Source organism: Athalia rosae, chromosome 6 (genome assembly GCF_917208135.1).
Source record: "Athalia rosae chromosome 6, iyAthRosa1.1, whole genome shotgun sequence".
Lineage (NCBI taxonomy): Eukaryota > Metazoa > Arthropoda > Insecta > Hymenoptera > Athaliidae > Athalia > Athalia rosae.
This window is the reverse complement of record NC_064031.1, coordinates 5,803,957-6,379,343: the sequence shown is the minus strand read 5'-3', so window position 1 is coordinate 6,379,343 and position 575,387 is coordinate 5,803,957. Positions and strand designations below refer to the sequence as shown.

The 575,387-nt window shown below is 39.5% G+C and overlaps 42 protein-coding genes, 7 long non-coding RNA genes and 1 other non-coding gene across 97 annotated transcripts; 24 read left to right on the top strand and 26 right to left on the bottom strand.

Moving 5' to 3' along the window:
• Window positions 1-31,165: 31,165 nt before the first annotated feature.
• Window positions 31,166-33,172, bottom strand: LOC125501502. The gene is made up of 5 exons (XM_048657702.1): window positions 32,810-33,172; window positions 32,295-32,575; window positions 31,923-32,181; window positions 31,726-31,788; window positions 31,166-31,518 (listed from the first exon to the last, which is right to left on the bottom strand). The coding sequence occupies exons 1-3, from the start codon at window positions 32,855-32,857 to the stop codon at window positions 31,965-31,967; spliced, it is 546 nt and encodes a 181-aa protein (XP_048513659.1). The 5' UTR covers window positions 32,858-33,172; the 3' UTR covers window positions 31,166-31,518; window positions 31,726-31,788; window positions 31,923-31,964.
• Window positions 33,173-38,730: 5,558 nt separating this feature from the next.
• Window positions 38,731-43,644, bottom strand: LOC125501482. The gene is made up of 2 exons (XM_048657615.1): window positions 41,898-43,644; window positions 38,731-41,490 (listed from the first exon to the last, which is right to left on the bottom strand). The coding sequence occupies exon 2, from the start codon at window positions 41,478-41,480 to the stop codon at window positions 39,162-39,164; it is 2,319 nt and encodes a 772-aa protein (XP_048513572.1). The 5' UTR covers window positions 41,481-41,490; window positions 41,898-43,644; the 3' UTR covers window positions 38,731-39,161.
• A 52,227-nt stretch (window positions 43,645-95,871) lies between these two features.
• On the bottom strand, window positions 95,872-97,264 carry LOC125501322. Its single transcript, XM_048656628.1, has 4 exons — window positions 96,980-97,264; window positions 96,608-96,866; window positions 96,411-96,473; window positions 95,872-96,203 (listed from the first exon to the last, which is right to left on the bottom strand). The coding sequence occupies exons 1-4, from the start codon at window positions 97,258-97,260 to the stop codon at window positions 95,961-95,963; spliced, it is 846 nt and encodes a 281-aa protein (XP_048512585.1). The 5' UTR covers window positions 97,261-97,264; the 3' UTR covers window positions 95,872-95,960.
• A 49,341-nt stretch (window positions 97,265-146,605) lies between these two features.
• On the top strand, window positions 146,606-149,349 carry LOC110117412. Of its 3 annotated transcripts, none has more exons than XR_007278956.1 (3): window positions 146,606-148,165; window positions 148,384-148,957; window positions 149,061-149,349. XR_007278956.1 is itself a non-coding variant. In XM_048657070.1 (2 exons), the coding sequence occupies exons 1-2, from the start codon at window positions 148,163-148,165 to the stop codon at window positions 148,801-148,803; spliced, it is 423 nt and encodes a 140-aa protein (XP_048513027.1). In that variant the 5' UTR covers window positions 146,610-148,162; the 3' UTR covers window positions 148,804-149,349. The 3 variants fall into 3 exon arrangements, 1 of the variants encoding a protein (XP_048513027.1); XR_007278955.1 differs by having other exon boundaries at window positions 146,607-148,165; window positions 148,384-148,965; XM_048657070.1 differs by having other exon boundaries at window positions 146,610-148,165; window positions 148,384-149,349.
• Window positions 149,350-149,411: 62 nt separating this feature from the next.
• Window positions 149,412-151,279, bottom strand: LOC105692688 (52 kDa repressor of the inhibitor of the protein kinase-like). 2 transcript variants are annotated; one of them, XM_048657068.1, is made up of 5 exons: window positions 151,028-151,279; window positions 150,792-150,950; window positions 150,498-150,692; window positions 150,288-150,407; window positions 149,412-150,110 (listed from the first exon to the last, which is right to left on the bottom strand). In XM_048657068.1, exons 2-5 carry the CDS (start codon window positions 150,890-150,892, stop codon window positions 149,987-149,989), a joined length of 540 nt encoding a protein of 179 aa, XP_048513025.1. In that variant the 5' UTR covers window positions 150,893-150,950; window positions 151,028-151,279; the 3' UTR covers window positions 149,412-149,986. The 2 variants fall into 2 exon arrangements, with proteins under 2 accessions (XP_048513025.1, XP_048513026.1); XM_048657069.1 differs by having other exon boundaries at window positions 151,095-151,279.
• A 2,755-nt stretch (window positions 151,280-154,034) lies between these two features.
• Window positions 154,035-156,484, top strand: LOC105693047 (glutathione S-transferase-like). The gene is made up of 4 exons (XM_012412701.3): window positions 154,035-154,195; window positions 155,085-155,226; window positions 155,418-155,585; window positions 155,676-156,484. Exons 2-4 carry the CDS (start codon window positions 155,094-155,096, stop codon window positions 155,984-155,986), a joined length of 612 nt encoding a protein of 203 aa, XP_012268124.1. The 5' UTR covers window positions 154,035-154,195; window positions 155,085-155,093; the 3' UTR covers window positions 155,987-156,484.
• Window positions 156,485-157,204: 720 nt separating this feature from the next.
• Window positions 157,205-164,371, top strand: LOC105693033 (WW domain-binding protein 2). 2 transcript variants are annotated; one of them, XM_012412681.3, is made up of 6 exons: window positions 157,231-157,473; window positions 158,201-158,535; window positions 158,912-159,064; window positions 159,363-159,575; window positions 162,807-162,892; window positions 163,149-164,371. In XM_012412681.3, the coding sequence occupies exons 1-6, from the start codon at window positions 157,418-157,420 to the stop codon at window positions 163,194-163,196; spliced, it is 891 nt and encodes a 296-aa protein (XP_012268104.1). In that variant the 5' UTR covers window positions 157,231-157,417; the 3' UTR covers window positions 163,197-164,371. The 2 variants fall into 2 exon arrangements, with proteins under 2 accessions (XP_012268103.2, XP_012268104.1); XM_012412680.3 differs by lacking the exons at window positions 162,807-162,892; window positions 163,149-164,371 and having other exon boundaries at window positions 157,205-157,473; window positions 159,363-160,923.
• LOC105693032 lies at window positions 163,942-168,708 on the bottom strand. Its single transcript, XM_012412677.3, has 2 exons — window positions 166,836-168,708; window positions 163,942-165,777 (listed from the first exon to the last, which is right to left on the bottom strand). The coding sequence occupies exons 1-2, from the start codon at window positions 167,655-167,657 to the stop codon at window positions 165,562-165,564; spliced, it is 1,038 nt and encodes a 345-aa protein (XP_012268100.2). The 5' UTR covers window positions 167,658-168,708; the 3' UTR covers window positions 163,942-165,561.
• A 482-nt stretch (window positions 168,709-169,190) lies between these two features.
• On the bottom strand, window positions 169,191-173,610 carry LOC105693057 (ubiquitin domain-containing protein UBFD1-like). Of its 2 annotated transcripts, XR_007278954.1 has the most exons (5): window positions 173,291-173,610; window positions 171,825-172,366; window positions 171,495-171,683; window positions 171,181-171,384; window positions 169,191-170,710 (listed from the first exon to the last, which is right to left on the bottom strand). XR_007278954.1 is itself a non-coding variant. In XM_012412721.4 (4 exons), the coding sequence occupies exons 1-4, from the start codon at window positions 173,442-173,444 to the stop codon at window positions 171,274-171,276; spliced, it is 996 nt and encodes a 331-aa protein (XP_012268144.1). In that variant the 5' UTR covers window positions 173,445-173,610; the 3' UTR covers window positions 169,191-171,273. The 2 variants fall into 2 exon arrangements, 1 of the variants encoding a protein (XP_012268144.1); XM_012412721.4 differs by having other exon boundaries at window positions 169,191-171,384.
• A 114-nt stretch (window positions 173,611-173,724) lies between these two features.
• Window positions 173,725-180,250, top strand: LOC105693051 (polycomb protein suz12-B). 3 transcript variants are annotated; one of them, XM_012412709.4, is made up of 11 exons: window positions 173,725-173,932; window positions 175,578-175,624; window positions 176,049-176,232; window positions 176,408-176,499; window positions 176,753-176,945; window positions 177,097-177,314; window positions 177,401-177,548; window positions 177,664-177,944; window positions 178,046-178,299; window positions 178,874-179,115; window positions 179,191-180,250. In XM_012412709.4, the coding sequence occupies exons 1-11, from the start codon at window positions 173,833-173,835 to the stop codon at window positions 179,520-179,522; spliced, it is 2,091 nt and encodes a 696-aa protein (XP_012268132.1). In that variant the 5' UTR covers window positions 173,725-173,832; the 3' UTR covers window positions 179,523-180,250. The 3 variants fall into 3 exon arrangements, with proteins under 3 accessions (XP_012268132.1, XP_012268131.1, XP_048513021.1); XM_012412708.3 differs by having other exon boundaries at window positions 178,874-180,250; XM_048657064.1 differs by lacking the exons at window positions 173,725-173,932; window positions 175,578-175,624 and having other exon boundaries at window positions 176,089-176,231; window positions 176,406-176,499; window positions 178,874-180,250.
• Window positions 180,251-181,946: 1,696 nt separating this feature from the next.
• Window positions 181,947-186,558, bottom strand: LOC105693063 (methyltransferase-like protein 22). 7 transcript variants are annotated; one of them, XM_012412734.3, is made up of 6 exons: window positions 184,540-186,558; window positions 184,384-184,466; window positions 184,108-184,233; window positions 183,771-183,956; window positions 183,348-183,515; window positions 181,947-182,440 (listed from the first exon to the last, which is right to left on the bottom strand). In XM_012412734.3, the coding sequence occupies exons 2-6, from the start codon at window positions 184,457-184,459 to the stop codon at window positions 182,145-182,147; spliced, it is 852 nt and encodes a 283-aa protein (XP_012268157.2). In that variant the 5' UTR covers window positions 184,460-184,466; window positions 184,540-186,558; the 3' UTR covers window positions 181,947-182,144. The 7 variants fall into 7 exon arrangements, with proteins under 7 accessions (XP_012268157.2, XP_048513022.1, XP_012268154.2 ...); XM_048657065.1 differs by having other exon boundaries at window positions 184,384-184,699; window positions 185,711-186,558; XM_012412731.3 differs by having other exon boundaries at window positions 185,711-186,558.
• Window positions 186,559-186,661: 103 nt separating this feature from the next.
• LOC105693030 (protein disulfide-isomerase) lies at window positions 186,662-192,276 on the top strand. The gene is made up of 8 exons (XM_012412675.3): window positions 186,662-186,966; window positions 188,844-189,175; window positions 189,692-189,829; window positions 189,913-190,143; window positions 190,259-190,630; window positions 190,805-190,933; window positions 191,079-191,165; window positions 191,246-192,276. Exons 1-8 carry the CDS (start codon window positions 186,810-186,812, stop codon window positions 191,294-191,296), a joined length of 1,497 nt encoding a protein of 498 aa, XP_012268098.1. The 5' UTR covers window positions 186,662-186,809; the 3' UTR covers window positions 191,297-192,276.
• A 269-nt stretch (window positions 192,277-192,545) lies between these two features.
• On the bottom strand, window positions 192,546-194,560 carry LOC105693031 (phosphotriesterase-related protein). The gene is made up of 7 exons (XM_020856404.2): window positions 194,417-194,560; window positions 194,172-194,331; window positions 193,839-194,029; window positions 193,438-193,596; window positions 193,161-193,325; window positions 192,871-193,088; window positions 192,546-192,757 (listed from the first exon to the last, which is right to left on the bottom strand). The coding sequence occupies exons 1-7, from the start codon at window positions 194,427-194,429 to the stop codon at window positions 192,626-192,628; spliced, it is 1,038 nt and encodes a 345-aa protein (XP_020712063.2). The 5' UTR covers window positions 194,430-194,560; the 3' UTR covers window positions 192,546-192,625.
• Window positions 193,885-197,686, bottom strand: LOC105693029 (lariat debranching enzyme). 3 transcript variants are annotated; one of them, XR_007278952.1, is made up of 7 exons: window positions 197,097-197,685; window positions 196,666-196,957; window positions 196,499-196,599; window positions 195,500-196,347; window positions 194,417-194,582; window positions 194,172-194,331; window positions 193,885-194,029 (listed from the first exon to the last, which is right to left on the bottom strand). XR_007278952.1 is itself a non-coding variant. In XM_012412674.3 (5 exons), exons 1-5 carry the CDS (start codon window positions 197,291-197,293, stop codon window positions 195,165-195,167), a joined length of 1,521 nt encoding a protein of 506 aa, XP_012268097.2. In that variant the 5' UTR covers window positions 197,294-197,685; the 3' UTR covers window positions 195,120-195,164. The 3 variants fall into 3 exon arrangements, 1 of the variants encoding a protein (XP_012268097.2); XR_007278953.1 differs by lacking the exon at window positions 193,885-194,029 and adding an exon at window positions 194,837-194,909 and having other exon boundaries at window positions 194,282-194,331; window positions 197,097-197,686; XM_012412674.3 differs by lacking the exons at window positions 193,885-194,029; window positions 194,172-194,331; window positions 194,417-194,582 and adding an exon at window positions 195,120-195,247.
• Window positions 197,687-201,244: 3,558 nt separating this feature from the next.
• On the bottom strand, window positions 201,245-207,148 carry LOC125501394. Its single transcript, XR_007278957.1, has 2 exons — window positions 207,013-207,148; window positions 201,245-202,714 (listed from the first exon to the last, which is right to left on the bottom strand). It is a non-coding gene; the product is annotated as an uncharacterized LOC125501394 (long non-coding RNA).
• On the top strand, window positions 202,999-205,191 carry LOC125499687. 2 transcript variants are annotated; one of them, XM_048657072.1, is made up of 4 exons: window positions 202,999-203,584; window positions 203,672-203,846; window positions 203,936-204,533; window positions 205,165-205,191. In XM_048657072.1, the coding sequence occupies exons 1-3, from the start codon at window positions 203,481-203,483 to the stop codon at window positions 204,035-204,037; spliced, it is 381 nt and encodes a 126-aa protein (XP_048513029.1). In that variant the 5' UTR covers window positions 202,999-203,480; the 3' UTR covers window positions 204,038-204,533; window positions 205,165-205,191. The 2 variants fall into 2 exon arrangements, with proteins under 2 accessions (XP_048513029.1, XP_048513030.1); XM_048657073.1 differs by lacking the exon at window positions 205,165-205,191 and having other exon boundaries at window positions 203,032-203,584; window positions 203,936-204,092; window positions 204,197-204,335.
• LOC125501395 lies at window positions 207,045-208,767 on the top strand. The gene is made up of 2 exons (XR_007278958.1): window positions 207,045-207,186; window positions 207,367-208,767. It is a non-coding gene; the product is annotated as an uncharacterized LOC125501395 (long non-coding RNA).
• On the bottom strand, window positions 208,288-210,212 carry LOC105692529. The gene is made up of 2 exons (XM_048657074.1): window positions 210,088-210,212; window positions 208,288-208,983 (listed from the first exon to the last, which is right to left on the bottom strand). The coding sequence occupies exons 1-2, from the start codon at window positions 210,097-210,099 to the stop codon at window positions 208,687-208,689; spliced, it is 309 nt and encodes a 102-aa protein (XP_048513031.1). The 5' UTR covers window positions 210,100-210,212; the 3' UTR covers window positions 208,288-208,686.
• Window positions 210,213-211,222: 1,010 nt separating this feature from the next.
• On the bottom strand, window positions 211,223-223,341 carry LOC105693005 (tudor and KH domain-containing protein homolog). Of its 3 annotated transcripts, none has more exons than XM_048656775.1 (9): window positions 223,203-223,341; window positions 222,832-222,938; window positions 222,091-222,496; window positions 221,721-221,939; window positions 221,353-221,510; window positions 221,055-221,275; window positions 213,400-213,580; window positions 213,119-213,325; window positions 211,223-212,985 (listed from the first exon to the last, which is right to left on the bottom strand). In XM_048656775.1, the coding sequence occupies exons 2-9, from the start codon at window positions 222,925-222,927 to the stop codon at window positions 212,770-212,772; spliced, it is 1,704 nt and encodes a 567-aa protein (XP_048512732.1). In that variant the 5' UTR covers window positions 222,928-222,938; window positions 223,203-223,341; the 3' UTR covers window positions 211,223-212,769. The 3 variants fall into 3 exon arrangements, with proteins under 3 accessions (XP_048512732.1, XP_048512733.1, XP_020711885.2); XM_048656776.1 differs by lacking the exon at window positions 222,832-222,938 and having other exon boundaries at window positions 222,091-222,199; window positions 222,295-222,496; window positions 223,203-223,340; XM_020856226.3 differs by lacking the exon at window positions 222,832-222,938 and having other exon boundaries at window positions 223,203-223,340.
• LOC105693006 lies at window positions 214,803-220,628 on the top strand. Of its 2 annotated transcripts, none has more exons than XM_012412627.3 (4): window positions 214,803-214,989; window positions 217,642-217,853; window positions 219,406-219,704; window positions 219,803-220,628. In XM_012412627.3, the coding sequence occupies exons 2-4, from the start codon at window positions 217,676-217,678 to the stop codon at window positions 220,103-220,105; spliced, it is 780 nt and encodes a 259-aa protein (XP_012268050.2). In that variant the 5' UTR covers window positions 214,803-214,989; window positions 217,642-217,675; the 3' UTR covers window positions 220,106-220,628. The 2 variants fall into 2 exon arrangements, with proteins under 2 accessions (XP_012268050.2, XP_012268051.2); XM_012412628.3 differs by having other exon boundaries at window positions 214,803-215,030.
• A 347-nt stretch (window positions 223,342-223,688) lies between the features above and the next one.
• LOC105693008 (waprin-Phi1-like) lies at window positions 223,689-226,736 on the bottom strand. 4 transcript variants are annotated; one of them, XM_012412632.3, is made up of 3 exons: window positions 226,599-226,736; window positions 224,997-225,330; window positions 223,689-224,881 (listed from the first exon to the last, which is right to left on the bottom strand). In XM_012412632.3, the coding sequence occupies exons 2-3, from the start codon at window positions 225,268-225,270 to the stop codon at window positions 224,655-224,657; spliced, it is 501 nt and encodes a 166-aa protein (XP_012268055.2). In that variant the 5' UTR covers window positions 225,271-225,330; window positions 226,599-226,736; the 3' UTR covers window positions 223,689-224,654. The 4 variants fall into 4 exon arrangements, with proteins under 4 accessions (XP_012268055.2, XP_048512746.1, XP_048512745.1 ...); XM_048656789.1 differs by having other exon boundaries at window positions 226,594-226,730; XM_048656788.1 differs by having other exon boundaries at window positions 226,576-226,718.
• A 36-nt stretch (window positions 226,737-226,772) lies between these two features.
• Window positions 226,773-227,291, top strand: LOC125501348. The gene is made up of 2 exons (XR_007278904.1): window positions 226,773-226,907; window positions 226,982-227,291. It is a non-coding gene; the product is annotated as an uncharacterized LOC125501348 (long non-coding RNA).
• On the bottom strand, window positions 226,928-274,457 carry LOC105692523 (phosphoinositide 3-kinase adapter protein 1). Of its 4 annotated transcripts, none has more exons than XM_048656771.1 (15): window positions 273,578-274,457; window positions 258,037-258,084; window positions 255,375-256,307; window positions 235,546-235,705; window positions 233,810-234,197; window positions 233,388-233,684; window positions 233,164-233,299; window positions 232,734-232,924; window positions 232,421-232,493; window positions 232,024-232,302; window positions 231,499-231,924; window positions 231,298-231,414; window positions 231,104-231,198; window positions 230,846-231,026; window positions 226,928-230,767 (listed from the first exon to the last, which is right to left on the bottom strand). In XM_048656771.1, the coding sequence occupies exons 2-15, from the start codon at window positions 258,053-258,055 to the stop codon at window positions 230,301-230,303; spliced, it is 3,762 nt and encodes a 1,253-aa protein (XP_048512728.1). In that variant the 5' UTR covers window positions 258,056-258,084; window positions 273,578-274,457; the 3' UTR covers window positions 226,928-230,300. The 4 variants fall into 4 exon arrangements, with proteins under 4 accessions (XP_048512728.1, XP_048512727.1, XP_048512730.1 ...); XM_048656770.1 differs by lacking the exon at window positions 273,578-274,457 and adding an exon at window positions 263,697-263,827; XM_048656773.1 differs by lacking the exons at window positions 255,375-256,307; window positions 258,037-258,084; window positions 273,578-274,457 and adding an exon at window positions 241,995-242,604.
• On the top strand, window positions 260,014-262,987 carry LOC105692517 (SOSS complex subunit B homolog). Its single transcript, XM_048656787.1, has one exon. It carries the CDS (start codon window positions 261,990-261,992, stop codon window positions 262,641-262,643), a length of 654 nt encoding a protein of 217 aa, XP_048512744.1. The 5' UTR covers window positions 260,014-261,989; the 3' UTR covers window positions 262,644-262,987.
• LOC105693062 (J domain-containing protein) lies at window positions 267,167-272,991 on the top strand. Its single transcript, XM_012412730.3, has 4 exons — window positions 267,167-267,542; window positions 269,210-269,311; window positions 269,564-269,680; window positions 270,561-272,991. Exons 1-4 carry the CDS (start codon window positions 267,456-267,458, stop codon window positions 270,771-270,773), a joined length of 519 nt encoding a protein of 172 aa, XP_012268153.1. The 5' UTR covers window positions 267,167-267,455; the 3' UTR covers window positions 270,774-272,991.
• Window positions 274,458-275,473: 1,016 nt separating the features above from the next.
• LOC125501349 lies at window positions 275,474-278,276 on the top strand. Its single transcript, XR_007278905.1, has 3 exons — window positions 275,474-277,242; window positions 277,304-277,552; window positions 277,860-278,276. It is a non-coding gene; the product is annotated as an uncharacterized LOC125501349 (long non-coding RNA).
• Window positions 278,115-365,320, bottom strand: LOC105693012 (prolyl 4-hydroxylase subunit alpha-1). Of its 5 annotated transcripts, none has more exons than XM_012412639.3 (10): window positions 365,193-365,320; window positions 303,414-303,624; window positions 285,247-285,569; window positions 284,939-285,106; window positions 283,995-284,167; window positions 283,586-283,852; window positions 283,266-283,490; window positions 283,048-283,113; window positions 282,626-282,791; window positions 278,115-282,378 (listed from the first exon to the last, which is right to left on the bottom strand). In XM_012412639.3, the coding sequence occupies exons 2-10, from the start codon at window positions 303,593-303,595 to the stop codon at window positions 282,284-282,286; spliced, it is 1,665 nt and encodes a 554-aa protein (XP_012268062.1). In that variant the 5' UTR covers window positions 303,596-303,624; window positions 365,193-365,320; the 3' UTR covers window positions 278,115-282,283. The 5 variants fall into 5 exon arrangements, with proteins under 5 accessions (XP_012268062.1, XP_048512736.1, XP_012268063.1 ...); XM_048656779.1 differs by lacking the exon at window positions 365,193-365,320 and adding an exon at window positions 356,760-356,877; XM_012412640.3 differs by lacking the exon at window positions 365,193-365,320 and adding an exon at window positions 342,406-342,913.
• Window positions 295,930-296,570, top strand: LOC125501351. Its single transcript, XR_007278908.1, has 3 exons — window positions 295,930-296,169; window positions 296,271-296,320; window positions 296,446-296,570. It is a non-coding gene; the product is annotated as an uncharacterized LOC125501351 (long non-coding RNA).
• LOC105693011 (probable helicase with zinc finger domain) lies at window positions 297,144-302,377 on the top strand. Its single transcript, XM_012412638.3, has 4 exons — window positions 297,144-298,211; window positions 298,756-299,433; window positions 299,662-300,174; window positions 300,258-302,377. Exons 1-4 carry the CDS (start codon window positions 297,303-297,305, stop codon window positions 300,930-300,932), a joined length of 2,775 nt encoding a protein of 924 aa, XP_012268061.2. The 5' UTR covers window positions 297,144-297,302; the 3' UTR covers window positions 300,933-302,377.
• LOC105692709 (translation machinery-associated protein 16 homolog) lies at window positions 365,262-389,969 on the bottom strand. The gene is made up of 6 exons (XM_012412093.3): window positions 389,817-389,969; window positions 389,645-389,736; window positions 389,398-389,538; window positions 389,179-389,327; window positions 387,970-389,109; window positions 365,262-365,320 (listed from the first exon to the last, which is right to left on the bottom strand). The coding sequence occupies exons 1-5, from the start codon at window positions 389,817-389,819 to the stop codon at window positions 388,835-388,837; spliced, it is 660 nt and encodes a 219-aa protein (XP_012267516.2). The 5' UTR covers window positions 389,820-389,969; the 3' UTR covers window positions 365,262-365,320; window positions 387,970-388,834.
• Window positions 368,576-374,919, top strand: LOC125501350. 2 transcript variants are annotated; one of them, XR_007278906.1, is made up of 3 exons: window positions 368,576-371,014; window positions 373,283-373,418; window positions 373,948-374,919. It is a non-coding gene; the product is annotated as an uncharacterized LOC125501350 (long non-coding RNA). The 2 variants fall into 2 exon arrangements; XR_007278907.1 differs by lacking the exon at window positions 368,576-371,014 and adding an exon at window positions 372,687-373,181.
• On the bottom strand, window positions 387,055-387,156 carry Trnay-gua. The gene is made up of 2 exons: window positions 387,120-387,156; window positions 387,055-387,090 (listed from the first exon to the last, which is right to left on the bottom strand). It is a non-coding gene; the product is annotated as a tRNA-Tyr (tRNA).
• Window positions 389,970-390,158: 189 nt separating the features above from the next.
• Window positions 390,159-391,790, top strand: LOC125501347. The gene is made up of 2 exons (XM_048656790.1): window positions 390,159-391,368; window positions 391,614-391,790. Exons 1-2 carry the CDS (start codon window positions 390,860-390,862, stop codon window positions 391,777-391,779), a joined length of 675 nt encoding a protein of 224 aa, XP_048512747.1. The 5' UTR covers window positions 390,159-390,859; the 3' UTR covers window positions 391,780-391,790.
• A 959-nt stretch (window positions 391,791-392,749) lies between these two features.
• On the bottom strand, window positions 392,750-406,433 carry LOC125501346. Its single transcript, XM_048656774.1, has 10 exons — window positions 406,292-406,433; window positions 406,004-406,188; window positions 400,023-400,219; window positions 396,695-396,879; window positions 396,201-396,596; window positions 395,451-395,618; window positions 394,478-394,707; window positions 394,168-394,370; window positions 393,813-394,078; window positions 392,750-393,664 (listed from the first exon to the last, which is right to left on the bottom strand). Exons 2-10 carry the CDS (start codon window positions 406,173-406,175, stop codon window positions 392,968-392,970), a joined length of 2,514 nt encoding a protein of 837 aa, XP_048512731.1. The 5' UTR covers window positions 406,176-406,188; window positions 406,292-406,433; the 3' UTR covers window positions 392,750-392,967.
• Window positions 404,076-414,010, top strand: LOC105692488 (acyl-CoA Delta-9 desaturase-like). 3 transcript variants are annotated; one of them, XM_048656781.1, is made up of 6 exons: window positions 404,076-404,094; window positions 409,401-409,708; window positions 410,043-410,173; window positions 410,281-410,486; window positions 411,868-412,053; window positions 412,182-414,010. In XM_048656781.1, the coding sequence occupies exons 2-6, from the start codon at window positions 409,411-409,413 to the stop codon at window positions 412,492-412,494; spliced, it is 1,134 nt and encodes a 377-aa protein (XP_048512738.1). In that variant the 5' UTR covers window positions 404,076-404,094; window positions 409,401-409,410; the 3' UTR covers window positions 412,495-414,010. The 3 variants fall into 3 exon arrangements, with proteins under 3 accessions (XP_048512738.1, XP_048512737.1, XP_012267140.2); XM_048656780.1 differs by lacking the exon at window positions 404,076-404,094 and adding an exon at window positions 406,296-406,480; XM_012411717.2 differs by lacking the exon at window positions 404,076-404,094 and adding an exon at window positions 406,297-406,476.
• Window positions 414,011-420,124: 6,114 nt separating this feature from the next.
• Window positions 420,125-447,381, top strand: LOC105693009 (acyl-CoA Delta-9 desaturase). Of its 5 annotated transcripts, XR_007278903.1 has the most exons (7): window positions 432,530-432,680; window positions 434,364-434,602; window positions 437,805-437,935; window positions 441,435-441,640; window positions 442,781-442,966; window positions 443,424-444,400; window positions 444,475-447,381. XR_007278903.1 is itself a non-coding variant. In XM_012412634.3 (6 exons), the coding sequence occupies exons 2-6, from the start codon at window positions 434,377-434,379 to the stop codon at window positions 443,740-443,742; spliced, it is 1,068 nt and encodes a 355-aa protein (XP_012268057.1). In that variant the 5' UTR covers window positions 420,125-420,313; window positions 434,364-434,376; the 3' UTR covers window positions 443,743-447,381. The 5 variants fall into 5 exon arrangements, 4 of the variants coding, with proteins under 4 accessions (XP_012268057.1, XP_012268056.1, XP_048512739.1 ...); XM_012412634.3 differs by lacking the exon at window positions 432,530-432,680 and adding an exon at window positions 420,125-420,313 and having other exon boundaries at window positions 443,424-447,381; XM_012412633.3 differs by lacking the exon at window positions 432,530-432,680 and adding an exon at window positions 422,281-422,848 and having other exon boundaries at window positions 443,424-447,381.
• On the bottom strand, window positions 446,758-450,322 carry LOC105693010. Of its 3 annotated transcripts, none has more exons than XM_048656785.1 (5): window positions 450,004-450,319; window positions 449,239-449,863; window positions 448,405-448,607; window positions 448,102-448,268; window positions 446,758-447,962 (listed from the first exon to the last, which is right to left on the bottom strand). In XM_048656785.1, exons 2-5 carry the CDS (start codon window positions 449,465-449,467, stop codon window positions 447,761-447,763), a joined length of 801 nt encoding a protein of 266 aa, XP_048512742.1. In that variant the 5' UTR covers window positions 449,468-449,863; window positions 450,004-450,319; the 3' UTR covers window positions 446,758-447,760. The 3 variants fall into 3 exon arrangements, with proteins under 3 accessions (XP_048512742.1, XP_048512741.1, XP_048512743.1); XM_048656784.1 differs by having other exon boundaries at window positions 449,239-449,490; window positions 450,004-450,318; XM_048656786.1 differs by having other exon boundaries at window positions 447,790-448,033; window positions 449,239-450,322.
• A 1,660-nt stretch (window positions 450,323-451,982) lies between these two features.
• LOC105692626 (THAP domain-containing protein 1-like) lies at window positions 451,983-454,260 on the bottom strand. 3 transcript variants are annotated; one of them, XM_048657726.1, is made up of 5 exons: window positions 453,793-454,260; window positions 453,480-453,702; window positions 453,279-453,395; window positions 452,683-453,199; window positions 451,983-452,575 (listed from the first exon to the last, which is right to left on the bottom strand). In XM_048657726.1, exons 1-4 carry the CDS (start codon window positions 453,930-453,932, stop codon window positions 452,726-452,728), a joined length of 954 nt encoding a protein of 317 aa, XP_048513683.1. In that variant the 5' UTR covers window positions 453,933-454,260; the 3' UTR covers window positions 451,983-452,575; window positions 452,683-452,725. The 3 variants fall into 3 exon arrangements, with proteins under 3 accessions (XP_048513683.1, XP_012267372.2, XP_012267380.2); XM_012411949.3 differs by having other exon boundaries at window positions 451,983-453,199; window positions 453,793-454,259; XM_012411957.3 differs by having other exon boundaries at window positions 451,983-453,199; window positions 453,279-453,380; window positions 453,793-454,255.
• Window positions 454,261-454,717: 457 nt separating this feature from the next.
• LOC105693044 lies at window positions 454,718-458,833 on the top strand. Of its 2 annotated transcripts, none has more exons than XM_048657725.1 (12): window positions 454,718-454,777; window positions 455,480-455,540; window positions 455,622-455,754; window positions 455,993-456,233; window positions 456,454-456,618; window positions 456,698-456,838; window positions 457,088-457,280; window positions 457,393-457,472; window positions 457,557-457,795; window positions 458,106-458,336; window positions 458,474-458,586; window positions 458,718-458,833. In XM_048657725.1, exons 1-12 carry the CDS (start codon window positions 454,730-454,732, stop codon window positions 458,786-458,788), a joined length of 1,716 nt encoding a protein of 571 aa, XP_048513682.1. In that variant the 5' UTR covers window positions 454,718-454,729; the 3' UTR covers window positions 458,789-458,833. The 2 variants fall into 2 exon arrangements, with proteins under 2 accessions (XP_048513682.1, XP_048513681.1); XM_048657724.1 differs by lacking the exon at window positions 454,718-454,777 and adding an exon at window positions 454,791-455,014.
• Window positions 458,820-465,373, bottom strand: LOC105693043 (centaurin-gamma-1A). 3 transcript variants are annotated; one of them, XM_012412696.3, is made up of 13 exons: window positions 464,554-465,358; window positions 464,039-464,271; window positions 463,169-463,310; window positions 462,845-462,976; window positions 462,578-462,759; window positions 461,997-462,145; window positions 461,706-461,904; window positions 461,518-461,620; window positions 461,217-461,441; window positions 460,950-461,067; window positions 460,405-460,617; window positions 460,163-460,307; window positions 458,820-460,088 (listed from the first exon to the last, which is right to left on the bottom strand). In XM_012412696.3, the coding sequence occupies exons 1-13, from the start codon at window positions 464,717-464,719 to the stop codon at window positions 459,912-459,914; spliced, it is 2,184 nt and encodes a 727-aa protein (XP_012268119.2). In that variant the 5' UTR covers window positions 464,720-465,358; the 3' UTR covers window positions 458,820-459,911. The 3 variants fall into 3 exon arrangements, with proteins under 3 accessions (XP_012268119.2, XP_012268118.2, XP_048513680.1); XM_012412695.3 differs by having other exon boundaries at window positions 461,217-461,444; window positions 464,554-465,354; XM_048657723.1 differs by lacking the exon at window positions 458,820-460,088 and having other exon boundaries at window positions 460,195-460,331; window positions 461,217-461,444; window positions 464,554-465,373.
• A 9,047-nt stretch (window positions 465,374-474,420) lies between these two features.
• Window positions 474,421-484,593, top strand: LOC105692605 (organic cation transporter protein-like). The gene is made up of 8 exons (XM_012411916.3): window positions 474,421-475,388; window positions 480,628-480,838; window positions 481,558-481,816; window positions 482,708-483,006; window positions 483,108-483,220; window positions 483,379-483,593; window positions 483,681-484,029; window positions 484,106-484,593. The coding sequence occupies exons 1-8, from the start codon at window positions 475,015-475,017 to the stop codon at window positions 484,353-484,355; spliced, it is 2,070 nt and encodes a 689-aa protein (XP_012267339.2). The 5' UTR covers window positions 474,421-475,014; the 3' UTR covers window positions 484,356-484,593.
• Window positions 484,594-488,273: 3,680 nt separating this feature from the next.
• On the top strand, window positions 488,274-496,537 carry LOC105692642 (carcinine transporter-like). The gene is made up of 10 exons (XM_012411969.3): window positions 488,274-488,453; window positions 492,504-492,775; window positions 492,871-493,066; window positions 493,143-493,401; window positions 494,475-494,667; window positions 494,865-494,970; window positions 495,070-495,173; window positions 495,247-495,464; window positions 495,769-495,944; window positions 496,174-496,537. Exons 1-10 carry the CDS (start codon window positions 488,448-488,450, stop codon window positions 496,378-496,380), a joined length of 1,737 nt encoding a protein of 578 aa, XP_012267392.2. The 5' UTR covers window positions 488,274-488,447; the 3' UTR covers window positions 496,381-496,537.
• Window positions 494,713-497,019, bottom strand: LOC125501398. Of its 2 annotated transcripts, none has more exons than XR_007278960.1 (3): window positions 496,889-497,019; window positions 495,749-495,970; window positions 494,713-495,381 (listed from the first exon to the last, which is right to left on the bottom strand). It is a non-coding gene; the product is annotated as an uncharacterized LOC125501398 (long non-coding RNA). The 2 variants fall into 2 exon arrangements; XR_007278959.1 differs by having other exon boundaries at window positions 496,756-497,006.
• Window positions 497,020-497,190: 171 nt separating this feature from the next.
• LOC105693026 (carcinine transporter-like) lies at window positions 497,191-504,801 on the top strand. Of its 3 annotated transcripts, none has more exons than XM_020856094.2 (10): window positions 497,191-497,339; window positions 501,430-502,046; window positions 502,124-502,283; window positions 502,558-502,816; window positions 503,010-503,202; window positions 503,301-503,406; window positions 503,489-503,592; window positions 503,701-503,915; window positions 504,011-504,186; window positions 504,327-504,801. In XM_020856094.2, the coding sequence occupies exons 2-10, from the start codon at window positions 501,769-501,771 to the stop codon at window positions 504,516-504,518; spliced, it is 1,683 nt and encodes a 560-aa protein (XP_020711753.2). In that variant the 5' UTR covers window positions 497,191-497,339; window positions 501,430-501,768; the 3' UTR covers window positions 504,519-504,801. The 3 variants fall into 3 exon arrangements, with proteins under 3 accessions (XP_020711753.2, XP_012268092.2, XP_012268093.2); XM_012412669.3 differs by lacking the exon at window positions 497,191-497,339 and adding an exon at window positions 499,144-499,419; XM_012412670.3 differs by lacking the exon at window positions 497,191-497,339 and adding an exon at window positions 500,615-500,893.
• A 1,699-nt stretch (window positions 504,802-506,500) lies between these two features.
• LOC105693025 (carcinine transporter-like) lies at window positions 506,501-510,301 on the bottom strand. The gene is made up of 9 exons (XM_012412668.3): window positions 509,720-510,301; window positions 509,293-509,497; window positions 508,956-509,214; window positions 508,702-508,894; window positions 508,409-508,627; window positions 508,079-508,293; window positions 507,746-507,921; window positions 507,420-507,592; window positions 506,501-507,072 (listed from the first exon to the last, which is right to left on the bottom strand). Exons 1-9 carry the CDS (start codon window positions 509,956-509,958, stop codon window positions 507,021-507,023), a joined length of 1,731 nt encoding a protein of 576 aa, XP_012268091.2. The 5' UTR covers window positions 509,959-510,301; the 3' UTR covers window positions 506,501-507,020.
• A 3,753-nt stretch (window positions 510,302-514,054) lies between these two features.
• Window positions 514,055-515,433, top strand: LOC125501396. Its single transcript, XM_048657091.1, has 5 exons — window positions 514,055-514,262; window positions 514,334-514,618; window positions 514,724-514,786; window positions 515,147-515,236; window positions 515,311-515,433. The coding sequence occupies exons 1-5, from the start codon at window positions 514,137-514,139 to the stop codon at window positions 515,365-515,367; spliced, it is 621 nt and encodes a 206-aa protein (XP_048513048.1). The 5' UTR covers window positions 514,055-514,136; the 3' UTR covers window positions 515,368-515,433.
• A 27-nt stretch (window positions 515,434-515,460) lies between these two features.
• On the bottom strand, window positions 515,461-518,882 carry LOC105693046 (carcinine transporter-like). Its single transcript, XM_012412700.3, has 9 exons — window positions 518,239-518,882; window positions 517,884-518,094; window positions 517,550-517,808; window positions 517,263-517,455; window positions 516,965-517,180; window positions 516,486-516,700; window positions 516,198-516,373; window positions 515,792-515,964; window positions 515,461-515,649 (listed from the first exon to the last, which is right to left on the bottom strand). Exons 1-9 carry the CDS (start codon window positions 518,481-518,483, stop codon window positions 515,595-515,597), a joined length of 1,743 nt encoding a protein of 580 aa, XP_012268123.2. The 5' UTR covers window positions 518,484-518,882; the 3' UTR covers window positions 515,461-515,594.
• A 1,827-nt stretch (window positions 518,883-520,709) lies between these two features.
• On the bottom strand, window positions 520,710-525,971 carry LOC105693045 (carcinine transporter-like). The gene is made up of 9 exons (XM_012412699.3): window positions 525,204-525,971; window positions 524,824-525,034; window positions 524,483-524,741; window positions 523,490-523,682; window positions 523,162-523,380; window positions 522,759-522,973; window positions 522,513-522,688; window positions 522,160-522,332; window positions 520,710-522,051 (listed from the first exon to the last, which is right to left on the bottom strand). The coding sequence occupies exons 1-9, from the start codon at window positions 525,455-525,457 to the stop codon at window positions 521,976-521,978; spliced, it is 1,776 nt and encodes a 591-aa protein (XP_012268122.2). The 5' UTR covers window positions 525,458-525,971; the 3' UTR covers window positions 520,710-521,975.
• A 2,447-nt stretch (window positions 525,972-528,418) lies between these two features.
• Window positions 528,419-549,562, bottom strand: LOC105693059 (carcinine transporter-like). Of its 2 annotated transcripts, none has more exons than XM_012412725.3 (10): window positions 549,433-549,562; window positions 533,924-534,180; window positions 531,735-531,945; window positions 531,279-531,537; window positions 530,973-531,165; window positions 530,436-530,651; window positions 529,821-530,035; window positions 529,501-529,676; window positions 529,188-529,360; window positions 528,419-529,062 (listed from the first exon to the last, which is right to left on the bottom strand). In XM_012412725.3, exons 1-10 carry the CDS (start codon window positions 549,520-549,522, stop codon window positions 528,963-528,965), a joined length of 1,890 nt encoding a protein of 629 aa, XP_012268148.3. In that variant the 5' UTR covers window positions 549,523-549,562; the 3' UTR covers window positions 528,419-528,962. The 2 variants fall into 2 exon arrangements, with proteins under 2 accessions (XP_012268148.3, XP_012268147.2); XM_012412724.3 differs by lacking the exon at window positions 549,433-549,562 and adding an exon at window positions 535,622-536,032.
• Window positions 549,563-556,184: 6,622 nt separating this feature from the next.
• LOC105693058 (glutathione S-transferase-like) lies at window positions 556,185-574,691 on the top strand. The gene is made up of 5 exons (XM_012412722.3): window positions 556,185-556,397; window positions 570,235-570,396; window positions 570,814-570,981; window positions 571,491-571,633; window positions 571,756-574,691. The coding sequence occupies exons 2-5, from the start codon at window positions 570,249-570,251 to the stop codon at window positions 571,921-571,923; spliced, it is 627 nt and encodes a 208-aa protein (XP_012268145.1). The 5' UTR covers window positions 556,185-556,397; window positions 570,235-570,248; the 3' UTR covers window positions 571,924-574,691.
• Window positions 574,692-575,387: the final 696 nt, after the last annotated feature.

Sequence of the window (575,387 nt, the reverse complement as noted above, 5' to 3'; positions counted from 1 at the left end):
AACCATCAAGGGGGGAGGTGTCACGTCCTACGGTCGCCCCCACCCAGAATGTCAACTTTTTCCACAGATTCGATACAATTGCTTCACTTTGATCGTCGTCATCATTCTCCGTCGAAACCATAATTTTAATTCTTCATTGAGAGTGACGGAACAGGGATTATACCGATGCTTAACTGACTTATCGTTAAATAATAATTCTCGCTGTTTTGGTATGGTCTCGCCTCACCTACACATTTGAATCCTTTACAGACACACGTATCAGATATTTTATCATATCAATGCGATTTAGCTTCAGTATCATACTTACACAAATAAGTCTTAATTGAGAAGCACATATGCATTCGTCACACCGATAACACCCAACTTCGGTATACCAGTGTCAATGAGTGCTTATGCACGTACTTATGAATACCGTAGGCTAATAAGATCCTGCGAACTCTGAAGGACCGCCTTAGGATAAAAGCGCAAGTGACTAAAAATGTGTATATTATACTGCCACCTTGGCCAGAAAGGGGACAGCGATAGAAATTAGATAAGGAAAAGTAGGGAAACTAAGGGTCTCTCTCCGTGGTCCGCACTACCATTATAGAAAAACCAATGCACAGCAGCATTCCTCGCTTCCGAGTCAACCTGCGTTACCTGCGTTGAACATCTAAACCATACGCATTTGCAGAAGTAGCAACTCCTCGACTCTGAACTCAATCAGTCCCAAGCTGTGGACTTTGAATATTTTTTCGGAACGGGAATCGAGCCAAAGGCTGAAAATAAAAGCTAACTCGTGTTAATCGAAGAAGTGCAACCAGAAGAGAATCCCTTCAGCCGTAAATTTAATTTGATTATCGTTTTGTTAACATTTATTTTGTGGAAATCATAATTAGAAGTCGCTTGTATAAACTTAGTTTTAATTCGCTGCTTGAATATATCAGTTTTAGTGACTTTAATTTTGGTGTGTGTATACTTAATTTCTGCAACCCAACAACCACTTCCCAGCTCACCCGAGCGCGCTTGTCACGCCAGCGATCGGATCACCCAGCTCGTATCGAACACATCGGAAATCAGGGTAAGTCACTTCATACTTATTTCCCGTAATATCTCTACTCGTAGCTTGATTTCCTTCTGGCCTCCTGTACCCTGGTCGGAGGCATAGCCGCCGCCATCATTGCGTCGGAGAAGGACGTGCATTTTCCGCGATAACGTTCAAATATTATCAAAATAATTCGCAACCGACCCCGTATGATGCGACCATTGTACCAATGACGTATCGATTTGATTACTTTCGAAACTTGTGTGGTAAGACGTTTCGGGATGTTTCGTACTATATAATCATACATATTGTAACGTATACGATTTTCCGGCTGTAAATTAATGGAAGGGATGAACCGCCTCGTTGTTGCCCTATGGCGCGTCCCTCTTCTTATTATCTGACAAAATAAACTCCACAATAACTGATTTGCTCGTTTGGGCGCCAGACGCTGGTGCGTCACGTAAAAGTCGACAAGACGAAATCGAGATCAAGATCCGATTTTTAAAGAGATCTGTGACGGGCGGCAACTCAACTAGCTCAGGTAAGAGATGGGGAGGTAGAGGGACTGGGTTTGCCGTAAATTACGAAACAGTAATTTCCTTCACTGGGCTTTGGCCCGTATATTCAATTAACGAGATGGGTCGTGCGATATTACGTGAAATTTCAATCAATCAGACGGTTACAAACGAGAACTTTATGCCAAAATCGGTGCAATGGTAAATCCTACGGAACGTTACCGCTTCGCGCCGGACATCATACAATATTTTCAATTAGCGCTCTCTCGGAGCGGTCTTGAGTGTCAGCAATCAGCTGTCGGGAATCGCGTCACTTGGACAGGCGAAAATGTGTCACGATGGACAGGCGAACTTATTGCGTCAAGCGGAAATTAATTGTCCCAGCAGACCACAAGATAAGACCATAATTACGCTGCGTAAGGCAACGGGCGTAAGGGTTCGTTAAGCGGATTAACGTGGGGTTTTCTAGCACCAACCGAAAATAAAGAGATCTTTGAATTACGTGGGCTATTCCCACGGCTACAACTACAGCGAAAGTCTTCAAGGACGGTGACAAGAGGGTAAAACGGTAATAAGGGGAGCAAAATTGCAGGTAACCAAATAAAACCGAGATAATGCAATAGAGCGTAAGCGGGCGATGGCGATGGCGAGAACGGTAACGGTTTGATAATCATCCCCGAGATTATCTCCAATTATCAAAGAATCGGCCCTCGGATAATTCGGATCGGCGCGATACGATACGGAATCCGGAGAGAGATGCCTTGATCCAAGACTCCGGGCGATAAACCAAATAAATTTGCCTCACTGTGAGCTATCGTTGGCTTCACAGGAAATATTGAGTTCCTCACCTTGCTGGACGATAACCGGAGCGTCGCTCACTCACACACGATAAAAGAAAAGAAAAAGAAAAGAGAACTAATGAACTAAAATGAGCCAAATAAATGAACAAGTGGAGAAGCAAATTAACGAAAGGCAGAACTGAAGAAACTGTCAATTGATCATACTGAGGAACTTCAACTGGCGAATGAAAGCGTCAGGTCGCCAGGACTGTCGGCGTAGCAAAAGATCGAGATCCTCGCTGGTTCCGGGGATCAGACGATGATTTCGGTGTTCGATGATGGGGCTCGACCTCGTGATCCATAATTTCGGCAATTATTGGTTATCGGTTTCCCACCCTCGGTAGATCTTTTTTGGCGTGCGCGGAACGCGTGCCGCGGTACCGGATGACTGGTGGGAGCAATTAGCGATGCGTGGTGTCACCTGGGGTTCACCGTTGGCGATACGACGTGTGATGGGGATCAGCATTTGCCCGGCGTGTCGCTGGCTTCGGTACTCCTGGTCCTGTTGCCATCTCGGAAGACTTCTCCGGGTCCCTCCGCGGGCAAACCGGAGAAGCGGGATCGTGGTGCGCCACACCGGGACTTGCATCCACGTCCTTCCTCGCAGTCCTCCTGGATGGATCACCGGGAGCTTTCTCGGCCAACCACGGTGATCCTTCAACGGCCGAGACAATAGGTTTCCGAGGGATTAGTCCAGCTCCTGGCTGGGGAGTCTGGGCAACGGGAGGCTTGGTCGTGCGTTTTTTGGAGGACGCACAGCCCTGTACGCCGTTGCAGAGGCATCCAACTGCATCGCATTGTTTTGGTTCAGCTCCAGGCTGATAAGTCGTTCGATAACGGGAGATCTCGGCAGATCGGCGTTGACCCTGTACGCCGTTCGCGTGGTATCCAGACACAGTTTCCAAACTTCCTTCTCATCAAAGCGTCAGGTACGGTATTATGGTGGTACTCCGTCAGGTGACGGGTCATAAAGGTCCAGATGTTCTCGATGTTCACGATGATTCCGATGGTCTCGGTGAGTACAGGCGAAAGGGGTTACAGAATAATAACGGGAAAAGAGCGATAAATTTGAATTATAAATAATTGCTAAACATAGACCGTTCCTTGAAGATCGCGATAAGGCGGAATTTATATCCGGACAATACGGGATTCAAACGGTATTTTCACGACAAAAGTGACGGCGGCAAAAATGCAACGTCACAACCTATAAATATCTCTTATAACCATGCCATGCTCGACTGGTGATCATTTATTTGATGCGATAAATTTGTATAAACTGGCTCTCCGATATTATTTGTGTCCAATCTTTACGTTGAGTTAGTTTAATTGTAAGTTAGGTTGGGTGAGACAGGGTGAATCATGAGGCTCGGTAGAAGGCTGCAGTCCCATGGACACCGTATTCGATGTGGAGTTATTCTGGTCGACCGGTCCGGGATCTAGGGTTTTTCCACCGGCCATTCGAAAAATGAATACAAAATTTATAAAACTGTGGACGATGTCGTCATCTTTACCGAAAAAATCTGAAGGAACATTACGTTGGAAATTTAATTTCCTACAAAGAAGGTCCCTGAGACCAAAATGTTTCGAATAATACTTCTTAAGATATCAAGCTTTAACTTGTGATACCAAGATTTTACGCCTGCATTGCATTTTCGTGTCTCTGATAAAATTGAAAAAAAAAGAAAACTCAATTTACATGTATTTTAAATGGAAAATCTTTGCACCCTCTGTGAAAATTTCAGGGAATTTCTTGTTGGACATATTGAACGAAATTTGAGTGAGGGCAGTGAAAAAAATAGCGAAAAAAAATCATCTTACCGAACATACCTTATGTATTCCTAATATTCATGTCGTGCACAGTATACATTATACGAGAGGACAAGGTGAACTTGCGCAGCTGATTTGTGTGCGCAAGCGCGAATCAAAACGACAGTCGAATTTATCAGCTGCTAGCGTGTTGTACCAACTGCCCCAGATTTCAGATTTCAACTTATAGGCTAGGAGCTACGCACTTCGTAATAAATGATTATATTACTTACGCAAAGAATGATATATTTTGATTGGGGGACCAAACCACTTTGTACGATTTTATGCAACAGTTCTTAACCATGTTTACAAAGTGTAATTCACACTATACAAGAGAACTAACCACAACATCACCTCACGCATTTCACCTGCCCAGGTTATGCGTTTTGTTTACGAGGACATGCGTTTGGTTGGGACTGTAAAGAAAAGGACAAAGATCCTCTGTTGAGCTATCTCTCTCTTCGAGCGAATATGCTACCCCACACCACGAGAAAAAGCGTTCCAGCATATCTCTATTTCAGTGGTCCACAGTCGAACACACTTGGCGTACATCTCTACGAATAAGAAACTATTTCACTTGAATGTGATACATAAGGGAATCCGCCAAGTAGTAACTGTCGCAGCTGAGAAAGGTTCTACTTTCTGTCGTCTGGCAGGTGGTGTCAGCGCACTGAGTTTGCAATCACACAGCGGATGCTATTCGTTAACCCCCAGAAAGACAGCGTTTTGATTAGATACCGATCACTGCGCTGGCTGCGTGATATACAGAACTAACGGAAGTGAGATGTCGTCCGTCGTCTGTTGGCAAGGCTATCTTGGCGGCCGCAACGTGACAGTGATAGATTTGCGATCGCTGGAACGTATAACAATAGATATATTCAACTAGATCGGAGAAGATGCTGGCAAATTGTAGTGTCGCGACCTGAATGTAGTCGGCGCGCTCGGCGAAAAATTTTTTTTGAGGATTTCGCTTCAGGACGCTGGTTTTACTCACAGAATTACCTAAAACCCCATGATTTGCTTAACAGGTCGATATGATAATTTTATGAAACTGTTCGACTTGACCGACAGATATGTGACCAAGCGACATTAGCCATGTTATACACGGTATCCATAAATTTTTAACGTGATATATTAGATACAGTTATACATGGCTGTTTTACCCGTGATAAATTATTGCAGTAATGTCTCAACAAGCAGAACACAAAATCCAAAAATGCACGAATGCACGGCATAGTGGATTGTATCCTCCATATATACAGGATATATTTTTCAAAGTGTTACAAGGTGTTTTCTCAAAAACTGAGGATTATTTTGGAAAATTTTTGAAACAAAAATTGCAGAATCATAGAAGGAAAATTCAATAATACCATGGATATTGAAATTTAGCTGGATTGTATGGGGGTTTTGAGGGTCACTTGGTTTTCCGAGCGGAAATCCATATTTTGTATTGCAGATTCGTAATCTACAAGAAAAGCTAAGCAGCATTCGTACAAAACATTTTTTTCATAATCATCATTTTGCAATTATAATATACAAAATTGATTTTACACGCAAAAACTAAAACTTCTGAAGAAAAATCGCAGAAGACAAAGAGAAGATATTAGAAAGTTTAGAATTCTATAAATTTCTGAACGAGAAATTTTGGCACTTGAATGACCGAGAGGGTCATTTTAAAGGCCATGGAAAGTCAAAATTAATTTTTTCAAAAAGTACGGGAAATTTGGTAAAAAAAAAGGTGTATCGAGATTTTTTTTCATTGTTCCGAAATATGACATCCTTGGCTATCATTGAACTGCTGAAATTAGAATCAATGATTGTCAAAAATCTGAAATTTTTACACAAATCTCAGATGAATATTCTCACAAGGTTCAGAGAAATTTTTTTTTGCCACATACGTACCCATATGTATTCTGTATTGCCTATGTATACAGCTTACGATGCATTATACACTAAGGGTGATTGTAAGATCTAATATCTGATAGTGTATCAATCTTAGAACACTGAAACAAAAATGTGCGTGAAGTTAGCACCGCCATTTTGAGAATTCAAAAATTCGACAATCGTGCCGATTGTGCTCAGCTCGTGCTAAAGTGTGCCATAAACCAAAAAAATATATGTCGAACTGGTTCTTCAAAATCGCCCAAAAACGTTTTTTTCGGTAGCACCGCCATTTTGGAAAAAACGAAAAACACCGATTGTGCTGAACTCTTGACGAGTTACAGGTCGCTGTGCCGCCAGAAATAATTTTTTTACTGTGATAGGTACCGAGATATCTTCGGTCAAAAAAAAAATATAGCACCGCCATTTTGGAATCTCAGAATCTTCTTTAGCGCAAAATGACGCGCGTGAAGTGTGCTGCGTTGTGCCGTAAATAAAAAAATTCCATGATTGACAGTTTGTTCTCAAAATCCAGAGAAATTCCGGACCGAATTCGAGAAAAAAAAACATTTTTGCAGTTAGGACATGTGCTGCGTTGTGCTACAAGAGCACAATCTTTTACTCCCATGACTTTTTTCTCTCTGATCGACCCTTGACTCTCAACGAGCCGGTATTTGATTTTGGAAAAAAAACAACTTCTCGAAAAAATTAATTTTCGAAATTTGCGAGTTGTGCTGAGTTGTGCTGCGAGAGCACAATCTTTTACTCCGATGACTTTGTTCAGCGTGAACTGGCAGAATTTGCGGGTAGTGCTACGCGAGCGCTGGTCAGGCCTTCAGCGCATTCAGTAGCGATCACGGTAGAGCGAATCACGTGGGGCTCTAGTTCGCGCTGGAGGGGATAAGTGGCAGCGGTGAAGGTTCGGTGCGCTCATACCTCATTCTGGTGCTGACTCTCGAGCGTTAGACTTCGTGCGCTTCGTTGTTAACTCTGCGTTTGATTATCGAATGTTTTTTCCCCAGAATTGAATAACGCTGAATTTTGTATTTACGAATACCGAGATATTGAAATATATATCTATAGAGGAAAGATAAGTTGTGGCGTATATATATATATATTCATATATCTTATTCTTCACTGACGCTTTACTCTTGCCTTACTATACGTTTTACCGACACTGAAGATTCTTTGAGTCATATTTAATTAAAATCCAAACTACGTCGGCGGTATGTTTCCCCGGCCAGATATTGCCCAATTGAGGCAATTATTGCGCCTGCCGCATTTCAAGGTTTTAAATGACTACGGGACAGTCCTTCCACCGAAATCAGATGTGTTTCGAAATGTATCGGATGCGATGGACTCTGATCATCGCCTCAGTCCGAAATACATTTATACTATCGTGAAATAAAACAGGTATGACATTCACACGAAACTCTTGCAGTTTTTCAACATTGATTCTTCACAAAATGTATCTATCGGTAACAGTACCGCTGATACTGTTGACGGTGAAAATCGCAAAGAGTTTTCCCCAAATATCGATGATATATGGGACGAAATGAAACCAGAGGAAGTCGACTATATATTTAAATCGCGTGGCAAGCGTAGACTTTGTACGCTCAAACGACGTACGTGGACCAATGTGTTGTACGGAAAAATATTCAGCCAAACTAAGCTACCCTGCGCGCTTAGTTTCAGAAACATAAAATCATCTGAAACCGGGTATTACATGAGCGTTACAGCAAAATGTCCGGAATGTTTATGCTTTTTTTCAGGTCGTGTTACTCACGCGCCAAAAGAAGGTAGTCCAATTATTATGGAATGCGTTATTGAAGACTTTGATGCAACTATTAAGCATACAAAAAAGAGGCAGCTGAAAGGTTCAAATAGAACGAAAGTTGCTAAACAGATGGTCGATGGTAATGTATTACCTTGTATATGGAGAAGGAACAAAGCAGATGAATTGATGGATTTTGGGGATGATGAACCAGCTCACCTATTCAAAGGTTCAGTTCTGCGAAAAGCCAAGGAGGAGAGGCAAAATCAGTTGCTTGGTATTAAGACCTCGAATGTATACGAGAGTTTACAGTCATTCAAGTATAGTTCGATGTATGAAGGTGCAATCCGGGCGATTGGTGTTGACCCGTTCTTTATACATTATTGGACGCAGGCGCAAATGGCAATTTTTGAGAAATTTTCAAATACGCTGTACATTGATGCAACTGGCTCCCTTGTGAAAAAATTAAGATTGCCAAATGGAGATTTGAGTCCACATCTCTACCTATATCAAGCTGTGGCACAAGTTGAGTCGCGAACAGTGCCAATATTCCGAATGATTTCGGCGGCACAGAATACGAATGCCATTGCGTATTGGCTCTTCGAATTTTTAAGAGCAGGAACGATCGAAAAATCGTCATTCCCCATTCCAAAGGAAGTTGTGACTGACTTTGATAGGGCTTTATTAGGAGCAGTTGCGAGAGCATTCGCTCAGCAACCTAGCCTCAAGCACTATTTGTGCGTATGTTTTGAAGCGATAAGGCTACCACCAACCCGACTACCATCCTGTATGTTGAGGCTAGACGTGTGTCATTTCGCGAACATGATCTCTACGTGGAAATGCTTCGGTGGGAAACCACCCCGCGTGCGTCAATTGTATCTTAGATCGATAGCAATTCTAAGAAAACAGGAAACTTTGAGAAACGTAGAGGAGATCGCCAAGGCCATACTTCTGCTCACATTGAGCCCGAATTTGAGCAAGAACTCTCTGGCAGACCGTGCACGGTCAGTGCTGACGATGCACGTGAGGGGTGATACTCGGGTTGATGTTGATGAGGATTACCTCGGTGACTCTGGTGAACACGACCCCGACAACATCGATCAACAGGACATGGCCGATACGGACCTATGGCAGTGGGCTGGTCAGATGTATGAAGATTGCGTTGAATTAGTCAGCAAGGAGTCGGAATCCGATGACGTTAATGGATTTTATTGCCCCGAAGTGGCCAAGAAGTTGAGAGTCCTACTTCCCTATTTTCCACTATACACCGAAGTAATGCGACCGATATTTGGCTACGGGACCGTGAATGCTACCTCGGCGGCTGTCGAGTCGGAATTCAACGATTTAAAACATCGGGTGGCGAAAAATCAAGTGCTGCCCCTCCGTGTGGATAAATTCGTAAGTCGGCATATATTATCTTTCTCTGGCCGAATTAAGCTTGCGATGGTAGGGCAAGATGAGAGTGAAGAACCGTTGCCCATCAAGTCTGATCAGCCAAACCTCATCCGAACTGATTTGCCGGAGGAAGATTCAAAATTGAATATTTCGACAGAGCGGGTGGCTACTGCTACAGACGACGCTGCGGAATCCGACGATCACGATCTGCCGGCTCTTTCGGAACTTATTGCCGAACAAAATTGACGTAATAAAAATGATAAGAGGAAAAAAAGATTTGGATATGCTGACCCCTTCCCGCAATATCAATCAGAATGCTATAATTATACAGAGCTGCCAGTCATACCAAATGGAAATCACTGTCCAAGCGTCCGTGATCGCAAAGGTCTGGTGCTCCTTCCTTATAACACATGCGGTTTCGATAGCATCTGTCAAACCTTGGCGATGCAAATGTCGAACAATGAAGTCTACAATTCGACAGTGATTAATACATCGTCCCGCATTTTCTCCGTCGCGGTCGACTTGATCACTAAGGGTCTCTGCGCAAAGTTCTATAAGAACCGTGCTTTTCTTCTGCGAGATATCGAGCAATTACCCCAGGAACCGTTCCGGAATAATATTATAAAAATTAACGCAGCATCGAATATTGCTAACTTGGCCACATATCTCCTGAAAGACGATCCGAGTTTCAGAGAGACGTGGAGCTGTGAAAAATGTGGCAACTCCGGTTCTCGACAAAATGTTCTGCTCGGTGTCAATTATGACATATTGTCGCGTGAAGGAGTGAAACATTTGAACGAGGCAATTGCCCAGGGCCATCATCCTCCGAAGGAATGCTGTGGGGAAATTCCTCGTCTGCGAAGGACCTACGGATCGCAGGTTGTGATCGAAAGTGACTGTGGAAATGTGCCGTGTCCGCTGCAGGACTTTCCTGAAATTCTGACGATTGTCGAAGGACAGCATTACCGTATCGCCGGAGTCATAGACTACCAAGGTGGCCAGAGTTTCAGGTCTGTCGGACACTATACGACGTATATACGATTAGCGAACCGTTGGATACATTATGACGATGATCATAAAAAACCAAAGTCCCGTATAGTCGATGATAGCACGGAAGTACAAGCACACTTGTGCATATACGTTATATTCTGATGGGAACCGGAGGAAGCAGACTATCCAAAACACGGAGGATGAGTTAAGAAAAGCGTCAGGGAGGCGTCAAGACATTGATGTTGCTATGAACGAGGATATTGAGCGACTACATACGTGCTTTGTGTTCTCGTGCACCTTGTTTTAAGAAATACATGATATATTGTATGTGGTTTCGATAGACAATTATCGAGAGCACCAGGTTTTTTAATTTTTGATTTTTAATTACAGGTGATTTGAGTGAACCATGATATTGATATTACAAATTATTAATCCAGAAACTGACAAAAAGCAATTATGCAGAAAAAAAAAGTATGGTGTCATGGAAATTGATCATACGCGACGACTTGAGCGGAAACGGAGCGATTGCGCGTAAAAAACACATCCGGAGCAGAAAAAAAGAAAATTAGAAAGGAGCAATCGTATAAAATAATATTTTTCATTCTTGTTAATGTGTTGTGCGATAAAAAAAAACCCGAACGCCGCATTCGCGTCCCATTCGAAGTTAGTTCATTCATTTTCTTTATTTTTTTCTATTAGTAATTATTTCTTTTTCGAAATTCGTTTTTTTTCAAAATCGAATACCGGCTCGTTGAGAGTCAAGGGTCGATCGGAGAGAAGAAAGTCATGGGATTAACATTGTGCTCTCGCAGCACAACTCAGCACAACTCGCAAATTTCGAAAATTAATTTTTTTGAAAAGTTGTTTTTTTTTCAAAATCGAATACCGGCTCGTTGAGAGTCAAGGGTCGATCGGAGAGAAAAAAGTCATGGGAGTAACAGATTGTGCTCTCGCAGCACAACTCGCAAATTTCGAAAATTAATTTTTTTGAAAAGTTGTTTTTTTTTCAAAATCGAATACCGGCTCGTTGAGAGTCAAGGGTCGATCGGAGAGAAAAAGGTCATGGGAGTAAAAGATTGTGCTCTTGTAGCACAACGCAGCACATGTCCTCACTGCAAAAATGTTTTTTTTTTCTCGAATTCGGTCCGGAATTTCTCTGGATTTTGAAACCAAACTGTCAATCATGGCATTTTTTTATTTACGGCACAACGCAGCACACTTCACGCGCGTCATTTTGCGCTAAAGAAGATTTTGAGATTCCAAAATGGCGGTGCTATATTTTTTTTTTGACCGATGATATCTCGGTACCTATCACAGTAAAAAAATTATTTCTGGCGGCACAGCGACCTGTAACTCGTCAAGAGTTCAGCACAATCGGTGTTTTTCGTTTTTTCCAAAATGGCGGTGCTACCGAAAAAAACGTTTTTGGGCGATTTTGAAGAACCGGTTCGACATATATTTTTTTGGTTTATGGCACACTTTAGCACAAGCCGAGCACAATCCGGCACAATTGTCGAATTTTTGAATTCTCAAAATGGCGGTGCTAACTTCACGCACATGAAACAAAACCTGTGATCTGGCAATGTTGCACCGAGTATATCTTAACATATATAAATCTCGTGTCACAATGTTTGTCCTCAATGGACTCCTAAACCACTTAACCGATTATAATAAAATTCGCACAACATGTGCAGTTCGATCCAACTTGAGAGATAGGATAGTTTAAATCTCAAAATAAAGTCGCAATTTTAATTTATTGCTAATTATTTATCTGTTATTATTAGACAGACACAATTATCTGTTAACTCCAAATGATTCTAACAGATGTCGATACTCTCCGACTGGGTTGAGTAAGTATTCAATAGATGGCGCTGCTATGGTAAACCTACGAACGTGTCATATAAGCTACATTTTAAAAGCATAATCACCACGTGTTGTTGACGCTATAAAATTAATTAAATTTATTTTGTAGTGAACGAAATACCGTACAATTCAATTATTTCCAATTTTTTAAATTTTGGTGTTAGCATAGCCGGCCACGTGTTACTTAGACTGAAGTGTAAATTGAATTCATATTATAATGAAGATAATACAGTGAAATTAATCCTGTTTTTTACTTATTTGTGCTTCATTGATCAAAACTTTATAATTTAATTTGAATATATGTATGTAAGTATTATCACATGATTATGAAATTTGATTAAAATGTCAATGCAAAAATGATACACAATTTCCTACACTTTTTCAATAGTTGTACAAATATTTTTATATATTATTTTTATTTAACCTCCATTGAAAATTATTTTGCACTTATCATTTCAATGTGCTATGATAACATGTTTTTCAGTTCATCTTTCTAATATTTAAACGATTAAATTATTATTTTCAGTCAAATGCCACCGAAAAAATCTAACCTCAACAACGTGAGCAGCAAAGGGTCACGACGCAAACGTGTTGAAAGAGCTCAGCAATTACCAGAACAAATCGAAACAAGAAATGCAGCTCAAAGAATCAATCTGATGAATTTTTATTTTGTACCTATTGATTTCTGCTTAATATCAAGTGTAAGAACATTTTAATTAATTGTGTTCAACGTACTTCCCCTTCAAATCTCGATCCAGTGAATTTGTATACCAACATCAACATTTTCGTCTTTGTTCGTAAATAATTTCATTGTACTAAAGGGTTATAGTAGTAGAAAGTCAAATGAGGAGATCACCATATTTTTTTACAAATACCATCTGTGTGATTAAGCATAGTGGACTCCGTGACTGATGTTCTCTTATTGTTCCTCTTAGATTGTTTACTATAATCATAGATATATCGAACTAGATCGGACAAGTTGCTGGCAAATTGTAGTGTCGCGACCTGAATGTAGTCGGCGCGCTCGGCGAAAATATCTTTTTTGAGGATTTCGCTTCAGGACGCTGTTTTACTCACAGAATTACCTAAAACCCCCTGATTTGCTCAACAGGTCGATATGATAATTTTATGAAACTGTTCGACTTGACCGACAGATATGTGACCAAGGTATCAAGTTTCAAATTCCTTCCACTTCTTGAAGCTATGGAGAAAAATTAGAAATATAAAAAAAGGAGTGACTTTTTTTTTTAAGAAAACATTTTCTTGTTTGAATCATAATTTCAATTGTTATTTGACATTCTGAAGAAAAAAAATTTCTCAATTATTTTCGAATTGTTTTTCGCATAAACAATTTGTTATAAACAAATGAATTTTCGAGCAAGATTTTTTTATATTACTGAATGTGATACAATAACAACTGTGTGTGGGTTTTTGAACAAAAAAAATTCTAGTTTTTTTTTAATTCCAAAAATTTATGGATCTTGAATTTTTTCGTTCTCTTCGAGTCCTTACCTTTGTTACCAAAATTACTACTATCGTATTATTACTTGCCGTATCAACAGTTAATGAGTAATTCTGGTTCTAATTTTTTTCCAACTGATTATTGTTTATTAGAGTGTCCAGCAAGTACCTAAATTTTTTTATCCCTCAATATTCACATATAAACTGTTGAATAAATTTTTTTTTGGCTCATGTCTCGCAAACGAGCATCGCGCGTGGGAGCCGAATCAGGCGTCATCGGTCATTTTTTCATACCTCAATTAAAATCATAAATATTCGTGGTGCAGTTTAGGGAGGTTGGACTTTTTTGTAGTGTGTTTTCTGCTCTTTTTGAATCTTTTTCAGATCAAATTTCAGATAGCCGCAATAGTTTTCGAGATATCCGCAAAAAACCGAACCCTACTTTTTTTCCATTAAATTGTTTATTACTCTTGTAATTTTTTCAACCGGGTTGTCATGCGATTTCTGAAGTTTCTCGAGCTCATTCTGGATCCAAAAATCACCTTAACATTGAATTTGGCGAAGGCTAACTCAAATATGACCAAAAGGCCCTTGTTGACTAGACTATAGGACTAGAAGGACGAAAAAAGAGCGAGGTGCAAAAGTGATAATTTTCTGGGAAGCGAGTGTCGTCGCTTTGATGCGCGGCGAGCTAAAGCCTGGTTGCTGGTGCGAGTGAGGTTAGTTTGGACAGAAATCGTTTAGACTCCCACTGGTGCTTTGCTCACACAAAATTACAATAAGTGGAAAGATACTTATTTCTGAAAAGGAATCTTTAAATAAGCTAATTATTCATGGAAGAATTGGTAAATTTTTCGTTCCAACTAAAGATCGAGTTTTTGTAAATTAGTTGATTCTTATAGCTCTTGAAAAACTTTTTACCTAGAATTGAATTCAATGAGTTCTAAAAAATTTTGATTCAGGAAGAACAAAAAAAGAGCGAAAATGAAACGAAGAAAATGACAACACGTTAATGATAGAATTAAGTTCCAGTGAAAATTAATTGAACAATCTAATTTCTTTGAAAAACTTGTTACAAATTTTCTTCTCACTTAGAAATCATTATTTCCCAATTGATTTTCAATTAATTCTTCTTTCCTCTGCATCTTTGGATTTTGATTTTGGTTTTTTTTTTCTAAATTTTTTCTGTACTCGAAAATCTTTTCATCGTGACATGTTAAAGTTCACAAAAAGCTAAACAACGAACAAACTCCTACTCGCAAGCCCCAACAAGAATAACAGTTATATTCAGTTTTTTTTTTTTTTTTTTGACCGATAGTTTGTGTTAGCGAACATGAAATACTCCTTTTTTCCAAAGCCGTAACATTGCGAACTATACTGAAATTTTTTTCAACCGAACAAGAATAATCTTCCTTAAAGAAAATATTGTATTCCAGATTTTTGTATTCAAATGTGAACAAATTATCATAATATCCATTTGCACTGAAATCATCCTAGTGATGGGAGAAGCTCATCTGCTGCACCGTAATACCGATAGTCCGGACGAGCGTGTCATATTTGTCGCGCGTCACCGTCTATAAGGATGAATTTGAAGATTGGATCTACAGATCGTTCGTGGGGTTGACCGATAATCTCTCAGAGGTCGATGAAGGGTCTGTTTTACCATGAAACGCAGAGGGCGCTCTGGGCTGGCACTCTTATTTTGGGACTTAATACCCTATGACTCTCACTTTTCGCAACTTGTCCGATCTAGTTCGATATGGGCCATTCTACGTGAACCGGATCAGTCACCTCTCAGATATTTTTTTAATTTGGCATATCGATTGTCCATGGAGGGTTAGATTTTTGTGCCAAAGGATTTTTGAATTAGTGCAAATTTCGATTTATTATGAACAATCGAAAAATTGAGAGGAGTTTTCTTCGAAAAATCATAACTTCGTCAAAAATGATGTTGGATTCAATTTTTTTTTCAGAATTTATGCGGATAAGGCCATAGATTTGGAAAAAAAATTAATGGTGCCAGAAAAAATTATTTATCATTTGTTTATTTGACAATGAATTTTTAAATGATTTTTGAAACACTGACGGATAGCACCGAAAAATTTGAAAAAAATACTGACATATACTTTGAACTATACTACAGCCTGTGAATTAATTTCAGAGATGCGTTTGGCTTCGTTCTCGAGTAAAAAATCATCGAAGTTGGCGGCGCGCGGAAGAAGAATCATACAAAACCCAGGTATTGTGTCCCTGTCTTTTCGTAGCCTATCCCTCATATCGTTGAAGGTTTGTTAGCTTAAGGTATCACCAAGGTAGAATCCCAATATTCCTGCCAAATTCGTTATACGACATCTCCGTCCCGATGGAAAATAGGAAAAGAGACCGCAACAACAGCAGTAAGGAGGACTCAATCAACAATCCTAATAAAATTGCTAAGGAGCGCTCTCTCCAACAGGCCAAGCAAGCTCCCGAGGACTCTAGTAATTCTATCTCACAAAACAACTCCACGCCTAGGTCAGCAAACCTTTCAACCAATTCGGGATTTAATAAAGTGTCTTATTTTAATCAATTAAACAACAGATATAATGCAGAACATGTAGGCCCATTTTTGGTGTTCGTGATAGATATCAGACCTGACTATAATATAGGCAACCTACATCCAATTTCTTTTGGGAGAATCCTAAAAAACAAAGGAGTTCAGGCTTGTAGTATTTCTCGATCAGGTATTGAAAAAATAGCGGTTACGTTTCATACTTTCATAGAGGCAAACCAGTTTGTGGAAACCCTAATACCTGAGATTGACTCCTCCTGGGTAGGGATCATCCCCGACCAGTCCATCTTTAAAGTAGGTATAATTACGGATTTTCCCAAGGACTTTAATAATCAGGACGTCCTAGAAGGACTTGACTCGCAACCGGCTAAAATAATACTCAAAGCGGAAGTTCTTAAAAAGAAAACGATCTCCTCAGAGGGTGGCGTAACATGGGAAAGCACAGGAGCTTCTAAAATCTACTGCAGTACGGATCTTCCCAAATCTGTCCACCTTCACTTCAACCTCAGGGAGGTTAAAGAGTTCATTCCTAATTGTAAGGTTGAGAGATGCTTCAAGTGCCAACGTTTCGGACACATATACCAGACCTGTCGGCACACGATCCGATGCGGGAACTGCGGACAATCGCACACACATGAGGACTGTGATAACTCTCCTAAATGCGCAAATTGTGGCGATCTACATCAAGCCAGCGATAAAGTTTGTATATTCCACGCATTCAACCTGAAGCTGATCAACATCAAAACCCAACTTGGAATTGACTTCAAGGAGGCCAAGAACCTTGTCAAGGAGAATTTCTTAGTGAAATACAACATCCTCGTCGAGGAGTCAAATTTATTAGCTTCTTCATCTGATCTTACGAATTACTATAACTCTCTCCTTCCTACTTCTAAGAAAATAATATAAGGGCCTCTACTCCTGAACAAGAGGTTAATTTGGAATCGGATTCCCCCAACCAGTTCATTGAACTATCGTTCCAAGAGGAAATAAGAAAGTCGGGTTTCGACTATATTCAAAAATTCTCAACGCGTATGCTGGACCAGCTTTCGGATAAATTGGGACCCCAACACAAGTTAATCTCCACCTATAAATCTATTGAAGCTCTAACAATTCATTGCACGTTAAATTCTTCGGAGGATCCGTTCGAGCTGCAGAGTCTCTTCAATACGGAGTCCACCGAGCCTAATTCTTCTACAGGTGGCAACCCTCAGCCAGTTTCGGAACTATAAAAGATACAGACATAATTAACAATACGATTAGGTTACTTATTAATTTTAGTTCCGTACGAGCCCTCCAACTTATACTTCCACGCTTTAGCTCGTAACCCAGGCCCACCAGAATTAGGTCTGCTAGTAGCCAGCTAGACTACCAGAGTCTGGGCAAGGAGGGGGAAAAAGGGGGCCCTTCGAGGCGATATTGCCTAGATATCGGCCACCGAGAGACGCTTGCCCCAATATCTTTACAACAACAGTATACACACTTAAATTTTTATACAGACAAATCCACGCTTCACCTCAATTATGCTGAACATTATTAATTGGAATTGCAGGGGCTTCCACTCCAAAAGAATTCAAATTCCGCAGTTACTGAACCTCTGTGATATTCTGTCTATCTCTGAAACATTCCTCACGGCCGACTACAATCTTTGGGTCGGAATGAAGGGTTTCAACTACGTCAGAAAAGACCGGGAAGCTGGTCGAGGGGGCGGTCTAGTGATATAGTGTATATCAAAAATAACTTAAGATAGAACACATTCACAATTGAAAGCACTCCCGACAGAGTCGAAACCATCAACCTATCGATTAGACTCAACAATCAAAACCCTAATATAATTAGCTTGTACTTTCCTCCTAATGTGACTATTGATAGGAGAAGTCTTGCAAAATTCATAGACGACATAAGTCTGCTAGAGAACGTCATCATAACGGGAGATTTCAACACCCACCATCTTAACTGGAGTAGTGATCTCATCAACCACAGGGGCATACTCCTGGCGGACATAATCACCCACTCGAGCCTCATAATAGCTAACTCTGGCGAGAGCACAAGAATTCATATCGAGCACAATAGAAAAAGTGTTCCAGACATCTCGTTAACATCCTCATCTTTAGCTCCCCGTGTAGCATGGTCCACGTTGAAGGATTCTCGCCTCAGTGATCATCTTCCCATCTTCATTTCTATTTCTGAATGCAGTCCACAAGCTATAATAACCAAAAAAAACAATAGGCCTTCGTTACATTAACTGGGATCTCTTCAGGGAGAATATGGAGCAACGAGCTTACCAGGACAATCTCAATCTCCGGAATATCAACGACTCCTACAACTTCTTCATAGATTCCATCATCTCTGCTGCAAAACATGCGGGCACTATCATTCCCGATGACAGATCTCACAAGCCCCGGAGAACTAACCACTGCAACACTGTCTGGTGGGACAAAGATTGCAAAAATATTCTATCTCTTCGTAGAGAGGCCATGAAGAAATACCTAGCTGACAGCAATGATGAAAATCTAAATGAGTACTATGCCATCGCTAAAAAGGCGTCTCAGACCCTCAAGTCTAAGAGAACTAAGAATTACATCGATTTTTGCAATAAAATGAACCCTCACCAGAAATTAGGGGACATATGGAACGGGCTGAAGTGTTTTAAAAACAAAAACCTCAATGGTTTTCAACCATCTACCCCTAATAACCTACACAATAACAATGAAGAAGCCTTACGTACCTTAAGAAACATTTGCCTGCCTCAATTCAGAAAAACGGATTTCAATATCCAATACAATAGGGACTCTTCTCCAGTTCGAAACGATCCCATATCTATTATCGAAGTCCGTCAGGCTATAGACCTGGCCAAATCGGGTTCCTCTTCTGGTAGAGATCTAAACAGCTACGATCTATTAAAGGAGTTACCGCCCAGAATATAGGTTTGTTAACCAAGTATTTTAACTTGACCCTGGCGTACGGAATCATTCCCACAAAATGGCAAGAACTTAATATTGTTCTCATCCAAAAACCCCACTCTACAAGCTTCAGACCTATAGCTATGTCATCCTGCTTACAAAAGATCCTTGAGAGAATCATCAATGATAGGCTTGTTTGGTGGCTAGAGAATAAGGGAATCCTCCCCTCCAACTTCGATGGATTTAGGAGGGGGAAATCGTGCCATGATTCAATCATAAATCTCCATTCGGAAACCCTAATTGCGAAACATCAAGGCTTGACTTCCGGGGTGCTATTTGTCGATATCCAGAGCGCTTACGATAATGTCAACTCGGATTTACTAATTCAACATCTGGTAGACCTCAAGATCCCACAGCACTTAGTTCAATACGTCTTCAATTGTTCTAAAAATAGAAAAATACATAGATACATTCACAACGAGGAGATTTTCCAGGGCACCTCTAATAAGGGTCTGGCGCAGGGTTCATGTCTCAGTCCCACGCTTTTCAATATATTGTTACTTTTTTCGAAGTGTGAGTGTCTCGAAAGTTAAGTAAGTGTGAGTCGTTTACTCAAATGATTTTATTTTGAGCTCTCTAGGAGTGTTGAGGCTAATTGTTAGGGTGCAGTTGCTATTCGAATTATTGTTACGGACTCGAGACAAGTTTTTACGCTGCCAGAGCCGTCTCCTGAGTTTAAAGTGAGGGATGCCTATGCTCCAGACGTGGGTTTCACTTGCCGCTCTGTCCTTGGACTCGGGTAGATATTTCACTATCAGAGCCATCCACTAGAGGGGTTTGTTCCGCCGAAGCTGTCTCTATCCTACTTAGTCATATGAAGGAGAGAGATAGTGAAAAATATTTAACAGATTCTAATGTAACAATGGTATGTAATTCAAAATAATACTTTTGGGTTCAAATGACAATATTGCTGACAAGGATAACGTAAAATTAAATACAAACTGAATATAAACTAAATTTGAGCTGACTTAATAGCAGAGATTCTCTATTATATTTTATATTTCACTTTTAGGCGTATTCTATTTGAAATTGACCCTAAGTTTACTGGTCTACCCAAGACGGATAGCCAATGTTAATAATAAGCGGTATTGGCGCTTGTCTAAGCTACCTTGATTGCTTGATTTATATGATTTTGTGGTTAGTAGGCCGCTATGGCACAACTACCTAGTTTTTGAATATATGCTTCTAAATTCACTGAACTGCCCAAGACGGACAGCCAGCGTGCAATGAGTCAGTAGGCGCTCTGCCAAGTACTGCTGTCCAGTCGATCGTGTGCCGGTCTTATATATCGTATGTGACGTCATGATTTATCGCGCAGTCGCGTTGGCGTTACTGCTCGCGCATCTTTTGGCAGCCTGGTGTCGAGTTGGCTGGATACGTCACATTGCTCCCTTCTTCCGGCAGCCTTTCAGTTTTGGTGGATGTTTTTACCAAAAACTGGATGTCTGTTGGGAGACCACTGGCTCTTCCTAATTCTTCTTTTGGTTCTTAAGTCTGGTGTTCCCTCAGGGCTTGCCCAGTCCGAGCGGGTTGGTGGGATCAAACCGGGTGATGTGTGCCGGTGGTGTCGACGGATCTGGGATCGGTGTAATCAGATCCGGTAAGGGTGGTCCCAGCATTTGTTCTAGCTCATCTGACCCGAACAAAATGAATCTTTGCAGCCTTCGCTGGTGGTCCGCGTATTCTTTCGTTGTCCGTATTGGTAGGTGGTGTCGTTTCAATTCCCATGGAATTTTCGGGTTGACGTACACTGTACCGGGTGGCTTTTCTTTATCGGTGATGGTCACTTGTTCGGCTCCTTCTTGGCATTTCTTTGTCTGGCATGCTCTCCCCGCCTGGTACCTTCCAACTCCTGGCTTGAATCCTCCGGTGGATTTGAGGATTCGTTCGGTGTTGCCGTTCACATCTCTCCCGATGGCTGTCTTTTCCGGCGTAGTTTGAGTTTCCTTATCTTGGACACTCGTGTAGTTATACTTGATGTGAGACTGAGGTCCTGAACAAGCGGTATGTCCCTTTCATTGGTTTGTCTCATGTTGATCGTGGATAGTATGTTAATCCTTCACTGGTCCTTAATCTTTTGATATCGTTCGTCTCTAGCTAATCTGATTCACGACCTCACGAAGGGTTTTGGTTATTTGGAACCTTTGTTCACCTAAGCTCTTGTTATGTATAGTTTGAACATATTCACGTGGAATCTTCCCCGTTCCTGTCCGGTCACTGGGTTTTCTAATATGAATGTGGCCTCGCCTATTTGTCTCTTGACCCTGTATGGTCCTTCGTACAAGTCGAAAAACTTTGCCATTTTCTTATTTTTTTTATCTGAGACGTTCAATGCCTTGACCAGTACTAAGTCGTTTACTTTGAATTTCGCCATCTTGTGGGTTGTGTTGAATCGGTCTACTCTTCTTTTCCCTTTCTTTCTGATTCTCTCCTTAGCTAACTTAATCTTAATTTCTGGTGGAAGGTGTCCTTGACTTTGTCCTAACCATGGTTCCCAAAATCTTTTGGGTTTCTCTGGTCCTCGGTGATATAAGATCTCGTTTCTAACGGTGTATCGTGGATTATTCACTACTTTGTTTGATTCGAACAGCTCCCTAATGTAATTCATTGGTTTTTCCCAGTGCTTTCCTGAATACGTAGGTAATTTGTTCTGTTTAGCGATTAGCCTTTCTGTATGATTATCGCTCCCTTGTCCTACCGGTCTATCTCTAAGTCGCCTAACCTCTGCTTCTATTCCTATTTTGAAACTACTTTGCATATGTTCAACTCGGCTGATTTTGTCATGTGTGACTTTATCATTTTCGTGGATCTTACTTCTTAAGGCTTCATACATATTTGCCTGTTCCTGTCTCAGAGTACTCTCACTTGTTAAAAGGCTATCCTGACAATGCGTAATGTCTTCACCTAATTTCTCTACGGCGTTCTGGGTCTGAGCCCCTAAATGATCTATCTCTTGCCGGTTGCTGATGGCCAAGTCATGGATTTTCTGAGTAACCCTTTTTTCTAGCTTAGTTCTTTCCTCAATGTTATGGACTCGAAATTGACTGGTTGTATTTTCCATAGTGGCAACCCTGCTGTCAAGTTTCCGCTCAAGGCGGTCTAAGGATGCCAGTATTCGCGATATTCGATCATCTACTTTGCCCTGAGGACTATCAATTGTTCCTAGGAGGCTAGTTTCTAGTGTCTGTGAGATGGTTCTGTCGTCAAACCCGGTGTCCTGCTCTATGGTACACTCTTGCGGGTTGAATGATACGTTCTTATTTCTACCTATCTCCTTGTCGGCCATTTTGTCAACCAAAGGGATTTTACTATTTTTATTTATCTAAATCTCCTTTTTTTTTCTTTTGACTGTATAGAAAATAGAGGCAGCTGCAAGGGTTCTTGCCCTGACTTTGCGGCTGTTTATACCAAATGAACAAGTGATTTTAATTTGATTCTATAAAGTGACTGTTACCTATAACTAAGGTCGATTTTAAATTTTACTATTATCTCTTTCTAGAGAGTCCCACGTTGGGCGCCAAATGTTACCCCCCATTGCAACCCTCGGAGTGCTGCCACGGCCTAACAACGACAGGTACTCCCGCAAGCTTACTTTGGAGACCACACCGTGCCTGATACGGGCATTACAGACAGTTGTCCCGGACAAGTGGAAACCTCTATATTAAGCGCGTTGTGTTTCCCCGAGACGTGCTAGAAACCAGACTAACTTAGTATTGCAGCCTGAGATGTTCCCCGGCTGGCCGGGACCTCAACTCCGCATAAAGCAAAAAACGAGGATGCGATATGCATGGAGAGGAGGCTGGGGTGATCCGAAGACCCCCCGCTTAAGGGTACATGCACCACAGAGTTTCAAAAACGAGATCCCATCCCGCAAGACCCACTACTGCCCGTGAGAGTCCAACACCAGACGAGAAGGGTACCGATAGCCACCGGTAGGGCTCCCCTCTCCCCTCACTCCTCGTGTTAGGCTTCTGTCAACGTTTAACGAGTAAACGCCGCCACGATCAGCATCATCGGCTGCCGAGGCTACCACGTTCAATGACCGAAGTCGACGACCGGTGAACATCTGTTACTCGGATAGCCGAGATTGGGCAGTCACCGGCCGAAAAAAAAGAAGGAAGGAGACACGTGGTACATCCCAACCCCCCTCCGAAACGTACGAAGTACGAGTCAGAGTTCCATTGTTGTCCTTTAAATGGTAACGGTTGAGTACCACCGAAGTGTGAACTCTCGCAGTAAGGCAAACATCCGGAAGACAGCACACCAGTGAAACTGGGCCGAAAACCAGTGGATGAGAGCCCCAGTGTACCCACCCTGTACACAGGCACTGCTGCACCAACTCAGCAAAGCGGGGACGTCACTCCCCGGCGGGCTCAGGGGTTACCACTTCCCGTTTACCCGCGCTTACCCCAGTTTGGTAGCTGGTCCTTGATAGGAAAACAAATACCCGAAATCTTTCAAAATGGAAAACGCTAATGCAAAAGTGTATTCTGCTGAAGAGATTAAGAAGATAGCCCCTGGCTATCGGGGAAAACCCGAGAACTTCGCTCCCGACAAGGTCGGAAAAGGGAAGAGCTCAAAGGCTCCCAGAAAATCGCAACAAGCGAACAACAAACAAACGCGATCAATGGATTTACCACCACCCAGTCACAAATCGGAGGCATCGACGGCTCACAGAAATGATTCTATCATTTCCGAGGCGATCTTTGGTATCGACGTGACGGTGACGGAAATCGCACCGAGACAAGCATACTCGACCAACTTTAGGAGATCTGTGGATATTGCTGTCGAAACGTATGACGGATTCAGAACTGACGAAAAACAACTTGAAAGAGTTCTCGCCAGAGAAGAATTTGTGTATTACGCGACTGCATTACTGCACCTTAAGTTAATAGAGGTCAAAAGTAAGCAAGGTCTAGAGGCGTTGACCAGCGTAGAAAAAGACGTTAGAAAATCTGTCGTGGATCATGAATTTAATGTTCCACAACCGTTAAGCGCATATCTTTCCGAGATCGGAACCTACAAAGATAAGATGGGCAAGGAGACGCTTTTAGCAACTCCAGCTCTACCTGTCACCGTGGTTCAAGGTTTTGGCGGATACCACGCACCGGCGATAGACTCTGACAGTCACAATCTATTCGAAGAAGTTCCAAGCTTAGGCATAGCAGGAGACATGGTGATGGCTCTAGCATCAAGAGACATAGAACCTACTCCGAACTTCAGAATAGGAAAACCAGCGCACAGCGACTTCACAACTTCGCTCGTTGGAAAACTATACCCGATCGGGCCCAGACGGCCGGAGATTGGGCAAAGGCTAGCAGGTTACGGAATAACAGCTACGACCTTTACAGAATTAGGTTTCGCTAGATAGTAGATAGGGACAGTGGGAATCTCGTTAATCCATTCATGCGCGTCACTAATTAGATGACGAGGCATTTGGCTAAAACCTGAGTCTTGACACCCCGGAGGGTGGACTTATTTTCTGGCGTAAATGTGGTGCGCCAGTACACCTAACAACAAGGATCAAAGATCCTGAACGGGATGCTCCCGAATTATGCTCTGTTCGAGTCGAGAGAGCTTCTATATGAATATATGGGATCAGGAAAATGCCGTGTCAAGGGTTAAAAGGATTTTAAAGGATGAACGGAACAGCTTTCAAAATAGGAGGCTGCCGTCAGGGATGTAGGAAGGATTGCGTTATAAAGTATAACAGTATCTAGCCATTGGCTATGGTCAGGAATAATAAATAAATAAATAAATAAATTATCGAATAAATAATTCAGAGTTTGTTTGAGAGACATAATCAAGTCTCAAGTCTATTGTCCACTGCCAAGGTGGCCTGTCGGAACGAGGAAAAATTAGTTCCACAGAGTTCCCTCATAAATTATTCGGGGAAAGCAGGCTTCAGCCATTACCTCGAAAGTAATGTTTCCAGGGAAACCACTTGGAGGCGCCCGCCCCAGTCAGTAATAACGTGACCGTCTCTGCCGCCGCGACGTGGGTCATGCGACTCGCATCGACAGAAACCACATAACAAGAGCCGTGTCCGATGTTGATGACGGGATTCACTTCCGCTACTCCCACGTAGCACAAGCATAAGCTTGACCCACGAACTCTAAGTGATTTCTGAACGAGCTAGGAGGACTGCCTGAAAGTTCGATACAGGCCTGACAGTCCTCAAGGTATCGCACCGAAGACGTATCTGTTGTAGCACTGGCAAATAGCGAGCTATTCACCGCTACCAGTTCGAAAGATACGGAAACAAGAGGCCAAGAGACAAGAGACGGACACACCATTAGGTCAATCGTTCCAAGCAGGATTGTCATCCATGAACTCATTCACCATTTCAATCGAGCTCCTAAGAGCTATCATGGAGATGGTTAGCAGGTCTTTATTGCCGAAACCAAGATCTCTGAGTGCGACCCTAGTAAACTTCGGGATGCCTCCTCTCGAGCCGACCACTGTGGGTACAACGCGAGCGACGTTCGAATTGAGATCTCTTTTGAGCTTATCGAGATTCTTTGTATATTTGTCCACTTTCTCGATGTGGCCGTGTCTGAGGTAGTCTCCATTCTTATACCGGACTGTGACGTCGAGTACAACAATCCCTCTCTCATTCATGTCAATGACGAGGTCAGGTCGAAACTTCTCGAGACTAACCACTATCTCCGGCTCGTCTAGCACAGGATGTTGTTTGGCTAGACGGTCGCGGAGAAGCTCTTTAATTTCATTGTGGCGCTTAATTCGCTTATCCTTGGTATAGGTGCACATTCCAAGAATATGACCAAGGGTTTCGCTACTGCGACCACATTTTCGGCAAGCCGAGTCCACGCGATGATCGACAATCTTTGCCACCGCACAAGTAGGATAGGTGTTCGTCCTTAACAGAATGGCATCTGTTACTCGTGATGGTTTGAGAAGATCGCCCCGAACGAGCCACTTGTTGCAAATTGGGTCATCGAAATCCCAAACTCCCTTGCCCTGCCAGCCCTGACGAGACCAAGCTATGCGATGTCGAGACCTCACAGTCGCTTTGAACTTGTCTAACTGGTCAACAGTTAAAGGCCAAGGGAGCCGTAATGCTTTAGCGTACGACGAGTAGGTCGTCTCCGCTCTGTTCGAATTTGCAACTGCCCTATGAACGTGGTCAGAAGAATCTTGTGCTTTAAGACCGTTCCGAAGAGCGGCTATCAGCACCATCTCCTCAAACTCGAGTAAACCTGATCCCCCTGAGCGTCTAGGTGTGTAAAGGAAACTATTGCTCACTGAATTGGGCAGATGTAGGATACTGCGAGTCTTTGTTCGAATGACCACGTCAATCTTTCTCAGCATCGCAACGGATGGAGGCTGCGTGATTAAACCATATGTGTACCTTGGGAAGATATACTTCCCAAGTAGGTCAATCTTTTGCATGGGCTTAAGTGGCAACGCTCTAACGCGCTTGATAATCAGCCTAAGCTGTGTCAATTCGAAGCCATTGAGCAGACCCTGCCAGGGAGAGAACTTAGCGCCAAGGTATGTAAACACCTCATCGGGACTTGTGTACGGTACGGCTTCGCCGTTCACCTTTATTCCCGGATTCCCGGGTTACAGAAATCTGTAAAGAGGACAGAACACCCATTGCAGCTTCCACATCTGCATTACTCCAAGGACGATAACTAACACAACGAGGCTCACGGCTGCCAACACAGTACTTGATACAAGCATAAACCAAATCATGTCCGGATAAAAAAGGCTGTGCAGACTGCCCCCACGCACTCAGGCAACACAGGTCACTAACTGCACAAACATCAAGCCAGGTGTGGGACGTTGCTGTATGATGCGTCGGCTGCAACGGAACAATGCTCAGACCCTGCGCAGCAAAGAAGCTCCTCAAGTGAGTCGAATCATGAGTAGAAGCCGTGAGATCCGCGTTAAAGTCCCCCAGTACACAAACAAACCTGTAACAGGGTATGAGAGCCGCAATCGCGTTCTCAAAAATGTCCAGATGTCCAGCCTTAGGCGGCTTATAAACTACCGCTACCAGGAACTTCGGCCGAGAAACGCCCCAAACTTCAGCCATCAAATACTTTGGTACACCATCCCTGCCAAGAGACGAAGATGAGTCCACGACCCTAACGCAGAGCTCCTGCGACACATACAGAGCAACGCCACCACCATGACGCCCTCTTCGATCAAGACGATGCAGCGAGTGGGATGGAAGAGCAACCTGCTGATCCAAGATGCGGTCATTGAGCCACGTCTCAGTCACAGCGATAACATCATACGAGTTCAGTCTAAAAAACTCTTTAAACTCATCATAGTGGGCTGGCAACGACTGTGCATTGAGGCTGCAGACATTAAGATGCGATGCAGTACACGCGGGAGGCAACACCGGGGTACCTGACGCCAAACGCGGTCAGAAACCAAACTGCGAGAGATCAGTTGACGACAGCACCTTGACGGGCCTCGAACTCGCACTGCCCCTAACGAAAACAGCAGCATCGGCAATCCAGACTTGCTTAGGGTGCAACGACGGAAACTGCCTGAGCACGCGACTCCGAAGCTGGTGCAACTGCACGGGAACTCTACGATTCACATACACTTTCGCACCCGGCAGAGACACATCAATGTCAGACGCTAGCAATTCTGGCTTGCGCTTCTTAGCAGCCAACACCTGATCGACCTTCGCACTAGATGACAGTACCAATAGTATTGCACGACTGCCCACAGCACCACCAGAACCCTGACGTCTACCAGTTTGCCTCGCTGCTCCTATTCTCTCAAACTTCACTACATCACTACACGGGATATCAACACCCAGGGCGCCCATCAACTTCGGCAAAAAGAGTCGCAGGTCATCGGCTACAGCAAGCCCCTCTGGCACACCCGACACAATCAGATGATCCGACACCTCCTGACACGCCGCACGTAACAGCACCGCTTCATCCGCCGAGGACAAATGCTGCACCAAGGAACTCGCAGCCAATCTGTCTTCCACCTTCTTTAGTCGATCCTTGTGCTCTGCCACTTCTCCCACAACAGCGTCAGTGTCCTTTTTGACCTCAGCTACAGAGGATTTGAGTTCTGCCAAATCCGCCCTAAATACTGTATTTTCCGCAGCCATCGAATCCAACTTGGTATGTAGACTTTCTACATCAGCCACAGGGGAGTCAACCTTTGCAGCTGACACCTCCAAAACACCCAACCTGGCATTAATAGTCTTCAGCAGCTCAAGCTGCTGTCCACTCACAACCACACCAACCATCTTTTGCGGACACGCAGGGCAGAAATCATGCACACGCGACGGGACCTCTCTTGAGGAAGCCAAACAAAGCCTCAGCTTCACACACTGCACATGCAAAGCATGGCCGCAGCCTGCGCCCGCCATAAGACCTTTACTAGTCTTTTCCACACTCGCGAAACATAACGCACACACAGGCAGAGGCATGTCAACACCGAAACTAGTACAGCTGACAGGACAGGTATTTAAACTGGCAACGGAAAGGTCAGTGCCAAACAAAAACAACGTCTCGAAGCGCTAGCGAAAAGCAAAACACAGACACGGATAGACACACTCAGGCAACCAGCTGACTCGAACAAAGCAGCTAGGCACCAAGAAATCGTTACCAAAGAATGTTTGGATGCAGAAAAGTCACTCTCCTGCAGTCCAATAGAACACCACTTGCACTCAAATTACCGATCACTAGCCAAAGCACAGCAATAACTAAGGCGGAAATTGAATCACCACCAATACTGCAAGTCCTCGGTCAAAAACACAGAGCAATTCAAACACGCGTCAACTTAGAGATCTGGAGGGAGGAAGAGAGCACTCAGACGGAGAACACTTAAGATATATAACTAAATCATCCGCATAAAAAAGATGCAAACAATTCTGCAAGCAGCGCGGGAGATCATTAACAAATAACGAGAAAAAAAGGGGACCCAGAACACTACCTTGAGGCACACCAGCCCGCAAAGGAAGCCACTGAGACAACTCGCCACTGACATCCCGAACCGCCTGAACTCGACCACTAAGATAAGAATGAAACCACCTTATAACATTCCGCGAAAACCCAAACACCTGCAGCTTACGCACAAGCCTCAAATGGTCTACAGTATCAAAGGCCTTCGTAAAATCAAAGAAAACAGCCAACGTAACCAAACGATCATCAACACCCTGCCTGATATCATCCGTGAACCTCAAAATAGCAGTCTGAGTACCCACTCCCTCTCGAAAACCAGTCTGGCGCCGGTCAAGCAAATTACGCGCCCGCAAATATACCATAACCTGCTCATAAACAAGACGCTCAAGAACCTTCGAAAGCGCGCAAAGTAACGAAATTGGCCTGAAATCAGACGGCGAAAACGGCGCACGCACCTTCGGCAACGGCTTAACATATGAGGCCTTCCAAAGGAAAGGAAAAACACAATCACAGAGCGAAGAATTAAAAAGCACAAGAATGTACGGCAACAACAGCCCGCGAAGAGCCTTGAAAGCCTGAATCGGCAAATGATTCGGCCCTTGCGCCCTCGTTGAAAGCCTCGCAATCGCGGCACATATCGCTGCCTCATCAACATTCGAAAACATAAACTCAACATTCAATGCACCTAAGTAACTTGAGCTACTTAAACTATCCACGAAGCACCGAGAGAAAACCGGCAGCGGAGCACCTGTCCCAACAGACACAAAATGTTCATTCAACACACGCAATGGGAGCGAAAGAGGTAGGGCCCGCCTCGCAGCACGCGTAATCCCCAGACGATCGATCTCACACCAGAAACGTCTCGAGCTTCCAATGTCATCAAACCGAGACTGCAGAAAAGCAGACTTCGCAGCGCACAGCTCATTCTTAAACTCCCTACGAAGACGAACATATTTCTCAAAAAAAACACAGCCTTCTCCAGCTTATCAAGCTTACTGCCAAACGACGCAACCATGGCAAACGATTCCTCAAATCTCCCCAAACGGGAATTAATCGCATCCAAAACTGCAGCATGACGGTCGGCCGGAGAACACACCGGGCAAGTCGCGCCCACCGCACGAGCAGCATCCTCATCAGAGTCAAGAACAAGCTTCACCGCCACACAGGAAACATGAAACGCATGCCTGCATTGCGCCGTCGATGCAACACCATCTGCAACTCTATCAATACGAGCAAAACACAAAGCACACAGCGGCCTAGGCATGTCGACAGCAAGCAACCAAAAACAAACAAAACAAGCCAAACAGCTGACCAAACTGCCACACCACTGACCCAGGTCATTAATAACAACAACAACAAAGTAGCCGATAGCAAGCCCACGAACCGTCAAGAGACCGAAACACGGAGATAAAAGTCAAACACTCAAATGGCCACGTATAGAACCTCACACTTTACACTCTCACCGAAGCAATACTGCTTACCGCGAGTAAAGTCAAAATGCAGCAGTGACCAAACCACACTAAAAAGCTGCAGTCCAGCCTACCCAACAGGCTGCACCTCAACACAGGCAACCACTGATCATCAATAAGATCCGCACGTCCCATACGTGCCAACACACATTTAAATAAAATTCACCGTCTTGTCAAGCCAACTGCCACACATCCAATAAACCGTCAAAAACCGTACCGAACTCAACAACACGCAGCACTGCAGAAGTCGAAAAAGAAAATACGAAGTCACACAACTGAAGACACCAACTAAAATAAAAAAGGAACTGCAATAACCACGAGAATAGAATTAAAACTCAGGAGCAGTTATACACAACCAACGATCGGTTCGCGGTCCCGAGAGAGAGAGCTCTGTCGAGCGCAGAGATGTCCGAGCTCTAAGCCGTCGGCTGTCTCGTTAGCCCGAAAATATATGAGTACTTGCTCACTACGTTCCAGCTGCAGCGTTGTGTCGAGCAGAGTCTCGTGACAACGCGCACATTCAGTACGCTGGATACACCGCTTAGCAATTTAGCCAGCGAAGTACTCAATGGCACAAATCTCGAGAGTAAGATAATATACCTATAAGAAGGTATTCCAATCGTGCAATGCATGATGGGAAATGTGTCAAGCGGTCGCGCCGCCACGAGTGTGTCAGGAGTACTAGCACTTAGTCAAAGTACTTTTATGCTAACTCTTATAATAATAATAACAATAATAATGAATAAATAAATAAAAATACATAACCCGCTTTTGAAACCATTATTTTTATTTTTTAATATTATTAATTAATTGTAATTAATAGTTTATAAACCCTGTCTGCGTCAATTTCTTTTGTAAATTTTTTCAGAAGTTAAACCTGATTTTTCCAAATAAAACCAGCACCCATGTAGGCTGACCGCGGGAAACACTTCGCGCAGAGCGCTCATAGCCGCGCGTTCATAATCGCCCATGGCGAAACGTAGACTTTGTTCGATTTCGGGTGCAAGTTCCAATATTTTTCGAAAAACAGCTGTACATAGTGCCCTTGTCTTCGCACTACACAATATGAATACAGCCGCTAGTCCCTGTAAAATGAATTGTATGATCTATAACGTGTTGAACCTTAGACCGGAAGCTTGGATGATTTTTCATTGTCACGTTTGATCGTAAGATCATGATAGAAAATTAACATTTACATAAATTTTCGTATACATACGTATATTGTATGCGTTTGTTAATTCATTATTCAATATTAGAGAATACGTTTCATTGCGAATGAAAGAAATACATACAGTATCCATCACGCGCATATGGATCGTGTACAGTTGGGCGATTGGCGGGCTATTGGGGACAACCTGTAAAATTTATGACGATTAAATTTTATTTGCGATGACGATTCTTCCCAAACCGTGTGACTTATATCATTGCGGTAAATCCTAGAGTTTAGGGAAATTTCGAACGAGGTTTCATAATCTCCGAACGAGTTTACCTTGAACGTTCTGTCCACATAAATTTCCGGTGAATTCCCCAATCATCGCAGCATCTTCTCGCTCGCGAACATCACCGCCACGGATCCATCGGTTGCTTCGATGACTCCTCGATACGATTGTTCAGTTGGCGCGTAATCGATCAATACCGCGCCAAGGTCTCGTAAGGTCGCACGTGTAGCCGGCCTCAATTTTGTGCGAACGCGTTGTATTGCACTTTCTATTACCGCAAACGAAAAATTTATCGCCACTGCAGGATTTCTGTAATCAACGAATTTTTTAGGGTACTTCACAGAGAACTATTGTAATAATTGAATAGTCTTCAATGTCAACTTGAGCAGCTTAATTGGTAGAAAATCAAGTAATGGACAAACCTTCGACACACGTCGTCAAAAATCTCCTTCGGAGGAGCCAAGTCTAACATCTCCTGGCGCATGCGGGCTTCTTCCAAAATATTGCGATTGGGCTGGTGCCCCTCGTGCGGCCGGTAGACCGTTACCACCCCCGCAGCATCTACTCGCGCGGTACCCCGACAACCCGTAGTTTTACGAGTGGCACATCGATATATGTAAGGGGACGTGGTATCAATGTGATAATCGTACCCCTCATGTATGTACCTGACGATGTTTTGGCGAGTTCCAGCTATTTCCTGCATCTGATAACAAACACAGAAAAATTAGATGAAGAACCTTAAGTAAATCATTACGCGATTAGATGGAGAGGGGGGGGGGGGGGGGGGGGGGGTCAAAAGCCGGTCCACTTTGCGTGAAATACCCTATGTTACGGACCAGCTTGCGCTAACCTTAACAATTCTTTTTCTCTTATTTCATATCAATTATTTTCTTATTTCAAATTAATTATTTCATATCATTTCATATGCGGGTCTTACCTCATACCAACTTAGAATCAACACCGTCGCACCTAATGGCCTGGGCATAAACAAATCGGAAAAATACCCAATGTGGTCATAAAGTATTTAGAATATAACAGGCGAGGGATGTTTAGGTTTGGGAGTAGCGGAGGAATCGTATCGATGTGGTCAAGTATATGTGTTGGGTGCTAGGGTAATCTGAGGCCCCACTTCCGATATCAAGTATTGTTGACGATAAAGTCACGTATAGCGATGGTTCCCGGAAAGCAAGAACTTTGCTGAGTAGGAGATCATCAAAAAGAACAGACTAGGTTCGACTTAAGGGTGTCCCAGCGCCGAGCCCGAACTCCGAAATGAGTTTAGAAACGATCGCAGCACACCTGGTGTTCACCACGCCAACCACGTTGATTTCAGAGCAGTCGGTATGCCCAATATTCGGTGGGTAATCGTATCACTGGCGCTCATTCCACTCATATACCTAATATTTTTCGTCATGATTCAAAACTGTATGAAAATACGGAATATCACTTTGTTGAATTTTTGATTTTTAAACTAGTAAAAAATTGTAATGCTACTAATCAATGAATTGTTTGCATTCGACAAATGTTGAGGGTGGTATAATCCAAATTTCTGTATAGCCCATTCTGCCAGCGGGGCAGAATGGGGTAACCGAAACATTTTGAAAAAATTGTTTTTGAAATGATCGAAAAGGCCGTCAAACATCATTCTGGATTCGAAATTTTTTTTTTTCTCACGGTTTCCTCGAGTACCCCATTTTGCCCCGCCTTTCCCTAATTCTCATATTTTCCTCCGATAACACACCTAAATTATGCACCCAACTGAAACTTTCTACTACCATCGGTCGTGTAGGCCCACGTTTTCTATTTCTCTAATTACAATTCGATACCAAAGTCGGCATTCACAGAATATCCTCTCTTCTCATGTTAAAACCCTACATGAACTACATGCTGACGTATCTGCACTAAAAAATTCGAACATTTCAATCACTACGAGCGGCTATGCGTTTAAAAAGTCAGGGTTCTGATACGAAGCAATGATAATTTTATTCGTGGGGAAAAATCGAAGAACACGGTCTTATCAGAACGAGAATTTTTAACTCTGGGAATTTTCTGAGAAATGTCACATGAAATCGCCTAGGATGACAACCTATATGATCGCGAAAAAAATTTCACATCCAGATGAGAGGTATACAGAGATTGAAATAACTCGCACTCTTTTCGTAAGGATGTAATTTGTGTGTGATATTTGTCAGCTTGTGATGAGGTGTTGCGAAAATTGCGTATCAAAGAGCAATTTCATTCTAACAAGTTATGAAAATAGCTCACGCCATGCTGTCACCCGCTTAGCGAGTAATTTCGGGAGTCACAGACATTTAGTGTTCAGTAAGAGGGATTTCCGCTCTTGGTCGATACCATTTGTACGTACATAAAAAATTGTGCTACATTACTGCCCAACTACATTCAAAATGCAACTGCAACGAAAATATAGCTTTCGACTCGTGTTCGAATCAACATGCACAAACCAAAGGAAGAATAAAGCAGGTCAAGTTTCGTCAATGAAGCAAGTAAGGATTTCGACGACATTGATAAGTGAAAAGATAAGTTGAGAAACTCTAAATCAGAGAATTTTGGCAAATAACATTGAATGAACTAATTTATTATGTGCAAATGATAATGTTCAATGGAAACCACGAGAAGGTGGCGGGGTGTGTTCCATCAGGGAGGGGTATAGGGGTATAATAATTTCAAAGATTTGAAAGCTAGCCATAGCAACAGTAGTTAGTGTGTGCGTCACTCTATTGAAATCGTGTAACTACAGAGGCTATTGTTCAAAGCAGTGATAGCCGCTGACGATCTCAATGCTTCCCTATGCGACCTGGACTGCACTCAAGCGATTTAGAATGCAATAGAGCTTGGCGCGGTCAGGCGATTTATATAAACATGAACTTCACATTACACTTTCAACACCTGCACTTTCAGGGCGCGATTTTCAACGCCCGCGTGCAGGTAACGTGAAAAGGAAACATGATGCATGTGATTTATATTACACTTTCAGGGCGCGATTTTCAACGTCCGCGTGCAGGTAGCGTGAAAGGTGACATCATACTCAAATTTAGTGAGAATCAATATCAAAAGACTCTGACTGTCGATTTTTCGCAATCACTTTCGCAACTTTGACTCGCTTTTGCTGAGCCGCAAGCTCCTGCGCCTTGAGTATGTGTTCGGGTTCCCTGATTTCCATTATCCTAAGATAGCAGCTATCGACTATTTCAGGTAACAAACAGGTTTCGTAAAACAGGACCAGGTGAGGTTTCATTTTTTCATCAAAAAATTTATCATCTCTGATGACCTTCACAATTTTGGAGCCTTTGGGCGTCCACAGCATAAACAGACAATAATTTCGTCGAGTTATGTGTACTTGTCCCTGCACCTGATGATAGTATTCGTGTTTTTCGTTTATCTCGGAACACTCGGCTGATTTAAATACCCGACACACGGCACTGATCTTTGCAGCGATCGCTTCGTCTGGAGTAAGATCACGGGCCGAGTACGGACATTTTATCTCGACTATTCCGTCGTCGCCGATAAGGCCGTCAGGTGAAGCACCTAGACCGAGTATTTCCGGGTCCACGAATGAACCACATTTTACCACCTGAACATTTGCTCTGTTTTCCAGTTCGAGGCGTGCGGTTTCTTCGTGATTGCGTCCATATTCCAAAGCGGGAATATTTTGCGAATTATTCGCAAACAATATCGACTGAACAAGCGATCAACAGGATGTTGTCTTTCGCATCAGACATACTTTGCCGAATTTGGACGCAGTGAGCAGCTGTTTTCTCGTGGACAGCCACAGCAGGCTATCTGACTGGTCGACGGTGTTTCTTTCTAAATTCTCCAAATCTCTCTGAAACTCCTTCAACCTCGTCAAATGCCGGTCGAGTTCGGCAGCGTAATCTTCCGGACTCAAACCTGGTTGCTGAGCGCGAGGACCATAGTCTTTGTCGACCGTTTGGCGTCTCGGTGTCCACTGTCGGGGAACGTTGTTCTCTTTGGACTGATCCAATCGAATTTTTCGCAACTTTCCCTTTTTTTCGCTCTTGTTCTCGACTTCAGTTGCTACTTCAGACGCTATCTTATCATTCATGTCTCTGTAGACTGTCAAGACCTTCTTACTATTATATTGCACGGCCGCACCGAGGGCGCGAGCATTGTAAGAGTTTCTTTTACCGTAGTGGATGCGTTTTGCACCAATGAATTTAGCCACTACGCCGTTGAACGATTCCACAGTATTGTTATTCACATTGCGGATCAAGCTCTTGGCGTTGCGGCCAAGGCGAGCCACCGAATCTTCGATTTCTCTCATAAGCCCCAGATTCCTCAGTTGCGGTACAAAGTTCTGCTCATTCGGTTTCGGTCTTCCATCGCAAAAATACGCAATAGACGCGCATCTCGCGTGCTCTCCGAAAACGTGGCTTGGAATATTTGCGATATCCATTCGGAGAAGCCTGATTTTTTCAGAATCCGATACGTCTTGATTTTTTCGGTGCCGTATCGCTGTTCGGATTCCGGCGTTGAACCTCGGTACGCTATTCTTTATAAGGTTGCGTATTGTTCCCGGAACTCCTCTTTTTCTCTCCAAGTCTTTCAGTTTGGTTCCCACGTTTCTTATGAGATGGTTAGCGCATTCAATCTTTTTTACATGCACGCCGTGTGCTCGATACGGCTCATAGTCCGTAATCTTTTTGTAGACGCTACTATCCCCGTCCGCTATTGAAGTGGAGTAGATCAGCCCATGCTGTCCGATGCTGCTTTTGAATCCTTCTAGGATCGCATCGGATTCCATACCAGTTGAACTGTCGTTTCTACCCCAATTTTTATAGCACGTGTGTTCTCTAGGAGCTACGCCCTTCTGAAATGCCGGATCGCAAATCGCGCACGACTTATTACGGGTTCAGACATACAGTACCTTCTGCGTGTGAAGTCCGACGATCGCTTCCAAGCCAGAGGATGAATCGTATTTTCCTAATTTATACGATCTCTTCATCCAACTGTCATCGGTCACCACAGCGATGTGGGGAATGCCGTTGATCACATCGCCCCTTTCGATGGCCAGTCTCCGTTCTTCCTCGCCAGCTTGTTTCATTTCCGACTCCGCGGCTTTGATCAGACCGGCGTGAACGGAATCACGATGCCGTTGAAATGTCGTTTCGGCCATACATTTCAAGTCCATCGCACCTAGCATCTGCTGTAGCTGAGCGTATCCTATTCCAGAACATATACTGCCTAATACAGCCGATTCGTTGATGTCTAAGATGCGGTCACTTTCCGGCTCGCTCGATATTACCTTTTCAAAATGACACATTGAACAGCGGAAGTGCAGCACCGTTTTGAGGCCAGATGATTTACATTCGATGAAACGAAGATTTCGGAACGAACATTCGACTTCCCTGCAATGTTCATCGAACGCATCATGCAGTTCCGTCCACACATGCTCGAAAGAATAAATTCCTCTAGCCGTTGGGACACCATCCTGCAATTCCTCGTCTGACTCACGGTGATTCTCCACCAGGTCGTGTTCTTCGACGAGTCGTTCTTCCTCGACTATGTCGGCAATTTCGTCGTCGAACTCGCCTCCGTCGAGTGGTTGTTCCTTGCTGTGCTGTTCCCTGAGATGGATGTCCGGAAGCACGCAGGTCGACGATTCGGCCGGGTCGAGTTCAACATCGAGTTTCTCGGTCGTGTCTCTGGAAGGCTGTTCGTCCTCGCACCGGCGGACCACTTCGATTGCGGTCAAATCGTACTGATTGCCGTAAGGATCGTCCAGTCTACCAGGTGGGATGTTCTTCATGAGCAGGTCGCAAAGCGATTCCGCATCCGGAAAGTTTGTCAAGCACGCCCTACCATCAGGTGCGACATGTCTTGTCGACCTTCCACTATGGGAATCGAACATCCACACACCATTTTCCGTTCTGAATACGGCCACGGATATCAGATTACTGGTGAGGATTCCCGATTTCCCTTTGGACAAAAACTGCACCAATCGGGTTCTCAAATCCGGAAAGCCATCTTCGGAAAAGTCCTGATGCAAATGTCCACAGAGCCAAAACTCGGAAACCTGTATGAGGCGATCTTCCCCACTTACTTCAATCTCCGTACACAGCTCCGTAGCTGTCAAGAAGTCTGTGTTCCTTTCTTCTGGATTCACATCGTTTCGGGCCTTTGTGCTTTTAGCGTAAAGATCATCTCCGATCGTGAGAACCGCATCCACATCCGCGGAATCCCACAAACGTGAATCTTTTATATTGCACATAGCTAGTGCGGCTGCTGCATTCGCAGTGCATTGTTTCCCCCGAGTGCCTTGCGAAAATCTGAGATCTCCTTGATGAAACGTACCTCTGACGATCTCTCTCTCTTTTCATTCCCGCAGTATCCTCTCTGCGGACGTCCGTTCTTGCTTCTTGACTACTGTCGTCACAGAGCGGCTTGATGGCAACTGCTCCATTGTCCATCTCCAGACCCTGTTGGACCTCACTATGTACCAACTTCGTGGCCTGCCCGTCGACCTCTGTAATTCTTTGCCGTCTGCGGATATTACCCCGATAAGCAAGTTGTCAATTATTTGAGACTCCCCAGTATGAGAAAAACATGGAAAAACTAAGAATATCGTGAACCCCCTTGCCCCAAATGATGAACGTAAGAATTTTTCCAAACTTTCCTCAAGTATTAAAATTGGAATAGAATAAATCAATTAAGTTTTGGATTCAAGTATTAGGGTTTTGGTTCAAACAGAAAATAAAGAATCATTTATGGTCCACGGACTTCGTATTCAAGTCTCCATCATTCATATTTATACAGGGTGTCCAGTTATCTGTTCGAATGGAATTCCATGATAATTCCAGGTTTTCCAGGCAAGTTTTATGATTTTTCCAGGTCGATTATGGTGGACAATGAAGGAAAATACAACAGAAATATCAACAAGAATATAGTTTATTTTTGACTAGAGTACAGCTCAGTATACGTTTAGAATTTTACATTACTTAAATGCAAATAGGAACTTAAAAAAACATTTGTTACTGGAACTTTTGATTTACGATTTCAAACTAAATACTTAAAATTACGATGAAAAGTTTATAGCAATCTTTTGAAAATTATAGCATCGTTAATCTAGTTACATCAATCCAAATCATAGCGTTGATACATAAGTTTAAATTCAAAGCAGAGCTCAGTACTTTACGAATATTACATTTCGTAAAATGATAATGGGAACTCCATAAACATTTGTCATTTGTACTCTAGGTTTAGGTATCTAAAGTTTTACAGTACGATTAAAACAAGGGGAGGCATATTATTTAACGACGCTGCAATTGTGCCATTTCATCTTTTATTTGAGCAGCTTCTTTGCAAGCATTGTCAAATATTTTTCGTTTTTTTGATTCGAGTTCTTTCAATGCTGCTGCAGTTCGTTTTTTTTCATTGTGCAGCTTATTTGCCTCTTCTCGTTCTTTTTTTTCCTTTGAAACTGCCTCTGAATACCAAGCATGTGCATTACGCGCTGCGTGAATCATACTTTTGGTAACAGTCAAATTTTCCAAATCATTACCTTGGGCAACTATGGCATCGTGAATTACTCTTTGCCCAATTAAAGATTTCTCTTTCTGATTTTCTAACAAACATTCACGATTGATGGAAAACCCTCTTTCAAGAGCAGCATTACCGTGCGAAAGAATCATCACTTTTTTGGTGAAATCTCGCAAGTTAGTGTAGCTTTCCGTGCCATGCAGCTCTATCAACCGCATCCAGAAATGATCCAGACGTTCTGTTCGCTTGAACTGTTTGAACTTTTCTTGGACTGTTGGTAAACTAATAATTCGTTTGTACTCTCGATCGATTTTGTTCGCTTGTATGCCTGAAATCCAATTACTTTCCACGAAGATCTCCAAAGCTGTGGATAATCGCTTGCAAGATAAATCATTTTTAATAGCTATAGCTGGGTTAAAACAAGAGATTGCCTTCACTATTGGAAACTTCAGTGGTGATTTTTGCAAAATTTTGGTGACAAATATTCGAAGGCATTTGCGACATTCCTCTCGAAATCGCGAAATATCAACAGGCTTGACAAGTTTCGTATGGCGGAAGGCATCATTCGTCGTATATCCAAGATTTATGTCTTTTGCAAACAGGAGGTTATCAGCTTTTTCTAGATCAATTTTCGTTAGACTGTATGCTTTTAAAACTTCTGGCTTTACAAATCTGGACATAGTTGTCATTAATACAGACGCAACAGCATTGTACAAAAACGGAGCAAGCGGATCATTGGATTGAAACTCTCTCAAAAAAGGTTCGATCTCACTGGCAAAAGATTGAAAGAAGGCCAATTTTACATCTAATAATTTGTCCCCCAATGAATCTGTAACGATTTGATAACTATTGCACTTCGGAACTTTTTTATCTTTATTACACTTTTCGATATACTTTCGTACATGCGGTAAAATAGCACGAGCTCGTTCAACGACAGGAATATTCTCCAACCATCTGATGGCACAGAACTTTTTTGGAAATAATGTAGAACCTGATGCACTGATATAATCAGCTCTACGCGCCGGCACATTTTTGAACAGATTATACAGTGCTCGTAAGAATGGAATGAGGTTCCATTGGGTACTGGTGATACCTGTTTTAAACGCACCATGCAATGTATGCAGTCCACAAGTACCCAAGTCAAGTAACTTTTTATTTCCAGAAATCTCCTTCAATTCGATTTGAAGGTCTTTGACAAATTTTAGATTTACGTTTGGACCATCCATGGAGACTTGTAGTATCTTTTTCAGTAAATCTTTGGGTAAATTATTAGTGAACGCATCCATTAAATCTTGAGCAGTTGTGTGACCCAAAAATAAGGAAGTCAGGTACCGGGTAGAGACTTCATTCTTTTCGACATCCCAAAATCGGATTGCAATATCCATTTGCTCTTTTTCACTAATCTTATTTAAACTCTCATCAAATCCTACAACTAAAATATCACATTTTTTAACAAGACTTTCCAACTGATCTTGAAAATACCGACCTAATCCATACACAATCAGGTACGATGCTTTGGATTTACTGAGTTTTACTTTTTTCACAATTTCGCTATCTGGAAAGATAACTTTAGCCATCGATAAGCCACTTTCTATATCACGCAAAGAACTGTGGCGCATTACCGAGTGTAAGCACCACAGAATTTCTGCTTTCGTTGCAGAATCGTTTACAAGGTAGGTATTCAAATTTAACTTATTGCTAAATCTATTGATGCTGTTGTGAGAACTGGCAGGAGTTATACAATCTGGTGAACGCAGCGCTGAGAATGCCAAAATTGGTGTAGGAGGATCATTTTCGTCGGACTGCTTTGAAGTTGTAGCTTCTGTACTTGAAGTGGTTGATCCATTGTTAGAGATTTTCAGAGCAGTATAAATGGGAAGGGTCGTCTTTTGGTTAATTGCCATCGCTTTATGCTTCTTTCCATCTTTATGGCTAGTTAAAGCACTCTCCCCCATATTGCTGAGGAAGATTGGTACCTTGCACAAAGTGCAAAATGCAGAATACGGATCAGTTGACACTGGTCTCACCCATGACAGAGCATCGTCAAGTATCCAAAGTTTGTTGAAGGAGCACTTATTTACTTTCGGCATTTTCGAAAATCTGTAAAATGAATTAAAACTGAAATTATATTATTATTATTGGTTGATGATAGTAAGCTTAGGGTGGACCAAAAAAAAAAAAACTAATTTTTTTTCCTTAGTTACCATGAAAGTATTTAATTATTTAGGATGACGAAAAAAAAATTCTCTCCAAATTTGAGCTCTTAATATTAATATTATTTTTTTTTTTCGGCCCACCCTATAGTAAGCTCAATATTTCACAGTGCTCTTTTACAATATTTCTATCGATACGTAATATTACACTCGGAATATAATACGCAAATACTTAGTAGCGAAGGTTCTAGGTTATGTCTTCTAGGTTATGTCAACGAATCACTTAAAATAATAATACTTCAGTGCGCACTTGATTCATCAATTATTACTAAATATATTAGCGTAGATACTTACCGGAAATGATGACACTCTTTTTTGATCGAATTTAGGTGAGACCTCACACTTATTGTAGAGTTCACATCGCGAAATTGCTCACAGACACACAGTTGATGCCGCAATATTTATCACGTAGCAAAACAAAGTGAAGTCAGTCACGAGCTGGATACAGGCGCGATAGCCGAAGGCTTCCGAGTATTTCCGAACAATTCCGAGTTACGCCAAGTTCTAAACTCACGCACTAACGCTGACATCTCGAAGAAAAATTCGCGAGAGATTTAAGATTATTTGAAAAATTCCAGAACCGGTATGAAATTCCATGATATTTCCAGGTTTTTTCAAGAGTATGTCAAATTCCATGATATTTCCATGATTCCAGAAATTCCATGATAACTGGACACCCTGTTATAGCTAATCCTATTATTTCGAAAACGTTTTCATTATTTCATAATTTTTTGAATTTTTTTTTGATAGGATTTAAAACATCTCCCGCGTTTTCATTCTCAGCAAAATTAGTAAAATCTTGAACCCATGCCCCCTAATTCAACGGCCTCCCGGTCCATTTTGGTTTCAACCCATCTTCGTTTCTCACTATGGCCGATCCCAAGAGAGCTGACAAAAAATGTTCAGAGTCTTCTGAACACCCGGGTTGTACCGCAGATTCTTGTAAAAAGCCACTCTATTGCATGCAAAATTTGATACTACGTTTATTTGTACACCGTAAACCCATGCATGGATTATGTACTGTATTGCTGATGCACTTTTTACTCTATTTTTCCATTGTTGTGAAGATGTTCATCATAATTCAAATCACGAAATCCAATTTTTGCGAGGTATGTCATTGTCAAAAAAAAAAAATTCTGGCACAATTTTCTCGCCGAGACAAAATTCTGGATACTTTCTAGATCATGAGCCGAAGTTGACACGATTGTTGACAGAATTTGTGTTTCCTTTTATTTATTTCCTCTAACCGTGACTCGGCCTGAATTTGGAAGTTACAAGTTCTGAGGGGGCCATGTCATAGGTATCGGACTATGATGTCACGTAAAATTGCTTGTCTTCAGTTCGACTTTTCAACACAAATTGTACCGATTTCATTTCTCAAAGAAATTCTTTTGGAGCACCCAATTGTTTGAAATCATCTTTCCCGAAATCTCGACACGACACTAAGTACACCATTTTTTCCAATTCTAGAGAAAGTCTCGAGAAATCTTTTCTCCGAGACGTATTTTGGGGGTCGCTTATACCTATGATAGGTGGGATTTTTGCAGATTTTTCGCAGATTTTCTGATATTCACTACATGTGAACATCAATTTTCCGCGATGGTCGCTATTTTTCAAATTGTCGATAAAATTATACAAATATGTTATCACCAATATGGACACTTTAGAGACTCTTTGAATTATGGATCGAATTCGGGTTCTCGAGAGATGTTCCGATTTTCGAATGTTATCGGAAACGCAAATTCCGTCTACGAATGGCAAAAATTTCACACATGATCGGTGAGATCTCAGAATATTCGTATCAGCAACAACACGTTGAAAAATTTACTCATAATTTTCGCAAATGGCGAACCTTGCGGAAAATGGATTTTTTTTATCTGAAATTTCGAACAAGAACTCCAGAAAAACCGGTAAAACCCAGTCAGATTCGCACTACAAAAGTCAGGTTCACGACAAACAAATTGACTCAGTTTCAGAGTGAGATGAGTGAGTGAGTAACATCAGCTATAGATCTTGATATGACCCCCTGAAAACATAACCCAAATCGTTGGTAGAAAAATTTGATACAAATCTCGCAACTCTGCAAAAATCGTAGAAAATTCCACCCATGATTCAAATGGTCTGAAAAATTCTGAATTCGCATAACGATTTCTCGGGAATTTTTCCGAAATTTTCAAAATGGTATACGATGCCGAAATCGAATTGATTTTTTATGTGTAACAAATAACTCTGAAAACTCCGCAAAATCCGATACTCTTGGGTGGGGGGTCCAACTTCACGCAGGCAGCCCCCCCCCCCTCAAATTTCAATGCGCGATAACTTTGAATAAAACGAGGCAAACAGAAAAAAAGATAGGGCAATCATGGGCAATCCGTGTGATTTATTCAAAAAAATTTCTGACGTTTGGGGGGGCTAACTTCACATGGGTCAAGTTGTTCCGTCAGAGGGATCACGGTAAAGTTAACTCGAAGAAAATGCCAAGGGAGCAAAATGTTGCACGAGTTTACACTACAAGGGTTCAAATTTTTTCAGAATTTTCGTGAACAAAAAAAAAATTTATTACCTCTCGAGTCGGAACTATGATGAGCACGAGTGACGTATTTTTCTCAATTCGAAGCAATTGTTATTTCGAAATACCGGAATGGTGTAAGTACGAAAGATTTTCAAGAGCATAAATGTCATCAGAAAAGCATTCTTCGGAATAAAATTTTGTATGAATTGAAAACAAATATGAGCCAAATTCCGCCCATGTTTCTGTGAGTGGGAGGGTGTCTATATTCTCCACAGACTATTTGTGATTTTTTGCTGAATTTCAAATAAGCACCTTTTGTTCGAAAACATTCATAGCTCCGGAGGTGATGATTTGAAAACTCAGCACAAAAAATTCGGAGCTTTCCAGAGGTAGGATGGTAACATATAAAATTAAAAACGAAATCTGAGATATGAGGTCTGGAGCCGTGTCAAGTTGACGTGCATAGCCCCATGTATAATAGTTATGTGCCGATAAAGATGGGATTCGGTTCTTAGAGCACGCTTGACGAGCGAGAAATCTTATTTGAGCACCCCTGCTGTTGAGCTCGACTGTGTAGCGCTGATGTCGCTCAAAACGTTGCGGCAAAGTCGTGAACTGTTCCTACGCGACTTTCAGTGACGCGGGCTAGAAAAACATGGCCGCGCTCACGATTTGTGTTTCGGCTCCCATATTCGGTTTTAAGTCGCCAAATGGCAATAATCTGCGTTGTAATTTTTCCAAACGGTCGACAGGATTAGCATGCAGGGGGCTCTGGTCCGTTATTCGGTGCCTTTTCCGTAAATTGTGCGTTTTTCGTGTAATTGTGGTTCGCGTCCGTGTGCTTCAAATTGGTATAAGTGACAGCTGATCCGCAGCCTCGCAAAAATAAATCAATTACTAATTCAAACTAATTTTGTTCGTTTGTACCTGACCAGAGCCCCCTTCACCACACTTCAATGAGTTGTCCCAAGCAGTTTCAGAGTGATCTGTTGTTTTATCGAGGAGTGATGTTACGTCTTCGATGATAGGTCGATAGATAGTTATCGTATCAATTTAACAACTCTAACTAAAGGTAGATGTGGGTTTGTCAGCCACTACTAAGCGTAGTTGAAATAATTATTTAGGTACAAATTCAAGTAAATTTTAGTTTATTGCAAAGGTCAAATCTTGATCTTTGGTTATTTTTTACTATTGTAGCTGGGCAACAGATTTGATTTTATTTACAGGATTTAACTTTATGTTGTTTAATACAGTGATCTTGATTTTACACTCGCACTCTTTGAATTTCTTTGATTGAATTCTCAACGGTTTTAAGACTGAATGTATGATCCTGAGATAACTGTTTTTTATTCTGGAGAGATGTTCTATTCTTGGAGGTTCTGGATAGAAGAGATGGAATAGGATCTTAACTCAAAAAGGAAGGTTCGTATATTGGAAAAGAAGGGATAGTTTAGTTTGGCGGGATGCTGGAGAGGGTGGTTTCATTGGCTGATAGTTCTTGGGTTTTTTGGGATTTGTTTAGAGTTTTCATGGTGCGAGTCGATTGGGTAAGTGGTCCAAGCGACGAGCGATGAGGGGAGGTTCTAGGTTCTCAGGGGAAATAGCTGTCCTTATTCTCAATATAACGAGACTTTTCGTTTCAAGAAATTCTCCGAGTTTAAGTTTACATAAATGATATTGGTATTTATATTAATCAAGACTATGAGTTTAATAAAAGAATTGGAAAAAATTATGTCTACCATAGATGGTTTTTTCTAATTACATATTTCATATGATTGAAGGAGATGGATTGACTGTAGGTAAAGTGGATTTTTCTAAGATAATGAAAAACAGAAGATATGAATCTAAACTAGTAGTAACCGTGTGTCGGTAAGTAAAGGTTTCTAGGGGTTGCTGGTGAGGATGTAACACCTCCCCCCTTAGAATTCGAGCGTCCTCGCTTGAAGTAAAGCGGGAGCTGTCGTACCGACATGAATATTCTAGAACTATCGTATGGATACTTGGGCTTAAAATATAACTTATGATTAACGAGAATAATATGGATGTTGAGTTTCAATTACATGATTATAGACTAATGGATAATGTTCTAATTTGATTACATAATTAGGTTAATGTATAGTATTCTAGGCTTGGTTACATGATTCAGTATAGTGTGGTATAATAGTTTTGATACGGATGTAATTTTGAAGAGTAGTTAACGATTACATTTTTGAGGTAAGTGTATATATGTATGAATTCATAATAATTACTTAATTAATTATGGTAAGTATTAACTAATTGTAAAATTATTGTGGTGTAAAATTTATTATTTAAACACATTATGAAATGTAAGTGTCTTGGTTATTAGCTATTGTTAGTATATAAATGTAAATCAAAATTGAATATTTTTCTTCATGATCTTTATAGTTCTGTCCGTGGTTAGCAATTCGAGTTTTGCATATGTAAGATTTTTTCTTACTTTTTTGAATAAGTTTATTCTTGAATTTCGTGTTGGAGTTATACTGAGCATTCGTGGGCGTAGATTTAGTCTATAAGGTGGGTACAAGGTTCAAGGAAAAGGGGTAGTTCTTATGGGTATTTGGTTAGTCAGGTGTGGTTATTGTGAGATTGGTCAGTTTGTCTTGATGGGAGTGGTTTCTTATTTTTTTTTTAAAAATTCGGCGTGGTCAGAGTATATAAAAGCACGGGTTAAGGCGCGATATCGGCTAATACGATCATCTCTTTGTACCGCTGATGTGAGGGAATGTTCGTATTAGTGAAAGGATTAGTAAGCTATTTTAGCTCGATCGCAATGTATTATTTTTCTTTTGTTTTTATTTAATTCGATTTCTATGTCGTTTTTGTCTAGAAAAATTTCTGTAATTTTATATGGACCTTTGTAATTATCGTCCAATTTTCCGGTCCTTTGATTTTTGACTAAATATATTTCTTGTCCAATTTTGAAATTCACGGGGTTAATTTTCTTGTCATAATACTGTTTGGATTTTAATTTTGCTTTTTCTAAATTTTCGCGAGCTGTGTTTCTGGATTCGATTAGTTCAAGTGTGAGATTTTTAACATGATCGTCATAGGTAAGCACTTCGTCTATGTATGGAAATTCTGAAGGTAAACGTGCATCACGTCCGTAGACTAATTGATATGGGCTATATTTTGTACCTTCGTGTATGCTTGTATTATATGCGAATGTAGCGTGTGGGAGCCATTCATCCCAGTTCTTTTTATTTGTATAATGCTTTAGATAATCAGATAGAACTTGGTGACTTCTCTCTAAGGAGCCGTTCGATTGCGGATGAAATGCTGTCGTTTTTATTTGATTGATTTTGAAGGCTTTAGCTAATCTTTTCATTACTTGACCGATAAATGCTGCTCCTTGATCTGTTAGAATTAATTTTGGGCATCCGTAATTGCATATAAAATTTACTACTAAGGCTTCTGCTATATTGTCTGCTGTTGCGTTGACTAATGGTATTGCTAAACAAAATTTTGAGAGGTCGTCTTGCATCGTAAGGATATACTTATAACCCTTATCGGAAGGTGTATTAATAGGTCCTACGATATCGAGTGCTAATTTATCAAAAACGTTTGCAGAAGTGTCTGTAATGACCATTGGTTGTTTTGTTTTAATTCGTACTAATTTCTGTTTCTGACAGCTTACACATTTTCTGACAAAATCTTCCACCTGTTTTTTAATATTGTCCCAAAAATATTTCTGTCTAATTCTATTGTAAGTTTTAGTAACGCCTTTGTGGCCTGCGATTGGTGATTCATGGTTTTCCTGAATTATTTTTTGTTGTTACGTCCCACGGGACTCCTAAATTCAAAATTTTTAATATCCCCTAGGTTTTAAATAAACAAAGGTCCCAGAGATGACCATTTGAACCTGAGATCTTGCAGATGTGGAATCTGGAGAGTCGGTCGTAAAACCCTAGAATAGTCTAAACAAATCCCTGGTCCGCGCGCACATTTTCAAGCCAAGACCCTTTTCTTCATATTGTAAACCACTCCGAGTTCGAAATATTCCATTAGCTTCATATATTGCTTCAATTATTAAGAACCAATTTTTAACATTTACTAATGAACAATTTTAAACCGTCTCCGCGTTAATAAAACATTATCACACACTCGTTACATTTGTTAAATTGAAGAATTCAGTCAAATTTCAATCTTATAATATAAAATCCGTAAAAAACATGATAGAACCTTCGTTCAAAAACAGAAATCAATGATTCAAATACACTAAGAATCTTCCATTCCGGAGTTGGTAAAAATCCAGTTTGTTCATTAAATAATAGTAAACTTTCAAAAACCGAACAATTTCCCGAGGATAGTAATAAAACTCAAGTGTTTGTACCCCAGAAAACTACCCCAGCATAACCAGGCCCAAGTGGGAGAAAAACTCAACCAATGGGATATTTTACACATTTTGAACAAAATAGATAAACACACACGATTGGAAGAACCCCCAAAAGAAAATTCCAACCAATTGTAGAAATTTACAAAACACCGCCCTCAAAATCTTGGTATAAAAACTGGAACTCAACTAAAAAATCTCAGTTCATAGTTCACAGTTCAGTTACACAGTTCAGTTCAGTTACATAGTTCAGTTATAGTCACACAGTTCCAGTCTCAGTACCAGTCTCAGTTCCAGTCTCAGTAATACAGTTGCAGTCACAGACTAAAAAGTATCAGACAAAACTCACTCACTTAACTCATCCACCAAAAACTTAACTTCAGTCCAGTTTTCTAAAAGTTGAATCGGAAGTCCACCAGTGCAGTTCGCACCATCTTCTCCAATTCCAAATCAATTCGAGCAAGGTGTTATTCTCATACATTCTCCACTCTTTCCAAAATTCTTACTTCCCCAATTCATTCCACTCCCGATTCTAACTTGAGTTTTTTTTTTATCAACTGTTAGTTAGTATTTTTATGTTATAAATTTTGTATTTTATATTTTATTCGGGAAATATAACCACGTATTCATTCAAAATTCACCCTTGTTTCCAATAATAATTCTTCAATTTTACCAATTTCAAATTTATTCAAAAGGAAAAGTCTGTGTCAAAACGAACTCGCTTTAACCGGCTGATGTTCGTTTTCCTCTAGATTTTCCTTATGAATCAGGCGGCTATTGAGAAACTCGCTTAACCCGGCTGTAGTTATCTCAAGAACCAAGTGATTCTTACGAGTAAATTCGATTTTTATATAAAATTCCAGTAGAGTTTAAACCTAATTTTCCCGATTATAAGCAAATCAATAAATCAGATCCGAGGAGACAAGCATATAAAACCAAATCCCTCTTCGAGTAAAACATCATCCTCAAATTTCCCGTGTTATTATTAACCACCGCTATTTCCAAGTTTGCACTGGTCTCGAGTCCCAGGTGAAAAGTGGACCTGGACCCAAAAAATCGAGACACACACTCTCCTGTTCACGTAAGATCCATCCCAAACAAAACTAAACCGATCGGACGTAACATTGTCTTTGCTCTACCGGGGGTATGATTATTTCGTCCTTACAGATTGTTATTTGAATATGGGTTTTTTCGAACGTTTCGCGGATTATATTTTTAATTCGTATCCAGGCTGTATCGTTTAGGTTGCTTCTGCCTCGTGATATTCTTGCGCTTTTTATTTTCATGTTTTCCATCGTTGATTTTAGATTATTGAATGCTTTATAGAAGTTTATTTCTTTCGGGGAATCTTGATCATTTTCCTGCGTTACAAGAGCGAATACCGTTTTTTTTGAAGTACCTGTTGTAATTACTTGACCTATTTTATATTCATTTAACGGAGTAATTTTATTCAGGAGTCCCATTTCTAATAAACGTTTTCCTATTTCGCTTGATACTGTACCATCTGCAGAAATAAAGCAAATGTAGTTATCTTTTTTCATCTCTAGGTTATCCCGTGTTTCTATCAAGTTACTGAAGTTTTCCGTTATACCGGGTATTGAAGGTCTTATACTAGTGTTTGGAGTATTACGCAATGGTGTATTTGTTATGTTGGCATTTATTAATTGGTCTAAATTTTCGGATTGATTCTTCGAAATATCAGTTTGAATTAAATTATTTTGATCTATATTGTCCTTATCCTCGCTCATGTCGTCTTGTAGTTCTTCATTTTCTAAATTATTCTGATCTGTGTTATCTTTATTTTTACTATTATCTTCTTGTAGTTCTTCAATTTCTTCAAGAATCGCCGATATTTCAGGGATTTGAATATTTTGTCTTTGATCGGAAGTTTTACTTTGTTGACCTTGTTTATTACTTATAGCAGTCTTTTTAGGTTCTTTCGATTCTTCTTTACGCTCTGTGTGGTTATTTCCACTGCAACATGCACATTTAGTCGGCTTACGTTGTCTTGTAGAGCGTCGAATTACGAAGGGGCGGTTGGTCATATATTCAGGCATCTGCTTTTTGTAAACTTCCTTTTTGACAACATCCGAGTCGCTATTGTCCGTAGGAATTTCTTCTATTTCCATAGCTTCTTGTTCTAAATGCTCGTCCATGGTTATTTCGTTTGTGATATTGAATTGGTTTTCGTAAGAATGAGTTGGTTCTTCAACTGCATGAACTTGTGCTGTAACTTCCATAGTTTGCGGACCGTTTCTTCCTTCTTCAGAAGAAGATATTGCGTTACTCTGAACAACGTTATGATTCGGTGGTTCATAATTTAAATTAATCGGTTGAATCAAACTTCTGTCAATTTTTGGTTTGGTTCTCGATTTTGGAGACGGAGTGAATTCGGCTGATTTATATGAACGTTTGTTGAATAATTGTCTTGCTAATATTCGTTGAAAGTTGTTTTTTGTACCTGAAGATTTATTAGTTTGAATATTCGAAGGACTTTGGGTGGTATCGGTTGCTTGGGATGTAGGGGGTATGTTAGTCTGTGTCGTAGAGGGTTTATAGGGTTGGGGGCTGGAGTCATGGGAGGGGCTAGGAGGTTGAGCACTTAGGACTCGAGGGGGTGTGAAGGGGTCTTGGTTTGGGGTAAGGGAGGGAATAAGGGAGTGGTTAGGGTCTGAAGTATTAGTTGGAGAATCTTTTTTCTTTATGCTTAAGTTCATAAGATTTTCTGAAATATCATGAGTTATACTATTATCAGATTCTTGATTATCAGAATGTGAAGATTGAACATCGGAATAGTCTGGGAGAAACGAGGATTCATTTTGTTTAACTTCTTCACTCAGACTTTCGTTAGATGAAGATTGAGAATCGATATATTCAAAGATGATCGAAGATTCATTTTGAATGGATCTATGATTTCGAGAATGATCTGGACTACTAAAATTTTCAAATAATCTAATGTTTTGAACTAGGTTTGGATTTTCATCTTGAGTTTGGATTTCTCGCTTACTAGGAGAATTTTCATTGAGGTTGGTTTTAGTAGTAGATAGTTCAATATGCTTTCTAGGATTTAGAGTTTCTTCTTCCGAAGATGATTCCTTGATTTTGAATGGAGTAAAGCGTCTTGTGTCAGATTTTCGCTTCATGGCTGCTTTACTTTTTTTTCTACGAGAGTATTCTGGAGTGTTTGAGTCCGCATGGGACCTCTTGAGTGCAGGCTGACCGTCTGTAAATTCCATGGGAGTGTTTACAGCAGGAGCCTGGTTTATGTTAGTTTCAACGACCAAGTCTAAACGCGGTCCTCCAGGGTTTTCCTCATTTATAGACTTGGTTGTTTCACCAATTTTACGACTTCCACGTGCAGAGCCAGGGAAATCCTCGATGTTTGAATCTGAAGTGCTCATAAGAGGCATATCTTTATGACTTTCACGTGCAGGGCTTGGAAAAGTTTCTTTGTTTGATTCTGCCTTCGTACTGGAATATTTATTTTTCAGTTTTTTCTTCTCTTCATCCGAAGAATTTGTTTTACTCGTACAACCCTTGTGTTTTTTCAAAATAGTCCATATATCGGAATCAGACGATGATCTTAATCTGGCAACGCCTGGGTTGGGTTGATGGTTAAAGTCTTGGGGTTTTCGCCATTTGAATTTTATAGGATATATTTCTCTATATTCGGCATTAACGGGATTCCGCGATAAAGCATCAGCATTCGTATTTATTTTACCGGCTTTATATTGAATTTTATAGTCGAATTCTTTTAGACGTTCTCTCCATCTCATTACACGCGACGTTGGATCATTCATTGAATTTACCCATACTAGCGGTCTGTGATCGGTGATTAACGTAAATTGTCTACCATAGAGATACGGTCTAAAAGTTTTTAATGCAAAAACCGTTGCTGCCATTTCCTTTTCGGTGGTTGAGTAGTTTCTTTCATGTTTGTCCAAAACGCGTGAAGCATAAGAAATAGGTAGGTCTTCGCCAATCTTACCTTGCGATAAAATAGCTCCGACTGCATATCCCGATGCGTCTGTTGTAACAACGAAAGGTTTTGAAAAATCTGGGTATTGCAATATTGGTGGATTGCATAATTTATTACGTAAAGTTTCGAAGGCTAATTGAGTTTCCGAATTCCATTCAAATTTTTTATTTTTGCTTGTTAAATCCGATAACGGCTTGGCAATTTTTGCAAAATCTTTAATAAATCTGCGGTAATAACCTGCGAGTCCTAGAAATTGTTTGACGTTTTTCGGAGTTTTGGGTGTAAGAAATTTTTGTACGGCTTCTAATTTTTTTGTGTCTGGTTTAACACCATCTGATGAAATTATATGACCAAGGTATTTTACTTCAGTTCTCAGAAATTCGCATTTATCCGGTTGCAAAGTTAAATTAGCTTTACGTAATCGATCAGCAAGTTTTCTAAATTTAATCGAATGTTCTTCAAGTGATCGCGCATAGATCACGATATCGTCTAAGTACACGAATAAATCGTTTCCTTGTAAACCTAATAAAACCAAATCCATAAGTCTTTGAAACGTAGCTGGAGCGTTTTTCAAACCAAAAGGCATTCTATTAAATTCATAGTGGCCATGAGGGGTAGTAAAGGCTGTTTTGTGTTTGTGTTCTGGATCCATTTTGATTTGATGGAATCCCGAGGCTAGGTCAAATATTAAGAAATATTTGGCTCCGCCTAGTTGGTCGAGAATATCTGAGATTAAGGGCAATGGATACGCGTCTCCTATGGTCTTTTCATTTAATTTTCTGTAATCTATAACTAATCGCCATCTTTTATTGCCTTTTGAGTCTTCTTTTTTGGGAACTATCCATAACGGAGAGTTATATGGTGACTTAGATGGTTCTATGATATTCATTTTCAATAGATCCGAAATTTGTTTTTCTAATTCTGGTTTTTGAAAAGGTGGATGTCTATATTGTCTAGTATTTATGGGAATATTATCTGTAGTATTAATCTGATGCATGCAAGTATCTGTAGCACGAAGTGATTCTCCTGGAATATGGAAAAGGTCAGAGTAATCTTCAATTAAGTCGATAACCGATTTACGCTCTTCCGAGTTTAAGTGATTGATTCGCAACAAGTTAATAATCTCATTAGCACGGTTTCCTCGCGTCCGAGTAATTTTGCGCTCTGCGATTTTATTTGTTACTGAATTTTCATCCTCGTCTACGCTTATATCAAAAGGATATAATGGAATTACGGGGATGTCCACTTCAACGTCGTGTTCCAGGGTATTTATCGCGTATAAATAAGCTATACCATTGTTATTTGTTACAATGGCATCACCAGCAAAAATACCTTTGTGAAGATCTAATTGAGGTACATAACCATTTTCAACATTTGGGATTCCTACTCGAACGAACATGATAGTCTTCCGTCTAGCCGGGAGCAGAATACTTTCTTTATCCGAGAAAGGAATTTCAACATCATCGATGGTAATGGTATTCGATTTATAATCTATTTTTCCGTTGTGATTTTGCATAAATTCGGATCCAATGATTCCAGTATAATCTAGTGGGAAGTTTTGCGGTACAACATTAAATTCTCCGAGAACATTATTTATTTCAATTAGAATTTTTCCTAGAGTCATTGGTTTATCAAATTCAGATATTCCATTTAATTCGTATACGGTTGAGGGATCGATTAATCCCGGATTTTTTAATTTGTTGATTTTTATTAAATTCAATTGGGATCCTGTGTCTATTAAAAATTTGTTATTTAACGAGTTCAAATCTATTGATTTTATTATTATGGAGGGTGATCTATGATTAGGCGATATTGAACCGAGTTTACATTCTGCGGTTTGAATGTTATATTCTTTTGTTTTATTTTTTATTGCGCTGAGGTTGATGGTGTTGCTTGACGCTGGGGTTGGGCGTTCCCCGTCGCTGCGTCGGACCGAAGGGGGGTTTGTTCGTTTCCCGCCTGGTCGGCAGGGTTATTACCTGTCTGCGTTTGGCTTGTTTCGCGTTTGGCGTTATTGTATGCTCTTTTTCTACAGTCTCGGATTATGTGACCCTTTTTTTTGCAGTAATTGCATTCGAGATTCGCGTGTGGATTTTCCGTTCGAGTTTGGATAGGATTAGAGTTGGCATTTCGATTAGAGTCTTTATTACGGTAACGGCAATCATTTATAACGTGATTAGTCCGTTTGCAATAATTACAAAATTTGCTGTTATTTTGGGTTCGAGAGTTGGAATTTGAATTATTTGGATTGTTATAGTTATTAGAGTTATTGGGTTGATTATTTTGATTGTTATTACGCGGTTCAAATTTTTTTGATTAGTTTCAATCGGAAGACATTCTTTTTCGGCAAGTTCTTGAAATGTGAATAATTTCGCTATATTCTTCATTTCCTGGTGATGCTTTTCAATTCTCATTGCTTCTGCGACCACATCAGGGAGTGATTTATACGGGCCTTCGCGTAAAAATAATGCATATCTTGGAAAAATTCCCGATACAAAGGATTGGATAGCAGCTTCTGTGGCTGCTATTTTTCTAGCTTCTACATTTTGACCACCTGCAAGCTCGATTTCTAAGACTGTTAATTGTAAATGTTTCCCGATTCTGTAATTAAAATCAATAATTCTTTCTGCTGGTCTTTGCTCAAAGTCATTGAATTCCCTAAGCCATACAGAAATTTGTTTCGTCTGTCTGAAGTGAAGATTGAGGAAACTAACGAGATCGTCAATAGTTTGTAAGTGTCCGTCGCTAACGCGTTTTAATGGTTCTCCTTTGCATTTCGAACATAGCATTCTAACTATAAATCTTTCTCCACAATTAGGTATGAATTCTTTGGCATCTTCGCAATCTTTAATAAAAGCTTGAATTGAGTAACTTTCGGAAGTACCGTCAAAATCTGGTATCGTTTTGAAAAAATCTTTGTAATCAAATCTCTTATTATTAATGTTAGTATCGTTAAGACCTAATGATGTGTTTGATGATTGTGATTGTCCAGGATTAGATTGAGACTGAGTCTGATTGACTCCGGAAATTTCCATGCTGATTACGTCGTCGTTAGGCATTATTGTCGTAATTTGTTTGACTTACTTTACGCAGACTGGTATGACGATTGCAGATGTGTTGAAAGAGCTTGTTTATCTGTGTGCGTTGTGGTAGGCAGAAGTGTTGAGCTGGGCTTAACACTGTCTCTTGAGCGATGCGATGTCCGTTGAGCGGCGATGGATCAGGTTCAGGATCGATGAAATCAAGTAGTTTTTCCTGTCGATGATCTTGTTGAACGTCTTCTTCTTCTTTGACGTGGAATATGGGGATGATCAGTCACAAAGATTCAGTATTTCTTTTAGTTATCAGTGTTAATAATTTTCAGTGCAGAAATTTTTGTTCTTCGAAGAGTTAATTTCGTCAATCCTGGTATCTTGATGTTTCTCAATTAATTATTTCCGGCTGACGATTCCAAATCCGCTGCCACCAAATTTATTATAGATAGAGCTGTTACGTCTTCGATGATAGGTCGATAGATAGTTATCGTATCAATTTAACAACTCTAACTAAAGGTAGATGTGGGTTTGTCAGCCACTACTAAGCGTAGTTGAAATAATTATTTAGGTACAAATTCAAGTAAATTTTAGTTTATTGCAAAGGTCAAATCTTGATCTTTGGTTATTTTTTACTATTGTAGCTGGACAACAGATTTGATTTTATTTACAGGATTTAACTTTATGTTGTTTAATACAGTGATCTTGATTTTACACTCGCACTCTTTGAATTTCTTTGATTGAATTCTTAACGGTTTTAAGACTGAATGTATGATCCTGGGATAACTGTTTTTTATTCTGGAGAGATGTTCTATTCTTGGAGGTTCTGGATAGAAGAGATGGAATAGGATCTTAACTCAAAAAGGAAGGTTCGTATATTGGAAAAGAAGGGATAGTTTAGTTTGGCGGGATGCTGGAGAGGGTGGTTTCATTGGCTGATAGTTCTTGGATTTTTTGGGATTTGTTTAGAGTTTTCATGGTGCGAGTCGATTGGGTAAGTGGTCCAAGCGACGAGCGATGAGGGGAGGTTCTAGGTTCTCAGGGGAAATAGCTGTCCTTATTCTCAATATAACGAGACTTTTCGTTTCAAGAAATTCTCCGAGTTTAAGTTTACATAAATGATATTGGTATTTATATTAATCAAGACTATGAGTTTAATAAAAGAATTGGAAAAAATTATGTCTACCATAGATGGTTTTTTCTAATTACATATTTCATATGATTGAAGGAGATGGATTGACTGTAGGTAAAGTGGATTTTTCTAAGATAATGAAAAACAGAAGATATTAATCTAAACTAGTAGTAACCGTGTGTCGGTAAGTAAAGGTTTCTAGGGGTTGCTGGTGAGGATGTAACAGTGATTTGAAATATGCGATTGCGTTCACACGGACGCCACACAACTATGGAAAAATAAGCGGTGGTGGGAGTCGCTGGGACAGCCTTAACCTAACCTACCCTAACCTAACAAATTTTTCCATCTTTATCGATATGCTTGGAAGAGAGAGAATGGTGTTAGGCATTACGGATTCGTACAGGTAGGTATAGGTGATAGGTTTGGCAACGTAGAATGTAGGAAGGTGATACGTTATGGAAATTACGAAATAAATGTCGAGGTTGTTTTGTTTTGTTTTTTTTTTTATTTTTCGTTTTGTTTGCTGTCCCACCCCCCGCGGCCGGCGCCACGACCCCTTCTCTGTTTGTGGCCTCTGCCACCCTTGTAGGGATGGCTCAGTTTGACGTAGTTGAGAATCATTCGGGTGGCCAGGGCCTCCCGTTTTCGGGACTGCGACCACTGGCCGCCCCGCGTACCCCTCGAAGTCACCTTTTCCACTACAAAATATTTGAACAAATTAGCTCTACATATATGTTCGTTAATTAAACGAATCGGATAACGCATATGATGGAGTAACACACCTGCTGCTCCCGCGGCAGGGGCTACGTTATCGCTGCTGTTTGGTTCAGCCGCCTCCTCTTTGGTGAGGGCCGCTGGCCTACTTACGAGCTGTCACCTCGTAACCTTACAAGTAGTCGACCTTCTGACGAGTGAACTTCCGACGTTTCAAGTATGGATAAGGTGGATAAACGAGCTGCGCTTATTTAGGTTCATTTGCGAAACCGAAAGGTCTGTCACGGGGCCATGTGCCGTACAACCATACGTCCTACGTTCGAGCGATCACGAATCTATCACTGTCACGTTACGGCCGCCATGATAGCCTTTCCAACAGACGACGGACATTTCACTTCCGCTAGTTCTCTATATCCCTCACGCAGCCAGCGCGGTGATCGGTATCCAATCAAAACGCTGCCTTTCTGGGGGTTAACGAATAGGATTCGTTGTGTGGTTGCAAACTCGGTGCGCTGACACCACCTGCCAGACGGCAGAAAGTAGAACCTTTCTCACTCGCGACAGTTACTACTTTCGGGTTTCCCTTATGTATCACATTTATGTGAAAAGGTTTCTTATTCGCAAAAATATAAGCGGATGTACGATGATGACGACGATGGTGAATCTGATGAAATGAGTCTGCCGGTGATGAAAGATTATCAGATCTCAACTCTCCGACCACTGATTCCGTTGAATCCAGGCTCAAATGAAAGTTTCACTTCACATTATATCGCCAAAGTGTATTCAAATTTACCAGAAAGCTAATGATTTAGGAAGATACTTAATGAAACAGTCGGCGCTACAGCGCTTTTCCTATCCCCTACCGGTATAGATACTCGGTAGTCCGCGCGTCCTTTTTCTTTTGAATGTACTTGGCGCGAGATTTTACCGAGTCTCTTGATAATAGAAGATAAACTAGACAGAACTAACGTAATGTACCTCATTAATTCTGTTGTTTTTAATAAAGAATAAGAGGTGATTAGGTGTTAATTAATAGTTTATTAATCAGTAGTATATACCAAGAGTTCCATACGAAAGTGGCCACTCCATACGCCTGACTAGCGACAACTCGACTTGCGTTTACCAACACACGAATTTTTCACGTGCGTGAACCTGCGTCGGTATCAGCAGTTAGGAGCGTGCGAAAAATCTGAAAATTGGGATCTTGCCAGGGCCCCTGAAGCAGCTGCTGGCGCCTCGCGGAGCATTTGCTCTCGCTTTTGAATCCAGCAAACAAATAGTCCAAGCGTCGCAAAGGTTGCATTCACATTCGCAGGAAAGATTGAGTCCAAATTATTAACAACATTTCCGAGCCACTGGAATTATTCGGATGCGGAAATTTATGCGAATGTGAATGCAACCTTTGCGACGCTTGGACTATTTGTTTGCTGGATTCAAAAGCGAGAGCAAATGCTCCGCGAGGCGCCAGCAGCTGCTTCAGGGGCCCTGGCAAGATCCCAATTTTCAGATTTTTCGCAAGCTCCTAACTGCTGATACCGACGCAGGTTCACGCACGTGAAAAATTCGTGTGTTGGTAAACGAAAGATGAGTTGTCGCTAGTCAGGCGTATCGAGTGGCCACTTTCGTATGGAACTCTTGGTATATACAGTTGAACACGCTAGTAGTAGATATAAGATACACTGTAGATTGCACGGGTCCATCCGTGCCGAAGTCCCGATGGAGAAGAAGGGGCCCTCGTAGTGGTGTGCGCGCGCACGCTATTCCCCCGCCAGGATGTTATGTGTCTGTCTGTATGTGTACGCGCTGTGTGTGAGGTTACGCTGAACTTGTATATTTACATCAAATTCATTTGAAACACTCAATATGATATTCAAAGGGAAGCGAAACAAAACTTTGTAACGTGTCTATATCAGTCAGAGAGTAGAGGGGAATAAGTATTGAAAGGGGGGGTAACAATGAGACAAGTAACGAGAGTGGTATGACTCTCCTTCTTGGGCCACCGCGGTGGCCGACGTTCATACACGCAGAAAAAGGATTTGTTGAGTCAAGTCAAAATTATTTTATTCAACAAAATATGGCGATCGCGGGCCGCGAAATGACATTTTGCTTGGGACGACAAAATGATTTAGTTGATTGAACTATTTGGAGGAAACAAATATTTTGTTGAATCAAATTATAGTCTGGTAATTTTAAGTTACCCATTCTTCCAAATTGATGAGTTAATATTCTTGCACAAATCAAATATTACCTAGTTTTAAGAATTAACGGAATCCACTCGAGAAAGATATTCGATTAGATTAAGAGCACATGATTTTCTAATCGACTAATCGAAATGCTGCATTAAGTCATGTTTACTATCAAATCAAATGCGAAAACAGTCCATATTATTTTGCAATTGAATTAAAGTGATAAAATATTTGGTTGGATCAACCATCATCATCGTCCAATGAACTCAGTTATCGGTATGTTGTGATCAATCTCATGCTTTCAATAAATGACGTTCAAGCATTGATGGAAACCAATATTCAATCTAGTCAAATCATATTGATATAGTCCTGGAATACCTACTTATTTCATTTGATTAATTAATGTTGTTGGATTAAGGGAATCTTAGTTTTTCATGCAATAAATAACGACATTCACTCCAAACAGATACTTAGTCTAGTCAAATCCTCGCAACGAAATTCCGGAATAACTAATTATTCTACTCAACTCGTTGATCTTCATGTACAAAACGAAAAATTCGTTGAAATGAATGGCAGTATTATTCTTAGTTTTCGATTTGATTATCCCAAAAAAACATTCATTTCAATGAACAGCCAGTGCTATTCATAACAAACACCTTCGTAGTTTTTGTGAAAACGAAATCTGAGATTGGATCAAAGTACAATTACAGTCATGTCAAAGATGAGGTCAAATTGTCTGGGGTTTCAATTATTTGAGCTATACGGGAGAGGAAGAAGTAATACGTACCACCAGATTGAAGACCAAAAGTGTATTAAACTTCAAATATTTATTGATATATATGTAGACCAATTTATATGGTATCTTAATATTCCTTATATGGACAACGGTAAGTATAAAGGTTAGACTGGGCCAAAAAAAACGACTATTTTTTTTTTTTCAACGATACTGTGAAAATATCATTCATGATGATGAAAGAAAATTATCGTGAAAGTTTGAGCCCTTAATAATAATATTAAGGGGTGCATCGTTACGACTATTGGTTTTTTAACAGTAATCGCCTTTTTTTACTCAAAACTTGTCAATTATCAATCTGAAAAATTTTAGGGATGCGTATTCTCAAAGGAAATTGAATTTCCTACAAAAAAGCTTTGTTCTTGAATAAACGTAAGACAAGCCGTTTCCTTGTAATCGTGCCTTAAACATTGATTTATTTTTTCGATTTTGCATTTCGATTTTGGATTTTTGTAAGTACCCGAAATATCAATATTCAAATAAATGAAATACATATTCTTGAAGGAAATTCTATGCGCTACAAGAAAGGTCGATTAACATTTTTCATTAAATCCACTCCTTCAAAAGTTATTTGGTGTTGAAGTTTTTACTATTGGAGTAAGCAACATCGAATAACTTTACCTATGAGTAACCTATGGTAATAGATTGAAATGGGACACCCTATATAGCACTTGAAATCAATTGTATAATACATACGTATTTTCATCATTCAGTGCTTCCGTAGTGATCAGATCAACCAAAATATTACGAGACTTTCGTGATAACATTTTTTCTTGTTTGTTCGGTTGTAGTATATGCTTTCCAGATGTACTTTTGTTTAGTACGTCTTTTATGTTCAAACGTGGTTTTGTTAGCTCCGCAATTTCTTCATCCCCGGTAAAACAGTTTTGTCGTACTGACGCGAACTGATCTAATTGAATATCAGAAGTTTCGCTATCTGTACCGGTATCATCGCCTTGAGACTGAAATACCAAATATTTAGTCATACATAAAGTTTAATCAATCAAATTCCGAAAGTTGGGTACGATTTTGTCTCTAATAGTTTTTTTTTTTAATCCGATCTGTCTTCGATTGAATGAAAAACTACACTGATAATTTCAAAAACATTACAATCTACGAAAAGTGATTAAACTTTTGAAAAAAAAATTCCACGTCTCATGTTGGAAGTGTGAAATATTGTTTTGCATGAATCAATTTTATTTTCGCGAATTTTTATCATTTCTGATGTCGGTTTTAACTCAAAAATGCCGAACTATTTATGATTTCCAATAAGTTTTCAGACAATGATTTTCAAAAACTTGAAACTCTCAAAATGAAATTTTTTATTTTCGAAGATCACTTTAAGAGGAACGAAAATTTATTATTATTAACTAATTTGTACCCGATTTCTAGATATCAGGATTTAAAGAAAATTGGAGTTGTTAAAATCATGAAAAATTATAGGGAGTGTGAGGGATCTATAGATAAGTAGTTATAACACATATTTTATCATAGCATTATACGCCAGGGGAATAGAGCATATTCGAAGATTGTATTTTGATGTCGATAGCCCGTACTATTTTATTCCATTTTATTAATCTTCGTCTTATATACACATATTTATTATTCTATATTTATACATTGATTGGTATTCATGTATTGACCATTTGCCTGCCTCGTCGTTTCTTCTGTTTCCATATATACATATACAATCATTTTGTGGTTGAATTGCGTTATATTTTATACATCTACCATTGCACCCAGATATTTTATATATACACCAATTAATTTATTTTAATTGCTGTCAAATTTTTCATGTTTATTATTGTGTATGTATTGACCGTGTGATTCAGTGGCCTATCACTATTTATTTATATACAAAAATTATGTACATCAAGAGGACCGAAGCAATAATGAAATTTCATGCTAGTGAGCATTCAAATAATTGATTCTTCATTAGCCTGTAAAAATATAGATTTACCGAAACTAAATTGCCCAATCATATGAATACAATAAAACAAAAAAAAAACGTTACAACTTGATAGCAACAAAGAAAAAATATAAAAAGAGTAAAATCGAGTTGATATGTTAGAAAAATCAATTTTTATCATTGTGGTTTGACTCTACCTAATTTACAAGCACATAGTTGTGACTTCATTTCAATTATTTTGAACACAAATTGTAACCTTATCCAACGAACCTAAATTCAAGCAACAAAGAGAAAGAAATCAAAGTCAGATAATGAACATCCAGAACTAGAGAAGACAAATTTGCTCAAACCCAACACAAATTGTTTCCAACAATACTTTAATTTGAAATAAATCATTGTTTTCGTAAGTTGATCATAAGAATCAAATATCATACGACAAAGAATGACGATACCGATCATAGTTATTTTTACTATCGTCAATTTCGACAAGGGCGCTAGTAAGGTGCGATTGCGGGAATCCCAATCTCAACGTATCAATCCTATCCCTCGACGACGCAGAAGAATAGGAAATTCCTGAACTTCACATCGAGACGCCACCACCTCACATCCGATCATCGCTCACCAAGTACGACTCAAAACATGGCTACTCGCAATTAGTTGGTGCAACGCTATCATCAACGGAAACATGTTTATCGCGGAATGCAATGCCACGTATCAGCCCTGCACAATAATAGCATGGGTCAATACGTAACCGACAACGGCAGGAAGTTATCTCCATGTGCAAAAACAATTTGGCGAAATGACGAACATCGCGTTGGCGGAAGATACTTCACCTGGTGAAAAATGCAAAGGGACTCAATATGCTGACCCCTGCAGAAGCTGGGATGACGTCATGCAACGAGAAAAAACAAAAGTTCTCTATCGATCAAAAACAGTCGATTCCACTGTTAATCAATCTACGGCAAGGCCGACTTGAACCAATTCAAGAGCACTGGCTACAAGATAAATTTACACACCGAAACATCTGGTAGAACTGCAAAGAACGTATGATGTTTCCAGTCGAGAAGCCAACAGTCCTCGAATGAATGGATGGGTCACCTACTGACCGACAAGGATTCTCAGTCGAAAACCTATGAGATCAAGACAACCCTCATTATGTTATCCAAGATACCTGGAATCCAACATGTTCATCCTTATATGTCTTTCGAATCAACCATTCGTGGGCATCCATTTCATCGTAATTACGATGAAACAATGACCGCCATCCTGATACACGGGCGTACTCTTCATACCATTTACGGCTGGTCGTCACACTTTTGCCGCTTCGTGGAACCCAGTCGCAGCAGCAACGCGGACCTACCCTCGAAGCCCCGCCAGCGGCAGATTTCCCTGAAACCGAAGAAATCCCAATACTCGTAACCCAAACGCCAACCCTTGGTCCGAATTGAAAATTTATGAAACGCCTCGAGTTTCGTCAAACCATCAAGGGGGGAGGTGTCACGTCCTACGGTCGCCCCCACCCAGAATGTCAACTTTTTCCACAGATTCGATACAATTGCTTCACTTTGATCGTCGTCATCATTCTCCGTCGAAACCATAATTTTAATTCTTCATTGAGAGTGACGGAACAGGGATTATACCGATGCTTAACTGACTTATCGTTAAATAATAATTCTCGCTGTTTTGGTATGGTCTCGCCTCACCTACACATTTGAATCCTTTACAGACACACGTATCAGATATTTTATCATATCAATGCGATTTAGCTTCAGTATCATACTTACACAAATAAGTCTTAATTGAGAAGCACATATGCATTCGTCACACCGATAACACCCAACTTCGGTATACCAGTGTCAATGAGTGCTTATGCACGTACTTATGAATACCGTAGGCTAATAAGATCCTGCGAACTCTGAAGGACCGCCTTAGGATAAAAGCGCAAGTGACTAAAAATGTGTATATTATACTGCCACCTTGGCCAGAAAGGGGACAGCGATAGAAATTAGATAAGGAAAAGTAGGGAAACTAAGGGTCTCTCTCCGTGGTCCGCACTACCATTATAGAAAAACCAATGCACAGCAGCATTCCTCGCTTCCGAGTCAACCTGCGTTACCTGCGTTGAACATCTAAACCATACGCATTTGCAGAAGTAGCAACTCCTCGACTCTGAACTCAATCAGTCCCAAGCTGTGGACTTTGAATATTTTTTCGGAACGGGAATCGAGCCAAAGGCTGAAAATAAAAGCTAACTCGTGTTAATCGAAGAAGTGCAACCAGAAGAGAATCCCTTCAGCCGTAAATTTAATTTGATTATCGTTTTGTTAACATTTATTTTGTGGAAATCATAATTAGAAGTCGCTTGTATAAACTTAGTTTTAATTCGCTGCTTGAATATATCAGTTTTAGTGACTTTAATTTTGGTGTGTGTATACTTAATTTCTGCAACCCAACAACCACTTCCCAGCTCACCCGAGCGCGCTTGTCACGCCAGCGATCGGATCACCCAGCTCGTATCGAACACATCGGAAATCAGGGTAAGTCACTTCATACTTATTTCCCGTAATATCTCTACTCGTAGCTTGATTTCCTTCTGGCCTCCTGTACCCTGGTCGGAGGCATAGCCGCCGCCATCATTGCGTCGGAGAAGGACGTGCATTTTCCGCGATAACGTTCAAATATTATCAAAATAATTCGCAACCGACCCCGTATGATGCGACCATTGTACCAATGACGTATCGATTTGATTACTTTCGAAACTTGTGTGGTAAGACGTTTCGGGATGTTTCGTACTATATAATCATACATATTGTAACGTATACGATTTTCCGGCTGTAAATTAATGGAAGGGATGAACCGCCTCGTTGTTGCCCTATGGCGCGTCCCTCTTCTTATTATCTGACAAAATAAACTCCACAATAACTGATTTGCTCGTTTGGGCGCCAGACGCTGGTGCGTCACGTAAAAGTCGACAAGACGAAATCGAGATCAAGATCCGATTTTTAAAGAGATCTGTGACGGGCGGCAACTCAACTAGCTCAGGTAAGAGATGGGGAGGTAGAGGGACTGGGTTTGCCGTAAATTACGAAACAGTAATTTCCTTCACTGGGCTTTGGCCCGTATATTCAATTAACGAGATGGGTCGTGCGATATTACGTGAAATTTCAATCAATCAGACGGTTACAAACGAGAACTTTATGCCAAAATCGGTGCAATGGTAAATCCTACGGAACGTTACCGCTTCGCGCCGGACATCATACAATATTTTCAATTAGCGCTCTCTCGGAGCGGTCTTGAGTGTCAGCAATCAGCTGTCGGGAATCGCGTCACTTGGACAGGCGAAAATGTGTCACGATGGACAGGCGAACTTATTGCGTCAAGCGGAAATTAATTGTCCCAGCAGACCACAAGATAAGACCATAATTACGCTGCGTAAGGCAACGGGCGTAAGGGTTCGTTAAGCGGATTAACGTGGGGTTTTCTAGCACCAACCGAAAATAAAGAGATCTTTGAATTACGTGGGCTATTCCCACGGCTACAACTACAGCGAAAGTCTTCAAGGACGGTGACAAGAGGGTAAAACGGTAATAAGGGGAGCAAAATTGCAGGTAACCAAATAAAACCGAGATAATGCAATAGAGCGTAAGCGGGCGATGGCGATGGCGAGAACGGTAACGGTTTGATAATCATCCCCGAGATTATCTCCAATTATCAAAGAATCGGCCCTCGGATAATTCGGATCGGCGCGATACGATACGGAATCCGGAGAGAGATGCCTTGATCCAAGACTCCGGGCGATAAACCAAATAAATTTGCCTCACTGTGAGCTATCGTTGGCTTCACAGGAAATATTGAGTTCCTCACCTTGCTGGACGATAACCGGAGCGTCGCTCACTCACACACGATAAAAGAAAAGAAAAAGAAAAGAGAACTAATGAACTAAAATGAGCCAAATAAATGAACAAGTGGAGAAGCAAATTAACGAAAGGCAGAACTGAAGAAACTGTCAATTGATCATACTGAGGAACTTCAACTGGCGAATGAAAGCGTCAGGTCGCCAGGACTGTCGGCGTAGCAAAAGATCGAGATCCTCGCTGGTTCCGGGGATCAGACGATGATTTCGGTGTTCGATGATGGGGCTCGACCTCGTGATCCATAATTTCGGCAATTATTGGTTATCGGTTTCCCACCCTCGGTAGATCTTTTTTGGCGTGCGCGGAACGCGTGCCGCGGTACCGGATGACTGGTGGGAGCAATTAGCGATGCGTGGTGTCACCTGGGGTTCACCGTTGGCGATACGACGTGTGATGGGGATCAGCATTTGCCCGGCGTGTCGCTGGCTTCGGTACTCCTGGTCCTGTTGCCATCTCGGAAGACTTCTCCGGGTCCCTCCGCGGGCAAACCGGAGAAGCGGGATCGTGGTGCGCCACACCGGGACTTGCATCCACGTCCTTCCTCGCAGTCCTCCTGGATGGATCACCGGGAGCTTTCTCGGCCAACCACGGTGATCCTTCAACGGCCGAGACAATAGGTTTCCGAGGGATTAGTCCAGCTCCTGGCTGGGGAGTCTGGGCAACGGGAGGCTTGGTCGTGCGTTTTTTGGAGGACGCACAGCCCTGTACGCCGTTGCAGAGGCATCCAACTGCATCGCATTGTTTTGGTTCAGCTCCAGGCTGATAAGTCGTTCGATAACGGGAGATCTCGGCAGATCGGCGTTGACCCTGTACGCCGTTCGCGTGGTATCCAGACACAGTTTCCAAACTTCCTTCTCATCAAAGCGTCAGGTACGGTATTATGGTGGTACTCCGTCAGGTGACGGGTCATAAAGGTCCAGATGTTCTCGATGTTCACGATGATTCCGATGGTCTCGGTGAGTACAGGCGAAAGGGGTTACAGAATAATAACGGGAAAAGAGCGATAAATTTGAATTATAAATAATTGCTAAACATAGACCGTTCCTTGAAGATCGCGATAAGGCGGAATTTATATCCGGACAATACGGGATTCAAACGGTATTTTCACGACAAAAGTGACGGCGGCAAAAATGCAACGTCACAACCTATAAATATCTCTTATAACCATGCCATGCTCGACTGGTGATCATTTATTTGATGCGATAAATTTGTATAAACTGGCTCTCCGATATTATTTGTGTCCAATCTTTACGTTGAGTTAGTTTAATTGTAAGTTAGGTTGGGTGAGACAGGGTGAATCATGAGGCTCGGTAGAAGGCTGCAGTCCCATGGACACCGTATTCGATGTGGAGTTATTCTGGTCGACCGGTCCGGGATCTAGGGTTTTTCCACCGGCCATTCGAAAAATGAATACAAAATTTATAAAACTGTGGACGATGTCGTCATCTTTACCGAAAAAATCTGAAGGAACATTACGTTGGAAATTTAATTTCCTACAAAGAAGGTCCCTGAGACCAAAATGTTTCGAATAATACTTCTTAAGATATCAAGCTTTAACTTGTGATACCAAGATTTTACGCCTGCATTGCATTTTCGTGTCTCTGATAAAATTGAAAAAAAAAGAAAACTCAATTTACATGTATTTTAAATGGAAAATCCCTGCACCCTCTGTGAAAATTTCAGGGAATTTCTTGTTGGACATATTGAACGAAATTTGAGTGGAGGCAGTGAAAATAATAGCGAAAAAAAAATCATCCTACCGAACATACCTTATGTATTCCTAATATTCATGTCGTGCACAGTATACATTATACGAGAGGACAAGGTGAACTTGCGCAGCTGATTTGTGTGCGCAAGCGCGAATCAAAACGACAGTCGAATTTATCAGCTGCTAGCGTGTTGTACCAACTGCCCCAGATTTCAGATTTCAACTTATAGGCTAGGAGCTACGCACTTCGTAATAAATGATTATATTACTTACGCAAAGAATGATATATTTTGATTGGGGGACCAAACCACTTTGTACGATTTTATGCAACAGTTCTTAACCATGTTTACAAAGTGTAATTCACACTATACAAGAGAACTAACCACAACATCACCTCACGCATTTCACCTGCCCAGGTTATGCGTTTTGTTTACGAGGACATGCGTTTGGTTGGGACTGTAAAGAAAAGGACAAAGATCCTCTGTTGAGCTATCTCTCTCTTCGAGCGAATATGCTACCCCACACCACGAGAAAAAGCGTTCCAGCATATCTCTATTTCAGTGGTCCACAGTCGAACACACTTGGCGTACATCTCTACGAATAAGAAACTATTTCACTTGAATGTGATACATAAGGGAATCCGCCAAGTAGTAACTGTCGCAGCTGAGAAAGGTTCTACTTTCTGTCGTCTGGCAGGTGGTGTCAGCGCACTGAGTTTGCAATCACACAGCGGATGCTATTCGTTAACCCCCAGAAAGACAGCGTTTTGATTAGATACCGATCACTGCGCTGGCTGCGTGATATACAGAACTAACGGAAGTGAGATGTCGTCCGTCGTCTGTTGGCAAGGCTATCTTGGCGGCCGCAACGTGACAGTGATAGATTTGCGATCGCTGGAACGTATAACAATAGATATATTCAACTAGATCGGAGAAGATGCTGGCAAATTGTAGTGTCGCGACCTGAATGTAGTCGGCGCGCTCGGCGAAAAATTTTTTTTGAGGATTTCGCTTCAGGACGCTGGTTTTACTCACAGAATTACCTAAAACCCCATGATTTGCTTAACAGGTCGATATGATAATTTTATGAAACTGTTCGACTTGACCGACAGATATGTGACCAAGCGACATTAGCCATGTTATACACGGTATCCATAAATTTTTAACGTGATATATTAGATACAGTTATACATGGCTGTTTTACCCGTGATAAATTATTGCAGTAATGTCTCAACAAGCAGAACACAAAATCCAAAAATGCACGAATGCACGGCATAGTGGATTGTATCCTCCATATATACAGGATATATTTTTCAAAGTGTTACAAGGTGTTTTCTCAAAAACTGAGGATTATTTTGGAAAATTTTTGAAACAAAAATTGCAGAATCATAGAAGGAAAATTCAATAATACCATGGATATTGAAATTTAGCTGGATTGTATGGGGGTTTTGAGGGTCACTTGGTTTTCCGAGCGGAAATCCATATTTTGTATTGCAGATTCGTAATCTACAAGAAAAGCTAAGCAGCATTCGTACAAAACATTTTTTTCATAATCATCATTTTGCAATTATAATATACAAAATTGATTTTACACGCAAAAACTAAAACTTCTGAAGAAAAATCGCAGAAGACAAAGAGAAGATATTAGAAAGTTTAGAATTCTATAAATTTCTGAACGAGGAATTTTGGCACTTGAAATGACCGAGAGGGTCATTTTAAAAGCCATGGAAAGTCAAAATTAATTTTTTCAAAAAGTACGGGAAATTTGGTAAAAAAAAAGGTGTATCGAGATTTTTTTTCATTGTTCCGAAATATGACATCCTTGGCTATCTTTGAACTGCTGAAATTAGAATCAATAATTGTCAAAAATCTGAAATTTTTACACAAATCCCAGATGAATATTCTCACAAGGTTCAGAGAAATTTTTTTTTGCCACATACGTACCCATATGTATTCTGTATTGCCTATGTATACAGCTTACGATGCATTAAACACTAAGGATGATTGTAAGATCTAATATCTGATAGTGTATCAATCTTAGAACACTGAAACAAAAATGTGCGTGAAGTTAGCACCGCCATTTTGAGAATTCAAAAATTCGACAATTGTGCCGGATTGTGCTCGGCTTGTGCTAAAGTGTGCCATAAACCAAAAAAATATATGTCGAACTGGTTCTTCAAAATCGCCCAAAAACGTTTTTTTCGGTAGCACCGCCATTTTGGAAAAAACGAAAAACACCGATTGTGCTGAACTCTTGACGAGTTACAGGTCGCTGTGCCGCCAGAAATAATTTTTTTACTGTGATAGGTACCGAGATATCTTCGGTCAAAAAAAAAATATAGCACCGCCATTTTGGAATCTCAGAATCTTCTTTAGCGCAAAATGACGCGCGTGAAGTGTGCTGCGTTGTGCCGTAAATAAAAAAATTCCATGATTGACAGTTTGTTCTCAAAATCCAGAGAAATTCCGGACCGAATTCGAGAAAAAAAAACATTTTTGCAGTTAGGACATGTGCTGCGTTGTGCTACAAGAGCACAATCTTTTACTCCCATGACTTTTTTCTCTCTGATCGACCCTTGACTCTCAACGAGCCGGTATTTGATTTTGGAAAAAAAACAACTTCTCGAAAAAATTAATTTTCGAAATTTGCGAGTTGTGCTGAGTTGTGCTGCGAGAGCACAATCTTTTACTCCGATGACTTTGTTCAGCGTGAACTGGCAGAATTTGCGGGTAGTGCTACGCGAGCGCTGGTCAGGCCTTCAGCGCATTCAGTAGCGATCACGGTAGAGCGAATCACGTGGGGCTCTAGTTCGCGCTGGAGGGGATAAGTGGCAGCGGTGAAGGTTCGGTGCGCTCATACCTCATTCTGGTGCTGACTCTCGAGCGTTAGACTTCGTGCGCTTCGTTGTTAACTCTGCGTTTGATTATCGAATGTTTTTTCCCCAGAATTGAATAACGCTGAATTTTGTATTTACGAATACCGAGATATTGAAATATATATCTATAGAGGAAAGATAAGTTGTGGCGTATATATATATATATTCATATATCTTATTCTTCACTGACGCTTTACTCTTGCCTTACTATACGTTTTACCGACACTGAAGATTCTTTGAGTCATATTTAATTAAAATCCAAACTACGTCGGCGGTATGTTTCCCCGGCCAGATATTGCCCAATTGAGGCAATTATTGCGCCTGCCGCATTTCAAGGTTTTAAATGACTACGGGACAGTCCTTCCACCGAAATCAGATGTGTTTCGAAATGTATCGGATGCGATGGACTCTGATCATCGCCTCAGTCCGAAATACATTTATACTATCGTAAAATAAAACAGGTATGACATTCACACGGAACTCTTGCAGTTTTTCAACATTGATTCTTCACAAAATGTATCTATCGGTAACAGTACCGCTGATACTGTTGACGGTGAAAATCGCAAAGAGTTTTCCCCAAATATCGATGATATATGGGACGAAATGAAACCAGAGGAAGTCGACTATATATTTAAATCGCGTGGCAAGCGTAGACTTTGTACGCTCAAACGACGTACGTGGACCAATGTGTTGTACGGAAAAATATTCAGCCAAACTAAGCTACCCTGCGCGCTTAGTTTCAGAAACATAAAATCATCTGAAACCGGGTATTACATGAGCGTTACAGCAAAATGTCCGGAATGTTTATGCTTTTTTTCAGGTCGTGTTACTCACGCGCCAAAAGAAGGTAGTCCAATTATTATGGAATGCGTTATTGAAGACTTTGATGCAACTATTAAGCATACAAAAAAGAGGCAGCTGAAAGGTTCAAATAGAACGAAAGTTGCTAAACAGATGGTCGATGGTAATGTATTACCTTGTATATGGAGAAGGAACAAAGCAGATGAATTGATGGATTTTGGGGATGATGAACCAGCTCACCTATTCAAAGGTTCAGTTCTGCGAAAAGCCAAGGAGGAGAGGCAAAATCAGTTGCTTGGTATTAAGACCTCGAATGTATACGAGAGTTTACAGTCATTCAAGTATAGTTCGATGTATGAAGGTGCAATCCGGGCGATTGGTGTTGACCCGTTCTTTATACATTATTGGACGCAGGCGCAAATGGCAATTTTTGAGAAATTTTCAAATACGCTGTACATTGATGCAACTGGCTCCCTTGTGAAAAAATTAAGATTGCCAAATGGAGATTTGAGTCCACATCTCTACCTATATCAAGCTGTGGCACAAGTTGAGTCGCGAACAGTGCCAATATTCCAAATGATTTCGGCGGCACAGAATACGAATGCCATTGCGTATTGGCTCTTCGAATTTTTAAGAGCAGGAACGATCGAAAAATCGTCATTCCCCATTCCAAAGGAAGTTGTGACTGACTTTGATAGGGCTTTATTAGGAGCAGTTGCGAGAGCATTCGCTCAGCAACCTAGCCTCAAGCACTATTTGTGCGTATGTTTTGAAGCGATAAGGCTACCACCAACCCGACTACCATCCTGTATGTTGAGGCTAGACGTGTGTCATTTCGCGAACATGATCTCTAGGTGGAAATGCTTTGGTGGGAAACCACCCCGCGTGCGTCAATTGTATCTTAGATCGATAGCAATTCTAAGAAAACAGGAAACTTTGAGAAACATAGAGGAGATCGCCAAGGCCATACTTCTTCTCACATTGAGCCCGAATTTGAGCAAGAACTCTCTGGCAGACCGTGCACGGTCAGTGCTGACGATGCACGTGAGGGGTGATACTCGGGTTGATGTTGATGAGGATTACCTCGGTGACTCTGGTGAACACGACCCCGACAACATCGATCAACAGGACATGGCCGATACGGACCTATGGCAGTGGGCTGGTCAGATGTATGAAGATTGCGTTGAATTAGTCAGCAAGGAGTCGGAATCCGATGACGTTAATGGATTTTATTGCCCCGAAGTAGCCAAGAAGTTGAGAGTCCTACTTCCCTATTTCCACTATACACCGAAGTAATGCGACCGATATTTGGCTACGGGACCGTGAATGCTACCTCGGCGGCTGTCGAGTCGGAATTCAACGATTTAAAACATCGGGTGGCGAAAAATCAAGTGCTGCCCCTCCGTGTGGATAAATTCGTGAGTCGGCATATATTATCTTTCTCTGGCCGAATTAAGCTTGCGATGGTAGGGCAAGATGAGAGTGAAGAACAACCGTTGCCCATCAAGTCTGATCAGCCAAACCTCATCCGAACTGATTTGCCGGAGGAAGATTCAAAATTGAATATTTCGACAGAGCGGGTGGCTACTGCTACAGACGACGCTGCGGAATCCGACGATCACGATCTGCCGGCTCTTTCGGAACTTATTGCCGAACAAAATTGGAATAATAAAAATGATAAGAGGAAAAAAAGATTTGGATATGCTGACCCCTTCCCGCAATATCAATCAGAATGCTATAATTATACAGAGCTGCCAGTCATACCAAATGGAAATCACTGTCCAAGCGTCCGTGATCGCAAAGGTCTGGTGCTCCTTCCTTATAACACATGCGGTTTCGATAGGTCTGTCAAACCTTGGCGATGCAAATGTCGAACAATGAAGTCTACAATTCGACAGTGATTAATACATCGTCCCGCATTTTCTCCGTCGCGGTCGACTTGATCACTAAGGGCCTCTGCGCAAAGTTCTATAAGAACCGTGCTTTTCTTCTGCGAGATATCGAGCAATTACCCCAGGAACCGTTCCGGGATAATATTATAAAAATTAACGCAGCATCGAATATTGCTAACTTGGCCACATATCTCCTGAAAGACGATCCGAGTTTCAGAGAGACGTGGAGCTGTGAAAAAGGTGGCAACTCCGGTTCTCGACAAAATGTTCTGCTCGGTGTCAATTATGACATATTGTCGCGTGAAGGAGTGAAACATTTGAACGAGGCAATTGCCCAGGGCCATCATCCTCCGAAGGAATGCTGTGGGGAAATTCCTCGTCTGCGAAGGACCTACGGATCGCAGGTTGTGATCGAAAGTGACTGTGGAAATGTGCCGTGTCCGCTGCAGGACTTTCCTGAAATTCTGACGATTGTCGAAGGACAGCATTACCGTATCGCCGGAGTCATAGACTACCAAGGTGGCCAGAGTTTCAGGTCTGTCGGACACTATACGACGTATATACGATTAGCGAACCGTTGGATACATTATGACGATGATCATAAAAAACCAAAGTCCCGTATAGTCGATGATAGCACGGAAGTACAAGCACACTTGTGCATATACGTTATATTCTGATGGGAACCGGAGGAAGCAGACTATCCAAAACACGGAGGATGAGTTAAGAAAAGCGTCAGGGAGGCGTCAAGACATTGATGTTGCTATGAACGAGGATATTGAGCGACTACATACGTGCTTTGTGTTCTCGTGCACCTTGTTTTAAGAAATACATGATATATTGTATGTGGTTTCGATAGACAATTATCGAGAGCACCAGGTTTTTTAATTTTTGATTTTTAATTACAGGTGATTTGAGTGAACCATGATATTGATATTACAAATTATTAATCCAGAAACTGACAAAAAGCAATTATGCAGAAAAAAAAAGTATGGTGTCATGGAAATTGATCATACGCGACGACTTGAGCGGAAACGGAGCGATTGCGCGTAAAAAACACATCCGGAGCAGAAAAAAAGAAAATTAGAAAGGAGCAATCGTATAAAATAATATTTTTCATTCTTGTTAATGTGTTGTGCGATAAAAAAAAACCCGAACGCCGCATTCGCGTCCCATTCGAAGTTAGTTCATTCATTTTCTTTATTTTTTTCTATTAGTAATTATTTCTTTTTCGAAATTCGTTTTTTTTCAAAATCGAATACCGGCTCGTTGAGAGTCAAGGGTCGATCGGAGAGAAAAAAGTCATGGGAGTAACAGATTGTGCTCTCGCAGCACAACTCGCAAATTTCGAAAATTAATTTTTTTGAAAAGTTGTTTTTTTTTCAAAATCGAATACCGGCTCGTTGAGAGTCAAGGGTCGATCAGAGAGAAAAAAGTCATAGGAGTAAAAGATTGTGCTCTTGTAGCACAACGCAGCACATGTCCTAACTGCAAAAATTTTTTTTTTTTTTCGAATTCGGTCCGGAATTTCTCTGGATTTTGAGACCAAACTGTCAATCATGGAATTTTTTTATTTACGGCACAACGCAGCACACTTCACGCGCGTCATTTCGCGCTAAAGAAAATTCTGAGATTCCAAAATGGCGGTGCTATATTTTTTTTTTGACCGACGATATCTCGGTACCTATCACAGTAAAAAAATTATTTCTGGCGGCACAGCGACCTGTAACTCGTCAAGAGTTCAGCACAATCGGTGTTTTTCGTTTTTTCCAAAATGGCGGTGCTACCGAAAAAAACGTTTTTGGGCGATTTTGAAGAACCGGTTCGACATATATATTTTTGGTTTATGGCACACTTTAGCACAAGCCGAGCACAATCCGGCACAATTGTCGAATTTTTGAATTCTCAAAATGGCGGTGCCAACTTCACGCACATGGAACAAAACCTGTGATCTGGCAATGTTGCACCGAGTATATCGAATCTCGTGTCACAATGTTTGTCCTCAATGGACTCCTAAACCACTTAACCGATTATAATAAAATTCGCACAACATGTGCAGTTCGATCCAAAGTGACAGATAGGATAGTTTAAATCTCAAAATAAAGTCGCAATTTTAATTTATTGCTAATTATTTGTCTGTTATTATTAGACAGACACAATTATCTGTTAACTCCAAATGATTCTAACAGATGTCGATACCTTTCGACTGGGTTGAGTAAGTAATCAATAGATGGCGCTGCTATGGTAAACCTACGAACGTGTCGTATAAGCTACATTTCAAAAGCATAATCACCACGTGTTGTTGACGCTATAAAATTAATTAAATTTATTTTGTAGTGAACGAAATACCGTATAATTCAATTATTTCCAATTTTTTAAATTTTGGTGTTAGCATAGCCGGCCACGTGTTACTTAGACTGAAGTGTAAATTGAATTCATATTATAATGAAGATAATACAGTGAAATTAATCCTGTTTTTTACTTATTTGTGCTTCATTGATCAAAACTTTATAATTTAATTTGAATATATGTATGTAAGTATTATCACATGATTATGAAATTTGATTAAAATGTCAATGCAAAAATGATACACAATTTCCTACACTTTTTCAATAGTTGTACAAATATTTTTATATATTATTTTTATTTAACCTCCATTGAAAATTATTTTGCACTTATCATTTCAATGTGCTATGATAACATGTTTTTCAGTTCATCTTTCTAATATTTAAACGATTAAATTATTATTTTCAGTCAAATGCCACCGAAAAAATCTAACCTCAACAACGTGAGCAGCAAAGGGTCACGACGCAAACGTGTTGAAAGAGCTCAGCAATTACCAGAACAAATCGAAACAAGAAATGCAGCTCAAAGAATCAATCTGATAAATTTTTATTTTGTACCTATTGATTTCTGCTTAATATCAAGTGTAAGAACATTTTAATTAATTGTGTTCAACGTACTTCCCCTTCAAATCTCAATCCAGTGAATTTGTATACCAACATCAACATTTTCGTCTTTAATCGTAAATAATTTCATTGTACTAAAGGGTTATAGTAGTAGAAAGTCAAATAAGGAGATCACCATATTTTTTTACAAATACCATCTGTGTGAAAAAGCATAGTGGACTCCGTGACTGATGTTCTCTTATTGTTCCTCTTAGATTGTTTACTATAATGTAATATAATAGAAACTTCAGCCACAGCAACGCGTGGCCGGGACAGCTAGTATAATATATATTTATACATATATATAATTCCTACTCTTCATTCTACAATATACTCGAGATAACTTTATGCGCAGCGTTGCCGGATCACCATTGACCACGAAAATAACATGTTGGAATTAAAAAGAGAATGATATTTCAAATTATCGTATCGCATCCACAAAAACGGTGAAGTGCTTTTTTTTTTCTTTAAATTTGTTCAAAGAACTTTTTTTTTTACTCTCATAAATTTGTTCAAAAAATAATCTCAGAAAAATTATTTTTACATTTCACATCAGATTCTACCTGGTAAGAAATAATTTCATTCTGTATAGAGCTTTTGTGGAATCTATTTCGTTTCAATTGGTGATACGACTCTGTAACGAAGCGTTCCTCTTTATCACGTTTTTATTAACCCGCTTTCTTGTCTATCTGTTTGTCTGTTCAGTAAAAATTTTGCAATCGATTTTAAACCAACTTTCCAATGAGCTAGATATTTAAAACTTCAAACACACCTCATATCTGGATGACAATACAATATGAACTTCTTTTCGTAAAAAAAGAAATGAAAAAAAAACGGATCGATAATCAATGAGATTTATAATAATGAAATTTAACAAAATATAGTTATTGACACGATTAAAAGCAAATAGCTTGTTCTTCGAATAAATTTTGTTCCAATATACCACGTTTGGTTTTTTGCGGATATCTCGAAAACTATTGCAGATATCCCAAATTTGAAAGAAGGTTCATGAAGAGCAGAAAACATACTAAAAAAAAGTCCAACCTTCCTGAACTGTCCCGCGAATATTCATAACTTTAATTGAGCTATGAAAAAATGACCGATGACGCCTGATTCGGCTCCCGGCTCCCGATGATTGTTTCAGAGGCATATGCGAAAAAAATGTATCCAACAGTTTATATATGAATATTAAGGAATGAAAAAATTCGAGTACGTACTGGACACTCTAGTAAACAATAATCGGTTGGAAAAAAAATTTAATCATCATTTTTCAATGTACTATGCTTTTGTAAATTTAAAACTCTTTCTCAATAGGCAAATAACAAAAAAACTCGGATAATTAACAAACCGAAAGTTTCAAATTCCTTCCACTTCTTGAAGCTATGGAGAAAAATTGGAAATATAAAAAAAGGAGTGACATTTTTTTTTTTTAAGAAAACATTTTCTTGTTTAAATCATAATTTCAATTGTTATTTGACATTCTAAAGGAAAAAAATTTCTCAATTATTTTCAAATTGTTTTTCGCATGAACAATTTGTTATAAACAAATGAAATTTCGAGCGAGATTTTTTTTAATACTGAATATGATACAATAACAACTGTGTGTGGGTTTTTGAACAAAAAAAATTCTAGTTTTTTTTTAATTTCAAAAATTTATGGATCTTGAATTTTTTCGTTCTCTTCGAGTTTCTTACCTTTGTTACCAAAATTACTACTATCGTATTATTACTTGCCGTATCAACAGTTAATGAGTAATTCTGGTTCTAATTGTTTTCCAACTGATTATTGTTTATTAAAGTGTCCAGCAAGTACCTAAATTTTTTTATCCCTCAATGTTCACATATAAACTGTTGAATAAATTTTTTTTTGGCTTATGTCTCCCAAACGAGCATCGCGCGTGGGAGCCGAATCAGGCGTCATCGGTCATTTTTTCATAGCTCAATTAAAATCATAAATATTCGTGGTGCAGTTCAGGGAGGTTGGACTTTTTTTTAGTGTGTTTTCTGCTCTTTTTTAATCTTTTTCAGATCAAATTTCAGATAGCCGCAATAGTTTTCGAGATATCCGCGAAAAACCGAACCCTACTTTTTTTCCATTAAATTGTTTATTACTTTTGTAATTTTTTCAACCGGGTTGTCATGCGATTTCTGAAGTTTCTCGAGCTCATTCTGGATCCAAAAATCACCTTAACATTGAATTCGGCGAAGGCTAACTCAAATATGACGAAAAGGCACTTGTTGACTAGACTATAGGACTAGAAGGACGAAAAAAGAGCGAGGTGCAAAAGTGATAATTTGCTGGGAAGCGAGTGTCGTCGCTTTGATGCGCGGCGAGCCAAAGCCTGGTTGCTGGTGCGAGTGAGGTTAGTTTGGACAGAAATCGTTTAGACAGAATCCGTTTCTACGGAGAAAATTTGCCCAGGGTTCGTTTGGACATAAGAAATTTCGACTTAGGTTCGTTTGGATACAAATGCAAACGACCCTAAGTCGGTCGGTAGAAAATAAACTAACCTAACCTAATTCGGTTCGTTTGGACAGAATTCGTTTTCGCTGCATTTGTACAGAAGAATCATATTCTGTCCAAACGATCCCGCCGGCTCTAGTTCTGTCCAACCGTACCTAACAATAAGTCGAAATTTCTTCTGTCCAAGCGAACCCTGGGCAAATTTTCTCTGTAGAAACGAATTCTGTCCAAACGATTTCTGTCTAAACGAACCACTCCCACTGGTGCTTTGCTCACACAAAATTACAATAAGTGGAAAGATACTTATTTCTGAAAAGGAATCTTTAAATAAGCTAATTATTCATGGAAGAATTGGTAAATTTTTCGTTCCAACTAAAGATCGAGTTTTTGTAAATTAGTTGATTCTTATAGCTCTTGAAAAACTTTTTACCTAGAATTGAATTCAATGAGTTCTAAAAAATTTTGATTCAGGAAGAACAAAAAAAGAGCGAAAATGAAACGAAGAAAATGACAACACGTTAATGATAGAATTAAGTTCCAGTGAAAATTAATTGAACAATCTAATTTCTTTGAAAAACTTGTTACAAATTTTCTTCTCACTTAGAAATCATTATTTCCCAATTGATTTTCAATTAATTCTTCTTTCCTCTGCATCTTTGGATTTTGATTTTGGTTTTTTTTTTCTAAATTTTTTCTGTACTCGAAAATCTTTCCATCGTGACATGTTAAAGTTCACAAAAAGCTAAACAACGAACAAACTCCTACTCGCAAGCCCCAACAAGAATAACAGTTATATTCAGTTTTTTTTTTGACCGATAGTTTGTGTTAGCGAACATGAAATACTCCTTTTTTCCAAAGCCGTAACATTGCGAACTATACTGAAATTTTTTTCAACCGAACAAGAATAATCTTCCTTAAAGAAAATATTGTATTCCAGATTTTTGTATTCAAATGTGAACAAATTATCATAATATCCATTTGCACTGAAATCATCCTAGTGATGGGAGAAGCTCATCTGCTGCACCGTAATACCGATAGTCCGGACGAGCGTGTCATATTTGTCGCGCGTCACCGTCTATAAGGATGAATTTGAAGATTGGATCTACAGATCGTTCGTGGGGTTGACCGATAATCTCTCAGAGGTCGATGAAGGGTCTGTTTTACCATGAAACGCAGAGGGCGCTCTGGGCTGGCACTCTTATTTTGGGACTTAATACCCTATGACTCTCACTTTTCGCAACTTGTCCGATCTAGTTCGATATGGGCCATTCTACGTGAACCGGATCAGTCACCTCTCAGATATTTTTTTAATTTGGCATATCGATTGTCCATGGAGGGTTAGATTTTTGTGCCAAAGGATTTTTGAATTAGTGCAAATTTCGATTTATTATGAACAATCGAAAAATTGAGAGGAGTTTTCTTCGAAAAATCATAACTTCGTCAAAAATGATGTTGGATTCAATTTTTTTTTCAGAATTTATGCGGATAAGGCCATAGATTTGGAAAAAAAATTAATGGTGCCAGAAAAAATTATTTATCATTTGTTTATTTGACAATGAATTTTTAAATGATTTTTGAAACACTGACGGATAGCACCGAAAAATTTGAAAAAAATACTGACATATACTTTGAACTATACTACAGCCTGTGAATTAATTTCAGAGATGCGTTTGGCTTCGTTCTCGAGTAAAAAATCATCGAAGTTGGCGGCGCGCGGAAGAAGAATCATACAAAACCCAGGTATTGTGTCCCTGTCTTTTCGTAGCCTATCCCTCATATCGTTGAAGGTTTGTTAGCTTAAGGTATCACCAAGGTAGAATCCCAATATTCCTGCCAAATTCGTTATACGACATCTCCGTCCCGATGGAAAATAGAAAAAGAGACCGCAACAACAGCAGTAAGGAGGACTCAATCAACAATCCTAATAAAATTGCTAAGGAGCGCTCTCTCCAACAGGCCAAGCAAGCTCCCGAGGACTCTAGTAATTCTATCCCACAAAACAACTCCACGCCTAGGTCAGCAAACCTTTCAACCAATTCGGGATTTAATAAAGTGTCTTATTTTAATCAATTAAACAACAGATATAATGCAGAACATGTAGGCCCATTTTTGGTGTTCGTGATAGATATCAGACCTGACTATAATATAGGCAACCTACATCCAATTTCTTTTGGGAGAATCCTAAAAAACAAAGGAGTTCAGGCTTGTAGTATTTCTCGATCAGGTATTGAAAAAATAGCGGTTACGTTTCATACTTTCATAGAGGCAAACCAGTTTGTGGAAACCCTAATACCTGAGATTGACTCCTCCTGGGTAGGGATCATCCCCGACCAGTCCATCTTTAAAGTAGGTATAATTACGGATTTTCCCAAGGACTTTAATAATCAGGACGTCCTAGAAGGACTTGACTCGCAACCGGCTAAAATAATACTCAAAGCGGAAGTTCTTAAAAAGAAAACGATCTCCTCAGAGGGTGGCGTAACATGGGAAAGCACAGGAGCTTCTAAAATCTACTGCAGTACGGATCTTCCCAAATCTGTCCACCTTTACTTCAACCTCAGGGAGGTTAAAGAGTTCATTCCTAAGGTTGAGAGATGCTTCGAGTGCCAACGTTTCGGACACATATACCAGACCTGTCGGCACACGATCCGATGCGGGAACTGCGGACAATCGCACACACATGAGGACTGTGATAACTCTTCTAAATGCGCAAATTGTGGCGATCTACATCAAGCCAGCGATAAAGTTTGTATATTCCACGCATTCAACCTGAAGCTGATCAACATCAAAACCCAACTTGGAATTGACTTCGAGGAGGCCAAGAACCTTGTCGAAGAGAATTCCTTAGTGAAATACAACATCCTCGTCGAGGAGTCAAATTTATTAGCTTCTTCATCTGATCTTACGAATTACTATAACTCTCTCCTTCCTACTTCTAAGAAAATTAATATAAGGGCCTCTACTCCTGAACAAGAGGTTAATTTGGAATCGGATTCCCCCAACCAGTTCATTGAACTATCGTTCCAAGAGGAAATAAGAAAGTCGGGTTTCGACTATATTCAAAAATTCTCAACGCGTATGCTGGACCAGCTTTCGGATAAATTGGGACCCCAACACGAGTTAATCTCCACCTATAAATCTATTGAAGCTCTAACAATTCATTGCACGTTAAATTCTTCGGAGGATCCGTTCCAGCTGCAGAGTCTCTTCAATACGGAGTCCACCGAGCCTAATTCTTCTACAGGTGGCAACCCTCAGCCAGTTTCGGAACTATAAAAGATACAGACATAATTAACAATACGATTAGGTTACTTATTAATTTTAGTTCCGTACGAGCCCTCCAACTTATACTTCCACGCTTTAGCTCGTAACCCAGGCCCACCAGGATTAGGTCTGCTAGTAGCCAGCTAGACTACCAGAGTCTGGGCAAGGAGGGGGGAAAAGGGGGCCCTTCGAGGCGATATTGCCTAGATATCGGCCACCGAGAGACGCTTGCCCCAATATCTTTACAACAACAGTATCCACACTTAAATTTTTATACAGACAAATCCACGCTTCACCTCAATTATGCTGAACATTATTAATTGGAATTGCAGGGGCTTCCACTCCAAAAGAATTGAAATTCCGCAGTTACTGAACCTCTGTGATATTCTGTCTATCTCTGAAACATTCCTCACGGCCGACTACAATCTTTGGGTCGGAATGAAGGGTTTCAACTACGTCAGAAAAGACCGGGAAGCTGGTCGAGGGGGCGGTCTAGTGATATAGTGTATATCAAAAATAACTTAAGATACAACACATTCACAATTGAAAGCACTCCCGACAGAGTCGAAACCATCAACCTATCGATTAGACTCAACAATCAAAACCCTAATATAATTAGCTTGTACTTTCCTCCTAATGTGACTATTGATAGGAGAAGTCTTGCAAAATTCATAGACGACATTAGTCTGCTAGAGAACGTCATCATAACGGGAGATTTCAACGCCCACCATCTTAACTGGGGTAGTGATCTCATCAACCACAGGGGCATACTCCTGGCGGACATAATCACCCACTCGAGCCTCATAATAGCTAACTCTGGCGAAAGCACAAGAATTCATATCGAGCACAATAGAAAAAGCGTTCCAGACATCTCGTTAACATCCTCATCTTTAGCTCCCCGTGTAGCATGGTCCACGTTGAAGGATTCTCGCCTCAGTGATCATCTTCCCATCTTCATTTCTATTTCTGAATGCAGTCCACAAGCTATAACCAAAAAAAACAATAGGCCTTCGTTACATTAACTGGGATCTCTTCAGGGAGAATATGGAACAACGAGCTTACCAGGACAATCTCAATCTCCGGAATATCAACGACTCCTACAACTTCTTCATAGATTCCATCATCTCTGCTGCAAAACATGCGGGCGCTATCATTCCCGATGACAGATCTCACAAGCCCCGGAGAACTAACCACTGCAACACTCTCTGGTGGGACAAAGATTGCAAGAATATTCTATCTTTTCGTAGAGAGGCCATGAAGAAATACCTAGCTGACAGCAATGATGAAAATCTAAATGAGTACTATGCCATCGCTAAAAAGGCGTCTCAGACCCTCAAGTCTAAGAGAACTAAGAATTACATCGATTTTTGCAATAAAATGAACCCTCACCAAAAATTAGGGGACATATGGAACGGGCTGAAGTGTTTTAAAAACAAAAACCTCAATGGTTTCCAACCATCTACCCCTAATAACCTACACAATCACAATAAAGAAGCCTTACGTACCTTAAGAAACATTTGCCTGCCTCAATTCAGAAAAACGGATTTCAATATCCAATACAATAGGGACTCTTCTCCAGTTCGAAACGATCCCATATCTATTATCGAAGTCCGTCAGGCTATAGACCTGGCCAAATCGGGTTCCTCTTCTGGTAGAGATCTAAACAGCTACGATCTATTAAAGGAGTTATCGCCCAGAATATAAGTTTGTTAACTAAGTATTTTAACTTGACCCTGGCGTACGGAAGACCTATAGCTATGTCATCTTGCTTACAAAAGATCCTTGAGAGAATCATCAATGATAGGCTTGTTTGGTGGCTAGAGAATAAGGGAATCCTCCCCTCCAACTTCGATGGATTTAGGAGGGGGAAATCGTGCCATGATTCAATCATAAATCTTCACTTGGAAACCCTAATTGCGAAAAATCAAGGCTTGACTTCCGGGGTGCTATTTGTCGATATCCAGAGCGCTTACGATAATGTCAACTCGGATTTACTAATTCAACATCTGGTAGACCTCAAGATCCCACAGCACTTAGTTCAATACGTCTTCAATTGTTCTAAAAATAGAAAAATACATAGATACATTCACAACGAGGAGATTTTCCAGGGCACCTCTAATAAGGGTCTGGCGCAGGGTTCATGTCTCAGTCCCACGCTTTTCAATATATTGTTACTTTTTTCGAAGTGTGAGTGTCTCGAAAGTTAAGTAAGTGTGAGTTGTTTACTCAAATGATTTTATTTTGAGCTCTCTAGGAGTTTTGAGGCTAATTGTTAGGGTGCAGTTGCTATTCGAATTATTGTTACGGACTCGGGACAAGTTTTTACGCTGCCAGAGCCGTCTCCTGAGTTTAAAGTGAGGGATGCCTATGCTCCAGACGTGGGTTTCACTTGCCGCTCTGTCCTTGGACTCGGGTAGATATTTCACTATCAGAGCCATCCACTAGAGGGGTTTGTTCCGCCGAAGCTGTCTCTATCCTACTTAGTCATATGAAGGAGAGAGATAGTGAAAAATATTTAACAGATTCTAATGTAACAATGGTATGTAATTCAAAATAATACTTTTGGGTTCAAATGACAATATTGCTGACAAGGATAACGTAAAATTAAATACAAACTAAATATAAACTAAATTTGAGCTGACTTAATAGCAGAGATTCTCTATCATATTTTATATTTCACTTTTAGGCGTATTCTATTTGAAATTGACCCTAAGTTCACTGGTCTACCCAAGACGGATAGCCAATGTTGATAATAAGCGGTATTGGCGCTTGTCTAAGCTACCTTGATTGCTTGATTTATATGATTTTGTGGTTAGTAGGCCGCTATGGCACAATTACCTAGTTTTTGAATATATGCTTCTAAATTCACTGAACTACCCAAGACGGACAGCCAGCGTGCAATGAGTCAGTAGGCGCTCTGCCAAGTACTGCTGTCCAGTCGATCGTGTGCCGGTCTTATATATCGTATGTGACGTTATGATTTATCGCGCAGTCGCGTTGGCGTTACTGCTCGCGCATCTTTTGGCAGCCTGGTGTCGAGTTGGCTGGATACGTCACATTGCTCCCTTCTTCCGGCAGCCTTTCAGTTTTGGTGGATGTTTTTACCAAAAACTGGATGTCTGTTGGGAGACCACTGGCTCTTCCTAATTCTTCTTTTGGTTCTTAAGTCTGGTGTTCCCTCAGGGCTTGCCCAGTCTGAGCGGGTTGGTGGGATCGAACCGGGTGATGTGTGCCGGTGGTGTCGACGGATCTGGGATCGGTGTAATCAGATCCGGTAAGGGTGGTCCCAGCATTTGTTCTAGCTCATCTGACCCGAACAAAATGAATCTTTGCAGCCTTCGCTGGTGGTCCGCGTATTCTTTCGTTGTCCGTATTGGTAGGTGGTGTCGTTTCAATTCCCATGGAATTTTCGGGTTGACGTACACTGTACCGGGTGGCTTTTCTTTATCGGTGATGGTCACTTGTTCGGCTCCTTCTTGGCATTTCTTTGTCTGGCATGCTCTCCCCGCCTGGTACCTTCCAACTCCTGGCTTGAATCCTCCGGTGGATTTGAGGATTCGTTCGGTGTTGCCGTTCACATCTCTCCCGATGGCTGTCTTTTCCGGCGTAGTTCGGGTTTCCTTATCTTGGACACTCGTGTAGTTATACTTGATGTGAGACTGAGGTCCTGAACAAGCGGTATGTCCCTTTCATTGGTTTGTCTCATGTTGATCGTGGATAGTATGTTAATCCTTCACTGGTCCTTAATCTTTTGATATCGTTCGTCTCTAGCTAATCTGATTCACGACCTCACGAAGGGTTTTGGTTATTTGGAACCTTTGTTCACCTAAGCTCTTGTTATGTATAGTTTGAACATATTCACGTGGAATCTTCCCCGTTCCTGTCCGGTCACTGGGTTTTCTAATATGAATGTGGCCTCGCCTATTTGTCTCTTGACCCTGTATGGTCCTTCGTACAAGTCGAAAAACTTTGCCATTTTCTTATTTTTTTTATCTGAGACGTTCAATGCCTTGACCAGTACTAAGTCGTTTACTTTGAATTTCGCCATCTTGTGGGTTGTGTTGAATCGGTCTACTCTTCTTTTCCCTTTCTTTCTGATTCTCTCCTTAGCTAACTTAATCTTAATTTCTGGTGGAAGGTGTCCTTGACTTTGTCCTAACCATGGTTCCCAAAATCTTTTGGGTTTCTCTGGTCCTCGGTGATATAAGATCTCGTTTCTAACGGTGTATCGTGGATTATTCACTACTTTGTTTGATTCGAACAGCTCCCTAATGTAATTCATTGGTTTTTCCCAGTGCTTTCCTGAATACGTAGGTAATTTGTTCTGTTTAGCGATTAGCCTTTCTGTATGATTATCGCTCCCTTGTCCTACCGGTCTATCTCTAAGTCGCCTAACCTCTGCTTCTATTCCTATTTTGAAACTACTTTGCATATGTTCAACTCGGCTGATTTTGTCATGTGTGACTTTATCATTTTCGTGGATCTTACTTCTTAAGGCTTCATACATATTTGCCTGTTCCTGTCTCAGAGTACTCTCACTTGTTAAAAGGCTATCCTGACAATGCGTAATGTCTTCACCTAATTTCTCTACGGCGTTCTGGGTCTGAGCCCCTAAATGATCTATCTCTTGCCGGTTGCTGATGGCCAAGTCATGGATTTTCTGAGTAACCCTTTTTTCTAGCTTAGTTCTTTCCTCAATGTTATGGACTTGAAATTGACTGGTTGTATTTTCCATAGTGGCAACCCTGCTGTCAAGTTTCCGCTCAAGGCGGTCTAAGGATGCCAGTATTCGCGATATTCGATCATCTACTTTGCCCTGAGGACTATCAATTGTTCCTAGGAGGCTAGTTTCTAGTGTCTGTGAGATGGTTCTGTCGTCAAACCCGGTGTCCTGCTCTATGGTACACTCTTGCGGGTTGAATGATACGTTCTTATTTCTACCTATCTCCTTGTCGGCCATTTTGTCAACCAAAGGGATTTTACTATTTTTATTTATCTAAATCTCCTTTTTTTTTCTTTTGACTGTATAGAAAATAGAGGCAGCTGCAAGGGTTCTTGCCCTGACTTTGCGGCTGTTTATACCAAATGAACAAGTGATTTTAATTTGATTCTATAAAGTGACTGTTACCTATAACTAAATTCGATTTTAAATTTTACTATTATCTCTTCCTAGAGAGTCCCACGTTGGGCGCCAAATGTTACCCCCCATTGCAACCCTCGGAGTGCTGCCACGGCCTAACAACGACAGGTACTCCCGCAAGCTTACTTTGGAGACCACACCGTGCCTGATACGGGCATTACAGACAGTTGTCCCGGACAAGTGAAAACCTCTATATTAAGCGCGTTGTGTTTCCCCGAGACGTGCTAGAAACCAGACTAACTTAGTATTGCAGCCTGAGATGTTCCCCGGCTGGCCGGGACCTCAACTCCGCATAAAGCAAAAAACGAGGATGCGATATGCATGGAGAGGAGGCTGGGGTGATCCGAAGACCCCCCGCTTAAGGGTACATGCAACACAGAGTTTCAAAAACGAGACCCCATCCCGCAAGACCCACTACTGCCCGTGAGAGTCCAACACCAGACGAGAAGGGTACCGATAGCCACCGGTAGGGCTCCCCTCTCCCCTCACTCCTCGTGTTAGGCTTCTGTCAACGTTTAACGAGTAAACGCCGCCACGATCAGCATCATCGGCTGCCGAGGCTACCACTTTCAATGACCGAAGTCGACGACCGGTGAACATCTGTTACTCGGATAGCCGAGATTGGGCAGTCACCGGCCGAAAAAAGAGAAGGAAGGAGACACGTGGTACATCCCAACCCCCCTCCGAAACGTACGAAGTACGAGTCAGAGTTCCATTGTTGTCCTTTAAATGGTAACGGTTGAGTACCACCGAAGTGTGAACTCTCGCAGTAAGGCAAACATCCGGAAGACAGCACACCAGTGAAACTGGGCCGAAAACCAGTGGATGAGAGCCCCAGTGTACCCACCCTGTACACAGGCACTGCTGCACCAACTCAGCAAAGCGGGGACGTCACTCCCCGGCGGGCTCAGGGGTTACCACTTCCCGTTTACCCGCGCTTACCCCAGTTTGGTAGCTGGTCCTTGATAGGAAAACAAATACCCGAAATCTTTCAAAATGGAAAACGCTAATGCAAAAGTGTATTCTGCTGAAGAGATTAAGAAGATAGCCCCTGGCTATCGGGGAAAACCCGAGAACTTCGCTCCCGACAATGTCGGAAAAGGGAAGAGCTCAAAGGCTCCCAGAAAATCGCAACAAGCGAACAACAAACAAACGCGATCAATGGATTTACCACCACCCAGTCACAAATCGGAGGCATCGACGGCTCAAAGAAATGATTCTATCATTTCCGAGGCGATCTTTGGTATCGACGTGACGGTGACGGAAATCGCACCGAGACAAGCATACTCGACCAACTTTAGGAGATCTGTGGATATTGCTGTCGAAACGTATGACGGATTCAGAACTGACGAAAAACAACTTGAAAGAGTTCTCGCCAGAGAAGAATTTGTGTATTACGCGACTGCATTACTGCACCTTAAGTTAATAGAGGTCAAAAGTAAGCAAGGTCTAGAGGCGTTGACCAGCGTAGAAAAAGACGTTAGAAAATCTGTCGTGGATCATGAATTTAATGTTCCACAACCGTTAAGCGCATATCTTTCCGAGATCGGAACCTACAAAGATAAGATGGGCAAGGAGACGCTTTTAGCAACTCCAGCTCTACCTGTCACCGTGGTTCAAGGTTTTGGCGGATACCACGCACCGGCGATAGACTCTGACAGTCACAATCTATTCGAAGAAGTTCCAAGCTTAGGCATAGCAGGAGACATGGTGATGGCTCTAGCATCAAGAGACATAGAACCTACTCCGAACTTCAGAATAGGAAAACCAGCGCACAGCGACTTCACAACTTCGCTCGTTGGAAAACTATACCCGATCGGGCCCAGACGGCCGGAGATTGGGCAAAGGCTAGCAGGTTACGGAATAACAGCTACGACCTTTACAGACTTAGGTTTCGCTAGATAGTAGATAGGGACAGTGGGAATCTCGTTAATCCATTCATGCGCGTCACTAATTAGATGACGAGGCATTTGGCTAAAACCTGAGTCTTGACACCCCGGAGGGTGGACTTATTTTCTGGCGTAAATGTGGTGCGCCAGTACACCTAACAACAAGGATCAAAGATCCTGAACGGGATGCTCCCGAATTATGCTCTGTTCGAGTCGAGAGAGCTTCTGTATGAATATATGGGATCAGGAAAATGCCGTGTCAAGGGTTAAAAGGATTTTAAAGCAATGAACGGAACAGCTTTCAAAATAGGAGGCTGCCGTCAGGGATGTAGGAAGGATTGCGTTATAAAGTATAACAGTATCTAGCCATTGGCTATGGTCAGGAATAATAAATAAATAAATAAATAAATTATCGAATAAATAATTCAGAGTTTGTTTGAGAGACATAATCAAGTCTCAAGTCTATTGTCCACTGCCAAGGTGGCCTGTCGGAACGAGGAAAAATTAGTTCCACAGAGTTCCCTCATAAATTATTCGGGAAAAGCAGGCTTCAGCCATTACCTCGAAAGTAATGTTTCCAGGGAAACCACTTGGAGGCGCCCGCCCCAGTCAGTAATAACGTGACCGTCTCTGCCGCCGCGACGTGGGTCATGCGACTCGCATCGACAGAAACCACATAACAAGAGCCGTGTCCGATGTTGATGACGGGATTCACTTCCGCTACTCCCACGTAGCACAAGCATAAGCTTGACCCACGAACTCTAAGTGATTTCTGAACGAGCTAGGAGGACTGCCTGAAAGTTCGATACAGGCCTGACAGTCCTCAAGGTATCGCACCGAAGACGTATCTGTTGTAGCACTGGCAAATAGCGAGCTATTCACCGCTACCAGTTCGAAAGATACGGAAACAAGAGGCCAAGAGACAAGAGACGGACACACCATTAGGTCAATCGTTCCAAGCAGGATTGTCATCCATGAACTCATTCACCATTTCAATCGAGCTCCTAAGAGCTATCATGGAGATGGTTAGCAGGTCTTTATTGCCGAAACCAAGATCTCTGAGTGCGACCCTAGTAAACTTCGGGATGCCTCCTCTCGAGCCGACCACTGTGGGTACAACGCGAGCGACGTTCGAATTGAGATCTCTTTTGAGCTTATCGAGAATCTTTGTATATTTGTCCACTTTCTCGATGTGGCCGTGTCTGAGGTAGTCTCCATTCTTATACCGGACTGTGACGTCGAGTACAACAATCCCTCTCTCATTCATGTCAATGACGAGGTCGGGTCGAAACTTCTCGAGACTAACCACTATCTCCGGCTCGTCTAGCACAGGATGTTGTTTGGCTAGACGGTCGCGGAGAAGCTCTTTAATTTCATTGTGGCGCTTAATTCGCTCATCTTTGGTATAGGTGCACATTCCAAGAATATGACCAAGGGTTTCGCTACTGCGACCACATTTTCGGCAAGCCGAGTCCACGCGATGATCGACAATCTTTGCCACCGCACGAGTAGGATAGGTGTTCGTCCTTAACAGAATGGCATCTGTTACTCGTGATGGTTTAAGAAGATCGCCCCGAACGAGCCACTTGTTGCAAATTGGGTCATCGAAATCCCAAACTCCCTTGCCCTGCCAGCCCTGACGAGACCAAGCTATGCGATGTCGAGACCTCACAGTCGCTTTGAACTTGTCTAACTGGTCAACAGTTAAAGGCCAAGGGAGCCGTAATGCTTTAGCGTACGACGAGTAGGTCGTCTCCGCTCTGTTCGAATTTGCAACTGCCCTATGAACGTGGTCAGAAGAATCTTGTGCTTTAAGACCGTTCCGAAGAGCGGCTATCAGCACCATCTCCTCAAACTCGAGTAAACCTGATCCCCCTGAGCGTCTAGGTGTGTAAAGGAAACTATTGCTCACTGAATTGGGCAGATGTAGGATACTGCGAGTCTTTGTTCGAATGACCACGTCAATCTTTCTCAGCATCGCAACGGATGGAGGCTGCGTGATTAAACCATATGTGTACCTTGGGAAGATATACTTCCCAAGTAGGTCAATCTTTTGCATGGGCTTAAGTGGCAACGCTCTAACGCGCTTGATAATCAGCCTAAGCTGTGTCAATTCGAAGCCATTGAGCAGACCCTGCCAGGGAGAGAACTTAGCGCCAAGGTATGTAAACACCTCATCGGGACTTGTGTACGGTACGGCTTCGCCGTTCACCTTTATTCCCGGATTCCCGGGTTACAGAAATCTGTAAAGAGGACAGAACACCCACTGCAGCTTCCACATCTGCATTACTCCAAGGACGATAACTAACACAACGAGGCTCACGGCTGCGCACACAGTACTTGATATAAGCATAAACCAAATCATGTCCGAATAAAAAAGGCTGTGCAGACTGCCCCCACGCACTCAGGCAACACAGGTCACTAACTGCACAAACATCAAGCCAGGTGTGGGACGTTGCTGTATGATGCGTCGGCTGCAACGGAACAATGCTCAGACCCTGCGCAGCAAAGAAGCTCCTCAAGTGAGTCGAATCATGAGTAGAAGCCGTGAGATCCGCGTTAAAGTCCCCCAGTACACAAACAAACCTGTAACAGGGTATGAGAGCCGCAATCGCGTTCTCAAAAATGTCCAGATGTCCAGCCTCAGGCGGCTTATAAACTACCGCTACCAGGAACTTCGGCCGAGAAACGCCCCAAACTTCAGCAATCAAATACTCCGGTACACCATCCCTGCCAAGAGACGAAGATGAGTCCACGACCCTAACGCAGAGCTCCTGCGACACATACAGAGCAACGCCACCACCATGACGCCCTCTTCGATCAAGACGATGCAGCGAGTGGGATGGAAGAGCAACCTGCTGATCCAAGATGCGGTCATTGAGCCACGTCTCAGTCACAGCGATAACATCATACGGGTTCAGTCTAAAAAACTCTTTAAACTCATCATAGTGGGCTGGCAACGACTGTGCATTGAGGCTGCAGACATTAAGATGCGATGCAGTACACGCGGGAGGCAACACCGGGGTACCTGACGCCAAACGCGGTCAGAAACCAAGCTGCGAGAGATCAGTTGACGGCAGCACCTTGACGGGCCTCGAACTCGCACTGCCCCTAACGAAAACAGCAGCATCGGCAATCCAGACTTGCTTAGGGTGCAACGACGGAAACTGCCTGAGCACGCGACTCCGAAGCTGGTGCAACTGCACGGGAACTCTACGATTCACATACACTTTCGCACCCGGCAGAGACACATCAATGTCAGACGCTAGCAATTCTGGCTTGCGCTTCTTAGCAGCCTACACCTGATCGACCTTCGCACTAGATGACAGTACCAATAGTATTGCACGACTGCTTACAGCACCACCAGAACCCTGACGTCTACCAGTTTGCCTCGCTGCTCCTATTCTCTCAAACTTCACTACATCACTACACGGGATATCAACACCCAGGGCGCCCATCAACTTCGGCAAAAAGAGTCGCAGGTCATCGGCTACAGCAAGCCCCTCTGGCACACCCGACACAATCAGATGATCCGACACCTCCTGACACGCCGCACGTAACAGCACCGCTTCATCCGCCGAGGACAAATGCTGCACCAAGGAACTCGCAGCCAATCTGTCTTCCACCTTCTTTAGTCGATCCTTGTGCTCTGCCACTTCTCCCACAACAGCGTCAGTGTCCTTTTTGACCTCAGCTACAGAGGATTTGAGTTCTGCCAAATCTGCCCTAAATACTGTATTTTCCGCAGCCATCGAATCCAACTTGGTATGTAGACTTTCTACATCAGCCACAGGGGAGTCAACCTTTGCAGCTGACGCCTCCAAAACACCCAACCTGGCATTAATAGACTTCAGCAGCTCAAGCTGCTGTCCACTCACAACCACACCAACCATCTTTTGCGGACACGCAGGGCAGAAATCATGCACACGCGACGGGACCTCTCTTGAGGAAGCCAAACAAAGCCTCAGCTTCACACACTGCACATGCAAAGCATGGCCGCAGCCTGCGCCCGCCATAAGACCTTTACTAGTCTTTTCCACACTCGCGAAACATAACGCACACACAGGCAGAGGCATGTCAACACCGAAACTAGTACAGCTGACAGGACAGGTATTTAAACTGGCAACGGAAAGGTCAGTGCCAAACAAAAACAACGTCTCGAAGCGCTAGCGAAAAGCAAAACACAGACACGGATAGACACACTCAGGCAACCAGCTGACTCGAACAAAGCAGCTAGGCACCAAGAAATCGTTACCAAAGAATGTTTGGATGCAGAAAAGTCACTCTCCTGCAGTCCAATAGAACACCACTTGCACTCAAATTACCGATCACTAGCCAAAGCACAGCAATAACTAAGGCGGAAATTGAATCACCACCAATACTGCAAGTCCTCGGTCAAAAACACAGAGCAATTCAAACACGCGTCAACTTAGAGATCTGGAGAGAGGAAGAGAGCACTCAGACGGAGAACACTTAAGATATATAACTAAATCATCCGCATAAAAAAGATGCAAACAATTCTGCAAGCAGCGCGGGAGATCATTAACAAATAACGAGAAAAGAAGGGGACCCAGAACACTACCTTGAGGCACACCAGCCCGCAAAGGAAGCCACTGAGACAACTCGCCACTGACATCCCGAACCGCCTGAACTCGACCACTAAGATAAGAATGAAACCACCTTATAACATTCCGCGAAAACCCAAACACCTGCAGCTCACGCACAAGCCTCAAATGGTCTACAGTATCAAAGGCCTTCGTAAAATCAAAGAAAACAGCCAACGTAACCAAACGATCATCAACACCCTGCCTGATATCATCCGTGAACCTCAAAATAGCAGTCTGAGTACCCACTCCCTCTCGAAAACCAGTCTGGCGCCGGTCAAGCAAATTACGCGCCCGCAAATATACCATAACCTGCTCATAAACAAGACGCTCAAGAACCTTCGAAAGCGCGCAAAGTAACGAAATTGGCCTGAAATCAGACGGCGAAAACGGCGCACGCACCTCCGGCAACGGCTTAACATATGAAAACTTCCAAAGGGAAGGAAAAACACAATCACAGAGCGAAGAATTAAAAAGCACAAGAATGTACGGCAACAACAGCCCTCGAAAAGCCTTGAAAGCCTGAATCGGCAAATGATCCGGCCCTTGCGCCCTCGTTGAAAGCCTCGCAATCGCGGCACATATCGCTGCCTCATCAACATTCGAAAACATAAACTCATCATTCAATGCACCTAGGCAACTTGAGCTACTTAAACTATCCACGAAGCACTGAGAGAAAACCGGCAGCGGAGCACCTGTCCCAACAGACACAAAATGTTCATTCAACACACGCAATGGGAGCGAAAGAGGTAGGGCCCGCCTCGCAGCACGCGTAATCCCCAGACGATCGATCTCACACCAGAAACGTCTCGAGCTTCCAATGTCATCAAACCGAGACTGCAGAAAAGCAGACTTCGCAGCGCACAGCTTATTCTTAAACTCCCTACGAAGACGAACATATTTCTCAAAAAAAAAACAGCCTTCTCCAGCTTATCAAGCTTACTGCCAAACGACGCAACCATGGCAAACGATTCCTCAAATCTCCCCAAACGGGAATTAATCGCATCCAAAACTGCAGCATGACGGTCGGCCGGAGAACACACCGGGCAAGTCGCGCCCACCGCACGAGCAGCATCCTCATCAGAGTCAAGAACAAGCTTCACCGCCACACAGGAAACATGAAACGCATGCCTGCATTGCGCCGTCGATGCAACACCATCTGCAACTCTATCAATACGAGCAAAACACAAAGCACACAGCGGCCTAGGCATGTCGACAGCAAGCAACCAAAAACAAACAAAACAAGCCAAACAGCTGACCAAACTGCCACACCACTGACCCAGGTCAGTAATAACAACAACAACAAAGTAGCCAATAGCAAGCCCACGAACCGTCAAGAGACCGAAACACGGAGATAAAAGTCAAACACTCAAATGGCCACGTATAGAACCTCACACTTTACACTCTCACCGAAGCAATACTGCTTACAGCGAGTAAAGTCAAAATACAGCAGTGACCAAACCACACTAAAAAACTGCAGTCCAGCCTACCCAACAGGCTGCACCTCAACACAGGCAACCACTGATCATCAATAAGATCCGCACGCCCCATATGTGCCAACACACATTTAAACAAACTTCACCGTCTTGTCAAGCCAACTGCCACACATCCAATAAACCGTAAAAAACCGTACCGAACTCAACAACACGCAGCACTGCAGAAGTCGAAAAAGAAAATACGAAGTCACACAACTGAAGACACCAACTAAAATAAAAAAGGAACTGCAATAACCACGAGAATAGAATTAAAACTCAGGAGCAGTTATACACAACCAACGATCGGTTCGCGGTCCCGAGAGAGAGAGCTCTGTCGAGCGCAAAGATATCCGAGCTCTAAGCCGTCGGCTGTCTCGTAAGCCCGAAAATATATGAGTACTTGCTCACTACGTTCCAGCTGCAGCGTTGTGTCGAGCAGAGTCTCGTGACAACGCGCACATTCAGTACGCTGGATACACCGCCTAGCAATTCAGCCAGCGAAGTACTTAATGGCACAAATCTCGAGAGTAAGATAATATATAAGAAGGTATTCCAATCGTGCAATGCATGATGGGAAATGTGTCAAGCGGTCGCGCCGCCACGAGTGTGTCAGGAGTACTAGCACTTAGTCAAAGTACTTTTATGCTGACTCTTATAATAATAATAACAATAATAATGAATAAATAAATAAAAATACATAACCCGCTTTTGAAACCATTATTTTTATTTTTTAATATTATTAATTAATTGTAATTAATAGTTTATAAACCCTGTCTGCGTCAATTTCTTTTGTAAATTTTTTCAGAAGTTAAACCTGATTTTTCCAAATAAAACCAGCACCCATGTAGGCTGACCGCGGGAAACACTTCGCGCAGAGCGCTCATAGCCGCGCGTTCATAATCGCCCATGGCGAAACGTAGACTTTGTTCGATTTCGGGTGCAAGTTCCAATATTTTTCGAAAAACAGCTGTACATAGTGCCCTTGTCTTCGCACTACACAATATGAATACAGCCGCTAGTCCCTGTAAAATGAATTGTATGATCTATAACGTGTTGAACCTTAGACCGGAAGCTTGGATGATTTTTCATTGTCACGTTTGATCGTAAGATCATGATAGAAAATTAACATTTACATAAATTTTCGTATACATACGTATATTGTATGCGTTTGTTAATTCATTATTCAATATTAGAGAATACGTTTCATTGCGAATGAAAGAAATACATACAGTATCCATCACGCGCATATGGATCGTGTACAGTTGGGCGATTGGCGGGCTATTGGGGACAACCTGTAAAATTTATGACGATTAAATTTTATTTGCGATAACGATTCTTCCCAAACCGTGTGACTTATATCATTGCGGTAAATCCTAGAGTTTAGGGAAATTTCGAACGAGGTTTCATAATCTCCGAACGAGTTTACCTTGAACGTTCCGTCCACATAAATTTCCGGTGAATTCCCCAATCGTCGCAGCATCTTCTCGCTCGCGAACATCACCGCCACGGATCCATCGGTTGCTTCGATGACTCCTCGATACGATTGTTCAGTTGGCGCGTAATCGATCAATACCGCGCCAAGGTCTCGTAAGGTCGCACGTGTAGCCGGCCTCAATTTTGTGCGAACGCGTTGTATTGCACTTTCTATTACCGCAAACGAAAAATTTATCGCCACTGCAGGATTTCTGTAATCAACGAATTTTTTAGGGTACTTCTCAGAGAGCTATTGTAATAATTGAATAGTCTTCAATGTCAACTTGAGCAGCTTAATTGGTAGAAAATCAAGTAATGGACAAACCTTCGACACACGTCGTCAAAAATCTCCTTCGGAGGAGCCAAGTCTAACATCTCCTGGCGCATGCGGGCTTCTTCCAAAATATTGCGATTGGGCTGGTGCCCCTCGTGCGGCCGGTAGACCGTTACCACCCCCGCAGCATCTACTCGCGCGGTACCCCGACAACCCGTAGTTTTACGAGTGGCACATCGATATATGTAAGGGGACGTGGTATCAATGTGATAATCGTACCCCTCATGTATGTACCTGACGATGTTTTGGCGAGTTCCAGCTATTTCCTGCATCTGATAACAAACACAGAAAAATTAGATGAAGAACCTTAAGTAAATCATAATTAATAATTAATCATATTTTTATTGCTAATTGTTTAAATGATATACTTACTGTGTTTTGGTGTTCATTTGACTGGAGTTCCGTTGAATATAAATGTATTCTATTTTATTATGTAAAAAGTTAAAATTCTTTTTGTGCATATTATTCAAAATTGTTTCCGTTATATACTACACAGTTCAAAAGACTTTTCGTCAAGATTCTACTTATTTTTTTTTAATTTTAATTCCAAATTTCTTGTTTTCATTTTATACCATTCCATTAATCTATTTGAAAAATAACTTTTTTTCGGTCAAAGCATATAAGATTGTTTATAATAATGAATTAGGGTGCTTGATTAATAACATTTATTCGATTACATTTATTTTCTTTATTTTTATCCTTTACAATATTGCAAATTGTTTTTACGGGTTTTATTTTATATTTGACGTTTTCTTTTTTTTTTTTTTGAGAGGAGCAATTTGCGAAGTACTTGGCTCATGAGTGTTATAAGTGGGAGAGACTTCCACCGATTCTTCGACTGCATGATCTTCCATTTGATATTCTTTTTCTCCTTCCTCTTCTGAATCAGTATCCTCTAATCCAAAGATTGATCGTTTGAAACTTTCATAAGCTAATCGTTTCGTATTTCGCTTTTCAAACTCTATTTCCGAAATATTATCAAAACTCTCAACTTCATCGACTTCTTCATCTTCATCGGCGTTTTCATTAAGTCGAACCAGGTCAGTAGCATTTGAACAGCTCTCCCCTTCACATTCCTTACATGCTCTGGTACACTTCATCCCAGCTTTTTTGCAACTACAATTTTTGCTCCAATTTGAACTTGAGCAACTGCAGTGTACTAGTTTCAATAAATCTATTGGTGCCAAAGGTTCCGTGGTTCTAATCGGTAAAAAGAGCGTTTCCGTTTTCTGCCATCCCCAGTCTTCAGGATTTTTAGAATTACCAAGCCATGTCTGCACTTGATAATAAGCTATTAAAGAATGTTGATGTGTAGCAGAAGCTGTTGGTGGTAAAGTTGCCAAATTTACTGCGGTAGAGTTCGTGACAAGCGTTGGATTCTACACTGATTAATCGTATCTTCTCTAGCTGCAAATAATTTCAGCATAACTCGCTCTCCAGCTTCTTTTATCTCGCTGACTGACGATTGAGGGTTATAAAACTTTTCTACTTTCAGTTTCAAAATTGGATCTTTCTGGATGCATTCCAGTAAGCTGTGTTTACCTTTTCTAAAGATGGAACTTACTACTGGGTAACACACCCAGTGAAAGCATGGTTAAATAATAACAAATTCTTGAATTTAGCGTTTTTGTCAGCTTCGTAAATTACTTCCGGTGTTTTTTAAATTTTTGGCTTCCACATAGCTATATATTTGTCACTAGGTGTTAAATCGATAATCATTGCAGCCAAATCCACATCTGTGCCTACAACAATAAATTTTTTATCGAACTTCTGTGTTAGTTCTATTGCTTGTAACGATATTTATGTAGAAAGAGAAAGAGAGAGAGAGAGAGAGAGGAGAAAGAGAGAGAGAGAGAGAAGAGGAAAAGAAAAGGAATAGAAGTAAGAAAGGATTAGCTCTGCTAATCTGTGACAGTAAAACTGAACGTCACAGTGCGATACCACTACAACGAAATGTTGACACCTTCATAATTCGGACACGAACTCATCAGCAATAAAAGTAAATATAGCGGTCTCTCACCTTGCGTACCGACTGTCTCTTTTCATATGCGTCGGAAGATCGACACCATAGATATATTGAACTAGATCGGACAAGTTGCGAAAAGTGAGAGTCATAGGGTATTAAGTCGCAAAATAAGAGTGCCAGCCCAGAGCGCCCTCTGCGTTTCATGGTAAAACAGACCCTTCATCGACCTCTGAGAGATTATCGGTCAACCGCACGAACGATCTGTAGATCCAATCTTCAAATTCATCCTTATAGACGGTGACGCGCGACAAATATAACACGCTCGTCCGGACTATCGGTATTACGGTGCAGCAGATGAGCTTCTCTCATCACTAGGATGATTTCAGTGCAAATGGATATTATGATAATTTGTTCACATTTGAATACAAAAATCTGAAATACAATATTTTCTGTAAGGAGAATTATTCTTGTTCGGTTGAAAAAAATTTTAGTATAGTTCGCAATATTACGACTTTGGAAAAAAAAAGTATTTCATGTTCGCTAACACAAACTATCGGTCGAAAAAAAAAAAAAAAAACTGAATTTAACTGTTATTTTTGTTGGGGCTTGCGAGTAGGAGTTTGTTCGTTGTTTAGCTTTTTGTGAACTTGTTAATATGTCACGATGGAAAGATTTTCGAGTACAGAAAAAATTTAGAAAAAAAAAAGCAAAATCAAAATCCAAAGATGCCGAGGAAAGAAGAATTAATTGAAAATCAATTGGGGAATAATGATTTCTAAGTGAGAAGAAAACTTGTAACAAGTTTTTCAAAGAAATTAGATTGTTCAATTAATTTTCACTGGAACTTAATTCTATCATTAACGTGTTGTCATTTTCTTCGTTTCATTTTCTTTAGTTAGTTTATTTTCTACCGACCGACTTAGGGTCGTTTGCATTTGTATCCAAACGAACCTAAGTCGAAATTTCTTATGTCCAAACGAACCCTGGGCAAATTTTCTCCGTAGAAACGGATTCTGTCTAAACGATTTCTGTCCAAACTAACCTCACTCACACCAGCAACCAGGCTTTAGCTCGCCGCGCATCAAAGCGATGACACTCGCTTCCCAGCAAATTATCACTTTTGCACCTCGCTCTTTTTTCGTTCTTCTAGTCCTATAGTCTAGTCAACAAGTGCCTTTTGGTCAAATTTGAGTTAGCCTTCGCCGAATTCAATGTAAAGGTGATTTTTGGATCCAGAATGAGCTCGAGAAACTTCAGAAATCGCATGACAACGCGGTTGAAAAAATTACAAAAGTAATAAACAATTTAATGGAAAAAAAAGTAGGGTTCGGTTTTTTGCGGATATCTCGAAAACTATTGCGGCTATCTGAAATTTGATCTGAAAAAGATTCAAAAAGAGCAGAAAACACACTAAAAAAAAGTCCAACCTCCCTGAACTGCACCACGAATATTTATGATTTTAATTGAGCTATGAAAAAATGACCGATGACGCCTGATTCAGCTCCCACGCGCGATGCTCGTTTGGGAGACATGAGCAAAAAAAAAATTTATTCAACAGTTTATATATGAATATTGAGGGTTAAAAAAATTTAGGTACTTGCTGGACACTTTAATAAACAATAATCAGTTGGAAAAAAATTAGAACCAGAATTACTCATTAACTGTTGATACGGCAAGTAATAATACGATAGTAGTAATTTTCGTAACAAAGGTAAGAAACTCGAAGAGAACGAAAAAATTCAAGATCCATAAATTTTTTAAATTAAAAAAAAACTGGAATTTTTTTCGTTTAGAAACCCACACACAGTTATTATTGTATCATATTTAGTGATAAAAAAAATTTCGCTCGAAAATTCATTTGTTTATAACAAATTGTTTATGCGAAAAACATTTTGAAAATAATTGAGAAATTTTTTTCCTTCAGAATGCCAAATAACAATTGAAATTATGATTTAAACAAGAAAATGTTTTCTTAAAAAAAAAATGTCACTCCTTTTTTTATATTTTTAATTTTTCTCCATAGCTTCAAGAAGTGGAAGGAATTTGAAACTTTCGGTTTGTTAATTATCCGAGTTTTTCTGTTATTTGCCTATTGAGAAAGAGTTTTCAATTTAAAAAAGCATAGTACATTGAAAAATGATGAATAAATTTTTTTTCCAACTGATTATTGTTTACTAGAGTGTCCAGTACGTACTCGAATTTTTTCATTCCTTAATATTCATATATAAACTGTTGGATACATTTTTTTCGCATATGCCTCTGAAACAATCATCGCGCGCGGGAGCCGAATCAGGCGTCATCGGTCATTTTCTCATAGCTCAATTAAAGTTATGAATATTCGCGGTACAGTTCAGGAAGGTTGGACTTTTTTTTAGTATGTTTTCTGCTCTTCATGAACCTTCTTTCAAATTCGGGATATCTGCAATAGTTTCCGAGATATCCGCAAAAAACCAAACGTGGTATATTGGAACAAAATTTATTCGAAGAACAAGCTATTTGCTTTTAATCGTGTCAATAACTATATTTTGTTAAATTTCATTATTATAAATCTCATTGATTATCGATCCGTTTTTTTTTATTTCTTTCTTTACGAAAAGAAGTTCATATTGTATTGTCATCCAGTTATGAGGAGTGTTTGAAGTTTCAAATATCTAGTTCATTGGGAAGTTGGTTTAAAATCGATTGCAAAATTTTTACTGAACAGACAAACAGATAGACAAGAAAGCGGGTTAATAAAAACTTGATAAAGAGGAACGCTTCGTTACAGAGTCGTATCACCAATTGAAACAAAATAGATTCCACAAAAGCTCTATACAGAATGAAATTATTTCTTACCAGGTAGAATCTGATGTGAAATGTAAAAATAATTTTTCTGAGATAATTTTTTGAACAAATTTATGAGAGTAAAAAAAAAAGTTCTTTAAACAAATTCAAAGAAAAAAAAAAGCACTTCACCGTTTTTGTGGATGCGATACGATAATTTGAAATATCATTCTCTTTTTAATTCCAACACGTTATTTTCGTGGTCAATGGTGATCCGGCAACGCTGCGCATAAAGTTATCTCGAGTATATTGTAGAATCAAAAGTAGGAATTATATATATATATAAATATATATTATATTTACTCGGTGCAACATTGCCAGATCACAGGTTTTGTTTCAGTGTTCTAAGATTGATACACTATGATCAGATATTAGTTCTTACAATCATCCTCGGTGTACAATGCATCGTAAGCTGTATACATAGGCAATACAGAATACATATGGGTACGTATGTGGCAAAAAAAAATTTCTCTGAACCTTGTGAGAATATTCATCTGAGATTTGTGTAAAAATTTTAGATTTTTAAAAATTATTGATTCTAATTTCAGCAGTTCAAAGATAGGCAAGGATGTCATATTTCGGAACAATGAAAAAAAATCTCGATACACCTTTTTTTTTTACCAAATTTTCCATACTTTTTGAAAAAATTGATTTTGATTTTCCATGGCCTTTAAAATGACCCTCTCGGTCATTTCAAGTGCCAAAATTCCTCGTTCAGAAATTTATAGAATTCTAAACTTTCTAATATCTTCTCTTTGTCTTCTGCGATTTTTCTTCAGAAGTTTTAGTTTTTGCGTGTAAAATTAATTTTGTATATTATAATTGCAAAATGATGATTATGAAAAAAATGTTTTGTACGAATGCTGCTTAGCTTTTCTTGTAGATTACGAATCTGCAATACAAAATATGGATTTCCGCTCGGAAAACCAAGTGACCCTCAAAACCCCCATACAATCCAGCTAAATTTCAATATCCATGGTATTATTGAATTTTCCTTCTATGATTCTGCAATTTTTGTTTCAAAAATTTTCCAAAATAATCCTCAGTTTTTGAGAAAACACCTTGTAACACTTCGAAAAATATATCCTGTTTATATGGAGGGTACAATCCACTATGCCGTGCATTCGTGCATTTTTGGATTTTGTGTTCTGCTTGTTGAGACATTACTGCAATAATTTATCACGGGTAAAACAGCCATGTATAACTATATCTAATATATCACGTTAAAAATTTATGGATACCGTGTATAACATGGCTCATGTCGCTTGGTCACATATCTGTCGGTCAAGTCGAACAGTTTCATAAAATTATCATATCGACCTGTTAAGCAAATCATGGGGTTTTAGCTAATTCTGTGAGTAAAACAGCGTCCTGAAGCGAAATCCTCAAAAAAGATATTTTCGCCGAGCGCGCCGACTACATTCATGTCGCGACACTACAATTTGCCAGCAACTTGTCCGATCTAGTTCAATATATCTATGTCGACACCAAAATCCGGCGGTACGCATGCGTGAAAAATTACGAACATGATCGAGGGATCGAGGAGACAGTAAGAATTCAGGGACGAGTCGAAAAGGACCGAAAGGATTTATAGTGACCCTGAAGAAGATATACTTCCGTTGCCCTACCGTCGGCGAACGATCTGAATAAGGAGGACGAGTGAATTAGAATCTAAGGAAGCACGATTGCCGTTCTTTTTCCGTCTAATCTTCACGCACCCGGTGGCTTGTCCGGAGGGTGATGTGAAGGATTAGAGAGGAGAAGCTGAAATCCTCGTCACCGTCATCATCGCCGTCAACGTCATCGTCTTCGTCTTCGTCTTCGTCTTCGTCTCCGTCTTACCGCATTGCACACGTTCTGCTGCACGTCAACGTCTTGTAAAATCGGTCTTTGGACCCGATTCCTCCCGACGATAGTGGAATAACGTAAGTGTCCGTGTTGTGTCCGAGAATTGTTCCAACGTTTCAGAACCCGTCACATTTTTGTATTAAATTCTCCAAAACTTTGTATTACGTCCATTCTCATCACCGATAACGTCGCTTAAAATAAAGTATTCGCTTATAGTTTCTATCGTGGAAAGACGGCTAATTTGTTAATTTCTTTTCCAATACCTGGCCCAGGTACGTCGCATGTCTGACCTGATCATTTCACGTAGAACTCAGCACTCAGGATTGTGAGGGTCCAGTACCCAGCAAGGACCAACTCCCTGTGCGTTTTTTTAGTTTCACCTCTCGTATTCTCGTCGCACTACTGGCTAGTCGGATAGCAGACTAAGAGCTGCATATCATTTTCTCTTAGTGGCGCCCATTTTCAGGGGCTAGGTTTCGACACGAGCTGCCGTAATCAGCCTCAATAAGTTATACAGTTTTTGAAGATCGGGAGTCATTGTGAGCGAGGTCGCGGATAGTTCCTCCGAGGTGACCCTCACCAAAAGTCTCTCGGAACGAGCGGTTCGGGGCAGTCGACTTTTACAAATCCTAGATTCGAAAAGCGAAATCGCCCTCTTCTCTGTGGGACATCGTGGGAGTTGGACGTACCAGAATAAGGACATATATCTGAAAATTGGGATTGATAACACAAATTGACATATGGAGCCTCCCAAACGAAAATCTAATCAAAAAGTAACGGATCATTAGCAACTTCAGCATAAGAAATCATCCAAGAACAGCACCCACAGAGAAGTAGCCAGCATTTTTACATCGCAACAAAGGATAAGTCGCGCAACTACAACCCTCTCTCTCTCATTTTATCATACAACTGACGTCTTTTTAATATACTCCCGATCTTTTTATCTATTTAGATATATTATCTGTAATCGTCGTGTTTAATTTATTCTAAATGTCCATGTGTCGTTAATCACCGATTTTATTTATACAATTTTACCTACAGGGTGAATCCTTCAACTCTGTCAACCCGTCAGGGGTATGTTGGGGCTGCTCAGACAAGCATTTTGAGGTAACACACTTATGGTCGGAAACTCCTCCTAACGGCTGTGGAGGGCTTTGGAGTTTTGTTTTTTAAATTTTTAAAAAAATTTTTTTTTGTTTTTAATTTTTTCTCTATGGTACCCAGTTTCCCTCGCGTGACGATTAACTGCAGAGAAAACTTGCCTGTGGGGAAAAAGTCGGTTTGGGAACCGTTCACGATACCAGCGTTGCGCAGCGAGTGAATTCGAATCATTGGCGCGGTACGCATAATGCACATCTGTTAGCTCGACCCAAGTAAGGCGGTTCATAATTACTCGACTTGTCATTGTACCGATGAGACACTAAGAAGTACGTTTTTTAGCGCAGAACAAACCATTACGTTCGAATCCGAGCGAAAGTAGGAGCAACCCCTGGGTACCAGAAAAAAAAAATAAATGAATAAATAAATTTAAAAAAAATCTTCAAAGCCCTCCACAGCCGTTAGGAGGAGTTTCCGACCATAAGTGTGTTACCTCAAAATGCTTGTCTGAGCAGCCCCAACATACCCCTGACGGGTTGACAGAGTTGAAGGATTCACCCTGTATATACATTATTTATTTATTATATGTCCGAAACGTTTTTGATTTCTTTTTAATTTTTGACTTAGACTAATTTTACTTATCTATATACATATATTTTATCATTGACTCCAACGAAGGCATATATATATTTCTAATGCAAATAACGAAATAACGGCCCCTTTTTAAATTTCATGGACATTCAAGACGGTTAATCGATTTTATTTGACGTGTGTGAATGTTAGTGTGTGTTATGTGACGTTATTAGCTAGGAATCAAGTATTAAATTTATTTATTTTACAAATCGAAAACTTCATAACTAGTTATATATTTTGTATGGAAAAGATTATATAAAAAAAAAGAAGCATCAATAATAATGGTAAATGATTTAAAATAAAAATGTACATTAAAATTTCTTATATTTGGCGCCCAACGTGATGGACACGAGTGAGTCTTATATTTAAAGTAGAAAAAGAATAGTAAACGTTTGTGTGTATTTTAAATTTAGTTTATGGCGAAAGTTAACCATAGCCCTATTGCTACTAGGTCCAGAACTGTTAAAAAAGGAAATTCAGCCTTAAAAGTCACGCCATTGTCCACCACCGAAATTAGGAGACAGAGCAGGGAATTTTCTACAACTATGGAGGAACAACTGAGGCAGTTGCGATTGGAGCAGGAAAAATTTGAACGGGAACGAAGTGAGTTTCGGAGGCAAAAAGAAGACATGATGTCTCAACAAGAATTGCAAAGACAACTGCGGTTGATTCAGAGGGAAAAAGAGGAACAGGAGCGAGAGTTAAATGCGTTACGTCAAGCTTCACCTCCAGTACAACAGGTAGATACTAATCACTTGGTGGGTGGATAGATAAATCATTTTCAGTTCATGCAATTAGATACTAAAGTACCCAAATTTGGTGACGATGAGGATCAAAACCCCTTGGAATTTTTATCAAAACTTAACGATTATTTTAGAATGAGTAATATAAATGGATCACAGCGTATATGGACTATTAGTAATATTTTAACAGGTAGAGCTAAAATATGGCTCGATATAAATAAAGATAGATGTGAGACATATGAAGATTTTGAAAGGTTATTTAAACAAGAATTTTACTCAGTGCAATATCAGGTTAAAATAAATAACCGTTGGTCTGTACGCCGATACAAATCACAAGAGGGAAGCTTACATGGTTATTTTGGGAAACAACACAGGGAGGCGAAATTTTTTGAACCTAAATTATCAGAATATGAAACAAATTATGCGATAGTTCAGCAACTCCCACATCGAATCAAAGATATTTTAGCCTCTATAGATTTCGCTAATACACAATTGATTTTACAAACACTTGCCAATTTAGATACTTCTTATTCCGAAAAAGAAAATATAAACAGAAAGCAAACATTTAATGCTTCATCAAATCGTAATAACTCTCAAGTTCGAGGGGTATATACTAAAAACAAACAGCAAACGGTAACGGATCGACCAGTGAGACATTTAAATCAAGTTTTTCATCATCAACAACAGCCATGTTGTTTTCACGGTCAAACTGGTAGTTATCATCCTAATCCAAGCAGGATTAATCAGCAAAACTTTGTCACGCCGAATACTAGATTTCCACCACCAGTAATAAACAGCCCCAATACTTACGCGATGCAAAATACAAACACTAATAGTTCGTTATATAATCAACATTTAAACTAGTTACGGGTGCGATGAGTCAAGGTCCGGCGTCGTGCCAGAGTTATTATAATTTGGTAAAGGATCTAACAGGAGATATAGGGGAACCATCGAATATGAATAATAAAGATAATTGTCTGGCGTGTCCACATCTGTATGTAACTATCGGAGGAATTGTTGTAAAAGCTTTAATAGATTCAGGGAGTCAACTAACTTGTATATCAGAAACACTATATAAACAATTAGCTAATAAATGTACAATTACTGAATTGCCGGTGTCAAACGTAAAAGTTTTTCCCGCATTCGGTAAATCTGCTGTTAACGTAAAAAAACAAATCTTGATTGACATACACATAGATCATCAGAGAATGACTTATGCTTTTTTAGTTATACCCAAGTTAGCTTCTTCTATCATATTGAGGGATGACTGGTTGTCAGTAAATCGGGTTAAGCTTGATTATAATCAAGGGACGATTATAATTAACGGTTTTCTTGTCGGTTCTGATTACGTATCGTACAGTCGTGAATCTTCAGAAAAGCTCAAATCCTCATGCAATGAAAATATCCAATATGTGCAAAGTACGAATTACCACAGAAATTACCCTATACTAAACAATTTTAATAGCTATCGTCAAATAATGAACCTTAATCGAGACCATTTGTCTAAAAGACAAAGTTATCTATCGAATAAAATACAATACAATAAACCATACTTTCCCCAAAATTTTACAAGTAATGAAATTAGAATAGTTAATGATCATTCAAACAGTAATGATGGTAGATATAATAATACAAATTTCGCTTTAGAAAATAACCATTACACTTATAAAGGACATGCCTATAATAGAGGATGTTGCTCACAATAAAAGTACAGTTGAAGAAAACATGCCTAGTATAGAGGATGTTATCCAACCTAAAATAATCAACAATAATAATGTACCTATAGAAAATAATCTTTGTGAAACTGCTAATAATTTTGAATTACCTTTAAACGTTGAAAATTTAGCTTGCACTCTTGAGCAAAATGATCAAAATCAAATAAGAACGACAGAGTCTGCTGATAAAATAGTTTCGCTTGTTAACACTGATGATGATGTCTATTGTGTCAGTAAATTAGGGGAGTTATCAAGGATATGTGTTTCAAATTGCGAGAATATTAATGAAAACTCTGACTTCTCTAAAAATGCTGAGGATCATAATTTTTTTGAGGATTTACGAGTGATCGCGTCACAACTTACGGTAGGGGATCATGAACAAAAAGAAGCTATTATAAATTTAATCATACAACATCAATCCTTATTTTCTGAAAAGCCAGGATGCACCAATATATATGAACATAAGCTAAGACTAACAGGCAATAGGCCATTCATACGAAGATCATATCCAATACCAATAGCACTCAAAGATGCGGTAAATATAGAAATAGGAGAAATGTTAAAAGCCGGAATTATCGAACGTTCAATAAGCCCGTTTTGTAATCCATTACGAATTGTAAAGAAAAAGGATGGAAGGGTGCGTATATGCTTAGATGCTCGATATTGGAATGAGATAATAGAATCTGACAACGAATCACCACCATTAATAAATGAAATATTACAGACCTATAATGGAATAAAATATTTCTCTAGCGTAGATCTAACTCATGGTTATTGGCAGATCCCATTAGAGAAAACATCAAGACCTTACACAGCCTTTCTGCACGGCACCACTCTTTACCAATTCTGTAGAATACCCTTTGGATTAAAAACTGCAGGGAGCGGGTTTATCCGTGCACTGAACTTAGCATTCAAAAACGATTCTTCACATTTCCTAACATCATATATAGATGATTTATTAGTATCTTACACAAGTTTTGAACAACACCTTGAACATCTTCATTTAATCTTTCAACGTCTTGAACAACACAATTTTACGTTAAGGCTCGGCAAGTCATTATTTTTTAAACAATCCATACCATTTCTAGGATTTATCTTATCAACAGAAGGGATAAGTCCTAATCCAGACAAACTTAAACTAATTAGGGAATTTACGGCACCAAAAAATAAAAAGCAATTACAACAATTTCTTGGGATGTGTAACTGTTATCGTCAATTTGCCTTAAAATACGCAACATTTATTGAACCTTTTAGGAATTTATTGAAAGATAATTTATCTTGGAGCTGGACAGCCAAACATGATGATGCATTTAAATCACTAAAAAATAATTTCATTAAAACCATTACACTTAATCATGTTCTTCCGAATCAAATTTTTAAATTACAAACAGATGCCAGTGACAGAGTTATTTCTGGTATTTTGTATCAAACAAATGAACAAGGGGAGCATTATCTCATTGGTTTAGTCAGTCGATGCTTATCTGCGTGCGAAGTCAATTACAGCACCACAGAAAAAGAATTATTAGCAATTATATATTCCATAACTAAATTTCGCTTCTACCTAATAGAACAAGAATTTCAGATAATAACCGACCATAAAGCTTTAATATTTTTGAAAAATACAACTTTCTATAATTCACGACTTATTCGGTGGAGTTTGCTGTTACAGCAGTATCGCTTTGAGATCATTCATTGTAGGGGAAAAGACAATATTGTCGCTGATTTTTTTTAGTCGTAATCCGGACAGTAAATTTCATGACGAACCATCAAATTCTATGATAATCTCCAGTATAACCTCGCAAATATTACCTCGGGGAATTGATAATACAAACTCTTTATTTACTATAGTCATAGATTCCGGACTACCTAATTATTTTAAGGACATGGCTAAATTACAAAGATCAGATCCCCTTTTAAAACTGAAATTCAATATAGAAAATTTAGGCAATGCGAAATGCAACTATATCATTCATAATGACGTATTGTTTATTCGCAATACGAAAGAAATTAATTGGAAAATTGCAATCCCAGCCGAAATAACCACCCAGCTAATTAATTGCATACACAACAAGCTTGGTCATATTGGTACCTATAAAACATTACAGTATTCAAAACAATATTATGATTGGAAACACATGGCAAAAGATGTCAAAAAATTTGTAACCACTTGTGACCTGTGTCAGCGTACAAAACATCTAAATTACAATATGGAGGGAGAATATCAAATGGTCAAAGCAGACAAGCCTGGTGATCTAGTTACAGTAGATTTTTATGGTCCGCTACCGCGCTCAATTCGGGGAGTGCAGTATATTTTCGTGGTAATTGATGCCTTTTCAAAATATGTCACATTATATACAATGAAAAAAGCAACGGCCCAAGTTAGTGTTAAAAAAATTCTTGATCATTATATACCAACTCTTGGAAAACCAGCGCGGATATTGTCTGATAACGGAACCCAATTCACGTCTAACAAATGGAAAATGAGTTTACAGCAGGCCGATATTAAAATTTGTTACTCTTCTATAAGGCATCCACAGTCTAATCCAACTGGAAGAGTGATGAGAGAATTGGGTAAATTCTTTAGAGTTTTTTGTTCTGAACAGCACACAAAATGGACGAAATTTATACCGCATATTCAACAAATTCTTAATGTAACAATCCACCAAAGCACAAGTTTCACTCCACACCAACTCCAATTTAATGAAGATCATTTAGATAAGGTACAACAGATCATTCAATTCCCATAATCGCCCATTATAGATAAAAACTGGCGTATCGAAATTGCTGAAGAAAAACTTATTCAAAATTTTCAGAAACGACGCAGCTATCAGAAAAAAATATCTACAGTCGAATTAAAGATAAATGATTTAGTCCTCATTAAAGTCCCAATGCAGTCTAGTGTTCTTAATAAAGTCACGCAAAAGTTCTTCCATCTATTCAAAGGTCCATATAAAATAACAAACATTATCGGAAATAACGCATATGTATTAGTTGATCCAAAGAATGAAACAGATATAAAAGGTACCTATAATCGTGCAAATCTACGGAAGTATTATCAATCCACCCATTAAGTGAAAGTTAGCGGAATCACATGATTCAGTACGTCAATTCCATCATCAATCGCAACTGGATCAGCTCTTCTTCATCGTTATACCATAGATATATTGAACTAGATCGGACAAGTTGCGGAAAGTGAGAGTCATAGGGTATTAAGTCGCAAAATAAGAGTGCCAGCCAGAGCGCCCTCTGCGTTTCATGGTAAAACAGACCCTTCATCGACCTCTGAGAGATTATCGGTCAACCCCACGAACGATCTGTAGATCCAATCTTCAAATTCATCCTTATAGACGGTGACGCGCGACAAATATAACACGCTCGTCCGGACTATCGGTATTACGGTGCAGCAGATGAGCTTCTCTCATCACTAGGATGATTTCAGTGCAAATGGATATTATGATAATTTGTTCACATTTGAATACAAAAATCTGAAATACAATATTTTCTGTAAGGAGAATTATTCTTGTTCGGTTGAAAAAAATTTCAGTATAGTTCGCAATGTTACGGCTTTGGAAAAAAGTAGTATTTCATGTTCGCTAACACAAACTACCGGTCAAAAAAAAAAGAAAAAACTGAATATAACTGTTATTCTTGTTGGGGCTTGCGAGTAGGAGTTTGTTCGTTGTTCAGCTTTTTGTGAACTTGTTAATATGTCACGTAGGAAAGATTTTCGAGTACAGAAAAAATTTAGAAAAAAAAAACCAAAATCAAAATCCAAAGATGCCGAGGAAAGAAGAATTAATTGAAAGTCAATTGGGAAATAATGATTTCTAAGTGAGAAGAAAATTTGTAACAAGTTTTTCAAAGAAAATAATATTGTTTAATTAATTTTCACTGGAACTTAATTCTATCATTAACATGTTGTCATTTTCTTCGTTTCATTTTCTCTCTTTTTTTTGTTCTTCCTGAATCAAAATTTTTTAGAACTCATTGAATTCAATTCTAGGAAAAAAGTTTTTCAAGAACTATAAGAATCAACTAATTTACAAAAACTCGATCTTTAGTTGGAACGAAAAATTTACCAATTCTTCCATGAATAATTAGCTTATTTAAAGATTCCTCTTCAGAAATAAGTATCTTTTCACTTATTGTAATTTTGTGTGAACAAAGCACCAGCGGGAGTGGTTCGTTTGGACAGAAATCGTTTGGACAGAATTCGTTTCTACAGAGAAAATTTGCCCAGGGTTCGCTTGGACAGAGGAAATTTCGACTTATTGTTAGGTACGGTTGGACAGAACAAGAGCCGGCGGGATCGTTTGGACAGAATATGATTCTTCTGTACAAATGCAGCGAAAACGAATTCTGTCCAAACGAACCGAATTAGGTTAGGTTAGTTTATTTTCTACCGACCGACTTAGGGTCGTTTGCATTTGTATCCAAACGAACCTAAGTCGAAATTTCTTATGTCCAAACGAACCCTGGGCAAATTTTCTCCGTAGAAACGGATTCTGTCTAAACGATTTCTGTCCAAACTAACCTCACTCGCACCAGCAACCAGGCTTTAGCTCGCCGCGCATCAAAGCGACGACACTCGCTTCTCAGCAAATTATCACTTTTGCACCTCGCATCTCTTTTTTCGTCCTTCTAGTCCTATAGTCTAGTCAACAAGTGCCTTTTGGTCATATTTGAGTTAGCCTTCGCCGAATTCAATGTTAAGGTGATTTTTGGATCCAGAATGAGCTCGAGAAACTTCAGAAATCGCATGACAACCCGGTTGAAAAAATTACAAAAGTAATAAACAATTTAATGGAAAAAAAAGTAGGGTTCGGTTTTTTGCGGATATCTCGAAAACTATTGCGGCTATCTGAAATTTGATCTGAAAAAGATTAAAAAAGAGCAGAAAACACACTAAAAAAAAGTCCAACCTCCCTGAACTGCACCACGAATATTTATGATTTTAATTGAGCTATGAAAAAATGACCGATGACGCCTGATTCGGCTCCCACGCGCGATGCTCGTTTGGGAGACATGAGCCAAAAAAAAATTTATTCAACAGTTTATATGTGAACATTGAGGGATAAAAAAATTTAGGTACTTGCTGGACACTTTAATAAACAATAATCAGTTGGAAAACAATTAGAACCAGAATTACTCATTAACTGTTGATACGGCAAGTAATAATACGATAGTAGTAATTTTGGTAACAAAGGTAAGAAACTCGAAGAGAACGAAAAAATTCAAGATCCATAAATTTTTGAAATTAAAAAAAAACCAGAGTTTTTTTTGTTCCAAAACCCACACACAGTTGTTATTGTATCATATTCAGTAATAAAAAAAAAACTCGCTCGAAAATTCATTTGTTTATAACAAATTGTTTATGCGAAAAACAATTTGAAAATAATTGAGAAATTTTTTTCCTTCAGAATGTCAAATAACAATTGAAATTATGATTTAAACAAGAAAATGTTTTCTTAAAAAAAAAATGTCACTCCTTTTTTTATATTTTTAATTTTTCTCCATAGCTTCAAGAAGTGGAAGGAATTTGAAATTTTCGGTTTGTTAATTATCCGAGTTTTTTGTTATTTGCCTATTGAGAAAGAGTTTTCAATTTACAAAAGCATAGTAAATTGAAAAATGATGATTAAATTTTTTTTCCAACCGATTATTGTTTACTAGAGTGTCCAGTAAGTACTTAAATTCTTTCATTCCTTAATATTCATATATAAACTGTTGGATACATTTTTTTCGCATATGCCTCTGAAACACTCATCGCGCGCGGGAGCCGAATCAGGCGTCATCGGTCATTTTTTCATAGCTCAATTAAAGTTATGAACATTCGCGGTACAGTTCAGGAAGGTTGGACTTTTTTCTAGTATGTTTTCTGCTCTTCATGAACCTTCTTTCAAATTTGGGATATCTGCAATAGTTTTCGAGATATCCGCAAAAAACCAAACGTGGTATATTGGAACAAAATTTATTCGAAGAACAAGCTATTTGCTTTTAATCGTGTCAATAACTATATTTTGTTGAATTTCATTATTATAAATCTCATTAATTATCGATCCGTTTTTTTTTTTTATTTCTTCTTTTACGAAAAGAAGTTCATATTGTATTGTCATCCAGATATGAGGTGTGTTTGAAGTTTCAAATATCCAGCTCATTGGGAAGTTGGTTTAAAATCGATTGCAAAATTTTCACTGAACAGACAAACAGATAGACAAGAAAGCGGGTTCATAAAAACGTGATAAAGAGGAACGCTTCGTTACAGAGTCGTATCACCAATTGAAACAAAATAGATTCCATAAAAGCTCTATACAGAATGAAATTATTTCTTACCAGGTAGAATCTGATGTGAAATGTAAAAATAATTTTTCTGAGATTATTTTTTGAACAAATTTATGAGAGTAAAAAAAAAAGTTCTTTAAATAAATTTAAAGAAAAAAAAAAAAAGCACTTCACCGTTTTTGTGGATGCGATACGATAATTTGAAATATCATTCTCTTTTTAATTCCAACACGTTATTTTCGTGGTCAATGGTGATCCGGCAACGCTGCGCATAAAGTTATCTCGAGTATACTGTAGAATGAAGAGTAGGAATTATATATATATATATATAAATATATATTATATATACTCGGTGCAACATTGCCAGATCACAGGTTTTGTTTCAGTGTTCTAAGATTGATACACTATCAGATATTAGATCTTACAATCATCCTTGGTGTATAATGCATCGTAAGCTGTATACATAGGCAATACAGAATACATATGGGTACGTATGTGGCAAAAAAAAATTTCTCTGAACCTTGTGAGAATATTCATCTGAGATTTGTGTAAAAATTTCAGATTTTTGACAATTATTGATTCTAATTTCAGCAGTTCAAAGATAGCCAAGGATGTCATATTTCGGAACAATGAAAAAAAATCTCGATACACCTTTTTTTTTACCAAATTTCCCGTACTTTTTGAAAAAATTAATTTTGACTTTCCATGGCCTTTAAAATGACCCTCTCGGTCATTTCAAGTGCCAAAATTCCTCGTTCAGAAATTTATAGAATTCTAAACTTTCTAATATCTTCTCTTTGTCTTCTGCGATTTTTCTTCAGAAGTTTTAGTTTTTGCGTGTAAAATTAATTTTGTATATTATAATTGCAAAATGATGATTATGAAAAAAATGTTTTGTACGAATGCTGCTTAGCTTTTCTTGTAAATTACGAATCTGCAATACAAAATATGGATTTCCGCTCGGAAAACCAAGTGACCCTCAAAACCCCCATACAATCCAGCTAAATTTCAATATCTATGGTATTATTGAATTTTCCTTCTATGATTCTGCAATTATTGTTTCAAAAATTTTCCAAAATAATCCTCAGTTTTTGAGAAAACACCTTGTAACACTTTGAAAAATATATCCTGTATACAGAGCGGACAACGTGCAATTGCGCACCCAGATTTTGTGCGCAAGCGTGAATCAAAACGACCGTCGAATTTATCATCTAAATAATAAAATTTATATAAGGTAAAGTGGGCACAACTTCGGAATGAAAAGGTTAAATAGAGTATTAATTGAAGTTTTTTTTAAGACAAAAAAATTTAGAATCGAAGGTTTCGGACCTTGAAAAAATTACGGTTTTATTGAAAAAACTGAAATATTTTATATACCGTGACTTCCGAGAAAGTTTTTGTATTTTTTTCTGAAAACTAAAATTAAGAACAAAATTTAAAAAAAAAAAAAAGTGCCAAAAGGTCCATTTGTGTCAAAGTTACAGCAATTTAAAAAAAAAGAGCGTTTTTTTTTCAAAAATTCGTAACTTTTTTTGGGTTGGGTGTTACGTCCGGACCATGGTCCAAACGTCTCGCCCAACCATTCTTACCAATTCCCAATCCATACCAATTATTACCACCAATTCTACCGGATGCAACCCGATATCCTTTTTTCTGCCTGACTATTTCAATTGCCATCGGTCATCGCTCGAGCTTGCATCAGCATGATATGCAAGTGCAATGACTTCCCGATTTGCACCCTGTCAGCTACACGTGCACTCCCACTCCACCTAGCCCCTCTTTCAATAAACCGAACTTACCTTATTCCTAATCTTCATATCAAAATCACTTCTGAACTTAGAACCAAACAGTACGGTTTTCCAGGACATAGTTCCTTAGTCACACACCGAAATCCTGGATCGGTCACTCTACAAATATTCATCGAACACACCTGTAAGCCTCCCCGAGCCTGGGTAATAATAATCATTACTCTTCGAGACTTAAACACGTCTGATTACGCCTGTAAGCCTCCCCGAGCTTGGCAAATAAATATACTTCGCATCATAACCATCTACAAACTGTCTCACCTTCATCACTGCGAATCCTTTCCTGCAGTTGCATTTAGTTGCATAAAACGAGAACGAACCTAAATAATAACGCCGGTGAACCTTTTACCCAAGTAACTAATTGGTGGCAGCGGTGGCATTCGAACCCACGCCTCCGAAGTGACTGGTGGCAGCGGTGTACTTCTCGTTTCTGTGGGGAAAATCGAACCTAATTAATCAAATTAACGAACATTTTTTTTTAAACACACCAATTTACTAACAAATTGGTGACAGCGGTGTACTTCTCGTTTCTGTGGGAATCATCGAACCTAATTGTTTGAACACACCAATTTCGTAACAGTTGGTGGTAATCGTGAGTTGCAATTGTAATCTGTGAAAATTGACTCTGCACAAGCTTTTTACCGGTGGCAATACCTGCCAGCCGTCATAGATAGCACCTCGTACATACGAACAGCTAGTTTCGTGATAACGGAAACCCCGTTAGTGAAAGTATCGTGTAAGTTAAGGTGAGCAACAATTGTGACATAAATCACTAATCAAAACCGCGAGAAAGCGACGAGAATTTCTTCAATCCGCCAAAGAGCGACGTATCAAATCATATCCGCGAAAAACGCGACGAAAATTACTTCAATCCGCCATAGAGCGACGTATAAAAGCAATCCGCGACAAAGCGACGGAAAATCTCAAAATCAACAACAACGGACAATCATTACCAGTAGCAGAGAGAACCTACAATTCCGTCAGCACCCGGACACCGGAGAAAACGCTGACAACACATCATAGAGCCCAGCTGATCCGACGACTGGGACGAGGTCATCGCAACACTACGCAGCACATCTACACATCTCAGAAAATGCAAATCTCTCGCATCTTTATCATTGTAGCTGCACTCCTGTAAGTCGTTCGAATCATCCATCTAACAAAAAGTGTTCTATAGCTATAAAGTAGATCTAAAGTTAGCAAATCAAAATGAACCAGCAAGAAGATAATAGTTTCTCTTTCATGTCGATCCAACACGCATCGGCCGTACTTCCGACATTCAACGGAAAAAATATGTCGTACCGGGAATTCGTGACCCGAGTAAATAAAATTCAAAATTTAATAAACCCGCGAGATCACTCTCAATTCGCGTTCTTAGTGCAGCTCAAATTAGAGGGCGAAGCAGCTAGGCGCATAAAGCCAGAGTCGGTAACCCTCGCCGATACACTTACAATTAGAGACCTTAAGCGCGCATATAGATCCAAAAGAACCTTGGGTGAAATTCAGACGGACATTGACTTATGCGCGATGGATCGAAACGAAACAGTCATTGGGTATTGTGATAGGGTAACTGAATTAGTCAGGGAAGCTGAGGAGGTAGCTGAAGCTACTATCCCAAACGAAGCTGTTAGGTATGTATTAGACCAGGTTAGACTTTCGGCTACGCGTTCTTTTATCAAAGGATTGCCAGACGCTATAGAAAGAAGAGTCGCCGCGGAAAAACCAACTACACCAGCGGAAGCAATGGATAAAGCCATGGCAATACAAAGAGTGGTAGGCAACAGAACCAAATTCCACACCCTCAGAACATCCACAGAGAACAGCCGGAGAGACATTAGTAATAGACGCGAAAACACAGTCCGGTGCGCATACTGCGGACACCCGGGTCACATAGTCAGGGAATGCAGGACGAAGCAACGAGACGCAGAAAGAAATAGACAAGAAAATTACACGCGTACGGGTCAAACTTACGGTAATAATCAAGCGAGACCGCGAGAAACAATGATCACCTGCACGTATTGCAAACGCGAAGGACACGCATTCCAGGAATGCCGAACGCGGACGCGCGAAAACCATCGGTACCACCAAAATCCGCGAGATCATTGTCAAGGACGCGGAAATAATAACTCCAGGGTACCCGAACCACCAGGTCACGCAAGAGCAACACGCGATTATCAAGGAGCGAACAATCGGTACACCGACAGACAATTCAATTATCAAGAAGCAAATAATCGGTACAACGACAGACAGTTCAATTATCAAAGAGAAAACAATCAAAGCAGAAATGTACCAGGCGAACAAAACCGTCTACATGCCCAGCACCGCGTTAATTACACACAAAGAGATCCTTACGAACGCGATGATCCTAGCGACGATTACAATGAACACCGCGAAACAAACTTTAGCAACGACTCGAGAAGCAGTCATTTAAACGAGAACCGGGACGATCGAGTGGACGCGTCGATATCCCAAGATCAAGACCAGCGTCCTACGCCAGTAGCAGCAACGTATTACAAGCGAAAGAATCGCCAGAATTGACAGCTCCTCACATAATAATACAATCACCGCAAACACATTTAGAAACAATGGGCAGCATTGACCTCGAATTCGCTAACACGCGACATGTATTTCATCTAGTGCATGATTCATTTCCAATCAAGGGAGTCGGGATCCTTAGTGCAGATTTTTTCCAAACAGAAAATGCAACGATTTGTTTCAAAAATAATATCTTGCGTACTCGTAATACCGGCATCATACCGCTTCATTTAAATCACACACACACGCGCGACCTCACACAAGTTTTCACGAATCAGCAGAATCACGCTCCTACAGCACATATACGCGCCCCGGACTTCGTCAATCCTGAGACACCGCTCTTGGTAGACACAGGTGCTGACGTAAACATTATCAAACTCCGCGCACTTAGCTTGGACGCGCTATCCGCAGCTAAAGACATAACTACGCTAACGGGCATAACACAGGGACGAATGCAAACCATCGGATCGCTAAAAGTTCAAATCGGTAACAAGCTCCACAAATTCCACATAGTCGAGAACTCATTTCCAATAAGAGAAGAAGGAATCATTGGCATTGATTTTTTGAAACAACAGAATGCGACAATATCTTCTGAAAACGATTGCATAATTATGGACGACTGCGAACCTCTGAAAATAATGAACAACAAAACAATAACCATACCACCGCGTACCGCGCAGATCATTCGCTTAAAGGTAGCCAATCCATCGGTAAAATCAGGGGGTCATCGACGAAATCAAGTCAGGGAAAAAAATCTATTTAGGAAAAGCATTAGTCAGCAATAATAGAGGCTTTACATATGCATGCGCAATAAATTCGAACGAAACACCGGCGGAAGTAAAACAGCCAACGGTAACTCTAGAAGAAGTTGACACCATCACACACAGACCTGAAGCTGATATGACACTACGACCACCACCCAACAACTCACACGGAACTCTCGCAACAATAAGGCAAAAACCCAGGGGACAACGCGAACTTAACATACACCCAAATCATGATTCAAATCGTTTAAAAGTTTTAACGGAAAATTTGAGGTTGGACCACCTTAATGACGAGGAAAAACAATCAATTACAGACCTCGCAATCGAATACAATCACTTATTTTTCTTACCTGGTGATCAATTAGGCCACACCCATCTGGTCAGTCACACAATTCCCACCACAACGGACGAAATTCCCATACACACCAAACAATACAGACATCCGAACTCACAAAAGGATGAAATAAATAAACAAGTTACAAAATTGCTAGAACAAGACGTCATCAGAGACTCAACGTCTCCGTTCAATTCTCCTGTGTGGATTGTTCCTAAAAAGGCAGACGCTAGTGGAAATAAAAAGTGGCGTATGGTAATAGATTTCAGAAAGCTTAATGACAAAACAGTAGGCGACGCATACCCCTTGCCGAATATTACTGATATCTTAGACCAGCTAGGCTCAGCAAAATATGTACTTTTCGACGTTCGATCTAGCCTCCGGATTTCATCAAATCCCAATGCATGCGGACCACGCCGCAAAAACAGCTTTTTCAACTCCCCACGGTCACTATGAATATAAAAGAATGCCATTCGGTCTTAAAAATGCACCGTCAACATTCCAACGTCTAATGGACCAAGTACTATCGGGTCTACAGGGTAACGAGGTTTTCGTATATTTAGATGATATAGTAATTTACGCAAGGTCACTGGAAGAACACGCGATAAAATTCAAAAAACTCATGACCACATTAGCTGACGCAGGTTTAACGTTGCAACCGGACAAATGCGAATTCTTACGAACAGAAGTAGCATACTTGGGACACATTATCACACGCGACGGAGTAAAACCGAATCCGGATAAAACAGCAGCCGTAAAAGAATATCCACCACCTAGAAATCCAAAGGAGATCAAACAATCCCTAGGACTGATCGGATATTACCGCAGATTCATCCCTAATTTCGCCAAAATCGCTAAACCGATAAATAATTTATTGAAGAAAAATACCGCATTCCTTTGGACATCCGAGCATCAGGCAGCATTCGAACTATTACGCGACACCATCTGTGCCGAACCGATCTTACAGTATCCGAATTTTGAAAAGCCTTTCGTCATAACAACGGACGCGTCAAATTACGCGATAGGCGCGGTACTGACAATGAGTCAGGGAAAATTAGGTGAAGATCTTCCTATAGCATATGCATCACGAACACTCCAGAAAGCCGAAACAAATTATTCCACAACGGACAAAGAACTATTAGCAATCATTTTCGCGGTAAAACATTTCAGACCATATGTATACGGACGAAAATTCACCTTGGTAACAGATCACAAACCACTAATTTGGATTAATAGCGTGAAAGATCCGACCTCGAGAATACTACGATGGAGACTAACGCTGGACGAATATTGATATGATATCGTGTATAAAAAAGGCAGAGCCAATTCTAACGCCGACGCCCTCTCAAGAAACCCACCGCCTAATCCGATTCAAATTCTTCCCGTTAACGCCAAGAGACCGAAACCAGAAACGGAAACATCGGTATCAGAATCCCCGAAACGTGCCAAAGAAACGCATCAGTTCCCTACTAGACCACGCGAATCCTCCGACGAATCGACAAATTCTGCACCCCGTAAGCAGCTGATAAAAGAATCACACCTGACAGATCATATTCCTTCCACAATCAGTGAACTCTCCTCGGACGACGATACAGACATCTCCATAATACCGAGGGTGTTACGCGCAGACGTGGATCTCTAGCTACGTCTGCGGGACTGTCTTCTTTACTGGGCCCCCTCCGAGCGGTAAGAGGAAACCAGCACTGGGGATTCGTTGCTTGAATAAAATGCTAATGCATACCAGTGATTACAACCGTGGATAGGAACCCGCGTATTAGGGATGACTATTTATTAATACGGGGAAAACCCCAAACTAAAATAATTTACACGAATTCTATACAAAATTGCTATGTTTATACGTAAGACTAATACCAGATATAATTGAGAGAGATTAACTATCAGGAATTCAAAATAACGTGGGGAAAAGGTAAGAACGGAAGGAAAATAGAAAACTGATTAATTATGAGCCAGGGGACTATGACCGTAGGAAGAAGGACCGTGACTTCAAGAGCCTACCCCCAGGAGTTGCCAAGCTGCGAAGAGTCCGCCGTTGCCCCGTTCCGTTTCGGGAGATGGTGCCCGGTTTGCCACAAAAAACCAGGCTAGGTCAGTTTAAACCGTTGATTGTGCCTGGTGTGGTTCCTTTCCTTCTCCTCCAGCCCGTTGGGGTGTCGGTGCAGACGTCGTCAGTAGGATCTCTTCCTGGGTAGTAAGGCGCACTGCCGTCGTTCCCTCCTCGGTGTGTAGCCGCGATGGTGCACTTGTCCCCTTGAAGATTTTGACTGCCTACCGAGGGTTCCGTTGTTCTTAACGAAACCTCGGTTTGCTGTTGATGTGGGGGGTCGGTTGCCCAATTTTGGTGGATTTTTGCAACCCGCTGATGTTGTATTTTCCGCCTGGCTCGCGGTGGCCGCGCAAGGAATGCGCTGACTCTGACTTTGCCCTCATTGGGACCGCCGACTGCGGGCGTCAGCGGTCCACGGAAGGTCCGATCGTAACACCCTCCCCCAGGACGCTGGTCCGGGGTACCGGTCCATGCGTCTGATTCTGCGGACGGGCCTCGTCAGTGGGGCGCGTTTCCTCGTGCGGTCACTCTCCTATTATCTTACCGTGGGGTTAACCTATGCTTAGGCTAGCTTCTAGATCTACCTTATTCTCTACGCGTTGTTCCGGGGTTGTTTTCGTTAGGTAACCGTAAAGTCCGCTGCTAGGTTGTTGACGTACCCTTCGGGTGCTGGCAGGATGGCACGGATCGCCGGCACGGGAACCTGGTTCATCCGGATGACGGATGTCGGTGGTCTGGGTGGTGGTTGTGTCGGTCTGTTTGCTCTGTCCCCCCGTAGGTCAACAGGAGCTCCAGTTGGCATGTACTGGGTCGGTTATCAGGGCGGTCTCGCACGTGGGTCTCTTCCCGGTGTCATGCATGGGCAGAGTCTGTGGGCAGAGGAGCTCCCCGTGGTGCGTTCGGCAGTGGTCCAGGTAGTTCTTCGTGGGTGTCATGTACCACTGTCCATCGGTTGACATGGCGAGGTAGTGATTGAATTGCGCGGTAGCACAAATGTGGCGATCGTTCTATTCGGGGTCACCAGCTGATTCAATGGACATGGGTGTAGCTCGTATAAGTTGTACGCTCGCTTGTCCAGCAGTGGGATCTCTATCTGCAGGATCAGGTTTCCCTTAGTGTAACCCTTATTTCACTCACCGCGTTCAGCGTTTCGGAATGCAGCTCCTGCTGCGTCAGCGGAAACTCATACGGTGTTTGTCGCCTTATCTCCTCTGCTGCAGTCAGCAGTTGCTGAGGCGAGAGGATTGCGGGGTGGAGAGTGCCTTGTTTGGCAAAGATTACTGCTGTAGCCACGATGGTTATACTCATGCGGTATTCCTCGACGTGTCTCTCCATTTCTGACCGCCAGCGATCTATTGCCATCTCGATCTGTTGTTTCCCGGCGTAGTGGACTGCTGCATTGAGATCCGCGGTGATCGCTACCAGTCGTTGGTTTAGCTGCTGGGTGTCGTTGTTGACCTTTATCAAATTCTGATGGATGCCGCTGAATTCCGAACGCAGGATGTGCGTCTGATTTTCCAGGATCTGCGCCATGTGACGCCGGTCTGCGTGCAGCTTGTCGATTTCCTCGTTGTAATATGCGGCGTCGTCGTCACTCAGGGTACCAAACAGGCTCTTGCTGATGCTGCCGATGAAGCCAAAAGGTGCACCACGGCGTCGCCGCTGCGGTGGCCCATCTTGTTCCCGAGGTGTATTGCGCAGCATCTCCTCGTACTTCACGGTGTCGTTGAGTTTCCCCATTAGTGACGTTTCGATGTCGTCTGCCGGGCATAAGCGCTCGTGTGCGCTCATGCATAGCTCCCGCAGGTTCATGATCTGCCCAGTCACCTCCGGTCTCTGGTCCAGGAAATCATGGATCCCCAGGTGGGTTACCAGTTTCCAGGTTGCGTGGTACCCTCGCAGGGTGCGAGTCCTCTCGAAGTAGATCCCCGGGTTCTTTTGCAGCTCGGTAATCTCGTAGTCTTCGTTGTTGGGTTCGTCGTACTGACTGTTGACGATGCTGCCGAGGGTTGCGAGCAGCCCTGCGAGGTGGATGAGGCTGCTGGTTCTCATGTTACCTGGAATGTCATTATTCGTTAGTATTTGCGCCGCGTGATGCGGTCGTAGGGTGATCTTGGTGGAGGATCGGCTCTGGGTGGGATCTGGCGTTAGCCCTTGGGGCCTGCATCCTTCCGTTTGAGTTTGTCCAGGTGCTTCAACTTCCTCTTCCCATTGCGGTCCGCTATGATGGCCGTGTTGAGGCCCAGAAGTTCCACAACCTCGTATGGTCCGTCGTAGTAGGGGTCCAGTTTGGTTCTGACCTCACGTTTTGCGTAGACTTGGTCTCCGACGTTGAACGTCACGGGGTTGATTTTCCGATCGTATCTTTCTTTTGAGCGACGTTTGGCGGTGTTAAGGTTGTTCCCGCCCTCCTTTGCCAGTTCGTACAGCCGGGTGACCAGTTTTTCCATATACTTCACCGTGGTAGGGAGGTGCTTCGCCAGTGGTAGCGATCCCGGGGTCCGTTTTGGTTTCCCGAATGCCATCTCGTGAGGGTTGAATTTCGTTCCCTCGTGTACTGCGGCGTTGTAGCAACGCATGGCATCGGGCAGCAACGTGTCCCATTCTGCTCGGTCGTTGGTGAAGTGCCTCAGGTATTCGACTAGACCAATGTGGCTCCTTTCCAGCGATCCGTTGGTCTGAGGGTGGTAACCGGAGGTCATAACGTGGTTTACCCCGTTGATCCGCAGGAACTCCTTCATGTTTTCGTTGTCGAAACTCCTTCCTTGGTCGCTGAGTATGATCAGCGGCACGCTGTAGGGTTTGAAATAGTTCTGATCAAGAACGCGGATGACCGTCAGTGATTTCTGGTCCGGAAGGGCCCAGGCATGTCCTAGTTTGGTCAGCAGGTCCAGTACCGTCAAGATGTACTTGTTCCCGCTGCTAGTGGTTGGTAGTGGCCCCACAATGTCGATTCCAATTTTCTCCCACGCCTCCACCGGCGTATCGGTGATCATCATGGGCTCCCGGGTTTTTATGCGGGTTACCTTTTGCTTCTGGCAGCTTTCACAGCATCTGATGCAATCCTGGACCTCGATCCTCATTCCCGGCCAGTGGTATCTGCGTCTGAGGCGGTGGTACGTCCTTGCTACCCCCTTGTGTCCTCCGGTGTGGTCCTCGTGCCACTGTTTGATTATTGCTGGCCGCTTGTCCGGGGGCGGCGTTTCCGTTTCCCCGGTGCAGAGATGAATCTTGTAGGATGTTCCCTGGAAGATTTCCCTGGCCATTGATTCTAACACCGAGACTGGGAGGTGATCAATTCCATCTCCCTTTGCTGCGATGCGTGCTTCGTTCATTCCGCCTATTTCCATCGCTGCTTTCAGCGTCTCTAGTCCTTCAGCGAGGCTCTCGGGTGTCATTCGGTGGTAATATCGGTCCATGCAGGCGATGGAGAAGGTAACCCTCCCCTCCTATAAGGTGTGATAATCGCGTGGCCTCGGCCCTGGATTACCTCGAGAAGGTTTTCTGGCCGTACCAGGCCCATTTCTCGTAACTGCCTCCCCACCGGTGTCGTCAGTGCGCAGTCAGCAGATATGAAATGCGCGTAGTTTCCCTTCTGCAGCGTCAGCGTGTCAGTGGTGACGTGCACCAACCTGTATGACAAGACTTTGCCCTGGCACAGTATATATTTAACGAGCAGAAGTCTTCTTGGCCCGTCACTTTGTAGATTTTCGGGATCCAACTCTCGACTAGTTAAACCACTCGGACCAAAACGTCAGCGCGCCTCGCGACTTGAGAAACGATTGATGATCGTTATGGTTTTTGGGCCCCGATGTTGGGGTTGAGAAAAGGGGAGAACAAAAGAGAGTGAAAATGTGCAAGCAGTGCATCGTCCGTACACTGACCGCAGTCTTCCCGTCACCCCGGTAGCCGCTGTCCATCCTATACCTTGTCGCGCGTCTACGTGATCCACTATTGCTACAATACTATATATTATAACAATAGTAGATCACGTGTTACAACACTGTATAGGATCTCAGCCATCGATTCCTTCCGTCGCTCTTTATTTCTATGCGGAAGTTGACGATTCCAAGGCGGGCTTTGACGTCGGCGAAACTGCAGACTTGCAGTCATCAAAATTTAGACAATAGATGAAAGTGCAATGACCGAAAAGGTGTACTGACCGAAGTTAGGTTTCGAAATAAAAAGGAAGGAACAAAAAAAAAAAAAAATTCCGTACGTCGGGATGTTACGTCCCAACAGTAGAGACGTCGAAAAGGTTTCTCCCGTTCGCGGTGCTTGTGGCACTTGAAGAGTGTGGTGAATGTTAGGAAAAATGAAATGGATGATTTTTAACGACTTCAAGTAATTTTATTGGATAATAGAATGAGCTTGAATGGGTTCGGAAAAGAACGATTGAATTGACCTCCGCTCTTGCAAGTCTGGCAGAGGAGTCGAGAGTCCCCGCATCAGGGTGAGACTCCTAGAGGATGGACGTCCCGGGGTAGGGGCAAGTGCACCTTACGCTGCAGTTTTACGTGGGAACAAAGTAGTAATAGGAGTCGGAGGGACTAGCGGTCAGGTTGCGAGGGAGATAGGAAAGCGTTGTAGAGTACAGGGTCTGGACGTAACAGGGACGTAACATCCCTCCCCCCTTAGAATCATCATCGTCCCCGATGATAACCTAGTGATATACTTGACATGTTAGTAGGTATAACAATATAAATGGTTGGAACTAAATAGGAGTTAGAACGCATTATGTTAACTACAACTACGGGTATAATAATATGGAACATTATTTAATTTGTTGTCGCAGTTTGCGACGGTAGCTCGCCCTGCGTATTGATGGTGTTCGGTTTGGATATAGGCCCCTCGTTTGGCCCTTTCCTAACTATCGGCTTTGGCGTCAAGTCGCTCTTGCGTCGGTTTCCGGGAGTCATCGCGGGTAGAGTCTCCATCTCCATCCTTATTTGGCGTTGGTCGTCCATCTTATACCTGTTCTTGGAGGCTTCCTTGGTTTTACGGTAGCTCAGTATCCTCGCTATCTTTTCCCTGTACCGAATTCCGATCCCTATCAGAACAATCAGGGCCATTGCTTGTGCCAGATAGGACCCATACTCTGTCCTAGTCTGTATGGCACGTTGCTGCTGGGTCTCTCCGAGTTGTCCCAGCTGTTCCTCTATTTCATAGAGGGATCTTTCTTCCTCGTGCCCTGGTTGTCTGACTGTTGGAACGTCTCGCAGATATTGTATAACTGAGGCTTTCCCCAGTGTCGGTGAAATTGCGGTGACGTTGAGAGCTAATTGAGGCTGGTACAAGTATTGCTCATGACCGTAGTAGACTTCTACTCCCACAAGAGTGACGCCTGCGGTTTTTGCCATGCATCCTGGTTTTAATTGCATTATGCCTGTGCCAGATATTATGACCAGGGAGTCTCGCTGTCTTTTGCGGATGACCTGGACATTTTCTGACTTATCCACTGAATATAACCACCCTCCCAAGGAAGTCAATTTCGTCCAATAGGGGTCATGTTTCGACTTCAGCATGATGTTGCAGTTTCGCAATGCCTTTTCGTCTGGGCTCAAAAGGAGTTGGATATCGCATCGCATAAGTGGCAATACCATGTTTTGGTGCATGAGTCCACGTAATGGTATCCGGCGAGGAAGTAGCTATTATGATCGTCACTCAATCCCAAGAACTCGGATCGAGTTATCACTCGTGCGGATATTGTTTGGTTGGAGTTGTCATCAATCCGTTGCGGCATCGGCCAGGAGTGTATTTTGTACAGGTGGTATCCTATTCTCTCCGCTAGTGGTAAATTCAGCGTTATCAGAATCCTTCCCCCATGGTATATTGGTATCCCATGCTTATATCCGAGATTCTCGCTATTTCTTCGATTCGATGATGGGACCGGGGTACCGGCAACTCGTATACTCCCACGTTCCTCTCGATATCCGTGATGATCTGGGTCAACTGGTTACCTTGAAGGAGGGACGGGTGGATTCTCCCCTCGCGCGCGTCTACAACGGCCTCGATGAATTTCCCAGCCATCTCCATGTAATGGTCTAGGGCATTTTCCACCCGATGGGCGTACTCTAATCCCGCCAGCGTGTAGTTTTCCACAGTCTGGAATTGGAGTACCCCGTTTACCCTTTCCACCACCTCGTTTATTTTCTCTTTGTTCCGGGCTATGGCCGTTTGGTGTTCTTCTGCCGTCTGATCCTACGAATCCAAATGGCACGTTTCGTTTCCTAATCGTTCGCGGTCGATGTCCGGCAGCGATATTTCTCCAACCATCTCCTTCAGTTCCTCCCTTAGCTCTGCAGCTTTCTTCAGTTTGGGTAATATATAGCTCGTCTGAAATGTTCTGTCGCAGTCCCCCGACATCACTGGGTGCTTCAGGCACTCGTTGTAGGCCACCATGACGTTGGTGCCTCAGGGAATTGTTGTATCAGTTCTTCGGCGTCTACGAATAAGGTGACCCTCCACTCGGCACGTTTGAACCGTATATTATGTAGTTTTTCATAGTATAGTCCAGGGCTAGATTCGACAGGTGTTACTTCGTAGTTTACGTCACTGGCACTCCCAGCTATTCCCGTTGTTACCAGAAGGATAACAGTCCATGTGTAGGCTATGATGTTAATAGGCTAGCTCTACCTTATCGGCGTGTTTAGCGAATCGCCTACCTTCCTCGTCTTGTAATATAATGCTATTGTTCGCCAGCACCTTTACAATCTTGTAAGGTCCCTGATATAGCTTACCGAACTTCCCTCTTCTTAGTTCTATCAAGACCCGGGCCATATCCCCACCCAACCTTCCCTTGGAACGGCCTAGCTTTCGGATCGTAATACAGTTTTGACTTTTGCTTGGCCTGTGTCAGGTTATTCCTAGCCAGGGCCAGCATTTCTTCGGATCGCGTGATTACATTTTCGAGGTAGCCACCATACTCGCGGAGATTGGGCGCTCGGTCGAAAGAGTTGGGATATCGCGCGGGTTCGCCGTAAACTAGCTCGAAGGGGGTGAAATTCGTTGCCTCATGGACTGCTGTATTGTATGAGAACATTGCGTACGGGATAATTTTATCCCAGTCATCGAATTCCCCTATGTAATGCTTGATGTACTCCGTTAAAACGATATGGCTTCGCTCCAGAGCCCCGTTTGATTGCGGCCTGTAGCTCGATGTTGTGATATGATTGATTTTGTATAATCGTGCCAACTCGTGGAAAAGTCGATTTACAAAGCTGGTCCCGCGGTCAGTTGGTATGATTTGCGGAGCGCCCCGCTCTAGTATCAAGTGCGTCATTACGGCGTGTGCTACGGTCTCGGCTCTTATATCAGGGAGTGGGACGGCGATGCAGTATTTGGTCAGATTACACTGCATTGTTAGTATGTGTCTGTTACCGTGCGGCGTCGCGGGAAGAGGACCTACCGTATCTAACGCTACCTTTTCGAACGGCCTCGTGGCTGTGTCTGTAATCAGCATTGGTTCTCGAGTTTTGACGCGGACTAATTTTTGTTCCTGACAGCTGTTGCATTTCCGAATCACTTCCTGAATGTCCTCTCGCATCCTCGGCCAGTAGTATCGCTCCCTTATCCGGCGGTATGTTTTAGTTACACCTTTATGACCCCCTATCAAGCCGCCGTGTAATTCTGTAATAAGACCGTGTCGGGTTTCGGGCGGCGGCACGTGTACCGTCCCTGCACATAGTGTGATGATGACATCATCATCTCCGAACGTTTGTTCTAATAACGCGGGCCATTCGAGTGATGATAGGTCATCCGTGAATTCTCTCGTTTTCGAAATTCGGAACGATTTAACCCCGGCTTTGGTAATGACGCTGCGTAGGTTTTCTAACCCTCTCCTGAGGTCTTCTAACACTATCTCGTCGTAATATTTATCTTTAATGACTACGCTATAGACATTATGTTTTCCCCTTGGCGTGATGACGACTTGACCAACCCTTGGGTTTGCTAGGAGTTGATCTTCGGGATCTATCGCCCCTGTGTCGACCAATAATCGACTCACGGCTGTAGCGGGTTCCGCGTCCCTGGATACGAAATGTACGTAGTTATCTCGCAGATACGTTAGGTTTTCCCGCGTAGTTTTAGCGCGGTTTACTTCTATCGGGGAATCGGGTGTAATGTCCGGGTGCTCTAGTTCCTCTATTTGAATGAATGACGCTTCCGTCGTGGAAGTGGATGGTGCCACTGGGGGTGGCCTAGCTAGCCCAGGGAACACGCTGCTACAACGGCGGTAGGCAGGTACGTCGGACGGATCATCCTCCGCGGAATCAGATTCCCGCGCGATGTCCTCTCCTATCGCCGGGAGCACGGGCGTCCCTATTTGCTGGTTCCCCCTTACTCTGGCCCTAGTTCTAGATGATATGGCACTAAGATCCACCTGCGATAAGGTTTGAGCTCTATCCCGGACCTTCGGCCTGCCTCGTCCTCGTTTTTCCGTCGGGGTCGGAATCTGGGCCCCTCGTCTTAACGGAAATAGTCGCACTGGGTCGGGTACCGGCTGAATTCTGCCCGGTAACGCATCATCTTGCGATTCCTGATGGTAGCGCAAATTCGTAATACCCGTCCCTTTAAAAATATAGCGCAGCATTGTGCGAATCCTGTGCCACGTTGACCCGTCCAAGCCGCAGCTTATTCGCGGCAAGGTAACCGTTTTTATTCTATCTCGTTCTAAGGCCCTTCTGAAGTTAATTAGACTTTTGTACAGATCTTCGTAGGTGGGTTCATCCCAGTGGTTGTTCTTGGTCATAATAGAGTAGATGTTCCTATCCGCAAGCTCCAATTTCGCCACGGAGTGTAGCCTAGCCTGTTTCCGCAGTTCCTCTACCCCTCCGTAACGGTTCTTGAACTCTACGGCTATTCCTTTTCCCATTTCTAAATCCGTGGACACCGTGTGCGCATAGTTGTCGTCCCTATTAAAAAGGTCGTCGTGTATTTCCACGACGTCGGGATTCTCTATGTCTACTGTTTTGGTCCCGTTTTCGTATTCCACGTACGGCGGGAACGAGTCGGTGGTATTCGTTAAATCCAGTTCCTCCTCTGAAGAGGAGTAAGATGTCTCTTCGGTAATCGGGTTCCTAGAAAGCGCGTCGGCATTAACGTTAAGGCGTCCGGCCTTATGCTCGAACTCATGCTCATAATCTCTCAGTCGTAATCGCCAACGAATCAACCGCTGTCCTGGGTCTTTTATCAAATCGATCCACCTCAGTGGCTCATGATCGCTAACTAATTTGAATTTCCTACCGTATAAATAAGGTCGAAAATGCAACACAGCGTATAGGACGGCCAGACATTCCTTCTCCGTAGTGTAGTAATTTTGCTCGGGTTTCGTTAGCGCTCTGGACAGATAGGCTATCGGCATGTCGGATCCACCTACCTCCTGACTCAGGACGGCTCCGATGACGTACTCCGATGCATCGGTCGTTAGCGTGAACGGCTTATTAAAGTTTGGATATTGCAGGATTGGATTGCTGCACAGAGAGCGGCGCAAAGTCTTAAAACTGTTATTCTGTTCTTTCCCCCAGCGAAACGTTGTGTTCTTTTTGAGCAATCCGGTTAGAGGTTTGGCTTTTACTCCAAAGTCCTGTATAAACCTACGGCAGTGGCCCGCGAGTCCAAGGAACTGCCTCACATTTTTGGCCGTTCTGGGTCTAGGGAATTTCCTAACCGCGATTATCTTATGTGGGTCCGGTTTTACCCCCTTCCTACTAATCACGTGGCCTAGATACGCGACTTCGGTCCGTAGAAACTCGCATTTCTCGGGCTGCGAAGTCAGCTTCGCGGCGGCTAACTTTCCGAATAGTCTACGGATTTTTCGTTCGCGCTCCTCCAAATCTTTCGCGTACACTACGATATCGTCTAGGTACACGAAGACCTCTACCCCCTGGAGTCCGCGGAGGGTCTGGTCCATTAACCGCTGGAAGGTGGCAGGCGCATTTTTTAACCCCTCTGGCATCCTGATGTATTCGTAGTGCCCATTTGGCGTAGTAAATGCAGTTTTCTCGCGGTCCCTGGGATCCATTCTTATTTGTTGGAACCCGCTAGCCAAGTCGAAGGTAGAAAAGTATCGAGCTTCTCCCAGGTGGTCAAGGATGTCAGTGATGTTTGGTAAGGGGTAAGCGTCCCCGATTGTCTTATCGTTTAGCTTTCGGAAATCGATAACCATGCGCCATTGCGGTTTTCCATTCGGGTCCGGTTTCTTCGGGACTATCCACAACGGGGAGTTGGACGGAGAACAAGAAGGCGCGATTATTCCGCTGCTTAATTTCGCGGCTACTTGTCTTTCAATTTCCGTTTTATGGACAGGTGGGAAGCGGTATTGACGCGTATTCACCGGGATATCGTCTTGCGTGGGTATTCGGTGTTGGATCGCGGCGGTACATTGTAACTTGTCCCCCGGTAGGTAAAATCGTTCCGAAAATTCCCGAATTAGCGTCTTTACATGATATCTTTCCTCGGTGTTTGGATGCTCTAGCCGTAGTTTGGATTCTATCGCGGTGCATCGTTCTTCCAATGTCGGATAATTCCCTAATTCTGCCTCATTCTCGTCGTCATAGTCTATTTCGTCCGGGAACTTATGGTAATCAAAAGGTAGTATTTCCTGAGGGGGTATTTCTACCTCGACATCCTGATCTAGAGAATTAATTGCCATAACGTGACATGCTCCATCTCTAACTGTGACTGCAGATTCCCCTATGTAAACGCCGTCAACCGTCTTTACCCTGGGTAGGTATCCTTCCTTCACGTCGCTATTTGAACTATTCACGGCAATCGCCTGGCGAGTTCGTGCCCTCATCATGAAAACCTGCTTCTCCTTATCACGGAACTCGGGTGTAGGCTCTCCTAAAAACCGCATCGGTCGTATAGGCTCGGTCTCAGTCACCAAGGTGTTATGATAGAAAGAAATCTCGGCTCTTTCTTGCCGCAGGTAAGCTTTCCCAAGAATTCCGTCGCTTGTTAACGGGAACGACCGGTCAACTACGTAGAATTCCGTCGGCTGTCCCAACAAGGTTACACTGGTGGTTCCTAGCGTGTCTACCGCTTCGGGTGTTATTCCGGTAATAGCTACAGCCCTCGAGGTTCAAACTAAAGCGTCTAAGTCTAGCGCGCTACTTTTAATTAGGTTTATATCCGCCCCTGTGTCGATCATAAATATTCCGGTCTTACGACGCAATTCGGGCGCGGTTATTTTCACTAAGGGAGACTCCTTACGCGATTTTAGTGCGAGGACTCTCTTCTGTTTTCCATGAACCTTACCCTGACTGGACGCTCGGTCGAGGCATGTCCCGCCGTCGCGTCCGGTCGGCGAGTCTCAGACCCGTTTAAAGAATCGGCACTCCTTGATACATTACCGGGAAACAATGTCCTCGATCTATTGTTATTTTCGCGCCAATTGTTATAGGATGCTCCGGAATATTCCACGGGCGGTTCGGCTGTAGAATTTCTCCTATACCTTGGGTCCTCGGCACCCGACCCAGCCGCACGATTTCCCGACGGATAGTCGTTTCGGTGGTCGTACGGAGATCTCGGCACTGGCAAATATGACCTCGGTGATCGCGGATAATAGGGGTACGGTTGACTCGGATGCCAGTCGCTATTATTATGCCGATACATTCTGGATTTGTCAGCTTCCGGAGAGTCACCCCCGCGTTCCCGCCGCATTATACCTGTTGGGTACGAAGTTGCGCGTTCGCGACTGGGCCTTTCGTCGGTGGTTATTGCGTAATAGTTATTCGCGTGGGCGGGTGACCGCGAATATCGGTAATCTCTATAACCGTCCGGTTCTAGATCATCGTCTGGTTCTCGTCGAGAAACTACACGCCTAGCTATGTCGCTGCCCGGTATAATCCCTCGTTTTATCCGCGTCTCGACCTCGATAGCCCTTCTCAGCGCGTCGCCTAAAGTGGCTGGCTGGCCTGCTTCAACGGCCCTAGATATCTCCTCGGGCACCTTCCTGAGGAACATATCCAACGCATAGTCCTGAAACGGTAAGTGCATGTACTCCGCTTTTTCCTGGTATTTTTCTCTCAAAGCTGAAACAATTATTTCTTAATTGTTACCAAATAATTCTTTTATAATAATTTTGTTAATTTTATAGTTGTATTTCAATCAGTATAACATGGCAATATGAATGAATATATAAATATTATAACATTGATCATTTCTTAAAATCTTTACGTCTGACTTTACATAGGTTGCTTTATCATTTTTTTACAATTTTGCTAGTCAAATCTACCTCAATCGCCAGGACCCCTTTCTTTGTCTGACCCTTGGTTCGATAAATAATAATAATAATATGTTAACAATACAAATGATCTCTGAATTGAGATGTCGTCAAATATAAAAATATGTGTCAAATGTTAAATCGTATTGTTATACGCACCTCGTCAATTATATTTTAATACAGTATATACTTATGTCAGACGATTAGGTGTTGACGGGTCGGCGGTCCTGGACGAAAGAGAGCTTAACTTAGTTCTTCTCTGGGGACATTGTTTCCCTATCGATCTTTAGTATACAGTCGACCATATTTCATGCAAATCGATACTCTTATATTTCGGCGGGGTGTCACGTCACATTTTGAATCACAAATATTTCTACAAAGCCACTTTCGCTCCGCTAATGAGGATATTTATCCGGTCGCAGAATCCACTTACGGACTCGTTCCTACGCATGCGGATTGATTCTAGTTGGTGCTGATAGTAAGGATAATCTTTCCCCGGCGCAAACCTATCCTTGAGGTGTTTAATTAACTCGTCGGCCTTCGTAAACGTTCGGCCATAGGTGCTGTCGCGTGCTTCGCCCCTAAGCTTGGAAATTACTCCCCTTACATAAGCGGTCTCGCAACGCGCGGGTAGGGTGGCTGCCCCATTTCTGATATCCTGAATAAAATCCTTCAAGGGCATGGTATCCCCGTCGAAGTTTGGTATGGAAGCTAAACTGTTCGAAAGGGTGAAGGTTTCCGCCATTGAAGCCATCATGGCATTGCTCACGTTCATATCGGTTTCCATAAAACTAGTTCCCCTTGGGGCTTCTTCCCCATTTGCAACGGTAGCCATTTTGGCAGGGAAGTTCGATATTTTTCTCAAATACCTAGTTGCAAGAGTAGTATTTGGTTCTTCTATTTATTTTATGTTATTGATTCATTTTTTTTTTTTTTTTCTAATTTTTTTTTTTTCCCAAGAGGAATATCGGCTTAGACAAGATGGGATCCCACCGCTGCCACCAATTTGTGTGTTACGTACGGGCGGGTCGAGCGGCTAGTTCCCCGCGTAACACCACAAATAAAAAAAAACAAAGATATTATTAAGAAGGAGAATACTCACCCGCTCCGGAGCGAGCCCCCTTTTGGTAGTGGATCCCCTCTTGTCAGACCCATACAGGTCCGCACGACTATCCTCTCGGTGGAGGCTCTTTTATGAATGTTCTTATTGAGACTAAAGCGGTTCCAGGACGAATAAATAGAGATAGTGGGTTCCACCCAATAGCGTTTAATAAGGAAACGAAAGTGCAACGCACTACAATAATTGAGATTGAAAATTAAATTTAAAATAAAAGTAACTTATCTACGCGACGGAGGAATCTGGGTAGTGTCGGAATTTAAACTACGAACCAAATACTCGCTATTGCAGCTAGCTTTGACTAATTTACTACGATAACACTATATCTCAGTCGGAAAAGAAGGAGATAGCAATTTTACTCGATCAAAACACAGTACCGTGTTGACCGGATCAGGAGAGCGGCACCCCTCTCACGTGGTCTTTTCTTAGCGTCCGGGAAACGGGATGTACCCCTTGCACTTGTGTAGTAAGTTTAAAAGAAATTTGAAAATGTGTCCTTGCTACGATTAGCCCTGGCACAGTATATGTTTAACGAGCAGAAGTCTTCTTGGCCCGTCACTTGGTAGATTTTCGGTATCCAACTCTCGACTAATTAAACCACTCGGACCAAAACGTCAGCGCGCCTCGCGACTTGAGAAACGATTGATGATCGTTATGGTTTTTGGGCCCCGACGTTGGGGTTGAGAAAAGGGGAGAACAAAAGAGAGAGAAAATGTGCAAGCAGTGCATCGTCCGTACACTGACCGCAGTCTTCAACAGTCTTCGCAGTAAACATATTCATACATCTCCCTACCGCCCGCAATCTAACGGATCACTAGAACGCAGTCACTTAGTTTTGACAGAGCATCTTAAACATTACACCGACGCAGGAAAAGACTGGGATGAATATATCAGATTCGCGGTATTCAGTTACAACACCGCCAAACACGAAGGCATAAACTTTACTCCGCACCGTTTAATTTTCGGAAAAGAAGTACAATTACCGACCAGTTTAACACCATCCCCAGCGACTGCATTGACATACGACACATTCGTCATCGATTTAATGGAAAATATAACTACTGCATGCAACCTCGCCGCACAGAATCTGAACAAAGCCAAACAGAAGTCGAAGATCTTGCACGATAGACACCTGAATACACAACATTTCGAAGCAGGACAACGCGTATTTCTATTAAACGAAGCTCGTACGAAACTAGGCGATCACTATAAGGGTCCATACGTCATTAAGCGGATAATTAACGACATAAACGCAGAAATATACCGTAAGAATCTCAGGAAAGTGAACAACATAGGGAACGCATGAGCGCGAGAGAGAGCTTATGGAAGTTCCGTGAGTGCGAGACAGACAGACTGCCTGCCCCTCCGTTGCCTTTGAGTCCCCACTCCGCCAAATTGTAAACAGACCATCGCTAGAGCTGTGATCTAATTGTAAGTAAGCGCGTTCGGGTTGAGAGTGTTTTTCTCTCACAATTGATAAAACAAAAACCATTAGCATAAATATGATTGACTTTGTTCCTTTAAATATTACAAAATTTTCAAAGAAGTTCCCAATTCAAAATGAAGGTTTTCTCATGAAAATACAATTTATTTTTTGTTAATGTAAATGTATTTAAATCTTTAATGATTCTAATTACAATTAATAATACTTATTACTCTTGATATCACAGACTTTTTTTTATTGATTCTCTTTAAACAGGCTATCCGATCAGCTGTTCAAAATGTCCTCCCGTAGCTGCAGAGCAGAAGCCAAGACGATCATAAAATGCATGAATCGCATTCCTTTTTGTCTCTTGCGGGATGCTTGCACTAATTCCATTAATTCGATGTTACTTAGATCACAGCTCTAGCGATGGTCTGTTTACAATTTGGCGGAGTGGGGACTCAAAGGCAACGGAGGGGCAGGCAGTCTGTCTGTCTCGCACTCACGGAACTTCCATAAGCTCTCTCTCGCGCTCATGCGTTCCCTATGTTGTTCACTTTCCTGAGATTCTTACGGTATGTAACACCACGCAAAACAAAAGTAGTCCACATTAATAAACTAAAACACGCACACACGAACTCAGACTCGCCTTACGAAAATCTCTAAGTAGCATGAATACAGGTTACACACCACCGTACGTACGCGGAATCTTGGACTCATTCTATTACCCTGATCAATAATCTATCTGGCAATCAATTGGAAAATAGCGTGGAGCCGAAAACAAAAACATAGCTGTATAAACACCTGTAAGTTAGGCCCATAGGAAATTAACATAGCATAGGAAGATCAAACATTGTCAACACATTTGTAATAAAAAGCACCATTATTCGAGTAAAAAGATGCCTGTACACGTGAAAGCATTTTCAAAATTATATCAAACAATACATTAATATTAAGAACATTGTATTTACCATAAGATAGCATTACGCCATACGAATAATTATGAACTACAAGATAAGCTATCATTAGGAAAAATTGTATTTTCTCTCCGATGTAAACTATTATTACGGATAGGCGTAATCAGACACTCCTTCATTCCACTTTTCTACACTTCGCGTACAGAACCATACCACCGCTTCACGACGGTATGCTTCTTCTAACGGGGGGGGGGGGGGGGGGGGGGGGGGGGGGGGGTGTTACGTCCGGACCATGGTCCAAACGTCTCGCCCAACCATTCTTACCAATTCCCAATCCAACCACCAATTATTACCACCAATTCTACCGGATGCAACCCGATATCCTTTTTCCTGCCTGACTAGTTCAATTGCCATCGGTCATCGCTCGAGCTTGCATCAGCATGACATGCAAGTGCAATGACTTCCCGATTTGCACCCTGTCAGCTACACGTGCACTCCCACTCCACCTAGCCACTCTTTCAATAAACCGAACTTACCTTATTCCTAATCTTCATATCAAAATCACTTCTGAACTTAGAACCAAACAGTACGGTTTTCCAGGACAGAGTTCCTTAGTCACACACCGAAATCCTGGATCGGTCACTCTACAAATATTCATCGAACACCTGTAAGCCTCCCCGAGCCTGGTCAATAATAATCATTACTCTTCGAGACTTAAACTCGTCTGATTACGCCTGTAAGCCTCCCCGAGCTTGGAAAATAAATATACTTCGCATCATAATCATCTACAAACTCTCAATCACCTTCATCACTTCGAATCCTTTCCTGCAGTTGCATTTAGTTGCATAAAACGAGAACGAACCTAAATAATAACGCCGGTGAACCTTTTACCCAAGTAACTAATTGGTGGCAGCGTTTACCGACGTAACATGGGTAAAAAAATCTGAAAAAATTCAGAAAAATGTCTTTGGTAGGGTAGAGAATGATAAAAAATTTTCAGCCAAATCGAAGAGAGTCGGGCCAAAACCTCGGTGATTCGGCATGGAATGCCCTGTTACGTCCCACGGGTACTTCTAAAAACTCAAAATTTCCAATATCCCCTAGATTATAAGTTTCTTGGGATGACCATCCGTACCTGGGATCTTGCGGATGTGCCGGTCGTAAAACCCCGGCATAATCTAAACAGATCCCTAATCCACACAGACATTTGCAGCTCAAGACCCTTTTGTTTTTTTTTCTTCATATTGTAAACCACTCCGAATTCGAAATATTCCGTAGTTCCATACATAAATTTCAATCTTATAATACAAAATCCGTAAAAATCATGATAGAACCTCCGTTCAAAAACGCAAATCAATGATTCGAATTCAATAGGAATTTTCCATTTCGGAGTTGGTAAAAATCCAGTTTGTTCATTAAATAATAGTAACCTTTGAAAAAACGAATAATTTCTCGAAGATAGTCATAAAACTCAAGTGTTTGTACTCCATAAAACTACTCCAAGACAAACAGACCCAAGTGGGAGAAAAACCCAACCAATGGGATATTTTAAACATTTTGGAAAAAATAGATAACCACACACGATTGGAAGAACCCCCAAAAGAAAATTCTAACCAATCGTAGGAATTTACAAAACACCGCCCCCAAAATCTCACTATAAAAACCGCAACTCTCAGTTCAGAGCTCATAACACATTAATATTCGAAAAAGTTCAAGAAAAAGTTCAGTCCAAGTTCAGTCAAGTCCAGTCAGTCCCAGACGAGTTCCAAAAATTCACTCTCAAACAAGAAACTCATTGTCAGTTCGTCAATCCAACTCAGTCCAAGCAAGGTCTTGTTATTTTCGTACATACTCGTCTCATTCCAAATTCTTATTTTCCCAATTCACAACACTCCCGATTCTAACTTGAGTTTTCTCATCATCAGTTAGCTAGTATTCTTATATTTATAAATTTTGTATTTTATATTTTATTTTGGAAATATAATCATTTATTCATTCAAAATTCGCCCTTATTTCTATTAACTAATTCTTCAATTTTTGTCAATTTCAAAACTCTTAAAAGGAAAAGTCTGTGAAAGCAAACTCGCTCACCATAGCTGTAGTTGTGTTCCTCATTGACTTTTTCTTTGAATTATACGATCGTTGAGAAACTCGCTCACCATAGCTGTAGTTATCTCAAAGATCAAGTAATTCGTACGAGTTAGTTATTTCGTAAATCTATAAGACAAGTATATACAAGTAATCTCTAATGAGGAGAAGAGCGGGACGCAGGGTCCAGCTTCGTCGCCTCCGAAAACAACTCCAACAATCGGTTTCCACTCCGGAAAGCGAAATCCTACGGTTTATTATAGACCATTACGTTAATTTAGAAAACTTGTCTTCTTCACCTCATACCACTGCAATTCCCAACTCTTCTAATTCCTCATCTCCCTCCAACTCTTACCCTCAACCCATACCGATAGAATTCGAGTCTAAATATCCTAAGTATAAAACAATCGATAAAACTGACCCAAGGAGGTCAGCATACAAAATTAAAGCATTCTTCGAATAAGAAAATCCTTCGCGAATCCAACTCTCCCTAACTTCACCATTATTAATATTAACCACCTCTATTTCCAACCTTCGTACTGGTCTCGAGTCCAAGGTGAAAAGTGCTCGCACTTGGACCCCAAAAATCGAGACAAACTCCTGTTGCGAACGATCCCTTCCAACCAACCACGATCGGACGTAACAGCCCCATAAATTGTTTTCAAGTCCGATGGATTCTCGTCTATAAATGGCAAACAAAAAATCTTCGAAACTTGGTAAAACGGTACTGTTGGTCTATGAGTAAATAATTTACACCAATCAGAACATTCTATGACTTAGACTAGACCCGTTTGAATCTGGTCTGTAATCTGTTATCGTTAGTATGACTGAAACAGCGGTCGCTCTCGTTTCTGTACCTGTGACGTCCAACAAGTAAATAAGTGTGATAAAATACAAAACCTATCTAATTCTCACTGTTAATGTTTTTATTGGTCCTACCACTAATTCTGCAACAGGTTATGGGCCCAGACTGTGGAAATAATTTTTTGTAAATTTAGTAAATAAAAATTCAGCGTTTAAATTTGACCGTTTAGCCGATTCGCAATCAAAATAGCTGAAGGCGGCGGTCAATCTTCTAAACTTTACAACGGAATTCCGAAGTTGAAAGGGCGTGAGAATTATCAAGACTGGAAATTTGATATGGAAAACTTTTTAATATTCGAAAATTATTGGTTGTGCATAGTTGGGTATCCCGATGATGATAAATCCACATTAGCACAAAGGACAGTAAAAGATAATAGAGCACGAGCCTTAATATGTTTAATGGTCGAACCTTGTGTTAAGCCGTATATAACATTAACAAAAACCGCTAAGGAAGCTTGGGTGACTCTTGAAAAAGCTTTCGAAGATAAAGGTGTTAATCGAAGAATAAGTCTGTTACAGTCTCTATGTTCAGTGAGTTTGCAAGATTTTCAAAATATGCAAGACTAAGTAAATTTTTTCATGTCAATCGCGTTAAAACTGAGCGCAATAGGGAAGCCTGTAGATGACGAAATGCTTGGTGTGTTGATGTTAAAAGGTCTGACGAGTGAATACCAACCGATGATTATGGCTCTCGAAAACACAAATATCGAGATCACAAGTGATTATGTGAAAACAAAATTGCTGCAAGATCAAAGATACCAAGGAGACTCGAAATCAAACGATGTTGCTCTGTTTTCGAATAAATTCTATAAGAAAAAGTCAAGGAAACCTAGATGTTGGAACTGCGGTGACTGGGGACATTCGAAACCTGATTGCACGAAGCCGAAGTCCAGCTCTACCAGGACATCGTCGAAGGAGCAGAAAAAAGAGCGTAGAGAAGAAAAAGCGTTATTGTCAGCATTAGCCATAAATACACATAGTGATAAGTGGTATGTAGATTCAGGGGCTTCCAATCACATGACGTGTAAACAAGATTGGTTTACAAGTTATTCCGAGCATTCGGGTATAGGTCATGAAATAACTGTAGCTGGAAATGGTAAACTGTTTAGCAAAGGCGTAGGTAACGTTTCCATTAATATCAAATCTAGTAGTAATGTGAATAGAATTTCTGACGTCTTATACGTACCAAATCTTTCTGCAAACCTTCTATCAGTAAGCAAAATGGTTCAAAAGGGCATGATTGTAGTTTTTGAACAAGCTGGTTGTAAGATTTATGATGCAGAAGATTATACCGTAGCAGGCGAGATATTGGCAGTCGCAGAAAGTTCTGATGGCATTTACAAATTAGAAGTTGATTTAAGGGAACAAGTATATGCAGCGAATTCAAACTTAAGTTACGATCTTTGGCATAAACGGTTGGGCCATTTAAATAAAACAAGTATGAATATACTAATGAATGATTTAGCTGCAGGGGTGAAATTTTCAAATCCAATTGAAATAAAACACTGTATCGCGTGCTTGGAAGGAAAGATGACTCGGAGGCCGTACAAATCATCAGAAAAGCAGGCTAGTAAAAAACTGGAGCTTATACATACTGATATCTGTGGACCGTTTCAAGAAGAATCATGGAGTGGAGCCAGGTACATGCTTACATTTGTCGATGATTTTTCTAGAAAGATTTTCCTGTATTTTCTTAAAACAAGGGATCAAGCATTAGCAAAATTCCAAGAATTCAAGCAATTGGTGGAAAATCAAACTGGTACAAAGATCAAGAAGTTACGTTCGGACAATGGCTGTGAGTATACCAGCAAAAACTTCAATGACTTTCTAAAAACAAATGGCATCAAACATGAACTAACCGTTCCATATACACCTCAGCAGAACGGTGCTGCTGAAAGGCTAAATCGTTCAATTTTAGAAAAAGTCAGATGCATGTTGCAAGAGAGTGGATGCAATAAGCGGATGTGGGCAGAAGCAGCAAATACAGCTGGTTATCTATTAAATAGATCACCTCATAAAAGGATTCCGGGGAAGACACCTGAAGAGTTGTGGTCAGAAGTAAAAATTGATCTAAGCCATTTAAGGGTTTTTGGATGTCCTGCTTATTTGCATATTCCACAGGAGAAACGTAAAAAACTTGATCCCACGAGTAAGCGGTATATATTTGTTGGGTATAGCGAGGAGAGTAAGGCCTATAGACTTTTGGATCCTCAAAATCCTACGAAAATAATACGTGGAAGGGATGTGATTTTTATCGAAGATCAAACTCATTGTTCTGAATCTAGGGAGAAAACAACATTCCCCCGAATACAACTATCTGACATTTTAGAAATTGAAGAAGCCCAAAAAATGCTCGACGATGTAGAAAATGAACCAAACATAGGTGAGGAACAGGCAATTGACAGAATCAATAAGGATGATTCAGTCGAAGATTCCGATGAAGATTCGGTTGAGAATTTGATTGAGGATCACGTCGAAGAGTTATCAAATCATGACGAGTACGAAAGTGCAGAAGAAGTAGAAGATGTTGAACAACCGATCGTAGAAAATGAAAGACGATACCCATTGAGAGAACGACAACCCAAGAAGTTCCAAGATCATTTTCTCTTCCAAGCAATAAGCGATATAGCGGAACCAATAACATATACTGAGGCAAAAGAAAGCGAGGATAGAGACAAATGGGAAGAAGCCATGCGCAACGAGATAAATTCTTTCAATGAAAATGATGCATGGATTTTAGTTGAAAAACCTAGAGAACAACCGCTAGTCAAATGCAAATGGGTGTATAAAATCAAAAGAGACAATAATGGGGACATATGTCGTTATAAAGCCAGGTTAGTAGCCAAAGGCTGTAGTCAGCATTACGGGATCGACTATTTTGAGACATTTTCACCTGTTGTCAGACAAACTACCATGAGAACCTTAATTGCATTATCTGTAGAAATAGATTTAGAGATAGACCACCTAGACGTTTGTACAGCATTTTTAAATGGTGACTTAAGTGAAAAAATTTACATGTCGCAACCAGAAGGTTTTAGCGTTGAGGGAGAGAGTCACAAAGTTTGCTTACTGAAGCGTGCAGTTTATGGTTTAAAACAGGCGGCTCGAGCCTGGAATCAAAAAGCTCAACACGTTTTAAAAAATCTTAATTATGTACAATCTAAAAATGAACCCTGTGTCTACTATAAAACAAACAATGAAACTTGTGTGGTAATAGCATTGTATGTAGACGATTTTTTTGTGTTTTACAATGACAAACATGAAGCAGCTAGCTTGAAAAAGGCCTTACATCAAAATTTTAAAATAAAAGATCTGGGGCCAGTTACAAATTGTTTAGGTATGGAAGTGACTAGAGATAGAGTCAGAAATCAGATCAAGCTAAGTCAAAGACAATACACCTTCGAGATTTTGAAGAAATTTGGAATGACAGAGGCAAAACACGTTAAAAATCCTGTCGCTACAAATACAAAATTAGAAATGAGTAAGGATAACAGTGATAAACTTCCATATCAAAATGCAATAGGTAGCTTAATGTATTTATGTGTTAGCACCAGACCTGATATTGCCTATGCTGTATCGTATCTAAGCCAATTTAATGTAAATCATGACAAAGAACACTGGTCAGCAGTCAAAAGAGTTTTTAGATACTCAAACGGAACTATAAATAAGGGTTTAATATTTCAAAAAACTGGAACTGATATCGAAGGATATGCAGACGCTGATTGGGCGAATGACGAAGTCGACAGAAAATCATACACGGGATATGTGTTTAAGTTAGCCAACACAGCAATATCTTGGAGTTGCCAAAAACAAAAAACAACAGCTCTGTCATCCACCCAAGCAGAATATATTGCAATCTCAGAGGCTGCAAGAGAGGCAGTATATCTGAAAGAATTTATATACGAAATAACCAAAAGAAAGAATCCAATTGTAATTTTTAACGATAATCAAAGTGCACGAAAATTAGCCAGTAACCCAATATTTCACAAAAGAACGAAACACATAAGTGTGAAATATCATTATATAAGAGAAGTCATCGAGAAAAAGAAAGTGGAATTAAAATACTTACCAACCAAAGAAATGATAGCAGACATATGTACAAAGGGACTAAATGGTCCAAGACATGCCGAATTAACTGAAAAGCTAGGCGTGAAATAAAGATTATATTGTTATTATTTTTATGATACTGATTGGTTTAAGGGAGAGTGTTGGTCTATGAGTAAATAATTTACACCAATCAGAACATTCTATGACTTAGACTAGACCCGTTTGAATCTGGTCTGTAATCTGTTATCGTTAGTATGACTGAAACAGCGGTCGCTCTCGTTTCTGTACCTGTGACGTCCAACAAGTAAATAAGTGTGATAAAATACAAAACCTATCTAATTCTCACTGTTAATGTTTTTATTGGTCCTACCACTAATTCTGCAACAGGTACTTTAGCAATTCTATTCAATAAGCCACGAATACTAGTTAGTTTTTCCACTTGCATATAAGAAGCCCAAGTGTGTGTAGAATATACTGTTGTGATTCCTGGTACATCTCCAAATGTAAATCCGGATACGTCTGAGTATTTCACAGGTCTACTAGTAGTGTAGTTTTTTAATCCGGAAAGTCTTTCACTTCCACAGCTCCTATAGAGGCAACTTCCGATGCAGCTGGCAGTCTCTTTAATTTTGGAATCTCTCCATAAGTACAAACAGCATGCTTAGGAGCTACACAACAAATGCCACCCATGATGTGCATGGTGTTTTTTCCGTCAATTGTAGATGGATTATGATCTGCATTGTCGTATACATACTGAGTAAAACAAGGTTTCTCGATTTTTGTGACTTCGGCTTTTATTGCTGATAATTCATGTAAAGCAGTGTTCTGATAAAACGCACATACTCCAAGCTTAGCCAACAAATTGACTATTAATTTTGAACCTGATTTGCGGTTAATATATAATCCGGTAGACAATAGAAGAAAAGAAATAAATGATTTCGGACGAATAGCAGAGATTATGGAATGGGCTATTTAATCTTTTTTTACTCCAAGGCTGTTAAAAGTTCCATGTGGAGAAGTTGCTACTACAGAATCCTCTTTCATAAAATTGCCAAAATTAGTGAAAACCGCGTCTGGTGCAACCTCGGCGTCTAAAACTAAAACTGGAGCCGGAATATACGAGTACCTCCGGTGGATCAACCAATCTTCATGTACCTTATGCCAAACGTTCAAATATTGATAGGGAACTTCCGCTTCTTCCCCACGCGCACAGGAATCAACCCTAGCATAAGAAGACTCGGTGGCAGCCCGAAGATGAACAACTCGGTCTTCTTCGAAAGCTGAAGAGTTCTCTGTGAAAACTCTGAAATTCTCAAGTAGCAGGTTAGACTCTACTTCTCAAATATTCCTAACCTCCTACAGGTGTCAGTAAAACAGTTAAAACTCAAAATTGACTCTTTCCGAAATGTAAGAAGGATAGGTAGTCCGACTACCGCCGTGGGCCTGAGATTATTTTGGCATATTTTGGAGCACCGCCACCACACGGCTACGAGGCTAGAGGACCTCTGTAAATAATAGCGGCGTTGTGTTAGCGCACAAGAAAAATTCTGTCAGTAGAACAGTAACTCATAATTGACGTTTCCATGACCTTGTTGTAGGTGTCGAACATGAGATTGACCAAACAAGTAGTAGGGATTAGTATAATTAGTATTAGATTTAGGATATGTATGGACATAGAAGGACAGTTCTCGGCCAGACGTCTGAGAATAAAGATATATTAATGAAATATTTAAAAGCCTCAATCCCTATTTTCGACCTAGACAAATTCCTACATTGTTCCTCAAATTGGTGAGAAGAAGGTGTCTATTTCTGATAACGACTAAGCATGACTCTGGAACTGGAAAGCGTAGTGTGGAGGTTCAGTTTACATTTTCGCTAGAAAATTTACGCCTTGCACATTTCGATATAAATCAAGCGGTTCTCACAACGTAAGAGTATCTTCCCTTTGTAGAAAATTCATTGATATGAAGGTAAGCAACCACCGCAAAGATGCATGGTCGGTACGAATCAAAGACTTCCGTCTGTACAAATGATGATGAAAATGTGAAATAGACTCGACTATTGTAAGAAGATCTCGCCTGGTCACACAATAGTTCTTTTCAATTTTACTCAAGACTCTACTACCATAGCTAACTACCCGTTCGCTATTATCTGGGAGCTGAGACTCCCTACTCCATTTTTTTTTTTTCGTATTGGATTTATTTTTTCAATCTTTATTGTTTTTTGATTCATTGAATTGATTTTCATCAATTGCTTTCCAATTTCGTCATCTTTCAATTAATTATTAGGGTTGTTTTATTTTTATTCCAATCTTCTCGAGAATTTCTATTCGTGTAGCAAAGTTCCATGTACTTGACACAGTAATTGATTTGGATTCTTTTTTTCCTATTATTCATGAATTCTTCTAATTAATCATTAAAAATATCTTGATGGGAGTTACCGTTGAACATTTGATGTACCTGGCAAACTTTTTTGCACCGTAGGTGCCTTTTGTGGGATTTCATAACTTTTTGTATGTTCTCAAAAAATATTGCAGTCTTGATTACGGTTTCTTTAGTATCCTATTGTAGTAGGATGATCATCGGGTCAGGAAACATTCAGTTACTACCACATCTGACAATGAGTTAAGCAATTATCAAAAGATTCCGTAAAGTACTATGCGTTTCTATTCCAACGATTAGTTACTCTGTAGGTTGAGTTCATATACATCAGATCATGTGTCCAATTTAAATAAAGGCTTCATAGCTGCTATTTTGCGAATTGGCTTACACGGTTTTTCGGTTCACTAGGTGTATTTGTGCAATTATATTACAAGTCACCAGGCGCAGTATCCTTGGATCATTTGTTTGACGGAATGGATCTGGATTCCAAGCTGCATCTTATCAACGTTTGACAACATACCAAGGGAGAGATCAGTTCTTTTTGGGTAACTTGGTAGTAAGCGTCCAATTGAGCCGCATCAGTTAGCTTGATTTGTGATACCAAAACAGAAGATGATACTTCTTTCATAATCCGTATGATTGTGGGTGAGAGGAGAGCGTTAGTCATAATGAATTCGTACGGTGAGTATGAACTAAAATAAAACAATTATGGTTGACTTAAAAACAACTGCTAAGCAGATGACCAGGTTTCAGTCTGGCTGCAGATTATACCGAAGGGTAACGTAGAGATTTTTAAACTTCATACATTTGATTCACTTCAACTTCAGTTTATTTGTTTAAGAAAGCAGGAATTTTTGGTTTGTGGTATTGGAATTGAAACTGATACGTCCTTCAATGTATGCTTAAATGAGAGAAGGTGAAGTTAAACTTCATGAATCAGTATACTTGGTATGACGAAGGGCATAGATTGTAGTTGGCTCAGAAATGATTGCTAGACAGGTGACCTGGACATGATTGGGCTGCAGTTCGTACAGCAATAAATGTTGAATTGAAATCATTTTCATCTTCGCGATCTCTGCTGATTACAATTACCGATGATTCAACGAGTTCCCTCCTTGTAACCTCATACACGGTCAGTGCGCTGGCGAGTGCATGTTCGATGATATTCTGATTATCGATAGGGATGAAAAAGAATCGCTGTGCGGTGGCAAACTCTGTAAAGAAATAAAACCGGCTACGCTGACGCCACCTGCTAGGCGAGCGTATAATTTTCTTGCTACTTGGTAAAAATATGCCGCAAGCCAGAGCAGTGACCAGTCCAAACCGAGGCTTCCCTTCTATACTATTTTATGTTGGAATGGTTTTGGATTCTGAGAGCTATGTTGATGACGACGGTGACAAATCTGAACAAGCCTGCCGGTGGTCAGAGATCATCGTATCTAGACTCTCCGACTACCGATTCCATTGAAATTGGGCTTGAATGGAAGCTCGCCCCCGATTTATATGGTAAAAGTGATTTTACATTTGCTGTAACATAATTAATATGGGAGCTATTCGATAAAACGCGAATCCCCACTCCGCCTTCTAGCTCCCGTCGCAGCATAGGTAGTGCGCCCGTTCTTTTGAATGTACTTGGCGCGAGACTCTACAGAGTCTCTTGATATCTTTCAGGAAAATTCACTCATTATCAATAACTCTATTCTCCAACAACTTTATATCAACAGATTGTTAAACGTTTCAATACGATGGGAGACCTGAGCTCTGCAGCCCGACGGCCAGTCGTCCAGCAGTCGAAGCGACTAGATGAAGAGACCAGGCTCAACATTTACCTAGCCTTTGAGGAAGGAAGTCAGTCAGCGTCGAAGGTCGCCCAAGAGTTCGGAGTCTCTAAGTCGTCGGTGCTGAATATTTTGCATGAAGCGGGTTACCGATCATATAAGTTCCACCGTCACCAGGAACGTATGCATCATGACGCAGAAAGTCGTATGGCTTTCTGTGGGCAAATGATCGAAGAGCTGATTGCCAATGAGGGACTACCCAGCAGGATCTGTTTCACAGACGAGAGTACTGTGTTGCTACGTGGGAGGCCAAATCGGCAAAACGTTCGAGTTTGGTCTGCCAGCAACCCTCATTTGGTAGTTTAGACAGCCACACAATACGCGCAGAAACTTAATGTTTGGCTCGGCGTGCTTGAGGACCGTCTCATCGGGCTCTTCTTCCTAGATGAAAACCTCAATGGCGAATGGTATCTTCGTCTACTCGAGGAGAACATTATCCCTGCCTTAAGAGCAGTGTATGGTGAGGCGGTGAGCGTAATCACTTCAGAATATATTAATTAATGCAGTTCAATTTTGATCAACATCATTCAGAATGTGTAATACAAAACTTTGTTCTGCACCAGGAACCCATCTGGTTCCAGCAGGATGGTGCCCCCTCTGCACTACACAGCTGCCGTCAGAGCCTATCTTGATAGGCAATTTCCGGGACGATGGGTCTGCAAGGGGGGGTCCAGTCGCGTGGCCAGCTCTTTCACCATGTATGTTACGGTAAATGTACAATCTTGGGAAATATACACTTTTACCGTAAAATGTGTACATTTACCAAAAAGTTAGGTATATGTGAACTGAATATAATGTACACATACTGTACATTCCCCGGCAAATTTGTAGTCTTGCCTTCATGTTTCGGTATATGTATGTATACTCTTACCTTCATGTTCTAAGAAAAGTTGGAATACAAATAAATTAAAAATGTTGTTGCAGTAAAAAAATATTTATTTGAGTAAACATAATACAAAAAGCTTTAATAACGAAAATTATTTTAATTAAAAAATGTAGATGACAAACAAAACATACTTTGCATATTATATAATATGTCGTAGGTTAGGTTAGGTTTAATAAGCATTTTTGGAGCGGCCTCCATATAAGGCGCACCACATTACTAGCACTTGCGATTTCATATTTTGTATGCGCACATTTACCAAAACGACATGGTCATTGTGAATTCAATGTACATTACATTTCCCTTATTTGAAATTGTAAATGTTAGTTGAATGCACATCATCCAAACGAGGGCCGCAATATCTACTTTTACCGTAACATATACATTTATACACAAAATGTATAACAAAACTCAATAACAGATGTGTGAGAAAGAAATGTTGTTTGCAAGGTCTTAACACAGCGTACATAATATCAAATGTACTGCCTATCTAAAAAATTTAGAGATACCTCCGTCTCTTCACCGCTTGCAGTGAAGCTCATTGAGAAGCAAGACTAGCAAAAGTTAATATTTTTGGTGCGCTCTTTGAAAATCAGAGATTGTTACTCATTTTAAAGGATCGTCGTTTTGCAAGTGAGCCATTTGAGCTCGTTCAAATCTTAAATCATGTCGCAACTCCCGTTTCATAGGAATATACACCGCAACGAATGATGGTGGCTGAACTCCAGTCCTGAAAGTGATACACGAGATATAGTAATTGATCAAGGCATTGGTTAGTTTTACGACAGACATTAAATGCATATGGCCTCTACGATTTGTATACAACATATTATAATCCCACTACGTTGACTACCAGTCTACACCTCTCTCTTGAAACTATTATATTATTAGGAAATGGAATACTCACGTAGTAGCACAATTTTCAATATCCAAGATATTGGGTTTATGGTCCGGCAAGTCTGGATCTGCGTCGAGCAACTCAGACTCCAACGTCGGATCCATTGGCATAGCATTCTCATTATGCCTACTGAATTGTGATTAACATTATAAACACAAAATTTCTTACAAGGTCGAGAATACAATGGCATCTATGATACGAAAGCAACATTGTACTCACAATTGTACCAATTCGGTCAATACTCCTTGTACTCGTAACGTCGGAATCGCAGCAGGCATTAGCCTTGTTTTTAAATCATTGAGATACATTCTCTCCTCGAAATGATCCCCACATAATTTACAGTTCCGATTAGCATACTCCGGTCCTTTCTTAAGTAAATCGAGTCGTCCAATGTCATGTACCCATATCAGCCACCTATAGCGATTACAGATATGGAGATTTCATTAGACACTTCACTGATAAAATAAAATGCCATCACGAAAGAGAATTATCGCAGTATAAGTTCGTGTTTACCTGGCAGGATCCTTCGGAAATCTGAAAAAACTCTTTCTCGTAGTCTTGAAATCGTTCTTGCAGCCTGTTGCTGAACACCAAGTGCTGCCTTTCTTGCCCATTTCAGAAACTTTGAACGTTTGTGAAATTGTTCGATCGCTGATATCGCATTTGAGTTATCTAATATTTATTGTAATAATAATGAATCACTTTCTGGGAATAAACGGTCTTAGGTGAACAATTCACATCTCACTTGCCTGTTAGCCTAACGCTAACTTAACCTAACGCTTTCAGACTGTGAGCGGCCATATTGCAGATATCTACCGTTCCAACGCAGTTGCAAAACATAGCGACCTAGCGACTTCCGGACGTCCATGGGGGTCACACAAAACCAACGAATTCGGATCTAACGAAACGTTGACACGAAACGTTCACAGTCAGACTCCTGACTTACCAGATTTCGGCCATTTTCGGCAAGACGTAGACGAAATACTGGAGTGATATGGCCGGTAAATTCGGTGAAGTCGATAATGCAGGAACCACTTACGACACTAAATCCGCAGACACAATTTTCTTTGTTATCGGTGCAAAGTTATCACAAAGAACTTATCGACTCCCTCCAAACATTTGTAAAAAATCATTTAAAATTAAAACTATTTTTCTCATTTGAATAAATATGGCGACCATCCTTGTATTTCCTCAAGAGATTTCTTCATTATGATGAAGTTGCTGATTCTTGTGAATCCAAAAAATATGAAATATTTCTATTCTACCAAGCACGTTGACCCAAGCTTAATTATCGCGACGCGCATTTTTTTCTGATGTAAGATCAGCTCTCGATTATAATTTGAATAATTTCTTCGCGGTTCCTATGTTTTCCATCGCCAAATAAATCTCGTGGCGCGTATTTTTTTTTCTAACAGAGCCTTGCCACTCAAACGATGTGGATCCCAGGTGCTCCAGGTAAAGTAATTAAACACCAGGGTGGTCCTTATTTGAGGTGTTTTTGAATTTCTATGCTTCCAGAGGTTCGAATGAGTCGATATCAATACAAAAAACAATCTACCCCAAGTTTCAGGTCTCTATACTAATTTCAACCCTTGCTGCTTAATGTTTAAATTTTTAATTTTTTAGTACGGCAAAAATATTTGGTCAAAAAATTTGAAACTCTGCAGACTTTACCTTCATAATAGCAGCTACGCCCTTTATTAATATGTATACATATACTTCAGCAATTGGGAAAAGTGAGTATGTACATAGCACAAATAAATTAAGTAAAACGTATAAAACAATATAGTTATTTAATATTCATACATGAATCCTACTTTAACCCGAATATAAATATTTCAGGCTGTTTCTAATTCGTGCAATGATTTCGTACAATACTTCAGCCCGTGTGTATGTATAATGTATGTTATCCGAATATATCTATAATAGCTATATATGATCGGGCATACAGTGTGCCTAACACATAGTTGACCTTCAAGGTCATATCAAGGTAAAAATAATCTATATAAGCTATCGGCTCGAGCAGCCTAAGTTGGCAGAGGGAGGATTATAAAAGTGAGCCAAGCGAAAAGACTGGATGGCCAAGCGGATTTATACGAAGGTGGGGGTTCAATTCTGCACGTGGAGGTTTTTTTTTTTTTTGTTTTTTCTTTTTTTCAATGCTTACGTTATTTACGTCGCAAATAAAATGAAATGATGTCTAATATGTTGTATTCACCCATATTTGTACAAAAAGCAGAAAGCGTCTTTATTTGAACATGCAGTATCAAGGTGATCCCCCCAAAATGTACACCGCTAGTGCAACCCTGCGATGTTTATTTGTACCGTCAGGTGAAAAACTTGATCAAAAAAATTCTGAATTGCTCGTATCTCATCGAAAGAGAAAGAGAAATTACATCCCGAGAAGATTGTATAAAAATTCATTCCATCGTACATCATCGGCTATCTTCGCCAATTTTCAACAACATCATAGATATATTGCAACATGTTGTGCTACGCGTGGTTCGCAGCCAAACTTTCCGATGACAGAGAATCTTTTATGAACGCAACCAAGTTTGTTTTTCTATGGATATTTTGAAAAAACCATGTGACTGTAAAAATGCAGCGTTTATAACGTGTGCGAGGTGCAAACACAACTACTGCTTCCCCTGTTTTTATGATAAATATCACCCCAACATATGCGATTCATCAAATGAATGAAAATAAAATTACCTAGTTTTATATCCGATGTCTTCATGTTCGCTTTATTATTAATTACAATCCCTTCCTGGAAGGATATTCGCAAACCCAAATTTTCGATGATTATGCACCTGTTCAAATAAAGAAGCTTTCTGCTTTTTGTAGAAATATGAGTGAATACAACGTATCAGACATCATTTCATTTTATTACGTAAATAACGTAAACGCTGAAAAATAAAACAAAAAAAAAATTCCCGCGCAGAATCGATCGCACGACCCTCGTATTATGAATCCGAACGCGTAAAATAGCTCCATGTTCCAATTTGTTCCACGTACAGCTGACAATTAGAGACTTGCATACGCAAACACAGAATAGAGACTCGTAAAACGCAGATCCACTGAAATGCTTGCGGATCCCACACGCACGACCTGTGCGAGACCAGAGACACAGATGAAATCCTAGCACGCGCCGCTGTATATAGTTCGCAATTCCAGAAACGTGAAAATTCTTGCTACTGCGGATTAAAATACATGCAAGATCTCGTTAGATTTTTAAATGCATCTAGAAAAACGTGCGAAAATGTGAAACTCATACACGAAGACTTACAAAAGTTATAAACAATGAAAATTTCTAAAAACAGGGGTCCATCAATTTTTTGCGAATTACTCAAAAACTATCAGCGTTTGAAAAATTTCAGAAGAAAAGATTCTTAAAGAGGAGGAACTTTACAACCAGAAAATTTCGACTCCCGCAATGTCATCTTGATTATTAATACATTTCATTCAATGTGGAATTGAGAACAACGCGAGAGTAATTATTTTACACCTGGACATGGGCGAGTCCCGTTTGGTTAAGACGTTATATGAAAATTGCGCTATACTGTTTCCACTATCAAAAATAGTCATTTCGTCTTTATTTTTTTTCTCTCAAACCCAAAGGGAGCCATTAGCGAAAATAGCAGAGCAATTAGAGAGCAATTCACTGGTATTTTTTTTATTCGCCAATTCCGAGGTCGCGGGCTAACTTCACGGAGGGATATAGTACCATCATAGATGTATATCTATGGTACCGTGTGGTACCATCGCAGTATAGAGAGGAGTAGTACCGGTAGTACTATACAGTTTTAGAGATCAGTGACTATACATCTGTGGTGCCGGTGCTGCGCACGCAATTGATATTTCTCACAATCAGTCTATTCTGGAAGGTTCGTCCTGCTGGTATACTGCAAAGTTCTTCGGTAAGAATCATCCAACTAATATTACGATAATTTTCATTTATTGGCCCCGTCACATTTTTCACGCTCTGCTATCTTCGGATTGAAAAGATCCTAGTATTTGATTCTTCCTTTCAATTTCCGACACCGCGGTCCTTTGTAGGTTCAGGCCATAGGATGATCAAAAAAAATTTTGACTCATTTTATTCGATTATATTTGACCAATCCCAATGATTCAAAGACAAGAAATTATGTATGTACCTGCTTAGGAATTTTTGTCTACAAAACTAAAACTAGCCTTTTTTTATAAAATAGCCTCCGATATTCTTTGACTTACCTACTGCAATATCTCATCAGTTCCTTATCATTAGAAAATGCTGTGCATGAATCTTTTTTTGAGTAATAGATTATTTCGCCATACATTTTTCATCTTTCTTATCTACCTCTGCGTTATCAGTACAGTGATCTGCAACTACGACAAGATAAACTAGATTGATTAAGAACGTACAGCCCAATGACAAAATTTCTCTATTATACAAGCCTCATCGTTGCTCCTCCAATTTCTTTACAATTTTCACAAAAATTAATCATTTGCACAGTTTATTTGAAAAGCAAAATTGGTGAGTCCGCCACTACCATACCAGTTCGGATTTCAGATATTTCCAACATAACGGGTCTATTTCCAGATGAAAAAACTTATTCCAATGCTGTCCTTAATAACTCAAATTATTCCATTAATTTCGAACAGATCAGATTCTATTAGGAATGAAATGATACAAACGATATCGTTCATACGCAATACTAAATAATTCTTCGTGTTCGGTTAATCATCATGAGCTCACCAACTGAAACCAAAGTTGGAGTAATTACCTAACGTATCCATAACTTTAACTTAGATACTTTTATTTTTTAGTGACAAAATATGCCTACCTACAAGCTCACTTACTTCCCCGTCAAAGGCTTGGGCGAAACAATTCGATTTCTTCTGAGTTATGGCGGCGTTGAATTCGAGGATGCACGCTTCCAAATTGAAGACTGGCCAAAACTAAAGCCGTGTAAGTCGACCTAATCCAAATTCGATACAGTCCACCCATACAAAGTTTTGTATTCTACGTGAATCATTCATTATTATTGGTTTCTGAATTTCTATTACTTTTGTCACAAATATTGTATTTTCATAAATGATGTTTTTTCACAAAGCTTCTTCTGCTCATTATATCACAATTGTGAATGTCTGTTATTTCAGCAACGCCATTTGGACAAGTACCAGTCCTTGAAGTGGATGGAAAAAAAATTCATCAATCACAAGCTATCAGTCGCTACCTGGCTAAACAATTTGGACTTGCTGGCAAGGACGATTGGGAGGCTCTAGAAATAGACGCCACTGTTGCTACTATTGATGACTTGCGCGCCAGTAAGATACATATATATATTCTTCAAGAAGGGTAGTACAGCAGCGATCATTCAATTCAGTATTGGTTCAAACCCCCGTGAACTATTTCAGAAATTGCAGCCTGGCATTACGAAACCATCGAATCAGCAAAGGAAGCCAAGTATGAGCCTTTGTTCAAGGAAATTATCCCGTTTTATCTGGAACGTTTGGACGCTCAAGTCAAGGCCAATGGAGGCTGGTTTGTCGGAAGTGCTTTGTCCTGGGCTGATTTTTTCTTCGTCGCGTCACTCGACTACTACAATTCTATGACAAAAACAGATATCACTGAGAAGTACGACAATTTGAAGCAGCTCAAAGCTAAAGTTCTTGATTTGCCGAAAATCAAGGCCTGGGTCGCCAAACGTCCGCACAGTGATTTATAAGCATGAGTCTCTGCTTACGAAAAATATATTCAAATCTTTATTCCATTGTTATGAAATCACACTAAAAGTGGCCTGATATTTTATACTACCCAACTACTAAGTACTTCAGTAAGTAATCATTATTATTGAAACCCCAATAATTGGCAGACAGTAGCCATTATGGTACACTGATTTCTGAGAAACAAATCGAAGTTCATTCGTAAAATAGTTTCTAAACATAAGTGGTGATTGACACAAAACTCAGTTGTTTTGGCATACAAATATTACAGTCAACGAACGGCAATAATATGTAGTTGGCTCCATAGTGTCCAACTCAAACTGCCACCAGAATATTGTCGATCGTTTGCCATTGTACCTATACACTGCGCTGTTTTATACAGTATTGCTTGTTTTCCAAAATGCTGAGGCACATCAAATGAATATTGTATGTACAATTGTTCTGTGTGCCGATGGGGTTTGCATTTTCAAAGTATTATAAATAAAGTTTATATTCAAAAATTCGTCATTTATTGGCTCCGATTTAATCACTATGCAAACCTTTAACGTTTCAAAAAGTCGATTTTAAAAATTGACAAGTTGTTTGTAACAACACTGCTCCATAATGCTTATACATATAACTCGACTTCAGTGATCTTCAGTCAACCACCGAGTTTTGTCAATGCCACGCGGAGAAGGTAAGGGCTGAGTGAAAAATATTGTGTCCATGGATTTTAACCGTTGACTGAAAAATATGAGGAATATAGACATTGATTGAAACGATATATGTTGACTGAAAATTCAACATAGAAGAAAGACTTAAGAAATTCCCACCATCTAAGTATCGTGATAAATACAGAATCGTCTGTTACCTATCATATTTCAAAAAAGTTTAGAAAATTAATTTTTTGCTATACAGGTATACCAGGTTCGGTACGATAGTTGTACCACGGAGGCTGCAACATAGCTAATCAAATCGCATTCTGACACTACATAATGCGGCGCGCGTGAATTTCCCTCCAAATTTCGGCATCGGTCTTCAGCTTCCAATTAGCATTGACTAAAGCGAGCATACATATAGTACGAACATATCTATGTATATGCTCTAAGGGCTAATCTACACTCACATCAACGCTAATTGTAAGCACGCGCAGTGCATGCGCAGTGTTCATCGGTATCTAAATTCAGTCGTAGAAACATCGAAATATTTTCGCAGGAGAATTTCCGAAATATTTTCTTAGCGGTGTGGCAAGTTGAAAAAAATTACAGGATTTAATTTTTATTTTCCTATTATTCGCTGATTTGGTCCACCAGTCGTTTGCCTTCCCTCCATTGGCAGCGAATCAGCATTTGACTCTGGTGGTTCACCCACCACTCTTAAATCAGCTGATCGCTGAGTAAATGGTTTTGGACTAGTCTGCAAGAAATCCTCGATACTGTCTAAACTTTTGTAAAATGTCTTTGAACACGGCTCACGCCAATGGCGGTGTCCTCATACATTCCGGCGAGTGGTAAGTTCTGAAAAATCCCATAACTCCCTGGTAACATTTATCAACCACCAGCATAAATAGTTGTAGAATATTCTAGCAATTATCTTCATACTCCGACGGAGCTAGTAGCGTAAGATCTCCACGTCAGATCGCCACTCCTCATTTCTAAACAATGCTTCGTACCCGTCGGATCATGCTCACGAAATTCTGTCATGCCCCTCTAAAACAGCCCAAACAATGCTTATTCTTCTACCAAATCTATCCTCAATTTCACGAATAATACGACTCCCATTCAAATGGGATGTTACGATAACACTAGTCAACGTGCAAAGATGATCACCTACATTTACTCAAATGATGCAAGGATAACTTATACTTGTCTGAATCCTATGTTAGTCATAGAGAATACATTCTACTTTCTACACCAAATGCAAATGACATTGCTGTAATTCTACAAACTGATGTGTGTTAATTGTGCAAGTATAAAAGATTTGAAATTGTTCAGAGATTCAGAAAAATTTTATGTATCTGTGCCCAAAGATCACAAAGACTTGTTTATAAGGTATATGATCCCATGTGTATCGATAGTATTTTGATTTTATATCAAATGTTGATCAGTTTTTTCTACGCTGACACTGTGATATAAGGCTTCATGCTTACTGTGTAGTTACAGTATAATTGAAGAATAATTTTGTATCGATGTTGTACCAAACCTTTCAATAATCCATTTAACAATTCTCTATTTCAGCATTCTTCTGTTTTCGGACAATGTTACCATGGAATTTCACGGACCAGAACAGCCAGAATTTAGTGGTACAAAACGAGGCAGACTTTTCCTGACCACACATCGTATGATTTTCAATGCAAAGGATCAGAAAGAAAGAATGCAATCATTCAGCTTTCCTTTTATCACTTTAAGTGATGTCGAACTAGAACAGCCAATGTTTGGGGCTAATTATATTAAAGGAAAATGCCGTGCCCAACCTAATGGCAATTGGATTGGCGAGTGTAAATTCAAGCTGCAGTTCAAAAATGGTGGCGCCATTGAATTTGGACAAGCAATGCTGAGAGCCGCTTCCATGGGTGAGCTATTTGCTCGTCAATATCACACATAGGGTGATTACAAAAAAGCCTCCATATTTGATTTTGTCCTTTAAAATAGAAATTCTGAATTTAAATTTTCATCACCGTTTTGTCCAGCCTTCTTATTGTAGTAGAAAATTGTTTGATTGTAGACACTAAGGAATATTTGCAACAACCATTACGGGCTGAACAAAGCACCCAAACTTTTGTCTATTCTGAATACAAGTGATTTGATTTAAATGACCAATACAATAGACTACAAATAATTGAATCCACACATTATCTCACCCAATACTTTCTCATAACTGCAATCATCTATCAAAATGTCATATGTTGATAGTTCTAAGCATCGTAATTTAGATGACTTAATTTTCAGCAAATCGAAATGGTCCTGGATTTGATTCGCCACCCCCATACCAACCACCAACTTCTGGCTGGTACGCTGCAGCTCCGGCAGCATATCAGGCCGCTCCAGCTGGATATTATGGCTGGCAACCACCAACAAATGTATTTCCTGACCAACCAGCAGGTGAATTTGATTTAAATTCTTATCATTTTCCTCATTAAATGTATAAATACATTAATGGACTCTAACGAAAACAAAAAATTTTGACTGTCTAGGAAGAGTCAGACTTATTCAAAAAATTAACATGTACATTCCATTAGTACAATTGGACGCTAACTGAATGAATACTAATGAGGCCTGCATCACATTTTCTTCGAACTAAATTACATGATCCACAGATTTTCTTAGTAATCTTCAAATAACCTAGAAAACTTGAATACTCGGAACAATAGTTGATGAAATTCTTTTGTTGATTATCTAGAAAATGGAGTTTATATGACTGATTCTCCACCACCATACCCGGGTATCAATGGACCTTATCAAGGTTACGCCTCCAGTGCAGCTCCACAACAGCAGCCACAGCCCGGTGCCTGGGGAACATCTACACAACATGGTAACTGGGGTCAGCCTCCCTCAAATGGCGCTCCTGGATGGACTAACCCAGGTTACAACCCTCAATCAATGTCTCAAGGAGGTGCGTATTCAAATTACGGACAGCCTAGTTACACAAATTATCAACAAGCTCCACCCCAATATTCACAGTATCCCCAAAATCCACCTCAATATACACAGGGTTTACCCCAGTATCCTCAATATTCACAAAATGCACAGAGTGGATACCACAACCCACCTGGTACGTACCAGCAGCAAAAGCCGTACTAATATAAGGAATGGTTTTGAGAAACCAAATGAAACAGGCGGTTACTTTTAACAAGTCTTATGGGTTGAAAGAAATTGTGAGAACTTTTCTTTCTTTGTGCGGAACACTACCCAACCCGTTCAATACTGTGAATTAGCAGCTTTCCAAATTTGGGTATGAGCAGAATAATATTGAGTGATATAGACAAGAATACCTTTCAATGGTGATAAATTATAACAAAAAGTCTGTCCTCATTACGCTATCCATCTACACAGTTTGTTTGCTACAACCCCATGCTAACTTTACACTCCTATGCATCTATCTACATACATCATATTTGGATGGAGTTTGTGATACTTGTATGCGGTAATTATTATAATTGTTATTATTAATATTGTTATTGTCACTACTATTATTATGATCATTACTATTATCATTATTGTTGTTATTATCGTTATTATTACTGGTATTACGACTATTAATGTTGTTGTTGTTATTATTATTATGAGTATTATTATTATTGTGACTGTTAGTATTACTTTTATTATTATTCTTAAAGATTTCGACAAAAGACAAGCAAATGAAACTAATAATGTACTCATATTTCTATTCCGATACCATCATGGCAATGTAACTTGAGCCACCAAGCACTATGTCTATACTTCGGTCGATTTATATCTATATTTGATTTTGAAATTATCAGATCAAGGAATTGTCGTTCCTCTCGGTTTGATCTTTGATAATCAACAGTCAGGAAATTTGTCTGATAATCTGAAATGTTATCTCGCATGACCTCAGACATTCGCAACGGTGCTAAGCATTCGGTTGGTTTTACATAAGATGACAAGATATGTGGACTGTTTCATAAAGGGCAGCAAATATTGTTGACGCTTGCTACTTCATGTACAACAATGTTGATTTTCCAAATCATTTCTAATATCCGTGTGCATTTTTCTTGTGCTAAAATGGCATAATTCACAAGTAACCAATTTTGTTTGAGACCTTGGCTATTCATATATTATTGCTCTCATTATAACTCATGCGTCACAAGCAATGTAGTTATATATCATGATATTCTTTGACACCGGTGATTGAATTGAATGTTTTACTGACGCTGTTATTTTTTTGTCGTATAATTATATAGCTTTAAAAAACAATATAAAAATACAAATGTTGACCATCAGTTACTGGTTTTTTATTTGCACCTTACAACGTCAAAAAGGTTGCGATTTGCTACCAAAGCATGTACTGTTCATCAAAAATCAGAAGTAATCGAAAATTATAGATCTAATACATGACAGATAGATGTGACGACATTACATTTAGGCCGGATTTTTATAACTTTTTTTCTATTCTACGGTTGAAAATTATATTCTAAGTTAAATCCTTTTGAACTAATAAAGAATACAACAACATAACGCCAATCATATTTATCTGCATTCACAATATTTTCTGCCTGAGATTTTTGCTCGATAGTGAATTTTTGCTAGAAATTATAACACTAAACTAACTATAGTTAATAATTTGAAGGAAATTCTGTCATCTTCAATCAACATTCTATTATTCTGTTGCAACTAACATGAGTTAATGCTTCCCATGGTCTTTCTTTCTGTCTCTGGTACTATATCGTATTGCTCAGTGGTCCTTAAGAAGCATTTGTTGTAGGATCAAATAAATGCCATCCTCTTTCTCCTTCGGATATAAAACCTCACGCTTGTATCGCAGAAGACCCCTTTTTACCTTTTGTGAAATTGATTTTTTTTAAATCTCAATGTTGAATGTAGTATGACCTGAAATTTTGCCACAACTGGGGTCCTATCGCATGTTGACTATTGTTTTCTAATTTATCTTTTTGGTAGCAATGATCTGAACGTTGTAATGCTGAAACTGGTAAACTTTTACATATACTTTATCCTTGATCTATGCCACAATGAGCATGTAACTCTGGACAGAAATTGGTTGAGTTGGGTATCTGTGGAAAATTGGCATATGCACTTCCTTGGCCGAGCCCAAAGTTCGAAAAAGCAATACAAGAGAATAGTCCAGAGTCTTACAACTGAAAGATAAAAGAATTGAAACGGGACAGAGAACATAAATAGACAAGTGAGGCTGAGGCTCAAGCTTACAGGCTAGTAATAGTAACAGTGATAGTGATAGCGAAATTACAACACACTGAGAGAGAAGGAGGGAGGGAGAGAAAGTGACTCATGGCTGAAAACGAATGAATTACGATATATATGTTGGTATAACCAAGATTTCGTACCTGTTATTCTTGATCTACCTCTGCAAATTGTGCAATATTATTATGCAATACCTCCATTGCTCATCCCCCATGAGATTGACTTTCACGTAGCTCAGTTATTATCTCATAGCTTCCTCCCAGCACTCTAAAATTAGCTACACAGAAGATATTATTTAATGTATGCTAGTGGGACATAGACTTGATCAAAAACGAATGGATGGCAAAGTATCGTCAATCTGATATTAATCATATTCAAGTGTAAAATCTATTACCTGTCATTTTCTATTGGTTTGTAAAGACATAACAATTCCCCTCAATTATATGTACATATATTACTTTTTGCTATAAGAACCTTGTCCCCTGGCCAATTTACAATTATTATAATTCATTTTGTGTAGTGCTGTGCTGTGGTTGCTCAAAAAGATTAAAAATTAGGAAAAAATTGCCCCCTACTGTAAGTTGAGGCATTTCATATAATTTTAGCAAAGAAACTTCTGAAAATTCTAACACATCCACTACATTGATAGCAAATAATATTCCACTCTCATTTGACCACTTATCAAGTGATTCTTCATATATCTGAATTAGCGATGTAATAAATCGATTTGCAAATAACTTTTCAGCCACCTTACCCACTAGCAAAGTTTTCATAGTCGTTGATTGCAAAGCTAATACCATGCCTGAACAATTTAAAACTGTGGTAGCAAAAGCATATCCGTGTGAGTGACTCGCAATAATTTGATGTATGACTTAAAAAATTCGTAGACCAAAAAGTGACTCTCCGAGTTATTTATTATAACACAAAACATCCATTTTTTGCATAGATGCAAAAGCTGCAGAGGCTGCGCAAAGTGCTTACTATGATCCGAATAGACCCCAATGCGCATATGTTCCACCGCCAGCATACTACGTAAGTATTTTTTTCTGTAAATATATCACAAATTTATACTTTGGATCTACAAGTTTTAACCCTGAACATTCAAACGTCATGTTTCATTTAGTCTATCAGTCTGACTAACAATAGGAAACATTTTATGATAATTCATACAAACAGCATTTCTTACAATTCACTTGATAATGAGTAATGTCCAAGTACTTTGATGAAATAGAAATAGTTGATGGAGAGGAAAATTAACCGACTCAATTGAAAGTTTTGCCATTTTTAGGAAAGCCCACCAAGCTACCAACAAGCTACGGACAAAAAAGACCAGTGAGAAGGATCACATGAAAGCATTTCATATAATAATCTAACGTGTGCTAAGTCTATAACAGAAGAAAAAAAAACACTTTGCATTCCATTGAATACTGCTGTTGGATATTCATAACATGTATCACACGCTCAACAGTTGAGCTATTGATCTAATTTGGATTCCGACAATAATTGTGTGGTAACCAAAATTGATCAGTACAAATTAAAAAACACAAAAAACCATTGGAATAATTCCTCAATCTTAAATTAATATTCGCAATTTATGTACCTTGATCGCGTCACACCGTTTCGATGGACCTAACAAGTTCTTGTTGTTCCCATTTGTTGTACCAAAAAAAAATGAAATCGGTTCTGTACTTTTTTACACTAATGAAGGGAAGAGGGCAGAAGATGGTGAAATCCATTCAAAAAGTCCCACTTCCAAAATAAAGTTGAGTGAAGGTGTTTTTATTTAATAATTTTTAAATAAAAATAATTAATTTGTCGTTCTGCTTGGAGCCCTGCAACTTTTATCTCAACTATATTTTGATACAATAAATCATTTTGGAGATAATTGAACCTTTGTCTAAAATGCGATACTGTAAACATATATGCTTAGTAGATCCAACGATATTGCTTTGATTTATGCAACACAATATTGCGATTATCCAATAAAGTAAGCACTACAATAAACATTCTGTACAGTAGTAGGAATAAAGTTACTGACTGTGTTAACACTTCTAAATATTTATTTATTCTTTGATTAGGTGTAAACTGAATTGTTATAATACTTTGCTTCTTCTGAATATCTGAGGACTGCAGGGTAACTGCAACAGAATCAAGTCATTTTTTTCAAGCAAGATCTGAAATTTCACTAATTAGTTGGCAACTTATTACCTTGTATGACTGGCTAATCATTTTTGCATAGTTCATGGAAAAAATCAGCTGTTAATCGCAGGCTGGTATTCGTAGATGATAGTTTATTACCAAAGTGGGGATACTGTTTCTTTCATAGGCGATTCGCAACTGCGAGATCCTATGAAAAAATGTTAAAATTGATAACATCAGTTTCCCATGAAGCAAACTATTTACCAGTCTGACAGGGAGTTATTATACATGTTTTAAGAGAATTTTCCTATTGTACATTAACCCACTGCAATGTAATTACTAAAATAAAGCATTCAGCTTATGTATAAAGAATTGATGTAACTTTTGTTTATAACACGCCATGGCACCCACCACAACGGTCGTTATTAATGAGTAATTTTTGTTTCATGCAAAACTTTTATTACGTATTATAAATGTTATACAATAAATTTACAATATTGAAAAACAAGTATCAACAGTTATTCCGTAAAATCAAAAGTCAAAGATTTTGATTTTCACACACTCGCTGATAAATAATACGAATCTCAAATTGTAAAGTTCGAGATTTTTAAAAATAGATATACGCTCATTAGTCTTCATAAGTACTGATGACGTTCGATAATTTCACATGGAATTCGGAATGAGTATTAATCGCATTAAATATAACTATAATACTTTTCTTCATACAGTTTTGAATACTCATTTATGAGTCTGTAACACGCGAACTTTATCAACATACAGTAAAATAATGTATGTTTAATAAAGTGGCTTGAAAAATGGAATTTCATCGTGACTATGGTGCACAATATGCTATTGTAAAATAATTTTACAACATGTGAATCATGAGTTATCGTGACGGGATATATTAATAATCTCTGTAACACGAGTTCTGTTTGTAGAATGTTCCATCATTCTCTCACTCAACGTTAATAATTAATTCATTATTGCGATAGAACATGCCAACTAGTATGGCACTTAATACGTTTTGCCGTTTGCTGGGCATATATTACTATTATGTTACTACTAATGGAATGATAAATAGCAACAAAATACAACATTAATCTTCATTGTTTGACAAATAGATTCGAATTTTGTACCTGATTGATTTATACAGAAGGCTTATTCATGGCATGCTTTGTGGCATGCTTAATTACTTGTTTTCATTTAATCTACAATGATATATTCCTGCTCCTGTAGGTTTGATTTGTTTTTAATTCTGTCACAAAACAGATAATATCAACTCTATAATATTGAGTAATTCAGAGTCCGCCATCTGATGTTTCATATGCAAGATACATTTTAAATACTTTTGGGCAATCAAAGATCCATATCTTTATAAACCGTAACTATTTTTTCACCAAATAGAATTCCAAGTCTGTATGTACGTACGTAAGAAGAGTCGTTTTCTACGAATACAAAAATAAAATTTTCAGGAATAAATTCGAGGCTTACTATAAAACAATATTAAACATTTTTTCATAATCATAATCGATGTCAAATGAATATTAAACAAAATTCGATGCCTATCCATATTCGGACGTTATAGTAAGACTAAACTGATTGTCCTTAACATTAGTGGCGTGGTACCAAACTCTAGTGTCCAATAGAATTACATCCCCGGCATCAACGGAGAAGTCAAATGAATTACAAACATTTCCACACTCCGGTGTCGGTACAACTGACCAGGTCTTGCTTCCAAGTATTTGGCCTTGCCACATCAAACGTGAAATATAATCCAACTGAAAAAATCAACGAAGCATTTCTTATATTGAAGATGGTATATGGCCGAACTAACAATAAACAATTTTGGGAGATGCATTGTATAAAATACGGTAGAAGATTGGTAATATGAGCTGCAAATGTTTGAAAATCAGACCACATGCCAAACCAAAGATTATTTGTTTTTAGAATTCTTTATTGTTTATACATGCAACACAAGTATATTCCTGTGCTAATTAGTAATAGCGGCCTTCACATATACTGTTCTTCTCTATTCGGTTTGTCTGTTAATTGCAACAATGGTTTTGGGTCGATCGAAGTAGTGAATAATTCGAACAGTTTCATGGCAATTTATAGTAGGTTCATTGAATGGCTGCCGGTCTTTACAGCGAGTTAAATTTGTTCAAAATAAACAAGTTGTTTATGTAGCCCAATTCTCTTTTTGAAAATCTACTGAAGTAATGATGGTACAAATGAAGCGCTCTGCATCAATTTATGTGCAGATCAAATTCAGTTGTGTGAGTTTTCCACAATTTTTGTGGTGTGCTATGCGCAAAGACTTATGGTTTTTTGTTGTTATTCTAACAAAATCCATGACTTTTATCTCGCATGACAAAATCATGGGAGATCTACAAAAATTACACGTACCTAGAAAATACCCAGGATAACTAATGTCATTTTTTTATCATAAAGAGCACATGATTGTGGTAGAGTTTGCAATTGCTCAACAAATTCAGATCGTGAAATAATCACTAAACGTAAGCGATCTGACATCTCCATACGTCAAACTAACAATAAGTCAGCTAAAATCAGTTTCTGGGCATTGACAGAAATCTTTCAGCTAGCCGTTGTGCATGGACGTAACACATCATTTGTGCAAAGGTGGCTCCGTTAGGGAGTATATTTCATGTATGATTGTGAGTATAATAATTGAGCTACTTTTCGAACAAACAAAATTCCCAGTTTGCCAATAAATTAACAACAAATTAGCAACAAAAAATGTCATATTTCATTTTTGGTTCTGCTTTGCCAGGTAAAGAGACACTTCGGAGACATCCACAAGATGAATTAAACTCACATGCATGACAGCGCCTTGTTCATAGCCAAGAAAAACGTAATTAGTGTAGGGGCTTTCGGCGTCTTCAGGTAGAAAATGCGGCGTCTGATAAAATTCTCTCATAACATCCAAAACCTGAGGATGGCAGTTCTTCCACCCAACGTACCAAGACTTTTCACCAGCTAAATTCAGGGCTCTGCGATCAGTCATGGAGAGAACCTCCTTGAGACTAGCAAGATCACTTCTAAAATGAAGGAATTGGCATTCCTCCTGAACACTCTCGTAAGCACCTTCGATGCTTTCATACAGGTTTCTAAAGAAGAATAAGCTGAAGACTTTCTTTGCTGGCCAATGATTCGTTGCATTTTTTACTATCATTGGTCTAGAAGAATATGCATAAAATTTGAACTGATCTCTTGTCAAGTTGGAAAGTATCAGCGCAGAGTTGACCCCCTGACAAAATTTGCAGTTAGACACTGGTCGTGTGATTTCCCAAACAAAATAATTATTTGGAATCAGGCAACGTGTACCCATAGCATATTTAATTAAAAAATTGATTCCGGAAGTTTGTAAGAACAAAGCATATGTTAATGTCATTAAAAGTATTCCGGAGAATATTCTCCATGTGCAAGTTGGGTGTGCTTTGAGCTTGCTGCCTTTTGTTGCATTAATTTGAACAGCATTTGAGACATCCCGCAGATCTACCAGAGACGCTGCTTGTCTTAGGTAAATAATATTGAGCATAAAAAAAGCATCCTTGATAATCTTCACAGTTTTTTCATCATTTCTAAAGACTTTCTTTCTGCAACCTTTGGCAAACATCTTCTGATTGGCTCTAATCATCTCTGATTGCAAGGAAAAAGTGAAAGTTGTCGCAATGCATCATAGATGTAATTATACATTTATTATTAAGAGTTCAATCGTTAATGCTACGCAATTCCGAATTGTTAATTTTACCATTTTCGTTACAACAAATTTTGGAGTATCAACGTACGCGATTGATTATACAATTTGTGTTTGTCAACTGTGAGTGTTAAATGAATTTGACTGTGACATTGAAAATTTATTCGAATTCATAGATATTAACCTGCGCATTAATCAAGAGACTACTAGCTTTATCAGAGAAAAAATTTCTTCAGAATCGCTTTTATGGAATATTTTAAGTTTATGGAAGCGCGAAAATAATAGTACTCTATCATACGATGGTATCAAAGCTTTTATAAAACGCTGTTGTCCTCATTCAAAATTTCTGGGAGCAGACGTATTATTCGGCGCTAATACTCAATGTCAGTAAATCGTCCAATTCCGTACTCGCAATTGTAATTACATATGTCACGTCGATTCACAAAAACTTCACAATCGCACAACCGAATCAAACCGAATCCAGCCTTTTGGCAAAGCGACAAGTCCAGGCACACTGCTAGATACTGAACTGCTAAGGAATGTTATTAGCTCTCGACTCGAGGTTGACCTTGAGGCTGTGAGTATTCAAACGGTCATCCAAACCATGGAGCTTGTAACAAATAAGCTCTAGGTCACTTCTATGATCCAAACACATTGCATGAGCCACGGAGGAATTACTATATTTTGGTATATTGGCATACTAATGTCACACACACACGCTTACTGTCCCTCACTGACACACCGTTTGTGTCCGTAGATCGATGAATATATGTATGTGATGAATGGTATAAACTACCACGTGATGAAAACACGTCGCGTTACTACTTGAAATTCAAATGTAGGAAACTGGAAACTGGGTTCAGTTACCGCAGCCGCAGGCAACGCCGTACTTAGTAGGCGGCGTTTAATAATGCAGTTGATCAAGTATTTCCTGCGCGGCTTTGGATGCTAAACAGATGTAGAATCTTGTACTTTTGTCTGTCAAATTCGTGGAAACAACGCGCTAGCAAACAACACAAGGTCGTTCTAGGCATGCACTATGAAAAACGATAATGTTTGAACACCATTGATAATGCTTGGCTTAGAAAATATTACAGTCATTCTCGAATATTGTCGTCATTTCGATGAGACCGTGTGCTGTCATTAGCGTGACAGGGAGTTTATCAGCACAACGTGACTCCCTGCACTGCAATTACTCTTCAGTCATTTGAGTGTGTGCAACTTGAGGACAAAGCATGATATTTATATTTCTAACCGAAATTCAAACCACACTTTCTACGTCTATTTTATTTCTTCCGTTATTTTGTTGTAATAAATGCTAGGTTGGCAACCCTAGTAATAAGCGGCAGAAAAAAGCGTAGGCCACTCGCAGGTCAGAATTCGTTGTTGCCCACGCTCATAAGACGTGCAACTTGTAATCTTAGGTACATACAAGCATGCACAAGGATGAATAAATCTTTCTTAAATAATAAATCAGTTACACTAAGTTTATTACACCTAAACCATTACACTTGTCAAATTGAAAACTACTCCCAATTTTTAGAGGCATGTTGCATCTAAAGTGACAATGGCTTATTTAATTTTTCTGACTTTAGTTTTTACTATTTCACCAATATATGTATGTATATGACATGGAAGTCATTCAGCCTCGTAACATTAACAAAAGTACTGCAACTATTGATGACATTATGAAAGTTAATCGAACTCATAGACTATATTGTGCCTTGAACATACTCCATAAAACGTTCATTAATGTCAAGGTGATGGTAAAAGTAGAAACTTATAATTATTTCTCACTCGTTTTATTCATATAAAATCACACCCTGTTGTACACCAGGATTACTTATTTTGCTTGGGTTATTTAATAAAAAAAACAATTGAACCGAAAATCATTGATTGGTAAGACTTCCGAATAGCCCCCACCTCCGATTTTAATAAAATTTCAATAGAAAGAGTTTTTCAATGAAATTTTAGTTTATTTTTTGTTTATATTTTAGCTACTACACACTCAGGAGCGAAAACCGCCTTTGCACCCAAGGTGCACAATATACTAATATTATGATAAGTCTACAATATACTAAAAATATCATACACAAAAAAGATTTTCAAGTTAATCCGAACATAAAATAGCTAAACTAAACAATTTCCAACATGAGAATGAAAATATTGCATTTCAAGAACTAGATGGTTCCGCAAAATATTACTTAGAGATTTGACTTAATTTTGTACATATGACATGCCTGTGAAATTTCATCAACATCAGAGGTGGGAGCTATTTGGAAGTTGACCTCATTGATTCACCGAATATTTATCCAGATATCATAGGTACGCTTCAAGATGGTATAAAATCTAATTTATGAGCTACCTCTTACGTGAGATGAAGATTCGTATTTTGTGCTTTGAGTAGATAACTTGTTTCAGACTTTTCCTCAACACCTAGGCCAATTGGTAAATCATAACCAAATGTTATGTTCTATTTGGTGTAAAAGTCGTTGTTACATTTATGATGATAAGTCTATAACTGTAGCGATACATGTGTGTTCCCGTTTCTTCATTTATTTATTTATTTATACGTATACAGACGTTCGCAATTATTGCGCACGTATGCACACAGGTACATATCGATTTTATCATAAAGCAATGACGAAAAACTTGTACTTCAAAATGTTCCAATCGCTTAAAATATGTTTGAACGAAATGATTATATGCAACGCAAGTTGCTATTACCGCGCTACTGATACTATAATAATCGAAACTGACAATGAGTTGATCCAAAGAAACATAAACAACTGCATGAACAACGTGTACAACGAATTTATGATTTCGCTCTTTGGACTTATACCATTCGAGTACACACCTTAATTCGTGTTGTTTTCGGAGAAATTGTGCAAAAATTACACTGAGCCAGATAAACTCTTGCTGAATGAATTTCGTACAGAATACTGTTCGAATTTTGAAGAATTCAAGTAGGAGTGCTGTATGCTCATGTTGAACTGGAAAATTGCGCAAAGATTGTGTATTGCGTTAGTTTACTCATAGCTCAATATTAGCTTATAATATAATTTAACAAAAAAATAAAAGCTTTGATTATGTGATATTCAATATTCACAAAGGAATTTCTTTTCAACTGACTTGCTGAAAGTTGAAAGCTCAATGGAGGTATTTTAACTAAGTATATAAAATTATGTAAAATATATACACACGAATATCGAATATTACGAAATCTGAAAGATGTGAGAGATGTGTTTCCGTTTCGCCTTTGATGAATAATAAAATCTACAGCTTAAAGCTCGAAAAGAGCCAGACATTGAATGAAGCTTTTATTATCTAATTTATATGCTGATGAGTTTTTTCAATTACATTCGCCAATTTATATTTACGGGATGAATTTTTTGTTTGTATTCGAAATACCCCGAATGACCACGGCTTATCGCTTAATGAAACGATGCCAGTAATAACTTACTCTGAAAAATGGTTGACTAGCACAGTCGTCCGTTTCGATTTTTGCCCTATCTGTCCATTTTATTTGCAGAGACATTTCTAATGCGCCATTGAATCAGAAGTACTGCCATTTACCCAAAATTGAGTCTTTGATAGCTGAGACGTATTGCGCAGGTACCCAGTATATCCAATATCTCGAAGCTTCGGTTGGGCCTAATTGTATTGCCTGAAAAATATCTTGAATGAAAATATATTGGGGATTTTACTCTGCTGATAGACATTTTGAACATCAGGTAATTTCATATCATGGCGCTTATTTTTTTTTTGTCAATTCACCATTATGTGATACTCTGGATGATCGTGGATGGGTTCGCTGAGTACACCTTTTATCGAATTCATTGGTATTTTATCTGTTCGTTCCTTGGTGCCGATCCACAGTTGATCCTGTTCCAGTTTGAAAGTAAGGCGAACTTTTCCACCTGATTTATTCAACATCCCAGCGAGTGGAAAATCCGGGAGTGATTCCTGTACCATTTAAAGACATGTATTACAAAAATCAAATAAATTCTACAAACGTAGAGTTGAAATTTCTACACTGGTAAATCGAAATATCGAGTAAAAAATTCATTTCCAAAGAAACAAGAAACTGCCAACTAAATTACAAACCTTGCTTTCGAGTATACCAGGTATCACATCCTCGGGAATACCTTTATCTAAAACTTTGCGGTGCATTTTTTGTTGCGACAAGGGTTCTTTATTCGCCGCGGCAGCTGCCTCATCGACAAGGTCTTGTTTTGTTGGAGTAGAGACGGCTAATACATCGTCGAGCTTAGAACCAACGATCATGATTTTGGCACCCTTTGTAACACCCAGACTTCTCAAGGTTTGATCATCTTTGGCCAATCCTTTGATCATTACTTTTTGCATTGCCTGTGGGACGGCGATAACATCTTGTAAGTGAGCTTTCAGATCTTTGACAGTATCATCTAATGGAAAGCTGATGTCAATTTTTTGTTTGTTATAAATAATTTTAAGTTCTATCGTTTCTTTAAATGTCTTCTGTGATGTTGCGGCAGCATTGTCATTTGGTTTTGAATCAGATTCAGATAATCCGCTTTTTGACCCCTCTATTGAAGTTGTTTCAGATTTTGAATTTGTTATCAATTCGGGAACACAGCAGTTTTCGTTACTGTCACCCTTTGCTGTACCTGTAAAACAAATCGAGAAACTAATAGATGCTAATAACATCACATTAATTAAGTAGATCTTCTAAATGGAACTCTATCTTGCAATAAAACTGTCTGTGAAATATAATATCACAGATTCGGCATTGACACTTCCTGCAGCCGTGAGTATAAGTACCATGTATGGAATGATACAGTGAAAATTCTACCATAACTCAACAGCAAATTTATACATGTACCTTAATGACCAATTTCATGACAAGGAGTTTTTACAACAGATATTCTGCTTTCCATAAAAAAAAGGTACAAATGATTCATTTCGAAGATTGTTACTCAAAAAAACAATAATCATTGAAACTAGAAACACATTTCCAAATAAAAAATAAACAACAAAAGTTAGCAGTAATTGGTTCTGACTTTAAACAATGCTTGCAGAACGGCTGTTAATAATTGTGGCGAGGCATGATTAAAATACAGTACAATTGGTTCGAAAATAAATAAGTTACTTTGTTCGAGTTTATAGATAAAGAACAAATTTGATGAAAGAGAATTTATGACCGAAAGATGACTTTTTAAATTCACACGTAATGGTCACATGAAAGGTTAGGTTACCAAGATCCTAAGAAAATATATACGACCTCGGAATCCGAATTTTTTTCGAAATTATAATTTTCTTTATCCGTAAGATTTGGAATGGACAGTATTTAATATATTTAAAACGAATTATTCTCGTTGTCAAAGCGATACACATTCAACTGATCTGCATGAGTTTTAAATTAAACATCAGATACAATCTGACATTTCCAAAGTATGACTCGTTAAAAAAAAACCTGTGTAAAGATATGTCATATATTTTAAACGAACTTCAAATGAACAATGTACACGAGAAAATTCGTTGTTGCATCAAAGAGAAATAATTACATAAAATTCGGTGTTATTTTGACGTACCAACGTACTCCATGATGTACCGCGACGAAGTGATGATGTATTTCGCTATGAGCGTTGGACTGAGAATCAGAAGAAAAGTGAAGAAAACGGACTGCACCTGTTTCTCAACGATGATGACCAATCCAAATTTTCGTGCACAAGTCTCTTGACTCATGAATCAAGTCCAAACCTCCGCAATTTAAAATAAATATTTAACAGTAAAGAATAATTTACAAATATTTGTATTAAATTGTTTGAAGATTTATGGGACCCACCGGGCCCTTCCATTTTTTCCATATAAACGTCGAACGGCCAGTTTGTTGAGTTTGACGTGGTTTGACGAATAAAATTGTTCGAAGCTTCTCCAACCAATCAGGGCAGCGGAGAATTCTGACGTCGTTTATTGGTAGGAAGAATCAACGATTCTGCCGAAATCCGACAGAGAGCGCTGCAGCTGCCTAATAAGCTGCTGCAGCAAATTTTCCCGCGGGGCGTGTTTTCGTTGTATTTTTACGTGATTAACGAGAGTATTTGTGAAATTCTCAGAGAAATCGATTGACGCGATGCCGCCTAAAAAGCGCGAGAAAGAGACCGAGGGTCAAAAAGTACCAAGAATGGATCAAATCCAAGCGGATCATGAACTCTTTCTCCAGGCTTTCGAAAGTAAGTAGAAATTCTCTTCTCATTACTGTCCGTACCTCGGTTATCTCCGCAACTACGATTGTTTACCATCGGATCTATTGTCCGCGCGACATCACCGTCAATAATTATGTCAATATTGGAAAAAATAAATGGAAAGATAAATTTGCATCGTCGTTGCCATAAGTCGAACATAACCCCATTTTTCTACCGAGGATGTTCACTTTCAGGCGCGCGTCGGGTAACCAGAACTTTGGCGCAATACTCCACGGGACACCTGTCATTTTTTCATTCTTTTTTTTATTAATTTTATTAAGGGTCGTGCATAAACAATCTATTCAGGGCATTATTCACCATCAAAACGCCCAAGAATGCCGAATTGACCGTAACTTTTCATTTCTCTCGATTTTCGGTATATGCTTACTTTGTTACACAGTTTGTTACTTGCATTTACGTAAATTGACGATGCGAGGTTATCGACGCTCGATCAAGATATGGAAACCTCGAACTCGTTGAGATACATTGACCATATTGAGCAAAATTGTGTAAAAAACAATAGAATTCAATTTTCTTGCCGTAAAATGAAATGTTAATAATTTGTAAATACAAAGCTGGGAGATCACTTCATAGACTCGAGAATAGATCGTGGGGGGAAAACTATCATACGCCTTTGCAGGACAACCTTAGGGGGAAATTCTCAATAACATCATAGAGGACTTACATACTTTCACCTTTCACACAACGCATCCCACAGTTCAGTTGCAAAGTTCATGTAATGCTGCAATCTGATATTCAGAAATTCCTTGTGGCCTCTCAACATCGATAGAATCTTCAATTTCCGTGATTTTAGATGTCTTTTCAGCCAAAGTTTGTCAATGAATGATATTTTCAAATCAGCTTACCCTTGAACCCTATCGAACCAAGATTATTTGTTTTTTCGTAACTCAAGGTACATTCCCGAGTGGGTCATGTCCCTAAAGATCTAAAATATTACGTTTGCAAGGTAATTAATTCGGATTCCTTTCAACCATAGCCGACAGTAATCAGACTTGCGGTTAATTAATCAGATTTTGTTCGTTAGAATAATCTGAAATTCTTGATCACATCCTAAGATATCGTGAACGGGATCAGAGGGGTTTGACCTACAGTATCGTAACAAGGTTTGCCGGTGCAGGCATCTCGTATCAATGACAAGCCGCCCCGAGTCATCACCTCCCGTTCTGAATCTCAGAAGGATCGGTCTGCTAGCGCTACTACCTCTGGGTTTGTTAATCCGGGAGTTTGCTTTAGTTGTGAGAGAAAATGGTTCTCGAAAAAATGGGTTTGGCCATCTGTTGACAGTAGTCCGAACTTCTGAGAGACCTTTTCCCCCTCTTTTTTTATACATCACCTTACGTGTATAAATAAATTTTTCTGATAATTGATACGGGCTTTTGAACACACAAATCTCAAGCAAACGAAATGTTTGACCGTTTCTCAATTATTATTCATAGAAAATGATTTACCTCTTTTAGTTTCGGCCTTAAGAATCTTGCACTTAGAATGAATTATTTTCAGATAAGGATATTCCATAATGATCTTTGGTATCCCACCGAATGGAGTAATATGCAAAGTATTGTTGCAAAATCGTTTATTTCACTCATTGAATTCTTTTCATTACTATTTTCAGAGCCCACACAGATATACAGATTTCTACGTACCAGAAATCAAATTTCGGTGAGTCTGCATAATAAAAAATCAAAGGCCCTAGAGCGCCTAAAACAACAGCAAAAAGAATTCCTCTTAATCTCATGTTTAACTATGCACTATGGAAGCTATGCCTTTAAAATTCATCTATATGTAAAGTAAAATTGAGCGCATTACCAGTAGTTTGCATAATGTATGCACATGCAAACTATGGAAATCTCTGTTGTTCCACTTTGACTCACGTTTTGGTTGTGATCCTTTGCAATCTTAAAGCTGAGAGAAATCATTCAATTGATTATAATGAAAACTGCAAGGAAACTCCCTGTTGCCAAATATATTATCAATCCTTGGGTGTAGATATACCTCATTCATATTTGCCAACACTGAGGCTTCTCACATGCAGGTCTAATTGTAAGTCAGAGTGCTGTTATTGAAGTTTCTTATTTTTTTCCAGCCAATATTTCTCTACAGAAATTTGTCTTATATGAGACAACGTATGTCCAGAAGTCACAAGTCCAGGCGTGCTTTTAGGATCGACACAATTTTAGAAGGTTTGATGTCTAAGAACAATCAGGGTCATAACCCTGGTGTACGTGGCTACATGACGCTGACTTTTTTAGGATTCTATGATAAAAAAGGCATGTATATATAAAGAATCTCTTTAAATTCAAATCCTGGAACTCGAGAGTTCTTTGATTCTCATGTCATCCCCCTAAACATATCCAATTATTCTTAAATTACCTACCTAATTGTACGTTACAGAAATTTCAATCCAGAAAATAATGTTATTTATGAATAATCTTTATTTTACAGTCGAAAGTTATCAAGAGCCTGTGAAAGTAGAGACGTTATTGTTGAAAATTTGTCATAAAAAACGAAAAGATGTCAGTTTACCAATAATGCAGGTATGTATTTATTCGTTGTCCAGAACTCATATTTCTCAATATTGATACTTGTATTTGAGTAGAAAAAATAGGTGTAGCAAAGTAAGGATATGATATTATTCTCATCTTTCGTCTTCATATACTGCAAAATATGCTGCTTTTAAAATTCACCCGAAACCCATGTCAGAAATCGAATAATAGTTCTGTTTATATTAAATCGTTCATGGTGTTTGTGTGGTGTATTTATTATATGACTACCGTTTGATTTTTACAGGTCTCCGTTGGTACAAGCGAGGTACCAATTAACCCATCTGAAGATCAGCCTCCTCCAAAAGCACCAACCATTTCAATACCAAACGAATCATTTAGTCTAAGCAACGGTCACATTGTGAAAACATACATGCTTCTTCTTCGGGTCTATTGTATGTCAAACAATAGCTGCCTTATGTCCAACTGTGATTTAGATGGTAAAAGCGTGTATCGTACTCAGAATAGTTATTAGTCCCACAAGCATTTTACAAGTCCTTCACATGTACATGTTGTTACAAGAACATTGTGTTATTCTCATCGATGTCATGTCTGAATTGAATTATGAATCATTTTTTTTGTTTTTTTCAGAACCTGCCCAAAAGAGACGTAAGTCTGCCACTGGCTCAATAAAAAATGGTGGCGAAGAGGTCAAATTGTATGGCTCCGAGCTTATTGTATATGACAAACACAACCGTTGTCTATTAACTGATGGAGATTACGAATTAGGCCTACAAGAGGTACAAACAAATGTTCGAGCCAGCCCTAAGAAACATAGTTCCTGGGAATGTATTACCGACATTAAACAGGTCATTTGTATTCTATGTGAATTTTGTAATTTTATACATGATTTGAGTGATTTGGAGTTACTTACTACATTATCATATCATTACAGTGTGGCCCTTTTGAGGTGTTCAGTCGTGGTCCCACGTTGAAATTTAGACTTAGTTGGACCACTGAGCCAAGTAATGGATTAGTTGACCGGCCTGTACCTATTCACCCACTTCCCAATGGCGACAATAAAGAAAATAGGCCAGGAAATGGTAATTCTTTTTACGAATATCTTTGCTGGTTAAATTACTGTGAATCAGTTTGAAAAGTTTATGGATATTTTAATAATAGTCAATTTGAGTGTGAGATTCGTTTTGTAAATTACAGGTATGCTCGAGCGTTGTCCAACAAATCATAATAACAATAACACAACACTGCCAACTTCTAGTCCGTTAATACCTACAAAATTATCTTTACCTGTTGAAAAAATGGATACGTCGACTACTCAGCAAATAGTTTACCAATTTTTGTACAATAATAATAGTCGACAACAAACTGAGGCTTGCGAAGACCTTCACTGCCCTTGGTGTTCATTGGACTGTGGAAAATTGTACTCACTACTAAAACATCTTAAATTGTGCCACTCTAGGTTTACATTTACTTACGTGGTGAGTTTTATCAGTGTAATTACACACTGTTTTAAAATAACCCTATGAAATTGCATGTTAGTCAAGAATATTGCATTGTAAAATGAATTTCATTCGTACAGCCAATTACACAAGGAGCCAGAATAGATGTGGCGATAAATGAATGTTACGATGGCTCCTACTCTGGCAGCCCACATGAGTTGATCTCACAACCATCCGGAGTGGCGTTTGCTCGGACGGGACCAACGAGGCGCACCAGCGTTACCAATATTTTAGTCTGTAGACCAAAACGAACCAAGCCTAGTCTATCGGAATTTTTGGAGTTGGACGAAAATGATTTTGAAAGTCAGCGTCCTTATATCACAGGCCATAACAGGTGAGACATTACTATCGGATTATGAAACTGCTAAACGCAAAAGTACCTTCAGAATTAATGTCCAGGTCAGCCATAACACACGTTCTTTCATGTTGACAAAACGTAACGAAGAGTATAAAACACATTCTAAATCACCTGGAATTTGATTCTAAATATCGATAGTTAATTCCTTTGACATACGTCGATCAAAATGGAGAAATAATTCTCTATACATAAGAGTTCAACTATATGAAGCTTGAAGTGATTTTGCCTCACCATGTTAGAATTTTCTCTTTGATTGTTCTCTGTTGTAAAACAATCAAGACGAAGAGATGTTTTTTTTTGGATGCAATAGGTTATAGACATTAGGAATGGTTTTACTATCAATCCAACCAATACATCATATTGTACCCCTAGAAAAACCATCAAGAATTAACAGATTTTCAGGAAATATTGAAAAAATTGAAAAGTGCTTTTCAGAGCGAAAACAATCAAAAAAAAATTATAAACTCGATCAAAAATGGTTAGAAAAAATCACATTAGCATAGAAAGCCTCATGTACAAGATAAAAATGGGTGATTTGGGTTTCCTTCAGGCTGTATCATCATACGGTTACGTGTTTGCCGATCTATCCCAAAGAGATGGATGTCGACTCAGAGGGAGAGAATGACCCACGATGGTTGCAGACAAAGACTATGATGATGATAGATGACTTCACAGATGTAAACGAGGGTGAGAAGGAACTCATGAAAATGTGGAATCTACATGTAATGAAGCACGGTTACGTTGGAGATTGCCAGATACCATTGGCCTGTCAAATGTTTTTGGAAACAAAGGGTAAAGAGTTGTTGATGAAAAATCTCTATCGCAATTTCGTGTTGCACATGTGTAGTTTGTTCGATTTTGGTCTAGTCAGTCCTGTGATTTTGTACCAAACAATTCAAAAATTGCAAGAAATAATGAAGGAAGGCGGTGAGAACGGTGATGTAAAGAAAATCTTACAAAAATCTCATGAGGCACAAGTAGAACGATGGGTAACCACTGGTGTGTACGCTTCAAGTTTAGAAGCAACAAAGCCAAGCGGATCAAGTGCAAAAACCAATTTCAACAACGAGGTTTCTAATTCCAATGCCCGTAGAAAGACAACTCTCCCATTAGGATCCCCGCCAAATCCTCAGAGCGGCAAAATAACTGTTACCATACACAATAATGCTAGCAAACACGCTAGTACAGACATATATTAACCGTAAACATGCTTGACTATTCCATTGAACAGTTGTCAAGAAATTTCATCAACCAACAGTTCCATACATTTTAGACATGAGCATGTGACTATTGAGATTTTTTTTCTCATTGTGTATTGTAAAAAATTTTTTAAATATCAATTATCAAATGTAAGACTCTTTCAACTGCTGGGTCCAGACATATCGCACTACACAGGTCTCTGCTGTAGAAATTCATATTTGTAGGTTTCGTTTTGTAGAAAGATTAATGATCGTTAAAGTCTGATGTAGTTCTAACTTGACGTACCTCAGCCACACCCTTTAGCGCACTGCCATTCTAGCCCAGCAGTTCAGGGGTAGAATAATGCACAAGGAAAATGAAACTGCCTGTGAAATTTTAGGCGAAACTTCACTGTCCGTATGGATTGTCATTGGTTAAGAAGTGCTTAGAACTATGCGAATGTTACCTAACCTAAACTTTGATATATTTTCGGGTAAGGGACTCCATATTAAAAAAAATTGCATAAATGAATTTGATCTCATAGATTCGAAAAACAAATATACTCAAGTGGTTTTTCTAGATGGTGTAACGATGCTAGTTCTCCCAGCAACCCACACTTCTTAACAGTTGTATTACATGAGAGATATGATTGTTTCTACTATTACTATATTGTTTACAATGAAATAACGAAGCGCGATTACATTATTCAAGTGTAAATGGAGAAAAAGTAAATGTTATTTTAGCAATACGTCTTGCTAGTTCTATTCATTGGGTCCTCTTGACGTGATAAATTGCAATTTAAATCTATGTGGTGTATGTAAAGTGAAGCGGTATACACTTATACTGGGAACTACGAATTGTGCTGACATGGCTTATTCAAACCACAGAACCTTGTCGTATGGAAAATTGTTCTTCGCACTGATCCTACATCAATCGTGAAGCAATCATTGCTCTTCATTCACGGTTCTATCTGCACCTTACTAAGAATGTTGGAATGTTGTAAAGAGGCAAAGATTTTTTTTCAAAAATTGAAAATGGCGTCTTTTATCTGTCGATGGTTGAACGACTCGCTCTTTACTGAACGTTGCTATAGATGACAAATGAAAAAAGTGATTCAAGAGAAATAAAAATTCAACTAATTAGCTAGAGCCACAGGTGGTTGTTGCTACAAATTATTCTGCAACAACATAACCTTGGCTTTTTAGTTTAAAATAATAAATTGAAGAAGTGAAAGTGCCTTTGCCAAAACTAAAAGTATCTGTTACGGAGCGTTGTACATCAATATAACATAGCAAAACAGCACTCATTTAGGAAATGGTCCAATGATTTTGAAATTGGCAGATGTCATACGTCACTTCGAGTTTAACTAACAATTGGTCACTCGAAAAACTTTTCACCTAAACTGAGAAAGCTGAGAAATGAAAGTCAAACCTGATGCAAATTTGCTGTATCAGAAAAATTTCTTACAGCTTGTTTTTAATGCATCTTTTCATTCTCTGTAAACGGTTTCAATCTAACAGTCCCAAGAATCGCATTCGAAATGCATGCGGAAGAACATGATATAAACTAATGACGACCACTTCTACATGTGTTTAATTATTGATATTCAACGCCATGACTTATACTTTCAGAGTTCACCTGTTAGGTACGTCGTAATATAACGTGTGTGTAATATACATGACTATCATAAAAGATTCTTAGAACAAATAAGATTGTCTCGATTGATGCATGCATGTTTATGGAGCATAAGGTATGTATGTACGTACGTACATACTTGTGTTTGAAGCATAAAATACACTGGGGGAATATGTTTCATAATTTTGTTTGAAGCGAAGTAGGTTCTACAATGTCTATGAGGCTAAAGAGCACTTAAGGAGTCATGTTTCAATTCCATATAACGATAGCGCGTACCCTTTTTTAAGAGCCGAGACAATTTTATCTGTCTGTTACTATTGTCCATTATTCTTCTCATTATTATTATTATTATTATTATTATTATTATTATTATTATTATTATTATTATTAGTTTATTATGATTATGATTGTCAATCCTAAATTGTAAATAGCAAAAAAAAAAAAAAGAATAAAATTGCAAAACAAAAATTCGTTATGTGTGAACTTATCCCGTTGTTGCATTCAGAAATTTATTTTCGTGTCTCTGGAATATGCGTACATTAGAGATTATTCTGTCATATTGGCATGTTTTTTTCCTGTAAATTATGTCTTAGTCAAATTATGCACCTGTTCCACGGGTAGCAAATCTGATTTCATGGCTGATGAAGGTATATAAACATTAATTTCATTCGAATCATTACCACAAATTTTGTCATCCATTTAAATTCACACCGGTGATATGAATATTAAACATTGATTTATGAATGAAAGGGTGGTTTCACTGCGAGACAAAGCTGATCAATAAGCTCGTTGTACAAGTTTCATTAAAATGGTTTGAACTGAAAATTTAATTTCTACATTCAAAAACTTTCACTGTCTGGAGCCACATACATCGGTTTTGCACAAATAAATATGAGATTTATAAAATACATTTTGTTTTGCAGAAAACCATTTCATCATTGCAAGTTTGTGGTAAAACATAACGTGACGCCTCATTATTTATCTACAAATAGGTTACATAATATAATTCAGTCTATATCTCGTCTGACATTATTTTCAATTTTCATTATTATCAATTCTTTTACTCGGTCATATTTGAAGTACTGGGGAAAGTCTACTTCCAACCATTGTATATTCCAATTTGTATTGTATCGCTCAACACATCGTAGAAACTCTTCGTACATTGGAGCTACAGAATCCAAATCTGAGGTAGTAAAAACAAATCTTTTCTCCATGGCTATGTAAATCGTCTTTGACGAACGTGAGTCTAACAGCTTTATTAGTGTTTTCACAAAAGCGTCTGTAATCTGGTCGTCATAAATCACTGTAACAAGCAAAGTATTCGAATTAACTCCCGCGATCATGTTTTGCACCAGCCCAACTACCAAATGAACCACCAGCCAAATTTTCTGATACATCAAGCATAGTTGTGCAATTTTCAATAAATATAGCGAGGTGTCTTCGCTTTTCAATATCAACACTTTAGTTGTTTGTAATTCAAGTATGTTCTGATTAATACTAAACAGGATTTTTCTCAAAAAATTGTCGGATATCAACAAGTAAAACATATTATTAAAGTCATTGCTTTCATACTATCTTATTTAATATTTGAATTTTCTATCCAAACTTTTGTTTTGTTATCCAATAGAATTTCACATACTATCCTTTCGCGGGAAAGATCCTCAGAATCGGTGGTTGGGAGTGAGAAATTTTCGCCGACTTGAATAACATTGGACTGCTAAAAAATTGAAAAGGTTTATGAACAAAATTTGAATCACCAAAATCGGAGTACAATTTCGATGTGCAAAATGGATATGTAATTTTGCTGGACATGTGATTGCCGAAATCATTTCACCTAGCCATATGAAAATTGTTGTCCAATTTAGATGATTCAAATTTTGTTCAAAAGCCTTTGCAATTTTTCAAAAAGATCTGCCAACGAATTATGAATGTTTTTTGTTTGTAAGAACACTGAGTCTTTGGTGGAAAGACAATGGACTTGAGTATGAACCTTCCTAATGCAAAGAGGCCTGCCCAGGTGTCGAAACCAGAGGTAGGGAAGCACAGTCCAGTGCTATTTCAATAGCCAAAAATATTCTCCCTCTAAGTCATTGATTCTCCTATGACGACCTTTTACACAAAAGCACAGTAAAACCATTTGCGTGAGATAAAAGTATGATCCAATAGTCAGTAACAAACATTGACGGTTGACATAATTTTTGAATGCTTACCATCTGCGGCTAAAATAATCGTGGCGGCATCAAACTTTGCTCGGAGACTCTCGGACCAATCCATTTCAAGGAAATTCAATTCCATTACACAGAACTTCGATTTGATGTGACTCTTATTTCTATCTACATTTCTCTGGATCAGTTTCAGTATACTTCCTATATTTACATCTGAGAATCCAAACGTAAAATTTATTTATTTCAATGAATCAGTTGGGTGTGTCTAGCCAATTATGGTGAAATTAATTTGGAGTTGAGTCGTCATTTAGGAAAAAAATAAATAAAATGAAATAAACGTTACTGCGTAGCTGGAAAAAAACTCTTTTATTGTTTTTCAACAAATCATGTAGTTTTCAAAAACTTGTTCTTCATGGTTTTGCAGAAAAACGAAAAAGCAAAATAGATTTCAAGTAATGTTTTATTTACCAGTGCATATGACTTGTTTAGCAAACATTCCAGCAATAATACTTGTTAGACCAACACCGGAACCCAACTCTAGGATGGTCTGTTTTTGGAAAAGTTCTGGATTGTACAGAATGTAATCGGCGAGTAAAAATGCACCACGCCATACTTGCAAACCAACAAGGTTTAGTGTTGTCGATATGCTGTGCTCTGGATAGGAATGAATAAAAAAAATGAAATGCGTTTTCCAGTTTTTAAAATGATTCAATCAAGACTTTCATCTTTTGAATTGTACCCAGGAGAACCAGAGCTCACTTGTGATAAAATAAATATGTACAGTCTGGACATTCGTGTTATTTACCGATCACTAATTCCCCTTCAAGTTTCTGATCGATTATGAAATCTCCGTCGGCGTCAATGTCTAAGCCATTTTTACAAGTCTCCCTCAAATGTTGCGGATATTTAAAGAAAAACTTTGATATTGTATCTGCGAATTTTAATCCAAAGTTAACCAAATGGCAAGTGTACGGTACTCAGAGAGCAGTATCTTACATTAGACTAGGGAAAAAATGTTGTATAATGAAAAAAATGTATGATTAGAGAAACATACACTATTAATGAATAAGGTAATACTAACTGCCTGACTTTTTCGATGGTACAGAAAAATTGTTATTTTCTGTATGAATTTCAGAAGTTACTTTGTGGGATTCCATCTGAAATCTTTTAGAAATTTGGCATTAATATTCATCAATGATCGAATAAACTTTATCGGAGAAACGAATTGGAGGCTCACTCTCAATGAGACTAATTGTTAACATATAAGTTCATGTTGGGAAGTCTTTTCAGCATGTAAAATATGCATGGTATTATTATGGCTTTTTCTGCTGTTATCTTCTCTAGATTATTCCAATATTGCAAGTATGATTCGTTAAAGGTTAATGGAAATCATCAAACTGCAATGACAAGAAATTCTTGTTTTAATCAAACTGTAATGACAAACAGTTCTTATTTTCAAGAACAATGAATTGCGATCTGTGGAAACATTTTTTCTCGGGTGAAATAGCACAGTCATGCTCTTGTATTGAAGACTTGCATGGCATTTAACACGCATAACTAGTTTTAATTCATCACTCAAGTTTAGATAAAAATGGAAATGTATGTATTGAAATTATGGCAATGGCAATATGTTCTATGTCTTTTATAATATGCAACAATCACAACAGTTCACATGTTATATCTATAAATTTAAGTAAGAGTTTGCCAAATGAGTATGATTGTTTGATCCTTGGATGTAACATTGTTTACACAATTTCGTATATTCTTCATAACATACAACCTATATTAGGTCACATTCTGTTCTAACGAGCTTTTGAAATTCATTTAAATATGCCACGAACAGAAGTTATTGGTGTTGAGCCTGTACAGTACCATGAAAACATTATCTGTAGGTCAATGATAGCATTATTATCTTGTTTCTTACTATTATCATTAAATGCAATTTAATTAATTCCTTTACATTGTTCTTCAATTCTATCAATTCCTTCTAATTTTTACAACTGAATTAAGGCACATTTATCATTATTCTCATATGATTTGCACATGGTCAATTGGAGTAAATCATGGTCATAAAAGTGACAGCATCGATTTGCATGTACGCCAAGAAATAGTTGACATTGTGAAATCAATGTAGTACAAAGTCGCTAAGAATGAAATGAAATATTTCAATGAAAAATGGATTTCTATTCAACGATCTTAACCCATGCTAGGATATTCTTGGGAGTTTATAAAACACATTTAACACGTCTAGTAATCGTATATGTATGAAATTCGATAAACTAATTTATGAAAAATCGCGACAAGCTAATCAGGGAGGAAGGAGTAAACGATTAAGCTGAAGGCTACCCGGTCATTAATAATTAAATTAATTTATTGTTATTATTGGTAGCAATGGTAGTTGTAATCACCTTGCTTCGACGAATGAACTTTTATCGTAAGAGTAAAACCTTTGCTTACATAATGGATTTATGTGGCTATTTTCACTAATACCTATAGCTGTAGATATGCTATAATAATTACGAATGTGCTCATGTTGTTTCTAAATTTGTAGTACAAGTACTTGTCTGGCAGCTTGCCGCGTTTTTACCGCGTGGTCTCCACGGATCATTTTGACGTTTATCGTAACGGTACTATAAGCAGTCGAGGTCGAACGCCGTCTTCAGGCGGTATTCATAAGTCGGGTCGAGCTATTCGAGGTCTCAAGATGGCGCATTCGTTAAGTCCATTATGGTCCATTTGTCCGTGAATGATGGCCTAATCCGAACGTTTGACGACAATTAGTTTATAAGGAAAAAAATAAGAAAAATTTGAGCTCCTAATTTTATTTTTAGCCGCTCATTGATAATATTTTCCATTGAATTTCACATCAATCAGCGTAGAATCATTTGCCGGTGATTGATGGTCCATTCCCAGTTAGGATATTCCGATATTTTCTTCGCAATTACAAAGAAAATAAAACTGGACATTTGCGATTTTGTTTTCGTTACTACTAACGAATGATTAACTAACAAGCCTCGAAATTCGCACTACTATCATCTACGAACGAACTACGATCGATTGGGATGAGAAAAAATCTAATCCGCGCAGATGAGTCGCTAAAGTATACAGAGCCGCCTTAGATTCGCTTCCACCCTCAACGGCCGTACTGGCTTCTGTGGTACTGGCCGTGCTGTGGCCATTGTCACCGATAGCTAAAGCATGGTCGTATCTCCATGAAAATTGACCAATCGTGGAGCACCACGGCGTGCCACGCGTATGCAATCTTTGCCGATGTTGGCTGACTCCATGGCTGACTCGCGTCTCTTGGCGTGGTCTTCGTCTTCCCCGTTGCTTGCCTAGTTGTCGCCAGTTGTTGCCGCTGTTAAGTGACACGTTCGTCACTTGTTCCGTGTGCTTTGTTGGCTAGATAGTTGCCGGCACTTGTTCTTAGTAGCCGCGTGAAAAAGGTAGCGGTCGTCGCAGGTTAAACGTTCAAATAATAGAGTTAATTGAAATCCAATCGCAGTCATGAAGCTTGTTCCGATTATTTGTCTCGTATTCGTTACTGTCGCTGCCGTTTTCGGCGACGAAACACCCATCAAAGAAGAGGACGGAGTTTTGATTATCACTAAGAAAAACTTCCAAGAGGCGATTACTGACAACCAATACATCCTCATCGAATTTCGTAAGTAACGGTATCTCCAATTAGTCCTGTTCTACGTCCACCGCTAAATGTAGTTTCCTTGACTTCCTCCTCAGTTTCAATCAACCGATAGTTATTTCGTTTATCGCTAATGGCTCGATCGTCTGTCTACCCTTCTGGAATCGCTGCTCTCTGCAACTCTGACTGAGACAAGATTCAAACATTATAGTCGTAAATAACGTCATCTGGCAACACTAGAGATTCGAAAGGAAGCAGAAACCAATTTTGCCATGAGCAACTTGACACGTCACTCGTTCAAGAAGGCGGCAAAGAATTTACCGTAACTCGACGGCATCTTCGTTAAAACGGACTCGCGAAGAACGGGGCAAAAATCGTAATCATCTCGTCCAAATATTCTCGAACATATGGTACCTCGTCTCCCACATCTATTCACGACTAACGATTAGTCAATTACCCTCGACGAACGTTTTTCAAATAGTTTATACGTACGTACATTCCGATTTTGTCGTTTGCACATCCTGAATATCGGGCGGAACAATATTTTGTATGCGTATTTGTTCTATGGATAATGCAACGGCTATCTGTTGCACATCTTGTTATCCCGAGAGCAAAGATTTTTCTCAGAATTATGAGATTTGATAAATTCTTTGGAAAATCAATTACATTGTTTCATAAAATCCATAAATGAAGTTAGCATGCCACGTTAGTAGCTGTGAATTTCTGGTGCAGTTTGTTAAAAAAATCTCAGTCACATCCTGAATAATGAAATAACTTTAACAAGTCATTGCGCACTAAGAGATCTTTAAAATTTTTTGAATCTGTTACTGATCTTGTACATCCCAGAAATCTAATTCCCGTATATTGCTGCAAGTATTTAGGAGAGTGAAATAAAAGTTATCTAAACGTGAATTTGATGTCTAATTAGTCCTAACTTGCTCATTTTACTAATTCACGACTCCCACTGCTTTGTTAAATAACAGATGAAACACATTCTTCATAGAATTCCACAATTGACTTAAATCATTAGTTGAGTTGTGAGAAAAAAAAAAACAAAACCTCAGCCTGAACTTTCATGTTCTGACATATCGCTGAGGTCTATCTGAAAGATCATTACGCAAGTCATATAGCATCCATTACACGATTTATGATCAATTTTTTTCACAGTTTAAAAAGAGCTGATTAATTCACATAATGCATTTGCCCAATGGACTTTCTCATATTATCCGAAATTGTTATCCCTCAAAAATTAAAATAATTGAAATTCATTGTGTGGAAAAAAAACCATTAATCTAGGGTAAAAAATGCCAGATCCGTTAGCAGTCACTAATCTGACTGATTGTAACATTTCATTCCTTGTGCAAAAATGTAAGATTATTGGGCTCGTCGATGTTCGTGATATACCATTTTGCTTTTCATGAGTTTGAATCTAATTTATCAGATTAAAAATGACAGTGTCTTGAAATGAAATGTGACCTGTTTTTTACCACTTGCTACTCAAGATTACACCCTAAATTTAGTCCAGTTATCTGACTGGCTTGCTCATAATACCTTTGAACTTTCACCCTTCTGATTCCCTGTAATCACACCGATGTATCATTTCTACTGGGAGATGTCATTAGCTCTTTGACTGAGGAAATTTTCAAGTAGTGGCTCCGCTAGGAGTAATCCAATATCTTGGAACATATAATACATGTACTGAGAGTTATCTTATGGTTAAAAGGTTGTGTTATCAATAACCATGATCTGCGTTAACAGAGTACTTCTTTGAACAAGTTGAAATAAACGATTCGAAAATCAAATTATTACATTAAAAATTTAGAAAACGAAATCTGATGTTATCCAAATATTATGTGAGATATAGCAGTATATTTTATCTGATATATGACGGTGTATTTCAGATGCTCCATGGTGCGGCAATTGTAAGGCTCTGGCTCCAGAATATGTCAAGGCAGCTAAGCAGTTGGTAGAGTTGGGTTCGGAAGTAAAACTTGGTAAAGTGGATGCAACCGAGGAGACCGACCTTTCTGAGGAGTATGGCATCAGACATTACCCAACGCTCAAATTCTTCCATAAGGGATCTGCCATTGAGTACACCGGTGGACACCAAGCTGATGATATAGTCAATTGGCTTGTAAAGAAGACCGGGCCTCCTGCCAAGGACTTGACATCTGTCGATGAAGCCAAGACTTTCATTGAAGCAAACAATGTCGCCATTGTCGGTTTCTTCAAGGTATGTTTGAAGTTTCTGTACTTGTTGAGCAGCTGATGCCAGAGTCAAAATATTTTGATGATAATACTCTTCCCATGGTAAACTTTTTCCAAAAAAAAGGCACATTCGGCAATAGTCGTGTGACCGATGTTTTGAATCTATCCATGCATATTTTTGTTAGTTGGAGGTGGTTAGAGGTAAAATAGAAAGCACAATGATGGCAAGAAGCCATTGCAAAGCATCTGAGATTCTGAAGAATTACTGATACCTTTATTCACTTCATATATTGTAATACCAAACCATTGAATAAAATTTCTGACCAAATGATTCTTCATGACTTGTTTGAAGGTCTGGAAAAGTTAGTTTTCATAAGAATTAATAGTTTAATCTCACGTTATGCATGAAGTTTTGTTCCGAGAAATTAAATTATGTCAATCAGCGAGTTGAAATGGTTTCATTAAAGGCAGGCGGCATTTTAGACGAAAAATTTATCAGATTATTGCTCGTACCTAAACAACAATCGTATTCGTGTTCCAGGATCCGGAATCAGATGCTGCCAAATTATTTTTGAACGTTGCATACAGCATCGACGATCAACCTTTTGGAATTTCTAGCAGCGAGAATGTGTTCGCTGAATACGAGGCTGAAGATGGCAAAATCATTCTATTCAAGAAGGTATGCAGATCTTGATCATAATAACCTTGACATTACTATCAATGTAAGCAAATTTTGTTTATAATGCCTTGCACTTTACATAGTTCGACGAAGGCAAGGCCGTATTTGAAAGCGAGTTATCAGAAGAGGCACTGAAACGTTTTGTTGCAAGTCAATCGCTACCCTTGATCGTTGAATTCAACCACAACACTGCACAAAAGATCTTTGGTGGAGACATCAAGAGCCATTTGTTGTTGTTTTTGAGCAAGGAGGCTGGAGACTTCGACAAATATGTTGAGGGCATCAAGGAGGCTGCAAAGAAATTCAGGGAACAGGTAAGAATTTGTCAACAGAAGTTATTATCAATGATCGCGAACAGTTGTACACCAAATTGCAAGATTCGGATTTGCTCGATTTGAAGATATACATACAATGTTCTAATTATTGCAGGTCTTGTTTGTAATAATCAATGCCGATGAGGCAGATCATAAGAGAATCTTGGAGTTCTTCGGAATGAGTGAAAAAGAAGTGCCAGCTATGCGCTTGGTTAAGCTCGAAGAAGAGATGGCCAAGTACAAACCTGACAATGCAGAACTTTCGCCCGAAAACGTTCTCGCATTCGTAACGGCTTTCACAGAAGGCAAATTGAAGAAACATCTCCTTTCCCAGGACTTGCCTGAAGACTGGGACAAGGAGCCTGTCAAAGTACTCGTCACCACCAACTTTGACGAAATTGTATTCGACACCAAAAAAGATGTTCTGGTAGAATTTTATGCTCCATGGTGCGGACATTGCAAACAGCTCATACCCGTCTATGATGCAGTAAGTGTAACGCTGCGTGTGCTTGTATTTAACTACTATGCTATGCTCACTATGCTAAAACAGGCATTTGCTATTGCATAATACTTACGGATATCACTGTTGTCCTGACCTCGATTGTGTTGCGTATGTAATGAATTTTCCAATATTCAGTTTCCTTCTTATTTTTTTCCACAGCTTGGTGAGAAATTCAAGGACAGCGAAACTGTCGTAATTGCAAAGATGGATGCTACTGCTAACGAGTTGGAACACACCAAAATTTCAAGCTTCCCTACGATCAAACTGTACCAAAAAGGAGACAACAAGGTATGCGCCAAGATTTTGTTCATGATACTTATTTTGGTACATGATTCGATATCTAAATACTCAACTAGATTTGTATATCATTGCGTAAAAGTGGGAAATTCACTTAATGAATGTTGATGATATTTCATGTGAATTTTGGTCTTAGGTCATCGAATACAGCGGAGAGAGAACGCTCGAGGGATTATCTAAATTCTTGGAAACTGGAGGTGAATACGGTCAAAGCGCCGAAGAGGTAATTACTAGATTTTTATTACATGATTTCAAATCATGCAAGCACAAAATCACTTTGATTTCACTTTATCAACGTTTCAGGCTGAAGAGGAGGACGAAGATGACGACGTACCAAGAAAGGATGAATTGTAACCTAGTAAGCTAAGCGATAATATCAATAAATTCAACCCTAATTATATTCTCCTGCCACATGAAGCGAGGGCATACCTCACAAGACGATCCCGAAGAGACAGTTTTCAATCAAATAGTCAAGCAGAAGAAAACTGTAAACCTATAACTTCTCTTGATCTGATTACATAAGTCAGAAACACTGAGTTGACTGCAAATTAAAAACTCATTCTAAGGAAGTAGTCACTCTAAGAGTCGGTTATTCGGAATAAAATTCATTCGATAAAAGGCGGAGGTCTGGCTAATTTAAGTTCAAAATCAAAATTACGGATTATTTCTTGTCGTAAATACTTCTTCTGTTAACATTGGAGGACTGGATATGGCAAAAAGTGCTTAACTGATATAGCCGCCTCCTGGTCAAGTTCATGTAGAATAATTAATTATAAAGAAAATTCTACGATGTAAGTGTGAACGAAATTGGACGACAGCATCAGATTTTTTTACTGTTAATCATTTGCTGAAGTTGGCAACTTACAACTTGGAAATTTTCATAAGTTTTGTTCGTTTCAAGCGCGATTGAAAGCAGTTTCCATCAATACGATCATCTCTTTACTTTTGCGCTCAGTTCGCCTGGTAAATACCAAGCAAACGATTCACACAATTAGCCAGGTCTCTAGAGGCCTTATTTTTTATTTTTACAACAGGAGGGATTTTCAGTGTTAATTTTCCTAATTGCATTTTACTTGACCGGCAGCCGATTATTTCAAGCAAGAGAACAAATGTTTCTTATTTTTCGATTTTAATTACAATCTCTTGGTGAAATAGTCGGTTCGTTTGTGCAAGTTTCGTTATTCCATCCGTGGTTGTTGGCCGAAATGGAAAAATGCTTGTTAGTTAAGAAGTTTGTTTGAACAAACACACGATTCCAATTTAACTGTAATTTTGCCGACTGAAACGTTTGTAGACGATTATGGATGAGATAAAAACAGAAATTATGTCTTTTACGCCTTTATGGTACATTATTCTCGTTACTACTAGTAACCTAGTCTAGCTGTTCCCTTTTAACACATATCATTCAACGTCGCAATTCAATGATTGGGACATTCATTGTTCAAAACTGAAACGTACTTTGAAGTTATCCCATCTACACAAAGTGAAATCTAGCCATATGTGGGCGATCACACCTAGTCGGAGAATTTCCGATGTGAAGTAATAGTCAAAAGAAGGAATTTAAGTTCGGAATCAGAAATGAGATAACTTATAGTTATAGATATGGTTTTAGAACTGACAAATTTCATATATTCATTTTTCAAATGTAACAAAATACACTCAAGGTAGGTACGCTTAATGAAATCACGGTGCAAGCCATGTTGTCGGGTTTTTCACAGTCATGGCATCAATGTCATCTTGCGAAAATCCTTTTGTCAACATTTTGGGTAAAATGTTGTTGTAGATATGAGAGAATCCGTGCCCTCCAAATGCCAACTGTGAAATCAAGCAAAAAAGGAAATTTTCAAATTGTTGAGATTTCTCATGGTTATCGCATTCTACCACATATCTCGAATATCCCGGCCACTTATTTTGAGTAATTTAATCACCAAACGATGCTTAGTGTGGATGTCGTGACTGAGCAAAACTCTATCAATTCGTCCTTCTTTTTTTATTAGCATGATTTTATCGAGACGTTGAGCATCGGATGGCATATCAAGTTCTGGGTTGAGCTGATAGTGCGAGCATTCAGTGCCAAATAAGTCGAATTGGCAGTAGCAGCCAAAACTTGACAATTCCAGAAGATCTTCATTCTCAAGCAGCGTTCCTTATGAGAGAGAATTTTATCGGAAGGATTAAATAAAATTTCTGGAAATTATCACAGAAATTTTGAACTCACGGTCAAGATGCGACATTATAGCTTTTTCCACAGCGCCGCCAGCTTCCAAATAAAGTCGAATTATTTCGAAGGGAGCCTTTGAATTTCTACCAGGATGAAAACTCACTGGACATCCCAATTGAGCCTGTACTTCTGCTGTTGCTTGAATTGCCTTTTTCTCAAAATCTGTGCATACCCAAATGATAGTCCCGCTACATGAGTATTTCAGTAGCCCACTTATTTCAAACACAAATTGACCTGTGATGTTTTTGGGCTCTGTAGTTAATATAGAATTTACCACAAATTGGCCAAGAACTGCCGACTTCTCCAATGAAACCAGTTTTGACGCCAGGGCTTCCTTCGCATTCCAGTGTCATTTCTCGCAACATCAAGTTATACATCTGTTCTTTGGTCATGCCAAGTGTACTTTGAGCCTGGGTAGAGGCAACGTAATAGCCTAGAATATATTTCCAGTTTCCAACCATTTTCGTTATGCTAGCCTATAGTTCATTGCATTCGGGGATGGTGATGAGATGTTATGTTTTGGAAATTACCAAACATGTTTGTTAAAAACTGATTGAGCAATTATACTGCTAGAAGTCTGGCTCAAAGCCGCCAGGATCAATTCTCAAATCTTGTTAATCATGATTTGTGCAATAACTACATCTGGGTTCGTTTACAAAAAGCACTTTGGTCTACCGGTGCCTGCGACAACATGTATTCCAGTTGCCAGATTGATATGTTGCATGAAGGGGATATCTCGCCGAAGTCCATGGCTGGTATTCTCGATAATTGTTCCACCACCAAATTTGTGCAACAATTGAACATCTGAGAGAATTGCGTCATGAGTATCTTTGTCATTGAATGTAACATTATGCATACTAGCGTACCTGTGAAAAGATTAATCACTATAACGAGCAGAGATGGTAATGAGAGTTCAAATCTATACTGCTGTTCAGTTTAAATAATTTCAGCCTGCCCTTACATAGTAACTATTTAATCTGAGGTTTTATTCAATACAAGAAAACTCACGGATATTGCTTAACGAGCCCAACATTCTGCAAAGTAATTTTTTTATCGAAATAATTTGTGAGTTTAGGCGGCGGTGGCACATAGAATCCTGTGAAATCTAACGCTAGATGTTCATGAGTCAATATTTTACCGAGAGCCGACAGCTCGACTGGACCAAGTACTGTGAAGAATAAATTAAGAGTAAAAGTTAATTCCCTGTGTTATTCAGCGTTTGATTTTAGAATAAATGACATTAATGTACCCACCAGTTTCTATCATGATTTGAAAATTCTTGTAGTATTAGAGAAGTCGAAACAGTTGAACGATTACAGAATAGAATTGTGGTGTTGTCTGTTGTGCTGCAGATAAGATACTGATAATCTATCAATAGAAGTGAAAGGTTTATTGTCAATGACGATAAGAACAGCGAACCTGGAAAGATGATAATAATAATGCTGCGTCAGTACTGTTGTAGCCATTCGCAATCCCGGCCATATTCCGATATTTGCTGGAAGCGCTGTGAGTAATATTGTGTCTTTATCACACTACTGGACTTTTTGCAGGCCCGACCCTTTTCCTCTAGATTTTCAGCATTTGCAGCTAATATTGGAATACGGCCCCGTGTGTACACAAAACATCGGAAAATTTTGGTGGTTATATGTATACATCACTGTAGGTTTACTCACCATTTTATACTACTACTAACGCTAGGGAAACTCAAATTCTCAAGAAGTTTAAAGTGATGGATATATTTTCCAGCTGTAAGTGTACAAACTGTCAGTTATAAATTCAGGTCATATGGACACATACCTTTATATCAAATTGAAAAACTAACAGCAACCAGATTGTAAAATGATTTGTTTCCGTTTCGTTTTGAAAGAATGGTATAATGTATGAAACCGAAACTGGAGATGACCGGATTGCTCACGCGATAGTGAATTGTGGCGAGTCAATTAACAACCAAGATTGTATAGGTAGAAATAGATTTATTGGAATATAAGTCCTACAGATTTTTCAAAGTGTCGACGAATATATTGAGTAATTTCGTCTTTTGAATTTTTTACAATTAGGTTCCATCTTTACAGATTCGTCGTCATCTGTAAGCAAAATTAAACGGAGATTGACTACATTTTCGCTAGTTTTATGGTTCATATAAAGTTTCCTCAAGTCACGGTTCATTGAATACATTCTCCTGTTATTTGCATCCACCACCATTCTCAACAAGATCCAATTACTTGATTGGAAAAAGTCTAAATACCAACAAGTGAACTTATCGATCAAAGTTAATGCAGCATTTTGAAGATGGATTACATGTTTTCAAGAGATCATGAGACTCGTTTTCAACTCACCTGTGACAGACACCTCTGATTCCTGATTGTCGTTGGACACGTTTATGTTCCCACTCTTTTCCTCTGTGACATCTGGACTTGATAAGTAGCTATTCAACACAGGCGATAAAAAGTCCGACTGTGCAGATTCTCTAACTTTCTGCAAGTCTTCGCATTCACTCGAATACATTTGATCAGAGCTCTCTTGCATGGATGTATATGAAATATTGCTGCAATCGTGCTGTGTAACTGAAATGTCAACGATATTTGTATCTTCATCCTCTGATTTAGACTCTGTATGATCTGTACTTCCAACCATTTGTAAGAGCACTCCAGGATCATCGATCCCTAAAGTTTTACAAAATACTGTAGTTTGAATGTTTATTTGCATCCTGGGTAGCTTTATAGGCTGAGGTTCCAAGCGCTGTGGGTTGTACGATTCTACTGTAGGTTTGAAATTTTCAGGTACTCTCAAGTCGTTATTGAACTTCTTCAAAATATTTTTCTTCTCTTCCTCGCAAGGTGTGTAAATCCACCGTCCATTTCCTGCTGGACCTGGCATGTAATGTAGGCCTTTTTTTACACTCAACAAATGATTTGTCAGAAATAATATCGTTAACCATTCCAGATCATAAGATAGTTCAATAGGCAAATCCGTTTGGTGTTCAATCTCCAGAACTTGGAGAAATTTTCGTTTTGGAAGGCACTTGTCGAGAGCTAAGAACTTTGTGACTTTGGTACCCTTCTGCTCGGGAACCAGTGCTGCAAACTTGCAGTGAAGGTGGGCCGAGAACCAATAGGATGGGTGATGAAGTTGTAGCAGTTCCATGCATGGCTGACTCCCAAGTGCGTTGTTTTTAATGTCTTGCCTGTAAACAACTTCTTACTTTTATTGTAATTTACATTTTACTATCCACCATGTTTTACTAGTATATCATAACAAAATTAACTGATTGGCCTTGTAGAGCTATTTCATATTTGTTCATTTCAAAGAAAGCTGACTATTATTTTTTCACTTGCCTGAAAAATGGTTTAGTTCTTAGTAATCCGTTTTCATCGCCAAATTTTGTTATTCCATTGGGCCAATCGTGTGATAGGAATATATCGATACTGCCACTGAGCTAAGAAAAAAACTCTTCTCAATTTAGATTATTCTGTTAAATTTAATGGTGTGCAAAAAAATTCACCTGTTTTAAACGAAAGATTTCCAAATTCCTGACGTGATAAACAGTTCGTAATGTTTTATCTGTATATGGAGGTGTTTCGTAGTGTCCCTGCATCCAGCTGTGGTTTTTATAAATCCCTGATATCCCAGCAATTCTGATTCCTGCCACATTTACCACACCAGCGTAGCCAATGTAATATATGTTAGGAGCAACCCATCCACCATAGGGCAATTCTTGAAGGTAATTCGACGCTTCATGATTACCACCTATGAATATTGTTAGTACCGGAGCAACTTTTTCACCTGAATAATACCTGTAATTGAAATCAGAAGAATTAGATTTCATGACAGATAGTGGAGATCTTTCAATGTAAAAGTATCATTATTATGTACGTACGTATACAGACATCTGTTCATTAGCTATCTACAAGGCAACAAAATTAAAATACACACTTGTAAAATGTACACATATCTTTGTACTTGTCTGGTACAGCCATGCAGTGGAGATCGGTTAGGTTCCTAGTGGATTGAAAGTCACCGCAGCAAATGAGTAGATCTATCTTTTTTCCATCAATCTTCTCCAAACAAAGAATTGTTTCGTAAATGATTTCCAGCTCGCCATGAGCACAACCTTCGACAGCAATCCTCATGATACTTTATAGGTGAGACTGGTGAAATGACGATTTTTATATACACAAAAATTGGAGTTCAACCGCTAATCAATAGAGTGTCTCTATAATTGCCATATCATTCCATGGTAAAGTAATTCTCGCAGTATAGCCTGTTCGTTGCTATAGATAGTGGACAGATAACCTCAAGAACTTTTGGACTCGTGTTTGCAAGCATTGATGATTTTCAATTAGACGTTTCATCTTGCGAGAATCTCAAAACTGATGGCTATCTCAACTGATGATTACAGCTCTGTATACCAGCCCCGCATATAGTCAAATCAGGTTTTTGAAGCAAAGCTTTTTTAAAAGGTGGCTTTTTACTAGCGTCGAACCAGAGGCGGAAACGTCCTGTGTTAAATTTTCGGTCTATGTTTAGCGCGCCACGTACGCTAGATCCCACCTCTTTCGAACTAAATTGCAAAATGGCGACGATAGATTACCCGCTTACAATTGAAATTCTACTAAGCGCATGGTCTGTTCGTGTAGAGTATTTAAAATTCCCGTAGGTAGATGAAGAAAAAAATTACAAGTGAAATGTTTATCAAATGTGCAAGTTTATTGAAATTTTAGTAAGCCGATAGACGTGTACAAGTGTAATATAATATTTATGATTGTGTAATTACACATTAACTGAATAATATGTGATCTCAGAATGTTTATCAGCACACTAGCAATTTCCCCCGATGCAGTCTGATATCAGCGTCTTCAGCAAAACATGCTTCGCCACAAGAGAGCAGGTTCCTTCACAGCAGCTTGGTTATTCATGGGACATGTTGGTACTTAATAATTCGAACTCAAGAGAATTCTCAAAAGTATCAGGTCGTTTCCCTGTTTTTTTTTTAAGAGCTTCTTCTGAGCTTTAATATAAGCTCTTTGTTCCATTGTACTCAATTGTAAGTTTCTTATAATAGTGCGTCTTCCTGTTAAGATAAAATTAATGTCATGAGTCCACTGCTCCAAATAAACCCGACTGCATACGGGCAGTATAGTCTTCGCGATTGCGTCGGAACCTTACTTACCGTTTCTTTTTGACATACGTGGTCGATTCTTCGGTCAAACTTTTTAGAATTGTGTGAAGTTCCTCATTATCCTTTCGGATTAATTATTCAAATATCGCTAATTTTTATTTACATAAATAACGATTTCTGAAAACATGAATTATCTCTGAAAATAAATAATAATCTTTTCAAAAACTAATAATTATATTCTTTATAATATCATAGATAAATATCCTTGAATGAAATTAATGACTATTTAAAAAATCAATAATTTTTTGAATAAGATTAACAATCTTTACAACGGTAAATAATTTCATTTAATGGAATCAACAATTGTCATAAAAATGAATGATTGCTTTCAATAAAATTCTAAATGAATGTTAACCTCAAATCAAATTATTGATTATTTATTTTTCAATAACTATTTCCATTTTTCACAAAAACTAATAACTATATTTTTGAATAATTCAAAGTTGAACAATAATAGATATTTCATAAAAATCACCTTGGAATACATACGGTGGTTAACGGTCCCTGATGAACCACTACCTGAGTATTTTATCTTACTCATTTGAAAATTGTTTTTTAATATTGCGATAGGTGGTGATTTGTCAAAAATTAAATAATAGGTTGTTTTTTTCTTGGTATACATTTTTTTAATTGTTCGTATATCATACGGAGCAATTATTAACTTTTTAGAGAATTAACATTTTATTTATGCAAAATTGCTCGTTCTCGGGAAAATGTTCTTCTTATGTTAAACGAATTATCGACATTTTTTTTTCGTTTTTTAAATGCTTAGAATATAAATCTTCGAAGAATAGTTCTTTCTTTTGAAAATTATCAACGTATTTTGTATCTATTACGAATACTTTGTAAGATTAATTTTTCGTTTCCTAAAAATTACTCATTTTTCGAGAAATTAATATTATATTTGGTGATATTACTGATTTAGTCATCGTTTGAAAGTGGGGTCTACCCTATGCCATGGAAAATCGACAAATTCAAAATTTTTTCTACTCACAATTCTTTTTTCTTTAAATTATTCATATTCACGACTGATTGATTCAAAATGAAATACTAGAATTTCGGAAATTAGATATTTCTAATAGTTTTTGCAATTCTTGAATACCAGAAACTCGTATTTCAGATATTTTTGATAGAAATAGGGGGGGGGGGGGGGGGGGGAATAGCCTTCCTACCTTGATGCACACCGTGCTTTTTTCAACAAGTGCAGGTACAGGCCCTTTCTCGTGCATGCGAGGCTGATGAGAAGTGGCGTATTTTTAGATGTGCGTCAATTTTCAAAATATTGTAACATTGCCGGGCTTTGCCCTTTTGATTTATATCCGCCTCCTAAACCTACCCCTAGATTATATTCAATTATTTGACAGTTTTTGTTTGTTGATTACGAATTTCTTTTTGTAAACAACTTCGATGTTCAGTCGCAAAGTTGCTTTCCGCCTATAAACTGCATTTACCAAATCTGTCCGAACGACCGATACGGAGGCACCTGTATCCACTACCCGTAGACAGTCAACATCATCAACAATGCCACGGGCGTATAGTCCAGAATTTCGGCGACTCCGAACAACGAATTGTGACCCCGAGGAATCGCCTACTTTTCGGACGCTCTGGCGATTGCCGATTCCTAGTTTTTTGACGGTTCGCCGTGTCGGTTCGACTCGGAGGTAGAAGGTGTCGATCGCGAGGAAGCTTCTTCTCTGTTGACCCTATCCGACCTGTGTAAGCCCTCCTGTTCTCCCGCAGAATAAATATTCAAGGAAATTTGATTTCCGGTTGCCGGAGCTATTTTTCGATTCTCCTGTCCGAGCCGAAGACGAAGGCTTATTGATAGCAAAGCGATTACTAGCCGGAGATTTGTCTTTCTTCAACTGCCGCACGCGCTCTGCCCCGAAATCTAACTTGTTGACCGCTTCAACCTCTAATTGTAAGCTCGAAACGATCGCCTGACGAAGCGAGGAAGGAGTAGCCAATCGCAACTGATGCCTAGTTTCGGCATCCCTAATAGCATTTACAAATTTCACGCAAGTGACCTGATTCCGTCCTTTCCCGGAGCAGTCGGGCAGATCCAACCGGGCTAATCTTTCGTTGTCGCGACCGCGAGTGGCAAGATCCTCAGTGCGGCCCTGGCAACGATTTTCAAATTATGTAAAATAAAGTTTAGTTATAGGTGCTCTTCTCCAAACCGGAGTTTAAGTCCGTCGCAGATTTTACTGTAACCGTCGATATGGGAATCGGAAAGCACGCTAATTACAGCAAGGGCCGTACCTTTCAACCACGCGGTCATTCGCGTATTCATTGTATATGTGTATATGTTGGGCGCGGAAAATATAAATAACCATAGTTTTTGCGCTTTGAAAATCCAACAATTGATCAAATGTATTGTCAACATTTCGGAACGGTTATTCTCTACCTTCATGTCGAACTCAACTCAAAATTTTAAGAAAATTGGAGGTGTGGCCGTTCAACTGTACAATTACCAATGTTCTGCTTTTTCATAAACTACGAATTCTACCTACGCCATCCTGTCGCAGCAATAGATTGATTCATCGGAACAAAAATAACGTGTGACTTACCGTATTAGCTCTTTCGCGTCGTTGCGAGGTGCTAGCATTGCGAGTTCAACAGAAACTGGCGTTTTTTCATCTCGTATGTGTAACGGACCATTCCACGTGAACCGGATCAGTCAACTCTCAGATATTTTTTTAATTCGGCATGTCGATTCTCCATGGAGAGTTAAAATTTTGTGCCAGAGGATTTTTGAATTAGTGCAAATTTCGATTTATTATCAACAATCGAAAAATTGAGCAGCGTTTTCTTCAAAAAATCATAACTTCGTCAAACATGATGTCACATTCACGCGGATAGTGCCACAGATTTAGGGAAAAAATAGATGGTTCTAGAAAAGTTTATTCATCATTCGTTTATTCAACAATTGACTTTTAAATGATTTTTTTAAACAATGACGGATAGCACTGAAAAATAAAAAAAAATGCTGACGTATAATTTGAACTATACTACTAGAGTAAGATCCCAGAGCGATAAGACATAACTTATTTTCTAAAAGATGAAACCTTAAGTTCTCAGTACCGTCTCATGTACATACTTTGTTTACCTGCGTGCTTGTGAAGCTTGCCCAGTGACACCTGGGCAGGTACCAGGTGAGAAAGGTAACAAAAAATAATTTTTTAATGTCTGATTTTTGAATATGGTATCGAGATAACTATTACAAAATTATATTTGATCAGTCAGACAAATTGGAATGACCAAAAATCCCCTAAACAAAAAAATTATTCGGCCGTGAGTACGAGTGCGAGAGCACATGCATGCGTTTCAGAGAAGCTGATTTATGAATCTATGACTGTGCACATTCACGACATTCACATCCAAAAGCGAATTGAGACGGTTGCCATTGCCTGCATCCTACACGTTGCATGTGAATTTCTCGCATGATCTCAAGTGTGGAATTCGCCAAACCATGAATATGGGTATCAATGACGCAACAGAAGATTATATTTGTCAATTATTAGCTACTCATGAAGAGCATTTCCAGAAGACGCCGCGAGGAGGCTATTGACAAAGTCTTCCACGTCGAAGATCAACTCAAACACCTCTAGTTCCGGAAGAGATGCGAGTTGTCGTCACACCTCATGACGATGATTTAGGTACCCTGTAAGTTTCTCAGCTTCTGCGGGGGTCTCCGACCCATGCTTCGGATACTCTGGACTCGGCATTGGTCGTCTAACCATTTGACGTCTTTGTTGATTTCTACGCGCATGAAGTTGTACGCCAGTTCACGCCGATGCTATCCGCATACTTCGTCCTGGAACGAACCATTGTCGTTGACATTCACGGCCCGCTGAATCAGATCAAAGATTTTGTCTCGAATTTCGTACTGGGCTCTGTAACGTGGAAACCACTTGTTGTCGAAGACTGCAGTCATGTCGTCAAAAATCAAGGTAAATTTGGGCGTTGCAACGCACAAATGTCTAAATTCCTCCCCATCGTTGATCTCCTAAGCCCTGAAGTCACAATGGTTGAGGACGGCTCTACGACACAAGCGGCCGCTGGGGAAGATCGGATTTCGGGGAAAATGCCGATAGCATATTCTCACGCGGCCCAACCGCTCGGCGGATGCTTCGGCAAGATCATCATTGCCGCTAATAATGAGCCAGCCAAATGCTAATGCAGGATCTACGCTTGAAGGCAAACTATAGAAACGTACCCCGGGAATATTGTCCCTGCTGCTCGCAGCACAATCGGAATACGCGCAAACGCAACTGGCCACCAAGTTGTACGCCCGGCCGTTTTTTTTTTGACGGCAAAGAAAAATAGCAAATCTGGGATTCAAAATGGGTGTTGGCACCAGCAGAAATCACTGTAACAGAGAACGTAGAACGTAGGGTAATAAAATATGAATTGTCAAATATGTTATTCGACGCAACCGAAACGAACATAATATCATGACATCAGACTAGGGATTAGCAACACGATTATGTATCACAAACCCCTTAGCGTTTTACAGCTCTTCAAATGTACGCGAGGCGATGATTATTTCGCGTGAAAAAAAAAAAACGCGAGAACATCAATCGAATTATTGTTGAGAGCCGTTATAAATTTGTATGAAAAAAAAAATCATATAGAATAAGATAAAATAATAAAGTAATAAAATATAATTGATAATTATCTGGCGATGAACAAAATGAGAACCGCGAGAAATCGATCAAATTATTTCTCAAGGCTGTTAGGTTTTTGTCCCACCTTCAGTAGGAACTAAAACGTAGGTATGTAAGCTTGACGTGATCATAACTGAAATAGTTAGACACTACGCGACGTGGATGCGGCAAAGAGTATCATATGTATGTAGAATAGAGTGGAAGGTACCCGTATCCACGGACATAAGAAATATGTATAGGGACGGGCACGCTCTTGCGGGGTGGAAGCCAATGCGAGGAGGGTGTCGAGGTAAAGTGTACCCACTTTTGATTGGGTTTCTCAAACTGCGCAAGCGTAAACCGTATATGCCGCGTACCCACGCGCGTACCTAACTTATTGTAAACAATAACATCTGAACTGTCTGTGCATCCGAGTACAGGAGAATAAATTAGAACGAAGAATATAATTGAGAATTGTCAATCCTCAAAATGGTATTATATTCCGTACCGTGGTGTAAAAATAGATCAGATTACCGAAATTGGAAGAGAAGGGTTCATAATCCAAATAAAGACCCTGAAATTACATTTCACGGGTAATTAGTAATTTTCATTCTTCATTGGTTACATGATAGTTGTTCTTGAAAACCGTGATTTCAGCACACATTATTCCTTACTTCTAGTTTTCCAAAAGATGCCAATACTCGTACCTCGTGGATAAATATATTAGGAATCAATTTACCAAGCACTCCAAATGGAGCTCGGATTTGTTCTTTACATTTTGAAGAAAAGTCTTTTGATAGATCATCCCCTTCATTGGTCCGGCTTAAGCCGAATGCGATACCACTTGTAAAAATGGTGACTAATATTTTCATTTGTATAGAGTTTGCTGAGATATTATAAGTTATATTATTGATCCCCCGTGTCTATATTCAATTACACTGCAGATAGACTCTTCAATAGACACACCGACCGAAGTGAATATCTTAGATTCAACATCAGTGACTGTAGAAAGACCACCTGATACCGAAAAAAATACTGGGCTCTAAGATTCATACAGCGTGAACCTCCAAGTATCATCATCAAATGCACATGTTTTCATATGTAAGGATAGTTTTCATTCCAATGAAAAATCAACTATCGCTTTCATTGTATCAAATTGTTCATAAACACTCAGCTCCGTTTTTCTTTACTTTTGTTATTTTTAGTGCAACAATCGATGCCTAAAATAGATAAACAACAATGGTATCTTCAAATGATTTGTCTGAAGGGTCAAACGAATGTCAGTCATCTACAAAACCTTCAGCCTCTAAGGCAGATAAGTCAACAATGGTATCACATGAGCTTCTTCCTATGTCTCCTGAAAAATGCAGATTAAAACGAAGACTGGAATTCGTGAAAGAAGAATCTCGGAAAAGAATTCGGAATTTACAACAAAATTTACGACGACAGACTGATAAAATCGCCAACTTGCACAGCGTTTTGAAAACCTTGCAAAAAAACAGTGGCCAAACGATGAGCAAGTGGATATGATGCACACACTAGGTGGGTCAAATGGTGAAATATTTAACCCATTGAATTGTCAAAAAAGCAATGAATCCCCGGCTAGGCAATATGAGCCTTAGTTACGTTCCTTTGCACTGACCCTGCATTATTACTCGCCACGTGCCTATGAATATGTTTGAAGCAAATTTGATTTTTGCTTACCGCATGCAAAAACTATCTCTTTCTGGTACAGAAGTATAGATGGGACACCTGGCATTAGCACTGAAGCATTAAAATCTATTGCGGAACGAGTAAAAAACACAGAACACAAGTTAATCGCTAGTCTCCAATTCAATGAAATGGCAATTCAAGAACATTTGGAGTATGATGGTTCTAAGTTTAGCGGCTACAATGATATGGGTGATGATATTGCATGCGATAATACTGCCTTGGCAACCGAGGCTCTAATTTTCCTTATTGTTTGTATAAATGGTGGATGGAAAGTTCCATTGCATATCATTTGATAAAGGGCATTGGTGCACAAAAAAAAAGTAGTTTGATAATAAAATGTATTGAGGCTGTCCATGAAACAGGATTGCTAGTAGCATCTGTTACGTGTGACGGATCATCTACTAACTCTTCTGCGTTTAAGAGGCTTGGGTGTAATCTAGAAAATCCTTATCTATTACAGACATATTTTCCAAATCCGGTGACGAATGAAAAAATTGTGGTCTTTTTAGACCCCTGCCACATGCTGTAATTAATTCGCAACGTTTTTGGTGAACTACAAAAGCTGATTGATGCGAATAATCAAGTGATTTGCTGGTCGTACATTACCAAATTACATGAATTCCAAGAACAAGAGGGTATGCATCTAGGCAATAAACTACGGACTTCTCACATTAATTTTCATCGGCAAAAGATGAAAGTCCGATTGGCAAGTTAAGTTTTCAGTCAATCTGTTGCAGATGCACTTTATTTTGTAAAAATTGTTTACTGTTGGATGAATTTGAGTCTTGTGAAGCAACAAGAGAATTTTTATTACGATTCAGTGACTTATTCGACTTACTCAATTTTAAGAACATGAGACAATTTGGATTGAAAAAGGCTATGAATTCTCTAAATATTGAATCAACAAAAAAAAAAAATTATTGGAATAAAACTATACATTTTATTGCTGAAAAACATGTCTGGGGGGCCCATTATTTATTCTCGCAGGAAAACTGGTTTTATAGGTTTCCTGATTCCCATCAAAAGTGCACTTACGTTGTACGAACAACTCTATGGCAAAAATAATTTTTTGAAATATATACCATTTTACAAGTTGAGCCAGGATCACATAGAACTACTGTTCGGATGTATAAGACATCACGGTGGTGGAAATAACAATCCCACTGTGAGGCAATTCAAAGCTGTTATGAAGAAATAATAGTTCACGCAGAAGTGACTGGTTTATCAACTGGAAATTGCATTCCTCTGGAAGGAGGATCTATTTTACTTGTATCCTCAGCCGCCAAAATCATAGGTTTACAATCTGTTATCAACGCTACATCACGTTTATTAAGATAGACTGGATGAGGACAATTCTGATGAAACTGAAGATCTAATTAATATAGCTACTGATCATAACTACAATGTTTTTGACGTAAGAAAAATGACTGACTTTTCAACAACTGGGACGGAATATATGGCTGGTTACGTAGTAATGCGATTGAGGAAAAACCTAAAATGTGAAGTTTGCGTAGACGCGCTAACAGAAAATATCAACACTAAAAATAATCTAATAAGTACCAAAAATTGAGGTGGATTACTACATCCATCAAATGACGTGCGCCTAATCTGTCAGGACTGTGAATTGGAGATTCGATGCACTATTCATGAGAGCGATATATTCATAAACCAGAACACAGAACCATATTTAACTAATCAAGTTCTGAAACTTTTGGTCGGTCACAATTTAGCGGACCATGGAGGCGATCAATCTTTGCCAATGGAGAATCATGCTGGGCACTTGATACGTGCCATTGTCCAAAAATATATAAAGGTCAGGCTACATTCTATAGCATTAACCACATTGGATGAGTCCAAAAGCAAGCGACAATTATACGTATAATAAACTTGTCCTATTTAATGGACAGTAATAATTTATCCTACAATCACTTCCAAGTTTTATAATCCTCTAAGTATAGTGCTGTTGAGTAGACACGCCGGATTTATGATTCTTATTTCTTATACTACTTTGATTGTTTAATTGATATTTTATCAATTTATATTTTGTGTCGTTAGTCTTTATCGTTATTGCCTTATAGTAATCTGATTTGAAATACGCGCTACTGAGTGAGCCAATAAAAAGTGGGCAGTGTCATAGCGTCCCTATATTTCCTATGTCCGTGTTTTATGCATTGGATCTTATGGGACCTTCCACTCTATCCTATACTCTGTGGGGGGGCATTAGCATCCTAGGGTTATACATACAAGTCAAAGACTATACTAGGTTACGGATAATCTGAATAATGTATGTAGAATAATATTGTCTTACCACATTAGGGATAAAAATACCGATTTTCGTCGATGAAAGCCTCACTAAAATGTGTAACACATGGATGGCTCGCTATATCGTGGTAGGGGCAGATCTCGCACAACCCACAGGTGTTTACAATGAACTACCTGTGATACTGAAAATATTTCATTTTATGGTTTATACATACATCAGGTACTTATATTAATTAAAAGTTCTACACATACTTTCTCTAATTGTAAATCAATCACTCAATGTAATTTTAATTCAACTCAGGACTCACAGAAAACCAACGCTACTTGATGGACGCAAAATACTAGAATGGCTACCGAATCGACGCGTGACGCTCACTGAAATAGTATATCTTTATTTCAGTGGTGACGCTCTAAAGTTGGAATGGCTGGAAAAGCGTGGGGGTGCACCCCGTGACCAGCTCGCCGCTGGTTTTCTGCGGCGATTCGATGCAGGTGAAATGGCACCCGGAAGAAAAAAGTGAAATGCCATAAACGGAAGTTGCAATGCTTCTCAAAGAACAAAATAGTCCAAAGCACTGATCTCTATGTAGAAGACCTTCTCACTCTGTCTCGCAGCTGTGATTGGCCAAGCACCACTCAGTCACATGACCAGTTCCATTTTGTTTTATCTGGCGGAGATTTGCGGGTGATGGAGTAATTTCAGAAAAAGGAAGTTAAAATGTGATAAATCTTGCTCGTAATTCAGTAAATTGAATTCATAATTCTCTCTCTCTCTCTCTCTCTCTCTCTCGGCACAGACCAATTTGAGTGAATAAAAATATTTCTGTTAAATTACATTTGTTTCAAGTTTGTACAACATTGTTCAGACATTTCATTACATTTTGTTAATCGTTATGAGACGAAGAGTAATGCGTACTCCTCCCAACGCCCTCCGACATGTACGTACAATGCGCACAAAAATTAGCGGGTCACTTTGTAATCGCTCCAAAAAACGTCCAGTTTCTATACCTTATAACTGCTCGAAAAATTTGGGTAGAGATATGGAAAAAAAGCATTCCGAAGCTCGAAACAACGCTTGAAGCTTCACCCTGCGGATGCTTTCATTCGATTTGGATTGCGTTTTTTGTTTAGTTACAATTAGTTATACTCTCCTGATTGAACTCACGTCGAAAACGCATAGTAAACTTTTGACTTTAAGGAGGCGGCGCACCGAATGTCTCAGTCATAGAATTAAAAATTTTTTTATGCCATTTCAAAGGTTAACGTTTCTTCTTTAAAACGCGTTTTTAGATTGTTCGTACGATTTTTTTTGCATGAATTATATACGACGCTAAAGCAATTATATATTGTCCATAAACCTTTGTTATTATACAGTTATTACATCGCGGTTTTTCCAAAACGATTTTGAAGTTAAAAACTTCAACTTTACAAAACTCTATTACAGTATTCCCTTATTTGAATTGTCGAAGCTCGGTTACCTTTCGAACGCACCCCTTTGCACCTCAGTGCGGAAACTTGAACTTTGACCCCTAGTGGGTCACGTAAAAAATGGCGAAAGAGATGGCCCGTGGACACCAAGTTCAACCTCGACAAGTGTCCCCTACAAAATCCGTACTTGAGATATTTTTTTTATCGCTTTCGTTGGTTTCAATGAGAGCACGTGATCTAACAGGTTGATTCCCCGGTCCGCAATGCCCATACGCTGTACTACCGGTGGTAATTACTGATGGGCCGGAAAGTCGGCGTACCATCCGAAGGCGCCATTTTCTCCTGTGTGCCCTCCGAAATCCACGAAATCCATGAAATGCGTTGCCGTGGACCGCTCGATCCTCGGAGACGGTTCGACCTCTTCGGCGTGGACCGTTGCAACGGCGACCGGAATGAAACTCTCGGCGTGGCGGCTGACTCGCGGCAACGATGACAGTTCGATTATTTCGACGTCGTCGAGGGGTATTGCGAGGTACCTTGGACGGGCCGCGACGAAACACGCGGAGATGATCAGGATCAGCGCGATTGTCTAAAACACGTGTAGATACATTATGCACACGGAGTTTGTTGCGCTGTCGATCGTTAAACGAAATCAGTTCTTTATCGGCGTTCTCAACTGCGTATAACTCAAAATAAGCAACACTATAGTCTATACATTGCGACTGTCAGTACAGTTTTATCATTTTCTCTTTCTATAAGAAAGTGAAAGATAAAACGTGTTACACCACAGCTAGGCGACATCAATGTGGGCACGATTGAAAACGCTATACATATGTATAAGGCGATGCAATGACCGTCGACGAACTCCGAAACGAGTCAAATTAATTTTAATTCAAGTGTTCTTCTAACTTTAAAAAACTAATGATTGACTACTGATTTCCAACTTCTGACGAACAAAGGGACAAAGAAGCGGGATATTATTAAGGATAATAGTTTTTAGTCAATATTGTATAGAATTAGAACATTCAAAAAATATTTCACTTGTGACTATTACTGAAATAGGGAGATCGGATGCCAACGGTCAAGAAAAATTTCTAATTAACTTAACAAGTGATCTAGTAAGTGGTTTTCCACTATTCTACATCATAAATGCTACATAATGGAAAAATTTGATTTGTTACAGTTTGGAAAAACAATAAAAAACGATTGAGTTCAATTTCGGTCGGTTGAGAAGAACTCTTTTTCGGGCGGTCTACAAAAATGTCATTTCAAATGAATCTTGCAGAGCTTATTCGGTGCGCCGAAAGTTATCGTTGGGCCAATAATTTGACGCGAAATTTTTCACACAAAAAAGTAACTGAACGCCAAGTATATCGCGATATAATATTGCGATCGTTTGAACATTTTCAAATAGGTATATCTACGAACGAAACCATCATTTCAAATGTTGTGCGTATAGCCTGTATAAATATTACTCTGATTACAAATGAGTTTGTTGCAATGAATTATAAGAAAAGTTCGACCATAGACCATCTCTTTCTTGTGGCTATCTGCTCTGGATAAAACCCCAATTAGATGAGGTTTACTAGGTGTATAAAAAAGCTAGGAAATCAGTTTCAACTACAAGATCGTGAATTGTCTCCCCACTTTGCAAATTGCAAAATATAAATTAGGTATATAATAAAATATTTACCAAGGAGTTCATCTCAGCGGTGATTCCGGTAGTTGACGCGTTTGGTATAAGAGTGAATAATTCTCCGAAATTGGCGAGGCTTTATAGCAATGTCGTTGGTTGCAGCTTTCTCGATTGTTGGAGCGTTGGAAGAGGCGAGAGCGAAATATGGAGCGCCATGTCCGCTGCTAGGGCCACCGAGCTCCACTCGCGGGTGGTCAGGTAGACGTACAGCCGCAACTACTTTTTCTGCTATTTCTTTATCGTAAACTTGACGACTCGTCTTTTTATGCTGCCTAGTCTCGCTAAGAATGAAAAACAATAGAATCCGTACAGCGAATAAGTAGAGGCGATTATCGTTTGTGAGCGTAATGCACTCCTTGGATAGAGAATATCGCCCAATTTTTTACGAAATACTTTCGCCGAATTCAAACACAATGGTTATGAACCGTATTTGTTCGGTCTTAGAATTGGTATTTTCTACATCGATTGAACGAATTGAACAATATTAGATATGCACATGGGATTCGAATCTGGTTGTATTATTTGAACTGACATCAGATGGAAAGACAGTTTCTATCTCGGTGGCTATCGCAGTTGCGCGGAACGTACAAACGCTAAATTTGAAATTGCTCGGGTGTAACGAAGACGCTGGATCGAATAGTCTTGCTGGTTTACGTGAGGCCGACAAAATTAATTTTCTATCAGTTATTTCAGCGACCAATAGAGTTACGTAAGCAAAAAATTTCCTCCGTGAATCGTGATAGAATTACACACGCAAATCACTCTAAAAACAATCATCACGGTGAACGTAAACCAGATGAACCATCAAATCAAGCCGCGGAATAACTGCATTTACCTTTTGTCACCCAATGGTCTCCACCGCAATACACTTGCGAATAGATGCAGTCACGATTTTCTCTTCGTCTAATCACCAGGCGGAGTGTTTCAAAGAGAAAATAATGCTGAGGCTTTCCGATCGAGGGGCCTGAAGTGAGCAACAATCAACGACTCCCTATGGCTTGCTTGATTCACGAACTTTAAAATATTTATCGGTCATCAGACAGTTCCATATCTAAATCTGACTTTGGATGTGTCATCTTATTTGCAGAGTTAGGTATAATGATTAAAAGGTTCAAAGACAAATGCGTAGAAATTGGTAAAAATCATCATCTTATTGATTGGCTAAGAAACAACTTCAAATTTTGATAGTTAAATGAGTGAGATTATAGATTTTACCTGACGTGTTGTAAACGGATATCCGGACAAACCTAATGATTTCTCGAATTTACTATTACTAGAGAGAACAGGATATTATCAAGAATTTTTTTAGAGAGCTCACTCATGCCTCTTCAAAGTTAGTGCTTGACAAAACTTATGTTTGGAATTCCACGAATTACAAAATATCGTGATTAAAGTTTGCCTGGAACTGAAATTGCCTTTGAGAGACTTTACAAGGTTTTAATTATTCTAATTTGATTAATACATATTGTGATATGTTTATTCATATAAACTTCGTCGATACGCTATCGATATAATGTCATTTGTCAACAATGATAAACATTTGATAACAGAAATCATAATTAAATATTAATAACATTACTGTGAAAACAAAATATCTCATTTTTTTATAAAAATACATATAAGACCTACATATATTTGCACTACGTTCTTCTCCGTATCGAGAATACATAAGTTTCTAGGCATAATCAAGCGATTTGCATATTGTCAGCGAAGCACTCGGCCCGCTATCCCACGAAGCCGGGCTTAAGGCACATTTAGGTATTAAAATATAATTCGAGATTCGACGTATATCCCAAGTGCGATCGACACCGTTTCGTGATTCGGAACAAAACTCAATCACGAGCGCGAATACGACACTAAACAGCGTCCCTGAAAAGATCTCCTCTCTGCAAAGTTACATACATCATAATTGAAAGAGAATTCAAAGTGATTGAGAGTCCGTTACATTCAAATACCTTCACAACCACATTCCTAATTCCCACATGATCATTTGTAGCAATTCTTTTGTGGTTGATTTCGAAAATTCTTTAATTCGGAAACAATAAAACCAATAGAAGAGGAGCAGATCAAGCCTGTGCCACGATTGTTAGATTCTTACAAACAATAGATACTTGCATCTACTAGTCAGTAAATATTAACGGCCGGCAATGACGAATATTGAATTTTCCAGAATGTGACTAAGGAGTGAGTTCAAATCAAGTTTGCTAGCTCGAATTACCCCAAAATTTAATCTTAATAAATAATTATAAGTATGTGAGCCATCGTTATGAAGGTAAACTAGCCTAAGCTCTCGGGAGACAGTTTAAAAAAATGGAAGCAGCCCTAATGTAAAATAATCGATTCACAACCCAATATACTTACATCGAGTCAAAAAGGCTCAAACGCTGTTTCGACCGATACTCAAGGATCAACTAAATTAACCCCAGAGACAGGATAGATCGGATAATAAGCCCCTTCACCTATACTTGCTAAACGTACGTATGCTAGCTAGACAAGATATTTCGGATACCTCTGGGAAAGTACGTGGGCAACGCTATGAAATAAGTTAGTGAGATCATACTTCCTACAGAAGATGGATCATATGGACTGTTAAAACTGATTTCGATGTGAGTGGTCAACCTTTGTTACGGTGACCGATATGATGACGATGCGAGCTAGTTTCGATAATTCGACAGTCGTTTATTGTAGCTCCAGACTGTCGGAATCATCTGTAAAATCACTTTCGTAGCCAGCGGGTTGTATACTTCTGCGTGATGGCCCTTCTTTGTCAGCGTCACTGATGTTGTTAATAGTGTTGCTGCCATTTTGGAAGTGGTCCCCGCTGCCATTTCTTTGTTCTTTCTGGAGAGGTGGAGTTATCCTGACAGGAGTAACCGTGTCAACCATCTCCATTTTCTGTGATCCATAAATGAGAATGCTTTTCAATTATACAAATATGTATGTATGTATACGTACTATCGTTTCAAATCATTTGCCGGTAATTTTTCCCGATTTATGAAAACTCATAACGGTAACACAATGCACAAACCTTTGGTTTGACCAGATCAGCTTCTGTGGAAAGAGTAGCTACATCTTTGGGTAGAGAGACGTGACGTGAGACTACCGAGAGTTTTGAAATAGGAGACTCGCGGGAACTACGCTGTGTTAAGGAAAGTGTTGAACTCGCTGCAGACCAGGAACTTTCCTCTTCCTCGGCAATGGCTGCAGCTACCAACTCCTTGCCTATGTTGATATCCTAAACCAAAGATGAAAAGCTGTTGAGCAAGTTAGAAAACGAGGAGTCTCTCAAGTATTTAACTAAAAGCTTACCCTGTGCTCAGTCTTATCGTATAAATCAATGCAAGGAATGGGGGACCCTTCTCGACGGGATCCTCCTCTGGCCAAACTACGTTCTTTGTATCCGCGGACTTTAGCAGTCAAGGATTTCCACTGAGCGACCCAACTGAGTTCAGCAAATTTGTCACAAGCTTGCAGACACCATTCGCCATCTCTATGAAAATGATGACGAATAAATTCATTTGTAAATGGGAAAACAGCTGTGGCCATCATGAGTTACAGAATAGTACAAATGATTGCAAAAAGTGAACTTGAGATCTCGCATAAAATGGTATGAAATTGGTAATTTAGGATTTCTTATATCTTGAACAGTCCTAATTGGCGAAGTTCTGGTAGGCGAGAGCACGGTAGAGAGCACAGTTGCCGATTGTAAAGGTAAGCGTCAGAGGCCGGAGTATAAGAAACAGAGACGAATTACATTTCAACGCTTACGTTATGAACATAAGAAGTTATCACTTTTTAACTAGGAAATAGACAGAGTAAATATACGCTGCGTCAAAGGTTTGAACATAGCAGAAAAATACCGTATTCCATAAAACCAAATATTTGTGTATGAAAGTGAATATTTCCTCTGCAACTATTTCTTGATCTGCGAAAGGTCTCTTGTGATTTTATTCCAAATCTACTAGTTCAAGAGTTATTCTAATTATAATTTTATATAAATTAAACATTGACCTCGAATTCAACTTTTCAATTGGTAGATTTAGTGAAAAGTCATTAGTGACCTTTTGTAGACCGTTAAATTTTCGGCTTATAAAATTTCAAAGAACAAAAAATGTTTTCCCCGTGTTACCAAAAAAAAACTTGGGTGGCAATGCGGACTAGCTTACAATTAGAGTTGCTATTAAGAGCTCAGACCTTCAGGAGATTTTTCTTAATTGAACAATTATTCCCTCCCCGTATCACCTTTTACTCGAATAAACCAAGCCCGAGTGTTCTCGCTAAAAGTATGATTCCTTTTTTTATTTTTTTACTCTCAACAGAGAACCGTGACTGTTCAAATTTCAAGTGCAAGCGTTACACCGCGGTAATAACTACCGAATGTATACTAGATAAGGAGACGGCATTATTGAATGCGGATAATTTTCACCGACTTGTGCAGCACCGTCAAATGGACCGCATCTCGAATCCGACAATTTCTTGACTTTGGTGAACGTGTTTGACGTTGCCAACGAATTCAGACCTACACTACCGGACTACGAGTTTTGAATGGAGCAAAAACTGGAGACCGTTGACCGTTGGCGTACGTAAACATTCCAAAGTACCCGTGCTCCGTTTACTGTGGTATTGAAAAATTGATATACACGCTCGCTGGCGCTACTGTTCTTCCATATCACATACGTATAATGCTCGGGTATAACTCTTCGAGATGCGAGACCAGCTACGGCAGTCCGCGCTGTAAGGTTCCTCGGATTTTGAATCAGCCTTGATATCGCTCAAAAGATCGCACGCAGCCTCCGCATACTGAAATTGTGTAGTGCTCGTTGCTGTTCATCGGTCCATGTATTGGAATATACATGAGATATTTCGGCTTTACGTACAGAAGATTTAGTGACAGTTCAGGTAATTTAATTGAAAACGAAAAAGGAACACCCGAATAGGAGGTAAATAATTGATATTGCTTACAAACGTTGAGATCAGGCGTTTTTATGGGAAAAGCGGTCTCTACATTTAAATCAAGCTCTTCGCTTCACATCTGTTGAGGTCCGAAAAACACGAACACGGGGTAGAGGTAGTTCTTAAGCAGAAAAGGGTGGTTTTTGAAGGATAACGCAAAAACTACCAGCATCATCGCATTCTTCATTCTTCGAAACTCTATATAGAAGCATTGGAAGCATTCGGAATATCAAACAATCAAAAATTTTGCCGATCGTTAGCCGCCGGAAAGTTATGATACCTGAAATCGGAACTGCATTCAAGTCGAATGCGAGAAACAAGACTAATTGCGAGTTACGAGGACTTTTTATGAGAATCGAAGTGTAGTATATCCCAGCGGCCTAAAAGTTAATTAGATAATTTGGCTTCGAACTCCGCTGTGCGAACTACTCATAAGAAGTACATTTTTTTGAATTATAGGTAGGTTGCTCTTATGAAATCCTCACATTTTTTACCCATCAGTATATAGAAAAAAAATAATTCGACCAATTTAAAATATTACCATACATATGAAATTTCGCAATATCGTATTTCGCAAAGATATAAAACCGAACGAAAGGAATCCATGAATTATCTGTTACTCTCAATTCTGTTATCAATTCGAATATCGAATTGACCCTTTATCTACCGTGTTACATCCTTCCCAAAGTTTGCGCGACTCTCCGGAAGAATCAATAATTGCGTCATTAACTTCGCCCATCGTAAGATATTCGGAGTAACAATTTCCGTCGTTGAATAAACGCGAATGTAAACTTTCGGCGAGTCGCTGCATTGCACACTTCGAATTCCTCGCAACGCACGTTCTACAAGTTAAAATTTACAGAATCCGACGGTTATGATTCTTGCTGAATTACTGCGGTTTCCCAGAGAAGAAAAATCGAAAGTTATATTTGATGTGTTCGATTAAACCATCCGTAAACTATTATAAACCGGCCCACGAAATACGGGATTATATATTCATGCACGAGTGACTCCTGATATCGATATTCTCGCCGCGGTGACCGTTCAACGGAAGGAACTATAATTGAGAAAAAAAAAAAGACGAAAAAGACTGTCCTGATGCTGTTCTTGCGATACTATAGAAAACACATCGTTGCGATAGGTCTACAACGTCATCGCATACCTATACGTTCGACTTTGTCCGTTGCTCGAATCATAATTGGCATTCGTAACGAGATAATATGAGTATTTAGGATTGAAAATTGCATAAATTGCGCACATTCTTTGAACTAGATTTTGCTACGCGACGTTTCTTTGTACCGGCATCATGATCGGCATTGACAATAAGAGTAGTTGTACGACGACAGTGCGTTCCAATACGAAATATACGAACAGTAGATAGCTGCGCGTGTTATACTTTTGATTGAATACCGACATAGGTCATTGTAGCCTTGGGGGCATGGATGTCCGCGAACGCAGCCTTCGGTTATCAATCTTCAAGTTTGCATTGTGTAAACGCGCATAATACGTGAAAATTGTTGATTTCTATGCTGCGGTGGTGCACGCGCTAATAAGACCGATGAAATATCTTTTTGTTTCGCATGAATCAACGAAATCGATAATTACCAATATAGGCTCAACATTTTATACATTATTATGAATATAGGAAATAAGTTCCCAGTTAAATTGATCAACCATGAAATTCAGTATACTATTGTAAGTACACGAGGTCGGCTCCGACGGTGGCACAGCTTATCCATTCGGTTATCATTTCGGCAGTGAGCGGAATTCGGGACTAACTTATATATGTGTACGTCTGTCAGAAGTCCGCCCGAGTCCGAACGGAAGAGCTCTACTGCAGGAGGCAGACGACAGGAAAGCTACTCCAATTAACAGTTATTCGATATAATTGTTTCATTTGTTTGAACGGCCTTTAGGAAGTAAACGTACATATCTACTGTATCGCATGACTCCGGGCATTCTGCAAACAATGCTGCAGCAATCATTCGTTATATCTCGCAGGAAATTTTGTTCGAGAATTTTCCATTCGACGGATACACAAACTTCTGGAAATATGAGAGTGATCGTCCGGGGAAGTCGTGAAAATTGACCAGATCATCGACAATTTAAAACTAAGACGAGTCGTATATAGTACAGAATCGCTGATATATTACGTATACCTTGTAGAATGCTTTGGACTCGCCGATTCGAATACGGCACGTTGTATCCAAAGTGTGCCAGTTTGTTTTTCCAGTTTCTTGAGTTTTCCTATAGCGCCGACCTATTCTTTACTTTTCAATTCACTTCGGATAATTTCGTGTTAACTCTTCATGCATGTAAGCGCTAACTAATTATAACTGGCGATGTGAAACCTGAGAAAATTACCGATAATCTGATAATTAACAAACAATTCCGCAGTTTGTTATGCCGTTTTAACGCTAAAAGAGAGTTGACCTTTAGACTATCGGAAATCCGCATATACGGAGGAACAGAAAAAATTGTTCAATCTATTTTTTGTACTTACATATTCCTGTATTTATATAGATATTAACACCCTATAATCCCCCCTCCACGCCGGTCTCTCGCCTTATTAATTCCTTTGACCTTGTTTTCTTACAGGTCCGACGAAAAAATATAGGTGGAAGAAGCCAAGATGGAGTTATTGGTACCTACGGTTTCCGACATAGTCTTCAAATATACTTGGCCGATAAAAAGGTATATGAAGGTCGTAGGTAAGAAGACTTCCTTCGATAGTTCACCGTTCAGCATCAACATCAATGGAATTCAAAGCGAATGGAACTTGTCGATACGATTTTGGAAGGGACCACAAGGTGAGTAGTAGGGTGGTCCTTATTTGGGTATTTTCGAATTTTTTTTCACGATAGCCCTAAATCGGTTCGAAATAAGTAAAAAAAAAAAGTGTCTGCCAAATTTCATCCCTTAATTTTAATATTAACTCGTGCCCCACCGCAGTCAAAGTTTTAAATGTAAGTAACATGTGAAAATGTCATCTCGTTCTTTGCGATTTTGTAAGTCGTTAACATATATACTTAAAAATCTAGACTCTATGGTTTCTTATAGAAAATTTAACGCTCTACATAAAGGTCTGCTGTGATTTTTCGCTAACTTTATCGGTTCAATAGATATTCGAGGTCAAAGTCGAATGTTTGTACTTTACTAATTGTGAATGACTGTTCTGAGAAAACAGTTAAATTAGTGCAAGATTTTTGTGGGCGGTACACTAAAGATGAAAAGCAACTTCATTACGTATTACAATTAGTTTAGAATCACAGAGAACAGTTGTCTGATGCATTAAAAAATCAAATATGTAATAAATAGATTATTTGTAAAATACGATAAACCAAAATATATGTTTCTAATTACATTTCTTACAATAAGTGTGCCAAATTGATAAAGCCCATTCGTTCGACTTTGACCTCGAATATCTATTGAACCGATAAAGCTAGCGAAAAATCACAGCAGACCTTTATGTAGAGCGTTAAATTTTCTATAAGAAACCATAGAGTCTAGATTTTTAAGTATATATGTTAACGACTTACAAAATCGCAAAGAACGAGATGACATTTTCACATGTTACTTACATTTAAAACTTTGACTACGGTGGGGCACGGGTTAATATTAAAATTAAGGGATGAAATTTGACAGGCATTTTTTTTTTTCATCTATTTCGAACCGATTTAGGGCTATCGTGAAAAAAAAATCGAAAATACCCAAAATAAGGACCACCCTAGTGAGAAGAGATTGCGAAACCAATATGTATGTCCTCCTCTCCTCCGAAAAAGGAATCGCAATCGTTCATTGAGTCATGATTTATCATATTATCGCGTGAACGTTTCGAATTGTCTCGAAAATTTCCAATCGATTCAAAATGTAGGAGAGAACCCGGCAGGATGAGCACCTAAGATCAGAATTGATGAATTTGTTCTCTAATTTTATCTTTCTCTGAACTTGTCCTTAATTTTAGTTTCGGCTCAACATCTTGCTCTTCGATTTTTCAAGAAAATTGCACTTTAAAAATCTTTTCCACTAAATTTTTTTCTCCACTTCATAATCTTTTTTTCTCGGATTTCCTCTATACTCATCCTAGTATTTGAATATTGATTGTATCCTTTTTTGACAAAACTGACCAATATCGTCATAGAAGCATGAAGTGACTTTTGAAGATTCAGGAGTCCCAGGGCAAAAGATATTCGCCTGAAAGAATATTTAGGGGGAGAGAAAAACGAAAAACAAAGAAATTCGACCCTCGGCACGAACGTTCCGATGTCATGAGAATAAACATGCGCTGGGGCTATCGGAGTAATTCTGTGGTTTAAAAACTTTTTATTCCCGTGGAGCAAATTTTTTTTTTTTTTTGTCCAGGAAAAAAAATCACAAATCCGGTTGTCCTGTGTTTGAATATGTTGAATTGTTCGATCGCGGAAATCGAGCAAGCGAGAGTTCGTTTTCAATTTGGGATTTACAACGTGGATACGATACACTGGGAATTCTGTCACGTGAACCGGACAATCCTCGCATTGAAGACAACGGGTGACATTTTTTCCTTGGGCTATAGAGACTTGTGTATCGTTGATCGACACGTCAACAAATCTGGCGACATCACCGTAATGGTCAAGATACAGATCATTCAAAACGAAATCGAGAGGCACAATCTGTCACAGGTAAAGAAACATGTCATTTGCAGCGACGTTGCCAATTAACAACAAAATAGTCAACAGATGCATCGAATGTATTTCAACATGACAACCGTCTTCGACAGGATATGGCACACACTTTGAGGCATCCAAGGGCAGCAGATGCGAGACTGAGTTGCGGGGGTATGAACAACACAGAAATACCGGTACAAAGCGGTATCATTGGCGCTCGCAGTTCAACTCTAGCCGCAATGATAGAACCCATAAGGAAGGTCGACAATACCGACGAGACGTGCGAATTCACGGACCCATTAAAGATAAATATGGAAGACAAACTTGACAGGGTTGTGGAGGCATATGCCATTGGAGAAACGAGCCAGATATCAAATGGACAAGATGAGCTTGACCGAAAATATATTCCGAAATAACAGAATATTATTCTACATATTGCTTCTCATCCCCACGAGAGGTTTTCTGTGACTCTGTCTACATCCCCTTTGTTAATGGCGCCTATAATCTAATGGTTTTATATTAGTTATTTGATAATGCTCGATGATTTTATTGAAAAAGGCCGATACTTCAAGTATTTTAAAACTCATCACATGCTGCAATTACACAGAATCAAAAAAACACAAACTTTCTTTAACGGGTGATAAATTTTGAAAACAAGAAGATCCAATCATCAGTTTCAGAACTGTACAAGATTTTCGACCGTTTAAGTTATCTTCTGATCAGACAATTTGTGAAAAAGTTTCTCCACAAAAATTAGATACCATGAAGTAAAGCAGCGACTACCACGTCTGTACAAATAAGCAGAGAATTCATTCTTCTGCCACATTTCACGGTAGATAACTAAATGAATTATGATTTAGCTTTGTGGTAGGCATTTCACCTCCAGTGATATGTAGTTTGAAACATCCAAATATTATAAAACAGTGGTTCCCATTCAAACTAATATACCAAAATTTATACACAGTACCAAAGACCAACAACGTTCCTCCTTTGAATGGCATTATATGAAGGTCAATTTTGCAGACATGCCATAGAAAACAGTCAAAGTTCTGTGGAAATGTGTGTAACGAAAAGGATAAAGTAGAAATATCAAATTGTTCAGCAACAATTTTCAACTATCGGAAGATGGAACTATAAAGACCGTGGTCAACGATCCGCGTTCAACTAGAAGTGATTTTAGCTAATCTAGGTCGATAATTAGCTCTGTGTTGTTTGTTGTAGCTAAAAGCGGTCTTGGATTAGAGGCAATGGCTGAACACAGGAGTGATAATCCAACTCAGTCATTGACTTTCATTCAAAGAGATTCATGATATAGCGGTTTCTTGGTTCAATCAGAAGAGACTGCAAGTATAAAACGTAACTTACCTCGGTTTGACGTTGGCAAGGGAGCACTCAATGGCCTGCAACCGCAAGCTCAAGAAATCTGTTCGAAGTTCCATAAGATCATGTAGAGCTACGGCCTGATTATCACCATAATCAACAAAATACACCTCATATTGCCCATTTCCTAGTTCACTAACTACTTCTGCTCGGTACCATTTCTCATCCACACTGAATTTCGCCGCTACCATTTGTCCGATACTTGCCTGCAAACGTTGATAAATGATTTTGAAAACATTCGTTTGCAAGTAGATCATTGACGGCAGAAGTCGAGTATGCTCACGTTCTTGAGGGTATGTAATTCTGTGTTTGCGTCGTCGTTGTAGTACGCGGTCATTTCGTCCACCAGTTTATCTAGTGCCATTGAACCAGACCCGACCACTTGCACCCAAAATTGACTCGGGCTATCCACAGCACTAACAAATACTTCCACTAAGCCTTCTGGAACCACAAAAAACAATTTCAAGGTGATTTTAGTGCCGAATATGATGCTTCGATTCAAAAGATTTTGTCCATTTATCAAATAATGGACCTTGGGCAAGATCATATCAAAAGTTTCTTCAAGTTTTAAAGTGATATATTATTCATGACCGATGTGTAATTTTTTTTTAAGCAACGAAAATGAAATAGAAGCTGACAGGAATTGGTAACCTGTTGCGGTAGAAACATCCTTGGACTCAGATTGATTATCTGAGGTGTGAACTGTTGTATTGATTCGTGGGGAAACTTGACCTCGGGGTAACCTAGAGGATGAGCTGATGTCTAATTGTTTGCGAATATTGTTTTGCTCCAGTACCTTTTCTTCAATCATTGCAAGAGCGGCGGCTATATGTTCTGCGGTTCCCTTTATAATCACCCTGGTTTTTGCATCTATGCAACAAAAAGCAAGACATTCACAATTGTGCAACCTTAAAGATGTGATTATATTTAAATATTGAAAATAACATCAAACTAATTTGACGGCAACTGAACAATATTTGCTTTTTATTAAAGATAAATATGATTTTGCAATATGGTTTACCAGGATTCATACAGCTCTTGGAAGACTCGACAATGACTTTTGCGCTAGATATTGCCTGGATGTTGCGTATAACATCGCCTCCTCTTCCGATGATCCTCCCACATGCATCCTGTGGGACATATGTCTCATAGGTTTCGATGATTGGTTGATTAGTAATGATGTTCTCAATCATCAGTTGAGCCAGATGAGTGCATTGCTCTTTACCACGAATATGACAGATTCTAGTCGAATCATCTGTCTCCTCAGCAGAAAAAGTTATTTTAGTTGCTGTTTTCTCCTGAATATCATCAATGGTTTTTCCTGAACGTCCTATTATGGCTGGCACAAATTTTCGTGGAACACGGACCTGAATTTCATGCTGCTGGGAACTTGGCACACGAGTAGTGGTCTTTTTGCTACCGCCATCCTGAAAAGGAATCTATTTACTCCCAAGGTTGAAAAAATTTTACTATTTCAATCAGGAACTACTGTTTTATATCGTTCTACTCGCTTATTTCTCATAACTAATAACAACAAATGACTGATTGCAAATATTTCTACAATCAAAGTCTGAAATATAAACAACATGAATATTTCAGGGATATTTTGAAAAACGAAGCAACAGAGGGTGACCACGAATTTGCAATCAGAGTGACAGTACACGCTGAATGAGCAAACAACTAATTGAGCCAATCGAAAGCAAAGATCAAAAGTATTCGAACCAAATGATAAATCGGGGGTAATATAACAGTAGAATTATACCTTATTATATAAATAATACAGCAGAGCAGCACCAACACCTGTCAGCGATAAGCTTATGACAACAGGTAGCACAAGCTGACGGTCGATCAATTTCATTCTATGATAATCTGTAATAAAATAAAGAAAAAAAAAACTCCGTATCATCTCAACAAGCATAAGGATCCGACGAAGCAACGTTAATCCATCGATATGAAATGAAACATTGGAACTCATGCAGATTCAAAAACTGACACAAGAAAATGTGACATAATAGGGTAAATGTCATCGTCTAAAATAACAGCAATGATGCTGATGGGAGACATAACCTATAAGGATTTCGGAATAAACAATGTTCAACCCGTAACAGTTTCAAGCAGATATTGGGGCATTACCTTGCAACCCTTTGAGACTGAAATCTCTTCGCTCCACGGTACTAGTAGAATCACTATTGCGGAACTAACTTCGAAAATTCACTACCCATGTCATAACCAGCGCGTGGCGTTGACTAATGTGAAGAATAATCTGCGGCACAGACAGCTTTTTGGTGTAGTTTCAAATTGTGCTTGACCACGGACTTGACGCTGGTTTCAGCCAATCGCCTTCACTTATTACTGACTTGCGACGTCATGACGTAGCTGCTCACTGATATTGTGTAATACCAATACATACACCCCGCACATAGGGGAGGGGGGCAAAAGGGGCCCGTCAAGATGCCGCGAAATATTCGAGGGTAAAATGGGCCCTTCACAATTCTTCGGGGGACCCGTTTTGGCCCACATTTGAAGATTTTTAATTTTTGATGGACGCAGCATACCAAAAACGGAGCGAGAGGCTGAAAGTAAGTAACATTGGTGAAATAAAAATAAATATATGAGCCATTTTTCCGAAAAAGTCCCTCAGGTGCAAAAATAATCGCCAAGTACTTTAATTGTTCCAAATCAATCAGCATCAAAAAGTCGTTCCTCAAGAATATCCGTAAATTAAATTCTTTGGAGAATTATAAGATTCATGTACCATATGTATGACGCCTAGCCGTACCGGAAGCTTATACCTCCAATATTTATTTGATTTTTCTTCAATTTGTTTTTTATCCAAATTTGTCAAATTTATTCGAATTTTTCATTTTTCCGGTACGGCTGGGCGCCATGCGTTTCATGTACGCGTACTTGGTACATAAATTGTTTCATACCGGTCCGATCTGATTGTGATCGAAGTTTGATGGATTTTAAACACAATTTTGTTTTAATAATCCTTATGCAACATCTGGGATGTCTATAATCACAATATACTTAAAATTAATTATAAGCTGATCGTACGTAAAATCTACATAGCTAACATTATTGCAGTAATAATGAAAATGATATTAATATTAGTCTAATGAAAATAGTAATAACAGTACGGAGGATAAACTACATTATTGATCGATGACATCATATACATTCAAATACTCGGAAGATTATGACAATCGCGACGTACCAATTTGCATATTATGCAGCAGAGGTGTGCACTAACAATAAGTAGTTTCATGACCAATCTTTGAAAACTTCAGTAAAATATTATTCTTGATTCGCACGAATGTCATTATTGTTATTGTAAATCGAAATTTACAACGATGCGCATTGCGATGACTAGGAAATGATGCTACTGAAAAAAAAGTAACGAAACCAATAAAGATGAAGGCTAAACTACGGAAAATTGATCCTTCTCGTTTTATATCCATAAAAAAATGTACTCATATCCGAACAGTTAATCCACGATGGTTCAGTGGTTATATATGTAGGTATAATGGCGATATGATTTTTTCCTCGGATTATCAAGCGGATGAATAGATTTTGTAGATTGTTTCAGTTCATGTAGATCAAATAAGGATTGCGGAGCGCTGGTCTTCTGTCACTTCCGCGGCCGGGAATCTCCATGGAAGCCATCACCTCAGCTTCCGGTTTCTGACAAACCATAGCACCACATCGATTTTTGCAGCACTTTCGAACACCGGGGCAATCACCGTCCGAAGAACAAGTCGGTGTGCAGACCCATCTTCCCGTTGGGATTGCTGAGCAAGATCCTCGTTTCACTGAACAATTAAATTTATCGATTAATGTGTGCCGGAAATTGTCAAAGGGAAGGTCACGTTCTGTGAGCTTCGCATAACTTGAAAATTAAGATGAATGAACAATTTTTTTACTCACCAACTGGAACAGGTTTTCGCATTGTCACGGGCCGGGAGCAAATTGTACCTCCACAACTCGTTGGGCAGCATTTTCCGTTCCCTTGGCAGTGGCCGTCTACGTAGCAAGCTTGGGTACAGATTTCAACCGGAAGTGGGGGTGGACAAGAACCTGACTTTTCGGCATAATAATCATTGACGTTCCTCTGGGCGGATGTCGTTGAAATTGTTAGCAATAATACTGCGGTAGTGACGATTGCGCCTACTAAGAACTTCGTGTCATGGATCGATGCCATTTTTAGCTTCTATTTATCGAGATAAATTTTTTGGGGGCACTTCGAGGGCCTAATGATCACCTAGAAGGGCAAAAAAAAAAAAAAATTTCGATCAATCGAGGGTAGATATCGATATTTTGCTATTAATCTTTTAACACGAATTCAATTCGAGTGGCGACTAATTGGTCAAGTTTTTATAGAAATTTTTGGAAAGTTTGAAATGACTTTTAGATATGAATCAATGGCAATGGATAATTGAGTGATCGAGTTACCTGTACAGCGCGAGATTATGGTCCTCGTACTATTTCCGTATGATGTGTGAGACGTTTTAATTGAACAAGCAAAAGCAAATACCGCGGAGTGAAAGAAACTGACGAGTCTTCGAGTTAAACAGATATTGGCGTTGGGAACAGAGCGGCCTTCCGTATATATAGACTCGTTAGTCTTTACTTATCGGTCGAATCCCTACCTTAACCGTCGCTAACGACCAGCCTGGGTGTTACTAGTGCTAACGTTGGGCTGTAGATTGTCGGAAAGGGAAAACCGCAAAGGCAGGCAATTATTAAGTGGACTTGTGGTAAATTGCGCCTAAAGGAAGGACGTGGTTTTTGGAACCGATTGAAGGCTTCCCGGGAACTTTTTTTCTGGGCCAGCTGATTCCCTAACTTCTCTCTGGATTTGCCACGGTATTCGAATAAAACAAATCTAGATTCGATTATACATTCCCTCAAGGATTTCACCATCAACGTTCGTATCGATGCGTCGCAATGGCAATCGTGATCCGGTGACCAGCGTAATATAATGATATCGTCTGATTTGTCAGTTTTACCCTTAGATCAAATTTTCAAAAATTTTTTCAGGCCTTGCAACGCTCTTTTCTAAAATTGACGACCGATCAATTATCAAGTGAATCAATTAGCTATGGGAGAGACGATCGTTATTAATTTACATGACATCATTTTTTCACCGCATGAATTTGGTTTAAGAAAAGGTCGATTATTCCGAGCACACATACGTTGTCGAGGACTCCAGTTTCTCCACGCTAATGGCGAGTTATGACTAATTGATCATTCCATTCGATAAGCCGGTTGAATTTTTTAATTGGTGGTCAAGATTTGGTCGAAAGAACTAAAAATTATAAGGGCCATAATTCTCCGGTTTTTTCGTAGCGTTCTTGACAATTAAAAAAAAAAAATGGTAATTATTTTCGAGAGTATTTTAGCGCGCGGGTAGAAGATTTTATCATTGACACTCCGAGAGACGTCAATGATCGAAAACTTTAAACTTATTTCAACCGCAGATCATACAAGTCAAAGATTCAGATACCGATAACACTGAAGTTACTTTACACTGAATTTCTTCACTCCTTCGAGGACTCCGGCAGATCGGTATATTTCGTACGTCTGGAAATAATCGGTGGCGAAGAACTATACAATACGTTTCATTATATTTTACCACATTCACTTGTTACTTGTAATATGTTGCTGCCAAGACTGAGATATTCATTTGTATTTATAACGTGTACGCGGTATAGAAGTTGCGAGAATGGGCAGGTGTAGACATGTAAAAACCTTGACATTCAACTATGACATTTTCGATTTGAAAACTGGTATCTGTTAATGTTTGCCATACATTCCGCGAGGCTGCCGTATTGGAAGGTAAAGATTAAACACGACAATTACTTTATATTCATACACATATGTTTATTTATTCATTTTCTTGTTAATTTTAGGATGACACCTATTCATTCTTGTATATGTATATAAATGGGCAGATCCATACTTGTCGGCAAAATCGTGCGCACCTGGGTCAGCGAATTGGCTGCCAATTTTTTCTTCGAAAGTAAGTTAAATCATGAAAAATATGTGATCCTCCAAATTTCAGGGTTTGGTGAAATTTCCAGGATGGTTCGGGGATAGAATGAAGTATAGTTTTCTCTGAGAATTTCCACTAATTTCAAAGTGATGAAGAAAAAGTTTCAGCTCTCCAAAAATATAGCGATATTTTTAAATTGATCGAATTTCGGAAGCATGTATCAAAAGGTAAGAGGTACTACTGAATTCCAATCAGGGTAAAGATGAATAGAATATATGTATATCCAGACAAAAAATATAAGACATCTACTTCATCCGAGATGGCGGGACATCTATTTTTAAAACCGTTCATCTGGGAGAGTTTCGAAATTACGCTTAATTTTGCTGAAATTGATGTCCGGTTGAAGGCTGCTAGCTAAGCTGGATTCTGCTTTGGAATAAATAAATATTTTTTTCTCAAAAATACAAGGACAGCGAAGAAAAATGGCGTTTTATTCGAGTTTCTAAGTTCAAAGGAGTCTGAGATAAAAAAAATCGCCAAAAATACTGAAAAATTGACTATATTTGCATTCTATAAAATTCTATAGCCGCTAGATTGGATCGAATCGAGCTCAAAGTGTACACGATTTTTTCGAATAGTATATTTCCAAATATATTGAGATGGAAAATTGACACTCAGATCAGGCCCGGTGACATCGACAAGGTTTATTATACTTTCCCTTCATATATATATTATTCTTATTGTTAGAAATAGCTACAATATCGTTTACCTCAACGATATAATATAAATTTTTTATACGTGTATTGTACATAAATGCATCGTTGGTACTTTTAGGCACGAATATAGTTATTTTTGTTAATATTATTGTTATTGTTGGTGCTGATGTTGTTATCATTATTCACAATGACAGCTCGTATGAAAGGAGCCTTACATACTTTATACTCAAGTTAATGACGTGTACCTAATGTATGTGCGTGTTTATTAATTAAAATTTATTACGAAATGTAAAATAAAGTCATCATCGCAACGGGCGCCTGTCATGACTAATTTACATATATACGACTAATCCTAGTACATGGAGTATAATATACGTGTATAACATTATACAAACTTCAACGGTAGGCACATTGGCTTCACGAAACACCGTAACAATCGTTTCAAATTTAGAAATAAAATCAGTAACCGAATTCATTAACTTTAATCAATATAATTACAATATACATATAGATGAAATGATAATTATTCATAATCAATATCAATACATTAGCAAAAGTAGCAAAAGATATGTATATGAAAAATAAAAAATCCATGCAGTACATTAGCAATTAATCGTAATTTTTTCGATACTCTGAACCATTATAAGTATGTCTAATTAATTTATTAATATCGGAGAATTTGAAAAATAAATTTCCTTAGTTCTCTATAAATTACCTGCAGAAATACCCATAAAATTAGTCGTAGTTTTCACTACGTCAATTGATTATACCTTACATATTATTGAATATTGTTATTTGTATATACGTATATATATATTTATATATACAATATCTGGCAAATTTCTAATGCCAAGAGTCGAAAAATTTGATTTGGTGCTCACTAGCATTGTATTTTTCCGTTTGGACGATTTGTCCAAAGATTTGGTAATATACAGTCTATCAAGTTTACTAAATAGTTATTTTTATACATTATCCGTTAAATAAATTTACATTGGAATTCGAACACATGCATCACTGTAAGTATTATGTCCAACTTGGGCCCAAATATGTCAGAATAATTGTAAAACCCTTTCACTGGACATCGCATTACATGTTAGTCATATGTTTATCGATTAATTTACAAAAAGAAAAAAAAATATTATCCTTTTTAAGTCATTAAAATTTCATTGCTGATCACGCAAGTATAACACCATTACGCATTACTTATGTATTAAATATTCGACTATGCATATGGTATCGCTATAAATCCTAATAGAATGTAAATCGAATGTTTTTTAATTACTAGATTGGCGTGCAACTGCAATGACTGCACGTGGAGAAAATGGCTCGAATCGCGCTGGTTTCTAGTGAAAAATGACACTAATTGACTTTAGTTTGTATACCTAGGTAGCTGAATTGCATCCGTTGCTCGCAGAATAACTCGGTGTAATTCCTTCCAGTTTTAAAGATATTTTTATTAGTGATATATGGCTCATTATGACAATAATTCTTTTATATCTAACTGCTTCGTTATACCACCATATCTAAATTTCCATGAAGTGATTTCCAATTACAAGCTCACAGATAATATTGACGATGGTGATGATGATGATGATGATAATGATTATGGTGACAATGATAATAATAATGATGGTGGTAATAATGATAATGATGATAATAATAACGATAATAATCATAATCATAATAACAAACATAATTAATGATAGCGGTAGCAGTAACAGTGCTACCGAATATACGACAAAGCAAAAAAAGAAAAAAAAGAATGAATAACTCACAATCAAAGTTATACTATGTATATCAGAGAGTACTAAACATTCGTTAAAGTCGGAATTTTATTTTCAAACGCAAAGTGCAGTCATTTTCGCATTTATAAATTTATCGTTTTACAACATGAAATTATTATAAATAATCGTCAGGTTTTACTATAATACTTACACTAAAATATGTACAAACATAATTACTGATATATACCTTAGTATTCAGTATAAGTTAAGTCTTCAACGAACATTGAAATAGGCAAATATTTGTGGGTTTTCAAGTGCCTGACCATTGATAATTAATTCCAACTCATTTCAATCAGTTACTCACAATTAGCTGCAGTGAGTCGTGGGTACTTTTCACACGGTACGAACACTTCTTAGAATCTATCTTTCTGCAATGGAAGAATTAATTGTCCGCGCACCAGACACGCAATCAACTAGTTATTCATTCATTTGCAGTACGAACGATCAGGACATGCACAGCGTCTAAGGAGAAATGCCGATATCTGACCATATGCGGGACAGAAAAATTCATCGAACAGAAAGAAAAATGCAATGGTTCACCATTTAGCGAATACGGTGTGAAAAAATACAGCGGTATGGATGGAAGTGAACAACAATTGCTTCGAAAAAAGGAACCTTATCGATATCGTGATACCAATAAAATAAGTCCAACGACTTATTATTTGATCTACCCGATATTTTCAATAATCTACTTCAGTTTAGAAAATCGTTATACAATAATAATTGTTTGCGAGACTCACGTCTTGGTTCGGGGCGGCACTGGGGGTGCTGGCACTATTTTTTTATACGTTGTCGAGTTGTTATCCTTGATAACCTGAGCCATTATTCCAACGTTGGTATACTCTGGTAGGTCCGAGGTGTCCTGAACCGGCAGTATGTCCGCGTAGTGCGCCTCCGTCAAAGAGGCCGATCCCACGTTCCCTTCGTTCACCGGGTCTTCCGAGTTATCGGAATGCGACCGAATCGAACCACCCGATATCAGCGGTTGTCTTTGTCCGGACGATTGAACGGGTTTATGGTTCATGTACTCTCGAGGGATGCACATTCCCGGAGGGGGCTGGGAGAGAGTCTCTGTGTTAGAGAAATTTACCTGATAATCGTTCTGATTTTCAGCGGCCAGCTCGAGGATATCGAGATAGACCGGTGCCGCGGTTGGAGAGTTCGGAGTTTCTGGTTCTCTGGCTGTGCCGTTCGATTTGAAAGCTGCGGAATAGAGAGATTCCAATTTGTATCGCTCAGGTCGTTGGAATTTGAGAAACAAAAAAAAAAAAAAACACTTACAATGAATTGGCAAACCGGACGGAGGGCATGTAATGTAGTAAATGTCAGCCTCCGAAGGTTTTGGGGGTGGCTGAGGAGGTCGTCGCTGTTGTCCGTTTATTGGCGAATAACTCGCCGGATACGCTCGAGGGGCTGGAGGAACTCCGTAATATGATACGTCATCTTTGTCGGTGCTCACGCGCTGCGGAAGTTCATTTTATCGTTGAACGTTGTAAGTTGCGTGAAAAATTATATCATGAAAAAAAAAAAAAGAATCACCTTTCGCTCGTCTGGATCGGAATGAGTTCCGCTATCGCCGAGACTGGCTCCGCTGCACTCGCTGACCATGCTCATACGCCCGGAGGAAGATGAGCCTGAAAGGTAAATCAATCGAATGTAAATATATTCCACATAAAACGTTCAACCGGTGGAAATGGCGAACAATTCAGTTGCAATTATTTGTGTACACTCACTAGACACACTTTGGAAACTTAAACTGCTCACTGGCCGATTTGAGGTATTGACAAGGGTGTTGGGGTCGAATTTATTTGCCGCTAAAGTTTCGTCCGGGTGTGTCGTATCCTTAGGATCTGCGATAGACGAGAGAGGGTATTAGTATTCGGCTAGAATCGCTTTTTGATAAAACAGCAAAAGCTTACCAATTTTAACCTCACCTTTTTTCCCTTTGGTGAAGAATTTTCGCACTTTATCAAAGGGCGTGGGTCTCTTCATGTCGTCTTTCATCATTTTTTGTATCCTCTCGTACTCATCCCTCATTTCGATTAGCTGTCTTTGTTTCTGTTTAAAATTTTGCTGTACATCGTTACGATTTTTCCAATCCTCGACGAGTTTCTCAACCTCATTTATCGTGAATACGTTCCTTTTGAAGTCGTTGATAATCTCTAATAGCTCGTCCTGTGGCCCGGCCTGTTCACGGGGTTTCCCCGAGCCGTTCAATCTCGCCGTCGACGTAGGCGTTATCGTCGGCGTCGATTCATCGCGACTCTGCTCAACAACAATCTCGGGCACTATCTCATTGCGTGCGGAATTTTCCGTTACAAATGCACGCGGCAATGTCGGGGTCAATGGAGTTTTACGAACTGTAAATGAGTAAGAAGAAAAAAAAAAAAATTATGCAATCTCAAAATAAATAGACGCGCACGATTTACGAGGAGTTAATCATAACGCTGAACACGCACCAGCGGGATGCATTTCCATGTAGCCCTGGAACGGAAGATCCGAGCTGTTAGCCAAGATGTTCGTAGATTGCGAGAGAACTTGCACCGGTGTTGGCGCTGGGGCTATGGCGTAGTCTCCCACGGGTGATTCGCTGGTGTTATTCGAGTAGATCGTAATTCCGGAAGGTTGCAGAGGAACGGATGGCAATGGTCTGGCCGCTGGGGGAACCATGTACACGTCCGTCAAAAGTCTGGGTTGACTGTAGGTGTCTTGGTGGTCCTGAATCGGGGTGCGGTTGCCTGACGAAATGGGACAGTTTCCAATGATATGGTTCGGATGAACGATCGGGTGGGAATTATTGACGTAAACTTTGGCGGGGTGCGCGAAAAATAAATTAGGACGAGCTGATGGAGTTACCTGGCGTTGGCGTCGACGTGGACTCGCTCATGACTTTGAGGTAAGTGTACATGTTAGTGAACTCGTTCATTTGCTGCGAGGTGGATGAAGCGGATGAAGAGATGGCGTGATGTCCGGAACATGCAATGAAAAATTAGGAGTTCTTTCATTAGGGCGTCGCTACTACGGCTGATTCGTGAGAATATATTATTTCTTCGACAATTTAGACGGATAGCGAGATAATTGGTGTTAGAAGAAAACAAACGATTGAGATCAAAGAATGAAGTAACTTCAATGATTAATAACGACGATTTGTGAAATCGACCCTGCATACCATGTAGCCTCGAAGAACATGGGCCAATTTTGCGTGGCCCGCTTGTTCGGCCAGATCGGCTGGCGTCAGTTCTGCCACGTTCTTGAGATCGCAGGCCTCGTCACCACCGGGACATTCGAGCAGTTGCCAAGCCAATTTCTCCAGGCCGAATCTTGCGGCGAAATGGAGCAGTGTCGGTATTTCCTCGGGGCCTGAAATTAGTAAAAGGTAAAATATTTACCAAGAGTAGAACCGACGCATCGCGAAAAATGTCGAATCGTTCGAGGAAAATCTACGGCAGTTTGAAGCGCTAACGAAATTTCATTTCTCAAACTGATTTCGATCACTAAAAACTCGTCCCATAAAACGAAATAATGTCGAACCCAATTTGACGGTGTATTCAATTGTTTTTCTGTAAATACGAGTAATTTTAGTTTCGCTGGTGACTTACTCGTGTGGCCCCTGTGGGCTGACATAGTTCCAGGAGGCGGTGAGAGGAGCTTGAAGTGGGGTGGTAGATTCCGCTGGAAAGCGTGGACCATCCAATTGTCCAGCTGTTCGCGATCTACAGTATTGAAGCCCAGAGTCTGAAACAGCCGAAATCCGAAGAGGGAAAGTGAAGATAAGTCTGTAAAAGACTCGAGCAATTTTTAGGGGCAACCTTTGGCCGCTTACCTGACACATGAATTCCAAAGGGTTGTTATTGGCTCGTAAAATCTGATCCAATTCTCTGAGACGGCTTTCGCATTTCACCTGCCGCATTCCAAGGGCCTCGCCATTTTTCGAAATTCGAACACCAACTAGCATCGAAACTTCGAGGCATCTGTCCGGTATGGAAAACTGAAGAGTGTAGGGGTTTCTCTTCTTTACGTGCGATATATCGATGGCTTCTCCGCATTTGTCAACGACCACAGTCACCGCATCGTCGGGATCTAGAGGATCGTTCAGCAAGGCGATGACCCGACTCTGACCCTAAGGCACAAAATGGGGCGTGAAGCGGTTGCCGATTTTTTAAATTTCGATCGTGAATTCCACCATCCGAATGAGGAAATTTGTCGATACAAAAAGAAAAAAAAACAAAAACAAAAACCACCAACCATTTTGACCTTCTTCGGCAGCACCGAGAAGGAAGTTTGATCCATGCTGGTGACCTGGGCTGTGGAACTCCCTATCACGTTGAAAGCCTCCGTCATCACTTCGTTGACAAAGTCTGCGTCGTTATCCTTGACAACGAATTTCTTCCATTGTGGATAGGATAGTAGAGTTTTTCGGTGACTTTCCGTAACGTGGGTATCGTCTACTCCTAGCATCATAGCGAAAACTTTACCGGATGCCAGTTGTTTCGACAAAGTAGCTGCCTTTGTTTGGTTAGATTCGACATATTCCAGAAGCACGGAGCACACAACAATTATCCGGAGATGAGCCGCGCCGATGTTTTCTTCAACCTCAGAGGTCATAGATTCCTCGATAGTAACATGCCGCACCCTGTACACGGGATCGGGGTTAAAAAATGTATGCTTTTTATCACATCGTTGGAATGATAGTAAATTTTATGTGAAGATATTACTAAAATATGAACGACGTAACAATATAAAAAAAAAAAAAAAATGGCGAATCAGAGGATGTTGATGAGATTTCGAATGTTTGAATGAAGCGAGCATAAAATACGAGTCACATAGCCGCAGTGATATTTACGGGTGGCAAAGTAGCGAGCTTTGCGCAAATGACGGTACTTAATTTACTCCATCTCGTTCTCTGGTAGTCTTTTTCCACCTCTGATGCAGCTTCATTCATTCCTCCATTCATATTCGCTGATGCCCTTCTAAAAATATGGGAGAGATTCGCCCGCTTCTGCATCGGCGTGCAGAAATTCTTTCGAGTTAACCGTTGAGCGTGCCAAGCGTGGCAATTGCGTGCCAAGTGTAAAAGAGAAAATAAACGGCTATATGTGTATACGTATACTTGAAGCTCAAATATCTCTTCCATCTTATAACCCCGCAAGAGATTTAGGATTGAGTCACCATTGACAGTCGTCTAATTTCATTATTACTATTCATCTGACGAATATCATTTTTATAATTTGTTCCAGTTGTATCGGGTGAAGTTTGATCCGACCGATCGGAACTACATACATGGAAGGTCCTCGGGAAGGTCAAAATTCGGTTCAATAATTTTTTGCAGCCTTCACTTTTTCTTGTTTGTTTTTTTTTGTTTTTATCGACTCATTTGAATGTCGTACCATGAATGTGATAACATAGATATGAGTACGCATCCGGGCACCTTGTATAACAAAATCAGAATTTTTGGAACGATCTGTTTTCGTTTATCGGTGATAAAGTTGATTAGACGCGAAAAATGGTGCTTTTTAAAAACGTCCCGCGTGAGGAAATTGAATCGGAGACCTTTATTTCAGCGATATCTCTGATTTTTGAGGGCAGCCAACAGTTTCAGGACTTTCGATTCGCCCTAACCTATATGTGTATGTGTATATGATGAGATCGCAGGCACTCGAACCGAAATCTATTTCAAGATACTTTCGTTCTACTACTTAGATACGCGTGCATCAAGATTTCCATGTAACCGGTGGGTATAACGTGTATTTGTTTGCCGAAGAAAGTTTCATAGGGGGAGCCGCGTTTAAAGTATGTATGTACAAAGTTAATTTTAGATCGATCTCTGTAAGAGATGTTACAGGATTCGTTCATGGGAATCTCATATTTTCCACACCGTCGGTTCGAGAGGCTCTCTTCTCCAATTATCTTGAGGGTATACTTTCTTTTCGTCGAATCGGAATATCGGAAGAATATTTTCATCGACTGTAATATGTACTCACTTGAAGGGTGTTCGTCCGTGCTGTTTCCTGATGTGCGCGATATTGGACATGAGGTAGTTGACCCATAGTAGCGAACCTTCAGTCTTTGTGGAAATCAAAACGACATCGTCAGCCGCTGATTCCGCAGCAACGTTCGACGAATTCGGCGCTATTCTCGTTCCTAGAATTTATCGAAACAAAAAATGAATCCAGGAATTTTCAAAATCGCGAACCATATCGAAAATTATTTTCACCCCGTCTTCGAGACGATTTTTCATTTGATTTCAGACTGCAATTTGTCCTTATTACGAGGCGAAACTAACGAGGAGTCTACAATTAAACTCCGGGTTTACAGCAACGTTTAATATCAACTTATGACGTGCGTCAGCGGACGATTTCCGCTTACTATCGACTGTAGGGTATACGTATAGTTGCTAATCCGGATACGATCTGATGCAAAGTTACGAGAATCCCTTTCCTCGCGTGCATCATTTGTTTTATAACATTGGGATTGAACGGAATATAAATCAAGCTGATTCATATAGGTATAATCGCGTACGTCATATAAGACGAATATCGAATCATATCTAATACAAATTGAATATCGGTAATTATCATTCGATTCACGTATACGCCTGCGATCACTGCGCTATGAAATTTGATCAGTATAGACCCGTAATGTGCTTCGCTATACAATTAACTGCAGAATGTAAAATAGGACTTTGATATTACGGTTTGAAAAAAAATTGAAGATCCAAGCTGCGCTATGTATACAGCTTTTCCACGTTGTACATATATCTATGCTGTATGACCCAACGCAAGAAATACTGTAAAAATTATCTCGCACTCGGATTTGAATGCGACTGAATCGACACATTTTGAAATTTTGGCAAATTGACCAAAGTATCACGGGCTGGTCGAAAAACTTTTTTTTTCAATTTTTCAACTCCTTCTTTAGACTTCTGGAAAAATGGTCAGAGCCACTAGAACAACCCGTGGGTGAAACGATCGAGAAAATTCTGATTTCGAAAAAATGGGGGCCGCCGACTTCACGGAGGTGAAATTCTTACCACAAACAGGAAGCGAATTTTTGTACAAAAATTCCGTCTTTACGACTGCACACACCGTGGGTGTAGAAAAGAAAAAACAAAACAACTGCGTCGTTTTTCGAACGATAAAATTGAACCGTCCACCGTTGTTAAAAACCACCAAGTTTTTCCGCAACTATGTGAGATAATCTCTTCTCGAGACGTTCGATGCGAGGTTATTTTTATTTTTTCCGAATAACCGTTAAAGCACCGATGGGGTTTTTATCAGAAATTATTATTCTTATCAGCGGCTAACGTACTGCGATATTACAAACCAGATTGATTCATCTTTCTCGTTTCCTTGCGCACCGACGTACACATGGAAAATAAATCTACTGGATCGTTCACATGAACAATAGAAATATCGTTGCGGATCCACTCGTCATACTCACTCGTCGCCATCCCGGATAGATCTAAGAACGTCGGCCGGTTGGGTCTCTGGAGTTTTTTAGCGGGATTCGCCATTTCGGCAAACAAACAGAATTTGCTTGCAGAGTAAGTCGACCGGGGAGTATTCTTACTAACGGTGTTATCAATTGTTTAGCCGCGTAGGAGCACCGAACGATAAAAATTTTACTGATACGTGAGGCGTACACGCTTTGTTCGCAGCACTATCTACATGGATTTGTTGTACGGTTTTTTAATAAACGCCGCGTCTCGCAGGACGTTATCCGCGCGACTAACCGCGACAACCGGTCGTTCTTGCGATAGAGACTCGCTCCTTCGGCACCGAGTCATCGCGATCGCTCGTGAAGAGCGGCAGCTGCCATTGTCTTGGCGCCTTCGCCACGGTTCGCAAATTAGGCGATGCCCGTATATTATTATTAACTACGTGTCTTGCGAGTGGAATTAGTTTCGGTACTACCATATTTTTCGACGCCTTAAGGGCGCCCCGTGTCCGCGCGTAACGCCTTTTCTGGAAACGTTCTACGGGGTGAGTCTGAATTCAGCCGCTGCGGGGCATCGAAAGTCGCGGGTCAAGCGCCTGGTCGCTGCCGATTTTGCGCGTGGTGATTTTTCGAATCGATAAAAAAACTGAAAAATCGATAAATGATGTACGAAACAAATGGACCGCAACCTAGAGCCTTCGTCTTTCGAATGGTGAGCTTATTACAGCTCGCAAATTACTTCTTTTGTTTCGCCCTGTAATGTCACCCCTTGGAAGGCTGGAACTGAATTTTGAATCACCCTGTACAGTATTCGATATTCTGGCTGTTGTTATAGTTGATGAATCTAACGAATTTTCGTCACCACAGTTTTATCGTTCGATCTCCTCTCTCTCTTCGTAGTTAATTGTTAATTGTTATTTTTCTTCCGTCCACGAAATGTACTTTTCTCATTTCGCAAGATATAAATTGCATGAACTTGTGTGGGGAATTCCTCGTTGATTCGATGAGTTGATGAAAACAGCGATCCTCTTCGACTTCTTCAGCTCTCGCTTCGAAACGCGACTCTGATTTTTTTTTTTTTTATGAAAATTCATAACTCGAAAATGGCTCAACACAAAAATTTGAAAAAATCAGGGAATCATTATTTTTAATCAATCGAATTGACGTGGGATTCCCCATGTACCTCATGCATATCATACCTATAGTATAATATGATAAAATCCAATCCCTCAATTTTTTTCATCCTTTTTCTGTTATACATCGGGTATAATATAAGGACGAAAGGCAAATTCGTGGGCGTATCTTTATCGCATAGAGAAATGAAGTCTGGTAGTAACATCCGCGTTTGAGAGTCTTCTTGGAATCGCAACAACGAATCGAACTCTGAGGTTACATTCGAATTTTTGATTGCGTTTGGCGCCCGAATATTATTTCCAAGCTCCGTCGCATACGAATCGATAAATCACGTGCAGGCGATGAGAATATGGCAATACACGTTACGCGCGTTATGAACATCGTTTCAAAACATTGGCACACAAACATATTTGCTCGATGAATTTTTCGGGGAATCGCGTCATATACCGCGACGTCAACCGAATGGCGGAGGCTGCGGCAGCTCGGATATTTGGACGCATCGCGTATTATACTTGGGACGTGGATAAATTTTAAAAGCGAGTCAAACAATGGTTTTCGCATCGTTGTTTTCGTGCCGTTTCATCTGATTCGACGAAAAGTGAACCTTTCGGGCTGCTCGTCAAGGGTGTAATTTTCAGGCAGGCTACAGATGGGAATTAAATGAAAAGGATATGTATGTATAGTAGCGGTATAGCAATTTGGAGATTTCATTATTACGTTGTATGAATATTTTGCTCCGTGAATATGATTTCCCGTTTCTCGTTTTGCACGATACACGGATCTCGCGTTTCTTATCTCGCTATAAATCTCGCTATAAATGAAAGGGCGAACGTTTATACATATGCGCATGTCTCTCTATTATACGCGTGTAGGTATACATAGAGGAAGATGCAGGTGTACACGCATGCACGAAGGTTGAGAGTGACCACTGAAAGAGGATCGGAAGTTGCATATATTATATACCGACAAATGAGACATTCCCATACAAATGGTTTTGGACGTATAATACGACGTGAGGGGAGCGAGGGGTGAAATATTTCATGCAATATTCATGCAAGAGATGGGCGGCGCGGCGAGGCGCCTCTTATACCAAGCAAAGTTGAGTCAAGTCTCCCCGGGGTGGGGCGGAAATTTAACGTTTTTACTCTTTTCATTTCCCTTCGCGCTCTCGCCTTAGGTACATATGGGGCATCCTACGTCAAAATGGAGACGTCTCAATTGTTTCAAACGTAGGTTTTCTAAACCAGAACCCACACCCAAGAGTATTTTTTAATCAGAGCTCTCATCTTTGGATTATGCATTTTTCGAAATTCACGATTTTTACAAAAACGAAAATTCTGATGTTTGTTTTCTCAATGACAGCTCATTCTATGGGAAAAATGATGTCGATGGAATCAATGCGGAGCTCAATTTGGTCGACTTATCTGTGTTCCCGGGGTCGAAATATGCTAAAAAGTGTTCTACAATCAATGTTAAAAAAAACTTTATTTTCAGCCCAAAAATTGAAAAAATCGATGAGAGTACCCCGTGGATATTTTCAATTCTGGGGTCAATATTGGACTTTTTTCATTGATCTCAGAAACCCGATTCAATCGATTGAATCAGGCTAACAATAAAATTAGAATCAATCGGGATATCTAAATTTTTTCGTTCCGAAAAACAAAAGTTGGCGATAACCTAACCGTTTCGATACAAAAATATAATTTAAATATATTCAAAACAAAAAAATGGTCTTAATTATCGTGAGCTCGGAAATAAACGAATAAATTGTCGGTACCCTGTCATAATATTAAATAACGCAATGTACGGAGAATAGAATTGATTCCATTTTTTTTTTGTACACTCGGTGCCTCCAATTCTGAACTAAAAGTCTATGTTTCAGTGCGGCAATATGGGACAGATTTTAACTTCCTGAGTGTACTTTTACATATATTTAACTAATGAATTTTAACTACTGAATCTAAGGGTTAATTTAAAAGGTGTGCTCAAGATTTCTGTCATAGGCGATGACAGGTCGTTGGACATCCGCTAGCAATGGGAGCAATAAAAAGAACAAAGGAAGGAATTTCACATCTCATCGTGTATCAATTCAAAAAATGTTCTAAAAAATTAGACCGTCTGACGTGGAAGGCCACGATACAGATTTTATTTCAAGTGAAAAAATGTAATCAAATTTCACAAATTCATGAATGAGAGCTCGTCGAATCGAGCGCCCACTTTAGTTCTGTTACAAAAATTTCCATCTTCTGTACCACTTTTTTTAAGGGGAAAAATTCGAAATTGAACTTGTAGTTTTTGCAGAATTTGATTTTTTTAATTTGCATCAATGCAGCGTCAAATTCGTCGACGCTAAAAGTGCCATAATTTCTCCCCAGAAAGTTTGTCCCCAACTGAACATTGTGTGTCTCGTATTTTTTTCCCTAGGATGAGCTGTCATACAGAAAAACACCAAAACGAAAAATCTTCGTTATTGTAAAAATCATGAAGTTCGAAAAATGTATGATGCAAAATTGAGAGTTCTGATTAATAAATAATTCCAGTTGGGGGTTCTGGTTTGGAAAAACTCAAAAAATCTTGAAGGCGGTTGGACTCTATGGTAAGTTGAAACGTCCTCGTCTTGACGTGGAATGCCCCATATGTATACATGTTATACCTCACACATATGACGTATTCCGTACACACCACCTTCGTCATACTATACGGTTTGGGGCGCGACGTCGCGACGTATTATGTAGCTACGTGTATGTATTTACGTACATCGCCTTATAACTGTTGGCGTCTGACGCCGGCTAGTCATCCGTCGCGACGATCACCAAGATATTTCATCTCTCACTCTCGGACTGAAACCAACAAATTTTCAGAACAGTGTTACCGGTCACTCGTAACAAAGAACCTTTTACTTTGTTTTTTATCCGGCTTGGGGACGTGCGGGTACATCATTGTTTCATTTTTTACGTGAGAGTGAGCGCTGAAAATGATATACCGCTCTGCGGGTTCATCCTTGACTGGGAAACGGAGAATGACAATAAACTGACAATGAATTGTTTCTACTTATCTGCAACAGCAACGGGTGGAGTTCAGACATTAGAAAAGAGATAACAATCGTAATCATTGTTGTGGTTATTTTGTACCAAATCCACCTCGGCATTGAAAAGAAAAAGTTATTTCAAATCTGTTATGGATAGTCACTGAGAGAACCCCGAAAACCCTTCTCTTCCTTTTCCTACATCTATATTTCGCCATAATCGATCTTTTGAAATGAAAAATGTACAAAAAAATGATATCGTACTGGCTGAAATTTGCAGGGAATTGAACATTTTTTTTGATTGAAAGAACCTTTTTAATTCGATGAATATATTAATTAATTCATCTTTGATTGCATATTTCAAAATGAAGGCATGCTAGTTTGCTTTCAGACTATTTTCTTTCATTTTGGATTAGTGGATTTTTTACATTTCTTTCGATGATTAATCTTCAACATTCTTCAAATCAAATTGGATTTTATGTTTACAGTATAATTAATTTTCAAAAAAAAAGTTTTCGACTAGAGCAATTTTCCTACAAAGACATCCCTTCGAAGACTCTTTCCTGATTTTTCCTTCGTAATAAGATTGATAGCGGCAAAACCGAATCGGTGGCAAGATAAATCCGTCAGTTTTGGGCTTCTCTAGTCATGACCACATTCTTAACGGGAAAAAAATGGCAATGGTTACGGCCCGGTCTATGTGACACACGCTGTCAACTTATGCAGATTGCGGTAACGCGATAATACCAGAATTGCAACAATGACAGTAAAAATGAAAGCTTAAAAGATACCAGTCTATATCACATCGTTAATTTCTAACGTCGATTCTCTCACCTGGCTGCGGAAAGTATTTTTTGGCGGCTTGTACTTTTTCGGTTATTCCCATTTTTGATTTTGCGATAGTATTTTCGTTCTCTCAGATTGTACCGTAGACGTTTCACCATCGATGGAACATAATCATCGATTCAGGAGCAGATTGGAAACACCGGTCGAAGTCACGGAGCATCGGTGAATGACTGTATCTTGATATCAAACTTGAACTTCAACGTTGCGACCACTTTGCAGATAATTGCAGTCGACACTTCACCGTCGAATTCACGATCACTGTCCGCGTGAAAATTGTTCATCATTCGGGCAAAGGAAGCCACTCCGACACTTCGTATAACATTTCCCGCCTCAGTGGCATGGCGCAGAATTGAACACAACTTGAAATTTGCAGAAAACGGAACTCGGATCAGAGACAAAGTTCGAATAAATAATTCCGAATTTTATCTGATAACGCAAAATGGAGCCGATCCCGTAGCTTCTTATCGTTGACGAATTGGAAAACCCGTCGAATCGTCCACTCTGTTCGATAATTAATACGAACCTAGTACTTGTTGCTACCGTGTAAACTTAAATGAAACAGAGGAGTCGAACGCTAGATCCTCGAGCTGCTGCGTTGCTTCTGCATTGGAAGCGGCGGCGCATCGCCGACGCACATGCGCAATACGAATCCACGTGGTTGACTCATGTCACTGATACAATATACGGATTGGAAGTTAAAACTCATCGCAAGAAAGACATATTCAAGACTTTAGGATAAAATGATCCGCTCAAGGATGGATAGACGCTTTTCAGTCACAATTAAAAAAGGGCCCCCTTCTCCGCGTACGACACATCCAACAAGAGGGTTTCTATAAGTCAGCCCGAGCCAAACCGCCGTCAGGTAATTCCCTAGGCTACGTGAAACGTAAGAGCATCGACTTCTGCACCGTTCAAAAGTATATCCCGATAAGAAGTTCGCTCGAACGAACTCCCTTCATCGCGTCAAACTTTGTATAACGGATAGTTCTTTACGAGTACAGGATCTAATTGTCATATCAAAGATACATAAAATGATCCTGAATACGGAGTGAAATCTTCTTCCAGGACGTCTGTATTATATTGTTGTACGTACGTTAGGAATTTATCCGTCTGAATTTCCCTTCGATCAGAGGGGCTAGTTCCGTTACGAAATCAATGAATCAACATTTCGCCGAGTGGGTTGTCGTCTGCATTAGATTAGTGGAACGACTACACGGTCAATTTTATATTAGACTCCGGTGCAACGAGTTATTAAAGTCATTACAGCTCATCCTACAGCGGTAAAAATTAATTCACCCCGCACGAGACCGACAGCAAGGAAATCAGTCTAATTTTTTAACAGAAGAACTTGAAATAGAAAGAAGTGAGAATCGAGTGACTAATTGCTGTTGTTGTTACGGTTATTGTTATTGATTAATTAATTAATTTTTATATGTATATATTTTTTTTTTTTCTTTTTCTTCTAATTGAAGTCAGCACACGCATTCTCTGTCGTTGTGGTATGTATGTAGTATATAGCAAGGAACGTAATTACAGGAACAGGAAATAAAATGCAGTTTAGAACTAAAAATTAATATCCTGGAACAGTGATCCACAGCAAATACACTATGAATTCACTTTGGCGACGAGTGTTAAATTTCGATGGTTAGGTTAGTTGATGGGGGGATTTCCATCCACCCACATTATGAATTATTGTTTAAAAAAGTTTATCTGTACATATACTATATGGAGTATACGGTTCTTCCCTTAGAAATTCCCGTGCGTCATTGTTGAACCAGTACGCAGCCATTGAAAAAATTATCAGACGCCCAATTGTTTGACCATATTTTCCGATGTACGAGAGATAGTCTGCGAAAATCTCGGGATGCTGCCACAATGGCGTACACCACAAAAGTAACCGAAATGAAACTGATATTGTCGAGTCTACCGGGATGATGAATTTTCCGAGCTGATCAGACAAGGTTGGATTGTATTTTCGAATAACTGTCATGTTTGAAGGTAGTAAGTTAAAAAATTAATAGTAATAAGAATTACTTGAAATAAAACTGAATATGCACAACGGCAACTACATGGCGGGGTTCCAAATTTGAATTGTTCATAAACAATTGTCGCATTATACCAGTATCGAATTTCCATTCAAATTACGCTCGTTATGCGAAATGACGAATTAATCATGCAGATATATCGATAACCTACAAAAGAAGACAGCCAAAACTTATTCACGTTCAATGGCAGGCAGGCAAGGCGACACAAACGGACATCCCGTGATGCGATTTCATTATCTCCGTGGTTTTTGTAGATATAATTTATCTCCGTATTCATACATATAATAATATGTTACATGATTGCGATTTTCCTTTGTCAGGAAGTAACGCGGGTTGCAAATACAAAAATTGTGCCAGAGGAGAAGAAAAAAGGTCGGACGATAAAAACGATCGCAATTGTTTCGTCCAGAAATTTTATCGAGTTGAAAAAAAAAGAAGAATCTAACAATAAGTACAACCGATGCGGAATTTCCTACAACTTTCGTCGCATCCAACAAACAAAAACTAATATCTCTTTGGAATCTGTGCCCAGCTATTGCAGCTGCTGATGGAAGACGCATAATTATATATATAGTTATTTTGATTCTTTTTCTTGCCCAAACACACGGAGAACACGCCGAAAAGACGGTGAAAATGACCCGAGAACTTAGAAGGGACGAAAAAAAAAAAAAAAGAAAAAGAACCGAAGATTATGGTCTGAGATAGAACACGTGTTCGGTATTTCCTAGAAAACTTTTTATCTCATTTGTTCTGTACTATCGGGGAATATTATATTGGTATATATTATCATACTCTCCTGAGTTTTCTTCCTGCGAGTGACGCGTTGAAAAATTTAGCTCGATAAAACATTTCTTCGCATAAATATCACGATACAAGTGAATTAAAAAGACTTTTACAACGGTCTCCGTCTCTAATTGTAAGTTATCTGTAAACGAAAGCCCAACGAATTATCGATGTTGTTGGAGAATTGTTAAATATTTTTCTCCCCATCGGTCTCTTTCAAATACAAGATGCGAGAACACGTATTTTAATGTGATTCTATGAGCTGGTTGGGTCGTTGAACCGTCATCGAATCGTAGAGCATTTCCGGTTCCATATATTTATACATATAGGTATAATGCCTGCTTACTTATCGTAAGCTGGCTCAAAAATATTGCGAAGAAAACCGTCAGAAGTTTGCCATGAACAGGAAAGAAAAAGAAAAAAAAAAAAAAAGTTTCGGGTGAGTCAGAACCTGCATCGATTCGCAAAATAATTATCGAGAGCTCGCAATCGTTGCCACTAGATTTCCGTCTCCTTTATATTTCGTTGCTTCTTTGTTCCGTCGATATTCACGTGATACACTTTGCTCTCGTGGCAGAAAATTTGTCAAAAGTCAAATAAGAGTCGGGTAGTGCTAGCTTTCGGTATAGGTATGACCAATGCTGTGACAAATGGTACAGTCGATGACTCAATTGTGAGTAGTTACAAGATTTTGTTGAGCGTCGAGTTACTCCAGGAAGTTACCCTTCGTGATTTCGTACAGGTCAAAGTCCGAGTCACGAATAATCGTTTTTTTTTTTTTTATCCATAATGTAATACAATACCTCCTTCACTGTGGGTATAATAACTCATAATCATAACGACGTTAATAGTTCAAAATTATTGTGCTTCCCATGCGAAAATCGATTCTAGAAACCGATTCGATTTCTCCGAAGCCTATGTATGTTGTACAACCAACGTCGTATATCTTATTGTAGAAGTACGTAACATCATAAATATGTTCAAGATATCAATGGTAACAGTGAATGGTTTACGCATACAAGCGTGCTTAAAAATTCAAAGAGGCTTTATAAATGCTCTTGTGTTTGACGTCAGTAAATAATTTTTCGGCTAGCTTCGACACGCTCGGAATCAGGTTACGGAATTACCGAGGTGCAGCTACTCATAACGAGCCCTGAAGTTATCGTTTGCACGATATGGTATCTGCTTTTCTGCGTAACATCTATACGCAGTATTAGTCGTGTCAAATTAGTGGTGAGATAACAATTGGCGAGACATGCACGAGAAAAAAAAACAAAAAAAAACAATCCAGAATACGTAAATTGTAAACTATAATTTTCCAATGAATCAGCTAACGCTAATTTCCAGGAAATAATTGGATGATGGGACGCGAGCGACTTACCGTAAGTAAATCTTTATTAACCCTTTTGCTACTATGGGTGACTATCATGTGACTATAAGGGACTCCGCGGCTAGGTTCTCGGTTAACGAGTGAGAATTTCGAAACCGCTGGTGCAGGGAATACCGGCCCTCCTGGTTTGTGGTCTTTTACACGGGTTCTGTTTTAATGACTAATGGAGTACAATGTAATGGAATAAGGGTCCCGTTTTTTTTTTTTTAACCCTTCCAACGTAAGCAAGCACAGAGCACACAGAGCGTTCTTTGATAGATCGCACCTTGCTGACGGCCGCCCAACGTTCAGTTTTAACAACGCCGTTTTCAACCTCTTTTAAACACCGAGAATAGCAACGACCTATGAGCCTCCACTTCGTGTATATAGCTGCCCGCGTACGCACACTCGTGAGTGACCCATAATGTACTCCTATTATCCTTTCGAACGTTCCAGATAATATTCTTACATATATCACTCAATCCCTCGTTCAGCTGCAACACAAAGTACAAATCTCCCCTGTTTTCCGTAACGCGAACGATAACTGACAATGAGAGGCAAGAAGAAAATAAGGCACACTATCGGAGGAACGAGAAATGCGACTACCGTCGGGTATTGTGTATGAATATTAGGTATATATAAGAACGGGAAGATTCAGATGATTGTCGAAAACATGAATAAACGGTAATGAAAACAAACTTTCTTCAGTAATTTACCACTTATATTTTTACATACGCTGAATTTTCAAACGAAGAACCTCAGATTTCTTCCACTTCTGGAATCTAGTATTTTTCAAAGGGTTTGAAAGAGTTCCCCGTTCATAACATTTTTTTCCAGGCATGTTCGTGAAGAATCTTTTTTTGAATCAGCGATATCTGCAGTGATTTCTGAGATATTCGCAAAAAAACTAAACCTTTCTTTTTCGCAAAATTGTTTACAATTTTTGCAATTTTTTTCAAAACAACTTACATTTTTTCAACAAGTTTCTGCACGCTATTCCAGAATTCGTGAGAAGCGAACTCGTTGACGATAGCGAAATCGGTAAATAGTCGACCTTTATAGACGTGAATCTTAGAGATGTGATTTACTATTTACTATTTATTTCGAGTCCATCGAATCAACGTCACACGTCATTCGTCAAATTATCGTGAAATGACCCCGTGCGCGGAAAATATGGTACCGCTATACATTGCAGGAGCTGTATTATAAAGACATGCGCGGATTATGCGAATATTATACACGTACTCTAATATGTCTCCTACAGTACGTACGAACGTCCGCTTACAATTTGCTGCAACAAGGCGGTTGCCATACCGATTGATCGCTGTCAATTAGAGCCCCTGATATCACGTGACTCCCACATACCTATAATGTACTTTGATGTATGGGGGACGCATCGCGTATGTCGCTAGTTAGAGAGCAACGAGATATTCATATTTCCATTCCATCTCTACCACGTACCGCAGATAACAATGTTTCATGCATTGTACACCTATTCGGTCCGATTCTGACGCCATCTGCACATTAATTTCCGTATTCAAATTTTTCTCTTCCGATTCTCGCTTTTTTCACCAATTTTCGGGATCACTGCGTTTACTTTCGGTTTGACTACAGGCAAAGAATCTCGATGGTGTGTGAGAGAAAAAAACAATAGGAGACAAATAGCGTTATATTCCTCAGTATCGAGAAAGGATAAAAAAGAATCCTCTGAATTTGGGAGAGTGCAAAACTTTGAATTCATGAATGGCTTTGGTTGGTTGAAATTTTCTTCTTCGTTTTTTTCTGGTTTCTTTTTTTCTTTCACGTGCATTTATAACCGGACGGATTTGAAATTTTCAATTTCAAGGGTTGTTACGGAGAATCGAGGGGCTCGCGCCTTTCCAGTAGGATGACGTGTCATCTGCCCAATTAGTTTGGCGTATCGTCTGTCGCCTCCCTGGGGACGTTCCCTTTTCCCCTTATTCGGGTTTGCCGCATGGTTTTGCCGAAATTATTCTTCGTATCGTTCGAATCTCGGTATTACGAGTTCCGTATATCGCGTGGTCGTGAAAAATCGACTCGTCATCGTCGTGACTGGGGGAAAATTTGTCGCTCTATTGACAGAGTTTTCGATGATCTGATCCTTTTGCCGGGTAACATCGCAGTGATTTTCTTTGTTTTTTTATTTTTTCTCAATTTAATCCCCCGAAAGACGACGATTCGAATCTTCTTTAGTGCTTCATTACGGTATACGTACCCGTTCATTAACTCAGCTGACAATAAGAGATACGAAGACAATAGGAAGTGATTATGCAAATAGGTCGTCGCTTTGAGTTTATATCTCGTGAATGAAGTAATTTTTAAATTAGGAAATAGCTCGTCCGCGGCTCGCGTCTTTTATTCAAATTACATTTTCCAACGCTTATAGACAATGAAGAATTACCATTAATTTGCCTCCTATTATACATATTATGGTGTAACGTTCAACTTTACTTTGATTGGATGAAAAATTACAAATTCCTCGTATCTGGAAAGAATTGTTGAATAATATTCATCTTGTACCGCACACTTTATCGCATTTCTCTCCAATAAACAACGATCATAAACCAGACGCATTTCATATTTCTACCCATACATTTCCACCGTACCGCTCGAGTTAATTGATTTTTTTTTGTTTTTTTTTTGCATTCGACCCCGTCTGTAATAACGAACAAAGTAATCATAGTCGTAAGAAATTCAGTGAGACCTCTTATCTAAGAATTGCCTTTCAGGCTCCGTACGAAATATCACAGTAATGTACGAGACAACGCTCTTGTTCTTGTTTGAAATTGAAAAAAAAAAAAACCATGGCCTGGTTGATCACGATAGAAATTTCGTTTTTATCTTACAGTTGGTTAACCGATTACATTGAATTGAAAGAGTGATTCCACTCCGAGCAGAATCTGGGTACAGAATTTTCGTAATCGGTATAAAGAAGTGAAGTATGATTATAGATTTAAAAGAGTGTTGAGTGCGAGATACAACGGCGGTGTATGTAGATGTGTGAAATAAGTTTTGGTGAACGAGAAAAGTGAGAGAAATTATTAAAATGAGGTAAAAAAAAAAAAAAAAAAAACAAAAGTAATCCGAGGCTCCTCCCGTACGTTATACCGAGTGCGTTAGAAGCTCCTTGCCTCGGCTAACAAAATGCATGCGGTGAAGAAAAAAAAAACAAGTTTTGGATAAAAATAGTGAGAGACGTCTGTAAAAACAGAAATAGGTTCGAGCGCAAGACGACCGACGATGAGATACGAGAGCGGGGCGGGTGTTGCGGCAACTCGTTACAAAAAATCGTTTCATTGAAATGAAGCATTGATGGTATCGTAGGTACGAAGAAACTGATGCGAATAAATCAGAAACGGGGTAAAGTTTGAAACAGCTATACGGGCAAAAAATGGACTTTTGACAGAACTCGGGTGATTAGCTATAAATTATCATGAGTTACGATCGAAAAGCAGGATTTAAATAATCGAGAAACAAAGTAGTCCGTTTTAGTAAAAAAAAAAAAAAAAAAAAACAATTCATTTTACCAGATTGTGCGCGAGTATTTTTAAATTGTTCGCTCACGGCTGGAAAACCATGTTCTAAAATTGATCGAAATATCATTGCAGCCGCGGGAATAGAAATTGAGTAGGAAAGTTCATTGAATAATCTGCTCAATGCAAAAAGTATTCTCTCGTTTCGTTAAAAATTTTTCACCAATTCGACCGTAATTCCGCTCGCAAGAAGTCCAAGGTCACATAGGTGAATCCATTTCCGCAATTACTTGCAGATAATGCGCTCATTAATGATATGCTCGAACTCTTACGGTGATGATAAGATTTACGTTATATTAGCGTTTTGAAATGTGTGTAGAAAAAATAAAGAATCACTATTTCATCTTGGTCGTGTTCATTAATATGTAAATATGTTAACTTTTTCGCTACACTTACACCTTAATCAAATCACCGTTTGATATTACGTGTTGGATACTTCGCGTTACTATAGTGCCAAAAGGGCGTATCGAAAAAAAAAAAATTCTCCAATCAACTTAAATATGATTAAAATACATGAATCTGTAGAAAGAACGAAAAAAAAAAAATATAATTTCTTCGTCGTTTTTTTTTTTTTTTTTTGTTCAATTATTATTGATTATCAGGCACAGAACAAGAAAAAAAATTACTTCAGTACTAAAATTACACCTCAAACGTACCCCTCAACTCGATATATTTGAAGAAATATTTGTTTGAATGAAAAATCGATGAAGATTTGAATTAGGATTTGAATGAAATTACCTGAAAATTATGTACAAACTTTCTAACTCTATTTCAGAAGAATAACCACCAACTGTCAACCTCGAATTTGAAAATTCATTGTTGATGGCACAAGGAGAATTGAAGCTCGAAAATTGGAAATACAGTGTAATTGATCAGTATAGTCTATTCTTTCAGTAAAAATAATTTATTTGTGTTTTTTATTGTATGGTATTGTTGTGGTTTGCGCGATTAGGCATAATCGATCAGAGTTTATTAATGCAGGTATCATAATGGGAATCGCACAAACGAAAATTTTTCTTTCATGAAAGTAAATATTTGGTTTAAATAAGTTGAGTTGAGAAGTATCTACGTTTGGGGAATATTTTGTACTACTCTTGTAATTTATTTTTGTTATGTCCTAATAATCAATAATAATTGAAAAAAAAAACGATACGCCATTTTGGCTTTAGTAAGGCGACTCAATTGTTGTAAAATAAAATTTCGAAAAAGACAGTTCATGCATAGTAGGCTACGTCACTGGAACAGATGAGGGACAACAAATGTAAAGCACGTTCAGCGTTCGCGTTTGATTACGTTGGCAAACGCGGCCAAGTCGCGATGAATTTGCGGGGAAGAAAGTTTGTTTGATTCAATTGTTTACGATAACTACGGAAGTATAGCCAACGAACATCTGCCGCCTCTGAACAAACGTTGTCATCTCTTATTGTTAGACGAGCTCGATATCAGATAAGCGCATCTTATCGTCAAATGCTGCATGTTATTATTTACCTATGTATATCGCGAGATCCATTGATCATAAATCTCTAAAATATTAGTGCAAGTTCGAATGAAAAGGTCGAATCAATAGAATGTTGGAAGTACAATTTCGCGAAAAACAAAACGTGAAACAATCGGATCTCGCGCAAAATTCGGTGGCATCCGATTTTTCGATATTCCTTCCCGTGCAGGATCGGCGCGTCTGCCGTCGGTAGAGGACGCGGCAGAGAAGAAAAAAAAAAAAAGGAATGAGAAAGGAGTAAACTGTAGAAAGAACAGCAGACAGGCGATACATCCGGCTGCCGGTGCAGCAGCTTTGCCCACCGGAAGTCGAGTCTGTTCGCGGTGTCTGTATAAAATACACATGCGCGTGTATCGCGTATACGTATAGCTATGCGATATATGTATAGTATATGCACACACGTGCAATCTATATATATACATATTCACCGTACGTATACTCGTGTAGACGTAGTTCCGGAGAACCAATGTCGCCTAACGTCCCTGGCGGTCTCCTAGTTGAAGGAAACCGATCGAAAGATAGCATTACCGCCAACATTTTCAGATTTTTGGGCCAAAAATGAAGTATTTTTCAAATCTATTGTATCACACTTTTCCAACGAATTTTCACCCCAGAAACACGAATCCGTCGATCAAATTGAGTTGTAAGAATTTTTCTCATCGAGACATCCTTGATCTTTCACTTTTTGAATCGATAAATTGACGTTAACTCCATCAATTTTATAAGCTGATCAATTTTGCTTTCGCATTCGGAATCCTGAGATCAAAATACTCAAGAATAGCATAGACAACCCAATGAAAAAATGTTCATTATTGACTCCTTAATAGAAGAAAATCTATAGCGATAAGTTGATCATAATCGATAGATCAATTCAGCTTGCAAATTCGGATTCCTGAGCACAAATTGCATAAAAATACCAGAGAATACCTAAGAAAAAAAAAATGCGGAATTTTAGTCCGAATTTTGAGAAAAATCAAAGCTTTGCAATTTTTTCTCTAATCAAAACGAAGAAAACTCTTCAAATAATTTAAAAAGGAGTGTTCATCCCTAGTTATATGAACCGGTTCAGTAATACAATATTTGGCCAAAATAACGTCTCTCAAATTCCGGTTATTCATCAAATTTTGAAATAACAAATAGATTTTGTCATAGAACGATTCCGCGACCCATTTTTAAATCGACAGGGGCACTATTCGGTTATTTATACAATTAAGCACGAACAAAACAATGTGGGCCTACACACTTATGTATACCGTTCGTGAGTACACTGTATAATATATTCATAGTATGTGATTGGAAAAGTGCTGGATATACATCGTGTTTATGATCTATGTGATTTCCGAGCACGCAAAAGGGCGTCGAACAGCGTGCCGGAAGTTTATAGCGGAAGTGCAGGTAGTTCCTCTACTGCAGGCATTTTGTATAGGTGGTGCGAGTTGAGATCCCGTTATTCAAACTTTTCGAAATGAATAAAAATTTGAGAGGTTTTCTCAAAAACTGAACGTCGAAAACTTGATTCTCCAAATTCATGTTCGTATAGTAAACGTTTCAAAATCACAACCGTGAAATATCGAGAATCGAAGACCAAAAGGGCGTAAGATAAAATGCAGCCACGAAAGCATATCTCAAAAAAGTTTTGAAAAAAATGATTTTTCAATGAAACGTGATCCGGGAAAAAACCTTTTTCCAACGTTCCAAGTTGATCGCCTCCGGCAGTTTGACTCCGCGTGATTATTATCAAGTCCGAATTTTGAAACACTGCCGGAAAGGCTTATCAACATCAGCAGGAAAAAAAACCAAGTAAATTTGTGAAACAATTGTTTGCGGATTTCATCTTCTTTTGTGGGATACGCCATCGTATCGGCAAATCGATCGGAAGTCCATAAGAAGTGAGGTTAGCGCTCTTCCGATTCTTAACTCTCGACGTATTCGTTGACTGCAGGGACAGATTTTTCTTATCCCCTGGTTATCGCGCGAGCTTGAAAGAGCGATAAGATGTTTTTATCGATACAGTTTCAGTTTTTTTTGTTTTCTTTTTCATCATGCCGGGAAGTACCGCGCGGCTTTGCGACAACTGGGTAAAACATTTATTCGTGTGAAACCGTAAAGCAGACGAGCCGCTGATCTCGTACTCTGGACCAACATGGCCGATACGGAGCGTTCATTTGTTATTCAAAATTAGTCGCATATCGTGAGCACTGGCCGCTATCTCCACCAGGTTGAAAATAACGAAACTAACCTGCAAAATGTTGTTTATCGTCACTCGTCGCTCCTACATGACTATGGGAAATTCATGGCTGATTTTGAACCGATAAAACCTCAAGAAAATAAAAGCACAAAAATTACGAGGCCCGCGTTTCGGTGACATATTCCGGTAAATAGTAGCATATAGTAGTATGTAAATATTAAAAAAAAAAAATATTTTGTATACCTGCTCCGAACGAATGAAAAAATGTTATCGGTCGCCTCATTCCGAAATTTGGGTACTTCATTTATATTGGCAGTAAATGTCTCACTAGTTTTTGCAAAACTCATCTATCTTATTCCGTATAAAACGTAAATTGATACGACGAGTCCATTGAAATATATAATTTCATCGTCTCATTACATAAATCACAGCTAGTTCATAATATTACTACGTTGACAAAGATGCGATTGGAAGGAGAAAAAAAAAAAACAAACAACAACTTCAAATACAAGATTTACAATCTCTGGGGTGAACTAGGTATTTCATTAAGGAAACACGTGTAAACTTCCGCCCTCGCTTTTATTTCTCCCGGATATTTCTGCAGCAGGCGACCGTTTTAACTGTACACATTTTACTGCACGACCTGCACCACCTTTTCAAACGGCCTGCAGCTGCCCAATCGACCGTAACACGCCGACATTCAATTAACTCTCGTCTAATTTTATTCCCACTTCCTCTTATTATTTCACTTTCTCCCTTCCTCTCCTTTTGATTTCAATTTTGACTATGATTTTGATTTTCTGTACATAAAATCTCAGACGTATATACGATACCTTGTTCAACGAGTTTCGAAGGTTTTGGATTGAAACTTGGAGCGCACGACAGACGAGTAGAATCGTTTGGTCGTGCTAGCGTTTCGAACCAACCGAAATCATAAGTCGGTTTAGGAATTAAAGCGAGCATTGTATATTATAAACAAGTATAAAAAAGCCGAAGGGATAGAAAGAAACTCATCTACGCGAGTCGGAGTCAGGAGGGGACTTCCGGTCCCACCGGAAGCCGTCAGTTCTCCTTCAATTCGTCCCTCTTTCTCTTTAACGTACGTACGTACGTTCTAAACGCGCGCGGCGTGCTTAGCTCCGCGCACGACGCAACGCACGTACAAAACGCTGCATTTATACACACTATATATATATATATATATACGTGTACACAGATATACACGCGGGCAACTACTTCGGTTATAGTAGTAAGTTCGTATAGTAGATTCATCTCACAAGCTATTATACAGATAGGAAAGATTATATGAGTTATACTACGGAAGTCTAATCAGTATTCCAGGAATGATGTCCTGCATTTTCTATCAACGCCGGTAACTTTGCCGGCGATACACACTCGCGTCGTCTCAAATAAAAAATTCTCGACGAGTTACACGAGATAAAAGAACTCTCTCTCTCTCGGTAGTCCGTCAACGTGAATAAAAATAGGGGTGAAAAGAGGTGAGAAAGCTTACGGCCGGACGAGGGATATCGATCGTTACAAAAGTCGAATTAAAAGTGCACTCCGTCTAGCCGTTTGTAATTGCCTCCAATTCAGGAGAGGTTAAGTTCCTCGTTCGGCGAGGCCGTATATTGGATTAATTACTCTATTTATAAACGGTGAAATTTCATTGAACTATAATGGCGGCCTTGCCATTGAGTAAAACGATATTCGTACTCGCGTCGTCTTTCCCATTGCCCATTGTATCGCGCTACGTTATACGGATCATGCGGGTAGAGAGTGTGCTCCCTACGCCATAGGTATACCTACAACGTGCGATCAGCTGGTAATCGTGAGAACGGAAGTCCTCGAAAATCACGTCCGCCGATCGCGGAAAACAATCGAAACAAGGATACAAATAACCACCGCTAATAGCGAAAAAATCGTCTCACCTTTGCTGGACGCGCTCCTGTGTCTCCTTCGTCTGGAAGGTTTCGCCTCCTTGGTCGTTTCGGTCTCGTTCGTTCGATCCTGAGACGTAGTGGGTATCGGTGGCGCCATGGTGTCGGGTTGTTGTATGTGTTCGTTAGATATCTTCTTCGTCGATTGATTGTTGTTGTTTGTTTTGTTGAAAAAAGTGCCTATCGAGTGTCGCCTGCGACCGGCGGCGGCCGATCCAGGTATCGGTAGAGTGGCGGAGATATTGTAGTATCTGGCGTCGTCGACGCCGAGGAAAACTTCTGGGTCGTTTCCGTCGACGACCGAGAGGCCGGCGGTCGTCGGTTCTTCCCCCGGCAGGCCGCAGTAGACCATGTCGTTCGACAGAAGTTCGCTGGCGGATTTCGGTATCTTTTTCCTTCCGGGTCTGCGTCTGTCGTTCTCGGAATGCGAGTGCGACCTGTGAGGGAGATAGGGAGACGGCGGGGCGACGTCCGACGGTCGCGGATCCCCGTTCAATATTTGCTGGGTCTTTTCCGGGTCCGTGTTCGCGCTGACCGATCTGAAGAGGTTCCTGAAGCTCCTCCTCTGCGCGCTCGGCGCCCCGTTTCCCTGCTGAGAATTGCCGCTCTGGTTGGCGGTCGCGCACCCGTTACGCGAGCCGCCCAGCAAACCGACGCGCTCTTCCGCGGGCGTCGAGGAAGCGCAGCTCGCCTTATCGCTCTCGAAATTGGTGATGGTGCTCGTCGTCGAAGCGGAGGTCACGCTAGCGGACGAGTTGGATCCCATCTTGTCCACCTTACGTCGGAGGAACGAGGTTAAACTCCGGGCGTGAGACGGCGACGACGAAGACGAGGAGGAAGTCGACGAGGATGACGAAGAGGCCGAGGCGGGAACGGCGCCGGACGAACAACCGGGTGCCGCCACCGAGAAGTACGTGGGATTGTCTGTAAACATACGTCGGGATTTCGAGTCGATGTTCGCAAAGAGGCCTAGGGCAACGGAGGGGGCCTCCCCCCCTTGTTTTCACAGAGATCGGACTCGCTTATCCTTTTTCCGAAGCACCCGTTCGGTCGTTGACCACGGATTTGATCGTCGAAACTGTCGAACGCACAAAACTTCGCGGTTTATCGTTACACCGTACACCGCGTCGGTTCGAACAACCGAACGATTTCATCGTCTTTCCCCATCCTCGGTGAAATGAAAAGGGAGATCAGGTATTACGAATCGTTGACGCCGACGAAATATCGCGATAAGCGGGAGACCGGAGAGCCGACCCGATCTCGTCTACCGGTAGTCAGTTCTGTGGTAAACAAACAGAAAAAAACCACCCCGGAATCTGACGTTCTTCGTCGATACGACGACCGCGACCGAGAGGCGTTCGGATTACGACTAGGCGGAAACCCGGTAGGTCGTACGCTCCTGTACCTGCAGACCTTAGCTACGCTCTGCCGTCCTCGAAAGAGACGAGGGCCGATGTAGCTGCTGCTGCTGCTGCTGCTGGGGCGTCGAGTTGGGTTCACGTCCGGATAACTAGGGTTTGGTTGGGTCGATTCGGGTGGGGGTGAACCGGACGTGACGACGGCTCCTCCCACCCCACGGGGGCCAAGAAGAGAGCACCGAGAAAAGTGCCGCGGGGAGCCCTGCGTGCAACGTACGTACGTACGTACGTTCAACACCGGAAATACAACGCCATCGCCATCGAGACCGTCGACAACCTCTTTTTCGCCCTATAACCTTTTCCGCTACGATTTATCCAATTCTTTCCGTTGCTTATCTTCAATTCCGTCGGCGCTCGTTGCGAACGAATATAGCTGATAACAGCTCCAATTACGTGCTCACATCCGATTTTAATCGGGGGATGACACGGGTGAGCGAAAAATCTTTCTCTCGTGGATAAAAAATTGTAGGATGACCGCGACGACGAGAATTCGTTGGAAAGTTGACCGTTTCAGGTAATTTTGAGTACGTATAGATAAAATATGAGAGAAAGGCAATTCTGAGCCGAACGAAAATAGATCTTATCCGAGGGATCACCTCCGAATTTCGCACCTCGGACACGTCGGAGTCTGGAGATTTTTCGTCACCGATAATCGTTTTACGCAACCTTCGCACGTCCGTATCAACGACATGCGGAGATCCAATTTTTTCGGACCGTAATTCTAGAACTTACAGTCGGATGTATTTCATTCCAGTTAACACTCCATGCCTACCGCCATACCAATAAAGATAACCATCTTTTGTTTTTATTATTCATACGCTCGACGAAAATTGTATCCACGCGATAGCTAACTCGGTTTCTGTATATAAGGAAGAATAAAAAAAAAGAAAAATTGAAAATTCACTAGGAGCGACGACGAGGGGAAAGATTTTTCGACAAAAGCGATCTAATCCAAGATCAGGACGCGGTGAGCGGGATTACCGAATAATAATAGAAAAGCTATAACCCAATTTTATTGAGACCTGCAGCGCGGCGGTTCGCACCTTTGGTAAAATGAGGCGAGTCGACGACACCGAGACCCGTGAGAGAGAAGTCTCGTATTCCAACGGAGCGGTTCCATCACGGGGTGTCTCGCGGGCGGTAAGTACAAAACACGCGCCGGGACTTTCTCAATTCTACGATTAATCCCGTGATTGATCAGAGTTCTATCGTATTAGAGTATTTCTCGTTCTTACCAACAGCCATTTTCGTCATCTGCGGACCAGGGGGTTGAATTACTCGATCTGAAACAAACGTGACGAGGTTATAATTAATCGCTTGTCGAGAAATACGGAACACCTCTCCAAATTCTGACAACGTATTATTTAAGATGAGAAAAATGCAGGGATCGCTTCGCTTCGCGATGAGATCAAACGTGTGCGTTCCCCCCGTCTTCTCATCTGCATTAAATAAATAAAACAAGATACGAAACGACGGTGTCGACTGTTTGTTTCACACGTGTCGCATACGTATGTATGTACAAAAGTGGACGGGTGCCTAATAATACGACGAAAATGGGACATGCGTAGCTTAGCAATTGCTTTTTGTGTACGCGCACATATTATATCGGTATAGATAAGGTACGAATATATATAAAATCACGTCTCCTCAGTGCGCGCACACGTCCTCCGGGTTATAAACACGTAGCTGCAACGCCGACACCCGTTGCACCGACACACACACACACACACACACACACACACACACACACACACACACACACACACACACACACACACACACACACACGTGTTCAGGTACACGTCGACAATGTCAAAGTAGTTGGTGGTGTATACGGTGGTGTATCTACGGTATATCGTAATCAAACGGATGGCGGTCAGCGGGAACTCGGAAGTCCCGATATGGCCTTCTTCCGCACTGTGCGCCTCTTCGACGCTCGTGACTCCGGCTAATCTCGTATTTATCTCATTGTTATTTCTACGCCGTGCTAACTTATGTCGCACACGTGATCGACTCGGAAACAAAAAACATCGATCGGAAAATGACATGGATCTCTCCGTCTCTGCGGCGTGCCCAAAACCGAACATGGATAAAAAGATCCGTCCGCTGTTCTTTTGTTTTTTTTTTGTTTTTTCCCACAAAAATCGATCGCAGCGCTCTTCCGAGTTTTCCAAAATTCGAGACTCAAAAGAAATTTAAAAAAAAAAAATCAAAACAGCGTTTCCGAATCAACAACTACGTTCAACTATTTTACGGGAGTGAGGAGGGCGGGGGGGGGGGGGGGGGGCGCGGTGACGGAATTTACAGAACATTGCTGAACCGAAAGATTTCATTCACCGCTAGAAATAGTTTGCGGAGCCAATGTAACGTGTATGTAATTATAATATACTCGATATTCCAAGGTAGGCGCGTATCTGCGCCCGATTGTTGAGATGTGTTTCTATTTTGTTCGTGACGGGGACGACCTCGAGCGAATTTGCAGCATCGGGTGGGGTTATGGCGCCCCCCGTTCGGGTGTCTGCAGGGACTGCTTCTGGTTGCCGCGGTCTACGAAATGGTAAACTTCGAAATATAAACCTCGAAACTGTACGGTGAGTAAGTAACAGGGCCAGAGTCCAGGTCAAGCTACGAGGAGAGCTGGGACGCGGAACCCACCGCGCCGCTGCACCACCTTGCTTCCAGATGGTGAAAGAGAAAATAATTGCCGTCAATTTCGAAGGACGTAGCTCTTCTTGCCATCCTTGGGGGAAAAATCGAACGCACAGCTGAGTCCGCATTTTCGAACGAATCTTCGATCCCCGTAATTCCAGAGTCTCCAAATTATCGATCATATAGTATTTTCACTCCAAGTATCGGCGGAATTTTTCTTTCATTTTTTTTTTTTTTTTCTTTGAAATCTGCTATTTTTACGGTATCTTGCGGAATCGGGTGTATTGTACGAAACGGTGGGCAACTCGTGTTATATTTGGCACGTGTTTACCAAAGGACCTCAAACTATTTGCACCGAGTACTTAGTGCGTGCCCCATAATCCAAACAGACGGTAATAATAGCTAGCTGCAATAAAGTAACACGAACTTAACAATCTTCCATTTTTTCAATATGGCCGCGGCGGGCAGTATACAAGTCGAGCATACTTTTCTTCCAACTTTGTTCAAATTTGGTTATGGGATGGGATATAGAAAATACAGAAAAAAGTCGACAGCGAAAAAACTCAGAAAATGTAGCCATTACTGATAGATTGCTCTGAAAGAGTTAAATAAAAAAAAAATACTAAAAATTATTCGACATTTTGGCGATGTGAGTCGAAAATGAGGTTTTTCAAAAATTGAACCTCGCCACCGACGCAATCGTTCGGAACCATCAGCTCCCGGGCTAAATTTTTCCTCAAAATTCGAAAAAACCTCGACGGAGAATAAAATCTGAAATCCCGGCGAATTTCGTTATTTCCTCGAAACCTGCACGTCAGCAGGGGTTCCACGGAGCGCACGAAGAAAATGATCAACACGCGGAGGAGGTACGAGTATATATAATAGTTTATGCGAACAACAACCCCGCGGGAGTGCTACAGATTCAGGAATAACTCGGGTCGCGTGCTGTACGTGTACAGGTTTGGCAGGAGATGCGAAAACGCGAATTCCGATCGCGTTCGCGTTCGATTATCGGAACCCTTCTCGCCCGACAATAAGTTCAGGCAAACGACGCCCAGCGCACGATTTCCTCGTCAGAGGGCAATGAGACGATCGCGAGAGTCTGGCGATCCGTTTTATCCGTTTTCATTTTTTTCCGCTCACATTTTAGCCCCCGCAATTTTTGAGCACGCGCGGTATTCCACACGGCGTACACGTGTGACGTGCTGCTGTACATGTTTTCACTTCTTTTTTTCTTTTCTTTTCAATCGTTTTCGCGCACCTGCCTTATATGTTTCCGGTCGAGTGCGTGACCTTATAAACGCGTGCCAGGAAACACATCTCGGCGTAACATTTGCAGATCTTTACAACGGGAGGAAAATCGCACGTTGCATGTCGCTATTTTTATTCATACCTGCAATATCAACAGCGTTGCCGCCGCCTCCTTATCTCCGAGGCTACCGAAGCAAAATTTTGAAAAGGATAACAGGTTACGATTCGGAGGAAAACTGAAACCCGAATTCCGAGTTTTCCGAGAAAGTTTTCAGAACCGAATGAGACGGAACTCGGAAGTTCGGCTTGCGGTTGACCGGATTTTTTAACGAATTATGCGAGCAAAATTTGACCTGCGGTAGGAAACGGATACATGTCCGTCATTAGGTTGGCACGATTTACATTCGAAGCCACTGCGCGGTTGATGTGATTTTCTCGTTTTTGGATTAATTGAGTCGATATAACAGCTTTGTGTGTCTACCCTATACGTTCTCTGGTACCGAAAATGGGACATCGGCGTTTGGTTTAGAGCCAGGAATCAGCGTTTTGTTCAACGCGTACCTACGCTGCATCCGTGATGTGAAGTGAGATTTTATCCTAGCTCTAGTCATTCTATAATCGACAGATGATCGCTAATTGGTCGAGTTGTTTCGAACTGATTCAGCGGCGGAACAACAACCGGAATCGAAATTTCAACCATCGGATAAACTAAACGACAGTTTACCCGCAGGTGGAACAACCGGCCCTTAATAAAGTTAGTGAAAAGTGACCTTTGTATGAACCGCATTATGAATACAACATTATCACCTATATTGTCTATAGTTATATACTTAAGAATTATATCTTACTTGCGTATATTTATCGAAAATGTTCAGAGTGAACGACACAAGTCAAACGCAACGCGGAAAACACTTTGGCGGCAGATTTTACTTCGACCGCAAAAAATTGAACCTTTGACCGAAGATTTGAACGATCGATCCATTGATATACATATACATCAATCAGTGATCGAACTTTTTTTTCACCGTAATGAAGTAGGTGCGGACCGATTCCGGAAGCAGCCATTGCGATATATCCCTCTTCGGTGGTAGCTAACCATCGGCAGGATAAAGAGGGCCGTGGAGCAACTCGTGCCCGGTAAACTGTCAAGTGATACTTATTCGAGGGATATCTGCCGGTTAGGTGGACCAAAAAAAGGTGGAACAACCGAGCCTGAGAGAAAACAATTTTTTTTACAAAGTTTAGTGAAAAAATTTAGCGGTGTAACGATATTGTATTATTTACAACTATGGAATACGTCCTTATAAAAGACATACGTCCCGGCCAGAAGAACATAAACGTGGTGTTCATAGTTCTCGAAGTTGGCCAACCTGTAATTACCAAAGAGAACCGCGAAGTTCGAATGTTCAAAGTTGCGGACAGCACGGCGTGTATGAATGTGTCGATTTGGGAGGAACCGGGTCAACTGTTGGCACCCGGTGATATCGTTAGATTGACAAAAGGCTACGCATCCGTGTGGAAACAATGCCTGACGCTTTATTCCGGCAAGGATCCCGATATACGAAAAATCGGAGACTTCTGTATGGTCATTAACGAACAATTGAACATGAGCGAACCTAACCCTGCCTTGGCTGAACAGCCTTTGAATCAGGGAGGTTTCGGCCCACCCGCTAGAAACTGCAACAACGCAATAGCGAATAACGGCAATGCAGATAACGCAGCTTTTCCTCCGGGAAGACGAACACCGAGTGTCACGACTCCCGCAACTTCAACAACGACGAGTTTTGCTCCGAGGAAAGGTGGTAACGGTGGTTCCGCGGGTCTTCCTTGGAGATTGGCGAGATTTTCCGGAAAATCGGGGTCGAAGTCCTCAACTGCAGGAAGGGGAGGATCTCGCGGACGCGGTGGATACCCAAATGGAGGAAGAAGCGATCGCGGATAACGGGGAGATCGAAAAATCGTCCACCCTGTACGTTGTCACGTACGGAAAACGGGACATCGGCGTTTTGGTCTAGAGCCGCAAGTGCGACGCGTATACATACACTAGCTGCATCTGTGATGCGAAGTGACATTTTATCGTAGCTGTAGTTATTTTATAATCGACAGATGATCGGCTAATTGGTGCAATTCATTGTCTATAGTATCGTATAAAAATGTTACGTACACGCGTGCGAGAACAAACGTTAGGATCGTACAATTTCGCTCCGCTCGCAATACGAATGTTCTGGAATAGATTTTATAACCTACTTTGCAAAAGAAAATAAAAATAAATTGTACCGATCTATATTTGATTTCTATTAATGGCGAGTAATGTTCTCAAAATCTAAACCGGTCAAGGGAATCTACGAAAAAACATCATTCAAGGATTTCTTTTATTTTGATTTTCACTTTGGGAATGTTCCAGCCGTCGAGAGGCGCGACCCCTGCGAGATTGTTTTTATAACGTGGAAAACTCAACTGCCAAAACAAAAGAAGAGCAATAAACCAACGCGGATGTACTTTTGGAATCAATATGGCGGTCGGTCCGAGCGAATTTACATCGATCGATAATTTTCGGCTAATTGTAAAGTTAATCGGGTGAGATATTCGCCCGTGACGTCGTGCGCTTCCGAGAGGGGTTTCTTCTTTCCCTCCTGTTACCGGATATGAAAAAAGGAGGAGGCGATTATCTGGAGTCGGACGATCTCCGAGGCACGCAATCGCCTCCATATAGCGTTGAAGAGCACAGAGAAAGAGGGAGAGAAAAATAGGGAGCACAGAAAGTCTGGTTTGGTTCGCCTGTCAGTTTGGGTCTATTAATATACTCGGTGGGCTGGAATACCTAATGAAACGAATATTCGTACGTGGATTTTCTAAGCGATCGTAAAAATGCGATTTTATGTTTTCAGGGAACAAACGAACGCGGTACAATGAGAAAATCTCCACTCCGATTCTCGCGACTGGAAAAAAAAGCGAAAACAAAACTTCGATGCGGAAAATAATCGGGGTAGCTCACCGAATCAATCGCAGAGTACATTCGTCGCTTCCGTTCCAGGATGTAGATTACAGGTCACACTCGATACCCGCAAATCATCGTCGTCGCAACGACGTCACCGAATTTTCTTTTGCGTCCACCTCGTGCGAAACGTATCTCTGTATCGTTAACGGGATTTGGCGTTTCCGCTCGCTATTTTTTTCTCCTCCTTTTTTCACACTCTGCGGTCGTTCAGATTTCGGGAGACTCGTTCGGATACGGGAGGCGACCGGGAGCTCGACGTTTGGTCACGATCGACGATTTTTGAATTCCCAAAAAAAAACAACAAAATCAAAAAAAAAAAAAAAAACAAACGCGCGGCTGACAGCTCACGCTGGCGTTTCTCCTCGACTCGGAGCGGGTACGCGATCGCGAGTAAAATCGTAGAGTGGAGTCGGATCTCAGCGCGTACAGCTCGCGACCCCGCGACGCGACGTACTGACAGAGCTTTTGCCTCGCCATGCGACTCGACCACGTGACTATAGGCTCCGCAGTCTCCGATCGTCTCTGGTGTTTAGGGCACCCGTCGAGACACCCGCGCATCTGGCATCTAAAAGAAACGCTGCCCGAAAGCCTGAAAGCCTTATGGTTTGCTTGCCTCGTGCCCTGCCTGCTGCTGCTGCTGCTGCTGCTGCTTCTGTGTCGTTTCTCATCGAGACACATGTTATTTCCATACGTATAGGTATCCCCTCTGCTTGGCTATATCTATACATATGTATACATATATCTGGGCACGCAGTAACGTTGTTATGAATTTTCCTCAGTCGGAGTAATTGAACGTTTTTCTTTTGTCACCTGCGCAGCGCCCGTTGATTTTTATCGTTTATTGAAATCACGTCGTCTTTGAACGAAACTAGTAACGACAATGAACAAATACAAGGAGTTCAGGCCGAATATAGATCAGTAAATGAGTGCAACACGGGCGGATCATATGAGCAAACAAGATCCGAACAACAAAAAGGACAACGATAAAATCGTGTAGATATACATGTACTCGCAAGTTAATGGTGAAAATGAAGGAGTGCAAAGGATTTTAAAATTAGCGGAACGATGAGGCAAAGAACTTTCGTAGGAACTTAATTTCGAAACAATCTATATAGGAAACAAGTCCGTCTCAAAATACGGGATTTCCAAATTTGGACGGTTCGATAAAAAAGAATTTTTCAGGATATCACAGCGGGCGTCTAATCTACTTAAAAAAAAAAATTCTCTACCCTCTACGCGTTGACTTCAGGACTTGTTCGATTCTATGTCCGACTCGACCGGACTATATGAACAAGACGAGACGTATGAATGAAACGATCGTGCAAACGATATGGGAACCGAAATTTTTTAATTTTTGAAAAAGTCAATTTGCTTATTTTTACCGATTTGATTCGTTGGTCGTCGACTGTTTCTACGTGAAATTTGCAGTTGAAGTGACATATACATACATGCACATGACACGCAGAGCCACCAAGTTTGGGGATTTAAATCCGATTTTAAAAACCTAACCCAACCAATTGTAGTGAACTACCTGCGGTTATTCGAACCCCCTGACAAAAAAAAAAAAAAAAAAATGAAAAAAATGATCGCATCCATCGGCGCTGCGGCCCTTTGGTCACCCGATCACTCCATTCACGTAAAATTTACTCGATTAAGGGCGTCGGAAATTCGCAACCCTTTGAAAGGTGACTCCCTGTACTCTACATCTGATGTGTGCGCGATTGATACCCGTTTTAAACGTTCCGTTCAAATATCTTGCCGACAAAAACAGATGTGAGAAAAGTTTGGAGGAAAAATTGTGCGATATACTCGGATGACAGAATCACACCAATTTTTTTCACAGTATGCGTCAATTTCCAGAATTTTTACCACGTGCACGCTATTTTGATAAAAAAAAAGAATCGGTACGCTTCGGGCGAGAATTACGTAATTGACGTCACTTCGATAAAAACGATCCAAACAAATCAAACGACCGATAGCGAATGAAGATCCTCGTTTAGCTTCGACCGTCCTGAAAAATTAAACGAGGTGGAATGGAACGGAATGCGCCTGAAATCGGATCGAATCACGCGATTCAAAAATGTAGAATAAAACAGGACGGATCGATCGATCGTCATACTTTTGTCGCTAGACCGCATAGATGTAACGATGTGAGTGAAACTACATGCTTTCCATGTTGCGCCATTTTCGGTGACATCACTGGTCACACACGTGATGGTGTCACAAGGTATCAGAAAATTTTTCCACGCATGTGGAGTAATTTCCGAGTGCTTTACTAGTAATTCCAAAGGGGGGAAATCCGAACCGAAATCCAACAAAATTATCGAAATTTAAATTAGGCGGTAGTCGGGTAGCAAAGACCATTGGATGAAAGTTAAAAATAGGCAAGCGTGTTTGTATTTTTTGGCAATCCTTACAGACAATAATTTCTTTTCTCTCTGCACCGTAAGGAGTTGCACTTTAGTTCGAAGAGGGCTGTAGAAAAAGGCGCGGCCGAGAAGGTCACCAAAACTGAGGGTTGCAGGGAACGAAAAGGGGAGTGAGAAAAAAAAAGGACGAGGGATAGGAACACGTGTTACTCAAGTGTCAAACTTGCGAGACAAATCACTTTATATAACGTTCGTATAGAGCGATGAAAAAAGTATGTAGTGACCATGTATTGAAGCCTTCGCAAGCTACGTTGCCATATTTTTACATGGTTATGAAACAACCCACACCGTGATAACATCCAACATTAGTAGTAACAACTCTTAACCAAGTAATGCAGCCAAAGGTGGACTCGTCCATTGGACAATGAACGATTTGAACAAAGGTGTGATGTTCAATGTGAAAATAGTGAATAGTATCAGCGTCTGGGAATGGGTATCCGAAGTATGCAGCTGTTGAAATGATTTTACGATATCCAATACACCGAACAGCGAGGTCCAATTTAACGACATATGTATACATATGTATATGTATGCTTGCCGGCAACTCGTAGTGCTTGGCATTATTATTTTAATTTCACCGCAAATACTGGCGGAAGGATTTCAAATTTGGTACTTGGTCGGGTATTTTTACATTCACAATGTTTTTGCCTAATTATTAGGATTCAAATGCGCCGTCGCGCTATACCCACGTCTTCAATCTATATGAAAGTTCAGAGAACGATTCACCAAATGCAAATAATTAACGTTCCGCAGGTAAACGAGTACAATTTATGTTAACCGATGATAAAATCGAGAAACTAATCGTTGCGGTACAGGGGGAGGTGTTCTTTAATTTTTAGCGGATGTCAATCGTAGTCGCGTTGTTCGCGGTTACGGAAACGAAATGTTCGTCTAACATAAGAAACATGGAAGGGAGCGATAACCACGCGGTAGCGTGATCGAGATAAGGATTGACATAAACCGGACAAGGTTGTTCGGTCGTGAGAAGGAGAGAAAGTCTAGAGCTTGGAGCTCGCATTGGCGACGTCGCTACTATCCAACAAACGCGAGTCGAGGTAGAATCGCAACGGAGCGAACTAACTAACTGCGCAGCTGCTTCATGTTTCAAGGAGGAGTTGCAAACGGCGAACAGCGCGAGCGCCGATGATATCCAGGGCGTCCCGACGCCTGGAGGGCTTTTTCTAGGCCACGGTAGCTCATTCACAATTTTGGATTCGCTCGCCAAGGCAACAGGTGCAAATAAAGCCATAACATTGAGCATTGCAATAGTCGCTGATACCACGGGTTATACATTGGTGATATCGTTTTGTCAAATTTTATTATAAATATGAGTGCCGTCGACGACATATTGAATTACACAGCCAAGAAAGATGACGATCTTTACGCACTTTTGGGCTGCGACGAATCCGCAACTGTAAGTTTAATTACTTTACATATGACACTGACAACTTCCACACGGTTTGAAAACAAGTGCCTACCATTGTTTTTGATCCGCGTCTAGAAATTCACAGATTCTTTTAGCGCCTCATTCAAGATGAGCTCATCTTGTGGCATCGGTGCACGGAGATCATTTGCTGAATTTTTTTAATGACAGCCAATTGCAATCCGTTGGAATATCCTTAGTTTTTTATTTTTCGTGGTAGGATTTTTTTTAATATATGAAGTTCAATGTTCATCGACGCGTTACGTTATTCGCGGGATTTCACTCTCAATTCAACGCTGGTGCCTCTGGTGCAGACATTTTTCGCGGTTAAATTCTTGATTCAAATTATATTCGATGTATAATCCGTTCTACGTAATTTGGCTTTGAATTCGAACAACTTTTTGTACTTCTGAAATCCCTCGTCACGTTTTTGATTTTATTTCTTTTTGTTCGCTCGGCTCTCGCCATTCCATGAAATTCTTGGTGTATCCCGTTGAAGTAATAATTTTTTGGTTTTTTGAATAAAATTCGTATATGAAATTTTCTCGACTTGGTAATCCCCAAGTTGTGGTGAATTTAAATTTGTGACTGACAATGAATCCTACGGGCAAAAGTTTATTGAATGAAAAAAGGTTGGAGGCAAATTCGGATCAAGTTTTGCACCAATGACCGAAGCTCATTTTGACAGAAATTTTGCGACAACCTATACATCTACTCTAGAATTAGCCTGTCAGAATTGTAAAATTCAGCAAGTTAATCATCACAACTTTTATCTGCTCTTTGGGTTATCATGTTTTAATCTCGGTTTTAATATAAAGTCAGAACATATTGGGACAATTCGTGGAAACTAGACACTCCGTACGCCTGATTAGCGTTAAGTTAACGTGCGCGGCGTATGAAGTGGCCAGTTTCCACATACCTATTCCCCTTGTGTACCATAGAAAATCGCCCCAGTTTTGGTCGTTTTAGTTCGGAGCTCGGAGTAATTTCGTTTATCCTTTCTTCATTATCAACATACCTCGTAACCTGTATAATTACAATATCGTTCAAAGTGTACCAACTAAAATAGTCGATCACGAACGGGGCAACTCTTAGCCTGATAGTCATATTTTAATCGCGAATCAAGTTAACGCGTAACCTCAGCTGACCCGAAGCCATTTAATTTGTTTGTATATCTGACGCTAGGAACACCCAAAATTCGCGAATTGCTTCCGCTCTTCAATGTGGTAAGAGTGGGAATATTTCTTTGGCATCCGGCAGGCCCGCGTGTGTGCGTTGAAGAAAAACAAAAAATGTTTAAAAAAATGACGAAATATTTAGTTACTGCAAGTAATTCATTCGATCAATAAAGGGTATAGGTACGTATATCCAGCTAGCTCGCTATTGCGGAATAACAAATCTGCGCGGGAACATAGATGTTATATAGATGAACGATCAATAAAAATAAGTAAATAAGAGAAAAAAAACGTATAAAATAAAAGTAGAGAAACATGAGTGATCGCTTATTATTATTATCTAGTATAAAATTCGTGGATTTTATATATGCTATAAACGGGAATACTTTGGTCATTGATCGGCGTAAGAACGCAGATTGATAATACATTTACCGTATATATACATGTATATACCTATGGTACAGAGTTTCGTGTCTTTTGTAGGTTGAACAAATCACGGCCGAATACAAAGCTCTGGCTCTTCAATATCATCCCGACAAAAACGAGGGAAACAAAGAAGCTGAAACAAAATTTCAGCAACTCAAGGTGGATTATTATACATTACTCGCAATCAGAATATGATATATTTAGGCAATTGGTAGATAGATATGTATTACATATGATATGTATATCGCACTACGTGTCCATACAAGTAGACACAAGTGTCATTCACCGATTGATTTCGTGTCTGAAAACTGATCGCGACAGCGCGATTTTCGAATCAGACGTGAAGCTCTGGTTGAAACTGTCACCGACGTTTGTACGAAATTAAAAACATATCCCTTTTAATTCAAACAGAACGCTAAGGAAACTTTGTGCGATCCTGAGAAACGACTCAACTACGACAAATGGCGAAACAGCGGAATTTCTATCAGCTACCAACATTGGCTCGGAATGAAGGAACACGTTCATCAAGTAAGTGGTTTCCTGCTTCATGAATTTTCTCGCAATACAATTCCCTCTTGCTTTGAATACTTTTTTCTGCTCGTTTTTTTTTCAAACCCACCACCACAGATCGGCAAAAAAAATTCTCATTTTCCATTTTTCCATTTTTTCAATTCATGTAGTTTATATTGAAAAATTTTCAATTGTATTGAAACTAAAAAATTAAATTTGAAAAATGGAAAATTTCTATTTTTTCCATTTTTCATTAATCGAAAAACGCATAATTTTTTTTTATAATAATAATAATTTATAATAATATTAAAGTATAGTTTGAGCTTCCTAAGCTCAAAAATCTGACAATTATTTTAAAAAACACTATTTTTAAATATTTAAAATGCGACATCTCCCTAAATGTGAATTTTCATAATTGTATAAAATTGTTGTTGAAAAAAATTCAATTACCAGTGATGATTATTGTGATAATAAGATATTCTTTAATGATGATAATAATGATTACTTTTATAATCAAAATTATTATAAAAAAAAATTATGCGTTTTTCGATTAATGAAAAATGGAAAAATATAAATTTCCAACTAAAAATGAAATGAAAAATTTTTCAAATTGAATTTTTTAGTTCCAATAAAATTGAAAATTTGTCAATATAAATTACATGAATTGAAAAAATGAAACAATGGAATATGAGAATTTTTTTTTACCGATTTCTGCCCACCACAAACAAAAAAAGACAAATTTGTATCATACAGTGTGTACAGAAACTGGTATACCTAGTTGTTCGAAAATTGAAAAGAGAAAAAAAAAATTTCACCGTCGAAGTAAATGAAAAAAAAATTGTCGATGAAATATAAAAGAGAACAATAAATAAAAATGAATAATAATCTACAAAAACAGTCGATGCACTGGAGTACGCCGAAGACAAAAGATCGCATGTTGCCGGATGCAGCGGGTGGTTCTCCGGGACATGTTCGAGGTCAACCAGCCAACGCTCATCGTCGAGCTTCCGAGGGTGGTGCAAACATTCATTACGGTGCTCGTCATGACGTCAATTGGGATACCCAACCGCAAAGCGAGGTGATAAACAAGTTCCGCAATTACGAAATTTAAAGAGGGAAACGAACGACAATGGAAAAGAGTAAACGAATGAAAAACCGTACGCCGAAAAAAAAACAAACAAACAAAAGAAGGAGAAACAAAAGCACCGGCAGCTATGTCCGATTACCCCGCAAGTATTCCGAACATGAAAATGTGACCATATCCTTCGTGACTGTCACCTAAAATCTAAAATCAATCAACAATCCGTAATGCATTGACTCGCATAAATTTTTCCCGTAAATTTTCTTTCCACCAGACCAATGAAACTCGGAACAAAGCGAGAAAGAATCATCGTGCCAAACTTTGTCCCCATCACGCTCCATATAAATGGTGCGATAATAGAGAAATGTGTAAATGATTCATGATCGACGGTTATGATTATTACGATGACGATGATAATTGTAATGGTTATTATTGTTATTACTTTAATAATATCGTCTAGATAATGGAGAAATACACAGTCTGTGCAGCAGTAAATTCCTTCCATTCGCTCCATCCCTTCTCAAATCCAATTTTCGCGAATGTATAGAGTTCCGGAGTACGCATGATATAAAATTTCAACGATGGGATGGTACAAATATGGAACGTATGCATTTATAGGTATAACAACGTATACATTCGTACGTACGTCTGTCGTCTTATCTCGAGTATGGAAAGGAGAAATTTCGGGGTTGCCCTAAAAATAATAGTTGTAATATTAGTATGTGTATAATGTGTACCATGAAAAATATTATCATCAATCACGTGACATATATATATATATTATATATTATATACAAATACATACGTATGTATATTTATATATATATACACTACAGTATATCTAAATGGAGACGTATAAATATCTATTGTATATGTACGAAATATTCAGAATTAACAATTATTATTGTTGGACAATTAACGATCGATCGATGTTACCCCATAACTCCGATAAAACTGTGTCACTTACGTCCCTCGAAAAAATAGGTACATTATATTAAAACGTTATCGTCACGAAAGGAATGAAGAAAAAAAGAAAATAACTATACGTATACATATATAGAATAATATAAGAGCTGACCATATCCCCGGGAAATTTGCGTCGACAATTTTTAATAGAATAATTTGTTCGTTAAAAATATTGTTTTTACCATCCCTTACCCTCCCATGATTCCGTAATAATTACCGATTGTCCCCGATTTAATATCGATTTCTCTGACCGCCGCGCGTCGCGTCGGTTCGAAAACGACCAATTCTCACGTTCGACAATCTCATTTAATTACATATTATACACGCAGATTATATTTATATATTTATGTATATTTACCATTTATATTATGAATATTATACTTATACACCCGATGCATTAGCTTATATATTCCGATTTTGAAAAAATCTGCAACCGCGGATTAATTCGATGTATTTTATTGCATAGAGATTTATGCCTTGCGATGGTCCAATGTCACATTCCATTTTCTCATCAATTGTCCTTATTATTTATTGTTTATTAGACGATAATCAGACCCGTTGAACAACATTGTTATTGTATGTGATAGAGATATATATGTATAATACAAATATATAGTTTATATAAATTTATGAATTTTTATTGTTTAAATCTGTGATCTCAATCGGTAAGAATATTTTTATCGCGTATGTATTTACTGATTTAAGAACAAAATTAAATACATGTATAAATATTGAATAATAAAGATTAAAGAAAAAAAAACATAGAAAAAGGAAAGTTGCTGAGAATCAATAGTAAATGAAGGGGAAAAAATGATACTTTTAGTTTCGACAAGCACTGATTCCTGATGACGATGAAGCCTAGGAAGGCGTATTTAACCAACTGGATTTTTATTTATCATTTTGCAACGTACAGGCATTTTGAAAATGAAATAAAAAAATCATACCTTACATCAATAGCGTTGATAATTATTATTGATAACGTCGAAACGTCTAACGCAAATCATGAACGTATATTCTTTTCAATCTTATTATCGAAACAGCGTACGAAGAAATCTACTACAAAGCGACTTGCTAGACGTACACTATACGTATGGAAAAAAATTCACAAATCTGCGGAAACTGTACGTACCTTTATTTCGTTATATTCATTCGTTTATCGTTCCGTTTGCATAAAGATGAACAGTAGTAGTCGCAAAAAAAATAACGTGCATATAGATATATATATGTATATACACACATGTATCTATATGCACACGTGTACTTTTTTTTTTTTTTTTTTTTTGAAATACAAAATACTTATAATAATCATTATGCGTATAACATGTAACAACATGGACGAGATGTCGCGTAATATTTGACGTTAGTGTTAACACCGTAATGTATGCACATGTACTATAATACATAGCCATATCATTTAATAAACGTGTTAATAAAATGCAGCGACGTTAATCTGATAATCATATGAATCGTATACTGCGCACGTTATTTCGTACCTACCCTCCCTGCTATTTTATATCTTGATAACGGCAGAGAATTACGGGATAAACTTAGAAAAATTGAAGGGGTCATTCTCTCGCCTCGGGCGAATGATCAAAGCCCACGAAAATTAAGAAAAAAGGGAGTCCCTAATAAAAATATCCAAGACGGGATGAACCGCCTGATGAGATATTCTGAAAATGGGGTTTTATGGGAAGAAATTTTCTGGACATTGCTCACTTCGTTATCGGAATGCTATTCGCACCTCCTCTCACTTCACGAGTGAGTGAGCCGTTGGTAGAACGTCCGTCACATTTTTCTCACCTTTTATGTTCACAAGTAGTATACTTATTGTTAGAGTATGCTCAACAAAGCAACAACACGCGTATTACCTCCGATGTACGATCCATTTCCACTTTTAAGGTTTCAAGGTCAACGTGAAATATAACGGTTCTCGTTCATCCGAGCAAAAACTGTTTCAAGAGCTCATAACTGCGTAGACGTGTACGTCTAATACACACTCGCGATGCAGGTGGGAAGAAAAATAATTCCAAGAAATGAAACGATTATAAAAATTATAATAACTACAATTTTCCTTCTCCCGCTTCTCCTGTGTTACGTATGTATGTATACGAGCTATTGTATACTTCTGACAACTATACTCTTCCGAGAGTTCGGAAACTCGTATGACAAGACACCGCCCGTAACTGTCCACTGTGCGATATAAACTCAATTATACGCAGTCTGTGCACTACCCAGCCAATATCGAGTATCAACTGACATTGTTCCGTCTCGAAACTTGAGTTCGATCACATCGCATTTCTCTACCAAATCTATTCAATCAACAATGCGTCTATATGGATTCGAACACTCAGAACGTAAAAACGATGGGGATATTTTATTTATACGTGCTGATATGCTGAATTTTTTTTGATATTCTTTGTCTCGCTTTTATTTTTATGACAATGAAACAAAAATTAAAAATGCCGAGGAATTTCAAAAAAAGGGGACTCATTGTTAATTTGATATTTCCCTTGCGTTATACAACAGAATATAATTTTGTTTCTGTTCCGAAAATTTCTCTCTCTTGATTTAATTATAACGCATCTTGAGATGAGAACACATGCGATTTAATTGATCACAAAATATGATTCTCATATGAAATCGTGTGAAATTTGCCTGTTTCGCCAACTTGTACTCTCCAAATTATAGAATATGATAATCAATGAATAAAAAATGGGAAAATAATCATAACAACAAGGATGTTATATTATGAAATGCGAAATATGATATTTGTATGTATAAAGTCGGTTGATTGAATAAATCCGTCATAATGATTTGCTCCAATTCAGAGGAGTTATTGAATGCAGTGGGTATAGGTCACTCCGACTGTCCGCGGTGTGCAGAATTCAATTCTATCAAATTAAATTGAACCATTTCGAAACGACCTGCCCAGAGGTAAACGAGATTTTACATAGAACATAGCCTGATGTATTGTTCTCTGAATAATTGGACCCGGATTGACGATATTCGAGGTTCAAACGAGCCACGCAAAACGAAAGTTTATCTAAATTTCAACGACACCGTTCAACTCGAACATTTTGTACGTTTGGAATGAATTCGTGGTTCAATTTTCGAAGATCTTCGATCTCGCGCTGATTGGGTGCTGCGATACCGTCGTGAGGACGAAATACCTAACAAGTCGTAACGTTTCGAATTTCTACATTTCGTTTGATCGAGATCAGAAAAGTGAAGTTGTACCTTAGTGTAAATATTGAAGCAGTCAGGCGAAGAAGTTCGACCTTTAAACGCTTTAAAGTTGTACGTATATAATCCGTTATGATTTAAAAAGCCTTCGCTCTCGGGTTTTGAAAACTTCTAAAAGCCGTATGTCAGATAATTTTTTACGTACCCGAGCATCGGCTTCGCCCTGCAAAACAGCGTGGGTGTTTCATAGTTTTTTTTTGTATTCGCCTTGTTTTACATTTTTTTTCCTGTTTTCTCATCAAGCTTTGTTCGGAGAGAAAATGGCTGGGGGTGTAATACGGGCTCGTGTTTCTGCTGATAAAGTTGAAACCAGCTGCTCAGAAAATGGTGAAAAGAGAAATTTATACTAAAACAACTCGATTGTTTCCCTCGCTGCGAACCCCGTGCAGAAATTCATTTTCCAAGCGCGATACGTCAACGAATTTCCAACGCGTATTATACAATGTAATGAAAAAGGTGAACCTGGCGAGGAATTTTATTTTTTTTTTTTGAAAACTAATCTGAGAAAAGTCTATTTCTACGCTTCTACGTCTTGTGTATAATTACGTCAGCGGCCCTATTGGCTTTCAATTTTCATCCATCACATCCGCACCACGTTCGATTTCCGCGTGTATTGGTGTTAACCTTGGTTTAGAATTCAGTTATCGCTCTTCGAATCAGGTGAATAAAAATATGAAATACTCGGTATAGAGCGTTGACTGTATACGACGAGCCGCAGGGGGTTGCAAATTTGGGACCCCTTCCGACTCGGGTAAATACCCGAACAATGCTGAATGGGCGCATGTTATCGGGCGCTGGAGTCTCCGAGCACGTCCCCCAGCACGTTTCGGGATCCTAAAACAATTTACGACGATAATGAAAATAATGATAATAACCCAACCTAACCTAGAACCACGTTGCGAATCCTTCGTCAATCAATATCCTTGAATATAATCGCGACTTCCTGCCGCGGCCGGGAAAACTCGCTCGAAATAATCCCTGATCCATTTTATCGGAATATATGAATACCTGAAAATTCTTAAAATCCATTTTTGACATTCTATGTAGAATTTTACATTCTCCACGGCGATTCTTTCAGCTCATATCGTTAAATAATATGCTGCGGTGCAGACTTCAAGCGCAATAAGGGTTGCGCTTTGTGTTGCGGTATATTCGAGTAAACTGAAGATTTAGGTAGTTGAGCCGGGCCGGGCGTTTTCTGGAGCCCGTTCTTCGATCGATGCGACCTACGGCATAGTTTGTGCCCACACATTGTACGTCATGTATACGTACGCACATGTATACATGCCACAGCCCCGCGCGATATACGCGACTCAAAGGCCAGAGGTAGTCTTGCAAAGCGAGTACCGGTGAGTACCGAGAGGCGCAACACGATAAGTTCAGCTATATACCTCGCGGCAATTCACTACGCTATAAAGACCATAGTATACGTATTTACACACCTGCCTTCCTTTCATGCACCCTCAAGTTTTTTGTACACCGCGTTCGTGACAACCGCCGCTTAGATTTCTCTTGAATAAAAGGTCCTCTCGGGTGGCTCTCATGTCTCCTTATTTTACCGTATAGCAGTCGTATTAACGTTTCGAGCTACTCTATGTACTATTAGGAACATGGAAATCTGGTCGAAAATGTCATTCATACCGTGGCTGGTAACGTCGTATGTGGAACGGTTCTTCTACTTCTAGGGGAATGTAAATTGAAAAAAATAGTAAGTCATTCGTTACAATATGTGGATCACGTAATCAGCGACGTCCAGACTAACAAACCAACGTCGAAAGCCGAGCTTATTTTCCCGGCGGACATTGCAGAGTTTTGATTTCAACTGGCAATGAGAAGAAACTACAGAAATTGTTTCGGCAGAGCGATCATTCGTTTATGTTCGACTTCGATTCGGGACTGATTATTTCTAGGATCACAAGTTCGAACGGGGCGGTCTTCTGCCGCCCGTTTGTATCAACGGAGTATGACGAAGAAACATAAAGATTGGCGGCGCTTCCGTACAGCAAAACTGTTCATGAGTGAAAGCTGAACCAAAAATTCCGTCAGTTCGATCGATTGCTGGGATGATGCGGCGCGTAATAATCGGCTTCAAAGGATTTCGCCCTTCCAATCGAATAAACAAACGGGCCGAGCGAAGAAAATGGCGTATGTATAGGAAACTGTGGACCTCTCCGCTTTGTAGTTTGTATCGTACGTCACGATAGAAGCTCCTGCACCTGCGCACTGGCAAAGCTCACTCTTCAAACGCCTCGGCATTGAACTCGTTGCATCGTAAAACTTCAATTATCAGGTAAAACAATCCTTCCTAATGACACAATGTATGTACTTCGCTTACTTTTCGGGGGCACAAGCTGCTTCAGGTAAGGGTGGGGGAAATCGACTACTGAGAAAAAATTGTGAAAAAACAGCGACCACAAAAACTATAATTTTCAAGAAAATGTGTTATAGCGTTTTGCCGCTATTCATCAGCTTCATCGTCTAGAATTTGGGCGCCAAATACTAAAACCAATTGGTTAAAAAAGTATTGGACTCTGAAAAAGCGGACGGAGTTTAGCAATTTGCTGGAGTTTTCACAAATTCTGGGATAAGTCCTACTGATTGTAAGCAAAAAATATTGAGTAACTTGCATACTGAAAATACATCTGAATTATTTAATCCAAAAAAAAAAAGAAGTTGATGTCTGTACCGCAGGCCGCTTGTTGTTTTTATTTGTGCACAAAGCCTACTCAATGAAGCGAGTGTTGTTATTTTATTTTAATAGATTATTTCTTTATTTTCGATTTATCATTCATTTATGAGTATAGTAAATAGCTATCTGCGAGGTTTCGGTGCCACGTTACATTGCATAATTCGTAAACGAGTCACCTATAAGTGGTTTTGTTGATTCGAATGTAATTATGATTGCAGGGAAATGTTGGATGAAATCAATCACCTAAAAAGTCGAATGAAATTTATAATATGAGTTGGCGAAAATTTCCAATTGAGAAGACCAATTTTAGTTGGAGATTTCAGGTGTACGTACATCAATCGCTAACCGTGTGCGTGACTGATATATGCTCGCTGATTGTTCAACTATTTTCAGTTCGAGTATCGCAGTAGCTCGAAGACCATAAGGTTTTCAGACACGGTGAAGTTATTTGTAAAAGATTATTATAGCTGAACTGTAATTTGAAAATGTTTATTTATCGATGTGTTGTATGTATAATATTGCTAGGATGAGTTTATTCTATAAACGATTATGATGTCAATTAAATTATCCCTATTAAATACTTACAGCGATTTTTGAACAGTAATATTATATATATATATTGAACTCTATCGTATGATATACGAATAATCCATACGTAATGAACTATCCATTGAATTTACATATTTTTCTTTTTCAATTTTAATGCTACGAATTTTCTAATAATTAACTATTATTTATTTTGCATTATGTAGTAATACGAATAGTTTTCGCCATCGTCTTTTATTCTATGATAACAACGTGCCGGGCGAAGCGTAAACCGCCAACAATTTCACAGATTTCTCTTTTATTTTTACCCCCGATTATAGATTTTTCGTTCTATTGAAGTCATATTACTAAAGTGCAAATTTTGCACTTGTTCATTGGAGTGAAGATTTACATTTCAAAATCGGTCAATGAGTGACACAGTAAACAAATTCATTCGTGATTTGCAATTGGAATTTCCATGGATGATATCTCCAGCTACAGATCTACGGTTAATTTTTTTTTCCATGTATAAATTTTTTCAGCAAAACTTTTATACACATAAAATTTACCGTTAAATTTTACTTAATTTTTAAATATTGCGATGAGTTGTACATGATATTGTAGTTAATTTTGAATTGTGGGACACTGGTTCATTTAATAGATTTGTGACGCAGACAAAATTTTGTTAAATCCAGTTTGACATTCTACGTAAGTTTTTGGATCTCGGGTTTCAATTCTCAAATTTTTTCCATCTCGACTCTTTTAGCTATTCGGGGGAAAATGTCACTGAAATGTCAATGTAAATCCATGATACTCTTCTACAGTACCTTTTATTCAGCAGAACGGTAAGATCTGTATCTTTTAATCACATGGTTCAGCATGCACAAGGTTTTGTAGCATGACTGACTTCACGATTTTAACTAATTTCAACTAGAAAAGTTCTTGGCTTTCGAAAATGTTTTCAATTCGATTCAGATATCGGATGTATATTCTAACGTGAAAACTATTCAGTTGTTAGAATGTCACATAAGTTTGGTTCGGTATTGAAAAAATGTGAATTCTTACGTTACAAGTGAAAATATCATAAGACAGCAGAAATCAAATTCAATAACATCGAAGTACAGAAAGTTATGTAAATTCGGAAACGTCACTGGTGCTTCTGAAAAAAATAATCGTGCAATTCGAATCCATAGTGATAACTCACTCATAATCATTATATTATAATATGGAACATTCCACGTGAAAATCAAGACGTTTTAAATTACTGGTCTCCGATTGCCTCCGAAAATTTATTGAACATATTTTTTTCTAACCAGAACACACACCCGAAAGCATTTTTTAGTCAAAAAACTTCAAACAATTTTTAAAAAACCTACAATTTTGATTTCAAATTTTTGTCCCAAAAAAAAAAAAGAAAAAAAAATTGTCGGAAAAGACGAAACTTTTGAGACCAGAATCGAATTACGAGCTCGATTCTACGAGCTCTCATTCACGAATTTGTGAAATTTGATTGCATTTTTTCACTTGAAATATATTGAACTTTAAATAAAATCTGCAGTATGGGGGGCTTGCCACGTCAGACGGGCTACTTTTTCCAAAATATTTTTTGAACTTTATAAAACTTTTGCGACGTCTTGAGGGGTCACAGAAACCACGGTATAGGGAATATAGTATGGTATAGTGCTCAGCACACTCATTAACGTCAAAAGTCGAAATTTCCAAAAGCTACGGTTTATAAACGAATCCATGACCATGAAAACACGTCTTGAAAATTTCAATTCCACCTTGCCCGAAACTCTTCATGTTTGACAAATTATTCGACATTTTGAAAAATGAGTTCGTTGCCTCTAATTTAACCCTTGTAAACTTTAAAATGGGGCGAGAATCCGTCCTATGTCAAAATTTATTTGTTGTTCCAACATGTGATGATTAGATCGAACTTGAGAGACGTTTTGTTTGTTCAAATTTTTTGTTATTGAACCGATTAATATTGCTAGGGATGACGCATTTGTAAAAATTATTCCAAGACTTTTTTTTCATTTAAATTGAAATTTACCAAGCCAAAAAAACGCCCGGCCTATAAAGAGCTTTGGATTTGTCTCAGAAATTCGGACCGGAATTATAAACAATGTTTTTTAACAAATTTTCTGTAGTATAATAAGCCATTAGCCAATACACGGAAAACAAATCGATTCAAAATTTTTCATTTACACTCGGTAACTCTGATTCGGAACCAAAGGCCCATGCTTTAGTATGGCAAAACGAGTCATAATTTAATTCCCTGGGTACCCATTCAATTGCTGAGAATCGCTTATTTACTTTCTAAATTTGTTACATAGAATTTCGCAGAAATGTCATTGTAAAGGGATGCCGCCGAACAGGTGGAATCTAAAGATTAGTTTATGAAATGTGATCAAGATCTTTATCAGACGATGACAGGTCGTCGTCTGCTAACAATTGCAGCAAACAAGAGTACAAAGAAAGGAATTTCACACCGCATCAACAATTAAAAATCCACAAATTATTCTTTAGTCCTGGACGTGCCGGCGCTCGAAATACCCGACGCATGTATCAAAATAGAATTTCGAGAAATGCGATACAGATATTCTTTTTTATGGGTGAGCCGAAGCTTGTTACTGATGGTACACCCGGTTAGGTCGCTGTTGAATCGCTTCGTACTTGGCCGGGGAGCGATTCAACATCAGCCTAACCGGACGAACCAACAGAGTGCATGAGCCTAATGAAATTTGTAAGTATTTTCTACTGCGAGAAATTAGTGATGCGGTACGCCACAGTGTGGCAGAAATACGAACCAGATCGTGAGCGCTCGAGCGCAGCCCGCTGAAATATGAAATTTCGAGGTACTCAACCTGCACTTACGTTTTCTATCATGTCTCGAGAACGAACGATCGGAATTTGACGATGGAATTGAAACTTTCAAGTCGTGTTTCCGTGGTCATAGTTTTTGTTTATAAATCGTAGCTTTTGGAAATCTTGACTTTCGCCATTAATGAGTGGTCCGGGCATGGATTTAGAGACCCCTCGGAGTCATCGAAAGTTTGATAAAATCGATTGATTTCTCGTATTTTTCATTAATATAGCGTCGGATTCGTTGACGCTAAAGCTGCAATCATTTCTTGTTCGAAAAGTTTGTCTCAAACTGAACATCTCATGTCTCATAATTTTCTCCCTAGAATGAGCTGTCATTGAAAAAACAAACATCAAAATTTTTGTTTTTGTAAAAATTGTGAGTTTTGAAAAATGTATAATCCAAAGATGAGAGCTCTCATTCCAAAATGCTTTCAGGTATGGGTTCTCCTTCAGAAAAGCTATGTTGACAAAAATTTTCAAAGCAATCGGAAACCAGAAAGTTGAAACGTCTTCGTTTTGACGTAGTATGCCCGATCTAATCATGATCAGTCATAGCGAGAATTAACTTCTGTTATACAATCTTGAATTCATGCGGAGTATTTTTAAAGTTTCAGTCCAATTCTTGCTACAAAAATTGCCAACAATGGCACAACAACTAGCCATATTTGGTAATCATTTACACCCCCTAATAAATCGCGACTCACATAGCATCTAATAATATCATAATATAAAAACTTTCCTCATTATTCGGTTGTGGTTAAACATAGTTTTTCACGTGTTACCCGCCCCCTATAAATATATTAAGTAACACGGATCTCGTCTCATATGCGTAAAAAACAAAACTATGAGATATCGAGCGGAGGCGCAAAAGTAGCAAAGAACCAGAAAAACAAACAAATGGCGAAGCGATTGGAGAAGAAAAATGATAGAGAGAATTAAAGACAAAATGCAACGTCATTTGTCTAGAGTCGGCTTCGAAGTAATAATCATAGACATTTTTTACCACACGTCAAGATGCGTGAGAATGCGTGATGCCGTAAATTAATCTTCAAATTCCAATCGCCAATGTCGTAAAAATAGCTGATCCTATCTAATGGGGAAAATAATAAGATGTGGCCATTGCTGTTTCGAAAAACGAATTTGTTGAATGTAATCGTGTTGACATTTGGTTCGAATCTGTCCATCTGCCGATCCAATACCAAACGCTCAATTATCTCACGATGCGAAATGATGAGCATTTATTCGGTTAATACATCCCACTGTCTGGGTCTGGTGCCTGGTTCTCCAGAGTACAAGGGCGCCGAAATTCTTGTCCTCTTTCATGCAACCATTTGTTCGCCACTAAAATAGTGAAAAAAAGGTTATTAATAGACAATTAACGTTCTACTTCAATTTCATTCAACTCTAGAACCCTCAAAAAATCTCCAAAGTGGCACCAAACTCTGTTTGGATTTAACTTTGTTTTCAAGACTTGAGTCATTTGTTTTTCAAATCGTAATTTTTGATCCACGTGGGAAAGAGGCAACCTTTTGTATGATTTTTCGTATGGGATATTGCCCTGAATTTGAATGAAAGAAATTTTACATACCCCACTTGGATCCAGTAAGGACTGGACAAGCCGCATGCCTGGTGCTATAATCCCCTTCGCCATTCGGTTTCAAATTGAACCAAAAAGCGGCACTTCCCTTTCTGGGCCACAAGGCGAGATTTATTTTGGTGAATACAGTTCCGCCACCTTGTTCCACATCGCTCATCTGTAATGTATCGATCCGTTTGTGTTAATTGTGAATATCACTTTTTAATAACTCAATTAAGTAGAATGATACAATGAAATTATTCAGTCAACTGACTCTATCTCAACAGAAATGTGGGCATCCAATGAATCTTTCTAAAAACTAAAATGTGTAAAAGTTTGCATAACAGCGAATATGAAAAACGAAGCTATGTACAAAACGTGTACTCGGATCGTGAGATTTATAGATAGATAACAAGAAACTCTGTATAACTTACGTAGTAAAGAACCGTAGCGATACGATTTCCAGTTCCAAGTCCTTTGAAGGCATTTTTTTCTGCTCGCTGCAGAAAAAATATCGTCATTACACGTTCGAATAAGTGATTAATTCTTCTGTTTGCCCTTTTGGATTCACGATTAATTAGGATGGGATCAATGGGCATGTGAATTTATACAGGCGATATTAGATAAAACACAAAGGAATCGTCGTATTTACCCTGGCGAAATCGAAGTGCGGTTCGTAATGGCCACCGATTCCATAATTGACCACTTGTAGTTCTTCTGCGGTATCCACTGTCAAACTTGTCATGTCTTCTACACGTCTACTGACTGCTTCCACATGGGGATGTTCGTATTCCTGTAGCCATGCACTTTTGCTGATACGATAATGCGCGATTTCAACCTCACCGGTCTTGTAGTTCTGCACGGTGGCTCTCCTGAACTGTACGAAAGATTAAACGTGTTTATGAACTCATCGTCTCGAATCTTTTCATTTTACGCTATTTTTTTTTTTGCCTCCAACTAGCGATAACTTACCCTAGGCTGAGCCATCCTCTTAATCGTGTCAATTTCTTCGTCGTATATCACGTCGTGATAGATAACAATTCTAGGCTCGAGGAAGGCCTCTTCTTCTTTGAAAGGTGCAATCTTTAGGAACGGGATTCCTCGTTCTACGTAACGGCACTTCAGATTCTTCTGCACGTCAACCGGAAGCGAAACCTCCCCGCGACATAGCATTTCATACCTCTCCCTTTCCGTCAACTCTTCCCACGTTTTGATCTTCTTTTCAGCGACGGTGTACGGCTGGAAAGTTTATAACTTTATGCATGAAAATGTTGAATAGACGCGGATGCCTACTTCACAGTTCTTCGTCATTTACTTTTATTTTCTTTCAATTATCGTCGGTGTCTAATATTTTGGAGAAAATTGCAGGAAACCAACTCACCTGATCAGCAGGAGGGCCTTCGTCCTGCCCGTCTTCGCCGCGCTTCCTTCTCGCCTGGGTTGATTTCTTCTGGATTTCTTCTTGGTAGTACGCTCTGTTACCTAGCGCTCTTTGATGCGTCGGAACCAACTCCAGAAGTTCGTTTGTCATGCTGAGTGCACGGGCGACATTCCCTGAAAGAGCAAAAAATATTTTAAAGCTTTTCAAATCTCTGAGATTTTACACCTAATCCGCACTCCGATGCTTTCATCGCCAAATTTCCGCTCCTCTCCAGGAAATCCCATTGAACCGGGTGAAAACCATTTGAAATCGTAAACGCAATCGGGCATTAAATCGTGTAGAACGGTATGAAATCGCGTGTACGTTTCGTAAAACGAGGGGAGGAATCCTCTGCTAGCGAATTTTCGGCGCCACCCTTATAAAACGGAATAACTTGCCGTGCTCCGGATATTGCAGCAGGAAAAAGGAGCTTCTCCGCACGTTTAAACGCGAGACCTTTATACGGCGTACAAAGTGGCGTTGGCTAACAAACCGAACGGTACAAGATACTTCGAAGGAAAGAAGATCGGCGGGGTTACTCTTCTCCCCGCGAGTTTCGAGTCGAAATAAATTTGCAACTTAGTTCACCGGGCAGTGTACCGCGAGAGCGAACTGCTGCGCCCTAAGAAATTTACTTCGTAATTTATAATGCAACTCCGGTACAAAACTTTTCCAGATTTTACTCTTCCCACAGCCTAGCCGCCCCGAGATACCACCCGGCGAAACCCGCTCCGCTAAATTCGCCTACATACCTGCGAAAACTACAACGAAGCAAAAGTGTGTACGTGGATTAAAAAATTCTTTTTAATCTGAAAACCGTGACCGACGTATTTCCACGTTTTATACTTTTGCTGTAGTTCAGGTTCATTGAACGGTTACAGTATACTTATAAGTAATACATTCACCTTGCATGTAGGTTGAGAAAGCAAGGTACTCCAAAATATCGGGTTTTGTTGTTGTTGTTCTGTTGTGTTCCTCCTGCAAACGGTCCATGGCCTCCTGCATCCACAATACCGTGTGATAATAATCGGCATTGTTGTACGATTGTCTGCCAAGTTCGAAGCAATCGCCCGCTGCAAATAATCATGCGCCGTTATTGTTTCAAAGGTTGGAAATTTAGGGGAAAGATCGAGTCGAAATGTAATTCCGTTAAAGTACAACAACAGTCGAAATATACTTCAAGGTAAATGACAACGACTGTGAACATCCTTACCGCTGAGGCCCGTACTGTACTGAACTCCGTTCAATACGCCTCTGGCAACATGGGATGTATCGAGTTTGTAGGTATCTTGGAGTCTCATAAGAGCGACAGCAGCTCCGTTCAGATCTTCGTCGGTAGGAAACTTGAGATCGTTTCTCGATGTCGTTATGTTGGCTACGAAGGCTTTACCCACGTCCTCGGTGATTAGCTCCTCTATCCGTTTCCAATCGGTCGTCAAACGCTTTACGAGGAGATAAGCGTTTATCGGATTCGACAAATACTGCTGAATGTTTCTCGATGCTTCCTCGTGCTCCCGTGCGTAATCCTCAACGTTTCTGAAATACCATAATGCGAAGCAAAACGCAACGGATCAGTGCCATGGAAATTATGCCGTACACAATAGATCTTCGTACGCAAAACCATTATAGAGAAAAAGAACCCATAACGATTAATTTCGCGGCGACGGTGCATCACGCGAAAATCTATGGTAGAATTTATTCCCGACGCGACGGTATATTATAAGGATTTCGATGAGACGACGACCGTGCCGAATGAACAATGAAGTGTTCGGAAGATTTACTTGAGCAGCGGCTCAAGATATGGGTGTGCTTTCCACGCGCGGATCAAAGACACGAGGATTTACGAGTATGAGGACCGTGGATCGGAAAGATTCCTTCCCTTTTGTCGAAGGATCCAATAAGGTTCATCCCTACTATTTTCGTATTATTTTTTTTTTTTTTCTTTTTTTTCATCGTACTTTATATACACTTTTTCCTTCGTCTCACCGCGATGTAATAAAACGCGATATGGATCATCGCCGAATATTTTCCGCAGCACTTCATTGAGCCCAGATAATAATGTAATCCAGCAATCAAGTTTCCGAACGATTGAATCGGATTTTTATATGCACCGGTGTAATAGTCGTATTTCTGTGTAAAAAGTCAAATCCGCAAGATGCGTACATGGCGTGAAACGCGCTTTTCGTGACTCCGATTCTTGGAAATTTGAAACGTGAAATTGCTCGGTAGAAAAAACCCGCACAGAGTCCATCGGAGGCGCGATTACCAACCAACCGGTTCCCCGAGGGGATATACGTACAGTCTACATATTGCAAAAACGTTACTGGTTTATTCGCACAGATTTCACAGTTTCCTTTTATTTTTGGCCGAGAGCCAAGCATCGCCGGAAGTCTCTACCTCCCGCGCGAACGGATACTTTCCGCCCTCCTCAAAGCGACCTGCGTTGTCTCAGATTCCATCCGCCAATGTATAACTGCATACGTGTCGCGAAAAAAGAAGAGCGTGTACATCGGACTACGTATGTACATTCAGTTAAACATGAGGTATGTATACATATAATACGAATGGAACAGCCGCAACACTTTAAGGGCGCTCTCACTTTAAGCTCCTCGATACGATTCCGACCTCGGCTATTTTATAACTCCGTGAGCAGATTGGTGCCATGTCATAGCTAATGTAAGGAAATCATCGTTGCCGAAAGACTACCGAGTATACGAGTACATACATAAATGTGGACGAATCGTACAAAGGAGGGTTTAAACTGGGACTGAAACTGCTAATACAAACTTTCTAACACACCCAATGCGTATTACACGCAGGTACACCTACTCGAGTGCGTTAAATTAATTATATCTGAATTGGGACGGAATTCATTCGATCATCGTCACGTAGTGGTCCAGATACGATGTTGGATTTTACTCGACTCGATTATTTTACACGACCGTGACGACTCTTCTTCATTCCATGTTATCGACACATGGATTACAGAAATGAAAAAAAATATATTCCTTACTTTGATTCTCCGCCTCGATCGAGATCGAGTTTTCATTGCTTTTGTTTTTATTGCACAATGAATGATTTTTTGTTTATTTTCATATAGGTATACTCGAAGTCTTCTCTTGTTTTATGGTTTATATCACGTCCGACGGAAGGAGTCTATGGTGGAAGGGCGCCTGCAATAATTGTGCATTCCTAATACGGAATCATGCTCATATATTTTGATAAATATTTTCAAAATACGACGAAAGAAATCATTGCCCCACTTATAATATATGTATACAGCTCCTGCGGCTGTCGGATCGGGACGAAATTTCTTTTCTCACTCTAATCCAATGGGAGGAAAAACAAATGGGAATTTTGTTCATCGGCGAGCCTCTCTAGGTACCAAAATAACGTCTTTCCGTTCATGCATGTGAAAAAAACATATATATATATATATATGCATCTAGCGTGCATCGCGATAGCACCGAACGGAATTCCCCTCCCTATTAAATGTGCAATATACGATTGTTCCCGATCGTTGTTGAAAAGTAATCTGCATCGAAGCGAGAGGTTTTAATAACCGACCGCGGGCAAATCTTCCATTCTCCCTTTTTCCCTGAAGTGGTCTCTTTGCCCCTTTTTTTCGTGTATGCATAATAACCTTAAACTCGTTCCGATCACGCCGCAGATTTGTGTGACCAAATTCGATATAAATCCAAAATCGTCACTTTTTTTTTGTTTTTAAATAAATCATCATATCCGATCTGCATTTGTTGAGAACAAATTCAGCTGACAATGAGTAACGAGTTGGTCAGTGTAGAGGGAAACTTGCAAGTTGCAATGGAGAGAATTTACGATTCTAAATATATTTCTCATTCGTAGGGAAAGGCGGGGCAAAATGGGGTAGCTCAGAAAATTTTGTAAAAATGCTGATGGACTTCAAACGACAATCTGGATATTTAAAACATGCTTTTTTTTTTTAACTATTTCAAAGAAATATTGATGGTAATAAATTGAAATATTATTATAATTATTAGTATCGATATCCGATGAGATAATTGTTACTTTTTCTTTGACTGAAAATCTTTCTCATTTATTCAAATACAAATACGAGAAAGAAGTTTCATCGTATTTAAGTTTCACAAAGCTCGGGCTTTTCTCAAGTACCTCCCCTTTTGCCCCGCCCTCCCCTACGTAGGTTGTCTATCAGATACTCGACTGTCGTTGAGAGGAAGTTTGAAAAAAAAAAAGAATTCCAGAACGTCAATGAAAGTTTAATGCATCAACGTCTTCTGGAAAACTTATTTTTCAATTCGGGAAACCTATATGAAAAATATAACCCTTTGATTTCCTTTTTGAGAATCCGCAAAATTCCTAATCGTCGAGAAGCACGTCACCATGTAGCTATAAAACCCGATTTACTTGAGTAGAAGAGGCGGCGATTCTTAAATTAGAAAATTACTTTGTTCGTCCACCGAATTTCACGGACGGTTGAATTAACGCTTACATGGTGAATTTCGTTTCTTTAGGACGAGGTGCAAAGTTTAATTAAAAAGTTTAATGACCATAAGGTAAAAGGAATACACGGATGCCCGTTGTCACCTATAATTATTGTATCATGTTTCTTCACGTGGAAAGTCTCGTTTAATTCTCATCTCCTTGACAGTTCTCCAGTGTGTAAAATGTCCTGTTTTCCCAGAATTTTTCCTCGATGAACTTATCATTACATGAGGTACAATATTCGGGCTCAATGCCAAAAGTTTGTTATTTTCTCTTCTCTCTTTCACCGCCATGGTTTTTCAAGAAATCATCAATTCTCGAATAATATCGAGATAAGTTTGTTTTTTTCATCTTCAGTCATTTGGTTTTACTTTTTATGTTTATCTCTACGTGACTTATCTCGGAACTAAAGCAACTAGAATTATGTGGTTGCGATTTAAAAAAAAGCCACCACGACGGCACGGAGTCGCTAGCGCTACAGGATATTTCATGGTAATGGATTTATAATTAACTCTGCCGCTTCGATCGATTAATATTACTTAATTAAAACTGAATTAACGCGAACGGCATACTTATACTCGGTACACATATATGCATACATAAATACACACAATCTACGAACCAATACCCGCGTGCATAATACACCTATATACACGTATATACGTGTGCTCGCGAGGCGGTAGAATAAGCAGAAAATCGTATTTATACAGATACCAACCTATTTCGCATACACATACAGTTTTCGATTAAAGTTATTTAACTTATTTCTCGGCTCAGATTTCTAAAGAAAAATAGAAAAAAAACAAACTGAAACTAAAGCAGTCATCACAGAGACTTTAATTAGTCTGCAGACTGTATAATATAGTACTTGGAAAAGAGGCGGAAGCGGTCTTCAAATTAATACCGCATCTCGCAGGTCTTCTATATGTATATGTATGTATGTATGTATACATATATATCATTTTATTCGCTCCTTCAAACTATCCCCTCGCGTGAGAAAAGAGGAGAGACTGCTCGCACGATAGGAAAAAGCGATATTCGACACAACGTGATTAAGGAATTTACAATAATTAAACAATGATCAAGGAGTGAATCATTCACGGCTACACGTAACTACATTCGCAATGTACCCCGAGAAAACGAGACAGAGCCGCCAACTACGACTCGATTAGTATAAATAACGCGGAAGAAAAACCAACGTATATGTCCTCCGTTTTACAGCAGTTCCCGCGTTGCAGCTAACTTCACTTCGAATCTGTGCTCCGATATGTATGTACTATAATCCTGAAAAGTTCTCTGGCTTTCTCAATGGAAATAAAACATGTTCTTATCTGGTGACCACCGCGGGGCGGTGTAATCCTCTTTTATTTTCTTCTCCATTTCTTCTTTAAAGATAAACTGAAGATGTATGTAACGTTACACCGATTAGCGAAGAGATGTATCAGCTCGTTTTCTCCACTGAAATATATACCAACCGGTGGACATTTCGATCATGTGCCGAACAGTGATAATAATTGAAAAATTTAGCCGATGTGCTTCGCTACACGGTCCGCTTACTTCCTTGTATACCTATACAGAGTCGGTTCATTCCCGGAGGCCCTATAGTATTGTACACGTGATATATAATTTATGTTATCTACAAATAGTGCATGGGAGCTGGGAGATAGTGAAAAGTGAAGCGAGCGCGAATTTCGCTTCACCAACTTCCTCGAACGAGGTGCTGATGCCCCGTGATGTTGTATTATGGTTTTCTGGGATTAACGTCGCTAAAGTACACGGCTACCGCCGATGTTGGGAAATTTAAGGTGCCAAAAGAATTCTCCCGGGACGAAGCCCAAAAGCGGCTAGGTAGTACCAATTGTAAGGCGAAATGCGAATAGATGGTTTAGACAGGGTCGAAGGAGCCGTTACAGTCAGGCGTAGTCTTAGTTAAGACAACACTTTAACCATAGATAGTTTTTTCCGTGAAAAAGGTGCTGCCGGTGTTGCCGATGTTGTTCTACCCGCGAGCCCTCCACGGCTATCCTGACGCGCCGCACGGTGTGAACTTTTACGCCGTATACTTCACTTCGCTTTACGTTACTTTTAGACTTTATTTTACAAGCCCGTGCGAGAGCCCGTGGACGACAGTGCACGGGGTTGATAGAAATTCGAATGACACCCGTCAGCATTCGTAGGGTTTTAGTGTTTCACAATGACGAGTACACGAATTACATGGGGCTTTCTATGCCAATTCAATTACCGAGTATAACGCATAGACTACATGGGGAGAATTGTTGTTTCCATTTCCAGGTAAAGGAGGGTTTAATTACCTATTTAATTTCATCAATTTTGTCACAATTGTTGAACATCAATATTTGCCGTCAGCGATTTTCTCGGAATGTTCATATGATTATTGAAAATCTATCGCAGGTTCTAGCTGTAATTTTTTCATTTTTTTTTTTTTTTTTGATTACATGGAATATACGAAATGAAATAAAAGTGGACGCATGACGAGCGTTTATTTGATCTGGCAGACGAACGAGTGAACGCAGCGACGCGTTCTGCTGACATACAAATTCGCGTAGAAATTCATTAATTCACAATATATATATATAGACGGGTATTGCAATGTTAGCAAAACGTTTCGGAGAACGTTGCAAAAAGCTAATATCTTTCGGCGAATGTCTAACCAATATATAGGCGTATCCTACGTATAAGAAGGTAATGGAGAGGTGCGAAGTGGCAAAAAAGTGAACCCTTGCAGCGTCCTTGGTGATTAGCTTTATATTGGGTGTTCATTTTTCGTCGAATTTTCGGGCGAGATTTATCACACGCTTTTTGCCAAAAGAGCCTCGTGCTCGTAGAAATGTCTCATTATAGCCAGAGTGTTATTGGCCATAAACCATAGAGATTGCAGAAATTAATATCAACAAATTCTTGTATGTGTGTGTGCCCTCAGATGTATATGTGAACACATTTTTGTCAGGATAGATAGGGTATACATAGACACAGAATAAGGACTAGTAAGGACTAGAGCCTGAATTACTTGAATCTTTTACACAAAACCCTAGAGAAATCAGTAGCCCCCTTACAGATGTACACATATGCACATAAATATGAGTAAATGAATGAATGAGGAAATTATAAACAAAATCATCCCATGTTTCGAAACATCCTCCTCGTCTCAAGAAGAATTCTATAAACATGGCGAAAATTTCCCTTCCATTATTCCAGTTTTCCGCACGAATTGTAACTTTTGATTATCGATTAGCGCGTATAGTAAGAAAATAAATTAGTTAACTTGTAAAGAAATTTGATTCCACGATATCGCGAAGGAATCCCACGATATCGAGAGAATTTGTAGTTGATTTCTTTTTTGTCTGCGAACTTTCGGTTGAAATATCGATGCTCGGTGCTAGATGGAGATTGCGGAAAAACATGAATTTTCGAGTTTAATGATATCTCTACCGCAAGGAGGAAAGCTCGCATAAATATTGGTGTATAACGAATGCGGGAGCGAAACCGTGGGGTTGCCTCGATTAATTGCGAAATCGATAATTAAAATCAGAAAATAAATGCGTACAGCAGCCGACGACTTTATCCGTATATCCTATAATATCACACCATGCAGCAGGCATCCATGAAACGAACGGCGTAATATACATCCGCGTATAGGTGCCTAGAGCGGAGAACTTTCATTTCCGTGCAACAGGAGCGTGAAAACAAAACTTTGTGTGCAAATGGCACCCGTGCATATACCACTTCATTCAGGATTGCCCGTGCGCCTATATATGTATGTAACATCGCGTTATGATACAAATGAAGTTTGCAGTCCCGCTGCCGCCCTTATCTATCGAATAAATCTTTCCTTTTGTGGTCTATACGGAGTGGCTTGTATCTCGCCTATTCTGCAGACTGTAGAAACTGGCCTCGCGGTACGGCGTACGTTCCGAACTCAAACAAATTCGAACCGCCTATTTTATAGCGTTACCGAAATTTCCAAGTTTCAATTTATCGCCGACTATAAATCGAGATGGAAAGGTCTTCTGACTCTACGCATGTAGGCTGAACCAATCAGCAATTGTTATTTAAATTTCTTCTTTATCATGTATTTATCTTTTCTTTACTTCCGGTGCTTTGAGTTTTCATTCTTATCCTCGTGAGTTCTCGTCTATCCTTTATTTTCCTTTCTATAATTTTCGAAACTTTGTTGCGCAGTGAATTCTATACATATACGTGACGAAGAAATATTTTGTTTTCTTCTCATACTAATTGTAAGAATTTTTTTCAACGGTGATTATTCGTCAATTTTATTCGCTGTGACCGGGTATACCTATACATATGTATAGTTATGTGAAAAAGAGCCAGCTAAAGCTGTACCGGGAATCGAAGGTATATATGACACCAGGAATGATCTGCCGATATCGAACAATAAACGAAACTAATTTGTGCAGCGGCTGTAATCTCAATAATAATTGAGCGAAAAAATGTCGAAGAAAAAAAGAAATTGAAAGAGTAACGAGAGCGACGGTGGTGAGTAACGTTCTACGAAGCCGACTGCCTAGATTTTACAGTTTCAGCGGTTTTTCGTTTCCGGAGATATACAGCTGGCGCGATGAATCGGATTTTCGTACCGTAAGGGCTTAAAATTTGTTCGACTAACTTTACAGAAATTACGGTCGATATAACAGTGGAGATTCTGCGGTCACGAATCCAATAGTTTCTAGCTGAAATTCTTGCCCGCAGTTCGAATTACTCCCAGCCATCATTGGTTTAATTAGTTTTCTCCGCATTTTAAGCGGATCGCGGGAATTACATTCTTGGAATCTGCGATAAGACTAATCGGCTGATTGTTCCTTTTTTTTGCCATCCTTATCCGCATATAATTTATCATCCCAATTGCGATTTCAACGCATATACCGCAACTTTACATCGACATTTGGATTATTAATGTTGAATTTATCTTTTTTTCCGAATCTCTTTACTTCTAATCTATTTTTCAGACGCCACCCCATATGCGTAGATGATGATATGAAACTTTTTCACTCAATAACATGTTCCAACTTTTATTTATCACACACGCCTTTCTACGACTCCTACGAAAACCATCTCGTCACGTAATGCCAACATTCATAATTTGATATCGTCGTAGAACGCAGAAATATCATTTCACGGATACCTATACTTTGAAAAAATACTCCAATATCCCCACCACATTCATAAGTGTATACAAAATTTTTCTACCTCTACGAAATGTTCAATTTTCCGTGGTGCGGTACAAGGTAACATGTACGAATATAATATACTAAACGAAGAAAAAAAGGAGAGCTATAGCCATAATTTTATCAACAGATGAGATGCTCCGTAACGTAGTAGGACATGGCGAGCAATTTCAAGTGGATGACGTTATCGTACCTGTATACCTATATATGTATGCATACAAGTTTCAGTATAACTTTTGCAAGGGGTTATATGACACTACGTAATACGTAGCGGATGCAGAATAAGGGTGTCGCCATTAACTATACATGACACTGACTAATCACTCTACCGGATAAAACATCGAACTAGCCACAAAACTGTTTATACGTTATGAATAAATTGCGCGCCGTTGAATCAACTTCCCGAAAATTGCAGTAGTACGACCGATAAACTTCATCATATTTCGATTCTCCCCAAAAACGGGTGAGAACAGTAGTAGATATTGAAAAGTCCCGCTGTAGAATAAAACATTAGTAATGGAATACCTTTCCTCTAATTGTAAATACAACGGTTAGTTCGGATCCTTCGAACGAGCTACGAAGGATACGAGTGAGAAAGGGGTGGAGGAGGGGGTGGGGGTCTGAAATTAGCATCGAAGGGTTACTATTATGTAAACGTTACTTACGTTCAGACTACGCATTGGAAAGGTCGAAAGTGGAGTGGAATTTGCATCAGAGAGAACCTGACGCGGTATAACTTTGCGGCCCGATGGTTTGAACACCATATAAAATCGACGAGGACAAGAGATTTCTGTATAGCTGTCTCGCCACTTAACCGAACCATTAGGATCGTGCGGGGCTAGCGAGCACATAGCTCTATGGAAGGCAGAAATAGAGCGAAACGGAAGCTCGGGATTCGAGAATACATATATATATATATATGTATATACGTATATACGCTATATGTATATAGGGGCGAAGGGCTCACTTTGCTCTTGAAGGACTAAAAGCGGACCGAACGTGCGAGCTATCAAAGCAGTCGCCAAATGGCGCCAGTGTTCATCTCGTGACAGTAGGTATGTACCTAACACGTATACCTATGTACTTACCCATGTATAGAGTATATACGTAGAAAGAGAACTTATCTAAGGACACCGGGCATCCTTTACTTATACCGCTGCACATTTATACGCGAATGTGTGTATCCGTATATGTGGACATACGTATGTATGTGTGTACGCTACATATACCAAAATTGCGAAATCCGAGATACGATATGGGAGATCGAGGGGTTAACCACTCGCAAAAACGAGCCGTTCAAAACCGCGCGCGTATAGTATGTATATACATATATATATACCTATATAAAAGTATAACGCAGCCCCTATATTAGATTCTTCTGACGATACTCGTCCTCCGTGAATGCGTGATATTTCTTCCACGATATTTTCGAGGATTTTCGAATCGCGAGGTCCAGGGGGATCGTTTTTGAAAATTTCATTTCAACGGTTGTATATACATCCGATAAAAAAGCGGTCAGGTACATTACACATGTCCACGGTCAGCCAATTACCCATCTTCCATTCACGTTTCGTTTTGTACAACTGCGAATATTCATGGAATATGAATATATACAGGTAGAGTAGGAGGTGTACTCCGCAAACGTTAAAACGACATCGGCAACGGTGCCGCTTTCCCAGCTGAAATAATAGACATAATTATCGGAATCGCAAATCGATGCTCGTCTCTTTGGCTAAAAGCTTCCGTTTGCGTCTGCAGCATATATAGCCGAAAATGGTAGCGATTTTAGTTCCGAGCGAAAGACGTTTGTAGGATAAATTGAGGAGAAAAGAGGAGAAAAATAAAAGAGTTGGAAACATTTATTTTATCTCTATATTTTCGAAAGCGTCTCCCGCGCTACGGCAATTCTTTTGAATAAGATCTTTATCTGTAAGAATTTGATGCGCGCCAGCCATACCGCGTATAGGTGGTTTTGTCTCATTATACGACATCGTAAACTAAGAAACATGTGAAAAATTTGCTGATTTATACAAATCTATATCTCCCACGGCGGTATACATCACCTGTGGTTACATATACCGTACACTTAATACTCCGATGATGAAAATTCGAGTGACGTCAGTGAAATCGGTTCACCGATGAGTGGGGTGTACCTGAGCTGATGATTCAACGGCAAAAAACGATCTTCGTTGATTTTCTGTCGTAAAAAAAAAAACAACGGTACATTACGACCGAAAAACTACGCTTCTGGTTCATCTACTATTCCCTACTTTACCGTCGTCTGCACATACATGCTCGCAGGAGAGTCGAAAGATTAAGTTCGGTAAAGTTTTCTGCGAACTTCATCCACCCCGAATAAAGCTTTCATACTTTGTGCGATTCGAAATACGATACAAAAAAAAAAATTCCAAAACAATTCCAAACCCGCGACAAGATACCTTCTGAATTATGTATGTATACTCAATCTATAACGGTTATATACGAAAACATGCAATTGAGTTATTCTTAAAATCAAGCAGAGCCATACAACGTCCCACGATTTTTATTCTAGACTTAACGTAGTTGAAACTATGATTATTTGCGCTGCAGACCAGAAACAACGTGAGTATGAATTTGCAGCTCATAGAAGGCCAGATTTCTCATTTGCTTTTTTAACAATCATTTTTTTTTTAATGTCGGTCCGAATAATAATTGGATTACATTGTCGATGAAATCAACTGTTTCAGATTGGAATCGTCGAAACGAATACAGCTGCACCTGCAGTGCGGCAGGATAATGATATACGTATAAAAGTAGTGGAATCCGTAAAAAGAAAGAACAGGTATTTAATGATCAATTATAACTGTTATTGGAACAACATTCGCTTGCTAAGAACGTTTTAGCTTGGAATTAATGATATTTCCGTCAGTTTGTACCAAGCTGCGTATACACATCATAGGTACAATATTTAAAGAGCGGTAAAAAGAGGTGAGGTGATCAATATACCAGATACGGATCGCTATCATTGTAATCGTTCAAAATTTACAATTTCAAATTATATGAAAATATGTTCACCTAAACTTCTGGACGAATGACAACAGGATTGTCGAAGTTTATCGTTTCAATTATTCCAGCTTTCTTCTGTTGATCGAAGCAAGTCAGATATTGAAACAAGTAACTGACAGTCGAATTCAAAATCGAAATAGTGGACAAGTGCCGACGCCTTTGTCAAGATGTTTCGTATGTTGACGAAAATAAATTCTCTAGTCGTATTGTGGCGCCCCTGAGTGGGCGTCCGCTTTTATCCATGTATAGCTTGCATCGACGGCGCTCCGGAAATCAATAAAGTAAAAGCGGTACCCGTTAGATGGCGATTGCGTTAATGCGTGCGCAATTCGATTCAAGTTTCCCCTCTAGAGTCTCGGCCAGTCGCCGCGTAATTGTCAGCCGGATAAGATGTATTATTGTTTACGTATTAGAAAACGGTCCTCAGTATAAATTGAAAGAAACATCGAAACAATGAAATAAAATTCAATGTCAGTTGTTTAATCTCGGCATTATTTGGTTCAATTTAATGTAGCTAATCTGATAAAATCAATTAACGATGATTAGTTCACCGTGCAAGTGCGACGAGGTTATGTTCGTGCAGAATATATTACCGAACTTCTCAAAGATTGTTGAGACGAAATGGTTTACATCGGACAATCCGGAGTCCGTTATGTCGAGTTCCCTTGAAGACGTTGTGGCATTTGTAGACTCGCAATTGCACCTCAAATTCTGTTCAAAAAACGTGAAGCACACCTGGACGTTTGAGGTACTGACCACAGGGAAGTCTTTGGAGAACGTATCCCTGATGTTAGAAAATCACAGGGAACATTTCACCATAGTATCGGTAACTAGTTTGGAAGGTAGCGAGGGCTTGTACACCGGACAAGAATGGTTCAAAGCATCTGCGGCATTGCCAGGCTTGGATTTGAACCAACCTAGTAGCACCCGATACAAAATAACCATAGGTTTCAAGACAGATCGTTACGGGACCTACAGACAAACCGTTATCTTTGGTTTTGGCGGTTATCCAGTTCTGTTTGGGCAGATATCTGCAGATTGTATCCCAATTGATGATTTACCGAGACTTGAGGAGGCGCGCCGCATAATACTGAGTCAGAATGCAAGAAAATGGACGAAGAATAACACGCACATCGTAGCCTTTGAATCTCCCTTTGTTCCCGCTAGAGATATAAAAGAGGTTAATTTAACGAAAGCCTATCCTTTTCCTGACGAAACTAACTTTCATCTCACCCACGATACACTCACTGAAGAATCTCTGACACCCACAAACTATCGCGGTCGCATGCATGAGCTTGTTGCCATTGAGGAACTAGCGAGACACGAACAAGTCGCTAGGTACAATATTGTCACGCAGATCAGACTCTGCCAGTATTACATCGTCGCGCCAGATGCCGACTGTGCTACCACAGCCAAGTATGCCCCTTCTGGAGAATTATTTGCTCAGGTAATTGAAAGAAGGCTCTACACAAATTGTGATTATATATCTAGTGCTAGATATTTTGTGTTTCTATTCACAAATGTATTGTGTTAGTTGTGTTGAGATGCAATTATTCGTTGAATTCGTGTTTACAGAAGCTCAATAGCCAGGAGTTTATCCTGAATTCTGTCAAGCATCACTTAACTTGAGAATAATGCAAAAATTTTACTTCTTTCTGAAATAATGCTTAATAACATTGGGAATGTATTAAAGAAGTGAGGTATTCTGCAGGAAAATTTAATGACTGATTCATTTGTGAAATTGATAACTCTCCTATTACATATCTTTTTATAACTTCTTGCAACGCATTGGTAATTTTTTGTAATGATTTTCATTTTGATCAAGGCGTTATTTTGATATACGCACACCTCACAATCTTAAGAAAAATACAGAATTATTTTATTCAGAAGCTTGAAGATACCCTAGCACAATTTGTGGTTTCTTATTTTTTGACGAACAGGCTCTGAATTCTTTTTATTTTACAATATTTGATACGTACGTATGCCCCTAGCTACCACTGGGACGAGAAATTTCTGAAGATTCTAAGAGCGGGCGGTTGTTGCTAAGGGGTTGCAGTAAAGTTCTGTTCAAGCCTATCGGCTGGGAGAGAAGTGATAATAATCAGCGACAAATAGTGTTCGAGGCTCATATCGAGGATAAATGTAATCGAATAATTTACTTGCGGTTATCTAAGAATTGCATAGAAACACTTCAGCTGCGGCCCGAAATAGATGTAACTGTCCAAGTGCAATTCCAACTGAATCGACTACCTTATTGCGAGTGGCATAGATCTATAGACCGTGTAATTGACACAAGTTTGATTTTTCCTGTGATCACTGAAGACACGACTATACCATGGAATTCTGTAGAGTACTGGAGTGCGCAGTTCGATCAAAAGCTAAACGCAAAACAACAGCAGGCAGTTATTGCTATGATTGCCCCTATCAACATGATTTTGCCTCCGATTCTCCTTGTTGGACCCTTCGGCACTGGCAAAACTTATACTCTCGCACAAGGAATACGCATGATTCTCAACAAAGGGCCTAAACACAAGGTCTTACTTTGTACACATAGCAACAGCGCTGCTGATTTATATGTTAAGGACTTCTTTGACGCGTGGTACAAAGAATCTATGGACACCAGACTTAAACCTCTACGAATCTACTACAAGGGGCGATTTAGAAACACGGTATGCAATCAGAGGTTTTATTTTCGCCAACAATAACTTGCGGATTTTCAAATTTACTCAGAATCTAAATAAACTACTGTCCACCTCTGAAATCGAATCGTTTTGCTACGCGCTGATTTTTTCAGATACCTATATTCAATGTCTCTGTGTTTTCGTTTCTTTTCATTTTTTCAATTTCGAGCACTTATCTTATTCTCTATCTAAGGGGAAATCAATTAACTGGTACAGGTACACCCGGTAGTGCAAGAATATTGTCTCATGGATGAAAATGGTCGATTTCGAGAGCCTACAAAGGATGATATCTTGCGCTGTGGTTTGATAATCGCAACTTTGGCAACATCTAGCTGCTTAGCAAGTCTGGATGCTGGACTCACTCACATCATAATAGACGAAGCTGCCCAGGCAATGGAGTGCGAGGCTCTGACTGCTCTCACGCTTGCAAGAAGCACAACTCGTTTGATATTAGCCGGTGATCAAATGCAATTGGCTCCCGAATTATACAGTGATCTTGCTAGCGAACGAGGGCTAGGTCTGAGCCTTCTAGAGAGAATCTGCAATCTGTATCCACCACTCTTTCCGTGCAAAATTCTGCTCTGTCAGAACTACAGAGCTCATTCAACCATCATAGGACTAACTTCAGAATTATTTTATTCCGGCCAAGTCGTTGGATGTGGCAAACACTTGGCACATCCTATCTTCACCCCGTTGACCTTCTTCAGCGTTCAAGGGCAAGATGTTCAGGTGAGATATTTTCCACGAATACTGCATTGAAGAAAAATTGTTTTTGAACGCAACCTACAAAGTTTCTGCCTATTTCTGTGCAGGGCATGCATTCAACTGGATTCTACAACGACGCTGAGGCCTTTGAGGTAACGGACCGAATAGCGGAATTGAAGAGTCGTTGGCCTACGGAGCAGTGGGGACCATATGGCGAGGGGGCGATCGGAGTGGTAGCCCACTACGCAGAACAGGTGTCAAGGATCCGTATGGAGCTGCGAAAACGTAAGCTGTTTGATATATCAGTGGAGCGAGTGATGAATGTTCAGGGAAAGCAGTTTAGAGCTGTTTTCATAAGCACTGTTAGGACACGAAATAGTTGTCAATATTCAACGGATGCCAACATAAAAGACTATGGCTTTTTGAGTAATCCAAGACTGTTGAATACTTCTATAACCCGTGCAAAGTGTCTAGTAGCGATTATTGGGGATCCAGTGGCTCTCCTGACAATTGGATCTTGTCAAAGAGTTTGGGAAAAGTTTTTCTCCGTTGCAACATTATACGGTATAGATTACGTCACTCTTAGAAGGTACGTCGACAATTTATCACAAACACCAGTCTCTGCACCACTAAATCCATTAGCAAAAGAATTCGTGCCTAGAAGCCCACAGCCTCCTTATCAAGTGGAATATGTACCAATCCCGGTGCCGTATCCAGTGATATATTGTAACTCGATTAATAATAATAATAACAATAATAATAATAGTAGTAGTAGTAATTAGCCAGCGTCTAAAACCAAGTCATCGCTAGATGTCTTACAGAAATAAATAGAAATTCATGTCCGATTATAGTTGCACTCGTTGATTGAACCTATTGCTGCCAGACTTATAGAGAGATCATGAGTAAGCTTTTTAACGTATGTGGTTTTGTACCGGCGACGTTGGTTTCTTAACGTAAAAGAGAGATGTGATTTGAATGCTATGTGCTTCTTTTAAAAAAAAAAAATTTTTTCCCTCCTAGTCTCTCTGTTGCCTCTTTCTATTCAGCCTTCGATGCTAAGAATCACATTGAGATAAAGAATAATAGATGAACAATTGATTGTATTAACCGATTTTCATTTTTTGTACATATGTATAAATTATAAAAATACAAATTTATACTTTTTCAATGCAATGAATGAGAAAATCTTGAGAAAATTTTTTTAACAAATCAGTAACAAATGATCAACTATGTGACTCTACTTCCAGTGTTCTGTAAATATGTATGAATTATAAATAGGAAATCTCTACATCTCTGGTGTTTTAAATGGGAAATAAAACAAATTTCGAAAATGCTTTTGCCTTTATAATTTTTAGAACATTTTATCGTACTGCAAAAACTACATTTATGATCATTGAGAGTAACTTTTTGTTCCTTATTTTTCATAAACATTATTCTGTCTTTGACTCCGTGATCAATCAAGCGCGTAGGTCCATGTTGATCTAGCATTGAATTTCTTCTATTTCTTTGTTTTCGAATGTTTTCTTTTTTATAAAAGCTTTTTTTCCAGTACTCATATAACCAGCTAGACAGGTTGTATTCAATCAAAGATGCATCAAATGTTGCACGAATTATCAATTCACTGGTATAGCATAATTAGTAGTGTAAAAAAAGAGAGGCAGATAAAGCGAGACAGAAAGAGAAAGACCGAAAGAGTCTAATGAGGAGAAATAGAGCGAAGTACATCTTCTTACGAAGAGCACTGTGGTAGCTATACTGTAAGGTTTTGTGAGTAGATCCCATCGATGTACTTTTTTTCTACTTCATTTAAATGACAATATTCAAACGACGGAGAGATAATTAAGTTTCGAAGAAAACGAGCCCCAGATGATATTTTTCATCTTGACAAATGCAAAGAAAAAAAAGTGAAAAAAAATTGAAAAAAATTGAAAAAAATATCATGAAAACGAGAAAAAAATTAAAAAAAAAAAAAAAAAACAGAAACGAAAAAAATGAGAAAAAAACGAAGAAAAAACATAAAAAAAAATATTAAAAATAGAAATTAAAAATTAAATTAAATATAAATAAATCAAGTATTGTATTAGACACCACGCAAGTTTATATTACATAATTATATATAGATATATAACTGTATGTTTCACAAATAGTTGTACATACGAATGATATTTGTTTAATAAATAAATGCATATGTCGTCAGAATAAAGAGAAAAAAAAATTTAAAAACCAACTAATCTGTGTAACGTTTGCGTAGTTATTCATATTCCTTTCCCTCATTTTCATATTATCCATATCGTTTCATTTATGTATTGTGACACATGCATATGAAAATATTATTAATATACGACATGTAACGGCTAAATCGTTCCATATCGTTCAAGTATTCTTTTCTTTTTTATACGAAATGCGGAAAGAAAATTTCTCAGCTTCTCTTGATTTGCAATTTTTACAATACGCGGATGTTTATTGAAAGAAGTTTTAAAGAACATTTGATTGAGTGGCTCGTAATTAGTTAGCGTGAATAAATGAAAAGAAATCACATTTATGTCACACCGGAAGTGTGAGGCAAAAGATTTGACATTACCGTACGAAAAAAAATTGTACTTAATACAAAAGAAACTGTTGAGTTTGTCAAAAGACTCTCTGAAATGAATTTTTCGTATAGAAATTCTACCGTACAGATCGTACTCTTGAATTTACGCAAGGATTGAATGTGATCAATCAAACCGCACGATAACGTATAATATATTCACCTTCGATCGCTCGAAAAATTATTACCAATCAACAAATTATTGTGCGGATGTAAATACACGAAGGGAAATATCGAACATGCAGTTACAGATATTAATCGGGCACATGACGTATGTATATACGCCAGATAGAGTTTCGGCGGTCAATTTATGATAATATCCAGCACAGCCAGACGTGACTCGATTCATAAAATTGTAAAGCCGTTCGCAAAATGGCATCGCTAACTCGAATCGAACTTATTAGGGTATAATAACTGTGGATATTAAAAGTCACAGTTTAGGCCTTTCGCGACAGAAATTATTCAAGTTTTCCAATAACTGCGTATGAAGATTGTAGGCATATTTGGAATGAGAAGTGCGACGAAATGTTTACCTGCATTTATACTTTTTCAATCAAATGGACGCACGAATTGATTGGGATTTTGCGGATTGATCCGGCCTTGATTCAAGACGATGAAAGAGCGGCAAGTTAACTAAAATAAAGCTTTCTATAGATATAGAACGTATTGTGTCTACCTTTTAAGTGTGGCTAGGCGTTCCTCCTGGGCGTGAATATAGCCATGAAGGGTATCGATAAGAACGGATTCCGTTTCCAAAAGCTCCTCCATATCGGCCAGGGCCGTGTAAAGTTCGGCGTATGCACCATCGGGAACCAAAATTCCGCAAAATATTGCGATTGCAAAAAATATTCTCCTCATCCTGCGACCGAGGGGTAGTCTGCAGAGGTCTGAAAGCGAAAAAATACACCCCTTCAGCATTTTCATCGTTACGAAACGATGCACGTGAAAAAGTATCCCGCAGAAGTGACCAGAAAAAAAAAAAAAAACGGTAAAAATTGCAATTGTTCAGAAATAAAATGTGATGGGGGGGGGGACCAGTACGCAATTTTTCGCGATGAATTTTTTTCGCCGATACGTCCTTCCGGTAGAACATGAAGCGTGAATCTCGTAAAATCACGTAGAACTATCTGCCAGAAGGGCGTGTTATCACCGAAACAAATGTCGATCCGAAAACTTGTGGACATTTTTTTTTTTTTCTAGCATCACATTTCAGCTCAACAATTGTTCATTTTGATTTTGATGTTTTTTCATCACTTTTGCACACTTTCACGTTTTCATGGCGGTATCCATAGATTTCGATATACATATTATATGACGCTGTATCGTGAGATTGTTTCCAACTGAATTGTTTGTTGCGGTCTATAGTAATTTTCATAAAACTTTCCGCGATGATATAATCAGCAGACAAGATTGTTGGACAAGTATTTTAAATCCAATCCGTCATTTTGAATCCGTGAACGAAAAATCAATTATTGGACATAAAATTTTTCGTTCAAATACCGTAACTAAAAGAACAACAAAGTCCTATGGTATAATGAAACGTTAAAGAACTTAAAACGGAATTCAAAATTATGAGAAGACGATAAGTATGGAGAAAAAAATTGTCGTATCTTTCGTCCGGGGCTAATGAGATTCACAAGCGAGTCGACGCAAAAGGCGTACGAAATAATTGAAAGAGCTATCTACCGAAAACCACGGTCTATAACGGCCGTTATGAAAACCCATCTAGGCGTACACGAATGCGATCATAAATTTCAAAGAGAAAAAAAAAAAAAACTCAATAGCCGTTGGCTCGAATTTTCGCACGAGAATAAATCTATTTTTCAAGCATCACATCGAGGGAAAAAAAGAAAGCACATCACGCTCTAATTAGGAGTAAATATGTCGGGGCACGGTCGAATGACGCGCTTATCGTTATCCGACGATGAAACGCGCGAAAAACGCATCCTACATTCCTGCCGAATCGAGTTGAAAAAAACGAAATGAAAAACAAAGATAAAACGTGATAACAGGAATCACAAAAATCGCGCCTCAACCACCGGCGGCTTGTTGTATATGTGTACACAGGTTATACATATAGGATGCACGTGTATGTACTTACATAACCCAAAATATTCGAATATATCCGGGTACCGTTCCGCAACGTTACATGAATACACGTATAGCTATGGTGCGAGTCCTATCGATCATATTCAAACAAACAAACGCACCGTTCTGTGTACGTTATAATCATAGGTGTACAGTAAATCCGCTTGCATCAGAGAACCTGTACTGTAAGTATGATAAAGCAAAACTACATCTATAGTAATGCACATCTCGTTTCCCAGATACGATCTTTATAGCACGAGTTCATCGGTGCGATGCCAGGGCTATAAAATCATCTTTCCTCAACGATTATTATCATACCCGGTGAATTTTGAGAGAAATAAAACCGGGGGCCACGGGATCCTCGGATAAATTTAAGTCCTGGAAGTCGCGCGACTGTCCAGGAACTTATGGGCACATTCTTTGAACAGTTTTTTTACCGTACCCCCATGGTACTCTGATAATTGGCGTACCGCACAATTATGTACATACATGTAGTAGGTAGGTACAGGTATAGGTATAGCTGAAAGCGGAGGGTCAAAGGGCTTCAATTTACCGGGTGTGTAAACGCGGAGTGACCTTTGCATAAATCAAGCGACACGAAACTGAGCGGGAGGGAGGGTAGGGGACGGAGGGTCAGCAAAAGTACTGTTTTTCTCGTTGCGAAATATATTGCTACATGCATAGAGCTATACGAAAAAATGACGAGGGTCGCATAATTCGGAGGTCGCGATGCTCTGTCGCACCGCAGCTGAAGAGAAATTTTTACTTGATTAACGTTCGATAATTTTGTTTTCAAGAATACGGTATTATTTTCTTACAATTAGATTTCGTTCGTTAATTGGAACGATATTTCGAATAAATATAGATTCAAAAAATCGATCGATTTTGAGAGAAATAAGATAAAGTTTGTGCATCATCATATTCAATAAAAATAATTTTGTTAATCGATTGTAGTATTGACAACGAATTTACACGAAGCGTCATGAAGATATACTTCGTTTCTCAACTTGTTTTTCAATTTGTTCAACCGAATAACGTTCTTTTTTTTTTTCTTCTTTTTTTTGTTGAATTTGTGTATCGTTTTTTTGTCATTCAATTTATCTACGAGGATTTCAACGCGAATTATCCACATGCATCTAGAGTGCAATGGTACGAGAATGGGAGAAAATAAATGTCGGGGAATAAAGTGGAAAAAAAAGCTTCCCAATTTCCGTAATAAACAGATTTTTTGAATTACATAGATGAGTCTATGCATCCGTAAAGCGTACAGTGTTGATACTGCTTTTTCACAGGCACTTCACGGTGAAGGCCGAAGAATTTTTTATTCATCGAAAAATTAAAATTAAATTACAGTACGAGCAAATGAAATAAATATGTCTGCCTATATATATATATATATTATATGCAATTTTGGTATAGTGTTATATATGTATACGGTGTTTAATACGCGACGCGAAACATAAATTTGAACAATTAAAACTCAATTATTCATACCAGCTGCAATTAACGTGATTATGCTTATACGGTAATTAAATATCATTCCGAACAGGTTTTCATAATCTGATTGTAAAACTAAAAGGGTATATGTACAGTGTACACCTTCGAAATAGCTAAAGTTAAAAAAACATAAAATAGATCAATTAGAATTTTCCAATACAAAATTTTGTTAAAATCCGATAAATTTAGCGTTGGTTTTTCCATAGCCTTGCGTCGACCGATTCGTCTATCGATTGAAGATAGTCCATAATTCGTATAAAATAAAATGCCAAGAAACAAAAACAAAAAACAAAATTCAAAATATTGAAATAACGTGACAGAAATGCTTCATGGGTGTGATACATGATGATTATGGAATTCCGTGCACGACTGCAGACATACGTATGTTATTCACATGTACAGTGAGAAGAGCTTACAGCATTATGAGATAAGGTATCTAAATTTGAAAACTCGAACTTTACAACCGCAGGTCTCGTATAATTATCCTTTCGGTTAACGATTTCGCGTAAGGTATACGCGAGAGGAGAACTTGTAATCCGGGTTATACGTGTCGAGTTCGCTTCATATTGCACCATTCTGGGAGCTTACCGGTGCTCGATTTTCCGTGACAAAAGGCTATTCCCCCTCCCCCCTCCCAGCGTTCACTTGGTCGAGCCCTCTAATTGTGGTAGTCGCATGCAGCGCGTATGTTATACAGGGTGAGGCATTTCTAGTGAACCGGAAGATTTGTTCTAAGACGTATCGACATGTCGAAAGAAAAATTTCGGACAAAAGCTACCTAGTGTCGTTGGACGTACCCTGGGCGGAGGTGTTGGGGTCGTTCGGAGGTCGAATTTGATTTTTTCAACGGGATGACGCATTTTTTCTGGAAATGGGAAGTGCGTTTAATTTCGAGTATTTACTCGTTCTGGGCTGTACTGACTCAAAACCGACAGCTGATCATATGTATTCGGAAGAGTGAGAGGCGAATATTTGGTACGGGCCATTCCACGTGAACCGGATCAGTCACCTCTCAGATATTTTTTTAATTTGGCATGTCGATTGTCCATGGGGAGTTAGATTTTTGTGCCAAAGGATTTTTGAATTAGTGCAAATTTCGATTTATTATGAACAATCGAAAAATTGAGAGGCGGTTTCTTTAAAAAATCATAACTTCGTCAAAAATGATGTGAGATTTGATTTTTTTTTTTAAATTTACGCGGATGAGGCTATAGATTTATGAAAAAAATAAATAGTGCCGAAAAAGTTTATTTATCATTTGTTTATTTGACAATGAATTTTTGAATGATTTTTAAAACACTGATGGATAGCACCGAAAAATTTAAAAAAAATGCTGACATATACTTTGAACTATACTACAGCCTGTGAATTAATTTCAGAGATGCGTTCGGCTTTGTTTTCGAGTAAAAAATCATCGAAGTTGGCGGCGCGCATGAATTCGAGCTCGTCGACGCCTATGCGCGTGATGACGCGCGTCGAGCGACAGAGATCCTATCTACTCTGTACGGACGCTACTTGGTGTACGCTCGACCGCGGTATTCACGAGTCATTTTCGCGATGATAGACACCGTTGAAAAATCTGAAAAAAATTCCATAGCTTCCCCATAACACGGCAAAGCCATAGAGTAAGTTCCAGAGATGTGTTATTTCTCGTTTTCGAGATATCCGGACGCATTGGGACTCCGCGCTCGCTACTTGGTAGACACTCGGCGACGGAATTCACGAGTCATTTTCGCGATGATCGACACCGTTTAAAAATCTGAAAAAAATTCCATAGCTTCCCCATAACACGGCAAAGCCATAGAAAAAGTTCCAGAGATGTGTTATTTCTCGTTTTCGAGATATCCGGACGCATTGGGACTCCGCGCTCGCTACTTGGTAGACACTCGGCGACGGAATTCACGAGTCATTTTCGCGATGATCGACACCGTTTAAAAATCTGAAAAAAATTCCATAGCTTCCCCATAACACGGCAAAGCCATAGAAAAAGTTCCAGAGATGTGTTATTTCTCGTTTTCGAGATATCCGGACGCATTGTGACTCCGCGCTCGCTACTTGGTAGACACTCGGCGACGGAATTCACGAGTCATTTTCGCGATGATCGACACCGTTAAAAAATCTGGAAAAAATTCCATAGCTTCCCCATAACACGGCAAAGCCATAGAAAAAGTTCCAGAGATGTGTTATTTCTCGTTTTCGAGATATCCGGACGCATTGGGACTCCGCGCTCGCTACTTGGTAGACACTCGGCGACGGAATTCACGAGTCATTTTCGCGATGATCGACACCGTTTAAAAATCTGAAAAAAATTCCATAGCTTCCCCATAACACGGCAAAGCCATAGAAAAAGTTCCAGAGATGTGTTATTTCTCGTTTTCGAGATATCCGGACGCATTGGGACTCCGCGCTCGCTACTTGGTAGACACTCGGCGACGGAATTCACGAGTCATTTTCGCGATGATCGACACCGTTAAAAAATCTGGAAAAAATTCCATAGCTTCCCCATAACACGGCAAAGCCATAGAAAAAGTTCCAGAGATGTGTTATTTCTCGTTTTCGAGATATCCGGACGCATTGGGACTCCGCGCTCGCTACTTGGTAGACACTCGGCGACGGAATTCACGAGTCATTTTCGCGATGATCGACACCGTTTAAAAATCTGAAAAAAATTCCATAGCTTCCCCATAACACGGCAAAGCCATAGAAAAAGTTCCAGAGATGTGTTATTTCTCGTTTTCGAGATATCCGGACGCATTGGGACTCCGCGCTCGCTACTTGGTAGACACTCGGCGACGGAATTCACGAGTCATTTTCGCGATGATCGACACCGTTTAAAAATCTGAAAAAAATTCCATAGCTTCCCCATAACACGGCAAAGCCATAGAAAAAGTTCCAGAGATGTGTTATTTCTCGTTTTCGAGATATCCGGACGCATTGGGACTCCGCGCTCGCTACTTGGTAGACACTCGGCGACGGAATTCACGAGTCATTTTCGCGATGATCGACACCGTTTAAAAATCTGAAAAAAATTCCATAGCTTCCCCATAACACGGCAAAGCCATAGAAAAAGTTCCAGAGATGTGTTATTTCTCGTTTTCGAGATATCCGGACGCATTGGGACTCCGCGCTCGCTACTTGGTAGACACTCGGCGACGGAATTCACGAGTCATTTTCGCGATGATCGACACCGTTTAAAAATCTGAAAAAAATTCCATAGCTTCCCCATAACACGGCAAAGCCATAGAAAAAGTTCCAGAGATGTGTTATTTCTCGTTTTCGAGATATCCGGACGCATTGGGACTCCGCGCTCGCTACTTGGTAGACACTCGGCGACGGAATTCACGAGTCATTTTCGCGATGATCGACACCGTTTAAAAATCTGAAAAAAATTCCATAGCTTCCCCATAACACGGCAAAGCCATAGAAAAAGTTCCAGAGATGTGTTATTTCTCGTTTTCGAGATATCCGGACGCATTGGGACTCCGCGCTCGCTACTTGGTAGACACTCGGCGACGGAATTCACGAGTCATTTTCGCGATGATCGACACCGTTTAAGAATCTGAAAAAAATTCCATAGCTTCCCCATAACACGGCAAAGCCATAGAGTAAGTTCCAGAGATGTGTTATTTCTCGTTTTCGAGATATCCGGACGCATTGGGACTCCGCGCTCGCTACTTGGTAGACACTCGGCGACGGAATTCACGAGTCATTTTCGCGATGATCGACACCGTTTAAAAATCTGAAAAAAATTCCATAGCTTCCCCATAACACGGCAAAGCCATAGAAAAAGTTCCAGAGATGTGTTATTTCTCGTTTTCGAGATATCCGGACGCATTGGGACTCCGCGCTCGCTACTTGGTAGACACTCGGCGACGGAATTCACGAGTCATTTTCGCGATGATCGACACCGTTTAAAAATCTGAAAAAAATTCCATAGCTTCCCCATAACACGGCAAAGCCATAGAAAAAGTTCCAGAGATGTGTTATTTCTCGTTTTCGAGATATCCGGACGCATTGGGACTCCGCGCTCGCTACTTGGTAGACACTCGGCGACGGAATTCACGAGTCATTTTCGCGATGATCGACACCGTTTAAAAATCTGAAAAAAATTCCATAGCTTCCCCATAACACGGCAAAGCCATAGAAAAAGTTCCAGAGATGTGTTATTTCTCGTTTTCGAGATATCCGGACGCATTGGGACTCCGCGCTCGCTACTTGGTAGACACTCGGCGACGGAATTCACGAGTCATTTTCGCGATGATCGACACCGTTTAAAAATCTGAAAAAAATTCCATAGCTTCCCCATAACACGGCAAAGCCATAGAAAAAGTTCCAGAGATGTGTTATTTCTCGTTTTCGAGATATCCGGACGCATTGGGACTCCGCGCTCGCTACTTGGTAGACACTCGGCGACGGAATTCACGAGTCATTTTCGCGATGATCGACACCGTTTAAGAATCTGAAAAAAATTCCATAGCTTCCCCATAACACGGCAAAGCCATAGAGTAAGTTCCAGAGATGTGTTATTTCTCGTTTTCGAGATATCCGGACGCATTGGGACTCCGCGCTCGCTACTTGGTAGACACTCGGCGACGGAATTCACGAGTCATTTTCGCGATGATCGACACCGTTTAAAAATCTGAAAAAAATTCCATAGCTTCCCCATAACACGGCAAAGCCATAGAAAAAGTTCCAGAGATGTGTTATTTCTCGTTTTCGAGATATCCGGACGCATTGGGACTCCGCGCTCGCTACTTGGTAGACACTCGGCGACGGAATTCACGAGTCATTTTCGCGATGATCGACACCGTTTAAAAATCTGAAAAAAATTCCATAGCTTCCCCATAACACGGCAAAGCCATAGAAAAAGTTCCAGAGATGTGTTATTTCTCGTTTTCGAGATATCCGGACGCATTGGGACTCCGCGCTCGCTACTTGGTAGACACTCGGCGACGGAATTCACGAGTCATTTTCGCGATGATCGACACCGTTTAAAAATCTGAAAAAAATTCCATAGCTTCCCCATAACACGGCAAAGCCATAGAAAAAGTTCCAGAGATGTGTTATTTCTCGTTTTCGAGATATCCGGACGCATTGGGACTCCGCGCTCGCTACTTGGTAGACACTCGGCGACGGAATTCACGAGTCATTTTCGCGATGATCGACACCGTTTAAGAATCTGAAAAAAATTCCATAGCTTCCCCATAACACGGCAAAGCCATAGAGTAAGTTCCAGAGATGTGTTATTTCTCGTTTTCGAGATATCCGGACGCATTGGGACTCCGCGCTCGCTACTTGGTAGACACTCGGCGACGGAATTCACGAGTCATTTTCGCGATGATCGACACCGTTTAAAAATCTGAAAAAAATTCCATAGCTTCCCCATAACACGGCAAAGCCATAGAAAAAGTTCCAGAGATGTGTTATTTCTCGTTTTCGAGATATCCGGACGCATTGGGACTCCGCGCTCGCTACTTGGTAGACACTCGGCGACGGAATTCACGAGTCATTTTCGCGATGATCGACACCGTTTAAGAATCTGAAAAAAATTCCATAGCTTCCCCATAACACGGCAAAGCCATAGAGTAAGTTCCAGAGATGTGTTATTTCTCGTTTTTGAGATATTATTGTGGCTTAATATGTCCAAGTAGCGAGCGCGGAGTCACAATGCGTCCGGATATCTCGAAAACGAGAAATAACACATCTCTGGAACTTACTCTATGGCTTTGCCGTGTTATGGGGAAGCTATGGAATTTTTTCCAGATTTTTTAACGGTGTCGATCATCGCGAAAATGACTCGTGAATACCGCGGTCGAGCGTACACCAAGTAGCGTCCGTACAGAGTAGATAGGATCTCTGTCGCTCGACGCGCGTCATCACGCGCATAGGCGTCGACGAGCTCGAATTCATGCGCGCCGCCAACTTCGATGATTTTTTACTCGAAAACAAAGCCGAAAGCATCTCTGAAATTAATTCACAGGCTGTAGTATAGTTCAAAGTATATGTCAGCATTTTTTTTAAATTTTTCGGTGCTATCCATCAGTGTTTTAAAAATCATTCAAAAATTCATTGTCAAATAAACAAATGATAAATAAACTTTTTCGGCACTATTTATTTTTTTCATAAATCTATAGCCTCATCCGCGGAAATTTAAAAAAAAAAATCAAATCTCACATCATTTTTGACGAAGTTATGATTTTTTAAAGAAACCGCCTCTGAATTTTTCGATGGTTCATAATAAATCGAAATTTGCACTAATTCAAAAATCCTTTGGCACAAAAATCTAACTCCCCATGGACAATCGACATGCCAAATTAAAAAAATATCTGAGAGGTGACTGATCCGGTTCACGTGGAATGGCCCGTACACTTATGGAAATACCTGGATATTTTCAGGTGTAGGCCGTACGTTTCGATAAATCGTATCCTTCGTGTGTATCCCCGTAAGAACAATTGTCGAGAATTTGGTTCCGGAGAACAGAAGCCAATCAACAAATTCTCTACGTTCCATCCGGCGACCGTGATGATCTCTGTAGAACGCTTCTCGGGCTCTGACTACAAAGCGAGCTGGACGACCGTCGTTTTGGCGCCAAAGGATTCTTGTATACTTCGCTCCGTTGTCTACTTTCAATGAAGTACGGTTGACGCTGTACCTCCCTTAATCATCTTGGATCGTCTGTTGCCTCTTATTCTTCTGAATATCCGATCGGCTACCAGTTTTGAGTCAAGAGTGTTGAACACACTTTCGATTTACAGAGATAAGAGTGCACACCGTCTCGTCGAAACATTGGGTCAAAGTTGACCCTCAAATGACCTCGACGTCACAATATCGGCAAAATTTAACGACGCCATGTCGCGTACCCCTGTTCAGACTCGCTGTAAGTTTTGTCCAAAAATTTGATTCCTTTTTCAAACAAATCGCCTGGGTCACTGTAAATGCCACACCCTGTATATTGTAGGTATCAAGTGCCGGGTTCTGATGTATTACACAACGTATAGTTCATAGATTTATTTTTTATATCGTACAAACGTGCGCATTATATTTGTGTAGATATATATAATATATACATACGTGTATATATGTTGAACATACCAAATGCCCCAGGATTCATTCACCCGCATTCTTATGCCAGCCACATATCAATTACCATCAATTTCATCCAATTCGTGCGCTCGTAGCTCTAGCTTTTTCCTCCAGCGAGATTGATTTTTCTTTTTTTTATCAATTTTAATTTCAATATCTCACGTTCGTACACGCACTTCATAATACGATATATAAGATTTACGAGAAATCATTCGGCAATCATATTCTATACATATGCCATATATAAATCGGCGATTTTAGATTACAGAGTGTGTTGAAAGGATTAACTATAGGTCGACCAATGCTCGAACCTCATCGCGTCTAACGATAAATTTACAAAAAAGGAATCCCATACTCCTCTTGCTGCGAGTTTAGAACGAAGACGAAGGTGCTCTTAGCGTTTCGGGTAGCAAATTCCTAAGCTCTTCTACTGCGGTGCAGAGTGCCAACTTACTTTACTGTAGGATGTGAGAGGGGGAGGAGGGGGCCGTGCATACATACGTATGTACACGTACGACGTGCTGAATTAGCTTCTACGAAATACATGCGAACTTAACGAGTAAAAGAGATGACATGGAAACATGTGTAATGCGTTTAACATGATGTGTATACTCATCCGAAGCTGCAACCAGAGGGATATCACCCGTCAGAACTTCGAAGAAAGTTTTAGTATGGCGTTACGACCTTTTTGCAGAACTTTGGGTCGAATTTTCTGAAATACAGTGACCGATTAGTTTTCCGTCCGAATTCAGAGCACGTTCCAATGACGACTCGATAAATTTCGAGAAGAGTAATTTTCAAATTATTTTCCGAAATTTTGAAAATTACCTAACCCCCAACCTAAAGAGTCTCAAAAATATTTACGCGCGCGAAGAAATCTTTCATGCACACCGGTTTCAAATATTCGCCACAATAAAATGACGAATTTTCGCAGTCATTATTCGCCGGTAATAAATGGTACGCGCGTTGCAATATGCGAGAGTAATGAAAAACAACAACACACAAAAGAAAAAAAATATAGGGAAAATAATAAAAATGAACACGGCCGGGCGAGGTTTTCAGGAAATTCGTATCCCGTCGTGTGAAATGTATCGATGCGCCTGTTTTTATTGGTTATGTAAAACATGGTTTTTAGAGCAGAATGATTTAACCTTTAACGATAGTATAACCATGCGGTTTTGAAATTGCGATATATGTACATGCTCGTGCATGGGATTGCCACGATAACCAAAAGCTATAGACATCGTTAGTTTCCGGAGCTAAATCTTATCACCATTTTCAATGGCCGAATGGTTTTCGATGACCTTGTGGTTCGACCGAAGGGCGTACATCCGAGGACCCTCAAAAGTATTTTTGAAAGGTTCCCCCGTTCTCGGTGCCAGGAAATGAATGAATTCTCGTCGAAGATATCGACTGAAATGTACCGAACAAAAATGACGGATCAACACGAGTAACAAGAGGCGCCATTTTTCACCTACGTCCGCATCCGAGGGTGAATAAAAAAAGGGTAAGAAAATCTGGTGATAAAAGTATGAACGAACCAACTAATAAACGTCACCGCAGGTAAACGTGTCTGGATACATGAAAAACGGGGAAAAAGGGAGGAAAGATCGGAGATGGCGGTCTAATCCAGAAAATTTCCACTCCACACATTCTTTCGGTCTTTCACGTCTGGACAAAAGGCCTCTGAAGTCTGTTGTGGGAGTCATCATGCTTTGACATAACATCCGTGTAGAGAGGAAGAGCAGGATTATATGCCCTTGAACGGAACATCCTCCTCTTTGACTGTTTCAGAGAATATTATACACATCCCTTTGCCATTCGAAAAGAGACGAAGATAGAGAGAGAGAGAGAGAGAGAGAGAGAGAGAGGGAGAGAGAGAGAGAGAAAGAGAGAGAGAGAGAGGGGGAACGGCGTTGCAGAGATGAAATGCAGAGAGGTATGGTATACGTACACAATAAAGGGATTAAATGCGAGATATCATACGCGCTTTATATACAAATACGAATAGGCCATGTAATGTAAATGTAATTTACGGGTCGTGTACGTGAATTCTCTCATCGTTATTTGGCGAAGACAAAACTCTTTGACAACAAACACGCGGTGTAGGATGCAAAAAATTTGAAAATAAAAGTCACCGACGATGATGTTCTCGCTCGCGAAACATGGAAGTTGGCTTACATCCGCTTCCGGAAGTACTTGCAAATCTCTTTTTCGGCGAACGAAACGTTCGATGCGTCTGGTGAGATCCGTTGACGAACGATCGCGTACGAAAATTGACGAACGTATCCTTTCGTCTGCAACTTTCGTTGTGACGTTTTTGGTATATTGAAAAATAAGTGAAAGTTTTGTTGCGAGTTTGCGAAAAGAAAGCTACGAAAATTCACAACGCTTTTCGAGCTGTCTGCCACATCATATTTTTCAGTCAATGGAGCCGAGACTTTGGTCCTTGAAACCCTTAGAATTCGAAGTTTGAAAGTTCGAATTTTCCCTAAAGGAGTCAGAGTGCAGACGAAGGGGTAATTCGTCGATAATTCTACGGCGCACGGCTCAATTTGACCCAGAGTCACAAAGTGTTCAACGATTTTCTACCTTAGAATTATTTTTCATCAATGTGCATGGCACGGATGAAATAATTCTCTAGGGTTTTTCCATTAATGATTAATTGAAACGAAAAAGTAACAACAAATTAATAAAAGATATATACCGGCGTATGTTTTTTTTTTTTTTTGTATTCCGAACCGATGCGAGTTTAGCGAAGCTGGAAAAACTGGAGGAAAAAAAATTTCGTTACACGGTTGTACGCCGCGCCGCTGGTATAATATATAGGAGTAACTTGGCAAAATATTCCAGACTTTGCAACACTTTCGGAAACAGGCTGAGGTTATATATATACATATATATTAGTTGTACATGTATGATAAAGATATTATGTATGTATTGCGTATATGCGAGTTATATATTATGTAGAACTCTTTACATAAATAATTCATTTGACGTTTAACGCAATGCATTACTTCCAAGCGGTAGTGAATGTGAATAGGTAATTCTCTGCCGCATGAAAAAGACCATAAATATTGCAACTGTGGTACGTACCAAACATGTATACTACTATATGCATACGACACCGAACTCGCAGGTCCTGTCGAAATAGAAGAGTAAACCGAAAATTTTCGAATTTCAATCTTTAGTGTTTCCCTGCAGCCTTGTCTACCCGCTGCGTCCACACTCCTTTTATTTTACCGGTCTACATTTCTACCCAGTTATACGAGGAAATCCCAACTAGGTATAGTAATTGGCTAAAGATTAAATCGGAGGATCTGAAACTTTCTGCAGATAAGAGATCTAGATGGAAATTCAACCTCATAGTACGTTGATAAGACTTGAGTCTAGAAATTACGAGTGCGGGTAATTCGAGATTAGTCTGATTGTTTTTCATCCTTCCTTTATCTAATTTCCTTTTCCCCCAGAACCTTATTCACACCTGATTCTTTCGCGAATTCGGTGGTCATCCAGTTGGCAGCAGAACAGTGCCGACGAAAGGGTCACTTGAGACCTTTTAAGATGGCCGAATGGATGAAAAAAAAATCATCAAAATTTGTTCGATCGGACAACAAACTTATGGCGTTCGAAAAATATACCACACGCGATTGTCCGTTGATTTGAAATGGGATGAAAGCAATGATTGGAATTTCATGGTGAAAAGTTTCGATATTACCTGTCTTATTGCCCAGGAGAATGAAGCGCGAACGACGATCACTTCCTACGATGATAAAGATTATTGAAATGCACCGAACTCTTGAGTGGCTTCTTCAGAGTCGCGGTAAACGACAGAATTTATCTACGGTAGGTATAAGGATACACGGTATACGGTAGTTGGTTGGGGAACAAAAAGAGTGTGAGGCTGCACTTCTGTACCTTTCATACGACCCCTGAGCCTGACATAAAACCGATAACCTAACTCCGTTTGGAACGTGGTGGTAGGAAAGTGGAAAGCCTTTTCTGTATAGTTGGCGGCTTGCCTCTGTATCCCCTTTTTCCTTACGTCTCCCGTTTTCACTCCTCCCGTTATCCTTCGGCGGCTTTCCTTTCCTTTCCTTTCCTCCCCTTTCTTTCACTTTTCTTCTTTTCTTACCTTCATCCACTCATTGTTTCCGGCTGCAGGTTGCCATTGGCCGCAACCACCTGCTACCCTTAGAATCCCAGTTTCCCAATTTTTTTGTTTTTTTTTTGTTTCTTCTCTCGAAAGAGAGAAACGAGAGAAATACAATCGAACGTCCATAGCCGTTGACAAAACAACCCTACACGTGAAATACGCGACTATTTTTTTTAAATAATTACGGGGGCGTTTCGTGTCAACTCGAACGGCCTTAATCGTCTCGGCCATCTCAGATTGCACGGTATATGCACTCGATTGGAATAGGGTATTGTAGAGGTCAGTTTTATTCACATTTCTTTGTTTTTTTTTTTTTCGATTTTCGATCAACGGTTCGCGTGCAAAACTCGATATAAAAAGAAATTGCCGAATATCTCAGCACACGAGGATTCTAACCTCAAAAACTGAACGGTACTTGGAAGGGTATGTTTGAAGCATTGTAATCCCAGAAGGATCCATCTATTCTTGAATTTGAACCAATTTGAAGAGAAAAAAAAAAAAAATTCGAGACATGATTTTCTGGCTAGAAAAAAAAAGCTTCTCGAAGGTGAGTTATCGTAGGTATAGGTATAATCAGCGTTACGTAGATACTGCAGATACTTTTATTTATTCCCTCAGTTCTCTCATTACGAGTACTCTAAATTCATTAGCGATAAAGTCACTCGTTACACGACTAACCCTACTTTATAATTCACCCTCGTGTTAAATCGTGAGCGATTAATTTTGTCTGCGCCGATAAAGTACTTCAGACTCGTGCTTTATCATGGAATTCATAGTAGATGACCAAATATTAATCCTCAAATTTTAATTATCTGGTTTTACAATAATATTAGCGCATACAGCGAACCTTACGAATTTTTCTTCATTCAATTTAGCGCTGCAGACGTCATTGAAGGACGTGACGCCGTATATACAGGTAAATTTTTGGGTCTATTATTAATCCGATCCTTTTTTGTTTCCGTAATTTTTCCAACGATTACTCCGTACGGCCCGGTCGAACGTGCGTGCTCAAAGTTTCGAGAATTCCCAGCTCGAATGTTACGTTGGTCGGAAATTCGATCTTCCCGCTTGTAGGGAACACATACATACATATGTATATGTATGTATATACAGCTGCCGAGCCGTAGTTTTGTTGTGCGGGAAAGTGATTAACCCACGAAACCGCGATCACTGAATTCTACAATAAATGGTAGTCGTGAATTTTCGACTAAAAAGACCCACGTGAGAGATGCGAATATTTTGGCGACGTCACGATATAGTAGACTCCGCGAGAGAAAAACTGAAATAAGAAGGAAATCGATATAGGGGGTAAAAAGAGAAACCGATCGCGGTTCGGATTCGTCGAACAATACAGATCCGTGAAAGTAAAAGTACGTCTATACGTTCGAAGGAAAGAAAAAAAGTAATGAAAAAAAAGGAATCGTGTCTTGAGCCATTTATTTTTCCACCATATGAATTACGTTGCAGGTGATTGATTACCAATTTTTCTTTTTTTTGTTCTGTTCTTCTTTTCAACAGATATAGCCGAAGTTATCTCGCATCTTTTTTCACACAGCGAATAAAACAGAGGTTTCATATTGATCGGGGTAAAAGAAGTGAGAATTTGATAAAAAATTAATAAGGTTGGATTTATCGCGATAAGCATCCCCCCCCACACACACTTATAAGTAAAACGAATTAAGAGAAGTAAAAAAAAAAAACAACGAAAATAAGAAAGAAAACTTATAAAAATGAAACGGTTATGTCTGTTGGTAGTTCAATCGAAGCTTAGAAATAAAATTTAATCGTCTCTCGAGGTGGATGATATTATTATGTTGATTCGGGGGAGGGGCGGGGGGGGGGGGGGGAGGGGGACGGTCGGGATTGTCGTTAAGATTTGATTGGACGTTATAGTTTTGAGCAGCGATGTGTGAATTTTAGTTTTTGGCGGGGTTTCTATAATCGCTTTATAACCGTGGTGGTATATAAGTTGCCGCGCGCGCGGGAGCGCGAGCTGTACGTCATAATTTGTTGGCAGTTATGTTAATTTACTTGACTCAAAGTTTCGGTGGTATGTACATTACGTATATATATATATATATATTATATATACGCGTGCAGGCGATGGCGTCTAACTCTGAAGCAATTACGTCCTTCGTCTCTAAAGAGGATTACCCTCGGAGAATAAGGAAGAAGAAGGAGCTGTAGCTGTTGGAAATCCTATCTCGAAACGCGGGGCTTCGAAGCGTCCGGAAGCCTTTAAATTTTGGACTCGGGGCCTAGGGCGGCATCTTATATCCACGTTACACATTCAGAGTCCGATTCACCACCAGTTTATCCTTCAACCAGCTCATTTCCATTTACATCTTTGACGCGGCTACGGCGATTCAACTTTTGCGTTCGGTCGCGAAATACGGAGTTGTAGCGGTGATACGAGAACGCGGGATCGCTCAAGAAGTCAAATTTTCGGTAAAACGGCTCCCCGTTTTACCCAAGCGGTTGTCTTTTTTTTTTCTTCTTTTCTTTCGTTATATCTGCCGCCGACGTTTCTTATCACCTCCGGGCTGTCGAAAGATCAAACAAAAAAACACGCGTTTGGGTTTCACTCCGCAATTCGTGAGCTTTCGCTACGAATAATTGTTCAATTTTCGTGGTGATTTTTTTTTTTTTTCACGAAAGGACGTTTTTCGAAAAATCTAAAAAGAAATGAACAACGTAACGTACGGTTTATGCGAAGTTTGTTACCGCCATATTGAAAATTTTGTACAGTTTCTTTGTAGAAATTAGGACGATTCACCCGAAGCGTTACGAGGAACCTCTCGATTATAAATTCTGCCCCATAGCAAAATAATATAATACATCATCGTGCGGATAAGAAGCGACCCGCGGAAGAGAGAAAGCCAACGTTCAAATCCTTGAGGATTTCTGCAAGTTTCCCGGATGAATTATCGTTTCCTAAAGTCAAACTCTGGTTAACAAGTTACTTCTAAATATACCCCAAAATTATTTGTATGAAATCTGTGTATACACATATACATATATACACATACACACATACACAGTTTGTTTCAAAACCCTAGCGTAAGAGATATAAATTCAAGCCTAATAATCAACCATGACTTAATTTACGCCCGCACGGAGATAATTAACGAGCGTCGTTTAAAATACGAATAGAAAAACGAAAGTGAAAAAAAAAAAAAAAAAAAAAAACAAAAAAAAAAAACGACAATTTTCCCAACGCCGAACCGATGATGATGCAATCGTATAATTATACTTTTAATACTCGAGTGTACATATCCACCCCTAGTCGTCCCGCTCGATTAATTTATCGCTTTTCATTTCCAACGAGATCCATTTTTTTCCTCGTAACGTACGTGTATGTATACATATACATATACATATGTGTATATCGTACATGGATATCAGATGGATGACGTAGGTGAACCCTTGTAATGTTGGAGACGACCTTCGGATACGACGAAGGCAATGAGAGTAGGTATACATATAGGAGTATACGGCTGCGAGCTCGCGGGCAAAAATTCGCATCGAGAGAGCAGCAAGGCGGAAAAAAAGTCGGAGAGAAAAAGAAAAGGAAAAAGGGACAAAAAAAAGGAGCAATGAAAAAAGAGAAAACTGAGAGGGGGATTTAAAATTGCGGAGGGTTAACCCTTGTACGAAGAAAACGCATGGCAGACGCATGTTTATTGATCACGTGGGGTAACGGAGAGAGTGTCAACGGTATATACGCGAAGCTTGGCGTAAACTAACTGAGTACATATGTATATATATATATGTAAATAAATGAATACCTATAGGTACAGACACGCACATGCCGTGTACACCTAATATGCCCTTGTATATATACATATATGTGCGTACCTGTCCTAAGAAAATAAGCGTATTGGTTGAAAAATCTTTCAATCACTTCGGCGGGGGTGACAACGATTTTCGTTGAATTTTGAACAATTTTTTTGTTCGTTAAAAAATAGGCGTTTCAAATATCATACCTCGCCGCGGAAAATGTATTAAATAGTATAACGTAGGGATAAAAATGAGGGAAATAGGGAAATTTTGAAGCGCATCCCTTCAATTGCATTTCATGGGATTCCTGATTGTACAGAATCTCTATGAATACACACACAGCTATCTATTTTGTATCTGTATGAAATGTATTCCAAAGAATTCCTACTCTTCTTCCCCCCTTATCTTCCAATGTTATTTCACTTTGAGGTTTCGTATTCCAGAATACGAGGTATAAACACAACTGCAGGTCAAACTGCACCGCGATATATATATATAGGTATATATGTGTATAGTTACAATTGCGAACTGTTTGCTTCACAGATATATAGGATATTGATTACCCTTCATTCTTACAAAGCAAATGATTTATTTTGTTCACTTTTCTCGTACATTACAAATAAACGTACGTACCTACGTATACGCCCGCGAAGTTGATCACCGACAAGTATATTAATTATCCCGGATCTTGGTGGCATTTCATTTATTCCGTATGGAAAATGAAGATCGATAACAAAAAAATAAACCCTATCGAAAGCCATATTTTACACGACGTGTGATACAAAAGTCAAGATTTTATCTTCTCTACAAACATGTTATTGTTTAACATACAAAAACTTGACACATCTTGTTGTTCGAAGAGAACAAAAACAGATCCGATTCCCAACTTATTGTTAATTAAAGAAAAAAAAAAAACGTGAAATCATCGAATGACATTTTTTGTACGTCTTTTCTATTCTATAACAGAACAACAAAGTTAGAGAGAGAAGTGATTTACAAAAATGGCGAAACAAAGGCCGATTAATTCATCAATTTCGGTGAGGCCATTGAAGATTCAAAGTGCGCGATGGGGCGTTAAAAAAAAATGTTCGTTATTAGCTGTAGTTTTAGCACGATCGTTCGATTGGTTCGAACGGCAGTATTTGAAAATATATAGGTGGAACTTTAACGCGTCTGCCCTCTACTATTTGTTATCTGGCAATTTACGAATTACGACGCGAGATAAAATGGTGCGAAAATATCTCGTCATTGTCGACGGTAAAATTACCTAAAAACCTGCGGTCAATCCTGCAGCAGTATTTCGTTTGCTGGTTATATGTATAGTAAAACGTTTTCCAAACGTTTCAATTGTTCGATCGCGGACGCACTGCACGTTTTCGCGCGCACGACGCGAAGGCAAAAGTCCGTTCAAAGTTCGACGTACGAAATAATAATAATAATAATAACAACAGTAATAACAACAATAACGACGCGAAGGAGAAGGAGCTTCTGCTTTTTCGCGGAGTTAATATATTCATAAATATATATAGGGCCAGGCTGTGTGTACCTGCAGCAGGCGCCTTCAAAGTGCCGTCGAAACGGTCGTTGGGATCTGAGAGAAGAAGCGAGAGATATTTTTCTTCATTTCTCTTTTCTTTTGCACTAATTATCCGTTGAAAGTCACAATTAAGAGGGTTGCCATTTTGTTCCTTATTACACTTTCCCGGAATAAAGAGCACCGAGCTGCCGCCCTGTTTTCATACACTTCGCATTCGCTTATACCCTGAAATTGTCGTTGGAAGAATTCAAAGGTTTCGATCATGATTGCGAGTCCACGGAGGTTGGACCGTTCTAACAATAACTGATGATAAAAAATGTTTAAGGTTCAATATTTGATCGCTAATCACGAATTTCTCTCGATGTCGATTTGGTTTCTGTTTGCCGATTCTCAACAAAATCTATCAGATCATACGTCAGTGTCTGTTAACATTTTTTGAAACGTAACGAGATTTTGAAATCAGATATTCTATTGAAATGAATGAACAAATTTTGTCAGATTATGAGAAAATTCCGGGAATTCCGTCGAATGAAATTCAATTCCTCCGAGTCGGCCGAAGTCCTGTTATACCGACCGATTTCGAGTATCCTGCGGGGGACTGCAAGCTCTCCGTTTTGCAGTATTTTTTGTTTTTTTTTCTTTTCGTCTCGTTTCTGCAAGGGGGGATTCTTCTTCGATGTCGGATGTTAATCTTCCTCACGACGGAGTATACGTATATACATACGGTCCGGATATCCCGTAGGTACGCGTGGGGGCGTTTCCGATTTTGCGGAGTATCGGATAGATCTTCGGAAGTTGACTGTGCGCAAATATACGCCCGTCGAGTTACAACGCGGCGTTTGGCATTCGCGGAACGTTGTACCGTACGTACGGGGGGGGGGGGGAGGGGGGGGGGGGGGGGGGGCAGAGCGGAGCGGGACAACAATTCGGGGATGTTCGAAATCGAGTTGGGCTAACTTTTGACGGTGAGGAACTATCTCTCAGCTGGCTCCGCGACGCTCTCCTGTCTTCCGGATAATACGCGAAAGGAAAATGCGCTCGCTCGCTTTATGCTTCACTGCAGTTCTCGATTGGTACACGAACTATGTGTGTATAATAAAGGCGTACAGCTAATACCGTGAAATCCCAAGTATTACACGACTATAACCTACGTTGAATGCGAGGACCGACTCGGGACTCTATCGCTAACCTATAGATTCCGAATTTCCTATTCGTTTTACATTCATCGAGCTGTGATGTCTGACAATAAGCAAATATTACCTGGATGAAATTCGTGTGGGTTGTATCCGACGATTCTGGTACAGGCGGCATCAAAATTCGAAAATGACCATCCCGATATACGTATTTACATATCACATGCTAAATACATACGTATAGCTATATATGCAATAAATGTGAGTGCGGTGACTGATTGCGAATCCGGCATATTTTTGCATCGCGCGGTATAAAATTTATATCCCGCGGCGGGAATCGATCGATTGTGTACACGTGTATATATATATATACATGTATATAATATTTGTTATATACGTAGTAAATTTTAGTAAACAAACGAATAAAGTTTCGGGAGCGTTACCGGCGTATAGAATTGGATTGCAGTAGAACGAGGCGACATTTTCACAATAGGTACGGACGTGATGAAAAATTCTTTTTTCGACGCATCGCGCAATCGTCCGATGGGGGTAAAAATGGGCGGAAACAAAAAAAGCGGTTTTCAAATTCCGAAAGAAACGGTCGATGATTTCGCAAACCGAAGCTTTGCAAAATCTTGTGAAACTTTTCGAAAAGCCGCACAGATGATGCGGAAGTGAAAAACGCAAGAAGCTGAGGTAATAAAATAGCGTCGAAGGGATCGTAGGTCGTATCGCCACTCGGTAATAGGAAACTGCGAATGTTGTCTGCTTTCGGGTTCCGTTGCGAGACGGTAAATCGAGTTTAATCTGACCTCGTGAACCGGGATTGGAATAATTTCTTGGCTCAGCATCTGTTCGTTCGCTCGTTTACCCCTCCGTAAACGGTAATAAAAAATGTCGCGTGCCCGGCTTGCCAACATTACGTCACCGACACTCCGCATTCGCAATTTAGACCATTTTTACCGATTTTATTTCAGACGCGGCGCACCGCCAGACAAACGACGCGCGCGATATCGTTTCCGTATACATGTATTGCGGTCAATAAACGCTCGTCAAAGTCGGATTAAAGAATCTTCGCTCGTCGAATCATTCCGTATCCCCGCATCTCCTTTTCTCTGTCTTTAAAAAAATCTCAACTGCACCGGTTCCGTCTCCGTATAACTGCCATTTTTATAATGCATCTGCTTCGTATTCCGAGAACACGCGGGCAGACCCCATGCAGCGCGCATACAGTACCTGCTACTTTTCGTCCATTTTTTTCTTTTCTCCCATTTTTTTACTACACGCCGTTCATTTTTTCGCGTTAAATTTTATTCCTTAGATATTTAAATATATTCGCGGCACTTTGAGCACGTTCCTACGTTCATTCATATTCCCGGCAGCCGAGGTACCGTTGCCGATTCCCTCTCTCTTATTTATATATACTCTCCTTTTTTATGAGCTTTGTTTTAATTTCTTCGTCGGCGTCCGTCTTCGCCCTAATTTTCCGTTCGGCTCCAAACAGCGATTCCGTAGGTTCCGCTCTCGAGATTTCTACGAGCCGAAAATTAAGTTCAGCTGCTCGACAGCTTCTTCTCTGCTCGATAACGACGCTCGTTGGCCTACGTGATTCTGGTCTCGTTCTTCGCTTCTATCGGCCGACGCGCCCCCCCACGAAACGCCGGCAAAAACACTCGACGCGAACGGTTCGAAAAAAAAAAAAAAAAAAAAAAAAATAGAATAAAAATTTACCAAGAGACAAGCGCCGATCTACTCGCCGAGAACACATGAACCCATTCAAGAGGAATCCGATCCTCACTCGCCGCGCTATTTTAAACCATATCGCAGATTATACGCGTACGTATGTAACGTACAACGCGTAATACGTAATACGATAAACGCCGTGTTCGATAAGGAAAGCTTTAAACTTGAAGTATATATTTTTCTACGGTCAAGTGAACGGTGTCTGTATACGACACGCGCACTTGTAGGAGCCATTTCCGATCTGATTTATCGTATGATTTGTTCTGCGATCGTAATGCCCATTGAAAGATGGGAATATTGTATACTGACCGCGAAATTAAATGGCTTCCGATTTTTTTTTTCTAGGGGACCCATAAAGGTCTTCATCCCTCCGTCCGAACTATATATATACAATTTTGGTACACCGTCGGTAATGTGGGTCCCGAGAGTCCTGCCGACATTTTTTTTTTCTTTTTTTTTTCTCAAAAAGAAACGTTGAATGAACGTGTGAGAAAATTCTGAATTACGTAAAAGTGAGATATTTGGCGCCGCGCGCTTACGCGCTACTCGTATTCGATAATCTCTCCGTATGAGAATAACAACGAGTGTATGTTTATGAATATTTATCCTATCGCAGAGCGTAACGCGTTTCGGGTCAAAATCTTCTTCCTGGACGGCGCCGCAGTCGTCGACGCGATTCGAGAACTTGCCGGAGCAGCAATAGCAGCCGTACACACACGCGCTATCGCAATCTAGTTTCTTCTACTATTTTTACAGACAAATATCAATCGCCTCGTAGTTCACATCGTAGTCGTACATAATTACAGCGACGCTCACTCGACGTAGAAAAATTCATTCCAAAATTTATACATTTTTAAAACGCGCAACGAAATTGAAACAATCGCAAACTTTTTTGCTTTTTACTTCTTCGTTCTTCGCGATCGAAGTCTCTTTTGTTTTTTCCCAGATTGTAACGGTTTTCCATTTTTTATCTCACTACGGAAAGAAAAAAAAAAATAAAAGAAAATGAAACGAAAACTTGGCGGCGATACGTAATCGCATAAGTAACAATCGCATGGAAATTCGGTAATTGTGTACGATGACGTAATTTGGCGCGCGAATCTCTAGCTCTGTCTTGGCGAAGAATTTCCTAAATTTTAAAACTCTGTACCATCTAGCGTAGTTTGGGTTTCAACGAGCGCGCCTTCGCGAAGGGAAACCTAACGTCGACGGTATTAAATCAGATTTAATTATCGTCAATTATCATCATCCGTATACGGACTGTGTATAATAAAAACGAATTCTCCTCGGAGATTTGTCGGGAGACTTCGAAAGCCCATTCCGGAATCGTGTTACACGTCGCCGATGTGCAGCTTGAGCTGCGGTCGCGTAATAATACGTCACGGGATTCGCCGTAACAGATGTATATTATAATTTCTTCTTCTTCAGACACGACGGCCGCAGTGCAAGGACTCCACCTCTCGTGGTATTCGACAACGCGAAGAACGTCGGAACCAGAGATCGGCAAAAAAAAAAAAGTTCTCATTTTCCATATTTCCATTTTTTCTATTCATGTGATTGATATTGAAAAATTTTCTATTTTGTTGGAACTAAAAAGAAACACAATTTGAAAATTCATTATTTGAAAAATGGAAAATTGAAAAATATAAATTTCCAATTAAAGTCGAAATGAAACCTTTTTCAAATTGAATTTTTTTTAGTTCCAATAAAATTGAAAATTTTTCAATATAAATTACATGAATTGAAAAAAATTTTATGGAAATATGGAAAATGAGAACTTTTTCTTTTGCCGATCTCTGGTCGGAACGTCGGATCGACAAAATATCTTAAAACCACGAGGGGAGCGCGCTAGGGCACCACAAAACCAAAAAAAAAAAAAGACGAGTAATTATTCCCAGAAATATGCGAATTGCTGAACCAATTTTTTATGAAATTAGGAGTCCTTGTTACCACCTTTTCCTCTGCTCAATTCTCATCGATCAATTATTTTCCATTGATACGATGCGAAGGAACATAATTGCGGACCATGTGAGGGTAGAAAAAAAGCATTTCGAAAAACGCGCTTATTAATTTCCGCGTTCCGCTCGCGGAGTTATAATTGCTGGGCCCGGGATCGTATCGTCTGGGAGCCGAAAGTGAGAGAGAGCGTCCTGGAAGTGTGCGGATGTTTCGTTCAATACATATATATGTATACATACACATATACGCGTGAGTATAATATATCTATATATACGAGCGTAGACAAAACTCGAGGAGAGAAAAAGAAGTATGCGCGGTTAGTGATTAGGTCCCTGGGGAAGATGCGATAAATTGTCGGTCGTTCCCCCGAGATAAAGAGACAATGATGGAGAGAAATCGAAAGAAAACGGGCAATCTAGGACAGAAGGAGAGAAACGTACGCGTAGGGAGACGAAATAAATAAACGATGAAATAAATACGGAGGGCGTTAAAAAAATAAATAATTACTCTCTCGAGCGCGTCAATTTCGCGCGAATCATCAACGGCGACGGAAGCCGCCAATCTGGACAAAAGTATAAAGAGGTATAGTATGCGTCGATTTTGCACTCTTTGTTGTTTCGTTTATAATTTTACCCAGCGAAATCACGCGGCGCCTCGGTTGTATTTTTTCCTCCGATTTTTTCGAGGCCTATTGTATTCCTGTGCGTACGTACGCAGCCTCGTATATATTTCATTCGAGAAGAGGTACGACCCCGGGAAGTTTCTCTAAGAAAAGTAGAGACGGTCGGGCACTTGATTATTCATCGTAATAGCCATCGGAGCCATTGGGACGCCATTGTGGTTAACATTCGTGAAAAAATAAAAGGCTCGTTGAGTCGTGCGGAATAAGAGAGTGAATTACTAACAGCCGTATATAGGTCGAAAAGCAGTAAGCATTTGGCAGGCAGTTCGCACTCTCATTATCATAAAAACACAGTGCCACTTTTTTTATCACATGTCATTACCTAAAAAACCGATGAACCGGATATAAATCCTGTTACAGTACACAACGCGAATGGTCCACAGATAATTTCATACCGTTTCCTTCCTTTTTCGTTTCCGTTTCACCGGCCATAAGAAGAAATATACTCGAATATATCCCATCGATTATACCGTTATGTGTACAATAAAATCTTTACCTAAGGGGTGGGCGGAAAGAAAACACAACCGGCCACTTTCGATACGCCAAACTCGACCGGAGAAAAAATAAATAAAAAGGACACCATCTCAATTCGGGTGTTGCATGAGAATAAGATCTATCTACGGATCGATCCAAAGTCAAACAGACGGCGACGTATTTTTGATATTTTGAAAAATTTCTTACTCATTAATGCTCCGAATGGTGTATTTGAAAAAAAAAACCAAATTATTCTTGGTCAGAAATAATGAGCTTTCGAATATTCTTGCTGCATTTATCTTATCGTATATGATTCCCATTGGAGAGATGATCGGAGACCAAAGAACTTGAAATTGGTTGTCAGCGATGACTAATTATGACCTTTACAACTGTGAGTCGACGTAACATTTTCTGTCGCAGTAACACGACTGTTTTACTGCTCAAGTAACATAGGGATTATATGGAGTCCGGGATTATGGAGTCCGAATCTCTCAGACCCTCTGTGACGAATAATTCGCGTTGATCAAAACGCGACAGAGAATTGACGTTTCGAAAAACTGGCTACCGGGATGACGAAGAAATGGTTAAATCCTAATTTTTTTCTGCGTCTCCATCTTTCTTTCCTTCTTTTTTATTTTTCCCCATTCAAAGTAAAAACTTCGCCACACAATGAGATTGATCCTGACCTTGAATTTTGCGGTGAATTTTTCAAAATATCTATTCAAAAATTTCCGGAGCGGAAAAAAAAACCTGCGAGGTCCATGGACCGTACATTCATTTTATAGGTACGTAGTATTTATTCATTCGCGTACATCGATCAGAGTTTTTTGAGCCTTCGATAAATTTTGGCTCGGAGTTTCAATCGGCGGTGAAACTTTTGCTGCAGATCTTCGCTGATCCCAAGATGAGGCGGTTTAGCCGATCGGGAATTTTTGCCCTATAAGTTACCCGCGCACTCGATATGCGTTCGCGATAAATCAGTAGCAGCAGCGTTCGAGAATCTTCTATCACTGAGTTACAAAAAAATGTCGAATAACCCTCGAAAAGTCGGGGCTGAACTACGAGCGTACCGAGCGCACCGAAGTCGGCTAAGAGAATATGTATGTAGAGTGGGATTGAAACCGACTCCGCGCAACCTCATGTAGCAAGAAGCGTCTTGTTTTTTTTTTTTTTCTATCCTCGTTCTTCCGGCCATCGGCAAAGCTGCTGCCGCTGCTGCTGTCGTCGTACGCTGCAGCAATGCGCGGTAAAACAATCGTACCCGCGTACATATACATATGTATATAATGTATACATAGGTATACAAAGAGACGTCATGGAACAGCAACAATAACAACAACGGGGACGACGACGACGACGACGACAACAACAACAAATACCGTAGCGAAGTGTGAAGAGTCGGGACTTTGGAACGTCGGGCGAGCTGGAAATGAGAGGAAAACTGGGGAAAAAAAAAAGAAGGAACAAAGAGATTTTCGCAGAGAGAATCACGGAACTGGCTTCGTTTATTCGGTATACCCTTTTCCGAAATGTTAAAGGAATACGTTGTACGCGCGCTGTATGCATCGCACGGCGCGCGTACGTTATACTTATTTACTTGTACCGCGTATGCACACATACACATAGGCAGTATGTAAAATGTAACGCATATGAATATGACGTCGAGCGCGAGACACAGGATGGTCGGTTGTTAGCTGATATCCGTTCGTCCGCTGCATTCGCGGTGGGAGAGGGATTTTAAGTGCTGCGCTCGAGGCTTTGACCGGAACTCATTTTCAGCTTCTCGACCACAACACAGAGCGTTATAGGTGCTGCGACGTACGGTACACGTGATATGAGACGACGCAAGTATGTATGTAAATACATACATATATTTGCCGTATACGGTAGTGACGCGCTGCACTAGCGATGAGTCGTGAATTTTTATCGCGAGCTTTTTTTTTCCTCCCCCGTTTTGTTTTTTTTTGTTTTTTTGTTTTTTCTCGTCGTCGTCATGTTTTTTCCTTCGACTGTTGCAGCGCGGACGGCGGGTTAGCGGGAAATGAGAAAGATCGACTTTTTCCTCCTAGATTGCGAGAGGGTGAAGAAAAATAAAGTTCGAAGAGGCGACAGGTCAGCTTAACCTTAAGTCGAACCTCGTACGCGCGGACGAAAAGAAAATAACGCGAAACCGTTTATTAGGAACGTATCAAGCCGTGCGGTACGTACACACTGGCCTACCGTATACGTCGCTATAGGTATACCACCGCCATACGCCACGCGGACGGTTTAGTTTTGTCGGGATCGATTCGTCCGCGGCGAAATCCGTCTTCGCAAAATCTCGAGGATTTAAATTCCATACCTCGGCTGCGGGACGGTCGAACTACGCTACGCACAGCGTAACTCCGCTTATCGTGCCAATGGCGAGGAATAAAAATAGGATTTCGGTGGGTAACAACTGTTTCCTTCGTGGAACGGGGGGGTTTTTACTTCCGACGCAAAAAAAAAGGAAAAAAAAAAAAAAGAAAAAAATGAAGCAAAGATGCAATCCGAGAAAATTGTCCCGTGAGAAAGCCGAATTTATGTTCGTGTTTTCGGTAGGGTTTTTCTTCGCTCGCGGTGTTTTTTTTTTTTTCCCTAACCAGAAATGGTAAATCATCGCGGGTGAAGCGCGTATATCACGTCGTGCACAAACGAAGGAGGTCGATGACCGAGCGTTACATATATTCCGTATTAGAAGCGCATTAGATATGGGAGAATAATAAAGTGCGCGAACGGGAGGTAAATTATAAAGATGCGATCTCTGGGGATCGCTGGATAAGAGAAAAACCCGGGGGGGGAGTTTTTGATATAGTTGCGGTTTTGGGCTCGTTCGAGATAGAAAGGTACCTACACATATATTAAGGGAGAAAGGGGCTTGGAAAGATTCCGGGAGATTCGTAAAAAGAGAAAATACCCCATTCTCTCATCCCTCCGATGCCGAATCTCGCAATTATATCTTCTCTCATAAGATCGCTCGCCGCGCGCTCGCATACGTAGTATATACGAAAGAAAGTGTGAAAAAATCCAGCCGCCGCTAGGCGAGAAAAGTCAAAAGATTTTCACGCCGCGCGAGCCGAAACTACAGCGATGTTCGCGGGTGTACGGAGCCGCGGAAGGAGGAAGAACCGGCAGTGATATGAGAAAATGAAAAACGTGGCCAATGAAAAAGTACCTGTCAGATGCACGTTAAAAAATACAAAACTTCTCGAATGAAATTCGCGACCCCGGAGATATATATTTTATATTATTCAGTCTGTAAATTGCAAGTCTTCCCGTTCGCGATCGTCTCTTATAGACCCCCTCGGGTCCTCTTCTTCGCCTTGTACACCGTGAAGGGAGTCATAAGTAGGGAAACTAAATGCGACCTAAAACAAAAGACAGGCGGGTCCGAAGGATCTCAAGTCTCCGGCTCCTCTCCACGCCCCTTTCCCATCTACATATCTCCCTTTCGCTCTCGCTTTCCCTTTCGCTTCCCCTATCTGTAACTTCCACCCCTTTCTTTTTCGCCCTTCCGCCCCCTCCCTACTTCCTCCCTCCCCCCCCCCCGTCGGCTTCTATCGCCGAGTTTTTTACTCTCTGAAATTCTATCGGCGAGTCTAGTTGATCCACGCGACCCCGCGGTGCGGTGGCCTGTCTCTCTCTCGTCGAGAAAAAGACAAAAAAAAAGACAACGCGACGATGTTTCGAACTTCGAAAAAGATGTCGCGAATTTTATTTTTATTCTCTTCCTAACCTCTACCCAACTATTCCCCCTTTGTCGTGTATCTTTTTTTTTATCCTAGAAAATCCGCCTTTCTTATAAAGTATGTGAGGTTCGGAAAATTTATAGAAAAATTCCGAAAAATTTTTTTCCCTCCGCTATAAAAATCTGCGTCTTTAGATTCGTTGAAGTATACCTGTATACGAAGATCAGGGGTTTGACAGTTGTCGATCGGAAACCGGAAATGGGATCAGATTGAAAAGCTCGCCGACACACCTATACTCCTTCCAAGCATCCTCTTCAAATTTCAACAAAATCGGTTCGCCGGTTTGACCGGAATCCTGCTCACGAGAAATTCGGTTACACGTACACATATCTTAATCATAACTGAAACTGTTAGACACTAGGCGATATGATTTAGTTTGGCGCAAAATATCCCTAGGGGAATTTACAGCATCCATTGAACGTAAATTTCACTAGGGATATTTTGCGCCAACCTAAATCATTTCGCGTAGTGACTAACTACTTCAGTTATGATTAAGGTATGTGTACACCCTGCACTTCGATGTGACGATTTTTGGGGTGACGAATTACGTTGCACTTTCCATACCACCGATTGTGCCGAAAGAAGAGAAGGAGTAGAAAAATTCTAGCGAGGATCAGGGACCTGATCACATTGACTCGGAATGCCCTATAGACGGATAAATTATTATTCCTTCATTCCATACGATGGTTCCCCGCTACTTATACTGCACTCTCGCTGCAGAGAGCACAACGCAGCGTGTGGGTTTATCTCACAGGAAAAGAGACAGTTTATAGATATCTTTTTTAGTATGCTATCCACGGAGTGGTGACCCGATAGAGCACTCTTCTATCGATACGCGACAGCTACGGTAAGTATTGGACTACTTCACACCGAAATCTAATCTTTCATGTTTCGAGAAACAATCGAGGATTCGAATGACCTCTGAAACCTGAATCATAGAGAACCGACGTGTCCGTATAAATACAGAAGTTCGATCGACCAAGTCGTTAGTCCTATTTTCATATCGAAATATGTATAGATTAACGGGGATGAGAATCAACAAAAAAAAAAATAAAGTTCATTTAGTTTCGCAGCATCGCGAAAATACACGTTTTATCGGAGGGGACGTTTCACTCCGCTGGGCGAGTTTCAGACGGTACACAGCGACGAGTTGAATGGGAAAGAGAAAATAACAAAAATGCAGGAAAATTTTTTCTACCAGCGAATGACGGATGCCAATTTTTAGTTTCATTTCAGAACAATGAACAACAGGCGAACTCTCTACACTCCGTGAAACTCACGACGATTCCGGGGAAAACGATCCGGGATGAATAAACGGACGCCGCGCCGGTTCATGCACTGGATATTGTTGCCACTATTGTACGACTTCGGTGTTGTATGAAGCTAACTTCACGCCGTAGCGTACGAGAATCTAACCACCCCTGACGTTTCGAAAATGAGAGACACTGGCCACGCTTTTTGCGAGGTTTGACGGTATCGAGGGATTCGGTGATTTTCAACATCCCCCCCCCCACACCCCCCCTTGACCTCTGGCTCAGGGTAAGAAGCAAGACGAAACCGCCAGCGGTTCGTCGAATTGAAACGCTATAAAAATGTTATCGTTCGGTGCATATTAAATCAAAATCGTTCGATTCGTTGACGAGCAATTCGGTGAGAATGGTTTCGTGAATTGACAAAAAACGACACCTCAAATTATACATGAAATATGATCATCGGCTTGGATACGGTTTTGAGGTGCGTGACTAACGTACGTACGAAGAATGGCGCAAAGTACCGACTGCACTTTGAAGGTGACGAATGATTTGCACACCATTTATAACAAATATGTTCATATGAAAAAACAGGGGAGGAGTAGAGGGATTTTAATGCCGATTGTGACACGATTCGATCAAACTTCTTTCGCACTGTGTATATCCCACACACTAACACAGGTGAGCACGTATGTACATGAGGTAATTGATGTTTGTTGATCACGTGACTACCAATCATTGTTTTTGTTACAACTACTGGAAAGAACTATAGACACGATGTCAAAAAATAGTCCCTCTTAATTTCTTTGTTCTTTCTTTTTTCATTCCTCTACAAACTGTTCGTCATCGGGAGTGTGTGTTTTTTTTTTTTTTTTTTTTTTTTTTAAATGAAACATCAACTGCACTTCCGCATATTCATGGTTACGTCGAATCAAACTGTCACACATATATCTACGAATACTTACGCGCGAAACAATTATCTTCTCTACGTTAGAATACACATTGAATTGATATAGAGCGCAACAACTTCTGAACGACGTGGCGCACGATGCCACAGATTGACCCCAGAGGGCGGCGTTTAGAGGTTAAGAACCCCATAGAAATCTACAACCATGTGCGTTGCGATTTCGGCCTCGAGTCAGTGTCAAATCTCCGGACGAAGCCCGAGTCCATCTAGATGTATAGGTATGTTATGTTCAGTACTATACCTGTAAGAAATAAATAACCCTTAAGCTGTTTGATGTCATTCAAAATGTCGGAAATGCGTACGCAGTATGTGCCGGAGGATGTTGATAACGATCACGATTGCGATGACGATGTAACATTGACGATAGTGTCGAGTGTCATCGTCCGGAGTTTCGTGAAGTCAAAATGAATAAAATTCCAATAACATCGGTGCGCGATGAAAACTCCGGAGACGAAGTGGAATCTGCGCCTTGTATACTCGATTGGATGATTAGAGATCCAACTCGAAGACGTGCCGATTCAATACGGGCGGATCATACGTGTCATAAAAATTTATAACGGAGATATTTGACAAGGCTTTGTTTCCGATATTGATCGGAAGCTGCATCTCGGTAACGTGATCCCTCCTCTAACGTAGAAGAGATTTTCTTACGACTCGCCGTGAATCCCGATGGCTGGAAATTTCTCGAAATCCACTTTTACGTAGATATTCTACGTACGCTTGCGTATGCACAGACGGAAAAGTGCATGACCTATCTCTGTTTTTCTTCTACTCACTTTCCGAGCCCTGAACTCGGGAATTGTATTGTACACATGTACGTACGTGTGTATATATGGAGCATTCCGCGTCAAAACGAAGACGCGTCAACTTACTGGTCTCCGATTGCCTTAGAAATTCTCTTCGACATAGTTTTTTCTAACCAGAACCCACAGCCCATAGCATTTTTCTCGGCAGAGCTCCCATTTTTGAATTATGCATTTTTCGAAACTCACAATCTTTACGAAAACAAAAATTTTTATGTTTGTTTTTTTCAATGACAGCTCATTCTAGCGAAAAAATTATAAGGTTTGAGATGTTCAGTTTGAGACAAACTTTCTGGACAAGTAATGATTGCATCTTTAGCGTCAACGAATTCGACGCTATATTAATAAAAAAATACGAGAAATCAATCGATTTTATCAAACTTTCGATGACTCCGAGGGGTCTCAAAATCCATGCCCGGACCACTCATTAATGGCAAAAGTCAAGATTTCTAAAAGCTACGATTTATAAACAAAAACTATGACCACGAAAACACGACTTGAAAGTTTCAATTCCATCGTCAAATTCCGATCATTCGTTCTCGAGACATGATAGAAAACGTAAGTGCGGGTTGAGTAGCTCGAGATTTCATATTTCAGCGGGCCGCGCTCGAGCGCCCTCGATCTTGTTCGTATTTCTGCCACTCTGCGGCGCACCGCTTCGCTAAATTTCTCGCAGTAGAAATGAGTTTAAAGTTTCATTGGGTGTTCGCACTCGGTAAGCATATCAGTAACGAGCTGTAGCTCAATTATGAAAAAGAATATCTGTATCGCACTTCCCGAGATCCTGTTTTGACACGTGCGTTGAGCATTTCGAGCGTCGGCACGTCCAGGAATTTAAAAATAATTTATGGCTCTTCAATAGATGATAAGGTGTGAAATTCTATTATTTGTTACTTTTTTGCTGCTATTGTTAGCAGGTGTCAGACGACCTGTTAGAAGTCTTGTTCACGCTGCATAAATTAACTCTCTGCGTTCATCCGTTCAGCGGCATCCCTTTGCAATAATATTCCTGCGAAATTCTATACAACCTTTTAAGAAATTAAATATGTGAAAATTTAGTAGTTGATTAGATAAAAATACACTCAGAAAATTAAATTCTGTCGCATTTTGCAAAAAAAAAAAAAAAAGGTCCAAATGAATTTTTGTTTTTGTGTATTGGGTTATTATACATTATGAAAGGGTGACCGACAATTTATTCGTTTATTTGAGAGCTCACGATAATTAACACCATTATTTCGTTTGATCTGAAATTATTAATATTCAAATAATATCTTTGATTTATTGTTAGAACGGTCAGTTATTCGCCGACTTGTTTTTTTCAGAACGAAATAATTGAGATATCCCGATTGGTTCTAATCTTTCAGCTCAACTTACAATTGGTCGACTGATTCGGGTTTCTGAGATCAAACTAAAGATATTAGTTGTCATTGAAAAAACAAACATCAAAATTCTGGTTTTCGTAAATTTAAAAAAATGCACAATTCAAAGACGAGAGCTCTGATTGGAAAATACTCTTGGGTGTGGGTTCTGGTTGGGAAAAACTATGTTTAAAACAATTCTAAAAGCAATCGGAGACCGGTAAGTTGAAACGTCTTCGTTTCGTCGTGGAATGCCCCATATAAGTACATCGATGCGCTCGCGTCGTTACAATTGAATCAGGTCAACGCGTCAACACAGTACTATATACGAGATGATCAATTGAAATAAACCGAGGAACGAAAAATCTTTAAACAGTAATCCGCATCGACTCTGAGCGCGGGAATTCCAGCATGCACCAATTAAATGGTTGACCCTATAATAGCGATGCTACCCAAGGGGGTGGCGAAGCAGAGGATTACTGATCGTTATGTACTACGTACGACGTGCGGTATACCTATATTGGAATACCGACGGTTCCTATAGCATCGGCTATTTTCAACGACAGCTGATTCACGAATAGTCGCTGCACAGTAATTAACGAAACCGAAGAAAAAAAATTCTTGCGAAATAGTGCTACGTTGCGAAAATTCTCTGAGAATTTTTTTTCTTATTCCTGAACTATTATACCGTTCGAGATTCCCGATCGAAATATTTTATCCTTCTGTATATCTCCTCTAAAATAGTTCACGCGATAATATAAAGTTGAAAATTAGATCGAATATTCCAAAGTCACCGTTTCGAATTTTCGAAATTTGGTCTAAAATTTGTAACCAATGACACAGTAATTTGAAAAAAGAAAAATTCTGTCACCCAAGATTTTCGGATCCGATGGCGCTATACCTTGCATTTTGAAAACGTAACATCAGATTCGTAGTCGGTGACCCTAAAAACCGACACATTGTTGCCAACTGTCAAGTTTACAATGCGATTTTTTACGTTTTTGATGCGCCATTGTGATTTTTCCCGGCATAACTGTACTTTGGAGAGAAGGGCGATACAGGGGAACGTGGGGCAGAATGGGGTACCGGAAAAATTTTGTGAAATTTCTTTCAAAAGGATCAAAAAGGACTTCAAACATCAAAAAAAAAAAAAGAAAAAGAACAATTCAATTTCAAATAAATATTCATGGTAACGATTTATTTTCCATTTGAACGAATTAACCGAAAACATATTTACGATTGAAAATTAAAACTGGAATATAGTTTTTGAGTTAACGTCAACAAAAGACAATCACTATTTTTTTTTTTTGGTTACTTTTTTTGGAGGGTAACCCGGTTTTCCCCAAATTTTGTTATTGTTTTTTCTTTTTCCTCGGAAATTGAAAAACTGGGTTCTTCCTTCGAACAGAAATAAAATGAGGATTGTTCATTGTCACGAGAGTTTGTCAGGCCGGGGTGACAAACCGATCGTCGATTGAACCGGACACTGCGCAGTGATTAGGAAAATTCATTTTCGACAGAATTCAATACCGCAGCTCTAATTGTCATAGTAGGTAACAACAAAAATGAAAAAGAAAAACGAGAGCGAAAAGATAATGGAGCACAGCTTTTTTTTTTTTTTTTTTTCGTAGAAATTGACCGCACACACGTCACCCTAAATTTCTGCACTCTGATTCACACCGATATAGCTGGTATATGATAATTTTTCCCATCGTACGTACGGATTTCTTTCAAATTGCAGCGGCTATGGGAGTTCAATTCCGAAGGATCGAACGACGTATTCCGATGGTGAACGTACCGTTTCGCACAGGACGTGTATGAATATATTACAAGGACGTGACGTGTAACTGGGATGGTACGCGGCACACACACACACATACGTATGCGAGTATAGGTTCGACAGTGTCAAGCATAGTTTTCATCCGCGCGCGGGTGAGATCTCGAGAGGGTGTCGGAGAAAGCGAGAAAGCGAGAGAGCGAGAGGGAGGGAGGGGGTGGGGAACGGAGCCAAAATGGCACACGTAGCGCGTCGTACGTTGAAAATTATCGCAACGATTATTCGAATTAGCGGTATAGAAGATCGTAGAGATGTGGGATGTGGTGTATAGTAGGTGCAGATGAGGATGGATTTGATTCGCCGATTGCAGCGACTGTTGTGTACGACTTCGTTAGGCGTGAAAATTAAAAGATGAGAAAAATCTACAGCGCGGCGCGCAGCTCGGGACGTGAATTCCGGCGGTGATGTAGAATCTCGCGACGCGCGTGGTTCAGATGTTATCGTGTGAAGCGCGCGGCGTCGCCGTTTCGATTTCTCGTGATTTTCAACGAGTTTGGAATCGGAGAGGAGAGAATAAGAGAGTTTACGAGTTCACGTCGACAGCTGCGCCTGGAAAACTGTACCTACCTCCGGGTTTTGATGGCGCATCGGGAAACATCAGGAAACAAAATACATAACCAACGCGATCGCGAGTCCATGCAATGAAATTCCCGCATGATACGATCCGCATAAAAACGAACCACCCGTTCGGATAAACAGGTGATAACCTGGCGAATTATCGTAACCTTCCGACCTTCGTGGAATCTGTGCCGTAAGGGCGTATCCCACAAAACCGAACGACCAGAGGTTTCGGTATCGGATTTAAAATTTCAGACGAAACGTCCCAAGTCTCTCTTTTTAAATATGAAAATATGTTGAAATATTTAACGAAATGGCGGAGACAGCGATTACCGTTCCAGCGAAAGCGGAAGTGAGACGGAGTCGGGAAGCTTATTGGCTCATCTGTATTCGGTGGGAAAAGTGTCCCCTCTCGAAATTTCATCAAAATCGGTTCGTGGTGGTGCTGGCGAGAAATTCTAACGACCACGACTGCAGGAAAACTCAAAATTAGATAATATATTTCTTTCGAAACTAGATTTCACCGGAAGTAATGCACTTTCGATATATCGGTTTTTCATTTTATTTACTTTTATACGGTACGTATACACACAAGCCTTCACAGCGCGGCACATTCGCAGGTTCTTTTTTGCGGATCACACCCCGTACTTCTGCAGGTTCTTGACCCTCGATATTGTGTACGGCGGCCCGTACGCGTATACCTGTACCGTGTAGGTACGATACGTTTTTTCCCATTTTCTACGTGTACATACGTATGTACCTAACCTAACTCAGAGCGTATACCTACACCGCGGAGCACTCGTATTATCCTCCACCGTCGAGAAGTCGCAAGAATAGATAAACTTGGTACAGGTACGCGCACTCGAGCAAACTATAAGGCGAATTGTATTTGCAGTGGTATAATAAGAAATTTTATTTCAATTTCCCCAAGGGTTGCGGAAAGAGGGAGGGAGGGAGGGAGGCCCGACTGTTCCGTGTAGCCGCAAACCAGCGCAAGTGTTGAACCGGGAAAAGTGTACTCGTCGGTAGCCCGTACATGTAAATATTACACCAACGTCTGGCGTGTGAGAAATTGAAATGTGTAATGTTGCCTGGTTTATATCGCTGGTTTTTCTACTTCTCATCGCTGTAAAAAAAATTCTATTATACGCGAGCGAAGAAAGATTCGTCACGAATTACAGTATACAGGGGTATATGGTGATGGTTGGTCCGTGAAAGTCAAAAACAGCCATCGATTATCTCGAACCCCATGTGCTGCGTAAGGGTTCTAATTCGATTAGCATAAATTAATTCTCCAACTGCAGGTATGTAACCGTATATCTGCGTTACATCTCGTAGCGAATCGCTGGGGGTCACTTCGATCGGTAACAATTACTACCAGATGGAAATGCTCGCGTCGCTTATACCGCTGTAGCAATATTAGAACGATGAGGTGGAGAGATAAAAATTCCGAAACCGGGAAACACGATAAATTCGCATTCGAGTTTTCGGCTAAATTAACTCAAACGTGCGAATCGAGATTCGGATGTACGTACGTACGGTGAGATAACGTCGGAAGTTATCGGTGTAATGCAATTCAAGATTACTAATGAAACAGATGCTCCGTACACTATACGTTCCAAAGCTGCACTCGAGTGTAATTCAAGATGCGGAGAGCTGCCGTGAGGAGTTCTCCGGTGAAGTGCATCGCTCTATGTATTACGTGAACCGCGCGTCAAACTAACAATTAATGAGTATTGCCCTCGCGCCCCGCCGCCTCTTCATTCCGCGGTACGAATAAGGACCAAATCAAGGAACGACTTGAACACCCGTCCGCACCGTGTCCTTGAAAACATGAACACACCACACCCTCAAATACAATGAACCTTATTATTTCACGGACACGGTAGAAATTTTGATAATTGCGATGATCCAATAATCGCAATTCCACGTGAGAGCGGGAGACATGTGAAAAGTTTTCGATTGACGCGAGTGCGTTCGGAGAAAATGCCAGGGACTGCGTAGCTGCAGTTTTGAACGCGGCAGGGTTAATATAGGCGGTCAAGCAAACACGTGCGCCGCACGTGGTTCCGGTTTGATGAGCAGCCATTACAAATAGCAGCTGTTCGAACGAACCGGCTTTAATAAATGGCGCGAATCACCGCTGTGCTTGCAACAATTGCTCAAAAAAAAAAAAAAAAAAAAAGTCCACACTTCAACGTTTCACGATCACTTTTGTTTTTTATATATATATCTATTTGCAGAAAAACTTGTCCAACTTTTCCACATATCGTGTCGTCAGAACTTGGAAAATCCAACACCTTGAAAAAAATGAAAAGTTACACCGTCGAGATTGATGTGGTAGAATTTTTTCGATGAAAAACAATGTCGGAAGAACAAAAGAAAAAAAAGAACAAAAAACAATTCAGACTCCAGGGAGTACGCGAAAATATCGTCGCCTGGGTTATTCTCCGCGTTATTATACAGCGACCGCGAACCATCCACAGTTTTGACTTATGCGCTATACTTTTTCGAAGTGACACGGAGCACTTGGAAGCGTCGCTGTTTAAAGCTGAAAATTTATCGGTCCAGGGGGACCCTAAAAGCTCGACCCTGCGACAAGCGACTGGCTCCCCTGAGCGATAGCGAGGCGTGTACACCGGTGTACGAACATACGGTACGCGTGTGTACCGGACACACGTACACCACCGGTGGAAAACGCGTAAAATGTACCTGCGAAACACGTGCGTATAACAGTCGCCGCGAACTGCAGCGCCTCTCGAAAACGTAAATAACGGCGGAGAGACGACTACGGTCGGTGAAGTGCACGTGTTCGGTGTTCGGCTAACGCGGAAATCGTTTCTTTTTTACTCGAACGGAAGTGACCGGCGGTCTCGTCGAGACCTCCGTCGGCCCCGGATAATAATTAATGAATCAACCGGCCTCAACGACAACGAACGATTTCCGATCGTCGTACGCAAACGGTGTTTCGATGATACGAGCGTCGCGTCACTTACCTGTATTCAGCTAGCGAGAAGACAACGGACTTTTCCCGGCCGGAATCTCAACCGGTTCGAATTTTCACACAGAACTGCCGGGGGATCCGGGAACAGCGAGGTAACGACGAACGCGCGGTAAACGAACACGTGGTGTCTCGGGTCACTGTCGATAATTTCTTCACACTGTAATCTGTGTCGTTTGGCGCGGTTTGAAACAGGAGTAATAGTCAAGTGTCCACGCACCGGATTAGCTCGCGTACGAGGCGGAGAGGAGGTGCCGCGGACCGAGGGCTCGAGTCACTCACGATCAGCCGGTTTGACAGTTATATCGTTCGCTCCCTCCGCGGAATAGTAGATAGAGTAAGTAGTTTGCGAAGATCGAGCCAGCGGATGGCCGTACAACCAGGCCGAGCTGTCGCAGATGACTGCAACTGAGAGCCCTCCGGGAGCCGAACAAGACCTCGCATGGCCTGCAAACGCGAGTCGCGTAGGCGCGCGCCGCGACGCGCAATCACACCGAACTCCGGTACTTGCGTTTTGCATTCCTTTTTACTACGGCGGCAAAAAAGCAGCCGCCGTATAACAGCGTTCCGGGTCAACTTTGCATCTGGAGTCTCTATTAGGCGTAGACATGGGGTCAGGTGATGACAGAAATTCAACGGTTTCTCGTGTGATGTACGATAAGTGTATCGTAATGTTTGCCGGGCTTTGCCCTTTTGAATTGTATTCGCTACCTAAACCTACCCCCAAGTTATGTTCAATTATTTGATACACTTTTTTGTTGATTGATAACGATCTTCGTATTGTAAACAAACCCCGATGTTCGGTCTGATGCCCGATTTCTGACATCGCACAACATTTCTGGAATATAAGCATTTTTCTTCGCATTTTACCTAAACATTTATTCGCTGTATTTATTTGCTCGCATTATTCCGAGCATTTGTCAACATTTGCCTGTATATTTATTGCTTTTGACATTCATTTTTTATGGGCAATTTGATTTGCCTTTAAATATTTCTGATCATCGAAGTTTTATCTAATCGTTCCTAATTTTGCCCTTATTACGCGAATCCGCTGACTATATTTATTTATTTATTCAACCGCTCGACCGTCTTAACGGTATATTTTGTTTACTGTATAGAATTATTGCCTAAATGGTCACGTTGAGGCAGTCTAAGGGTTAAACGTACCCAAAAACCGTATAAGCAAAAGCTCAACTTACTTTGAATTTTTCCGAAGTTGATAGTTGGATTTCGGTCTGATTTGACAGGGCTGAAAATGAACTCCAATGTCAAAAAATGTGTACGTCATCTTTGCTGAAAATCTCTAGTGGTGTATCACCCAAAAAAAATAGGGGGATGTGGGGCAAAACGGGATATTCGAGGAAAGCATGAAAAAAAAATTCAATTTTTTTCGATCGTTTCAAAAAATGTCTAAAAAATTTTTGGGGTCCCCTATTTTTCCCCACCGACTCCTATTTATCGGATGCATCGTGTTTGGTATTCGAAGCTAAATTTCGTGCGAAAATTGGATCGTTGCAAGATTTTCCGATTCCTCTTCACATCGCGTTACGATGAAAGTTTCGGTTATCTCCGAGTCTCTCGGTGGTCATATCCCTGGGAATTCGGGGACGTCTGAGATATATATTTTACTCCTTTCCACGATAGATACGGTTTTTTTTAGGGTCGGTTGGTAGCCAGTTAAGAAGTTAAATGTCAAGTTGAAGAGTTAGAAAGTTCCCGACTCCTTGCGACCGACCTTATTGTTGGTAATTAACTCGAATTAGCGATGTCTTACCTATATCTCCGGTCCGAACGACAAAACGACGGTAAAACAGAGATCGAGACATCTCTAAAACCATGGAATAAATTCCGAAATTAACTCGACGATTTTTTGAATAATTTTTTGCACGCCGCAAATAGAACTTGTTTGAAAGGTAAACTTTTGCCACAATAACACTCGGAAATGTGTGTAAATTTCAAAGAGTAAACTTTTGGGAAAGGTATCGAATCGGGTCAATAGTAAACCTTGACTCGGATGCGGAATTAATTTCGAACCTTAGGTATACAGTGAACCTCGACTCGATTAAAATTATTAGTTTAAGGTGAAAATTTTTCGACCTCACGCCATACTTACCCTGCACCGAGAGAGATCGATCGCTCAACGATATTTGTAATTGTGTTTGCTCCGTGGAAACGAAGGATGAAAATCTCGAATCTCCAGCACCGACGGGGTCCCGCAGGACGATATAGTTTATGTGGACCGGGTTAAGGGTGCTGGGGCGTAAAATCGAAAAAAAACCCCGACCTGTTTTGCCGCTCGGATCTTAGAGGCCGTAACACCTACACACGCGCACACCCAAGGGCAAACAAAACGAAACGTTTACCTTATGCGCCCAGGGGATTCATATGTAAATCGGTAGGTAAGTGCGGCTATAGTACCTGACTTTTGGCGGGTAATATAAACGACAAAAATGACCGGCCCCGAATTTCGGAGACATTAGTCACTGTCGAGAGCAGAAAAAGCAACGAACGGACTCACCGTTTCCCGCTAGTAGCTCCGCATTCTCTTTTCCCTCCGATTCGTTTAATTTCAATATTCAGCATCGTGAAAAATTTAATTAATTGAAATGCAAGATGTACATATACACTCTGCGTGTACATTTCACCCATCCCTAGTACCCGTTATTTATACACTTTCGCATACGTGTGTATACAGAATTCGCGCATATCTATACGTATGTAGGCAAGCTGTACGGTATAATCGACTGGGTGGTTTGTAATTCATAGATATGTGCACGTTTATATTTTCGCCACGTTATACTCGGTCTGCCGGGAAATAATGAAATGAAATGGAACTACCGTATCCGTTGAAAATGGCATATACCCCGTGAAGGGGTTGTTTTCTATTTTTTCCATTACAGCCGCCCAGCATTTCTTCTAACCTCGAGCGATTCGGATCGATCCAATTATTCCACGATTTATATTCAACGCGTGAAACAGCTAGACTGAAATAAAAGTTTCATCTTTAAACCTTCAACTTGTTCAATGTCGACGATGAGAGGAAAGAGCAAAAAAAAAAAACAACAAAAAAAAAAAAAAAAAAAAAATGGCGGAAAGAACGAAACTAACCGCATTCTGCATCAGGCGCACGGGGTTCAGCCCTCGTAAATACACCCGGAGTAAAAAGTGCAAGACGCGTTTGTCTTCGGAAAAAAGGACGGTACACTCCTCCGGTATCTAGAGGGTAACAATCATCGGTTGGATCTGTAACGTTCTTCCGTTATTGTACGTTAATGGATTCCGGGGAGTTGGGAGTCAAATTATCAGGAGGCTCGAATTCCATCTCCACTCGTGTGAAATTAATTCTCACCGTCTACAGGGACGTGAAATGAAAATGGGTTTGCACAATTAGAAGCGGTATATATACGTACAGGGGGCTGAAGATATCTCGAAAATTGTTCGCGACTCCGAGTATACGATGACGTTCCGTTCCGATTTTTAGTTCACATAACCTGCAAATACGCCGTGTTATTTTTGATGGAAAACTGATTGTTTTTTCGCGATAAGCGAAGGTGGGTTCTGGTTGTTGCTTGAGAAATTTCTCAGTAAGCCCAATGTTGATCGCGAAGTAATTAGACAATGGAGGAGCAGTCTTGTCCTCGACACTCCGCTAGAAGCGATAACGATACCGGCTACAAAGAATCGGTGATGTACGAGTCAAGTGAAGTGAACGAGAGACGAAAGCATAAATACAAACAAGCCTCCCTCTTCTATCTTTCCACCCACGCGACGTGGGGGTCTGGTGGGCGACGTGAAGCAGAATCTGCTGACGACAGACGAGGAAATTGAAGATTAAGCCGCAACGTTCACCGCTGGAACCTTTGTTTATATACATATGTAAGACATCGTTGTGACTGGAGTAAAATATCGGAAATATCCCGTATAACTGAATGGAATGAATAATAGCAAAGTTACTTCGGATGGTGCACTAGTTATCCAACGATGATTTGTCCAAGTGTAAGTACGTCTTGAATTACAATATTTCGTCAACAAGAGGATGGATCTTTTCGAAAGTTTGTTTGGATTTAACGCAGCGAATTTGCGGAGCTGCAGTGTCCAATAATCCAAATATTCGAATCAACCGATGGTTCGGAGTCTCCGTCTGTAAGTTATGGTAATTCTAGCGTCATTTCGAACGGTGTCGAACACCCTAATAATCGATCGAACATAACGCAGCACAGCGCAGCCCGAGCTTGACGCCCGCCATTACCTGCCCCACCGCAAGCTTTCGGTTTTTTCTTTTCGAAAACTGACAATGAGCCAAAAACGACTTTCGCTTTTCGCTACGCGACCACCGAGTAAATACGCATTGTTTTGAATTTAAAAAAAACAAATAGACCCTGCGCTTCAAGACCGTACCAAGGACTGTCGGTTCTCGAATTGTAAATCACACATGAATTGGGCAACTTTGAGGACCACCTCGAACCCCGCGTAAAAGAGCGTGGGCACCGGCCCTCCGATGTGGTCCGAAACTGATTTATATTGAAGTATGTATATTTGACAGGCGGCGAGCCACTGCGAATGAATTTGTAACGAACAAATTCATTGGTCATTTTAATAGACTGTTCAGATACCGCTGCGGATTATGGGCTTATACTCCATCGTGTCCTGGGTCGATGCTCGCAGCTGTAATGGAAATTAAGTCGAACGAGATTGCATCACTTTTTACTCATGAGTATCGATAGGTGAATATGTCTTTCGAATTGACCGGCTTATTGCGAATGGGTCCCACCTCCTTTTTTTCACTGTAAAAAAAAGAAGAACGTAAAACAAACGTATAACAATATCGATCGATTAACGTAGACTCAAAATCAATCAATTAATTCCGACAAGTGAGAATTTAAGTTTCGTTACAAGTTTTAAGTTCAAAAATCGAAACGATTTAGAATATATTTATCGACGTTGACAGGCTAAAGATCGAGCTCCCTTGCACTGTAAAATTATGATTCATTAATATCCGAGGCTCAGCAGGGAGGAAGAAAAATTTCGCAAAAATCCGATGCCGTATACTAATAATCAACGATTTTTTCGAAGATCGGATATGCAAATAGGCGTGGGCTATTACCTTTGTTCATAAACGTACAGCCTTGGCTAAAAGTATGAGCGATCTTATAGAATTATCGATATCGCGGAATCAGCGTGGGTACGATAAAAAGAAAATGTATCAACATGATAAGGTGACATTGTCATCGTCTATAATTAATATTTATTGTCAGTAGGACCCTTCGCCCTTACGACGGCAGCGATTCTTTGGTCAAAGTTATAAGGCTGTCTAATATTTTTGGCCAAGGTTGTACATGAATTTGAAATTTTATCACCTATAGGGATTTCAGTACCTCGGGACACAAAAGGTATGAAAAAATGGCACACATTTGTCAACGGATCTTATGGCCGGGAAATTGCAATCGGCGGATGATCGAAAAAGTGTTTTAAATATTCCATTCTTTTTCATCTTCAAAAGCGAAATTCAATATCAAGGACCCTGAAATTTAGAAAGGTTCCGAACCAAGTATCAACCTTGTTGAGCTGCGGTCCAGATTTTTACCGGGCACCGAAAGTATGCTTGCAATTCAAAAAAAAATGAACAGGTGGTTTCGCGCCAGATTCGTTAATTTTTTCACCGAATGCGAACATCTAGGGACGAGCGAAATCTGTAATACTAGGACATTCGATAACGGGCACGCATACGGGATGTTTCTGTCCGCCGTTAACAAGCATAGTGCGATCGAAGAAGCGGGGGGCTCGTATAGCGTCCATTGTCCATCGTGAATTTCCCTGACCGGAAATGAAAATGGCTCGTTTCTCGCTTACAGGACCAGACGCAAACGTAGACGAACCCGTAGAAACGCCGTTATCGATTGCTAACGCAGCGACTTCGCGAACCTCCCGGATTTCCGTTCCAACTGGCTGCTACTGCCGCCGCCGCCGCCGCCGCCGCTGGTGATGGTACCGGTGCCTTCGCCTCTCTCGGGCAAATCCTGTAGTCCAAGTATACTACAGCCTGCCTCCACTAACCTGGATTCAAGATCCCCCGCTTCGAGTTCACCTAACATCTCTTCTTCGTATTTTTACTCTCCGTCTTCTCTCTTTTTTTTTTTTTTTTTTTCTCTCTCCCAAAGTTTTTCTCCCCATCGATTAGATACCGCTTCTTTTCTTCGCGCACCCGTTTGAAATGATCTTGCGAGCCCAATATCTTGGCAAAATCGGGACTCGAATCCGGCCCACCACCGATGTTGACACCCTCCGAGATGTTGGAGGTATAAAAGACTCGGGATCGATCAACGTTTCCGATAATCGAAGTGAAATTTGCCGTACTTATCGTATCACTTCGAGTACATAGATATGCAAAATGCAAACGTAGAACTAACGAGTTCCTCGAACGTCGATTTATTTGAACCGATGAAATATGTACACTTGACTGAATCGGAAGTGGCCTAGTTAGACTCTGCGCGATGAGATTTAGGTTGGCAAAAAATATCCCTAGTGGACATTTACGCCTCCACCTCTGCCGTGGCGCTTCTGTGAATTCCCTCTAGGGATATTTTGTGACAATTTAAATCCCATTGAGTAGAGTCTACCTACACCACTTGTGATTCAGTCGAGTGTACATGCTCAAAATTCCACGATCTCTTACCGTATATTGGAAAGCTATAAGTACGTGGAGAGTGAATTCGGAGAATCCCTTGAAAGTTTGGAAACGATCTGCAGAAATACGTGAAGCTTGTTATTAATGTTTTTGAAAAATGTTCCAGGGGTAGAACATTGTACGGCAAATTCGACTAGCATCCCAATTATCTATTGATGCTGGTTCTATATGTATATCGAACTGGTTCTATATAATCTACCGGTTGGGGGGTATCAACATTTTCCCGGAAGTGGAAAATCGAATGTGCATAGAGAAGCTTATCTCTCTCATGTGTGTTGCGGAGCGCAAAAGTTGGGAAAACTTTTTGGAAACTGCCAATGCAAATCCCACAGGGTTTTCACGTGCGCGGTACATGACTCGTCATATCTGAATTCGGCACTGAAAATACGATAGATACGAAAATTATAGTTTCATAACTGCGGAATGGCTGATGGGCTCCAAATGGTATTCTGTTCGCTCTCAGATTTGCCCCAATTATTTCGGCAAAATTTCATTCTCAAAGTTTAGTATAGTGAAGCTTTTTCATCTATTTAGTTAGTATTCTTTTCTGACAAATATCTGCGGTCATCTTTTTACTACAAATTTACCAAACGCTGTGGAGTAGTGACAGCTTTTCAGATTTTTTTTTTTACAAAAATACCGAACGATGTACGCCAGATACAGAATAATTTTGAACTTTTGTAATATGCGATTGAATTTCGTGGAAAAATAATTACTGCAAATTTCTAAAAGTCCGTGTCAACCACATGCGTGTGCAACGATGCACGCACGTTATCGAATAAAGGTAAAAATTTGAACGATTTGAATTCATAGATATCCGTAGTGTTTTTCTTTCAATTATTCGCATCGATGATCTTTACATGGGAATGTTTCGCGAATACGAACCGCTCTTACCGAGAACGGCCTCTGTGCAGAGGGCCGTAAACACACAGATAATGTGGGTGAGTACTGGCTTCCGTTAATTCAAGACAAACAGAATTTCTAGCGCACGCTTTGATCAATTTTCGTCGATCGATCGCCGCAGACGTCGGTATGATCGAACGATCGACGTAATTGAAATCTTGGAGAAGCCACCCGCATGTACCTATTCGCCAACGGTCGATCATTAGCGAAGATTTAACGAAATCAAGACCGAAGAAATTTTGAAACTTTCAATGTGCAATCAACCCTCGAACTTGGCGACGAGTTTTTATCGGAAGCTAGAGGGACGGTGGGAAAATCGTTGCAGGTTTCCATTTCCATCGCGATAAATCAAACCGTTTTTAAGGTTATAACTGCAAACGTCGCGATTTGGAATCGCGTGCGTACATACCGCGGTATAATTGTGAATAGATAATGATCGTAGAAGAAGGAGATGCAGCTGCGAGGAGATGGTCTCCAAAGGAATTAGTTGAAAAAAGAAGATACACGATGTAGAATAAATAACTAACAGGCAGAAGACTAATACGGCGAACGAGTGGACGGTGAGCAAGCATCGTATTCAACTGTCGAACGAACGTTGCGCCTATGGCCTCGATTCACGTCCATAATAGAATCTGCGCGATGACGTAATTCACCAGCAACTGAACAGTGAAATAATACACGTAGTGAGAAAAACCAGTCGGAACGTACAGACGCGCTATGATACGAAATACGATAGAATCCCCAGAAGATGGAATCGTCCGCAAGCTTACATATCTCGTAATTGTGAAACGAGATACTAGACGTTCACTTTTCCCAAAACCAGAACCAGCAACGGCATTAGGTACCCTTGAGACCGATTGTTGAAAATTTAATTAAACAATAGGAACATAGCTCACGCTATCCCCTTACGTACAGAGAATTCCTATGACGAAAGGCATGCAACATCGGAATCGTATAGTAAAATACATATACAGGTATGCGCAATGAGACTTGCTGTGTAATACAACCGCCAAGATATAATTAGGCTCGTATTTCATGCTCTCGGCTACAGCTATTCCGACTCAAAAACGGGTTTCGGTATCTTTTGACAGCCTTTGAAAGAAACTGTACAGACACAAAACGGTAAAAATTTAGTCCACTTCTTGGATTGGAGGAGTAAAAAATAGTTTTCGCTCATTTCGCGTTATTTTCAACGACCTACGAATGGAGTTTCGCGACCCCAACATTTTTTAGATGAGCCCGTAACGAGGCGACAAAAAATCATCTGCAGAGTCAAATGGGAGATGAAGTTTTTTGCGCCTCCAACATTTTCGACATTAATTTTGGAATTAGGTTAGACAAACGATGAAATGAAATGTAGTTCTGAAAATTTGGTGCCCTTTTCGTTTTTGGGAATTGTGATCTTTCGAAGGTAATTGTACAGATGATGGTAAAATTAATTCGCAAAAACTAAAACTCCCATCTTCGGCAATGACTTCTATGACAAATAAGACAAAAAGTTGAATGTTTCAATTTTGCAGCTTCTGGATTCTTTCAATCTGATGAAATCGAGATTTCCGACAAGTCTGAAGTTTGCAATGAGTTGCACAAATTTCACACGAATCAGATTATTCGCACAAGTCCCACACTCTTTTTCTTGCAACGCCTGTTGCGAAAAAAAGGATGATTTGAGAGAAAAAATCCTTTCCAAATGACCAAAACTCCAAGTTGGATCATGGATTGCATTATTCGTATCAGAGGGCGTAAGCGTTACATAAATGTACACTTCTATTACAGTGTTGTAAATACATACATATGTGTATGAATGGTGTGCAAAGCTTGTAGGTTATGGCAAAGCGCGCAAGTTTCAACAAAGGATTAGAGTAGCAAATAAAGTATTTCGCCCATGCGCTAATTTTATCGCCTTATGCAGGCTAAACCAACACCGAGAATCACACTTTTTAGCGAGGTGCATGCGGAGATTATGCATGTGAAATTTACACTATACTCATCCGTGTTGCACACACGTTCTTAGAATCGTCGAAACAAGTGTCTCTTCAGATGTTTAATCGAGTACGTACATCTCCGGAGTTCAAATTAACGAATGTAAGTTTATTCTTCCAATCGATTCGGTTAAATTGTTGCAAAAATTGGGACCAACTGTGGCGCGGAGAGAGAAAAATCGGATGGGTTGTTACTTAAGCTTTAGGTATATCAGCGACCTTGTTTGCCTAAGGTCTCACTCAGTATTCGCATATTTCTGTAATATCCCTCTTCTGAGGAAGTTCGTGATTCTTCATCCTCCGCAAAGGCTGAGTAGGAGGGAAAAGGACCGATTCCTTTTGTGCAAACTTTCTTCCACGTTGTATACGCGAACGTATAATAATATGACATTGTAAATAGTTGTTTGTTACACTAGTTCCACCATATATCTTTTTATTTATACCGTATTCAGTTGTTTGTATTTCAGTTGTACTCGTGGGGTTGCTAAAATATTCCATGAATCAATACCGGGAATTTCATCGGCCGTAAAGTTATATACAGATTTTTCAAATGTTTTTACGACGTGAATATAGCGTTAGAGAAGAGTTGCCTAACAGCGTACACACGTATACTTCGCTACATGTATTACGAAACGAGTTTAAATGATATTTTTTATGTCTAATTCAAGGATCAGGTTCAACGAACAAATTTTACCGGCTGTTTATATCGCGATAAGTGTGTCGAAATTAAAGAAGACGAGAACAAAATATTTTTTCCTACGTAGCCACGATGGAAACGTACTCGTTCTTTTGCGTCGGAGTTTTCGAGAAACTTTATCTCATATATATATATATATATACACGCAGGAAATTCCGGCAAATCTTTTCACGAAATTCAAAAATTTATTGCACGTAATATCGAGCCGGGGTAGATTTGACTTTACGTTGATGTTTCAGGCGATCGCCGATATAGCGCGGGAGGAGTTCGAATAAATGACACTCGAAAGTTCGTTGAGAATCCCGTCAATTTTATCGCGAGGGGGTGGGTAGGTAACACACATATATCGGTATACCTATACACGTAACACCGAATCGCGGGGTGAATCCTCAACCGGGATAATTCGATTTGAGCGAGTCGAGGTCGATGGCTAAATCAAATTTAAACACGCCCAGAAGACTCAACCTTTACTATTATATACGGAAACGGATATATACTCTTTAAACATGTAAGCTGCTGGCCGATTCAATTGTGTATTGACTTCGATAAATTAGTAAGTTGAGGTTAAACCACCGGCAGTTTGCAAATTCGCTCGACATTTTGCGCTTATCGCGAAACTACGTCGTACCGTAACGTACGTACGTACAAGAGTACGAATAATGGAGGTGGAAAGAGAAGCCGAGAAAAAGGAAAAGCGCGAACAACCGTTACGCCGTGTGTACAATATAAGCTTTTGCCGAAATATAACTTGAAAGGGTGAAAGCGCGGAGGTCTTAACTCGCGCTTAAATCGTAAGTCAAAAGATATTTGTAAGCCTTTGAAATGGAACGGGCTTTTCAAAGCATTCCCTTGGGTCGGACAAAAAGTCCTTCAAAGACCCCGAAACCCGGAGGTGTTGAGCCGAGAGTGAAGTGCGCGTATGTGGCTACCTACCTTCCGCGGTCGCTGGTCGTCCAGTTCCAGAAATAAGATTTGCCAATCTCGAGTCGAGATAAGCGAAGGAGGCGATACAGTTTGCACGAAATTTACCTTTCGTTCGTCGACGCACAGCCGGAAAACATGGCGTCACGATGCACGTGCGGAAAACAGACCACGTTTTTAATACCGGATTCGGAATAGCGCGTACACTTTTTTCCCTTCTTCCGGTTGGCTAACACGTTGCGGTAACGAACCGATCCTTTTTTTTTTTTTTTCTCTTTTTCGTTCCATTCGTTCGGTGAGGGTTCGTTTTTACGGCCTCCCGCGCGAAAAAAATTTCCAGCCGTTATCGAGTGTGGCTGTATTCTTCGATAACCTCTTGGTGAAATTATCGAGCCGTTATCACGTCGGAGGTTTGAAAAATTCGGAAAGTAGGCACGTTCGCGATTCTCTTCCGTATGGTTATCTGCCGCTTCGTCGCCGGCACGATCAACACGAGGAAGAATAAAAGCCGATTTCTATTAGAATTTCGTTATTAATCAATGGATTTTTGGACCCCGAAAACTCTCTTTATTATCCGGGCTATACATAAGGGTGAGTTGTTTACGCAAACTTTTGAAAGTGAACGTTGTAAGGAGTATTTTAAAATTTCTTCGTAACATCGTTCAAAGTTTTGCTTTATCCCGTATTGATAATTTGGCAAGATTAATTAATCGGAAAATAATCGCGATGCGGTGCGGAATTTCCTTGTCCAAAAAAAGTGCGGGTATTTTACGGCAGAAAATTTACGGCCTAAGCTATATGCCGAAGTGTGGGTTTCTCTTTCCTCGCAATCTCGAGGTCAAGATGAGTAAATTGGTATCTAAATTGCGATCGACGCATTTGTTGCCAATTAACGATTTACGATCTTCTCGTCAAAGCAGAGGAGAGCCGGCACGAGGTCGAGACCGTATCTTACGATCAAAAGGATTACCCGGCCAGTATGGAGGCGAATAGAAAGTTTGAGGATAACCTTAATCCTTTTGATCATGTGATTTACTCGTTAGGTGGAAAATCGGTTGGCAATTGATCGGAACATGGCGGTAACGGTTCAGAATCAACCTTCGATATTGACTGATATAGTAACGCGTACGTCGCGTCAACTGAACCGTTTTACCCAGAGCAACGCAACGGCAGCGGTTATAACATTTTCCCAGTCGGCATCGAAACGCCGTGACTGTACGTACGTACATAGGTATTGAAACTGCGGCGGTACGACCACCGAGTCACCTGTATAAATTATTCATGCGTTCCAAGATATTCCCTTAACATTTCGATGCAGCTGAACCTCCCTCCACGTCTGCAATTGGCGCGATAGCGCGACCCGAGTGCACGTTGTATACACGTATGGGGCATCGCCTGCCAAATCGTCCACCTTGTAACCTGACCCTGAACATTTGTTCATTTCTTTTTTTTTCTTTTTTTTTTGTCAAAGAAACATCAAGTTATTGTTTGCACGTCGAATCATTCGAGCTGTGTTGAAAAAAAGAGATCGTGACTTGTTTTGGAAAAAGTTCACACACAATTTCCGTGAAGCGCAAATTTTACAACCGTTACATTTATTTGTGATTCGTTTTTGTTTGAGATTTCATTTTACAAAGGAATATGGAATTGATCAAGATACCGTTCGAATAGTTTGTTTTTTTTCGGTAATCGCGATGAAAACTGTCTTTTTTTTTTCTTAAATTTCGAAAATGTAAAGCAGGAAAAATTTTTAATGCTCCTACTGAATTATTTAAAAATGAACAACAGAAAAAAAAAAAAAATAGAAAGCAGAATCCCACTGGGTTTTGTACCCCAATGAACGATCGGTTTTTATGATAAAAATATTTTCCCGGTGTATTCAGAATACGATTGTAGTTTTGAAATAAATTGATGAAAATACATCATTTCGTAGACGAGGCAGGCTTATTGGGTAAGAAAGCACTTTGAAACAGTGAAATAGTCCGGGCTATTTGCCCGCGTGACTTTTTGACACGAAATATCCCATACCTATACATACACAGGTTAAATCATACTCGTGTGTAAAGCATACTCTAGAATTCTGCCATACTCTGGAGCCAATATAGGTTACAGATTCAAAGTGGCTTCGTGTGAAATTCAGTCGTCCACCCCATAATCCCGGACCTGAAGCTTCTGCAACAGGACTATCCAACTTTGGCAAGTGCATATATAGGTGTACGCGCCATACGTACACACAACCGAAGTTTCGACGGTTTTTTTTTCTAGTTTATTTTTCGTCCGTTTTATTTTGTTTCGTTTCGTTTCGTTTTTCGAAGCACGTTGCACCGCTGAAAGTACAGGTATAACGATAGCGGGGAAAAACTTTAAATTGGTAATCTGCAAACTGCGAAAAACTCGGGTGATCTTTTTTTTCCCTCCTCCACCGTTCATTTATCGGTAACGATAACGTATAGAAAAATTTTTGTTATTACCGCGGACCGAAAGTGACATTGAATATATTATTTGAAATTGAATTTATACGTCATCGCGGGCGTTCGTAAAACCCCCCGCGGGACGTCAGACGGAATGAAGAGGGAATGCAAAAAATCATTACTTTTAATTGAATCTCCGGTATTATTAGGTGGGCAGTGATTAAACGAAATTGTTATTATAATTCCTATACGCCAAGTATAACATTAAAAACATTATTACTACGAAGTCCGTCGTGTCTTCGAGTAGTAAAATTTTACCGCCGAATTAACGTTTGTCGTGAAAATTAAAAGTAACCGATACGCGTGGGCCGCGTTTGCTCTATCATCGTTGTTGTTATTTTTTCATTTACAGTTAATTAAAATCTTGTTGATTATCCCGGCGAACGGCGAAGGTCGGGATCGTTTCGAAAGGCGCGACCCCGCGCGACTACTAGTTGCAATTAAGGTAATGAGAAGTTTCACTACACGCCTGCGCCGGGCTAGCGACGGGTTTTCTCAACGATAATCCCATTGATACATCGCACCTGACGGCATAATATTTGCGTAAACGTCGACTATCGGCTTGACAATTTCACGCCGCCTTCTCCGCCACCTGTGACCAACGTTAATCTCATTTCTCAGACGAGCGCGAACGCGCGAACGGTTTATATGCGGTGTTCGAATCTCTCGCGACTACACCTACCTACCTACCTTCACCTCTACCGATCTTTTCGCGGGACCGAACGAAACGTATCGTCGCCGGGGCGCCCTCTCCTCGTCCTCCTCCCTCTTCGAGCGTCTCTCGTTCGCGTGTATCGAGTGTCAAAGCGAAGAGGCGGTAATATCGAATTGCCGCGTGTCAAAGTAGAGCAGGTTCACGCGAGATTACCCGGGTTATGATTTATAGATGGAATATAAATAATAACGTGGGCATATATACTCCGCTCAAAGTTCGCGTGAACCTTTTTCCTTTCCCATTTCATGCGGGATTTATACGTACGTATGCGGTTGTGTTTCTTTTTTCTTCTCAGATCCCAATGAAAAGGTTGTCGCGATGATTTATTCCACTTTACTTACGCTCGACGTGCAGTACACTTTGCATGTCGAGACCGTACGAACAGGTACTCGCGCACTACTCTAATAATTCAAATTTTAACGATTCTAAGTCGTACTCCGCACGTGCGGATTCTAAAAACTTATCTCGGATTCTAAACGTTGATTTACGATCAAACCGGACATGTAGGTTTTCAAAAAATAAAAATCAACAATAAGCGAGGCCTACTCGTTTCCGCTAACCATTCGATAATAAAAACCAAACTACGACCTAATTATACGTTTTTCAATTTTTTTTTCTCAACTGATATTCTGAAGTCTATAAGAGAAGTTATACTATCGTAGGATTTCGTGGTCATATAGGTTATAAAAAGGGACGTGTAAATCAAAAGAAAAAAAAAAAAAAAAAAACAAAGAAAAAAAGGCAATTCTTTGACGGGATAAGACTGAACGAATTTTGACGGACTCGCCGGGTGTATCTCCGTCGTGCAATTTCAAAGAGCACTGCACACGATGTTTACATGCGCACAAGTGTTGCACGGGTGTATAACAAACATTCGCGAACACGTGAAAGATCCACGTGATGTATATATACATACGTATGCATATATATATGCAGATATTTACACTTGGTAGTGAAGTTTCGTCGTAGTTTCGCCGGTTTATTTGCTCACATTTCCCTACGCGAACAATAGGCGAAAGGTGGGGTGGGGGTGGGGACGACATTCGGAACTATACGGAGGAAAACTTGCAGCTCAACTGTGTTTGCTGGTGCAATGTAATCAGCGGAATACAACCGAGCTAAATGATAAATTCACTTGTACGCTTAGCGATGATCCAACAAGATTTCGATATCCGCGGACATTTGCGCGCGTTCGGAGCGCACCGAGCGACGGGCTATCGGGGTCGCCGTCATTTTTTTTAACTAGCATTTTTATCGACGCGGTTGATAAGTCGTGAACCTGCGATTTCTTTTTTGTTTTGTTTCTCTCGAACATTGGAAGGAGGGGTAATGCACCGCGTTTAACAAGATTCCGTTTCCCGTTTGCTGGATTACGTTGCACTCCGATGTTGGCCGGTAGCGTAAGTTATCCTACCGCGTTTTCCCGATTGAAGGGAACGGGCGGATCCGTCGCGATTCGTCGATGCGGAGACGGTGAAAGAGACGCTCAATTAAACGTACGTACAAGCGTTATGCACTAGTCGTTATTGACTCGAACTCGGAGTTCGAATCACCTGTGTTTTGCGAGGGAACGAAACAAGGAGGAGGAACAAAAAAGTTAAAAATGTCTTCATTACGGAAGTAAATGTGTATACTTTTTCGTTCGCACGTATATATGTATACGTATACGGTAAGACGGTAAACGAGAGGTCCTCGGAACAAGTTCTCAGATAATTCTTTGCTTTGTCCGACGCTACTTTGTTGGTAGAAGAGGAAAAGACTGTAACTCCGGCGCGGAAACGTGAGACGCTCAAGGGAATTCCAAGGGGAAATTCTGCATCGGGCCACCACTTCCATCCACCAAAGACTCGGAATGATTTGCATTCGTTTGCAAATTAGACCGGTCTAGTATAAGCGTTGCATGGTTTTCACGGTTCGCGATCCGCCAGTCGAGTCCCCCATCAAGGACGAGTCGGTCTCGTCTCTATGCAAATATTTTTTATTCCACATCCTTTTATTTGGTTTCTTTTCTTTTTTTTTTTTTTTTCTTTAACTCTCCGAGAAACGGAAGTCTCCAAGTTTTGCAATGCAGTTGTTACGTTGTCCTTTAGCTTAAGGTACACCAGACTTGCAAAATTTGTCGGTTGAAACACGAATAGAAAATAATGTTTCGAAGCGGAAGCTCTTCCCGGAGATGCTTCGCGGCGATAATAGAGAGAATAATTAATCACATTCATGGCTTCGCTCTCGATTAATTTTGGAAAGTCCGAGCAAATGCAACAATCGGCCTTTCCGCGTCGTATTGCGTGTATAGTTCGTATGTCAGGTGAAGGTAGGTGGGATTGTTCCGGTATTTTCATCGTCGCTCGCTCACCGCACAAGAGTCTGTAAAATAGATGAACTAGGTACTCACTTAGCTTGCGGTTACCGGAAGGTAAAACACCTCTGGCCCCTCCTCTCTCGGAACGCGAAACAATTAATTATTGTCGAAGCTCGAAACTTCCGAACAAAGTTCAAGCGGCAGCTGCCGCGACTCTCTCTACCGAATGGAAAAAGTCACCGAACAACACCACCGACACCATAAAACGACACCAACGAAAACGAAACAAGTTCGAACGAAACAAAAGAAACCGATCGAATGCTCGACCGTCCTGCACCTGATCATATTCTTTCCATCTACGGTTATCTAATAGCTAAATTTGCTAGGCCAATTTGTATAGGACAGTTAATGGGATTGGGGTACGGAAATGTTTGCATTTCGATAAAACTGATTCTCTTCGCGGAGACGATGCGAAACGCTAGTAATACGTACGAGATGGGTTTGCACTTGGTCCATCCCGCGTTTCGAATTACCGCTCTACATAACCCATACGCATGTCGGTACGCGTGTCATGTAGACGTCTAATGTAGACAGAGATGACACTGCACGGTTGGCAGCAGTGGAGAGTGTCGAGCACACCCTAAACCCGGTAGAGAACCTTCTTTATACAAAGACCTGATTATCCACCGTACCCGGGAGATGGGAGACGTTCAACTCGCTCCTAATTACCATACCAATTAATTAGTAACTGCGAAATTACAAAGCCCCGACTCGTGCCACGACTGTACCGTCGCGGTACACGCGACAGCCTGTGAAAACAGATCGTCATCAGGATCCAAGAATAGGTATATGAGCTTCTGAATTTATGACGGTAGAAATAATTCTTGAAGAACGAGAACGAGCGACCGGGATTTTCGCCAACGTAACGACGAGACCTCGCAATTTCGGTGGTTACGAAACACTGGAAGCTCGAGATTGGCGTTTGTGAACAAAAAAAAAAAAATAAAAGAAATCTGCGTCGACGTTGCAGTTTTTTTTATCAATTTTCGGGTAACAAATAATTCACGGTCCTTCGATCTTGATTCACCCCGAAATACTTCCAGCGTGAAAAAAAATTACGTCGAATTCCGTCCACCGCAGTCAATTGAAAAAAAGCGGGATGACTTATTGTTAGACGACCAGATCGATCGAATGTTGAATAGTTTTTCAATAGTATACAGGGCGATATTTGGGGAATTACATGGAAAATTGTAAAAGAGAGGCGTCGGAACTTGAACAAAATTTATAACTGAAACGCTGATCACAATTATACCTCAAAAGTGTTGTCCTTCAACGGATCACTCCAGCACTTCTTCCTTTGAGATAGTTTCTGTAGTGGATTATCTGGATGAAATATATAAATGAATAAATAGGGAAAAGTTGGGAGTCTCGGACTACCAGGTGAATCGGACTATACTCTGTAGTATAAGCGCGTTGTTTGCCCCATACTTTCCTATACTATACAGAGTTCCAATTCATCCCGTAATCCGATTTACCCTATTTTCCCCTAATGCACAATGAATATTTATGGAACGGTTAGTAACAAATACTTAAATTTATTATGTACAATATACCAATACATATATATAATGGTAACAATCTGAAAATTCATTAGTCGGATAGCCTGAAATTTCCATTGGAAAATCAAGATCTTTACAAAAAAAAAAAAAAAAGAAGTACGGTTCGCTGGATGATCCTTTATATATCTAAAAACTGGCGCGTTTCAACAAACAGGGACGGTGACAAATGGAAGAAAAAAAGTGGACGGATAAGAAGTTGTCAAAGCTAGAGCTGATCTGCTGGGTCGTGCTTTCTCGGTGACATGGAAGCCAGTTCGTATTGCAGACTTCGTGGTATCTCGAGTAGAAATGCGTGGTGATCGAACCGTAGTAGTTTCTTGATAGCTCGGAGAGCTAGGTCCCTTAATGAGTACATGGGTAGAGTTATCCTGACAAAAGTCCTCTCGATTCTTGCCGGTAATTCCTCGCGTCTCATACCTCGGTATCTAGCGAACCACGGCTCCGGGAAAAAGACCTCTTTACCGTTCACTCTGAATCTAAAACCGAGGAGATTCAGGATCACTTTTTTTTTTTCGCAGTCGATAATCTCTCGTATCCTATGGTGAAACCCCTTCCCCTTCACCGCTAATGGGCATCGTTTTTCTTTTCACCCTTGCGATAAAGAGAGTCTGAATTTATTCAGATTACGCCGTTACACGTCATCCCCGTCCGCAAGGTAGGGTGAACTTTTTTCATTTTTTATTTGTTCATTTTCATCAATACCTGTCCCTTTTTCTTTACTCGAAAATCTATCTACGGATTCCAAGACGGTTTCGCAAATAATATGTTATACAGGGTGACAGGTTTTAAGCGAAACATCTCGATACCTGGAAAACTTTGAGCGTTAGAGAAAAAAAGGTTTTCTAGAAAAGTCGTAAGGGTTCGGAGAGAAGAAACTTGGTGGGATTCACATTTTTTTTCAAGGGGAAAACTATATTTTTCAATCTGAAATCGAAGAAGATAGTGCGAAATATTCGGTATAAAAATCGTGTACCCAATTTTCCTGGGAATTAGAGTGAAGAGCAAGTGTTGAAATGTGAGGGTTTGAATATTTTGAATGAAAAAAATGGCAAAACTTCAGATGAAGCTGAACTGAGGTCAACTGACAAATCAAAATTTTATATTATTATTATAATAAATATGGTCGAAAAATGAAGAAGAAATTCAGTCGTTATCATGATTCCTGTTTTCGCAGGTCAAAAAATTGGGTAGTTTTTGATGTAAAATTTTTCATATCAACTGATCCCAGAATCGAAAATACAGCGTTCAATTTGAACAAAAAATATCAATCGCATCAAGTTTTTTGGCCCTTTTGCTAAAACATTTTTCTGTGTCATTTAAAGTTTTTTAAACATCGAGATTATTTTACTTTATAGAAACAACCACTCTTTATAAATATGTGTATGCATAGGTCTGTATTATTTTTCTAAATTTTTCTTTTCTTGAACCTGATGTAATATTTTTCAAGTTCTACCACTATAAAACCTCACGCTACTTCCAGGTTTTAAAAAATCCAGATTTTTCAAGTCTCAGTTCCTAAGATCGGAATAATTTCGTGTAACTCTTCGATCCGTTCGGAACTCGATTATGTAATAGTCAACTGCCAAAAGACTTATTTGCTATGTTATTGACAATCAGCGGAAAGAAAATCATGAAGCGCTTGAAGAATTTTGAGAAAAAGTCCTAGCGTGTTAAACAAAACTGAACTATTGTGAAAAGGTCATAAGTCCAGAGTCGGTCGTCTTTTTCATTTTCGAGGCCCAACTAGTCTCATTCAAAATAGTTGGCTAGTTCGTAAGATTTCCGTTGAAGATTTTTCAAGCCACGGGTTTTCACGATTTACGACCATTCGTTTCCGCAAAAAAAAAAAAAATGCAAAAAGTAGTTTTTCCCAGATAAGCGGATCGAAGTTGTTGGATCAAGTCGAATTGGTCCTAGCGAAAAAAAAAAAAACAAACTACCGAAATAGAGAGGATAGTGACACAAGCGAGTGAGAGACTTGAAAAATGTTGACTCTGGCAAAAGTAAGAAGATCACCCTACTCTACGGGGCTGGTCTTAGACAAAAAGATTCCGGGGAGTCTCTCACCTGTCCCTCGTTTCCTCGTCGATAAATATCCAAGGATGTGTAACGAAGGTATTGACGTCCAAGTAGTCGCCGTGCGTCAAGACTTTGTAGTGAACTGCGTGGCCGTCGTAATCGATCCAATAAACTCCAACATTCCGCCAAGTCGTATTCACGAATCTTACAAAGGAACTATGAATGTTGTTGATCGAGCGCAGAATGGCCTGGTCGTTGGCTCCTTCCAAGTTCATGACGAAGTTCTCTCTACGTCGCCCTCTTTCTTTACTTTCAATTCTTGCACGAGCTACGGTCGCAACGAGTTTCGATTTTTCCAAACTCCGTCAGTTTGACGATAGACGCACAAAAATAAAATGAGTGGAAGAAACGAAATCAAAAATAAAGAAGAAAAATTACTCCCCGAAGCCCTCTCGCTGCTGAATTATCTTCTCAAATCTCCATACCCGACTACGACCCGAGCACTGAAATCAAAATTTAATCCATTTCACTTTATAGATTATGATTGCGGCCCTGAATTTTCTGCTTATCATATCTAACAATAAGCAGTGAGATCGTAACGAACACACTGCACATGGTTTCTTTCTCACAGTTACATTTTCTTTTCATTCGAAAGAGCCTCGAGCTTTTTCGGGGTTCTACAAGTACAAATATTTTTTCTACGGACGGATGGTCTGCGCAGGGATATAACTAATTATTGGATTTTTTTTCATCAAGAAAAGAAGATACATTTTGAATCTATTAGAACGAAAAAAAGCAATAACCTGCTATATACTGCACGCTTGTATACGTGTACACATACATGATACATATATACATATATATATCTATGCGATGAAGTTGAATTGCGAAGAAAAGAACAATATATTGCGAATCAAGAATAAAAATAATGCGATAAAATGCTTCGGGCCGTAGCGGGGGAGATTTTACAAGTGAAATTTGAGGATATACGTAACTTCAACCAAAAGAGCACAAACGATAAAACAAAAGCATTCAAATCACGGTTGTTCAGACGAAAAGTACGAGTGTAAAGAAGAGCTTCTCCACAATTTGTCGAACTAAATTATTTTTTTTGCGATATTGATGTGCCCTTCGGACGGCATATGAGGCTTGAATTTCATATTGAGAACCAGGGAGCCACAAAAATTTCGAATTTCAAAATTGTAAATAAAGTTTTTGTTCGCATTACTTCTTGTCTGAATCGTTTCACTCGCTCATACGAGTCGTACGCTCTTATCACAGCAACCATATGTTGGGTTAGGTTACACCCTTCCGATCCTTAACACTCGAAATTAACAATAATTTCCGAGAGACTTATCGACACAAAAATGATATACATATGAAAAAAGAAACCAACAAAATAAAGACAAAATCCTAATGCATGCGACATTGCCGAAAATTCTAGGAATTCGCTGAACGGGTAAAATGGATGATAACGGAATTTGAGCCATAAAACAATAGTGCGCAAATGATAACGACAGTTGCACACCTGCACGAGCAGAAATTAATAAGAAAAATTCCTCAAATCTCATATTGTGAGTTCAAAGTTTCTGGGCGGTACGACCTATACACGGTGGACTGTAATAATATTTGGCCACGTTGGGTTGGCTGGTTGGCGTTACGTCTGGTTATGATCCCTTTGTTTACTATTGTTATATTTCGCCCTGTCGTTGACGTTGAGATTCTTATTATGATTTTATAAGCACCTGTCCGCAACAGGGGTTGTTATACATATTTATAAATAATATACATACATAAGAAGTACCTACACAGTATACATCTAAAAAACGTATGTATGTATGTACATAACAGTCTTGGAATCCCTTATATTTCCCGGGTCCAGTTCGCGTTGGTTAAAACTCTCGAAGTTCAGTATCCAGCCGCAGATCCCCTAGAGAATTTCTAACCACGAATACCGGGACCAATTTTACCCGAGGAAAACTTTTCCTTGCTTTATTAAGTCGCATAAACCCTGAGGTATTTAAACGGGGAGGTGATAATCTCCGCCATAATTATGCGATGTAAGAGAAGGATTTTCAAATTTGTAGACCGAAAGTAGGTCTCACGGTGAGAAAAAAAGTTCATCGAGCGGTCGCGCCACGTCGTTCCTTTGAGACGAGGTGTTTTTAATTTTGTTCATTATCAAATACGTGATATCGTAAGTAACATGCAAAAGGAAAACATGCTCTCCGATGCAGCGACTGTGAAAGAAATTTGCGCAAAGCAATAAGGCTCGACACCTTTTATTTTCTTTTTACTTCTTTTTTCCCCTCGTCTCCACTCAGTTTCATTAAAAATTACAAACGACGACGTACATATATATACGTATACCAACGTTAATAAACTGTCAGCACTGCACTGCTGCAGTTAATGCGATCCGAGGGAAACGATATTATATGATGTCAGTATAAAATTCCCAACTTTGAACTTACCGGTTTGCTGTATGAATATAATATATAGGTATCTATTTAAAGTTGAACCCGGTAATGAAGAAGTTTTTATCCTCGTTTTTTCTTCTTTTCTCTTCTCGTAGTCTTATGATCCAAGAGCACGGTACAATCTGCAACAGAAATTGACGTGTACGTGAATTTTTTCTCCCTTTTTTTTTTTTAATTTCACCTTTCCGCGCTGCTTTACAACTCAAACGGCGACAATATCTGCAGGCTCTTTTGACCGAGCTTACACAAACGTTGGTTTCTTCGCGCTTGTAAAAAGGAAAATACGGAAGAACACTTTTCTACGTATCAAAGGTACACATGCATATTTCTATAATTTTTAAGCCGCTGCTCAATTGAATCGGCAAGGCGGAAGATAAAATATGACTTTCTCGATGGAGAAACCAACAAGGGACTTCTGAAATTAGAAATCATTAATTTTATTACGGAAGATATCGAGGAGTTTTAACGTAAATAAATTGCAGGCGCAGACCCCGTACGCTAATCATAAATTCTTTCGGATTGCCGAATGCTATGTAATTTGTCGCGACGCGCGTATATAGCGTTTAATGCGAAAGTTGAAGAGAAGTAAGAATTAGAAGAAAAATAAGGAGAAAAGACGGCGTCGCTTCTGTTTCGCAGAAATACAGAAGACTGCGAATTAATAGGAATTATACACACCCCTCTCAGTTTCATTGTACTCCTAGGAATAGCGTTAGGTATTGTAGGATACATAAGAGAACGTATATATATATATATGTATATAAGATATAACTGAGAAAGAGCTGATAGTGAGATCGGCGTAGCGGATACAAATACATTATATACTATAGTAATAAGGATGTACGACGTCGGTATGAAACTCCTTTTATCGCCACTAGTTAATACAGTTGTGTCTGTCTGTCGCGTCGCTTTGTTCACGGTGTTATTTTAGTGCGGTTGCTCTGCTCTTTTCTTCCCGTAGACGTATAGACGTATATATATATATATATATATATATATAGGTATATAGGATGAAAACAAATGAGGTGTTAACGAACATTATTACTATTTTATCAGGCGTCGTTTATTTCCTCCTCGACTCTCGCGAAGGGTGCGAAAAGTTTCGCGGTATAACGTTTTCTCGCATTCTTTTCCAGCTCAACCATAGATTGTATAATAAAACACGGTTCGCACTCGAGCGCCGGTTTTATCTTTTCGGTTTTCATCGTGGCGGGCGCGACGGCACGCGGCGGCTCTTCGTTTCATCGCCTGGAAACGAATTCGGGCTCGTTATTATTACACGCGATTGCAACCCGTGCACACATTTTATTATTCACGAGTATCCCCGACATCCATTGATTCGCCGATAATAGAGAGTAGTACCCTTTTTTTTTTTTAACAATCGACGGACTCACTCCACTTCGGCTCGGCTACAGCCACGTTTCAGGATGCAGCTCTGATATAATTAACGCTGTACCGCAGCATTCAAATTTCATATAAATGGAGGCGTACACATGCACAAGGAAGCTGCTACCGGTGGTGTCTATGTAACGTCAGGGGTGTAACGCGATTTCCTCGTTTATTCAATTCTCTTCACACCTCTTTCCTTCTTCCGTGTCCCTTGACGTTTTAATTAAAATTACATGGTTCACACCGCAAGTACGGAAGGTGGATATATTTTCTCTCGGGGATGAGGAAGCAGAAAAAAATAATGAAAAAAAAAAAGAAAAAAAAAACAAACAGGAGTAACGAAAAGTGAAGGCCAGTCTCGTAAATCTCACGTCTCTAATTATTGGAAGAATTTTACATTCAATCGCGCGGCGTGATGACAGTTTCCGAATCCGTCAATTTTTTATTCCAATAAGGATTACGCGATTTCGTCATCATTTTGTCCGGCAATATATCGATTCTTTGCCCCTCTGTTCATTTTTCCGTTCCATTCCTCATTTTTTTTCGTCGAATTACGCACGGATCGCTTTTTCAACCGCGCGAAGTTGATGTAAGAAGAATTACAGATGATATTGAGGTGCGACGCCATTATATTCGAAGAGAAAGGTTATATAGGTGAGACAAAAAATGACAATCAGATAAAAGGTAAAATGAAAAACTAAAAAGCACGAGGAGTAAAAAAAACGAAAATGAACCTCGTTTATATGTCTGCAGGGGTCTGGGTAGCCCAAGATAGCAAAATCGAAACGCTGACGTGGAATAAATTGACACGAATTTTCCGTGTGATTAGGTTTTTCGCGTTATATAGAACGTCGGAGGGCAAGTATCATATAATGGGACATACCACGTCGAACGGGCCACTTTTTCAAAATATTTTTCCAACTCGTCGGTACGTTTTCGCGATGTCTTCAGTTTCGACTAATTTTAAACGACATGTGCATTAAAAAAAAAAAAATCACCAATATTAAGAGGACAGTCCGTTCGACAATTCTGATGTAATTCAAAGTCCTTTTATTGGGATTATTACGAAACAAAAGAATTGATTGACTTTTTATTCGAGGACGTCAATTGGTTCGTTTGGTAGAATTAAAAAATTGATCACCGTAGAAAATTTCATAAAAGCGCATGTTTGAAGATTTCATTTCACGTTCATATAGATAACGTCCCGTTAGTCTGACAATAAGCCTGAAATTTCTCGCTCTTCCAACTTTATTGTCACTACACATCGTCCACTGTTGTTCATTGTCAGTGCTCAGTAAGGCCCAGTAAGCTGTATCTGGACCAAAAGTATAGAAGCTGGAGAGTCCGATGTTATTTGAATGGCCAGGAACGATCTCACAGTGATTCTCCTATATGAGCACGATGTATATTACATGTATTTATGTATATTACAATTCATACATGGGTGTGTTATGTGTGCTCGTATGCATATTATGTGACATTACGGGCGGTGTGTACAATATTCATAAAACAAGCTTTCCGAGGGGATTATAAAGTTGGACAAAATATTCACCGTGTTTTCACAATATATTTACATATCACTGTACACGGTGCATGCTCCATGGTCTACGCCGAATCTACCCACAATTTTAAACACGTTAATTCAACTTTATTGACAGCAAATTGCCACTGCTACGCTGCAGCTGCGCGAAATAAAAGTAAAAAGGGAGAGCGCCAAAAAATGTTGAAATAAAAAAAAAATGGAAAAAGTAAAGATAACAATATTCATATGTACACCGACCGTGTTCATAAGTGGAGGATGTAAACATTGCGCGATTTGATTTAGGTTCTCGCAAAATATCCCTAGTCGAATTTACAGCAGCGCCACAGCAGAGGTGGGGGGATCGCATCGACCGGCCACGATCTGTTATGATCCACGGCGTGTTTACCGAAAATATTAGAATCTATCTGTCGATAATATCGTAGAAACCACGACCGATGTTGTTATTTTGATCAGAGAAATGATACGGTGAATTAAATGGGATAGGATGATCTCCGTCGACGACAGAGTAAACACTTGCCATTGATGCATTCGAAATGAGTGTTGCAAGAAAAGGACAATAAACGAGACGCATTAAGGATAATAATTGCATGCCAACTTCCAATTGCTAACTCCTTCAGACTGCCAACGCGTCTCGTTTATCGTTAAATCATCGTTGAATGGCTGTGTCAGTTTTGTGAGGTGACAACGCCGTGGATCATAACAGATCGTGGCCGGTCGATGCGATCCCCCCACCTCTGCTGTGGCGCTGCTGTAAATTCGACTAGGGATATTTTGCGCGAACCTAAATCAGATAGCGTCGTGTTTACGTATTTCACTTATGACCACGGTCGGTGTACAGGAAACAGTTTGGAAACGCAAAATTACGGTGGGCATATTCCGCAAGGTACAACGAGACTGTATTTCGGCGTATCGATTTCTATTCTCAATTTCGGTAGCTCTGTAGAATTTTCGAAATGCTTCGCACGGATGAAAGTTTATCGTATAACCAGAAAATTTTTTCACCATGCTTTCATTCTATTTTTCTATTTCTATGTCATTTTATTTTAGGAAAATGTGCACAAGCCTCGGTGAACATTTTTTCTTCTCGCTATCCGTGAAAATAGTTTTTCCAGGAAACTATTCGAAACTCGGGATAGCGTGCACTATACTACGCCAGTTTTTGTCTCACAATCGGAAAGGACAGTCGGCACATTCAATGAAACGAAATGTTAACATCGGCGGAAGTCTTGGGACTTCATTTGGGATACTTGGAATTTTATTGGTCGACGTTGATCGGTGCGATTCGTTTGCGACTAATTAACGGCTGATCGTATTCCGTAGGGTGAATATCGTTATCGAAATGTCGGCCCGCTACCTTCGCTAGTTTAGGACACTAGAGATTATCGAAAAATCATAATTATGTCTACTCGCTCTCAGACAAAATTCGGTAAATTTCGAACTCTATAACTATCGTATAGCTGTGACGCGTACCGAATCGAGTATTGTAATTAAAATACTAGAATGCCAATTGAAAGCGAGTGCAATCAATAGTTTGATGTGTGTGCACTCGAATGATTGGTTCCGATTAGTAAATATATATACGTATATAAAGTAAACATACGTATAGGTATATATTATGTGTATGCATATGTACCGGCGAGTTTACATGCAATCAAAATTGCGTATTTACTCCATTATCATAGACGTATATTTCGACACCGACGTTTCGCATTTGCGTAAATATTTCATGGGAAAATTTCACTGCGACCCAACCAGGAATCTCTAACTTTGTGATTTTCTTTCTTTGAAAATTTGTTTTTTCTCCCAATCAAGAAAATACTTCGACCCCCAAAAAGCCGTTTCTTTTATTTCTTCACCTTGCACGGAATCCTAGAAGAACTGAGAGTAGCTTCAACTGTTTATTTGAAACGGTTTTTCCTCCGAAATCTGAGGAAAAAAAAATCCCAAAAATCTATATCAATTTTCAATCGCTTTGCCGAGAAACAAAAAACAAACGAAAATAAAGGGAGAAAGTTCAATTTTTTTTTCGAAAGGTGTATGTTTTTAAAATAGTTGAACAATCCGCTCTCGATAGCTCTTGGAGAATTTCTTAAGACAAATGTCGAAGTTCGCCTGAAAACCTTGAAAATCCAAAAAAGGGGTTCTAAGATCAAATTCTCATGTGGTTGACACGGAATACCGCAACGTTACATACGCAGCGTGTGTATACCTGTGTGAATTCGTTTGCATTGCGGATAGTTGCAAACCGGATCACGGTATCATTATCTCGGAAATCGTATGTGCTTCGGTTCGGCGCTTAAACTTAATTACATTGAATTTCAGTGAGCGCGTTGGTGTGCGCCGAACAATCGAAATCCTGCGAATTCTGGATCCTAGATCCTCCGTCTAGGTACGTACGTGTTTCCGGTGATTGTATCATAAATAGATATAATACAGCCGGTCAAAACCGCGGAACCGCAAATTTCTCACACTGCGCAAATGCAGCTCGGATGACAGATTGCGAATTGCTATACGCGCCGTAGTTACCTACGAGATATATCCATACCACATGACCCGTGACATACGGCCTTACGATACCCGTCGTCGTCTAGTTCCGAGTCCATGTCCACGGCGTCGCTGCCAAACAGTACGTCATTTTTCCCGGCAGGTGGTGGCCGGCGGCCTCGCAGTGCCGATGGATTACTGCTCCACGGCGGTGCGCAAACACCGATCAGGAAACCACACGATCATCTGACCTGATGACCTCAAACCGTAAAGCCATTAGTCCTAATTGATTCCGGTGAATCCTAATACCGCACATCGCATCACACGCTTTGCGCAAGTGTTGCATAAGCCGCAGACATTTCCGCTGTGCAATGACCAGGGTCCGCGCTGCATACTGTATGTACGTACCTTCTCTCGAAAGGCGCCTCGAGTAATCTTTGGCCAATCGAAACAATTGTATCGTGAGTTGCAACGGTGGAAGGAAAAAATTGAATTCGCCCAACGGATTGACCTTAATGGTAGCGAAATTTTAGCTTGGTTGGAGGAAAATTTTCACTTGTTTTGGAAATCGGGAATGAATGAGTTCGACCCAACGTCGATCAGATGAGCAAATGTAATCTGCTGGGGAAAGAGAGTTTTGTTTTTGTATCATGGAATGTAGTACCTGATTCGCGTGCGAATGAAATTTCAAAATATGCAATATTTCACTTTTGCTCGCCTGATGGACATAAATACCCTACCAATTGTTTCATTCGATTTCGATATGTCCGGTCGATCAATTTTCATAATTAAGGCAGCAAAGTAATGACTTTTCACTATTCGTAACGCAATTATTTTCAATCGTCTAGGTAATTTCGAGTCAACTCCATCAAATTTGCGAAATGGGAGTCTGAAAAGTACATATAATAACTATGGGCGTACCACGCAAACACTTGAAATTTACAGCCTAGGCTGAATGAAATTGCGAAGCGCGCCGCGTTATACCAGAATTGCGTTTTTTGCTACTCATCGCGCGTTTTTAACTCAAAAACGGCTTTAATAAACGGTGTTAAATTTACGCACCAAGTTGTTACACTGTTATTAATATTTGGTTTGGCTCTCGGCCACGATTTTCGAAACTATCTCTACGTTTCATGAAATACTACACCTTGTAGGTGTGGGGTCATTCGTTTGGCATGCGAATGTCATCCAAAGTTTGTTATTCCGACGCCGAATGTTTCTCAAATTTTCTTCCGCCTTTGCTGGCTCCATGTCTCGCCTTTCATAACCGAATCGATCGACGGGCTGCCTTCAATAGTTGATCAGGCAAACGAACAAATTTATAATTAAGTAGGAAACGGTAAGTTTAATATAGTATCGTTGTAAATATCGCTTTACCTGCAGTACAGGTAGTAACGTACATAGTTTATGACGCATGTGTGTATCGAATGTGTATCCATGTACGGAATATATGATACACATGTACATGTGTATACGCGCATAAATAAATGCCTGATATAGACTAGCGAAGTGTTTCGCTTCGGGGCCCAAATGCACTTCCCGTGAATAATTGAGCTACCGGGTACACATCGATCTGTTATACCTCCACATAATACTCGTCAAAATTAAGGGTTCACCCGTAAAAGGTCAAGTCATACAACCATCTCGGGGTGACCCTTTAATTCGGTAGAGTAGTACAATGCATCGTGTAATTATAGCCAAAAAAGCGTGACACCTATTTTATGCCCTTTTTTGCGAAAAAGTTGACCGTATTCCAGAGTTTATTCGGATCATAAATTATTTGCAGGTATGTACTTCACACCGGTTCGACCTTGACTGACCCTTAACTCTGAGTCTGCTTGCAATTTTAGATCCTGTTTTTTTTTTTTTTCTTTTTAAATAATTTTTTCTTCCATAATGAAAGCGATTGCGTTACCGTGGCAAAAAAAAATCTTTCTTACAAAATTTGGAAGAATCATATTTCAAAATTCTAGAGCTATGTAGGCTGATTTTCAAGCTGAACGTGTTGGTTCCTTGAGCTTTTAGCAGCATTACGTGGGGTATAATATAAGGTGGAAAGTGAGGGATTTAAAAGCTCGCGAACAAGTATGAAAAGTGCAAAAGGAGAATTGTTGAATTTTTAGTGAAAACTTTTAAATTGGATAAACCCTATAGGTAGCGAGTGTTGAGTCTACACATCGGGTGGAAGAATTACTTGGAATAGGAATAAAAGCGCGAGCAATCATTGGATTATTAGAGGAAACAAAGAAAACATTTGTTACGGGTAAACTTACAATTATAGGCACGTCATGCCCGGTTTCGAATCTTAAGTATATTGATTGGTTTTATGTACAATAGGGTGAGGTATATATATGCACGTAAGTACCTTATACATTATATGGGCAATTACTCGAATAAACGACGCGACGCGCCCGCCCGCGATCCAATAAATCGAATTACTAATATCCTAGTATTTATCGGCTAGAATTACACATGATTAATGGAAGCACAGCTGTATTTTTGGTACATAGCATATGCATTTCGGCTAACGATAAACTCGGTGAAATGACGCACATGTAACGCAATAGGTACCTATCTTTTTGACTGTATATATATATATATATATATGTATACTCGGGTATATAGTTTCCATATCGTTACCTCACGATAATATGTATTTACTTTCGAGGGTATGGAGCAGAGGTTATATTGGCTGGATGGCTGGTTGGTTGGTTCCACGAAGACAACCCCTTCCGCGTATTTCACCCTTGAAGTAACGAAATTTCGAGCCGTTGCTACGTCCATTAAATCCCATCACCGAGAGGGTTCGTATTTTATTCAGCATCCGGGTCTTCTATAAAAGTTTTACAAGTTTATCTCAAACCCCCGCGAAGCAGCCCCCTTTTCCCTCAGGTTGGCGTTTCCCTTCACCTGCCGGGATGTCGTAAAATTGAAAATGCCGCCTTTCGCCCCCCCCCCCCCCCCCCCCCCCGCCCCGAATATTCTTCCTGAAAAATGAATTCTGCCCGATGTTAAATCTAGATATGTGAAACTCGCGGCGAAAGCTCATATATCTGTAGATATAATTCATATGCAAATGACTTATGCCAGCTGATCGTTACACTACGTCACTCAAATGTTACGTATTACATTTCCATTAAGTTCGCCGGGCCGATAGCTAACCCCGCAGTGTGTTAATTTTTTTTTTTTTTTTTCCCATAAATGAAGCATTTTATTTTACCGCTCGCGGGTCTGGTCGATGTTCGAAATTTTTTCAAAAAGATTACAGTGTTTTCCAAATGCCTGATGCAAACAAATATTATAAATAATATTATACCCGCTCGCTTTTTACAGAGAATAAAGAAAGGAGACGAAATTCTTTCGAGTAAAAGTGCAAATCCCTTGGTAGCTAAAGTTTCGAAACCACGCCGAGATACGAAAGCTAGAGAAACTGGCAACGCATATGGAACGAGAAGGAAGTCATCTCGATGCAAATGCATACGGCGTGCACATCGTACTTACGTATCCCATCCCCTGAGGTGAGCGTCACAAATACATGAGGGGTGACGAAAATTGACAAAGTGAATAAGTAAACAAATTGAAGAAGAAAATCGATTAAAGAAATTGTTAGAATTTGAAATATTCTGTCCCTTATTATACACTTGGTACTTTTTTTAGTTTCCCTCAATTTTTTTAGGTACCCGGTATGAGTAGCACATTTATATATAGTGTGTGCAAAGAAATGCGAATTCGGAATAACTAATCAAGTTAGGTCAGTCTTGAGAAGATCCTGTGAATCCTGATGTGTGGAATGATTCGATCCATTTTGGACATGAAATATCGAAGGAGGATGGCTTTCTTGTGGGGTTTTCAGACAATTCAAAAAATTATAATGTCATGCTTGTGACCGAATTATTGTTCGTTTTTATATACAAATGTCTAAAACCTATTCAAATTTCAACTAGTTTTCTTTATAAATTACCGAACAAAAAATCAGTTTCTTTTTTATTGAAAAAAATATGAAAATATGAGAAATTTGCGATTTTTTTTCTCGCGAGCCCGAGGTCGGTTTTATTTGGCTAAATAACGAAGAGTTGTATTGCAGACATCGGGTGCAAGGGTCGAGCTACAGAATCGAAAAATATATACCATGTGTATATTACATTCTCGGTCTTCACGCCCGAATAACTTAGAACCGTCGTAACTCTAGAAAGGGTTCAACAAATATTGATCTGAAACTCGGAATACTCATCGATGTTCCGTGTACGCACGGGTGTAATTCTTCTCAAATAAATCACCTACCTATACGTATAGGAGCATAGAAAAGAAATTTGGGTAATTTTTCAACCCCGAAACTCCCGTGGACTCGAATATTTCCGAATGATTGGAGAGAAATGCGCGAAAAACCTCAGGCTTCTAGTTCTATTTCTAGTGATTTTTCGCTGTCCTCCAAATACCTATTCTCATCTAACTAACGTTCGACATTTCTGATTTTCTTTTTTTTTTTTATTTTTGTATTTTACAGTTATTTACGCATAATAAATATGATATGTGATTCTCTGACAATTGAATAACAGAAAATCTATGAAATACAGAGAGACGAGACTGAAATTTCTTCGGAACCTCGCGATTTCAAATGTCGAGGTAAAATTTTCACTTTCTTCTTTTTGCTCTCCGAACCGACATTGAAATACCCATTCGTTAGCGGAGAATTCCATTTGTCTCGGAGGGAAGTTTTTCTTCTTTTCAAATGCGCGATGCGTACGAATCAATCTCCGGCCAGGTATATATGTATACCGGATCGTTCGAAGAATACCTTGTTTTTTTCTTTTTTTTTTTTTGATGAATTACAGCAGCCCGGATATATTACAGCGGGGAAAGGGCGGCCACGAGAACAAGAACATGTGCACTCAATACACGATGCGTACATGTTTCGTATTGTAGGAGCGTACGTGCTGCCACACGTTTACCGAGGGAGGAGAGTACGCGGTAGGTTTGCGGTCTGGAATCGGTTCAGCTGGTTCAGCTGATTGTCCAAATGGCTACCCCCCTCTCCAGCTGACAAACTAGCGCCACTCTGCTTTGCGTACGTACGAAATATATGTATATGTATATATGTATATAATACGTATTATTCCGAACTCGTATGTATCAGGAAGCTTTGTACATCGTTTTCGTTCGGAAAAGAAAAACAATTGAACCTTAATTGATTCCGCAGCTGAAAATCATACCATTGTGCAGTAACATATGTATATCATATGCACTCATATGTACCGTCTTCATCCTTATTTTTATCATTTCGCGATTCATTTTTTTTTTTTTAAACATTCAAAACTGATCAAATGTTCTATATCATCACAGGGATTTCATTAAAATTCGACAAATTTTTGATCGAAAAGCTTTCAGCGAGAAAAAATTATCGCGAAGTGCCAGAAATTTCATGATGTCCAAATAGTTTGCAGTTTTGGGGAGGCACTTACAATTTTTTGAAACATGTATCGAGATTTATCAGCCCATTGGGCTCTTAGAAGTCGAAAATACTTGAAAATTTTCGATCATGTAATTCTGTTTTGTTAAACCGTTGTTATACGTTTCTCTTTCTCTTTTATTTTATTTTTTTATTATTCTTCGTAAGCCTGACATATTACAGGAATACAGCCACCTAGCTTTATGCAAATTATACGAATGTCCCGAGGTGTAGGATTTTTTAATTAGAGCTTTAAATTCGCTCAAAGTATAATAAGTGCAATTTAGCTTGGGAATAATATATTACGTATACCGCTTACATTTGTAACGTTATTTCTTCGTCTTTCATTTTTGGGGAATCTAAACTTTTGACCGAGTAAGAAGCAGCATCCTTCTTCCCGGAATACTGCGGATCTTCATCTTTTGGAAGTATATATAGGTTAGGTTTTTCCGAATTTTTTTTACCCACAATATTCGAAACTGCCCAAAATTTTTTTTGACGCGCAACAGTTTAATTCTGATCTGGTAAAAACTTTCCGAAGATTCTCCAAGGATGATAGTTGAAACAGATAAAGGTTTACCTGCAGTTGTGAGGTGATTGAATTTTTACGATTTTCGTTCAAGTGTGGTCGGACGATCCGATAACTCTTCGGGAATTTTCGTTCGGTCATTAAAAGGAACGTGCCAAATGAAAAGCTTGTTATTTTCATTAGTAACATTGAGTCGGGGCGAATCGAAATTGTGGGAAAAAAGCGGCAGGATAGGGCAGAGGTGGAAAAAAATGAGGAGGGGAGTTACGTAACTTGATTCTTCCTCGCACTATAATATGAAATTTCTCGTTGTGCTTCAGTACCGGTTAATTTAATATCGTTCATCTCGTTAATTTTATGATTAATTAACACTAACAAGCAAAAACTAATCATAATCGCCCGACGTGATTCTGCAGCAGTAGACGATCGTTATTCTAATACTCGTTAATATAAATTCGAAGCAATAATCAAGCATCAACATTTAATTATGTAGGCTATATAGAACTCCTTACAGATGTTTACAAAACGCTAATTGGCACCTACTTGATTTTTATTATTACAAAATAAACAATTTCGCCAAAGAACCAATACTTTCAAAGTTGTTCTTCAATCCGATTGTTTATCTTTTTATTTTTTCTCGTCTTTTTCAACTTCTTTACACTTTTCACCGATATACAACGTTGTGATTCCATCATATTTTAATCTAACGAAAAGAAAATTCATTTCAATTTTAAAAGGGTTATGGAAATTGTGAAATAAATCCAACCGGCACAAATATAAGCCAAAAATGTTACTTCGAAATAATCGGTAGAGGTGCAATGAAAAATCAGCGAAAAGTTCGGATGACCTTAACACGTTAAGTGGTCACATGGGTTCGGAAGCTTCAAAAAAATAATTTTTTTTTTTGCCTTATTAAATTCTGCAACATGTATAGGATATCGTCTTGAATTTTTAAGTCGATGAGCTTGGAATCAACGATTCTATATAAGTTGAAAGAAAAAATATTCTTCCTTGTCTAATCGTCACTCAAAACTTTGAACGCGTTTTTTTTTTTGAAACGCTATTTTCAAAGTCGGGTGTTAAGATTTCTCGAAAACTATTGAACCGATCTTGATGAAATTCGATACTTGAACGAAGAACTTGGACGAAGGAACTCCATTTTTCATCGCGAATAATTTTTACAAACAAAAATGTGGTGCAAATTTTAGCAAAATTCGAATTTTTCGTAAAAAAAAAAAAAACTGCCAAAAGTCCAAATTTCAATTGTTTTTCCCTACGTCCAAACTCTAGTTGTGGGTGTAGACCAAAAAATCCAATTTGAGTTTTTTATTTCTGATGATCCTGTCATGAGTTCTACCGTCAACGCGGAAGGACCTTTCGCCGGAAGGGTCACTGTAAATGACGTCGCAACGGCTGGATTTTGAATATTTTTTAACGAAAATTTCGGAAAATTTTCATCAAATATGTATATCGAATGTGATAAAAAGTTTGAATGAGAAATTTCAGTTTTTATATAAAAAAAACTAATTATTGAAAATATGCTATTTTTATATGAAGCGAACCCATGTAATTCCCTGAGCGCCCCGCGTCAGTCACGTCATGGATTTTTTTCCCCTCGATGAAATCTATCGACCGAATTGAAATATAATTGTTTCGTCTCTTCGTTTTTTTACACAAGAAGTGTCCGGACGAATAACGCATGCGTGCGGGAATGTTAGCTCAGCTAATGGATGGCGAATTTATAGTACTTTCGGAAATAAATTTCGAACATCTACTCCGAAGTTCCAAGTGCCATTTTTCTTTCCAATCTACGACTGGATGGTCCACCGCCGCGGATGATCGTCGTTAATCCGTTGCCCGGGGCTTTGCCGCGGAGCAAAAGCGACGCACCCCCCGAACTTGCTCACTGAGTGACTCGAGTGACTCGAGACAACGGTGCTTATTCAGTTTGTCTAATTGTTTTTCCACTGGGATTTTCGGTGGCGCGTTGATAATTTTCGAAATTCCAAACATTACTCTTATCTCAGTTTTCGTTGGCCGGGCATTCTACAGGTATAATTCGATAAGCTGTTTGTTCAGAGATGTTGGAACAACGAAAACCATCTACGATATTTACTTGCAACTACATACGTGTATAGCTATACTCGCGACGTGATATTTCATAACGTTCACGTAGCCAGGGGAGTTGGCGAGCGTAAATTGTTATTCTAGGAATCGTATACACGTGATAAAAACCGTATTGAAATTGTATAACCAAGGTAAATGTTGGATATTCATCAATCGTTACACACCAACGGTGTATGTACGGGCTTTACGGTACACGGTGAGAAAAATGCGAGTACACATACATATTTAGCGACGGTGGCGCATGAGATAAAAGAGTGAAGCGAGGAGTTTACTCTTTCTTCCGTACAGTGGGCGGCTGAGGAAACCGATGCAGTGGAATGGAAACGGTAGGTATATATATATATATACATATGTATTCGTATATACTGTCGCCTTTTCTTCGGTGCCTTGCCAATTTTTTATCCCCTTCACTTACACCCCATTACCGCGACCCTCGCTCGGCCGGGTCTGGAACTACATTTTTTTCGCTCTCCAATTATTCTCTTTGCTTATTTTCGGCCATTTCTCTTACCGCTCTTTTTCTTGCTCCTCCGTCGGCGTCACCTCCCGACCAAACAACACTCGGCCAGCGGAGCCGATCGCGTTGCCCCGGAGCGGAAAATCTTAAATCTTGTACACGCGATCGAAAAATCTCCCGCGGCACCGCAGCCCCCCCCTCCCCCGTATCTCGGATGGGGTCGTTTGTGTAATCCTACCGAATTAAGGGCGTCCCGCGGAACAATCTTGTTCCCCTTTTCGTTCCCCGGCCTCTGGAGGACCACCGCGCACGCTTCGCTTCTGTCGCAATTACATCGCGGTCGACAGCGTTGAGTCAGCGATCGCTGAACTAATTTTATCCATCATCCGAACGTAAAACTGGAGGGTAGTTTTTATCTTCGTTCGGAACTCCAACTGGTTTCCAAGAAAATCTTGAGGTTTTATTTGAAAACAGCTTTTTGCAATGAAACAGAAAAGAAACGGTCATCGCCAAGTCCTTCGGGATAGCGTAAATTTGCGTTTTCAGTGGACTGCAATGATTTATTTTTAGAGGTATTTTATCACCTGAGAATTGATTAGGAAATTATCGGGCAGTTGTTGAAAGTTAAAAATGCGATTGTGAATGAGAAAAAATGATAAATTATTATCGTTGAAAATTACCGTGTCAGCATCCTTTTATGGAACTGCAGAAGAGTACAGGCGAAAAAAGAAGAAAACGGCAGCCCTGTATCGTGTGTTTACATGGTATGTATACAGATGTACCACTCAGAGACCTCTAAGTAGCTCGAGTTTTCCGAAAGATTTCTCTCATCCTTCGCATCCTCCGGGTCGTCCCATATTTCGGGGAAGCGGAAGTGACGACGTCGGGGTAGATGGCGGCGAAGGCGGCGGCGAAGGCGGATGCCGCGCGTATACGTAACGCGCGTGCGCCGCTCGGGATATCAGAACCGACGAGTCGTAATATAACGTCGAGGGGTTTATTACGTATGTACACTTACGACCTTTGACCCAACGCGCAATCTGCACCTAAGGTATACACCGAGCGACCCTCGGTACACGGCGCACACAGACCCCTGCGGGCGCAACTTACGACGGTCGTTGAGCGACGTCATTTTGTTGATCGCGACGAAAAAACCCTACCATCCAGCCTACCGTCTGTATACCACGGCTTATTGTATACGGAGAGGGCAAAGTTGAATGAAATTAAGATTCATTGTACAACTATTTTACTACCTCTAGCTACTTGGTAAGTCTCGCGTGACAAATTTATTGCTTAATTGTTTCAGCTACTTCTTCGTTTAGTTTTTTTACTCGTTTATACGCCGTTTTCAATTGCTCTTTTTACTCAGCCGTAGAAGAGGCGCACAGCGAATAGCTATTAATCGTGTATATTAACTTTTTTATACCGCGATCTGTTGACTCCGTTAACAGGGTGTATAAAAATGGCGCGTCGGACCGCCTTGCCAGGTGAATTTCCAGCTCGAGATCGGTGAAGATCCGTGGAAACTTTTAGCCGCAAAATAAAGCTTGACCTCGACGTTGTTAGAACGCGAGGTCGACATTTTTTATCGGTGCCAAAAAAATGTGTTCATTATGGTGAAACAAGAATCTCGGACACACCAGAGGTAGCTAATGAATCCTTGTTTTTGGCTATGTTGTTGAAGATGCGATCGAGCCCGGCTTACGGCGCCCTTGCATTTTTCTTCGGTTTTGGAGTCAAAAATCGATATGCAATTGTTATTAATGAGATTTCTGGGCTATTTTCATGTGTTCTGATCTCAGGAATCCCGATCTCAAGGCTAAATCGATCGATCTATATAATTGATCGAGTTATCGCCGATTTATCGATCCAAAAAGTGAAAAATCAAGGATATCTCGATGGGGTTTATTCCCAACAAAATTAATTTTGCAGCAACTTCACATTTTGCCCCAACAAAACGCCAGGCTTATGTATATAGCCTTGGATTTGTTTCAAAATTTGGGCCGATATCCAATATTTTCTTTTATCGAGTTTCTTCATAATGTATTCCTATGTATTTCAATCCCGATTGAGAATCAAAATGAATAAAAAAAACTCCCAATAATTTATAAAAATATTTTCATCCCTAGTATAATATTAACCGGTTCAATAATGAAAAAAATTGGCCAAAAAGCGTCTCTCAAGTTCGATTTTTTCATCACATTTCGGAATAACAAATAGATTTTGATATGGAACGAATTCTCGCCCATTGTCACATTTACAGGGGTTAAAGTACCTGGAGGAGAGAAACTAATTTTTAAGAATTTGAAATAACTTGGAGAGTTTCCAGAAAAGTGAAATTGAAATTTATAAATCGTAACTTTTAGAAATTTTGACTTTTGGCGTTAATGAGTGTGGTCTCAGCATGCTTTTCTAAAACCCCTCGAAATGATTTCAGAAAGTTCAAAAAATATTATGAAAAAGTAGCCCGTCTGACGTGGAAACCCCCATAAATAGATGCAAAACGACTCGCTCGGTGAACCCAACGTTATATTCAAGCTACATCGGCTCAATAATGCTTCAAACATAGAATTCAACCCACTCTGATAACAAATCAGCCGTAATTTCCAGCTGATGTCGGAAGCATAATTTCACCGTTATTACAGGAGAGATTAAAAATCCGATGTGCGGTTAATTTCCGAATTCGACTTCCTTTTGTCGGGTGAAGTAGCGTCAGCCATTGTATACTCCTGTACGCACACGATATCCGTGAAGACCGTGTTCTTCTTCCACTGACCGGTAAGTGTAGTTATACAACCTACACCGAGTTATAATTTACTGTACGACGCGTTTATCTCTGCGAACACACGATATTCAGAGCACGATGATCATCGTACGGGTGGATCATAGATATGATATATAAATAACGAACAAATATAATGATCTTATGTTCGCGAGCGAACGCGTAACGAGGCTAATGAAATTTGCGGCACCGTCGCGTTGTTGCGGATATTATAAATTGCGTAATAAACTATGAACCTGTAACGCAGTCTCGCCAGCTCCATTCGCCGTATAGTATGTGAAATTCTTATTGTAATGCAAATACGGGGGTTCGTGGGCCGCAAGCGGCCGGGGCTCCGTAACAACGAAACTGCCGATTAAACCGTACATTGTACAATTATAACGACGAAACCGACGCAGTCACTGACGCGTCCAATCGTAGATTCGCCGGCCGACTATACCCCGTTAACTCATATGTATATATGTACGTACGTTTATACACACCCTGTAAATGAATAGATATATATACAGGATGCTCAATTTGATGGAAACACCGTAACGTCGAGAAAAATGTCAAGAAATTTTGTAGTTTCGGAATTTTTTAGCATTGAATCGTGTCGAATCGCGCAGTTCCGGATCGTACCACCAGTTGCATACATCACTTTGCACTGCATATAGCCTTATCTTTTCACCCCTTTTCAACGTCCGCAGGAACAGATTTTCCTCCTGTCGAGTGCAATATTAGATACGACCGTTGAATAATCAAAAAATCAAATTTTCAATATATATTCGCGATTCTCAACATGCATTTACCCAACACTTGAGATCAAACATTTATTTGTTTACTTATGTGGCGCAACGAAAGAGTCTACAACGGTAAAACAAAAGCCGAGGGAATTATAGATATTTTTCGCGTTATACGAAATAATACGGGGAAGAAATAGAAAAAGAGGAAGAGAGAAATAAAGATGGAGAGAGGGAGAGACGTAGGAGGGAGAAAGAATAAAACTCTTTTAATCAACGCCACGAATCGTAGGGGTTATAACACGTCCGGAGTTTCTTGCAGAGTTCGCTCACATTCTTTTATTTCTGTATTATTTTTTCTATACGACCCGCGAGTTATTACGCCTTCATCTTATCACCAGTTCCCCAACTACCTACCTATACGACACACTGTATTTCAACTGTTACTATAGTTCCATTAATAATATGCACAAATCGTGGGGACGCTCATTTTTATCGCTAAAATCTAAAAAATCGTTTTACATATCGATGAATTGATCCCTCATCTCTTACACGAATAAATAAGGCGGTCCTCAGCTGATTGTGAGGTGTGAAGAAATTTTTTTTTTTTTTTTTTTTCTCAATTTGGGTCCAAGTAATGAAAAGAGATTCTCTCCGAAGGTTCGTTTTCCATTTCAACTTGTTTCAGGCCGGCATAATCTTATGCCGTTCTGAATTGTTAGATTTTTGCTGCGTTTTCAACATTATATAGGAATAATCGGGTATACAGTTTCTACTCGCGTTGTGTGGAAAGAATAGAAATTAGGGCTGAATAGAACAGCTCGGATTTATCTATGCAGGCACGTGTGTAATCTCAGGGTGGTTCTTAAAAACGTATTTTTTTAATTTTCATATTTTTACGTGCTCAAATTGTTATTAATATTAAAAACAGAATTTTAAACTGTGAAAAAAGTGTTATTTTTGCTTTCAACTATCTCCCCATGACTTCCCTAATTTTTCGTTTGATTAACACATAAAATTTTTACTTTGCTGTTTTGTTTATTTTGTTCTTTTTTTCATTTTTTTTATAAATGTATTAAAACACTCGATAGAAAACTTGTGGAGAATTTCGTTCTGAAAAACATCATCAACAACAAAGCTAGAAAATATTTTTGTTCCACTTTCTAACGGTCAATTTGCGGCGTCATGAGGAGATAGTCAAGATTAATATCGAGAGTTCTTTGAGGGGTCAAAAATTTTTGTTCTCAACGTTCGTAATAATTTCAGCTTATATGAAAGCATCAGAATACAAAATAGACAATTTAAGGCCCACCCTAATGTAACCTACATGTGGTTCAATTTCAGGTATTATACGATTACCATGGAGTAACCAGCGCAGTACAGGCGCTGCATTTGATATATATTCCCCTTCAACTATTTTGATGCGGGAAGAACAGATGCCAAAAATGGAATTCTAATGCGGTTAACTGACGCGCATTACCCACGTAGATAATAATACCTATACATACACCCCACCTCTTCAACCATTTATGAAAACCGGTGTAATCGCTCACGAAGCATCGTCATCGTTGAATTATCCACCATGCGCGTAAACACCGCATCGCGTTATACGTGGAGCTCAATAATACTAATAATAATGCAATTTATACGAGCTAATAAGTCATTTCGAACAGGTCATTAACCGGAAACCCACTTATATGCGGTGCAGGTACACAAAAACTTGCTCAATAATCTATGTTTTGCGCTCACATATTTCTGTAGTTCTGGAGGGACCGACCTATACCTGTAACCGGGCTAATGAATCCCCGAAACTATTCGATGAAATCGGATTAATTTTGTAATGCGGAAAGTTCTCGTGCTGCAAACCTCACATGCGGAATTTCATTCGGATATCTGTCGAGTGCAGATTGTTGAAATATTAGCCGTCAAAGTTTGTGAAAAAGCACAATCTTCCTCTACGCAGATACCCGAGCTTGGGACACGGATTTTTCTCAAAGTTTTTGGCGTTTATAAAAATAATTCATCAGAGTCATTCACTATCCGGAAACGGTATTCACCCCCAAATGACAACTAGGGGTCGTTCGTTCCGAAGTTATGTACGTGAAAAAAACAAACAAAAAATTGTGCAAATTCAAATTATGTACTTCAGCGGTGTACTTTTACGCCTGATGAATATTATGCTGTGAGTACCTTTACTCTAAAGGTTAAAGTATGATGTGATTGGATGATCAGACTTACATGAAAGTTTTGAGGAATTCACCAGACGTGTCGCACGAAATTTCGTGTCATTTTAATGGTGCCATCGATATACACATAATTTTTCGTACACACTTTTCGAATTCTATAATATTCCCGCGGATTTGAATGATTTTGAAAATTCATTCAAAAAATAAAGTGTATAAAGCGCAATGCGATGCCAGATGTATAGTTTAGGCTTGACGAAAGTTGGCGATTTGAAAAAGCCTTGGGCGCTAGAAGGCTGCACGAAAATGTTGTCCAAATCATCAACTCCCTCTCATTATCAGCCGAATGTATGCATGTGCATATCGGTCGAGAATCTTGAAATTTTAATGAAAACCTGCAGCCTTGATGAATACAAAACGAAACAAAACCTGCGTAGTATACACGACATGCGAATACGTGTACGTATAACAACTTCACCTTTGTTGTAATACCAAGAGCGTGCTGCAGTCGGGTTGTTAAAATCGGAGAACATTGAAAAATCTACGATGCATGATGCATGGCATGTACACTATGGGAAACATCTATACAGAAAATAGGGTGGAGTCCTGTAGTGCGCTTTTTTTTTCTTCCTTCTTTCAAAAACCTCTTTTGTTAATACACCGCGTGGTGTAACCAGAGGATCTACATAATACCTACCCTTACATACAACGGTGTAAGTACGTAGGTACACAGCTGAGAGAGAAAGCTTAAAAAGTAGAAGAACGAAAAAGAGAGAACCTACGGAGATAAGAGTAGTAATTTTTAAGAAATATCGGCCCCACTTTGCGCTTGCATTACTGGATTGTATTAGCGATAGGGACGAACGAAATTGTGGACCCATTCCCCCTGCTCTTCCCACTCTCCACTCTCCCTTCTATAAAGCCCTTGGGAAAGGTCGCTTTTCGCTCAATTTTTTTTTACGTTTCTTTTTCTTTTTTTTTTTTTGTTTTTCATTTTCTCAAGAGATGTTTTGTTCAGAAGCTCGGCTGGGGGGAGGGGTCGTTCTCCAGAAGTATCTGATACATATGTTACATCAAGCCTTGCATACTCTGCACGCGGTACTTTTAGGGAAAAAAATATAACATTCACACATACAACCTGTAGCTTTACGCTCTTTGTTCCTGCGGCTTTATACTTGTATATATATATATGTACATACATGTAACATGGTATGCGATATACATATGTACGATATACACGTCCCTATGGTGGGTACGTACGTACTTGTATAATATGAATATACATACACGACAAGCATGACAACTTGAAACCCACTCGTTCTCTTCGCTTCTCTTTTTCTCTATCCCCTCGCTTTACGCAGTACCTTCGTCATTTCAATGTCATACAAGCTCTGCAAATTAAAAACAATGAGAAGTTCGACATGAAAGTAGCGAAGGAAAAGTTATTGTAAATATAACAATAAATTAACGGATTGAGGACCACCCCGACGTTGTATATGTAAGTGTGCGTATATATTGTTCGTTATTATCGCCTTACTTTTCATTGTTTCCTCGAATTTTTCGTAAAATCTTTTAACCCATTCAAGAAATTCAAATCGTCCTATATCAACTCTCTTTCATCTCGAGTAGATCCTTCGAATCCCCACGACCCGTAAAAATGAAATAAGCTCAAGTTTAAAAATCAGATTCGGATACGTTGATCCATTCAATCACCGCCAAGTATCGATAAAAGATTCACGAATACAAATGTGTGTGCGAGAGGATGGGTTCCGAGAATTTTGCGTCTATCGAGTTCAGAGATGTACGGTGCATACGTACTCGTTTTTTTTTTTTTTTTTTTTTTTTTCTCTTTTTTGCCCCCAGGGCACTTTATATCTAGTCGGGATTTCTATGCTTCGACTCTCGCTTCAGCTACATCAACTCCAGAAAGTAGAAAAAGATAAAAATGAGCAGAAAAACGAATTGAAAGAATAAACTGTCTAGATTGCCGGGCAAAACAACTACGTATTAATACATCTTTTTTTTACCGTCATACATCTTCGCTCTACAGAATCAAAATGGAGTTACAGATAATTAATTCGCCGTTTGATTGTTTCTATCCAACGTTGCATTTATTTTTCCCTCCGTTAAATATTGAAAGTACGTTTTCAGACTTCAAATGGAGGTTTACAAAATCAAAATGGAAAAAATTTACTCCTTCGAGCCGGATTTGAACCAGCGACCTATGGATTTCTCTTGAGATGAATATCATCGAACCAACTACAGTCCACCGCTCTACCAACTGAGCTATCGAAGGTCTTACCGATTTTTACCGATCACTTGTATTAATCTGAATGGATGACGGATCATTAACGGGCTAAACAAGATTAAAAATTAGCGGATTATTTTGTCGGTAATGAGATTAAATTAGTACTCGAACTAATAGTTGTTTCTCATTAGAAAGATAAGACGTTTTATCAAAATTTAGATTGAAAGACTCGGTATGATGTAATTATTATGTAATATTTTGGTAATTTTCAGACTTCTGAAACTAGTTTGCTGCTATCCGATTCGTGGTGTTTTGGGATGAGATGAGAATGCAGATCAGGCGGTCTTATCGCATTCAGCAACTGTGAGAATATTTGGGCCAGCGTGAGAAACTCGCGTGTGAGTGAAAGTTTCATATAATACGATACTCTAGCTGCAGAACTGTATTATGAGGTGCTGAGAGTCGATTTCGTAATAACAAAGCGGCAGCAAGGACAAGTTCATTAACAGAACGTAAACTCGTTTCCATCATGACATCGGCTCACGTGATTCACATAAATTCATAGATACTTTCCACGCGAAAAGCTTCCGTCATTATGTACGACATCACCATTGTCGAGCGATTGAAGCATTTCAAATTTGACGATTCTAACCCCAAAATGTCAAAATTTACCGATGAGGTAGATTGGCTTGAGGTTAGGTCGTTTCGGTGGTTTGTTTGGACTTACGAGCCGGAATAATATTTGTGCGCTTTGTGACTTGTGATGGTAAGCGAATGAAGATGAAAGTCAAACGATTTGAGGGTCTTGAAAAAAGATACGATGACGACAGTCGATTATCATCGTTCGTACGTACAACTTACCGGAGATACGGCGACTTCAGGATCTTCGGATGACGGAGGGTGGTATCATAATATTGTCATCATCCGCAGACCGAGCACAGTAATGACGATCCTCACCGGCCACTTTTAACTGACACTTTTAATTACGTCACATCACGGGCAATCACTCAGATGATCATAAATATTCTCAGCTACTGACGACGATGACAACAATCCGGACAAAGAGGGCAACCACGAGGTGTGACACGTAGAATAACACGTTATGTTTTCATCGTCTATTACTTTAACTACTCGCAGCATCACACAACAGCCCTAGGCTGTGGCGCGGTATCGTTCGAGATTGCACATCGAGTTTTTTATTGCAAAAAATCCTACGCCTCTTTGGCGCTAAACACTTGTTACAAGCATAGTTCTACACCTTGTACTGTGTCGATAGCTCCGGAAAAGGATCCGTAGCATCGGGAATAGCTGACGCCATCTTGTAGAAGGACGCAAGTACTACGGAACCCGTAAAATACTCTTGAGGTCGTTGACTGAAGATCGGTATGTAGGTGAAACAGATAAGGGAGAGCTCCGTTGGCATTATAGTTTTGAAATAAAAAAGACACATTAGCAGGTGTTATACTTGAATTGTGATTTAGTTGCCATCTTACAGCACTTGCAAAAATGGAAAATTCCTGAAGTGCTTCGCATTCGCGGTTGCCTTGCCAAAGAATTCTTCTATGGTAGCTGATCAAGAGCGGGGAGCATTGAGAAGAATGTGCTGAAAGATGAATTCTTAGCAGCGTTAGAAGATGGGAACTTTATTTTTACCAGTTCCAATTGGCAATTTAGGTGGTAAAACTTTCGGTCTATTGAAATTGGGGACTAAATTGCTGTTGAGATTTTATTCGGCGTCCATAGGGCAATCCTGGATTTCTGAATTTTTCACACTCGATATATCATGTTCAATATTTGTTATGACTTTCGGTTTTGTGGATTTTTTAGAATTCTCATTTGGTTTTGAAGTGGACTTTCCGGGCGGTTTCGACTTGTTTTGGTTCGACTTGAGCAGATTCTTCTTACCAAATCGAACAAACTTGAAATTCGGCAGATACCGCAACTCACCATCCCATTTTCGAAGCAGTGCGCACTGTGCAGGATTTAATATGTCTGGAATTTCTGTAACGCAGAAATGAATTGACATAAAATTCTCTCTATGTAAGGTGAAAAATGTTGACATCATTTTACCTATCCCACATGTTTCATATTCTGTTTCCTCGCGTTTCTTAGTCATGAGTATTACATCTTCTCTGCTGGCATGTTGCCTGTTTTTCCTCACTCCAATTGAATGCCTGATAGCAATTTGTTCCAATTCTTCGTCATTGCGAGATATGTATCTAGAACATTAGGAGTTGAATACGGAACTGTTTAACCGTCATTATATAGCAAATATGACAGAGTACAGACTTCTGTAGCAAATCAGCCGTAAGCTCTGGAGTATAAGGACACACATCTGGCACCATGTTTTCCTGGATCCATAGCATTTTCTCGCCGACTAAATTCTGTTTCATTGCATTTCCCAGCTTCAATTTTTCTCTATTACTTATCCTGAAAAAATTAAAGTCAATCAGTGATCGTAGCATAGATAAAAACTTCAATTATTATAATTGTTGCTCTGCTGACTTAACAAAAAAGGCAAAAGTATTTTACTTACTTCTTGGTTTTTTTTGATATCGCTATAGACTTTCGACTGTTTGGGTGCATAACCTTCCGTGCCTGGGACAGGACTTTCTTCATCGACGTTGACTATTCGAAGCAAATGAAATATTAGTCTCCGACAATATCTTGACATACTTATGGTGAGATATATCGGTTACTTTACTCACCATGATTGTTTGTACTTTTTGTCTGTTGAAATAAATAACCTCAAATCTCAACAAAAATAAAAATTCACAAAATAACAGAGAATAACTAGTTAACCTATCAGTTCAAGTAAGGCCATACCGTTGCTATACCCAATGAGTTCTTTGGCCATGCTGTGCTTGTGAAGTAGTATGACAATCACGCGACAGAGGTCTTATTATTCGAAAAGTCTGCGCGAAGACCAAGGCAGATACATAACGTTACTCGATGTTGTTAGACGGAGGATTAGTGCTTTCAGGTAGGTTTCTAATTATGAAACCGCCTATGAGGCTATGATTTTCCCTGATTAAAACGAAATCCCAAGAGAATTTCTCGAACTTTGACCCCGTTTTAGTCGTCTGGTGCGCACCACCTCACGAATTCACACAATCTAAGGGCCTATACATATGTCCGACAATTCTACCCTGACCGAGGCCCTGACCATCGGGTTGCAAACTAATCAGATCATTAGAATCAGATTGCTAGAAAGAAGCAGATTCTGGCCATTGCTACGAATAGCTCTGTCTCGCTCTATGATAGAAAACTCGAGAATAGGTAATGCACGGTTTATGCTTTATGGACAGAGCGTAGAGAGTACACAGTATAACATGTTTCTCCCAAATGCAAAGAAGGGCAAAGGTCGATGATCCCATTGCGAATTGGCCGTAAATCAGCTGTTCAACAATTTGTACGATTCATTTTAAATCCGTGGAGAAATGTCACTGTCAAATGACAGCTGTCAGGTGACGCTCGTTGCCGCAGTCGACAGCTGCGGTTCTCAATTTACAATGCTAATAATTAATTAGGATATTCAATAATACATCAATGTTTTCACCCACTCAAATATCAGAGATTTTTGCACGAAATTTTATGTAAAGATAGCTGAAACTAATTGTAAGTCGTTCACAAAGATGTTACTGGCTAGCTTCATGGTATGCAGTTTACACAAAGAATCTATTTACCTCATTTATTATCGGAAATTTATATTTTTTTTTTATAATTACTAATTGGATATTTGTAATAAAATATGTTCAAAGTATTTTTAACCGTGATTTTTATGGATCTTTTATTGCTGGATATCTCGTACGTTGACTCTTTTGGTAAACGACGTTGTCGTCAACAGAAAGTAACAACACAAGAACGCAATTTTTATAACCCACTAACCGACTCTAAAGACGATTGCATCGATCCGTACTGCAATTGTGGATCTGTCGGGTTTGGAATTGTTCAACAAATTCCATATTCTCCTGTAACCTCTTCCTGCGATCCCATCAACGTTCAATTTTCATCTGCATGTATCCGATGCGGTTTGTGCCTCGCAGTAGCCGAACAGGTTAGCAAATTAATAAGCCCATGGACACAGGAATATCATGAATCGGCCGAAATTGGAAGGAAATTCATTTATAGCGTATTTCGCTTATTTCAGATAAATCAAACGTTGATAGAAACACACGACATGATGAAACCGGATCAATGGCTCAACGATAACGAGGCGTCATCGGTATTAAAAGCAATATGCGATCACGCATTTCGTCAGTAAGAATTCGTCAGTGATCTACGTCGATATAGGATGGCTAATAGATCAATATAATCTAGATTAGATTAAATTCGTAAATCGCTCGATCGAAAAGAAAAAAACAAAAATACGGAACGTCTTTCCCGCACCCTCCACATCTGTGACATGTTTAATATTTTAATTAATTGTTAAAGTCAATATTCGCCATTCAATTTTATAACCGAAGACGGGTATAAAAACTTTATCGTTTGTATCTTATCCATAGCTTCAGCTTACGAGAAATATCCGGCAAACGTTACATCTGCGATAGAATTCCAGGTGCCACATTGGTGACATCGAGCGCTGATGGACTCTGGGAAATTAAGTACGTCGTAGATGCTGTAATTTTTTTTTTATTCATAGTTAAGCGTAAAGTTGTACTTTATTGCTGACCTAACATCGATCGATACGGTTCATGTTTTAAAAGACATTTTGTAAAATTTTGATAATTTGCAATCGTTGGAAAATCGACGGTAACAATAACTGCTAACGAGAAGAATTACACTCATATAAATAATCGTATTTAATGATATTTTTCAAAAGTTTGAAGAACAAATGCAAGTCCTATCTTAACGCGATGGGGGCTCTGAACTTGTACAAATATTGGCAACGATGGAGTGCGTTTGATCGTCAATCACAAGATTTGGTCGCGATTCTTTGCAGGTACTTGTAACATCAATTGACAGACCTCGAGTAATAATTTTACGATCAGAAGCGATGGTTAGTTAAAAAAAAAAAACAGACGAAGATAACGTAAATCTATATTTAACATTTTTGTTTTTCCTCAGAGGAGAAGATGGTATATTTCGTGACTGTAAATCCATTTCCAATTTGTCACGACCTGAATCTAAGAAGGACGGTAGTTTTTTTTCCAACATGCATGTAATGGTAGAATTAAAATGTCAATGAATATGAATTATAGTTGAAAAGCAGGCAATGAACGCAGGTAGCCTCGAGTTAGTTGTTGCATAAAAAACTTGAAAAATAAGGTAGGTAAGTAAATATTCATCTTGCAAAATGCTTTTCATGTTATAATAAATAAAACTTCAATTAAAGGACATCACTACCAGGTACATGAAATTGCTATTTGATTATACGTACCTGCGTTTGTTTTCACGATATTTTGTATAATACAAACGTTGGTTATTGTTGGTATTTCCGGTTCTGTTTTTTATTTTTCACCAGCGCGAACATTCGGTGTATTGCAGTGTTTGACATTATTCGGTAAGAGCAGACTGACATCTTTGAATCCTCTCTGCACTCGTTCGTACGAGATGTTTCTATACCAAGGTAAAGGTCGTTTTTCTTTTTTTTTTTATGCTGATGTTTCTCGTCACAAAAAAATAGTTCCGCCGAGATGAATCCGTATGTATGACGTTTATTATAAGTTATTGATATACATTGCACGACATATACATATAATTACCAAGAAGCATCGCCCGCCCATCCATAAAACGTGATTAATCATGCAAATTACTTTGGCGGCGTGCGTTCTAATAAACTAGGTATATAACAGCAATCTGATAAACAACGGGGTATAGGTGGAAAACTTCGCAATATTACACCGCGTACACTTACAATTAATCGTGGAAGGGATATGCTTGCTTATCATTGTTACTATTACTTGCATCTTCATTACTAACGGTTGAAGATCGATCGATATTTCCAGTTCTTCTATTCGGTGAGAACAATTGAGTCCCTGGAATATAATATATCACAGGTTTCACGCGATCCAGTTTGCCCGGGTGTTCCCCTACCCCGTCCAAAGATTTCTCGTTGTAGTTCAATTCGGATTCCATTAGATTCGCTCGCGAATCTTCGCGAGTCATTCCAGAACCTGAACTCATGTTTTGCGGTCTCATTTTTTTCGAGATATTCGTAAAATTCCTAATAAATGGCAACTCGTTATCGCATTCCCTCGCGGCCTCCCTCGAAACTTGACGGTCAAATTTTTTTCCAGTTCTCGTTGGCGCCGCGAACCCGTGACCTTCACCTTCACCCTCACCTTCATCCCGACCTCGCCCTTGACCGTTTTTACGGTTCATTTGTATAGCTCTTTTAACTCTCTCCCGAAGGGATTTCCTCTGTCTCCAAACTCGTTCAAATATTCCTAGGGTGAGAGCACTCATGACCCCGGTAACGAGAATTACGAAGGCCGAATAAACGTCGGCGAGACGAGCACTGTGGAAGGTCGTCGGTGCTTCGCATCGGGGCATCCCTGGAAGCATCCTTTCGCTTATACGACTCAAAACGCCAACTTCGCTGATGCGCATCACGCTGGAAATGACATGTCCACCGATTAATAACGATCAACATAAACGCTCGTATATTTAGGTAAATTTGGATTGGGAAACTTGGGATTGGGAAATAACGGAGAATCGAGGTTCCGCTTATTTTCTTGGAAAAATAAATAATTAATTCTCACCTGTGATTGATGATTTTTTTGTACGGGCAGGTATGGGCCATGGGCAACGCCACGACGGTGAACGTCTGTGGTATTATCAATTCTTTCAGGGAGCATCTGTTATGCAACAAAGTAGTGCGAAGGGCTCTTCTGGCCAGTCTTGCACTGACAAAAAAGCCGTAACCACCTTTTGCAGCTTTTTGTAAACCGGAAGTTGTGTCCAGTCGTGCCTCTCGGCCGTTGAAAGCCTTTATGTAGAGCTCACGGAGGTTGCTGTCGTTCGCGTTCTGAATAAGTTTAGGATATATGTATAGAGATGAGGAGAGGTCGCTGAAGAAATCCTCTGTCCCCATTTTATTGCATTTACCACACCTACCCTGATGTACTCGTCGTCTGAAACGCTGTATCCGAGTTTGTAATTGTTGAATAAAAGGTCGGCGAGAGATTTTATCCCAGCGGCTTGTACGGATAATATCGAGGTAATGAATCCAGCGTACGCGTTGTAAATGACCAATGCGAAAACAAGACTTATCAGGAGCGTTGTCTTTCCCGCGGGACTTCTGGGGCTCCACGGTGATCCTGAAACAGCGACGTCGGTACGTATAAAGATAAAATTAATAAGTTATAATATTAATCGATTCATTATATATAAGCGTTGGTTATAAAAGAATGATTTTTTCACACACCTTGCATACACATTATGCCGATGCACCACAAGGCGGCTTCTCCTAATCCCGAAGCGTTGGTCTCAGTTTCGTCGTTGAGGGCGATTTTCACGGCATAATTTATGGCCGTCGTTGCCAAAACTATCAAAATACAGGTACCGGCGACACATCCCAAAAGTTGATTGTTGAACGGTTGGAGAAATATGTCTCTCATGGAACCGGATTCCGGTGGATGAAAATAAATGTTCCTCCTGTAGGTAAAAATTCTAGTCAAATTCATCACGCGTCAACGAAGTCAATGCCGAATCCGCCGACTGATTTGACAAGGTGGTTATATTTTTTCTTTTTTTTCTTCTTAAATTATCACGTTGAGCGCAAAAAATGATGTAACCACATCGGCATATAAACCTTATGCAAATACGGTTTGGCCATGATGGCGATGATCGTCATCGCTATGCACTTCATTAGCGCTGTTTAAAAATTATCTAGGTGCGAAAAAAAAACTGATAATAATAAAAATAATTGAATGAATTTACTTTCGCGACAGAAGAGACCGAGAAATTCTGACGATCTGAACTCAAACATTTCTTTCTTTTCACAAGGTGAAGTAAACTTATTTATAGTTCTCGAATTTTTGAAATTACTTTTTTCACGCATTTGCACAAAATCATTACGAACCATAATTATCGGATGGGGAAATTACAAATTCCGTGCTTTCGTGCTAAAAGTCCTCATAGAAGAATCAGTGGGTTGAGGTGATATTTTTCATCAAGAATCGTTCGTTTACAACGACACAGTGCATTTGTATGGGTATGAACCCTCGTAATGGGACTATAGGAACACCAGGTACCAATACCAAAAGTAGAAAAGGACAGTCCGACGTTAATCAATGACCAAAGATGTTCTCATGTACCTATTCACTGATTCTCCTCTGCGAAGAGTTTCCGTGCGAACGTGCGATTTATTACATTTCAAAGATTCTTCAGATACGAACATTGACTGAATTATGGGATGTGTGAAGCTCATTTCTCGCTGACGTTCATCGTTTACGTTTATGTTGCCCAAGCCGATGTCTACCGCACCGGAAACCACATCTCCCAAAAGATAACTCCAAGCTTTGTTCGTCATTGTTCCAAGTTTTTCATGAGGAACCAATTCTATGCTGCGAAAATTGAATGCGTAACTTAAGAACCGAAAACTAAATCGATCGCTCGCGATTTGTGCAGTTCTTATGCAAATTAACATTTCCAATTATTCAAGTTAACGAGGTGGCATACAGAATACTTCATCCAATTATAGCATTACTATCCGTATCCATAAATATACATGTAATTATATGTTAATGACCGCGTTTTATTATCGAATCAAAAACCAAAAAGAACGGAGTGCTCATTTGGCAGTCACATTTTTAATTATTATCAAATTACTTTCAACCGTAACGTGAAATCTGAGGCGATTTTGAGTTTCCGAAAAAAAACTTCTCGTAATCGCGTCGATACAACGATAACCTACATTATTTATGAATGGTGTGATCGATAAAAGCGATGATTCTGCAAATATTCAACATGGATTGAACGAACAATGCGAATAAAGTATATTCGCGCAAGTAATTTATGGGATACAATTATCTCCATGCAACCCGTTTGTTTGGTAATATCACACCTGATTAATCAATTAACACGAATTACTCTGAAACCATACAATTACGGCGCTATCCCGTATGTATGATTGTGACTGGACAAACCTCGCATTTATTCCGCTCGCAACAAAGCTCATTATGTCCAACAATGGTAAAATATCGCTCATCTCTTCCTCGTCAACGGTATCCGTTTGAATTTCGCTACTCGAATTCAAAATACCAACCAGAAGTGGAAAACCGTGAAAATTATTTCTCAACTCTACGCTGACGGGTAACTTCAAAGCGTAAGCGCCGGGATTCCAGGAGCCCAAAAAGTCAACGACGAGACTAGAATTTTCTGAATTTCGTATTTTGTAGACGTGGTTCAGATAAAATGAGATTGTCTTGTTTTCTCGCACGACGTAATCGAGATTCCTCGAAACATTTTCCCGCTTTTTAACCCCAGACGATACCTTAGGCACCTTGTACTTCGTCGCATACTCGTGCAGCGCAGAACAAGATCTGAGGAACGACAAAACAAGATGGCCGATCAGAAAATAAATTCGTCCTCGTAACGATAACATTGGGGACACGATGAGTGCCAAAGATGAAAAAATTACCTATTCAAGCTCTGACGGGCTACATCTGTCGCCTGATTATGAGACAAGGGTGAAGTCGCCACGATCACATCGCTGTCGATTCCGATGTTGAGGATACGAAGAAAAGTATCGATGATTGCATCGCTGCGTTTCGTCGCCACTATCAGCCATGAGGTGTAATAATTGAAATGCTGCTTCTGCGAGGCCTGATCGGAGCGGTGATAGCCGTAATGATAATTAGTAGCAATAATAATAACAACGAAAGATAAATCAAATACGAGATTTTTACGACTTCCTGGCCTCCAGCTGCATAAATTGTGATAATCGCAGACAAGATTGAAACAATCAAAAATATATTATCTAAATTTACGCGCACTATAAAAAAAAAAAGCTGTAAACATATGTGCGTATTCGAGATTATAAAGTAATAATAAAAATTCAAATTATGGGTATATGTCTCTAATACGAGTCGAGAATTTTGCGATTGGCGCTCTCGAACAAGCTTCATATCAATTACAATCTAATTTAGCAAGATAATAACGTTTAGACGGAATAAAATAAGTTAACAAAAAAAAATTACGATTATACGTGTTGCATAAGCATACATCTGATAGTTTTTATGATTCAAGCAATCAAACTTTTTCCTCACAAACGTATGTAATTATTATAGAATTACAGCGATATATATATATATGTAAATTTTTTTCCACCTTTGACGATTTACGTACTCACGAAAGTACGTACGTCTGTAATTCATCACCGCGATATATTCATAGAGTGATATACCTAGAATTTGACTAGGTGAGATCTCACCGAATGAATCATGTTGAGACTCATTCTGGCCCCGAAAAAAAAACACCTTGATTATACATGCGATTAAGATGTACATTGAACATTATTGAAATCAGTTGTTCGTCGGATTCGAGGGTTGCTTCTCACACTATTTTCGATAAAACGATGAGTTTGAGGACCGGCCCACAAGTTTCCTACTTCATGTTCAACCCGTTGCGGACGGAAAATGAGACTTCATCGCTAAAGATCTATAATTTCTTTCGAAGGAAACGTTGCTCTCTAGATTACTGTCATATCATTCAGGAAGATAAATGTAAGCGATCCGCTTCATAATATACGTATACGTCTTCTCCACGGTGAAAAGGCTCGAGTGGCTATTTGTCGACACTAATACGCAAAGGGTTAATTTGAGATCTGAGGACCAACAGTCTTTGGTACAGCTAATTCGCAAGTGGGTGGTGGTCGCGTAGTGAAATAGCTTTTCGTAATCACGTGTTGCCCGTCAACGGATTTGCTACTCTGTTTCGTATCCGAAACAACCACTCCAACTACGCGAATTCAAATTATGAACAGTCATCCAATCGGCAGGCTATCCATTGGATATTTCATGTCAACTAACAACTAACAACTAACTTGTAAGCCACCCGGATTTCTTTAATCGAAAAACAAAATTTCGAACCCAGGAACCTTGAGGTACGTCATTTATGCGAATTTCGTGCCTAATTCCGACCCCCCATGGGTTCCAAATGGGTACCCCTTGGATTTTTTTCGATTTTAAGGTCGAAGTTCGACTTTTTTCGTTACCGAGGTTTACAGCCTAATCTCATGTAGTTTGATCTCAGAAACCCGAATCAGTCGATTGAATTAAGTTAAGTAAGATTAGAACCAATCGGGATATATCAATTTTTTCGTTCTGAAAAATTAAAGTTGGCGACAACCTGACTGTTTCCATACAAAGACATAATTTGAATATTGATAATTCCAGATCAAACAAAAAAATTTTTCAAGTATCGTGAGCTCGAAAATGAACGAATAAATTGACAGCCGCCCTTGTATAATAACGTATTTTATGAAAATAATTAATTTTTTTTTTTTTTTTTCTGGACACTTGATGCCTCGGATTCTGTACTAAAGGCCCATGCTTGAGTATGACAGAATGGGATAGAATATAATTGCCTGAGTGTACTCTTACCTATTTAACTGCTGAATTTTTACATATTTACTTTCTTGAACAGTCACATAGAATTTCGCTGAAATATTATTGGAAAGGGTTAATTTATGAACAAGATCTCTTATCGGGCGATGACAGGTCCTCTGACACCTGCTAACAACAAGAGCAAGGAAAGAACACAAAAGGGAATATCTCACATCACCATCTATCAAAAAGCCATAAATTACTCTTAAATTCCTATGGACGTGCCGGTGATCAAAATACTCGAAGTACCTGTCAAAAATAGGATCACGGGAAATGCAAAACTTGCTGGCAATTTACCTACCGAGTGAATTTGTACACTTGTACAGGTATTATTCGAACAGGCCAACAAAAGTTTGCATCGAATGGATGTGACCTTACTTATGTTACTAATCAAGACCATGAAAATATCAGAATTGACTTGAAGAAGAGATTCGATAACTCTAAATCGATTCATACATGGTACCCAGAAGAATCACTTTTTAGTTACATTTCCATAAGCAACTAGCGATTTATTGGTAAAACGATATTCAACAGCGGTTGATTCAGAGGTATTCCCGAAGCCGAATCTACGTAACCAATGAATAAAGATGAATGAAATTACACGTGAATATTTTGTTCATTCGGTACTATGTTTCTTTTACGTCGATGGTAGAGTATGGGCAATAAATAACCAAATTTTTTATGGAAAAAACGCTGAATCTAGTTTCAATGAATTCCTGCCACCGCAAAACCTTGTATTCAAATTTGATATTGGAGTAATCGGTTGAAAATAGAAAACACTAATTGAAACATTTCTGGCCTTTTTTAAACCCAGCGATATTCGAAATAATGAATTTTAAATCTCAATAAGTTAATTACAGTTGTACCGCGATGTTCAATTATTCCTAAAAGTAGATGACATTTATGAAAAAAATCCTCTTGTCGTACAACATTGATAGTCGGATTCATCGTGTACGAGATACGAATTTTCAAAGAATTTATTTTCGTTATCGATTATCTTTCAAAGAAATAATATCCGAGGGTCCGAATTAGGCATGAAATTCACACAAATAACGTTATACCTCAAGTTCATGGGATCGAAATATTTTTTTCGACTAAAAAATAAAACCGGGTGGCTGACAATGAGTTGAGAAGGAATGCCCCGTGTACTCTTGCGTCGGTTCACGAGCAAGTTCGGCAAAATTATTATAACGTCGATTTATGAATTGAAAATAAAAATGAACAAAGCTACAGCAGTTCCGCACACTTCATCAATCACTCGTTGTCAATTTCGATCTTTTCTGCACATACAACGCGCGCTTCAATCTTAGAAAAAAAAAACCGAACAAAAAACATTCGCGAACAAGGTGGATAGGTACTCACCAACTGCAATATGTTGTCGGGGGACGTAAGGTTCAGTCCCTCTGAAAAAATGACCGATCCAACCCGATGCCCTCTGATGAATAAAAGCTGTTGCAGAACGTCGGTCAAATGTTCATCCAGGGTGGATCGAATCGATATTTTCATCCCTTTATCACCGCAACACGAGAGCAGGGATCTGGTGTAGGATCGATGGCATTCTTCGAAAACATATGGGTTATTTTTATTCCAGTACATCTGAGTAAGGCCCAATTTCGTGGGACAAACAATAATTAATTTTTCATTCTAGATTCCATAAGGAAAAATATTCTTCAATGATTAGATTTCTAAGAATTGATTATCCTAATTCAAGAATAGATATTTGCGCTATGAGCACGTACTTATACAGGGTGTCCCAGAACTAAGTGCAAATTTTTCGAGGGGTGATGGCAGGGGTCGAGCCGAGTAAATTCACGTATACATATAACATGTGGTCTCCGAAAATGACCGCTTGAAAAGTTGCGTAGTCATTGCTACGACGAGCTCAAATGTGCATCGAAGTTGGAGGAGGCATCTTCTGACATCTTTTGTAAACCTAATTTGCATAATAAAAATCAATGCTGAAAAGTCTCTTCATTTTAAATTCGTAGATTCGGTAAGCACCAATGATTCGCATCGTCGATCGAGAACGCGTAACGACCCACGCTGACCCATGAGTTCCGTGCAATGATTGCAACATTTCAACCGGTCATATTTTGAAAACGGTGCTTCGGAGACCACATGTTATATAGGTACGTGAATTCACTCGGCTTGACCCCTACTATCGTCCTTCAAAAAATTTGCACTTAGTTCTGTGACACCCTGTACACGCGCCAATTGTGTTCCAGAAATACGTGACAATCGAACAATTGAATGCACGTGCGATAATAATGTGTGAAATGGGAAATTTGGCAGGTGGCCAAGCAAATTATACAGGGTGAGCGACTCCAAGCTCCGAAAGTAGGAGGGGCCTGATTCGACCGTCTCCTCCGAGATGTTATCGAATGACCAGGATTGGAGGAATCGACAACAAAGGTGGTGGGGTGAGTCTCATATATATAGGAATATAGCTGGAGGAAGAGCGTGCCGAATGAATGGGGAATCCGAGTTCTCGGAATTTTTAATGAGTCACCCTGTATAACGGATGTACGGACGATCATGTTTTCACCATTTGAAAAAAAAGACAAGGGTTACAAATTCATAATTCGCTACATTAACGCGTGGGACAATTCTTCCAAATTGATCATTTCCAATTCACTTACGTTATATAATATCATCATTACGACAGACTACACCTACAAATGTTATGTCTGCAGCTGTGTGTTCGGGAAGTAAAATTCTTACGATAGTCACGTACGCTGAATAAATATCACTGTTACTAACAATGAAACCTACTTGAATCGGAACAAATCTAATAACATTTCCGTTATTTTGAGCATATTTTGGCTAAATCTATGTTAGAATTATTTTTTCTGTTACTTTTTCAACAAGACAGTATATGTACTTAATGACGAGCAATAAGAACTGCTTTAATTAAGGTTTTAATTAGTTTTTTGCTCAATAGTCTAAGTCATTCAACGTTGATTTGAAGATGTACCCATCTCAGCAACCGGGTTTTCGCCTAGAGAAACGTGCTCGATAAAATTGATATAAACCTCGAATTGTACCTATCATTAAGTTGTTTTCTTCGCGGTCTCAGCCTCAGGGATGTAAGGAGCTGTTTCTGGTCACGTCGACCACCGACCGTAGTAACAGTTGGACGAACTTTGTACCAAGAACTACATTCAACATCCTTGTAACATGCGTTCTACACAAAGAAGGTGCGACTGACATTTAGATCATCTGGAAGATAATAAGCGGATAATCCAAGTGAACGAATTGCGTAATAATTTTGTCAGTTTTTTCCGTTTTCGTTCGCGTTCGACAGTCACGAAATATTCTTAGGGACTCGTCTTTTTTATGCCAATTTTCAGATCAGTAGAAATGAGAAGACCGAAGTATCGTGGTTATTCTAACTATTCGAAATAGCGGAAATCTTTGGGTGTAGAAAAAAATCGTGTCGAAATACATGAAAGTTGTTACGAATCAGCGTCGAAGGCCCCATTTCATGACAATAGAGGCCCATGCTTTTACTCCTAATAGATCCGCGGTGATTGATGTGACCAATAAAATTCTTCGAAATGTAAACAGTGAATGACCATTTACCGCTAATGGTTATTAAAGTACCTCAAAAGGTGTCTTTATAGGCGTTATGTTCTTGACGCATATTATCATGTTATCATCGAATTCATTGAAATTTTTCGAAGAGCTCGCATTTCGCACGGATTACAAATTGACTTTGTTGATTGATTTTTTTAACATTGATGGATTTTTTTTTTTGCAGTTATTTCAGAATCAGCTGTTTTTTTTGAGCGGAAGGAGATGCGAAACGCTTCGGATAAACGCTTGAGATCGTTGAACACGCGGTGCGACGTTGTTGTGCAATTTTTGCAAACACGTGCATTCGTTGCGCAATATTCGTGGCAAAGAACTTTGCCGTTCCTTTGAAGAGATTTGTATAGATTTTAAACCAAAATTACTCCGAGGAGATATTCGCCGCCTTTTTTTCCCAGGCGACAGTCGAACGACGACTCTTAATCCTTTTGAAACAAGGATCCGACATCTTGGAAATGCACATAAGTAGTAATTGATGTGGATGCAGAAATCTGTCCCCGCAGATCCCATCTCGCGTTACATAAATCTAGTTTTTTATTCTTCCCTCTATCTATATTTATTTTTGTCCAAAATGACGAAACTGCCAGCATAGGATGATTCGACTTTTTCCCCATCGCCGAGGTTGGAAGTTTTGCTGTTTTTCGTGCGACGTTTTTCGGGTCTTCTGCCCCGCGGCGTGCATTCGGTGACCCAAAAGTTTCGTTTCTCATCTCACTATTTTCAAACTAGATAAGTGTTTATCATATCGGGGAAAAACACGCGAGATCAATCAAAGTCTTAGAAAATAACAGAGCGGATAATCTATAGGGGAGGGGGGGCCGGGGGGGGGGGGCAAAATGGGGTACCCCAAAAATTTGGTAAAAATTTTGATATTTTCAAATTTGATAGTATTGAAAAAAAAACATTATTTTTCATTGTTAACAGCATTTTATTTGATAATAAAAAAAAAAAAAAAAAATTTTTTCTACGGCAACTTGAAATTTGATTATTTTCCTTTAATTAAAAGTGAAAACGAGAAAAATCAGCATATTTAAGTCCGTGAAAACATAACGGTTTCTTAAGTACCCCATTTTGCCCCCCCCCCCCCCCCCCCCTCCCCTATATGAAGAAAAAGGCACGGTCGTCAAGCGGGAAAAAAGGTGATCGTTCAAATGAATTAATTTCCTCAAAATAGAAATCTTTGGAAAATCGTACCAGGCATATAGGTAAGTACATGTATGTACCTATACACCTATAAACACAAAAATCAGAACCCCGAGTGCGATTGTGCATCGGCGATAAAAATATTCCGATTTCTTGGGGGCGTTTTTATGGATCTAATACACGCACACCTGCGCATAGATATATATACTTGAGAAATAGGAAATTCAAAAACAATGTCAAGAAGCTAATGAGGTTGTTGCCGTACCGTTTCAAGAGTGTTTGTATTTCGATTAACACGTTAGAATTTTTATGCATTTCGTATAACCGAAGGAAAGAATCAAGAGAAGAAAAAAAAAAATATTCGAAAGAAGGGAGGGGATGGGAGGGGCGACGGAACGCCGTGTACCTGCAAACGTCCTGCGGTGTTATTACGGGTATTTTTAAATACAGAAAATGGGTAGATGCTTTTCGGAGATAGTCAGTCGTGAAGCTTATTTTCGGCAAGATACAACTACCCGTATTCGTTATCCGTCTCCCGTAACAGCTGAAGAACAAAATAGAAACTATAAATAAATGACACAACAGCAACATAAATGTAAAGTTTATCTGAATTCAAGGCGTGAGGATTTTTCAAAAATATCCTCGAGACGCTTCTGCACATCCTTAACGAATACTCTCTCGCAACGAATACAAATAGACGGTGAATATAACTTACTAATTTTTGGTCAACGTTCATTCATTTCAACTAGATTCGCATCCGTTATAATCAGTCGCCCTGCCACGCAATGCCCATCGAAAATCACGATAAAGTTGGCGTTCAGTTGTACCAACACCATATCGCTCTACGTCCTACACGATGGGCAAATTATTCAGAAAAATTTTCATCGAATCTCACAATAATGCACGCGCTTCATAAACTCGAGGTTCACATTTGAATAAACGTTACGAAATTTTCACAAACCTAATATGACGCGACGATGTTCGAATGGAAATAAAAAATACAAGAAAGAAACACCGACTCCGTTGTGCACGTAGGTAACGGACGGGTAACAATTTATTTTGGTTATTAAATTCGGTGATAACCATCGTTAATATTGTTACTTAGTATTCGATTATTTTTTTTTTTTTTTCTCTTCTCATTTTACTACTCGTGTCCGATTCGGCTTACAAAATTGTTAGGTCATAAAAGAAACAAAAAAAAAAAAACTGCATATCAACGCGATTCGATGTGACGCTGGCTAAATTCAATTCTCAACGATGAGCGACGATTTTTTTTTTTTACGGACACCGTAAACCGACTTCAAATCGACACCCATATTTGATATGTCGCGATACGTACTTTTCAATGAGCGAGGTGATTCCGTATTACCGTTTCCGGGTATGAATCTTGCTACAGTCTCGTCTACTACAGTTCGTACGGTTGATTAAAAATAAATTTATACGCGACGACCACTTTCGTTTTCCTACGTGTATATATAGATACGTATACTACGTACGTACGTACGTACGTACCGTGGATGCGTTTACATATTTTCGAACGTCTTTCTAAAGATCCATGACCTATATAACAATTCTACCGAAATCAACATCATGAACTTCTCGTTGTAACTGGTATTATTATTGAACCGAGATCGGAAATAAAAGTACCGCGAAAGTGAATTAACGCCTGTACATCGGCGAGGAGAAATTATATAAATGGGATTGAAAAAGGTCCGTCCGGGTATCCTGAGTACAACAAAATCTTTTTATTGAAAAAACGTGTCTCGGAAAAAAGAGAAAAGAAAAACAAACAACGAACGAGCATCAGCCTCAACATCATTCACGATCTATTGCGATTAATTACGAACAATTATCTTTCACAGATTTTTTGTTGCATCATGATCATTTTTTTTTTTTTTTTTGGTATCCGATTTCGCAGTCGGTACATCATGCGACTAGCGCCTTCTTCTTAGCGCCACTATTAGAATACGTATAATATCATAGATACATATATTTATATCTATGATAATATATTACATACACATATATTGTCACGAGTAAGAAAAAACTGAAAAAAAATTACACTCGTGCACTAGCCAAAATTGGAGATAATTTGTAAAGAGAATTGAAATTTCTTCACAACGGTTCGATTATTGGCAAAGAAATTTTTTTTTTCTTCTCTCATGAATAAACAATAAATAATAAACGAAACGAGCCAGTCCGTGAACTCGATCAATTTCAATGGAGTCAAATACGTTCGCGAATTATGCAATTGCACTTTACTTTCTTTTTTTTTTTTTTTTAAACATTGAATCTGGAACAATAATAATAATGACAATAATCGTGCGCTAACGTGAAAGATATTTCGATAAATCGACCGAAACAAAAAAACAAAAAAATAAAAAGGAATACAAACGTATCGTTCTCGTTTTTAATTAAATGCATAAAAGTTGAGAAATCCAAAGTATGACGAACGTCCTTCAATACAGCGCGATGTGGACACGTCATTAATTTTGTGCAAGGAGTATAATTAGCTTGGAGAATAAAAAAAAAAAAAAAAAAACAGAAAACAAAAAAAGAACAAAAACAACAAAAAAAACTGAGTAACAGTGCTGGTTCGCGGTACTTACTTTTTGGACTTAAATTGTCGAAGATAACCAACTGATCCAAGGATCTCCACCTTGCATAGTCCATTATGAGTTGTAGACCAAGAGGTGATGGCGAAACGCATTGAGACGCAACATTTGCTGCAGCGATGATGAATATTGAAAGAATTATGTGGACATAATCCTTCCCTTTCATAATTCAAGGTCACCTGTAATCGGCCGTTGGTGCATTGAAAGCAGAAAAAGAAGGGAAAAAAAAAAAACTATCCCAAATCGCTAAGCATCTATAAAAAGCTTGAGAAACGTACGAACCCCGGCAGTCGAGGTAGATTTGATTTTCGGTGAAGTTTCGGTGCGCTGTTTGTTCTACGATTTCGCACGGCGCGTATATGGAACTACGTTTTTATTTAGATTTAGTGATACTTTTTGGACTTATAATTCTCGACGAGTCTTTGGCTCCTTGGCCGATAACCGAGGAGGAGGACGACGTGAACGAAGTAGGTAAAACCTGAAAGATTCGGCTTCGGAAAATCTCCGGCCATCAATCATATTTATTATTTCACGAATCTTGAATTAACAAACGAACCACTTCAAATGCCACGTCAATTTCGTCGACTCCAATGACACCCGGATTACTAATTTACGGAACATTGCATGCCCACACCGATACCCACATTTTCATTGAAACCCTTTTTCATTCGCTGTCACGTTGCGTGTTGAGACTCGAAAATTAAGTCAGACTTGATTCACGAGATATGTATCATTGGCATTTATTAAACGGTAACCGATCTTTGTTTATCGCTTAAAAATCCAAACTCAATTCTTGTTATAGTTTTGAAACGTCAAATTGTTCAAAAATTTCTCTGAACATCGAGAGAATAATACTTGTTGGGTTGACCTATTGAAAGAAATTCGAAGACGTAATCTTCGCAACAAAAAAAACTTTCTTTTCCTCTCTCGACTGTTTTGTACGTTTATTTTATTTATTAATGAAGATTATTTTATTATTACTATCATCATTATCATTGTTATTATTATTATTCTGTATCGGTAAAACATCGCGATTACGGTCGATAAATTGTTTCTTCGCCGTATTCGCAAGAACTCAGATTTTTTTCTTCAATTTGATAATTGTGCGTGAGAAAAAAAAAACGAAACCAACATCCTGTCAATTATGATTATTTTTCGTGAATTTTATATCCGAAGACGAGAAATATTTCAATCGAACAATCGAAAAATGGGATGTTTCGTATTGTTCTAATTCGAACCCAACCTAACAATCGAAGAATAAAACTGACGTCGATTGGCACCACGTTACCGTATTTAAAGAACTGTCGCAGTGTTGATTAAACAGATCTTAATCTTTACCGTTCATACGACAACCCATCCACCGGTCTCGAATGACAAGAACGGTTATTACCATCATTCGTGTCATCCGAACCGATATCGCCGTAGAGAAAAGCTCCCCTGAGAGAGCTTTAGTTTATTTCACTTTTTCATTTCGTTTCTCTACTCCGCGCACACAGAAAATGGATCGATTACGAGAGGAATATAATTTCATAATTTACGCCGATCGTCAACATTGCGCGAGTGTAATATTGCTCCAATTCCGATTAGATCGGAATACCGGAGAAAAGGAATAAAAAAAAACAAAAAATTTACCATCAGTCGCGCAATTTCTTAATAGAAACAAAACATCGGTAACGAAACTGTAATTCGGATGCTACCGTGAACACGGAGACAGCTAACGATCGGGTAATACGGAAAACTAATTACTAAGTAGATGTATAATTATACAAAATGCAGTAGTTGCAATGATGTTGTACGACCACCGTTTCATGATTGTTCCACACATCGATTTTTTTTTTTTCTCTTTATTTTCAAACTATAAATAACATTACTGTTGAATTCTGCGGCATTTCGCACGGTACGTCGAGCAATCATTCGAAATTCTTGAAAAAAGACGAGGAAAGAATGGTACGCGAATGAAAAAGTAGTGCTGCAATTTTCAATGGGAGACAATGAAAATCAACAAAACACGGTGTGCATACGTTAAGAAATATGTGAATCGCTGCATTGACAAACATAATATATAGGACGTTTGTTAGATTGTTTTTTATATGTTATGCAGACCTATATCCGTACAGTATATACACATGCAGCAAAAAATAAATTACGTTATATCTGTTACAGAATAATATGCATCGCCATCGTTTTTCGTTTATTTGTGTTTTTTTTTTTTAAATGTTTTTTTATTATCTTTTCCTTCTTCAAAGTTGGTCAATCGTTCGAGCTCATCGAATTATTTGTACATTTCACCCGTACGTGTGTATACATTAGAGTTAAATGTGTGTGAAACAATAAAAATTAGTGCGAATGATGCAAAAATATAATTTGTCGTTAGAGTCGTCAGTTTTAATCGAAACTTCTGGAGCGACGGATATGTGGTCTTTCATAACGTTCCGATAAGTGTCTCAAATATATACATACGATATAAGGTTTCGAGTAATTCCTACATAGCTTATAGGGTATCAACTTACCATGGAACACAAAAGGTAGAGACGAAAGCAGACGTGTCTGTTCCCCTTATCTCTTTTAGACGAACACGATTCCCCGCAATTAATCAAGTTATTTGGTCTCGTCAAGTTATTTGTCTCGTTGAAATTTTGTCAGACGTGTTTCAATTCTAAGGGTTCACTTGCGTCATTGTTACAATTTTCAGATATTGATATTAGTTGAACACGGTAACATTACGTATAGGATCGATCGATACAGCGATTTTGAATTACGTGTAATATTTTGATATGCGGTATGAGTCAAGTGAAAGAAGGGTAATCGAAATTTGTAATTCTAACTACGTGTAGCGCGAGGATGCAGCGGCAAATTCGTCATCTTGCAAATCGTAATTTAGGCATCGAGATTATCATTCGGAATCATACGAATGATTTCGTATGTTCAATACCGAGTATGAATTTAGATTTATTCATTATTTCTTTGAAATTTTCGATTAAGTTAAAAAAAATGTTATTCGTCATCAAATCAGCGGTAGGAAAGACACGGAATGAATATAAGCGACGCGGGTGAACGGGAACATCGCATCGCTGTTCACGAGATCGGCGGTCAAGTGTCCTACGCTTTTAGCTTCTTGAATGTCCTTTGACAGAGATAACCCTTCGGAGGAAGAGAAAAAATAGAAATAGAAGAAGTCTAGCGATTGATTGGAACCGTGACAATTGCGCGTTATTTTCTTTTGTTCATAAACGGTAAGATTCACTCGTATTCGTCCGCGTCATCTTCATCCCTCGTCTTCCCTGTGTCACGGAAGATTATCGAAAGCAAAAATCTCGGCGACGTTGAGAGAATGACTTTTGCCGTTTCGCGCGTCCGCTTTTTAACAAATGAAAAATTTGTATTTTTACAGGGGCTCGATAATGGCGCCTAATATCGTGAGTGATTTGCTCACGGTGAGCAAAGAGTTTCCTGAGAATGCAGTACCCAATACCGCAGAAGCGGATATCGTCGTACCGGCAAAACTCCCGACAACAACAACAACAGCTAGAGCAACAACAAAACCAATTGAAGACACCCTCGAATCGAACGAAGGATTATTGAAATTCAAAACTACCCTTATTTGGCCGAACGTCATCAGCATCACATTGTTGCACGTGGTATCGGCGTACATGTTTATCACCTTGCCCTTCTGGGTATCGAAAGGATCATTTCTTTGGGGTGAGTTCGGATTCGGAGAACTTTTTTCTCATTCGCGTATCAATTCGAACGAATAATTCATGTGTTAATCTCTGCGGGGATTATGTGTCCAGAAATGTGATTTTTTCAACTGAAAATCGACGTTCGTTTGTTTCTCGCGTTGACGAAAACCAATCGAGCCTTCTCTTATAGACACTGACCCAGTGACCTCAGGGATATTCACATAATTTTTCATATTCCTACAAGCGAAATTGCTGCCATTGGTTACAAACGCTTGTGGCGATGACTTTTCGAACTTTTTCGATGAAAAATGTGTGTTTTCTAATCGTGTGAAAATGTTTTTCATTTATTAAAGCTTTACTGCTCGGACAAGCTGGCGGATTCGGGGTTACCGGTGGTGTTCATAGACTCTGGTGTCATCGTTCGTACAAAGCTAAATGGCCGCTCCGTGTAATTTTGATCATATGTTATTCGATCGCCGGACAGGTATGAAAATAAAAATATCTTGTCGTACGAATAAATCATCGGTAAACGGAATTTACCGAGTCGAACGTGAAGGATGTTTTAAAAGTTTGAAAACTTAACCCAAACAGAACACCGTCTACGACTGGGTCCGAGATCACCGAATACATCACAAATATACGGAGACCGATGCCGATCCGCACAACAGTAACAGAGGATTTTTTTTCGCTCACGTTGGATGGCTGATGATGAAAAAACATCCGGATGTCATTAGAAGAGGTCGACAAATCGACATGTCCGATGTACTCGCGGATCCAATTGTTTCCTTCAATCACAAGTTCGTATTAAATTACAGAAATACGTCACGTGATCAATATTATAGATAAATCAAAGATGAAGGGTCGAATAGAAAATATTTCTTTCGAATTCCGCAGGACGTTTAATTTTTTTTCTCGTCAGCGGAGCGAAAACACTCGTTTTTGCTCCGCTCGAGAGGGGAGTGAAAAGATAGAATAGTATGGGGAAACGGGCATTTGGGCCTATTATAAAGTTGAAAACCCCTCGACTTTGTCTCGGGAACCAAAAATTAGATTTTTTAATACTTAAAAATTTTTCAAGCATCAGATTCGGAAGGGCGTAAACCATATTTCTTCCGTTGTCGTTATTATCAACATCATCTCCATTGATTGATTAGATTATTTAATTCCAATGAGAGAACGGAAAATTTCAAGCCACTTGAAATTTTGTCGCATGAGAATTTATCATGAAACGCATCGCGTGACGAAAATGAATTTGGAATAAAATTATTAGAATCATCTTCACGTCCTCATTCGATTTGTTTTCACTATCGGGTCGAAACCGTACGAGCTTTCCAACAATTTTTCGAACCTCTTGTCAACATAGTATTTCTGAAAACGGCTACAGCAATAATAATAATGATGATAATGAGGGTGATAATTCGGTAGCGTGATCCAAGACGCTCTTCATAAAACTGATGCAAGCTTACCATTTATTTTGTCACCTTTGCACTGATCATTCGAGAATCATGCGGATCCGCGTGAAAGATGATTAGCCAATTACCCAAAGCAAACAACTTTGGCGAATCCAAACGTTAAATTTGCTTGTCAACTGGTTTAAAAATTTCGTTTCCCCCCCAACTATCGCAGAGGTTGCTCGCCTCCATTTGATATTCTGGATGAAAAAGAGAAAAAAAAAAATGGAAAAAGTATTCGTGTGAAAATTCCATTGCTAGAAATATTTGAAAGACAATTTCTGCTCAGCCGAAAAAGCCCGTTTGATACGAATCGTCCAGGCGTCAATTGAAGCGTGATAGTATTAACGTTGATCCCGACGATGTGCGAATCTCTCCTCAATTTTAGACTGTCATAATTTTCATACACTTGGTGCGTGATATTAGGCACGTAGTAAATACGTGTTAGTATCGCATAAAATATGCGGTAATCGATAAACAATAACAATGATATAGAACCACCGATATAAAGCTTACCTACATTCTAATCTATTTATTACTCTTACTATAATCTTCGTGCATTTTATCTTCAACTGCGCGTACGATAAAACAATGAATTCATTTGTGTGTATACGTAGAGAAGAAGAGAAAAAACGAACAACGAAAATCAAATACGTATAGTAATTAATCGTTAAAATTAATTAATCAATTAATTGCAACGTATAAATATCTTGCGATTATTTTTCAGGTTCTTCGTACCGATGAAGCTTCTCTTCTGTTTCATAATACCGATTGTCGTACCGGTTTATCTCTGGAATGAAACTTGGTACACAACGATAATGGCGCAAGTATTCGTTCGCTACGTTATGGGTTTGAATTTCACCTGGTTCGTGAACAGCGCCGCACACATGTGGGGAAACAGACCCTACAACAAGTGAGTGAATTTACGCTTCTCACATACCTATAACGATCAATCCGAAAAATGTCAATGATTATGCAACCCCCGACGCACGTTGACGTGGTTCTTTTTTTTTCAATTCTTTGTCCCGTTTACTTGCACAGGAAAATATCGCCGTCGGAAAATTTGGCGGTAGCGATAGTCGCGATGGGCGAAGGATGGCACAACTACCATCACGTATTCCCTTGGGATTACAAAGCGGCCGAATTGGGAGATTACGCGTTCAATACGACTACGTTTCTGATCGACATGTTCGCGAAAATCGGATGGGCTTACGATCTGAAAGAACCTTCGATGAATCTCGTTAAAAAATACGCGGAAAGACACGGAGACGGTTCGCATCATCGACACGGTAGTCATGATCATCATCATCATCACGGAGAGTGGCAGGAAGTAGCGGCACCTGATAGCGAATAATGACATTCGCGTATAGATTAGAAATTATAGTTTAGAAATTTTTACCCTCAAGAATTCTTCTTCTCCTTCTTTCGTTGCTCTTTTTTTGTTTTCTTTTTTGAAATCGCAAGCAGTTGAAGGATTGCGAAAATCATTTTTCGATAATTGATTAGCTTATGCGACCATGTATTTATCATTACACATTCGTCGCCCGGCAAGTGAAATATCGATTCACCCGATAATATACATTTCATCATACATATTATGTAAATATGTGTATCCGCCGGATTATTGACTATAACGAATTAGAACAATTTTTTTTTATCTATTATACATCTATTCTATTATACGCTTAATCATTGTCACGATTGTAAGTGCTACTGCTAGTCATAACACGCATCATAAAATGCAAATGAATTTTATCTAATATTCGCGCTCTGTGTGTAAGTAAATCATATACATTATACGCGTATATATGTAAACATATATGTCTTAGAATAGTGATTAATGTACATATATATTTTATTCGGAAAATTATTAAGTTATGTATATAAAATTGATAAATTAAAGAAAAAAAATGTATAAAGGTAAAAGTTCCCGAAATCCACTCTCGGTTTTTGTTGAATCAAAAACGAAGCAATAACTAATAAAACTGAAGAGGCTAGTGGAGGTGCTCTACCTGCATCCAAAACGCGAGTCGTTTTTCTTCGAAATGATGCTTCTAGTTTGTGCGAAACATTAAAAATTGGCACATTATTTGGGCAAAATGTGGCTAAATATTTTACTCCACCAAAATTTTGAAATTTTAAGAAAACAAAAAAGCCTCTAGAAAAATCCAATTTTCAATTTTCTTCGTTTTCCCCAAAAAATGCTTCACGTTATTTCTATAGATTCGAAAATTCACCTGCGAAGGGATCAGAGAATCCCGGCAGAATCTGCAGAATAAGAATCCCAAATTTTTGGAGTTCGATGATTGTGAGGTTTTTTGAAAGGAGAACTATTTTTTGATACTTCTATCTCTCGTCTCCACGAATTCCTCCGAACTCTTTCACTGCGAAAATTCAGCTACAGTCATTTGCTTCTGAAAATCAAAGATCTTTCGTGAAAAAAACTCGATGTCCAGATAAAATTTTCTAGAGGAACCTTTTTCTCTGCAAAGGCCTAAAAAAAACGTCCATTTCCGATTGTTTTCAAACATCTGTCCGAACATGGTTCTCTCTTTTTCGCATTAAAAAAACACATTAGGTCACATTTTTTTTCACTCTCGTGACGTCGGTCGTAGAAGTTTCAGGTGAAAAATGAATCGATGAGAAAAATTATTTGGTCAAAAAGAAAGGTGGTGAAAATGGCTCCACGTCTTTCGCGACAACGGCGACTTCCGGAAGTGGTCGTTCTGAATGAATCTTCATTTCTCAGCGCACACTAACGATAGCGTAAATCGCAGATACATCTCGAAACATGGCTGGCGCCACGTACCCAGATTCACCTGTTTCTCTGCAATGGATGAATGTAACGTGTCCGTTTCGCGTCGAAATAACTTTGAATGAGTATCAATGTGCATTGGAACTCAAAGTTTTTCACACTTTTGAAGCCCATTTTGTTACAATTCAGTTGCACAGACTCAATTGAAACTTGGAAATCGTCGATTTTGACAAATCTGAAACTCTGTAGGTAATAAATTCCAACAAAAATTTCACAAATAGTTTTGGCGGGTCTGGGTCTATGCAGTCGATTCACGTGCGATATCTATGCCAATATTACAGAGGAACATACAAAAATACTATGCTTTACTAATACGAGCAAACTCTACCAATGGCTTTGCTAATAAGCAGCGGCATCTTTTATTCCTCCAAAGAGAATCGGGAGATATTTACACTGTCCAAAATCCGATTGGTATACATGAAATAACTTGAAAAAAACAGTCGTATATCCAAAGCGTTTCCCGTGGAAGAGTTTCAATTTCAAACGAAATATTTTCAAATTCCCTTATCCATTCATGTTTATTTAATAAAATTAAAAAATGTACAGACGAATCCGTATCCTCCCTTCGTGTTTTTTCGAGTTGCCCATAGATCATGGAAAAATTGATGAGCAATAAGTTTACGGTCACCCGGAAAAGGCGGGATCGTCGTTGTTACCGGTACTCATTACGTTGCGTTATCGTACACGTATATATTACCGCGGATATTTATGGTATAAGTTCAATACATTCGCGATACTCGTCAAGTATAAGGACTGCCCACGCGTCATCCGCGTGGTTATTCGTTATCCGGCTATCAGGAAGCTATACACGAGACCGATACAACCGGTACAATGTGAGGTTATCGATACGTGCTGATCCCGATTTAGTCTACACATGTACATAACTATGTACGGTCGGTCAAATGCCAATGAAAATTTTCATCCGTTTCTCAACGCTCTAATTTGTATCCTGACTCCGATGACTTCGGGTGTATGACTTTTTTAACGGAGTGCAAAAATAGTACTTCACGTGGCGCACGGATGGCTCATGGCTGAAAGGCGATATAATTAGCGGCCGTTACTGCCGCTGCCCACCAAACCGCGAATTTTCATAATCTTTTCACAGTCAGCTGTGTGTTATTGTGGTTCTACTCTTCTCTACTTTATATGTGCGATAAAATTCCGTACACACACGATCGTGATGCGTTGCGTTAGAAATTTCTCCAAAAAAACGAGGAGATAGAAGCAAAGAAAAAAAAAAGGCAGAGGTGGTGAACTTCTAATGTATAGAGTTGACAGCGCTGATCGATTCAGAGAACAGTTGCAACCAATTGGTCGATGAAGAAGTTACATATGGCGATCAATGGAAGTACCTTTTAGAAATCTTGGAACATCTCACAAACGACAGTTTGCGAGAGATAAAAAATTTTCTAATCTCATCGCTCTAAATTGGTCCGAATTTCTTTCACGTTTCTTCGTCGAGAATAAACAGACACTCACCCCTGTGTTTTGAAAATTTTTTTTTTTCTTATTTTCTACGAATATTCCCATTTTTCTACATACTTTTTCATGAGATAGAATCGCGAAAACGATTGACTGTCGCAAAAACAACGACTGACGACTGATTTAGTTCCATACCTATAGAAATTGTCGAGTTCCTGTTGCACCGTTTAAACAGAAAAGAGGAATCAGCAAAATATCGTGAAAACTAATAGAATTTTTTGCCGATCCGAACGTAAAAATTGTAATTCCAAAAGAGGGAGACTTTTGATTCTTGATTCATACACCTTTTCTTTGGATGGTCGGGAAAATTTTCTGATTTTCACGCCGGAAAAAAAAATTCTCTGATAGAGAGTACAGAGATTTTAATATTCGAAAGTATTGATGTAGCGAATCATAAAAATTATAATTCAAATCCTTCGCGCGATGGATATGACGCCAAAAAATTTTAACGACCATCGCGAAGCTCGTGTGGAATTTTTCGTAGATTTTTGTTTATTAACGGAAATTTATATATTATAATATTGAAACACTACACGTCGCGTATTTTCAATGAAGAACATGTCGAAAAATATTTCCGCCACGATTCACAATCAGAGAGCGGTATAATCTGAAGGATTTAAAATATCTCACGTAAACTTTCCAATACATTCAACATCCGATTGCAGATTATACACATCCGTCTATACCTAACGGTTACATTCGCACAGTTTCACGCAAGCATCAGTTGTGCAATAAAAATATGGTTGTATCAATGAAATTAGAAGATATTGATGACACCGAACCACGTGTCCTTTCATGGGTTACATGACCCCCGATCTTTCCAGTCTTTCACTAGTATTATTCTTTTCATTTTTTATCTCATTCATTTTTATCCCTGTTTTTGCGTACTCCGAGTTTATATATCTACAGCGTGTGCTACGATAGCTGCTGATGAACGATAACGTTAATGCATGCATTGTAAAATAATTGATTCTAGTTTAACTTAGCATAAAACTTATTTAAAATTCGAAAGAATGTCGTTTTTTTTTAATTATGTATTGATATTAATTTTTTTTTGGTTCCAAGGTGCACGTGCACCCTCAAGTCGTGTCCAGTCATTACAAATGTACGTTGTTCCGGTACATACGATTACCGATCACCTCGGTGAAAGAAAATTGACGCAATTCAAGAACTTGCATTTTTCTTCCGTTTCATAACCGTAAACGATTTCGCTAAGCTTTTTCAAAGTTACCAGCCCCCGCCAGAGTCTATAGGATTTCATAGTTGAAACGTTTACGATGACCGCCGTTATCTGCATGCATCTCTTTTTTTCGTTCTTATCGACGGAGCACGGGCGAATTGTGATAGTGACTTAGATTTTTTGTGACTCATAAAGTTATACAAAGGTCGAGATAAACGCGACATGCTTCAATGGTGCATCGTACGTGAGGCCGATGAGAAAGAAATCTAAGCACATGTATGCGGTGAGCTACGGAGGTCAAGTTCTTCGGTTCAAGTTCGAGTTCACTTATGTCCGTTCTACTGTAATGGCACATTACACTACGATTTCTCTAATTATTCGTTCGACTTATTGTATGTACATACTTGTACACACGCGAATCATTCATGCTGATTTTCATTTTTGTTTCAATTTTTAATTGCCGCGATCGTTGCACATCGTGCATCATACATTTGCGTACGTGTTCACGATCGCGTCGAATTCCGCGAGGTTAATCGATGTAGCGCACACGAAGACGCGACATCGGGGACGATAGAAAAAAAAAAAAAAAAAACGAACAACTATTACTATAATCCTACGTTTTTTTTTTGGATTTTGAATAAAAAATTTTTCAAGTAAAATCGTCACGAGCACAAGTTATCTGGTCCTTAAAATTTGATAGGGTGGGTTTCACGGCGTATTTTGCGGTTTTTATAATTTTCCCTCCTTTTCTTTCTCCACCTCTCTGTCTCTTCCTGCCCTAACTTTCACACGGTCATGTTTTACGTGATAAGTTGAATAAATTGTAAGCACTTTTTTGCAATTTCCATCGGATACGAAACTACGTAAATGGTATTAAATAACGTACAATCATCGTGAACTAATATTCATACATTGAATGTTGTACGGCTGACTAATCTTGACTTGATTGCGACACGTTGACCTACAGTGTATTCAACGATCACATTCTATGGGTGGAAATTAATTTTACGTCATTCAATTTTTTTTTTTTTGCTTTACAGGGGAGGAAAATTCAAAATGCTTTCTTTGAACTTTTTCCATTGCTGACGAGATTGGAGAACAGAGGACGCGTCAAATTTGACAACACTCGCATGTCGAAAGCAGTTTTGGCACAATAGTATTTTTGATATCCTTCGTGAAACTGTTAATTACAAAGAGTGAAAAACGGTTGCAAAAAATTACTGGGAAAATGAAACACTAGCGAACAAGGAGGGGAGAAAAAAAGAGCTCAAAGCGTCAAAGCAGCGAGCGAATTCACCCACATGTTCGTGACATCGAATCTCGCGTGAATCTCATTGTGGACGGAGAAGAAGCTATAATTGATTATCATTTCCGAATTGAAATCAAATTCTATTCGAAAAAAAATCGCCATGATCACACGTGTGATATATTTAAATATTCGCCATGCGAGCAACGCTGACAATAAAATAATATAAAAAAAAAGGCTATTTCGAATTTGTCAATGCACAATTGTTCTTGTATGGAATATCAACGATTTCGGTATCGTCGACTCTTTTCGTTGGACGAGTCTATGATGAAAGGTGTCAGTTCGCAATTGACACTTGATTCAGCTGACATTCCGTCAAGTTGATATCATTGAATAAACGTCTATTAGGTAGATGTCTCGCGAATATAAACGATTCCAACGGCCAAAGGACGTATGTATGTATATGTGTGTACGTGCGTCTTTTCAACCGGAGATGTCACAAGCTACAACTATTTCAACTCCTTGTTTTTACCCACGAATTTCAACAGTGACGGTAAAATCTTATTTCCTGAAGATTTTTTTTTTTTTCAACGTTTCAGATATATTTATACAATAGATTCGTGCTCATTGGTGAGTATCCATTCGCAATCGTATAGCACATGTGTATGTACATTTCATAGGCAATAAAATCGCACATAGATTTCACGTTTACAGATTTTGCTGACCGACAATAACAGCTATACTTCGATTTCGGTATGCCGGGAGTCAGTAACGCAATAATAATGGTCCAGTCTGTTGCTTTGATTCCTGACCGGTTTTTATTTATCCTCTTTCTCAGTATCGAATACGATATCAATTTCATACTTACGCAGAAATCTCTTTCCGTATTATCTTCAGCTACTCCTCTATTCGTTACATTTACAATTGTTAAATTGATGGAAAATGATTGACAAAAAAAATACTTCAAACGAAGCAGCTAGCGGAATCAATAATTATTTTCTATATTCCCCTCCTATGCGGATGGTGAGATAATTATTGTTCCAACTTTCTGGTCCGTTGTCGCTAATTCCAGCTTACAATTAATCTTTCAAGTGCGGCGTCTCAACAATATAATATACATACATCAGCTGGGGGTATCATACGACCACGGTATCTTCGACGGACGATCAACAACACCGGTCCAAGAACGTAGTATTTGCACGTGGCGTCATGACCTACGTAAAACAATATCGACCTGACGTAATCTGTAATCATATGGGATAAGGTGGTACGTGTCAGCTGTATGTACACGTAGACTGCAACGACCGAACGAGCGGGCTACGTGGTCGTCGGAAACGGGTCCGCATCCTTCGGCGCACCCCGTCGACGTGGTGGTTGTGGTTCATTCAAAGTACGATGGACCGCTGATTGTGAGTGAATCTCGCGGAGATTCAACACGTGGTGTAAGCCGCGACGCGTCATCTATTTTTACGAACTTTAGACTCCCGGTAAAACCGTTCACGATGCCAATGTCACGCAATGCTTCAGATCCCTGTCCTCATCACGTGATTTATGGATCGCCTTTGCTCCTCGTTATTATTTTCATTCGTCAGCGCATCTCGCGCCTAGATACCTGCAGGATCCAGCTTTGAAAACGCATCAGCGCGTTTAGCTGCGATTCGCACGTAGCTACTCGCCTTCGAATCTCGATAACAATACAAACGTGTTCCAACGATCCTCAAAAGAATCGTCTCACTTTTACCTCCGGCGAGGGGGAGATGAACAACATCTTCTACTTCTGCCACTTCTTCTAACCGCCGGTTCGATCATTTTTCTCATCGTCCAGCAGCCTCCGATTCTTGGAAAATTCAGGGCGATCGTAACGATGGATCGCGGAGCGCGAAACTAGATGGAAAATTGGCGTGGCATCAGTCGGTGAAAAGGTGGACGGAGGAAGGGAGGTAGATAGAGAAAGAATAATCGTTGATCTGCCAAGTTTGTCGGTGGTAGTGAGTGCAGCGAGGCAAGTGAAAAGAGGGGAGGTATCACGCCACCGAGAATCGAGCAGTGGATTTGGCCGTGTGGCCGTATGGCCGTTGGGCCAAGCATCGCCTGATGCGCACGTGACCCTGCGCACCGTTTCCTCGCCCGCGAACTCGCAATCAAATCCTTCCTATCCGCACGTCTATTTTATGCCGGTCAATTATTAACCGGCTATCCTTTTTATCGTCAGCGAATATCACGGTCATGTATATTCTTTGATCCGCGCCAGCAGAATCGTCGTCGTCGTCGTCGTCGTCGTCGTCGTTCTATCTTCCTCGATATCGATACCAACGTAATCGCGTGATACTTTTTCTGGAAGCATCGCAATCGCATCGTTCCATAATTTCCCTACGTAACCAGCGTAGATCCGTCCTACGGTCTATTCGCAAATCGGAACACCGCCGACGGATTCTTCGAACCCGCAACACGTGAGTTTTGCAAATTAACGATGCATTTTGGTAGTTTCGAACATTGGACTTACAATTAGTCACTTTATCCGCTCGTGCATGTACTTCATATCAATATTGGTACGAGCAACTGTGAATGTATATAGATATGTTTACGTAATACAATTACACGGCGGTAGGACTTCTTGACTCCAAGCCGAACCCACCTACGTCCACATCCCAACTAACACTGGCGCAAATTTATTTCCAACAATAAGTTAGCGCTCTTTCTTTTTTTAAGAAAAAAAAAAAAAAAAACACATCATTCATATTTTCCGTTAACTACAATTGACACTCAACACTTGCAAAAAAAATAAACACACATGTATACATGTAATAAACTAGCGCACACGCGCGTTATATTCATACGATGACCACGTGTGACGCACGTATAAAATTAAACGTTTTTCATCGCTATTAGTTCAAAAATAATATACATTCTGCAAATTTTGTTGTTGAGAAAGTCTTGCGGGCGTGATGTGTAATTTTGTTTTGTTAGTTTTTTCTACAACACTCGGTATGTCTTTTGTTTGTTTAGTTCCGAACGATACATAATTGCACATGAAATCAATTTTATCGATATCTACATAGGCTAGCTGCGACACGTGAAAATATTTATCAATTATAGAGATGAACGATTATTGCCACCGTGTTGGCAGGCTGCAAATATTTATTTTCATTTTGTGAAGCTCTGATTTTTACCGCAGGAGCCAATGTACGTCGCACGTGTAGCGCGGTATATGGTTACTAAAAAATTAAATTCATTAAAATATAATTATATCGCCTACGCTTGGAACGTCAAAATTGATCTATAAAAAATTACACCGCAGTAGATTGATGAGTTTTTGCAAAGAAAAAAAAAAAAAAAAAAAAAAATTGCGGAACTTTCATCATTTTCTCACTCAAACTATTCCTCATTTGTGGAAACACTTGAAGTTAACCGTGACTCATCCTTGAATTAATCAAAGTATGCTTCATCCGAAGTGAATTAGGTGGATGGAGAGAATCCTGTAAAATTTCATCTGCAGTATTGATCGCGAAGGTCCATTTCCAAATACATGGCTTTCCTCAAAATTCGTACTTTTTCAGTCCTAATTAAATCATGGACAATGAATTTTAGGCAAAATCTTCAATTTTTTCACATGTAAATTTTTTGTATAAAACGACCCAAATCGTTGCGAACTTATTGCGTTTGCTGGTGTTTATTATACGCACGTCAAAAATTTGTGGTCGTATGTGGAGTGATGCAAAAAATACAAAAAAATTAACTCATAAGAACGAGAAAACAAATTTATTTCATAGAGTGAACCGACCAAATATGTTTACGCAAAAATTGTTCCTTTCGATACCGACGATCCGCTAGATTCATACGTACGTGCACCGTACGGCATAACCAACGGTGTTATTCTTGGCGAAAGATGAAATGGTCGGAATTTTTAATTAATGCACAGGTAAAAATCGAAAGCAGAAACTGTAATTCCCAAGGTTAATTGTGATTCCAGCATTCATTCTGTAGAGTAAAAGAATGACGCTCTGTTCAAATATATTTTCCTGCCAATGTATATTACAGTATGACAATCAGACTCATTAACGATTTGAAACTTAAACATAGGTGCGTTTGAGGATATATTTGTAGAAGTCACATCCTGTACAGCTTAAAGGTCCTCAGATCGACGGATGGAGAGATTTTCGAGTTTTTTTTCTTTCCTGACTTATGTACTGTTCATTAATCGACTTGAAATTCGATGATATAATCCCCAGAGATAAACGGGAACGCGCATAAACTCACTCGGAGGATTTTTCCAACACTAGGAGAATTTCCATTCAACGTTCACCGATTATTACCCCCTCCTCTGAAAATTCAGATGATATAATTGTTATTGTAAAATTAATGCCGCTAACGTACGTAGTACAACGATTACGCTACAACGGCGGTCGTTACTCGATCGTGGTCTTGAGGAGGCGATTTAATTGTGAGTTGTAAAAAAAAGATCCCATAAAAAAAAAAAAAAACGAACGACCAGAATTGTAATTTGCGCACGCTGCCGATCCCGGTGCAAGCGTGGAATAACAATAAGTGAAAAAAACTATGAAAGATTAACGAATGTCAGCAGCAACAACACAGATGCGCGCGTTCTACGTGATTATACGCAGACGTATATTCCATACACTTCACCCCTTATCTTCGGCCCCGCGGGTTTGCTGCACGGGTTAAGAAAAAAAAAAATGAATACAAAAAAAAAAAGCCGGCCGCTTCCAAGTTCTCCGCGACGGGGCGCTGCCGTAGCAACTGGTCCCGAATCAGGTTAATATAAACCGTCCGCGTGGTGCCGGTGCGTCAGTGTATCTGGCGCTGTCAGTTGGTCGGAATCCGAGGATTACGTTTCCTGAAATCTATTTGTTGTCGAAATAGTAGAGTAAATTTATTTCGCGTACGTTGTGTTTGTACGGTTTTTTTTTCAAGGCAATCGTACTTGTGAATTCAGTGCTTTGCCCATTGGTTATTTAACTCAACAGGTACGTAGAATTTGATCACCTATTACGACCCCCGAAACGGGTGCAGTTCGAAACGCGAACATCATCTTTCCCCCGTGTTTCGACGTCAGTTTCTCTGCATTCGTTTTCACTCGATTTAATCTCTTCTCGTATCTGATACGCATGTGTAACGTTAACAGAAGAGATTCATCGACGCGTAGATTATGCCGTACCTCCGTCTTTTGTCTCTTCTTTGTCCCTCCGTCTTTGTACATTTACTTGTTGTGTATTAATAACTATAATACCGTTCTTCTCCGAGGCATCGGTCGGTTGGTTCCATTCGCCAAATAAATTCCCCCTTCCGTCGTGCAAAAAGCACGCCACAATTATCGTGCAATATTTCTACAGCTTGCGAAATATGAATTGATTATTCGATTCGGAGTAAACTATTCGTTTTTCCCCGCTGAAAATATTCATTCATAGAATTTAGTCGATAGATGATAATTCCTTTTCTCGAATTGAGAAACCTCTACCCAATCGTTGAGACGTACAGTGCCGCCGATGTTGTACAGTTTGAAAATTTTCAAAATTTTCAAATCCCCGAATATTGCTCTGGATTCAAACACACACTACGGAACAAATCGATCGCATCGAGCCGCCATCTGGGGGTAGCAAAAACAAAAGAAGGAAAAACTTGCCGAATCTTGATTACGTGGTCTTTTCCAATGCTTCGTCGTACGTTAGATACCTGGGACATGATAGTTACGCGTTACGTAACTCGACCGACCAAAACCGATGCTCGTGTTTTGTTACATTTAACACCTTTGAAAATAATTATCTTTGTTAGAACAGAGTCCAGTTTGTTGTACGCAGACGACTGTAAGGTGGTGTGGGTCGGAACACGTGATGTCGCTAATATCCGCGTAATTCGAGACCGGTAGCTCCCTTTTGCAACAATTAGACACGCGTATCCTTGAATCCTCGCCGCACTTTCCTCTTGCGGAAGAAAAGCATCCGATTCGGTTGAAAACCTGGAAATCGATGTCAAAGTGACGAGAACCGGATTAGTTTCGATTGTTTTCCACTGAGACGTTGAATGATTCCACCGTCTTTTTCACGACAAAAAAGGCATAAAGATGGAAACAATCGGGCGAAAAAAAATTGTCCGTTCGCTCAGAATGTCGAGGAAATAAAATTTCAGAACCACCTCGACTCGAGTTCGCTTTGATCTCGAGAGTACGATATACGCGACGACTCGTATTGTTTCATACGATGTTTCATGTATCGAAACTTCACAACGACCTTCCGAATTGACCCTATTATACTATACGTTAAATAATTGGTTCAAACTCTTTTCACTGTTTTTTATTTATTTTGTTTTCGGAGTTGGCAAATTTCGACTTGTCTGGGTTAATTATTGCTTTCGTTAAAGTACCAGAGGTACGTACATCGTCTTCATTTTTTCCGCGATCACGATTTCGCTCTATTCGATCTTCTTCATTACGCATCTTTGACCGGGTGTGATTGACGCAATTGTCGCAGTGGCAAATCCGACAGCGTGTGTTGAACAGATTTCCGTGAAACGGCAACACTTCACCGAGCCACAACGATAAACTTGATATTAATATTAATGTCCTCTCACAATTAGAATTATGCAAAATTAGCGCATTAGGTTTTTTTTATGTCCCCACGTATTCGTGAGGTGTCAAACGCGCGTCGCTTCTGCGGTAAGAAATTTTTCATCTGTAACGTACCGAAGAGTCCCGGCTTCGATTATGTAGATGCTCACAAACGAGCCGACCCAACCGGTACCGAGGTAGGTCAGTTTTCTGCGGAATTATCGATCAGGCTCACTGACCCTCTGCATTTCTTATTTAAATGTATGCACGCTCTCAGATATACTCGATCTACGATCTTGATTCATTTACCCACGTGTTAATCAAGCCGTTAATAATAGAATTAAGTTTTTTCGTTTGTTTTTTTTTCTTTTCTTTTTTTTTCTTCTTCAACCGTTCTCATTACACGATGAATATTTTATCTTACTTGGATCGCGTGTGTGTAGATAATGTATTTGCGAAATTCATTACCACGTTATAACGAAACACCTCGGAAAATAAAAAAAATAAAAAAAAATTGTTTTTATAACCGGCGAGGGAATAAAAACAGATGTACAATAGGATTTCACCTTATCGTTCATTTGCATTCGCTAGTTGAGCCGTTGATCAAAACAAGATTTGAAATTTTTTCATATTTTTGTTTAGGAATTGAACGAGACCGTTCGGATTTTTAGTCTATGTATTTACCGAATTTCATGTCCAATCTAATACCCGCGACATTTGTTTTATTACGTGATTATGGAACGTATATTATGTATGTACACGTAATATACATACATATATATGTATGTGTTTTCATAAATACATAGGATATATGCACAAATTTTTATGCGTAGTGCAGATATGTCGCATTTGCGTGCACGCTTCGCTTGTACGCCGGTAATTATTTGAACGTATATATCTCATAGCCGAGTACATACGTATACAGCTACATGTATAATGCATGTAAGGTGGTTCCGTACTCATCTAGAATTTCACGACGTGTGTCTTCTATTGTGATGGAACAACTTTAAGGTCGTAGAATCACGCGCTACCTTTCACTCATACACGCGCACCTAAGGCCATCGCGATCGTAAGCTTATTCTGTATGCTATGAAAACTAAGCTTTTTTCAAGATCAATGTATGGTAAACGCTGTAGAAAAAAGACAATGGTCAGTCGCACAGGTCAATTAACCTTCCGAAATTGGAGTGCCAGGGCGAGCCATAAATATATACGAGAAACACCTCGTATACGAAAACGTACATAAGTGTCATGGTTGGATCGAGGTTATCACGTACCTTTATGTGTGCTATTTCATATTTCTATAAGTTGATGCTGAAGTACCGCTGTTTATCATAATTAATAGAGGAAGATGAGGACAGAAGATTTATTCAAGAGAAAATGGTGGAAAATAATCGATGAATCGAAACTAATTATTTCCGGTATTTGTGCCGTGGCAAAAAAAAAAAAAACATGAAATAAATGATCGAATTGAGAGTCGTCTGGTGCGCGATACAGTTTCTCAAAATTATCGATATCTGCCAGAAACTTTTCATTTTTGGCAAAGTTTGCCATCGTTGATTCGGAACCCTCCCTCGTTCCATTCTTCGTTTTGTTCCACTGCAGCTTTCAAAACTTTATCAAACTTATTGTCAGTAACGCTGGTATCCGATGTGTTTCTTCGCCATTCCGACGCGTCATATACTTTGCATCACGGTAAATCATCGCGTTGCGATCACGCCCTCGATTCGGCGTGCCGCAGACGAGAAAAACATCGTGCAAATAAGCGGATTGATTTTTCGCCACAATTCACAAATTCCCCGACGAACTTTTCCTCTCGCGAACCGCGTTAAGTTTGTTGAATCGATATATACAGCGTATTATTTGTCGAGAGTTCAAAGTTCGCCAGGGGAAATTTTCACTCCGAGGATGACCTTGCCCTGTCATTGAAGCTCGAGGCGTGTCGGGCCTCCCGCGCTTTCGTTCGTTCCAAGTGACGCAGCGTCGCGACCTCCGCAAACGCGTAGGGATTCCCGGCCGAGAATTCCCTTGTTGTTATTTTCCGAAACAAAACAACATCGACGGCTTTGTGTGTTTCACCGGCGATCGTCTGGTTCGTTCTGTTTTAGACCGCGTCGTGAGAATGGGGAAAAATTTTCTTCGCATTTTTGAAAAAAAATTTTGACAAACGTCGTTGACCTCGATCGGCCGAGATTACGTCTTGCAAATTTTTGTCTCGTATAACAGCAAGTGTCGTAAAATATTACGTATAAAAAACTAACCCGATGCGGTATTTTCGCTTCCTGACATTAACGCAAATATATATATGTATACACGTTATATACTACACGTAACACATAAGAACCTACTATACGTTACGTATTATATATAGAAATTATCTCACAAAACTTTCACAAATTTTATACTTCAAAATGATTATCTTTCGTTTTATATAGCTACGTGTACACAACCGTATCTGTAACGCATCTTCTAAACGTTGTGGAATCTATCCGAATATTTATGCAAAAATTTTCCCGTTTGGAAAACTAGGAATATATTTAATGAACAGATTTTGAAACCGATCGATTCGCGAGGTCGGAATATTTGCGGTTTTTCTAACACCGAAGTAAAATTGCAAATATATGCGTGACTAAAATTGTTGTAAAATTATTTCGGAAATTCCTCCGCAACGAGCTGAAATTTGTAATAGTTAAACATTGTGTATCTGGGCAAATCCTTGCGGTGGTCAATATTCTGCGAAAACAATTTCAATATTCGTCTACTTATACATATAAATATATTTATATTTACGTTTTGATCGAAGTTTATTTTACGACCGTCGCGTATAGACGCCTAAGTGAGAATTGATCATACGTCTGGGGTGTGAATTGGAGAAAAAGAAAGAAAGAAAGAAAGAAAAAGAAAATGATATTTCGCCGGTCTGGGACGTATACAGTGCACATTCGAATCACTGCGTGACATCTGGAGCGGAGCATATAAGTGCCAAATGGACCCCATCCGCACGCTGCATGTGTAACCGTATACTTGCGGAAATATCGTCATCTAATATATATATATATATATATCTTGATTCGGCGGCGTATCGATTATTCAAATCGATGATGTATGCAATGTCTAACGTTCGAAGGAGAAAAAATTTTACCCGAGAGAGATTAACCTTCGCAGATATCGAATGCGGGAACGTATAGTATAGTCGAGTCATATATGCGCATTAAAAACGTACGTCTCGCTAAACTATATCACTCGCAAACAACCGACGATAATAAAATTGCGCAGCTAGGTTTACGTTACGTTACTGCTGCATAGAATCTCCAATATTTTTTTCCGAACAATGTACAAAAAAACTTCGAAATTTTACCGTCCTGCGATATAGTTCATTTATATTCTACATTTCGACAAGTTATACATCGTCTCTCTTTTTTCAAATTACTTTCATTCGTGTTATTTTTTTTTTTTTTCCCTTTTTCACATACCTATATATTTATTTACGTGCGATGAAATTGCGGTTTCAAATCATCGATTGGACAACATTTTCCAAAGACTGCGGCACGCCGAATCAGTCGTGCAATTTCAGCGCAATTTCACCGTGGCCACGAGGCGAAATTAATCTCGTTGGTCGTGCGATATACATAGATATTCTATGCGTACACACCTAATGAGGTTGATTTTCAACAGTTCAAGGCCACGGGTCTGCCTATTGTGTACCGCAGATGGGAGGCGCTTCGGCTCAACCTTTTCGGGTCACTCGGGGTCAAAATGACCCACGTTTCGAATCTGACGCTGTATACCGCTTGGATCCAAAAGGCGATAATTTTTATGGAATTCGCATAGTGCGGTTTCTTCTTTTCGCACCCAAGTGCCATACTCGCAGGCGTGTGGAATTTTGTTGCAAAAACTTGGAAATTAGAATTTTTTTTATTCTCTAGCGAAAAAAACTCAATGTCGGTATTTTGCCGGGTTCCGGATATCTCGGAACTGTCTTGTCATCGTATTTCATCTCATTTGGAAATAGAATAAAGCGGGAAATTTTGCGTACAAAATTTCGTAAACTTTTTGACTTGGGGTCAACAGGTGTGGAGATAAGGCCCATGCAGTTTCCGTACTTGCTAGAATTCCGGGAAACTCGTTTATATCCGACAGAACAGTTAACGGTTTTGAAATGAGAATTGAAGTGAACACAAGTCGTAAAAACGGTGTTTTCCGCGGTACTTTTCATCGTCTTTATATAAATCATTTTGATTGTATTACCGTGAAATATGATCGAAACCTTGGGTCAATATGCCCTCCCTCCATAAAATAGTGTTGTGCGGATTGTTCCTTATTATCGCAATGTTTCATTCGTTTTATAGGTACTTCACTGAATAAGTCACGCAATGTTATCGAAGTAGAAAATTAGATCGAACACTATGACTCCATTTTGAATTTGCCAAATTTAATCTCGAATTCCTAACCATGTAGTGATTCAAGAAAAAAAAAAAAATTCTACATCATCGAATAAGTTTCATCGATTTGATCCGCCGTTTTGAATTTTGCAAATTTCACATCGGATTCGCAATCAGCGACCCTGGTTAACCACGGTCATTAATTTTTGTGCCGATAAGGCAAATTTTTGATGCCTCATTTGAAGACGCGTCATTTCGATTCTTCCGACAGAATCAAATCCGATGCAGATCACTTGAATGATTCTTACATAAGGTCAAATATTTTTATCGAGCCGTTACAGCAGTCATCGCAGGAGTTTGTCGGATTTTCGGAAAATCCGTTTTTTCGATATAATGCAGGTCCCAAATCGTGAAGATTCATCGTAATTAGAAACAATCACTTTCTGTGGATGATTGAAAGTTTGAAAAATTGTTGAATTTGCAAAACTCGTTTATCGTGTTTCCAAATTTTCTCACGCTTAGAAACCTATGCGGTAAGAGTTCTGCTTCCAAAATTATAACACCTCGTATACGTTATCGCATGAAACGTTTGGAACGACGCCCGTTTCCTTACTTCCCTCATTGTCGGTATAAAAAGAGTGGTCCGTTCAGTTTTGCCATTGTTTAAAGTTCGACAACCTTTTTTCTCTTGAATCCGTCTCGAAAATAACTAGCTATTCATTTCGAAGTACAAAAAAAATACAGTCGAATTGAGAATCTCCTCCTTTTCTGAAATCCGTTAAAAAAAGAAGAAAAAAATTGCTCAACCTCCCGACCCGATGACCAGAAAGTTCTGAAAGTTTTTCATGTAAAGTTTTCTGTTCTATCCTCTATAAGAATGAAAAAATTTATTCCGTCAATAGAATAAAGTTGACCTCATTCGGATATTTTTTCACGATCTCGTCCTTTCGAGCATTCAAAATGATTCCATTAAAATAGGACATCTCCGTTTTCAACCGTAACAGATAGAATAAGACTGAGAGAAAAAAAAAAGGAAAAAAAAAGTTATGGAACCGATTCATAGAAATTACAGTTCAGCGTGCGAGGATGTTTGTAACGTGCATGTTGCACACATTAGGATACATAAATTACGCGTAGAAATTATAGGTTGGAAAACAAGGTGAGGTATCGTTGATCGTGTGGTGTGGTATATGTACGTACATACGTATAGCGTACTATAAGGTTATAATAATTCTAACGATGGGAAGGGGCAAGGTAGTAAATAGTTGGGTACTTTCCGGTTCCACCAGAACACCGGGATTCGCAAATGGCAGGTGGCGCGATTTGTAGGATGACGTGCGCGGGCCGACGCTATTGGCCGACATCGCTCAGCTGACGCCGAACTCGCAACGTCTGCCTGCCCGGTGCGTCGCGCTGTGCTTTTCTACACCACACAACGTTACACGGCCGCGCCACACCACGCCGTTCTTTTATGCCGGCCGACGCGACTCTTTACTGCTCCTGCTGCCGCTTCCTCCTCCTCGTCGTCGTCGTGGTTGTCGTCGTCATAGTCGTCGTCGGTGTTCACCCTCCCCTTCCCCCCTCGATCTCGTCGCATCTCTTCTTCGCTCCTATTTATTCAGCTCTCCGATCATTGCTCCTCGCGCACACTCCGCAACGGTCTACTCCTCTTGTAACTCCTTAACCAGCAGCGGTCGCAAACTAGAATCGGCGAACGACTTACTTCTATTGTAATATAAGCGACGGGTTTCAATTTTAAGGGGCAATGGATGGAAGACAGCCGAATCTTAGATGTACACCGTCTTAATTCTAATCGATCGTTTTTCCTCCTTTGAAAACGAATCCTTCGAAGTATGTATGGAGTACATTGAACGTAGGCTCGGTCATCTATAAAAATGAAATCTATTTCAAGTTGATTGAATTAGGTAACGTGGCCTTTGTATTACAAAGTTCCGTATGTACGAGAGAGCACAAATTTCCTCTATTCCTTTTCTTCACTTATTAGTTTTCCTTCTATTTGTTTTTTTCATCTCTTTTCTCTTCAGTTTCCATATCATTTTATTATCCTTGATTGGGTAATGACCGCGTCGTATACACGCGTCTATAGGTGGTACACCTTATGTAATAGCGCGTTGGGTACCCACGGGTGGCGAAGTTTGTGCGACTGCGTGTTATTCGCTCATCGACTCTGCGATATGCATAACGAAAAGAAGTACGAGGCGGAATTTCATCGAACGAAATTTCACCGGAATTGAAACGTTCGAGTACGAAATTCGGGGATACATAATTCGAGGAGATTCTAATCTCGTCGGCTATACGCCGATACTTGTTACCGCGTCTAGACTTGTGCAATGTTACGTCATACAGATAATAATCTACGGTTATTATCTATGCGCGCGGATGAATCGCTAATACGAGACGAGATCGAGGTAAAGTGCTAGAGGCGTTTGACTCTCGTCTGAAATTCTGGCTCATTGCCCTGCTGCTGCTGCTGCTGCTGCTGTTGCTGCTGTGCGACGATCAAGGGCAAGGTCAGCGGTTCGTACGATCCGCACGGTTATCGGCCACGGCACGTTTACCCCGACCGAATAGCCTCTGCAAAGAATTATTTTAGGACTTATAGGTAGGCCTCTACGCGATATTTATCGTGTACGCCCATATGTAACGTGTCACGGTGAACGACCGAAATCGAAGAATGTCTCCGCCGTTCACCGACTTTTACAACTGACAATTTTGAGATTCACCGATTTCGGTGTTTTAAAGCACGTAACACGAATGTACGGTATCCTGGTGATCTCTACAGATTTTTGCGAGTTACGATACTCTGATTCTCGACTCTCCGTTGTATTATATTTCCTTTTCACGCTCTTGTAATTACACGGCAGAGTTGAGTGGCGGTTGCAGCGACCGGAGAAAAAAAATAAACGATTCATTCACGAGTGTAGGAAGGAGAATACGACGACAGGCTGGCGATATAGGCGAAAAACGATTGAGAATTGGAAAATTCAGCGTTTTCGATGATTTTTTTGAATTCTTTAGAAATTCCTCGCGGCGAATCTAATTAACAAATTCGCGTTACGCGCGACGTACGCATCGTATATGTCGTCGTGGTACGTAATCATTTGTTTTCTCCATTATCTCGAAAATCAATACCGATAACGCACACCCATATAACGCGTTATATATCTATTGCGTTTATCGCGGTACTTGATCTCTTTTGTACTCGGCAAATGCTGTCTTCGACTCGAAGCGCGAACAAAAAAAAGGCAAATTTCACGATCGGCCACACCTTCTCCTTTTTTCGTTGAATCGCACTACTAATAATTGCGACGACGAACTCGTCGGATATACCTATAATGTATATATGGGGAATTCCGCGTAATTTCGACAAACCAAAAAAAGTCACCCTCTTCGATTTTATTTCACGGTAGCTCTTGGTCCCGCCTATACTTACGTGATTTTTTTCAGCTCAATACGGGCCAAAATATCTGTTATCTGGATGAAACCGATATCGATTCGTGAAAATGAGGCAATCTCCGATCGATGAGGTGGCGAAATTAGATCGGATCGGCCCGATCAGCTGATCTTAATCGCGAGTCGACTCGTTCGTTCGGAATGGTCCAGAACAAAGCGTACTCACATCTACCGTTAGAAGAAAGGTGTCCGCACCGACGCCGGGCGTCCCGGCGTCCTCGCGCAGCCCGTCGCGGCGTCTTGCGCCGACGGTTACACCGAGAGGTAGAAAGAAAGGAAGGAAGAAACGTCCTCGGAGTCGCTTAGTCGACAGTCGATAGGCAGACGTCGAATATACTCGGACGAGATACGCTTCGATGTTCTTCCCGTCAGCATGTAGATTATTAAGATTCATTGCCAGGTACATTACGCACCCGTTAAAAAAAAAAAAAAAAAAAAAAAAAAAAAAAACGCCGCCCTCGTAAAAAGTACATATCGCCCGAATTGCGGAAGACCGACGAAGAAACGAAAAAACAAAAAAAAACAAAAAAACACAGAATTTAGTCCACTTGACAAGTTTACACACCAAGTGCGTCAATCATGTGCTTCGTCGTGTAATGTTCGACAAACATGTTACCAAATAAAAAACAATATATTGTAAATAAGAGAGGGTGGGGGGGGGGGGGGGGGGGAGAGAACACATTACATCAGTATAATGTGATCTGTAGAAGCGGTGGAAGAGACGACTGCTCTTGCAAACGAAAGAAGATGCTTCAGATCTTTGACGTCATCGCTTTATCGCTCTTTAACCATCAATCTGTGAAAAAAGATCAATCTCTTATTTCCGTTGATCCGTACGTTAGTTTTTTCTACAGCGATAATTTCCACTTACGTTATAGCGACGAAACCGATGATCGACGTTACTTTTTCGCACCTGGAAAATTCGCCGCGAACATTCCGTCGATAATAAAACGTAGATGTCGATTGTGCGAAGATACATATTATATACCAGTAGTATTATACGCATCTTCACATAATCAACATCTACATTGGGGCATGTCGTCGCTTCCCGATACACCTGATAAGGCGATTGAGACTATTTCATTGATTTCGTTTCCAACTTACTTCATCGAACGACTGCGTGTAGTTTGATACGAATTCGATGCCTTTCATTGCCGTGTTTCTTATTTGCGAAAAAAATATTTTTACCCCGTCGTCGTAGCGTCGCAGCGGCTGCACCAAAATCGAGTGTTCGACACCGGCGAGTCCTTCGCGTCGTACCATCACGAATGTTAATATACTGACGGTCGATGTTACAGTTTCGCAAATTTTTTCCCCTCTTTTTAAGCTCGTCATCTTATCAGTAACGCCGAGTGATTTGAGCCGTTGAATAAACAGCGATGTAATTGTATTTTTCATTTTTTTTTTTCCCGTCAATATTTTTCCTCGGTAAAGGTGCCAGAATTTGACACCGTACAGGTGGCCATTAACCCGCGGTCTTCGCGAATCTCGCGTCACCTGGAAAAAAGCAAAAAAAAAAAAAATCACGATACATGTATATTGTACATGCGATAGCGGACCTGCCTCAACTTTCTAGACAGTCAAAAATAAAGCTACACGATATAAGATGATCTAATTGATTCGAAATGTCGCATGTAAACGATATCTAGAATTGACGGAGACGCGAGCGTGAGAGCGAAGAGTGGGAGAGACACGAGGCGATCTAGTTATATATTTTTTTAAAGTTGGACCGACGATTAGATATAATGAGATTGAAAAAAAGGCCAGGCGATGCATTGAAGTGCGGAATTGATGAGAGAAGAGATGAAGGTGTCGCTGGAAACTTGATTATTCCACGAGAATGACCGTAATCACTTTTCTTATATTACGTAACTCGGTATTAAGAAATTGTAGTTTTTATTTCGTTTTTCCTACCTCATACTTCCGCATTTTCACCTCCATCTATCTTTCCTCTCTCTTCCTACGGTCGATGATGTTTTAATGTATAAAACTTTTCGGATCGGATCATTTTCTTCATTCGCCGATGACTGTATTTCTATCCCGATTCATCTATTTATTCGTTTATTTTTATTCCCTGTTGCAGAACTAGAGTAAGGATGACGCCAAATATAACGAGCGCATCGACAGGGGTGCTCTTTGAGGATGAGACGGTGGATGAAACGACAATTTCTCCACCGACAGAAATAATAAAGGAGGAGAAGCCAAAATATGTGAGACAAATCGTGTGGCGAAACGTCATTATCTTCGCTTATCTTCATATCGCAGCTGTATACGGTTTTACCCTAATATTCACATCCGCCAAATTAGCAACTACGATATTCGGTGAGTAGAATTTTAGTTTTTTTTTCAATAATTGTTTTCCACGTCACGTCTCTGTATCTCTTCTATGCGCTGATTGTTAGATTCTGTCAGACATATTTCGGTTGGTCCAATAGAGAATTGTTTTCGGATTGAAATATAAAGAATAGATCGACATATAAAAATAACGGGAAATTATTCATTTTCAATCAGCTTTTTCCTGAATATACGAAATAAAGACTATGGTAAGAAAAAGCTTGAATTTCGAGTTTCAATTCACAAAATATAAGTTCTTCCGAATCTCTTGAATTGATCTCTTAAATTTCTGTGGATATCAATGACTGTGAGATACCTGGCATGCTCATTTCGATACATCGCAGCTTCCAGGTAGGAAATAAAAATATGATGACGAATATCTTCTCGCAGCACCTGCCTGAAAAATATTATTTTTTAAGTATTCGATTTACGAGACGTGAAAAAAAAAAATTCGTGCGTATCGCGCACATGCGAAATATTTTTTATTTTCATATAAGATATCGCCTATCCCCCCTCACATCTCGCCATTCTTTCAATTCATCGCGTCATCCTATCGGAATAAATTTCTTATTTTCAATTATCCGTTCGACTCGTATTCGTCGCAATTTTTAATCTAATTGATATTTCTACCATATTTAACGATACGTCAGATAAGAAAAGCCCCAAAATGCAGAACCGTTGTACATTTCCCCTACAGTTTTTCCAAAAAACAAATCAAGTTCGAATGGAAACTTTACTCCCTCGCGGATCCGATCGAAACTGTTTTCTGGTGCGAACTGACCCGAGGGATTGCGTAACTGACCTACGGCGTAATTTGGTGCGTCGTCGTCGTTCAGTGATCGGTTCAAGCTCACTCACACTTCCACGTAATTTGCGTTCTTCTTCTTTTCCTTTTTTTTTTTTTTTTATCATCATTATCAGCAGCATGATCATGATTATCATTTCAAAGCGCCATTCATAACTTCAGCCTGCGGAGATTAGTTTGATAATTACGCTTGGCAATTACGCTTGGGTCACGGTAGAATCGTTTCTTGTTTTATACACAGGGTCAGGTCGGATGGCGTAAAAATTTCGATTAAATAAACCCCTGGAAGCGTAGGCAGAGACGTAGGCGTGTATCGGTCAAAGCGTAAGAGTAACTTTCTAACAAGTCGTTCCAGTGATATGTAAATATATGTAACAACTATACTACTTACCTATATCGTCTGCCGATGATCTGGTTCTACTATTATAGCTCCGCGATCAGCTGTTGTATTGGAACGCACATGTGACATGTGCGTATAATTCGGAACCGGGTTAGACTGTGGAAATTATAAAAAGCTCAAAGCACATCGGAGTTTAGAGCCCATATGGAGCTCGTTTAACCTTGTAGGGGATTCAATTCACCCGCTCGCCAATTATCAATCAAATACTTTCTACGCCTTCGGCGTTTATAAAATATGAGACTCGCGCATCTACTACGTTCATATAGGTACGTATGTATATGTTCGTCGCAATGACTGCATATGGTGTATACAGATGCATCTCAAAGTGTACATAAAATCTGTACATTTCATATGTCAATCATTGCATTTTTTGGCTAACAGCGTCGTTTAGCGGATTCGCCAATTGATAAAAGTCACCTCAATTCTTATATACTTACGTATATGCTATTGTATCTGTATACATATATGTAAAATATATCCGGGCAGATGCACTAGCGATTAGCTTTGATTAGAAAAAACGTGAAATGGGATGGGGAAAAATAATAACTGTTTTTTATTTTTATTCAATCATTTATTTCTCTCTTTGGTGTAATCGAAGAACAAAAACTAATCGTTTATTCAGCGGTTCGATTTCTGAAAAATGTGAAATGATGAATATGTGAGGGGTGAAAAGTGAAAGCCGAAAAGAACAATGAACAGCTTTTTGTTATTCGTTATATATATATAGCGTATCAGCTCACATAGTCTCGTGCTTTGATATATTATACGATATACCTATATTCTCCCGGCACCCGCCACATTAATGTTTATTAAGTTAATTTGCATAAATTTCCCGTAGAGATGAGATTCATGTTGAATTTAAACATCGACGATAGGAGTTTTTAGAGGCACGCGCTCGCTGTCTCATCATTTCGCTGTCATTATCTCCTCCTTATCCCTTCAACGTATCAAACTAGTTATAAACGTGTTGTAAATGAATCACTCGAAATCATGAATAGGTAATTATTAACACCAGAATCATTCGAGTCTACAAAAACATCTATGAGTATACATATACTGCGAAATTAGTAGTTAGATCATTAGTATAAGTAGGTAGGATATATCGACCTTTCTTTTTTTTCCAAACGTTTTCGCTTTTTCTCATATCTACACATAAAACATGAGAGAAAATTGAGGGATCACCTAAATTCGCCATTAAGCAGACCTATTTTCAAATGAGTATAACTTCCTGCGAAATGAACGGATTACAATAAAAAAAAAAAACCAGCTTTCAATTAGTGGCCGCAGAATTATGCGTTTTTTTTTTAAATTTTTTTGACGGTGTACACCGTGTGTCGAAAAAATCGCACAAAGATGGCGTCACAAGGGTCTCGTTTTGAATTTTTCATGCATTTCTTACTTTTCGCTTTTTTTTTTGTTCAATTCGAATCGTTTTTTGGGTAACGGAAACGATGCGTGTCGAAAATATGATTACAAATTCGAATAAAATATTGGAAGAAATCCCAAGTCACGCATCGTGTCAAACGTACAACGACACAATAGACACTGGATGTGCTCAAAACACGAAAGCGCGTTAGATATTGTATATATGTATCGTACATCTGATGCAGTACCGTATTATATTATTAGTTTTAGTATCGACGAGTACAATACAGTATCTATATACCTGTACCTGTATATCGCACAATATGCGTGTCCTCGTCCAATATAATTGCCGGGCTCACAGATATTCAGCTGACGTAGGCGATTAGCGCTCAACTCTCTTGATATGAAACGCGAGTGGAATAAGGTCTCCACAGGCAACTTTGGAAAGAACTTTTTGCCAATTGTTATTAAAAAATTATCAACACAGAGAGGGAAAAAGGGGGGTCGTGGGTAAAGACACGTCTCAAAAGTTGGGCGAAACTACATTGATTGAATGGTTGTTCGTTATTACGTTGAAATTATTTTGTTAAAATTTGATGTGTTTGCTTGGATTGTTTCAGCGATATTTCTTTACCAGTTATCCGGCTTGGGTATCACAGCTGGCGCACATAGACTTTGGGCCCACAAATCTTACAAAGCGAAATGGCAGCTCAGGCTATTACTTACCATTTTCAACACGTTGGCATTCCAGGTATGAAAATTTTTATATTTTACCCGTAATAAGTAAAATAAAAAACGACTGAAAGCAAGTTGAACAAAAACAGGAGACACCGTGTGCAATAACTTGTTATTTGTTGTTCGAGATAATAAAAACATCTAAGATAATGTCTCTTTGTCCGAAAATTGATAATATGTATTATGCAGAGTCATTTTTCACGTAAGTATTCTTCAAGCCTGCAATAATAAATGGGATGGTTTTTTTATTCTCACGAGTAAAAAAAAAAGAGGCTATCGCTCAAGTAACGATCCCACGTAAAGACCTGTCACCGCGAAAATTATTGTTATTCAACTCCCATCTTTCGCGGCAGGTATAAATATCACTTGGTACTTGGTCTTGCTTTCAAAAACAAAATACAAATTTTCTGTATAGAGTATAATATTTTTAGACAAACAATAATCAAAAACAAATTCGTGTACATGCGATTCATTGCAGATTGTTATATGATTGTCAAATTATTATCGAATTATGCGTACAGCTCGAACATCATGATGAGATGAAATATCCATGTAATTACGATTTTTTGTCATTGTTTTTACGGTTTTATTTTTTCCTCTCACATTTCATTCGAATTTTTCGCCTTGAATTTGGAGGAAGATTTTTCGCTGGATTACACGAGTACACGAGTTTATCGTATTATGCAATGACGTGTACTGTTACACCTAATTCGACTCTCCTTTTTTATTGTCTTTTTTCTTCTAGTCTAAGCATTTATTTTTTACATCATTGAGTATCGTGTCTCCTTTTTGTACATGTCTCTCTCACTCTATCTTTCTCCTTCTTCATTACGATGTTCAAACGTACAGCCATTTACGGCTAACATTTCTCAGTCACTTTAATTACTTAAGCAAGCGCATTTGGAAACTGATTCGCTAATTACTGCTCTCAAGCGTTATATCATTCTCTCACAACCGGATAACGGAAATTTGAAGTAAAACGTTTCTATATACGCATTGCAAACAGTCTCAAAGTCAAGATGAAAAAAACTTTGAGGTATGTTATACATATCCTCGTATTTTAGTTCTGGTTTTTTCACATTTATTTTTTGTTTTCGATTTGACATTATCGAAACTGAAAGGTACGTATAGGGCATTCCACGTCAGAACGAAGACGTTTCATCTTACCGGTCTACTTCAAAATTTATTTTTTTGACACACACCTTTTACCAACCAGAACCCACACTCGAAAGCATTTTGAAATCAATTTTTTGAAAAAACTACGACTTTGATTTCAAATTATTTCCCCTCAAAAAAAGTGTCGGAAAAGAAAAAAAATTTGAACCCCAAAATCAAAGTGGGTGCTCGATTCTTTGAGCTCTCATTCACGACTTCGTGAAATTTGAATACATTTTTCCACTTGAAATAAAATCTGTATGTGGGACTTTCCGCGTCAGTTTTTCCAAAATATTTTTTGAACTTCATAAAACTTTTTCGTCGTCTTGATTGGCTTCAGTAATCATGTTCAGACCACTGACAATACAAGGCCAAAAGTCATGATTTCCAAATGCTCCGATTTATAAACAGAATCCATGACCACGAAGACTGCTGTTTAATAGTTGATAAGGTGTGAAAGTCCTTTCTTTGTTTTTTTTTCTGCTTCTATTATTAGCAGGTGTCAACCGACCTGTCATCACCTGATAGAGATCTTGTTCACACCTCACAAATTAACCCTTTGGCTCCATCTGTTCGGCGGCATCCCTTTGCAATAATATTTCTGCGAAATTCTATGTAACCGTTTAAGAAAGTAAATATGTGAAAATTCAGCAGTTAAATAAGTGAAATAGATTCTGTCCTATTTCGCCATACTACAACATAGGTTATTTCGTTCAGAATCAGAGGCATCGGGTGTTAAAAGAAAAAAAAAAAAAAATACTTTTAGTTAATTTTTTTTGTTCCGTGCATTGCGTTATTATACATTATGTAAGGGTGACTGATAATCTATGCGTTCATCTCCGAGGTCACGATAATTAACTCCGTTTTTTTGTTTGACCTGGAATTGTTAATATCCAAATTATATCTTCGTATAGAAACGGTTAGGTTATCGCCAACTTTAGTTTTTCAGAACGAAAGAATTTAGTTATTTCGATTGGTTCTAATCTTGTAGCTTAGCTTAGTTGACTGATTCAGGTTTCTGAGATCGAACTACATGAGATTGACTTGTAAAACCCCTGTAATGAAAAAAGTTGATTTTTGGGCCAAAAATGAAGTATTTTCCCAATCGTTTGCGGGATACTCTTCCAACGTTTTTTGATCCCGGGAACACAAATCCGTCGAGTAAATTGAGCTACGAATTGATGATTTTCTGTTTAAAAAAATTTTGAAGGCAATCGGAGACCAGTAAGTTGAAACTTCTCCGTTTCGACGTGAAATGCCCTGTATAAAAATGAATAATTAAAGTCAAGATTATCGATCAAATACACGTTACATCATAATAGACATCAAATATTGGTAGGTATACTGGAATGTTAATTGTATTTGCTCGAGAAAAACCGACAATGAATATTGAAACAAAACACGAATGTCAAATAGAACTTCGTAATTTAAAAAATGTTAGTAGTTTTGGTTTCGTATGTATGCCAAGCAGTTGATTGTTGTCTGTGAATGCACAACAATTAATTGAACTTCTGTTGTGCCGTTGCTTTGTTTCGTCAGAATTTTTCTCGTATCAATGTAATTTGATTACTCATCGATACTCGCTCAGGTAAGGCTTCACCTTCCGTAGTCAATCCATGCACATGTATATAAATTTACACGCATCAATTGAGTTATAAGTCGTATACCTTCAATGCAGCTTTGTTCTTTACACGATTCTTCGAAAATCATCGAACGGACAGTTGATCATGTTTTGAGTTTCGTGTTTTTAACACACGCATGATTGTAACCCTTGAGAATTACAGGTCAGAGTTTTGGTTTTGGAAATCCCAAAATACTATCATTACCGATGTCTCCATATCGAGAATTTGATTATATTTTCCAGAAATTTTGCTAGATATATTAACGGAAACAGTTCGCATAATCGCTCTCTATTTTCAGTCCATTCGTTTCCATCTATGGTAGATCACAAAAGCGGAACTAATCATTCGTTATGCCATGGTGTTTAACGTCGATAGTATTGACACATCTTGTTGCAATTAGCTTATCGCCATTCACTTCTAGTTGTGTACATATATCTCACATTTTTATCCTTGCTCCAAAAAGACGCACTAATTACGTGTGTCGAATGGAAAACGTTGCAGTCCAGAACACAATTTTTTTTCTTTTCTTCTCTTTCTTTGCACGAATTGCAATATGGTTATGGAGTAACAGTGAACACCGGAGATATGAATAATCGAATGATGAACCTGATATTTTTTACGCCACAATGGAGAAAAGAGTGTTTCTGTTGTATACATTTCAAAGGAACAACCTTAACAGTTAATGAATTAATTTTGCAAAGATAGATTGACAATTTTCGTTCAACATTTCTGTTACAGGATGCCGTGTTAGATTGGGCCCGAGATCACAGAGTTCATCATAAATTCAGTGAAACAGACGCGGATCCTCACAACGCCAAGAGAGGATTTTTCTTCGCACATGTCGGTTGGTTATTGTGCAAGAAGCATCCAGATGTCAAGAGCAAAGGCAAGGGAATTGACCTTAGCGACCTTGAGAATGATCCGATACTTGCATTCCAGAAAAAGTGAGTATACGTTGCGCTTGTTTTTTACCATATAACCATACCGGAGCGTTGAAAACACGAGTTACGGAGGATCGTGTGAAACCTTTTAAGATTGGTGATATAATTGAATGATCGCAAAAAATATATTCATCACATTTGATAGATAGAATTCTATCGCGTTCTTGTGTAGTATAATCCAACTCAACGGTATATTTTCTCATGATTTTAATTAATTAATTATGAATTCAGTTAATTCATCGCATGCATGTATTATACTTCAACTGTATAAATATAATACCAATTAGAAAGAGAAAGAGAGAAAGAGAAGTGATAAGCAATTGATAGTAATTATGTGATAGCTCCATAATTATATCGATTGCATTATATAATTGGCTTGTTGCATTCGTTGCGTCATATTGTTACTTCATTTGAAGTCATGAAAAAGCATAAAAAAAATCTCTGATTATTTTAATAGTATTATTGTGTTCGTCAATCTTGTATTATATTTCAATTGGTAAATCGACGTTCAATCTGACTTACAATTAGTGCACGGTAATAAAGAACTGTATCCAATTGTAAGCGATGATATAAGGTTGTTACGTTTCTTTTTTTTTCCTGCATTTTATCATTTTACTTGTGATTTATAAAATATTTATAGACGCGCATTATTTCTCGATTGAAAAACAAAGAATTTTTTTTTTTTTTTTTTTTTTTGCAAAAATATATTATACTAGAATTAGACGCACGATAGCTAGGAATTTGAAAAATAGTATTAAAAATAGTCGTTCGAATGAGTATCCGAATTCATTAGGTACTGCATTTACCTACCTCAATTTGACAAAGAACATCCTTGTGAAATTTCATTGACATGATAATAACCTTGATTTTATCTTTATTATCTGGTAAATATTATTATTTATCTTATTGTCAAGTTATAGCGACAGATAGAAATCAGATCGATATGATTTCACATTGGGAGTCACTTGCGTCGTCTGGCTTATAGTTTTATAATCTAGATTATGAATAATCAATTCTGTTGTCGATTCAATGAAGATATCAATCAAATCGCGATCGAGGAATAATGTATGCCCATGCAGTAGAGGTACATCGATGTAGTATTACAGAGATGTCATTAAAAAAATATGTATTTAATTGTTACAGGTACTACTTATATTTGATGCCAGTGATTTGTTTTATCCTGCCAACCGTAATACCCGTTGTTTGTTGGGGTGAAACTTGGACCAATTCATATTTTATACCAGCTGTCCTGAGGTACATCTTCACGCTGAATTCGACGTGGCTCGTAAATTCCGCAGCACATTTGATCGGCAGCAAACCTTACGACAAGTAAGTATATATACTTTTGCCACATAATTCACGTCTACATATGTTTGAAATGGATGTAAAAATTATAATGAAAACATTTTTATGGTAATTATCAATGGAATAATTCCGACCTTTTAACGACTCTAGAAAAGGACCGCTTAGCCACTTTGAAATCCAAATTCTTCGACCGGAAGAATATCTTACGCAATATACGCGACCTGAATAATTATTGAAATAGCAAATTCTATTATTATTCGTGAACGTCTATATGAAAATAATTATTGTCTAGTTAATAACGTGTCAATAGCGTGGTCTTTTTGAATATTCTCCTGGACAACTGTGGCTCAAAATATCTCGTTTTTTGTTTTTATTTCCCAGCCATTCTGAAATCTGGTTAAAACTGGATGACTTATTTAGATTTAAATCTCCGTTTTGCTCGTTTAAGTTTCTGACAAAATTTTGTTCATTTTTTTTACAGGTACATAAACCCGTCGGAAAATGGTGGTGTGGCGTTTGTGGCACTTGGAGAGGGTTGGCATAATTATCACCACGTATTCCCATGGGATTACAAAACTGCTGAACTCGGGAATTACAGATGTAATACCACGACTGCATTTATTGATTTCTTCGCTAAAATCGGTTGGGCGTACGATCTGAAAAGCGTGTCTACCGACATGGTTAGAAAACGCGTCGAGAGAACGGGCGATGGGAGCCACGAGGTATGGGGATGGGGTGATAAAGACCAACCCCAAGACGAACGAGAAAGTGCAATTATAACGCATAAAAAATCGCAATAGTGGACGGTGCAGTGCAGGATATTGCGATCCGGATAGCAGAGGGACGAAAATCGATATCGCTTGTAAAAAGGCGGAGAACAAGACGTTCTCTGCAAACCCTTCGAACGCCAAATCGACTAACTAGAAATATTCTGATTTTCTATTAAGTTTCTGCAAACATCGCGGCCGCCAGTATAATATTCAGAAAAAGGTACTTTGTTTCGGTCGTCTATTGAGTAAACTTGGAACTGAAGAAAGATAGTCGACGATAGCTTGCGGGCAGCATTCAAGGGAAGCGAGTGAATACGTCTTTAAACGACTGAAACAGAAATAGGTACCATACTTACCAGTTAATGCGTTGGATATCGTATTGATCGATAAAGCGGGTGAAGAGAATTTGGGGAACTTTTTTTTAGCTTTAAATACGAACTGGTCGATACCTCCTTATTATATTTATACATGTGTGTGAGATCATCTCTTCCGCATAATTTGAATTGAAGTTGAAATCGAATGGTTGGTAAAAGTGTTCGTATTCATACCTCCGAAAACATGTCTGCAACACCTTCTCAACCATGGGGCAAATATCGTTGATCTACTGATAAATTTAATAACCCATCGTCAATACTTATTGTCAGAGTAAAAAGGACTGAACAGACGATCGTTACTGAATTTAACTTAGGTAAATCTTATATGTTTCTAAATCATTATCTATTCACATTCTTCGTGTACGTTCGAGGTATTACATTTTTCCAGAATGTATACAACTGTATACGCAAAGGATGTGGAGAAGATATCCAACTTGACGGTCGCAAAGCTCGTAGATTGGCTCAGGATAAATGAAGAATATTTTCAAAAGATCGTGTAGTATCCAAGTATATTTGTACAAAGGTGTGTAAGTTTCTGACATTTGATGTCAGAGGTGATAGGATATTTGGAGAGTCCAAAACTTCCGTGGATTCAAAGGCAGTTCTTAAAGATAAGAAATAAACGGAATACATTCGTCATTATCAATTGGTTCAAGTTATTTTTGCTTTTGTGTCCTGTCAATTTATTGTCAATTGTAGTACACGTATTTGTTGTGAACATAAAATCGAACCATTTTGCGGCCATCAACTAATTTGAAATGGTTCTTATGAAGAAACCAAATTGTAGTGTATGCATAACTTTCGTCATTGAGCCAATCGCGTGATTATTTGGTCAGACTTTATTCGAATAAAGTCTTACATTGCGACATGTTTTCAGGATCAGTTTTTGTATTATTCTTTAACGGTGTCATGGTAGACCTGGAAATAAGGTTCCTAGTGTCTTCTCTCATTGAGTTTCCCTTTACTTCTGAACGTTTCTTTTCTTTTTCATTCTGATCGTTGGTAACAGTTCGTCCCGGTTACATCTGTATCGACGTGATTATTATTCTGGTAGTCCTTTGTGATAATTTATTACCATTATTATTTATTTTATTTTGGTCCAATATTCTTGGAACTATTTTTTTTTTTTTGTTTTTCTCTACACTGATAAAACGTTTGGTTGTCATGAACGATTTTATTAGGAATTAGTTACAATTTGGTTGTTGTTATACTTTCTCAGTTTCTTAATCTTTTCCTCTATTTCTTTTGTCTAATATTGTTTGAAATTTTTTCGTTCTTACCACTGGCTGAAAATGTTATATGGAATAATGAACGCTGGTACGGGAGTGCAGACACATGTTAACAATAAGATGAAAAACAAAAATTAATGAGAAACATAATATTAATAAGAAAATGAATAACAATAAATTCAAAATTTCTCAATGGAAGTTCTTAGCTTCCAGTTAGCTGGTTTAAGTTCAACTTGTTAAGGCTGATTTTTAATATTTCGCTGGGGTAACAATTAATGACTTCGCAGTATAACAAATTCAAAGTGTTGGAAGAGTTTGGGGTGATGATGTAAAGATGCATCGAACAAAAGATAAACCTACACATATAGTAATACGATTCAAAAATCTTCCAGACTGTTTCTTCTGCTGCTGGTTATCAGATGAACGCTTCTGTTTGAATAATGAACTCCGTATAATTTTACCCACGCCTGGAAAGTCAGTTGAAAGTAATAATACTAAAATTTAAATACGATTCCCAAAATTTAGATCTTAACTATCCGACACGACGTATGCCGATTGTTTTAATTGAACCTTGTGATACATCGATCAATTTAACATTAGTTTTTGGAATGGAAGGTTGTAAAGAAAAAATTCAGTATAGTATCATTTTCACGTGGTTGAATTTTATAATAATATACATGTAAGGTAAAATCACGAGTTACGAGTTTATTAATCACTCGTACCTACTTTGGAGTAACCTAAGAATAACTACAATGAATATCATGAGAAGACCACTATCGCCAATGATTAGTTGTGTTCGAATGATTCAAATGAGAAAAAAATTTATTCTATGCCATTCGACTATAGTTATTACCTTGAGCCAATCTAATTAATTATTCCTAATGCATAGGCATACGTCCGACACGCATCACAAAAACTAATAATTGTCGTAGGGACATCACTGGTATATTATACACCTTGCGACGGATATCAAGTATCCGATAACACAAAAGAGCAACATGATTTATTTGTACCAAACATACACACATTATATTTAATAATAATTAATTGTAGCTTACACGGAGTAACAATTTCTAATTATCTGTATATCTGTGTAATTACGTTGTATGTATATATTAGATGATAATTTATTTTATTCATATTTTGTTACGTTTTTCCTCATTCTGTACTATTATTAGTAAGTGCTAAGATTTATTTAGTTTTATGATTTAAGGAATCACTAGAAGATTCTCTGGTACCCTATCAATATCTCGTTCAGTTGTAGAAAAATTGTTTCGCTTATCTTAATCGTTAGTATTTTCTTATTCATTGGTTGTTAATTAGAATCCCATAGAAAATTACCGCTTTTCACTTCTGGTGTACAACCTGATATTGGTTATCGCAATGGCTCATATCTTGTTTCTTTTCATGAATTGTAGTTTCATCGGAAATGTAGTTTTTTCCAATCGTGGTTTACTCAGTGGTTTACTCAGATTTTTAACAGTAACTACATGAACATAAAACATTCGCGGTACACAGAGATATTTAGGTTTAAATATTTTGAATGCACGATAACGATATTTAACGTGATGCATGGATGCGGCAGAGAATTTATATAATATACAGCACAAAATATTTACGATTGACGTAAAAAATATTACCTGAATTTAATTTATACAAATATATATACAAATATATATATTATTTCTCTTAACCGCAAAATTTATCTATGATATAAGTAAAGATAAAAGAAATTATTTAAAACTTTCACGAAAGAGATGAGTAATTAGAAATACAGAAGAAAATCTTTGTGAAAAGTAATTCAAATTGTAATATCTATTTTCAGAGAACCAGATGTAATATGGGTGAAAAAGATTTGAATATGACTTTACGGGAAAACATGTCTAACATTGTGAAATTCAAAGTTTTCTGTAACCTGAAGCATCTAGAAGAAATCTATTTTCATTCATAAAAATGATATATTATTACTAATGTATTATACGATGAATATGTTGTAATGAAAATTCTAATGAAAATAGTAGATATGATATTTAATAAATATATATACATATATATTTTTCTGTAAACATCAAGTTTTCTATTTCGACTCTTGTACGTGTTTATCCCAAATTTAATGGAGTGGGTTATTACAAAAAAAAAGTATGAGTAACCAAGTTAGAAGTATCATGTATCGCGTAAGGTTCAATTTTTGGACACACACGAGTGTTGTCCTTCGAATAAACCGTAATCGAAAATGACAGAAAAATATGCATTTTTGGAAACGATATAACAATAGGACAAGGGTGGTTGCGCGCAATGAATCCAATCGGATTCATTTGATAAATTACAGTCCAGAGATATGAACAACAATATAGAACAAATCATTGAGTAATTCACCGTTGTAACATTTTCAAAATACCACTGACAATGAATGTAAAAATGGAATTTCGAGGGATTTTGGACGTTTCAGTAGAACCTCTTTCCCATGAGCTTCATTTCTTGAATCTCTGTCAGAGGGAAGGCGACATTTCCCTCCGCATCAACGATATCCCTGATTTGTTTCTCAACCAGAATTTCGAAGCCAGCGCGAGTTGCCGAAATTATAGACGACGGTGCACTAAAAATTGTTGCAGTCGCTGGAATCCGGTAGGCGCAACCTACGTCACCGCTACGATTTCGAATGCGTTTTTCAAATGTAAAAAAACCTTGCATGGGATAGCGTCATAGCGAACTGATCACCTTCAAATTCACGTAATATAAATGAATCATACAGGTAATTCATATGCAAAACTGTTGAGTGTTACTACCGTGCTCGAAGAAGCTCCTCTCCGAGTCCTTGACCTCGGAAAGTAGGGTGAACGAAGAGTCCTACGGCGGCCAAGTATTTGTCGACTCCGAATTCACCCAGTATGTCAGCGTTGTGTCTCATATGTCCTAGGACTGAAACCAGTTTTTTCAGACTGCTGTTTCGCACCTGAGTAGACGTAATAAGTTACAGTGATTTTATCGTAGATTTAACGTGGTTAATTCCGTATCGAATTTTAACTGCTCGTAATAATTTATAAACAATATTCAGGATGTCTCGTTGAAGTAAGGAACAATTTACGCACACCAAGAGACGTGTCTTCACGACGAGCGATTCGACAATTGATGTCTTCCGCAGTCAATACGTGCAGTATATTGAAACCAGCTATGACGGGTTCCGCGGTAGAATCGGAATTCACTTTCAGAACAGCAATGCTAATTCCCTGACGGAAAATATTCTTCCATAACGTCCGAAATTCTCGTAGTGCCTGCTGATCATTATGCATATCTATGCACCACACATGAGATTAGTTTTTTCCTCTAATTACAGGGTGGCTTGGGAGTGGCCAAAAAGTATTTGTATCCTAAAATAAAAGTGGATATCTCAAGAACTAACGAAATGATTCAAACAAAGTTCAGGATACCGGGTTCGGTACGTTTTGCGGTTTGTTCCTGAACGTAAAAAAAAAAAATTCATAGACTTTCGAAAACGTCATTATTGTTATTGCAAGTTTTTGACGGTTTCAATGTCAAAATTGCATGTTCAATAAAACAAATGAAATCCAAAAATGTGATGTTTGAACTTGATGTTCCAGCGCCCTGTTGGCTGGTTGTGATGGACGGTTCACTGCAGATGAAAAATTACATTAACAGAGAAAGAGACCAAATATTATCCAAGAATTCTACGAATCTCATGCACGAACGATGAAAGTTCGGTTGAAAGCATCTGAAAAGTGCACAACAGAAGAATATCGATCATTTTGAAAGATTCATTTTGAAGGTACTTTATGGCCACCCTGTCTCTACAAATAACCATCACAATAATTGAAATAATCTTCGAGCGACATCAAACCTAGTCGTTAAATTCATGAAAAAGTCTGAAAATAACCGCTATTGATATTCTTGAGCATGATATTCACCTAGACTGCTGCAAATTGGTTCTGCAGCGAGATACTGGGGTAGCATCGAGTCTATAATGAACTCCTCCAGTTCTTCGGGAATTTCCTGTATAATGAATCTGGGTATTTCACCGTCGTTCATCTTCTTACGGCCCTGGACGATACGCCAAACCTTTTTTGGACACTTCGGTCGCGTCCAGGTGGAGTTGGGTACCTTTATGTAATCCGCGTACTTCTCGTTTTCAGTCATCGTCACGATTTATTGGTAAAAAACTGTAACGATTATCTATTAGGTGATGCATGGCGTGCCAAGAACCTAGGGATGATGTCCTGAAAAAGTCTCTACACCGCACTAGGCCAGACTTCCTCGAATACTCGCTTTGCTTAGGCCGAAAGTTGATAAAAAGTAAGCGACACATTGACGCCACAAATGTACTTACCCACCCGCAGGGAAAAGAATTAAAAAAAAAATCGGTTCGCATTTACAAAATGTCGAAGGTGCATTTCATTGAGCAGGGACTGCTCCAAGTTTTGACTTATCCTCAATAAAGACCAACTAGCTGATGACAAGATCAAATTGCGGTCAATATCAGATTTAATCAGTCGCAGCAGATGATTCATATGCTCGACACGATTGGGGATGCGTCTGAAAAGTCGAAAAGTGTCGGGTTACAGACGGTGAAAAGATTTGGAAAAATTCGTTCACGTGCATAAGATATCGCATCAATAAATATGCCGAAATTTCAGGTGATTCCGTAGAAAATGCACTTGGCGATCAAACTATACCTTAAATATTGAAAGGATGAAAAAGTTTTCTCCCGAGCGACCCCACTGTATTTATATTACAAGGTGATATTGTGCACTGCCACCGCAGAACTGAACATAGGTGTGACAAAGGATGGGTTTTATGTACCAATTAAATATACAAAACGAGTTTTTTTTTTCTATTTGTTAATTAGATACCTACGTGTATTATATGTATATTATAGAAGTACTAAAGATGTATGGTATATCTGTCAAGGACATTATGCCTCCTTCATTGGTATTCTCAAGATTAATAGTGGTCATAGATGAATATGAGAAGTCTGTACAGGGTGCCAAGAAATAATAAATCCTCGATCTGTCAGATCTGGATGTGTGTGAAGTCGGACCGCAATTTTGGAATTTCAATAATCCAAAAGTGCTTCGGTTGTGCCATAATGTGCGCACATGAGCTCATTGTTTCGAAATCTATAAGAACAACGCGAGGAAACAAAAAATAAAATTTGTGCCCCAACACCGCCATTTTGTTTTTCTTTTACCAGACTTGTATGCCCTTGTACAACGTTCTGCCCCAAGCCAAAACTTTCGAGAACTTGCCAATCTCCGGCAATCGATGAATTTTGAAAACTGGTCAGCATCGCCATTTTTTAATTTTCATTTCTTTTTGCGCATCGTAGGTGTTACACTTTGTACTGCGTTGCACATACAATGTCAAATCTGGTTCACCTTAAAATGGGTGAAGATCTGCAAAAATAAGCCCCCGAAAAATTCATTCTAAGTTGCAACCAAATAAATTTTTTGGGGGCATATATCTACAGAATAATACGACGACTAATTTTTGAACACCCTGTGTAGCACTGCCCATTAGAATTCCGCATCGACAGGAGAAGTCAAGGCATATCAAGTGGTTATCAAAGAAATAAAGTGACTGCACCTATGTGCGTTTAATGTATCCTTCGTCTCGGTTTGTGCTTCTAGCTTTTTGTTAGTCTTACAGCGCTTGACCTCCATACCTACAATTGTGCATATTGTTGGAAAATACTGGAAAAATTGCAACGCTAAAGATTAATTACGGTTAAACTTGAAAATATCATAGGATAGCTTTTCTTCTGTCAAAACACAGTTCCGGAAAATATTTTTATCATCACTCATTTTGAAGACAACGCGATGTGATTTATATCAGCTTATGGGGCGACGCATTTGAGGCAGGAATTTTCAGAAAGTCAAATAGATTCATTTGTAGATGAAATAGATATGATTGGAGTGAAGGCAAGATTTCCGGGTCCAAAATAATTCCACAAAATGAACTGAGGAATCCTTGACGAAGCTGCACCTTACGCCCGTCTGATCTACTCACTGGGATTCCAAATCTGTGTATAAATTATTAGGAAATATTTTTGGAAGTTGAAAAGAAAGACAAATGCAGAAAAACTGTTTAGTGCAATGTTTCGTATTGAAATATTGTAACGTCCCGTTTTCGCGTTGCGTTTATGTACTCGCTCTGCGCGGGAGTTACGGTGCCGACTCCAGGGCGTTTGTCCCCGTAGCGGCCGTGTTTTTGTGTTGTCCTTCTTCTTCTTACCTATCTCTGTCGTAGGCTTCTCAAAATATAACAGTATGTCGATGCCGTCAGCTGATCATGTGTTGACTTGGGGATTAAATAGTCGAATCATGCTCTGGAAGGGTAGAAACGTGAATTTGGCCAAACGGTATTCTTTATAACCGCAATGGAATAAAAAGTAGACGACCCAAATTCGGACGGATAGTGGATCCGATCAGACAGTATCCTGTACAACGGCAATGGAGTACCGGATAGATGATCGAGATCGCAGATAGGATGTAGAATCTGACTAGACAATATCTCGTACAACCGCAATGGAGTACGAGATAGATAATCGAGATTCCAAACTAGGTTTTTAGGCGCTGAAAGCTCTCGGGTAACAATAAAGAGAAATACAAATATAAGGTCGTGTGGCCTGCAGAAATGAATATCATGCACTTGGTTAACAAAAATAATTTATCTTTAATAATGATGTTTGGTTTTTCAATATAAATCAACAATATCACGAAGTGATGGAACAAAAAGAATAATTGGTGGCGTCTTCGCTGTGTTCTAATTTAAACAAAAATGATAATGCTTGATAGAAAAAACTAGCTGCTGGCTCCCCGCCTGGGGAGTTAATCCCATTTGTTCTATGGGCTTCTATCATGTCCATTTTTATCATGGTTAATTTTAGCGAATAATTTTATTATAACAATTTGCCCTATTTTATCCTTGGCACCTAGTGACGATTTTACATTTTATAATTTGTTTTATTTTGTTATTAACAAAATTTTCTATAGGCTTCTATTGTGTCCAAAAGTGGTAATTTTACAATTTAGAAATTAGTTTTATGAGGAAAATAATTTCTTACGGTCCTAAACTTCGCCTTTATGTGCTTGGAATTTTTGATGTCGCCGACTAATATTTATGCAAACGGCATGGCTGCGTTCGTGTTGGGCTCCAACCCACACATGAGCGTTTCGGACGTCTTAATATAGTAGTGCCATAGATATATTGAACCGCTGTTGTATACATATGTCTTCCCGATCTTGATTCCAGATTTTTTTATATTCTAATAATCTATTGCATTGATATCAATTAGAGATCAATGATCCATTGCCTTGACTGAAGAATTTTTCAGCGCACGTCTACTCTTTTGAAATGTTTGAATATCGCGCACGATATACCCGTGCTCTAAAATAACTATGGCGATTGTTCCCTGTCACTGAACTTTACACTATCACAATTATATGATGAAATCCATTTTCTCATAGTACCAGGATGAGGAAAACACAAATACTTTCGAAGTAGCTCGTAAGCTTTAGGAGAGAAACAATACATTGTCAACGCAAACTGCTTAATATTTTCGGAGTACTGTCTGTTATTAGGCGTAACGTTATTATTATTCACCTCATTTAGAAGTAGTTCCAATTTATCGCCGCTGAAATGTTTCTCTAATATGCCCTGTATACCTTCCGAATGATTTGAATTTTCTTTCAGGCTTTTTATTACATCTTCCATGATGCTGATTTTTGCATCTCGACGCCTCAAACGTTTCTGTAGAACATCCACTTTGTTTGCCAAGATATCCATCCGAGGAGTTGGTTTTGATTGCTTTGGCGATGTTTGAGTGCTAGCATCAGATTTGTTATGAGCAACTTCAGGTGATGTGTTCTCCTACAATGAGAGGTGTAAATGCATCTTCATCGATCATGTATATGTTTTAAGATATATGACTTCAACTTTTAATACATACCTCATCATCAGCACGCATATTCTCAAATTCATCTGTCATGTTATCTTCTACACGTCGTTTCAGTTTGTTTCTCGGGTTAACTGTTAACTCATTATTTGCTACCTGGAACAACATTGACTATTCTAGAGTTCAGTACATTTACTGGAACAATATTACCCCTGCATACCATGAAATTTGAAACTTGAAAAAATATAAACGAACCATGATTTCCTCGGTTTTCTTTGATGCAACATGTGGGAGAAATTCAAAGCTTGATGGAACGGCATCTTTTTTTAAAAAATTTCTACCCGACGGAGTATCAAAATAGTTTTCTGGCCGAAAGTGCAGACTGCATATGAAATTTGTTTCTGTGATATTATTAATTAGACCATTTGGTATTGCGTCGAGCCACTTTTTTTTACGCTCCGCATCTTTAGTTGGAAATCTAAAAACATGAATTATTATTTCGAAACATATTCTACCCAATGTAATTAGCTTATCAATCATCTGTATGGGAACAATCATGTATACTTACGCATGATAAGTTACGCCACGACCGGGAACAAACTCATTTTTACACGAAACTATGGCACATCGTTTCACCATTTTCAAATCATTAAACTCTAGAGTTTGTTTACATGAGTGCTTTTCTGCTCTGACAGTCAATGTTTTCATGCGAGATAGTCTCTATACATCAGACAAGCGCGTCCGACTCTAACTACACTATCTCTCTCTTACCGTAGGTCGCTACCCGACATAGGCTCCAGGTTCCCATACATATATCTATTCATTTCCACCCATTCCATTTGCTCCCAACACCATAACTGCCATAACTGCCGAGCCTGTCAGGTTTGAGCCTGACCAATGACCAATTCATGTCAGTTGAGAGACAATGAATTTTACCTTCAATATAGCATTCAGCAATCAGACTCTAATCAAACAAATGTAACAAATTGCATAAACCGCCGATCGCGTATAGAACCTTTATTAGCACGATCGTGATCGATTGACGTCGATATGCGCGCTTACAGCCCCACTAACGGGTATTCGGTAAACCCGGTACTGATGTAAATCAGCTGTTCTATTGTTATGGAACGGAGTGTCGGTTTTTGCGTTGCACAAATGTTCAAAAGGTGTATTTTCCGACTTTTGTTGACCAATTGAAGTGGTTCTTAGTTCAAAATATGTGTTTTGGTCTTCTGTATTGGCTAAACTCCGGATATTGGGATCTGTGGAGTATAAATACGAAATTTGTCTATCATTTCACAGGGTAAATAGATTCCTATGAATTTTTTTTTCGAATTTTTCAAAATCCAAAGTTTGGCCACTTCATTCCAAATTTTTTTGACGAGCTTCCGAATTTCATCCAGATTGGTTCAGCCGTTTTAAAGAATAGTCCTTTCAAAAATTCGATGTCCCATATATTCCACTAGAATTCTTTCGAAAAATGGTGACACAAAGAGTTGGCTGCCATGGTTCATCGACAACGCTTCCATTTCAAATTAAACGGATACTCAACGGTAAAACACTTACAAACCGTTGAATGAAGATTTGTATCAGCGTTGGTATCAGTCAAACGTGCGGTCGGTGCAGACGAAGAACAAAAACTTGTTGGCAGCTTAGTAAAAATGTTGTGTGCTAAAGTGAAAGCCGCTCTTTCAACTGAAACGATTTTCGTGAAAGAAACTGTCTTGTCTTATATTGAATGTCTTATGCCAAAATATAGATCGCGCAAGACGTTAGTTTTATACCGACAGGTATGAGCCAAAATATAAACAAGAATCTGACGTTTTGCAAATCATGTGCTTTTCTTCAATGCTTGGACTTACTATTTGGAAAATTGGACGTTAATTGTTTCGCCAGATGAGCACTTGATATGAAAGATTGACAATTACCTCTCAAAAATAACAAACATTAATAAATTATCTCAACACTTACTTGAATCACTTTCATATATTCTAGAGGATCTTCAGTCATTAATTCTAATAATGACTATTAGTACATATTGATATATCGCTAGGATGTTTACGCTATTCACTTCATGCAAAATATCATATCGCAGAATAATGCCATATTACGATCATGAATTTAAAAATTGTTCTAATAGATATTTGTATTTTCACAATTAATTTAATTGACATCATAATCAATTAGTATTATCGCATTCGCTTCGAAATTTCAAAGAAATGTATTTTTAAAAAAACATAATGAATTTTTTTCAGTCACCAGTTTCTGACAATTTGCAGGAAAAATCAATCAAACTAGATGTTTCAGAGACAAGTAGTAAGTAACTTCCATGTTATCTGTACTACATAATTTTCCTTAGATGTATTCGAAACAAATATCCGTCACTCAATATTGCAGTACTGGACGTCACTGGATCACCGCTGGTGTGTGAGCTCGGATATTCCTGTGTCGATGAGACCATCATTGATGATCACAGAAATTGGAAAAAAGAGGAGGAGCTTCATTTACCACTGACAAAATCAGAAGCATGGTAAACAATGTTTCATCTTCTACTTTGCCGGTCAAATGGATTTGTTTTAAACAGAGCAATATTTGCCTGTAATGTTGTTCTCGCCACTAACAATAGTCCTCATTATTTCTGTAGTGAAATAATTAGTAATAGTTGGAATGTGTTTCAAAAGGATGCCTGATCTATGTTTTACTTTTGAAGGCACTGTACTTTCATTCCATTTGCTCACCCATGACACTTTATGTTTTTGTTCAAATAGTGCTACATTAAATCGTTGTCTGGAGTATGTATCAGATAGTAAATGGTCAGAGCCATTGTTAGCATTGTGTGATGGAACGGATAATAGAAGAACCATTGTCTTGGGAACCTATGTTGAGGATGGGTGGTATACGACTATGCAAGTACTTGTTGCCGATGCTGAATCCTTACAAAATATTGAAGCGCTGCCAGCTGCTCTGCTCAGACAATATTGTGATGTCTATTCACTACCCGAGCACAAGGTAGTCTCTGAACTACAATTGATCATTTCATGGATTAGTTGAACCAACTGGTGATATGAAGCTTTTATAAATCACATTCCCAATAAAATATTAATCACCTAAAAGATGCTGACGTGCTATTCGTCAGTTGTACTTTATCAAAACGATGTGAGATTTGAAAAATTCTGGAATAGTTATGTTTAAAATATTTATCTCTAAACTTCTTTGCTTTTTGCATCAGGTATCAGTTACTGTGAGTGGTACGTATGAACTATATGGAAAGAGACCAGGTATTATGGATGTATCAGGTGCCCTCGAAGGACGTTTCAATGGTAGCTTAAACATTGAAGTAAATTGGAATACTCTATTATTCCGTTGTCCTATTAGGGCCTCAACATCTACATTGGTACCAAACTATCATTATTTCTTTTCGATTCACTTGTTTAGATCTATAAACAATTTCACATCAGAACGATCTATTGCAGATCATAGAGATGTTTGCTGAATGGAGTAGCGGTCATTTACAAAATCTTTGGAAAGAGTTGACTTTGTTATACGAATATTTGAACAAGTTGCATGGGAACAGCAAGAAAAGTGCACGCTTGTTTGTTTACCCGAACCACATTGTAAGTTATCAACCGTCAACAAACAGTGGAAATGTGGGACTAATGTGAATATCTTTACAAAATCGTTATTTTGGAAGCAGAAGCAACCATTTATTTATATTTTTTTATCAATAGTCAAAGTGTGTTCTTGGCACTGGTAGTTACTGGCAAAGAATACAATTTGCACGTTTATACTATTGATAACGTCCAAAAAAAATCATTCAGTAGCATATCTCTTCTCGTTCTAAAAGGTCTATACCTAACCCATAGCCCTCGGATGACGTCATTAGAAAACTGAATTTATTACTGGATGGAGATAACGAAAGTTATAAACCTTTTAAAGAAGGTAACGAAGACAACCACAGACACGTGACAGATGATATCAAATTGCAAACACATGTCGACCAAGTCCAGTTCAGGCCAAACATGGATTTCTCGGACGATTTGTGGCAATTATTGACAAGTAATTTATTCTGTCCTTACTTAATTTTTAATTTGTTTGTAGTATCTGTAAATCGTTTAACAAAGTTGACTAGAAGTTGACTAGGGTTTAAGAATTTATCGATCTTTTTCAGACTGCTCCGACTACAACCAGACAAGAAACTACATTTTAATGGTTTTACAGGAAATTCAGTCACGCAACACAAAGCCTCAGGTAACTGACCAATTGGTATTCAGGTTGAAAATTTTCGAAGTATCCTCCCTACATCGTTTAATTGCTTATTTGCTTATTTTTTAGATTATTTTGACAAATTCAACAAGGATCAACAAAATTGCATCACAAATACTTTACGAAAAAGGGACTGTACCAATAGTAGATGATGAATTGATTTTACAACTTCTGATTGATGCAGGTTTAGAAAAGTTGAGCCGAGATTATATGTACATACTGATGAGTGCGAATCTAATCGACCTTTATGAAGTTCGTCAAATATTGTGCAATGTTCAAACAGAGGTCTTCAAGATCGAAAGCTATCAGTTAGTAAATTCTAATTTCAACTATGTAAAGTATGATTATGCGGCACATCCATTATAAATTTAATTCGCTGAAACTAGCATAAATTTGAACCTGTTAACGTTTTGCCTGATGTGGATTTTGTATCACATACTATCTTCAATACGATCCGAGTTATCTGAAACGAACGGACGTGAATTTTTGATGTATGACAAATTTTGCTTTGGTTTGCATTTGACAAGTGTTCATGGATATTGACTATATCCTGGTCGCGGTCTGTGGAGTATTTTGAGCAGCTTCATATTTCTAACAGTGGTTGAATTTATTTTTCAGGAAAAACTTGATGTTATTGTCACAAATCCACCGATGCTTGCAATTTACTTTATTCGCTCAAAACCATTTGAACTGTTCTGCAGAAAGTCTCAAGAAAATTTTCACACATGCTTTTCGCGAATTCGGATGCAATGGTTCTGACATGGGATCAGTATTTGATTTGCACCGAAATTCTATACAACGCTTAGAAGTTCCATTACCTACTATAGCTATGGAACAATTGGTCCAAGGGTAACTATTCGTTTCTTTATTATTGGATAGCATGAAACCTGTCGCAGAACTATCAAAATCATTCCTGGAAATCCATTCTCAATTTATCAGGCCTATAAAAATGAATTCCATTTGACCTTTAGTATATGCCATTGTAGATTACCTTCGTCTTGGTGTTTGACTCTGTCATCGGAATCAACCATCTCAAAAATATGTGAGACGTCATATTTGAGCCGTGCATCGATTTTACCAACAAATATTTACTCTTTAGGTGAGAAATTTGTCTTCGTCTATTCTCTATAGAAATATGTTTTCATAAAAGGTAGTCTAGGAAAGATTGTCGATTTTTTGACCGCGAGTAAGTGTTATATCATTGACAAGATTTGTGTACTTCTGTTCCAGATGAATCCTACACAAAAGAGGTGTATTATTCTCTTAAAGTTCAGTCGTCGTCTACTAAAATTGCGTGTTAGAATGTTGCTAGAAAAATAAGATAAATAAATATTTTGTGCATAAAATTATCCTGTATTTTCCTTATTTTATATATTCATCTCATATTTTAAATCTTGCGAAGTATTATTTTGTCATAAGTGACACAATACCAGCCAAACTCTCTAGTCAATCGGTAATGGCCAGTACCAATAGCGATTGTAAAGTTACTCATTATGGAATGAACCAAGTCTCAGATTCGTTCCAGAATCATTTGGATGATTAGTTTTATATTGTGATATACTTAATAGTAAGTATAATATGACAATGAACGTGCTTCGTTGCGTTATATTCTAACAAAAATTATACATCAGAAAATTACCAATTGGTATAACATGATCGTGGTAACGAGGAGAACAGGTAACCGATTTAATTTTCATCTTTAACTTGTATGATCCTATTTTTTGACTGTAAACAATTTTTTTAGTATTTAATATTTCATTAATTCTTACTTTCTGATAGTCTTTACAATTACTGATTGACTTCGGCAAACATGTAAAATTTCAGTCTAGACAGATAACTTTCAACAACTCCCCAATGAGTTTTCTTACAATTCTATTACTATAGTATCATATAAGTTCATTGTGATACTATGCAATTGATTCCATTCATTACGAAAACTACGTGCATGTTTCAAATACAATAAGTGCCTATGTATATAAATAAAAATCAACATAAGTGTTTTGTACTTCTCAGTCATTGATACCCATCGTTCGTATCCTACCTTGCCTTCGGCAATATTATTTTCAAGATAACGCATGTATTGCTTGAACCGAGTTAATACCTATAAGAATCTCATTTCTCAAGTTATTATTTTATCGAAGTGAAAATTCTTTTGTCAAAAATAAAATATTATACCCGCGAGGAAAAATTCGAATTTATATTGCATTAAAATTAGTTATGAGAACGAAATGTACCGTAGAGCTATACAATTATAATAACCAGGGCGTAAATCGTGTGATTTGAAGAGCCTGGATCTTTTTTACACGGGATTAGAATTTTTTAAATGTAAAACTCGTTGAAGCATTTCGTCACGTACAGTAAGTACAAGATAACTGTGTAATGTAATATAAGCTATTCTTCTCACCAACGCAAGGGCCGAAGCATTCAATACTGTGCAGCTTCTGGATCCTCGATGCCTGAGACACTCGCTTGTTCTAGTACTTCCAAAAGTTTTTGCATTTCTAACGAGTCCGAAGAATTGTCAATTGTCCTTTCGAGAGCTCTGACATAGGACATACATGTGCGCCCTTCGTGGTCTAAGCTGTGAGGGTTTGCTTTATGCTGAAATCAAATGTACACGAGTTGATAATAGGGATGATTCTCAATTATTACAAGTGGATAGTACATTCGCTTACCCATATCAGTAATTGAGCCATTGCGAGGTTTCCTGTTGCACAAGCAAGATGAAGTGGTGTCCGAAGATCTTCCGCACTAACAGAAATGTTTATATCCTCATTTGTACACCGAGCTAAGCATAATGTGAAGGCCCTTGTGTCACCCCTTTACAGGAAATGTTACACAGTTCTATTATCTTGAATTACAGGCTTATGAAAAATATATTTTACCAACAAGATTATAAAACTAAAAACCCGCTCACCGGCAGATGGAATCAATCAATAATTTGCCTAAAGAAATATTTGGATTGATGGGTGGCAGGAACGCCCTATCTTCATATTTCCATCTGATCCACTGCTCTTTTTCTTCTCTAGGTGACTCATGGTTGGGTTTTTGCTTACCATTTAAGCAGTATTCCCATACACTGTTAGCTATGTCATTACCCAATGCTAACATTACACTCAACTGTCCAGGCCTAGAAAATTACAAAAAATTCAAATAAATGACCATCCACGGTCATTTTATTCATGTGGATATACAGCTATTGTATTGGCAATTATGGAAACAGCTTTTCCAATTTCGTTCGTACGTTGATTTTGAATTGTCAAAACTGATCGATGAAATTATACAATACAACAAGACCAAAAAAAAGTTTATATTCAGAATCGAATTAAACTATCACCGTTCTATGCTATCACGTTTACTTTTCAACAGCGACATTATGACGAAATATCATGCAAACGAGCGACTGATGAGACATGTGGCTCAATAATAATGATTACAGATAAATAAATGGTTGAAACTCACGACCAATCATCTAAATCAAGAGATCTGACTTTTGAAATATGGGACCCCAAATTTCTATGTATTCCTGAGCACTCAATGCACATTAATACTCCCATGTTCAGACTTGCCCAGTCAGGATCTAAAAACGATTTAATTTAGCACTCAATATTTTAATGTGAAGTGTGTAAGTATAGTAGCAAGTATATAATCAGACGCTGGTATGAATTCTACGGTTCTGATTGAACATAGTGAAATCGTTATGCCGTTAAATATCTGGATAATACTCACTTGGCGCGCAGCAGTCAACACATGCGTCATTTCCAGAAATTTTGTGTTTGATGCAATGCATTTTAAAGGCATCCGTCTCATTTCTTTTGTCTCCATCGCTATTCTGTAGGCTGGATAAGATTTGCTGTTCGATAGCCAAAATCCAACTGTCTCTATCATCTGAGTTATTTGCCTCAAAGTGCCAAGTCTTATTTTCTAACGAAATAATGGAAAATTCGAAGCTATCTTCTGGAATTAACAATCGTGTTAATATGGGAACTATAATCGGTACTATTAGGATTGAAAAAATAATCTTTTAAACCTTGAGCTGTTGTGGTTTTCGATCCCTTGGGAGTTTTTCCAGGCACTTTGACAGTTACGTATTGGAGTAAGATTTCTTTGCCATTAGAATCGTTCATGTAATCCTAAAAATCAAAATAAATTAAAAATTCTGCACATGAGACAAATAAGGTTGCTAGTTGAATTCCTAGCAACTGTTCGAATACATACATGTAAACTTGAGTGATAGGTAAGACGTCCATCTTCCAATAACGTGACGTATTTCTTTTTCCACTCTTTCAGAGATTTACTGCTACGTTTGAACAGGTATCCTTGTTTAACTGGGATTTCTCTGCCTACACCCATTTCGCCCATATTGTATTTCTCTTTTTTAGAGGGTGTAAATATATTCGATTTTCTCCTAAACTTTCTGAAAGATCGAGATCAACTCAAAAATAGTGTGAAATTCTGCTAGTTGTACATAGAATAATCAATACAATAGAAGCATGAATTAATTTCAACCTAATTGTCGTTGGTGTCAATATAGATGTTCGTAGTTCTCCATGTTGAGATTGAATATACTGAAAACTGTCGTTAGTCACTGGAGCATCAATTTGTGAGCTATTATCCTGCGCGGATCGAATTGTCACCTCCTCATCTTTTTCCAGTGCCTGTAAGTGAAATTAATTTGTGTTGAAAATCATAACGGCGAAAGACTTTTCAATATTCAATTCTGCTCATAATTTTAGTATTAGAGGAGTGCATTCAAACAGATGGAATTGTTGATTGATTTCATGGGAATGAAAGTTTCATAAGCTGTTGGTACACCGAGCAAAGTCGATTGTGAATTTTGATGTGACGGGCTAACTCAGGAAGAATTTCAATTCATCAAGCGAATCTCACGTGAGTGCATCATAATAGAGTTGCACATTAACTGCTGAAAATCAATAAAAAAAAAAGGTACCATTGTTTTTTGACATACAGCAATAAATGTGTTACACTGATTGTGAGTGTCTCTGATATAATACGTATGGACCCCTGTATTTAATTCCCCAGGCTATAGGGGATCCGACAGGCAAACTAACTTTTAACACAATACTCACGCTGAGATGATAATGGCTTACACCAACTTTTGGAATGGAACAGGTTGTGTCTGTGTCTTTGGTAGGCGGCTGTATGTTTTTTGTATTCACAGGTGTAGAGTATTTTTTGTCATTGTCTCCTGGGCTTTGACCATTACATCGGTGATGCTTTAGAGATATCTTATCAATTATTCTCTGACAAACTGAAACAAGTAGATTCATTGTCAATTGAGAAAGCATCATAGGTCATATGTAATTTCTGATCATTTTATAAAATTTGGTACCAACCATCTTGAAATACTCTTTCTACATTCAAGCCATAAACAGCACATGTTTCATAGTAAGGGCATTTCAATTCACAGGCTAGTTTTCTAGGCCTTACATCTTTGATTGTTCTAGGATTGCCCTCGTTGATTGAATCTGAAATTTTACAGTTATCAATCATCGATTGAATCAAAATAATCATTACTAAACACCTCATATTTTTGATTTGAAACAAAATTTTAGTGCAATATTTTGCAAAAAATCAGATAAAAAAAAACCCTGCAATTTTCTTGGATGTCAACTCATTTTTGTAGCATAGCGAGTATAGTGAGGGGAAATATTACTCACCTTGAACACCAACAAGCACTTTTGGTACATCAACCATGTTTCGAAAAGAACACATTCTGTTATAATAACTATATACCCTGGAGAAACTGTCCTCACTTTCCAAACTAAATACCAATAGTACTGCATCCATCCATGAAGAAAACTGAAATTAAAAAAAAATTCATTCACATATGGCATATTTCATTCAGGATTTGCCGGATGAGGTTGTTCTTGAGGACGTACTACTTGATAACCATCCAAGGTCTGATAAGAGCATATGTATAGGTACATGAATTGACAGCTACATAATTGTGTGCACAATCATGAATACCACCGGATGACTGATTGTAATTTCCTAAGTAAATTATAAGGTTATCACTACAGAGTTTGAAGCTTGTTCCTACACTTGTATGAATTCTGCATTTATGAATGTATTTAAGCAAATTGGTTTTTCATCAGATGCATAGAATTTTCAAATATGTTTTTCAGTATGATAAAACATAGACTGAATAATTGTGGCAAAACTTATTACAAAAATCCTTGACTCATGAAGCGAAATCAAATGGAGCTTTTCTAAGGTAGTAAAAAAAGTCAGCAAGACTTCAAATTCAGAGGAGTGGAAAATAGAGAGACTTAAAGCATAACTAGACCAAATTTTAGTCTTAAATTGATTCATTATTTCCTAGTTCAAAGAGGGTACACCCACTCTATTACAGGTGTATTGCAAATAAGCAAGATAACATTTGTGTAGTACCAACAAAGCGACAGATTTAAATATTGAGGTACAGATTTTGGGAATACTTCAGCATTCCCAAAATGTAAACCTCTATAATTCATTTTCATTTTTATCATTTATCGTTATCAAATGTTTTTCCAAGGTAATTATCTTACTTGCGATTCAGGAACACTTCCTTCATCCCTAATGAGGAGTAGGTAACTTTGATCGTTTATGAAGACTTCTTTTTTAAAACGCCCACCTTCCGGGGATTCTTCATGCATGAAGGATCCCGTAAGGTACCTGTGAACTAGGGCGGATTTTCCTGAATCCAAGGATCCAACAATACCCAGGTGTAACTCTGGGACATCTCTTGCTAGGGTCCATTCATGGCTATTAACAAATGAGTCTGAAACCATCAAGAGCAAACATCACTCACACTTGTGATTGTGATAGGGAGATAACACCACTACAATATATAGTTTCCTGACTATTTGGGACAAATAGTAATAGGAGAAACTGATTTTAGAAAAGAAAATCTCACTTACTGACCGGTGATGAGGAATAAAAAATAATTTCTGGTGCAAAACAAGCAGTAAATAGCCAGAGTGTTATAGGATTTCGTTCGCAAAAATGGTAAAGAAACGTTCACAACATTGACATTTGTAATGGTGATTTATAATATGCGTACCTTCAATAGCAACAACATGCTCGCGAATTTGTTTGGCAATGTGAGTATCTGATATGAGATCTATGAGATCATAAATAGCATAAATTGACGGATGAACACTTTCGAAACGCTGTATTTCTTGTCTTATTGCAAGAGAGTAATCATGTCCACTTTGTCCAGTTGTCATTTTTCGGGAGTAAACTTTACTTTTTAAAATAAATAACTCGTATTTTACAATTTAAGAACAACATCAAAAATAAGTTATATTATTAACATTATAGCCCGCAATACTATTTTCACATTGTTGTGAAACTTCATGTAAATCAAAGGTTAAGTTAAATATGTCAAATTTGTATATTTATAAACATTCTTTCGTTGAACAAATAGGTTATAGAGTAATTGGGCGACTATTCCTTAAAATCTACGCTTACGAGATACGGACGGATACGACTATCTGATGGTCTAGTGCATGGACTACCATTTGCAGCGCACGGGGGAAACTTGAACTTTTCAACTCAGACGCCTGCTGTCGCCATCGTCGCCGTCTCGTTTCGCGGCAAGTTCGTCATTGTTTTCAAGAACACCTCGTTCGTTCAAAAATTCAATTTCCCGTTTAAATAACACGGGAAGTTTCTCTTTTGGTTTCAATTCGATTTTTCGATATAAAAAAAACAATTTTGCGAAAAATGAGTACAAACATTTTGTAGCGCACTAAATTTGCTACAAAAAAGTTCCGCTGTACGACAAATAGTCTTTAAGTTACAAAGCTTGAAGCTTGAAAGGTCAATATGATTGAAAATTGACATCAAATCCCGGATAGTTTTTAATTTATTCATCTCACATAAAAAATTGAATTAACTTATTAATTAACTTAAATTAAAACTTTTTACCATGTGTTTTATAATTTCAGAGTAATTATTGATTAAAACTCACATTTAGTTGCTGTATGTAAAGAAGTACTATCTAAAATCAATAATTTAGGAGCTTTATAGCGTCCATTAAAAGTTAACATGGTCATTAGCTGTCATAGAATGAAAAGGTGATTACAGAAGTTGTCACCGATGATGTATCATGTATTGTTTGGAGGGAGTGGTAATGCATAATATTGTATTAAGATCTCCATCAAATCAAGAAAATAATAAAAGTTCACTTTATCATGCATTATTTATTCTTTATGGTTGACCGAAGCCAAGACATAGACTGCAGATCACGTCATGAGACAAGTGTCGAAATGAGAGTAAATAACTGCTTTTTCTTTACAACCCGAAAAAAAACATAAGTTGCTTTTTATATTGTAAAATGGCGTCATATATTGATGATGTGAACTACTTTGGATATCACACCGTAATTTCTGACCTTGATTATCGTGAAATAAATGTTTATTACGCAACCTATATTGGGCAATATGCATAACGAGGGTTGTCATTCAGCAGATTCAGAATTGCTAGAACTTGATGAGTTCAGTCGATAAATTATTCGTTTGTTGGTTTAGGAAAAATAGCACTCGTTGCGCCTCAATTAATGAATTGAATTTGATTTAATTCACGTCGTTATCCACAGCATTCTGAGTCAGTTTGAGATATTCATTCCTTGAAGAATACCATGCCAAAAATTGGTTTCTGGATTGATGCACATAACAAAAAATTTTCAAAAAATGTGCTCAATAAAAGTTACGCAAAGAGAATTTATAGAAAATACAATCAACCTTTGGCTCACGTTAGGTGCGATCAATAATTTAGTAAATATTCAAGATGAATTCTGATAGAATGAATCGATCTATTTGAAAAGACAGCAGTATGATTTGGAATATAGAGCATCCTCGAGTAGACGATCCTGCATATTCGACATATTTTGTCATTTTCCACCATGTTTTGGTGATATTTTTACCGTTCTTTTAGTCACTACAATTTTGTGGTGGTCAATGTACCGGAGTCAATAATAGATTGATAGGTTTTTGATCAATTGCCAATGCAGTGTTTGGTCAAGCGAAGTACATTGGCCTGATTTATGCTTCGCTGAGTAAATGACAGGAGTTAATTTGTGGTATCAAGGACTTTACTTCTACAGGTTACATTGCCCTTTCTAACGTGTCGGCAGTTCCCTCTGAAAGTACGTATGTTCAAAGCGAAGGTACAATGGAAATTGCACTGGCATAAACTCGATGATCTCTACAAAATCACTAGGATGAAATTCTGTTGTTACTTTCACACCAAATATTCACCATCATTTGTTTGAGCTATCATCTGATGGTATTTGGAGAATACTTTGGCATTATTTGGCTTTTAACTATTTATATTTTAGGATGAACTGGAGATATTTGAGAATATGAACATTCAAGAAATGCCCTAAGAAGCGTCAATTTTAAAATGATACGTACAAAGTTTATATAAAATCGATTAGTTCAGATCTGCAGTTGCGGACCTGCTTTAGTTGCTTAACATTTTTTCACACCAATCATCCATTGATATACTGTGTGGTGAAGGTTTATCTAATTAAAATGAATTTAACAAGCTCTAGTTTTACATTGTTTTTTTTTTTTGCATTTTGTTGCAAAGCATTCTCCAGATCACTTCGATCATAGACACTTGGATCTAACAACAACATTAATTTATCTCTCCATGTTTTTTCCCTTCTATCTACCTTGTTTCAAGGTCCAAACTCATTTCAATTGATTACGTATCAGAAAATGTTCACAACTTGTTGATGAACAATAAAAGTCATAAATTGCTGTTAGTATAAGTTCCATTGAGTATCTGGCGCTTGTGCAAGCGGAACCTATGGGTATTAAACTATTTCAAACTCGGAACATATTGAATAAGAAGCATGCTCTCGGTAAAAAAGAAATGAACAACTTCCAATCACGATTTCAATTCTGTCTAAGAGGATTCGGGCGCTCACAGATCTCGCTATTACAAATTGGTTTTGTGACTATTGTTCACTTTTTAGAGGAAATTGCCAAACTTTTAGGCACTGGGCATGAGCGTGTGCATTCGACATAAAATATTCGTAGTTATTTCGTCGCGTGAGAGAGTATAACAAGAGATGTAGGTACTCCTGAGGATAATTCCTACATTTCACCATCAAATTCACCATTCGGTAATTACACTTCCGCGAGCTGACCTCGGTCAACTTTCAGTATGCTTTTATGTGAATCTTCCGGGTCTGCGCAAATGTTACGCAAAAAAACATACGTTTGTCCTTCGGATCCCACGTGAGAAAGGTTGGGAAGCATGACTCGAGCTAAGGTTGTAGCGTGGGTGGCTGATCAGCCAAGATCCTTCGATGAAATCAATATTCTTATCAATCATCTACCGGATCTACATTTGTATCTACGACGCGTGTTATTAATTATTATTTTAATATTTTAGTATTATCGTACCCTATTATGTTATTATTATCATATCGATCGCCGTTCAGTTTATTCTAATTTTCATCAAGAATAGTAATTTCCGTAACACACGTACGCTCATGATATAAAGGCTCGAATTTGTTCCTTCAAATGTTCGTCCTCGTCATTTTCAACCACTAATTCGAGTCGACAACGAATCATGGATCCTATTCGTAATGTAGTTTCGTGATGTAAAACGAAGTCAAATTGTAGTGAATCTATTAGAATCTGATGGATCTACACCCCCTTCCGTTTTATATCGATACGGAACTTCAAATTCTGACTCAAAATCTGAGTTTCCTTCCGTAAAATTCATCATCGGATCTCATATCCGGCTGTCTCAATCACACCTTTCAACCAACCATACCTCTATGCCCACTACAAGACCTTCTTATTGACGTCTGGTCTTAAAACTCGACTATGAATTCCTCGGCTTATCAGTTACTCACTTATTCCCGCAGTCGCCACTGCAGCAGTGAAGCTATTTGAGAAATTGTAATCTGCGATTGCGACTTGGTACAAAATCACGTGAAAATATAAGTGAATCTTTTATTACTGTCTACGACTATTTTGCACGTGTTTGGTATCTTGGTACAAAATCCTTTTAGCTTTTTGTTGATCTTGAAACTCGTGTGCCTTGATATTCTATGATGTGTGATGCAAATGAGATTCTATATTTTAGCTTATTGTAAGTTTTATCGGCCTACAACCTGTGGTCATCTGCCGTTTTATAAATCGAAACTACTGCATATGCAGTCGAAATTATATCGCTTTTTAAAAAATTGTCTCTCTGAAATAAATCACGTCTTCAAACCAATGGCAAGTACGCAGAGAATTGAATACATTTGCAGCGTTAATTTGGATTAGATGTTCAAAAATAAAAAGACAATTCAAAGTATTGGGAATGTTCCACATCCCAGATTTACTGCTTTATCATTTTTTTTAATTATCGATCGATTGATTTTGAATTATTATAGTGAGATGATCGAATGTCGCAGTTCTTGCGAATGGAGAACTATGCAAAAACAGAAATTTCTAATTTTACCATTACACTATAATGAAAAGTAAAAGGATCAGATAAATTGGTTTTCGGATTTTGATAATTGGCAGATTTGCCCATGCATTTTATTCGATCACCAAAAATTTGTTAATTAGCGATCGGAGAAATGAGATAGTTATTTCTAATTGAATACTTTACGAGAAAAGAAAAAACGATCAATTATAATTACACGATAAACGGAACTGAACGGACTTAATTCACCAGCAATTAATACTGTCCATATACAATATTCCCATGTAAGCTTGAATTACACAATTGCGTACATAAATCTTACAATTTGTGGCTATAATTGTAAGATTCCTCATGCTAATGAATCTTAGAACTTGAGGTTAAAATATAATTACGTCTCATTATACTGTTATAGGTGATCCTGCTGACTGTATGAATTTTTTCTCATCGTTGAATTAACCACAGTAATTTGAATTGGCCTCGTCGGCGTTGCAGTCACTGAAACACTTAAGGACAATCGACTACAGCACCAATCCTTCCGCAGACAGTTAATTGTAAATAGACAGTTACGCCTCGCCGACCGTGGGATTAATCCTCACAGAAACATATCGTCATCTATTCTCACAGATTAATCGATAAAGACAAATTGGCGAACGATTTCGAAATCTAATTGTAATTAATTAACACAATTAGTGACTTGTTTCTTTCTCGGTCACATGGTCGGTGGTTTTTTCGGCTTTGCATATTATTCGGTATATCCGTGTGGTACCTGTGCACTTCTGTAACCGCGAATATCTTGCATCGGTTGCACATTGGGGACGTGAAAAATTAAAGTGAAAAACGAAAACGTCAACAGTCAACTGACGACTAATTAATCAATTAACTAGACAATACCTAAGAAGGAGATACGGGTGGACGAGTATCACCTGTAATCAGAATAATGATCGCTACGCACAATTTTGTGATTATCTTATACCTTTCACATTATTCGTGTTCGCGCAGAGAGCTACTATTTTCACGTCGTACATCACTTTAGAAGATTGCGGCCTTTTTTTTTTTTTTAGACAAAATCAAACCGTAGCTAATTTTAGGTAATTAGGTCATATTCCTTACACAATATTTTCAGGCTCATGTACAGTCCTGTTTCGATCTCTTCATATCCGCAAATACGATCTAAGAATTCTATTGGAAGAAAAAAGAAAATGGAGTGGTATGTTTTAATGATAAAATTATCAATAGAATTCTGATATGTTTTTTTTTTTATCTGATGAAGTTTTATCGTTCTCACACACCGGGAAAGTTATTCTAACAAAAAGAAAGTACAATTCGATTATAGCTACGAATATCGCAGTTTAAGAACTTCAAAAAAAATGGAATTATCAGGTACCAATTTTCTGAACGGCATCGTGGGAGAGCAGGTTCTATTCAGACCTGATTCGTTTGCACTGTTTCGCGGTTACGCGTCGCTTGTGTCGACCTATTTCCCGTAAGAACCTTGGACCTGGCGATTCAAGGTAACCGTGGTGGTTGATGACTTCTATTGTGATTCTCGTTTATTTCGCGACGATGTTTTGGCCCGGGCTTGCCGGCGTGATGATTTTCAGGAGAGCTCCGCATTTTACTGTGAAGTGTTCGCCAGCAACGGCGATCCACAGTCTTTTGGCGGGTTGACTAAATTGGACGGGCAATTTTAAAAAAATTGATAACAATTTTTCACCTGGGCACGAGGCTGTAGCCTCGCTTCGAGTATCCTGTTTCATATTTACCACGTATTCCGATACCCTGCCGGAAGCCGGGAGTTCGCCTTGCTAATTAACCTGCATCACCCCGTACTACCTTAGTTATGATCAATATTAAACAGCCACCGATTCTCGCGGTCAACAGCTTCTGGTCCAATCAACGATCTCCATTAATTGATCTAGGAAGTAGTTTGCTCCATATATTCTCGTACGCGTCTCGCGTTATATCCCAGGTGTTGAAGGATGTCGGATACAAGTATACGCACGATACGCACACCTCTGTGGAAACCGGACAACTCTGAAAACGGAGGCTGTGACGATCGACTTCGCGGTAAGAAAGAGTGAGAGGGATGCCTTACGTTCGCAAAATTTTTTTTCATCAAAATCGATCAAGTATCGCCTATTTACTACACTTCCAGTTGTAGTCAATTTATTCCTGTCCTTATCCTGAATCCGCATGTACGGACATTCCACGAATTGACAGATCAGAGTTTCAAGGCTAAGGGTTTTGGTACACAGCTTTTTTTCACCCCGAATTTTAGTAAAAACGTCGCTCACCTGAAGAAAAAAGGAGAAAAACTCGTCAGCCAAAGAAACTGTTTATCACAATCAGTTACTGGATTTGCATCTACATACATGCGATAATTTGTCGAACCGCGATGTCAATAAAATCACCAGCCCCAGGCGATGGCTATTATACACATATAAGAATATACTTCCCCAGCGATCGCAGAAAATATTTTCCACTGTTTTCTATTTCTTTAAAAGTTCGAAGTATTTTGATTTCAGTTTCTTTTAGCATTATTTTGTTACTCACCATGAACGAACGCGTTTTATTTTTATTTTTTTTTTCGCAAATAGGACATGGGTGTATATGTATAAAGTATAAAGTATAGCACGAGAATAAGGCTATCGCATCGACGTGGAATGCCCCAGTTATAATATTGGATTATTTTCTTTTGATTTTAAAATTTTTTTTCTTTTTGATTTTATAAAACAGTCGCTATATTATTCTTACGCCCGACAGATTTTTCTGCGTCAGTTACATTTTCTAATAATGGTGCAGAAAGCGTAGAAGCGTGAGTTAAGCCAACATATCGATTATTGATAATAGAATCGCCCGTTCCTGCGGTATTGAAAAATATATTTATTAAGTTATAGCATAGATTGCACACATTTAATCGAAATTTGCAATAATACACGGAGGTATGATATACGTATATTACCTATACATTGCGAACTTATTGAGAATTAAATCGTGACCATTTAGAAGTTGTATACGGTTTGTGGGAGAAAGGTGAAGCATTTTCAGAGGTCTTGGTTGCTCAACAAAATCGGGCTCACAGAATCTGTTGCAATTGATAATTTTTGGCGATCGAAAGGCTGTATGACCAAATCCACACCGAAAATTGCAAGGAAAAAATAATTGAAGAATTTATCGTGTTATAGATTAAAGTTACAAATAGAAAAAGAATTGGGGTAATTTTTCGTGCAAAAAAATTCCATCCATACAGAATACCAGTGTCGAATATAAATACATAGCTACAGAAATCTGAATTCAATCGAGACGATGTGATTTCATATATATGTATGGAAAGTGTAATAACGATATAATATTTATGAAATTGGTGTTTCCCATACACACTCAACGAGATGATTGATCAGGTCAATTGGTTCTGAGATATTGAATCAAGTTGAATCGAGTTTCTTGAACTCCTGTGTCTCACTTAGGAGCTCACCTTGAATTCCTTCCTAAACGCCGAAAGGTAAGAACAAAATGGTATAATAGTATGAATGCGTGTGCATACCATTTCTAAACATACGAAATCGTTTTAATCGTACCATAAATAAAACAAGGACCATTGATCGAGCCTTAAATTCACCCGATGTATCCGGAGGCGTACCTACTGGTATATTCGTCGCTTCGAATCATGTGCAACGAGATCTTATGTAATTTACGGTCTGCAGTTTCCAATTTTGAATTCAATGGTGTAACAATATAATGTCAACTCCACCGATGTTCGCCAGAGTCACACGTTTCGTAAACAAATTCGTAAATTTTTCACCAGAAATGCTTTCTTTTCTTTTCAAATTAAGGTAGAACGCTTTTCTACCGATCCTTGTTTACAAGAAATTATCATAACTTGACTTTTATAATCCACTAGGGATCATCGCTTGTTTTTTTTTTGTCCAACAACACCGATTGTTCTTGTAATGAGGAGGTTTCCCAAAGTTATTACTTTGGAAAATGTACACCGTACATTATCACAATTATAATAAGCATGTTTCTCAAAACGGTAAAAAAGGATTGGTACACGTAATTCTTTCTGGACTGACTGTACGTGAACCAATTTTGACGGATTTTTTTTACCCTCTTTGAAATGTGAGTTTTTTTTTTTTTTTTTTCACGCCGCTACGTCTAAATATTTTTTCTTCCCGGAAATTCCGCATGTGCCGGAACCACGTTCGTGACACTGGTTGAATTTGATGCGTGACTGAACCGAATTCCAATCCAATGTGTAGAGCTCAAAACTCGGAAGGAAATGGAAGGGATTCGATACAAACAACCGAAGCAACGTGTCTCTCTACATCTCGTAATTATTACGCTTGGCGGCTTGGTTACTGAAACCGTCTTCCGTAGAAATTTCGTAGCAACGGTATGCGACGCACGGGATTTCTGGTACGCCTGTAAACACGATATCACTGTATCGGGTAGCAGCAGCCCTTGTGAAAATCGTACCTATAGTGTCTCACCCATCTTCAAAGGCCTTCGATATTCGCTTTTCTCTGAACCCGGATTCAGGTTCAGTGGCTCAAACTAGCCGTCGTACAATCAAGGAGATTCGGTCCTCTTGCGCGACCAGCTATGTTCTGGGTAAAAATATTCTTCGGCGACGGGTTGAAATTTTTGGTCTCGGTCGCATGCCTTTGAAATTTTGTTTCTTTTTCATACTCCGGAAGGCCGCTTCGAATCTCACTCTTTATCGATGTTGTCGATAGCGACGATGTTTCAGATTTTCAGTATTCTATTCCGGAGGTGAAAGGAGAAAAGTGACGTCACATTAGATTCCACAATGACGCGGTGTATAATGTTAGAAAATGCAGGCAACTGTTGCGTCTACGGAAAAATCGATAATTTTCGAAAATTTACCGAGTCCGCTGTAACCCGTATCTCGAATCGCACGAAACGTTGCGAATGAATATGTATCGAAACGCACGAGTTTCATTAAGATCTACTCGCCGATAGAAAATAGTCAAGGACATTACAATGCGAAGTGTAAAAAGTGTGCGATACCCCAGATAATAAAAAGCTCAACAAATTCTCTGATAACTTGATCTCCATCGTGTTTGCATAGATAGTAAGACTGAGCCGTGCCAATTATGGTGCAATAGAATCAGTCGGTTGACAAAAAGAAGAGAAAAAAAAAAGAAAGGAAAAAAAAAAAGAAGAAAAACCGTAGAGTGCGAATTAGGTGGCGTTCTTTGGCCCTCGTTACAGCAATTTACGAATACATTATATTACCTCGTTATAATCGTAGTGTCGGCACGTTCCGCGTTCTTTTCGTTTGATTGTAGGTGGACTTGGCTCCTCAACGTTCAATGCCGATCTTTAAACATCGACGAATATTCTTCTTGCCATGGGTAGCCGCATGGGCGGTGTAGAGGGGCGCGATGGAGTGGTAACGGACTATATAGTCGGCCGCGCGTCAATCTTACTTTGCAGTACTGCTCCCTTTAGCTAGGATTTACCCGCGCGGGGTTAGTCCGGCTTTTACCTGGCCAATTATCGAACAATTTCATAATCGGATTCTCGACAAACGACAACGACCCGGGACGAAGACGAATCGGGTGAATTTCTTTCGAACGAAGTGTTTGCGGTGGATTTTTTTATTCGTGTGTGAAAAAAAAATAGTATTCTCGAAAGGGATGCAGCTGAAGGTTTGACTTTTTACTTGGTGAATTCAATGAGAAGCGATTAACGAATCAATTATTTACCGCTCAGACGTAACAGTGAAGGTGATTGATTGGCAGGTTGACGTACCCGACGACTAGGGGATATGTATAAGTTCGGTGAATCCAAACTTTCGTGTGTTCCAACTCTGATATCATTTCTTATCGTAGGATATTATAAAATTAATCCCCGGTTCCTTAAATGTCCTAAATTTTGGTTTTAAGTAAGTTTTCCGTATACTTGATCCCTACGATAATATTAACAGTAATTATCGTCAAAGGTGTGATAAAATATTCTTGTGATGCTAATTGGTTAACAAAATCGTGAACATAAAGCAAGATAAATCAAATTTTTTTTCTAAAAACTTCACCGGCTTTATCAGCAAACGATCGCCATGCCGCCCCAGGAGAAATTCGAAAGCCAAGTGCCGGAATGTGTTGCCGAAAATAAGGAAACTTGCCCGAATCTTGTGGGCAACGTTACCACTACTACTACTACTACTACTACTACTCAAGAAACCATCCCCCAATTGACGGTGACGGCGAGTGACACGAAGAATGGCGAAGGGACGAACAAAGACATGGATTTTGACGACCTCCTACCATACGTAGGAGAATTCGGACTTTATCAAAAGATACTTTTCATCCTCATGATTCCATTTGCTTTCTTCGTAGCCTGGGTTTATTTTTCTCAAATTTTCATCACACTGATACCCGAAGAACATTGGTGTCGTGTTCCAGAGTTGGCCAACTTAACGGTCGATCAAAGGTACATATGCGATAAACAGTTTTTATTTATCAATAAATCGACACGAATCAAAATTCAACATCCGCAACGTGCTCAGAATCCTCGGTTTACAATTAACGAAGATGTCACTGCATTTCGCTGACCGGTACTCGCACTTTTCGACGCAGGCTGTACACGGCGACGTAGACATCCGACATGAAAATACCGGCGAAGAGTTTGTTTGAAAAATATTTCACCTGGTGTGGGTGAAATAACGTTTTGCATCGGCGCGGTACCGCACACCGATGACTACGGGGGCAAGCCAGGTGCAAATGTTTGAGAAAAGAGCATTGTCAAGCTGCGGTATGCGAATGGGAAACTGTAATATGTCCCTGGTAAAAACAATCGAGGTTTTGAAATCGGTCCGTTGCCATTGTGATACTCGTTGCAGCGCGGCTGATTCTGATACAGCGTTTTCTGGTACGCGCCAAAGTGATCGTTGACCGCAGATCGTTATCAATCGTTTTGAAATAAATGAGGGTGAATTCGAAAAACTTCCGGGGCTTAGAAAAATTTCGTCACGAGTTTGCGAATGTTTCATCGATCTGTCTTTCTCTCAATGTATAAAATCGTATCCATTGTTGTCGGTGCGGTTTCTAACATTGTCGATCGATGTAGCTGGGTATGAATAGGAATAGGGGATGGAAATTCAAAAGTTAGCAAAAAATTGATCGATATTTTCTTACCCAAGAGGTTTGGGAAAATTTTAATGACCAGTACGGATTTCCTCGAAAAACCCTTCGGCTGAAAAGGTATACATGATCGGAGTGTCGAAGAACTATATGATATCGTAATGCGATCTAACGCAGAGGAAAGTAGTAGTGGTTCATTGGACCACCACGTAATTTCAATCATACTATAGGAAAATACAGTGCAAGCAATTCACTTTCTAGGGAGTGGTTTAATTTACCTGGCGGTTCGATGTACCCTATTCTTTTTCGATTCTTTCTTACGATCGAATTCATATTTGGGGACCCAAAATCTCGACCCTGTGGCCAAACGCATAACTATTCTACGAAAGTTTCCGATCTTTTTTCCCACCCTATTGGTACTTCGCGCTCCTGGAATTTCTTCCATATTCATTGCCTCTGCAGCGATAATCAAATTAGATGGAAATTGGCTTCGCGAAATGCAGAGAGGCGTATTTCTTTCAAGCGATTACCGTATCGCTGGAACGATGGACGTGACTCTCCATCGATACTCGGATTCATCTTATCTACGAACATCGCAACATATGCCGAGCATCTCACTTTCGTTCGAACGGTCCAACGTCTGAAACTTCACCAGCATTTTTTTCAACTTCGATAAACGTTTCGCCGTTACGGTGGTCATCTTATTGAAAAAAATCATGAACTTGTTCGATTGCACGCCATCCCTCGAAATTGTAATGATCGGTAATTACTGATTTTTTGGAACTTCCAAATAATACGTTTGCGCATTGTTTCTTTCTATTCTTTGGCCCCGCCTTCAAAATACTGGTGAGTACCTACAGGTCGATATGAATCAATTGCTAATTGATGAAATTTTCAACGCTGCTTCACATTTCCTGACCAGGTGGCATCTGTTCTGTTTGGCCGATTAGATTTCCAACTTATATCAGAAAACAAAGTAGGGCTCTGCATGTTTCAATTGTTCAACATTACACATAGTTGTTGCATTCCTACTCTGTGATACGAGATGAAAACTTGCCTGATTCATATTCGAAACCGCGGATTTATCGCCAGTTATGTTAATACAGTGCATATGAAATCACCTCCGCTGCACAATCGCTGCCGCGTATGTAATTCGATTCGTTGAAGAGAAAAAAATCGTATATGGTGTCCATCCACTGCAATGATTTTAAACAAAAGTCAACGCGAGTAATCTCGGGCCATTACCGGATCTGTTGATATACTAGCTTCGGTGCAAGGACGTCCAAGAATACTGAACTTGTTCCATTGATTCATACGTAGATTTGGTTTCTTTTTATTGTTTTTTTTTTCCTGCCTCGCAAAAATATCACTAATCTCAGTACCCAAAGTCTGATGCTTTACCAACTAATAATCTTAGAAAACACCGAAATTAATCATCGTCTCGTATTTTTAGACTCGTTTTAAATACTCAACAATTTAGTTGATTCAAATTGTTTATAGGAACAATTGTGGTTTTACGGCAACAAACAACGTCGGATGATCAACAAATTGAAACGACTATATCGGAATAGCTATCCAAACGAACGACGACAGCAATAAATAAGTATCGAAAGCAATTGATCTGCCAGTAAAGGTAAAACTTGGGCTTGCGGAATTCACAACTCGTGATGTAGGTATAGCTGAATTTGAAGTTGCAACATCTCAAGATGTACCAATGATGCGGGAGGCTGGCCAATTGTAATAATGCAAAACTCGAAGATCCTTGATTTTTTCTGTAAATTAGAAAAGTATTCATACATTTGTAATGTTCACTGATCGAATTAATGAGTCGGTGTTAAATACGAATATTCAACCGATTTGAAGATAAATTAGCCTCAATGCAAAATTCAGAGGTCACAGAAATAATATCATCATTTTTAGCGAGTCGATGTTAACTTCCATTAATAATCAAACTTGATACAGTTGAGACCAGGGCAAAGTGAACACCTTGTTTGAAAATTGATATATTTTCATAAGAACACAAAATGTTCATTGAAGATTCAGAAGTTTCGGGATAAGAGATGTTCAAGTGAAAGGATAATTGTGGAAAACAAAATTTGGAGGAAAGTGATATTTTCAAGCGCGCGAAAAATCATTTATAAAAGATATTGGAGGAATATCAATTTTTTTTTCTAAAATAACAGTTTTCCAAGATTTTCATCTGGATCCCCATTTTGCCTAGATCTTTGAAACGCTGTATCGAAACCTACCAATGCCTCTCGTCGCATCTGCGATACATCGCCGATACGATATGATTGTTTATCGATCAGATATACAAGTGGCACGAAGATAATGTGGTGTAAAGTGGAGGATTTACAGTAGCGAAGAATGAAAGGAAATTGAATACCTCTACTAGCAACACAGAAACGAATGCGCGCGGTGAACTCCGAGAGTGCATCGTGCTCGCGTAACTCGACCCACATTTTCGCAGACGACGTTAGCGGCGACGTTGATCGGTACCTGCTCGTGCAGAAAGGAGTTCATAGTCCAGGGCCACGTTTGAGTAGCTGCAAGTTTACCTCGTACTAAAATTAGAATGTTGTGAAAGTGGAGATGTTTCATTCTCTTAGATATCATTCGACGATATTGAATTAATTCTTTAACCGAAGATCGGCTTCGATTATCTAAATTTATGTAAAATGCAAAAAAAAAAAAACACACGAGATCAGAGGATACGCATACGATATCAAGGCCGTGAAAGTCATGATTCTCTTGCCCACGAATTACTCGAGATTTTCGGTACTCGCGTGCATCTCTATGACTCCGCGTAGCTAGATGTTTCATACGTTATAATTTTCAGAAGAGTCGGTGCCGGTTACGAAGGACGAGTGTCACCATACAAACGTATGATGAAAAATCTACTTTCATCATTTTCGTCGAGAGGGGATTCCCAATGGCCTTTGTGGAGCGGTCGAAATTTTTCAATCTTCGATTCATTTTTAATACCACGGCCGTCCGCTAATAAAAATTATCCGAAGAATCCTGCAATTGCAACTCTCATTGCATGAGATGCATCGATATCTCGTGAATTTCCATCGTTCGTTTATTATATTTTATTTTTCACGTGCAAAATTGAATACCGAACACAAAACAGTACAATCCGATTCGCATTAATTCTTGTTTAGGAGGATTCGTAACATTTTTTTTTTATTCGAATATTTTTATATATCCTCTACATAAACATTATTTTCAAATTACTTCGAAATTCTAGTCCGGGTCATTTATGGCGATTTTCAAACATTGATATTCCAAAATCTACAAGTTATATTAAGGCATCGATGAAGAATTCCAGAGTAATGGCTACTCGACGAAAATTTCACCAGACCATTTTTTCTTCATCGTTTTTTCAGGGTTATAGTTGCATTCGTACGAGAGCAGCTTGCCCCTAGTTAAGTACAACAAGCCCCACCGATATTTGTCCATATAATTGCTTTGAATTATATTTACTCTTTACTTGAGTTATGTCTCTGGTTGTTAATTGTCCGTAACTTCGATGACCGGTGGCTCGGCTCTCGTTATTGAAGCTTGATCAAGTGTTTGACATCATTTAGAATTCCTGCACCTTCTTCTTTCGGAGTTCGCATTCTAAGTTCGAAATACGTAACTTCGACGTTATGCTTCGAGCTCACATTACATTTTCCACGAGTATATGATAGTGTTGGTGATACAAAGCCAACGCGTGATTTCAACGAAGGTCTTTCGAGTTTCTAGACTTTCTACAATATATTTCTCGATCGGTAACTGCATCCAAACTTCTCCACAACAGTGTAAGTATCTGTTGATAAAATCAAGAAACGAAAAAAGAATAACATTGGAAGAATCTCTAGTCGAATTAGATTTTTCACGACCGCTAGAGAACGAACGAGTGAATATTCCGACTACCCATAGGAATTCCTAGACTTTGAATAGTTGATAGAAACGTGATATAATTACACTTATCTCTGGAATAAATTCGCACCATTCACTTCTGCAGGTAATTGAAATTCTTCGATTTTTTTTTTTTTTTTTCATTCTTCTGCAATTATGTAAAAAGCTAATGAGTATGTAAATGGTGCTTCGTATTGCGAAACGCGCATTCTTAGCAGATTTGCCGCGTTAAATCAATTCGATCGGACATTTATCGAAGACATACGGAGGTCCGATCCGTGATCCTTCGCGGGTTAAGTAACGATGTAAGTATAATAGTCGAAAGAACCTTCGCGGTAGTAATGAGAGCGTGAACGTGGATATACACGTGCATACATAGGTATTACAGGTATACCTATCCATTCGGTAAAAATATATTACTTTCGTCGCGTAATATTATTCCTACGGCATATTATCCTGCACTCGACACGATCGAACGATCCCCGTGAACATGGTCGAGATCGAATGAGAATATTGAGAAAAACTATAAAATTTCAAAAATCTCGGCGGTCTTTGTCGCATATTTTTCAGACCTGATGACGCTAATGTAGCGAGAAAAAAGAAAATACTGTGCTGTTTGGACGAACGTTAAAAAATTATCTGCTAACCCTGACGGCTCATTCATCGACTCTATTTTGTTACAGAATAGCACTGGCTATACCGCTGGCATCGGCGGTTGGGAGCGGCGAAGAATCGTTCACTTCGTATTCCAGGTGTGCCGTTTACGCGGTCAACTTTACGGAACTACTGGAACAAGGCGTACAAGTTGCCGATCCGTCCTGGCCGATCGAGAAGTGCCAACACGGATGGGAATTCAATTTCACCGAAATACCCTATCCCAGTATCGCGGTTGAGGTATATATAGCATTCGAAATTCATTAACGGCTGTAATAATTGGAGTTAAAGGAATATCATAAAATTCATTCAAATACGATAACTACGTTGACGTGATACTTGCGATAATTTTGAAACAGGAGTCGATCTTCGATATGCGGCCGGACGTAGATACTATAAAAAATATAGGCCGATCGAAAGTCAATCATTTTTATAGAGCTGTAAAAAGTTGTGCTGACAATTAGCAGGACATCTGCAATATATCTGTTTCTATTGGGTATCATTCGTGACAGAAGCATAATATATTAACAAGTAAGTCGCTCCGATCCGTTAATTTTCTCGTGATTTGAACCTGTTTTAAACTCGTCTACCTTAGTTGAACGACATTTGTCTAAGTGTGCGAGAATTGTTCATAATATCGGTGCAGGTGAGTGGGCATTCTATGTAGTTCAAGGACGACGGACAAGATTAAACGACGATATGTCGAGCCTTATGCGTCACGTGGTGTATATTCCTTCGACTTGATTATTTATCATCGAATCGATATTCAATCAATATTAGATATAATTTTATTCATTGCACATAATCGAATAAATATTCATTTTTCTTTTAAATTAAAATTGTTCCGACATTTAAATGCGAAGGATTTGTTGAATGGCTATTCGATCGAAAGAAGGACAATTTTGATCTCTATCTTCGTATAATTTCTGCAATTAACAATTCGCTTTGAAATGTTTCAGTTGGAATGGGTGTGCGACAACGCGGCACTGCCGTCACTCGCCCAGAGTATATTCTTCGTTGGCGCGATATTCGGAGGATTGATATTCGGGTGGATCGCCGATAGGTACGGTAGAATTCCGGCCCTTGTAGGAACCAACATGGCCGGTTTTGTTGCCGGTATCGCTACGGTGTTCACTACAAGTTTTTGGCAGTTTTCGCTCTGCCGGTTTCTCGTTGGATTGGCTTTTGACAACTGTTTCACCATGATGTATATTCTCGGTGAGAAATGTTGATTGTTTTCTTAGAATTCCATACGGTCCCTCCACCGTTCGGACGATTGATAAGCGCTAACTATAAGATCGAAATCCGAATCGTTAATTTTACACAGCGATCTACAGATCTTAAATCAAGTCACCATTTTACCGAGAGTCATTCTCTTATCATAACATTATTATTATCATCATCGTTAATATTTTCGAAGCATCGGATGATTTTTATCAAAGACCAGTCCATAAGCTGGCAGCCTTCAGTTAATTGATCGAATCGGTGTCATTTGCGCGGTGTGCACGTTCATCCGTTAATCACTACAGTTGTTCGATGTTAATTCGCATCACCTTGAAATTCGGAGTGCCGAATCGCGCGATGCCCACTTCTACCCGGACGTCATTGAATGTTTTTGCAATAATTGCAATTATACATCAGCGAATGTATACAATTTTATCGCACAGATTTGAACATGATTATTTACCGGCACGGTATACGGACTTATAGGTATAATTTCGACACGAAACAGTTCCGGCCGAACATCCATCGCGGGACCATGATCATTATCTCGACTCATCGATCCCCTGTTTGTAATTATAGTATCCTGTTTTTCCGAAATGGATATTGACGATTGAATTCTAATAATCCGCCGACATCGTATCCAGAGCTTTTCGGTAAGGCCGCTCTGAACGTATTCGATTGCTAGAAATTTACACAACCGGCACTCTTGCAAATGTGCGCTAGTCGATTTTTTTCCTTAATAAGCAAACGAACCGCGAACAGCGGGCTAAAGTTGTACGAGTTGTCTGCGTTCAGGCACCTCGCAATGTAGAATCAAAGTACGCGATACACACGCGGTCGATTCGCGACGAAAGACAATGATCATATTTACGTTTCTATTTTCAGTTCTCGAATACGTGGGCCCCAAGTGGCGAACGTTCGTCGCCAACATGTCGATCGCGTTGTTCTTTACCGCCGCTTCGTGTCTTCTGCCGTGGATAGCATACTTTTTGGCCGACTGGCGTCTCACTTGCATCGTAACATCTACGCCCCTCGTCTTAGCCTTGGCAACGCCATGGCTGGTCCCGGAAAGTGCGAGATGGCTCGTCAGTCAGGGTAAAGTAGATAGGGCTATCTCGATACTGAGGAAGTTTGAACGTATCAACGGCAAAACCGTCCCCGAGAATGTCTACCAGGATTTCAAAGTACGTCGATCGCATGAAATCCAAATCAATGTATATTGAATCTATGGATCGACGCGTAAAGGCATGACTTAATCACTTACTCTAATCTCGTCTTGATTCAGGAAACCTGTGCAAAACTCCAGAAGGAAGAAGAGTCCGACAAAACCTACTCCGTGTTGGATCTATTCTCGACGCCACGGTTACGGAACATCACTATCCTCCTGATAATCATTTGGTACGAAAACTATCGAACACTTTCCAAGTTACACGAATCGTCGAAAATGTCTCTATGATGAAATGATGTTTAGATGTCGAAATGACGAAATCATCGAAAATATTACCATCATCCGTTCGTTCGTTTCAACTTTCTACATTCCTATAAATATGTTTCAGGATGGCAATTTCGCTAGTTTTCGACGGTCACGTGCGAAACGTCGGAAGCTTGGGTCTCAACGTCTTTATGACCTTCACGGTAGCTTCCGCTACCGAACTTCCGGCGGACACTTTCCTGACGGCGGTTTTGGACCGATGGGGTCGCCGATGGCTAGCTTTTGGCTCGATGTTTCTCTCAGGGATCTTCAGCCTCTGGGCCGCCGCTGTTCCAACAGGTCGAAACCTCTCAACATCAGAGCTTCGAAGACTCTCAATCTCTCGCCAAAATCCGCTTCGATAAACGATCATCTCGCGTTTTGCAGGTCTTTATTCGGCGAGTTTGGCCATCATGGGACGTTTCTGCGTCAACATATCGTACAACATCGGGCTCCAGTACGCCGCGGAACTTCTTCCGACGGTGGTCAGAGCCCAGGGTGTAGCGCTTATTCACATAATGGGTTACGTCGCCAGCATCGTCGCGCCTTTCATCGTCTACATGGCCGTTATATCGCCGGTGTTGCCGCTGCTCGTTCTCGGCGTAGTCGCGATTGTTGGGGGTGGTTTGGCTCTCTTCTTACCGGAAACACTCGATAAGGAGTTGCCTCTGACTCTGCAGGACGGCGAAGATTTTGGAAAGGATCAGGGAATGTGGGACATGCCTTGTCTAGCGAAGTAAGCCGACGTTCAAGATTTTCGACCGCTTCGATATTCGTTCGTAAAACCTCATCGATGCGTATTTTATTTTCAGGAAACACGACGACGAAGAATCTCCGCCGCCGTTGACGAGATCGTTCGCCCGAGGTAGCGTTCGCGGTTCGATGAGGGCGTCTCTGCGCGGCGAAACGCTCCGCAGCAGCATGATCAGGAGATCGAGCGTACGGTCGCGACGGGGTCCTGCCGCAGCTATAACGGAGGAAATGAAAGGAAACCAAATAAACGCGACTCATTGTCAGTATGTTCCACCCCTCGCGGATGCGATCGCAGCGTCGAAAGTCTAGTGAAACCAATCGGATTGAGACTCTCGAGAGTCCCGGTGGCTTGGGAATTGTAAATATGTACCATATACCCCCATAAATACGTAAAGACAATGAATTCGTATAGTTAGTAATTTACGATACTCGTTACTCGCAGTTGTATTCGGCATTTGGTCGTAGATATCTATGGTCGTAGTTTCGAAAAGCTGGCTGCTACCTGTTATTTTTTTAATACAGTGAATATAATATTATTATCGACTAATCGTTTGTTCATTTCATTCTACGCCTCAATTTCGAGTAAGTAAGTCAACGAAATCATTAGGTGAAAGGGAAAATGCAAAGAAAAACGGTGAAGAATTAAATTTTACAAGAGTGGATTAGTTACTCAAATTTATGTGTATGTATTCATCGATCTTTGATAGATGAATAATTTTAAATTGAATATTGATACGCCAAAATTATCCAACTTCTTCGAATTTTTCTCTTCGATAATTCATAGGAAACACGCGAAAATGAATAAAAAAAAAGCGGGAGTGATTCTTGAAACGCGACTCACGATCAGATAAAAATCACGCGAGGCGGTGTGAAACTAGATCTCTGCTGAAAATGGGCAAGGTGATGTCAACACGAAGTGATCGATCGCGGATAAAATTTATTCGGATACGTCAGATGAAACGGAAAGGCGAAGCAGAATTTGAAAATACGATACGGTAAGGTGAGCGTTGTTTCCAAATTACAATCTATGTAATACCGTATAGGTAATACTTATCATCTGATGTGGTTGTGATACGTTCTTTGTTTAAAAAATTCAAAACCTACACATCTGGTCGATTGCGCGATCCGCACGCTTTTTGAGTTACAGACTCTTGTATCTCTGTCTCAAAACTTATGCTAATATTTGAAAATGGTTTGGTTAACCAATTACTCTGGAGGTTGAGGTGTTTGCGAAAAATTGAAAACTTTCGAATCTATACCCGAGCAGAAAATACCACGTGTCTCAGCATTATTTACACCGCAGTATGTCTGGTTGCTCGCCGTTAGGCACCATTTTTCCTATAACGCCACGTTAATTTACGGATTATAGTCTGACTTACCGACAGAGCAGGTCTGGCGTTCGGTGGCAGGCAACCAGACATACTGCGGTGTAAATGCTGGAGCACGCGATATAATCGTCCATTTGAACGTTGTAATATCTTTTTTTTTCCGCCAAATACATTGTTATCCGTAAATGCATGTATTCTTGAATTAATTATATGCGATAGCAAGCTTCTGCTTGTTCAATATCTTCCGACATTTTTCTCGAAGATTAAGGTAGGATGATCCCTGGAGAGATCACGAATGGTTACAATTAGCCCATCAGATCCGAGATTCGACGAAAATCCTACCATCCAAGTTGTGACTCTTCAAATAATTTTGAATGTGACAACCAAAGTTTTCTCAATACCTCAGTTTTGATAGGCAAATGTTGACCATCGGTCATTTCCCTCTGGATTACCTTTTCTCCTGAGGTAAAGAGTCGCCTCCGTGTAGAAGGCAGTCAGTTGTTTTTTTTTTGTTCAATTGTAGACCCACCTTCAGTCGATTTGTTGATTTCAATGAGAATTTTAGGATACAAAATCAAAAATCATTAGGATGCTCGAAATCTATATAACCGAACACGGAGCCTTTCTTTTATCCTCAGTTATAACAATATCGAATTTGTTTTACGGATCTAATATTTCAACAGGTATTAGATTTCTAATTAGTTTCCTATCTTGAGAATAGGAGGGAATGCCTTTTTCAAACCTTGTCCTATCAACTGATTGTGAGTATATAAACTATAGATTACCAAATTAAAATCAGTTGTTCATCGTAAGTCAAGGTATACGTATGACTCGTAATTTGAATGTGAATTAGACAGACAACGGGACGTTTGATACGTTATTTTCGACTAATCGAGTTTGCTTTTATCCTTGCAATAAAATTAGATGCGCAAGGTATTCCAACATGGTACCTATAGGGTAGTCCTTATTTTATAAAATCAGCGAAATTTCGTAAAATTTTACCGCTCAAGTTTCATCGATTGGGGATGTCATATTAACATCGATGACGCTAAAGGCCGGGGTTGAGGTTGTTGAATCAATTTTAAGAATTTTTAAAAAACTGTTCATTCCCGAACGGATTGAACTCGAAAGGGTCATTGCGAAGAAAAAATCGACATTCGCAGAATAGTAATCACTCCAATGATAGCGGTATCAAGATATTGTATTGTCATTTAATTGGAACGTCTTATTCTACCTATTCAAACCAATTCTCAATCTGCTTAGATAAGTACCTAATAAGTACGGCAGATACATATCAGTCGATGCGTGCAAATTGGAACGTCTGGAATTGCATTTAATTGGAACGTCTTATTCTACCTATTCAAACCAATTCTCAATCTGCTTAGATAAGTACCTAATAAGTACGGCAGATACATATCAGTCGATGCGTGCAAAAATGTAGGATATTTGCATCTACACTGGAGCAATACACCTACAACCGCCGCTTCCTTCCGCTTTCCATCTTTATTTTATGATCCTGCGTGCCCCACCGGACCTTTCATTGCACCATCTGTACAGCTGCTGTACTGATCACCTGCTATGATAAAAATAACGATCGCTGATACCCCGTCTACAGTATGAGCTCATTTGATCGGGGTTTCAACGAGTATTCACCTCGTCCATCTCTCGCGCGTTCCAAGTATAAGCGTAGTTTTTTTTAAATGTGAGAGAGCATATCTTTTTGTTGACAATGAAAAATCTTGTACCGAATTCAACAAATCACGCATGTTTCAGAAAATCCACTCAGAATTTTGAGTTATTCCGAATAAATTGCGATTGCCAGGTGTTACGGATTATAAAGTTATCCAGTCTTTATGTGTAATATCAATAATTTCTGAACCTCGATGTTAAGTTGGGTAATTAAATAAATTTTGCGTCGAGCCAACATTTTGCATTATTCGAACATGATACTACTCCGTGAATATGTTAAAGTTTTTCACATTTTTCGTCAAGCTTCAAGTCCGACACACGAATTTGTTGCATTCGCAACGTAAACATTTGAACGAATGATTTGTTGACAGTGTAACGCAAAATATTCTATTGCGTATATCGCGGAAATGCAGTGAAGGGCGAGTGAAATCTGGTTTTGTCTTCATTCAATTACTCGGTTTATCGTTTAGCTGATAATGCGTGGAACTCTTTCTGGAAACAACAAATAAAAATATCCAATTCGTGTATCTCCTCGAAGCTCGAAATACGCGGGTACGCCGTCATAGTGTCGTATGTAATCTGTCGAATGCAAGTACCTCACAAGATGTATGTATGTATTTGCTGACTCGCGGCGCCACGTCACTGGCTAGCGTAAGAAAGATATGGTCGTTCTGTTGTTTTCCACGATCCGACCCACGACCTCTCAAAATGCGAAACAATACCCTCGCGTACGTCACGTCACGCTCACTTTTGACGAGGGTAAAATTCTCACGGAATTTAATTGCGTTAGCTTCTTCTCCCAGTTGGGACGTGATGCGTGATCATATTGTTCACAGACGTGTTTTACCTCATGATTTTGCTCCCTGGACCAGCTCTTATTCGTACCGTGATGGCACCTGAGTCAATTTGATTACAAACGAGAGTGAATCAATCTCGAATCCGTAGGGTAATATGAAAAAAATATCTTCGATCACGCCGTGTGTATTACAAGTATCGCTGGTTCGTTTTGTCGGTCGTTTCGAGCGACTTGATTTTTAAAAATCGAAGCCGTCTCAGGCTGAACAATCGCGGCCTAAATCGATGGCTGATTGTAAAAGAGGGTCGCTCCAAGAAGTGTAGTGCCGCAAGGCCGGAAAAATATATATATCTAGGTAATTCTAGTACACCCTCTGTGCAGTATTATCATATTACATTCGGAATCAATTCCCACTCTAGACGACGGTCCGCCAGACTCACCGTTCGCGTATGTTTGTACGTCTGAGCGACCGATATCGGCCTTCTCTCATCTTTATTTAGTCTCCGGTCTTCCTAAGTTGTGGTGTGTCAAAAGTGCGGTTTTCAACGAGTTTTCTATCGGTGTTTTAAAATTAGTGCTTTACGAAAAATGCCCGTAAGTATTTTTTATTCTTATTTTAAATATTTAGTTTTGAAAATAACTAACGTCAAGTCGTATTGGATAATCGCAAGAGTGACGGGATTTCCAGTGTTTTCCAGCAATCGACACGCACGGAAACTTAACGGCTCTTAAAAAATAACGATCAGCCCTAAGAACGAAAAACACGTAAGCCATTCGCTTTTGGGTTCGAAATAAATTGCCTGCCCTAAGGGCTCATCCCGTCAAACTTAACAGTGAAATGATTAGGTGAAGATTTCTAGATTTCTCTTGAATTCCTTTTGCGTCTTTCTAGCTGATGACTCATTGCGAGGCGGGTGTATCGGAAGAAAGATTGAAATGAAAATATTTGAAAATTGATTTTACCCCCTTGTCCTCCGTTTTACTGGCGACGATGTTATCGTTTTTCCACTTTGTTCACTTTTGCGGAGCATGCATTTATATGACAGCGTCTACGGTTTTGAGTGACGCGACCTTCTGATTCTCAGTCCTCGATAAAATTACGCAAATTAGTCGTTTTTACGATTCACGAAGAATGCCTTGCGGATTTATTAAGTAAAAATTTGATCTCTATTATTATGCGACTTAATACACTTCCCTGTGATCAAGTTTCGTATCGAATTCAGAACTTATGGAGCAAGTTGATTTTGTTCGCACAATCCGATACCACTGACTATCAGAAATATGATCTACACGGTACTTCGGTAACTCCATGGCATGGATATTTAACGATGTAACAAATCAGAATATGTAAAGCTTCTTTCGCTTGTCTGAATCCATTAGCTTACTTTAATTTATCTCGGATTCGTGCAGTTTGACGATCGTGCCATTTTAACGTTAAAAATTAATTCCAATCAAAATTAGGAATAATTATTGGTTTATTCCGAAATAGAATTCTAGCCATATCTTTCAGAGGAATTTTCTACAGATTTTTTTTGTTGTACAACGTTTATAAAAAACCTTTCTCAAAATATCTGAAATAAGTTCTTCATTTTGGTGGAAACGGATGAAATTTCGAACCTCGTATTGAAATTATTAACGTTATTTGTGGTAAAATATAATCCTACATCTCACGTTTATAGTTTATCCATAGATATATTGAACAATATATCTATGGTTTATCCTTCGTTTATGGCCATCGAAAAATGCGTTTTCAACCGTGTTTGATAATGGTCAAAATATCGTGAAAAATTAAAACTTGGGTAAAGGTGAGTTTTAAATTTCGAGAGCGTCTTAAACAAGCTATTGAGGTTTAGTAATCCGGTGAACAGCTGACGTCTCCCGTTGACATATTCTACTCTACAGACTCGTGTAGTAGGCCAAGAGCTAGAGCATGAAAAGTGGGATCATAATGCAATCTTCTATAGAATTGATTTTTTTTTTAGTTCAACATGTGGGGGAGTGTCCCCTGAATGTGAATCTCAGTTGGCAGAACGCGAGGGGTTGATGAGCCTCAGCCACCATCTTGAAAAACGTGTTTTATTAAATATCTCGCGAACCGTGCATCGTACGACAAAAACAGTGAAAATCAACAGTTGACTTTAAATTCAGCGATAACCATGTTGGAAAAAGTTTGACGCACTATAAATAGAAACCTACGCGCGTTATAGAAAAAGTTTCGAATCAAAGTTAGGGAGAATCTTAATACGTGGGAAAATAATTTTTGCAGTTTTTGTCGTACGATGCACGGTTCGCGAGATATTTAATAAAACACGTTTTTCAAGATGGCGGCTCAAGTTCAACTCCCTGCGTTCCGTCAACTGAGATCTACATTCCGGGGACACCCCTTGACATATTCCAAAAAAAAAAAATCAATCTTAATTCTGTAGAAGATTGTTACGATTTTTGCTCCGGTTCTTGACCTATGTGATACTCATCGATGCGATCTCAGATGTAGGGGAAACCGGGGCAAGTTGGAGGCTGGGGCAAGATGACGAATTGATTGTTTTTAGAATATTTTGACAGATAGCGCCGGGTAAGTTATCAAAAAGTGTTAAACACTCTTCTACGCAATAATATTTGCGATATAGCTAGCGTGGCAAGGTCATCCGGCTTTTTTACGGAGGCATTGTGGTTTCAGACGTGTGCGAAGTAACATTTGGAGCTCAAGAAAATAGTTGTATACAACTACAGATAAGCAAGATCGGACTTGTGAATTAATACTTTATATCTATACGCATATAGATCCTAGAGATCATAGAATCTCCGAATTTTCACCAATGTACTTTTTGTGGGGTTCTTTTTTTGCAAATAGTGGCAAATGGGGCAAGATGGTGGGGGCAAGTTGACGGATCGTCCTTATCGAGATCTTTGCATGTTGTTTAGTTAATTGATATTTAGGCTACATACGATTGTGCAGCTCATTGAATAAATTGATAAATAAATAAATGAATAAATTTATTCACGATTCAATGTTGGCATGTTCTAATGTCGAAGGAGCAGCTCAGTTCGTTTGCGACCAGTGTTAATTATCAGTATATGTATATCTAAGCTAAACTACATAAACTATGCGTATTTGTATTTTCATATCTTTTATGGATTTGAATAAACTGAAGTATATTTTGACGAAAAAAGTATTTTTTTAGGCCCATTAAACCAAAATCTAATATTCGTCAATTTGCCCCGATAGGTTCGCCATCTTGCCCCGTGGTCGGGGCAAGTTGACGAATTTGCAGAATTTCGGAAAAATGGAAATTACGTAGTTTGTGAATGACCGAATTCAATGTCAATTTTTTTTTTAATAGCTAACATCTCATACTTTTGAAAAATACCAACAGATTTTGAAATTCGCTTACAATCGATTGAAAAACCGCACTTGAAGCTTAACGTCTCCAACTTGCCCCGGTCTCCCCTACGGCTTGGTTTCACTATACTATTCGTACAAGTAAATCGGACGGGTGCTTGATAAGTAATACAACTTTGGGAACGCTTATAGAATTCGGAAATTTACCGGTCGTTTTTGGCACATTATTTTGGTATAAAATTCGCTTAGAATTTCACTTTTCCAAAAGTAGAAAATTTTTCGTAGACTATGAAAATAATTATTTGCACAGTATATGATTCTAAAATCATTTCGATGGAATGTAATTTCAGTACTGAGGGGATTGAAATTAGGCACCACTGATTGTAAGAGCTGATCCAGCGAATCTGAATGATTTTGACAAAATTGTGTTCGCTTCACATCTTCTATGGAAGCCGTTACCAACGACAGCAATGTGTTCTTGAGAAACACCCATCCGAATTATCTAACGTGGTGTTATGATTTCTCGTCGGTTGCGATTTTCGTATCGTGTATTTGCTTCGTTTTACAATAATAAAAATGACGCAAATCAATCGTACTCTTTCCAGTAGATTTTGTAAACCATCGCACTTCGACCATTTTTCTACCGATTAGTGCACAACGTCGTTCTCATTTAAATTACAAAAAATTAGAATTTGATATTGACAATTGAAAATTGTAAAATTAGATCATTCGTCATATAGATGATATTTGTACACCAATTGGATCCTGAATCCTTTCGGTTTCCAAATGCATTCTTTATACAAAGTGATTTCAAGAAAATTGCGAATTCTACGAGAAGTAGTAAATTGCTATTTCGTTGCGATTGGCTAGAATTTCAAGGCTAGAAAGCTTCGATTTAGGAGTAGGAGATTTTATGGTTGGATTTGAAATGATTCGAATATCATCTTCCTCAAGAAAAGTTTCGCCAACGCTTTTTATCATGGATAGGGAGGAATGAAAGTAACATGAATAGCCAATACTGAAAAAATCGCTTCGGAATTATAAAACCCGAAATGGATCCAAACAGATTTTGATCATCATATAGAATACTGAAATTTGGGAAGAGTACTTACAATTAATGACAGATAGATATTAATGTTCATGTTTCGAGAATAACGATACCATCGTGATTCGAGTTTAGTGAGGATAATTTTCACGCTCACCTAACGCTTCGGTTGAACGAATGACTTTCATGCATGCCTTACACGTTATGTACTAATATTATAGGTATACTTGTGAAGTTAATAAGATTGGGGCATTCGCAGATTTCCGGGTCAAAACACTACCGAAGAGATGACTCTCTGGATGGGACGCGAGACGACGAACGTATCGAGTTGATAAAAAAGTGCGACTCGTTTAACAGTATTTTGGCCAAAGTTGGCGACTTCGGAAAGTACCAATGGCTGTTATTGTTGGCCTTACTACCGTACGGCATCGCTTACTCTGCCTTATACTTCGCTCAAATATTTTTGACGCTTGTACCGAACGAGCATTGGTGCAAAGTAGAGGAATTACAAAATTTCACAACGGAGCAAAGGTAATTGAACTCGACGTTGTTTCAATTCAGACGCACAAAGCTTGGGTCAGATGTCGAATAGTTGATCATTATCTCGATATTTACTTTTCTGACAGGATAAAGATGGCGATACCCAAGAGTCCGGATTATCCCGGGTACGACGTTTGTCAGCAAAAGAAGTTGAATTATCGTCAGCTGCTCGAAGGACACTTTGGTCCAGACTCGGATATCTGGAACACGGACGAGACAACACCTTGTACGAGCTGGGAGTACAACTTTACCCAAATTCCCTATGCCAGCTTGGCCGTGGAGGTTTGCTACTTGGGACGAAAGAAATGATAAGATCAAACGTAATCGATTTTTTTATTTAATTGCCCTTTCCAATTAGTTGGATTGGGTATGCGACAGAGCGTATCTGATCTCCAGCGCTCAGTCCATCTTCTTCTGCGGTTCAATCGTCGGCTCCTTTATTTTCGGGTGGATCGCTGATCAAAAGGGACGCGTGCCTGCGCTGATCCTTTGCAATGGAATTTGTTTTTTCGCCTCTATTGCCACGGCACACACGAACTCCTTCTCAACGTTTGCACTCTGCAGATTTTTGACCGGTATGGCCTTCCCCAGTTGCGTCAACATCCCAATGATTCTTGGTAAGCTTTCATCTGTCACGGAAGTTTCGGTATCGCTAAATCCTGCGACGATAGAAGTTTTTGAGTATAGTTTTCCGCGACTTTGATTGAAGTCGCCTACGCTACGCACAAAAATTAGCGGGCCACCCTGATTTCGGTCCGAAAAACGTCTGATTTCGAAGCCTCACGACTGCTCGAGAAATTAAGAAAGAAAGTTGAAAAAAAAGCATTTTGAAGCTCGAAGCTTCGACTTTACAGAACCCTATTGCGGTATTCTATCATCTGAATTTCCGAAGCCCTGTTAGCTTTCGAATACATCCCTTCACATCTCAGAGCGGAAACTAGAACTTCGACATCTTGTAGGTCGCGTAAAAATGGCGGAATAAGTAGCCCGTGGCACCAAGTTCAAGTTTGAAGTACCTCCTACAAAAACCGTACTAGCCATTTGGTTTTTACTTTTTTCATCGCGTTATTCAACTCAGAACGCAAACAGAAGATTTAACCACTACCTCCGGCAATAGCATCAGGTACCAAAGGTGTACCACGTGGGGGTTGCTTGATAAGATTTACACCTAGTGTGTGAGTATGCATGCATTTTTTGCGAAGTTTTGAGCTTTAAAATCGTTTTTGGAAAACCTCGATACGATAACTGGGTCGGTCAGGGCATTCGATCCAAAGATTTATGGATAATAATCGCTCAGAGTCGCATAACTCGTGCAAAAAAAATTGTACGAAAAATTAAAAAAAAAGCGTTGTTAAGAAGACCTTTTAACCTTCAAAATGACATCAAAAAAATTTAAATCCAACGACTGAGGCACCCGGTACACTTTCTCAAAGTCAAAATTCGACTTCGCGTTTTCGACGTGACTTGAATCAGAAGGGTGTAACTAGTGAACAAAGATAGGCAATTCAAATCGACATAAAGCATCTGAAAGGTGAAGCTTCGAGCTTCAAAATGCTTTTTTTTCAACTTTTTTCCTTAATTTCTCGAGCAGTTATGAGGCTTCGAAATCGGACTTTTTTCGGAGCGAAAATAGGGTGGATCGCTAATTTTTTGTATGCAGTGTATTTTCTTACAAATTTGTTTGACACAGTTATGGAATACGTCGCGGTCAATAGGCGCACGTTGGTCGTCAATTTGAACTTTGGAGTATATTTCGCCGTTGGTAGCACAGCTTTACCATGGATAGCCTATTACATGTCCGACTGGAGATTATTCACCTATGCAACTGCATTCCCACTTCTCAGCTGTGTCCTTACGCCTTGGATCCTACCGGAGAGCGCAAGGTATATTGTTATGCTTATTTTAAAACCAATTTCTTAGAAAAACATTAAATCGAACGTTTTAAAAATCGAGATTTCCCACCAGGTGTATTTACATCTTTTCATGTTGTCCCCATACAAAAAAAAAAAAGAAAAAAAATCGAAATAGGAAAAAATCGAACAATTATAGGCACCAATTATCGAAATCAAACTTCCAACAGGTGGTACATGTCCAAGGGAAAGACCAACGAGGTGGTTGGGATTCTTAAGCGAGTCGGGGAAGTCAATAAGAAAGTACAAGATCCCAAAGTCTACGAAAACTTTGCTGTTAGTATCGAATAAAACTTATCTAGAAATAGATTCTCTGGACAAACGCATCGTAGAATACGGTATTCGTATACAATCGTGAAATTTATTTGTTGCCAGGAAAGCAGCCGCCTCGCGACAGTACAAACCGAGTCGGCTACATTGATCGACTTATTCAAAACGCCGAGACTCGCCAAAATGATTGTTTTGTTGATAATATTCTGGTAGGTTTAATTTGAAACTGAGCTCCATTGTCTCTAATTCTAGACCATTTGTCTCACCCTCGAAATTTCCCAGGACTTTAGTTATCCTAGCGTTCGATGGCCACGTTTATTCACTGAAACTTCTCCACGGTTCGGTCTTCGTTTCATTCTCGTTGGCGAGTGCAACAGAGTTACCGGCTGCAATTCTGTTGACGTTGATACTTGACCGCTGGGGAAGAAGATTTTGTGGATTCAGCACGATGATTGTCACAGGAGTCTTAAGTTTCACGAAATTATTTCTATCGGAATCAGGTTGGTGGAATAATAGAGGGTGCTTTTTTTTTTTTAACACGGGATATTTCGACTAGCTCATCGTTTTTTCAAAATTCGTTCAAAAGGACTGGAAAGTTCGTCATTTTCTTTGCTTGGGATGATAACTCTCTAACGTTGTCTATCGATGAGGGGAAAAAGTTGATTCGAAAGTGATCACATCTGATACATTAGACTACGAAAAAGTGCGCGGTACAAAATCCTGCAAATCTGGTGATTTGAAATGGAGTTATCGTTGGTATTTATTCCGTCCATAATGATCTTACCTTTGAAAACAATTCCGCAGGCTATGCAGCGTTGGTTGTCGCCGTCCTTGCAAGATTTAGTTTAAACATGGCCGCCAACGTTGGCTTACAGCACACCGCTGAATTATTACCAACCCCTGTACGAGCTCAAGGTGTTTCGTTGATCCACATTTTCGGCATAATTGCACATTCCGTGGCTCCGTACATAGTGGACTTGGTAAGATTTTCGTACACCCTCTACTCCTGAGGCATAATCGTCATAATTTAGAATGAAGAGAAAATGAATTATGCTGTAATATCAAATCGCATGTCCGAAGACGCAGTGATCTGCATTGTCAATTGTTGAATATATTTTTGGATTCTTATCAGAATTTGCAGTTTGCGCGACGTCTACCATATTTCAGAGAATCACTTGTTACGCTCGTTTATGTTTCTAAATGCCGCAGGCCACATTTTGGACGGGATTACCTATGCTGTCGCTTGGGATCATTTCGATCATCGCGGCTATAATAATTCTCTACTTGCCCGAGACAGTTGGCCAACAATTATCCCAGACATTGGAAGAGGGCGAGAATTTTGGAAAGGACCAAAAATTTTGGATATTACCAGTGAGCAATCAGGTTTACGGGTCAACCGAAAACGTCTGCAATTGATCATATATATTCGATTGAGTCGTCCGACGCAATTGCAAAGGACAAACCGATCAACGTGATAACATAGATAATATATCTATGGTGATAATGTATTCAACGATCTTATTGTTAGAACAAATCTTCAATACACTTTCAATACTCAGGCTATTTTCAATTATGGCACTATCGATCACCAATTTTTTCCCAATATCCAAACCTGTTCACTTTATTTTGCATAATTATCGACGACTCCATCGTCTGTCGATGCTTGTAACACAGGACCGAGTGAGGACGTCGACTTTTTGACCAGGTAATATTTCAACCAAAATATGGTATCAATTATGTCATCAACAATGATAAGAACACGAAAGCCAATCTCAAACCTAAGCGAATTACCTAGTACTCTGATTGATAGCGTTCGATTCACTGTCAGTTATAACTCCGGAAAGTTGAAAACGTGGGGCAATTTATTAATTAAATTTCAAACCGATAACAGGGGTGTTATCTACTCAGTGATCGTACTATATACTTTCAAAATCGCGCTCCAGGTACGACAGGATTAGTGAAACTATTTTAACTCGATCAAAGTCTTTGTAGAAACAGAGCTCGCAACTCGAGTAGTAAATGACTAGGCGTACGCTAGCAATAGCCGCAGTGAAATGCCTCGCGTACAGCTGATTTCAATAATTATAGATCTGTGATGACGCTATCTCTGTCCAGGGTTTCCCCCATATCCCTTTCCGTCCCACAACGGTCGCGTCAGCTGGCGTAATCAATCATACCGTGGCGCTTGAGTTCGTCTGTACGTAGGCTCTCCGCAACTCGGACACACTTGTGAGCTGGCCACCGAACCATGTGCGCCACGCAGCTGGAGCCAAACAGTTCTGTAGTGCGATTAGAAAGTATGACTAGTGAGTGCTAACCGATTAATTTTCCAAGGTCTCGGAAAATAAGGCGCGAAACAGATTTTCCTCTGACCTGTAAGTTGCAGTGTCTTTAATTTTTATATTCTCGCATACGAGAGTGCACGTACTTCTCTGACCCGGATTAAAAATAGAATCGAGTGTAAAGACCGGTAGCCGATTAGCCGAAGTTCAGATAACAGACACGAGTACAACACAATTTTACATTCGAGGCGAGTGATATTCGAGTCCGATCATTTCGGGGGAAAAATTTGAACGTAATTAACGGCAGCGCGAAATAATAACCGTAGGGTAGGTTGATGCCCTCGGAATTCAAATTCAAAATTTTGTGGAATGCCAGCGGGTGAGCGAGTTAAATGAAATTCCATGACATGGCTGCCGTCCATTTTACACAATAGTCCCTCGCGGCGTAGGGGATTCGGAAAGAACGCGTTGGGTCAAAACTATTTGAGTTCAAAACCGATTTGAACCGATGGAACTGTAGTGCGGAATGGAAGGCAGCTATGTCATGGCCGGCCGTCACTGGACGCTGATTTTCGCGTACAATTTCGATTCCGGCTCACGCTTAAGCCGGACATTTAAAATATAGGCTGTCACGTACTTTTCTGTAGGAAGTTCAATTCTACACAAAAATATCAGTAAAATTCTTCGATATCCGGCGTCGTTCTCGCAGCCTTCGAGGTCGTAGCGTTGGAAACATCTTTTGACATGAAATTTTGGCAGTTTTTCTTTTTGTATTCAAATTGCTTTTCCTTCGGGGATGAACAAACTTGGAATTTAAATTCTGTAGGCAACAACCTATCCTAAGGTTGCTTTTTCGTGCTACCGGAAATCAGGTTCAATAATCACTTATTTTTGCGCTAAAACGACCGGGCATGCTCATACATAACGAAATAAAAAATGTTTGCTTCAATGGTATTAACATTTCACTCGTCTAATTGGAAAACTCGCCCACGTTTTTCCGTTTTGTACGACGTATTATTTGTGAGCGCTATAACTACATTTTCATTGTTCGAAAACGACGCTATACAATATTCATATACGCACGTGCGGTTTATCGATTTGTCTGCTGTTTATATAACCTACATCGGAGTATGCTATCAAGGTTTGATTATAATGCTCATGACGAATATCAAAGCGCGTAGGAATTCTGCATGCGATTAAAAACTACAGCCTTTTTATACTTTATGAAAACTGTCGATGGAAAACCGGAATTTCTGTAAAATTATACAGATATTCATTATCGAAAAACCATGGAAATTTTACTTTTGGTTACTAGGGTTCAACATCAGCCCGTACAGGTTCTTGCGATGTGATCAAATTTTGAGTTCATCGACCAGACTGACGCAATATTCAAATTGACGTCAATTCATTGATTGAACGTTGTGTGGTAGTCAAATCTCATCTGCGGACGAGTGTGGATCGATTTTTCACATCGACCAATCGATATCGATACACCATCTTCTTTAGGGTTAATCGTTCAAACCCGTAATGTCAATGACCGCTTGTTTGTTTCATCATTTCAAACTTGATGCAATAATTCTTTGCCGCAACTAATTGCTTGCTTTTTAAAATAATATTTACATTCAATACAATCGTTAGATTAAAAGATGGTATTTGGAAGTTCGAAATTTATCCGACAATAATTATCTACTGCAAATCACAATGAAACTTTCCAATGCCTGGAATCAGGAGAGTAAAATTATAGAGGAAAATACGTTCCGGGCTAGAGTTGTTATATGGTCTGTTGGTCAGCTAACATGTGGTAAAGTTTAGTGTGTCATTCGCACAATATATCTATGGTACCGGTTTGCGTCGGTTACACGTATACATCGGGTACACGCCACGCTGTTGTCTCTAGGGACGCGAAGCATTTACGCGGGTGATCACCGGGATGTACTCCGATCTGATTATTCTGGATAAACGTAGCTACCCACGATTTCAACAGTTACCCTGAGAAGCTGCTATCTCGCTGTTGGTTGTGTGGTATCGTCTATTTGTACATTAGTCTGTGAACTCTTATCTACGATCTACATCGATCGTACAAACGGGAATACTCTTTGCGAACTAGTTTCGAAAGAGGAGTGCAAACGAAGAAGTCTTTGCCACCATGAATTTTATCTTATGTGAGTTATAGGTAAGTCAGGTCAGACTCTGTTGTAATTGCGATAAAGAATACGGTGCGAGGTGAGATTACCGAGTTTCAGATAGCTTATCCTTTTTAGCAGCCTCCGCACCTTGTCACGATCAAATGTCTAGTAGGACGGAATTCCATTTGTAAGCTAATGGTAAATTCAAGCATTCTTTTCGACACTCGGTACTACCGTAATCACCATTTTCTGTCGATTTCGCAGTCGATCCGAGCAACGGTGTAGATGACTCTCCCACGTTTGTCGCAAAATCATATTTATTTTTCTCGTTCGTTGCGTGATGTGACACGGTGGTAATTGAATTCGACACGGTGCATTCGTTAGTTATTGTTCGTATTGAGAATAACCTTTACAATATACATCAATCACATTTATATTACCAGTGATGACGGAGACTCGATTCTTAGTTAATTGCACGCCACAAACTTTTCAAGGCTGTAATGAATAATACGAGCTAGTCGTAACGACGACTCATCGTCATCCCAATGACTACAGCATCAATTGATAACCAGTAATACCGGCTACGTTTGCATTTTATTTGAGGAAAAATGGATTCACAGTTCGCCATACAGCACTGTTGCATAACAAAATACGGTGATATAATTTATTTACAATCGGTTGGGCAAGTTCAAAAAACTTGTTTCCATACCGCGTCTGGCGAGTCGTTCATTCTGCAAAATCTGAAGTTTCGTCCGCTCTCAGTTTTCCTGTATAAACCGTACGCCTAAAATACTGAGTTTTTTTGTTCAAATTTCAAGTATTCGATCGCCCATTGGTAGATTGTTCAGACCGTAGTTTTCAACTTGCTGTAGTTTTCACTCTATCATCTGCCTCTGCAGACATAATATGCATTTGATTAGATAAGCTGGATGTATGAAAGCGTCAATGATACTGTTGCAATGCAGCTGAATTGAGCTTTGACTTTTTCATTTTACTCCGGTTCACCTCAACTACACATAAAGATAGTTTCAATTGAGCGGTGTATTTTACTCCTTAAAATATTACGACATAGCGTGCGATTAAAGTGGAAAAGTTGTTGAAGAATGTCACATACTTTCCAGTCACTAACATGCATTATATTTTTGTCACACATTTCAATGTTCTCCGGCTACAGTGAGATGATACAACAAGCGGGAACTTGTTAGTGAAGTGGGGTCAAGTATGAAAAAATTTAGTTCTATTTTAATGTACTATTTGTTTTACTTGTATGAACACTGCGATGCTATGCACAGAGGCTATAACACACGTACGGTATTAAAGTTAGAAAAAAATTACATCACTCTGTAATTTTCTAGAATACGAAGTCGAGCCTGTCATTTATGTAACACGCTGCATCTGAAAACGTGCATAATTCGATTAATATTCTCGGCTTATTGTTTACCATTTATTGTCGGGATATCACCGTATCTGGTATAATTTCCACTAATCTGCACGCAATGAGTTTGTCACTCCGATAATCAGGTATGCATATTCTAATTTGACGGATCCATAAAGTTTAGAAAATGGCTGACATAATATCTAATCGTGAGAAAAGGACTTTCGTAATTGAATATCGATTTCAGAGAATAAAACAATGACAACTTCCGAATTGATATTTATAATTATAACCGTAATTGCTTTCGTCTTTGTGATCATCATCAAAGTCAAGTTAGATCTGTTTCCATTATTTAAATCCCACGATATTATAGGCCTTTTTCGGCGTGGCTATACGATTAGCTTTTTATGTCCCATTTGAATTTTCGCGTGACATCTAAAAGTTGGAATTCCAAATCAGATAAAATGAACGAATAAATGGAATATCAAGTATTTATTTTTTAAATATTCGGCTATCTTCAAAACGGAAATTTTCTAGAATGAAAGGGAAAAAATCTTTCGAACAATTGCGGCCCTAATGATATCACGAGTATTAAAGTGCATATTCTTTGGTATGAGGTGTGTCACTGCGAAATTGGATTATCTGAATGTAAATTTTGTTTCCACCTGTTTCTATGTTACAGGCACGCGGCGATAAAAACATCTTGCGTTTACGCGCATGGTCATAACATTACTTGTTTTTGTATTACCTCGTCGAATGAGTTTGGTTCTAAAACGTATTCCTTAAACGTATAAAAAACAAGTACCTGGGACTTGGTTACGATCACCAATTGGTCGGGAGACGGATGCACTAGAAAATCGCGGCCTCGACGCGCTAACCTTTCCGTAGATGGATTGGACTCTGCATCTTTTACCAGTAACATATTTGCTTAGTCTGCATAAATCTTGATCACGTGTCTGCCGCGGGTAAATTATTACCAGCTGTTCCCTAAAATCCCGAAGGAATAAAACCGACAGCAACGATGAAGGATCGCCATATCGATCAGTTCACGGAAGAGATTCCGTTGAGCGATCTTGAAGCCTCGAAAACACCCTTGAACCAGAAGAAAATTTTATCTTTTGACGACATGCTGCCACATTCGGGGGATTTTGGATGTTATCAATGGCTACTTCTGTTCTCATTAATTCCGTACACTTTTACATACGGTGTACTTTACTTCGCACAGTTATTCATCACATTGACTCCGCCTGAACATTGGTGCCACATCGATGAACTCGAAGGACTGACGATGGAAGAAAAGTATAACTTCACGAGCATTTCATTGATATCGAGTTCCGATATTGAAATTTTTTTTACAAATAGTCTCGTTATTGCAGAATAAACAACAAACATATACCCGCATCGCCGGAATACCCATTTTACGACACTTGTCACCGCTGGAATAATAGTTGGGCAAACGAAAGTGATAATCTAATAGATTGCTCGACTTGGGATTATAACTTGACAATGATTCCATACGTCAGCTTGGCTTCCGAGGTGGGTAATTCTTCATTTCTAAATTGGTGTCTTCGTGTTTTTTAGTTAGTACCTCGCGACAATGACATTTTTGAATTTTGTCGACCGCCTTTATTATCCCGTAAAGCTAATGACGTGAGCATGAAATCAACATTCAACAGCTCTCGAAAGGTAACGCATGTAGCAAATTGTGCGGTGTCTTATAATTTATTCCGAATAAAACTATCGTCTGTTCCGTCGTTCGATCTTCGTTTTTGCACAGCTAACAGTGTGATATGTAATTATTTTCAATTAGCTAGATTGGGTATGCGATCGTTCGTACTACGTCTCCGCAGCTCAATCAATATTCTTCGCCGGCTCGATAGTTGGCGGTTTTGTCTTTGGATGGCTCGCTGATCACAGAGGTCGAATACCCGCCCTTGTTATTTGCAATGGCATTGCTTTACTAGCAACAATAGCAACCTCCCATGCAGATGCTTTCTGGAATTTTGCCCTCATCCGTTTCTTTGCTGGTTTAGCCTTTGACAACTGCATCAACATCCCTTTAATCATTGGTAATCATCTGTTGATAATGATCCCATCCCTATCGTATCCGTAGGATGAAAAATCTTGGCGCTGATCCAAGTAAATTATTGATTCAATTTGCGTATTATTAGTAATTACCAAAGACCAATTTAGCTTAGAAACACTTACATTATGTTTTATCGTTACGATCTCATAAATAATGTATCTTTTGTTCCCAAACAGTGATGGAGTATATGGCGGTAGATAAACGTAGTCTGGTGGTCAACGGATCGTTTGGATTATTCTTTGCGATCGCTACTACTATATTACCATGGGCTGCATATTACATTGCAGATTGGAGAATTTTCAGCTACGTCACTGCCATACCACTTTTGAGTGCGATAATTACGCCATGGATACTTCCAGAAAGTGCAAGGTAAGGTGTGCACTAGCGAACTTTGTATTCTCATGCCAGACGTGTCTCTAGGGTTGTTATATTAATTTTGAATTTTTCTGCGCTGTCGATTACAAAAGATGGTATCTGTCCTCTGGAATGACTGACAAAGTGGTCGAAAAATTGAAACGGATTGCTAAATTCAACAAGAAAAATCCCAACCCCGCCATCTACGATACATTTGTGGTAAGCATGTTTCATGGAATCAAATTTTCTGGAAATATTGAAAAATCATGTTTCTCATTTATGAATTTTGTACATTTTATAGAGAGACTTGAAAACGAACGCTGATCGTCAGCAGTCGGCTACTCTGTTAGCCTTACGAAAAACACCTCGTTTGGCAAAACACATGTTGATCGTAACTGCGTATTGGTAAGTTGGAAGTTGACCGCAATTGATGTGTGAACTAAAATATATTTCAAACATTCTTCGTTCTTCTTACACTCGGATTCGTTTGTCATAATATTTCATTATTACAAGGTCTCTGACAGCGTTAGCTTTCGATGGGCATGTTTACTCTTTGAAGCTTCTGCAGAGCTCTGTGTTTGTGTCATTCACACTCAGCAGCGCGACCGAGTTCCCAGCCGGTCTCGTTCTCACAATGACGTTGGACAGGTGCGGCCGACGCTGTTCAGCTATTGTTCCATCGATATTGACAGCTCTTTGCAGTATCTTACTGTTATTCATAACAACAGGTGACATTATCATACATACTGTCCCATATGAATGTAACACATCTCACTCCATCCTTCGGATACCAAAGCGAAATTCGTCCGTTTGTACGTTTCAGGTGTCGGGGCCCTTATTCTCGCGGTAACGGCCAGATTCATGTTGAATATGGCAGCAAACGTTGCTCTGCAGTTTGCAGCTGAATTATTGCCAACGCCGGTCCGTGCTCAGGGTGTTTCTTTCATCCATATTTTTGGCATAATTGCTCATTGCGTCGCTCCGTACATCATCGAGTTGGTAAGAGACCCAAAATGTACAGCAAAGAGCTTGGAGTGGGGATGATAGAAACTAAACCAATGACTAATGTTTTATCGGAATCACTGAATCGAAACTCCTCCTTCTTCTCAAATCAAAAGAAACTGGTTTCTCTTTTACAGGCGAAGGTATGGGAGAAGCTACCGATGATAACGCTGGCAATTGTGTCAATCTTGGCAACAATTCTGGTGCTGTTTTTACCGGAAACTTCAGGTGAGGATTTGCCACAAACGCTACAAGAAGGAGAAAACTTTGGAAAGGGTCAGAAAATGTGGTCGATGCCATGTTGTGGAAAAAAAGCAAATCGATCGTGAAGATCATTACTCCGTACGTCGATACGACACAGACGACTGTAGTGAAATATTCATACAAGTGAACACAATGTGCTCGAAAAAGCTGGGACATGAAGCCTGGTTATAAACGGAGTCGGTGCGTTAGGTAATTTTTATTGTAACCATAGATCTATCTAAAACTGTGAAACCCAAAGTCACGTGAACAGCCATATTAGTTGGACTATTGATTGCTATGATAATACGTTCATTGAAAATTTAGCAAATCAGTATTTTTACAATAATAATAACAATTCATCGTACAATATCGAATGCATTTGTGATTTACCTACTCTCCGCAACCCGTTAAATTAGTTCTTTCGCTAATGGTAAGACCAAAATCGAAGTGGGTACTCGATGCTACGAGCTCTCATTCACGAAATTGTAAAATTCAATGACATTTTTTCACTTGTTATAATATCCATATGGGGGACTGTCCATGTCAGACATTTTCATCATATTTATTGAACTTGATGGGACTTTTTCGACGTATTGAGGGGCCTCAGAAACCATGCTGAGTCCACCACAAAAGTTACGATTTATGAACAAAATTCATGGCCACGAAAACACGACTCGAAAGTTTCAATTCCATCGTCAAATTTCGATCATTCGTTCTCGAGATATGACGGAAAATGTGATCACGGGTCAAGTAGCTCGAGATTTCATAATTCAGCGAGCCGCGCTCGAGCGCTCTTAATCGTGTTCGTATTCCTGCCGCTTGGTGGCGCACCGCCTCGCTAATTTCTCGCAGTATAAAATAGATTAAGATTTCATTGGCCGAATGCACTCCGTAAATACGTCGGCAACGGGCAACCTGTACTGCATTTCCCGAGAACCTATTCCGACAAGTTGTGCGTCGGGCGTTTTGATCGCCGACACGTCCAGGACTTTAAGAATAATGTATGGCTTTTCGATAGATGATGAGGTGTGAAATTCCTTGTTCTGTTATTTTTTTTTGCTGCTATTGTTAGCAAGTGGCAGACGACCTGTTATCACCTGATAGAGATCTTGTTCACACCTCATAAATTCACCCTTTGATCCATCCGTTAGGCGGCATTCTTTTGCAACGATATTTCTATGAAATTGTATGTAACCGTTTGAGGATCTAAATACCCGGTGAAAAAATTCAGCAGTTGAATAAGTGAGAGTACACTCGGGGGATTAAATTTCATTCCATATTGCCGTACTGAAGAATAGGAATGTAGTTCAGAATCAGGGGCATCGAGTGCACAAGAAAAATCCAAATAAATTTTTTTGTTCCGTGCATTGCGTTCTTATATACATATTATGAAAGGTTAAGCGACAATTTATTCGTTCATTTTCGAGATCACGATAAATCAAACAATTCAGTCGACTGATGTGTGCTTTTGAGATCGAACTACGAAGACATAAATCTGAAAATCCCGGTAACGAAGGAATTTGAATTTTGACCCTAAAATCGAAAAAAATCCAAGGGTATCCCTTTGGATTTCTTCGATTTTGCAGACAAAAATGAAGTTTTTTGAAAATCGATCATTTGACGCACGTCTATCAGAAATCAATGTCGGGTTTTAGATTCATCCAGACTCCAGCGTCCTCGCTTGGCGTCTATGGGTTTGCGGCGTGCTAAACATAAAATTTTCACTTGTTTATCCCTAGTATAGAATAATCCTTATTACAACGCTAAAATTAATCTGAAGGTCAACAGGGGCGGCCGTAGGGGCCTCGCTCTTTCAGGGGCTTCGCGCAACAACCCTAGCAAATTTCTTTTCACTTAAAACAACATCTACTTTCAGCCCTTGCCATTCGTTTAATTAAAAATGACGTAATTCATTTGTGTTAGATTATTGTGCCCTAATTAAAAATTTTAGTCTTGGGCAAAGCCGCAAACATCAATTTTGAATCTGTAGGCATTTATGTACTTTAGCTTGTCATTATTCAAATTCATCCTCACTATGTTCGTTGATTTTTGTAAATCTTCCAATGTATAATATCCTAAAACTCAACATTCATTTATTTATCTAATTTTTGCATTTCTTTTCAAACGTCAGAACTACCTACTTTCGAATCACATACTTTGCACAGAGGACAAAGGGCCTCGCAAAGATCTCTCGGTCTCGGAAATGCAGCTTGGAAACGGAATTTTCAATTACTATAAACCTCATTCCCTACTGTTAGATGGTATTTCCCGACGGTATACTCAGAAATGCAGTCATAACAGTACATGAGTCAATTATCGTACACATCGGTGATAAAAAATACAATTCATTTTAACAGAAACAATTATCATTTATCTAGGTTCAGGGACAAACAAAGTAAATCTTTCAACGGTGCCGTACCCAATTATTAACGCACGCAAACGTGAGAGTCGCCTGATATAACCAGTTCGTATCGTTGGATGGACTGTAAATTATTTATCATTGATGGCTGGAAATTCGATCCGAGACCTTCATTTATCGAAGAGATGTGGATCGACATGTGTCAATACTTCACCCGGTTCATTTAATGTCACGTGCCGGATATCTTTCTTTTCTGATATTTCTTCTTCTTTTCCGACGAACTGAAAAAATTTGAAGTACATTTTTCATAATCGAATCTGTACATAACTCAACCCATTAATGGCTGCAAATAGGACCTAACAGCAGGATGAACCTTGCATTATGAATCTTCAATAGAAAGTTACGTTCAGGCCTAATTCGAAAGTGAAGACTATTTTTTGTCAATTTGGTTTTACGTTGCAGTATTGCATTAAATATTACGAAATGATTCGTGTTTTATTCGAGACTTGTGAATTAGCGAATTATTCTCCTCTAGAAGAATTTTTGTACGTGTGACTTTCAAGAAAGTTTCTCGAACAATTGATAATTTTTAAGTGAGTCAGCGGTCTCCGCTCCTATGGTTACTCACCTGGACATGCATGGGACCCACCAGAAGTTTTGTTCCCTACCAAAATCATTCCCATCTTCCAACGTTTGCGGTAAATCTTGGCCCAAAGTTTCAGGTAAAGATAAAGCTTGCACGGCCACGATGATTGAAAGCAATCCCAGTACAGTTAGTGGCAGTGAAGAGGATACTTCCGACTGAAAGCGATAGCACAAAATATTTGATGCAACTAAAAAATTCTTTCAGATTATAAACATTTGTATTACAAGTTTTGAAACTCATCACTGGTATCTTCTGGAAACATTAAATGGGACTTTGTACCGTTTGAATTTATGTTTTGAAATGCGTACCAAGTAAACGATGTAGGGTCCGATCATATGAGCCAAGTAGCCAATATTGTGGATGAGCGATACGCCCTGTGCCCTGGCCACTGTCGGCAACATTTCCGCAACGTACTGAAATCCGATACTTGCCGCTATGGTGACGCCGAAACGTGCGATAATTCCCATCGCAACCGTTACGCTACCTGTTAGGATACAATTATCATATTTACAAAGTTCGATGTATCTATGGTAGTAACATTGACCAATTATACTACGTTGTGTTTACTCGACGAAAGTAATTTTATGGCTCTTTTTCTGCAGGTGATAATGAGATGTGTAAATATATACAAATGCGCTCACCAGTTGGTGTAGCTAGCGCGATGAATGAAAATACCCCGCAAAGCAGCATCGAAAAAAAGCCCATCCATCGACGACCCCATTTATCGAGGAAAAGGGTCAGCATAATTGAAGATGGAAGGACCGTCAAAGCAGCCAGTGAGAACGAAGTGAAAATATCCGGATGCAACAGTTTCATGTTCCACACGCTTCCGTCGAATACGACTATGATCAAAAGCCTGAGGACAAAAAATGGAGGCTGGAAATTCATCAAAATCGTCGCTATCCGAAAAACAATGTTGGCAAAGATGTCGGAAAATTTTTGGTGGAATAAAAATTTTATGCGACTAGTACCAGTAGATTATCAGCATAACCATGAGGTAAGCGAGGCGTGGTTTTTTGAAGAGACTCAGAACGGTGTCATTACTGTACGAAGTGTCATTTTTGAGCGTTTCGTTACAGCTTTGCTCGAATTCGTCATAGATTTCTTTTTCGACGGTCATTCCGTTCACCCTCTCGAATTTCTTGAGCATCTTGAGCGCTTGAGTGATTTTTCCGTTCGTAATATACCACCTGTGAACAAATGACGTTATTCAGATGTTTCGACCGTAAAATTTTCGAAGATTATCCAACATTCGGTGGATTACCTAGCACTTTCCGGGATTATCCACGGTCCAGCAAATACTATGACCGCCGGCGTTGCGGTGATCCAACTCAGAAGTCTCCAATCAGCGACGTAATACGCAATCCATGGCAACAGACTTGTGGAGGCCGCGAAATAGAAGCCGAACGACATGTTCACCATGAAAGTTCGACGCTTCGGATCGACGTACTCGATAACTATGCGAAGAATGCTCGTTGCTTCAAAGTTCAGAACAGTTTAATGACCTGCACTACTCACCGATGATGAACAATATGTTAAAACAGTTGTCGAACGCCGTCCCTACAAATAATCTGCAAAGACAGAACGACCAAAAGCTGTTGCTGAAGGATGTGGCTATGGAGCCAAGAAGAGCAACGGTGTTACAGGCGATCAGAGCTGGCAATCGACCATGGTGATCAGCTACGTAACCGAATACGAAGCCTCCGATGATACTACCGACAAAGAAGAGTGTTTGCGCGACCGAAGAGTAATACGCTTTGTCGCAGACCCATTCGAGCTGGAATGTCAGATGTTTACCGTGATTGTAGATAACGGACAGAATTACCAAAATTATGGCGATGAATAAGAAACTCACTTCGGCAGCAATGGATGCATAAGGTACAGTACTGTAGTTGAATGACCATGTCTGACACGGCTTGACGGGCCACGTAGCATCAGGTGTTTTTTTTTCGATCAAATATTGGGTGAAGTTTACGTCGTACACCAGACATTTCGAATAAGGTACGGTTGGATCTATCGCTAGTTCGTTGGCGGAGGCGTTCGGTATCGAAAAATAAATTCTGGAACACGGTGGTTTTGTTTGTGTTTTACAATGCAGGTGAACAATTAACGAGCTTACAATTAACTGGATCAGTTTACAGAGCACTAGAACTGAAATTACGATTTCCGATGAAGCATGAACATAATTCAATGGAACATCATAACTTGTCAATTGCTTTTCTAGAGGATGCTATACCTTTTTACATCTTCACTTGACAGTTTGTAATTAAAAGGATACTTACCTTTCTCTTTCTGTGAGATTCCATCCATCTAATTCTGGTACCCTGCACCAATATTCGTTCGGTAAAAGGGTAATAAAAATCTGAGTGAAATACAGGCAAGCGTAAACGATTGAAAAAGGTAGCAGAAGTACAAAAAGGAGCCACTGATAACGTCCGGCACCGCCGATGTAAGGAAGGATGTCATCGAAAGTTTCGATTTTCTTTCTTTGTTTGCCATTCTCTGCATTTTCCGTACCCATAGCCACAGTCACTTTTGTTCAGCTTGTCCTTACGCTTTGATTTTTCGAAATATGTCAAGGCGTTCATTCACAATCTAAGCGAGTCACCTGCACAATACTGTTGTGTCCTGATCAACTTGTCAACCGGTATGGGCTTATCGCATTGCCATCGACTTACGGTATCACCGAAAAATTTTTGGGATTCTACGTTTAGTCGCGGTTTTAAATTCACGAAGCTTTTATTTATCGGATTTTTACTCGCTACCGCGAAAATATGAAGAGTCAATTGAGGAAGAACTCATCTTCGTTATCAGAAGGTTGAGCCTTCTCAATCTGACGTTTGGTTCTTTACGAAGAAGCTTTCAACAATTACTGAAAACATGAATCCGGACGTGGTAGATTTTATGTAACCCCCCACTTATTTTATTTATAAGTTCTGCCGATTGCGTGTAGCTGCACACACTTTGCCCACATGATGCTATCTTCTTCAGGATTCGCTGTTACACACGTGACTTTTAGTATCGAATACAGCATTGCCGGAGCCAACATTTGATTGCGGAACCAGATAACGACTCTAAACTTTTTAGTATAACTCATTTTCTATTATTTATTTCAATTATTTGAGAGTTGATGAACCGATGTATATACATATAACAAGATTCAAACGCAGTTAGCCCCAGTTAACTTCAATTTCAAGCTACACCGTACGGCTGCGAATATTGTACGGACATCGAGTTGGTTAATATTTTTTCTTTTTAACTTCAGATACACACGCTTGTTGCGTCACAAATTAACCTTGGGAGTTTATTTATAATGATACTGCATCTTGTCAGCATATCAGCCTGCTCTAGATGGCTAAGGGAGTCACAAAAGTCGGGTTTGAAAATTTTGAGTTACTTTTTTTTTGCGACGCGCAGTCGCTAAAATCACAGCACAGATGGGCTCTCAATTTGACGTCGTACCGACCATTGGCGTTCGAAACATCACTAGATGTTTTGAACGGTCAATAAACCAGATGAAATGTGTAACCAGTTATGTCCTACAGGCGCAGCTCACAGCATACATGCTACTGTATCTAAAAAGTTGAAAAAAATTATGAATCGCGCACACGAAAATTAGTCATGTTTCGTTGGACTTACTCGTACTCGCTACTCTCTCTGGTGTTGAACGGAACGAAGAAATAACGTAATTTTAACAAAGACTTGAAGGGCGTAATTTACTGAACGAAAAAAAAATCATCAAAATCACGTTTGTTTAAATAGAACGTGATTCGGAGATAAACTTTATCAGGTAATTTGATTCAGAATTTCGCAGTCGTTGTATCTGTACGCTCATCTAATAAATAGCTCCGGGCATAAATTTATGAACTTCTGACATACGTCATGAGAAGGGTAAGAAAACAAAATATTAACAAGAATTTAAATATTGTGAGAAGCTTTTCTTGCTTCAGGTTTCATTTTTCCAAGCGATTCATGTGGTTGGCTGAAGAATGCTAATGACATCAAGCTAGCAATAACAGTCGACAACAATAGAGATGAGACTTCCTAGCAACTTTTCCGATTTTCTTTCCAGCATCAAATATGGCGGAACTTCATCAAAATTGAGCCTACTCGGAGCTTTTTTTGCTGCGTAAGCATTTTGGAAAAGGTTATTAAATCAGAAAGATTCATGATATACACAGAGTTTTTCTAACTCGACGGTGATTCCAGTTTACAATATACGACGGATACGATTGGGGATTATAAATATTTATTGGTCTTCAGCAAATAGTTAGATGCCTTATCGTCAATTTTCCTGGTGATGTGACATTCCGCGCTCGTCTTCCCTCCCGAAATGTCAGCCGCATGGCAAATCCACTTATACGATGTGTAAGAACGTTGAGCAGGATTCTCTTCGTTGATTCCATCGTCAAGGTTATCTGACTGAGGACGCGTTCGTTCCATCGAAGTTGGACCGAAAGATTCGGCAGTAGCTTGAGATAAACAATACCATGTTGGCAACAATCACTGAAAGAATAGCCTTTGCGCTATTTCATCGAAATTTTGTACATTATGTAATCTAATCGAATTTGTCAACCCTCTTTGTCGAGCCCTATCCTCTTGCTTATTATGCATGACTTGCCATTTCTTGCAACGCGGTAAGAATTCCGCGATGACGATAAGACGATATGTTACTATTCGCTGATTCCGCTATCACATCACGTTGTGAGCGCCAGGTTAGCCATCTGCAGCAAAAATGATGAGTGCGAAGAAATCGGCTGATATCCGTTATGCCGTAATTGGGGATTACACCGAATCGCCGGAAAGGCAAACAATATTTTTTTTTCTGACATATCCTTCCGCGAATCGTGACGTTGCAATTATCATCCGTTGCATTTATTTAACGATAAGATACGCGTTTAACTAAGTGGATATTTTGTAGCTATTTCAATGCATTCATTTATATAAATTATTAACGTGATCGAACCTATTGGCTACCATATTTATTTATTTTTACATCATCTTGTCGTGCGGTATTTCATTTAAACGTCAATCGTTGTTTATCTGGACATTGTGTTTTTTTATATTACTCATTATTCATTGATTTTATGCATTTTGTCACGTCGAATTTGATCTGTACACTAATTGTTGTTCATTCGGATATTATATTTTCTGTATTGTGTCTGTTTAATTTATTTATTGATTTCTATCCAGTGACCTAACATCATTGATTATTTTATCTGTACATATAAGGGTGACCTGAATTTCATTTCAATTTGTTAATTTTTAGACTCACGGTCTGAAAATAGATCTCGCGGTAACTGCAACTCGACAGAAACTATTTAGAGATCGCTCAATAATTAAAAAAAAAAAATTTTTTCTAAATTTTTTCTTACAATTCATCAAAGTTCTCACCCCTCATTTTATTGTATTGTTGGCTGTTCAGGAATGACAGAAGTATAGCAATTATATCGAATCTGGAAAAAGTTAATGTTCTGGGTGAACGTGACCGTCAGACGTGACGAATGACATCATTCTAGTGGTAAGATGGACTAATTTCAAAGTGAATTTAGTTCTCAGATCAAACTTCCTTGTGAGTGAACTAGACGAGAATCCGGATCCATTCAAAGACGTGGGCAAACTTGCAGATGGGGAAGGAGGAATGTGTATTGAATGGATAAAAATAACGGTTTATCTTGATCCGAAGTATCAATATGTAATTCGTAGACGCATCGAAATTATTCGAATTCCAGACAATAAAAGTTGAGTGTTACTCGGATCCTCAATCAACAATTCAGTTCAATTTGAAACCACGGCGTTCGATCCGCCCATGGCGATTGATTCATTTCATTCCATATCATTTTATTATTTCTCTACAGGGAATTATCGCCTGCAAATTGATGCTTTTTGCACTCGGAATAGAGCTTTTATCATTTTTCTACATTTCCGAAATTCTTATGTATTCTTATTGCAGCACAAAAGTAGTAAGCGTTTTATTTGCATAAGAAAGAAAAGGTGTCAATTATGCGTACAATTTTGATGTTCATCGACCTGTCCATTCAAAGCTTTTACCAGGTACGGGGTGTCAAAGAATTGAGTAGAGTTCGTCCGAAGTATTAATATCAAGTGAACTTGAGCGTTCGGACGTCAGCTTCGAGGGTGCAAAATTTAGTCTTCATCATGGGTCTTTTTCACCCAAAGACATTTCGAAGGTCGTTATGGCCGGCTACGATGTTGATTTTCATCTGTACGATGACCAATTTGAAAGTGAAGCGTAGGTGGAGGGTTCTGAACGGTTTGACATTCACAATTTGCACTTTATTTGTTTACTGGTACGACCAACATTATCGATTTTCGGATGTTTCTTACTTCAATTTATGGATGACTTATATCGAAACCTTAGTGATAATAGTAGCAATCTGGTCATGGGAGTTGCGAGGTGCTGATGCGGTGAAAGAAGTTGTGGTTGAAATTACCAAGTTCGACGAAGAATTGGAACATTTCGGTCTGAGATTGAATCACGAGAAATTCATGTGGAGACAATTGATTCTTATTACAAAATGGCTGACTCTTTTTCTCTGCGCTTCAACCCTGAATTTCATAGTTATGATATCAAATGTTGCTCCCCTACAGTCACAAAACGTCGAATGGCGCTTGATTATCGCCATCCTCCGTTACCTGCAGCTTGTGCAACCGTTGATCATCGAGCTTGTTTTAGTGATGGTGTTGGATGCATTTTACATCAGATTTGAAAATATCAATAAAATTTTCGAGAGGATTGGAAAATCTGATAAAAATGTACGAGAAATATCAGTCACAACCTGTGCGAGCTCTCGCTTCTACAATGTAAGTAGTTGTTGATCACGACATCTTTGTTTAAATATTCATTCGAAATCCGAACGATTTTTTGCCCTCAGCATCCGTCATCGCATATTGTGATGGACAAGGTCGACCGAGCATGCAGAATTCATCGAAGGCTATCAAAATTAGCTAGAAACATGGGCCATGCCTTTTCTATTTACTTTTTGGCTTTTGTGGCCCAAACGGTTATTGTAATCATACAACTGGGAGCAACTTTCATATGGCTATCACATTTTGAGAAGAACAGTACTCTTAAGATAATTGCATCTTGCACCACGTTTACCTTCAACATTTTTCAACTTTGGCAGAACATTTGGTCATGTTCGAGTGTCAGTAAGGAGGTATATCTCAGAAATCCTGTTTTTCACTTCACTGATATATGTTTGTGATGATTTTTTAATTTTTAACTCCTTCTGCATTCACTTTTCTGTGAACTGCGATCACAGGCGAACAAAATAGGCTCCCTACTCTTCCTAGTGCCGATTAACGATCCTGCGGTACATCATCAGGTACCTTTGTTATTGTTATTTGTTATTGTTATTTGTTATTGTTATTTGTTATTGTTATTTGTTATTGTTATTTGTTATTGTTATTTGTTATTGTTATTTGTTATTGTTATTTGTTATTGTTATTTGTTATTTGTTATTGTTATTTGTTATTGTTATTTGTTATTGTTATTTGTTATTGTTATTTGTTATTGTTATTTGTTATTTGTTATTGTTATTTGTTATTTGTTATTGTTTAATTTTTATTATAATTATCATAATTATGATAGAATATTGAATAATATTATTACTATCATTTCCATCAATATATGAGGAAATCATTTTCCTCACAAAAATGAAGTTTACTACGTTTTGATCTCGTAGTTGCAAGAACTATCCATATACTTTATGCAAGAAAGTGTGGGATTCAGTGCCGGTGGAACTTGCTCGATCGATCGGAGTTTGGCAAGTGCGGTATGTCACAAAAACTTCTAGTGAAAAAATGATAAGTCGATAAAGAATAAAATTCTCTCCTTTTTGCTACACAGGCATTTTGCTCTATCGTAAAATACCTCATCATCTTACTCCAAATGAAGAGTGATTAATGCCGTTGGGAACAAAAATATTTAAAAAAGGAAATGGATTACGATTTTGCACATGGGTATAGTTTGATGTTGTGAAAAATGATTGTTGCCACGTATAGATGAATCGGGTTTTAATTCAGTCAGATTTTTTAAAATAATTTTTGATCTCATAGATATGCGTGATTTCAGACAGCTATCGTTGATGGAGTAACAATCACGAGATATCGCAATCCCAAGGTGTCGAATCTCTATGAAGTAATCGATGAGACCGTTTGTCTGAATTCCTTTTTTTTCTCGTGGGAGCTGTGAAATTCAAGTGAAATCAAAATCGGTACATTGACCTTTACGTCAGATGAATACATGTTACAATATAGCAGAACACTTATAAATATTTTGGCAATTATAATTACTGATTACGATGACCCGATCCGTCCTGCTTTCTTACCTAGATATGCATGGTATCCACCAGAATCTCTGTTCTCTACCAAAATTGTTTCCATCTTCCAAAGTTTGGGGAAGATCTTGTCCCAACGTTTCAGGCATAAATAAAGCCTGAACAGCCACAATAACGGAAAGCAACCCGAGTACGATAAGTGGCAACGAAGCTGCCACGTCAGACTGGAATGGAAACCAACAACATGTACGTTTTCCGCTCAAAACAATTACGCGGCTACAAATTTAACACCCCAAAAAGCATCCCTCTATTCAATTTTCAATTGTCGCAACGACACTCGAAATTATGAGTAGTCGTAATCTTACGACCTTAGTTGATAAACTATAAAGTGAACTTTTCCCACGACCCTTGAGACATTGAAAAGTAATCATGCATACGTTGAAAGAAAAAAACCAACCAAATAAACGACATAGGGTCCGATAATATGGGCGATGTATCCAACGATGTGGATGAGAGATACTCCCTGTCCCCTGACGACCGTGGGTAGCATTTCTGCCGCATATTGAAACCCAATATTTCCAGCTATGTTGACACCGAAGCGTGCGATAATTCCAGTTGTGACCGTAGCAGCGCCTGCCGAGGTAAGAAAATAGTGAAAAAAACCATCTTCCGATTCTAAGATGTAGTATTGGTTTTTTTTTTTCGTTATTTTCTGTTTGCGTGACTAAATATTTTCCCGACTCACCGGAAGGCATGAATAGTGTAATGAAAGAAAACACTCCGCAGATCATCATGGAAATAAAGCCCATCCACCGACGCCCCCATTTATCGAGAAATAAAGTGAGCAAAATCGCAGCTGGAAGTTCGGTTAGAGCGCCCAAGGAAAACGACGTAAAGACATCCGGATCTAAAGATTTCATATTCCAAACGTGACCGTCGTATACGATTAAGATGAGGAGCCTGAAAAGCGTTATTTTTTCATTCAATTTACGTCGACATTGTGAAGTTTTATATATTCTGTGCAGCAAATTTTCCACTCAATACTTTATCAAGTTTGTGAACAAAGCCTCCGTAAAGAAAATTACGCGGGCCTGCATTTTGTTTCAGGTTTTTTTTTCAAATGGACCCTAACTGCCATTTACTTGTTACCCAAGCAATTTTTCTATTTCTTCATTATCAAGCTAGTTTGAGCATTATTTTTCTTTTATCGACGACATTACTTACCAGTAGATAACCAGCATGACCGTAATATAAGCTAGACGGAATTTTTTGAAGAGATCCAAAACGGTGTAATTCTGCGATCCTTCCAGTTTAGCTGCCGCGTTACAACTCTGCTCGAATTCCTCATAGATTTCTTTGCTCACCGTTTTTTTGTTGACTTTTTCGAATTTTTTTACCATTTCAACAGCCTTGGGAATATTTCCGGTCGAAATATACCATCTGCGACGAAAATCGAATTTCAACTTTTCAATGTATTTCAAATCATGTGGTCACGATTCATTGAAGAATATCGAAAACGTACCTCGCACTTTCTGGAACTATCCAAGGCCCGATAAATGCTATAGCCATAGGCGTAGCGGTAAGTAGGCTCAAAGTTCTCCAATCGGCGATGTAATACGCGAACCAGGGTAGGAGGCTGGCCGATCCCGCGAAGTATATGCCAAACGACATGTTCGCCATAAACGTACGATGTTCGGGACCTACATACTCGATCACTGCGCAACAAGAAAAAAAAAAAAAAATCCACATCATTTCAAAGATGTTCAAACAAAGAATTCGGTACAAACAATTTTCGAAGGGGTCACTGACCGAGTATGAAAATGAGGTTGAAGCAGTTGTCGAATGCGGTTCCTAAAATAAATCTAGACAGACAAAACGTCCAATAGTTGTTGCAGAAGGCGGTTCCGATCGAAGCGAAAAATCCAACGGCGTTACAAGCAACGAGGGCAGGTACACGACCGTAGTGGTCAGCTATGTAGCCAAAAATAAAACCACCGAGTATACTACCGATGAAAAATATAGATTGCGCGACCGACGAATAGTATTCCTTCTCGCAGACCCATCCGAGCTGAAAAGTGAAAAAATGAATCTCAACATCTTGCTTAAAGACGGTGAGTTGAATTCAAAGTAACGTCGACTTTACCTCAGCCGCAATGGAAACGTAAGGAATCGTAGTGTAATCGAAGGTCCATCCGTTGCGACACGCCGTTATCGGCCATGTCGGATCGGAAATATTTACACCAGACGCTAGAATTTCGGTATAGTTTACGTCGTACATCTGACATCGCGAGTAGGACGTGGCACCTTCGCTCTTCAACTCATCGGCGGTAGCAGGCGGAATCGAAAGAGCTATCCTGAAAAGGCAAATTTTTTTCATTTTGAAGTTCCAACAGCTAAACTGCTAACACGAGCTGTTCATCGCAGCCTGCCGACTCTGTTTAATTTCAAACGATGGGTATCGAGCTGTAATGTGGGGAGGTTCATCGACTCCTAGTTACCTCTGGTCAATAGTGAGGTCGTCGAGTTCCGGTACCGTGCACCAATATTCGTTCGGCGTTAGTACGAGAAAGAAATGACCGAAGTAAAGAAACGCGTAGCCGAAGGCGAACGGTAAAAGCAAAACGAAAAGGTACCACTGATACCGTCCAGCGCCCCCAATGTAGGGAAGAATATCGTCGAAGGTTTCTATTTTCTTTGCCGTTTTACCCTCTTCGGTCCTTCTCGTGCCCTCTGACAACGTCATGTTGTCTCGATCTTCTTAGTAGAACGCGTGAAAAAGTATTCGGTTCACTCTTGCGATCAGATTATTCGTTGGATTTAATCTCACCCGATGCCAGCGAGATACCGTGGGAGATTTTCGAACGCCCTCGAATCGCCTCTATCCGCGGTCGACGTTCACAACCGAATAATAATCAAATCTATCGAATTCCCTCGGAATCTTGTTCACGAATTTTTTCTTGTTCGTGCCCGAATTTCTCCCGATGGGAACAGTGACTCTGTGACGAAGGACCGACAACAACGACAAAGACTCCATATGCAAGAATAATGTAACGTGAGTTACTTCACAAGGACGTTAGCTCTATGTCCGCTGACGAAAAAAACCTCATCGAATAACTTGCGACTGAATGGAGCGTCCGAAGTATTCGTGGCGCCTTTTATATCGGTAACCCCACCGTTTCACTCATTGACGAGTAAACTTTTCTTCGGCTATTTTCGATTAGCACGTTACTGTACGTACAATTATACTTGTGTCACGTAAAAGATATCGTTGATCACATGGTACCATTATCTGCCGTATTTATCGTTACAATTATCATCGCCATTTATATCACATAGATTATTATTATCCGTGGTTTAATAGAGGTAATTATTCGCTTACGTTAGAGGTACAGAAATAACGAATCGAATATATTCGGCTGATATACTTATAAATTCTATCATTTTTTCATTTCTTCTACCACTGATATATCGAGTCCACGCCAATGCGAGAATGTATGATAAAAAGATCGAAGTCAAATAATAAGTTTCTGTAAACCTAAGGCAAACATAAGCTTCTTACAAATCACTCGGGCAAAACGAATAATGGATATTATACTGATCGGAATAGTAAAAAAAAAAAAAGAATAATCATGCATACATGTAGGCAGTGTTCTCCGACTAACGCTCGACGCACGCACGTACAAATTCGGGCTGAGTTAAGCTGACAGGTTGAAACATAGAAATCAGTACGCAGAATTCATACGCATATATTATATGTACATACATTATGCAACAACTACAATAATAATAATGATAATAATGATAATAGTCATTAAATAATAATCATAATAAAAATAATGATGAGATTTCATCTCATTCGTTTCAATTGCTCGATTCGTTGAAACACACAGTTTGGAATACCTTACAATGAGAATTTTTAAATTGAAAAAAAAAACTCTCCTCATCCACATGATTATCGACTACCTACCTACATTATGATCAGCATGGGAAACTTTGATGATTATAATTTTTTGATACAAACTGTTCATTCTTCTTTCGAACATATTTTTGCTTTTCATTAAGAGAAATAATGTTTTTTTACCGTCCTACAGCGTGGATCCTCGTGGGAGCATCGCATCGCCTCAACCTTTCATCCTACTACTTCTCAACTTACTACAGAGCTATAGCCATCAGGTAGACGGAGATGTCCGGGTGAATTCCGAGACCTCTGAGCTTGGGAACCGGCTCGGGCCCGGTCTCGGTACCGGCAGCGATGATTAACTTTGGCTTCCTCGATTTCTTTGCCCGCTCAATCGATGGCGAATGGCATCGGGGTCCTTGTATATTGTGACGACGAGGTGGTACCCTAATTTTTAAGGTCATTTTATTAGCTCAGGTAATCGTAGGGGCGGTTGTCATTGAGCGTATAAATTATTATTCGAATTAATCTAATCTTCCATCCATTTTGCGAATTGATAAAATTATCACAGAATATGGATTATCGAGAATAGATTCACTAAGATCTTCACTAAAACCACGGCAATGAATGTGAGAGTAAGTGACACGAAAGTTCTGTATAAGTTGTATAAATACTTGGAAAATTTTTTTCCCCTTACAGACTATGCTCTCTAACTTCGAATCAGCGAGGTTCCAAATAGCTATAAATATACCACTGAGAACCAGCGACCAGTCACTGTTTGTTTCAGCTGAATGCAGGGGGATCAGTAACTTTGGAATTTGAAATGGAAACCCCTATTTTTTGTCGCGGATTCATATTCTACGTGAAAAAACAAACAAGTTTTATTCGAAATTTTTTTTTCCCGATTCGAGACAGATGCCATCCGTCGTAAATTTGATTTTTCGAATCCACCATTCCGCCATTTCGAGCATGCCCCATATATACATATATACATTTTGTGTACACGTAACGCTCTACAAATTCTAAAAAAAATGTAAAGTTTCAGAGGTCTCTCAATGAAAATTTTCAAAATCGACGAAAAAGTTGTACTTGGGATTATAAATTGCAACAGTTTACAGATGTTATTGCTATGTGTAATGTACGTGCGCACGCGAGTACATCATGCGCGGTCGGCATTGCTGGGCAGATGGTTTTCTCGTCATTATACACGTATGTATAATACTTGCGTCGCCTCACGTCTGACATTTGAATTATTCGCCTTCATCGATCGAGCGAATTGCGACAACCGAGTGCGGGTCACCAACAATTAACCCCACTCAAAGACGTTCCATTCGAAATATTACTCAGGATTGGTTACTTCATTTACGCACGCCGTTTCGCGAGTGTGGCGAATTACTAACGCTAATAACTAACGAGGTATTGATACGTGTTTGAAGCTGCTCAGGTTTCATGTAAGTGAACTCCAATCTATTCGACAAAAGGTGAAAATATGAAGTAAAATCCGCGGAATATACCCCAATATACCGCATTTCATTCCAATCCAAATCTCAACTTTATATTGCAGTAAGTATAACCATTCACTCAATTCCTCATTCCCTGGTTGTTATCATCGATGCCCAATAGTTGCTCGACTGTATTATGTACGCGTAAAACTATCGTTATCACGTTAATAAGCATACAATCATGTGCGAACGAGTTAACTGTTTATTGATACATATAGCTGAGTCGTCATCTCAGAATGTATAACGACAGCATGATCATATTGGTCGCAAATATTTTTATGTATATTTAAATAATGTCAATTATGCCGATGGTGGCGAAGGAGTGAAAATGGGGTCGATCATTTCGATGCGATTTCGTAGAAGGGGTCAAGATCATCACTGTGTTGACATAACTTCCAACCAACGTCTGCAACTCGAGATAATAATAATTCCCGTAAAATTTTGATCCCGGAAGAGATCTTCTGTACAGCAATGGGGTTATACGGTCAAAGCCATTGGGTGACCATTTTGTGGTACGGTATACATACGTATATTATAATATTGAATCCATTCACATTACACCGTTGAAGAATTCTTGAAAGAGTTCAGCTATTCTTCGGAAATAACTCGATCGGTACTACTACCTAACTGTAACTACGAAAAAAATAGGCATAACCGAAGTCAACTTATTCGCCCATCGGTTGGATTTTGTGTGATTGAGAAACCCTAAACTCTTGATCAAGTAGCCATACGCGGAGCAAGAAGGTATGCGACGGAGATAATATTTGGTAGTGATCCTTAGATTAGATTCAAAATTTGGTACTTCTCATCCGAATAACGAACACGTCATGCCTCGTCACCTCACGGAGCTGACCCTCTGCAAGCTAGTCGGTGTTCTTGACTTTCGAAACTTTTTCTTTTTTTCGTTTGTACTGAAACATCGAAATACAGTTTGAATGACTGTGAATCCTGATCTGCTACAAAGTAAATTTTTCGTCCAAATTTGCACCTATCGCGCAGTCTATGGTCTGGTATTTTACCTGGATATACATGGTAGCCACCAGAAGCTTTGTTCTCTACCAAAGTCGTTGCCTTCTTCTAGTGTCTGAGGTAAATCTTGTCCCAAGGTTTCTGGCATGAACAAAGCTTGCACCGCGACAACAAAGGATAGCAGCCCGAGCACAGTCAGCGGCAATGAGGGGGATATTTCGCCCTGTTAGTAGTAAAAAAAAGTGACGTTCTTATCGTGGACTGAACCGAAGAGTGGAGTCAGTTCTTGTACAGTTCTTGGCTACTTCAGATTAGATAGGAAAGTTTCTCTTTTTGGAAAATGATTTGGCGACATTACGAGATCTGGTTTCATTGGAAATGCCTTCTAAGAAGTAGAACTGACCAAGTAAACGACGTAGGGCCCAATAATATGCGCGAAGTATCCAATAATGTGGATCAAGGATACGCCCTGTGCTCTGACCACCGTAGGTAACATTTCTGCGGCATACTGGAACCCAATATTTGCTGCTATGTTTACGCCAAAACGAGCGACAATTCCCATGGCAACCGTGGCACCACCTGCAATAAAGATAATCGTCACTAAATCTGACGCGTTTTCATTTCGGAGGGTCGATCTCGTTCATCTTACCAGGTGGCATGGCTAAAGTAACGAACGAAAATATTGCACAAATCAACATGGAGAGAAAACCCATCCATCTACGACCCCATTTGTCGAGAAGGACAGTTAAGGCGATAGCAGCTGGAAGTTCGGTCAGAGCAGCCAGAGAAAAGGAGGTGAAGACATCCGGGTCTAGCAATTTCATGTTCCACACGTGGCCGTCGAACACGAGAATGATGAGTAGCCTTCGAACGAACGAATGGATCGACGAAATCGATATTAGTCGCATGTCTCGACGACCAAGGATGAACTATTTGTCCGAATCACTTGCGTCTTAATGTTAATCATAACGTGTGCCAAAGTCTAATTTGGATGATACGTAATTTTCTAACTTTAGTATTGCGTGCGGAATGCTCGTATCGATTGTGCTCACCAGTATAAAGTCAACATGACCGTTATGTAAGATAATCGCGGTTTCTTGAATAGATCCAAAACAGTGTAGCCGTTATTTGAGCTCTCGAGTTTTACCATCTCGTTGCAGCTTTGTTCGAATTCCTCATAGATTTCTTTACTCACAGTTTTACCATTACATTTTTCACATTTCCTCAACATCTCCATTGCCTTGGGAATGTTTCCCTTCGAGATGTACCATCTAAAGTGAAAAGATCTCATCAAATTCCAATGCATGCTTTCCCTTCTCTATTGCTAACGTTGCAGATTGAATCCGATATCACGAACTTCAATTTCCTTCGAAACTTTACCTGGCACTTTCTGGAACTAGCCAAGGTGCCGCAAACGCAATGACTAACGGGGCAGCTGTGACTCCACTCAAAATTCTCCAATCAGCGATCCAGTATGCGAGCCATGGTAAAAGCGCCGAAGAAGCGGTGAAATAAAAACCAAAAGACATGTTGGCCATGAAAGTCCGATGCCGAGGACCCACGTATTCGATCACTGTGAAAAACTTTATTTTAACGATATTGACGAGGAAAATATTACCTACGTTTGTCGATTAGAAATACTCTATATCACTACAAAAAATTGTACGAATGTCTGGCAGGGTAGATGAATTATGCCGTGATATCCGAAAACCAAACAATAAGACTTCCTCGATATGGAACATGTAACTTATGGAATAGCCAGTTTGAGTCTTATTGTTAGAAGCGCCTTGTTCAAAATGTTTTCCTCACAATCAGTCGTGTTTTTCTCGACAACGCATGATTAAGGCTTATCAAGTTTACAAAACTGTTCTGGAAGCCTCGAATTTGGAATGATCACGGAGAAATAATTTGTTAGGATACGCTAATTGGCTTAGAGCAAGTTGCAAGAGTAATCAATTTTCCCACTAACAAGACATTCAATTGTAAGAACAATGTCTCTATTGGATTCGTCATGACATATTTTGTAACCGACGCAATTACTGATCAGGAAGCTTGAGATTCATCAATTCAGCGATTCCCCAATGATATGGCTCGACAAATAAAGGACTCGCAGTTTTCTAACGTGAATAAAGTCTACGACTTTGTACTCTAATTCAAGACAATTTAAAAATCGTAACATATTATCGTAAACATAGCAGTATCGTGACATATTGTGTAAGCGACACAATTACTAATCAGGAAGCTTGAGATTGATCAATTCAGTGATCCCCCAATGATATAGTTGGACAAGTGAAGGACTCACAGTTTTTTAACGTGAACAAAGTCTTCGATTTTTTTATTCTGATTTAAGAAAATTTAAAAATCGTAACTTACCTATTATGAAAAGTATGTTGAAGCAATTGTCGAATGCTGTTCCCACAATCAATCTACAAAGACAAAATGTCCAAAAGCTGTTGCAAAAAGCTGTCGCAATTGATCCGAAGAAACCAACAGCGTTGCAAGCAATCAAAGCAGGTAATCGCCCATAGTGGTCAGCTATGTAGCCAAATATGAAACCCCCGATTATGCTACCAACGAAAAACACGGATTGGGCCACCGTTGAATAATAAGCTTTGTCACAGACCCATTCGAGCTAAGATATCAAAGTTTTATTCTAAAAAATTATGTGAAATACCGTTCAATTTATACCAGAGTTTTACCGGTCACATACTCACCTCTGCGGCAATTGAAACGTAAGGAATGGTACTGTAATTGAATGTCCATCCGTGACGACAAGGTACTTTTGGCCACGTTGGATCGGCATTAATTACTCCGGAATTTTTCAAAGCCGAGTAATCAATGTCGTACATTTGGCATTTTGAATAAAGTATATCACTATCGACCAGCAACTCTTCGGTGTCAGCTGGTGGTATAGAAAGGGCAAATCTGGAACAACATAGATTCAAAAAATTAACGACGACCAGTACTATGCGGAGTCTACCGGACTAGAAAAATGTCTTCACTGATTTTGAGCGCCAAAAGTTGAATTTCGACGAACGTGGCGCAGAGATATTATTTTCAAATACTATAGTATAGTGAATGATGAGACGATTACTTTTGAGCATCTGTGATATTCCAGTCATCAAGCTCCACCACCCTGCACCAATATTCGTTCGGCATGAGGGTGAGAAAGAATTGAGTGAAATAAAGAAAAGCGTATACAAATGCGAATGGCAAGAGTATCAGGAAAAGAAGCCACTGATAAAGTCCGGCATCACCGATGTACGGGAGGATGTCATCGAAGTTTTCAATTCTTTTCCGCTTCTCTACATCGTCTCCGACCAGTGCAGCATTCACGGTGGACGACATTTTTCCGTTACCGCCCCAAAAGAACCGCCCTTCGTTTCGTTTCACTTGAGATCTCACAGAACTCGAAGGGGTTGTGTTGCGAAGATAAACTCGAATGACTAACGCCAATCGCGAGTCACCGCCATTATTATGAAATCATCTCGACAAACCCTTTTCAAGTCAACACCCGAAAAACTCGTAAGTTCGCGGCAAACTCTGACACGAAACGGTTCGTTAGGTGCAGGTCCGCGAATCTTCGCCGACTGATCGGAGCTCTATGAAAAAACTGCTCAGACTAATTAGAATGGTAGGGTCTTGTTCAATACATCTTATACTGCCCCCACCTTGTTCACAGCCATTTACTCACGTAGCTTATACACCACATCAACAAATAACGTTGATTGATATGCAAGTATTGTTTTTTATCCGATTCATAGTATGTGATTGTAAACAATCATTATCATTATTTGCCAGCTGAATTGCATACGTGCTGATGAAATTGCCTATGTGACTTTAGAGAAAGTTCTTATCTCAAACGGAGAAAGAGGTAAAACTTGCACAACAAGTACACTCGCAGCAAAAATTCCACCGTCAGTTTCCAAAGCGTATGCACGAAGCGCATATCACGTTACATCGTTTTAAGAATCAGGTAAGACTTTGACCGATCTTGGCACTGTAATTTTCGATTAAAAACGTTTTCGAATATGCGTATTATTTTATTTTTCGATCGTGGAATTGACCCTGTGCCACCGCGTTGATTCGGTAGGCCCAACTGAAAAAATGATTGCTTCGAAGAGTTGTATTTCTTTGTTAATCAAAGGAATCGTGTCAAATACAATCAGTATCACTTAACCTGATCTTGATGGATTTCATTCGTAATCAAGTCAATTGAAATGGACAAATACTGGTTGTTTACAATCAGTTTGATTGTAGTGTTACGTCAGCGGTCAACCTTGTAGGTGTAACATTCTGATAATTCAACATCCAGATGTCTCGTACATTCGAAGTCGACAACCTTCCGTTCAAATCAATTTAAAAAAAGTGCTCGCAGTAGCTACAATTTTACAATGTTCAATTAACGACTAGTGACAATGAAAATCGCACTAGAGGCATACATGAAACACGTAAACAAAATCGTGAACAATTTTAAAGTCGAAAGAGATCGAGGTTCGAATTGATAACACGTAAGGACCTAGCATTTTGGCTGTATTCATCCAACCGTTGTGAATGAAAGATCATTTTGAATTCCCGACATTTACACTATACGTAAATATATGTAGATTTAGGATGTCCTAAAATAATCCGATGGCTTTAATCTTTGCTCGTCCTCAAGAATTGTATTCATACAGAGCGATGCACTTTGATTGAAGAGGCCTGATTTTTTGGATTCAAAAAACGACAGAAGCAAAAGGTTTTATTGAAAAATTATTAGGATGGAGAGGGAAAGTTCCGATGCTCAAATTGACTCAGATAGCGTCATTGAATTTAGGACATATGTCCCCTGATACTTTCTTACTCAAAATCAATCGTACTTTCAAATGTCGAGATAAAATATGTGGAATTGTAGAGTATGTATATCATTTGCAAAATTAAATTCGATCTTTGTCCGCACGCCGCGACGCCACATACTGTCGGCGCGTGAAGTTTAGAGCCCTCCGTTTGGAAGCTTATAACTACGAAGAAAAAAATGGTGAAGCAAAAATTCAGAAAAGGTTCGAAAGCTTGGAGTATTCTGCGTCTAATAACTCATTTTCGAATTTCGAGAAAAAAACACACCGACAGTTATGACCACCGAAAGGTCGAAAAACGTAGTTTTTTCTGTGTTAAACGAAGTAGGTCAACTTTGAAGGATCACCACTCGTTACAAAAATCATTCAAAAAACTTGAAAAAATTCAGAGATATTCCTGAAAGATTTCTCAACAGGATCCAGTTAAAAAATTTTAAAAATTTCGAAAAACGTGGCGCCCAGGCGCACCAAAGTACAAAGAGCCGATCTCGGGAACGGTTCAAAAAAGACGGATCTACGTAAGCTGAAAATTTGCAGAAAAAAATCCACTTTCTAATGCCACAAACTGAAAATTGCTCGTATGGCTGAATTTCTGGTAATCGTCATTACCGTTTTAGGAAATTGAAGGCGTTAAGCGGGCGACCCAGCCGCTACAGCGTCGCTGCTTTTTTGATAACCATCTGCGGTTTCATAACAGAAATTCATTACACTGTAGTTATTTGTGGTGCGAGGAGATGTGAGAATGCAGCGACAATGTAGCGGCTGGGTCGCCCGCTCAACGCCTTCAATTTCCTTAAACGGTAATGACGATTACCGGAAATTCAGCCATACGAGCGATTTTCAGTTTTCGGCATTAGAAAGTGTATTTTTTTCTGCAAATTTTCAGCTTACGTAGATCCGTCTTTTTCGAACCGTTCCCGAGATCGCCTCTTTGTACTTCAGTGCGCCTGGGCGCCACGTTTTTCAAAATTTTTGGAATTTTTTAACTGGATCCTGTTGAGAAATTTTTCAGAAATATCTCTGAATTTTTTCAAGTTTTTTGAATGATTTTTCTAACGAGTGGTGATCCTGCAAAGTTGACTTACTTCGTTTTACACAGAAAAAACAACGTTTTTTCGACCTTTCGGTGGTCATAATTGTCGGTGTGTTTTTTTCTCGAAATTCGAAAATGAGTTATTAGACGCAGAATACTCCAAGCTTTTGAACTTTTTCTGAATTTTTGCTTCATTTATAAGCTTCCAAACTGAGGGCTCTAAACTTTACACGCCGACAGTAGGTCGATATGGGCATCGGAACTTTTTTTCGCCTTTAAACGGCATAACTCGGGTGTGAAACTTATTTTTCTGTTGTCTCCCATTTTTGAGGAATTTAACTTGGGAGTTGGGGTGAATTCAAATGAATCGTCGAGTGATTCCAATTCACGAGGGAGGTTGATTTTATAATGGGATGCATGCATACTATGCATAGTTTCAGGTATTTACGAATAGTAATATGTATTTCAATTATGCTTGTTTTCAATTACGTAAATACATATATACTCATCACTTATCATAAATCTGATACGATATAGTCAAAATATTCAACACGCGACATGCACACAATGTTTCACTCAATAACAAACTGATCATACAACTAAAGATTCGCACTCTGACATATCACAAGATTTCACCCATTCGTTATTATCATAGCTACGTAAAGCAGTACGCGAATTGTATCAATTCTGTACATTAACCCGTTGATAAAACAAGTGCTTCGTGATATATGATATCAATACACATAAGTTACAAGCGAGTACTAATTTGAGCAATTTGACAATTACATCATTTCCGCGCATTAATACTGTTGTCTTTGAATGCTATGAAATCGCTAGCAATCGACGACAGAAGCACACACACACACACACACACACACAGTCATAAATCAATACTTGACTCCTTGAGAATTATAAACAAATGGCGATATTTACAGGAATTTGGTTGACTTTTTTAAAAGGCAAGATAATAAATTTGAAGGGTTCGTTATAATCTCGTGGAATCGATTGCTCGAAGACTTCCTGGATTGAAGCCTGCATTCGTGGTACCAAGTTTCTTTCTGTAAGCCTTCTTCTTCTCCGGAGACCTGGAATGATTCAAAAATATTTTTAATACGACCACAATATTCGGTTGATCATGGGTCACGAAATGATTTTATTTTAATAGAAAAATCTTCATTTCAAAAGTCGGAGCTTTTGTCGTCGTGCTTACCTGCTGATGCATGGAATCCACCAAAAGCTTTGCTCCTTGCCAAAATCATTGCCCTCCTGTAAACTCTCCGGCAAATCTTGATCCACAGTTTCGGGCAAAAATAGTGTAAGGAAAGCCGTAAACAGGGACAGTAGCCCGAGCACGAGGAGCGGCAACTCTGGTGCGATATCAGCCTGGAAAATTGTTTAAAAAAAACTCGTTAACATTGCATACGAATAATGCTCCATCCCTCACTATTAGGACATAGATAAGAAAAGCGTCGGCCAGTCTCTTTTTTATCGATAGCTGAAATGTGAGCACTTTGTCAACTTACCAGATAAATGATATAGGGTCCGATGATATGTGCGAAATATCCGATAATATGAATGAGCGAAACTCCTTGAGCGCGGACGACCGTAGGTAACATCTCGGCGGCGTATTGGAATCCAATATTGGCGGCAATGTTGACTCCGAGTCGGGCGAAGATCGCCATAATAACGGTGGGTCCACCTTGAAAATAAAAATCAGTCGATGTTCATTATGTCAGACGACCCACAGGTGGATCAGATCGATGTCGATATATTTTTTCAATTCTCTTTTGTCGGATAGATCGTCATTAGGAAAATTGGCAGTGAGTTGGTGAGTCACACTAACCGGCGGGGGTGGCGATTGCGACGAATGAAAACAGGGCGCAAAGCACCAGGGACAGAAAACTCATCCATCTGCGACCCCATCGGTCCAGTAGTACAGCGAGAATTATAGCAGCGGGAAGTTCGGTAAGAGCGGCCAGTGAGAAAGACAAAAACACGTCGGGATCCAGAAGTTTCATGTTCCACACATGACCGTCGAACACGATTATCATAATTAGCCTGGAATACAAACAACAAATAAATAAACACTGAATTTACATTTTGACAATGAATTATGCAAAATACCAGATGCTTTATGTTCGATCACTTCGGTATTTCTTTTCATTGTAAATTTTTACATTCAAACCAGAAAAGAGACTCGGATTTCTCGGTATCGCGCGCATATCATTAAATGTAGAATTTATTAATTTAACGAATAACGTAGAAAAATCCAAGTCCATTCGAATTCCTGGAGTCGCAGTTGATTTTTCCATTAACAGAAATGATTGTGATCCGATAAGGCAATGACGCGTCGCCGCAATAACGACATCAATCAATCGCTCACCGCGATGGCCTGTGGCACCCAAAAAATAGCCTGTTTTCGACGAATTGTAAAATCATGTAGCGCTCATTATCTTACCAATAAATAGTGAGCATCACTGTAATGCGAGCGAGTCGTGGTTTCTTGAACAGATCGAGTACCGTGTAATTATTTTTCGACTGGTCTTTGATTACTGTGTTACAGCTCTCTTTGAATTCTTCGTAGATTTCCGGTTTCACGGTTTTCTTATTCACACGTTCGAATTTCTTGAGCATCTCGATCGCTTTGTCCGTTTTACCTCTCGTTATGTACCATCTGTAACAAACGTTGATCGCATTTCTGTTATTGACCTTGAACATTGGTGATCTCCTCTATTCGGTATGAGAAACGAAAGGAAGGGGGGGAGGGGGGGGGGGGGGGCAAACCGGTTTTATCGATTTTCTGGAATTTCATGATATTACAGGTACGCTTCGCTCGATGCTGAATGATTTTAAATCACTCAGTTTATCGATTATTCGTATCGTTTGTCGCACAATTAATTGCGCAACACATGCACGGAGATAATTAAACAAAATACCTATGAATGTTACGCGGGCAACCAAGCGATATCGGCGTAATACATAAATTCTACGCTACCTTGCACTCTCTGGGACAATCCACGGCCCGATGAAGGCGAAGGCCAAGGGAGCAGCCGTAACAACGCTCAAAATTCTCCAATCGGCGATCCAATAGGCTATCCAAGGTAGGATACTCGATGCGACAGCGAAATAAATTCCAAAGGACAGATTGGCTATCAGCGTCCGGTATTTCGGTCCGACGTATTCGATCACTGTAGAATTCACGAGAGCGATTATTTATCGTTCATTGAAATTCGACTGATTATCGATCCGTGAATATTTTTCCAGATGCGGATATTTCAGATCTACAAAGACTTGATCTTACCGACTATGAATAGGATGTTGAAGCAATTGTCAAAAGCTGTTCCAACGATGAATCTGCATAGGGTGAAGGACCAGAAACTGTTCGCGAAAACGGTTGAAATCGAGGCGAAAAATCCTACCGCGTTACAGGATACCAATGCGGGAATCCTTCCGTAGTGATCGGCGATGTAACCGAAGATAAAACCACCTACTATACTTCCGGCAAAAAAGGCCGACTGGGCCGCTGAAGACAGGTAAGTTTTCTCGCAAACCCAATCAAGCTGTAATCACACAATGATAACTAATTGATGAAAAGTGCAAAAGATGTCCTGCAGCAAAACTTGATTTGGAGAAATGGTGCTCAACAACCTGAACATCAATTTCAATCAGCAATCTTGAATTTTCCGAATAATAACGACATTGCAATCACCTGATCATGATTCAGTACATAAGTTGGGCGTATTTTTTGATAACTCACCTCAGCAGCGATTGAAGCATACGGAATATTCGTGTAGTTGTATGTCCAGCCGTGTTGGCACTTTGTTGTGGTCCACGAAGGGTCGGCGACCGTGACGTTGGATTGAAGAAGTTGAGTGAAATTAACGTCATACATCAGGCAACGAGAGAACGGTGTCGCTCCCTCGATTTTGAGCTCTTCGATATTCGCCATAGGGACGGAAAGGGCAATTCTGAAATTCAAAAACCCATGGAATTGCTTCAATTGGTTCTAATCGCACGCGTCAATTAGCTGAATATTCACGTCGCACCAGCCGACGCAAACTTTGCTCTCTTAACGAAGATGTATTTCGCAACGGTTCGCGGCCTTGCTTCGTGCCAAGGAAGTCTCGAACACGTGTTTCGAGTAGAGAAGCGAACGTAAACAATGACTCACGGACTCTGTATCAATGAACGTAACGGAAAATCCGACGTCGCCGAGATAAACCGTGATTACAAACGTCAAATCGAATAATCACGCATGCATAGAAACGTTTCGTACAATTGCATGTACCAGACAAATGTCACTTATCGGTGGTCATCGCGGAAATTTGATTTCCTTCGTAATCTATGAGATATTCTTCGTATCCGCAGCGAAGGTTTACGTCAGAGAACATACGCTACATACACGTATAGAATCGCTTATCGTCACGTGAGCGAGATGTATATATGACTGTTATCTGCTATTGAAAGACAACACCATAAAATTTAATACCCCAGAAACGTACCGCTAATAAAAATAATCCGCAAGATAATTATCTCAATCATAATGATCTATTGTCAGATCTTATTTTAAAATTATGCGGATTTTTATCCCGTTTTTTTCACCATACGTCCTATCTAATCTTACATCTGAACCAATAATTTTTATTTGCTTCCGTCTTGAGCTGCGCGTAATTATAGCTGTTATTAAGCCCAACGTCATTAAAATCATTCGTTATTATCATAGTTATCGTCGTTATGTTCGTATGCGGTGGAAAACCTACTGATACATATAATTAACATTAGTAATATATCGAATGTAGATTTGTCCGTGTAAATTCAAACGAGGATTACGACACTATCAATCGCGGAATCACGAATACAAATTTCGTAATCCCAGCGTTGCAATTATACGAGCTTTTGATCCGTGCGTGTGACTTGCGGTCGCCTTGAGGAAAAACCTAATAAAACGATCGCGTTCCCGTGGATCGATTCTTCGAAAGAAAACGCTCGACGTGTGGGCATGGCTCGAGTCGGTCCTTATTGGCTGTAATAATCAGGTGGATAGAAAACTTCACGGAAAAAATTAGCGCTCGCCACGTCATCAGAAACTTTGAAAGGATATTCGAGAAATCGGGGTATTTCCCCCGCCGACCACGATACACAACGACGACAACATTGAAACTGGTTTTATCCCATATGCTGTAGCCTCGGAAGTCTTCGGCTATTCTTCGAATCTCAACGTCGACGTTATATACCTGCGCGAATTACAAACGTTGGAATGCCGCTCGAATTTCAGATCCACGTGATTTCTCGACGCGTGGAATTCTGTAATCTAGACCCTCCGCGTCCGCATTATGAATTTAAAGTCGACCTTACGGCCATGTGTATCCCCACGAGACGTAGGTACGCAAAATCATCAGTTGGAGATGACAGAAAAAAAAAAAAAAAACTGACCCCGAAAGATAAATGGAATATCGAGCTTCCGAGTTGAATCTGATATTCGAACTAAAATAGCTCTTCTGCTTGGGAGTATCGAGAATCGTGTAGATTTCGGCCAACCAGTTTCGACTATCGCCGTAATTCGGTGTAGCTATAACGTGTTCATTGTCAAGTTGGCCGGATGGAATTTTATTCCGTCCGGGAGAAAGACATGAAATCATAAAAGTAACGGTGCTAAAACGAATCTGCATACATCTGCCGATCACCGATGACACGCCAAACGCCAGACGAGCTGCCGTTTCTGCTATCTCTGCTACTTTCATAATCCAACCTGGATATTTATCTTTCTTCTACTTTTGAAAATATTACTTCGGTTACTATTTTTGGTCGTTATTCCTCGTGCCGAACACGAACTTCCACTCGCGTTAATAACACGACGTCGTTGAGCTAATGACGCGTTTACTGACCTATTCCGTAATTACCGATGAGGAAAATCGTGACGTAGAAACATCATGACGTTGAACTCACTTTTGGTGATCGGTGAGATTCCATCCTTCCAGTTCTGGTACGGTGCACCAATGTTCCTCCGGCGTTAGAGTGAGGAAGAATTGTGTGAAGTAAAGGAACGCGTACACGACTGTGAAGGGCAACAGAAGGATGAAGAGAAGCCATTGATATCGGCCAGCCTCGCCAATGTAGGGCAAGATGTCATCAAAAGTTTCGATTCTTGCCCTCTTTCCTTCTTCGGCTTTGGAGGATTCTACGGTGGCGGTCATTTTCTTCCTCTGAAAGTTTAAAGGGAAAAAAAATTAACGCGAATAAAATTCTAGCTCATCGTTCGAATCCCGGCCGTACAAAGGTCACCGGAAATTTCGACGCTACGCGAAATTCGAGGAGTTATATCGGGCCCGTGACCGCGACCACGAAACGCGGACGAATACGGTGGTATTGACTTTGAACTACGTCCGTTCACGCTTTCCGAGAGTAACGTACACGATCTAACTGTGTTTCGTTTCATAATTAGATCGTCGTTGAACATTCGCAGTGTCAACAAGTCGGCGCTGATATGCATATCGCGTATTATAAATGTTTTAACGAGATTGATCTCGTTTCCATATAGTCGGCAGCGTAGGTGCAACTTTTATGAGACAAACTGTGAGAGAACCTATTAATTGCATATTACTAGAATTACTGTTATTAGTTCAACACTATTTCAATTACTGCTGTACGATTAATCTGGAATCTTCCACGGTGAAGAAAACAGTAAAATTGTATCTATGTCAATCGGTTGGTTGAAGTATCATCGCGATACAATCAGATATATTTCCAATATTGACACAACGCATCCATCGCTTCCATTTATGATCAATGCCAACAGTTTACTGACAGTGCTGTGAAATCTTTACGTGTAACTATCTGAGTTAATTTTTGTATCACATACTTGCACCTAAACAAAAACCTCTTCGACGTGTGTTGATCACTTTTATCAGATTAATCCTAAAGAATTTTTCACTATTAACGACGTAACATCGATCCATCAATTCCGCATCCTTGGCGAAGAATACCATAACGAATGCGAGATAAATGATGAATAACCATGAACAGGTGCAGCCTAATTAAATTCTGAATAAAGTAGCTGAAGATATTACGTTACATTTGAGTATTCCCGAAGCCGTACATGTGAGCATCGCGTTAATTAAACAACAATCGCGGATAATCCGCCAGCTAAGTGCGAGTCGCCACTTTGACTTGATGAGCGTAATTCTTCAATTATTAAATCTACTTTTAATTTATACAGCACAGTTTACGTTCAAGACGAAGCCATAATAATATGGATCGAATGTACTCGTGTTACATTCTCGATACAATTCAATTATCGGAATGATAATTTGCTGTTGGATTTTTTACTGCTACATACGGAAATGGAAATTACAGCCTCTCGTCAAATAAACGTAGAACTTTAGAAAATATCATGGAATACCGAACAGTGTGCGTCGAAAATCACTCGACGAACGTTATTAGCCTCGGGGGCTAGCTACACTCCCAGTCGTATAATGGCGTTTGTTCATCGGCTCTTCTAATTTACTGTAACCATTTACGTTGTAATATTTCCTTCACTCACTTCACACTACGGTAAAAACGGATCGTTCATTAACTTCAACACAACCTGGACTGCGCTATATTTTTAGATAATTAATTTCATATTCTGGGAACAAAGGAACTCACATTTTCTTAATACTCAACCGGTGTCGCGCTTCGATCCTTGTGAAAGATGCTCCGGGGACTTGAACTCTGTAACCTTGAACGCTGTTTCTTCTTTTTTTTTTTATATGCAGTTACCACTGTTACCGGCTTTTTGTTTACTTATCAATTCACGCTCTCATTTGTCTATTCGGAACTGTTCCAGAACATCCGAATGTCCATTGGATGATATCAACAATAACAGTAACAGTATAGTAACAACAACCGAAACAACAACTTGGGGTGCAATGTTCGCGAGACGTGCTCCGATTATTTATAAACTTCTCCTCGATGTTTCGATTAACCGAAGCACAACTTAATTTGATTGTTCAACTCTACATTAATCAAGTCATGATACATCGCGAACAAATTTAGTTGACTGTTTGCTACGTTCACACAACTGTTCCGGCTTTATACGATTTAGCACCCCACTCGCTCGAGCGAACGAGCCGATCACGTGGTATACCAGTCCCCGTGACGTCAACGGGCAACTCGTTACGGGGATTTTGTGATCGGTAGGAATTCTGATGACGGTGATTGCTAGAAATTTTACTTGGATTCGAGCGAGTGTCAATCGGAAAAGGATCTGTTCGCCGTATACACCAGGTGTAATCGACGTACTCGCCATGAAATGGCATTGCTGGTTTCACAGCCACGTTCTACGAATCGAACCCCGGAAACGTTTAAATTCGAAAAATGATCGGTCGCCGGTCGACTTTTTTTGCGATCGATCGAAGCGGTAAAAAATCTGCAGGTTTTGTCGCTGTTGAAGAAGAAGTGCCGGACACAGTGAATTGTGCTTTTGTTTCATTAGAATGAGATCAGAAACGTGGTCCAAGGGATGGAGAAATATTGTAAGGATCATTTGTCACGGGACTCCGAAGGCAAGCTGAAACTTCGTTTCTTGAAATTTAATTGACACCATGTTCTCTTTTTCCCTCGATTCTTCAGTTCTCGCTAAAGTTCTCTTCACTTTTTTTTATTGCATATCCTCCTTCTGCAAAAACTTGCACGCCGATATTTTGATTCTCAATTCGCAGAGTAACAGAAATCGAAACGTTGGTTACGTAATTGTTTGGATTATGCTTATGATAGATTCCCATAAATCGTAACGAAATTATCCCTCGAATCGACGAAAATAATCCCGAACACTCGCAGTACGAAACTCTGAATTATGGATGAAATGTAACCAATGATTAAAATGCGGCGATAAGTAAGTTCAACGATGTGGTGACATGATGTAATACACTGTAAATAATGAAACGACTCTCGTATACAACATTGTATGATATTTCTCGACTTTAGTTGAAGCTCATGTCGCCTGAAGCTGCGTCTGTTTCTCTTTCCGCGCGTGATTGTCGACCGATCCATTTGATGTAGTAGAACGAGTTTTATTATTGTTTAACGCGGATGTTCGAACTGATTTTTATGGCCGTTGTAACCTTGGTCCGGCGCTTCATTTCCCATGCTGCGACTAAACGAGTGGCGGAAAAATGGCGATTAACGAGAGTGAAAGTTCACGGTATCTCACTTTATTGTTACGAATTAACGAAGAGGAACTGCAAGTCTGACAAAGTATCACGTGGGAGATCTTGACCTCGAAAAATGGACAGTTCACGGAAATGATTCCAGAGTTCTATTGGACAATTGACTTTTTTTCGGTCGATCTACTCCGATTTGGCTCTCCACGTCGGCCTCCGAGCTCCGGAGTTACTTTCACGCTTTGATACTCGCGACAATAAATTCAAGGGTTTTTGCATAACGAGTTACGTTCTGCAACGTACGCTCTTGTTACACACGACATTTAAATTTGCTATACAATGCAATGCATTCGGCAACAACAGTTTGTCCGTCGGCAAGATAAGATCGGTTGGAATCATTCGCTCTTCCGGATTCACGAATTCCTTCATTCTTGTTTCATGGGCTTTTAACTTTGAGCGATATTCGAGCTGATGACACAACGCAATGGCAAAGTTGCACCGGTGCTGGAATGGTCAGGTTCAATGGCAATTGCATCAAACAGTTGAGCAATTTGATATGGTATTTTGACAACACCATCCGTCTAATTACTCTAAAATTACTCTGTTCGTTTTCCAATGCAAGACTATAGGAGTTCGAAAGTAACGTATTACTTTCAACAGTATGTATGAAATGATACGAGGCGTTAACCAAAAGCTAAACCAATTCGTTACTCGGCACGTGACTCGGGCGAAGTTTTGCTCTTCTTTGTCACGAACCTTTCACCTCTTTTTTCATCCATAGAAACAACTTGGACGCCAAGGCCCTTCTTCATTTAACCTTGATTGCGAGTGTTTTGGCAATTTTCAAACGACGACAATGTTCAGGGAGAAAACAAATAATCTGTCTCCAATATGTACGTGACGTGGAGTCACGATAGATTGGGCTTCGTTGAAAAATTATCCTCGTTTCCGAAGTCATCTATGTCTGCTTCGTGCCGCTGCTTTTGGGAAAAAGTGATCCATACTTTGCGGATGTTTTTCACAAAATAATGGGCGAGAGCCAAGCGTTATCATGTTACATATTGAGAGTGCATATTTCTGAAACTAGTAGGAGGCTTATCTCACTGTGAGTGTAAAAAATTATGATAGCATTCCCTGAAGCACGAAAATAGACCTTGGCGGAAGATTGAATGATGATGAAATTCGTCTCAAGTTTTTAGCAACTAGTCAAACATTGGAAAATTATCGTTAGCGTCTACACGGTAACGACTAGCGAAGTTGGCAAAATTTCGCAAAAGTTGACAACGATATCTGGTTTTAAGAATCGTAAATAAAAATTACACGTTACCCGTACCATCAAATATGGAGAGATATTTGCAGAACAATTTTGATATTATTTGCACTGTTTAACTGATATGAGTGACGAAGAAATCATTGTACAGTCGTTGCAATCCACATAAAAATTGCAAAAAAAAAAAAAAATGAAAAACTTAAAAATTACCACAAGTCACAGAACTCGATTCGAAAATATTCGAACGACGCATCTCTGTGAAAGTTCAATTCGATACTAGGGTGAGTATAGATTTCACGACCTTGTTGGGTCGTAACTTGTCCAAAGCTTGGAGAATTTGGATAATATTTATGTATCACAGTTCATCTATTCGATCTTGAGGTCGACGATACCAACGTGTATATTGTATCATACAAAGCAGTATGTGTGCTCCAGGTCACTCGATCTTCCAAAAACTGTGATATACGTTCAAACGATGGCTGAGGTAGAACGACAGAATTGGGGGAAAAAAATCAAGTTGTCCAACGAAAATGTAGGGTAAACCGGCAACCTTGGAAGTACCTTCAATAATCACTCGCGAAACCCAATCCTAAATTTTCATTCATTTGAAGCGAGGTTTTCGACAAACGTTGTGTGTATTGCTTTCAAAAGTTCGAAGCATCATTGGACGCTGAGAAAGACGCGTGATTCGCATTTTAGCCAATCGCCCATTGTTTCTTATGAATCAAATTCCAAATGACGATCGGCATATGACAGCGGCTTACATTCGATTAGATAACTTGTAGCTACGTGTATTTAATTATGTGCTCGTGTAACTTTTCTACATGGAGATACGAAGTAAATGCTTGAAATATTCGTCTAGATGCCAAGCGAACTTTTGAGATAATCTAATAGATTTAGCAGAAAAAAAAGTTTTGCTTCTCACGAGAATACTGTTAAAAAAATGTCCCGATGACGAATCTTTGCGGAATATTCCATACAGAAGATCCAACGTCCAAAGATTTGATTGCCAAATTGATAAAATCTAACCACGTACACATCTTGAAAATTTTATTGTATAATTAAAGATCTAGCCATGACTATGCAAACTGTCCATTTTTAAACAATAATTAAGCTGAAGTCGTTTTCGATCGACACTAGTGATTATTAATGTCACGCCTTCATTTCAAAAGACTCCGCACGACGTTACGGATATCTCGGACATCCTATTAAATGGATTACTTGAATTGATCTTTCGATCTCTCCGGAACATTCACCCGTTCAAAACGTAGAAGAGAACCATATTTTACATCCGAAGAGTGATCGTCTGAATTTCCGTGTCCGATTTTCTTTATGAAACGAATTGATTCGTGAATCAATCGTCGTTCGATTCCGGATTCCTTACGAAGTTATCGGATGGATTGTGATAAACAGGAAAATCATCACGATATCCACGTATTGTACAGTCATTCGAAACACACTTGTATTGAAATACTCGTAATAATGGACTTTATTTAGAAACAGATCTGACGATTCGCATCATTTTTTTTTCCCGGTTCTCAATATTACCTGGATAAATTTATGGATCCCAACTTAGGTTCGGATTGTTACATTACAAGAATACAAAACCAGAGATCTTACCTCACCTTTTCCCTAAGATATACTATGCATATTATAGACTCTTTTTTTTTCTAGAAATACAAAAAGCAGTGTTATTCGTTCAAGTCTACGGAATAATTCCTGAGCAATAAATTATTTTGTTTCTCAATTCGATCCGTGCTATCGGTGATTTGGTTGAAGTTTAGAAATCGTCACGGGCGTCACGGGCACCGATCAATCGACGACCGTAGCTGCGATATGTAAATTTATCTCATCGCTGCAGATTCCTAATTGGCGGAATTCTTCATTAAACGAGATTCGATCGGCTGACACCGTCCTGGATATACCGAACCGTACACTTGCAAGACAAAAAATGAATAAGGTCGTAAATAACAAGTTGTGCATAAGTCCGCTCACACGTTTTATTACAAGGAAAAAGTTGATCGGCTTCGAAGCTGTCCGGTGCGCATATGCATATGATGCATAGATTGCAATCGAAGAATAAACGGACACGTAATATCTGAACGAGCCAAATTAAAGAAAAAAACTCATTGTGTGTTTCTAGTGGTTTTTTTTTTTTATTTTTTTTCTCGAATTTCTTGTACTCTACGATGAATATAGCGGTCGTTCTCTTGAATATCGTGATTTGCGAATGAGATCAGCTTGCAGACCGGTTTCGTGCGAGTTCGTAAGGTTCATCGAGATGAAAAAAATTTGACGAATCGTTCGTAGCCACTCGGTTACTGTAAATATGTAAAAATAATTGTACGAATCGCACTGTATCTAGTCTACGTAAAATCCTCTGCATCAAGCGAAGCCCAACATTGTTACCCAGAGGAGCAAAGCAAGTCGAGCCGTCACGTGCGTTGGAAAAACAACCGGCTATCTCGGGACAGAATTTTTTTTCGCTGAGAATTAGGTTGGCGGAATTGCGGAAAATATTCGCATCTCTTCGTAAATTCTGATGATATTTCAAATGCAGCAAAGACTTGTCGGAATATTCTTATCCCACAGCATCGACGGTGGAGTGATTTTTTCCAAAAGTTTTATATTTTTCATCCTCGGTATTGTATTTTCGAGGAATTTACATTGACTGCATAATGAATAGCGATGAAGTGTTACTAAAATGATGTAACTTGTGAATAATCTTGCTAAAATATGACATGAATATCCATAAATAGTTTCTCAAATACGTAGTTAAAAATAAACCACGATTTCCTATATTTCCTCTTAGATTCGGTTCTGCTTCGGCGATGCTTATTTGGAATTCCTGTTTGTGACTTTTTATCGATCCCCCAGGTGTACGCTACAATGTCGAAAATGGCGGGAAAAATGTCTGAACCTACAGCGAGTTTAAAAATAGAGTGAATAAAACCGCGTGACGAAAGTAGAGGTTAGGGAATAGAATGCTTCTAACCAGACAGGTCTACGACATCATCGTGCAGACTCGGCGTGTGTAAATTTACGTGGCAATCCACGTTCTCTTGAACTTATGATGCGCACGTGTGAAGCGTGACGCACTTAGATTATGCCTCTAGATAAGCTGTACGTCCTACCGACGCTACCTTTCACTGCAGGGTATTCTCGATTATCGAAACCAGGCGGTTCAGCTAATTATTTATTCCTCGTTCCGTGTAGCTATACCGTTTTCACGAATCCACGTTAAATACGTGATGATAATATTGCCAAATATTTGAACAAAGGAACGAACGCGCTTAGACTCGAAGCAGAATAAAATCCACGTGGGATGTGGATTCGAAAAAATGCCGCTCTTTGCGGGACCAAATGGGAGCTGCGAAGCCATGTGAGATACGAAATTTCATCTGTGTATGGGGCGTTCAATGACCGTTTCAAGGATTGTACATTGATCACATATCACCCCACATTCAATGTTCAAAAATGATAATCGCCGCTAATTGGTAATCAACAGTTGAAAAATGTACAATAAGTAACGATTACAAACATTAATTTTGACCGAACTATACGTCATATTTTTTTGAATTCCATGGACTCGCTTCAGTTATTTGAACAAAAATCATTCTTTCACAGATGCGTCTGGTTGTTGAAACTGTTCACCTTTTCAATTCGATTCGAAATGTCTGCATTGTGCGCGAATGAAAAAAGTTTTCAACATTCGGGGACCTTGACACGTATTTTTTAACTACGTTTCAGGTGGAAAAAAAATCGATACACTGACCCGAAAATTTTCAATAAAAACGGTTACAATGCAATTAGCGATGAGTAGCTTTACACATTTATTTACCTTGTCGCGAGTAAGGCTTTGATTGCACACCTCTCTGTTGCCCGGCGTTTGTTACGCAAAGATCTAGGGTACATTTCTCACCACTATGTAATCATACGCTTAATTAACCGTAAGGATATTTGACAAATTCATTGATCGCCTATGGTGTCTAAAATCACTTGTCCAAATATAGACTAAAATTATCAGTATACAAGCGACTCTGTAAATTTGATGTTTTCACGTTCGCAAGTTTGTTCGCATTCATAGCTGTACGTGTATATTAGGGTGGGCCGAGAAGAAGACTATTTTTTTTCAATCACCATGAAAATATTGTCGGAAATGACGAAAACTAAATCCTGTCAAAGTTTGAGCCCTCGATATTGCCTAGTCATAATTTTCATAATCCCAATCGAATTGGTGGGCAAATTTCTGTTTTGACCTTGGAATGTTATAGCTCGTTAACGAATAAATCAATTGGAACAATCAAAACATATGTATTTTTGCAGAAAATCGAACGCTCTACAAAAAATGTGTCTCATAATTTTTTGATAAATCTAAACCCATTCAAAAGTTATTATTTGAGCTTGGAACTTAAATTGTCATAAGGACTTTCTCGTCTTCTTAATCATATGAAAATATGTCATTCAGTTTTTTCGAGCCCATAGTTTAACAAGACACGATTTGACAGGATTTCGGTTTCGTTATTTCCAACGACATTTTTATGATAAGTTAAAGATAATTTCCATTGTTTTGCCCACCTTAATACACACATAGAACTATACAGATAGTGTTTAATCGCAGAAAATGCCGTGCGCTATAATTGTATATGTCAATATTTGAAGAAGTCTATAAAAAGGAAGGCGTTGTTGATGACAATCTAGGGTTATTTTGATACGAAATGACGGTGCAATCTTCTTTCAGAAGTTCAGGAAACTCGGGGAATACTTTGCCCGTTCGGAATATTTGACTTCACAATTCTTACGGCAATGGGAAAAAGTTGCGGTCGCTGAGCGGTATAGGCCAATCCATAGCCAATCATATGACGTAATTTAGCCAGGCAAATATGTCCCTTGAACGTTGGAAATAAAAATTACTTCCTGTCTCGGCCTTGATTTATCTCAGCGCGCAACTTCGTTTCCCGCAACCAGCTTCCTGTTTCGTGGGCGTGAATTTCCTGAAGTTCCTGCAATCACATTGACGACAGTAGAGGAAAGAACGTATTTTCAATGGGAAATGGCTTCTTACAACGATTCATAACCACTCAACGCCCTTCGATCTGTTGCGTCACAACCCGGTAAGTAAATAAGAACACTCGCAATCGTTATTGTACACATACATGGAAACGCGAATGTTAATGAGAATCTAACACTTCATTGAGTAAAACATTCAATTTGAGAAAAAAATATGCATATATTTACACTCGCAAGGACATCGGGATTGACCCAGAGATAGATTTGGATCGGAAGTTCTATTTGCAGTTATTGGAACGAACATCTTATGAAATGACCAGAATACGTATCTTTTGGGATATTTGTCGAGCGAACAAGTTCAGCCTTACGAAAATTGACGAAGAATCTTGCGATCATACTTCCTCCAAATGGATCGTTATCAACTTATTTGAAAATTCGGTTTCTTTGAATCTGCATTTCGGCTGTCGATAATTTGGACTCATTCGTCGTCAATGACATCATCGATTCGCGGGGGATATACTCGGGAGACAAATTCGAGTATAATATCAAATTTTGTCCTTGAGACTCGTATTGCACAATAGAAGCCGAGTCTATTTCCTTCTAGTTTATCTCCCGCGATGAAACCTGCTTGTTCATCGCCGGGACCGGAATAATGCCTCCGCAAATAGTGTGCAATCTACATACAGGTATAAGTACACACGTAGTACGTACAATACGTACGGCGATTTCGTGTACCAGCAGATTCTAGTACACTTGTCGTTATATTTGGCCCCTTGTATACCTAGCCATTGGTTTGTTCAGGTATTTACCCGTTCTATATGATGTTATCATTCGCAAACATAGGGAATTTTTACACAGAGTTGACACGCGAAGAGATAGCCACCTCTGATTACTTTAATTACTTTGATTACGAAATTCATCAGAAAAAGCGCAGTGCGCCGAGCGTCGGATCGCAAAATCGAACGTCGACGTTGAATCCGTGCAAGGTCATTGCCAGACCTTGTCTCATTGGTTGCGGTCAATCGTTTCCCGTAAGTAATCGGACGAATGATAGGTACAAAAATTTTATCCAAATGCAACTTCCGATCGGCAGAGAACCATAAAATCAGAAGGACAAGTTGCCCGGGATAAAAAAAGACCACGCGACCGTGATGCCGTTTATTCGTTGACCACCCGTCTTTTCAACAACGACAAAAAACAAGGCGAGACTTGAGACGGTCAAAGACCTCTGACTCTCCTTTTTCATTGTAATCGATTTCCCTATTCACATTCCTTCCGTGGTGATCCCCGGACAATTAAGTTGGACGACATTGAAACGCTCTTCATTTACGTGATGAATCATATCGGTTTTTGAGAAACTCTGCTCGATCCCATCTATGAACGAAGTAACACATTGTTTTTCGGAAAATCGTATAAAGTCGAATAGAAAGTTGGGAGTACAAATTGAGTTCCTTCGATTAAGTTTAGTTCTGGTCGTATTTTATTATTGCCAGGGCACAGTCCGTCGACAGAGTCGAAGTTCAAGACGAATGTGTGAAGTGTGGAAGTGGAGTTGCCGTTGACTGTTCCTGTTCGACGGTCGTAGTCGTCGAGTGGACGACTAATTGCAACACTGAAATTCTTGTCGATACGCAACATTCCATCGGACAAAGCGTTCGTTGATCAATAAAACGGCCACCTGCAGGAAAAATATGACTTCTCGTACACGTGAGCCGCTCCTCTTCATTGTTGGACACATAATACAACAAATGCTGCGATTGAATAAATGGTACAGTACACCAGAGCTAATCTCTAGAGCTCCAAAGGACGCTGTTTTTACAATTTTTCGAGAGCACTTTCCAGAGAATAACACGAGTCTGGATTCAGGTCAGCGGATCTTAAAATCCCGAAATGTTAAAGAAAAGAGGCAGCAGATGGGAATGAAAATTTTTCAATAACGGAAACACGTTCTGCCGAACGTATAATGATAATTTTTGCAAAATGAAACATTTCTGCATAGAATACAATTACCACGGCTGACGCATGTCATCTCAATGCATCAACTGCACGATCGCAAAATTTGTCTGTGTAGGTATTTTTTTTCCAGCTATGACACCACATGGATTAGCTCATTATGAAAAGTTGAAGAAAACATTGCAGGAGATGGTTTGTCTTCAATGAACAAGAGTTTTTCATTCACCCGGCGGCACGGTTGATCTCAAGTGTGTAATAAGAATCTACCACAATGTATACATATGTGCGAATATTGTTTGACTTCCTGTAAAGTTGTTCGACGAAGCCTGAAGGTCTAGTCGTATAACGAAACTTGTTACGCCTGATCAATCGCAGCTCGTGCTATCCAGATTTCCATTCAATACGCGGATAAATCGATCGTACGATCAGTTTTGTTCGCCGATGGAGCAATTTTTGTCACAATTCACAATCAGCTTACTACACCTACCGCTTTCTTACATCGGTTTATAATGTCCGCCGGGTCACCGAACCTTCAACACATCAAATTGTAAGCGATTCCCAATTTCAGACGCGTGTACTAGAGAAACGGCTCGTTTTCTCTCGTCCGATTCAAGATGATTCCAGGTAATAATAAATTCATGAGTTTCTCATTGCTAGTCAAAGACGTAAATAAATACAACGGGTTCTTCCCCGCCGTCGATACAAGTAGATCGTCAATCATTCGGTTGAATCTCGTTTTTCTCGTTTTGTAATATCTGGTGATGCGTTGTGACTAAGAGTTTCCGATTACGTTCCACTAACAGTAAGAACAATCCTCCACTCCAGGTCACTCGGCTTTTGCTGGCTTCTGTCAATTCACAGCTGATCGCGACAAATTTTCATTATACAGAAAACAAACAGAAAAACAAACATGAGACAAAATATGATAAGTGACGAGTTGGCATTACAACACAATTTCTGTCGGTCGATCAATCGCTCTATCCACAACGCACACATACGTATAATTCTGTGATATTTACGTTGGTGTGGAAAATCATTTGCCTTCATTAATTTCGAGGCGAAAAAAGCTCGGTGTCATCTTTTATCAAACGAGCGAAGCCACCAATTAAAATTACATTATAATGACCTAAATCTCAACCGTAACAATCCTGATTCGAATCTTAAAAAAAATTTTATAGTTGCACAACACGAATAAGAAAAGCGAGAATAATTTATTCTGAGAAAAAATTCTAATATGATGCTAATATCCAAAGAAAATCGTCAGATTATTCACTGGTCAAGGGTGCTAACTACATACTTTCAATGATTGATTAGTCATTACTGTAAGCCCGGGAATATATCTTTCTACAGAAATCTACCTACATTGGAAATCAGAAATTTTATCATCGAATTCTACTGCGCAATAAGTTTTCTTATTGAAAAAAAATAAGCTACTTTTCGAAAATCCAAACCAGTTCTGAAACATTATGCACGTTGTGGCGGTCAATTACCGAATCGCGAACAACTCGAGATTGTTTCATTGTGTATAATTTTTTCTCGCTCGATTCTGTTCACGTATTTTCAGCATTTTTCGTTATGAGTGCCAAGAAAACCTTCGCCTCTGATTTTTTAATTTTTTGCATTTGTTGAAACTACTCTGTTTACAAACTATCGAGCATGGAAAAATTTGCAACGGAACGATGTTTTTTGTTCTAACTTGCACATTTCTGGAAAATACATTCGACCATTTTCTGTAGAATTATTTGTCTTTCTAGAGTTCTGTTCAAGTTTTCCGTGAGAAGTGAAGACGTATATTAGAAATAATTGAAACTGAACTCATCATGTTTTTAACAGTTTATGTACCAATACTTCCCACAGGCTAACTTACTTTGCTCATGTCACCGATGAAGCGATACGATAAAAAGTTGGATGAAAGATACGGTGCGGATAGGTATACCGCATACGTCAAAGAAAAGGGATTCGCAGCTTCGATTCAGGGGTACGAGGCTTCATAGGACAGGAAAACCAACAAAACGATTGTACGCAATCTCTGTACATTACAGGCTCATCTTGCTCCCCGAAATCAATTTTCCACACCGCAGCTTAGCAAAGTCAAAAGATTTCGCCAAGGTGCCTGCGAAAGCCCTGATGTCTCCGTACCCTATCTTCGAGTAAACTTGACGAGGCAAGTAATGCTTGAACTTGTTCTCGGATCAAGGAAATAACATTTCACTTCATGTCGATGCCGCACTCAAGATAACGAAGGCCATCTCTTTTACCGACAAAAAATCATACGGAATCATGAAGAATTGAAAGTTACAAGGTTTCTTCGGGCGATGACAATTGAAGCGCATTGAATGTATAGCATGCGCAGCATTTTGTATTGGTTAATGCATGGTGTTCAATGAGGAAAATATTACTGCAAAAGTGCTTCTATGAAAGGCATATTAATTAGATTCACGAAACAAATCGTAGATCATTCAAGAGATTATGAGCCTTGAGACCGATTCAATACAATAGATACAATAATTAATCCAATAGGTATACATATATGGGACATTCCATATCAACTCAGCCTCCCGGTTTTCGTTTTAGTCGAAAAGAATGTCGATCCGATGGCCTTGAGGTAAGTTATTCATGCAAATTTCATCCAAATTAAAACCCCCTGATATTATTAATTTGAGAGATGATCGTTAATGAATGAAATCGATAAGAGTGATCGATTAGTGGTAAAAAATACCAATTGGAAAATTTCCGACCTTTTGTAAAGCGACTGATATTTGAGAAAATGACGTCGAAATCTTATCGAGTTGTCAGTTGTGACGTAGTGTTCTTCATTTGAAAAAAAAAGCAGATGATATGTCAAAAAAATTTTTTTTTCATACACAAAATCTGATTCAGCATATTTAGGAGATGCGAATGTCGAAAGAATTCATTTTCATGTATAACGTACTGTCCAAATTTTGCTGTATCACTCACGAAAACAGCTGTTCCCTTTTCTTCCTCCATCTCCCTTTCTTCTTTGATCATGCGGTACACTTATCGAAATTAATCTTCGTTCTATAATCTCTGATGACTCGGCATATTTTCTAGATATAAATGTCATTCTATACTTTTTCTTTCTCTTCCTCCCGCCCCCTTTCTTTTTTGATCATTCAGTACACTTATAAAAATTAATCTTCTTTCTATAATCTCTAATGACTTGGCATATTTTCTTGATACGAATGCTATTCTATATTTTTGGATTATCGTGTCTTCGCGGCAAATGATTTCATTTTTAGATATCAGTTTTTATCATCGCAGGTCGGATTATGCGGCTCAGTTCAAGTTATTCGTTTACTATTGTACTACGACACTTGTAAAAAAAAAATCTGCTCTGACGATGAATTATTATTTTAACGTATCAAATTAAGGTTTTAAAATACGACCAGGATATAAAAATTAAGATGAGAGACGCCAACGAAGCCCGTAATTACTGGTGGATCAAAAAGCAAATATTCAATATTCTAGGTATGTACATCGCAAAATGTAATAAAGGTGTACACACACCAAATACTCGTGTCACCTTCTTTTACAGACGAAAAAAAAACAATCCAATCAGGACTTATATACCTGTTAACTTGAGAGTAATCGTTTAAAAATAATAGCACCACCCGGAGACAAGATAACGCTATTCACAAAACATGATAAAAATTGTGGCATTCCTACAAGAGGTGATAACGGATTCTACATATTTTCATCATGGTATTGATAGGATATTTCGACAGGAGCTGATTGCAATATATTTTGAATCGAGCCGACGAAGTGTTACCAAATTAACAGTGCGCTTGATATCATTCAATCGCTGACACAATGCGACGGTAGATGTTTTTTATCGTACGTGTTAATTAGTGTAAATATCTCATTCAACTGCAGAAAAAGTTGCAACTATTATGCCTCATTGCAATATCGAGAGGTTTATTTCAAGAACTAGGCAGCCGATGAACTCCACTCACGATTAGATATAACGTTATCGGCACGATTTGCATTCTGCGAAACGATTTGTCTATTTAAAACCTGTTTAGAAATGAAGTAGAAGGCATTGATAATGAGATATTACTCACACAAATTGCAAGGGCCTTTGGCAGAGCTAATGCCGATGAATAGATCCATACCGAAACTAGAGTCGATGAGAATTCAAGTTCTATCCTCATCACCAACTAACCTTGCACTAGTCCGCATCACCATGTCCGTATTCCACACTGTCGATCTTATAATAACGACAGCAATTCGCAGGTACCGATTTAATCTAAACGTCCTTGATTCCGTTTAGGATGAGATTAGTACCTTTGAGTAATACACGACTGACGGTAACGCGACATCCTGTCCGAAATAAAACTTTTGCCAAATTTTCTTTTCGTGGACGTATCCGTTGTCTCGTCAGACGGATCACACGCAACGATCGGTGGTTACGAATAAATCATGTGAAACAACAATTGATAATCCAACTATCCGATAGTGTGTGTAGTTCCTGATAATTTGTTGACAACTTCAGAAGCGATCTAGCTAATTTTCATTATTGTGTATTCAATGAACATGTGGTAAGCAAGATCTCTGGTGATCCGCGAGACACGAAACGCAACACTATCTCGGTATTGGCCCCAATCCGACATTGCAAAATTCATCCATTGTGCGAAACAAGGACAATATATGGAAGCGGCGTTATTACGCTAATTGGCTCTTTTGCTTCGAGCCAATTAACTGACCTAAACATTGAAGCATCGCATAACATCCAATATACACGCGTGAAGTTGCTTAGTGTAACACGTGACCTGCCCACTATTCCTTCGGCGCCAAGTTACACGCATCACTTTGTTCCATTGAAACAACTGGATAGCAATTATTCATTTTGTTCTCAAGTTTCCGCGTGTATACCAGAAGTAACAACTTCACAGAAATCATCCGAAGCGATTACGGCGATTGGCTGGAATCGCTCAATCTAGACACGATGTCCAATTTTCGTTCCAACAGTTGTGTACACAAAATATTCAGGACACTTTTCGTCGCTACAAAACGGGTCAAGTGACTGTAATAATTGTCTCACGGTAATTGGCAGTGTCTTTTTCCATTAATTCGAACGGCGAGCGCATGGTATACTCGGAATGGCCAAAACTCGTTAAATGTGGGATAGCGTATGCCGCATCAAATTATCATGAGATCGGTGAGTTGAGTGAAAATGCGGATACGATTTTTGTCAACCGTCGACATGGTTGCCGTATTTTGATCGAAAGCTGAAGGGGAAATTACCAAGTCCTACGATAGGTCTAACGTGACGCTACAACAAAATACTTGTCATTGCAACGTAGACTATTTCAACAATCGATACGGACGGTTGTGTTATAGAAAATATTTCTTTCATCCGGATTGATTGAAACAGAACGACACAATTACGTTTTAACAGAGAATCAATCATGGGTAATATTGATAACCTGTAACAGATATTACGAATGTCGAAGCTGGAAAAATAATTGTTTTGTCAGCAATTTTTGTAACTTCACTGCGCAATGTGGTGTAGCATTCCCAAGACGCCTATCGACATTATCCGCGTATAGGTATACACGCTGTACCAAACCTATTTATAACGACGACTGTGTAATTTTTAATGGGGCGAAATGAGACGAAATTGTGGTAAGAATTTCGAGTCAATTTTCCGATCCCTTCGACGACATCCAATGTTATAGGCAGTATGAATTCATCAAACTAGGTACTTTCGATGTCTCACTTTTTCTCAGTCGTCAAATGCCCCGATTCCATATCCTGCACACGGGACTTCAAACGATCTGCATTCTTGTGATTTTCAGAATATCGGCCAGAACGCGTACCGTACAAAATACTGTAGAATTATTACGTTCCAGAAGCCCTCGGGCTCTTCCTCTTCTAGGAATGCGGCGCGTACCTACCTCGGACAAAGCGATTGGTGTAGAATAGCAGCGTACAGCCGTCACAACTGCTTTCGTTCACTTCGAAGAAATTCTCACAACGATAACTTTGACGCAGCATCTCGTGCAACAATGAAAACTCTGGTCTATCTATCTACTCTTAACTGTGATTGCCAATGGGCGAAACACCGACATACTTGCCAGCACAGACCCTGAAGAGTAAAATAATTTCAAGGTGAGTTATTGGCAAATTATGCCAAAAATTATTGCCCCGATAACCTATGAAAATAAAGTAGGTGAAACAATGATGCGGAGGAAGAAATGAGGATGAGAATTCTTCTCGAGAGTAAAGATAAGATTAACAACACAATACGGACAACGAGTACGAACGGGACATCGTCAGCTCGAAGCTCGGGATCAATCGATCCGTGGACTGAGTCAATGATCTTTAATTCATCGGTTTAATTCATTTAGGTTTTTTCTGTCTCTTTGAAAGAAAAAAAATTTATAATCAATCATTTATACTTCGGTAGACTGTAAATGGATTCAAGAGTTTCCTTTGTCGACTACGTGGAATTCTACGTTGTTTTTGAAACCGTTACAGGATAATTGGAACTCAATATTGTTCTGAGAAGAAACCTGCAGCTCAACAAGTGAATCGTTACCGCTGCAATCCGAATCAGCCGGTTTTCGTATCGAATATCCCGCATGCGCAGATTCGTGCATCGCAATATGACGTATATTTGGAATATCAATTTGCAATATTACTCATAAGATGAATATAATCCCTTGCAGATCTCCCTCTTGCTCCTGCATTCGCGATCGAAGTACAACTTCGAGAACGCGAATAATAATTCAGCCGCGTTAACGATTCTCCGAATATACCTTTTTCACTTCTATTCACCGTCTTGAAAATCGATGGAATATCAAATTCAATGTGGCGATGAGCAGGAAACTACCGTACAGCATGGTCCCTACAGAAAGTAACTTCTTCGCGATGAGTACAAAGGGACTGTTAGGCAGGCCGCTGAATATGAACTCATATCAATTGCAAGCGAACAGAATGCAATTAGAGACCTAGCTCGTTAGAAAGCGAATGTAGCAAAGCTCGAAGCCAAGAGATAAGCTCACGAAGCGAGTGCCTACCGGGAAGCAATTTCACGTGTAAGGGAAGAAGCCTGGTGGGAAGTTACTAGAGACGGGCCATCTACTCCAATGCAGGAACTCTCGGAAGGATCGCTCGTGAAGTAATCTAATGCGAGTAACTTTTCACATAGCAACAACTATCGAGAAGGAAAGTTGCACGCTACAATCTATTTCACGGGCTAGCAAATGCGTAGAGTGTCTCATCGTCGGCATTGAATCGCTTTATTGAAATCCCACTTGAATCTGGCCATTTCTGTCAATATTTTACAATCGAGCGAACGTAAAACTGGAAAGCGGATGCTGAATTCATGAGAGTTGTACGATGTGACAACACAGTTCCGTGGTATTTGTGATCGTGCAGAGGCGACGGGAATTGCCATAAGAATCCACTAGAAGTCAGTGACCTAATTTTAAGAACTTTGAGATAGCTTTTCAAATGAAACTTTTTCGTTTGAGACTGAAGTCAAGTTGCAAACACAGTGAAAAACATCTTATCTTTATTTTGGATATCTGTATACCGTCCAATTGGGGACCTGAACTCGTCATTAATATACCTACCATATGCCACCGAGTACAACAGTGGTATGGAAACTATAGATATACGGAAACCTGTACAGCACTAGGGACGGTGTGCTTTAGGTTTCGACCACCACAACAAAGGACGCAACCAAATGAAAGATCTAAGGATCCGCAGGAGGTCTGAAAGTCAATATTCCGAAAACGTAGATACAAAGCGGATTGCTGCCGTTGACACGTTGGCGTTTTCGATGTACTACCATTAGTTTTAGTTGCAGGAGAGAATCGTGTACGAAAATCAACAACGTAGTGTAATCCTTGCAAGGCGAAGTACTCCTCGCATTGCGTAAACTCTTATTGGGCATTCGATTGAACGATGTTGCGTCTGAACTCCTAAGAAACCGAAAGAGTTCAGGAAAATAAGAGTGGTAACCGCACACATTCATTCGGAACATGCAAAAAGTGCCATCGAAAGTTGGGAAATTATTGTGAGACTTTTTTTTTCGAAACGAAGAAATTATACCCGACAAAACCTTGACTTGCAAAATATTGAAATTGAAAAATACTTTGTACAAAATTTAAAATTCCGCTGCTGAGTTGGTTGCGTGACAGCATGACCTTCTTCATGATTGTTTCTTCGAAACTGTTTGTTCCAGTGAAAAAATATCTCGATGTGTATCGGAGAAGAATCCGGTATTCTACGGTCTTAATTTACTTTCTTATTGCATCCAACGAAAATTTAGTCATAAACGACGCATCGAGATTTCAGAGCTTCGTTTCAAAATGGTGACCAAGGCAAGTGTCTTGTCAATCAACAAAGCAATTCGACAGCTGACTCCAATTGGAAAAATTATAGTATAAGTAAAAAAAAGTTTGCGACTATTACGTGAAAAAATAAAATAAATTTGTAAAGAAAAAAATGACTAATAAGTATACAGGGTGAGTTTTCTCCGGGGTCCTGAGAGGGCGTGGCTTAAATCGGCCGATACTCCGCCTTCTTTCATTAATACTTGTTATTGTCAGGCCAATCGTCTTCATTTAGATACAGATACCTTTATCTCTGAAACAACCTATTATTCTGACCAAGCTAGCTCAAGTCAACAAGCAGTCTAGTCGTGGGCGAAATGAAAATAATGACACCAAGTCGAGCTGTTGAAACTTCGATTTAATGAAGGTGTACTACAGAATGTGTTCAAAATGTGCACCTTCTTCATTAATACAGGCAACAGGTCTGCGTCTATGGTTTTTTTTGCACCGCCTGCAAGATTTCGGGTGTAATCGCTTCACAAGGATTCAATCCCTCAGATCGTGTAGATGCTTAGGCTGTGTATTGTACACTTTGCTTTTGATATACCTCCATCTAAAAAATAACAGTTAGTTAAATCTGGTGAACGAGGTGGCCAGGCTACTGGGGATCCCCTCTGCCGATCCATCTGTCGTCGTACATTGTAGATACACGACGAGAGCCAAATAAATAGTAGCTGACGCTTGACAATAAGTGGGAATTGTTATTCGGATAATTGCAAGTTGAACAGAAAGGGGCGGAGTCTCAGCCAATTTAAGCCACGCCCTCTCAGGACCCCAGAGAAAACTCAGCCTGTATAAAAACAATAAATTTTGGTGTCCGAAAGAAACATACATTTCTGCAAGATAAAATTTACCACAAATCACTACGTGTCACTCGTATTCTGAAGCTACAGGCGAAATCTACCTTTTCCTTTTCTGCGTGTGAAGAATGGGAAAATGCGGCAGCATCTGACTTCGGTAATAATGGATGGCCAAGTGGATTGTAGATATTGTTGTCAGAAACTTCTGATAAAGGTTCTTGCTAATCCGGACATGTCTGAAGGTCGTGTCATTCTATCCATATCTATACGGCGTACATTCTTGTGACTTTTTTCCGAAATATCATTGTCCAGGAACGGCCACAAAGTCCCAAAAAAAGAAATTTAGGGGCTATAGAATTTCAGAGCTCCACACAAACTGTGAATCTGGTATAATGTGCCACAGGGCATCTTATTTTCGAACCAAAAGGTTCTAGGCCGAATATTTTCGATTTTTTACAGAGAGTAGAGAAACCAATATTAGATGGATTACTAATTTTCGTTTTTGAAGAAATGGATGTGCGTTAAGAACTTTTAGATTTGGTAATCGACCTACGAACTTGGTCAAATTCTCACCAGTGAAGACCCAAGTATCGGGGGTAAAAAATTCCGCATAACGACGTACTGAGGTGATTGAACAATTTAGGATTTTGATCACATCGTTTTTACATTAATCAAGCTGGGAAACTTTGGACCTTCGCAACTCGCTCGGATTCTGTCAGAACACTCAAACGTTACGGATAGCTGATTTTTTCTTCTCGCCAACCGTAACTTCCGTATTCCGTAGAGAAAACAAAATTGATTTACGGTTGAAGAAATGATCGGTTATGGCGAGCTTAGCGGTATCAGAAATATGGCCCGATTCATGAATCATGTCAAATGAAAACGTCCTGTGTATCCAGCGATTTCATAATGCTGTACAGGTTTAGGAACAGATCATTAATCTCAATACGAAGGTGCGCTAGAGGGACTTTTTCCTTCTAAGATAAAAAGAATGATGACAACTCGGAACAAATACGTTTTCTGGCGGTCCGTCCCTAGAGCTTGTAGTACCTACTCCTCACCATTGTGTGTATCTACCAGAACATCACAAATTTGAAAATCGATTCGACCACGTCGTCGAAAGCTTAAAGACAGAAATTTCAACAATTTTCACGGAGAGCCTTACTTATCTCATATCCCAAAGAAACAACCATGATCGATCGACGCGATTCGATTTTTATCGAAAACCGATTTTATCGTCCGATTTTGAAAATGATGACGCATGATATTTACACGCTCTGTTGGTACAGGGTTCTTCAAACGACAGAGTCCAACGTTCAACGTTCAAAGTTTGATCTATTTGTGCCCACTTGATATGAATTTATCCGCCGCTTCTACAAGAGCTTTTGTTGTATCCGATTCTGGAATACGTCTGGCAAAATGTGCTACCCCCGCATCGATTGAATGACGACTGCGTTTGAATAACAGTCATCGTTTTCCATTTACCCTGCAGACATCCAATAAACGCAAGAAACGAACAACGACATAGCGTCTTCCCGTCGTTCTTGCCGCTTATTTTTCCGGGCAGGCGTTGTAATAAAGTGGATTTCTGTTCTCTGCATAGCGACAGAAAGACGCACACCCGCTATTGCTGTGTACGACGGGAAAGCTATCGAAATGGACGTTACCCACCAGTCGAGGGAGTCTTGGAGCAGCCCCGTGGCGACGATGGGTCGCGATACGGCCGCGGGTGAAAGCTCGAGAAACGTAGGCGGACCTCAGTTCGCTCAAAGCAGCTGAGAAGGATCGAACGGTGGACTACAAATCTCCAAACCCCTCCCTTGCCTCAGCTGGACTTCCCCTGAGAACAGGAGAGACCTTCAGAAACGCCGAATTAGTCAGGTATTAAAAAACAAAAAACGATTCTCCTTAGAATCGCTCCTCGGTAATTAGCATCACATTAGCTCCCCACAACCGAGTAGTGAGCCCCGATTTTGCATTAAAGCATGAAAATGAAATCCTGAGAATAAAAAATATACGTAGACGAATTACCCCAAAAAATTAAAAAATTCGTACGGAACGAATTGACCGTAGTTCGTTCGGTTCTGTTTAAAATTCGAATAATTCTTCTGTTATATTTGCTTCGGGGAATTCCATTCTAATCCTAGGGGTTGGAAGACATTCATTATACATTATAATCCGCACGGCTCTCTTCTACGTAATGGAAATCTTTCCCTCGAAACGTGAGATTGGAGTCTGCGCCGATAAAGAAGGGAAACCATTCGAATTCTAATTGCAAGTAAGAAAGGAAAAAAAAAATTGGTGCTCAACTTAATGACTGTTTCAAATTGATTTCGTTCGCGGTCTTGGTGAATTCACTTACCTACTCACTAAAATCATGCGAATTTTCATACGGGGCAACACGGCCAATAACTCAAGTGCTCGCATGTACTTTGAATTTTCCATGAAAAAAAAAATGTAATTGATTATCTTCTCCGATTAATAAAAATGTGCGATGATTCGTGACGTCAAAAACCCAATACTTGTTGTTTGAAGCATTATTACCGCATCGTTTCCATGGTTTTTCGTTAAAAATTATTAGCCGGAGTCATTTTAACTTATCTCTGCAAAATTTTGTTAATAACGAAGTAAACTCATCCTGTTGAACTTGGACAATTTAATGAGAACCTTCCTCCATTATTTAGTCTCCATCTAAACAGCGAGGGTCGTTAAAATAACAAGCACGTGAGAAAAAGTTGGTTTAGGCCACCCCTTATCTACACCACTGTACGGCCATCTCGTCGTTATGCTTTCGTAAAATTAATTCTGACTACTTCGCGTGCTGAACATTTATTTGGAAATGAAACCTGGGATGTAACATTGTTGAAATACCATTCTTTACTTTTGTATGCCAACACGATTCCAAGGGTGCCGAGGAGAATCTTCAAAGCTAATCGCACGTAGATCTAACTGCATCGAGTTATAACGTTGGAATCCAAATCTATGATTGAGGTGGTGAATTAGCAGACGTTAGACATTTATTTTTTTCGAGTTCGTTTTTGGCCTGCAAATAAGAATCTCATCGCTGATTAATATACAAATGAAAAAGGTTTCTCGACTCGGTCAGTCATTAAAACTAGTGTATCCCATCTTGTCCAAAGGATTGCGTGCGCTATGAATTCTTAATTTTTTCATGCCTATAATTATCACTTGATGAGAATACAATTTCGAAAACGTGCCGGTTAATCCAAAAACTCGAACGAATTTCAATTCCATAGTAAATATGTATATGAATATAATACACGACTTTTTGTTCAATAGCCTCCCTTTAACCTTTTAACCGACAGCATGGGGTGTACGGTGAGAAACAAAACCTGAATTAGGTTCTCTCCGAGGCAAAGTAGTAAATCCTCACTTAGAGCCCTCCGTGAGCCGGCGTATTATTAAAATGAAATCACGTTACAATCCTTTTTCACCGAACTGCTTCTGAGCAGCCACAAGCGGAGTAGGTACTCCCGATCAATGTTCGGCGCCTTGCAAAACCGACTAAAATCCAGAATGATTATTTATTTTTTATTTTTTTCTTTTTCTTTCAAATCCCCTCTGAACGTAAAATAAATCTGCGAACAGGAAATGGAAGTTTTATCTGAACATTATCTGGCTTCACGAATCATACGCAGTTTCGTCGGGCAATTTTGAACAGGTGGTGGGCTTTCCGAGTACGTAATATTTTTTTCATCGAGTGTCAAAGATCAGCTCGGGCGGTTCTTCGAGTACAATCGAGTGGCAATTAGTAGCGTTTTACGCGTGCATAACACCAATTCCGGTGTACCTAATTATAAACGAAACCAATTATTGATATAATATTTTTTATCGATATACACTCGTCGATGCATGATCTTGATTCCTACGGATGACATAAGTCTCTGTGCTTCAATTAGCGATGAAGGTCACTCATTAGCTCCGGTTCGGTTTCAAATTGATTCGTGCAAAGTAGCGATGCTGTACGAATGAGTTTAAAAATCGTTCCGTGTGTGTGTAATCGAGAGAAGTGGTACGTTGTCGTTAAAAAGGCGCACCATAGAAGCTTTTATAACGAGCTTTCCCTGCTGTCTCTGATGCTATGCGTAAAATGTAAAAAATATTAGCTCCTTAACGCGCGGTACATACGTAAATTATCACCAAAGGTGGACGGGGCAGCAAATTCTGCCATCGGCTCGTAACTTTATTATCATTATTCGAAAGATATTGTTCCGAAAAGATCACGTTGATTTCGTTAGAACCGGAAACGCTTTTTTTCAAATATCGTGACGTAACTGCTGAAATTAACTATTCAATAGCTTAATCCATAGTCAATGATTCTATCAATAATTAAGTATTCAATTACTAGACACCGCCGTTCGAATTGTATGGGGATTGGTTTCGCTTATAAGCAGGAGCAACGTATATCGGTAGACCGCGCGCGTCGAACGAAAAAATATCATGGAATGTTTTCAGCGGAGTTCATCGATTAATCCTAACAAATTTCGTCCATCGCTCATCCCCTGAAACAAAAAGCGTGGAGATAAAAAATTCGTATTGTATCTGCTGGTTATTTCCCGCTGGTTTCAGCATCGTTCCGTGGTCCGATGGTTTCCGATCCGATGGTTTCCGATCAGAGGAGTGAAGCTCAACCCCTTCTTTTTTTTTTCACACCATCCGGGAAACTGTAACCAAGCTTTTTATTTCGAGTCAGCGAGAATTGTTGAATCAACTTCAATTGATGCGTGAACGATCGCTTTAGAGAATTACATGTCGATCGTTGGAGGGAAAATTCAGGAATCATCAAACTTCGCAAGATCAAAGTATTTTTCAACTAAAAAGTAGAACGTGGTTGTCGGTCTCATACGTTTTAAGAAAATTCTTCGATTAATTTTCTTACGTCTTCACGAGCTACACGTTTATACTTGTAACTAAAATAAGCCTTTTATATATTCACTTACAATCTTCGCAAATTCCGTAGCTCGATAATTGCTCGATGAGTCGTTGACGTCATATCTACCTACGTGTATATAAGTATGTGTAGATATGCCTGTGCTGAAATATCGATGAATATCGTCTGGGAGAAATCGTTGCGTTAGACGAGTAGCAGATTTACTTGAAATAACGGTGTATTATTAGTCGCATAGCTGAGCTAAAATTACCACGAGATTTTCGCTGTTTTCCATCAAAACTGCATGATATCTCGAACCTGCAAAATTTCATTTCGGTGAAATTCCTCGCAAAATACCGTAAATCTCGTCCAGAAGAACAATACGTTGAAAGATAGGCGAAGGCAAATGCGATAAATTTGGGTAATCGAATCCCCCGTTTAAATTACTTGGGAATTACTTTCTTCTAACTAAGTTATGACCCTGAATGGACGCACGAATTCACATAGCAACACCGACTAATCAAATTCCAAAAGTATAAATTACTTTTTGACGCGAATGAAAAGTCCGTCGAAGCACCCCTGAAATGTAAATTCAGAGCTTCAATGGTGGTAATCAAATCCATTTTGCTCCGATAGTTTTTTCCACAGTGCGACGAACCGAATAAGTAGAATCACATCGTCATGTTAGAATATAAATAAATATGAAGTAGGTAATGCTTCATTTTTCGGGAAATCGACTCTGGTATTGGCAATAGTTTTAAAAAACGACAACAAAAAATTTATTGATCCATTCAAGTGATACGTTGATCGCCCTATATTGCTCATATTATTTTCATGAAAAGCTTCTACTTCGAAGAGCAAAGTTGTTTCACCTGCATGTCCAACGACCCGCAGTCCACTAGAAGATTCCGAATGTATATGTAGAATATTTTTATGCTCTAGTATTCGCAAAGCGTAAGTCGAACGAACGCTCCTCTCTCGGCATCTTCGCACCGGCGGAAAAACGGAATGTGTTTCTCCTGCGCAATTGGAAATTTTTTCAAACTAAATGTAGGTGTACACATAACGTATTACATCCCGTGAGGTATTCACGATGTGGTGAATGCTTTTCACATTGAAGTCAGGCTTTACGGCTATACATGGTCCACAATATGCAAATGGATTCCTTAGTTGTACCGGGAATTTGTGGGATATTAAAATGCTGATGTATATTCATTTCGAATGATTAAAGGAAAAAGCACGACACAACCGCGACGTTTGACGGTCAAAATTCTATTGCTCTGGAATAGCAATGTGTAATGGATAACCGGATCCGATGCGAAATGAAACGGATGCCACTTATCAAGCGTTACAGGCTGCCGCTTGCAATTAGAGTGAGTTTAGGAGAAATTTCGTGAAATTCAATCCCGTCAGCGATCTTCTTTCTGAAAGACGTGTTACAGGCTCGACGCTAAAGCCTCAAATATCGGTGCGGGAATTTGAATGCTTTGTAGAGTTTCGCGTACCTTGCAGAGTTTGTTGGGGAGTGGGATGTAATTTAGAGAAACCTTTGCGAAAACTTCTATTTTTCTTACATCAGCAAGCGTTATACCTCTGCCAGATACTTTAATAACATTTCCTCTCCACTCGGAGACTCAAGACGGAGGAATAACGAGTATTCGCACTTCGCCAATTTTCCGCGCCACCTTAACAGAATATGAGTGGCCATTATATTGCATTTCATATCCTCGAGTATCGTACAATTCCCTTTATTCTGGGAAAATTCTATACAAATAGCTCCTCGACACGATCCGACATGATATTTTGATCGCCAACTGTTCAGAATCAATTTAATAGTGGTAAAGCGCTTTCACTTGTTATGTCTTCTGGAAAACAATCTGAAACTGAGATGTCAATACCACGCGGGTTTACGGACTTTAAACTTCCAAAATTTTTACTCCGAGGACACCTGTACCACGATGACTAGATAAACGAATAATCGAACGATTGGAGAAAACTAATTTGAATTCTAACAACTTTGAACATGAAAGGCATTTTTCCACGCCAAAGATTTCGACCGACGATACTCTATTTTGCACTTTGTTTTCAGAGACTTCCTCGGTTTCCTGAGAACATACATTTACATATTCATTGTTTATACCGCAGCTACATAAACGTATTATTGCACAGAAAGCACTTCAATCTATGTGCCGAGTATGATACGTGGTAATGTACACTATTTCTATCACGTGGCATAGGAGACGTCCTATGCCACAAACTGAGCCAAAGGGTGACCGTCTATATTCAAATAATGCGATTACTTTGATGTCTTCGCCATTGTGCTTAGCGAACTTTAAGGTTCCTTGGTTACGCAAAATTTTCGTACCCGAGGCGCACATTGAGTTCCATTTCGTACCGCGCGGATATACAACAAATTGAACATACCTGAATTTACTCATGCATGCAATGCACGCGTACAAAATATGACATACATAATGGTATTAGGTGGTGCTTACACGCGACCAAAGCCACCAAATTCACACATTCGCGAATCAATATCACTACCGTTCGCGGCCGAGCGTTCGCTTCACCCTTTCCATTCCTCCCTCGTCGCTATTTCCCCGACAGTTCAAGAAGGTTATAGCAACTATGGCTACCGTCTACTTATTCACCGATCGTTCTTTTCTCATTTTTTCCCGTTGTAACCACCGGCCCAGAATACATCGCGTCAGTTTTTCATTCGTATTGTTCACGCCCTCCAACGTTTATTACCATTCATCCCTCTTCTACGTTTGTACTGCTTCCGACGACCACTCTGTTGAATTCTGCTACCCGTCGTCGGTAGCGTTGCTTTCGATTCATTGAATTTAAATTCTGCAATTTGTTTGCAAAAGCTGATGTTAGGGAGCGAAAAATTGGTTCAACTCTGTTTGAAAACGTAAATATGTCAACCCATGAACAGTTTCAATTGACACTATTGAGATTGTCCTTGGACACATTGAAGGATTCACCTTCATAGATTTTGAAAATGTACCAGTATTTCTATAGCGATTGAGGTTGCAGTTGTCCGTTGAACTGAGGAGCTCCGCATAGAAATTAGAATTTCAAGTCTAGTGTTTCGGGCTGTGAAACTTTATTACGGTCGGGCAAAAACATTTCACAGGCTGTGGCACTCCCGATACACCTTGTAAGATTTTGCGGGGCTTTCACCCTCTTTTCAATTTTCCCTCGTTCGCTTGCCCTAGGGGAGCCTCGGTTCTGTCTCTGGAACGAGACGGCGTGACGTGCTCTACCGAAAATTTTGTTACTTGATAAATTAACCTGACTTTGGTAACCGCGCGTGCTGTATTCACACCTGACATTTCATTCCGAATCCAAACAATGTTTTTTTTTTGTAAAACTTGCTGTATCAATCTTTCTAGAAACGTTGCGTCTGATCGATCCAAGGCGTCTATATATGGAATACGTCAATCCATTTTTATCTACATCGAGGGCTGAGGACTAATAGCTGTAAAGCACAAACAGTGGACACGCTACCACAAGGTAGAGAGACCCTCGAGAGAAAGATCGGATACATTGTTGCGATCTGCGCCAAAACCGGATGTGTCCAAGTGACGAATGGAGTTACACAAACTTAGGATACAACTAGAGAGATTGTTCAGGGACCAATTGATATACGTCTTCTAATTGTACGAGATATTAGAAAAAATCCTAATACGAATGACGTAACAATTTTAAGGTTGATTCATATAATTTTGCAAAAGGAAGCCGTATACACCTATACGAAATCCCACATTCACAATTTGTCGAGAGCGTTTATTTTTTCAAATCAGCGCTCACCGATCAACTTGTCCTAAGCTGATCACATTCGCACGATCACAATATTGTTATGGCACGGCCGTGGATTATCATCACGAATGTAAGGTCAGAAAGGTCGATCTCTCTGTGGTATATCTTTTTCTGTTATACATCCAGTGACAAATGACGGGACGAATCATGGAATTGGTTTGGGGTGTCCGATCTCTTGAGGGTCTTTACCACAAGGGTGTGTCCGAAACCAAAATCTGAGAAATTATCTGGACGCTTGTTATCCGCGGGAAACTTGGACATTCCAGACAGCAGTTTCGTTACTCCTGACCAACTTTGCGTAAGCTGATCGGAGCTTCGATAAAGTTTGACAAATCATTGTTATAAAGTGCGGAAGAAGCGGTAATTTAACGCGGAAGAGAGAGCACATAGGTTATGTCTTCTAATATGAGAACAAATCAAATGTTACTATAGGAAACTTTCTGAACTGTCTAACCCATCCTTAGGTTAACGAGCAATTCGAAACCGGCCCAAAGAATCGATGCCTCGTTATAACGTCTGATGCCAAGCATGCTAACGCGTTGGCTGGTGTAATTTTGCTTCGCTATTATGTTCATCCACTGCACAGAAAGTTTACTCGTTATTCTGTACAAGCTTTGCTACAGGAAGCGATGATTTCAAAAATACCCAAAACTAGACGTTTTAGCAACAGAATATTCAATAATCACCCTTTCAATTCCATGATGACACTTATTAATTTTGGTGAATCGGTACAGGATTCAATTTCATTACGTTCACGCCAACTTATCAGACGTCTGACAAGCGATCAATGTAGCTCATTATTCGTAGCGTCAACCTATGGAAATCCGTCAAGACATCCAGGCTTACCAACTATTACAGACGAAGTTCAAACTCATTGCTAAGCACGACCGTTGGTAATTGTCGTGCCTTGTAGATTCGTCATCGGGAAAAATGTCACGTCGGGAAAAACTCTTGAAATTACTTGGGTAGCGCGTTTCAGCATCCAAAAAATGATTCTATTGTCTGCATAATATGCTATTTGCTCGACGTTTGCATACCTTTTGTTTGTTATCTTTATCTTTGTGTTTTTCTCCGACAATGGTGCACACCGCAATCAAGGATTCCCCAGATTTTCTGGACGAGACTCACCCCTGTTTTATAGGTCAGGGGAATATACGGTCTATCTGCTCGACCTCAATCCTCTCTTTCGGTAGAGGATATCCTGCATTCCTATTTCAAATATCGAAGTTTTTTTCCTCTGTCACAAATGAAGTTACGTATAACAAAGAATTCATTTTTTCGCTCTCCTCGCCTGGCCGGGCACGTGAATACATTTTTTGAAAAACTTTTACGTAAACGCAATCGATGTCGATTCATTGCGTAATCGTATTCGGATATGATTATTGGAATTGCTGTTACGTAGCTTGTCCCATTGTATAAATAATTCGTATACATATATATAGACATATGGTCCATTTCAGGTCGAAACGAAGACGTTCCAAATTACCGGTATCCGATTGCATTCAAAAATTTTCAACTCCTGCATTTTGACATACATTATATGTATACATACATTTACATACGCATTTACTTTCTCAAGCGGTTACACGGAATTCTACAAAGGAATTCCGCCTATCAGATGGATCAAAAGGTGAATTTATCAGGTGTGAACAAGATCTCTATCAGGGGATAACGGTTCGTCTGCCACCGGCTAACAATAGAAGCAAAAAAAAAAAGGAATTTCACACCAAATCATCCATTAGAAAGCCATGAATTTTTCTTGAATTTCTGGACGTGCCGGCGATCAAAATGCCTGACGCACGTGTCAGAATAGGATCTCGGAAAATGCGATACAGATTTCCCGTTTTATCGGTGAGCCGGAGTTCGTTACCAACGTGCTTGCGGAGTGCATTGGTCCAATGAAACTTTAATCTATTTTCTACTGCGAGAAATTAGCGAGACGGTACGCCACCGAGTGGCAGGAATACGAACCAGATCGTGAGCACTCGAGTGCAGCCTGCTGAAATATGAAATCTCGAGCTACTTGTCCTGTGATCATATTTTCTGTCATATCTCGAGAACGAATGATTGAAATTTGACGATGGAATTGAAACTTTCAAGTCGTGTTTTCGCGGCCATGGATTTTGTGCATAAATCGTAGCTTTTGTGGTTAATAAGTGGTCTGTGAGCATAGTTTCTGAGACCTCCCAAGACATCAAAAAAGTTTCATACGTTTCCAAAAAATATCATGAAAAAGTGGTCCGGCTGACGTGGAAAGCTTCTTATATGGATTTTATTCGAAGTGAAGAAATGTAAAGTGATGTAATTGAATTTCACAATTTCGTGAATGAGGCTTGTAGAATCAAGAGGCCACTTTAATTCTGATCTTAAAAATTTCATCACCTCTCGGCTGCGAATCGGTGGTTAGTTGTTAGCTGGAGAGGTCCTGAGGAGGACTGATGAAAGTTTGGTCGCAGTGGAGGAATTTCAGCTCGTGAGGACGCGGGAGTTCCGAGACGATTTGGTGGAGCGTTGTGAAGAGTTCTGTGATAATATCTGTTGGATGCTGCAAGAGTTCTTTTACGAATTCATGATTAGAGAGCACTGTCAACCTGGCGAGTCGAGGGGTATACTGTTTTTTTTTAAGCAGGTACGTAGATCACAGCTCTGGAATGTAACTGACGACGACTGAACGAAAACCGTCAAAGGTTTCCTCAAGGGTAGTAATATTGTACTGGTAGGTTTTTGGTAGTGAGAACGCCCTACCATCTAGTGGCGTGAGAATGAACCATCCTCCATATCGCCTGACCTGCCGCAGTCTGATGTTCTCAGCGTTGTGATTCGCCTATGGGCGAGGTCGGGGAGCCTGGCCCTCTAGTGGCGAATTTTTGCACATAATTTTTCGCAGACTCGGGGAGCCTTCTTTCATACGAGGCGTAGCTATTTCTATTTAGACTATTCAGATTTAGGAATACTCACAATCAATGCTTTTATCGTGCAAGTCTATTTGAAAACTTGGTGTTGTGTCGTAGCCCAATAACCGCTCTTAGAAATGATTTACAGGTAATTAAAACTATTCTTCGTCATAAATTTAAATATTAAAGTGTGAGTTCTGCGGCTCTGAAAGCATTTTCACGTTACTTGCGGAATCTCAATTTAAATTTTTCGACAATGGAATATCAGTTGGAATGAAAATTCTAATGGCCACAGCTTTATCAAACCCGTGCACCAACCGATACCAGATTTTGTCACGCAAAATACGAAGTACTTTTCGACACTTTAGCTACGAAGAAACTATTTTCAAACGCGGATTCAAGTGACTGGAAATGACACGAGCATTACAATTATATGGTTTAAATATTGTTCAAAAATCAAAAGTGATTCATTTCAAGTCTGCCGAAGGTGGTGAAGCTGTAATACAAGCATTTAATCAGTGTCTAATCAATGATGAAAAACAGAAACAACGCCCCTTGCAAGCTGTTGAAAACATTCTCCTCATAGAATCGAATGAATCGTCTGTACTCAAATATCTTAATTAATTCGTTTGGAAGTCGTAATTGTAGATTTAGTTTGAAAATTTCTTTGTCGAGTTAAAATGATGACTGAAATACATTCGAACAATTAACTGTTTATTTTAATTTATTTAAAAAATCATCGTGCGGTCTTCGAATATCAATATTTGGACTTCAAATGGTACTTTTCTCTATAATCTAAATAGAAGACATCATTAGAGAAAATGTTGACGATTTGAAAAAAAAAAGAAAATTGGTTTTCCATGATGTTCTTTGATTTCAAAAATTATCAAGCGACCTATAGAAAAATTTTGATTGAGTTCATCTATGCATTACACACGTGGTTTTTTGTCTGAGTTTGGGAAAAAAGTGTCAGGTTTCCCACCGTCAGGCGCCAAGCTTACGCTATAGCGCCACGTATATTCACGAACCACGATTTAACTCACCGCTACAGCATAGATATATTGAACGTAGTGTTAACGCTGGGACACATGATATACTATATTGGAAGGAATACTTATGATTATGTGCCCAATTATAGTTCGCAGCTGATATCGATTTTCGATGATTGCACAGAATCTTAAAATTCTGTTCAACTGCAAGTACTAGCAGAATTAGGTCGACTTAATAAATAACAATGCTCCTCGGTCGTTGGAAATTGTATGCTCGCGATGTCGTGAAATCCATTTCACTTACGAACGAAGGGCATCCGCATCTCGAAGCATTCCATTTTGGACTGATTCTTCAAGAAACTGCCGTCCACTCTGATCCCGACTTTACGATGAGCTCAATTGTAAACGAGACTTCGTATGCAAATCGCTAGACATAAAATTTAATGAATGCACGAATAGGTACCTGCCTATTCGATAAAATTATCTCTGTTGTACCTAATTATGGGGGGTAGAGGTATACGTAATTTCCTTGAGGTAGTTCACAAGCGACAAAAAGTTAGAAATACTCAATCCCAGAGTATTTTATTTCTGTGAAACACTGTGCTCAATACATCTTGGCTTTGAATATAAAGAAAGATACTCATACAATCACTCTGTTGAGTACAATAAGTGTGGCAACGTTGAAAATATCATCAATACTATGTAGCATCGTTTATATGGTACGAGCATAGATATATTGACCATAGATATATTGTTCAATAAAATATATTTAAAATATATATTTTATTTTGCAAAAAAACGTCAAGAGCTGTTCTCGAGATGTACAAGAAACTATGCGATTCTTTATATTTGATCGGCCTCCATTAGCACGCTAATTATGCACATTTTCAGTGTCAATATTTCGAATTTTTTTTTTATCCTCTCAAATAGATATAAGACGCTTCTCTTCATCACATATTCCAATTTTGTCAACGTCCAGAGAAAAATTCAGTTTGAGTGTGAACTACCTTAAACTCTAAAGCTCACGCAGAAAACGTGAATTTTTTTACAAAAATGAAAACACGATAACTTTATCGCTAGATCTGATAGGTTTGGCGATTGAGGATAAAGAACTGATTGAAATTCTCTCGCATAGGGGATACCTAGCGAGCACCCGTATACGAGCCATGACTTTGATGAAAAAAGTTGACTAATTTTTTCACGTAGACGTTAATCTTTGTCGATCGAGATAAGAACTTTCATGTAATTTTCATCAACTTGGATCGTTTAGTCTTCGTTCTGGATGAAAAATACTCCAAATGTCATCTCCAATTATACCTATACCCCTACTCTTGTGCGCGATCGATTTTCCACTGCAATAAATATCCACCGTAGATTCCAGTTCTAATTTTGAACCATCATCCCGTGTGCCGGCCTGGCTTATCACACCCGACGAGCTTTATACTTACGAAAGATAATCAACGCAGCTCTGCACGCCAATTTCTCGTTACTTCTGAAAATAAATCAAGCTCTACGTATGTACGTACGTATACATACATACATAGGTGCATATACCTATATACTAACGGTATATTCGGATGAATATTTGTATGCATGGCGTGCCTGTGTAATCTGGTCCCGGCGTCTTCTCGTAATACCATCGCAAATAAATATCACCAACTTTATTCTAGGTCTAAAAATTACGGGATGAGAAAAGTTTTACATAAATAATATATATCAAGAATATGAGCTGATCCTTTCATAAGGTAAAAACTGAATCGTAAAATAGATAAAAACGTTTTTATACGCTTTACAATTTAGTCATAATCTCGGTCATAACGCTTTGATTATTATTAGCAATCTAGTCGAAAAGTTGTGACAAGATAAAAATATATATATATGTATGTACATTGTACAATCAAACATCTCTGTAATTTCATCTCTGAGAAGAGCCCACAATAATTCAGCTCGATGAAGTACCGTATCGAGGCGAGGCTATGCTATTCCCACGATATAAATTTGATATTTTAGCAAATACGTGACATATATATCTGATTATGAGATTGTTCCAAGATTTTTTACCGAAACTCGCATTTCGCTCGAAGATCTGCTCAATCTGTACATCTTAAAGCAAGATGGCGAGTCAGGAGAGAAGACGAAGCAAGAAAAAAACAATGCGTGAATGCGATATTGTTGGCTGATAGGTACATTTTTCAGTTTCATCAACAACAAGCCGCGGCGCAAAAACGATATTTCGGGTGGGAATTTTACTGTCTTGCAAGTCAATTCATAAGATTGGAGTGACCGTCAAGTTTGGTAGTTCCCTGTTCCAGATTTCGCGAAATTTCATCTCGAGTTGGCTACTTTAAATCCGTCATTTTGAGTTTGGAATCTTGACATCGGGCTCGTAATCAGCGACCTTAAAAACTCACCCACACAATCTTTCAAGTATGAATGATGCAATTTTTCGTGATTTCGGACCACCAACTTTTTATCCCAGACTAGCTTTGTCGAATAAAGTGGGACCATTTTTGCGTGCATTACTCAAATGTGAAGTTCTGCATGATTTTTGAGGTGGACTGGCATTTTCTAAAAACCTGTTTTTTGAATAATAAAGGTCCAAAATCTTGTGGACTTATTGGAACTGTAAAAAGTCATTTCTCGATCAAAAGTATATACAACACTTTTCCTAAATCACCAGAGGCGATAGAAAGTAACATCCGTTTTCCATTCCGGCATAGAATGCTTCCGGACAGTGTACGAAAAGCTTTCTGGTCATAATTCGAGATGCTCTTTAAGTTCTCACGAGTCAGACGTATACTCTCAAATCTACTCTAAACGTCACATTTTCCTTTTTTATCACTTCACATAAGGACAAGTTTCAAACTCCTATGAAACTTGCACCAACCTCTACGCACAAGCTACTCAAGAGTAAAAAACCCATGCACTTACGATTAGTGATGTCAATTATATGGAAAGTAAAAAAATCAGGAAAAGTTATTTTCTCGTAGTACGTCTTTGATTTCTGTCGATCAGCTAAATTTCCACAAATTCCTCGTTTCAAAGAATGTACTATTTTCAAAATGGTGCAGGGTACTGATCGAACATCCATCACAATTCACTCAAATAAATTACAGATAACAGTGAAAAGATGGTGGAGGAGCAGCATCCCGACTACAAACTGATCTATTTCAACGCTCGTGGAAGAGCGGAGCATATCCGGTACATCTTCGCCGTGACAGGAATCCCCTACGTCGACGAGCGAGTTCCCAAGGAGCGCTGGCCCGAACTCAAGAAAAGTAGGTTTACAATATCTGATGGTAGTTTCAACGATTCGTTGACCTCAACTTTCACAGGGATTCACTACCAAAAATTCGTCACGAATCAATCATACGTAGTACATTTATTTGTACGACGCAATCTTGATATTGTAGATCCCGAATTGCGTTGCGCTGAGAAAATACTTCTTCGTTCGAAACGAATCCGTCGAAATCATCAAAAACATTGAAATTTCTCTCATAAGTTTGTGGTTGATCTTTGCAAACCATATACACGAATGCAAAGGTCTGTGATGTGATGTCCAATTTGTTTATCCACGTCTGACACGCGTCGCGTTCATCGAGTCAAATTAACCGAACGATGAAAGAATTCCAGTGAATAGTCCGAGGGCAGTTAACGCAGTATGTTCTGAACGAAACTATTTTGTTAACCCGTAGCCATGCTGTACGGTATGCTGCCGATATTGGAGATCGATGGTAAACCTATCGCCCAAAGCAATGCGGTGGCCAGATATTTAGCCAGGAAACACGGCCTGGCGGGGAAAGATGAATGGGAATCGATGCTGTGCGATGTACTCGTCGACACCTTGGGAGATCTCAAGCAAAGTTAGATTCTCACGATTATTCATGGCGTCAATTGCCAACGACGATTATTACGTAGCGTGATTGATCTTGATTCCGCGGAGCAGATATTTTGGAAACGGGTAGAGATGGAGAAGCAAGTTACACACATGAGCTGTGAGGTTCAGAGATGTGTAACTGAAGTTGGAAATACCTAGTTAGATAGTAGAGGACAATAAATTTTGCCGAAGATTTTTCCAGATACCAATCAATGATATAAAAAACTTCAAAGTGTAGTACAGATAGACTTTCATTTTTCCGAACCCATGGCATGCATAATTTGAGATTTCATACATTTTATTAAAGACCGCAAAGTTCGCTTGACACCAACGCCACCTGGATGGAATTGGACGCCGCCAACTTTTTCCCCATCCGAACTTGCGAAACTTTTTTGCGTCTACCTTCGTTTTCAAGGAATCTGCTCCGGGAAATTAAAATAAATCCCCACGTTTAGACGCCCATCGCAGTTCTGTTAATAATGCTTCTTATTTTAGTTCTCTGGCAGTATCGTACCGAGTTGGACCCCTTCAAAAAAGAGGAAAAGAAGGCGCGACTCAGTAAAGAAACCATTCCATTTTACCTCAACAAGTTCGAGCAAACAGTCGCTGAGAACAATGGGTACTCCGTTGGTAATACCGTGAGTATCGCGGTGCTTGTTTGTTGGAAATTCTATCTGCATGGCCTTGGACGGCAACGTTTCGTTGCTTTCCTTATTTTTCATGACTTATGTATCGAGGGATTCCGTTATCGTTTCGGCAGACGACGTGGACGGACTTCGTATTCGCGGTCGCATTGGAGAACTTTGAACAGATCTTCGGTCCGGCTGCATTAGAAGGATACCCGGCTTTGAAAGGGCTCAAGCAGCGCGTCCATGAACTACCAGAAATTGCCGAATGGCTTACCAAAAGACCGCAGACGGAATTTTAAACGAACTCTAAGTATTTCTCGTAGATTGAACGAGATCTCTGGTATAAGATGAAGACGAGGATCGATTGTCCTGCTCCCTTTCCAAGATCTGGGAAACTGCTGACGTCACGGAAATGTTATACTTTGAACCTAGTAACAATCGGAGCTCGTTGTGATGCGCTATCTTCTATAGATGTTTCGCATCATTTGTCGTGCTGGTATGAAGTGTGCTTGTAGCATTAATTAAAAAAAAGTTTAACCCATTGTTTTCATTGAAGTTACAAGAGCTTTCGAATACCTTCATCACTAAATGTCCATTGTAGGTATGTGGACAAGTGTTCGAAGACTCTTTATTGGTTTGAACTCCAACTTCTTCGTAGCATACCGTTGTTTGGTTTTCTGATTGGCTAAATCCCTATACGTCAAATGGCATTGGATGAGATTAAAAAATATTTGCAAAATTGGACATCTTGATACGTTGGCCGTTTGGTGTTTTTTTAGCCCGAAATTAAATATGAACATTTTTTCAAATGCATTTCCAAAGCACTTTGGCGACTATATACCCTAGACTTTTTTAAGCTTGTCGAAAAATAATTACTTAATCCAAACGTTAGATCACAGATGTGTCAGCAGAGTGCTCGAAGAAAGTAGTAAAACACGCTATGTAAGCGTTTTCGGACTTAATTCGTTCCTCATCAGTTCAAAGCTTACGAAAGGCTTCAACAATTGATTTCCAGTTGTACTATCAGCACCATCATAACATTTGAACATGTATAGTGATGAACAAAAACCTTGGTTTGTTAAAAATTTGGTAGCATTTTTTAGATAGATCACTATATTATTCGACAAAAATGCTCAAAAATCTTGTAACCGACGACAAAAATATACACTAAAAAGTGAAAACAAAAAGATGGACAAATTTGAAAATCCCCGTTAAATAATCAAATAACTTATTAGTTGTACAATATGTTGTTTCGGACAACAAACCAGTTGTTACTTCTGCAGGAAAAATTTCGTTTTGGCTGATCAGAGCTCCAAAAGAGATAGAAATATTTTCGTATTCAACTGAAAAATGAAATAATTAGCTCTTGACAGACTTTGTCAAACCTCGATGAAAATCTCTAGGAAGCTTTCTTTTCAGTTGAGGTATACGATTTATGGATGACAATCTAAAATAACCTGACAATGAGATTTGAATTTTCAGAATACTGTTTCAAAAATATAAATGACTTAATTTTTCCATAATTTTTGTCGCGCGTTGAAACTTAAACCCACAACGAGGTAGAAGATCGTCAACATTCTCTTGCACCCCAAAAAGTTGTGGAGTTTTATTGAAAAACGACGAGGAAATACATAGTTCGTGAATTGCTACAGAGGTTACATTGTCCCAAGTTTCGTATAAAAGTTCTTCGTAGCGGACCAATAATGATTTATCGGTCAGCTGACATTCCTCGTACAGTGAAAAACATAGGTAATCGCCGTATTGGTGTGTTCGAATGCATATGTTTGAATATTTTTGTAAAATAATATATAATATGTAATCCGTTGATCCCCATAGATATTTTAGATGGACATATATTAACATATTATATATTCTACTTATCTAATATATATCATTATGAGCTGTCGATAAATTTCTAAATATCATATCAGCAAATTGACACCTTGTGTTACAGCTATGGTATAGCTGTTGGATCTCCTAAGCAACAATTGTTGCGCGCTTAAGTATAGTTTCAAATTCGAAACGATACGCTCAAGTCAGCCATTTTTTTATGTACGCCTGTAGGGCGTTGTTTAGGGTGATAGGTTGTCTCACATTGGCTCCTATGTCTGAGCAGATTAACAATAACAAATAAAATATCAGTTACGCCAACATTGTGTGCTACGTGGAAATTTACCGACAGTCGATTGTTGTACGATGTTGTTGGCTGTTCAAAATATTTTTACTTTAGATTAAGGATGAGAATCATACCTATAAGGACCCATTAGTGAGCTTTTAATCGGATAATGCAGGTAGAAAGTGGCCTACAGTAGTGATTGTAGGATTGTTCAGTAATGGATCCCTGTCGTCTTGATTTATCAAATTACTCTGCATTGATAATCTTAGTTCTTTCGGAAATTGATCTGGAGCAATCGTTTGAAATTGGCTCATTGGTTTGCTCATTGTTGCTTTAAATTTTTTCCGAAAATAGAGTAATTATTCAATGTGATTGCGACTCACCAGTATACGTTGATATTATTGAACACTCCTATAGTAACAAAATGGCTGAACATGATCATGAAAATTACCTCTAGAATAACAGCTATTTTAATTAGTGCGATACGTTTCAGTAGAATGATATCACATAGATACCTAGATATATGTATACCTGTAACGCGGATGTGACATGTTCAACCCACGCTGTTGACCAAACCATATTATTTTCTAAATTTTTTAATCACCGCAGGAAGAAACCTGAAAGAAAATACAATCAATCAAACAAGGTATCTTATTCATTAGATAGAATTTTTACTATATCAATCAGAGTCACGATGCAAAAAGGTAAAACGTGGACAAACGAACGAGTAATCGCTGACGGAATTATAAACAGACAAATGTTAAACAACAATGGTTTGTGAAAGATGATCATAAATCAAATACATAACAATTATTCAATCCATATCAAAATTATTAAAATTAATTCCATTGGGTTCGATTGGTGGAAAATGCAGATCTATTAATAGTTAATACTTATTGTGAACCGTAATAAAGATGTATACGAAACTGAATAAAGACGAAGAAAATGGTTTATTGATAATAATACGTACACCACGAGGATCGCTGGTTTGTGAAAATATGTCTTTTTTTCACAAATGTTCACCTCGATGAGCATACAATTTTTTTGCACGTCCGACTCGCTTATTCGCTTTTATGACGCCAAATGGCAATAATCTGCGTCGTGATTTTTCCATATGGTCAACAGAATTAGCGTACGGGGATATCTGGTCCGTTACTGAATGCCATTTCTGTAAATTGCACGTTTTTCGTGTGATTATGGTTCGCGTCTGTGTGCTGCGAGTCGGTATCAGCGACAGCTGATTCGCAACTTCGCAGAAATACAAATCAATTACCAATTCAAACTGATTTTTCCCATTTGTAACTGACCAGAGCCCCATTCGCCACGCTTCAATGAGTTTTCCCAAGCAGTTTCGGAGTGATTTGTCGTTTTACCATAGATATATTGAATGTTTTACCGAAGAATAATTTGTGATATGCAATTGCGTTCTCACAGACGCCGCACAACCATGGGAAAATAAGGGGTCCAAATCCTTCGAAAAATAAGTGCCAAGTTTTAATCAATTACATCCAACCCTTTTAACGGTTGTACGAAAAATATGAAATTCTCTTTGGTAAAGGAATCAAGCGATTTTCAAATTTTTATGCTGCGACACGTCGTGACATAAACTGTCACATGTAATTGTTCGAGAACTATCTGTTTTTTAAA

Excerpts from the sequence above, each read along its gene's own strand:
- LOC125501502 (XM_048657702.1), bottom strand. The coding sequence starts at position 32,857 with ATGCCCAGGCCATTAGGTGCGACGGTGTTGATTCTAAGTTGGTATGAG. Across the intron at positions 32,576-32,809 it reads TGATTCTAAGTTGGTATGAG|ATGCAGGAAATAGCTGGAAC; the intron begins GTAAGACCCGCA and ends GTTTGTTATCAG. Across the intron at positions 32,182-32,294 it reads TTTGACGACGTGTGTCGAAG|AAATCCTGCAGTGGCGATAA; the intron begins GTTTGTCCATTA and ends CGTTGATTACAG.
- LOC125501482 (XM_048657615.1), bottom strand. The coding sequence starts at position 41,480 with ATGCCGAAAGTAAATAAGTGCTCCTTCAACAAACTTTGGATACTTGAC.
- LOC125501322 (XM_048656628.1), bottom strand. The coding sequence starts at position 97,260 with ATGCAGGAAATAGCTGGAACTCGCCAAAACATCGTCAGGTACATACAT. Across the intron at positions 96,474-96,607 it reads ATGTGGACGGAACGTTCAAG|GTTGTCCCCAATAGCCCGCC; the intron begins GTAAACTCGTTC and ends TAAATTTTACAG. Across the intron at positions 96,204-96,410 it reads ATATGCGCGTGATGGATACT|GGACTAGCGGCTGTATTCAT; the intron begins GTATGTATTTCT and ends TTCATTTTACAG.
- LOC105692688 (XM_048657068.1), bottom strand. The coding sequence starts at position 150,892 with ATGGGCAAGAAAGGCAGCACTTGGTGTTCAGCAACAGGCTGCAAGAAC. Across the intron at positions 150,408-150,497 it reads TTGACCGAATTGGTACAATT|TAGGCATAATGAGAATGCTA; the intron begins GTGAGTACAATG and ends ATCACAATTCAG. Across the intron at positions 150,111-150,287 it reads ATTGAAAATTGTGCTACTAC|GACTGGAGTTCAGCCACCAT; the intron begins GTGAGTATTCCA and ends TATCACTTTCAG.
- LOC105693047 (XM_012412701.3), top strand. The coding sequence starts at position 155,094 with ATGCCTACCTACAAGCTCACTTACTTCCCCGTCAAAGGCTTGGGCGAA. Across the intron at positions 155,227-155,417 it reads CTGGCCAAAACTAAAGCCGT|CAACGCCATTTGGACAAGTA; the intron begins GTAAGTCGACCT and ends CTGTTATTTCAG. Across the intron at positions 155,586-155,675 it reads TATTGATGACTTGCGCGCCA|AAATTGCAGCCTGGCATTAC; the intron begins GTAAGATACATA and ends GAACTATTTCAG.
- LOC105693033 (XM_012412680.3), top strand. The coding sequence starts at position 157,418 with ATGTCTTTGAACACGGCTCACGCCAATGGCGGTGTCCTCATACATTCC. Across the intron at positions 157,474-158,200 it reads CTCATACATTCCGGCGAGTG|CATTCTTCTGTTTTCGGACA; the intron begins GTAAGTTCTGAA and ends TCTCTATTTCAG. Across the intron at positions 159,065-159,362 it reads ATTTCCTGACCAACCAGCAG|AAAATGGAGTTTATATGACT; the intron begins GTGAATTTGATT and ends TTGATTATCTAG.
- LOC105693032 (XM_012412677.3), bottom strand. The coding sequence starts at position 167,657 with ATGATTAGAGCCAATCAGAAGATGTTTGCCAAAGGTTGCAGAAAGAAA. Across the intron at positions 165,778-166,835 it reads AACAAGGCGCTGTCATGCAT|TTGGATTATATTTCACGTTT; the intron begins GTGAGTTTAATT and ends TGATTTTTTCAG.
- LOC105693057 (XM_012412721.4), bottom strand. The coding sequence starts at position 173,444 with ATGAGTCAAGAGACTTGTGCACGAAAATTTGGATTGGTCATCATCGTT. Across the intron at positions 171,684-171,824 it reads CTGGTATACTCGAAAGCAAG|GAATCACTCCCGGATTTTCC; the intron begins GTTTGTAATTTA and ends TAAATGGTACAG. Across the intron at positions 171,385-171,494 it reads ATCCAGAGTATCACATAATG|GCAATACAATTAGGCCCAAC; the intron begins GTGAATTGACAA and ends GATATTTTTCAG.
- LOC105693051 (XM_012412708.3), top strand. The coding sequence starts at position 173,833 with ATGCCGCCTAAAAAGCGCGAGAAAGAGACCGAGGGTCAAAAAGTACCA. Across the intron at positions 175,625-176,048 it reads GTACCAGAAATCAAATTTCG|CCAATATTTCTCTACAGAAA; the intron begins GTGAGTCTGCAT and ends ATTTTTTTCCAG. Across the intron at positions 177,945-178,045 it reads GGTTTACATTTACTTACGTG|CCAATTACACAAGGAGCCAG; the intron begins GTGAGTTTTATC and ends TCATTCGTACAG.
- LOC105693063 (XM_012412734.3), bottom strand. The coding sequence starts at position 184,459 with ATGGAATCCCACAAAGTAACTTCTGAAATTCATACAGAAAATAACAAT. Across the intron at positions 183,957-184,107 it reads TGAAGGGGAATTAGTGATCG|AGCACAGCATATCGACAACA; the intron begins GTAAATAACACG and ends ATTCCTATCCAG. Across the intron at positions 182,441-183,347 it reads GATTATTTTAGCCGCAGATG|TGATTTATGACGACCAGATT; the intron begins GTAAGCATTCAA and ends TGCTTGTTACAG.
- LOC105693030 (XM_012412675.3), top strand. The coding sequence starts at position 186,810 with ATGAAGCTTGTTCCGATTATTTGTCTCGTATTCGTTACTGTCGCTGCC. Across the intron at positions 186,967-188,843 it reads ATACATCCTCATCGAATTTC|ATGCTCCATGGTGCGGCAAT; the intron begins GTAAGTAACGGT and ends GGTGTATTTCAG. Across the intron at positions 190,631-190,804 it reads TCATACCCGTCTATGATGCA|CTTGGTGAGAAATTCAAGGA; the intron begins GTAAGTGTAACG and ends TTTTTTCCACAG.
- LOC105693031 (XM_020856404.2), bottom strand. Across the intron at positions 193,326-193,437 it reads CAGTTCTTGGCCAATTTGTG|ATTTTGAGAAAAAGGCAATT; the intron begins GTAAATTCTATA and ends GGGTATGCACAG. Across the intron at positions 192,758-192,870 it reads TCCACACTAAGCATCGTTTG|TTGGCATTTGGAGGGCACGG; the intron begins GTGATTAAATTA and ends TTGATTTCACAG.
- LOC105693029 (XM_012412674.3), bottom strand. The coding sequence starts at position 197,293 with ATGAGGATTGCTGTCGAAGGTTGTGCTCATGGCGAGCTGGAAATCATT. Across the intron at positions 196,600-196,665 it reads AAATCTTTCGTTTAAAACAG|CTCAGTGGCAGTATCGATAT; the intron begins GTGAATTTTTTT and ends TTTTTTTCTTAG. Across the intron at positions 196,348-196,498 it reads AGAACTAAACCATTTTTCAG|GCAAGACATTAAAAACAACG; the intron begins GCAAGTGAAAAA and ends AGTTGTTTACAG.
- LOC125499687 (XM_048657072.1), top strand. The coding sequence starts at position 203,481 with ATGGTATTATATTCCGTACCGTGGTGTAAAAATAGATCAGATTACCGA. Across the intron at positions 203,585-203,671 it reads CCTGAAATTACATTTCACGG|TTTTCCAAAAGATGCCAATA; the intron begins GTAATTAGTAAT and ends CCTTACTTCTAG. Across the intron at positions 203,847-203,935 it reads CGATACCACTTGTAAAAATG|ATAGACTCTTCAATAGACAC; the intron begins GTGACTAATATT and ends ATTACACTGCAG.
- LOC105693006 (XM_012412627.3), top strand. The coding sequence starts at position 217,676 with ATGGAGTTATTGGTACCTACGGTTTCCGACATAGTCTTCAAATATACT. Across the intron at positions 217,854-219,405 it reads ATTTTGGAAGGGACCACAAG|GAAAAAAAATCACAAATCCG; the intron begins GTGAGTAGTAGG and ends TTTTTTGTCCAG. Across the intron at positions 219,705-219,802 it reads AGAGGCACAATCTGTCACAG|GATATGGCACACACTTTGAG; the intron begins GTAAAGAAACAT and ends CGTCTTCGACAG.
- LOC105693005 (XM_048656775.1), bottom strand. The coding sequence starts at position 222,927 with ATGAAATTGATCGACCGTCAGCTTGTGCTACCTGTTGTCATAAGCTTA. Across the intron at positions 222,497-222,831 it reads TGTATTATTTATATAATAAG|GATGGCGGTAGCAAAAAGAC; the intron begins GTATAATTCTAC and ends ATTCCTTTTCAG. Across the intron at positions 212,986-213,118 it reads CTGATCTGGTCAAACCAAAG|AAAATGGAGATGGTTGACAC; the intron begins GTTTGTGCATTG and ends TATGGATCACAG.
- LOC105693008 (XM_012412632.3), bottom strand. The coding sequence starts at position 225,270 with ATGGCATCGATCCATGACACGAAGTTCTTAGTAGGCGCAATCGTCACT. Across the intron at positions 224,882-224,996 it reads GCGAAAACCTGTTCCAGTTG|TGAAACGAGGATCTTGCTCA; the intron begins GTGAGTAAAAAA and ends TTAATTGTTCAG.
- LOC105692523 (XM_048656771.1), bottom strand. Across the intron at positions 231,199-231,297 it reads AAGTTTCCAAAGTGTGTCTA|GCTCATCTTCCTCCGGGCGT; the intron begins GTGAGTGTACAC and ends TTTACCTTTCAG. Across the intron at positions 230,768-230,845 it reads GTCCGGTTTGCCAATTCATT|CTTTCAAATCGAACGGCACA; the intron begins GTAAGTGTTTTT and ends TCTATTCCGCAG.
- LOC105692517 (XM_048656787.1), top strand. The coding sequence starts at position 261,990 with ATGGAATACGTCCTTATAAAAGACATACGTCCCGGCCAGAAGAACATA.
- LOC105693062 (XM_012412730.3), top strand. The coding sequence starts at position 267,456 with ATGAGTGCCGTCGACGACATATTGAATTACACAGCCAAGAAAGATGAC. Across the intron at positions 269,312-269,563 it reads CAAAATTTCAGCAACTCAAG|AACGCTAAGGAAACTTTGTG; the intron begins GTGGATTATTAT and ends TAATTCAAACAG. Across the intron at positions 269,681-270,560 it reads TGAAGGAACACGTTCATCAA|TCGATGCACTGGAGTACGCC; the intron begins GTAAGTGGTTTC and ends CTACAAAAACAG.
- LOC105693012 (XM_048656777.1), bottom strand. The coding sequence starts at position 286,414 with ATGCTTGGCTCTCGGCCAAAAATAAAAGGAAACTGTGAAATCTGTGCG. Across the intron at positions 285,107-285,246 it reads GTACAGTACGGGCCTCAGCG|CGGGCGATTGCTTCGAACTT; the intron begins GTAAGGATGTTC and ends GATTATTTGCAG. Across the intron at positions 283,853-283,994 it reads AAGGCCCTCCTGCTGATCAG|CCGTACACCGTCGCTGAAAA; the intron begins GTGAGTTGGTTT and ends TAAACTTTCCAG.
- LOC105693011 (XM_012412638.3), top strand. The coding sequence starts at position 297,303 with ATGATTAGTTCACCGTGCAAGTGCGACGAGGTTATGTTCGTGCAGAAT. Across the intron at positions 298,212-298,755 it reads CTGGAGAATTATTTGCTCAG|CTACCACTGGGACGAGAAAT; the intron begins GTAATTGAAAGA and ends GTATGCCCCTAG. Across the intron at positions 299,434-299,661 it reads AGGGGCGATTTAGAAACACG|GTACACCCGGTAGTGCAAGA; the intron begins GTATGCAATCAG and ends TAACTGGTACAG.
- LOC105692709 (XM_012412093.3), bottom strand. Across the intron at positions 389,328-389,397 it reads ACGGCTGATTTGCTACAGAA|ATACATATCTCGCAATGACG; the intron begins GTCTGTACTCTG and ends CTAATGTTCTAG. Across the intron at positions 389,110-389,178 it reads ATATGAAACATGTGGGATAG|AAATTCCAGACATATTAAAT; the intron begins GTAAAATGATGT and ends TCTGCGTTACAG.
- LOC125501347 (XM_048656790.1), top strand. The coding sequence starts at position 390,860 with ATGTTCAAAGTATTTTTAACCGTGATTTTTATGGATCTTTTATTGCTG. Across the intron at positions 391,369-391,613 it reads TGCGATCACGCATTTCGTCA|CTTCAGCTTACGAGAAATAT; the intron begins GTAAGAATTCGT and ends TCTTATCCATAG.
- LOC125501346 (XM_048656774.1), bottom strand. The coding sequence starts at position 406,175 with ATGAAAGGGAAGGATTATGTCCACATAATTCTTTCAATATTCATCATC. Across the intron at positions 396,597-396,694 it reads GCCCGTCAGAGCTTGAATAG|ATCTTGTTCTGCGCTGCACG; the intron begins GTAATTTTTTCA and ends GTCGTTCCTCAG. Across the intron at positions 394,708-395,450 it reads CATCCCATAATTCAGTCAAT|GAGGAACATTTATTTTCATC; the intron begins GTTCGTATCTGA and ends TTTTACCTACAG.
- LOC105692488 (XM_048656781.1), top strand. The coding sequence starts at position 409,411 with ATGGCGCCTAATATCGTGAGTGATTTGCTCACGGTGAGCAAAGAGTTT. Across the intron at positions 409,709-410,042 it reads GAAAGGATCATTTCTTTGGG|CTTTACTGCTCGGACAAGCT; the intron begins GTGAGTTCGGAT and ends CATTTATTAAAG. Across the intron at positions 412,054-412,181 it reads GGAAACAGACCCTACAACAA|GAAAATATCGCCGTCGGAAA; the intron begins GTGAGTGAATTT and ends TTACTTGCACAG.
- LOC105693009 (XM_048656782.1), top strand. The coding sequence starts at position 432,637 with ATGTTCTTCCCGTCAGCATGTAGATTATTAAGATTCATTGCCAG. Across the intron at positions 434,603-437,804 it reads ATTAGCAACTACGATATTCG|CGATATTTCTTTACCAGTTA; the intron begins GTGAGTAGAATT and ends GGATTGTTTCAG. Across the intron at positions 442,967-443,423 it reads GGCAGCAAACCTTACGACAA|GTACATAAACCCGTCGGAAA; the intron begins GTAAGTATATAT and ends TTTTTTTTACAG.
- LOC105693010 (XM_048656785.1), bottom strand. The coding sequence starts at position 449,467 with ATGACTGAAAACGAGAAGTACGCGGATTACATAAAGGTACCCAACTCC. Across the intron at positions 448,608-449,238 it reads ACCAATTTGCAGCAGTCTAG|ATATGCATAATGATCAGCAG; the intron begins GTGAATATCATG and ends TGTGGTGCATAG. Across the intron at positions 447,963-448,101 it reads GAGGAGCTTCTTCGAGCACG|CGGTGACGTAGGTTGCGCCT; the intron begins GTAGTAACACTC and ends TCGAAATCGTAG.
- LOC105692626 (XM_048657726.1), bottom strand. The coding sequence starts at position 453,932 with ATGAAAACATTGACTGTCAGAGCAGAAAAGCACTCATGTAAACAAACT. Across the intron at positions 453,703-453,792 it reads CGTGGCGTAACTTATCATGC|ATTTCCAACTAAAGATGCGG; the intron begins GTAAGTATACAT and ends TCATGTTTTTAG. Across the intron at positions 453,396-453,479 it reads AGAAAACCGAGGAAATCATG|TCAATGTTGTTCCAGGTAGC; the intron begins GTTCGTTTATAT and ends ACTCTAGAATAG.
- LOC105693044 (XM_048657724.1), top strand. The coding sequence starts at position 454,886 with ATGTTGTGTGCTAAAGTGAAAGCCGCTCTTTCAACTGAAACGATTTTC. Across the intron at positions 455,755-455,992 it reads CTGACAAAATCAGAAGCATG|TGCTACATTAAATCGTTGTC; the intron begins GTAAACAATGTT and ends TTGTTCAAATAG. Across the intron at positions 456,619-456,697 it reads GGGCCTCAACATCTACATTG|ATCATAGAGATGTTTGCTGA; the intron begins GTACCAAACTAT and ends GATCTATTGCAG.
- LOC105693043 (XM_012412695.3), bottom strand. The coding sequence starts at position 464,719 with ATGACAACTGGACAAAGTGGACATGATTACTCTCTTGCAATAAGACAA. Across the intron at positions 462,977-463,168 it reads AGTGCTTGTTGGTGTTCAAG|ATTCAATCAACGAGGGCAAT; the intron begins GTGAGTAATATT and ends GTAAAATTTCAG. Across the intron at positions 460,618-460,949 it reads CTTGATTTAGATGATTGGTC|GCCTGGACAGTTGAGTGTAA; the intron begins GTGAGTTTCAAC and ends GTAATTTTCTAG.
- LOC105692605 (XM_012411916.3), top strand. The coding sequence starts at position 475,015 with ATGCCGCCCCAGGAGAAATTCGAAAGCCAAGTGCCGGAATGTGTTGCC. Across the intron at positions 475,389-480,627 it reads AACTTAACGGTCGATCAAAG|AATAGCACTGGCTATACCGC; the intron begins GTACATATGCGA and ends ATTTTGTTACAG. Across the intron at positions 483,594-483,680 it reads GGCCGCCGCTGTTCCAACAG|GTCTTTATTCGGCGAGTTTG; the intron begins GTCGAAACCTCT and ends CGCGTTTTGCAG.
- LOC105692642 (XM_012411969.3), top strand. Across the intron at positions 493,402-494,474 it reads CAACATCCCAATGATTCTTG|TTATGGAATACGTCGCGGTC; the intron begins GTAAGCTTTCAT and ends TGTTTGACACAG. Across the intron at positions 495,945-496,173 it reads CTCCGTACATAGTGGACTTG|GCCACATTTTGGACGGGATT; the intron begins GTAAGATTTTCG and ends TAAATGCCGCAG.
- LOC105693026 (XM_020856094.2), top strand. The coding sequence starts at position 501,769 with ATGAAGGATCGCCATATCGATCAGTTCACGGAAGAGATTCCGTTGAGC. Across the intron at positions 503,593-503,700 it reads TTGATCGTAACTGCGTATTG|GTCTCTGACAGCGTTAGCTT; the intron begins GTAAGTTGGAAG and ends CATTATTACAAG. Across the intron at positions 503,916-504,010 it reads ACTGTTATTCATAACAACAG|GTGTCGGGGCCCTTATTCTC; the intron begins GTGACATTATCA and ends TGTACGTTTCAG.
- LOC105693025 (XM_012412668.3), bottom strand. The coding sequence starts at position 509,958 with ATGGGTACGGAAAATGCAGAGAATGGCAAACAAAGAAAGAAAATCGAA. Across the intron at positions 508,628-508,701 it reads ATAATCCCGGAAAGTGCTAG|GTGGTATATTACGAACGGAA; the intron begins GTAATCCACCGA and ends ATTTGTTCACAG. Across the intron at positions 507,073-507,419 it reads TGGGTCCCATGCATGTCCAG|TTCGTCGGAAAAGAAGAAGA; the intron begins GTGAGTAACCAT and ends AAATTTTTTCAG.
- LOC125501396 (XM_048657091.1), top strand. The coding sequence starts at position 514,137 with ATGGTGTTGGATGCATTTTACATCAGATTTGAAAATATCAATAAAATT. Across the intron at positions 514,619-514,723 it reads GTTCGAGTGTCAGTAAGGAG|GCGAACAAAATAGGCTCCCT; the intron begins GTATATCTCAGA and ends CTGCGATCACAG. Across the intron at positions 515,237-515,310 it reads ATCGGAGTTTGGCAAGTGCG|GCATTTTGCTCTATCGTAAA; the intron begins GTATGTCACAAA and ends TTTGCTACACAG.
- LOC105693046 (XM_012412700.3), bottom strand. The coding sequence starts at position 518,483 with ATGACGTTGTCAGAGGGCACGAGAAGGACCGAAGAGGGTAAAACGGCA. Across the intron at positions 517,181-517,262 it reads ATAGTTCCAGAAAGTGCGAG|ATGGTATATTTCGACCGGAA; the intron begins GTACGTTTTCGA and ends TTTTCGTCGCAG. Across the intron at positions 515,965-516,197 it reads GACCCTATGTCGTTTATTTG|TCTGACGTGGCAGCTTCGTT; the intron begins GTTGGTTTTTTT and ends TTTCCATTCCAG.
- LOC105693045 (XM_012412699.3), bottom strand. The coding sequence starts at position 525,457 with ATGTCGTCCACCGTGAATGCTGCACTGGTCGGAGACGATGTAGAGAAG. Across the intron at positions 524,742-524,823 it reads ACGTTTCAATTGCCGCAGAG|CTCGAATGGGTCTGTGACAA; the intron begins GTGAGTATGTGA and ends TTGATATCTTAG. Across the intron at positions 522,689-522,758 it reads TACTTTAGCCATGCCACCTG|GTGGTGCCACGGTTGCCATG; the intron begins GTAAGATGAACG and ends TCTTTATTGCAG.
- LOC105693059 (XM_012412725.3), bottom strand. The coding sequence starts at position 549,522 with ATGAGGATAGAACTTGAATTCTCATCGACTCTAGTTTCGGTATGGATC. Across the intron at positions 531,538-531,734 it reads ATGCTTCAATCGCTGCTGAG|CTTGATTGGGTTTGCGAGAA; the intron begins GTGAGTTATCAA and ends GTGTGATTACAG. Across the intron at positions 529,361-529,500 it reads GACCCTATATCATTTATCTG|GCTGATATCGCACCAGAGTT; the intron begins GTAAGTTGACAA and ends ACAATTTTCCAG.
- LOC105693058 (XM_012412722.3), top strand. The coding sequence starts at position 570,249 with ATGGTGGAGGAGCAGCATCCCGACTACAAACTGATCTATTTCAACGCT. Across the intron at positions 570,397-570,813 it reads CTGGCCCGAACTCAAGAAAA|CCATGCTGTACGGTATGCTG; the intron begins GTAGGTTTACAA and ends GTTAACCCGTAG. Across the intron at positions 570,982-571,490 it reads CTTGGGAGATCTCAAGCAAA|TTCTCTGGCAGTATCGTACC; the intron begins GTTAGATTCTCA and ends TTCTTATTTTAG.